At 38.2% G+C, this 576,716-nt stretch overlaps 1 protein-coding gene across 3 annotated transcripts; it reads left to right on the forward strand.

Moving 5' to 3' along the window:
• Positions 1-103,762: 103,762 nt before the first annotated feature.
• BRINP3 (BMP/retinoic acid inducible neural specific 3) lies at positions 103,763-347,285 on the forward strand. Of its 3 annotated transcripts, none has more exons than XM_049808658.1 (8): positions 103,763-104,286; positions 122,821-123,106; positions 239,377-239,567; positions 249,818-250,008; positions 271,263-271,368; positions 274,237-274,473; positions 306,426-306,648; positions 345,919-347,285. In XM_049808658.1, exons 2-8 carry the CDS (start codon positions 122,871-122,873, stop codon positions 347,033-347,035), a joined length of 2,301 nt encoding a protein of 766 aa, XP_049664615.1. In that variant the 5' UTR covers positions 103,763-104,286; positions 122,821-122,870; the 3' UTR covers positions 347,036-347,285. The 3 variants fall into 3 exon arrangements, with proteins under 3 accessions (XP_049664615.1, XP_049664617.1, XP_049664616.1); XM_049808660.1 differs by lacking the exon at positions 103,763-104,286 and adding an exon at positions 106,034-106,079; XM_049808659.1 differs by lacking the exon at positions 103,763-104,286 and adding an exon at positions 107,403-107,712.
• Positions 347,286-576,716: the final 229,431 nt, after the last annotated feature.

Below are 576,716 nucleotides of genomic sequence, written 5' to 3' on the forward strand. Positions count from 1 at the left end.
ATCTAAAATAGCCTACACAGTGCATTATCTGGAGAAGGAAAAAAAAAATTAATTGCACTAATTTTACTTGCAAGTACTGCTCCGAATGATTCTCTGTGCAATGCAGTCATGAAAACTGATATGAACTTCCTTTTTCGTATACACAAATTGCAAACACTGTAGGATCAATCAGTCGAAAATATCCAGCAAATAAGAAATAGAAATAAAAAAATTATCCATCATAACAATTGTTATGATGTCTTAACATCTTCTGAAATTGCCCCCCCCAAAAGGAAACAAAGTTGTCATAGTGTAAATAAAATGCCTCTTCAAACAATAACTGCATCAGTAACAAAAGCAGGTAAAACTCTCAAGTAGCCTGCGAACAGGCTATTGCAAATTCCTGCACCTGGGGAGGAATGACCTCATGCAACAGTACAGTCTAGGGGATGACTGCCTGGAAAGCAGATTTGCACCCCACCTGGGGGTAGACATGAGCCAGCAAAGTTCCCGTACAGCAAAGAAGACCAATAACATCCTGGGCTGCATTAGGCAGAGCGTTGTCAGCCAGTTGAGTGAACTGATCCTTTCCCTATTCAGTGCTGATGAGAACACATTATCTGGAGTGCTGTATCCAGGTCTGGGCTCCCCAGTGCAAGAGAGACATGGACATACTGGAGTGAATCCAGTGAAGGGCCCACAAAGACTATTAAGGAACTGGAGCACCTGTTGTATGAGGGAGGCTGGGAGGAGCCTGGAGAAGAGAAGGCTCAGGGTGAATCTTTTCCAGTGTATAAATACCTGATGTGAGAGAACAAAGATGATGAAGCCAGACTCCTGTCAATGTGGCCCAGTAGCAGGACAATGGGCACAAACTGAAAGATATGAAATCGCATCTGAACATAAGAAAACACTTCTTGTTTGGGGGGTTTGGGGGGGGGGGGTTGGAGTTGGTACTGTGAGGGTGAGTGAGTGTAGGACCAGGTTGCCCAGAAAGGTACTGGAGTCTCCATCCTTCGAGAGAGTCAAAACACAACTGGATGTGCTCCTGTGTAACCTGCTCTAGCTGGCCCTGCTTGAGCAGAGCATTGGACTAGAGAATCTCCAGAGGTCTCTTCCAACCTCAACTGTTCTGTGATTCAGTGATTCTGCTTTTCAGGAAGATAATAAAACTTTTCAGAATGTCTTTCAATTCTTTTTCGCAAACTGTATGAGGGCAAAAGATTTTATGTTTTAAAACATCTGTCTAATAGGGGAACATAACATTTTTCCATCACAAAACAGCATGAACTATTCTTCAGGACATGATGCAAACCTTCATTGTGGAAAGGCAAAAATAATGGTATATGTCAAACCAAAATGCCTATATTGCATACCAAAATGCTATACAGAGCAATTTGGACAGAATTAGAACTACTATGCTGTTTAACTCTGCTTGCAACTGTTTCATTTTTGCTGTATATGAACCTCTGGAAGACCAGCTGCTAACAGCCATATTCAGAAAAGGAAACTAGCTTGAAAAGCTTCAGTGATCTGTGAGAGTGAGTTTCAAACTGTGCATAGTCAAGTTCTGTGTTTGTGTTTTCAGTTTGAGTGGTGGGGTTTTGGTAGCAGGGGAGGGGCTGCAGGGGTGGCTCCTTCGAGAAGCTGCTCCAAGTTGGACCCGCTGCTGGCCAAGGCTGAGCCCATCAGTGACAGTGGTAGCGCCTCTGGGAGAACAGATTTAACAAGGGGAACCAACAGTGGGAGAGGGGATTGGAATGTGAGAGGAACTCCTCTGCAGATACTGAGGTCAGAAAGGAAGGAGGGGGAGGAGGGGCACTGGAGATGACAATGCCCATGCAGCCTGTGGTGAGACAGCAGGCTGTCCCCCTGCAGCCCATGGAGGTGAGCGGGGGAGCAGATGCCCACCTGCAGCCCCTGGAGAAGCCCACACTGGAGCAGGGGGATGCCCCCCAAGATGGCCGTGATGCCATGGGAAAGCCTGCGCTGGAGCAGTCTGTGCCTCAAGGACTGCAGCCTGTGGAAGGGACCCACACTGGAGAAGTTCATGAAGAACTGCAGCCCATGGGAAGGACTCACATTGGAGAAGTTCATGGAGAACTGTCTCCCATGTGAAGGACGCCATGGTGGAGCAGGGGAAGAGTGAGGAGTCTTCTCCCTGAGGAGGAAGAGCGGCAGAGACAAGGTGTGAGGAACCAACCCCAACCCCCATTCCCCATCCCCCTGTGCTGCTGGGGGGAGGAGTTAGAGAGAACCAGGAGTGGAGTTTAGCCAGGAAGGAGGGAGGGGTGGGGGGAAGGTGTACTTAGATTTAGGGTTTACTTCTCTTTATCCTTGTTCTGATTTGATCTGTAGTAAATTAAATTGATTTTGGTTTTTTCCCCAAGTTGAGTCTGTCTTTTGCCCATGACCATAACTGGTGAGTGATCTCTCCCTGTCCTTGTCTCGACCCATGAGCTTTTCTTTATATTTTCTCCTCCTCATCCCACCAGGGCTGGAGCAGGGAGGAGTGAGCGAGCTGCTTCGTGGTGCTTTGTTAGTGGCTGGGCTGAAACCACAACAGTTTGTTACATAATTTTCCATAAGTAGCAACTGAATCAATTATTTTCACTGGCAAGATACTATATTTATTGCTTTTTTTTTTAAACTGTGCCCTTCTAAAACCAGATAAATATTTCTAGTCATGCATTAGCATGAATGACAAAATTGCTGTTTCCAGGCTACAGCATCTTCTGTGTCCTTGTTTTTGTTAATTATAAAAGCAACTAAACAACATTAACTTGCACAAATGCACCACATGGAGAATTATCTCAGCCATTTGAAAATACAAGTTAATTAGTACTAATCTCTCTAACATTTGCCCTTCAAATACCTGTAGAGGAGTCTACATGACCTCTTGGCACTATGACCTTGCAAGAGACAAATACACAACACATATAGTCCCCTTTACAGCTGTAGTCTTTATGGCTGTAAGAAAAGAGAAGGATATTGGTGGAAAGAAGTATACAGTGTTTTGCTTGGAGGTTAGTGATGCAAAATCTAGATGAAAAGTAAGCAAATGAGTATGGATTAGCACTCTAAATAATTTTCAGAAGTAAGTAACAACAGTAAATAAAAAGGATAATGGTTGAATGAAATCATCAAAAGTCATATTTGACTGGGTGATCCACATAACAGGCAGATCAGGAGACTGATGATGTAAACCCAGTGTGGTCAAACAAATTTGGGGAAGATGTAAACACTCTACAGAAAGAGCTACCCGTAGACCTGACTGCTACAGCAAAGCATTGGAGCCTTGTCTTCACTGCACATAGCACAGAATAAGCAAAATGTTTCACCTACATTTGGACAGTAGTCAGTACAACCCTCCCGATCAGTGTCAAAACAGGTGTCCTTCTCCAGTTGTCTGTTGGGTTACCTGAGTGGGAGTATGTCTTCCCTGGTGTATCCATGGTGCGGGCTGTAAACAGTATATAATAGTAACTAGACAGGTGTGAGTCAGGTGTGTTTGTGCTGTGTTATTAGTTCTCATTGTTAACTATTTAGTACTATTTAGTATTATTGTGTCCTTAAATTTAGTCACTTTAATTTAAGTTTTAAATTTAAAATTTAATTTAAAATTTAAATTAGGCATAGACTCATCTATTTACCTGGTATAACCTCATTCACACTAATCAATCAGATGTCACAGCACACTGATGAAATCTGGTGTGTAATGTGTGGGCAGAAGGCATTAAAGGTTTTGCATGATTTCATCCTTGTATTCCAGACCCACAGTTGCACTGTGATAAACTGGCGGAAAGCAAAAGTAGCTGAGGCTGTCCCTGTGAAAACACAACATGGCCTTTAAGAAAATAGTGGAAAAGCTAATTAAACCACTTGATACAAGCAGCTTTATTTGCATTAGTTCTGGAGTGTGTGCTCAGAAAGACAGCTCTGAAAAGGAAGGTATTTTCCTTTCACTGTTTTCTTTTAATTTTATTTCAAAATAGGGTAAAGCAAAGAGAGAAAGTTAAAGATTTAAAGAGCTGAAGAAAAGATAATCTCCACTGTCATTCATAAATTAAGGGAAACTGGAAAATAATGAGGGCCCAGTTGTGCTCCTACTATTTGGGCTTTTCATTTGCTTTACCTTTACTTAAAATTGCAACCATCAATAAGGTTGATGACTGCTGTGGTGAACCCAGATCTATAGCTATCAAGGAGTTCTAGAATCATCTCATATATCTAGAAAATTTATAAATGGAGTCTGATTCACTGTGTTTCTTAGTTGTTCACACTCTGATATTAAGCAGTGCTTTAAACTTAACAAGCTACCATTGATTCTGTGAAAAAAAGTAAATATAGGCACTTCTTGTTAGTATACAGCACCCTAATTAGAGCTAAAGTTCATATACAATCTGATGTGTTCCTGGCATTAGACATCAATTTTTCCTAAAAGTTAATTCAAGGATTACCAACCTTTCCAGACTACACAGAAAGATAATAATTAAAGTGAGGTCCCCTTGCCCTGTCTATAGTCACATTAATCAGCAGCATGGCTGTGCTAGTGCAGGAGCTGTTGGATAATTCAAAATACATGGCTGGGGACTTCTTAGTCAATCAGCAAGGAATGTCCCAGATACCAGCCAGTAGTATAAATAGAGAGAAAATCCAGAAACAATTTTTTTTTTTTTTGTCCTTCAGCCATTCTCAAAGATCCTTTTCTTCTCTGTTTTACAAGACATGGTTTACTTTGTCAACAATATGAATATTTGTAAAATACACCTCATCACATAGGAAGACTAGACATTCATAATTGTTGAGACGTACAAATTAGTAATGAAACATGAATTTCTGATTCACAGTGAGTGTTTTCTTGCAAGCCAATTTCATATGTTTATTGCATGTAGGATTTTGCAAATATCTCACATTTTCAAATTTCAGAAACACTATGAAATCATGATTCATGCCACACCACATTGTTTCTAAGTAGCAGAAACTCCTCTAGAAAAGTCTTCCACATCAAGAACCAATTTTATTCTGAATCTTCTTTGAATTAGAATAGTAACCTGTAGTCCTAGTCCAGAAGTTCTACTTGCATAAATATTCAATACACTGAGAGGCAGCCATGGTCTATATAATTTTCAGCAAACATATATAGGTGAAAGGGTGTCTTTGACCAATAAAGTAGAAGCACAACAAGCAAGTTAGATTAATATTTACTTGCCTTGAAACCAGATATAAACACACAAACATATCATAGTGAGAGTATATAAATATTTTGTCACCTTGTAACTACTAGTTGAATATTCTTTTATAAGCATTTTGTAACACAGATTAGCATAAATATAGAAAGAACATATAATCTCTAAGGGGCAAACAGAAGCTAATGTTATAGTCACTCAAATGAGGTATGGAAAAAACGTGCAAGTGGCAAAATCTGCAAGATAAGAACAAGAGATGGCATACAAGCAGGCAAGATATCTGATGGAACTAGAATGGATGCTGCAGAATAAGCAAGAAAGATGCCTAACAAAACCAGAACAGTTTCTGATTCTCAAAATAGGAGAAATTATATTGGGACCAGACAAGATCACCTCTTTTCCTTTTAGAAGGTGGCTAAGCAGCATAAAATATCAGTGATGAGAAGGAAAGATGGGGAAGAAAGAAACTGCCAGCTTGGATTCTACCTCCCCTTTACCAAGACATCTCCAGCCTTATCACTTTGACCTTCATGATTAAGACCTTCGAGGACCATAGCAGTAAGCATTACAGCATCAGCTACCAGGTATTATATACTTAGAGGTAGTTTTGGATAAGCTTGATAACTCTTTGATGTGGTGATAATGATTAATAATGGGTAAGAACATTTTATGACATGTATACATAGTTAATATGGATTTACTAAACTGTTGGTTTGAAGCTGGAACTGGCCTGGGCTTTTAGTCTTTTAAACACTCCATCACTGCAATCTCTAATTCTCTGATACAAAAAAATCCAAACCCAAAACAAAACCAGAAAAAACCCCCACACATATTACACATGTATTTATGTATGTATATTCAGTTGGAACACAATATTGTGCAGAATATAGTATAATTTCCTGAAAATAAATAACATTTGGATAGAAGTGCATTTCCTATTTTCCTTGCAGCAGAAGACTAAGAGGAGAAGATGGAAAAGACATTAAAGGTAACTCTGAGGTCTTTTAAATGTAATGACATCATAAAATCATTCAACATCAGGGATTTTCACCACACTATTAATGACAGGGAAATCACCAGAATTAACATTGCCATGCTATTCTATACCTTATCAGTATCATACTTTCTCTGCATCAAGTAAGTAAATTTTTCTCTCTTATGATTAATAAATTCACCATATATTACATCAGTGTTCACAGAGCTTAATATGGGTTCCTTGACTGGTTACTAGTATAATTTTGGTAACTACATCAACAAAAGACTTTGGGAATATGTTCATAATTCAGTGTTCCTCAGCATATAAATTGTGAAATTGATCTGGCAGTTTCCCATTTTCCGCCTTATGACTGTCACATCCCAATTTCTCAGGATGATAACTCACGTTCGCCAATCCCAGGTCAGGGTTAAGGTGAAATGACACCAGGGATCCTTTAACACACAAAACTCCACTTCTATTTGCTCTCAACAAGAACTGGCATGAAACTACATCAGTAAACTATAAAACATGTGCTAACCATACGTCACCAAACATAAACTACAAGTCTTGCTTTTTTGGGGATAAGTTCAGGGAAGAAAGCAAGGAGAGCCCTCCCATTGAATCACGAGGTTCAGAGTGGACCCCCTTGCTTTCTAGACTCTTTCTCAGAGAGGACCCTAGGGGCAGCTGAATCCACTCCTAGTCCCAGACTTGGTCAACAGTTTTGTGTTTAAAGGGATGGGGTGTAGGGATTATAAAAAATAAATGAGAGAGAGACAGAGAGAGAGAAAAGGGAGATTTCACTGGTCCTGGGTCCACCATTGGTCCAGCCAGTCTAGAGGTCAGTTCCGGAGGGTGTGCACCTGTGGGGCTTCAGTTCGTGTCCTTTTATCATCTCCTCGCCCATCCTTCAGGTGGGCACTGGGAACTCATTAGGCTAGTTAGGTGGCATGCGCAGTTTGTGCTTCAAGAATCTTTGGGAAATGGGTCAGTGGGCTTGGGGTCATTTGGGGAGTAGCTTCTCCATCCCTGCAGGTAGGACCGTTCTTTGACCTCTGGCCATATATGGTGAGCTGTTCTGCTCAGCCTATCAGAACATGGAACAACGCACCCTCTGGCCCGCCCCCCATGTCCTGTTGCTAACTGAGTTTGGTTTGTTGGTAGGCAGGGTTCCTTGTTAAGCAGAGTGTGCCATTATGCAGAACTTGTCCCATGGCAATGGTTGAGATATTAACTCCTTCAGTCTCTGACAATGACTTAAGTATTCTTTGTGATACTAGTTTGTGTCATTAATCATATTTTGATAAGCACTTAAACTATACTTCAACTCTCAAGTGTTACGAGCAGAACAATTGAGCTGAAGAGTATGTATCACCATATGCTGTCACCTCAGTATGGTAAATGCCTAGTACAAATTCTCTAATAGTGCCTGATAAAAGACTCCTAAGTAATTTTTAAATAATAGCGGTTGCAAATGCCCTATTTAATTATAAAAATTTCTCATTTGTTTTTGTGCTGGTTTTGGCTGGGCTAGAGTTAATTTTCTTCATAGTAGCTAGTATGAGTCTATGTTTTGGATTTGTGCTGAAAATAGGGATAATGCCGAGATGTTTTTGTTACTGCTGAGCAGTGCTTACACAGAGCCAAGGCCTTTTCTGCTTCTCACCCCACCCCACCAGCAAGTAGGCTGGGGGTGCACAAGAAGTTGGAGGGGGACACAGCCACGACAGATCACCCCAACTGACCCAGGGGATATCCCAGACCATATGACATCATGCTCAGTATAAAAAGCTGAGGGACTAAGAAGGAAGGGGGCAACATTTGGAGTGATGGCATTTGTCTTCCCAAGTAACCGCTATGCGTGATGGAGCCCTGGTTTCCTGGAGATGGCTGAACACCTGCCTGCCGATGGGAAGTGCTGAATGAATTCCTTGTTTTGCTTTGCTTGTGTGCATGGCTTTTGCTTTACCTATTAAACTGTCTTTATCTCAGCCCATGAGTTTTCTCACTTTCATCCTCCTGATTCTCTCCCCCATCCCACTGTGAGGGAGGTGAGTGAGCAGCTGTGTGGTGCTTAGTTGCTGGCTGGGGTTAAACCACAACAGTTTTGGAGACCAAACTCTAATATGATTAAACATTTGTTAATATTGCAGAATAATCTCCCAAACTGTGAAAATGGAGACATCATGGTTGAAATAGCTCTATAAATTGGAAACAAAATCAGATTTGCTTCCATAGAAAAAAAGAATTTAATTTGTTCTGTTTCTTAAGACAAAATCTTTCTAAAATACCCTCAAAGAGCAAGTTGTTCAGATCCCAAACTTATTCAGCTATATATCTAGTGGAATTTTTGCATTTTTGGATACTTACTTATATGTGACAGTTTCAATGGGAATTTCATAGACACATTTAAGAGTCACACATGGTATAAAACTTTATTTTCTTTCTGATATCCAAACATTCACAAAAACCTTATCTATAAATACCATAGCTTTCACAATTTTAAAAGGAAAATTATCTGTCATAATTTTAAATTAAGCATATGATTACTAGGTAATTATATATAGCTACAACAGGATTCAAGACTAGTGTTTTGAGCTGTTCCATAGGCAGACATAAATGCTCCTTTCTTCTTGCTACAACTCCTGGGTACTGCACTTTTTTCTGTTCCACGTCTGCCTCCTGCCTCTTCCCCAGATATAGTTTCTATTTTATGCATCACCACAATTTTTAGAATTATAGTGCAGATTAATGTTAATATTTAATGTTTAACTTTATCTTTGTTTAATTTTTAAGGAAAAAATTATGTCTGGATAACTGGTGGGCATTCTCATCCTTATCCTTGTGTTGATAAAGAATCAACACAAAGCTTTTCAATGGACTCAGCTTTTTCATTTACCTGTGATATAGGCCATGCAGTGAGGCAAGTATCTTCTCCTGGTTTCTAAATACATAGTTATTGTTCACTAGCTTTTTCATTTTAACACATGGGTTTTGTTGTAACTCTTCCCCCAAGTCCCTCATCATAAAACAGCAGCTAAATCAGTCAGTCTTCTAATGCATTTTCACTGGGAACCATTTCTTTCCAACCAAAACTCTCCTGCAGCAGGAACACTATGGTATAGTTGCCATCACGGAAACATGGTGGGACGACTCACACAACTGGAGTGTTGCAATGAATGGCTATAAACCCTTCAGAAGGGATAGGCAAGGAAGGAGAGGCGGGGGGGTAGCCATATATGTCAGGGAGAGTTTTCATTGTTTAGAGCTTAATGATGGTGACAATAGGGTTGAGTGTTTATGGGTAAGAATCAGGGGGAAGGCCAACAAGGTAGATAGCATGGTGGGAGTCTGTTATGGACCACCCAACCAGGACGAAGAGGCAGACAAAATATTCTATAAGCAACTGGGAGAATTCTCGCAGACGGTAGCCCTTGTTCTCATGGGGGACTTCAACCTACCACACGTCTGCTGGAAATACAATACAGCAAAGAGGAAACAGTGTGCGGAAGATAACTTCGTGACACAGCTGATGAGTGAGCCAACGAGAGAAGGCATCCCGCTGGACCTCTTGTTTGTGAACAAAGAAGGACTTGTAGGTCATAAGATGGTTGGAGGCCATCTTGGACATACTGATCACGAAACAATAAGTTTTCTATTCTTGGAGAAGTAAGGAGGGGGGTCAGCAGAACTGCTGCCTTGGACTTCTGGAGGGCAGACTTTGGCCTATTTAGGGGCCTGGTTGACAAAGTTGCTTGGGAGGCAGTCCTGAAGGCCAAAGGAGTCCAGGAAGGCTGGACACTCTTCAAGAAGAAAATCTTAAAGGTGTAAGAGCAGGCTGTCCCCATGTGCAGAAAGATGAGCCGTTGGGGAAGAAGACTGGCCTGGCTGAAGAGAAAGCTTTGGTTGGAACTCAGGAAAAAAAAGGAGAGTTTATGACCTTTGGAAAAATAAGCAGGCACCTCAGGAGGACTACAGGGATGTCATGAGGTTATGCAGGAAGAAAATTAAAAGGGCGAAACCCCAGCTAGAAATTAATCTGTCTACTGCAATAAAAGACAATTTAAAAAGTTTCTATAAATACATTAGCAACAAAAGGAGGGCTAAGGAGAATCTCCATCCTTTATTGGATGTGGGGGGAAACATAGTGACAAAGGATGAGGAAAAGGCTGAGGTATTTAAAGTCTTCCTTACCTCAGTCTTTAATAGTAAGACCAACTGTTCTCAGGGTACCCAGCCCCCTGAGCTGGAAGACATGGACGGGGAGCAGAATGAAATCCCCATAATCCAAGTGGAAATGGTTAGCAACCTGCTACACTACTTAGACACACACAGGTCTATGGGGCCGGATGGGATCCACCCAAGGGTACTGAGGGAGATGGTGGAAGTGCTCACTAAGTCACTTTCAAGCATTTATCAGCAGTCCAGAATAACTGGGGAGGTCCAAGTTCACTGGAGGTTAGGAAAGGAGATGCCCATTTTCAAGAAGGGATGGAAGGGGGATCTGAGGATCTACAGGTCTGTCAGCCTGATGTTGCTGCCAGAGAAAGTTGCAGCAGATCACCCTGAGTGCCATCACATGGCTTGTACAGGACAACCAGGTGATCAGGCCCAGTCAGCATGAGTTTATGAAAGGCAGGTCCTGCCTAACTAACATGATCTCTTTCTATGACAAAATGACTCACTAAGTGGATGAGGGAAAGGCTGTGGATGTTGTTTTCCTGGACTTCAGTAAAGCCTTTGACACCATTTCACGCAGCATCCTCCTAGAGAAACTGGCTGCTCATGGCTTGGATGGGTGAGCTCTTCGCTGGGTAAAAAACTGGCTGGATGGCTGGGCCCAAAGAGTAGTGGTGAATGGAGTTAAATCCAGTTGGTAGCCAGCCACGAGTGGTGTTCCCCTGGGCTTGGTATTGGTGCAGTTCTGTTTAATATCTTTATCAGTGATCTGGATGAGGGGATTGAGTGCACCCTCAATAAGTTTGCAGACGACACCAAGATGGGCAGGAGTGTTGATCTGCTTGAGGGTAGGAAGGCTTTACAGACCAATCTGGACAGGCTGGATTGATGGATTGAGGACAATTGCGTAAGAATCAACAAGGCCAAGTGCCAGGTCCTGCACTCAGGTCACAATAACCCCGTGCAGCGCTACAGGCTTGGGGAAGAGTGGCTGGAAAGCTGCCCGGCAGAAAAAGACCTGAGGGTGTTGGTCAACAGCCAGCTGAATATGAGTGGCAGTGTGCACAGGTGGCCAAGAAGGCCAACAGCATCCTGGCTTGTATCAGACATAGTGTGGCCAGCAGGACTAGGGGAGTGATCGTCCCGTTGTACTCGGCACTGGTGAGATCACACCTCAAATACTGTGTTCAGTTTTGGGCCCCTCACTACAAGAAAGACATTGAGTTGCTGGAGCACGTCCAAGAAGAGCAATGAAGCTGGTGAAGGGTCTAGAGCACAAGTCTTATGAGGAGCAGCTGAGGGAACTGGGATTGTTTAGTCTGGAGAAAAGGAGGCTGAGGGTAGACCTTATCGCTCTCCACAACTACCTGAAAGGACGTTGTAGTGAGTTGGGGGTCGGTCGATCTCTTCTCCCAAGTAACAAGTGATAGGATGAGAGGAAACGTCCCCAAGTTGCAGCAGGGGAGATTTAGATTGGATATGAGGAAAAAATTATTCATGGAAAGGATTGGCAAGCATTGGAACAGGCTGCCCAGGGAAGTGGTTGAGTCACCATCCCTGGTGGTGACGTGTAGTTGTGGCACTTAGGGACATGGCTTAGTGGTGGACTTGGCAGTGCTAGGTTCATGGTTGGACTTGCTGATCTTAAAGGTCTTTTCCAACCTAAATGCTTCTATGATTTATACCAAAGCTTCATAATGTTAGCACTCTCGTCTTCTCATATCTGAGCACAATTTTTATTTAGCTTCTCCTGACTGTTGCAGAAGCTCCCTAGATGATCAAGCATTCACTCACCCTTTCTTGTGCCACAGTGATGAGATTATTTCATTACTGAAATAGATATAAATTACGTAGTCAGTATCATCCCAGAGTGAGCTCAAGAATTATATAATTGGACCATTCAAAAAATTGTTATGACAGCAAAATTATTTTTTATAGTATGCTTTAGGGTGGTTTCAAGGATTCCCAAGAAGGCGAACACACACACATATTGACTATAAGGGGAAAAAAGCAAGCATTTATTAACTACAGATATGCGTTATGCTAAGGGTATCTTGTAAAGCAAGTTAACATACCGACCCAAGGACTGTAAGGAAGATGGACCATCCGTACATTCTTGTGCTGTCTTGCACCGTGAGCTCAGTCCAGCAATCGGTAGGTGCCAGCTCTATGTGGTCATCCCCACAGTCAATGGTGGCCTCGCCATACACCAGCCTGTTGGTCTTTGGAAAAATCCGGTATTTATACATTTGCAGAGGAACGGGTTTCAGCACACGTGGCCAGTGGGTGCTAAAACACGCCTCAATTGTAACATAGGGAGCCTATGACACATGCGCTCGCTGGCCAGGTGTGCTGCACGAGCCATAGCCACCCTGTCTATTGGTTCATGGGCTTTGTACATGGGGCATATTGTCGTCATCCAGCGGTCATGCGCCCATCATGCTCACAGCTGTGCTGTGCAACAGCCTGCTCCAGTCCTCCCCCAGTATTGCTCATCTCTCTTATCTCTGTGGTCAGCATTCCAAGCAACAGGCAACAAACCATCCATTTTCTGTGCTGACTGCATTTTCCTTGGCTATCTACCTCTCCCCCAGTGTTCATCCATGGACCAAAATCCCATCTTTTAACCCATCCGTATACACAGTACAAGCACAGAAGGTTTCAGGAGAAGAGACAGGAGGCAAGAAAGGCTAAGGAAAGTCAATAATGAGTCTGTAGCACAAAGATGACATAAGGAGAGACTTGAGGATGAAGCAGAATTGGTCTTCCTCCCACTCTACCCTGTCTTCTCCTCTGTGCCTGTTATTCTCTTTACTTTGTAGCGTGCAAGACGTCCTACTTCTCATCTTCCATTTCCACAAGCTAGATATGATCTCAGAGCCACCATAGCAATTTCTACCACAAGTCCATATAACTGAGCTGCTAAGAGGAAAAAGAAGAAGCTGCAGCTGGAGAGGGCAGGAGGGTATTCTCCAAACCTGCTGCTTAAAGGGTTAATATCTGAAATAAGAGCTGTCTCCTGTGCATATCTCAGCCCTTCACTCAACAGCAAACCCATGAGCAGCAGGAGTAACCTTTTCAGGCTGGAACTTCTCAACCATCTCTGAGCTGCAGGGTATGGCTCCATGCTATGCTGCAGGTAGCTATGTGATAAATGTCTATCCGTAGGACTTACATGCAGTCTCCATACAGTGGAACATTTCTTAATGTTACACAAACAAATGTACAGCAAAATCTAGGTTTTGCTTTTGATGATGGAGCAATGCTTCCTCTGCATGGTTGTACCATGGAGCACAAAACCCTGAAATGTCTTGAGGAAAATTACAGCCCATGCACCTATTACACACTGACAGGAGATTTGGCTGGTTTTGCTTTGGGGAATGAAGAAGGCAGTGAGGCAGAGTCCTGAAAACTCAAATTATGGTCTGAGCTTCTGCCAACTACTAATAAAGGTCCAGGTAAAAATGACAAGAATGCAACTAAAATAATGTTGCTGCATTTTTACTCCTCCTTTACACACTGAGAAGAAAAAAGGTGTCTTTATAAATGTACCAGTCACTGGAAATCAGGACAAAGATTCCCCAAAATTGTGACATTGTCTTTAAAGTAATATAATTTCTTTTCAAGCTTCCAAGCCTTTTACAATTTATCAACATTTCTTTTCAACTAGGGGAGTGAGAAGTGTACTTTTTAAACAAAAAGCTGAGATTTTCAATTGTCACAGACTCTAGGATTCACAGATTTAAAATATCAGCTAACCTGCTGCATTTAAGAGCTTGTAGCAGTTTCTGTAGACATGCCATTAGCTGTGATGCTCAGTAATTTAGAGAATCATAGATTTCAGTCACATTTATTTTGAGAGTCCTACACCAATAACATAGTGCAGCAAAAATCTTTTGATTCTCTTTCAGAGTCTGTATTTGGCTTGTGTCCTTTCAGATGCTTGCAGCATCCCCAAGATGGCACTATGCCATAGAAATATTAAAAGAGAGGACACTGAAGTTAAGATTAAATTGTGGGAAATAAAACCAATTACAACATTTTGTAGTGTTGATAAAAATAGAATGAATGTGTATATTTAAACCAGGGCATACAATGCTAAAGCATTGCTAATATAATTTAATTAATGTAAAACATCAAAAGGTATTTTTATTTAGATTTTTTTTTCTGAATAGATGGTAGGAAGATTATTTTATTATCATGAATATTGAAACTATAGATCACTTTAATGAAGACCTCTGGCAGTGACACTCACATTTCTTTGGGTTATCATTGCAATAGACTGATCAATGTTAACTACTAATTTGGTAAAAAATATCTTTCTGGACAATTTTCTCCATGTTACATCATATATGTGCTTAGCTGGCCAATTTATTCAAAGTGGGTAAATTATCTCCTGAAGTTAGTTATGAATCATTTAAAACCTGATTGTGATCTGGATGAAGGCATTCTTTTTGTTAAAATTACTGCTACATGAGCTATGCCGCCAAAAAGGCATTTATAGGTTTTTGTGATCTATTTTGTTTTTGACTGGTCACAAAATGACATGCACATGGATTAAAATGTATCTTTCAAAATGGAAAAGTGATACATAAAGACTTTAACAAGTGTGACAAAATGATTAATGCCTGCCCAGAATTGTTTATTACAAGAATTACCGATGAAGCTTTAAGAATAGGAGATGCATTCACAAATGCAGATGAGCAGAGTAATGACAGCCGCCTTCTCCATGAAACAAAAGCAGAACAACATCACTCTGCTTATTCATTACAACCTAGTTCAATGAGCTACTTAAGCAAGCATGCAATTTCATTGCTTTCATTCACAGAAATACCTACCTGTTTAAAATAAGCTACTGGCAGGGAAAAAAATGTTTAAGTATTTCATTAAACTCTGTTTCTTAAACCTCAAGTGCTCTCCTTTGCCTAGAATCATTTAGAAGTTCCCAAGAAAACCATACATAATCAACATTCTTAGAATAAAATTAATTAATTTTAAAATAAATTTTAATTAAAATTAATTAATTAATCAATTTAATATTGAGCAGTTACCTGTAAAAACAGGAAACCAGATAAGATATTGTTTATATAAAAATGAGAACTTCAGTGAAATGGAAATGGCTCTCAAGATTTTTAGCTGGTAGGATCACAGCAGGAAGCCACAGCACACTGTGTGTTTTGCTGTGTCCTTCTCTTGCTGGCATGTCATGATGCCAAGTTGGTAATAGTATTGTGTGCTATCAGTGCTTAGTGCAAGATGGAAATAAAATCTTTCTGAGTCTTAACAAGAGTTATGAAGCCAGTGTCCTCAATGTAAAAACTACCCCTGCAATAAGATAAAATGCATCATTTTGCATGAGTTCAGGATATTCTTTAAGCCTGTAGCTACCATAAAAGTGAAGGAGCAGCAAGCTGACACAGTACTATTGACATAGTTTCTCCTCCTTCATGGATTTTACTTCAGGAGGACCTATGAGAAGTAGATAATTGTCCACTACAGACAATGACAAGACATCGCATGAAATCTGAATTATTCACTCAGTGAAAGGCTTTGTGATAAAAACAGACAAGGAGAAAAAAAGATCAGCATGTCACAGTAGACAGTTCAGTGGTAATATATGCTCCAGCAATTTGTCCCAAACACATTTTATCTGCTTAGTTGGAGAATGAAGGGAATAAAACTCTAAAATACTCAAATACAACAACATAGTCCCTCACTTCAAGTATTGGTGTTATTCTAGGTAAAACTGAAAGACAAGGAAAGTGTTTATGTGAATAGTGGTTTTAGTTCACAGGATTAGCTAAATTTCAGTTTGGTACTGACATTCACAGAATGAAGGAAAGGCAAAAGAAATTTTATAAACCAGTCTAGATCAAAACCAATATATATCTAGCCCAGGGCTGAGTAAGAAACCACAGTCTATGTGCCACAGAAAGCACAAGAGTGGGACTGAAGTATATTCTTTTTCTTACAAATACATGTATCAAACTTATGAATCTGAATTTTATCTTAATGTTGATTCCTCCTGAAAGAAAACAAAAATCTGATTATCCACTCAAATTTACACTGACTACAGAGTGTAAAATTTTACATTAAGCATGAAGCTTTGATCAACATTTTATTGTATACATTTGGTTCAAAAACCTGCAGAGGCAGTTTAAAGAACTTTTAGCAGCTTATTCTAGTTATGAAAGACAAACCATTCTTTTAGCAATGAAAGATGTTCAGTAGTTTTTCTTTTCTCGTACTATATCTGTGAATCATGAATCTGCCCATTGTTAGAACTGTAATAAATATTTTCAAATAGTCTAAAATTTTAGAACATTTCATTCTAGAATTGCTAAACTGGTAACAATTTATTTTTTTTTAATTATTACAGTACTTTAAATGGCTTCCCTACTAAAATCTGTGAGAAATAATTTACAAAAGCCCAGAACAGTGTATAGGTAATATGTTCTAAGTAATACAAAACCTGGAAATGTATTAGAAGACTAAAAATCCTTTTTTCTTCTCCTTGGAAAGTGATAATGTGCTATAGACTGTAACAGTAACAAAACTAAATGTTTTGAGCAACCTAATTCCTTAATTATTTTGACATCCACCACTTCCTTTATATTTTTTCTGTCATGACAATTAAATGGGATCAATAAATTAGTACTGTACCATGTTTTTTATATAGAGATAAGTTGAAACCAAATCCTAGCTAATATTCATTGTTAATAAGCACTTCCTCAACTTTCTGAAAAAAAAAAATAAATATAGAGAAACATTGAAGGGGTTTAGCGCATTTATTTTATTTGTGGAGGACTATTTGCATGAGAAAGGATTTTAGCATTTTTCTGACGTAGGTTCAATACCAAAAGCCATATTCCCCCTGAAGAGATCTTTACACAGTCACCATTTGTATGGATATCAACAGGCCTAATTGTGAGGCATAAAACCATATCAAACAGTCTTTTTCAGGAAACTGTCTACCTTGGACTAATTGAGAGACCTTTATATCCTAATGCATTTAACGTGAAGAAGAAGAATCCCAACAGCATTCTTTGAACTATTCAGTCACCTGAAGACCTGTGGTTCTATTATGAGGAATATCCTACAGCAACTAATTGTCTCACATAGTTTTCTTAAATCGTTCTTTAGATGTTTACATCCTGGCCGCTTATTTGTTTGGATATGCTGCTTCTACTTTGTTTCCCTTTGTATAAATAAATGAACAGGTAAAAAATTAAACTTCCAACTGAGAAATGTTTATTCCTTGCAGTTATCTATTAAAGCATCTCCTTTCAAAATATTTCTGTTGCTTCATTTTTATCTCTTGTACAGACAGCCAGTACAGTACACATACAAACATAAAAAATAAACTAACAAATAAAGCTAACCTTTCTAAGTTATTTAAGGCAGTAATGGGAGAACTGCAGAGATTGTTCTAATTAGCTCAATCCAGGCTAGAGTTAGAGTTCCCAATTTTCATTCCTAATGTAGACTTTAAAAAATCCCAGGCAGTCCCAGGTAAATCCATACTATTTTGAGGATAAGCATCCTTGAGAATACCAACTATATCGGTTCTGAAATTGCACTTGTCTTCTCTCAGGGCCTATGTTGGATTATTAGTTAAGGCATGGGCAAACTGTTGTTTAGTAAGAGCAAATTTCTGAGGTTACTATGTTTCATCTGCTCTGCATACACATTACTAGCATCCGCTGATGGTGGTAGAAATCTCAGCACTGACACATTATGCACAGATTGAAAGCTGTCTTTTTCCTTCCTTCTGCCAAAAAGTGCCATTTCCTAGAAGAATCAGAACACCAATTTCTGATCCCCCACCTTTGTCCAAAAGCGGGCAGACTCATCCATCCAGCTGTCACAAGCCTCCACAGATTTATTTCACAATCTCTTAACGCACATACCTTAGACAGGGCACATCACTGTGATCACCACTGAGATCTGCACAACCTTATCTCAGCTACCTTACCTATGGGCAGCTTAGCCTGCAAGACATCCACAACAGTCCAAGCCTTTTGGGAGACATACCATTTCTCTTTGACACACCCAGTCAGCTTTGACACAAGTCTTATTTAGTATTTATTTCCAGGTATGATACGATCAGGAAAGGTATTACTGACCACACTCCAGGGTCTCACTGATCACCTCATGTAATACATGTACATCACGGACAGCCTCAGCACACATAGGTTCTGCACGTTTCTGAGCTTTGACATCCACTTTCTGGAACAGGGAATGCTTCCTAAAAACCACAGAGATATCTGTCCTCACCACCACCACCTGTCTTTCTTTGACCATGACATCTGTAGCTTCATATACAAAAAGGCATGAGAAGACTGACCGGCTCCTCTTTGCCTGTGAATAGCAAACGTACCCCTGTGCAGGGCTGAGGCAGCTGGTGCGGAGTCAGTGGAAAGAACACAGCTGAATTGCCTTGGCTGGTGGCACACTCATCTGAGGCACAGTGACCATTACAGGTCTCTCAACAGACATGACTCCAGGAGGTCTCTGCACTCCCAACATACAGTCCTCATCAGGGCACAGTGGGTCCAGCTCATCCCTTACAAAAAACAAAAAAAAAAAAAAAAAAAAAAATTTTGCTTTCTTGCAGACTCTTTACTGTTTGCCTGCAATGGGGGTAGAGAGAAGGGATGGGAGGAAAAAAACTATTCCCTGGCTGCATTTTTTGCTCCACACCCATCATTGCCTCCCAAAAAAGGGTCATCTCAGGGAGGCCGCATCCTGATCAAGGTTGCCTTGCATAAGATCGCATAGCAGAAGCAACACATCCCTTTACAGCTTCCTGTAATATACATACTGTCCTCATGGTTTGCCTTATGATGCAGCCCTAGTTTCTCCAGGACTGTGAATTCACCAGCCACCCCAAGCAGAAGCTCTTACCGATACACTGTCATCATGTTTGCACACTCCAGAATTAGGCATCTATGTCCTCCTCTGCCTGTACCCTTCCCCATCCTCTGTAGATCCCCCTGCACCAATGATGGTCGCATCTTTCCCAACTGTGAGTTATAGAAAGGTATTCCTCTCACATATACTTGTGACTTATGGCTATGAGGCAACTGATGTGTGAAAGATAGATTTGCATCTCTTGCATGTCTTTTTTTTAAAAAAGGAAGACACAAATTCATAAATGATAATAATAATAAAAATCTCAGAAACCATTGACAGACACATAACCACTTAGTCCCACCCTACTGATTGATATATAAGTTATAGCAGGTTGAAATTCACCTTCTGTTTTGTGGAAAATCAGTATTTTTACATTTGTTTTGCTTCTGAACTAGCTTCTTTAATTTTATGAAGATGATGGTTAAAAGGATTTCATTTGAGAATGTAAAACTTCATTCAAAATATTATTTGTCATTTTAGTATTTTTCCATTATGGCATGACATGTCAGCAGTACCAGCACATGAACTGTTTGACACATTTTACCCATCAGTGTCAGAATTTCAAACCTATTCATTACAACCTACAATCTGCAAAGACACTTTGAAAAGAAAACAAATAAGGCTTTTAAATCAGGAGGGAGAATCTATTGACTTTACTGATATTGTAGAAGCTCTTTACAAATTAAATAAAAATAAAATATTTCAACTCCCATATTAGGACATATCAGGAGTTGCTCCACATAATGGTGTCACTAACATCATACAAAGTTCTTTAAACATGATAGCCTATAATGATTCTATAGAATGTAAAATGCTTCAAACTGGCATAAATTTTTTCAAGTATTTTCCCTTTTAGAATTCTGTGAAGGCGAGTCAATTTCAATAAAACCAGAAATAAACAGTTCAAGCTAAACCACCTTTTACGCAGTCAGAACCCCCCCCCCCCCCCTATTTTTATCAAGTTTTTTCCAAGTACTTACATCTATCTGTAGCTGAATGCTTTTCATTTCGTGAAAAACATGTAAAAAGTTTCTTTTAAAGATTTTTAAACCAATTAAATAATAAGGAAGAGATATGCCAACTCTGAATGGTTAATCAACTGTACAGCCAGCAAAGACATTTTCACTGGGGCTAGTATGTTCTTGTTCCACTTATCCATGAACAGATGAATCAATCAAATACTCCCCAGTAAACCTGGGACCAATGAGACAATTTTTACAACACTATCTTCAAAGTATTAAAGCTACTCAATTCTTCAATGTTTTAGACAGCATTGGCTAATATTAGTGCTTGGAGGAAAACTGTGGGGTTTTTTATAAATCAGACTACTGGAGGATCCTGCTGGAATAAAGATCTTTTCAAGGAGGACAGAGATTTGTTTAGAATTCCAGGTGAGCTGGCTGCTGAGAAGGAATGGGGAAAAGGAAATGACCAGGATTCCTTTCATGGTTATGACTTCTGATGGCTAAAATTTCAGGGATAAAACATAATATATTTGAGTGGAAGCTTCTTACATTGGAGAACAGACCAACTTTTGAAATTTCCAGGGTCTAAACAAATATAAAGGTCTGTCTTCAGAACCTCACTTTATACAAAAGATTTATGAAGTCATTATTATGACTATATCATTAGCTAATAAAAGACTGAATCTTTTTTTTCTTCTATGAACTCCTAATGGAAATAATGACTGCAACCTAAATATTTAAAAGTAGTCTATGATGCACCATGATCATCAGAATTTTGGGAAAAACTAATCAATAAGCACAAGAAATAAATATAGAAGAGCACTATTTATACTTTTACTTAAAATCAAACTCTCCATGGAAAATCTATGCTTTATGAAGAGATTTGAAAGGAGAAAGACTAGTATGCTATCAATGATTGTCTTTGGAATTGGAGAAATCATAGTAGAGGTCACAAATATTAGAAATAATACTTTAAAATCATCATGAATAATAATTCTTAGGAGAAAGGAGGTGCAGGTGGAGGAAGATGCACGTTATATGTTGCAAATGTTTAAAGAAAATGACAATGTAATGTAGAACATTAAAAAGATTTTGGAAGTGAATGGTTGAAGTAGTGTGAGAGACTGAATTGTTATCTTGAGCTGTTTGTCTCAAAGATTGTTAGGTGAGAGAGACTTCTCAAGCCATTCATCTCAAGAATTGTGGACTGCTTATCTCGAGCCCTTTGTCTCTGGGATGGCCTGTCTAAGCAGGACATTCCTCTGTTCATAAGGACAATTACTAGGCCACTGAGGCAATCAGGAGAGGAAACAGGCTGAAGCAGACAAGCATGTAAGAATGTGGAGGCTACCATTCTCACAGAAACTGTAGTCTTTGAGATAAGATTTGGTCACGCAAAGGTCTTGTGATAGATGAAACCTGCAGCATGTGAACAGTGCATGAACAATATATATGTGCATACCTCATCAAAATATGCCCTATAAAAAACACGTGGAGACAAGCCATGGTGTGCACCCACCACTGAAGAATTGAAGAGTAAGGACCAACGGGATGCCGCTGGATTCATGATGGTGACTATCCTTGCAATTCTATCCCAACTTCTTGCTTGATTTCTGCCTTTTCTTCCATTCTACCCTATCACTACTATTTTCTACTTTCGATAATAAAAACTCTTTTGGTACATGGCATTTGACCTCATTTGTGTATTAATCTCACTCTTGGGATCATATCGAAACCTTCCCCGACAATGGATTGGAACAGGTAGGCAAATGGCATGGCCTACAGCTCATATTCAGAGGTTATATTAAGAGTATTTTTTTTATAAAGGTGCAATTTTTCCTCTTAGAAGTACTAAAAATTTGTTCCTAGCTTTCCCCGTGACGTATTGCTGCATCTCTGTTTACATATAAATTCAAACACACAAATACCTTTCATATCCCATCCATGATCTAGCCTCACACTGGGGTAAGACCTGACCCCATTCAAAGTTTGGCATTTGATTAAAGATACCTGCATGCATGGATCAGTGGGAAGCTATGGTCAATATGGACACCCTCTGTGACGTGAACCATTAGGGAAACAGACCTGAATGACAGTGCACGACAGCCCAGAGAGTCAACCTCCCCTGTGATCCAGATCTAATGGTTAGAAATACTGAATAGTATTTGTTCCTTCTTCACAGCTCATACAGCATCAATTATAGGAAAAGACAAAGCTTCTATGGCCTCAAATGAAGTCAAATTTAGCCTTGAAAAAAAGACAGAAAAAATCCACATAATTTATATACAAAATTTGGTGATCAGTAGGCAAATTTTATAGTAGATTCTTGGAAATTAGTGTCCTGGTTTCAGCTGGGATAGAGTTAATTTTCTTCCTAGTAACTGGTACAGTTCTATGTTTTGGATTCACTATGAGAAGAATGTTGATAACACACTGATGTTTTCAGTGGTTGCTAAGTAGTGTTTAGACTAAAGCCAAGGATTTTTCAGCTTCTCATGCCAAGCCAGCAAGAAGGCTAGAGGGGCACAAGAAGTTGGGAGGGGACATAGCCAGGACAGATGATCCAACCTGGCCAACATCATGTCTTGTACATAAACTGGGGGGAGTGGTGCTGGGGGGAATCACTACTCGGGGACTAACTGGGTGTCAGTCGACAGGTGGTGAGTAATTGCATAGTGCATCACTTGTATATTCCAATCTTTTTATTATTATTATTGCCATTTTACTTTATTTACCCTTCTTTAGGGCCAAAAAGATGCCTAAAGAGCTGGAGCATCTCTCACACAAGGAAAGGCTAAAACATCTGGGACTGTTCAGCCTGGAGAAGAAAAAGCTCAGAAGAATATTATCTATATACATAAAAATGTGACGGCATTGTGTTGTGGTTTAACCCCAGCCAGCAACTAAGCACCACACAGCCGCTCACTCACTCCCCCGCCACCCAGTGGGATGGGGGAGAAAATTGGGAAAAGAAGTAAAACTCGTGGGTTGAGATAAGAACGGTTTAATAGAACAGAAAAGAAGAAACTAATAATGATAATGATAACACTAATAAAATGACAACAGTAGTAATAAAAGGATTGGAATGTACAAATGATGCACAGGGCAATTGCTCACCACCCGCCGACCGACACCCAGCTAGTCCCCGAGCGACGATTCCCCCCCACACTTCCCAGTTCCTATACTAGATGTGATGTCCCATGGTATGGAATGCCCCGTTGACCAGTTTGGGTCAGGTGCCCTGGCTCTGTCTTGTGCCAACTTCTTGTGTCCCTCCAGCTTTCTCACTGGCTGGGCATGAGAAGCTGAAAAATCCTCGACTATAGTCTAAACACTACTTAGCAACCACTGAAAACATCAGTGTTCTCAACATTCTTCACATACTGAACTCAAAACATAACACTGTACCAGCTGCTAGGAAGACAGTTAACTCTATACCAGCTGAAACCAGGACACATTGAAATCCATGAAATTCTGTCTGAACATAAATAAACACATTTTTACTGTAAAAGCAATCAAACACTGGTATAGGTTGCCTAGCAAGGTTGTAGAGTCTCCATTCTTGGAGATATTAGAAACCCAACTGGATGAAGCCCTGGACAACCAGCGCCAGCTGACTCTGCTTTAGCAGGTGCATTAGACTAGAGAATCTGCAGAGGTGCCTTCCAATGTCAGCAATTGTGTCACGTTCTCTTTCTGAACTACCATATTGATTGATAACAATGGCTTCACTTTATAACCTTACATGAATGAATGCAAATATGACTTCATTAATTTTCCTTAACCCTCAATAAGAATCAATTAAAAGTACATTAAAAAATGTTGATTTTTTTTTTTAGGAGAAAGTGAATTTTAAGTCCTGAGAAGTCTCTTTCTTTGTATCAGAACTGACAAAAACATTCACAAGTATTCCAGAAGAGATCTTATGCTTTGAAAAACATCTCAGCCTTGAGCTGTACAGACAATACTGACCAAATTTTCAACACAACATGATGCTAATCTCCGAACACTTTGGACTTTGCACAGCAACATGAGCTTTATTTTTATATTAGGGATGTGTCCAATAACCTAATAGGCTGCATGTGCAAGTCTAGTACTAATTATATATCAATAGAATTTGTCTTTAATGGTCAATACTGCACCGAACTGCTTTTGCTGATCTGTCAATATGTCTACAAGAACACTATATTTCCCCATAGCTCTGTGTGAAAAGTCAGCACCTTAGAGACTTACTGTGTCTTTCTCTTCCTTTCAATCTTCTGTCCCTCACATCTTCTGTGTGGTGGCCAGAGAAGTCTATAAAATAATAAATAATAAAACGGGTTTTTTTGTTAGGTATCTCATTAAAGACCAACACCATGACTGCACCGATGCTGTTGATGTGAGAACTGTCTGGAAAAACTGATTAGAACTATAAAAACAGACAGGCTGACAAGAAAAGACAGACAGAATTTGGAGAATAGCAACAAAAAACTGCAAAAATAGCTAACACCCTGTTATTAAAGGAAAAGAGCCTGCAAAAAAATAGGATGGAGATGAATTAACCCATTTCAGGAAGATGCAGTATTAAACAGGAAGACCTGTGTGGTGGTCAATCCTATGATCCACCCTTGGCAAAAGGACTGGATAACAATAGTTGGTGAAATAAGAGTGTGAGTGTCAACAGTGTTTGGATTAAAAATACAGAGATCTCTTGAGAAGGTGTTGCTCCAAAAATGATCACATTGAAGAGGAAGTGGAATTTATGTGACTGGGGGGGCAATTGGATCTTTCAGGTATAGAAAGGTATTGGGAACCCTGTAGGAGTTCATTAACATTTTTTAAGTGTTTAGAATTATTGTTTATCTGTTGTACTGCTTATAGTGATCAAGGTTGCATAGTTCCTAGTTGCTGGTTAATGGTATGTCATTACCAAATCAATAAAACACTTTAATCCTGATTTAGTGTAAACTACGTGAATTGAGCAGCTTTTCCCTGCAAGAATATGAAAGTCTTAATATTGACCAAAATTATTACATAGTTGGCATGAGAAATTATTTGTTGAGGCCATTCACTTGAAGAAGCATTTTTTGTTGGGGAGCAACTAACAGAAGACAAAGGATGAGGAGCTGCCAGTCCTGTATCATCACTGTCAGAGGTCTTGTAGCTCTGGGGCCTTTTCTGACTCAAGAGACAAAATACTATCAAGCCTCCTTGAGCAACCCCTGTGATGTCTCAAGCTGCAATCAATCCCTCATGCCTAGTCACATAGGAAAAAAGGGGAAACTACTTCTGTAAGGCTTACATACATAGGAAATTTTATTTAGTTTAATTATATATACTTTAAGAAAATTAGAAAATTAATATTGTTTACAAAATTTTCTTCTTCTTCAATACACCAGCTGTGCGTGCATGTCCACTTAGGTATGCTCAGCACTTAAGGTAAGGATATTACAAAGATAATTTTATGTTACTATCAACTCTTCTACAGCGGATACTGCTGTGAGACAAAGAGCAGGTAGATATTACTGTGTTTCATGCATCATGAACAAAATTACTCCCTTCCTTTGAACTGCAGAAGATTTTATCTGACATTAAGGCATCAAGTCTTGTGAAAATGAAGACACTCATTCTTGGAGAGGTGGACAGGAAGGAAGTGATAAACCACTTGTTAGAAAGAAAAGGTTCATTTTCAGGTTGCTTTTAGCACATCATGACATAGATTACCATACTTGTAAAGAAAGAGCACTCAATATACTGTCAACAGCTAGCAAGAGTTATTACTTTTTGGAGGTATTAATCAAACTTTAAATCAAGAATAGAAAATGGAAAATATGGTGGGTCCCTCACCTTTATGAACTGGTGCCTTATTCTGTACTGAAACCTGTACAAGAGTGGCACTGACAAAACCAATGTTAGTATCAAAAGAAAGGCACAGGGTGCTTCTTTACACTGTCACTTGGCACAGATTATTGTTATATTAGGTCTGCCAAAAATTGTTAAAATGTTTTTGGGAGATCTCAAATGAAAGTTCTACAAGGTAGAGGACAACATTAGTTTTTATTATCTAAAATATTTATAATTTCAGGATTTAAAATCTAGCAATTTAACATTGTGACAGGTCTCCAAGTTGTCCTGGGTTCAGCTGGGATAGAGTTAATTTTTACAGGAACCTGGGAGGTGGGGGCATAGCCGGGGCAGCTGACCTGGACTAGCCAAGGAGCTATTCCATACCATGGGACATCATGCTCAGTATATAAATGGGGAGCGGGCCGGGGGGTGGTCTCTGTTTTCGGTGGGGGAAGTGGCGGAGCGTCGGGTCCCGGGTGGTGAGCAGTTGCACTGTACATCACTCTTTTTGTATACTTTTTCATTAGTGCCGTTGTTGTTGTTGTAATCTCTTTGTGTTTGTCCCAGTAAACTGCCTTTATCTCAACCCTCGAGGTTCCAGTTTCTTTTCCTTTTCTCTCCTCCGTCTCCTCCCCATCCCACCGGAGGGGGGCGGAGGAGTGAGCGAGCGGCTGCGTCGTCCTTTGGTACCGGCCGGGCTGAAACCACGACACAAGTCAACAGGAGCTTTATGACAGGTTTGTCTAAACCTTGATCATAGACACACAGAACTGGGTGCTTTTCAGTCAAAATTGTTTATTAGAATATAATCTGGAATAATAGATTTTACATGAACTCATGATTTTTGCCACTGGGCAGTACAACAGAAAATATAAAAGATTTATGCGCTGCTCTGCAGCAGAGAGAATGCAAAGATGCAGTCAACTGTCAGTGAAGACTTAGGAAAAGCAACTTTCCCCTTGCCATTCCGGCTTGCAGTTTGAATTGCAGTTGAATTCTTGCCTACAGATTTAATTTCCACCACTCAGCAACCTTCTGAGTGTTAATGAATAATACCCATTCCTTGCTGGGCCTTGGGAACTCCTTCGCATTGCCCCTAAGGTCTGGATGGCACTTGATGGTAATTTTATACTCTTTGCTGCACCTTTTCATGCTCAGTTGCTCCTCCACCTGATCCAGTCATCCTACTTGACAGAACATAACATAAAACTAATAAAAAAACCCTAAATATACAGTCCGCCAAAATTAGCATGTTTGTTAGAGTTAAGCAAACAAGATTATGTAAATAATCCTGATTTGTTTCATACTGTCATTCCTTTCCACCTGCCCTTAACAAATACACAACTCTGGGGACAAAGACTGCAGGGAAACATCCATGGGCCAGAGGATCCCAGGCTAAAAGAAACATACTAGAGGTTCTTTCTTAAAGGTTTTTACAGCACAATGGAGATGTAGTTCCCTGAAGAAGAAGTTCCTTTCCCAGGCAGCTGGAAATCTTAATGTAAAGTAATCTGAAAGGTTAAGGATCAATTAGACCTGGGGGCAAACATTAACTGGAAGGTTTGAAGGGGATTGTTCTTTGGGGTTTTATTTTTTTGAGATGCTTCATCAAGCCAAAACATGAATGCACAACCTTCAGCTTTTAGATGAGTGAATTTACCCACTCAGTGTTTCTTAAAACATATATTTTTGTCCTTGGCGGGGGGGGGGGGGGGGGGGAGTCAAACAGTAGAAGCAGATTTCCAACACTCAGAAGAAAATTACATGTATTTAAAACATCTCCCTGGTGAGAAAGGTGATGAAAGTATATATTTTCCCTGCAAGACTTTAAGAAGGATGAAAATGTAAACACTTACAGTTAGTCAGAAGAGCCATGACTGGCAATGTTATAATTTGTATTTACTTTATGCATAAGAACTCAATTTCTGCATGAAAACTCCAGTGTGGTTTATACACAGCAACATCCCTTCATCTCTCGCCCTATATTTTTAATTTTTTTTTATCACAAAGGAAAAAATTTTGTCTCTTCAGTTTCCTAAAAAGGCCTTGCCATCTTGAAAGGGGCAAGAAGAACAGTCTAACATACCACACTGTGTGATCTCCATGCATTTCCTATGTTGGAAAAATCTCCCTCCTGGTCTTCTGGAAGAAGATCATGTCTCTGTTGTGCCAACCGCATGGGCAAAGATCCACTGAGCCCCAGCTTCCTAAAAAGTGTAGAACTACTGTATTTACTTTGAGAAGTTGTAGTCAATAAATGTTTCCTGGTAAGCGGGACAGGAGAAATCCTGATTTTAATAATGGTGAGAGATGTAACTGTTGAGGTCTCAGAGCATCATTAGATAATTCATAACTCCTTTTCCTAAAGCACTAACATGCTCTGCATTAGGTTTGTAATTTTCTTGCACCAGATTTCTTTTAAAATAGAATGTCTCTGCAACAGCTGCTTCCATAAAGGGTAGGATGGAGAAAATTACCACTTGTTGTAAACATTGACATAGGGAAGAGGAATTTGGAATTAGGTGTATATCAATCAGAAATGGTGTCGTGGTTTAAACCCAGCCAGCAACTAAGCACCACACAGCCGCTCACTCACTCACCCCCACCCAGTGGAATGGGGGAGACAATCGGGAAAAGAAGTAAAACTCATGGGTTGAGATAAGAACGGTTTAATAGAACAGAAAAGAAGAAACTAATAATGATAATGATAACACTAATAAAACGACAACAGTAGTAATAAAAGGATTGGAATGTACAAATGATGCGCAGGGCAATTGCTCACCACCTGCCGACCGACACCCAGCTAGTCCCCCAGTGGCGATTCCCTGCCCCCACTCCCCCCAGTTTATATACTAGATGTGATGTCCCATGATATGGAATACCTTGTTGGCCAGTTTGTGTCAGGTGCCCTGGCTATGTCCTGTGCCAACTTCTTGTGCCCCTCCAGCTTTCTCACTGGCTGGGCATGAAAAGCTGAAAAATCCTTGACTATAGTCTAAACACTATTTAGCAATAACTGAAAACATCAGTGTGTTATCAACATTCTTCGCATGTTGAACTCAAAACATAGCACTGTACCAGCTACTAGGAAGACAGTTAACTCTATCCCAGCTGAAACCAGGAGAAATGGAGATACCTCATTCCTTGTTTGTTGCATTTTTAGAAGATTAATTTAGGCTACACTAGAATTTTGAGATAATTTTGAGAAGAGAGAGACTCTGCCACCATTACTGAACAAGAAACTTATTCTGTAAAGATCAGACTACTTAGAATAAAAATACAGTATCAAATGCTGTATTGTACAGAAATACTGAGCTGGATTTATTAGAGCTATTTCAGGTAACAGAAGCAGCTTATGTGTTGAGCATGGAATTCACAAGACTAATATGCATATTCTTCTCCATGGGTCTGTTAAACTTCTATAAGCACTGGTTATGTATCAAAATAGAAAAAAAATAGCAAATTACTTCACACTGACATCCATGTTCTGAGATAATGCTTGCAAAACCCAGGGGGTAGACTGTAGTATGGATATGTCCTTATATGCATAAAGCATCTTAAATTCTTGGGAAGGTAGTTTTCCTCATTCAGAATCCTGCTGGTTAACTATTAAACCTTATTGACTTAACTCTGTATTTCATAAAGCATTTTCATAAAGACATAAAACATTTGAGATTATAAGATATTTGTTTCCCCATATTGCAGCATTTTTATCTGTGACAGAACTAACCGCCTATGAAAAAAAGTCTGTTGGGATAACCATAAAAGTCACAGGGTTAGGATGCTCATCTGTTATCGTACTGGAACTTATTGTAATGTGGTGAAGAATACAATTAATTCAGAAGCCTTTGACTGCTTTCTGTGCACTAAAGGCTTGAGTCTATTAAACCTACATAAGTATTGGTCATTTATTAAGAATGAATTTCATAATTGTACAAAGCCATTTTTTATATAAATAGCAGAAAGAACCAGACCAGATTAATGACTAAGGCATTGCCAGCCAAATTTCTTATTTAATTAAATCTTTGTCTTTTTCACTCTAAAAATGAGAAGAAAACTATCAGAAACTACTCAAAAGCTGGTTTAGTGTTGTGCAAAAATAGTTGGACTTTACTAATTTAAAACAATAAAAAAGTTTTTCTGCTTTATGTGTGAACTATTTTTGAAAGTAATTATCCTGTGCAATAGAATTTAAGACTCAAATTCCATCACAGAAAAAAACATCCATTTACTGATAAATAGAAGGCCTATACATTATTATAACATTACATTAAAATAAGTCATTCATTATTTTACATTTATTTGTTTAGGACCCACTCAGGCCAGGGTTTCAGTATTCCAGCAGCTATGCATAGACATCTGAAAATGCAACACTTCCCTAACAATTTTAGGATCTAAATACATGTAAAATTGTAGGGGTAGGATTATCCCCATTCTACAGATACCTATTGCACATGTATGGTCTCAAAGGAGATTTTTGACCCATTTAAATCTGTATCTGTCTCCCAGTCTGACACATTGATCAGAAGATTATCTGGGTATTAACTGCACACAGAATGACAAAGAACAAGTCCTGATTTTGGATGATAAATATTTCAGAGGAATCATCCCAGCATTAAGAGTGTCTCCTGGTTTCTTAACATTTTTCCCAGGTCAACACTGTGGAACTAAAGAATTTTAAAAAGGAAACAGAACCCTGAAAGTTTGCATTAAAGACAGCTGTTTCTTTTTGGGAGGAAACAAATCCTGTAGTTCCTTGCTCACCTTTAGTTAAGCTTTATATTTTTTGAAAGCGCTGAAGGCTCAATCTCCCTTCAATAGGGAAAAGTCTTTTTAGCAGGTCTGGAAAGCACTCCAGTATATCGTGCAGTCTAGACATTTCTCAAAAGAGTTCCAGGCAGATCGTCCCCGAGGTGTAGGCAGCTGTCCTGGACTGAACAATGCTCCATCTGCTACACCATGAGGCATAAGGGTGGACAAGAGAACAGCAAGAAATGACACCACCCTCAGCAACAGAGGGTTCTTCTTCAGTTCCTTTCACAGTGCACGGTCAAAATCCACCATGCTAAAACTTAAAATTCTTTTTTCCAATTCTTGTAATGAACCCCTGACACAGTCATGATGATCCCAGGCAATCCACCCCCACAAAGACAGGTAATAGGGAGTGTTATTCATTCTTTGAAGTTCAGCATACTTTGAGAAGGAAATTAAAGTGTCAATAAGATTTCCTAAATGGCAGGAACTCCTCTTCAGGACAGGTACAAAACCATTTCAAATGTAAGACAACTTCATAAGCACAGAACAGAAAGAGCAGTTATTTTCTCGCATTTAACCTGATTCCTTTGGGGTTTTGCCCTACTTCTGTTGTGGTTTAAGCCCAACCAGCAACAAAGCACCATGAGTCTACTCGCTTGCTCACTCCTCCCCCACCATGGCCCCAGTGGGATGGGGAGGAGAAAATAAAAAGGAATGCTTACGGATCGAGACAAGGACAGGGAGGGATCACTCACCACTTATGGTCACAGGCAAAGACAGGCTCAACTTGGGGAAAAAACAAAATCAATTTAATTTACTACAGATCAAATCAAAACAAGGATACTGAGAAGTAAAGCCAAACCTTAGAACACCTTCCCCCTATCCCTCCCTCCTTCCCATCTAAACTCCACTCCTGGTTCTCTCTACCTCCTCCCCATGGTGGCGCAGGAGGACGGAGAGTGGGGTTGGCGTCAGTTCCTCACACCTGGTCTCTGCCACTCCTTCCTCCTCAGGAGGAGGACTCCTCATTCTTCCCCTGCTCCACTGTGGTGTCCCTCCCATGGGCTGCAGTCCTTCACAAACTTCACTAGTGTGGGTGCTTTCCATGGGCTGCAGTCCTCCAGGCACAGACTGCTCCAGCACAGGCTTTCCCATGGCATCATGGCCATCTTGGGGGGCATCCCCCTGCTTCAGCATGGGCTTCTCCAGGGGCTGCAGGTGGGCATCTGCTCCCCTGCTTACCTCCATGGGCTGCAGGGGGACAGCCTGCTGTCTCACCACAGGCTGCATGGGCATCGTCATCTCCAGTGCCCCTCCTCCCCCTCCTTCTTCACTGACCTCAGTATCTGCAGAGGGGTTCCTCTCACATTCCAATCCCCTCTCCCAATGCAGGTTCTCCTTGTTAAATCTGTTCTCCCAGAGGTGCTACCACTGTCACTGATGGGGTCGGCCTAGGCCAGAGGCAGGTCCGACATGGAGCAGGGTAAGCTTCTAGCAGCTTCTCACAGAAGCCACCCCTGAAGACCTCTCCCACTACCAAAACACTGCCACACAAACCCAGAACAACTTCCCCCCCAAAAACAAAATCCTGCAAATATTCAGCTGGACTACAGAATTGCTTCATAAATGATAGCTTGGTTTTTGTCCAGGTGGATCAGTACAAGGATGGTTTTTTCAGTTCTAAGTGGAACATCACCCAAGGGGTGTCAACACATAATAGCTGAGGCATTTGAAGATGTGCTGGTTTTGGCTGGGCTAGAGTTCATTTTCTTCACAGTAGCTGGTATGGGGCTGTGTTTTGCATATGGGGATTCGTGCTGAAAACAGTGCTGATAACCCAGGGATATTTTTGTTATTTCTGAGCAGTGCTTACACAGAGCCAAGGCCTTTTCTGCTTCTCACCCTACCCCACCAGCAAGTAGGCTGGGGGTGCACAAGAAGTTGGAGGGGGACACAGCCACGACAGATCACCCCAACTGACCCAGGGGATATCCCAGACCATATGACATCATGCTCAGTATAAAAAGCTGAGGGACTAAGAAGGAAGGGGGCAACATTTGGAGTGATGGCATTTGTCTTCCCAAGTAACCGCTATGCGTGATGGAGCCCTGGTTTCCTGGAGATGGCTGAACACCTGCCTGCCGATGGGAAGTGCTGAATGAATTCCTTGTTTTGCTTTGCTTGTGTGCATGGCTTTTGCTTTACCTATTAAACTGTCTTTATCTCAGCCCATGAGTTTTCTCACTTTCACCCTCCTGATTCTCTCCCCCATCCCACTGTGAGGGAGGTGAGTGAGCAGCTGTGTGGTGCTTAGTTGCTGGCTGGGGTTAAACCACAACAGAAGAACATGTCAATCTCTTCCTGTTAAATCTCTCTCCTCAGCTACCTGTGAGGCTCATCACAACTTGCCTATGGACCTGTGAATACAGTTTGTTTCTCAGTAAGCCATAATACTGGAAGAGCTACAGCTTTAAAACAGCGTTTCAGTAAAATTAATCTAGCTGGCATGCATGACTTAACTCACATTATTACAGGATAAAATTCTCCTTTGTCTCAATGAACTACTCAGGTGACAGGTCTCACCTTTCTCAAGAGCAGACCCAGACTTTACAACCACTCTGAGACTTTCCCAGGTACAAGCTACCTCTATCTCCAATTATGACAATGCAACAGGGTCAGTGGAGCTGAACACTAAATGAATTCTCTTTTCAGAGACAGTACACAGTGAGCTGTTTAAAGTGATTAACAGACATTTTCTACAAACTGGATTATTTTTATTCTTTCACCTAAAAAGGTATGAGACAAGCTGAGGAAATGTACTGGGTGGAAATGAAAAGGTTTTTGTGTATTTCTCCTAAACATTTATCTTTCCTGACAAGGTTTTTTAAGCTGTTGTTAGCCTGGTGACCTCAGTCACTGGGTTGAGAGGGACAGCCTGCACTGTCGAATCATGTTCCTTGTCTCAATGTCAGTGGCACTCTTGACATCTCAGTCAACTACTCATCCTCTGCCTCTACTCACTGCCAAACTTAGACTAGTATCTTTAAGGCTCTCATGCCCTTCGATCATGAAATCCCAGATCTTTAGTTTGATTCATTATAAATGCTTCCAACTTACCAGGTCTCAAGCCAGAAACATTTGTAATGACCTTTTGGTATTCATTTCATCAGGGGATTTGTATCTCCCACCTGTATGTGCCTTATATCTCCTGTGATATAATTCTGGGCATTCTAATATATCATTCTGGTATATGAGGGAACATCATACAGGTAAACTGAGAGACATACTTAATTACACAAAACACTCAGAACTCCTCTGTTCCTAACAGCCGTACTTGATGTTGTGATTATCCTGTTTCATTGAGCTCCTCCACTTCTCTCACCCATTTTAAGAGAATCATACGATCACTGAGGTTGGAAGGGACCTCAGAAGGTCTCTAGTGCAGTTCAGACCAGATTGCTCAGGGCTTTCTCCAGTCAGGGCTTGAAAACCTCCGAGGATGGAGGCAGCACAGCCTCTCTGTGCAATCTGTTTCACTGTTTGCCTGTCCTATTTTCATGCACCATGCCTCTGAAAAAAACCAAAAGCTGCTATTTGCAGGATGCACAGAAATGGTAACAAACCAGCAGTGGAAGAATTTAAGGGCAAAAGTAACCACACAAAAAATCCCACATACTTATAAATGAAAATACACAGGGAAGCTGTTGAGGATGACGACAGATGAAAACAGTCTCCAATTCAATGTTTTCTTTTTCTGCCCTTCCCAAAGATGTACCTTTTTACAAAAGAATACATTCTGGGGGTGAATCAGCAGTCCCTATTTCCAAGTAGAATGAGAAGTTACAGGAAAAGGTCTGAGATGGGAGGGGGTCACAATGCAACAGATGGGAATTGCAATGTTCTGTAAAGAAACGTGCATGTCTGCATATCTACACATCCTCATCTTGTCTTTGCTCCTGAAATACGCTGTACATAACAACATATCACCCTCTGATTTATGTAAAGTCAAGGCAAGTCTTTTGTGGAACCCACCCCAACTATTTTAAAATATATTATCTGGCACTTTTCAAAAATTCTGTGGCCAGCACAACCTCTAAATACTGCCTCCCGTTATCTTCACTGTTTGCATTTTGCCTGTCATTACTCGTTTGTGCAGTATACTTTAAGAACAAGCATTGTTAATAGAGAGTAGATAAATGGTTTTAAAAAATTAATAAAGGCTGAATAAGCTTTCTATGCCTGTTTCTTCATCCATACATTGAATAATGAATCAGCAGCAATTCAACTTGTAGTTGTATGAATTTCACACAAGATGCAACAAAACATGCATGCTGTACTAGACATAATTATACAGCATCTCTGTGTTAGTGAAGTCTCTAGTGATATGCTACTGATATTTAATTAATTTAATTAATATTTCTATCCATTATAAGCTCCATGTATTACCAGTGTTTGACATAAACATTACAGTAGTTAGTGTCACAGATACAGAATCATTAGTGTAATAACATTTTTTATTATCAGTGAAATACTTTTAAAGAAAGAAGTTCATAACTAAATAATGAGTTAACGTCACCTGGTAATCAGTCTTAGAAGAATTTCAGTATTAATATATTTAGAAATTCTAAATATGTCTCCTTAATGCTTTAAAAGTACACAATCTTTAAGTTGTGTACTTTTGCATGGGAAAAAAATGAACTGGAAGGAACTTGAAAAGGAAGCTTGAAGCATCTTTGTATATATATGCATTTTAAATTTTTTATATATATATTAAATATAATACTGTAATATGATATATATATATATCAATCTGGTTCCTTTTGAGTGATAGACACTGTGCTTGCTTTAAGGTATTTTATATTTTCCTTGTTATTTTTATGAGTGATAGAAGTTGTTCCTGACAAGAATGATTTAACATTCAGAGATGGGTGAAACTCCATTTGAAATAGGGAAGTCACCCTCATCTCTGCTTTAGGTGTGTGGCAGAATTTTGGTAATATAAGCTCTCATCAGCAAAGCAGTACATGATTTATTGTATGTAGAATACAAGTAAGTACCACACTGTCTTCCAGGTTAGAACATAAAATGTATTAGCACAATAAGATTAATAGAGATGGCTTGGGTTTTGAAAACAAGGTATACAAGGAATAACTGCTTGCCGTAAATTTCACATTAACTATATATTTTCCTTTCTAATAAATATTTCTAGAAACTACCACAGTCTTGAAAAGTGCAAAACTGAGCCTAAAATGTGATTGAAAAACTGTTTTGATTTGTCTGCTAAGAATATCAATAGTTATGGTAAACCATTTCACACTTAGAAATACTGAGAAATATGACAGGCAGAGCTTGAACTACATGATCTGAAACAACATAATTAATTAATACCAATTGATGTATACCTTGTGCAGGGCAACTCTAAGCAATCTTGTTCCGTTGCATCCCTAATATTTTCAAAAGCAAAAAGATGTATAAATCTTCACAGAAAACATAAGGGGAAAAGTGTGTGTGTGTATTTTTATATACCAGACAAAACAACTTTGTTCATCACACAAAAATCTGTTTTCAAAAGAATATGGGTTTCCTTTCCCCAACTGAAAAGAAATCTTTGTTCAGGTTCACACTTCAAAGGCCACCTACATTCAGAACACATAAGCTGGTGCCTGGGTTCATACACTTTAGGGAAACTTAAAAAAAAAGACTGGAAAGATCTCCTGAACTATAACCTTCATGGTTTTGCACCTCTCTTTCTCTCCTTTTCTTTAGCAAATTCACTCTTGTGTCACACTCTCCTACTTTCTCATCTTTTGATTGAGAATTGTTAAGTCTTCTATGCACTGATACATTAATAGGACAAATGGGCTTGTGCTGAGCAGTTAAAAAAAAGCAGACTGAAGTTATCAAGGAGTTTCCTAACAGAGAGATTTTAACTGCAGAATCATTTCCCAAGGGAAGTACCAGAAGTCTGGTACTAAAGCTATTGGAAACTAGCCATAGCAAAGTCCTGGCACACATAATTTAAGAGAGACTCCTGCACTGGCTCCCAAGGGATCACTGGCTTTTATATTAAATAACTACACTCTGTAGATAGATAGGACACAATTTACTAGCATTAACTAAGGAAAATGGACTTCACTTTTGGATAGAGATGAGAATTCAACCCAAACTGTGGCATTGTGTTGAAAAGATGAAAAATTATATTAATGATTATAACAATGTCTCCTGACTTTTTGGAGCTTCAAAGTTAGCATTGCATTACAGTGAGCAAGATAGCTGACAGCTTTTCAGACTTTCTGCAAATTCTCTGTATACATTTTGTAGATATACATAAACAGTGTACTGTACACAGATATATGTCTTATATACACATATAAAACGTCAGTTTGCTATGCAGCTAGAATCTACTGAAGCTGATGGGGACTTGCTCTTATGGAATTCTACAGTCTGAAATAATCCTTTTAAACCTCTTTGTTGAGGCAAATTATTTGTAAAAATCTCTCAGGGTTGGTGCTTTTAGCTATACCATCTAATATATATAACTGTGATGTTTTGGCTTGTGCCAGCAGACAAAAAAGGATGAGCCCCTTCTATTCCATCTATTAAAAAACCAAAACCTCTGGCTGGCTAGAGTTCACACTAAAACTAGGAGGGAAAACTTGCTATGTCATTTTGATTTCTGCATTGTTAAGAAGTTATTAACCATTATCTCAGCTTTCTGTCTCTGAAAATGTGCAGTGGATTAATCTTGGAAATCCTTGTTTAAAATGTTCATTCAGATTTCTTTTAAGACAGGAAAGAAAAGAGGCAGAGGTCTAATTAATCCAAGTGACACCCAGCTAGTATTTGTGTTTTCACAAGTAGGTAACAATTTGCACCAAAATAAGAAGAGAAGAGAAAGAATATTTAATCCTAATGACATCCAGGGTGCAGCAATATTTTCCTGGATTGTGGTACCTAACAGAGATAGATAATGTTATTTTACCTTCTAATGAAAAACTGAAGAAAGATAAAAGGTAATTAGGAAAAAAAAAAATCTTTTCAGGAAATGATGAATTTAACTCTCTTTGTAACATAGATAATTCTCTTAGTAACTCCTTAAGAGGAATGATCATGTTTTCTGCTGCACTGACAATGAAAGGTAATCCTAGGAGATTATATTTTAGCCAATCATTAATCACACAGTTTAATATCTTAAAGTGTATGGTAAACACAGAAGATGAGCCAAACAACCCAAATCTGTCACTGCTTAGTTGTCTTGGAAAGCCAACGTGGTTTTTTTTTTTCCCAGGAGAGATTAATGGGGGTTTTTTTCAGATGTTTATTGTGAAGCCATGATATCTGAGATGAATAGCAAGCATACAATTTTAAGGGTATTTCAATAGATTTTCCCCCAATTCAATTGTGGTAAGCTGAATCCACATCAAATATGCTTTTACAAGACAAGCATAGCACATCATTGACAGATAAAAAGAAATGGTAAGATATATACACTTTTTGTTATAATTAGGGTCTACTTGGCCTATCCCAGTGGCACATTTATGTGTCAATAAGTGGATGAAGGTCCATAAAATGTCACAGCTACAGGAATGAATCTTAATAGAAAAAAATACAAAAAAAGGAGACAGACTGAATGAGACGAAATGAAAACGTGTGTTATATGTCTCAATGACTGTACTGAGATGAGTTGTGTTAAAATATAACAGGATGAAATAAGAAATTAATGGAATGATTTAATATATCTGATTGGAGGCCCAGCTGATACACAGGAAAAAACCCCATGTGTGCTACTGTACCGGTTATCTTAAGACCTGTGCAATTGAAGGGCTACAATCCTGCTGGGATCATGGAGATGTGGTGGGATGGCTCCCATGACCATAGTGTTGCAATGAAGGGATACAGGCTCTTTAGGAAGGACAGGATGGGAACAGGAGGAGGGGAGTTGCCCTTTATGTGAGAGAGCAGCTGGACCACGTTGGAGCTCTGCCTGGTGTTGGATGAGGATCCATCTGAGAGCTTATGGGCTAGGATTAAAGAGAGGACTGGTGAAGGGGACGGACATTATTGTGGATGTCTGCTATAGGCTGCCTGACCAGAAAACAAGTGGATGAGGCCCTGTACAGGCAGATAGGGACAGCCTCATGTTCGCAGGCCCTTGTCCTCATGGGGGACTTCAACTACCCTGATAACTGCAGGAGGGACAACACAGAAGGACATAAGCAATCCAGGAGGTTCCTGGAGTGTATCAAAGACAATTTCCTCATCCAAGTGATAAAGGAGACAATGAGAACACATTTTCTATGGGTCCTAATACTCCCCAATAATGAGGGCCTTGTTGGGGCTGTGAAGGTCAAGGCAACCTTGGCTGAAGTTCCCATGAGATGTCGAAGTTTGGGATCGTAAGGAAAGGGAGAAAGGTAAAAAGCAAGGTTACAACTCTGGACTTGAGGAGAGCAGACTTTAGCATCTTCAAAAATCTGCTTGGAAGAGTCCTGCGGGATAGGGTCCTGGAGGGAAGAGGGGCCCAATAAAGCTGGTTGATATTCAAGGATCACCTAGTTCAAGCTCCTGCAGCTGAAATGCAACAGCCAGGGGCCTTTCAAAACTTTTCATTAAGTGCATAAATATTGTTGTTGTTATATTTTTAAAGGGAAAAGTAGTTTAAAGATGTAAATTTTTGAGCTGTAGAGACATTCTCTGCAGCATAGAAAAGGTACATAAAGGTGAAGTATAAGCAAAACACAGAAATGGAGGAATACATCTTTGATGTCTTTAATGCTATCCTCCTCCAAATTGTTAATGATAGTCCAGTACTAGAAACAAAACAAAGTAGTAGAGAAATCTCAAGACATTAGATATGCAATGCAAACAGACTAGTTTGACCTTTTTTATAAATCACATAAGAAATAAGACACTAGGTGCCTAAATTAGCTACAGCTACTCAGAGCATTGGCTAATTCCAGTCAGCCATGGGCGAATTTTAATTTACAGCATATCTAAATATGACTGACAAATTCTTGGAAAGCTCTAATATTTCAATTACTCTTAAGTTTTCTTTTTGGAAAACCAAACTCTAAAGTTCATGCAGAAGGTGACAGCTTACAAAAATCCAAAGTTTAAAATTAAGCATTTTTTAATTGCTGGTTCTTCACAATTAGTTGATCTTTTTCAAGTTCTGTATAATTTATAATAACAGCAATCAGAAGCAGCTGAAATGCAGTTTTGTGATTAGGAAAACAATGATATATTGACAGTTCTGCACATTTACTTATGGCTTTGTTTGTAATAGTCAGACCCACCCCAAAAAAAATGTACCAAAATTAAATACTATTTTTTTCAAGAGAAAAAAATGGAATGAAGTATCACAGAGCAGGTAAATGTTAAAAATGGCAGCCTGTTTCCATTAAACTCTAAGTTTAAGCTTCCATTTGAAACAGAATATAGACATCATTTGAATTTTCCAAATGTAGAAAAAATATACCTCTTTTCCATTTGAGTAGGGATTTTTGGTAAAACACAAGTGAACACAATGAGAAATGGGTACTTGCTTTAGACACTTTTAGAAATGCTGTTGTCCACTTCTTTCACGATCTATGCAATCTTCCTTTTTTCTGAGTGCAGAACAAATAGAAACATTTCTGATTAAATCATTTATGTACAGAAAACAAAGGTTAAAATTAATAACAGATTTCTCTCTGAAACAGCAATGCTACCAAATTCTGCCAGAATTGGTTCAAACACAGCTGAAGTTCACAGCTAACTAGTGACCAGTATTATTTGATGAATACAGTTTATATAGGCTTTGATGCAGCAAGATGAGGCCAAGAAGCTTGATAACCTGTCAGTTCTGACCTCACCTAGAGCAAACAGTCCATACCCTGAGGTATGACATATGGTTCCACCTGAATCTCTACCGGTTTGGCTTGGGAATAGAAACCCCAAATCTCCATACTTTGTTGTGGTGTTGGGTGTAGTTCAACTCACATCACTGAATTACCCTCAGAATTAGTGTTCTCTTTTCCCTTCCTGTTGTTGCTATGTCAGGCTCCGGTTTAATTTTGGATAGCAGAAAGAAACAATCCAAGATCAACAGCAGACCCTAGATAAAGATGAGCAGGAGATCACTGAAAAATATGTGGGCATGACTATTACATAGAAACTCTTCATTTTTTAGTGCTTGGGTACTTTTCTAAAGAATTTCAGTGAGGACACGGAAGGCTGAACAGGCCTAGAAGTCCAACAGACCCATTATACACTAGAAGTAGACTCTCTGGCTTAAATTTGAGGTGCAGCGTCATGTGCTGCCAGGCTTACTTTGAGGATTCACTGAGTTGCCTCAGGGTCTTTTCTCCTTTTAAGAATATATAGAGAGAAGTTCTATAATCAGTTTCTGTTGCATTTGAACCACTTAATAGATGCACAGACTGTGCTGGCTCCAGATCTTATCATCAATTCCCCCTCTCCCCTAAAGTAAGGACAAGCACCTTATTTCAGCCTACATTAGTGACAATGCCATGGTCATTACTTGTCCCAGTTTGTCAGCAATCCAGATTCCCTTCTGACTTGCTACTCCTCCCATTTAGTTTTGGATGAGTTTCCTTCACTTTTTTAATTCATAATGAATTATGCTGACAGAAGTATATATATGTTAACAAAATAATGCATACGGGAATTAGAGGTAAGCCATATGCCAAATTCTGGCTATAATTCTTCAGTACTGCATACTAGATGATATTCAGTCTCTTCTCCAGCCATTTAAAATACTGTTTGAATTACTTTTGTTCACTGTTTTGGATACAGAAAAAAACATCTTAAATGGAAGGTGGAGAGAGAAAGAAATTAGAAATGTTTTATAAGTTTAAAAATGTACTATTCAGCTGCTAACACTTATTTCAATTGCAGTAGAAAAGAATTAATTTCTATTTTTGCTCTTGCAGGTGTATTTTCATGTGGTTATATACTGTGTTTTATAAGATGACATTCATTTAGGGAACACAGGACATGAAAGCTGGAGATGACTGTGCAATAAGGATTCTACAAGTCATAAAAAGACAAGATATACTAAAATCACAAATATGCGCTCTCTAGCAACAGTAGACAGATGCCAATGCTAAGCAGCACCTCCATATATTGACCTACAAAAAAAATATTTGGACCTTAGTTCTCTGTGGGAGCAAGCAACTGATAAATTCAGTCCATGGCAAGATGAAAATAAGCCATTTTTTCAATATACAACACTCATATCCCTTAAATTGGGCCCTTTTTTTTTTTTTTTTTTAGAAAGATCGGTTTTCTGCACAGTATTTAAAAAAATCATTAGAGTGCTAGTGCTAATACTCTAGCTCTGAGTCTTTTTATGATCACACTCCAAAAGAAAAAAACCTGTCAGAGAGAAGAGCTCAATAAAGGGAGGCAAGTGACATGCTAAAGGACTGTGGTTCTGTAGACATTCGTCTGATCACCCCGTGGGACTCGGCACAGGGTCCACCATACCCTGGGCCACCGAGCACTGACACCAATATGAGGATGCTGCAAATGGCGTTTATTCAACTGCGTCACGCCCTTATATACTGTCTGTCGGTCATCCCGCCTCCTTTAACCCTTCTCTTTCCGTACATCGCGAGATCTTCCGAGCGCCAATCCCTACAGGTTCAATTTTACTTGTTTCCAGCCACAAATACTTAAATTTAATACCTAATGGGTGAGTAAAGGGCCGATTCAGCTCTTGCACTGGTGGGAAGAGGACAGAATTAACAATAAGGGATAAGAACTCATTTGATCATTTATTCCCTTTTGCATGGATATATACATACAATTAGAGATTTTCCTTATTCACAATCAGGCAGCAATTCTTTGAATACTTTTAACATGAATATTTCTGTCCATAATCCTGAAACAGAGCACCAGATCAATGAAAAAAAGTCAAATATGGATCTAAACTTTCTATCTCAGGTATATTATTAGATTAACATGCTCATATTTTAAAATGTCCTTAAAAAAAACCTCAGGCTGATCTATGTAAAGTAATGCAATCCAAACACGTCTAAAAGACCTGACATATTGCACCACAGGTTGACATATTCTTATTAAAAACCAGCTACACTTTTCTCAAAGGAAAATTTATATTTGAAGCAATGGAATAAGGAGACATCATAAAGTTTTTAATAGAATTACTGGATGCCTTGTGATTTGGAGTTCTTTAAAGTTACAATGAATATGACATCTAAAAATAAATCAATATTCCAATCTTTTTGTCATTTTCCATAATCTTTAATATAGCCAACTGAAATCATAATTTATCTAAAAATTTAGAAGAGGAATAGATAATAAAATATATCTTCCAAGTGGATAAGGGTCTAAGCTATAAAACCAACATCTACATTGGGATATTCATGCAGCTGTTGAAACCTATGCTATTTTTTTTATTATTTCTGAAGTCAGAGTCAGCTACAAAAGCCCCATTACATAAACAATATAGGCATATCTAAGCTGACAAATACGAACAATCTTGTAACTTTAACTGGGCCACTGGTAAGCCGGCTGTTAAGCAACGATTAACTATATACTAGATCAATGTCTAACTTCAGTTTAAAAGCATAATCTCAAGTTTGGAAAACATTAGGTTCCATATTTTTGGTCTTGAGCCATTTCTTTTTTAGCAGAGTACAAAACTTGGTCCAACAACATCCAGTTCCCATTTTTAGTGGATTCCATCCAAAATACAACAATAAACAAAGGTTAAAAAATAGTTCAATAGTGCATGTCCATAATACAAATGATCACAAAATTGCCTCTGACGCCAATCTCATAATTAGCAGACACAGAGATCATCCTGAGCAAATTAATCTGATTTGCTTTACAATCTCACAATCCTTCTAGTTTAATCTTATTACAGGTTTTGGTTTTTTTCAATATTCATATCTATTACTTTATGATCATATGTTGCTAAGCTACATTTGGGGATTCGGTAAATTAATTCTGTTTAGAGAAAGATTAACATCTCTGCTGTAACTTATTAATATATTTTTTGGTATTGCATCAGTCTCATGATCACTGCACATCTTTGTCTCAGGACATTTTTCTCAAAGGAAATGATAGCAAAGATATTCAGCTGATAGTTACTATTCCTCTTCATCATTATATTGTGGAAATGATTTGTAGTGAAAACCGTTTCTTAACTGCAACTTAGGTAGAAAATGTAGACCTCTGTAGCACATCTGAGCATAAGAAAATGGGTAAATAATTTTAAAAGCATAAATATACTTAAGTACACCTCAGACTGAGGAAGTTCTGGCCTATATATTTCAAAGAATTCTTCATGAGCTAACAAGCTGGTGAAGTTTTCCAAAGTGCCTGAATTATTTGGATGTCTCATATAAAGGCTTTGGAAGTCATGATACCTTGTTATATGAAGGCACATAAATGAAGTAACAAGTACCTATGTTAGATGCTTGTTTCATTCTCATTTTACTTTTCCTTTCTTTAATTAATTAAACAGTGAAAGTTCATACGCTTCTACTCAGAGAGGACTATTTATTGACTGATTTGTCATTTGAGTTGTTAATCTACTTATCAATATTCCCTGCACAACAGATAAGTACTGTTTTTATTTATCTCTTCTCTCTCTTTCACTCAGTCCCTTTTTGTGTCAGCTTCAATAACCACCATAGTCTGGAAATAAAATAAAATTAAAGCTATATTCTTGGCCAATACTAAGTATGAAAACACAGCATGAAAACAAACTTGTCGAAGTTACTTTTCCTAACTCTGTTACCTCTCATTTGCAGTAAGAATTATAGAATCACGAAATAGTTTAGGTTGGAAGGGACCTTTATAGATCATCTAGTCCAAACTCCCTGCCCTGGGCATGGGCATCTTTCACTAGATCAGGTTGCTCAAAGCCCCATGTGGCTTGACCTTGAACACTTCCAGGGATGGGGCATCCACAATTTCTCTGGGCAACCTGTACCAGTGCCTCACCACTCCCACTGTAAAAAATGTCTTCTTTATATCCAACCTAAACCTACCATCTATCTGTTTAAAACCATTGTCCCTGGTCCTGTCACTACAGACCTTGGTAAGAAGTGTCTCTGCATCTTTCTTATAAAGCTTCTTCATATATTGAAAGGCCACAGTAAGGGCTCCCTAGAGCTTTCTGTTCTCCAGGCTGAACAACCCCAACTCTCTCAGTCTTTCTTCACAAGAGAGGTGTTCCAGCCCTTGGATCATTTTCATGGCCCTCCTCTGGACCTGCTCTAACAGATCCACATCTTTCTTGTACTTGGGACCCCAGACCTGGATGCGGTACTCCAGTTGGGGTCTCTCAAGAGTGGAGTAGAGGAGGACAATCACCTCCCTTAACCTGCTGGCCATGCTGCTTTTGATATGCCTGGGATATGATTGGCTTTCTGGGCTGTGAGCACACATTGCTGGCTCAGGTCCAGTTATTCATCCACCAGCATTCCCAAGTCCTTCTCCTTAAGGCAGTGGCTCAATTAATTCATTTACTAAACAACAAAATCAAAACAAAAATTGGAGTCTTTCATCATCAGATGATGTGTTTCCCACGTGTTGAAGTGTTGCAGAAGTTGGTAGAAGTTATTTCCTAGCAGGTTTATCAAGTTACTAAGTTAGTACAAAGCAACTGCAGTTACCTTTTCTTAGACTTTTGATATATCAGTGATATAGCCATTGATATTACGTTAATATCAAACTAGCCTGCCTCATACATCACTTGGACAAATCTACAGTCAGTCTGTACTTTAAGGATTAATGTTAGCTCTAACAAGAGACCAAATCAAACATGGACAGCTTCCAGGAAAGCTATTTCCTGTTTCCATATAGTGGACATTATTTACACCTTCAACGTGTTATACACAGTTAGAATAGTAGATCTGCTAATTCACAGAAAGAATAATGGGTACCAAGTAAGTAGGAATACTTACGGGTAAGTATTATATAAGCATTGCTTTTGCCTGGAACACCATGGTTACATATTAACAAACATGTTCCAATAAACTGAAAAATGTCTAGAGGATTAAATGCTAAATCTAGATAAAAAGCCAGATTTTCAGCCTGATTGAGTTCCCTTGTATTTTAATTGTATGCTATGTTCAAAGAATGGAGCAGTAGTAATAGTGGCATACTGTTGCCTTTCATTAACATCACATTTCAGTTGTAGGTATAACTGTTTCCTTCTTCCTCTTACCTAGTTTGCAACTTTGTTCATTCTTATCTTAGAAACACAAAATCATGGAATAGTTGAGGTTGGAAGGTACCTTTGGAGATTGTCCAGTTCAACCTCCTTGATTAAGCATGTTGCCCAGGGCTGTGGCCAGTCAGGTTTTGAACATCCCCAAAAGTTGCCTCTCTTGGCAACCTGTTCCAATATTTGACCACTTTAGCAGTAAAAAAAAAAAAAAAAAGTGTTTCCTTATGTTTAGGTGGAATTTCTTATATTTCAGTTTGTGGCCAATATGTATTTTAAGTATCTTATTATTGATTGACGTGTATTATTTGACGTAGAAGCTATCCTACGGAAAGTGGTTCCACAGGGAAAAATATCTTCCTAGGGCAGCAAGATGAAAACCAAGTGGTCTTTAACACCCATTAAATAAAATGGTGGAACTCTGTCATGTCCCACTGTGCTTTTTTTAAAGAAAGACACATGTGAAATATGTGAAAGCAAATGAAAGTAAATCTAAACTACAAAATGATAGGAATTGTTCTTTCCTCCCATGCTCCCACCTCCACCCCCCGACATGCTGAAAATAAGAAGAAAAAATATAAACACTGTAAGTGAGGTCCACCCATACTTCAGTACATGTTATTTCTAAATTTTCCTATTTCACTGTAACAGCAAGAGAAAAACATCCTACCGATGGTTGGTAAGGAACTTGTCTACAGAATTAAATTTCTTTTGCTTTTTTTTTTTTTTTTTTTTTTTGTTGGAACTGGAAAACAAATTAAGCTTTATATGATATATTGCTAATATAACTGAACTTTGTCCTGTCTTGGAGTTAAGACTGAAAAGTTTACAAAAGGCTATTTTAAACACATCTGTCTGCAGCTAACAAGGTGTAGGTTTTCCAGGGCAGTTTTCAGGCCAAGAAAATAAAAGTTCTCTGTTCGTGCTGATGAATTATTCTCCCCACCCTGTATTAAAGCAACATGTTTATGTACTCTTGGACAAAACAGAGGCACAATAATTCAGAAGCACATCAATGTTGTCTATAGAGGAGAGGTCCTCAAGTCCAGTGAATCAAGTGTTTCAGATGTTTTCTTGGTGACCCAGAAAGGGTGATAATGCCTTTGTCACGAGATAGAGTGTTCTTATCAGAGTACAGTTTTCTTCTATATAGTATTTACCTGCTATTTCAGAGAAAAATAATAACACAATGGAAGGAAATATCAAAACAGCTATCATTCATTACCTTTCCTAGTCCCCCTCTTCCCTTTTAATTCCTATCATATCTGCCGTATCTCAGAACATCATCAAAAATAAGTCTGAAAATTAAGTGTAATAAAGTTGATTTTCCAGAAAATAACACACAGTACATTCATTATATATGTTTTGTGACAGAAGAAGCTGTTATCATTTTTCATCCAAACATTTCTGACTGTTCTTGTTTAATTTTAACTTTAATTATCAGAGATCACATAATAACTTTTTTTGCAATTTAGTGTTACAATTCTTTCAAACAAAAGAAAGTCTACTTGCCAACCACTAAGGTGTGGGGGTTTTTTAACAGATTGGGGGTGGTGGAGACTTCTTTAAAACCAGAAAACATTGCACTTTATATAATTTTAAGGAAGAGTTACAAAGATAAATTGGCCATCACTAACCAAAGCATAGGTTCAATGCCAAACTGAGTAGTTCTACTTGTTCTTTAGTATCTGTCTGCTCTCTGCTTATTCTCCCCCTATTCTCTTTCTGCTCTTTGGGAATCCTCTTTACCAATAACATTCTCTGAAGTAGTCCTGTATATGCAAAAATGAGGAAGTATTGATATGAGTCCTTCTTATGTATACCCTTCCACTGAGATTTTACACAAGGAGCTGTGCATGAAACTGCTGGATGATGATCTCTAATTTCAGATTAAGTGACTGACTGCTGATGAGCCATAATAGTCTACTGTGCCATTATAGAAAAGCAGATGTAAGAAAGCACAAGATGTCCTTAGGACAAATTCAAAGTTGAAATAAGTAATGGTATGAATTGGTCTTCATTTGGAATGAAATAAAAAAAAAAAACAAAACAGCTCTGATCCAATTGTTTGAATGGCTTTACATTTTCAGTTTAGTTTCAAAAAAAGTAAATCATACTCAAGAGGACGGTAACTTACGTGTTTTGATGGCGAATCTCCACAATTGTTTGTTATTTATAATTTTCACAAGCAACAACTCTCTATAGATTTCAGGAGTTGCAATCAGCACACATAACCACAAAACCTATTACTAGCCATTAACTTCTACGGTAAAGATAACATACTTCTCCAGCACCTTTCCCATGTAAACTTCTGAAGAAAAATAAAATGCAACTGTGAAATAAACAGCAGATATTTGGAGCTAAAGCTATTTATTTCCACAGTTATCCACTACTGAAATGAATGATTCTTAAAAATTTGTGGCAATTATACTATGTTCCAAGGTGATTTCAGCAAAAGCACCTTGTGACTGGAGATGTGTTACAGGTAATATAAGCTGCCATTGTTGGTATAAATACGCCAAGCATATTTATACAGCACAATTCTAATTCAATAGAAAAACACAATTAAAAAAATCAAACTGTAAGTCTGATTTTATAGACCTTCAGAAAAACTGATATAACTAAACTTGGCTGAAAAAGAATCACATTAGAGGTGTAAGAAAAGGATCAGGGAGAGATCTCAAGAAACAACCATGCTAAATTCTTGTCCCAAAATAGGATTTGTGTATAAAATACAGTCAACAAATATTTGTCCCAATTTAATACTAAAAAAAAAAAAAGACAAAGATTCAAAATAAAAAATTGTTCAAGTAGTAAAAAGGCCTAATCAATAAAGATTGTCACCCTACTGTAGAATGTAATTTTTCATCTATTTAATAATTCAGTGCTATATTATAGAAAAAAACAAAGTAGAAAAAAAAATTGAAAGTGAGCATAATGACAAAAACACTAAAATATTAAAATTCCCCAAAGCTTTTTTTTTTTTTGAGCACTATCTTGTTAAAGGGTCAATAAAAGACCACTTCCAAAAATCTTGCAGAACCATTGACATAATTTCTTTAACTCATTAGGACTATTTAATTTAATTTTTTGAATCTAAAGCCATCAGCTTAGCTACACTTTAATAAAATGTCAGCACTGATACATGTGAATTATGAGGATGCAAAGTTAAAAACTGGAGTAGGCACTAGTTGCTGGTTTTATTATAAATCTATAAGCTACCTATGCTTTCTAAACTGTATCCTGTTTCATTCATCTAAAATGTTTAGCTGCAGAGATATCATGTCATTCATTTTATTTACAGTGTAATGAGACTGTCAAAGCACATTAAAAGTGGTTGCTCTCCAAATCTGAAACAGATATAAAGCTAAAGAAAAATAGTATAAACAATCTCCTTTGTGTGTTCCATCATCCATCTCTTACCAGAGCACTGAATTGACTCTTGTATCTTGATCTCACCCTATTGATTTAGATTACTATTAAAAAAGGTGAATCAGTTACTCATTTTCATTCTGCCTGCTAGGCTGGTGCTTCCTCGAATCTTATTTAAATACAAGCACTGACCTGCAGATTCATATACAATCAGTAGTTTTTATGAGCATGGATCTTCAATTATATGTAATTGTTAAACTGTAAACTGCTGTGGATGTTTGTTCATTCTTTCTTTTCTCCCTTTCTTCCTCCCTCCCTCCTTTTCTTCTTCTACCCCCCGCCCCTTCCTCCTGAAAGTCTCATTTTAATGAAATAAAAACCAGTTTTCAGCAAATAGCGATACTAGCAAACTGTATGTTCTATCAGGTATCTAGATTAGAAAGTGCATACAAATTACTAACTTCCAGGGAAAAGACAACTTTGTAAATTAGCATTACACATACAGTATTTCTAATCTCTTATGTTTGCCTGTCACAGAGTGGGCAGAAATATAAGATTATATCGTAGTAAATTTCCTTTCAATTAAGAGAAAGCGAAGCTCAAGTTTACCTATCATATTGAAAGTTAACATTTGGACCCTAAACAAAAAGTATGATAGAACGTCTTTTAGGCTTATATGTCATTATTCAATCAGCAGAAAGATACAGACTCACTATATTTGGAACTCAATTCTCCACTCATTTCACTCATCTGGAGTAACAGTTTCTTACACATCCCAATAAATCCCTGCCAGCTGTAGAGCAGCAAAGTATGCAAGAAGAAATCAAGATGTTCCAAACAAACAAATTGTGAAAGATCTAATTCCACATAACTTGCCTACAGCACAGGTTTGTTGCAACTGAATAAAACTGCAACTGGAGCCCGTCCTGGGCAAGCTGCTCTAAGTGGCCTCCTTAAGAAGAGGGGATGGACAACATGATCTGAAGAGGTCCCTTCCAAGCCCAGCCCTTCTGTGGTTCTGTGAAAGTATGTATATCCATACATCAGTTAGCAAAATAGACATAGAAGTTTTTTAAAAATTGATAAATCAGATAAATTTAAAACTTAAGGATTTTGCTAGATTGATGTTCATTAACAATACAGATTGCCAATGGTTGGTTCTTAATAATAATGCTTAGCACTACATACTTAAACAATTGGTGATAACGAGTCTGCTTCCTGCCTTGCTCTGCAAAAGCAAAAGGAATGATGTTACTGGCCTGCTCTGCATCCTTTGTTTTTATCTTGCAGATTTTGCTGCTTGCAGGTGATTTCCTGAACCCTATTTTTGCAATTGTATTCAAAGCCTTTGACCTCTTGCAGTTGCATATTATTTGTACAGTTATGGTTGGCTGTGTTACAAAATGTTTGATGATGATCATGTTGTTAGTAAAGTTACAATGTTAAAAAGTACTGTCACTCATTATACTGTTTTAGCATACTTTGCTTTGATTCTAAAGCAAGAAAACAGTAATCACATCTCATTTAGTCTGTTTCCACTTTATGGGTGCTATAGGCCTCTGCATTGGCTATAGGCTGGTAGTAAGAATTTTACATCTTCTAAAATTATATGCTAGAATATATTATTAACCTTTTCATAGTTGGATGCATGTCCTCTTCTAAGTGAGGAGCGTGCTGTCACTGAGTGAATATCATATTTATAGATCATCTATATCTGGGACTCGCACATAAAATTTGTGGGGACAGAAGCTAGGTAAAACTATAAGCCCCTTCCCCCCTCCCCGCGTAGAAAAATGGTTAGTTCCATGTGATTTGAGTAAATACCCTGTAAATCTTCAAGGATATATATGCAAACAATGATGGCCCAGACTCTGCTTCCATTAGTATTTGCAAAGGTGTATCATTAACTGTGTATTAAATGTGTTAAAATTTATAGCCTACAGTATTCAAGTACAAGTAGAAATCAATTATTGTTTCCTATTAAGGTAGGAGTTATGGACTATTAAGCAATGTCTCAAATGGACCAAGGTTATTACTGAAAAAATTAATGGAAAACATTCTAACTCAATATGCTCATGAGCTCACGTAGGAAAAGCCTTAATCATCAGTATTTCAAAATGATGTAGCATTACTAATCAATACAGAGGTAAGAATGACCACCAGATTATATCAGACCTCTGTGTAATGAAAACTAATGAAGTTTATGGAGAAGTGACACATGTTCACACACTTGGAGATAGGCTAAAATAAATGAATTTGCTTCACAATAATGTGTAATTAACTAGAAAATCCCAGACTACATAAGACTTTGATTGCACAGCTCAGCTGCTTCTATACAATGGATTTCATATAGGTCTCCAGTGCTCTCTAACAACTGATAGAGCTTTCAGAGAAATAGAAGAATTTAGGAATGAAGATGGTCAGTTAGAACATTTTCAAACCTCAAGACACTTCATATGAAAGCTAATTTAAATTAACTTTTCAATTAAGATTTTTAGACCTGGTAGTAAATGTATTGCTAAGATTCAAATATAATAAATATACTACACTTACTCTATCCACTAATTAGTAATTTTCTTAAAAATAAAATTAGGTTTGTTCATATAAATCTACCAATGCTGTGATTATTCTTTCAGTTTTAATCTGAATCACACGTAAGGCAATTGAAAATCTCCCAATGCCTTTGATGGAACAGGATCAGGGTCTTCTGTTTTTAAATTTAGTTTTGCCTGCGAAAGAATAATGATATCTACTAAGTGGTGCAAAATGAATAACTACTGCTCAATTTTAATATATAAAGCTTTTTTCCATGTAAAATATTGTATAATACAGCTCCATGTACATATAATTGCAGGGAGATAAGGAAAAGCTAAAATTTTCTTGCAAAATTATGAGTTAAACTGTGTTCCAAGACCTGTCTGTCCAAAATACATTACTAAAAGAATTGACTATACTGGCTCGTTAAACAGCCCTCTTACATGCTTTCCATCGATCAATGGGAGATGGAATTCAGAAAAACACATCACCTTTGAGTTCAAAAGGCAACAAAAAAGTCATGTTATTTTAGTGAGCAAATGAGAAAAAGAAATTAGAAAAAAGGAATGAAAGTTATTATAAGGATGGGATAGTCCTCTTTTATCCCATAAACTGCAATATTCTAGTACTAGCAAAAGGTAACCTTGGAAAGACTTGCCTTAAGTTATCTGAAAATTCTGTGAGTAGCTTGTTTTTATCCTAATGTTCACGTGTTTAATTTAGAGGAGGGACAAATGAGTATGCAGAAAGCCTATCCCCAACACCCTGTCAAAAAGCACAGGGTGGTTACATGGACTTTTGGTGCACTGACTGACTCTTTCAGGCTTCTCTTTCCAAGTTCTTCTATCCTAAGACACTGTAAAGGACTCTCAAGTTGCAGATGTGCACTACAAAGGCATTGTGAACTGACTTCTTCAATTTTGCCAGGTCTGTAGTATAATAATATTAGATACTCATATAATTGCATACTTATACAATTTTATAAGTACATAATTATAGTGTAATTGTCCACTTTTTTAAGAGTTCTCCTAGCTCAAGAGAAAAAGATAGGAAAGTACGTTTTTAGAACAGTTTAAAGAAATTGTTAACTCCTTCAAATCAAAGAAATGGTGCCTCACAGGAAACCTGTGGGATTTTTCAGACACACTCCAAATGCATACTTATATGGCACCTCTTCAACAACACTAGTCAAGTGCTTAAAAATTATTTTCCCCTTTTAAATGCAAAGATTATGAGAAGAGAGGAGAAGGAAACACATCCATAGTAATGTTTCATGGTGTGGAATAATTATAAGCACACTGGCTGTTTGTTCTACAGGGATGAAAAAGGTTCTGTCTCATAGGTTCAGCAAAAAAAGAAAGTTAAATTCACTTTGCAATGAAATAATTTTGAACAAAATAATTCAGTCAATCCCATTAAATATTGCAGGCAGAACTAGTCTTTACCTTATTCTCTTGAGGTCTCCATAGGCCTAACAGTTCAGTGCCAAATACACAGTGCCGCACAGCTTTCCTCCCTCACCAATTTCCACTTCTGAGAAAAGAAATGAGATCTCATGCAGATCTCTCTCTACCTGCTTTTGCACACTTATGAAGCTTCATCCTGCTAGCACTAATTACTCCTGTTTCTGGATTATGGAAGTCACTGATAGCTTTTATCACCAAGAACAAATAGCTCTGTTTATAACAAACTCAGAAAGGAATTTCCTTTCTTTAGAGCAAGGGAGCTATCCCTTTCCAAAAAGGTAAGGCTGATCAAATAAAATATTCAAAGAAAATGTGTATGAAAATCCCTTTACCTTTACTCTTTATTTTTTTACATGTTGCTAACTATCCTTATAATATACCATATACACAAACAAATAACAAGTCAAACTCCATGCAGAAATCTATGAAGGTAAATTGCAAACACTTGTTTCTGAAGCTTTTCATTTGGAAATACAAAATCTCAAGAAATTTTTGAAATTGTTGTGGAATCCCCATGTTTTGAGGTACTTATTATTCAACAGAACAAGGCCCTGAGCAACCTGAGCTAATGTAACAGTCACCCTTGTTTTGAACAGGGGATTGGACTAGTAGACCTTCTGAGATCCCTACCAGACTAAACTAATCTGTGATTTTATGATTCTGCATTTAAAGAGTGTAATTGGCCAAGATACAAATATCTTCAGAGTTTTCTTTTTCCTTAAATGTATGTTGAATTTACCAAAAGGATTTTGTGGCAGATGACAGCATCAGCTTATATAGTAATTCTTAGTTTGCTTGCTATAGTCCTTAAGGCATAGGGGAAGCTCTGCTGAGTTTTTGGTTTTCTGGAGGAGCGCATGTGTAGGAGAAATGTGATCCACCTCTGGCTGTGTCTGTTTAAAAGTCACATCACAAATGTGCACACACAGGAGGATGACTCCTGTCTTCTTTAGACAGCAGACTTAGAGAGTTCCTGAGTAAGACAAGGAAAGGAATAGCTGATTTATGACAGAAATTTAGCTGATCTAGGCACTTAAGGCAAATGCTTAAAGAAAAAAAAGTTAAAATTTCACTTGCTTTCTCTACCTTCCCACTGGCTTGATTTTTAATTTTATAAGGATAATATCTTGGTATTTGACCTTTTATTTTCATGCTAGAAAGTTACATTAAAGTGCCTTGCTCAGACAAAAGGAAAATAGTTAAATGTGCTAGGAAGGGAGTGAGTTTATAATTTCATACTGTATTTGGTCAAACTTCTTTGTGACTGGAGTGGAGTTTTCTAGTTCACTCAGGGTTTCATCTGTGTCAGTCACACAGAACTAGTGTGATTACATTTTCTTTGCAAAGGGAACTATTGTTATAGCACAAATGCTACATATTTTTACAGATTTTAGATATCCTGGGGGTCATCTTCCTGCACATCAAGAGCGGTTTTCAAACTTTGACACATGTACTTCAGAAATATGAAGTCACACTTACAGGTCTGTTTGGAGGTTTCCAGGGATGGAAGACAGGTTTCTGACAATATAAATATTTAACTGCAGGCATTTTGTGAACACCTGCACCTAAAACATAAAATATCTGGTATGATTAGCGTATCAGTGCATGATCTTGCAGTTGCTCTCCTGTTACTCAAAAATGCAACTAGGTGGATTCAAGTGGCAATCAGTTAAGTTTTATTGAGAGCAGCAATTGAAGCAGGGGGGTTAAATTTATCAAATACAGGGGAAACACCCGTTCACAAGCATACAGACACTCTCCTACATGTATACTGGTCCTGGGTACATGCCAAGCTGAGTCTCTTTTGAAAGAACCTAGGATCAAATACCACCAGCCCCAATCCATTTTATATCCAACATAGACCAGAACTTCATATGTTACAGAGGTGGCATAGTCCAGGGAAGTCATGCTAGTTTTTATCAGCTGAGTTTCTTAGTAGAAGTGCAAGATCTAAAGTGCAAGAATATTATTGTACATAAGGGGATAAAACAAAGATTACACAAAAAAGATAGAAATTGTATACCAATACAGAAGAAACAACACATGTCCTGTCCTCATTTAATTTTATTTAATCTCATATTAAGTAAATAATTCAATGTTGGATCAGATTTTAAGATTTCTCTACATAATACCTAAATATTACCTAAATATGCTGTTGTTGGTCCGGGCTGGAAATCAAGATAAGAATTCAAAATGGTGTTGATATGCAAAAACTATGGTCTTAAAAAACCCCAAATGAAATGCAGTTTAACAAGTGCGTATGCAAAACACTAGACTTACATGCAGACTATAACACAAATATGAAAAGGAGATGACTGAAAGGTCTGCAAAGGAGGATCTGAGGTTCAGATAGTCTTATAAACTTGCATAAATCAATAGTACATTTCTGCTGTAAACAGAAGAAAATGCGTAGTATATGCTAAGGAATATCACATATCAAATACATAAAACAATCCTTCCACACTATTCAGCCCCACTACACTAGGGATCTAGCATCTTCTCTGGGGCAAGCACTAAATTTCCAGAGCAATATAGCGTCAGTGAAGTCCAATCTGTCTTTAAGGCTGTCTAAGACTTTCACTGTCTGTCTTGAGAAGCTCTAAAGTAGTGTGCTCTGATCTTGATAACCTGCTTATTAGGTGCCATCAGCATCTGCCATCCATATATCTCATCCTTGCTATTTGTTCTAGTATTTTAATGTAACTAAATTCTCATTCAACCTGCATTCATACCAGTCTTAATATTCCTACTACAAATATCAGATGAGGAAAGCTGTGCAGACATATGTAGGATTGTTTTGTATCAGCTTCGTATCGATCTACCATACCAACAACAACTTGATTTATGGTGCAAAGACGCACATACAGGCAAGGAAGCATGAACAAATAAACATGGAACATGTAACTTTTCACAGTCTATTAAAAGACTGTGTTTACACAGATGAGTGAAGACTGTTGCATGCTCATCCTGCCTTAAGATTCCTATCATAAGACAGGAGGTTTCCAATCTTTAAGAGGGAATAATTCAAATTTCATTAGAAATATTCTACTACAGTGCTGAATATTTACCTTGATTTTACACTCCTGAGATGAATACCTGTATTGGGTTTGCATGGCAAAGCTTTGGTAGCAGGGGGGGTTACAGGGCTGGTTTCTGTGAGAATCTGCCAGAAGCTTCCCCCATGTCCAACAGAGCCAATGCCAGCCAGCTCCAAGATGGACCTGCTGCTGGCCAAGGCCGAGCCCATCAGTGATGGTGGTAGCACCTCTGGGATAATGTTTTTAGGAAGGGAAAAAAAGTTGCTGCAGAACAGAAACTGCAGCCAGATGAGGAGTGAGAACATGTAAGAGAAACAACCCTGCAAACACCAAGGTCAGTGGAGAAGGTGGGGAAGAAGATGCTCCAGGCACAGGAGCAGAGATTCCCCTGCAGCCTGTGGGGGAAGACCATGGTGAGGCAGGCTGTCCTCCTGCAGTCCACGGAGGTCCATGGTGGAGCAGATATCCACCTGCAGCCCATAGAGGACCCCACACCGGAGCAGGGGGATGCCCAAAGGAGGTTGTGACCCCATGGGAAGCCCATGCTGGAGCAGACTCCTGGCAGGTCCCATGGAGAGAGGAGCCCACAGTGGAGCAGGTTTGCTGGCAGGACTTGTGACCCTCATGGGGGACGCACACTGGAGCAGTCTGTGGCTGAAGGACTGCATGCCATGGAAAGGACCCACACTGGAGAAGTTTGTGAAGAAGTGCAGCCCATGGGAAGGACCCCACACTGGAGCATGGGAAGAATGAGTAGTCCTCCCCCTGAGGGGGAAGGAGCAGCAGAGACCAGGTGTGATGAACTGACCCCAACCCCCATTTCCCGTCTCCCTGCGCCACCGGGGGGTAGGTAGAGAAAACCAGGTGTGGAGCTGTGCCTGGGAAGAAGGGAGGGAAAGGTGGTTTAAAATTGGTTTTATTTCTCATTACCCTAGTCTGGTTTGGCAATAAATTAAGTTAACTTTCCCCAAGTCAAGTATGTTTTGCCTGCGATGGTAATTGGTTGAGTGTTCTCTCCCTGTCGCTATCTTGACCCACGAGCTTTTTGTTATATCTTCTCTCCCCTGTCTAGTTGAGGTGGGGGAGTGATAGAGCGGCTGCATGGTACTTAGTTGCTGGCTGGGGTTAAACCATGACAATACCTTTGCTGGGTTCTTGAAACAATCAGTAGAAGTCATAGATGGGAATGCAAAACACTGACTCCCTCTTATAAGAAAAAGGCAATGCTTCATTTTTTATGAGACATAAAATTGAAGATGATCTGATCTGAAATCATTTTGATTTGTGCCTGCTGAGGATCTTAATCATGATTCATAGAATAATTCGTTGGTTAAAAATGTGCAGATCTATCAATTCCTATATCCTGACTTACAGTCCAATTGTAAAAATATGGTTTCAATTCTTAGAGACATTATTCTCTAACCAATACAGCAATCTTACACTTTCTTCAGTGTAACTGAAAACTGAATCCATCCTGTTAACTCTTATATAAATGTTCATGTGGCATAAGACAGCTGGCACATATTGCCTTGAAACCGCCTCTGCATCAACAAAAGGTGTTCTCATTTATATGCTGCTTTTAGAAATTTCTAAAGTGGTTGCAAATACTTTTGGATGAAATTCACAATGCAATTCCAGATTTATTACTCTTGGTTCCAGCATAATTTAACTAATAGGAAGCTCCTTTTCCACTATATGCCAAAATGAAAAATAATTATAGAGTAAATATTAGATTACTACAAATACAAACAAAGACTTAAATGAAAATTATCCATGACTCTAAAATAAATTATCAGATGTAATTTTGTAACAAGTACACAGTACTGATATAATGTAACAGTGAAATGTGACAAATGGGGGGGAGGGGGCGGTCAGTGAACTGGGAAATATAGGAGATGTTCAGAATGTTTTCTCAGAATAAAATCTGGAGCTCAGATTTCTTGTTTTTAAGAACTGATTGGGAGAGGACATCCATCTGAGATATAATGTTCTTATTCTTTCATTTGAAAATGCATTTCACTAACTTTTGGAACTAATCAAAGACAAGGTCAAATTGCTTAAGTCACCCTATACAAAGCAGACAAACATAGATCACATGGGGAGAACTATGTCTAAGAAACTATGCACTCAGGTCCAGATGCAAGGATGCACATGCATATAGCTTTTCTAAGTTTTCAATTTCTGCTCAGTCTGTTTGAAGAGCATGAATCATAGAATCACAGAATCATAGAGTGGTTTGGGTTGGAAGGGACCTTAAAGATCATCTAGTTCCAACCCTCCTGCCCTGGGGAGGGGCACCTGCCACTAGAGCATGTTGCTCAAAGCCCCATCCAACCTGGCCTTGAACACTGCCAGGGATGGGGCATCCACAGCCTCTCTGGGCAACCTATTCCAGTGCCTCACCACCCTCATGGGGAAGAACATTTTCCTTACATCTAATCTTAATCTACCCTCTTTCAGTTTAAAGCCATGACCCCTTGTCCTATCACTACATGCCTCTGTAAAAAGTCCCTCTCTGGCTTTCCTGTAGGCCTCCTTTAGGTACTGGAAGGCTGCTATAAGGTATCCCTGGAGCCTTCCCTTCTCCAGGCTGAACAAGCCCAACTCTCTCAGGCTGTCTTCATAGGAGAGGTGGTCCAGCCTTCTGAGCATCTGCGTGGCCTTCCTCTGGACTCACTCCAATCCCTCCATGAACAAGTTGTTCTCTCATGTTTAAATTCAGATTCTAGATTTAGACTCAAGCCTTTTGGCATCTGGAATGAGGAAAAGTTTTGACTCAGGATACAGAGACTGTTGTTACTTGCATTGTCAGATTGTGGCACGTAATGGAATGCACATTTTACTTTTTACTAGAACCTATATATGTAAATTATAATCTGTGCAATTCGAAATTAGAAAAGTAAAGGTTATAAAAAAAGTCACTTCACTCTCACTAGTGCCAGATTACAGGAAGGCAAATGCTAAAGTAGCATGTAGTCACAGAACATTTAAAACAGACAACAGGAACTCCATTCGAAAAAGCTTCCCTGCAGCCAATATTAACATAAACTTCATGGTTGCGGGAAAAAAAAAAGATCCAATGTTACATGTTTTCATAAAATTATTCCAGCTCTCCAAGACATCCATCAGACTCAGTTGCCTTCTGCCTAGTCTTGCTTGGCTGTAAACTCATTTTCCACTATGGACCAAAGTGAAAAATATTATCCATTATCTTAAAGTAGTTGGTTAGAGATCTTAAAATAAAGAGTGATTTAACAGGCTAGATGTCCTTTGGATGGAGAACTCTCTCTCTCTCTCTCTCTCTCTCTGACCTCTGTTCCATTACAGAACTCAGCTGGAACATCCTGCGTCGTTCCACCTATTTCCCTCACAGAAACCTGTTGAATGTCCTTCATTAAACTTTCTACCCAGGCCAAATAGAACCAATGTGATACTCAGTGACTATTTACAACTATCAATTCAACTAAAAAGTCATGAAACAAAGTAAATCAAAGTAAAAAAAAAAAAAAAACAAAAAAACAAAAAACCAAAAAAAACCCAATGCTGAAGTAATTTAAGAAAGTAAATCTCATTTGAAAGGGAGTCTGTCTCTCACAATTCTAGTAGATTTTGATAAACAAACAACAAAAAGATTGCTTATTTGTGCAAAGTTCTTTTTCTTTTTATGCCTTAGCAAAACCATTTTTACTTCATATCCCTTCCATATTGTTGTTTCAGCTTCTCTGAAATGCAAAAAAAACCACATTAAACATGTTAAAACATAACTAAATTAGCAATTAATCTTTTCCTTATTCATTTGTACCCTCTTTAGTAGTTGACTCTATTTACAAGAATACAATATAGGCAAACTATAAAAAGGAAGTAATATTTTCATATTATACATGTTAACCCTAAAGTTAATACTTTCTTTGCCACCAGAAAGAGTTCGCATGCATCCATAGCTTATTGTTCTTTAAAATGAAGCAACTCGCACCACCAAAGTGCTTCTTCAGGCTGCCCTTATGGAAAGAATCAATCCTTGTGTCCCACATCAAAAACATATTGAATACCAAACAATTCTGAATGGAAGATGAACAAAGCAATCTGAAAATTCAAGGGCAAATTGTTATAACTAATAAATAATTGCTTTATCTATAATTATTCTTAATTGAGTTGTGTTGAAAGCCTACAATAAAGAGGCAGGACAGTATGCAAAAAAGCATTTTATTTTATGCTAAACCAAGAACAATCCAAAATATGTCTTTACATCTTTTCTATGGGGAAAAGTACATTTGCTCCTAAAAACTGTTTTCATTTTTTTTATTCTAGGATCAAAAGTTCTGATCTGTTTATGCCAAAGTCTGGAGGCCTAGCCAAAAGGCAATCAGGATCAAAGGCTGCCTCCCTGCAATATTTGAAAAAGAGAATGGCTAATCATTCATAAATGGAAAGCAGAGCATTCACAGCAGAGCTCTAGCTGCTAATGATGTATGGGTTTCACACTGGCAACTCCAAGAGACACTCTTGAAAAAAAAGCCCCTCTTAAGGTTTGTTCTAATATGTAGAGAAAAACAAAAAAAGATAAAACAATCACAAGTGTAAAAACACCACACAGGACTGGATTGTATATATTTGCCATTAGCCTAGATAAGAAATATTTTCTTAGGTGTGCATCGCACTATTGTATGTGATGGACTAAAGAGGAGGAATGAAGGAGAAGTGAAGAGAAAGTGTGACACATGGGCAAGAGCTAGAGTGGGAGAAAGAGACCAATATCATACATACAGGAAAAGAAAAACTGCCTACATCTTACTTGTGTCATGCAAGGATAGAAGATCTCTGCAAAATACCTTAGAGATAAGCATTTCTCCAGCCCAAGGCATTCCTCGTTTCTTCTGTCTTTTATTTCCTAGGATAGCACTATTTAAGACCCAACATAACTAAAAATATATTATTTACAGCATAAAAACTCTTGAAACTGGCTTTCATGGAGTTGATTAACTCCACTGAATTTTAAATTACCTTTAAAATTTCCTTCCTAATTTATCCCTTTCATCTTTGGATTCCCAGGTTGTAGAGAAACTCTGCATCTCTCAATGAGTCTGAATAAAAAAATTGTTAAAAAATATAAGATAAGACAAATTTTTTTTTTAGATACCTTTGGAATTTCATTTCACCTTAACTAGTGATGAAATTCTGTATATATATGTTCTTGTTCTGCAGGAAACAGATTTTTGGCAAAAAAAGCGCTGTGGTATGGCTCTAAGAAGGAAGGATTTCCATTTTATAATTTTTAATGGTTAAAACAGACTAAATCATTGAAATGGACACCTGCAGTTAAATATGAAATATTAATTCAACATAGTAATAAATAAAATAACATCATTCTCAGTGGCCCTAATTAGAAATAAAGCTCAACAATCTTCTAACACCACTTCTTATGTTTCACTAAAGTGATTCATTTGAAAAATGGTCTATTTTCATAGAAACAACTGAAGCAATTAACTGGTATCTACCCACTTCTGAAGCAAAAAGAAAGACATGCTCAACACAGAATATATAACCTCTTTCACTTATTAATTTTAAATTAACATAGAAGACACTTTTGCTCCCAGTAATCATAGAATTCATGGGAAAATAAGGAAACAAAAGGCAAATCTGCTGACTGCTTACCATGTTAAAGGGAGCTCAGCTTAATTTTGTGTCTTGTTAACTGTTCCCTTGATTCTGCAGGTAAATTACAGCAATCACCACTCTGTAGTAGTTCAGAGCAGGCAGACCTGCTCCCAGAAAAAGTACATCACCCTAGAGGGCTCCTTCTGAACAGCCCTAAAATGATTCTTCTTGTCTTTGAACCCATCCTCCTATGCTCCCTGTTCTGAAAAATGGGCTAAAGACAGTTGGCATTAAACTGTTAGTTCTGTTTTTAGACATCTACCCAAGACACTGAGGAGTTTTAAGTTAACATCTCCTTGTGTTGATCCAAGGACCCAAATTTTGGAAAACTAAATTAAGACTTTCTGCCAAGTTTTGGGGTTTTTTTTCCTTTTCATGCTTAAGCATCAAAGTCAAAGTAACAAAAGCACTATAGCAGATTGAGGCAAGAAGTAGTATGGCAACACAGAGCACAGTGGCCATTTTTATCAGCCAGATGCAAGTCTGTGTTTGCCATAAGATACTTAAATCTTTTAAGGCTTCTTATGTTGGTATTTACAGCAGATTATGTTCCGGGTGTCTTTCAGCAGAAAAAGTGCCCTGATGAATGTAGCTGCAGGGGGTTAATGGGTCAGGTGGAGGTTGCAATTTTGGTAGAGCAGTGCAGAACATTTTGTAGATTTGTCATACATTAGTGTCACTTGTCTTTCAAACATCTTTAAAATGCAAGTGCTAAAAGGTCCAATAGACAGTCCTTTGCACTGAAAACTGAGATGTGAATGATTATGAAACAAGTGGAGCTGCATCTAGGCAAGAGAAAGTCAGCTTACAAGATAAAAAAGTAGCAAATTATTTCGACAAAGTCAATATGAATTAAATAGCCTGGGGATTTAAGTTTAGCTGGTTTATTCTCCTCTAGATGAAGATATATAGAACAACATCCAGGGAACATCCATGCAGGCCATTGCTTATGCAGAAATCTCTGCAAGCTTCCAGAGGCAAAAGTATTTGGGGACACTGTAGTTTGTGTCTTCATACACATGATGATTCAGTAGACTCATCTGTTTCAGACAATTAAGTTATTCCTCTTTTTACTGACATACTTTCTCCTGTTCTGAACTGCAGGACCTGTTGTGCCCACAAGCTCAGTCACTCCTGTGAAGCAACCCAGCCACAGGCATGGAAGTATCTGACATCTGCGACAGGAATTGTATGACAAGAGCTAAGGAATTCATAAGTGTGTTAGGTGAAATTCAGGTTTGTGCCATAGTTACAATCATGGTGTAACAGGATATGAGGGTTGTGCCTGTGTCTACACCCAAGGCACTTAGTCATTAACTCCCTGGTTGGTTGAGGAACTCCCCATCAAGTGATCGAGGTTGAAGCTAGCTGTTTTGATGGTATGACACAACAGGACTGAATTTGCTGGTACAACAGTTTGAAGTAATAAAAACATTACAAGTTAAACACAGTTATTAAACAACTAAGTTGTATACATCCTAACAGAAAGAATGGGGTCGCTTCTGTCCTGTGGAAGAGTCCTGTCAATCTCACTTCCTGCACCCGGAGAAAGGAAAATGGCTTTTGAGCAGTGTTTCCTGAACAGCCCAAATCCTTCCCCTTTGTGCTATCACCCAGAAAGCCACTCAGATCTGCACCAAGCAGAGTGCAGGTGAGTGGTGGAGAATGGTTGCAAACAGTTGTTTCCACAAGGCAGGGGTGTCACAAAAGCTTTTGTAAAACACTTCATCCTGTCTGGCCTAAAAAGACAACACCTCTTCAGTCTGTCTCCAGATATTATTGCATCCCCCTGTTCACTTCTAGTGCCTTGAAGACTTTCTTTGCAACTAGAAATACCTCTTCTTTAAACAAAATGTGTATTTTTGCAATGTTTTTCTCCAACAGACAGTAGTTCAGTAGTAAATTCTGCAAACTAGTTTCAGGGAACTTGGGGATCTGCTTGTCATCACTGCTTCACACTGAAGAAATGAAATTGGAGACAGAAGTTATGGTCATATTATAAAAACAGAAGTGCCAAGAAATAAAGTAAATGATTCCTCACTGAGCTTTCCAGAATACTACCAAAATGTAATAGGTGCCCATGCCAGCCACATAAACATACATGATATGGAAGTTACAGAATGGCACAAGAAAAAACTTCTCTGCTTATGTAGTTCAACTCAAATCAGGATCAAAATTGTTTATTGATTTTTTTAACAACGTTTAATTAAATGGCAATCACAGAGCTGTACATTCAGGATCAGTATTAGGAATATGAAAAATAAATGACACTGCCAGACACTCATCAGCTGTTAATAAAATCCTACAAATTCCTAAAGACCTTTTTATAACTATTTCCAAAAATTCTAAGTATGCACAAGCACATAGAGTCATTCACATACTCACATGAATCCACTCCCCCTACTGTGTGTGCTACCAAAAAATATCCTCTTTCCTGGCACTGCAGGATCCCCTTCTTGCACACCCTCTGTGGGAGGTGGGGGTGCTTCAGCTTCATGTGTACCCCTGCCACTCCACTCACCCCACTGACCACATGCTGGGGACAAATACTACCAAGAGTCACAGCTGCACACCTAAGGTGGGTGCCTGTGTGCTTCCCCCATGTTATCAACCCAGAAGCCAGGTGCTTGTATCTCACAGTGTCTGATGGGGATGGTTGTTTGTGAGGCATAAACATAGTCCTGGAAGTGTTGCTGGAAGGGTGACTTCTGGTGGTGTCAAACCCAGGCTTACTGCTGTCTGTCACCCTCTTCTCAATCCTAGGTATCTCCCTGCCTCATATATTTTCCATCCTTAATTTTACGCCTTTTCAAGCTCACTCCTTCTTTCATCTAAAGTCTCTTAGTCATGCTCTGGATATTGCTTAATTTAGCTGATCATCATCTTAAGCAAACTTTGTTATTGTTAATTTGCTCTTGATCAGTGTTTGGGCAAGCATCCTCTCAGAGGAGAGAGTTTTGGGTATTCTGGTCACACACACTCTTGATACTCACATTCCTCCTGACTTATCCAGGTCATGTTATCAAGAAGAGGTGTACTGGGTTTCCGTGGCAAGGTTTTGGTGGTGGTGGATCTGCAGAGGTGGCTTCTGTGAGAAGATGCCAAAACCTTCCCCTGTGTTCAAAAGAGCCAGTTCCAGTCAGCTCCAAGGTGAACCCACCACTGAGCAAGACTGAGTGAAAGCTGTTGCTGGCCTGTGGTGGTGCATTCCCTCTCTGTCTCAGGAATTTCCATTAGGCCTTAGTATTTGTGTAATGAGTTGGGCAGTTAAACGTCCCTTGACTGTACCAGGAACTCTTGCATGGCTAAGGTGGGGAGCAGCACTGACTGTACCAAGGACTTCTGTCACCTAGCAGAGGCAGACATGTGGAACCAGGAACATTAGTCATGTCCTGACAGCCTGGAGCATCCCTTATCTGGTTTTTGTTGTTCTTTGACAGCCTTGGAGTCCTCCCTTATCTGAATCATAGTTCAAGTGAAAATTGTACCAGTGCTACTAGAATTCCAGTAATTTGCTGATGACTAAAGCCAATAATCTTGTGAACCTATAAATGGCAGTCCTAAGTGAGGCCCTTTGAGCTCTCCTGGACTGCAGCGGGCTGTGACCAGCATCTCCCTCTGAGTGGGATGCCTCTGTATCTTGGACTGATATCCTTCGCTCCTTGAGGCTCAACTTTTCACCCATTGAGAAAGATGCCAAGATATTTGATTTGAATATTTTCACTGCACTCAAGGGGAATTTTTAACAGGTATACCTGCTTTTTCTTTGCTTTTATATATATATCTTAGTATCTGTGTGCATGCCTGTGTGAATTAACCTGGGTATCCTATAGAAAGTATAGCATAAGTATCACCTTTTCTAAATCTTATGATTCACCTCAAACTGTGAATGAGCCTTAGACTGCTGTTTCATACATAATTCCTTTAGACATAAACCATTGATCAAGTCTGAGACTAGGAGTGGATCCAGCTGCACCTAAGGTCCAACAGGAGTTTAGAAAGCAAGGGGGTCTTCTCTGAACCTTGTGACTTGACAGGACGGTCTTCCCTACCTTTTTACGTCCCTGATTTCTGTGCAAATCATGAAAAGTTTTTTCCTTGTATGTTTCTCTCTTACACTTTTGCATCTTTGGTCTCTGTATAAATAATTCTAGTTTGATTCTAACTTGATTTCCTTTGAACGTTTCATCCATGTATTATGTAATTGAGTGAACCTTGCCATCAAACTTTGTGAAGTCATGCTTTTTTTTATAAATTCCTATTAAATCATTTTTGCTAATACCCTTGACAGTGATTCTTTAAGGGGTCCAAACCACTCATTTCAGGGCATGACACTCACCTTCCCTTGGAAGCCCCTTCACAGCTGCCCCATGGAGAGCAGTCCATGCTGGAGCAATTTGTCTGGCAGGACTTGTGACCCATGCTGGAGCAGTCCATTCCTGAAGAACTGCACCCTGTGGGAAGGACCCACGCTGGACGAGTTTGTGAAGAACTGCAGCCCGTGGAAAAGATCCTCTTCAAGAAGTTCATGGAAGACTGCCTCCCATGGGTGGGACCCCACATTGGAGCAGGGGAAGAGTGTGAGGAGGAAGGAGTGGCAGAAACAACATGTGATTAACTGACCGCAACCCCTGTTCCCCATTCTCCTGTGCTGCTCAGGGATAGGAGGTATAGAAATTAGGAGTGAAGCTGAGCTCAGGAAGAAGGGAAGGGTGGGGGAAACGTGGGTTTAGTTTTGTTGTTATTTCTCATTACCCTACTCCTTTGTTAACTGGTAATAAATTAATTTCCCCAAGCTGAGTCTGTTTTGCCTGTGATGGTAACTGGTGTCCTTATCTTTACCCATGAGACTTTCATCATATTTTCTCTTCCTTGTCCAGTTGAGAAGGAGGAATGATAAAGCAGCTTGGTGGACACCTGACATTGAGCCAAGGTCAACCCAACACAGGAGGCCATGCAGATTGCCCAAAAATAGAAGATGGAGAGACATATGGAAACAGTAGAGATTTTATTAATGACTTTTTCAACTTCATACAAATGGATAACAACATCGTTTCAAAATGTTATTCACCTGAATGAAGAGAGTTTGGAGTTCTTGCTCTGGCAGAGCTCCATCAACTTGACTTTACTCATGTCCCGGGTTCAGCTGGGATAGAGTTAATTTTTACAGGAACCTGGGAGGTGGGGGCATAGCCGGGGCAGCTGACCTGGACTAGCCAAGGAGCTATTCCATACCATGGGACATCATGCTCAGTATATAAATGGGGAGCGGGCCGGGGGGTGGTCTCTGTTTTCGGTGGGGGAAGTGGCGGAGCGTCGGGTCCCGGGTGGTGAGCAGTTGCACTGTGCATCACTCTTTTTGTATACTTTTTCATTAGTGCCGTTGTTGTTGTAATCTCTTTGTGTTTGTCCCAGTAAACTGCCTTTATCTCAACCCTCGAGGTTCCAGTTTCTTTTTTTTTTTTCTCTCCTCCGTCTCCTCCCCATCCCACCGGAGGGGGGCGGAGGAGTGAGCGAGTGGCTGCGTGGTCCTTTGGTACCGGCTGGGCTGAAACCACGACAACCCATGTGGTGCATCTTGTTAATTCTGACACCTTCTTACATCCTTAAAGTCAAATATGGTGTTCCAGGAGGCTTGCACAACAATGGTGTAATCTGGCATTATTTCTGCCTTCCATCATGATATGACTATAACGTATGCAACACAAAAAACATATTGGCACTTTTTCTTTCATCTGGCACACTGCCTTACAGATGTGGATTAATTTGTTGCCTTTTATGAGTTCTACTTTTCTTTCATGTCTCCCACATCAACACTGAATCTCTGAAGTTTTGAAATAATTCTTAGTTAGGTGTATTATCTTGACATTTTCAAAGTTCAATCTCACTGTGTTACTCTTTCTTGGCTGCCAATATTGCTGAGTCCCTTTGCATTTCTTTTCCTTGCCCTTAGTTTTGCTTTGCATGTGAGTGAGTGACCAAGGACCAGTGTTCACTTAATAGAGAAATGCAACAGTTAACAGGTACAGGTGGCATCTTCATCTTCACTGAGCTGAAAACTGCCCTCTCAAAGTCCTTTCTGAACTTAATCCTACCAGTAATACTGTTACATCCTAAAAACAGCTAACTCATTTGCACTAAATGTAGTCTTTTATCAACAAATTTGTTTTTTCTTATGGTATACAGTTGATATATATGAAGTTTTCATATGCTCAGCAAAACATATGTTCTGCTTTTGAGCTATAAAGTCAATTAATTTGCTAGAAAAATAACAAATTATTACAGGTAGACACTCTTATATGTATACTGAACCCTTAAAATCAATTCTATCTTCTGACTGAGGCTAAGTAAAATTGACATAAATTTTCACTGTTTATAGTACTGGAAAGCTTATTTTTCAGTAGGGAAATTTTCACTGAGGAAAAGGGAATACAACTATCGTACGTGAGTTCAGCCAACAATACTAAGTAGTCTGTCTTTGAAAATGAAAAGGCACCAGAAGAAAAGGAACTCACCTAACTGGGTTATTACTGCAGAGTATGTAGGCAAATATTTTATCTGCCAGTAAGGCTAGGATTTTGTGCCTGTGCTCTTAGAAGAGATTCCAGCAGGATCACAGATGAGATGGCAGCAGGTGGAGGAATTACCATGAATAAAACAGAACCAGCAGCAACAGAGAAGCTGAGCAGATGTGCTTAGGTACTTGATACTGTTATTCTTTCACTGCAAGATCAATTCTGTGAGTATCTCATTGAAATGATTTTAGCTGGCTGGCTGGATTTTCCCCTAGACTTGTCTGATAAGTGATTTTCCTTCCTAGAGATGTATTTTGAGTTTATCATTGTAAATTTAGGAAAATGGCTTAGTACAGGCTTAACAAAAATCAGTAACTGTTGCTCAAGAGAAAAAAAAAAAAAGTTATATTCCTCTTCCTTCGGACGTGCTGGAAGTACTGTAGTAGAATCTAATCTTTCCAAATTTGCTGTGTGTCTGTACAGTGCATTTTTCTTTTTTTCTTGTACTTACCATTCCCATGCCTTTGCCTTCACAGAAGACTACAAAGAACCTTTCTTGGGTTATTTCTGTTTGTCAGTTTCTCTCATATACTGCTATATAAAAATAACCTCTTTGAAGGATAGCCTGGTTGTGACATAGTAAGTCTTTCGATTTCTATTAATATGGACATTGTAAAACCTTTGTCAGCACATTGGATGCTAATAGAAGCAAAGAAGAATCTGCATGCGTGTGGCTAAATTCCTAACAAGGGCAAATCCAACCAGTGGACTGTGCTTAACTTTGGTATGAGCTGAAAAATGAGGTTTTTGTTTTGCTAGAAACACAGATGCTAGTGCTTCATCATGAGTCCCTTTTACCCAGGGGTGAGAGAGAGAGTGGGATTCTTGTAAGTAGCAGCAGATGGCACTTCTGACTATTTTAAAGCAGTCATATTAACAGATGCAATTGAGAAAAACTGTGTGGACTTCACTGTTTTTTTAGTGATGTATAATTTTGGAGAATTTTGTCAGCTGGTTTTGTCATACTGTGAGAAACAGTAATTACAATTGTTGGTTATTTCCAGCTATAAGGTGGTCCCTTTGCTCAATTCTGATACTATGAAAAGAGCTACAAAGGAAGGACAAGCAATTCTGGACTTCTTTAAGGAATTTCTTAAGATGCTGTGCTGTGTCAAGGAGACCAGAACAAGGCTCATAGATTCAAATTTCTTCTTTTGCTACTCTGCCTGACAGTCCAAATTTATCATCTCTTAAGGTTTTCACCAGTAAATATTATGTCAAAATGTATTACTCCAACGTCTCTTTCCATCTCAGGCTGAACTGTGACTACAAGTGTTTCAGAAAATGTCTTTTGTAGAGAGGAATCTAGGATGATGGTCCACAGTTCATGAAAATGTCAATGCAAAATAGTTCAAGGGTCTTAGCTGGGAAGAAGCCCATAAAAGGCTGAAAAAAAGAAAGTGTTAATGAAACATCATGAATATTGTCCCCTGGAAAAAAAAACAACAAAAAATCAAACACCAAAAAACAAACCAACCAGAATTCTAATTTTAGTTTAGATGAAGAATTTTCAATCCAAAATTCAGCTCACATTGTTATTATTTTTGTTGTTATTATTTTAGTCAGTCACCTGCAACGTACTTTGTCCAAGTACAAAGCTACACTGCCCTAAGTTTAGTCCAGGGAATGTGCTGAGGCTTTAAGACTTAGTTGTTCTTGCTTCCTGTCTTGTTTAATTAGGTGTGCAAAGAAGAACTGACAGCTTTTTTAATACATGACTAAGAGCATGCTCTTTTCTAGCTTACTCACTTGCACGGGATAGCAAATGCTGTGCCCCAGAAAGCACAGGTCAGATCATGTAACATATGTCTGCATATACTTGAGACAGGGAAAGCAACACAGATAGTGCTCTTAGGAATATAAGCAAGCATTTTATGTTCCATTAGTCTCCTTGATTTTATTTTCACTTTGTCCAAGAGAAACAGACTTTGATACTATACCTGTACTGACTTATAGCCCATTATACAGAGAAACCTGAGAAATAAATTTGCGGGCATTCACACATCCCTCAAACCACTCAGCTCTGAGATGCTTTACTCAGCATTATCTTCCCTGCAGAATCCATTAATTGACAAGTCTACTGAAGACAAAAGCACATGAGAAATTTAAGGTGCATAGTCTGAAAGTAAGAAGGAGAGTTGACTGTCTTTGATGTTGTAGTACAGGCACACAGACCTTCAAGCTGTATGCCAGGGCTCTGTGACATGGACTGCCCAGAAACAGTAGCACTACGCAACACAATAGATGCACACACCCTAGAGCTGGCAATTTGGAAGCCAAGAGTGCACATGAAGGACTATGTCATATTTTAACTCACTGTTAACCACCTCATCATTGAGCTGTGCCTGACATGCACACTTTTTCATCCTATTAAGTGAGGCAGATGATTTTATATTTTTTTTTAGCAGTAGTATAAAAAGTAGTAATATGTGTTTGTAGTAGCAGTGGTTACCTTAAGAATTCTAACTCTTCAGAAAAAGAAAATCAGGAAATTAATTGAGTGCCATAGAAGACTAAAGATTTTTAGTTTTAAGTGATCACATGAGAAAAGGTCTTTGCTCCACACGGAAATCTGAGACTCATATAAATATGAGAATTCATATAAACCCTCAGCAGAGAGGCTGAGAGAAACCAGAACCCAGTAGATAACCTCATAAAAGAAATAAAGAACCCAAGTAAAAGTTCTCACAAACAGAAAGAATAAAAGCTTTAAAGAGAAATTAAAAAACATAATATCTATTTCCTCACAGCCACTTTTATCTGTAACAGAAACAAACCAGAGCCCACATAATTTGGCAAAAACATTTCAATATTGACTACTTCCTTTTTTTTTTTTCATTCCTTCCATACCAATTCTAGACCAGAAAACTATGAAGCATCCTTATGACTCTCTTGTATTTGTTTATTAACATCAATAACTATTTAAATCTTCTCAAGGGAGTAAAAAAAAAAAAAAAGTATCTTGCTCCTTTCCAATATTTAAACAAAGCACAAAATTGGTACATCTGTCTTTTTAGATCCTTTTTTGGTCAAAGACAACTAAAGTTTAACAGTCTGCAGAGCAAATAGAAGATATTGGAACCTAGCCTTAAAGCTGGTATTTATTGCCAGCATTTCCAGGCCTGTCAGTGTATAAGGAGCTAAACGTGATTTGACATTGTTGCATTTTAATACAGTTCATGGTTAATTAGGTTACCAGTATCACTGACAAGGTTTTGCTTGGGGTTTTTTTGGTTGTTTGGTTTTTTTTTTTACTACAGTGTGTGTAAATTATCACCTTGAGTATCTGTGTTTTCAGAAAACTACCTCTTTTCCTTGCTATATGCAAGTGTATGGACATATCAGCACTTTTTTACCTAGACTGTAAATCGTTACAAAACAGGTATGTATTCTCAATACACGTGTGCAAGAAAACATTACTTTGCAGCTGTGGTACCACAGGCTCACTTAAGAATCCCAGAGTTTCCAGTAATTATTGCATTTGGTTTAGGACACTGGTCCACACAGAATTATGGGTAGAATGAAAATAAATGCTACTTTTCAAAATCTATTTCATCCTCTACTTCAGTACTCTGCCGTGTTCTGTTGCTCTACAAAAATTATGATATAATGATATATTTGAAAGAACAAAGAAAGCAGTAGCTGTATTTTTCTCCGGATGATACATGTACTATCTATCTGAAATACTGAGAGTAACTGAAAATTTAAAGATTTCTGAATTAAACCTAGATATTTCCTGGTCTTCTACAGCTGCTAGATTTTCCACTAAAATTTTAAGCTGTCTCATACAAATGTTTGTTGTGTGCTGTCTTTCTTCAGCTCAGAATATTGGTCTCCAGAGAGAAGAATCAATCCAGGAGGTGAAGTCTTACAGAACATTTTGCCTGACTAAACTACAGCATGTACATTCAGATCAACAGTCATGTTTTTCTTCCCTCGTAGCTTTGCTAAGACAGTAAATTTTGAAATACAACCGCAGTATTTTCTCATTTCTGAATCTACACATTTATTTTGCACTGCCTAAAAGCTGCATCCTGAAGAGACTGCACTGTCTTCAAATTTCATTGTGTAAGAATTTACATAGTGCAAGTATCTATTTTACCACAGTCCTCTTCCATGGAGAAATCCATCAGAAAAGAGAAGCTTCATATCAAAATAAGCTTACAAGTGTCTCAATATAAGGACAGCAAAAGGGCCAAAACACAAGTGATGTTTCCCATTTTCCAGTCACTGGGGACTTCAATGACTGCCATGACTTTTCAAATTTGATAGAGAGAGAGGCTTAGCAACTACATCTGCCAGTTCCCTCAGGACCCTGGGATACATCCTGATGGGTCCCATGGATGTGTGTATGTTCAGGTTCCTCCGATGGTCTCAAACCTGATCTTCTCCTATGATGTGAGGGACTTCATTCCCCCAGTCCCTGATTTGGGATTAAGGGACTTGAGAAGTATGAGAAGAGAGATTACCTTTGAAAACTGATGCAAAAGAGTTGTTGAGTACCTCAGCCTTCTCCATGTCAGTTCTCACTAGTCCTTCTGTCTTATTTATCAGAGGTGGTGAGGTAGGGGTAGATCTTTGTTAATCTTCCTTTTTTGCCCAATGTACCTGTAGAAGCCCTTTTTATTATTCTTCATATTCCTTGTCAAATTTAGCTCCAACTGTGCCTTAGCATTCCTGATCCCATCCCTAAACTCCCAGGCAGTATCCCTATATTCTTCCCAGGATGTATGTCCCTGCTTCCACTGCATATTAATTTCCTTCTTGTGTTTGAGTTTGACCAGGTGATCCTTACACAGCCATGCTGGTCTCCTGCCTTCTTTGCCCAGTTTCTTGCACATGGGAATCAAGAGATCTTGTGCTCTAAGAAAAATGTTTTAAATAGCTGTTAGCTCTTTCCTGCTTCTTTATCCCTGAGGAGAGCCTCCCAGGAGGATCCATCCACTAGTTCCTTAACTGAAAGTTCACTTGTCTAAGGTTTCAGGTCTTGACTATACATTTCTCCTGGCCTATATCCCTGAAGATCATGAATTCCAACAGGGCATGATCACTGCAGATCAGGCTACCACCAGTGTTGACCTCTCCAGTAAGTCCCTCTGTGCTGGTGAACAACAGGTCCTGTAAGACATCTCCTCTAGCTGGGTTTCGGATTCACCTGGATTAGGAAGTTATCCTCAATGAACTTCAAGGATCACTTAGACTGCTTGCAGCTTCCTGTGTCACTTTTCCAGCAGATGTCAGGGTGGCTGACATCCCCTGTCAGGATCAGGGCCTGCGAGTGTGATGCTTTCTGTAGTTGAAGTAAGAACGTTACATCAACAGGCTCCATTTGATCAGACGACCTGTACTAAGCATCAGCCATGAGGTTTCCTGTGTTGGCTTGTTCTCTAATTTTCACCCATAAGGTCTCAAGCTCTGCATTGCTGTTTTTCAAAGACAGCTCTGTGCAATCAATACATTTTTTTACATAGTGGGCAAGACACCCATTCCTTCCTTGCCTGTCCCTCCTGAACAGTTTATAGCCATTGATGGCAGGATTCCAGTCGTCTGATTCATCCCACCACGTTTCAGTGACAGCAATCAGATCATAGCTTTCCTGCTGCATGGTGGCTTCCAGCTCCTCCTGTTTGTTACCCAGAAGCAGTCCAGAGCTTTCTCTTGACAAAGCAGGTTGGACTAGGAGACCTTCCACCGCCCCTCAAACTTTTAGTAACAAGATGCAAATTGAATCTGTATATAACCAGAAGTAAATGCAGTTACTATCTGGAAAGTGACTCAAGACTATGTCCAACTAAAGGTTAAATCATATAACTTATCTGATTATGAATTTTGCTGTGTGCATGTTATTTGGCTTCCAGTATTGTCTCACATCTTCTGTGCACTGGAACTGAACTCTTGGATGTGAGCAGTTCCTCTTTAGCAGTTCCTCAGTGCCTTGTCAAGGTCAAGATTGTCAAAGAAGCCAAAATAACCATAATTTCTCAGTTGTCTTCTTTCCTCTTGCTGTCCAGATGCTTCATATTTCATACTCTAAGTATATAAGGATGGTATGAGAAACCTGCTTCCTCCATGGCAGTGTCTGGGAGGTTTATAGGGTCACAGAAGTTAATGCTACCCAAGATTAACAGGCATGATGTTTTGGGGTTTTTTATTGTTTAATACAAAGCAAATGGAAGTTGTTGAAAAGACTACCAATGATTTTTTGCCTTAAGAGCTGCTCCAGGCCCAGTAATGATCACACTTTCTGCATTTTGTTTATGTAATAAAGACAAGTGAGTTTTTCTCCCTCTAAAATAAAACTGTTGTATTTAGTTTGAGCTGAACAGTTGTAGAACTGTCTGAGTACCCATGAATGAATTTTAAAAAGGCATAGAAATAGATCTGTAGTTGCAACTGTATTTCTCTGCCATCCTTGCGGATAACAAAGTAGTAAAACCACTGTGTTATTATTGTCTACTACACAGCATTCTAATATTATATACTCTTTAGCACGTTTTGCTATTAGACTTATAAGTGCTTAAAAATGAGAAAAATACTTAAATATTGTCTGGTCATCTGAGAATATAATTGTCTGGTCATGGTCTCAAATTAATTTCTGTCATTGATGGGAGGATTGTGTTTCCATTTCTAGGTTTAAAAACATAGGTCCTACAAACCAGTAAAAGCAAAACCTTCTAGATAGTTTTCACAAAGCTTAGAGTTGTATACATTTTTCTTACTTCCTTTTTAATTGCAAACTGTGTTTTTCAACTAAGGAAGGTAAGCAAAACAAGACACAGAAATCAAAATCTTGAACTTGATATCCCCACAAGTCCTGCTCATAAGACATTAAAGCCTGTTACCACATTCAGTTGCAAGCTCAAACTTAAATTTTCTGAATAAAATTGTCACTTTATTGTTACTAACTTTCCACAGAAACATCACATTACAAAACACAGGAACACATAGCACCCTTTGGAAGTCAGGTTGCCTTACCTCAGCATTATCAGTACTGAAGAAAGTTAACCTTAGACATATTAAGCAAAATTCAGTCTCAAACTCTTGTGGTTTCACTGAAGTTACACCTGCAAGGAGTTAATAAAATTTACTTCTGAATCATCACTAAACCCTTCCTGAATTTTTTGTTCTTTAAAGAGCTGGTAAAGCTTTTTTTTTCCCCTCCCCATCCTCTCCCTCCCCCAGAAAGGTGCAAACCCATAATAAAATGATCCATTAATTTTGTATAGTAGGTTAATTGATGGGATACTAAGGGATCAAAGAAAACATTGGACATTTGTTCTTCTCTCCAACTTTTCTTATCCTCTATTTTTCATTACTTGAGAAATGAAATGCATAAAAATGGAACTACTTATTTAAAGCCAATCCTACAGAATGGCAGGAGATTCCCTTTTATTTCATTCGTAAAGTCATGCCCAAGACAAGGACAGGGAGTGCCATAACCCTTGAAATATATTGTTTAATTGGCCAACTACAGAAGCCCAAATTCTGCTATTGATTAAGACCAAGCACCAGCATTTGAATGACTCAGACTAACACACCTCATGTTTTACCCAAATGCAACTTTTGTCAGCTTAAAGAAGAAATGTTTTCTTCTTCCCCATTCCAGTTTTCCCACTGCGAAACTTTACATCTTGGTGGGATATGTTGCCAATGAAAGAAGCACTACTTTGTCTCCTAGTTCTGTGTATGTTGCAGTCATCAGGATGACAGAGGCAGGAGATGTTCACAGCAAGCATTTCTAGTAACAGCTTTTCCAAACCTCTGCAGCCTTCCAGTTCAACACACATAAGCTATAACCCTACTTCTGATTGCAGAGTGGGAGTACAGGTGATACCGTTAGTGGAAGACTTTCCCAGTAACAGCTGAACATTTATTTGGCAGTGGCCACTACAGTTTTGGCAGGAAACATTATTTGCTATTGATTTAGGTAGAAACATAATTTCATCTTTAAAGAGAAAATTTGTACGCATAGTCTAATAACTGAGGGTCCTAATTTTGACCAGTGAGTAGTACAAATCTTGAGACTTTAGTCTTTGTAGTCTGTCTCTCCCTAACTATGTTAGCATACATTAACATCTATTGATACATAAATAGATCTCACTTATTAAAAGACTGCTTTATGATCATATGGCATACATTCCATTTTTGTAACAGATGGTACTTCTTGTTACTGATGCTGATCACATTTGTTTTCTAGTAGAAAGTGTAATGCTTTTGACATCACAACAAATTTAATATGTGAAAATAAAATGAGTTCCTGTATTTTGCATAGGGATGTTAATGTTCCAGGAGACTTGGCTTTGTCTCACAAGGTACAACCTCAGATACACTTTTTTTACAGTTATGTTGCCCCAAATATTTAATCATGGCTTTCATCTTAAAATCTCATCTTTTCTTTCCCCCACAATGCCTTTGCAAAGGCAAGCTGTCAGAGATCATCAGAGATCATCACTTTGGGAGTTCCATCTTTTCTTTCTAATCTCACCCACACACACACCTTACATGACGTGTTTATTCTATAAATCTAACAAAAGATCAAGCTTTTTCCATTTACATGGGCAGTATTTCAAGTGGACCCAAGGCTTCCCACTGAATTAACCATAAAGCTGTCTTTTGTGGTCTATGCCTATATTTAGGTATTTCAAACTTACATACGAGAAAAAGGGATAAATCAGAACTTCACAAAAACCAGAACAATTTACATGCAAGATGGTAAGACAACTCCAGAGAGTATCAACTTACCTAGAGAAAGTTAAGACGGGTGACAGTACTCCCTGGTGCTAGGGATCAGCTGTTATAGTTTAAACATCTCCTAAATACTACTTCCTCTGCTGCTAAATGCAGGGTTGTGTTTTGTAGGGGCAGTTCTTCAAGGGGCAGTCTTACCCTGTGACTCAAGACAAGCTCTAGAATAGGCCCATCTGAACTTCATGAGGTTCAACAAGGCCAAGTGCAAGGTCCTGCACCCGGGTCAGGCTAACCCTCAGTATCAATACAAGCTGGAGGATGAATTGATTGAGAGGAGCCCTGCAGAGAAGGACTTGAGAGTACTGATGGATGAAAAACTGGACATGAGCCAGCAATGTGCACTCACAGCCCAGAAATCCAACCATATCCTGGGCTGCATCAAAAGAAGCATGGCCAGCAGGTCAAGGCAAATGATTCTGCCTCTCTACTCTGCTCTGGTGACACCCCACCTGCAGTACTGCATCCAGCTCTGGGGTCCTCAGTACAAGAAACACATGGACCTGTTGGAGCAGGTCCAGAGGAAGACCACAAAAATTTTCAGAAGGCTGGAACATCTCTCCTATGAGGAAAGGCTGAGAGAGTTTTTGTTGTTCAACCTGGAGAAGAGAAGCCTCCGGAGAGACCTTATTGTGGCCTTTCAATATTTAAAGGGGGTTTATGAGAAAGATGGGAACAGACTTTTTAGTAGGGCCTGTTCCAACAGGACAAGGCATAATGGCTTTAAACTAAAGGAGGGTAGATTCAGACTAGATATAAAGAAGAAATTTTTCACTATGAGGGTGGTAAAACACTGGAACAGGTTGCCCAGAGAGGTGGTAGATGCCCCATCCTTGGAAACATTCAAGGTCAGGCTGGACGGGGCTCTGAACAGTGTGGTCTAGTTGAAGATGTCCCTGCTCATTGCAGGGGGGTTGGACTAGATGACTTTTAAAGTTCCCTTCCAACCCAAACTATTCTACGAGTCAAAGCAGCAGTTGTTATGTAAAGAAAAGGGAAAATGCTGCCCTTCTGCTTCTCTCATCCTGTCCAGAACCCTCCCTACTATCTCTGCAAAATTTACCAACAGAGCTGCAAAGCACTTAGCCAGCTCTGCCCAGATAAACTCTGCCAGAGGAAAACAGCAATCTACCATGGCTTTTTCTCAAAGTGCTGTTTATTACTGAAAAGGGGAAGCTTTTATTCCATCCCTTTTCCTTAACCCCTGTTCCACTAGTTGCTGATCTTAGATTAGAAACTGTAAGACCTGAGAAGAAAACTAAGAAAGCACTCCATTTGGAAATTAATTCCTTTTAAAAGGGAGGGCAGATCTCTACCTGTTTCCCTCTCAAACTCTCTAATGGCTCTGAGCTCTCCTAAAAAAAGTGGATTTTTTTCATCAAGATAGTCTTGTTATGTGCAGCAGCAGCTAGAGAAAAGTAATCTTTATATAATTAAGATGCTTTGCTTTGGCACAATCTCTGTGCCATAAATCTTTGCATAGAGGTTCCAGGAGAAGTTTCCTCTTGTATGCCATCTTATAAACTTCAACTATTCTTCCCCCATCATCACTATACCCTTCACTAGGTTTTACTGCAAGGGTATGTTTTAAAACCGGTCCTAAAATTCCTGTTAGGGACAGGTTTTACTGTTGAACTGCAGACTATGTCACATGCATGCTCTGCATCACCAATGCTAAATTAAATTAATTCCAGAGAAAACTAATCACTTTTTGAACCTTGTAGCATGGATAGGTTATCTGCAAGAGAGGAAACTAAATGTGTTTACTTTCTTGAAGTTCTTTCATGGGCATGACCTGGCTATGATTAGTTAGCTAAGTACTCCTTTGAGTTGACACACAATCTTTTTTATTTTGCAGCATGCAACAGCTATTTGTGCATGTCCTAATTCTGCCCAAATTACTTCAGGTTACTAATCTCAACCTTCATTTAAACTGTTACATGTTTGGTTTTCAATTAGCTGTTATTGTATTTAAATGACTTCCACTGGCATCTGTCTTTCCCTTTTAGGGTATTTTAGATCCTAGATTTTTCTCCAAGGTCTCAGTTCCCTTTGTGCATACTGACAGTCTGGTTTCTCATTCCTTATGAAGCATTTCCTTTGTTTCCAGTGTTAGTCTAAGTACCTTCTGTTGCAGTTTTTTGACCTTTTCCAGCTTCGTGTAATCTTCATATAATATCCTAGAAAGAAAAGCTCAGAGTATTCCAAATGAGGCTTTGCTATTGCTTTATATGTGAGTATTTAAGTTCTGATTTATACATCTCACTTCTAGAGACATAATACATGCCAAGATATGCCAAGACTTTGTTTATCTTCTAGCTGCTACCAGACATTGTGCAGATGGCTAATGCATTATCCTTAATCACTCTCAGGTCTTGCTACTGCTCTGTTTTGTAGATGAGTATTCTTATTTGTGCTGTGAATCTGCATCATGTGGTTCTGGTCTCCATCTCAACTTTTCCTCACGCAAGGGGTAATCATATCCTATTGGATCAGACTGGAAGTTAGGACCATGGCATAGGGATGCTTTGCAGGATGTTTGCTTCCTTAGAACTGCAAGAAAAAATGGCAAATGCTGTTTCTGCATTTTATACTTTCTCCCCACCCCCCCACCCCCCAACACGCCCTTACCCCCTTTTTTTTTTTCTTTTTTTTTTTTTTCAGGGAAATACAATGAGTCACTCCAGCTGATGACTCAGAAATCAAGTGGCTAGAGATATGTGGGAATGTATTCTATATCCAGTAATATAGAATATATATTTTATAGCTAATAATGGGCCTTATTAGACCAAGTAGCACCAGAGGCCAGAAGTCCACAGTATATTTACAAGCCCAAAAACTAGTTGACAGGGTGTGCTGAATAAAGAAGCCCTGCTGGAGCGCTTGTGTTTGTGCCTAGTATAACATTGTGTCCTGTATGGTTTAATATTAAATTTCTATACACAGGAGCTATCACAACATTTTTTGTTCCCCTCCTCACAACATATTTTCTTACACAGAAGGATATAAACCACAGATTTAAATAATACACTGTACAAGCTGAACTTGAGCTCCATGAATACTGTGTTAAAGAGCCCCATGTGCAGCCCTGTAGCCACTGTGGCCATGACTGAATTGAGTGACTCTTCATTATTTGTGTGCTTAAAATAATTCCAAAATTCCAGTTCCCAAACTCATTTGCTTGTCGGTGTGGTTTCAGTCCCTCTGACTGAGGGGCTAGGCAGGAAGCAAGAGCAGCTCAATCACAAGACAGGAGAATAAGTGAATCTTCCTGTTTAAATTGTACCCTGCTAATTTGTACCTCCCTTTCTGAAGCACCAACATCACCAGAAGAAATCTTCATTTCCACTTGAGTTCAGAAGGAACAAACCAAACCATTTAGGAACAGCATGTGAATTGGTTGAGCTGTTAGGTCACAAAAAGTGTTCCGTTTGCAAAACATCCATTCAGAACCTTATTACTCCAAATGAGCTCCACCTGTACTCCATTACCACAGCTTGCTTGCTTCTCTCTCTCCGCTTTTCTCTCTCCGCTTTTCTGTCATAGAAAAACTTCACCTTATCTAGAAGCAAGTCTGTGAAACTGTAGGCAACAGTGCTGGATGGGCAAGTTTAAATTAAGGTTTATCTTGGTGGATGAAACATGTAATTGAGAATAAAAAAGGTGTATGCAAAATACTGCATCGTTCTAAGTAATGGGGACAGAGGCATGTTTGCTGTCTAAGTGTTTTCTGACCTTGTTCAGTTCTCAGGCTATAGAGACTTTTATAAGTGGAATGTATTATTCAAGTTTTTGCCAGGAAACAAAAATACTTTCTCTATTCTATTTCATGAGAAACTGATTCCTTTCCTCTGGTTCCTTAAATAAAGCAAAGGACAGCGAACAGGGACACTGAAGATAAAGACAGGAATCCCAAGGGGCAATTATGAGTCCTTCTTTGAACAAGTCATTGTTATCCTAGAAATTTTGAAATATAGAATGTTGATATTTTGAATTTCAACAAATAGTTAATTAATAAAAATTGTCAGTTTTCCTCTCATCCAAACACTTGTAGAGATGTTTGAGACATTGTTATGAGAGGCTGAAAGCATTTTCATTATGCCCTGTCCTCTAGTTCTGTGTTTTCCAACCAGCTTTTCTTCCAACTGGCCAGCCAAACCCAAAAGACTGTTTTAATGTACTACCTGGAGAATATTCTTGTCTTTCAACTTTTCACTTATTGCTTACCTCTAGGAATTTTGTCCTTTCACTAGGCCTTGACTATTGCAGTGTTTTAGTCCTACTCATTCATGCCTGTTTACAAATAGGTCATGCTATTTTCATGAAAACAAAGTCAGTCTTGACAGTTTCTAAGGGCTCAGAGCAGCACCTACACACTGCAAAACTTAAGTGTTGCTTCTTCTGGAGAGTTTTTCAATGCATTATCATGTTTTCTTCAAGATTTTCAAGAAATTCCTTGTGATGTTTTTGTGTTCCACTTAAACCATCGGAACCAATTTCAGTTTCACGTCACATGTCAAAGTCATTCATTGCCTTTGAACAATTATCCCATATAACTCTCCAAGCTATGTATGAAGCACTGTACCCTGAAAAAATTGAGATTTTCTGATTTTGTTCAGCACTTAGATGAAATCAAGGCCTCTTGGTGAGTAAAGGGAAAAGTAAATAGTTAACACACTAGTAATCTGGTCACACAGATTGCAAATGAGACCCATGTCTCCTCTACCTGATTAAGACTACAGGCTTAAATATAATTTCATATAGCCCTGATGACTATCCATCTACCAAGCTGTTAATTACTCTCTGATCATGAAGTCATACAAGGGCCCCCTCCAAGATCTTTCATTGTGCAAGTTTAGTCAGAACCAATACATTCCCACTGAGACATTTCAGTCTTGGAGAAAGAAATGTTTTACAGAAGGCAGCATCACCATACTGACAAAGGATTCCTATGCAGCTCAACTTGAATGTAATCACATCCGAAGGGATTGTGTAAGTGAGGGAAAGAGACTGCTCTCAGAAGATGTACAGGCATTGGCTAGTCAGTTTACTGATTACTTTTGGTTTTAGCAAAAATATTTTGTTTTCCATAAACCTGGAGTCATATCCAGTTTTAAGAATCTTTCAGTGGAGAAGAAATTAAATTTTTGTTCATCTAAATGGAGCTTTCCCTATAATTTACTAATAAGATTTTTACCGTAGTCTTTCTGAACCACGTATATTACATATGCAGAAATTCATTAAAACAGGTTAGCTTTAAACCTGCCAATGAATGCAAATTCTATCAAATGATATATGGTGGTTTATATATTTGGATTATTGCCAGCATCAAATGAAAAAATATTCTACTTCAAAGCAGAGGGGACCCATGGCATAGAATAACAGAAAAAGAGCCAAAGGGTTTATTAAATTTGACACTTAATCTTTCCATCAAGCTTATAAAAATGACTGTTCTGCAGTAATGGCCTACATCATTAAAGAAGCACTACTGAAAGATGTAGTGTTCTGAGCCACTGCTGTAAAAATACTGTTTTAATGTAAATGGTGAGAAGCTAGTTCTTATTTATCTTGCCATACAATCATGTAGTTATCATGGGCCATGCTAAAAAGCTGTTGCACTTAAGAACATGAAGCATTGTCATAAGTATGGGAAGATAGCTAAAAACATAATTAGAAGGTACTTCACCTAAAAGCAAGAGGCTAGTGCTGTGGCATTAAGCATTGTGTCACTGATTTAAAGCATTGTAAAAATAAAAGATACAACCTTCCAAAGTGCCAAGCTCATTAGCCTCATAACAGTGGCTCAATTGTTTAATGGCTATACAAAGTGCAAAACAAGAGTACCATGTACTCAACTCACCCACTCAAAGGTTCTAGAAATATGCTTAACATCAAGAAGACTCCATGGTTATGGACTCTCTCTGCAATAATGTAGTTGTGGAGAATAAAAGTGTAACATAGACCCTGTTACCCTTGAATCAAGATGTCTGTTGTCTCTTCTAACATGCTGTTATTCTTGCATGATGAGCCTAATTACAGCTGTTCCTGTTGCTTAGCTTGGTTGAATTACCTGACAGGAAAGGAAAAATGTACATTGGCTGGGCAGGGGTCTATACTCCTTTTCAAAGGCCTCAATTGGTCTAAGATTCCACCCCAAGAGCAGTCCTAGGAAGTATGTTTCCATCTTGGAGCTCAGACCGCTGGTGAAACTTTAACAATCAATATATTGTTGTATGCATAAAGAAAAACTGCCCAGATGACATGTAGTTCTGGTTTTAGTCACATTAATCTTTTAACTGCCTAATAGCCCAAATTTTCTTCTTGCTACAGAAAAACCTCATTAATAATGCAATGAGAATTATTATACAGAAAAAGATGTTCCTAGTACCTACTACTTTGCTTTAGCACTATGCCTAGCCTCCCAGTGTTCCTCTATAATCCCAAGGTTGACAGCTCTGGTCTTCCTCAAAGGTTTGGGAAGGGGAGGTTTACCACGAGTTATCACTCAGACATTTTCTGGGAAGATTATGGTGAAAGTTTTGCTCTCCTCAGTCTTGGGGTCTGCCTGAGGCATTTAGTAGTAATGGTCTTTTTTTTTACTAGTGATGGTAAAAATCATATCTATTAGGTTACAAACTGGTGAACAAGACTATCTAGTTTCAACTCATATAACACTTTTACAGAAAGCTGAGCTTTCGCCATACTGTTTAGCACACTGATCCTGAGCTAATCTAAATGTTTTAGTGAATTTGTATTGGTGTGTTTTTCAAGATTTTAATTTCAGTACCTCAGGTGGGCCAGATGCTTAGTTGGTTTAATCCCTGTATTTCTGTCAAAATCAATTAATCTGATATAATACCTCTGCAGGATTGTATCCACTACACTTTTATCAACCTATGATCAGGAAAAAAAACTCGACTATTTTTGCTGAGGGTGGAGATAAGGCATTCATTTCAAAGGCTTTCTATTTTTAACTGTGGCTTTATTATTTTCTTCTCTCTTCATGGCTGAATTTTATGAGCTACTGGATCTGCCAGCTGAAATGACAAATTTCTAACTCATTCTCTGTTAATTTCTTGAGATTGCTGAATGTATAAAATAATGCATGTAAGTACACAAACTACAGATTTAGTGAGTTTGATTGCTATGCTTTTCCCATTCTACTTTCTTTTTCTACCATTCCTGTAGCATATATGTCCTATATATTAAATTTTATACCCATTAACAATTATTGCATGATCTTAATGTTGACATCTAATAGAGAATCTCTTTACTTAGGTTCCTTACAAAACTCTTCATTTTAATTGACAATTTGCACTGTTTATCAGTTTACAAATAAATAGGATTTTAAAAATAAGTAAACAGCTGCTTTTTACGTGGAACTCTTGATAGCAGAGATAAGAGCAATAGGTGACCTTGTCCATTGTAATCAGTAAAAGCATCTTCCTGGTAGTAGCTGAAGTCTTTTTCTCCAGTAGAAGGTTCCAAAATAAACATGTGTTTCAGCCTTGATACCATGAAGAGGCCCCATTAGTTCTAAAGCAACTACCATGAAAGGAAAGTCAAGTAAATACATAGGTGTGTGACAAAGATGTAATTGTAGTGCCTGGAACAAAGAATTTGTCTATCTTATGTTTCTAATGCTTCCTTTCAGAAACTATAATATAAACAAAATTATTGCTTTCTTGTTCTGTTAATACAGATATTAACTTCTCTATACAGCTATATACAGGTTTACCTGGTTTAGAAAAGCAGCACAAATATTTCAGATCAGAAGGGAAATCTGAGTAGTTAACACTTTTGCTGGTGATGGAGACAAGACACCCATTGCAAAGAAATTATTATTGTTTGTGACGCTGTTACTCCTTTTCTTTTATAGTAAGTATTTCCTATACAGCTAGCTCCCCACAAGAAGCCTCAGTTTCTACTCTGCTGTTCCATTTCCCCCAAAGCAACTAATGTTAATGAACAACCTACTCATGGCAGAAATGTTTGGACAAGAAACATGGGAAAAGTTATCCTAAGCTTATTCAAGATGGGCAAATGGTTCTTATAGTGTAGCACAAGTAATGCTACAAGATTACTGGAGGGTATTATTTGTCAAGTTATACAAGAGAAGAAAAAATAATTGTCATGTTGAAATTGATCCAACCAAATAGTTTGAAAAATATATTTGTATTACAAAGAGCACTGTGGTTTTAACCTTGTTGAAGTTCAGTGTAATGTAATGTACAGGCTCCATTGTATGTTCTAAACTCTGGGCTATGAAACTGCATACAGCAAAACAAAAAGACGGAAGAAAATGGGGAACAGCATGCTTATATGCTTTTACTTAAGAATCAAATCCTTTCTGGATGGAGATGAGAAATGAAGTGGTTAAAACATTTCCATAACTTACAGAAAATATCTCTGTGATAGAAGATATTGGTGTTTGTTTTTTTTTTTTTTTTTAAAAAAAAGGCTTTGGAGAACATATTTATTTAAAAAATACAGAGAGTGAAATTAAAATTATGAGTGTCATGGTAACTTCTGTCATTTTGGTTTGTTGCTTGTTTTTTTTCCCAGAGTCCCAGTCTCTTGACTGTCAATGCTGCCTGCCTGCTGTTCACTGCCTGCTGTTCATTGCCTGCTGTCTTGCAGGGAGAATTCTTTTGCTAAATCCTATCAGAAGGAACCTGGATATAATTGACCCAGGTCTGAGCCAGGTGAGTGCAAACTGTACCAACTTGTTTCCCACAATCCAGGAAGCCACCACAAGCACTGTCACAATGATCGTGTTCATGTCTTTGTGCCATATTCCATTAGCTCAGACCCCTTCTGAGTGTCATGCTATTCAATGTTGTTCTCATGAACTGTGGCATTGGCCTCTTATATTATCAGGTACTCTGAACAGGGAAACCCTAAAATAATAGCACGTTATAACCAAAGCTGGGACTTCAAGGAAACTAGATAAAAGCTATGGACCATGCAGTCATGAGAGGTCAAATTTTTGGCAGTGCAAATGAGACACTTAGTGGATCCGCAAAGACAGGTAACAAGACACGCCATTAATCTCCAATCGTATCATGATCTGGAATATCATTGAAACAGAGATTCTAAAATACGAAAAGTTGTTCCAGAGCAGGATTGCCTTCTGGATTATGCTTGATCCAATCCAGTGCAAAAACCAACAAAAAGCACAGTAAAGAACAAAAATTATAACCACTTGATTCACAGGTTTTTCTCTCCAAAGATTTTCATGTATATTGCATATTTTATACACTCAGTATAACACTGGAAAGCACAAAGTAGGTGAACATGTAGGAACTCTTTCTGTGAATTGTAGTGTTCTCTCAAAGCATCAGATAGCTTCCAGCCATTAGATGCCCACCAGTATTACTAGACCTCTTAATGAAACAGGCCTAGTCTTAAGTTTCTTTGTAGAAACCAGCTCAGCACATCTCTGAACAGCCCCTATAAAGCCCCTAAAGGTATGCACCACTCCGTTACAATTTCTGCATGGTATACTGCTAGTGCTAAAGTAAATGCTCCACATAATCCAAAATCAGAAGTTGGGAAGACTGAATGCCAGCTGCTATAAAACACAGAAAGGTGCTAAGGACATTATGACTGACTGTGAAACAGCCAGAGGTAAATCAAGCACAGACAAGACTGACAGCAAACTCTGGGATTTGTCTGACAATATAGGATTCTTACATATACAGTGCATTGAGAAAACATTTTGTAAAGAATAATATACACATAAAGCTCTTCTGATGAACATGCATTATTATCCCTAGAGGGGAAAGAAAAACAGAAAGTAGAAGTGTAGAAAACAAAATATTTGGGAGAAAATAATAAAATAAATTTGTGGTTGGTTGGTGGCACTTATTTTATGACCTTGTCAGGGTTTCAAAGGTTAGGTTTCTCTGATCTGTCTGTGCTTACCGTGCCTCCCAGGACTGGAATTTCTGATGGTCAGGTGCTCTCAGTTCATACCATTGTTGTTGGCATCTGGATTCAATGAATAGGTGCCTAACTGCTTTTTATGCTCTAATTAAATAAAATAAGGGATTAGCATTTGAATTCAAAACAGGAGTGTGCTTTTAAAGTGAATCTGGACATCATCATCACTTACTGCACTTTGCACTTTTTCACTGTGGAGCATTCTTGGACCTCCCAAACTGGAATCCTTATTAATGAAATTAAACCAAGAGACTGATTGTAAGTGTCAGCAGACAGTCAGTCCACAGCTCTAACCTGTCTAAAGTAACCTTACCCCTCCTCCTGAAACACGAATGGTGAGGCTTTCAGGTCCTTAACACTTACTCTTTCGTTCTACAGATCCTCTCTGGTTGCTCTACAGCTTTTGGTAATACAGATATAAGACCTTCCAACCCTAAATGGAGCATTAGTTTGGGATTCAGATGTCTCCAAACCACAAGTCCAACAATGACTACTCATGGGATGTTGGAAGACAAGTTGTCTTTGCTGGCTACGATCTGTCAATCACCAGCATGATTTTGTTCTATATAACTGAAAGCAGTATGTGCTGCATCTCTAAGTCTTGAGCCTGCACTTGAAGCTCAGAAGTATTTGCCATTTTGTGGTTCTGTTCAGATCCAGATTGCCACAGAGAATTATGGCCCCAGCCCCTCAAATGGGAGCGAATTAGCACTGCTTGCCATTTTGTTGCTGAAAAACTCGGAATAAAGAACTTATCAACACCAATTTAGTGTAGATAAGCAGACACTTCTTTATTGACGGCCAGGTGCGCGGGTGAGTCCTCTCAAAAAAACCATGCACACCTGAACACCAAAATCATACACCTTATATTAAACTTATTCATTCATATTCATTTGGTTTCCAAGAAAGGTTATACATATCCATTAGATTTCTGGGAAGTTATTAGCATATGCAAATGTTCTTCTATGCAGGTGTGGTGAAGCCTCTGGTGGTCTTCAGTAGTCCTCTGGTAGTCTTCCGTAGTCTTCCTCACTTTGTCCGATAGTTGACCTCTCAGGTGATTCTGCGCAGTACGATTCTCAACGTCATTTACATAAAAATGCATACTATGTCTATTCTTAAATATAACCTTTCTAATGATTGGTCCTTCCGTCACACCATCTCATTAATATTCTTATGTTAAAACAATCATTGGTTAATCTCACTTATCTCTACTGATTGGAATCCTCGATAATTAGATCGAGGTGGGAAGGGTAAGGGGTTTCCAAGCAGCAAACTGGTGTCCATAACGGTTTCCTTAGTTTCTTAAAACAAAACACTACTGATCAACAAATCTTTGTCAAAGTTTCTGTGCTTAAATGATTTTAGACAATACTTGAATTCTTATGGTTACACATAATACATTTTGTAAAGTTCCTAAGTTCCTATGACTATATTTCAAATTTAACACTTCCATGGTTAAATGTGTAAAATGTAATAGATATGTATAGTTTTGTTAAAATATTTCTTATAATTCTACATTCCTATTAAAATTAAATATGATTAATTCTAACTAATAACAAATCAATAACAAATCAACAACAATTTGACAACCCTCATACTGAACCAAGCTTGTTCTCTTCTGAGTCTAAACACTGTGTCAAGATGGAGATCATCTGATCTTTCCCTTGGACCAACAGTTCCCAACCTAGAAATCATGCTTCTGAAAGTGTGACTGCAAATGGTGTTATGAGCTCCGCCACAGAGATAATTTGAGAACTGCTGTCTTAAATTATCATTCAATATCCTGTTTACATGAAATGTGAAAAATGTGAATTAATATAGGCACTATTAAGATGGTTTTAAACCCCTCAGAATCAGTCCCCTTACGGTAGAGGAAATTTGCTGAGGTCAAGGCATAGTTTTCCACTTTCTATTGCCATCGTACACCAAAGCAGACTGTCCACTGTATGGGTACAAAGCTCTGTATTTTTCCCCTCTCTTTTGAAATCTTTATTTGTTGGTAGTGTTTGCTTCTTTTTTAAACAGGGCATGGAAGTTATTCTCCAGGCTGAAACTAAAATAATCTTAACTACCACCTCCCCCAAGCCCCCAAACTACCCAAAGTGCTGTGATTCGCATACAAGGCGAAAATACTAGATTTTCATGTCATGTACTCTCTGGTGCAACTGCCTCTCCCAAAAGCAGACTGGAAAAGAAACTTGAGACTGCTTTGTATCTTCTTCAGTATACCATGCCGCAATACATTTGTACATTTTTTCTGTCTGCCCTCTGAGTATTTGGTCCTTTATCCTTATTGCAATTGCCTTGTTATTTCCTTGTAGTTTCACTGTACTTTGGCACTGGACAGAAATTATCTTGTAGTCTTATGCTGATCTTTCTTTCATAAGGATTTCAAATAGAGGCAAATTAACAAAGCTGATAAAGTCCTAGGGAAAATTCTATTGTGCCTGCTATAGTGAGAGCTGAAGAAGCTGGCATACAAAGAAGAGGACCTCTTCTCACTTGACTTTGTCTTTAGTTCATTGCCTACCTTGACAAATTATGGAAAGTGCCTGCCCATTTCCCCCCCCCCCCCCCCCCCCAATAATATCTTTAAAATAAACTAGAACAGGCTCTCTTTCATTTACATATAGATTTTGGCCATGGCTCAGGAAAGCACTCAGGCATATAGTTTGGATCCTTTTTTTTCAAGACAGCATGTAAGCACCTGAGCAAAGATAAACACACAGGTAAGTGTTATGAGAAGCATTAGGTAAACTCAAAATCTGAACTGAACAAAGGTCTCTCTCCACCTAGCTGTAAGTTCACCTGGAAAGTCAATTCCCCTTCTGTGTTCCTTTTCCCTCTTCTTTCAAAGAAAAGGCATAGACAAAGTTGCCTGACCGCAATACTGCTGGTGCCTCTGTGAAAATATAATTAAGAAAGTCCAAAAATTCTTGACAGGCAGAGGAGTGAGGGGAAAAAGTGAGAGACAGCCCTGCAGGCACCAAGGTCAGTGAAGAAGGAGGGGGAGGATGTGCTCCAGGAGCCAGAGCAGAGATTCCTCTGCAGCCTGTGGACAAGACCACAGTGGAGCAGGGGAAAAGTGTGAGGAGGAAATGTTGGCAGAGAGGAGCTGTTATGGACTGACCACAACCCCCATTGCCCATCCCCCTGTGCTGCTCAGGGGTGGGGAAGGAGGTAGAGGAGATGGGAATGAAGGAGTGAAGTTGAGTCTGGGGAAAAGCAGGGGGAGAAAGTGCTATTTTCATTTTCTGCCTTTGTTTCTGATTTATGAACCCTATTTTATCTCGCAATAAATTAAATTAATTTTCCCCAAGTCAAGTATGTTTGGCCATGACAGTAACTAGTAAGTGATCTCCCTGTCCTTATCTCAACCCACAAGCTTTTTCATCTTATGTTGTCTGCCTGCCCTGTTAAGGGGGAGAGTGAGAGAGTGGCTGGGTGGGCATCTCACAGCCAGCCAAGGTCAACCCACCACAAGTATAAATTACTTCTATCACAGGAGGTATACAGAGCACTTTCTGCACAGTTCATGTACAGTTTCTACCAGCTTCAACAGTTAAAAGTTAGATCATTGTGAATGTACTCATAAATCTTACCTTTGTGATGATACATTAACAAAAGAAGTTTTAAAGAAACTTTTCTCAAGCTACTTGGAGACTAAAGTTTAAATATTTGTGATTGTTTAGGAGAGGGAGAGCTTATATACTTACCTCCAGAAAAGGTTTTCTGTGACCAAAATAAGACTGTATTTAAGACTGGCCAGAGACATCAATCATTGTAGTGACCTGTTTTGGGAGAGGATTCTTTACGTAACACTGGAGAGTGTCCGATTAAGATGAGAATAACGTTGGTTGTAGAAATAGATTTTCATGAAGAAGCAAGTAGGATCATTCTGCATGTCCTTTAGCTAACTTGAACGAAAAATCCTATAGAAAACTTGTTAGGATAATGGGTTTAATTTTCCAGCATTGCAAGGCGCTGCAAGATGTTGCAGGTGATGATACAGTAATTACTGTGCAACAAGCACATTAAGAAACAGCATAACTTAAAATGACTTCATTGTTCCAATTGCTGATCTGAGAACAGAAAATACTCCCAGTACTATTATAAACAGCAGATACATTGGCAAACTTTGCAGAAGAATTCTTCTTTGCTGCCTGCCAACTTTACAGCCCTACAGGAAGAGAAATTGTTTAACTAAGCCACTGTAAAGTGCACCACAATTACCTGTGACAAGCATAAAATATTACTTTATTTATTAGGCACCTTTTGATGAACTGTTGCATATGGTACCTGACACGACCCAGACTGGACAGACCAGGGAGTCTGTGTTTAATTCGAAATTCCCTTGGGCTAAATTAGGGTGAAATGACACCAAACAATCAGTTAAAGATTTTATTTATGACAGAAGCAGACTGAACTGTGGAGGTGTGGTAGTAGGTGGCAGGGTTTTCTCACAACAGGAATTGGCGTAAGACTACTTCTGTAAACTGTGTAACCCAGGGTAACCATATACACCAATTCAGGGAATAAGAAGATCCCTCCTGTTGAGTCACGACGTTCAGAGCAGACCACCTTGCCTTCCAGACTCCTCCTCAGAGAAGGATCTAGGGGCGGCTGGATCCACTCTTAGTCACAGACTTGGCCAACGGTGTATATCTTGAAATGGATGAGGTGTAGGGATTGTGGAAAAGGAAAGAGAGAAAAAGACAAAGAGAGAAAGATTTTACCAGTCTTGGGTCCAGTGTTGGTTCAGTCAGCCAAGGGGTCCAGTCAGCTCAGGGGTCCAGTCCTGGTGGGCTTGTGCAACTGGGGCCTTAGTTTGCGTCCTTTTATCATCCTTGCCCCTCCTTTGGGTGGGCACCCGAACTCGTCAGGCTAATGAGCAGTTTGTGAGCCTTTGGGCTTGGGGGTCCTTTGTGGAGTAACTTCTTCCCGGCAGACAGGGCCATTGTTTGGTCTTTGTATTAGAACAGCTTATCAGAACAGGGAGCTGCGCACCTTCCAGCACGGCCTCCCCCTCCTGTTGCTGATGTCTGAGCTGATGGGCTTTTCACCTGGGTTCCTTGCTGTGCAGGGTTTGTCTTTGAGCAGAACTTGCCCCACCACAATGTTTGAGTCATTAACTCTTTCAGTCTCTTACAGTACCTTGCAGAATAAGATCATCTACATGTAAACATATAAGATGAATGAAATGTAGTGCTGAAAGAATGGGATGTTAAAAAAAAATATTTGAAAGACATTTGTCTTGCATTTCTATGGAAACTTTTAACATTTGAAAAAACCCCTTACATCTCGTGGCCATCAGTACATGTTGCTAAGTTCATTTCTTCACAGGCTTCTAAAAAAAAGGGGGGGGGCTTGTTATTATGAAAAGAATTTTGCATTTTGGAAGAACTGGAAGATTTGAGTCTATATATGTTTCTTTTAGTTTAATGGCATGTTTATATTATATGCAGTTAAAATGCAGTCCTTAAATATATTTACAATTGAAGCTGATTGTATGTTGTCAATGAAATGCCTGGTAAATTTTGTCAGAAATTGACCTATAGAAAGTAAAGATGAAGAAGAGCAAATTTTCTCAGATCTAGAGTAAAATTTTTAGTTAGCAGGCTTACTTCAGTTAGCTAGCAATCTGCAAGGCAGGGTACAGAGGATCTGATCCAGCAACAAGTGTCTCCCCCATGTGGTTCAGAAAAAGAAGTATTCAGTAACCCAAATATCCATTGACAACTGAAATGATCTAGTGTCTCATCTATTAGCTACTTTTGCCACAGAAATTGTTCTAATTAAAATCTTGTATGTTTTGGATTACTTCTAATTTGCAAGCAAATCAGGAACAATTTTACAATCTTATTTTGCTGACATTATGAAACACATGTATCTCCATACGAGCTTGGTTTTTCACATGTTTTAATAGTTATTTAAACACAAAACACATAAAATAATTTCCAAGTTATAAACAGTTGACCTTACAGGTATAATCGATCTCGATGTGATAGCATCCCACAGATTAGCAGCATCTCCTCTTCTTCTGCCATGCTGTCACGATAATACAAGGCAGTATTGGAGCCCTGCAGGGGCCATGTGCACAAACTTACAATAAGCCAGAATTCTTTAACCAGAAAAGTTCCAGCCTCACTAGGATCAAAGCATAGCAAGTAAGCATAAGAGGTAATAACAGACAATGTGGATGGAGGATTAAGGCAGTGATAAGATCCTTCAGTTGTGTGCCTAAGTGGCTGATGAAGCTGCAGTCTATCTACAACCAAAGCAAGCTGGATGCTGCACAATCACATCCACTTCACATGGCATATGGATGGGGTCCCATAGGTTTTTACTAACACATGGTAAAGCATTTTAGGTTCCCAAATAAATCTCCACCTGTATTACATAAGGCTTGAGTTTCACTAAAGATGTCAAATACCAATAAATATTATTATATACCTCCAGCAGGGATTCTACCTACCCCTTGCTGGGTTCACCGATTCCATACATACTTTACAGCAATATCACAGAGCAAAATGAGGCCATCAGAGCCTCCTTGTTTCTGTGAATATCTTATCTTTGTGTGTGTTCAGTGTCATGGTTTAACCCCAGCTGGCAACTAAGCACCATGCAGCTGATCACTCACTCCTCCCTGCACCCCAGTGGGATGGGGAGAAGAATCAAAAAAAATTAAAACTTGTGGGTTGAGATAAGAACAGTTTAATAATTGAAATAAATAAAATATAATAATAATAGTAATGGTAATTGTAATGAAAAGGGAGATAACAAAAAGAGAGAAATAAAATCCAAGGAAAAAACCTAAGTGATGCACAATGCAATTGCTTACCACATGCTGACGGATGCTCAGCCAGTCCCCAAGCAGCGACCAGCATCTCCCAGCCAACTCGCCCCAGTTATATGCTGACCATGACATCCTATGGTATAGAATATCCCTTTGGCTAGTTCAGGTCAGCTGTTCTGGCCATGCTCCCTCCCAGCTTCTTGTGCACCTCTTCGCTGGCAGAGCATGGGAAACTGAAAAAATCCTTGACTTGGGATAAGCACTGCTTAGCAACATCTAAAATGTTAGTGTGTTATCAACATTATTCTCACACTAAATCAAAAATACAGCATTGTACCAGCTACTAGGAAGAAAATTAACTTTGTCTCAGCAGAAACAAGGACAGTTCAGCCACAAGTAGAGTAGCAGCAAAAGTACAAACTGTGTTCAGTTCTCAAGGAAATAAGTGACCAAATGAAAGGACAAACAAAGCTCACCTACTGGAGAAACATGATGGTGATTGACAGCTACTTAGAGAATGAAACATTGCAGCAAAAGCCAGCTTACTAATATTAGTTCTATTTGTATGAGAATGTACTCCCACCTCAAGTTTTTGTTCTTATTTTCTGAGCTTTCCTACATTTCTTAGGATCATAGATAAGTATTTATTTAACAGAATCTGAGATCAGTGAAAAAGAAAAGTTGTACGGAGCTATAGTATTGGATGGACAAGACCATTCTCTGTTTCAAAAACCCCACAGCTGCTGTGGCAGAATGACTTCTTCATCTCCAAAAGCGTCCTTGGAGGCTGTGGTGGGTTAACTGACTGGGTAGGCAGCTAAGCCCCCACCCAGCCGTTTGTTTGTTCACTCGCTCACTCACTCACTCCCCCACAGCAGGATGGGGGAAGAGAATAGGAAGGGCAAAAGTGAGAAAAACTCATGGGTTGAGACAAAGTCAGTTTAATAAGTGTAAAAATGCCCCAAACCAACAAAACCTAAAACCCCAACTGATGTCAAGGCAATCACTCACCACCTCCTACCAGCAGACCGATGCCTAGCTAGTCTCTGAGCAATGGCTACTTTGGAAAAAACTCAGCCCCCAGTTTTATTGCAGAGAATGACATCGTATGGTATGGAATATCCCTTTGGTCAATTCAGGTCAGCTGGCCTAGGTGTGTCCCCTTGCAAACTCTTGCCTACCCCCAGCTTGCTGGCCTTTGGTGTGGGAGGGTGTGTGGAGAGACAGTCCTGATGCTGTGTGAGCACTGCTCAGCAACAGCTAAAACAACTGTTTTAGTCACAAATCTAAAACACAACACCATACAGGCTGCTGTTGTGAATGTTAATTCCGTCAGAGCCAGACACAATACAAAGGTATATAGAAAACTAAATATCCTTCAGCAACATGTTTGACTATTCTATAACAAACTAAACTACATACTGAGTCAGTATATTTTTCGAATCACAATATTTGGTGGTGAGGTCCTGTTTTTTTAGTGAGTAACTTATTTTGAAGGTGTGGTAGTAGAGCTTTTTTTGTTATATTTCACTGATTTTTTTTTCCTATTGTGAAAGGAAACTTCATGTTTGAGAATTCCTTTTATTATTGAGAGTAGTACAAGTTAAATATCCTTGTTGTTGCTTTCTCATTTTTTTATACATAGAAAATTGTTTTACTTATTCAGATATCAGAGATGTAAATGTTTTCTTCACGTACTTGTAACAGCATTTTATTTTTTGCTATTCTATGCAATTCTTTGCACTAGCAAGACAATAGTGCTGATACTGAATTTGAAAAAAAATAAGTCATGCCACAGTTATTTCTTAAGAGTAGACAATGACTGGAGCATTAACTGTAAGGTACAGTTGGAAGGTATAGGTTGGTTAACTCCATACCAACCATATTTGGATTAATACACACGTCAGCTTTTAGCTACAAAATTTATTCAGACTCTAACAGTGCTTAATTGTCTCAAAAAAGCAACTGCCAATTACTTTATGTACTGACAATGAATTGTCCAATAAATTCCAGTAGCTGGTTGAGAAGACCTTCTATTGTCTCTAGACAGTCCAAAGAGTGCTCAGTGAGAATATGTTACCTTAGGGTTGTTTTGTTGGTATGTTGTGAGGTATTTTTTTACCTAGCCACGTAAAGTGCACAGCTAATGGGAACATTGAAATTATCCTATGCTAATACATTTTGTCAGTGTTACTTTTCATGTCTTTATCTGAAAAAAACCCCAAGGAAATAGATGTCTGATCTCCTAATGTTCAAAATAGGAACACAACTTAAGTGTTCTGCTGTGTCAGTGTTTTCTGACAAAAAGTGAATATTACTTCTAAGGTTGAGCAAAATCAAGATGGCTAACTCCAAACTAGATGCACATGGGTTTTTTGAATCGGGTCCTAAGATTTTATTTACTTTCCCTCCAATGTCATTTAAAGAAATGCAACTGAAAATATGGCTTTCTGGTAAAGACATTTGCACCACCTTAAATGTATAAATTACTGCTGCCATGTGAGTCAGCAAAACATGTGCTAGAGAGTAATGAAAGATATATAGCCATCCTCATTTGCTGAAGTTCTTAAGCACATGCTTAAAACCAAGCAGATTCCAAAGTGCTTCACAAAATACATCTGGGCTTTGTGCTCCACTGCTTTGACAAATGGAGAAGGTAATCAAATAAATGATGTACGAGACATCTTTTTTACTGCCTCCTTTCTCTGTGACATAGAAAAGAAGCTGACATCTTCCTGGTATCAGTTTCCCACTAGTTGGGAAGAAGTAGAGACGTTACAAGCGTGATGGCTGCTGCTGACAAGAGCACATACCTGTTGTGAGTCATAATGACCCAACCCAAGCTCTTGCAAGGCAAGAACTGTAAAAAAAAAATAAAGAAAAAAAAAAAGGGCTTTCTACAAATATTACTTATTTTTAATATCACTGTGTTTGAGTTGGAAATTAGGTAAATGGAATTCATCCATCCAAATTCTTCATGCTTCTTCTATCTCATTATCTCCATAGCCCAGGCAAATAATAAATGCTTGTAATATTGCTGTATTTTAAGTGCATGCTAGACACTGGAAATGCATTGAACAGACTGTTCAAGAAACTGTATTGTTCTTGTTCATTGTCATTAGTGGCCCTTGTATTTTGATTCTTATGAGGTAATGACATATAATAACAAAGGTTATTTTCAAATCTTACTACAGATCTTTTGCTCAGCTCATTTCTATGGGAGATAACCACATCTATTGAGATAATGCACCAGATGTTATTCAGGGAATGACTATCAATTTGAACCAATATCTGTAAAATAATCTATTTTCCAAATGCAAATTGCTTTCTCTACATGTCCTTTTCTTCCCAGCATAACCACCCTGCAAAACTCTGCCTTTCTAGTAATTCCTTGACACTGCAAAGCGTCAACTGAGTGTTTCACTTGTACCTGTCTATTGTTCCCTTTTCGGTCCATGACAGATTTCTTTTATACATTCTGGCAAATATATATTTTACTGTTGCAAACATTCATAAAGGGAAAGTACATAGGTTCTAATCAGGACCTCTTATACGTTTAATACAGAACTGCTTTTGCTATAACTTATAGTAAGTCTGTCTTTTGAACCAGCCATCTGATATAACAGAACGTTATTTGACTCCATCACCCTTCCAAAAACTCATCTTGTCTGAAAGTGGGTGTTGCTCTTTACATGCACCACAGAAAATACATTGAGGAGTCTTCTATTCATTTCAACATCTTCTGTCCTGTATTGTTAATTCAAATGCATTTCAGATTCCAACCTAGACAGAGATTTTTTGTGTTAATACTTTGCCTAGTCTGGAAGGGACTCAATTCTGACCACACAGAGGTAACACAACACAAACAGCTAGATTTTATTTAAGTCTGTGCAAAAACACTAAAATCAGGTGGGGATAGAAGCTCGATAGAAGATGCATAGCTTCTGTATTTAAACACAAACACACTAAAAATATGCCTCCATTCCTTGACAAATCTGCTGAAGTGTTAGGCCAGTGCTTCTTGCACTGTGTGTAAAGTCAGTGCTTGTGGGATGGAGGCCTCCATTCCGTTTCCACCATATCAACTACTGGAAGTATATATTGCACTGCTTTCATAGGCCATTCCTTCTGGTACTGGACTACTACAGCCACTGAGAATAAATTTTCCCTGAGAAAACCAGGCATTTGATGCACAGGACTCTCCACCACAATGCGTCAACATGTTTTAAAATGGATCTCCTCCTTTACCTTTTTCTCTACAATTTTATCTTTTCATTTTCTTGAAAGTAGCGGAGTCTTTTGCGATTTTCTGAAGTCCAGCTAGCAAGAAAAAAGTTAATATCTGAATACATCAGAGGTTATTTTAAAAATGTCATTGCCTGCATGGCCATTGGTCATGGAAGCATGGCCAAAATATGCCTTAACTTAAAAAAAAAAAAAAAAAAGTAGTCAGTAACAGTATTGTAGCACGTTATTATTGTCCTTGTCCCATGGATTTGAAGACAATTACTTTATTTTCTCTTGCCCACTGCAGTTCTAATGTCAAGGTTGGGAGCACTCTAAAGAAGTCATCTGATTTTACCTATCAAGCTGTGTGATAGCAGTTATCATTTGCTTTATGTGCTAAGGAGAATTTACAATTATAAACAATGCCTACCACAATACAGACACTAAACCCCTCTGTTCATTCAAAAACATAGTTTCTGGTTCAGGCTGCTGTGTGTATTTGCAGTGCAAGGAGACAACCTTGTAGCACCCTACATAGCACAGATAATAGTAGCTGTGAAGATTGCACAGAATAGACTTAAATCTTCCAAGGAAAGGGGGCAGTAGATTGCCAACCCCTGGAGAAGTTCATGCCTCCGTATCTTAAGTGCTATTGTATCCCTTCTAGACATATGCGTCTAGCTGTATCTAGTGAGTTCGTGTGAGCTTACAGGTCTTGCAACGAATATCTTCTGAAAGCAGTAGAGAAATACCATCTCTTCAAAGAGGCTATCCTATCTCAGAAGACTGGTGTTTTAATGACAGCAAGAGCCTGAAAAAACCCACCCTTTAAGTTTGTCCTCTGATGCCAAGGATAGGGCAAGTGAGTATGCAATCATTGTTAATGCTGTATTTCTTTGATCTAATTTTTGGGGAGCAATGAAAGAAATTGTGCAGTACTAGTTCATTCCCTGTAAGTGAAATGTTGGGAAAACCTAAAAATAATCTCCTGCAAGAAAACAAAAAGTCAGTGGATATAATTTTATTCAAGTGAATCATATCTCCTTTAAAGAAAAAATGTATAGGTTGAAATATGTTGTTGTTGGACAACAAGCTGAACATGAGTCATCAGTGTGCCGCTGCAGCAACAAAGGCAAATTGGATGCTGGGCTGCACCTGCAGGGACTTACTAAAAGTGATAGAGATGTGATCATCCCATTCTACTAATTGCTTGTCATGCTGCACCTGGAGTACTGTGTCCAGTTCTGGTCCTCACAATTCAAGAAAGAAGCGGACAGACTGGAGAGGGTCCAAAGAAAGGCCACGAAGATGATCAAAGGGCTGGATACCCTGCCCTGTGAGGAAACACTGAAGGAGTTAGGTCTTTTCTTCCTGGAGAAGAGAAGGCTCTGGGGGATCTCATCATAGTGTCCTAGTACTTACAGGGTGGCTACAAAGAGTATGGAGGCACTCTCTTCACAAGGAACTACATGGAGAAGATAAGAGGCAAGAGGTACAAGTTGTATTGGGAGAAGTTTCATCTCAAAATAAGAAAGAATTTTTTTTTTTTGGTGGTAAGAACAATCATTCACTGGAACAACCTCCCCAGGGACGTGGTAGAGTCTCCGTCACTGGAGGTTTTCAAGGTATGATTGGACAGGGTGCTAGATAATCTCATCAATGCTCCCTTCCCCATGGAAGGTTGGACCAGATGATCTTTTGAGGTCCCTTCTAATCCGGGCTGTTCTGCGATTCCATGTTTCTCTGATATGTGTATAAAGCAAAATTTTAAATACAGAGTATTTGTTTCTGTAATGAGCAATACAGGAGTTGTTTAGATACACAGTTCAATTTATGGATGCAAACAGTAACTAGAAATGAAACCTAGGAATATGTGACATGTTGTTTTCAAAGCAAAATATGAACACTGGACATAGGCAATTAAGCATTCCCTATATTTTCTAGCTGAATATGCAAATTTGACATTCAAATCAGACTTCTAAAAAAAACTCACCCAAGCAAAAACACTAAGAACATAAGCAGTCCAAAGTTTAAGCCTTTTTGCTCTAACTTTAATTACTTCACCATAATTTCAGTTAAGGGCAAGGCACTTTAGTAGGTTATCATTTTGCTCCTCCCAACTGTTTCAAAAGTCAGTACAGTTTCCCCTGACAAAACATGTAGTGGATGGAATTTTTAGATGGAGAATTTACAGCAGAGTAGCATGCAGAGAATTCATTATAGCTAGGAGAAGGAAGGCACTTTAAGGAGGTGACGGTATTGTTTGCATAATAGGTTTGCCTGTTGCAAACTAAGGGTAACTGCTGAACTGGCATAATAAATTACATACATTTTTCAGTAGCTAAAGAGAAGCACCCAGCAGGTTCTGGAAGAAAGAGGGTCAAAAGGCTGATCATATGAAGTACAAAAAACCCCCAGTGTTATGGGATATGCTGTTAAAATGCGCATTTACCAACACAGATATACACTGCTATTTAACACAAATTTACAGGACAAAGGAATCTAATGACCTGTAATTCAGGGCCACAAAGCTTTTAGGATGGGAGGACTTGATATGCCTCTCCCCTCTCACATGATGCTGTGCAGTTCCTCAGTTAAGACCCAGTCCCAAGTTTGCATTTAGCATTTTCAGTGTGTGTAGTTTAAGTTCCTGCCCCATTCAAGTACAGTTTGTTCCATTGTTTGCAATTTCAGTATTCTGCCCTATGGTGAGATTTTGTAATATTATATTCTAAGGCCACAGATTATTAACACCACTGAACAAAAGGCATTGTAGTCCTCTACAACACTTCAACTCTTCTTCAGGACTATTTTAAGGGCTAAAATGGAACTGTGGTGGCAATTAGGTCTTGGAATTGACCATAGTGGAAGATCTGTTGTTACTCCAAGATAACTTTTTTTTCACCTTTAGTTATTGGACATACATACACCAGTGAATAATATCAGAACATGCTTATTAGATTTAAAGTGGGAAAGGGCCATAAGAGGTGATACTAGTTGAGGAAACCAAGTTATACTGCTCTCTAGATTAAAGAAGTTGGCAGAGAGGGAAAGGGAGCACAGTGAAATAAAGATCAGACTATGTCCACAGCACCTCTGGATGCTATGAAATGAAAACTGAACATAATTGCAAAGGGTCTGAGCCAAAGTCTAGTGAAGTCAATCTCTTTTATTGGGAGGGTAGGGTTGGTCAGACTCAAAATCTTGCTTTGGCTGATTTAAGCTACCTTTGGTGTGAAATGGCTGCAGAACAAGTTCAGCCTAGGACATCATTAGGGCTAGCAAGAAACCTAAAGAGAAGAGCAGAAAACCATTACCATATCAGCAAATCTCTTTTTATATATTCACACGCACATATATAAACATCCATTGGCTCTTGCTAGCATTCGCAGTAACAAACGGTTGCTATGAAGATATTGCTGCCCATGTACACCCTGGCCCTGTCGATCTATTCCATTCACACACTATGTCTCTTTGTCTTTTGTTTTCTCTGGGATTTTATCAGTTCTAGAAAATGGACAGTGCTCTTATTGAGTGTCTTGAATCCAAAAGTCTATTTGATAGTCATTGCAGGCTTGATGTGCAGCAGTCTTTGTTAAGAAACACAGTGATCTTTACATAAACAGGCTGACCTTTGTAACTGGCATTTTGTCAGGATGGGCTGAAGGTGGGAGGGGCAGAGAAGAGGGGGAGTGGAGCTTGTGCTACTTGTTGCTGTAAGAGAAATTGTATTCTGAGGCAAAGAGGCAAGATGGTATGCTTTTCGTTTTTATTACTGCATAATGAATCATACATATTTCTACATATTTAACAGATACCACACTTGAAATGGATGCTGCATTTTCTTTTTTACTAACCATAACATCCTTCCTTCACTCGTTTTCTTCCCTCCTCTCTAAAGAAAAAGACAATAAAAAACAAAACAGGCTAAATCATTGCTAAGATCAGATCAATACTTTAGTATAAAAATGATTAAACATGCTGACAGGAACAAACCAATGTGATGCCAGAGGAATCTCGGGTTTCTGCTGTTGCCGAACCTCTCACAACAGATTCTGGAAACATCAAGCTGCCAGACTGGCAAATGTACATGAATACTTCACGCTGGTGCTTAGAGAGATAACTGAGATAAGACAAAAGCCTTCTTGATCAAAAAGCTCAACAGAAATTATAGTCTCTTTTGAAAACCACATGTAGCACAATGGACAGGTGCTGGTGTAATACTGGTGGTCACTCCATATTGTACAGCATATACATCACATAGTCTATATGGTCACTGTGCTTATTGATCCTGGGAAGCATGGTGTGAACACAGCCAGGCTACCTCACTCGCATGCAGAGATGCCAAAGCTTCTCGGTGATCTGCAGGCTGTTCCCTGACACGGGCTGGCTTTCAGTTTACTAGGACCAAGCTCTTAGCCTAACTATACATAGGGAAATACGTTTTTAATAGCCATAAAGGCGCGTGTCTGCTTACAGCACATATGTAGGAGAGGGACCGGGGACGACACACCACCAAGCTCCATAAATGCTGGCATTGCCTCGCCCTCCCACACACACCCTGAAATTCAGCACACACTCTGGAGCCACTATGCGAGGAAAAGGGAGATTTTTCCACCGAGCCAGCTCGTGATTTCCATACCGAGAACCTAGAAGCGCCGGGGGGGGGGCGGTGAAGGGAGGATGCCCAGGGCAGGGAGGGGGGCACGGGTGATTAGCAGGAACATTTCCGCCCATCCCTCTCCCCCCACCCCGCAAATGTTTATCTCCGCGACGTCCCCCGCCCCTCGTCGCTCCGAGAAGCCCGTTCCCCACGTAAGGGCCCCCGCTGCCGCCTTTCCCTGGCGGGGACGGCGAGCGGGCCCCGGCCGGGACGGGGACGATGGGGCGGCCGCGGCCGGGCGCGCAGGCAGGCTCCGGCAGGGAGAGCCGGCTCCGAGGGGACCTGTATGCGCAAAAAAAAAATAATAAAAAAATAAAAATCTGAAACAAAGGCTGGGCCGAGGGTAGGGGGAGAGGCTGGGAGCAGGGGTCCTCTTACCCGGTCGATACCGCCGCTGTGGCTCGCTGGATTGCGGCTGGAGGAGGAGGAGAGGAGGAGGAGGAGGAGGAGGAGGAGGAGCGGGTGCCGCGCCACCCAGCAGGCCGCCCGCGGGCTGCCTCCCGCCGCACCGGCCCCCCCCGGCCCGTGCCGTGCCCGGCCCCGCGGGCTGCCCTCGGCCGTGCCGTTCCCCTCCCCCAGCCCCCCGGCGGCGTCGCTCTCCCCGGCGAAGCTGCGGAGCTGCCGCCGCCCGCCCCCTGCTCCGCGGTTCCCCGCGCCTGGCCGCGCAGGCGGCTTCCTCCCCCTCTCCCGCCCCCCTCCCGCCCCGAGAGAGGCCGCCCAAGTCCTGCAAACCCGGCCACGGGCGCGGGGCAGCCCCGCAGCCGGCCGGTGTCCCCTCCCCGGCGGGCGGGAGGAAAGCCCCTCTCGGCCCAGCTCGGGCCGCCTCGCCTGGCTACAGCCTCCCGCTGCTCGGCGCAGTCTGGTCTTTGCTCCACCTGGCCTGGCAAAGCCCCCCCCCCCCCGCCCGCTGGTGAGAGCCCGCAATTTGTTATTCTTTCCTTGAGGATCGCCACCAAAAAACCCTACCCCAACCCCAGCAAATCCTATCCCTCCCCGCAACTCCTGCTATTCGGATTTCCTTCCCTCTCTCCTCCCCCCCCCCCCCCCCCCTTGGGTCGTGAGCCTCTCTCTCCCCTACACACACACAGAGAGAGGCACGCACGGTGTGAATGGTTTGTTGTACTTGCTGCTGTGCCACACAGAACTGCTGATGGTTCCCAAAGTCCCACCGTGCAAAGCCCTCCTCTAGCTTGAAGCCGAAGATCATGGACTATATGCTTGGAGTCGGGATGCGTTTTGCTCACAGCCGCTTCGCTTCCTGCAATTTCACCCGGTGAGTAGGTTTTATTTCACGTTCAGATTGCTTGTTTTCAACAAAAAGGGCACTTTAAAAAAAAAAAAAAGGAGGGGGGAAAAAAAAAAAAAAAAGCCAGTTGCCTCGCCTTGCTTCTGAACCTTTCAGTAGCCTGGCTGGCTCCACTTTCCTAACTCGAAGAAATTACGAAGCACCAACCCTGCTCGCCCACATCCACGCCGTACGTTAGTCACTGCTCTCGGCACTAAGTTGCAGTCGGCACCGCAGCCTCACTCTCAGAGTCTTTACCATTCCGCGCTTATTCATCACGTTATTAATGTTTTCATCAGGCACTGTACCTGCTACATTCTCTAGTTTAACCCTTGCGGATGCAGCTGCTCGCACGGATGCTGGAAGGGCTCAGCATTTATCCCCGTGTAGGAGGACGGACAGAAATCGCGGGTGGCTGAGGGAGCCGGGAGCGTGTCTAAAGGAGTGTCTGAAGTCCGCGGGGGGAGAGAAGGTGGAAAAGTTCATTACTCTTTCCGATCCCCTGAAGAAGCTCGGATTGCACTGGGGGTGGGGAAGCGTTCTCCAGAAGGGATAGGAAAGGCTTTCCAGACCTAACGAAATCTGTCCTGTCGCTTGGGCTGGAAGGTGACAGCGCGCCGGGGGGCGCGGGGCGGGCGGGGGGCTGCGGCCGGCGCGGGGGGAGCAAGCAGCCTGCGGCTGCAGCCGGCTCCTGCCCTGCCGCTGCCTGCTCCGGCTGCATGCCCTTCCCGCATTCCTCAAGCCCGTCGCACCTCCCGGTTTTATTTATTCCCGTTTTCGGGAGTATCTGTATTTCTGCTGGCCTGAGGAGCGCAGGATAGGAGCGAGGCGTCGTCTTCACGAGACGTACGCTCACATAAATACCTACCTGCCGCGTTTTGAAGCGTAGAACGTCTTCTGAATCAAGTAGGGGCTTCTTTACTTTGAAAGAACAATAGAGAAGAGGGCCAAGGGAAATAAACACTTTGTTAAAAAAAGGACAAATGCCTTCAGAGTGCTATTTGTGGCTAATGCTTCCAGTATTTCTGTGTCTCTAATTAGCGGCAGAGATCCACCCACGTTCAATATAGCAGAAGGTAGGGAGGGAACATGTTACTTCTCACGGGGAGGTATTGCCTGGCCTCCATTTAACTCTGTCGTTCGGTGTGCAGGATGAGTGTGTGTATGTGTGTGTGTGTGCAGTCATGTCTCCAAAGCGGTACATGCAGAGATCACAAGGAAGGTGCTAAGGCTTGCGAGCAGGTAGAGATGCCAGTGAGAAATACAAGACATCTGAATTTATTGCCTGATGGGAAGCAGAGGACGGAAAAGATCAATGCCCCCTTCAATACCGTGCTCCCGAGAGTCCGCCCCCCCCCCCCCCCCCCCGCCTCCAAATTGCTGGCTGATGTCGGGAAAGGGGGAGTGAAAAAGCCCTTCAAGCGTGGGATCCAAAATTCATCCTTCCTCCAGCTCCTCTCTTCTCCCAGCAGCTCGAAACCCCCATGTCTACTTCTGCCCTTACACCTAAGCATCCTTCTCCCGAAGTCTCCCCTTCAGGAGGTTTTCCCATTCCCCTCATTGTCGACCTGCCTTGCCTGCCCCCGCTCGCCCCCTCGCCGCACACACCTCCTGCCCCGGGCCCCTTCGCACGGGACTGGGGTAATTAACCAAATACCAGCCATTTCTCCCGAATTACCCGCCTCTGACGCTGCTGCTGGGATACTCCCGCACCAGGTTGCTCAGGAAAGTTTCCGTGCAGTCATCCCCCCTTCCCTTCCTAGGTATAGAGGATTACGTAGGTAAGTGCTTTTCAAAAGCTCTACCTGATTTTTAATCTTTTTTTTTTCTTCTTTTTTTTTTTTTTTTTTTTTTTCCCCTAAACCTTGGGGAGAAAAGAACCCAGGAAGTCCTGAGGGATTAATTCGCTGTGGAAATAGCTCACCCGGTGAGCATCACCTCGCCGTGCTAGTTAAATGCTCTCGCTCAGCAAGAAGAGATTTATGTCCCCATCAGCAGAATATTTCCCGGGTTTGAAAGCACTCTGTATTCCCTCTGTGCCGGCGAGGGTGGGAGATGGTAGGACACAGGATGAGGGCAGTGGAGTTGTTTGGATCACAGTCACTGCCATGGATGGCAATAAAACGGTGCCCGGGCAGTAAAACTGAGACAGGTTGGACAGAGCGGCGTTTCTGTACTCAGCAGAAGGCAAGGGGGACACCCCACCCCCCCCCCCCCAACCCCTTTGCATACCAACATCAGATAAATCAATGCAATTCATGTAGGCTTAATGGGCGATTGCAACAATCAAGCGTGAGGTATGCTTAATAGAGAAGATTCCCATTAGCCTTGATGGTTCATTTCCAGCGCTCAGCACTCCCAGACCAGAGGATACCCTCCACTCACATTGCGCCGAATGACTCAGAAAAAAATAGGAATGCCAGGCAGGAGCCTGGCGGTTTTTTTGCTTTGCTTCGGTTGGTTCTTTCGCCCTTTGTCCAAAAGCCTGGTAGTGTGGAAATACCTCCCAAGCCCCGCGGCCCATTCCCGAGGGAATGGTCGCAAACAGCCGTCTTTCCTTCGGTGAGGCGTTCAGCCTCCCTGCGTGTCTGTGTCTGGCTTCACTGTCAAGGATTACCTCCGCCTTCTCTGTTCCCTTTGCCTCCCCTGGAGCTGTGTGGCTCTGGGACTCCCTTTTGGCCGGGAGTTAATTTCCTAATTTCAACCACTGGCAGCGGCAGGCGGACACCCAGGGAGGGGGCTCTGGCAGAGGGAACACCTTGAAAGCTGCCTGTCAGCGTCCAGGCCGCCTGCTCACTCGCCCGGACTTAGCCAGACACCCTTCCTTCGAGTTGTGCGTGTCCCCGGGGCGAGGTACCACGGCGAAGGAGGGGGGGGGGGGGGGGGCGCCGCGCCGCCGCCCGCAGCAGCAGCAGCAGGAACAGGAGGGGCTCCGGGCGGAGCGAGCTCCTGCACCCGGTCCCGGCCGCCGCCTGCCCGGACCCGCAGCTGCGGACCAGCCGCAGGAGGAGAGGGTAGGTCTCTGCTCCCCCCCCGCCCCCCGCTTCGGCCGCCTGCCACTTTGCAGGGGAAGGAGATAGGAAACCTCCGGGGGAGCGGGTGCGTGTTCCGCTCCAGCCCGGCAGCAGCCCGTCTGTGCGGGCTCGGCAAGGCTTCCCGCAGCCGGGAGGGAGAGGCTTGGCCGTAAAGAGTTAATCAGGGGTGGCAGGGTGCTCCAGGCATGAGTCCTGTGTGCGCCTCATAGATGCACTAGCCAATCCTAGGCGACAGAAGCATGAACTATATGTAGCATGGTGTGAAAAGCGAGGTAAGGAAAATAGGGTGTAAACTGTCACGGTGTATTGGAAGGCAGGAGACCTGCTTTTTGGGGCTACGATTTCTGTGCTACTTAGACACCATCATGCATTTAAAAAGGTAAGGGCTTTGTTGCCAGCGATCTCTATTGTGGTTCACTACGGAATTCAAGTGCATTTTCTGGGTACCTTTCATTAAGTCTTAAACTGTGTAGCGCAGAGAGTGGGAAGAAAGTGGAATATGGTATGATTTACTGCTTGGGAATTTTTTTGAAAGACTACATCAGTTTCAAGTTGTAATGATTTCTTTTAGAGATTAAGCAAGTGCATGCATGTGAAGTAAAGTAAATTCACGACTGGCAGAAAAATGTAAGGTACGCGATAAGTGAAGGATGTTCTATTGCAGCATCAAAATCAGTCATGGATCCATATCAAATGAAGGCTAATGGGAGATAGATGTTATTTTGAAAAAAATGTACAGAGTGATTCAGAGACACGTATCTAACAAGCAAGTCTGACAGAAGAAACAAAAAAAAATATTTCCTAGAAAAAGCCCACATCTAACTTTATTTAAATGTGGCATCGCAAAAGGATGCTACAAAAAGAAGTGAAATCAAAACCCTATGGAGTCTGTATTTTCAAAGATGAGTGACTTGACACATTAAGTATACAGAGATAAAGCTAGAGTGGCCCTACTTACATTTACAAGATATAAGAAATAACTTTTGAGGGAGCAATCCGTTTAGGTATCAGACTTTACAGACTGCTGTCAATGCTCAACTCCAACAGTACATGGAGTTACGCATTTTAAATAGGTGCTCTATCAGCTTTACCATAGGACCTAGCTTTGAGAATAGAAACATTTAACTTCCTCTCTGTATCTAAGTGTAGCAACAGAAGTGTAGTCTTAGATGCTGTTGCAGTGCTGTCTAATTGTCAGAGTTCCATAAAGAAACCTCCTACAAATTCTTGCCTTCAACCATTTTTCTTCTAAATCATGTACATAAGTTAAGCAGAGGAGAAAAAAAATAATCTGTTATATTTTCAGTAAGCTGATCCACCTCCAGTGAGAGCTAACCTCCCCAACAGACGCTGAGTTCACCAGAGTTGCTGTGTTTGGGGTGCTTGTTCACGAAATGCTGAAACACTGTGAGTGAAAATGTTAACTAGGAAACATGAAAACAAGCAGCTGAATGTTTTACAGATCTCGCTGCAGAAGGCAGCATTTGTACAACAAGCCAACAAAACAACTTGAAGATCTTCAAGTGATGTAACCACCCATCTCATCCTTTCCCATTTTTTCTACTACTGCCTGAATGCTATTGTGAAGAATTAATTCCAGGCATCTACTCATTGTTTACACCAATGTGTGTCTGGAAAGTTATTTTTTTAGTCACATAGATTGCAGTGACTTTTCACTTCTCTCAGTCCCCCGTAGAGACAATGATTTATGGGACTAAAATATTTTTAATTCAATTGGATTAATTTGAAATTGAGTATTCATATCTGACTATGATCAGTCTAAGAAATTTCTTGCTTGAGATGCAACACCTATTGAAAACAAAAGAAAGCTCTTTTTACCAGCAAGCTTGCTTCTTCAGGATTTTTTTTAAATCTAAATGGAAAATTGGAAGATCAATCAGTTTACCTATGTTTTTGCTTAGAAGAAAAAGGCAGTGGTGGGAAGTATTAGATGATAATTTCTGGAAACATAGTGTTTTCTAGATGTCATGTATGCCTAGTGCAGCCCTTTCTTATTCTTCCCAAAGCTTCATCTCTCCTCAAAATCAGAAGTAGGCATTGATTTTTTTTTTTTTCCTCTGCTGAAACACTAGTAATCTCATATGGGAGCAAAATCACCAGAAATAAATTTTGACAAATAGAGCCAAAATACTCTTTCAGAAAGGTTGTATTAGAGAAAACTGTCCTGTTAGACTGCTGCAGGTAGTAACTTACAGCTAGTCATTTTATGGGGAAGTTATCTTACTCTTCTTCTTGATCTCATCCTATACCCTCATAAGAGAGGGCATTTTTTAAAAATAAAATTGCAACCACATTCTCTTCGTAGCATTGTTTTCCTATTGTTCAATATGTCTGCTGTTCAGTGAGGGCCTGATCTTGCACAATTAAAGGAGATCAGAGCATAGCTATTAACTTCACTGAAAGCAAGATCAATTTCCAAGATAATAATTTTGAACCAAAATGAACTTCAGATTTAAAAAAAGAAAAGCGAACATCATGAAGTTACATGCTGCATACTGAGCAGTGTAAGACTTTGCATATCCTGAGTCAAATAGCATTAAAATACCCCCCCCGATCTTATGTTGTTTTAGGTTTCAGTACTCTATCATCATGGCTAGATCAACATTTTTCTATATGAAGTTGAGGAACATTAAGAGAGCTCCATTTTCTGAAGTGCCCCACTGAGCTGCAGGCATTTGGTACCTTGCAACTCGAAGTCATCATACTGCTGAAAGCTGTAATGTGAATAATTTGGTCTCCTAGCTCTGAAATTAATCATTTATATGTATCACAGTAAGTGTGCATACATAAACATAGTTTGTATATGCATACATAGATATAAATATGTATGATATACACTACACATATTCACCCATTCATTCCTCCACACACATGGTATGTATAATTACTCTTTTGCCCTGGCTCGTATCATGTGACCAATTATTTAGCACTGTCTTTTTCCCGTCTCCCATTGAAAGTCTCTACTTGCTCTATGTGCCACAAAATAACGCGCTGACAAGAGGAAAGAAGGACACTCTGCCATGGCAAAGCTTTTCATGTTTAACTAATGAGCCTCTCACAAAAGCCACAGATTTTGTTCCACCTTCAAAAGAAGATTGACCAGGCAATATATACTGTTAGCTAAATTAAGACTATTAAACTGTAGTGGTTTCTCTTATAATGAGGTGAGATCCTAAGGCTCGTCAGTCAGGTACCTTTACTGTAGCAGTCACATTAATGCTGATTAGAAAATTCTGCTAATTTGCAGTAACACCTTCACTGCCACATCTACCAGCACTTGATTAATGAGAAAAGTGGTTTCTAAGGTATTTATTGTACACTGCCAAGTAAAGGACTTAAATCTGGGGAATCGGAGCACTACTCTGTACCTTTAATCCCATATTATTCATGACTACTGAGAACTCTGCAGGGCTAATTTAGCTCTTTCAGTACTTATAAATCTATTAGAAATAACAAAAACACCTGGTTAACTGAACATGGATGACCACTTCGAAATCAGATGCGATTATTAAAATCCATTATAAATAAATTTCTTCTTAACCTTTTTCATTTTTCCTTTCTCTACTTGAAATCTCTATTTCTAAGGAGGCTTAACATCACTGGTGAAAAGTACCGCTGCCTGCTGAAAAATGATATTGTGGATTGAGGTGGCAGCCCAAGAGTATATTTTTAATTAGCTATTTTTCACCTAAAACATTATTGATCCCTATTCATTAGTGGTTTGGAGGACAGACAAAACAAATATTTATTACAACAAATTTTATCTTGAATAATTTTAATTGTTTGGTTTGTACTTAACGTGCAGCCCTAAAGGTTAGAATTACTGCATTTTGAACATGAAGTTTTGCATACATGTGGTTTATAGATATATGTGTACTTTAGCATCTTGACAGTGATCATATCAGCACTTGTATTTACTTACAGGGAAGATTTAAAAACAGTGCAAGCAGAATGTCAGCATTCAACCTTTCGTTCTTCCATCCTGAACTGCTGGCTGATCTACAGGGCAGAGCTGAAACCTACCTTTTCTCCTTGAGAATGTGTAGATGCACAGCCTTTCTTGGATTAATCACCTTATTCCTTAGTTTAGTACCAACATTTCTAATAAAGATGCTTGTTTATGTAAAGCAGCAATGTTTATGCAAGTGGAGACTCATCCTGCTGCCTGCCTCTGGAGACTATGAATTTATTTCACAGAGCCATTAGTCGCTGATGGCCATTAGTTGGTGATGTTCTCTTTTTTAATCACTGCTCCCGTGGGATATGAATCTGACTCATGGACTTAAAAAGTAAAAGCTTTAGTAACTTACTAAGTACCCTTTAAGCTATCTGTTAGCATAAGTTTATTAGATTGATTCACATTAGTTGAAGAGTTGGTAGTGGCTTTTTTTGAAAGGTACTCTTATTTATAAGACAGCTTAATTTCTTCACAGTGGTTTGTCTTGGCTAGGCAAAGTCTAGAACATTTTCTTTTTCTTAGTCTTTCTGGAGGAAGAAAGAAGAGGTATAATAAAACCTATGTTTGTTATACTTAGACTGCAGTGATCTGTAATCTTTAATAAACGGACTATGTGTCTCATTCTGCACTGAAAATATACTAGCTGAAAGTTTAAAGCTTTTCAGCATTAGTTTAGCACCTTTCTACTAAATCAGAATGTGGTTTTAGTCTATCACATAGCTAAATTAAAACAGTAGGGAGATTGTAATTTGTGATGAGACTTTAAAGCCCAGACTTTCTCTCCTTGTAGTTTGATGTTCACAAGAAAGTCATCTTTTAGCAGACAGATTTTTTCTCTCTAATTTTGTAATTTCTTCTAAACTTGTCAAAAATCAAGGCTTACAAGGAAGCTTAGGTGTTATATGAGATAGCAGGCTGCCCAGTATACATGACATAATTATTACTCGTACAATCAAGCTTTGTGTATTATCCATCCTGAGATGCAATTAGGTCCAGACTGACTTGCTGAAGCTTGAATCTCTGCTCAGTCAGCCATAAAGTCCTTACTCTCACTATAAAAAATTAATAGCTATAACATGAACATTTAAGAGGATCTGGCTACTGCCCATATACTAGCTATAGGCTTAGAATGTTGCAGCAAAGGGACTTATGAAAAGTCATGCAACAGTTCACAGTAGGATCAGATGAACAACCACGGTCTCTTGAATCCTCTATGAGTCCTGTCTAGGGAGCTTGCACAACAGGTAACAAGTTGTTTCTGACAGGAGGACAGCAGTGGTATAAGTTTATTTTTTTTCTGCTAGCAGAAGTAGGTTGAAGCTTAGAAAAGGAGTTTTAACCATCCATTTACACCAGCTGAAAGCTGGCTATACCATCTGTGAAATCAGCTGTAAAATATGCTATGAGCTCTGGAGTACTTTTGTCTGAAAGGCAAAATAGAAGAGCAAAACAAAAACATTACCATTCTATTAGATATCAATATTTAGAAATAAAATAAAATCATCCATTCTTACTGCAATGTATCTAGAAAAGTGCACTGAAAGAAAAATGTCATGCTGTTAGATCTTTATGGAGACTATTTCTAACTACTGGTCTAAACTGTAACCACTTATTTTCACATGGAAAATATAATCAAGAAGAGTGTAAATCCTTGATCAGATATCACTTAGCTAAAATTATAGGGCTATATCCCATGCCTGCGCTAGAGCTCCTAAACTGAGAAAATCATTCTTAGAAATAAAAAAACACCATTATTTTTGTGATAACATTTCAAAACATGAACAGGATCATGGATTAGGTTAGGTAATACCTGAGGGGCTGTAAGTACATTAAACTAGGCTGTAAACTGGATTTTGTAAATATGTCCCCATTACAGTCAATAGAGTTTGTTGCTTCTTTGGCCACCTTCTTAAGACCAGAGAACAGCTACACAACATGCTTTTTTCTTTTCATTATTGTACAAACAATATTAGCACTTCAACAGCTTCAAAGAAACTTCTATTTTTGTCTGGGACTGACAATTCCTTTCCTCTCCATCCTTTTCTGAATGTTTGTTGCAGAATCTCCAGAAACAGAAATTTTAAGTAGCAACAAAAATAGTCAGCCACTCTGTTAGTAGAATGAACATCTTCCTTTTTGTTTTATGACATTTTTGTCATTCAGTGATTTGAAAGTGCTTGATAGACATTAATTGTTCCAGCTTCACAATACCCTTATTTTCTGATCTTATGAACAGAATCTACAATTAAAGAAGGTTAAGGGGCTTGTCAATGGTTATACACTAAAATCAGAGTTATACTTCAAGGTAACTGCTCCAAGTACTCTCCTTCCTCTATAAACTGAATCTTCTTCGGCTCAACAATCTGTTGGTGAGCAAAGTTTCCTCCCACCCCATCTCATTTTAGCCTGATATGAGTCCTTCTGCATGAACGAATAATCAGTTATATTTGGATTGGTCCTCAGCCTGGAAAAACTAGAACTAAAGCCTTAGTGTATGACCTGTAAATAGCTGTTTCCTCCCATTCTAGATGGCAGCAACTGAAATAGCCCTGGGTTTTAAAACTAGTAGAAGGATGAAACTAAACAGGTTAGAGGTGTTTGTTACTCTGATGTGGTTTACTGGATATAGCTAACTTACATGTGTCATAGTATGCATGCTCTTTTCATAGCCAACTGATACTTAGCTGATAAATTGGGCCAGAAATTCTTTGGGGACTAACAGTTATGGTGGGAAAAGGAGATATACTACTAGAAATAGTACTTCATGACTTTCCAGTGATAGTTTAGTATTTCATTTTAGGGTATACTCTTTGCAAATCCTAAGGCCCTACTTAATTGCCATTAAAACACATCCAATAAGATTATCGCAGCAGAGAATATTGAACATTTTTAAGTTAAGCATTGAGTTTTAAAAAATTCCAGTAAGCTGGAATGCAAGCTTCTAAATATCTGTCTCCCATTAGGATTTTCTAGAAACTTGAATGCTCCAGTATGCAAAACTGTATGCCACAATGATACATGTCAGCTTGTGCCTGGGGAAATACTGGACCAGAAACTCTCCCTATGCTGTTTTTTTTCTTTTCCTGTAGCACAGAACCCAAACTTATTCAAAGAGAGCTTGTTCTGTTTCCATTCTAACTCTTTTCGTACCATCAGATGTTTTAGCTGAAAATTTTTGGACAATTTGGGACAATGCTTAGTGTAACTTGTGCGATGGAAGAGTGACTTAAGACTGAAATGTCACACGCAGTCTTACATGCAAAGATTTTTTGCACATGGGACAGTCCATGTGCACTTGTGGACTTGGAAAGATAACGATTTAATCCCCTATGAACTTTTATGATTGCTAAAGTACAGTGATCTAGCCTGGAGCAGGTTTAAAGCTCTCAAAGCAGCAGGTTTTTCTGTGGCTTCATGGCATCCTGGATGTCAGTCAACTGAAACCCAGGGCTCCGTCAGGGTCCTGCTTAGCCGTTCCAGAAATTAACTTCATTTTAGCTCCTTGTGTGACTGATGGATGTTATCTGCCAAGGACTCAGGTACTCGTCCCCATTTAAAGATGAGGAACTGAGACACCATGAAGGCTGAGTGGATTTCTCTCTCTCTCTCATGCACCTACATAATCCACATTTGGGGCATCTAGGTGCCTCATGTGTTTTCATAAACCATGCACTCTGCTTTTACACGTCAAGGAGCGTGGCTCCTCCTGGCTCATGAGCGCAGAAGCAGGGCTAAAGCAGCCAGTGGCTGCAGCCAAGCCTGGAGCTGAGCTGTGGCACGGTGACCTCCAGGCAAAGATGTGCGTGGCCAGGCCCAAGGTCCAGCCTGGGCGCTCATGTGCTGATGCGGGGGGCCGGGACAGTCATGCTAGCACCAGCCAGGCAGGGACTGAAGGTCCAGGAGCCCCCGGTCAGCCCTCAGGGGTAGGTGGAGGCCCCAGATGAGGCTGGTCAGGGCCATTGAGGCCTGTTTGTACACTCAGGGCCCTGACAGCTGATTTCTTCCCTTCAGGGTGTTGCAGGAACAGATTCACTCGCTAAGGCAGAAAGACTGAAATTGCAATTTGGGGACGCTGCCCTACGTCATCAGCTAAAACACATAAGGATCCGTTTGCACAGGAGGATGAACTTAGATTAACAGATTGAAAAAGCACCTGAGGGAATTTACACATCATGATCTGGGCAGCAAAGGAAAAAATTAGGTCTTTTACAAATATCAGGTATTAAAACAATTACCTTGGTACATGTGACAGCCGGTGTGTACTTCAAGGGCTAAGGAGACAGGCACTAGCTGTACTGGGATGCGATAGAGAGCACGTGGGTACATCCAGTTAAAGACACACAGGCGCTTGCAGGAGTGAAATTCTACAGGGACAAAGCAAACACCTAGGCATGTTTCGTGGGCAATAGCTGTAACCTGCGGCAATCAACTCTCACGTTCCAGACAAAACTGATGATGGCTGCAGAGGTTGGGCTGACATATGTTCTCTCTTTCTGTGGGTGCATTTTATTTTTGCTCCTCTTCTCTGAAGGCTGGGATGAGGAAAAAATAGCAGGATTGCTTTTGCAAAAAAAAATAAAAATAAAATCAGTCATCCTGTTAGTTCTCTGTTTCAGGTTTTGAGGACATAGTTACAGGAGTCTTGTCCTTGTCTCACATAGAGAAGAAAGCTGAAATCTGGCAGTGGATGAAGCTCTATTTTACCAAAGAAAAGGTGTTGCTTTAGGGTGTGCATAGTCAAAGCAGAGACCAGGACCTGATATGAGGACCCCACTTATTTTTAAGCCTGGAATGTAAAACTCACTTAAGGATGTTAGATGTAGAATTATTTTCTCCTTTCAGATTTGCCAACATATCTGCTTTTGAGTCTCTGCTGAGGACAGTTCCTAGGTCAGGACTTATTATAGCTCACAATGAATAACAGAGAACAAACTGATTCAACCCCCCTCATTGAAAATCATGTTGATAAATATATTTTGTCTGTCCAGATGCCTTCTACTTCTTCCATAATGGCACAAGCTGTACCCTGCAGCTCATGTGCATCAGACCTGGTGGCAGGAGAGCTCTCCATCCTTTAACTCCCCAACCCCCTACTCTGTTTCTTTTTTCTACCAGATGTATAAGTTGTCTTTCTTGTTACTGCACCAGCCTTCTGGTGGCTCTCAAAATGTGTGAAAGCTAACCACTGTCAAACAGCTGCCTAAGAGCACAGGACAGAATAGTCTACCTCAGTTCATGAGACCTTTTGCTGTCCTTCAGGAAGTTCAGCTTAGGAGAGTTTATTCTGTGGATTTGCGTATCTTCCTTTGAAGAACAGAATCCATGTGGCAGCTGAGAGCAGAGCAGAGCACAAGTGGGATACCACCCTCCTCTGTAGCCGATACTGATTGCAGCACTTTCTGCTCTTTTCTTACACAGCATGTCATCAGCTTCATGGCTATTTCATTTACACTGGACTGTGTGAGAATTTCAAGGACAGGTGCCTCCCCAGGTCTCATTCATTTAAAGTTGTTAACGTGCGAAAAATTTCTTTTTGAAAAAAAAATCACTGATTATAACACAGAATTCTTATGAGTAGGTCCTGTAGTGCTTTACAAAGGTGGACAACATGAGCATCACACTTCAGATGAGGAAATGACAGCAGAGAGACATAAAGTGACAAACCCGGGGTCTTGTAGCAGATAAGAGTAATCTTTGAGACTCAGACTATTGCTTTATTCTTTATGCAAAATTTCTTTCCATTTTTCAGTGTCAAAATACCTTTGAAAATAATGGTCCTGACTTATCTTGCCTTTTATGAGCTTCACTGCTTTCCTTTCAGCTGCAGTGAATAAAATGTTGCTTCTTGCCATTGATTCAAAGTTGAAGCCACTGGTACCATTCCTGAGAATTTTGTGCAATAGTTAGAAAAGAAAGAATTTACTTCCTTCTTGTTTTCCATGATGTGCAATCTGAAAGAAATATCAAGTGTACCCTGTTACACCTAATATTGTACTTCATCAAAAGTAGTAACTTTGAAATCCCTAAGGGGATGGAGTACCAACACCTCATAAATGATAAAGTTATAATCTTACTGAAATCTGCCTACCTACAAACAGCTTAGTTGTATTGTATCTGTTCTCAGATTTTTTCTTTGTTTGGTTGTTTTTAAAGGAATATATACTTATGTCATGGTTTACCCCCAGCCAGCAACTAAGCACCACGCAGCCACTCACTCACTCGCCCCCCATCCAGTGGGATGGGGGAGAAAATCGGGGAAAAAAGAAGTAAAACTCCTGGGTTGAGATAAGAACGGTTTAACAGAACAAGAAGAAACTAATAATGATAATAATAACACTAATAAAATGACAACAGTAGTAATAAAAGGATTGGAATGTACAAATGATGCGCAGGGCAATTGTTCACCACCCGCCGACTGACACCCAGCTAGTCCCCACCCCCACTTCCCAGTTCCTATACTAGATGTGACGTCCCATGGTATGGAATACACCATTGGCCAGTTTGGGTCAGGTGCCCTGGCTGTGTCCTGTGCCAACTTCTTGGGCATGAGAAGCTGGAAAATCCTTGACTATAGTCTAAACACTACTGAGCAACAACTGAAATCATCAGTGTTATCAACATTCTTCGCATACTGAACTCAAAGCATAGCACTGTACCAGCTACTAGGAAGACAGTTAACTCTATCCCAGCTGAAACCAGGACAACTTACTATTATTTTGATTAGTTCAAAGAAAACTAGACTTTGTGTTTTGCATAAAACCCCACCATCTTAGAGACATTAAGGTTTATAACTCATGTGGAGAGATCAACATAGTATTTCCTGATAAGTTACTTATTACTTTCCTTTGAAAGGACATATCTGAGAGTAATAATCTCAAATTTTTATTTCATCATTTATGTGAAGTTATAGCCAGGAGAATCCTACTTCAGCATAGAGGATTCTCAGCTTTCCATGGAGAGCTGGGCCATTTCAGCATTCTCATGGATTTCTAATAAGCATAAAAGCCAAAGGGCTTCAGAGAAATCCTGGTCTTCTGCATTTCTGTTGTCAGAAGGAGATCTCCGTGAGATGCAAAGAGAAAGAGGGAATGATGGAAACAAAGCTGTGCTTATTTCTGTGATGCTGACAGAGATTGCAAGGGCATTGTTTCAAGTGTAATAGGGGAGAGAGCATCTCAGACCAAGGCCACAGCACCTCCCAGGCTCACATAATAGAGATAATTATTGAAAAAAAACCCCACCAACCCTGATCTTACTAAAAATGTCTGTACATTTAGTGTACAGTTATTTTATTTTGATTCTTGAGAACTACAGGTGTAGTTGTGGCGAAAAACAGCTATGGGTGATGCCTAACATCAACTTTATTGACTCTTACAGAAAAAGTTACTCCACTAGTGAGCCAGTAACTATCTATTCCGTAGCTATATCTCTACTGTATATTAGCACATCTGTTTTATACATGACTCTCATCTCTTAGAAAAAAAAAAAGCTTTCATGCAGTGAGGTTACCACAGATTTATCTTTTTTTGTTTCCTTGAGAAAATTTTTTACTGTTTCTATTTTAGAAAGGATTTAAACTTACTGATTTGCTTTTTCTTGAACACTGCTGTCCACACATCTGGGCTGGTCCTATATTATTCTGTGTATCTTAGTATACACGATTTGTCAATTAATGTTCTATAAGCAAGAGAGCTTAACCCACAAATCAAACAGACACTTCAATTTGTACTATTTTAGGTACAGCAGCTTAGTGAGTTCATAAACTACCCACATGTAATTGTATATAATTTCTAATGTTAAAAAAACCAAACAAAGAACTGAAAAAAGGGAGACTGAGTTTGGTGGTTGTTGCCTTATAATAGGATGACAACAAAAAGTCTACAGACATCCTGTTCTTGTTCACAGCTGAAGCTTGATGAAATTTGTCCCAGTTGCCACAATGTTTGTTTTGCACTTGCTGGTACTATATTCTCAGATGATGTAAATGCATGGATTTTGCCAGTCTTCAGCACCCTCTACATGTTCATGAAAGCTAGGACTTAGCTACAGTATTTCCAGAAGATGCTGAGTCAGATTAATTCTTCATTAACTCCAGTGAGGAGACAATAGATTTCTAACAAAGAAGAATTTAGCCCATTATGCTTCATGAACTCACTGTAACCTCAGAACTTAGAAGAGGAAGGACTGAAAACTTATTAGGATTCGCAAGTGGTAGCTGGGTGAAACCCTGGGGACAACAGAAAGTAATTGTGCTGAGCATCTATACCTGATAATTGTCCTCTAAGCTAGCACTTCAGAGAGGCAGCATGTTGACATGACAGTTTTGTTTGAAGATGTCTTCTCTACAGAGTGTCTTCTCCACTTTAAAATCCACCAGCTCTGTTGCTTAACAGGTGTTCGTTTATTTTTCAGTTCTCACATCCCAACCTGAAATCAGCAGGTGCTCTACCACAAATTTAATTCAGATTGTTCGTCCCAGGAATTCTGTGATGGCTGTTGTAACTACAGCCTTTTTACGTTCCACTTGCCTATAACAGTCTTTGAAAAATGTTTTCAGAGTATTTACATTCATTAGAGAATCTGAACTTTTAAAATTTTGAGATATTTTTCACACTGTAACCTTAGGAAAATTCCTTGGGCTGAAATTTTCTAAATTATCTTTAATAGGAAATACACCTTCAAATCTCTAAGAGCTTAAGAAAAATCTTAGCCTTGGTCTTTTTTCACTTCAGCTCCTTGTTTATTAAATTGAGGCAAAAGTTTACTTCTTAAGGTTGTTATGAGAATTAGTGTTATGCAGACTGATTCTACAATGACTGGACTATACAGACAAGTGGATAAGTATCAGTGTGAAATACACACATTATTATACTCTCCCTAAAGACTGCCTGTATACTTATACTCTTTTGGAAAATACTTTAATATGTCTTTAAAACAAGGAGATTATTTTCTGTAACTACACAGGTTCTCTAAAAGTGTTTTGCTGGTGGTTAATTTATGACATGCCATGAGGTATAGCATTAAGGCAAGCATAGAGCAGGGCTCTTCACTATTCCTTTTCAAGTGCTCATTTGGTCTAGTTTTAGGAAGATGCTACAAATACAAGGTAAATAATTTTCCAATCCTAATATTATCATTTTGAATTCAAAAGGGACTCAATTAGTCATCATTACAGTTTAATGGCCTGAAACACTTTAGTGTTAATAAGTACCCGAAAAAGTAAACTCTTACCTCTTGTAATTTAAACCATTACATTCTTTTTTCAATAGAAAAGATAATTTAGGAAGAATAGAACCTTATGTCTTAGCTAGCAATTTTATAACAGCAGTAAGTATGAAAATTAAAATTCTCATTATGCTCTTTGTAGCTTCATGTAATGTTAAGAAATTACGCACAGGGTCTTCCTAGTCTATGAAAAGGATGACGGAGGGGAATGAGTATGCTGGGCAAAATATTTTTCCCTCATTGTGAAGAAGAAGAGAGGCAGAAGTACTTGTGGATTTTCACTCAGTTTTGATGCAAAAGCTGGTCTGGCCTGTCTGGAAGGGACTTACATGTTGTCTTCATTTACACTGAGCTAATTTTTTACAGGAAATGGCAACCAAATGATCATCATGGCTTTTATGGGCCAGGAGAGCAATCTATTGCTTTTCAGTTTTGCTTCAGATCTGTGCATGCTTTTTCATACGATGAGATGAAGGTTATGCAATAGTATAACCTAACATACATGAACTTCAACCTGTGAAAGAAAGCAACAATCTAGGGAGAAGATACTGAAACTTCATGTAGTATACACAGATCTGCAGGCTTTTTGCATGTAAGTGGTTGCTTGAGAGTATAAATAAAAGTTAGAGAACTTTTTGTTGTAGACTCCTGGAATCTTGTTTCAATAAGATTTATAAAAGTAATGCAATCTGTGTTTTATGATCATAAACTACTGTGTGGTTCTAACTGTTCATGGTTACAACTCAGTGCTTTGGCATATGCTCAGCATGAGATATATGAATAGGGTCTTTTTCTTCAGTGAGATTACTTACACATTTACTGTTTGTAGGATCAGGTCCAAATCATGTTACAAACAATTATATTTGTGCCTAAGAAGACAATAAACTTTGACTATTTCTCTGGTTGTATAGACAGTTTATTATATTCTCAGACTGTAAATTCCTGTTGGTTCATATGAACTTCTGTGCTCTTCTGGAGGCAGTTAACTTCCTGCAGCTGATAGGTTTATAATCTATACAAAAGACCTTTCAGACTATTAATGTGTCAAATATATGCACAGAGCATATGCATTCAGCTACACCATTTCCATTATAATGGATAGGTGGTACTGAGTGTGCAGTTGCAAAACTGTTCTATTGGAAGCGTCCTTCGTTTAGGGTGCACTTACCACCAAGTAAAAAAAAATCATAGCAAGGGGCATTGTAAAAATGTCATAATGAGTGCTGTTTTGAGTGAATGTGAATTACAAAATGTTTTTCCCTGTAAATTCATCAGCTAGAAAAATGAAAGCTCTCACATTAATATATTTTAATTAAATCTGTGCAGTTTTACCTTACACTGAAACTAGAACTGACTGTTTTTATATATTTAGGAATCTACATGACCTTTGTCGTCTCAGTATTTCTGAGAACTTCATGCTCTTGCATAAATGTTTTCACACAATCTGAGCAGGATATAGAATCATTATCCCATTTCACAGGTATGGGACTGAGGTATAGAGAGAAACTGTGGCTTGTCTTCACTGCGTTCCTACAAGAAGCTATGGTTAATACTCGTTTTTTGATTGCCCACACAAACAATCGTTTAGACTCCATTTAAATAGTGTTTCTGGGCTGATCCGTTGGGTTGGAGTGAACTGGACAGAAAGTCAAGTGCTGCTGTTAGGGATATTCAAAATTGCAGCGTCTGGAGCTTGAATAACTCATTGAACTCATCCCTGTGGGTAGCTCCAGTGCTATTGATCAATGCAGTCACTCTTTGTCCAGCTACGCTAGTTGAAACAGAATAACGGGAATCTGTTAGCTATGTTTGTAGTGAAGACAAGCCATTAAGTGACTTTTCCAAGCACATAAAAAAAGAAAGCAATCTGGGTCTTCGGAATCTCATCTGTTTTCTGTCCAATATCTGAAGTGCGACCTTATGCATAGACATTGCTGAATGATTTTCTACTGATGCTAACAGGCAATAATTTTTGTGTTGCATATTTTTCATTAATGACTAGCATTATTGGAAAAAAACCCAACAATTCCTCCCCTGACAATTTATGAAGGTTTCCCTTCAACAGTAAATATTATCACTGATGATGTTAATGAAGACATTAGTTTCACAGCATTTGAAGTACTGAAACACTCCACTGTTAACTAGCCTAGTGGGGTTTATGCTAATGTAAAATGTAATAAAGTAGAGGCGACTATCTCTTTAAGCTGAAAGAAAGGAAACTTGTTTCTACTTCCAAGGGATGCCTAGTGTGTGCTTATCTAATTGACTGTGTATTTTGTCTAGGTGTTGAGGGAAAGCTAAGAGAATGAAGGCTCTAAGTCCCCAGTGGAAGCATGATATGGCGATGCAGTGCTGGTGCTGAATTGTTCTCTCTGATGGCTCTATGGGAGTGGATAGCACTGAGTCTTCATTGCTGGGTTTTAGCAGTTGCTGCTGTTTCGGATCAGCATGCCACAAGCCCCTTCGACTGGCTCCTCTCTGATAAGGGACCCTTCCATCGCTCACAGGAATACACAGATTTTGTGGACAGAAGTCGACAGGGATTTAGCACCAGATACAAGATTTACAGGTATGAAGCAAAGGGAAAGCAATTACAGAGATATCATCCTTAGAAGTTGTAAATTATCAACAAGAGTTTCCTTAAGGGAAAGTTTCAGATGTGGGAACAAATCCATAGACAGAATATTCATTGCTGAAATATATGCAAGGCCATATATGCACTGTGTACTACGGAAATGCCTGCTTGTGTTATTTCTCTTTTGTTTAAAGAATTTTTGGTAATTGATTATGTTGCTTTGGGAAACGTTGTTTGCTACCTACCTCTACTCTGCCCTAGTGACATACTCAAAATTGTCCTAAGGTATTCAAACACCATCTTTGACTGCAGAGGGCAAACATGGAACACCTTTGATCATGCAGTAAGATCCAGTTCAATTGCTTTCAGTGTGGCTTATCAAGACATAAGCTGAGTCTTTAAGAATGAAATTGTGGCTCCACAGATACAGCCAGCAAAGCATGGACTTTATTGTACAAATCTGGGCATTTCAGAAGTGACTCAAAAGGTTTAATGTTAGTTCATACCAGTGTTTTGAGAAGCAGTTTTCTCATCCCTGAAGGATTGAGCATTAAGAGCCACTGTGAGTTTTAACAGAAGTTGCAAGTGTTTGGTCTATCATAAAACTCAGCATTAGGCTGGCCCAATTCAGACTGAGAAAAATAAAAACAGGCAAAGACTTCAGAAGTATAGGTCTGCTTGAGAGTTTTTGCCTTGCTGTAGAATTGCTTTCATGATACATTTGCAACTTGTCAGTTTCTATGCTTTTGAGACGGCACTGGTGAAGTAGTGAAGTATCTTCATCGTTTGCAAGAGGTATAACTCAGTAACATCAGTTTATCAAGGACATGGGAATGAAAAGGAGAGTTCAGTTTAATGGTAGTGACCTAATGGCGAATAGAAAGAATGGGAGAAATGAGGGAGCATGAGTGATTAAGGACTGAGAAAACAAATTTATAAGCAGAGAGACTTTTTCACTTCATAGTTTTATAGATCCCTCCTGGCAGCAAAGAGAAGGGGGGCAGGGCAGCAACACAGCACAGCTTTTTAACTTCCCTAATAACTCTCCCACCTATAAACACAGACCATCTTGGTGTGGAAAGACACGCGCTGATTTAATTGAAAACCATGAAACAGATTGTGCAAATTTCATACCTATTTTAAACTATTATTCCCTAGTGGTTTCCAGCTCTTTAGAAGAAGGTAAGAGTGATATATGCTTATATGTATATTATATTTACTCAATGTCCACTGGCCTGTGACAAAACTGCTGCCTGAGTCTGTAAAGATTTTATTTTTAAGGCACTTGCTTTATTTTCAAGGAACTTGCTTTATTTTCCTTTCCTAAATAAATGCAGTAGAGGGCACTCTGTTGCAGGTCAATTTTGCAGTGGGCTCCTTTGCCATATAGAGAGAAATTAAACACATTTTGAAAATAAAGCGTGATTTGGAAATATGCTTGATGAAGTGGCTTGTCTTAGCAGAACAGCATTGCCCAATATTTACGGCATTTTAAAAGCCAGCTGTCAGGACCAATAATGTAAAGCCAATAATGCAGAGACTGAGGCAGCATATTTTATTCCTATTATTCTGTATTAGTCAACACTGAACCAAAATTATCTTGCTAAAACCATGAAAGATGGAACTGTATTTCATTTCAGCTCTTTCAATCAGGTCTTTGAGAATTTTTCTCCTCTCAGCCATCATTACAGAAACATTGTTAAGTTTTATAGATCTGTAATCATATTGCTAGTATTTATTTGGGTTTGTGCATAGGTTTCAATTGACTTTAATTTACACAATGCCACAGAAAGTGTTTCTTGTGTTTATTTCTATCCTCTGCCTATTGCCTTCAAGAAATGAGCCAGGAAGTCAAAAGAGGCATAAGCTACCTGAATCAAAAGAAAAGTTGAATTTTTTTATTTAGTCCTCCAAATACAGACCTTACTGCAAAGTTTCAGTGTAAAATATGGTCTCATTAGCAAGTAGTGCAGAACATGGTGACCTTGTTACGAACCGCACACTGTAAATTTAATCCCTGTTGCTTTTCTACGAGCTTTCCCAGGCTAAAGGATCTGGAGTCTAATTGGTCTGTTCATTCCCTCACCTATCTTTTACCTAATGAAAATGATCCCTCAGGGATACAGTCCTGATTTGAATGGAGAGGTAAGGAAGGGGAAAACACAGGCCTGCATTGACTCAGCTGAATCATATTAACAAGAAAAAAACAAAGGTGCTGCTCTGAACAGTGTTAACAGGAGGGCTTCCTTTCTCTTTGGTCTTCACTTCAGCCATTAAAACCCATGCCTGCGACCTGACATTTTAAGGGTAAAGGGGAAGGAAAATCAACTCCATTTTAACATCCATACCAGCTCAAAATCCATGGGGCTGAAGAAGAGTGAAATTTATAGGGTGAGAGACTCCAGCAGATTGTGTGCCATTTTGAATCCTTTCTGGTAGGATGTTGGTGGCACAATTGGGTTGGACAGAAAATGACTGAAGGGTTGGGTTTTTTTTTTTCCCTTTTTTTAATGGCACAAATGTGGCAAGTACCTGCAGACTACCTAAAGGTGTGCCTCTCTTTGGGGAAGGAGCTGGCTCCAAAAGAACTGAGACTGGGACTGTGACAAGTAGCATCTCTCTTTTCATGTCTCCAGACCAATGGCATCCAAACCACACAGAGAAGATAACCCATTGTATCTCTCTGCCGAAACCTAACAAGTACTACTGCCCATGGGAACTATCTCAGGATGACCAATCTAACACTGGTGTTTATAATTAGCAGCAGTTAAAAGGTCTCAGTAAAAATAACTGAAAAACAACTGTGAGTTGCACATACTGCATGCAGTATTTTAAAATGTATTGGATGAGATTTCAGCAAGACACTGCTCTATGACTTTTGTTTTCCAACAATGGAACAATTATGAAGCAACTCGAATGATATTTTGATTCCCATTATTTTTTCCCCTCCTTTGGCAGTATCAGGAGAGGCAGTAATAATGTAAACGCCCCCCCCCCCCCAATTAAATTATTAACTTTCCTAATTTTTTTATTTCAAAATAACATTCCCTATTATAATCAAGATCATACTAAAAAGTAGGGAATACACGTTTTTCTGCTTTTGTTTAAATCAAGTAATGCATATTTCTGTAAATACCGAAGTGCCAGACATAAAAGCCTTTATCCTGCCCCATTGTTTGATGCTGAGTTGAATGGGATCAATGTCACGTACTGCAGGCCCATGAAAGACATAGAATGATAAAAATCAAGATAATAGGACAGAGGACTGGAAAACCACATATTGAAGAGAACTACAAAGAATATTAAGATGAAGATTACTTGAAAGCTGATGGAAACATTTTCATTATTTCTCAGCTATTGAGTAAAACAGTGTTGTGCTACTTGTTTTATTCCTGTTGTTTGCATGGCAGGAGACAGACTGATTTTAAAGTTTAGTTTCACCTGAACATATATGGCAATTTCTTTCCATACTGTCCAGTATCCTTATTTTTTTCAGTTCTTAAATTATGTAACCTGTTTGCATTTAAAATAGGTGGAGTCCAACTTTTAGACTAAAGCAAGAAAAATTTATCACTATATGGACTCTGCTAGCATTTCTATTTCCCCCCTAACTGTTTGTATGCCAATGAGGCAAAAAGCAACCACTTTGTATCCACACTCCCTGGTTACTATAAGCAAATGTTCATCTGACCATGAATCTGCTATAAATGGCAGAGATGAAGGCAAGGATTGGTACCAACGAGTACACTTATTAACTGAGTTCAATTTCTTATGAGAGTTTGTCATGGTTTAACCCCAGCCAGCAACTAAGCACCATGCAGCCGCTCACACACTTCCCTCCCACCCAGTGGGATGGGGGAGAGAATTAGGAAAAAATAAGTAAAACTCGTGGGTTGAGATAAGAACAGTTTAATAGAACAGAAAGGAAAAAAAATAGTAATGATAGTAATAACAATAATAAAATGACAATACTAGTAAAAGGATTGGAATATACAAAACCAGTGATGCACAATGCAATTGCTCACCACTTGCTTACTGATGCCCAGTCAGTTCCCGAGCAGCAATCTGCCCTGCCCCAGGCCACCACCACCCCCCCCCCCCCTACCCCCCCCCCCATTTATATACTGAGCATGACATCACATGGTCTGGAATATCCCTTTGGCCACTTTGGGTCAGCTGCCCTGGCTGTGTCCGCTCCCAACTCCAGCCTTCTTGCTGGCTGGGCATGAGAAGCTGAAAAGTCCTTGACTTAGTCTAAACACTACTTAGCAACAACTGAAAACATCAGTGTGTTATCAACATTCTTCTCATACTGAACCCAAAATATAACACTATACCAGCTACTAGAAAGAAAACTCTATCCCAGCCGAAACCAGGACAGAGGTCTTAACTTAAGCATAATATGTTTTTTAAAGATAAAATTTACACTTTGCCTTATCTCCCTATTTAGCCTTCAGAGCATAAAACAACCATGTGATAAAAACAACTCATGCATAAAATATGGAAGGTAGCAGTAGAAAAATCTGCTGTCACCCATATTTTAATTTATACATTAAAGATCAGTTATGTCCATGGGCAAACAAACTGATTCTGTAGTGTGCTTAGCTCCCCAAGGAGAGGAGCTTTCAACATTACAGGATAGAGCTGAAAGAGAGAAATATATGTGTAATAATGTTTTAATCAAGTATTGCAGAACATTAAATGCAACTGATGTTACCAATGTTGTTGTAAGTTGGGAATGGTGGGCTGGTTATGTTCATTATGTGATAGTGTGGTATTCCCTATAAAGGAAATATCCTCCTGCAGGAAATTAAATAATTGCCACAGCTATTGGTGGCATTCATTGCCACGGATCTATGAAGAGAAAAGCCAGGAAAGCACCTGGTTGACTGCTGAAAAACTCCAAGTTAGTGGGAATGCTGTGTCAATATTTTATGGAAGGTGGCTCCTGTAGTTAACATCAGTAAATATTTTGGCAAGGAAACCCGAGTTTATAATTTGTTATGTAATACACAATGGGAGTACTGTGCCTCTTATGTAAATCAGCTACCCAGACAAAGGAATTTAAATCCAAACAGAATGAGATGAGAGGTTACCAGCATGGAAAGAGTGATTGTGAAATCTTTCTTATGCAAAAAACCTACATTGTATCAGAAGAGGTAATTTCTACAGAGATAGGGAAGTATTCATACTATCAAATAAAGTCCTGAGGAAATATCCTCAGGGATACCGTGTAGTTTTGTTCAAGAAAAATGATTTAAAATCTGAAACAGATGTGAAAAATCAGGGGAAAGAAGAGCCTAGCTTCTTCTTTTAAGGCAGAAATGTTTGGGACTGTTAGGGGGAAAACAAAAGATAAAAAAAGAGACATAGCTGAAAGAGGATACAATTCCTGTCAATATACATATCATAAAGTGAGATAACTATTTAAACCAAAAGTCATCACTGTCATAAAACCAAATTGGTATAAACTGGCTATGAATAAATTTAGGGGGGCTATTTAAAAAAGGTTCTAATCATTAAAGTAAAATAATTCTGGGACATTAAGTTACAAAACCTTACCAATCCCATGAATAGGGGCAAAAGGTTATAAGATGTGGTGCTTATGACAGTGGACTAGGTTTTAGCACCTACTGAAATCCCTTTGAGGTAATTATCCCTAACAAGTGTAGAATACTAGTCTGCAAAAGGAAAAAAAACACCCAACTCCTAAAGAACTGAGTAGCTCTGTGCAGCGCTGTATACCCGTAGCTTAAGAAGTGTTCCTTTAGAGGTTGTTTTGAAAGGGATTGTAGTTGTTCATGAACAACTAAAAAAAAGTGTTAGAAAATAATGCTATCAAATTAAAGATTATTTTGTATTAAAACATATTGGGTTCCTCTCATATGTTCTGAATCCTCTAGTAACTGAACCTATAGGGTAAAGTGAGCAAGACTGAAGACTGTAGTAGAACACTCACTAACATGTTTTAACACTTGTGCGTGAGGTTAAGTACAGCCAACATAAAAGTTCATTGTGTTTTTTATTCCCTATCAACATATTTTAGCCCACAGTTATCACTAGACTTCTTGACACCTGTATACTCCTGACAGACAGTGTTGATAAAAAAAATAAGGGGTTCAGTTGTGGAGATACACATCAACATGCCCTGATTTGTAATTTTCACCCCAGTGTACATCAGGTATGACATTTCATTGTGCTCTTCCCAGGATTGCTTTGAAGTGATAATTTAGGAATTTTAAGGCAGGGAGAAGAACTAATAGAATGTCTTCAACAGTTTCTTCCAATACAAATGTTTAGTAAAATGGAGGGCTGAAAAGAGATGTCAGCCATCATAGCTTTCAAAAGTCTAAGGAAATGATGGTATGGTATTTCTTGGTGCTGTTATTTCCTATACACTTGATCACACTCTGGAAACCATCATCACTGACAATTTTTTGGAAGGCCCCCATTTGGTGCTGGAAGCATCAGGGCTGTTGTCTTTTGGAAATAAGACTGCTTCTTTGGAAACTAAGACAGGAGCTCATTTCTCAGATATGGACCTCAGTTTTCTTAACACAAAACATCACCTACAAAACCCCAGACAGGTGAGGAAGGTAGTGACAGGGGAGTGGAATAAGATATATCAAAGAAAGGAATGAGGCAAGTTAGTACTGTAGAAGCTGAGGAAAGAAATGGGCTGTAGTCAGCAAACTCTAACTAACTGCTGACAATGGTAGCTTTCAACAGGTAGCTTAGCAAACAGGTCAACCATTGCCTTCAACTGTTCAGAGCCTTTGTTTCCTTGAACGTTGAATTGCATGCACAGTGTCACTGCTGGGCAACTGAGAACTGGGATTATAAATGCACCAAAGAGCAAACAAGTTCATCTTCCACAATTGCCGTATCAGTAGGGAATAAATAGCAGGAACAGTTCTGTCTGCCTTTTCCAGAAATTCACTGTATCAGTAAATTGCTTCTGGCCTGCATTGTAACTGGTCAGCTTGCTTTAGGGAATTTTCCATTCAGCCTGGTGGATGAAAGGTACAGTAATCGGAGGGATCTTCTTTCTCAGAATGTTTACAAAAGGCTAGACTACTGAATGCACAAAGTCCTCTTTTAAAATCCAGTGGCACATAGGCTGTGAATGGAGAAGAGCAGCTCAAAGAGAGCTTCTGGGATTGTGAGTTGATAGGTTTCCACTGGAAAAATAATGTTTGTGGTCCAATACAGTGGCCTCATTATTACAGGCAGTATGGGTACACAGAACAAAAAGATGCTGATTTTGGTCCTGAGGAATCAAACAGCAACAGTTTCCTACAGTGGAAGAAGCGTTTAATTAAAAAAAAAAAGGAGGACATAGTTTTTTAAGAATGTCCGGATCTGAAAAATATCAATGAGTTTAATTTCTGGTTGTGATATACCTTAACAGCCTCTCTTAATCTAGTTAGCTGGGTGTAATAAAGACATGATGTAAGTTAAATAATGGGCTTTGGTGAAACTGCTTTCATAAGTACATACCTGAGCAAAATAAAAGCTTTAAATAACTGTATTTCCAGGTGTAGCAATACTTGAACAATGTTCTCCAAAATTATGTAATTTCCAGCCCTTTGTTTCAAATGTAAATCTCCTTTATAAGGAAACATTTTTGTTTTACCTTTAGAGCCTAAACATAATCAAGTAGTGATGCTTTACAATGAGAAATTCCTATTATCAGAATTATATTAGTTTCTTGTTCAATTTATCCAGGGAATTCTCTGGAAGGTACATGCATGTGAAAAGGTGGAAATAAAGGAACAGGTAATTTAAACTGAGCTGCTACATACACGTAACAGAAAACTTTAAAAAATGTTTTCAGATTAATTATAACCAGACCCTAGTTTAGTTTACCAATAATCTCAAGGGCTTGACAAGTACATAGAATGGATGTTCACAAAGGCAAAGTAGTCTTTCAGTCATGTTCCTATGGCTACCATGCATGGGCTACTGCCAATGGCACTGGGAGCCTACGGGGCCCCTCAGATGAATACTAGAGATACCAGAGGTGCAGGAGATGAGGAGTGGACACCTATTTAAGTTTGCCCCTATGGTCCCAGTTATTCAAGAGGTCTGCCCCAGGTCAGAATATCTCCACAGGCAATGATAAAAGATATGTCCAAGGGCAACGATAAAAGAGGCTGAGCTCTTGTGAATACTTGTGGCCCAGGAAGAAGGGCAGACAGACATGAGGGGCTCAGAGGTGGGCAGAAATGGCCAAAGAGAGTTAGGGAGTTTTGATTCCCAAAATGTCCTTCTCTTTCCAGCTCTGTTACAGATGTGAGGCAGCACAGCAGAGAAGTCATCTTCTCTAGGTAAAGGACTAGCACTTATCACTCGAGCACAGGAGAATCTGACACTGATCCACAGTATCAGCCCTCAGCCCACCTTTGAAGGTCTTAGGAACAGTGTGACCAGACCCTGATGAAACAGTATATTTTTAAGAAACACTGGCTTTCTACAGAATCTTGCAGAAATCTCAGTGAACAACAAGAAATTTATTAGTCAGCCTAATCCTACAGCATTCAAAAACCTCTAAGTTGTTTTGCCACTGACCAGGCTCAGACCTACCCCATATCCCCTCAGTCCATTTTGTTGGCTCAGTATTAAACTACTGTGTTTCAGAACAAGGGTATAGTTTTTCTCAGTGACATAAACAAGTGCTAGCACTGGGAAGGATACTAGGGAACAGTGCTGGCTAGGCCAGCAGGATTAGGAGTGTTCTCAGGAGTCAGTTTGACAAGAACACAAGTGTGTTTCAGCTTGGCAACAAAAGAGAATATTGATGCCAAGATTGCCCTCTATATTATTTTTTTTATAATACACTGCAGGAGTCTGTGTTTTGACAATGTCTCTTTGTATTTCTTCTTAGTTGTTTGGTGTATTTAATCAAAGATCCCAAGGAAACTCAAATGGCAAGGAGAAGAGTGAATCTTATTTTTTGTAAACATTACTATAATCTATTTCCAGAATATACCCAGTTTCAAAATCTAATATTTTAAGGATAATTATTAGATCAAACCTCCTACTGATATGTTTCCCTAGAACAAAAAATGTTTATTTAGAGAATATGGTGTGTCATCATTTCAGTTAGTAAGTTCATAAATCATTTAAGTTGCCCTAAAAAAATTAGGATAATGGAGGCTGTAACTTAATGGTTTCATGCAATCACTGAAGTAGTATAAAAGCTGTTTAATACTAATAATAGATTCATTCTTCAGTCAGCAGGATAGTCTGCCAGGGTCTTGGGCATGAAATCAGGTCACTTTCATTAATTCTTTGAAGATTTTTGGTTAGTTGGGTCTTTGTTCTTTCATTTGCCCTTTTCATTTTTGTTTAAATATCCCTGCTAGTACGAGCACTGATATTCAAGATGTAGAGGATTTCAAATGCTGATTACTTTCATAAAGGGGAAAAAGAATTACCGAGATTTCTTTCAGTTACTGAAAAAAAAAAAGTTTCTTTTTATTACTTGAATCAAGTTCCCTGTGCTTTCATTTTAACCCCTATATTGTTATTTTTCCTTATTGCTGCTAAGGTCAGTAGTCATCTCCAAGCAGAATGACTTTCAGGTTTTCCTTTTTGTCCATATGTTAAGTCTATATGGGTGGCATGTTATATCTTACATAGAGAAAAGAGCTGAATAGCACAGAAACCTTTTCTGTATTAAAAGACAGAATTGATTGGAATGTATGATTCTTTGTGTAGAAGGGTACTTGTGCCTTTTCCATACGGAAAAAGAACAACTGACACCAAATGTGTTCATTCAAGAATTTTTGTCATTTTCTTCTACTATCATTGACTTAAGGTCGTGGTCAATATCTCAAAATTAAAATCTTAGTTGTCTCTAGCTCTGATTGATTGATTCTACAGGTTTTATTAGTCATTATGCTGGTTGTGAATTTTTATTGTGTAGCTACAGATTCATTCCAACAGAGACCTTTGTGAAGAAAAGCAATACTTCAAATTAATGTCTTGTTGCTTGATTCTCCCTAGAATCCCAATATGATTGTTATGGATAATAGTGTTCTTAAGGTCATTAATGGCTCCATATCTCAATTCATCTTCTGATGCTCTCAATTTCTACTTTATTTATGCAGCTTGAGAAGAGAAGATATTTTTACTGACCAGACAATTTGATATAGAGAGCTCTGAAAACTGCACACACAAAGCCCACTAGCAATTTAGAAGTTGTGTATGTAGGTCTCACATGCACAAAAAAGATAGCATCTGGCTTTAAGTAATGAATGTTAATTTCTCACGGGAAGAACACAAATACAGGTTTTGACTTATATGAGTAACATAATTTAAAATTGAAAACGTAAGACATATTCTACCAAATATTCTGAAAGATCAGCAGAATCTGAGACCTGAGGAAATATTTATTCTGATTAATTCAGAATAAATATTTGTATTGTAACTAATTCTGAACTATATTCTTACAGTTCTTGAAATTTAACAAATAGGGATTTTTAACTTATACTCTGACTGCTAGTAGTAGAATTGGATGTTTTAGTAGGAACTCAAATACAATATCAGCTTTGCCTACTGATAAATATGCTCTATTAATAGAAATTAAATGGAGGCAACACACCTTTATCCAGCTACATCTAATTGTGTTTTATTTAAGCCACTTCTTTAACCATTTACATAAAATACTGGCTATAGGTTATAATAATAAAAAACAAATTCTAAACATTACACAGCATAACCTATCTGATAACCCACATTAACAAACAGAATAAATTCTTTTGTCTACATTTCACATATTTGACCATGCAAAATAAATTAAAAAATAATAATTTCAACTAAATAAAAAATGAAGGACCTGTAGTGAGGGGTCTCATTACAAAGAACTGTTCATTGCCATTTTTCTTTTAAAAAATATCTAATGATGCTTTTGGTAGCAAATGACAAGACTGAATAAATTAAAATAAGTGGAAAACATGCAGTCTGTTGTGCTTGTTTATGTACTGATTTCTAGAACTAAAATATTTGTGAATACTGTCAGGGTGAATTGGTGTGAATACAAATGCATGTGTGTTTATATACATTTATGTGTGTGTATATATACGTACACATGTTTATGTATGTGTGTGCATGTAAATGTATATATATGTATGTATATATACATACATCTAGATAGATAGATATGGCTCCGTGAAAATAGTTTATTATTTCACATTTTTGCAATGAGAAGAATATTGTTTATTAGAAAGGACTTATATCTTCTACAGAGCCTTTGACCAATATGTTAATGAAGTGGTCCCTTCCTGATGAATCAGAGGTCCAGAAATTCTCCATAACACTGTCAATGCCAAAAGATCTTTCCTCATTAGATCCCTGTATTAAAATGCCTCTGTCAGAAGCATTCTGTCAGATCTTGCTGCATTTTCCCATGCTTTTGATCAACTCTAGATTATGTCACTTACATTAAACTTCAGCTGTGACTACAATAAAAGACATCTGAGGATCTGTAACCAAAACAATTTAACATGAACCTTCTGTTTCATACAGGGGCTATTATGACTTCGCTCCAGTTTTTTTCTCTATCTTTCCATATGATTCTGGATATAATTAATGAAATTAGCCTTGACAGGATGTAGTTTTTCTATGTGTGTACAGAAAAAATATATATGCATGTATGCGGCTACAGAAGCTCTATATTTAATGAGAGGTTTTCGACAGATTCCTTGTGTGATAATGTCATGTGAAATCCCTATGCCATAGATTTTCCACCTGTACCTTCACTTTTGGATCCAATATGTGCTCATGCTTGGACAGTGAAGTCTCTGATAAGACCTGTCAATATATCTGTTTGAAAAATGTTACAAGTTGTGCATAACTCCTACATTTCATGGAATCTGAAAAAAGTTCGTGCTGAGTTCAGTGGCCGAGTTATGACTAAGAGCATGTGAGTACAACACAAAAATTGGATCCTGAATAGTTCTTTCATATGCCTCTTAAAGGCTCACTAGCCTCTGTTTCATTGCTAATTTCCTCAACGACTTCTTTCCCACTTAGACAGCTTTGTCTTTTCACCTTTTTTTTGGTGTCAGGGATTGAGTAGTATCTGAAAGATTTTTATCTGAGTTGCCTCTGAAATTTGCTTTTCCTTTTAGTAAAACTATTTTTTATATGGTTGACTTTGAAGGTCCATCTGTTTATTTAGAATTTTGCCTGAAGAAGTAATGGTTATGTCTATTTTTATTGCTGTCTCCTTGGCCTGGATGAGCACAAGTGTGTGCTTGTTTCCTGGTTCTGACATTGAAGTTCTGTGTGACTTGGGTATGCATACTCTTGGTACCAAAACCATCAAGGAGGATTACATAGCAGTACAATATATTAAATCCCCTGACACTCACCCTTTCTGTTATGACACACAAACCAAACAAACAAACAAAATAAACAAACAAAGAATTAAAAAAAAAAAAAATTAGTGTGATGGTTGTTTCCCACACAATGAGGTTGATAGAATATGAATAACTTAAAAAGGAATTTTGACCATAGTAACTCATTGGAATTCAAAGACAATTAACATTAACATTTAAACGGAAAAGATTTGTGAACTAGGACATTAAAATGAAACAAAAATAAGTGTACTTCTACTTTTAAAAAATGTCTCCATGTACTTATTCTATATTTATTGAGAGACAAAATTTTATATATAATAGTCACACTTATTTCACTCTGTTTATCTTCACAGTTAAAACATGAGAATTCCAAACCATGAGTGGGTTTGCAAGACTTTATATCATTATTGACAGCAATAAAACAGTCTTCATTTGTTATTTATGCTAATACAAAGTGAGAGCTGGCAAGTTTCTACACAACAAAAACTGAGGTCACATGACTCCAGTTTCTAATTCAGTTTGAATCTCTGGAAATTCCCATGTATGGTTGATATGCATGAGTCAATATTCATCTCTCCCTGAGAAGTACTGGTTCTGTCACAGTAACTGGAATAAAACAGTAGGAAAAGGTAAATTTTAGTTAAGTAAACTTGGTAGCTATCTCAGAATTTAGCCAGGGAACAGAACTTCTGAGGGAGAGAGTGGGGTGGAACGGAGAGACGTCCAGTTACATGTTATCAAATAGATTTGTGACTGATAGCTCTGTCTGAAGACAGTGTGTACCTCATATGAGGTGGTTTTATCCTCGTGAAATCTGCATTTCCAATCTGTAGTGAAAAAACCCTTGTGCTTTTCTTCTCAGTTTTGATGTGAGATCATCCTGAAATGTGCTAACGAAACAGTAATTTCAGAAGGTGCTAGTGTGGCAAGTAACATCCTTTAAAAGTCAGAAAACAAAGGAAAATGATGGTATGAATCCCAGGTGTGGAAAGGCCACTGGAGCGATTGCCTGCTAACACTATCTGCTGAGTGCAGGGCAAGAGGAAAGTAGCTTGAGCTTAATACCCACAGGGTAATTACAGGGAACCAGCTGTTCTTTGAGTACCATACCGAATACAGGTTGTTTTCCTACAGCTTTGTGTCTTCTCGTTGATGGCTGAGTCTGACTGGAGCTTATCTTGCAGTCAAGGCACTTATGAGGGTCACTCTTTTGCACTCACGTTCAGCTCTGTAGGGTCATTTTCAGGTACGCCTTTGTGATCACCTTATTTTGCCCATTATGACTCATGGTGATAAAATGTGAAAATAGTTTTAAAGTGATTTATGTTTTAACATGTCTAGGAATCCATGAAATTTGTTTGACGTTGGACAGTGAGTTCAAAAATTATTTGGAAGAGATATAGCCATATGTCTGTAACACCTGCCTACATCTACTACCACAACACAGTTGCACAGCCTCCAGTTTTTACGAAACCAGGCTAAATCAAATCTAGAATCAGCCTAAATGAGAAAGGTTGCATTCTTGACTGATAAGGGTCACTAATGCCACCAATTTGAAAATGCACCAGCTTACTGCAGTGAGATTTTGAGCTAGTAGGACAGGAGCTTAGGCCTCAACTGACACCTAGAAGGTGATGCAGGCTGGCTCTTCATGGCCAGATTTGTAACAGGAAACTCAGGACCATGTGCCATCTCCAGAGTCCCATTGTACACCCCGCTTTTGTGAAGGACACCTAGACAACTGAGGGCTGAGAACAGGAGGGCACATTGCAAAGTATATTTGCTCCACAGGTTGCATGTGGCCTTGTTTTGTAGTAGGGAAGGATTAACTCCATGGCAGGTGGTAAGTGTTTAGTTTTTCAGTGGCTGGGATATTTGCATTCCTGACAAGTTATGCCTGAACTTAATGTTTTAGTCTGAACTTAATTTTTTTTAAATACTAAGTTCTCAATTCCACTCCCCCCACCTCTGATACATTTGTTTCTAATTAGAGAAATGGAGCATGGATTTAAGCTTGCTCATCATTTTTGCTCTAGGGATTGTCTAATGACCTATGGTGCATGGAGATTTCTAACAGCACTGTAAACAGTTTATAGAAGTAGACCAAAAAGTATGCAGGGTATATAGATGACTGAGACAAAATAGCAAGAACAGCTTTATGTTTGTTAAAAGTTGGTTTTTTTTTTAATTTTGGGCATTGGATATTACATCCCAAATCCATACTGTATTTTACTATTTTCTCATGGAAGGATGTCGCTATTACACTCCATGTTGCTGCTGGGACATATTACATTCATTGAATTATTTGCTTTTACCAGATCAAAGCAACAAGGTGATTCTCCCCCTCTACTCTGCTCTCATGAGACCCCACCTGGAGTACTGAATCCAGCTCTGGAGTCCTCAGTACAGGAAAGACATGGACCTGTTAGAGCTGGTCCAGAGGAGGGCCATGAAAATCATCAGAGGGCTGGAACACCTCTCCTGTGGAGAAAGGCTGAGGGAGTTGGGGTTGTTCAGCCTGGAGAAGAGAAGGCTCCGGGGTGACCTTATTGTGGCATTTCAATACTTAAAGAGGGCTTATAAGACGGATGGTGAGAGACTTTTTACCAAGGCCTGTAGTGACAGGAGAAGGAGTAATGGTTTTAAAGTAAAAGAGGGTAGATTTATATTAGATATAAGTATGAATTCTTTTATGATGAGGGTGGTGAGGCACTGGAACAGGTTGCCCAGAGAAGGTGTGGAAGCATCCTCCCTGGAAGTGTTCAAGGCCAGGTTGGATGGGGCTTTGAGCAACCTGCTCTAGTGGAAGATGTTCCTTCCCGTGGCATGTGGGTTGGAACTAGATGATCTTTAAAGGACCCTTCCTACCCAAACCATTCCATGATTCTATGAATCTAAGAATGAATGCAAGAAGCTGTGTGGCTTTCACCAATCAGGCAATCAGACAGCATGAACAGTTTTTCTCTGCACTTTAACACTATTAATCAATATAGTTCTTGTCTGTTTATAATTTCATGAGATATGTCACTGAATGTCTTACCTGTTGGGTCTTAGCAAAATGTTCAGTGGAAGGTGGCTTACAGCATATAACTCAGAATCAAATACAGATGCTATTTTTTTCTGCTTCACTGAAAAAAACCTCAATAAATTATTCTCCTGCCACAAGGCAAGGTAATTCCTTTTAATCAATGCTGAAATGCAATAATGGAACAAAATGAAAGACTTCACATTACAGATGCCCTGGACAAAGACCCTCTAGTTATTTACCCTTTGGCTGTTACTAGTTCCTGAAAATCAGGGACCATACTATTTCTGTAACAACAACTTTATGCAAAAAAGACAGGCAGTTACCTGTAAATTAGTCTTCTGGGATAGTAAACTCACTATTTCAGATGAAGTAATCCATTTGTAGTTAAACCAAAGGGTCTGAACTGACTGACTACAGAAATTTCTGGGTTTAGACTAGCATGAAACGGGATGTTGATCTTCATTGTAACTAGTCAGGCACACACAGAGGAAAATATATAAAAGTATTAATGTGTCCACTGTGGACTTGATGCTGAAACTAATCCAGCAAAAGGATTAGGATTTTGGATTATTTAACTCCTTTCTGACATAAAGAAAGATGTTTTTATCACTAATAACAAATGGTGGAATTTGGAACAGTAGTATGGAGATTTAATTCTCATGCTGTGAAATGAAGAATGGTCATACTCGTCACAGGCAGAAGCAGAAGGTGGCTTTCACAACTAATGTGTTCAAGGATTACACATTTACTTTTTATGAGTACTTCACCTACTAATGAATGCAATACATAAATGTGATAGCTACCCCACTAGTTACTGAGCCGTCAATAATTTTCTGCCAAAATACTTTCTTAACAGCAAGCCGTTAAGGCCAATTAAATGAAAATTTCATGTTTTTAAGGGTTCTTTGAAAACTTAAATATAAACTTGAAAGCAAACAAGAATTTATTTCTATATCCAAAATATCAGAGACTGTCAAGAATTTGCTTCTCGCCCTTAACCACTATCCCAAATGCCTCCAACATCTGATTTTCTTAGATTTCTTTTTTTTTCCCTAGGAACGATTCTAAACACCAATAACTAAGAGTCCTAAGGCCACTCCTAAATTAAACCTGAATGTAGGGGAAAAAATTGCCCAATGCTTTTTAATTTTTGTTGCTGTTCTCTCCTGTTGTTCTAAGAACTATCCATTGTGCGCTGAAAACTGAAATACTCTGCTTAGAAAACTGAAACATTGAAAGGTGATTTGCATATCAGAGGGGAAGTTTAGTCCCAATTATATTGGTCCAAACATAGTGTGAAATGATAAGGATATAACATGGAGCAGGTACAAATGCTGCATAATGCCACACCCTTTAATACCTACCAATAAGCAGTTAAATTCTTCTGGATTGTTACATTTCTGTAAGGTCTTTCCAGGTTGTTTGAACACCTTTTTCATACCAAATAATATTCTAAACCACCAGTTTCACTGAAGTCAATAATATAATTAACTTTTTACTCAAAAGAAGTAAAACTTTGAGAATATATGTGAGTATGTGTGTGCAGATTTTGGAACCCATTTTGAGGCAGATGGGATGTTAGGCATACACTGTATTTCCTCTGAAGTAGTTTGTAGTAATTTCTGTTTTCAGCCATTTTTGTAATGCTGATAAGCTTAAATGAGCAATATCAGCAAAGAACACAACTGTCTGTTATAAACACCTCCTATTTCCCAGTCTTCTCTAATGTGCTTGTGTCATTTCTGCTGTGTAAATCTTGTCAAGTTGGTAGTATTTGTGAAAGGGTTAGCTTTATCCTGTATCTCTTCACTCTGTTGCCAGGGGTATTTAATTGTACAAGACAATTTTTTTTATTCATAATCTGGCAAAGCATAGAACAACACACTCATCCTTGCTATCTGGTAATACCCTGAAAAGCAAATGGAGTTCACCTTTACCATTTTACTGCAATGCTTGTTCCTACATATTTTTTTCCTTTCTTTTTTTTTTTTTTCCCAGAGCCATAGACATCCCATAGCTGCAGCACGCAATGGACTGCAGAAGTAGGTTCCCTCCACCTGCTATAATTGGCATTGGTTTTCTGTTTAAACATTCACAGTCTTGATGCCACGCTAACTATAGCTGCAACATTTTCAGTTGGTGAGGTGGCTTTTATTCATGCATTGGCTCATTGGGAAATGTGATTGAATATTGCACGATGGTAACCGTCCTGCTCTGGTTTTACTAAACTGGAAAAGTTAGCTAGACTTGTCAGATGTGTAGGAGATAAAATTGTAAGCATAAATTCTAATTTTCCAGTTATGTACTTAACTGATTTTGTAGGATGGATGCTACTCGAGTATGAAATATTCTTGTATCTTTCTCTTAAAGCATTCTACATGTTCATATTTTTTGCCCTGCTTTGGTTTCATGACAAAATACTAATAAAGGTAGGGGAACGAAGCTGACTGAGTTTCATATTAATCACTAATAAAAAGTGGCCCATGTAAATTCTTCTAAATACTAAGCTATCTTTTGCTGTCAATATAGACACAATTCACTGATCAGCAGCAATAAAGGCTCTTTAATTGCATACTTTTGTTACACATATTTCTAAGTAAGCATCTCCAAAGTATAAAAAGCATAATTAAAATCTATAATTCAACTATCTAGGTCTATTGATAGAAATAGAGCCACATTTTAAATGAGCTTTAACAGTTTAACAGCTCTGTGCTTCAAAGAAAAGTAGATTAATACAAATAGCCTGCAGGGAAAGATAAAGGTTCAGATCTCAGCAATCTGAAAAACTTTGCATTTCTATGGAATCCAATTTCAGGCTACACAAATAAAGTTAAGAGGCTGAGTAAACTTGCTGCATAGAATATTTTTTATCCTAACTATTGTTGCTCATTGAATTAAATTTGATCATTCTGCTGAAGTTCCAATTTTGCTTCATTCCTCATGATACAGCTATGTTCTGTCTTTGATGTTCTCTAAATATCATTGAAGCTAATGCCATATCAATTAAATATGCTGTTTAAGTACTATTTTTTTCTCACTAGTCAATTGTTGTTGAGATTTCTGTACAGCTTAGCATTACCATTCAGAACCAGATTCTCAAAAAAGCCTTGTATTTTCAAAAGACTTTAGTTCTTGGTATGACATTTGTTAATTTAGGTACCTAATAAGGGTAAGAGCTGTACTGAAGAAGATGGCTCACCAGTTTGCAAATTAATAACTAGGATGGTTCCACTGTCCTTAGTGGTCTAACACTTACAATAAATTTGTGTAAACAGTTGATGCGTTTAACAAGATTATGCCTAATAGTTTGGATTAGTAGGTTCAGATCCTGATTGCAAAAACTTTGGGGCAGAGAATGATAGAGGAACAAAATAAATGATGATGATGTGAGGCTACAAAAAGAAAAGAAAAATGTTCAGTCTGTCATGAGGAAACCTTGACGGTTTTGTGAGGTAGAGGAGTTTTATACATGGGTATGAATTACTTACAGAAGGTGACCTAGTAGTATGGATTTGAAGATCAGGGAGCACAAAAAGAGTTTGCAGAACAACAGCATTATACAATAATGAAATTAAGAGGTCTTCAAACAGAATTGGGGAAAAATTTACAGGTGACAGGCTCAGATGAGAAATCTGTCATTGAACTTAAAATTATTTTTACTGTATATTTTTGCATAATATGAAACGTGCATCATCATTTTATATAGTTTATGTCATCCTGCCTTCAGTAATTTTTGCCACCTGTTGTAGCATTGATTGACACGCAGCTAAACCAAAAAAAAATTTCTTTTAGAAATTTCTAACATGTTGCTTTCTGTGTTTCCTTAATCACCTTTTGTTATGGAATTAGGAGATAACATTTCCCTCCACCTTTCCTAGGCCTCTGAACCGTTGGTGTTGGCTTCTGACAATGGCACTGACAGTGACCTATTTGGTTTACTTGCAAAGAGGTGTCTTGACCTAATGTCAGATGTGGAAGAAAGTAGGAGAATTCCTATTCATTCTTGTTCCTAATGACACACCTCACATTTGAACAGCTAGAATTGTAAATTAATTGCTCTTGAAAGATGTGAACTCATAGTTTATGAGGGTCTACCTGAGTAATTAGGAAACAGTTTTTGATAACAGTTTTTTGATAACATAACAGGAGAAAACAAACAGTAGAAGCAGTATAGGCACTCACTGTAAAGTATCTATGCATGCTAGCTGATACCACTGCATTAGCCAAGAAAATGGTATGTGGCTATGTAGGTGTTATGTTCATTGCCTGTTTACTTTTCCCATTGGCCTTTTGTGAAGAAGTTAATCTATTGCAAATCCATGAGTGAGCAGGTCTTTGTCAGTAGAACATAGAGCAATCTGTTGAAAACTTTTCTCCAGGAAAAAGGAAAAATTACTGAATGCTTGTGAACAGTTATCTGCTTTGATTATTATGGTTTGCCCTTATTTTATTTAAAAAAACCCAAAACCAAACAACAAAGCACTTAACAAGCTATGTGATGGCATGTTTGGTTGCTTACTTTCTTATGGGGACTTATTTCTCCAATGTTCTGAACACGTCAGGAAATATTTCTGAGAAGAGAGAAACATTTTGGCTGAAATTTTACTGTTATCTACTTACCTTTAATTCCCTGTTCTATATATTAGGGCCCATGGTCTTGTAATGCACCCTGTATCAAGGTGATGGAGAGCATTCTCATTAACAGGAGCACAGAGGCAGGAGAAAGTCATGCACATCTTGCTCTGTTCTCTAGAAGAAATTGCCCCATGGGAAAGAGGGACTAAAAAAGTAAGAATAATGACAGATAAAAGACTGTAACAATTTTTTTCTTTATATGTTGGCGAATATGTGTTCAGTTGCGTATTGTTTAAGCTTTTAGTTTTCGGCAAATGGTGTCTAGAGCTATATTCAGCTGGGTTAGTAATACATTGGACTGTGGATGGTAATGTCTCTTTTCCCTGTAGCCTGATTGGAGGTCCCACAGTAAAAGTTCCCTATATGGTACATTTTTCTTCTGCTGAAACCACTGTTTGGGTGTAATAATTGTTGTTAAAAAGTAGGTCTCCATTCCTATGCTGAGTGAAAGTGAATTGGACTATTCCTTGTGTGGATACTCATTTGTAAATTAGATTAGAGCTGAATCCATAGCATAGCTAAATAACTGGATACATTAATGGTAAATTTGTGGATTGCCTGACACTGGAGCATAAGCAGATACAAGGAAACTTGTACTCCTCTGCACAAGATGTGTCTCATAAGTCCCATGTGGGTAATAAAAAAAAGTGCTCTACCAACCTGCTACGCCTCATTAACTGAGACAAATCAATGGAGAAGTGTTAGCTTGCAGGGAGTGAGTGACACTGACCCTGTGCTGTTTGTACACCCCAACCCGCTCTTACTCTTTTTTTCTCCACAAATGTAACAGCAGCGGACACCCTGAACTGGTGTAGGTCAGGAAAACAGCCCGTGACAAGAGATGGGTGGGTGCAGATAACCTCAGCCCTGGAGCAAGGCAGGAACCCAGGCACCAATAAAAGTCATAGTATGCAGCTTCATCTCTCAATCTTGAAACACCGAGCTTATATGCTTACCTGGATTTAGAGCAGAAATGCATGAGCCTGAATGAACAAGTCTGCTCATCAAATCTTAAAAGATTTATCTTGAGCTATTTTAAACTGAATTTTGCAGATCAGATCCTTTTGGGGAGAGCAGAACTGAGGCTTGCCTGACTTTTGCGAAAAAATTGTGAGGAAAAACAGTAGCTTTGTTGTTCAATTGGTGTGAGGTTGGTGCTGTGCTGGGTAGTAACCAGATCAAATAGAAGTGTTGGTCAGTTCAATCAAGCTTTAGAAGTTTAACTTTATTCTTTTCAAGATAGTGTTATTTCACTGTTCATTGACAGCCTTTCATGATTTTCCCTGTGAGAAGCATACTGACAGCTTCCCGATCAGAATATTTTACAACGTACTTGTTCTGAAATTTGTTTGCTGCTTTAGTTTGAGTGTATACATGTGTGTGTACATGCATAATGCAATTTTTCATCAATCTGCCTTTGTAGGATGCTTTATGTGGGCTTTGAGAACATCCTGCTTTCATATTAACTGTTACAGTGTCATTATGTAAATATAAAAAAGCCCAAGACTTCTCTGAAATTAGCTGAAATTCATGAACTACCCTTTGTAGTAAGCATGTATGCATACGTTCACATCACATATTTGTGTGTGCAGATGTGTATAAAGAGATGCAATTTTGCAGGATACTTTACATGAACTTAGACTAACAGCTTCATGCAATCATTATGGTAACATCAACAGCATTTTTAAATATAACCAGCAGAAAGGTGAGCTTACTTAGGGAAGTTATTGCTTTGGAAGTATTTCAGAAAACAGTGTTGATTCACATCTGTTTCATCTGTTTGTTTTAAAACAGACTTGTAGAAAGACAATACATGATGCCATATCAGTAGCGTAAGGCTGGAGTTCAGATGTCTCCCACGTCTAAAGAGTGAACTGTCAAACTGCAGATGTTCCCATGGTGGACTGTTCTCAATCTCTGAAGCTGTTTTGCAAGGCACAGGCAGTCATTAGCCAGACTTAAGGAACTCTTTATGTTAATTCATAAATACCCTCAGCTACCTTAAAGCATTTCCTCCAAAAACTGAAGACATCTACTCTGTGCCAATGTCACAGCTTTGTTGAACTGCTTTACGTACTGTCAGGACTGACATTTACTTTGGAAATGTGAAAAACATAATCATCTCCCTGACTGCCGTCTCTCCCTTTATGGAACAGACTCTAATGCTAGAAATGATCTAATTCAGAATGTCAAATATTCAATGCTGATAATTCCAACAGTTAAAGATCTTTCCCCCAGTGTCTTTCTGCCATTTAAAAGTAAAGTTATACTGACAAAATGCTGAAATAAGTGTATTAACATTTGTCTTTAGTTCATTAGGTTAATTTTAAAAAAGAAGCTGAGACTGATAATATGCCGGCAGAAATAGTTACAGAAAATCCCAAAGAAAGCAAGTTTATTAAAAATGTATTTCTGCCAAAATAGTCAAGATGATATATGCCAAACACTGCATTATGCAATGTTTTTAGTTCTACCTGAAAGGAAAGGGAATAGCCACTAGATAACCCCAAATTCAGAAGTGATACTGCTGTAAGCTGTTATCCTCCACAAAAGCCCTAGATACAAAGTCTTCTCTGTAACCAGCTGGATACAGCTTCCTAGATTTTTTATAAAACGTACTTGCACCTAACAGTTGAATTTAAATATAGTATCTCTGTTGCAGACTTGTGGGATAAGTGTCATTTCACTGTAACATTTAGCATATGGTACTTGGTGCTGGGAGAAAGAAAATTGAAGTTGAAGCCAAGTTGTCAGGAAGCTACTAGCATGTCTATAAGATAAACTGCAGAATTTCTTCAGTGCTTTGGGGCTCCTTTCTCACCTACTAGTATTCTGGTATTTATATCTATATTTGACAGTTTTGGAGCGGTCATAGGGTATCCTGGAGGGGAAAGAAAAAATTCTTCAAAAATTCTGGTGTGTTGGCATATGTAATTAAAAAGCTGTTGAGACTATTACTCCAATTAGTGAGCGTCTCTTTCAAACTGCAAACCTTGGATGAAAATAGAGTATGTCGAGCAGAGGGACCCCTTTGAGCATGGCTCATCGATTTGCTTGCCCATCTGGCCTTTCCCAGTCACATATGCTACAGATCTCACAAACCTCTCAGCAACAACGGGTGAAAGGCCAGGTTAGACCCTAGACAGCCTTTGGTTTTCCATCTATCTTCTCCGCTAGAACAATCTTTTTTTCTGTCTGCTTCTTATTACTTCAGTTTCCTTACAAAAACTGGCTTTTAGCAGAGAGAGCTAATCCAACAGCCTATTTCAGAATGGAAGCTGCCCTTTTAAGGACCTTGCCTGGCATTAATAAATCATTACATTACTCAACATCTGTTTTGCTGGGTGAAAAAACCCCACATTCAGATGCAGCCACTCACCTTCCTGTCATGCATGATAAAGTTCACTGAAAGCCTCTTGCGGCCTTCAACCTCCTTTGAGTGGGAAAAGTTGCACTGATAGATGAGATTTAAACATCTCCTACATCTCTTAGGCCTGCTTGGACAAACCATGCCACTTTATAACATCACAACTTGTCCTATCCAGAACTACGTAGGATTTACTTGTGGTTTTAATTTCAATATGTTTACATCTCCTGAAAGTTAGATTAGTGTTTGTAGAACATGTTAGATGAACAGTCTAGAAATGCTGGCTTTTGAAATTTTTTTGTATATTCTCAGAAACAGTTACAGCTCTGACAATGGCAATGCAATTTTGTGCTGGTCTCATGCCACATCAAAAAGCAGCAGTTCTGATTCAACAGTAACCACAAAGATGATACACTACAGTTTTTAAGCACTTTTATTAATGATCTAGATTGTGCAGCTAAATAACAGTTCAACATCTGAAACACAGAAGTTCAATATCATTTAATATTCACAAGATTTAATTTTGAAAACACTTAAAAATTATCTCAAAATTATTTTTGACGTTCGAATTTCATCTAAGCACCCATTTAAATCAGTGAGTTGTCAAGGACTAAATAATTCTGTATGACCTAAACATAAATCTCTCCTAAATATTTTTTCCATAGCTCTTCATGGTAATTTCTGGAATTATCTACTTCATTATAAAAGCATTTGAATATGTGAACTTAATATCATGTAATGACTTACAAAAGTGAACGGGTATATAAAAGATGTTTTGTGATTCTGTAGAGATTTAGGTTGTGGCAAGTAGTCACAATTCTGGTCAAAAAATAATTAAAATCCTAATTTCAGCTACCCTCCAGAGAGAACAATCACCCACCTGTTTGTTTTAGTTCAGATTTTCATTTTGTAAAACTCCTACAGTTTGATTTATTTAAGAATTAAAAAATCACACCAACCAAATAACCCCTTATATTAATATCTAGATAGAAAAGGAAAAAATAACATTCAAGCTCTTCCCTTTTCTTTTTAAAGTTCTATATCAATAAAATATGCAAGTGTTCTGAAGTCTTAAATATTGAAAGTTTCTTTCATTTTAAGAAAGCATTTTGCTATCAATTCATTGTAATGTTGAAATATTAACACTCTTTCTCTGACACTTATTGCACAAGTCAGTATTAGCACTACTCAGTGCTATAATCTTCCCCATTGTTACTGGGAATGAGGTAATTATGGTGATATTTGGGAAGAAAAAAAATGCAAATACTGTGAAAAAATGATGATTTTATGTAAGCTGCACACTCGTTTTTCCATTATTTCCTCATTATCAGTATGACATGTTGGAGTTAGTGTTTTCTGACTGCTTCTCATCTGAGTCTCTGATCAAGTCTTTCGTTTGAGACAGTCACTCATGCAAGCTCTCAGTTCTGGGAAAAGTGATAACTTTAATGCTGCTGAAAATCTCATTTTCACATTGGTATAGTTATGCCTAAATAAAGTAAATAAACCTTTGAATATATCCAGAATAGTGGTTTACCTGTGGGGCAACCTCATTGTTCTCTACAGCTTCCTGAGGAGGGGAAGTGGAGAGGGAGGTGCTGAGCTCTTCTTCCTGGGATCCAGGGACAGGATACATGGGAATGGTTCAAAGCTGCACCAGGGGAGGTTTAGACTGGACATGAGGAAACATTTCTTACCCAAGGGGGTGGTCAAACACTGGAACAGGCCTTTGCTAGAGAGATGGTCAATACCCCATGCCTATCAGTGTTTAAGAGGCATTTGAACAACGTCCTTAATACCATGGTTTAACTTTTGGTCAGCCCTGAAGTGGTCAGACAGTTGGACTAGATGATCGTTGTACGCCCCTTCTAACTGAACTAGTCTAGTCTGGTCTAGTCTACTCTACCTAAGTGGCTAGATAAAACTAGACTTCCCTTCTTTGTTCGTTCATTCATTTGTTCATTCCTTCCTTCCCTTCTCCCTTCCTCCCTTCCTCCCTCCCTTTAAATTTATATTTTAAATATTATTTTGGGGAAGTAGACTGTATTGCAATAAGAATTTTACCTGGCAAATTAAAGTAAGAATTGTATCCGGCAAATTATTTCATACACTAAAATGTGAAAAAATTCTGCAGTCCATATTTTTCATAATGAAAATCTGCATTTCAATTTCATTGTGTTGTCCCTATTTCAAAGTAGAATGTCCCAGCCCATGGCAGGGGGGTAGATTAGATGATCTTTAAAGATCCCTTTTCAACCCAAACCATTCTATGGTTCTATGATTCTACAATTCTAAAATAAGCTTTTTTCTTTCCTGTACAAAGATTACAAAAGGTTTATGTATTGCAGAACTATGTTGAGCTTTTTTGATTGAACCCCTGGTACCACTTTGCAAAATTGCTGTTTCGTCATGCCCTTCTCCTCTTATGTCCTCTTTCCCTCCCAGTCTGGTCAGAAGCAAAGAAAGAAGTTGGAGAGGTGGGGAGGGGGAAAAAAACCACGAAACAGTAATAGTTAAGTGTAGAACAAAGGTCTTTTGTCACATTATTTTTAAAAATAAAACAAATAAGAACCATTAAAAAAACCTGCAAATCCCACAAAACCTCCCAAACAAGCCCCTCCTCCCCCCCCCCCCCCAACCCAAAGAGACGAAGCACTATATGTATATTTAAAAACAAAGCAAAGTTCTTGCAGATTGCAAATAAAATCTTGCTTGGTTTTAGGGTTTTCTGTTTCTTCGAGAATTCAAAGTATAGAGGCCACCCGCTAAAATGGCCACAATAACAGATGAACATTTTATTGCAGCTGTTCTCTTTTCATCCATTTACCTTTCAATAAAGGTAATAAATAAAGTGACAATAATTAAAGCCACAAATTAACAATGTTTGTGCCTAGAAGTCACTATTTGGGAAATGATTCTTAACTACTGCCATTCCTTAAGGTCTCAGAAAGGTTTCTTCAACTTGGGTAAATAAAGTTGCCAAATGATTCTCCTTTTTTTGTGTGTGCATGTTCTTAGGGCAGCAGTCTTGCATGCACTACTGTTAAGTTATCCTGTGCAATAGCTGCTATAATATACATATTTACTATATTATAGCACTACATTTTAGATGTGTCTGCAGTCAAATGAATCTTAAGGAAACTGTGGCACTCCCTAAAATGAGATTCCATGCTATCACTTTGGCTAACACATGCAATCAAAGGCTTGGCAGAAACATACATATTTCTGATCAGTTTGTCTCCTGCTGAAACCCAAGCAGTATGCTGAACAACCTGGAAAAGGAATATATTAATCTGTGTGATAGGGAGGTCTGTGGGATTTTTTGCTCTTTGGAAGAAATCAAGCATGCAGAGATGTTGCAAAGGTTCCAAATTATGCCTAAGGAATACTTCTGGCCAGAACATCTTTGCTTATATTCCCATTGTTTAACAACGGGTGCAAAGTAGTACTTGTCTGCATGGCTTTCCTTATGGGATAACTACTGCTATTGAGAATGAAATATTTTGTGTTACTTTTCCATAACATGCTACTATGACTTCCATAATTTATTTGTCCTCAGTCCTTATGTCTATAGTATATCATATCATCATTCCAATGTTCCTAGCATCTCCATCCCTGGGGACTGAGGCCCCTACCTGCCAAGCTGACTTGCTACCTAGGGAGTTTTGCTGCTGGGTCTCAGATGTGGTTGTTGTAGAGAGACTGCTGAGGCTTGTCTGGCCTTCAGACAGTTGATGCTCATCCACATGGGCACCAGTGTTACTGACAGAGGAGACTTTTGGTGTATCAACAGCGACTGAAGGTTTCTGAGGGCTCAAGGGCATAGAGGATCAGATGGTGTTTTCCTCATTCCCCCAATGAAGGGGAAAAGCTGGGGAATGATTGCAGGATCCTGCACGTCAACACCTGTACTGACAACAGGGGTTTGTTGTTGACTATGGGACCTTCTTTGTGGATCAAGGAGTGCTAGAAAGAGATGGGATCCACCTGACAAAGTAGGATGAGAGCATCTTTTCCAACAGACTGAACAAAGTGTCGAGGAGTGCTTGAAGCTGTGAGCAACAAGGAAGGGATATAATGAACCAAAATCAAATGACGACATGCAGGACTGGGTTGGAGAAAGAAGAGTGCAATATGGTATGCACAAAAGCAAAGAAGCACTTGCCTCAAGGATGTGTACAAAAAATATGTGGCATGGCAAATGAATAAGATGAACTGGAGCTCAAAGAGCAGTCACAGAGCTACATCATTATTGGAATAATGGAGACAGGGTGGGACAGCTCATACAACTGCAGCGCTGTGATGGATAGATTCAAGATGTGGTGGGTTGCCCTTGACTAAGGACCAGATGCCCAGTCAGCAGTTCTCATACTCTCCCACTTCAACAGGACAGGGGGAGGAAATAGGATGAAAAGAGTCTGTAGCTGAAATAAAGACAGGGAGATCACTTACCAGTTACTGCCACAGGCAAAAGAGACTCAACTGGGGGGAAATTAATTTAATTTATTACCAATTAAAATAGACTTGGGTATGGAGAAACAAAAACTAAAAAATTGAAACAACACTTTTCCCCACACCCCTTCCTTCCCCTCCTTTTCCCAGGCTCATATTCAATCCTTCTTTCCCAACTTTTCTACCTCCTTCTGCCCAAGCAGTGCAGCGGTATGGGGAATGGGGGGTTATGGTCAGTCCAGAACAGCTCCTCTCTGCCACTCCTTCCTTCTCACATTTTTTCCCTTCTCCAGCATGGGCTCTTCATGGACCACAGCTTCCTTCAGAGTACATCCTGCTCCAACATGGGGTCCTCCAAAGCCTCCAGTGTGGATGTCTGCTCCACCATGGTCCTCCATGTGCTGCAGGGGAACAACCTGCATCACCATGGTCTTCACCTGTTCTGGCACCTGAAGCGTGGTCCTCCCTCTCCTTGTATGACCTTGGTGTTCACAGTCTTGTTTCTCCTTTTGTTTCCCTTATTCCTCCACCTGTCCAAACTTTTTTCCCTTTCTTACATGTATTCCTACCCACTGGTTGATGGGCTCAGGCTACTGGGAAGAAATTTAGAAACTTTGTTGAACATGCAGCAATTGTGTTAGGAAAACTAAAGCTCAACAGGGATTGAGACTTGCAAAGAACAAGGGCAACAGAAAGAACTCATACAGTTATGTAAGCAACAGAATGCTGAACAAGGAAAATTTGGGCCCATTGCTGAATGGAACAAGTGATTTAGAGACAAAGGCACAGTAAGGCAGAGATATCCAATGCTGTCTTTGCCTCTGTTCTTAGCAACAAGGTTTCCTTGTGCCCCTAAACTGAGTGAAGAGGTTCAAGGGGGAGAAGAGCTACCAGCAGAGAATGAGGCTTGAGTCAGAGATTCCATGGGACGCATGTAAGTCCATGGGACCTAACATGCATCCTTGGGTGCTGAGAGGGCTGGATGATGTCCCTGTAAGGCCCCTTTCTGCTGTCCTTGAAAAATCATGGAGATTAGGGAAGATCTATGATGACTGGAGAAGCAAATGTTGCACTCAGCTTCAAAAAAGGCCAAAAGAATGATCTGAGAAACTGATCAGCTTTGCTATGATCCATGGGAAAATCATGGAGTGAGACCTCTAAGAGCACATTTCTGGGGACATGAGAGCGAAGAAAGTGGCTGGGAACAGCATGGATTGACCAAGGATAAATCACGTCTGACCCACCTGATTACCTTGTAGGGAAGTGATTGGATTAGTGAATGAGGGGAGAGCATTGGATGTCATTTACCTCAGCTTGAGTAAGGCTTTTGTCATAGTCTCTCACAATATGCTTGAATACAACTTTTGATATTACAGTCTAGATGGGAGGACAAAGGGATAACAAACACAGATTGAATGATTGTCTCAGAATGTCATGATTAATGGGTCTTACTCTAGCTGAAGCCCATTAGCAGGCAGAATGTAACAGGGGTCTACCATGGGACCTGCCCTGTTTAACATTTTTATCAATGACATGGAGGATGAGAGCAAGCTCAGTCTTGTCAGATTGCAAATGACACCAGACTGGGAGGAAGTGGAACCATTTGACAGCTTGAAGGCAGGGCTGCCATCCAGAGGGTCCTGGAGAGGTTGGAGGAGCAGGTGCAGAGGAACCCAATGAAGTTCAACAGGAACAAATGCACAATAAGAGTGCAAGAGACAGTAGACATTAATTCAAATGAGTGGTGCAGTTTGGATGTAAGGAGAAAGTTTCTCCATAAGGACGGTTAAGAATTGAGGAGCTTACCCAGAGACATTGTGCAGTCTCTATCCTTGTCTGACTTCAAGGCTGACCCTGCTTTGAGCAGGAGGTTGGACTAGATACCTCCTGAGATCCCTTGCAGCCCTTGAGCCTATGATTCTATGAACCTTATAATGTTGGTGAGCTATAGAGAAAGTACTGACTACTATTAGAAGCATTCAAGGAATATTTTTTATGTCAAATGTTGGCTTTTCAGTAAGAAAGAAAGCAAAAACAACAAGAGGACAAAATGGTGCTTTGGGATGGCAATAGGTATGATGTCTTTTCCCTCCTTTTTCCTCTTTGGATCTAGATTGCTTGTCATCTGTGCCTCCCATAAAATGTTGCAGAGACATGTTTGATGGTTAGTTCAGTACAGTGCTATGACTGCAGCTGCATCATGGGAGAGGTAATGTATTCATCACAAGAGGAAATAGAGTATGAGGTGAGTAGATTGAATCCTTCTTGAAGTTCCATGATAGTGTTTTCAAGTGAGAGCATTTTAGGTTTTGACTGAACATGAAGGAAATTCTCCCCACCCTTGCCCCTCCCAAAACCCAGCAAACACCACTCCTCTGTTTTTGAAGACACAGCTTTTAATGAAAAAAGGAAAAATGAAATTCTGAGAAAGACACATACTCTGTCTATACTTCTAACTGATCAAAAGCATTTTCCAATTGAAAAGTATTTAAATGCAGAAAAAACATTGTCCAACTTCATTGTTGATTTCTTGCAGAGAAAGGATATTCTGTTGTGTTTTCCTTATGTATGGCTCAAATATATCTGCTTTATGAGGTGAAAAAAAATAGGCAGTGCTATGTGCATGTATATTGGGAGATTTAGCCCTGTGGGTTTAAAAGAGTGGAGTCTGGTCTTCCCTCATTAAGTTCTAGAAAAGTGCTGATTTATACATCTCATTAAGGGACTCAGAACTGTCCTCTACCTGAGAAAATATGAATGACTAATCTTATATGATTTTGTTTGAAATAGATTAAGAGTCTAGGGCTTAGGGTGCTTCTCGCAATTTAGAAAACTTATGCCCAAATCCCTTTTTCCTTATAGATTCACTGTGTGACCATGCAGAAATCCTTTAGTCTGCTTTTCCAACAGATAAAATCAATTTCCTGCCTCACAGGAGTCTTGTCAGAATGAATACATGTAAATGTGACCAGGTACTATGGCAAGGGTAGGGGACATGGAGATTAACTGAATACCACTTTTGCTGAATATGAACTTGCTTGACCTTTCCCATTTAGACCACAATGTGTCTTTCTAAGCTGAGCTCTCTAGGTATTAATATTTAATTGTAACCAAAAGAATTCTTCTTATTCTTCTTATTGTTAATTATCTGTATAATGGTAACATCTATAATATTTTCTCAAATATTGAGCATGTGATCACTAAGCTAACAAGGGCCATGCCTTCTTATTTGTTTATATAGGTATAAGGGGATTGTTTCCTGTGTGTGTTTGTGTATCTCCTCAGCTGATTCCTCTAGAAATGAGAATCACAGTAGCAGGCAGTAATAGTGATTACAAATTGAGTTTATGATTACCAAGTCTCACTTTTGTTAGCACAGAGGGAGGAATTTAACTTTTTCAATCATAACAACATGTTGCATGGTTTAGTTATTGGTATTACAGCACTGTTCTGATTTCTAGTGTACTGTAGATATGTTATAAAGTGTATTATAGGTTTGATTTCTACTTCAGGGTGCTGTTTGCTTTTTATAGAAGGAAAAACAAAGTGATAGATGAGTGATTTCAGGACAAATTTTCCAATCCTGTTACCCATGAAGAAGTAAGATCTGGCTTCCATGTGATGTCTTTGTGAAGGAGTGATGGTGAGATGTGAGCTGCAGATGACTTGCAGTTCAAACACAGCTCCACACAGATCCCTTCATAAATTTCTTGCAGCTGAAAATGATAAAGTCCAGGGTCACAAAGGAAATGTAAAGATCAGAAAAGTATGATTAGAGTTTTCCCTGGACTAACAGGGGGAAGAAGGAAGGTTTATCCCAGAAGTTGGAAGCTGAAAGGAACAAAGGATTACTGTGGATTATCCAACAAGCATTGGTTTCTAATGTAACCTGGTCACATAATATATTTAAGAATTTGTAGGCATTTATAGGACTTTGTCACTATCTTGCATAGCTCTTAGCACTGCAAGTAAGAATTAGATCCAGAGTTCTTAATTCATGATTGGATGTACTTCAGAGAGAGACTGCTGTTCAGTCACGGTTCCTGGGGTAATATCATTCACTTATACAGGAAGGAGGAACCGTTCTCTCTAAATGGACAAATTATGAGGCACAATTCACTGCCCTACACTGCAGTAGGTCAGATCAGATGAACTCAACAGTCTCTTCTGGCCTTAAAACACATGAATATATGAAATTCTGAAATAAGGATGCATCTTGTCCATAGCTCATCACCATTTCACTAGAAATGAGGCAACATTCCATACAATGAGATTATCTGCTGCACTTTCCGTATCTTTTCATACTGTACATAGCACTTACATTCCCTCCAGTATTTACACTGCATTCGTCACTAGAAGTACTTGAGCACCATATAGGGTTTATCTGATACTCAGTTTTTCCCTCTGAATCACTGGAGACAATATGAGACAACTGGGACCTGCCATCATGTATTTTTATTTTGATGTGTTAAAATATGGGAATCCACAAATATGTATAAAGCACATTAGCCAAGACAAATCTGAACAATTCACATCCAATGCTTTCACTGTGTTCACCTTTTGAATACCTCCTTGTTATATGCAGCCAAGGTGATGACAGCAGTAACAAAGCCATTCTAAGATTCAGATACCTTTCTTTGCAAACGCTGGAGTTTCAAGCTGCACTCTGTAGTGTGTTCAAAGGTCAAAAACTGTTCTTGTATATCACAGAAGAACAAGTGCAAAAGCATTATTGATTTCAGTCATTATTCACTGGACAGAGGTGCAACAGGCACAGCTTTGGGGTGTTACCAAAGTTTCTCTCATTGATTTACCTGGACAACAAGGATCAAGATTTTGCAGCACAGGAACTTAACAACTTTGGAGACAGGCAATGAAAGGAAAAAATCCTTTGTTTATCTGTTTCCTTGCATTTACAAGTATCAAATTACTTGCAATATAGATTTGAGAAAAGGTGTTGCTTTTCTGAAAACAAAGAGTGGCAAGCATGAAGAGTCACTATGCCTCTGACTTAGAATGTTCATGAGATGTAGGATAGTGAGGTAGTATCTTAGGAAAGTGGAAAGGACTGGCAAGTGAGTTTTCTAATTGCCATCATAATTTGACTATTTCTTCAGCAAACCTAGTAGATGTGCAGAAATGGAGCTGGGTAGGAAAATATTCTCCCATGTTAAAAATAGGTTTCAAATACTGGATTGAACAGTTTAAGTATAAAAAAGTGTTTGTGAACCAACAATCCAAACAGGAATTATTCAGTTCAGCTGAAGATCTTTATTACATTTTTTAAATGTTGAATTTTGACTTTTTCACCTCATTACTTGCTCCATTTTCCAGATGGGTTAGGAACATGCTGAGCAAGAGAGATCCTTGTGGGACACAATGACAATCTTCTCCCTTGTGCATCATTTTTTCCCCCTATTTCTGTTTCCTGTCTTTTAGCAAGTTATTAATCCACTAGAGTATCTTCTCTCTTGTCCCATTGCACCATGGCTTCTTTATGAGATTTTGGTTAGAAAACTTCTCTGGTGCCTTTGGAAAGCTGAATGCTCTAAGATTAAAGTGAAGCTGTTTTTGTTTGGATGAGGGAAAGAAACACTCTCCCTCTGGTAGTCCCCTCCGGAAGAGCTGTAATGGGATCACGCAGAGCTAGTGTCATTACTACCACAGAATCATCAAAGCTTGCCCATTTTTCTTTCCATACTGCAGTGGTACCCGGGGACAAATCCTGCCACAGGCATAGAAAATACTTGTGCCTCACCAGAGACATTCTACCTTGTATCCACATAATACTCCCTGCTGCTGTTGCTCAGACCCTGTTCCTATTTTCCAGTACCTTTCATCATGGCTCACATCTTAAGGAGAAATAAACCTTTATCAGCTGTACCAGCACAGTTCAAATTTCTGGGTTTAGATCCTGAACCAAACTGAGGAGTCAGTGCTAGGGAAACACGTGTCTTCACAACCCACTGTGATCACATCCTTCTCATGTAATTTGTAGCTGTATAAGATTTGTAAATGAAGAGTGAAAATTGAATTTCTGGTTTTACTCAGTAGGCAAGCCAGATTGCCTGTAGGCTTAGTAGCAGATATATAGTAAAACAGGTCTCAGTACCTTTCCAGTCTCATTTATGGTGCAGAGAAATCCACTTGACCCTTGCAATGCCACAAGACAACAGTGGTATCAACAGTGAATAGAGAAAGAAATTAAAAAAAACTTGCATAGAAGGTATATCTTTCTTCTCTAGGAAATTTCCTGCAAATAGTCTTGTATAATATGAAGAAACTACACTGAACAACTACAAGAAGGTATAGTTTAAAACACTAGTATGTTTTCACGTGCCCTTTGATTCTGGTTAAAAGCTAGTATATGGGATTTACACATTGTGAAAAAATGCCATTGTGACAGTTTATACAGACTGAATTATTCCCATATTCTATGCCATAGATTTTGAAATCCTCTTTTAAAAATGAGTTAACTAAACCTCAATTTTGGTGCCAAATTTATCTTTGGGAAATAATGTATTTTCTCCAAAGCAAAGCACTGGTTTGTGTTATTGAAATGTCAGTTGGTTACTATTTGCATGTTGTCATCAGTCATGTTATTCATACAGTACACAGTGATGTCACTGAATATAAACATATTCCATCTCCTGCATTTATGAATGAAAGCTGTAGTTTAGCACAAGCTGAGACCTCATGCCGTTTTCTGTCTGCAAGGGGATACTTGTAGCATCAAGTTAGCCACATGTGTAAGATTTCTTAGAGTCAGGAGACAAGACAAGGGAAATGTAAAGAAAACATGACCCACCAATTTCTTGAGAAGTTAATACTTCACCTGAAAAATAGCAGTGTTCCCCCAAAGTGAAGAATGTAATGTCTCCAACAGGGAGTGGCCTTGTGATATTCTCTATTTTCTCTGCTTGCCAAAACTGATGAAACCATTCTGTAATGTAATGTGTCTGCATAGCTCTGAGGCATAGAATCGAAGACAAAAATAAGGAGGAGGACAGGAACAGTACTGGCTGGTTTGCTGAACATGCAAAATGCTGCATGTACTTCCCATGGATGTAAAGGTGCAGCGCCATCAGTCAATCAGCCATTCTGCCCCTCTTGCTTCAGTGGGGATATGTTGGTAAATTCACTGGGCCACTCAACATGTTTATACTATAGAAGTATAAATATATACATTTATATATATATATAAAAGATATATATGTACAGTATTTCAACAAAACAAAGAAGGCAGGATATTTAACAAGTGCAAGTGGTAACATACAGCTAAATCTGTGGAATATGTTGTCACAGGATAGTAGAAGGAGAAATACTTTATCTAGATTGCAAAAAGGTGTGGATATTTCTATGAATAGCATTGACAGCTGTAGATTGTCTAACAAAATTGACAAGCCTGCTAGTGTTCAGATTTTGGTTTTTAAACTGGTAACCAACTGGGCAATGAAGAAATTTGCTTCTATGGTAAAGTAGTGCACAATTAAGGCTTATCGGTTGAGTGCTGAATGCCTTCAGCTTCCAGTGAAGCTGAATACCTCACAGGCTTGCATCCCCTGCCAGATGCTTTGTGGATGTTAATCCACCCATCTGTGAACCATCGCCTCTACCACAGCTGGAGGTGAGATACAGAAAACACTGGAACAATAGCCTGTTAAACCACGGTCATTTCCACGTATTTGCACTAAAATGTGTGGCAGGAGACAAAGAGGATACCAGGAGGAAAGTGTAAATAAAGTGGGAGGAGAATTATAAATTTATCACAGAGGCAGCCTCAAAATCATACGCAATTAAATCACGAGCCCATGTCTCTAGAGGAAACTTCTGGACAGGTATAGATATTTAAAGGATTTCTAACACCTGTAATTTCTTTCTTTCTTTTTTTTTTTTTTTTTTTGTCTTCTAATATTAATGTGATAAATTTAACGTCAATTTATTTATTTTATTTAGCTCATTTGGAACTTTTTGAAGTGACAGGCTCTACTTACAAAATCCCTGTATTTATTAAAAAAAAAATAAAAAATAGCTCAGGCACGCATGTAGACTTCCTCCTCTGGGTCCTGTTGCTGTGCTTCAGTGGCACTGATGAGAGAGGCACTTTGGGGGCCAAAAGACAAGAGTAAAAGGGAAGAGTATAAAGTCATCCTCAATTCAGAAAAGGCTTTCTGTCCTTGTAAGAATCCCAGCCAGAGGTAATTCAGGACTTTTATGGAAAAACTGGAATTGAAGAATCAGAACACATAAATGATTTTATTTCTTAGCCAACTAGTGTTGGTTTTAAAATTGCAGTCTATGCGAGATGAGGCTCACCTTACAGTTTTAGCTCTGCCAGAAAAAAAGCAAATAAAGTGACTGTCAGCCACCAATTTTCAGAATAATATTTCACAGATAAAATATTTTGATTTTGAATCATCACCAGTTGCCAACCTTTTAAGAGTATTGACTTTCATTCAGACTGCCTTATGACACAGCTGCAGGTATGTTAAAAGAGCCACTAGACCTTGGAAAAATTAATATATGAGTAAAGCATATGACTTCCACTGTTTGACTGGTCACTTTTTTATACTTTCTGTGGAAACCAGCTTTTAAATCTTTTTTCACATGACAATCTCTCCTTTCACCCTCTGTTTTCCTCTGATGCTTTAGAATTTGATATCTGTCCTCCTCTAGCCCAGTTTAATATTTTATTTGGGTGGTAAGAAGAAAATATACAGATTTTAAATGAGAAAAAAACTTGTTTAGAGTCCTTTGGTTTCCAAGCTGTGCTGCATAAAGCAATGAAGCTTACCGAAAATATAAAACACCATTTGCCTTGGACACCTCACCTCCATTTAAAGTAGTTTTGCACCTGGCAATGAGGTCATGATTAAAAGCATATTCAAACGGCTTTTACAGAGTACTGTCACAGCTCAGTAATAATTCTCAGTCAAGCAAAGAAATTCATATGATTTTTCCCTTTTTTTTTCAGTAGAAATTGAGAAATGGTGTAATAGGTTATGTTCTTTAATCTCTCTAAGACTTGCAGCTCATCACCGCCCTAAATAACTTAATTGTTTTCCCATTATTTTTCCATTCCATTTATTGCACCTTCTGAGAATTATGCAATAAACATGTCCCTCTAAGAGTTTGTTGAATGCTTATCAGATATCAAGTGAAGCTGCTGTACCCTTTCTCTCTGAGGGGTCTGATCCAGGCCTTTTGGAAGACAGTAGGAGGAAAACATACCTAGAAGTTTTATGGGTGGGACATGGTAGAGAAGGGTGAAAAGAGGCCCCTTAACACTCTGACAAGACACTCTGAGCATAGCCATAACTTAACAGTCTCATTCATCTGGTATACTTAAAAAGATTGTTGGACTAGAGAAGATCTCTCATCTTGCAGCACTGACCCCACAGTGTGAAAGGCAGAAAAGTGGTGTGTCACCTCATTGCACAAAAAAATGGTCTCATAAATGAAAACAAGCATCTCTGTCTTTTTGACAGGCTGGAGAACCTTTGGGTAATTATCAGTATCCTCCCATAAAAAATGGAAATAAATAAACTGATGAATGAGGACGTTTTCACTAGAGGGATTTGAAGAGGTTTTCTATTTCTTATCTTCGTATCAGATGATTCCTTTTCTTTACTCCATACATGCATACATAATTTTTTATCTGACCATCACATTTTCCTTTTTCTAGCTTCTGGTAAACATAATTGTGAACCTATAAAATCCTTCTCCCTTTATCTTTTATGGGGATGCAGTAGTAGTTTGCAGCAGCTTCACACATTTTCAAGTCAGTAAAAATGGCACTTACTCTAATGTAATAATCTTAGAAACTGCATTTATTTAAGCAGTTAATGACTCTTGCTACAGTAAGTTTTCATTAGCTTGTTTTTTATTTTCATTTTATTTTCAAGTCCCCTCTATTGTGCAAGGAATAATGAAGCTTGGTATCATGGCAGGAGTTTTTGCTTTACTTGCAAGCAAGCAGCAGTTCTCTGAATCTCCAATTCTTTGAATCTTCTGCACCATACTCTCTTTTCCATAATGCTGTGAATATCTCTGAGGTTAGCTAGGCACATGCAACATAAAGAACTCAGTGGGCTCACGTAAAGTCACTCACTTTGCAGTTCTCTGGGAGATAAAGAACATTCAAGAAATTTGCCCATTAAAGCATGCCCCTTCCCTTCATCCCAAAGTTATTACACTGCAAATAAAATTTGTTATTTTTTCTCTTTGTTACTCAAATTGCTTTAGCTGGAATGCTCACAGATTTCAAGTGTCTTATGCAAAGGCTGTTTTTGTGACCCTCCTTTTCAGTCTTCTTCTTACACTTGACAGTGGAAGGCTGTAAATCCGTCATATGCCAGTTAGCTATATCACCTTTGTTACAAACAATTTTAGATGACCTTAGTGCCATGGGTTTGAAGGCATGTTTATCACCAACAGGTAAAGCAACGAAATGAAATGCAACAACTTTATAGCTAGATAGCTGTATAACCACAATAACATCTTTTTTGTATGAGATGTCCAATTCAGCTGACTGTGACTCTTCTGCATCTAGGTCGCCCTCCCATTCCCTGGAAAAGTATTACAACCAGCATTTTTCTACATGAACTGCTCAAAAGTCTCAAAAATTATATAACGTCACTTTACACTTTCTAGGCAGGTATAGCTTTAGTTGCTGCTTCTCTCTATAAAACCTCATATACTTCAGGACATTCTGACAGTTCAAAGCAGGGCATTCTTCATTAAACATTCTTTGCTTTGGAAGTATCTTTCAAGCCACTTGGATTTTGTGTCTTTCAGTAACGTTTACACAGTTCTCTGTACATTTATGAGGCTAGAAAGGCTAGCTGAGGTAGACAGCAGAATATAAATATGTAACATTAGACTTTTAAAAACATTTCTCTAGTTTCCAGATGTAAAAGTAGGTTTTTGTTTATGAAATAGGTAATGAACAATGGACATAATGAGGAATCAAAGCCTGTTTTCTTTGCCAGGAACCATACAAATATATCTACTGTTGGAAAATATAATGTGAGATGCAGTGCAAGGTCTTGCTTTCAGTTTAAGCCATACTGTGTTTTCTTATTAAAACAAGGAGCAAGAAGTAGGTTGTGAATCAGAGACAGAGTGTTTCCTGAATTGACCTCACCTTTGGTGCCAGTAGTAGAACTGGGTCTTTATTAAACCACTGAGTGTCATGCCTCTTAACATGCCCAGCTGGGCCATGTCTTTTTAGGCACTTACGCTATTTACATCACAGTGGCAGGACATATGAAAAAATTCCTGGGGCCATGCAGCTGCCATTTCTTTTAAACTACTGCCACTCAAACACATTTAAGAAGTTAAACACAATGTGTTTTAATAACTTCCCTCTGTGTTCAGACCAAAGAATATAAGCAGACACATTGGACTCAAGTGCGAAAGGCCCCTGTGTACCTGCTGAGATGGAAGCATCTGAAATGGCAGAGACAAAGGAAGCATCTGACCACCTGGGCAAAAGGCCGTCACAGCTGCCACCCCTGGGAAGAGTGTACAGCCTGTACAGCCCGCTTCTTCCACATGCCAACAGGGAGGACCGGCTCCCTGAAAGGCAGAGGGAAGCGTTATTGTTTTCCCTGGTGAGAAAATGTAGTTCTCTAGTGGGCTAGATGCTCTGAAGAGAACTGGTACCTGAGACACCAGAAATTTGTAACAAAGCAGTACAATTCAGCACCTCACTCAATGCGGGCTGGTGAATAAAGTTATCCAATAAGCCAAATTACAGCAGCATATTTGATACAAATCAACAGCATTGAACTATCGCTCTAATAGTTTTGAACACTTCAGTTATTTCTTATTATAGATAGAAAAATTGTTTGTATAGTTGAAAAAAAATCCATCTATAGAAATAATCAGACATGACTGTGAGACATATGACCCATAATCTGTCTCAGTGTCTTGGCAAAAAGTCCCATAAGTGTTAAAGGAATGGGGCTGTGAGCCTCAAAGCCTGGATCACTTCCCATTCATGAAGTTTGTTTTCCCTTCAGCTTTAGATGGAGAAGCTATTCTTCAGTTCCTTTCCTGTGCCTGACTGTGTTGCCATGAACTGTTAAACACCTCTCATATTTCACATCAGCAGTAGTTCCACTGCAGTAGTAGATGAAGTGATTAATCTGTGGAGTCTTGTATATATGTTAAAGTTTGTCCAAGACTTAATGCTATTTTGAAGTTGAAAAGGCACTACATAAATGAAAATTGTTATTCCATATTAATCAAAGGCAAAATGTTTACTTACTTCAGTTGCTTTATTCTCAGTGGAGGTAGTTAAACCATGAAACCTTTTAACAGTGTCTTTTCTGACCATCCAAAATGGTGGCTGTGTCAAGGTGTTCTCTTTTTTCTTTTTGTTTCTTTTCTTCACATTTAAATGTACCATCCCATAATATGATCATCACTGGCTGTGTCATCAAATTATCTTGAGTCAAAACCAGGTAATCAGTAAAGGATGGTCGTGTGTCGTTCCCCCCCCCCCCCCCCCCGCCCCTTCCTTAGTAACTAAAATATCAGGAAAAAAAAAATATTGCTGCTTGTTTTAAAAAATAAAAATGAAAATAATTTTACTTTATAGTATAGATTAACTAAAATAGTAACACAGAAGAGGGTTATAAGCTTAAATTGTCCCTAGTACAGAAGGGGAAAAAGGAATGTCTTGATATTGCAAATTAACAAAGCAGAGAAAGATGTGGTTTTATTTTATTTTTTTTTTTTTTTTTAAGGCACTAGACTGGAGACATTTTCTTCTTTTCCTTTTCCTTATGTCAACACAGGAAGAAACAGAGTAATTTGGGTCTTATAGTATTTACAGTATATCTTGTAGTATGTATAGAATATCTCATTATTCAGGTTAAAGACGACTACAGAAAGCAAGAAATGAATGCATGGCAACCAGTGATCTACTCTGAAACATGAGCTGTATCAGTTCATATCAAATGAGCGTGACAGAAGATGGAGGACACGAGCTGTCTCTAACTTCATCATAGTATCTCAGCAGCAATCAAATGAGGCTAATGAGTCTCCTGTGGACCATCTCACACCCCATGCCAAGCCCACCTTAGAGATCAAAGCATTCATTAACAGCAAAGAATAAAACACTTTTTATTTTTATTATTCAAACATACATTATTCCATCAGAAGGGAGATCGTATTTATCAGTTAGCCAAGCTAATGAAGGAAAATTAGTCCCAGAGGAAGAACAGTGAAAGGGAAGGGAAATAGGTGAGTGCTCTGACTCTTGGTGCCGTGGTAAATGACATGCTGAGCTGTGAAAGTGAGACACTGGGCTCCACCCTGGCTGTGCCAAAAATGTTGATGAAGTATGTTGCTTAACCTGCTGAAAGAAATGTTTTCACCCTACCTTTCTGCTCTGCAGTTGCATTTCTGCTGCTTGCCCTGTATGATCTGGGCACTTCTGCAATGCCACAGTCAGCCTGACTAGGCAGGAAAAGACAAGGCACCCCTTGCTCCCTTTCTGGTAGCAACCCAAGCTTAACCAGCCCATGCCACTGCAACACCTCGCTCAGTCTTAGTGAAGATTTCTAGATGTTTCTGCAGTGAAAACAAATAAAATGTTTACATTTATCAAGTAGGAAAGAGTCTATGAATGTTTGGTCTGGCTTCCTGTGTAATACAATCATTTAGTAATTTCTGAACTGAGCCCTTAGCTACTTCAAATATTTTCAGTGATGTCACATGACAGCATATATTCAGCCAGCTGTGGGTACCAGTTTCAATGCCTGGGATAAGGGAATTCACAAGAATATTTTGGAGTATCTGGTTTTCAGTCAGCTACCTGAGGATATTCTCAGGAGTATTTTGTTCAATCCTACAGTATTTCAGATAACTTGGGATTTATCTTTAGGCAAATGGGTAACTTTGTCTTATTGGCTATACTTTGAAACAGTTGGTTATTTTTCCTTTTTCTAAAAGGAAATTCAATATGGCACTTCTGAAATTCTTTATTAGCACATTGTAAGTTGATGTCAAGAGAGCATTATTTTCAATACTTGTTAATATTGATAGGTTTGTTCCTCCTGGCGTCATCTTGCTATAACAACGACTACCAGCACAGTGCAACTATAGGAAGGAGAAACCTGCATTGTTTACTTGAAACAAAGCAACATTAAAAGGCTGAACTTACAAAAACTGTACAGGATTTTATTAAAATAAAGGACATTGTTGTGCATGTTTGTTCAATATATAGATTAATTCAATCTCATCAAAATAAGAGCTCTGTTGCTATGTCAAACTCATATATACCACAGACACATAATGATAAAAACTTTCCCCTGTTTGTTCAATTCAGAGAAAAATTAATTTCAGTGGTAAAGTATTAAACCTAATGTTATTGATGAACAGATATATTTTCCTTCCTGGTTTTGATTTAGAAACTGGTTTTGATTTAGATACATTAAAAAAAGTAGAAAACACATCTTTTTTCTTCTCTACAGTTCCAGTAAAATCACCATAAATTGTGTATGACATTGTATTCTGCTGTAGGACAAGCTATAGCTTGATTGCAGACAGCTCTTTATAAGAATGGAAATTTCTTTTTAGATAAAAGAAGGTTTAAGAAAAGGTATAATATATAGCTATAATATACTATACAAAATGTATTCCTGGTAATATAAAACAAAGAGTAGAAATTACTGAACAGTGGACAATAGGGATGTAAAATGCAAAACCTGCAAGGACTGTTTCACCTTTTTTCATTTAATTGCACTATATTTTTAATTTCTTCAACCTCTGTCAGACCTGGTTTAATCTCTCTGCCTATAGTAACTAATTGATGATATTATAGAACTAGAGTATTTAACAAAACCCCCCTTAGGTTTATTATTTAAAATGTGCTGATAAGAGAAAACCATTTGTTTTGTGATGATACAAATTCAAAGGCTTCTGGTTTTGGTGTTTATGGGTATGAAGATATTCTCACTTGGAAAGAGAACTAGTAGTTAGGAAAACAATGCAACAAAACCATTATCAGCTAAAGTCAATGTTATTGAAAATAATTCTATTTTAATTGTACTCTCCTTAATGAAGAAATTTTATTTTCAGAAAAGAAATTATGTTCTTTGAAGAATAATCTTTAATATCCAATATTGGTAATAGTGCAAAACTAGCTTTTGACATGTTGTGATAGTGTTTGGGGCTATATCTATGGACACAAATGTCTTGCCACAGTTTGTGTGACCTTAATAATAAACTCATGGAGCTCAAAGAAATTCTGAAATCATAGCAGATACCTTTCTATACACCAGGTAGTGTAGCCTTCATTTACACAAGATGAAAGATAACTCCTTGTTTTGGTACTGAAGGCCTTTAAAAATTAGCTGGATTGCACCTTTGAAAGTGAAGAGCCTGTGCTGGTATTTTTGGTCTAATTACAGTAACATATTTCTATTCATGGCAGTTAAGGTATAGCAGAATACAGTAAAAATGGAAATAGATTTGGAAATGTATTGGGGCTTCAAGAAGGAAAGGGCTGGAAGTGGTGACAGAGGAGGTCCTCTGGTCCCAGAAGTCTGAATCCTACTTTGTTAATAAATAGCTGAATCATGTTTTGTTTTCTGTGGTAGAAAGGCATAAAAAACACATGGTAGTTCTCTGTAACAGCAAACCTCTCCTGTCACGTGTTATTATGTAGTGTTTTAGTGCTATGCATTAAAAATATATTTGATGAACTCATTAGGACTGAATTTAACTTCTAGAACCTGTATTGTAGAGGCAGCTGAATGCCTCAATGTATAAGCATTTTGCTTAAGTGAATTATACAGGATTTTGCAGGAAATAGAATAAAGTCAGAAACACTTTCATCAGGAAAACCTTCAGTAACAAATATTCTCTTCTTCTGAAATATTAGGCTTTGGTTAGGGAGAACTAACTGATTAATTTCTAAGAGTTTTCTGTCCTTCTGCTTTTGGATTGCTGCCTGAACCCTCCAGCATGATAATCAGAGACCAGTGCTGGCACTGAGATTTCTTCCTGTGTAGCTCATGCCCACTGGTTCCATTTTTGTGCACTCAGGTGACGACACAAACTTTAGCAGGGTTCTCATTAATACAGAAGTCCTTCTTGAATGCATATTAAATTTTCCATGAGCCAAACATAGTACTTACCATCCCATCTAAATTGACAAGACTTTATTTCTATACCTTATGGTTGGACCTATTAAGCTCCAATGTTTCTTGATTAATATTTTTATACTTGGAAACAGAGGACTTCTTCATATAGTTCTCTGCTTTAATGGTTGATTACAAATTTGTTTGGTCTGCCTTTAGATTTCCAATGATATGTTAAACACATTTTGGATGTTTTATCGTGAAGACTAATTCTAAAGATATTTTTTTAAAAATATTTTTGAGATAGATTTCAATGTTTTCTTTTACCAGCGTCTACCATGTTTTATTTTTAAAGTCTGAAGTCCTTAAAGTTGTATTGGTGATTCTGCTCAAGAAAAATTAAAACTGGTGTCATTTCTAGAAACAATATTATTAAGTTTCCTACCTGCTTTTTTTTTTATTATTGGGAAACTTTTTGTATGTATGAATACTGTGTTTCATCCTACTGCACCTGTAAGTAGAATGACATTTGGTCTTTTCATAAAAGATGGCCAACACCAAGCTCTGCTTAATGGATCCTGATGATGACGATGAGTTTTTTTTTTTTTTTTTTTTTTTATCCCCCACCACCCCAGCCCCCCTCTTTGTGTTACACTTTTATAAAAGAAAAAGGTGAGCTGAACCCTTAAGGCTGAGGAAGAGGCTGAGGAAGAGGCTGAGGAAGAGACTGAGAAAGCTAGGGCAGAGTTGATTTCAGAGGGAGCAAAAGAGTTATAGTGGGAAACTAGAAGCATGAAGGAGACAGTCAGACTGTGGAGGTGAGGGAAATCCCTTGAAGGTCCTGGGAAATTTCTGGAGGGATAGGGCTCAGTGCTTCAATGTATACCTGTTGAATTGGTAAAGTTGAAGCCAGGAGCAGACAGGTAGAAAGCAATGCACAAATTCATTTTTAATTTTTATCTTATCTTTTCCAGTTGCTTTGAGTTTTGCATAATTTAAAAGTTGGAAGGGTTATTTTTTATTTATTCATTTCTTAAATCTTTATCTGGCTATTAGGAGCAGGATTTTTTGGTCTTTTGGGGTAGTTCATATGAAGGAGAGGTCAACGCACACCAACCTCAAAACTCTGTTAAGCTTAGGGTCTCATGACATTCAGCTAATGCCCACTCCTGAGGGCAGGCTTGCTTCTGAAGGCAGGTTTGGGCTCAAGCAACTGCTTAGACATTTGCTGAAAGATATCATTATGTTTCAGGATGAATTCAAACATTGCAGGGATTTTGTTTTGTTGGCAAGTGTAGCTCACATCTCTTTCTGAATTTGAACAATATCACAGTGTGTACTTACGTAGGCTGGACTGACATGATATTGTTAATATTAAAATAATAAGCAGTGCAAAGTCATCCTGTAGGAAATGCAATCAGAAGATAGATAAGCACAATTGAACTATTGCCAAGGTTTTAAAGTAGCACCCAATCTACTTGTGTCATAATGCAATAAAAAGGAGGATTTTTCAATGAGTTGACATTAGTCTCATGTTATTTAAATTCATTATCTTTTTCTGCATATAGTTCTCCTGGTCTCCAGACAACAAACTACTCTTTCACAGGAAGCATTGATGGCAGTGAGCTTTTATTTCAATATCTGGCCCTGTACTAGCTCCTTATCACTTTTAAGTTCATTTCTGTTTTGATAAATTAATAGACACTAGCCCCCCAGTAGCTAGTTTTCATCTCTTTGAGGGAGGTATTGCAGATAACTGCAGCTTAGAAGGCAGGTTCACGATGTCTCTCCCCTTTTCTGTGTCTGTAATTGCACAGTGGCACTTTCCAGTGCTTATCATGCAAAGTTTTAATTATTTCTAGCAATACAAGATCTGTGGACATTTATTGCTGTTAAATAATTTTTGGAGGACATTTCTATCCTTTTTCTTTCTTCCTGCATGAACTGTAAATATCCATAGCAGAATCAAAGCTTTCTAGATCCCTTGTTTCCCCTAAGAATTTATTTTTTTTTACAGCAGCTGGTCTGCTTTTACAGCATACTTTTCATTTTTATAACTTCAGCTCAAAGGTATCCAGTTTCACAAACACTTCCAAGGGTTTTGCTGACCACTTTTCATTGCAAATAGTTATTCTTTTTCATGGACTCATTTGGAAAGAATTTCTTACTTTCTATACATTTTTCACTGGATATATTTTAAATTGGTAAGATAATGTCTCTGGCTCTCCTTGGGAGCCAGATTTGATACTCTGAAACACAGTGAATAGGACCTTGCTTCAGGCATGGCCCACTGAATTCTTTCAATTCATCCTGTGACTGGAAATTGGTCTGGAAAAAATGCTTTTCTTCATAGCCTCACAATAATTCAGGAGGCTAAAGCAGATAAAACTGTTATCTCCATCCCTGATGCTTTTCACCACTCAGCTGGATAAAGCTCTGAGTACCCTGGTCTGACCTGAGAACTACCCCTCCTTTGGACAGGAATTTGGACTAGAGATGTCCTGAGGTCACTTCCAGCCTGTGTTTCTATGATCCTACTGACACAATCAGTATCTATTCATAAAAAAAAATGTTGTTTGTTTTTTTTTTAAATATGCTATCTTATCAGAAAAAAATGAAATCATAAATGCTTAGCAAGTTTAACACTTTATGTCAGTTTTCAGCAGTGAAGTCTGAATATTTTCACATTTATTTGCTATTACTCATTTTTTATATTTTTTGTAGGAATATATTTATTTTTTTCCAATTTTTGTAAACTGCACATCAGGGGCTTAATTTTTCTCATTCATGGATTATCCACAGCGCTAGTCACACCTGTATAGAAGGAGGGAAAGGGAAGACTCTTTGATTCACCTATTTGTAATGAATTTTGCATTAAGCTTTTGTGACAAATATGTTAGCAGGTGCATAGTTTGTTGCTGACCGCCCTTTAGGTCTTCATACTAAAAATTGTGCCCAAGTCTTGCAAAATCCTCCCATTGGAAAAAAATTATGACACAGATAAATGAAAACTGACTTGATTGCAAAAATAAAAAATTGATTGCAAATATCAACATAAAGGCAGCTTGCATTGTACTGAAGTTGTATTTGTTTAGAGGTTTTGTCATCAGAAGATGTCTTGAATTGTCCCAGCTTGTTGGACAGGGTAGTCTCTGAAGCTTGGGTAAGCCAGTCAGGATTTCTTCTTTCATAGCCTGTCCACTTAAAACTGATCATTTGGAGGTAGGATTCAGATTTAAAGTATAAAATAGCTTTTGCTTTACAAGATTCAGAAGTTTTGTACTGTGGTTATCAATTACTTTGGGGGGGGGGGGTCTTTTGCATTAATGGAATTGGTTTTTAAAATTTACTTCTTGTATTTTATACATAATATTTTGGACATACCCTTTTCCATCTGGGGTTCTGAGTAGTTTCTCAGGCTCTCTCGATTCCCATCTCATGAGTGGGTGTTAAGGGTTTGAGCACCTGGTAGCCATGTGGTCCCCTGCTGTTAGAATTGCTTTTGTATCCTTGTTTGAAATGTGTATCTTTCAGTATCATTAAGCATACATGCCATTTATTTGCATGAAATTTTAAAGAAATCTACCTTTTGAGAAACACATTCTCATCTCCATTTGCAACTGTGACACTGCTATTTCAGGATTTTCATCAGAAGAGAACGTATCTCTGGGAAAAATAGCTTTTTCTCAACTGTCTCTACCACCTTTGATGCTCAAAGCATGGCTAGTGTGTAATTTAGAGTCACAAAGTGAGTTCTACCAGATTATTATCTGCTTTCCAGCACCTAGTTCAGTTAGACTGCTTTGGTTTTGTGTTTGAACATGTCTGCGTTTCACAGCTGGAATATGCAGGAAAACTACAACTTATTTACACCTAACTAAAAAAAAGTGGAGCTTGGATTTAAGGTATGAAAGGCCTGAACTTGGGAAAAGTCACATATTGAGTTCCTCAGTTTGGGATGTGACACAAACAGAATTACACTTATGTTCTCAAGCTTCTTCTGTTTGCCTTTTGTTATGGAAGAAAGACTTGCACAGATAGACAAGCCTTACAATACCATCAAGCTTACATGGGAGAATATATATTGTGATTACATTTTCATAAGTAAGATAATATTTAAAACACTTATAGCTAAGTGCAATAGTATAAAAAGTACCAAAGATCACTTGCTGATGGCTGAACCTGCAACGATCATGTCCGAAATATCCTAAAAATCCACTATGGTCTAGACTGTAGTTATACACACTTAGAAGGTATCTTGCTGCTTCACTTCCAAAGGGACAAATACACCATCCAACACTTAGTTCAAAATCAGGCATCTAGAAAGAACTAGAAAGACTCCAGTCCTAAGTCATCTCTTACAATTGTTTAAAAACTCCTGTGCACAGTTTTAAAGTATTTCATTAAGATATTCATTCCAGTATACATTTCCCATTTGAATAGTTTCAGAGTTTATTAGTTACAACATTTTTATTTTTTAAACAAAATTAATAGATAAATTATTAAACAAAATATTTAAAGCCCTAATGGGATTAGGTAACCAATGTTATAATAATAAGCTTACAAAAAATCCAAAATATAATGCAATATATAACATAAGTTAAGCTATGTAATAGATTAAATAAAAGACAGTAGGAGACAAATGAAACACAGATAAATCCAAGACAATGGTGCAGCAGGGCCCGGATCACTGCCTTCAGTGTAGCTGTCTGAAGAAGTTCATGCCATCATAAAAGACCGAAAAATAGTCAGTCCACTTTTATAAAACAGCTGATGAAGCTGTTAGTGAGAAACTTTATTTTCCCTGTTTCCCACATGTCAAAGTAGAAACAATTCTATCAATTAATAGTCCTTTAGACTTGAGTCTCCATACAATTATTATTACTCTCTTTTTGCTTTTGATGATGAGCTGAGAAATCAGTCTTGTCTATCACCTGCTTTGGAGATGTTGGTCACAGAAGTAACTGTATGGTGTAAATATTCAAGTGTAGCTAAAGACGTGCCAGCTAGACTTGCAAGAACAACCTTTTCAAAACATGAAACACAACACTATGTGTAATATATGTAAATTGCTGCTAGACAGTAAAGCTGACTAGGTTTTCACATAACAAAAAGATGCCAAATAGAACTAATATGTTTAAGTCAATGGAAGCTGAAACAACAACCATTAGGAGACTGGGCTTGTAGTTTTTAGCTGATCTCTGCTTTTAATATGCTTCTAGCTATCATGACAGGTGCTTTAACCATCATCCCTCACTCTGATGCAGCAGGTAAATACTGTTTTATTACCTCTGAAATTAAAACAATTGTAACTTTGGATCCATATTATACCAAAGCAGCAAATTGCATATTCAGGATTTTTTTAATCTTCAATTTTATATACTTTCTCGTATCTGAGGATTTAGTATAATGAGTTTGAGAATCCATTATTATATACACAAAAAATTAGCCACAGGATAATGGATGGAAAGTGGTGAATTACCAGAACATAAATCTATAACATTCACTCATGGTTAGTAATAACAGAAGAATGGCAAGGCTGATTTATTACTTGCTAGTGTATCTATTCCTGCTCATGATTTTTTAAATTATAGTACATAGAAAAATTTAACTCAAGTTATTAAAATGAGAAAACTATTTTATGTTTTCTAGTCTGTAACTACAAAAGTTTTTCATTTTCTCATAAATTTAGGAGTAAGCGTAACATTCATCAAAGTGTAAAGAACAGTTAGACATATAGCTTATTTTAAATCTCATATTTCATCAACAGAAAGGATACTATGTGTCAGAGAGTGCAAGAAGTCTGAGCTTTAGAAAGTCTACCAGGGAAAGAAATAATCTTTCATAAATATCTGAAACCCTCATACAGACAAAACAGATTAAATCCATTTAGATGTTAAAATAATACATATAATATTAGTGTAATGGTTTTATTTCCTGTTTGAGCCATGCCTCTTTGGTACATTGGAGAAGTCTCCTTGTGATAAATTTCAGAACCTCTGTCTCATCTGTGCCCTAAACTCTCCCCAAAAAGCAAGAAAACCAGCACTGTTTACTGCTGGTCACAGTCCCGTATGTAACCATACCTGAGACGAAACAAGACACCAGAAAAAAAAAAAAAATCTTTTATTCTTATTTTCCTGCTGTTCACAGCTTTTTCTGGTTATGGAAACATACTGTTTGCTAGTGAGAAGCTAGAAACCAGTGATCTGCAGCATAGAAGAGCAAACATCATTAGAAAATTTATAAGACTTGGGATATTCTCTTCAGAGTGGTTACAAATTACTGGGGGACTGTTGCCTCTTTTCCTGGGTAGAGCTGGGTCCTCACTCACCCCTCTGTTACTGGCTTTCACAAGGTATATATAGAAGTGCAGTAGCTATGACATATATAGTACATTTCCAAATGGAAGTGGAAAAGCCACAGGATGAGGAGACATAGCTATCTGAAGTTGCCAGGTCTTACACTGATAACTGAATACGTGACCTGTGGTTATAGAGAAGACAGAACCATGCAGAGGCATGTCAAAATACCACAAGGCAATGATCAGAAGTTGCATCGACACCAATTTCATTTGGGCATAGAAGAAAAAAATCACAGTGAGAGTGGTTAAGCAACAGAATATTTTGTCCACAAAAATATGAATATCTGCCTTCTTGGGGATATTTGAAATTTGACTGAATAAAGTATTCAAAACTCAACTGAAAAAGTCGTGAGCAGCCTGAGCTAATGGTACCTGCTTTCAGTAGGGGGTTGGACTAAATGACCCCAGAGGTTCCTCTTGATCTAAATTACTCTGTGAGTCTATGAAATAATGCAGGCCCTTGAGACTCTTTCAAAAACACACATGTTATTATAAAGATTCTTTCTTTGATGCTCAAACATGATCCAGATATGGAGAAGGAAAGACACATGCAACAAAATATTTCTAAACCTACTACAATCAGTTTTCTATCAAAAAAGATTTTAGAAAGTAAAGGGTTTAGAAATAGGTTTCTCCTTCCTTAATGGGTTTTTATTCACTCACACTTTATTTTATTGATTTCTAGCCTTCCAGTAATTTGAATGATTTTTGCAATGGACCAATACGAAATCTCACTCCAAACAGCAATTTTATTTTACTCAGGGAAGAGAAATCTCATTGGCAGTTAAATCAGCTTTCAAAGTGTAAAGTAAAAGACAGGCCAGTTAAGGTTTATGCTCTCAGACGGTGCCCAGCTGTGATTTATTATCCAGAGTTAAACTTCAGCCCAGACTTAGGTAATATTTTGCCACTTCAAGAATTTTCTGCTTTACTTAGGTGTTGGAGCTTTTATTCTTACAGAGGGGATCTTTCTGCTGAGCCAAGGAGGTAAATCAGACTTTAAATTTAGAGCGTTCTCAGGGCTGCCTGTCCTCCTGAAAAGATTTATTAGCTTTTAGTACTTCCACATAGTTAGCCAAACTGCATTGGCAGAGTTACTTGAGGAAATGCAGCTCTGATGGACAGCCTACATAGAAGAAAAATAATGAAAAGTTTGATAAATCCAGGTAAGATAAGTGAGTTTAACAGATGAAGCAAGTTCCTAACAAGTGGTTAAAAGGGTCCATTAGCTCATACCTAAAGGAATGCACTTTAACAATTTGCTATATTTCCTGGAAATGAGTGTTCCCATGGTGTCTGTCCCTTTACAGCTATAGGAGATCAGGGTGGTTTCCTTAAAGATACGATTTTAGCATAGCAGAAGATGAGAATTTGAATCCAGCAGGTAATTTCCCTTGAATCAGTTTCTATGTTTTTTCTTATTATTTGCTGTTAAATGTTTCCTGTAGTTTAACCTTCTAAAAAGCCTTTTGTTCTACACAAAAAAATGCTGGTCATAAGGCTATTATGGCATCTTCTACATTCAAAGAAAAAATATTCTTTAGAGAAAGATAAGGAGAAATAGTTCATATAGGCAGGCAAGAAGAAAAAGGGAAAAAAATCATGTGGGTTGACAGCAGTAGAATAAATGCAGGAACAGGGAAAGCATCTGGATTGATGCATAGCATTTCTTACCTGATAAAGTCGAGGTTTTGACCAGAGTACAGAGGGCACAACTCTGAGAGCTGCATAAAAAATTCCCATATTTTGAGAAGGAACATTTACCCAGATACATAAGAATATGGATATTTATTTACTTATTTATGCATATTAAACTCTATATTTTAGTAATTACTGCAGTGTGCTAGTATGCGCAAAAGATAGATACTAAAGGCTGCCCATGCTTTTATGAAAACACCAGCATCTTCTGTAACAAACACACTTACATGAGAGCTGAGTATAAGCCTGTATTCAAGGCCATTCCAAAGGCTTTATAAGCATTTAAGGACACACTGAAGAGTTAACACCAGAGATGGAAATCTGTGGAACTTAAAGAGCATGCTGAGTACTGTGACCACCAGTAAGCAGTAAACAAGCGAAGATTGCTATGTTGCAAAGGATTCTTAAAATGCAAGTTCCAGTCAGATTATTAAAAAATCCTTTTCTGAACTAGACTCTTCAGCTGAGCTTGAACCTGACATTTCCTCAGTTTTTGGTTTTGTATTGTCTACATTGGATCATTGGACACGATCTTTTTTTTCATACATTATCAGTGTCCAGCAGTGAGAATAACAATCGCTTGCTCTAAAAAAAGTTCTTCTATAATGTGCCAGTCAGACATTTCTAAATTGTGAAATTTCTCATTTCTTAAGACAAAGCTTCTGCATCTTAGTGAGAAGCAAATTTTTTGTCCTGAAGCTAGACATTAATTATAAAACTGGACTCATATCCATGGTTTTGCAGCTGTGTTGCATTACTTGAGTCATATTTTTTTTCTGTTGTAGTTTTGCATGACATAGGTACCAGCATTTTTATCACTGTAGAACACAATACCCTCTCTGTACACACCCAATGCTTCCTACAGAAGAACACAGTCTGAGAGTGCTTAGTACCTGAATGGGTAACAGCAAAAAGGCACTTGGAAAAAGACACATTTATCACCCCTGTTTCTTAGATGGCTGCAATGAAGCACAGAGGTATTTATCAAAGGTCATATAAAAGCTCCCTGGGGGACTAAAACCCTGAACTCCCATAGGCCATGTGCTGAATTTAGTGCTTTACCAACACAATACCTTTTCCTCAATTCAATAAGGAAAATTATAACCTTTAAACCAGTGACACGAATATACGCTGGAAGGGAACCATATGAACATCTCTAAGCATGATGTATTTTTCTGTTAGAAATGGTGTGCTGTGGCTTGCGTGCCATCACTTATTTTAAATGTATTCATTTGAAGAGTATGTAAACAACCTATTTATATTTACAAAATGCTCTCAGTTTTGCAAGCCATAAAAGCAGTTTTATTTGAAGGACAGGTTTTCATCATTGCTTGCTAGCAGTAATTCTTACTTGAATATTTGGACACTCTTTTGTGTCATCAGATGTCTGGGGAAAATGGTTAATTTGGAGCAATAGGATAACAGCAAATGGATGTAAATTTGTATATGTAGAAATGCTGGCCAAGCTATAGCTTAGTAAGAATAGCTAAATAAAATTCAGATACTGCAAGTTGCTTGCAACTTGTTCACTCCCAACATGGAGATTAAGAAAATATTTCTTTGCCACAGTAAGAATTCAAAAAATCTGAGCTAAAAGAACAACAAAATTAGCAATCCAAGCCTTCAGGGAACTTACAGGACAGTGGCATGACTTCACACAAATCTGCAATTAACACGAAGGCAAAAGAGAGAAATCATTCTTTTGGTGTCATTTCTGTTTCATCAGATTTATCAGTTTCCAAGGGTAATGAGGGATAGACATGCTCTCCTGATATTCCTGATGGTACACCTGAAAAGGCAGGCAGAAAATGAGTCACAAAGCTTTGTCAGATAGCTGGAACTTAAACCATGAATCCACAAGGTCATATAATAATCTGGGAAAAATGTTTATAAACAACCCTTCAGGACACAACTTTAAAACAAAATCATTGATGCAACCGTATTTCCACAACACTAATGATACTCTCATCGACATGGAAGGGCTGTAATTTTCACAGAAAGTTTCCTAAAACAAATAAATATAATTATTTTCATTTCAGCAGCCCTTTTATTTTCATATTGGACAATAAAAAAAATTGCAAAATAAAACACTTTTAAAAAAGCCAGGGTTTGGTTTAGCTTTCTATTACAGATCATGATCAGGGACAAAGTCATTCAGGAGTAAATAATGAGCTTCCTGAGAGTATGACTTGGAAGTTACCTGTGCTATAGCATAAATATATATTTATCCAGTATAAATAAAGATTTTGGGGAATCTTTGGCAGCAGGCTGGCCAACTTGGTGAGGTGGGCTTTAAACTGAAGGGCTTGGGGGGAGGGGTCCAAAGTGGTAATGTCATGCCATTGCAACCAACTGAGGAATAAGCCAGGCCAACCAGAGCAGCAACAAATGTTCCTTAGCTGCCTCCCAAGGCGAGAACCAGAAGACCAACCACCTCGAGTGTATGTATACTAATGCATGTGGTCTGGGGAAAAAACAGGAGGAACTGGAGCTCCACGCCCAGTCAGAAAGTTATGTTATCATAGGAATAACTGAAACATGGGACAACTCGCATAACTTGAGGATTGTAATGGATGCCTATAGGCTGTTTCGTAAAGACAGACAGGGAAGAAGAGGAGGAGGAGTTGCGCTCTATGTTAAGGAGAATCTTGAATCTATAGAAGTCACCTACAGTGATTGTGGAAGCCCTATCGAATGCCTCTGGGTCAAGATCAGAGGGTCGTCTCCAAGGAGGATCTTACAGTAGGCATCTGCTACTGACCTCCAAACCAAGACAATAAGGCCAATGAAGCAATATTTGGGTCACTTAAGAAGCTTCAGGTCAAAAGAACCTGGTGCTTATGGGTGACTTCAACTACCCAGACATTTGTTGGAAGAACAATACAGCAGCTCACATGTCATCCATCAAGTTTCTGAAGTGTGTAGAGGATTGCTTCCTCATACAAATGTTAGGTGTGCCAACCAGGAATAAGAGACTGCTGGACTAGCTACTCACAAACCAAGAAAACCTGCTATGTGATATCTCGGTTAGTGATAGCCTTGGCTACAGTGACCACAATATGGTGGAGTCTGGGATCCTGCTAAGCATGCTGAAAGTTAGTATTAAGACAAAGTTTTTAGATTTTAGAAGAGCAAACTTCAGCTCGCTCAGAGCTCAGCTGGGATGGATTCCGTGGGAAGCTTCCATGGAGAATAAAGGAGCTAGCGAGTGCTAGGATTTTTTCAGGAACCCTCTCCTGGAAGGACAAAACCAGTTCATCCCCTTTAAAGGTAAAGGAGGTAGGTGGAGCAAGAGACCGCCTTGGCTTAACTATGAACTTCTGAGTCTGCTCAAAACCAAAAGAAAAGCATACCAGAGATGGAAAAGTAGATGAATACCCATTGAGAACTACAAGGGCATTGCCAGGGCATACAGAGACGCAGTTAGAAAAGCAAAAGCTCAGCTTGAATTGAAATTGGCCAAAGATGTCAAAAACTACAAGAAAGGGTTCTTCAAGTACATAAACAACAAGCAGAAACAGAAGGAAAATATTGACCTGCTGTTAAACAGGAGAGGTGAATTAGCCACCAACAATGCTTAAAAGACAGAGGTTCTCAACCCTTTCTTCACCTCTGTCTTTACCAGCACTGTTGGGCCCCAGGCCTTGGGAACAAAAATCCAGGTTGAGGCAAACACAGACCCACCATCAGTGAAGGAAGAGTTGGTATGTGAACTATTACAGGAGCTTGACCCCTACCGATCTATGGGCCCTGACAATATTCGCCCAAGGGTGTTAAGAGAGACGGCTGACGTCATTGTGAGGCCACTCTCCATAATCTTTGAGAAGTTGTGGAGACTGGGGGACATCCCAGAAGACTGGAAGAAGGTTAATGTCACCCCCATCTACAAGAAGGGCTTAAAGGAGGATGCAGGAAATTATAGGTCCACCAGTCTTTCTCCAGTCCCTGAGAAAGTTATGGAAGGAATCCTCCTGGGGACTATCACAAGTCAAATGAAGCACGTTATTGGGAAAAGCCAGCATGGATTCACCAAGGGCAAATCGTGCTTGACAAACCTGACCGCCTTCTACAACAAAGTAACCTGCTCGGTTGGTGTGGGGTGAGCAGTGGACGTTGTCTACCTGGATTTCTCCAAGGCTTTCAATGCAGTTTCCCACAGCCTCCTCCTAGAGAAACTGATGCGTTACGGTCTAGACAAGTGGTCTGTGTGGTGGGTGGGCAACTGGCTGACAGGCCGCACCCAGAGGGTGGTGGTAAATAGGTCCTTTTCAAACTGGCAACCTGTCACAAGTGGGGTCCCCCAGGGATCGATATTGGGCCCAACACTGTTTAAGATCTTCATAAGTGATCTGGATGATGGGATCAGGTGTACCCTGATGAAGTTTGCCGATGATACCAAATGGAGTGGGGAAGTGGACGCTTCAGAAGAGAGAGCCACCCTGCAGGAAGACCTGGATAGGCTGGAAGAGTGGGCTAACAAGAACCTTACGAAGTTCAACAAGGACGAATCTAAGGCCTTGCACCTGGGAAAGCATAATCCAGGAGTGCAGCACAGACTGGGATCTACCTGGCTGGGGAGCAGCTCTGTGGAAAGGGACCTGGGGGTCCTGGTGGACAAGCAGGTCAGTATGAGTGAACAGCTTGCTTGCTGCAGCAAAGAAAGCCAACAGGATGCTGGGTGGCATCACCAGCAGAGAAAAAGAAGTCATTATCTCACTCTCCTCAGCGCTTGTCAGGCCACACCTGGAATGCTGTGTTCAGTTTTGGTCCCTGCTATGCAAAAAAGATGTGGACAGGCTGGAGAGGGTCCAGAGAAAAGGCCACAAAGATGATCAAAGGACTGGGAAGCCTGCTATATGAGGAAAGGCTGAGAGAACTGGGTTTGTTCAGCCTTGAGAAAAGAAGGCTTAGGGGAGACCTTATCACCATGTTCCAGTATTTAAAGGCTGGCTACAAAGATGGAGACTCCTTTTTTACAAGAAATGACATGGAAAAAACAGGGCTAATGGGTGCAAGTTAATCCTGGGGAGATTCTGATTGGACACAAGAGGAAAATTTTTCACAATGAGAACAATTAGCCATTGGAATAATCTCCCCAGGAGAGTGGTGGTTTCCCCAACATTGGACACTTTTAAGATTCAGCTGGACAGGGTGCTGGGCCATCTTGTCCAGACCATGCTGTTGCCAAGAAAGGCTGGACCAGATGATCCTTGAGGTCCCTTCCAAGTGGTATTCTCTGATTCTGTGGTTCTGTGATTTAGATCCAAAATTCTAGATGGATTTTCTTGTGCTCACGTTTTATGATAAATCCTTACAAAATTATACACACACGTAATCATTTTTTTTCTGTGTACCATCCCAGAAATTCAAGTTACATTTTCTGTTTAGAGCTAGATTCTGATAGCCTAATTCATAACAAATAATTATATTTTTCATGGGTATCTCTCCCACCTACAAGTATCTATGGTATTTAAATCAAGACTCTACTGAGACACGTAGTATAGGTGTTACATATTTAAACAGTAGTGGAAAAAAGCACCAGGAAGTGTCTACCATCTTTCTACATGACAAGACAGAGTAAGCAGCAGAATCAGAATAACACCCAAATCCTCAACATAGAAGCCCTGATGCAAACAGTAAAGAAATCTCTACGGCTCCACATGTACATACTTGAAGGCAACAGAACAGAGAGAAAAACATTTCCCTTTGTATAAAACTATCCAAGAAAGCAGTATTACAGGTTTAGTGAAATTAAGACTATCCCCTACAGCTCTGAAATCTGCCCGCCTACTCCTTGCTCAAGCCTGTGTCCTGGGTTCAGCTGGGATAGAGTTAATTTTTACAGGAACCTGGGAGGTGGGGGCATAGCCGGGGCAGCTGACCTGGACTAGCCAAGGAGCTATTCCATACCATGGCACATCATGCTCAGTATATAAATGGGGAGCGGGCCGGGGGGTGGTCTCTGTTTTCGGTGGGGGAAGTGGCGGAGCGTCGGGTCCCGGGTGGTGAGCAGTTGCACTGTGCATCACTCTTTTTGCATACTTTTTCATTAGTGCCGCTGTTGTTGTTGTAATCTCTTTGTGTTTGTCCCAGTAAACTGCCTTTATCTCAACCCTCGAGGTTCCAGTTTCTTTTTCTTTTTTTTTTCTCTCCTCCGTCTCCTTCCCATCCCACCGGAGGGGGGGCGGAGGAGTGAGCGAGCGGCTGCGTCGTCCTTTGGTACCGGCCGGGCTGAAACCACGACAGTCCTTTTTGGCGCCCAGCGTGGGGAGAAGGGTTGAGATGACGACAGATCTGGCCAGAGCGTGTTGAAACAAATTTGCCAAACGCATTTCTTAGATAAATAGATGTTAGTCACAATGTTGTTTCATTTGTTTACATGGTGGCGTTTTGTAAGCTCTTATATGCTCTATGTATTGCCTGTAGTTGCGTATCTCATCTCTGGGAGAGTGATTGTGATAATCATTTTGCTGTACTGGGCAATGTCGACTTATGAAATGATTACATCACTGGTCATGAGGTTAAGCTGGTATCTGTATGAGGCAGTGATAACATTTCCATACTTTGGGCACCTTCTGTCGGATTTTATTGGTTATTACACCCAATCCATGGGGAAATTAGGGGAGGATACCTCCCCCCATCCGTTCACGTCCCTTTTCTCCTTCCGACTAATTACAACAGCTTTTGAGAATTTTGAATATCCTTGGGATGCGCAAACCAGTGTGCTGTTAGTGCTATGCCTCCTGAATATGTTTCAGGTCTTCTTTAGGGCTACAAAAAGGCTCTTTAAGAGTACCACTCAGAGATCTCCCCCAAACCTGGATACTCATGGGTGGCACGGCATGTGGGAGGATGTGGGCAGGTATCTAGAGAACTTCTCACCGCCAGTGACTTGGAAGTTCACTCCCGAACAACTACAGAACCCTCGTGAAGTGATAGAATATTTGAAAGAAAAATGCTGTGGCTATCCCAGAGACACACAACTCACTACATTGTGCTGGGCCCTGGCCAGTATCTACCAAACACTGCTTGATACTAGGCAGCACCCTCAGGGAGAAAAGATGGAAAACAGAACAACAGGCACCGTGGCTACCCCAACCCTGACAACAGACACCGTGGCTGCCCCCACCCCGACAACAAGCACCATGGCTGCCCCTACCCCGACAACAGGTACCGTGACTACCCCTACCCGGTGACAGACACTTCAGCTAAACCAGAGAACCAGCCTGTGCCAGTATCAGTCGCCCCTGTACAGAAAAAGAAACACACAAAGAAATCAGTTCGCTTAATGAGAGATGAAGATGAACCAGGGTCATCGCGAGAACAGGAGGAAGAGGCAGAACCTGAAATAATTACCCGATCTCTATCCTTGAGTGAGTTGCGTGACATGCGAAAAGATTTTAGCCGCCACCCAGGTGAGCACATTGTTACCTGGCTGCTCTGATGCTGGGATAGCGGGGCTAGTAGTGTGGAATTAGAGGGTAAGGAAGCCAAGCAGTTGGGATCTCTGTCTAGGGAAGGGGGCATCGACAAGGCGATTGGGAGACAAACACAAGTCCTCAGCCTCTGGAGGTGACTTCTGTTAGGTGTAAAGGAAAGATACCCCTTCAGGGATGAAGTTACATGTCACCAAGGCAAGTGGACCACCATGGAGAGAGGTATCCAGTACCTGAGAGAATTGGCCGTGCTGGAGGTGATTTATAATGATCCAGAAAATGCGCAGTTACCCACAGATCCAGATGAAGTCCAATGCACACAACCCATGTGGCGGAAGTTTCTACGAAGTGCACCACCAACCTATGCCAACTCATTGGCAGTAATGTCCTGGAGACAAGGCTATGGACAAACGGTGGATGAATTGGCTGTCCAACTCCGGCAATACGAAGGAAGTCTCTCTTCCTCCCTACAGGCCTGTGTCTCAGCTGTAGATGAGTTGTCCCGAGAGTTCCAGCAATTCAAAGTGGATCTGTCCTCCTCCTCACCTGTACAGGCCCGCATCGCAGTTATTGGGAGTAAGCGTTCCTCTGCCCGAGAGAGGAGAGAGAAAGTACACTCGACGGGCTAACCTGTGGTTTTACCTGCGTGACCATGGAGAGGACATGAGGAAGTGGGATGGAAAACCTACCTCAGTCTTGGATGCACGGGTACAGGAGTTGCGAGAAAAAGCAACCAGAAAAGAGAATTCTTCTTGGAAAACTGCTGCTCCAGTTTCCCGTGAGCAGTCCCTCAGATGCAGTAGATGGGCTGATCTCATTTCTGATCCCCTTGAAGGGACGTGCAGAAAGTGAGTAACGGATACTCTAACCAGGATTAGAGGGGCCCTGCCTCCAGCCAGGTGGAGGAGAGGGACAACCGAGTCTACTGGACAGTGTGGATTCGATGGCCTGGCACATCAGACCCACAGGAATATAAGGCTCTAGTGGACACTGGTGCACAATGCACCCTAATGCCATCAAGTTATAAAGGGGCAGAACCCATCTGTATCTCTTGTGTGACAGGGGGATCCCAAGAGCTAACTGTATTGGAAGCTGAAATGAGTCTAACCGGGAATGAGTGGCATAAACACCCCATTGCGACTGGCCCAGAGGCCCCATGCATCCTTGGTATAGATTATCTCAGGAGGGGGTATTTCAAGGACCCAAAAGGGTACCGTTGGGCCTTTGGTATAGCTGCATTGGAGATGAAGGAGATTGAACAGCTGTCTACCCTGCCGGGTCTCTCCCAAGACCCTTTGGTTGTGGGGTTGCTGAGGGTTGAAGAACAACAGGTGCCAATTGCTACCATGACAGTGCACCGGCGACAATATCGCACCAACCGAGACTCCCTGATCCCCATCCATAAGCTGATTTTCCAATTGGAGAGCCAAGGAGTGATCAGCAAGACTCACTCACCCTTTAATAGTCCCATATGGCCCGTGCAGAAATCTAATGGGGAATGGCGACTAACAATAGATTATCATGGGCTGAATGAAGTCACGCCACCACTGAGCGCTGCTGTGCCAGATATGTTAGAGCTTCAATATGAACTGGAATCAAAGGCAGCTAAGTGGTATGCCACAATTGACATTGCTAATGCATTTTTCTCCATTCCTTTGGCAGCGGAGTGCAGGCCTCAGTTTGCTTTCACTTGGAGGGGCGTCCAGTACACCTGGAATCGACTGCCCCAGGGGTGGAAACACAGCCCCACCATTTGTCATGGACTGATCCAGGCTGCACTAGAAAAAGGTGAAGCTCCAGAGCACCTGCAATATATTGATGACATCATCGTATGGGGCAACACGGCAGAAGAAGTTTTTGAGAAAAGGAAGAAAATAATCCAAATCCTTTTGAAGGCTGGTTTTGCCATAAAAGAAAGTAAGGTCAAGGGACCTGGGCAGGAGATCCAGTTCTTAGGAGTAAAATGGCAAGATGGGCGTCGTCAGATCCCTGTGGACGTCATCAACAAAATAGCAGCTATGTCCTCACCGACTAATAAAAAGGAAACACAGGCTTTCTTAGGTGTTGTGGGTTTTTGGAGAATGCATATTCCAAATTACAGTCAAATTGTAAGCCCTCTCTACCAAGTTATCAGGAGAAGAACGATTTTAAATGGGGGCCTGAGCAACGACAAGCCTTTGAACAGATTAAGCAGGAGATTGTTCACGCAGCAGCTCTTGGGCCAGTCTGGACAGGACAAGATATTAAAAATATGCTCTACACTGCAGCTGGGGAGAATGGCCCTACCTGGAGCCTTTGGCAGAAAGCACCTGGGGAGACCCGTGGCCGACCTCTGGAGTTTTTGAGTCGGGGATATCGAGGATCCGCTATACTCCAACTGAAAAAGAGATCTTGACAGCATATGAAGGAGTTCGAGCCGCCTCAGAAGTGGTTGGTACTGAGACACAGCTCTTCTTAGCACCCCGACTGCCAGTGCTGGGCTGGATGTTCAAAGGGAAAGTTTCCTCTACGCATCACGTGACTGACGCCATGTGGAGTAAGTGGATCGCACTGATCACACAGCGAGCTCGCGTAGGAAACCCCAGTCGCCCAGGAATGTTAGAAGTGATCACGGACTGGCCAGAAGGCAAAGATTTTGGAATGTCGCCAGAGAAAGAGGTGGCACGGGCCGAAGAAGCCCCGCTGTATAATAAACTGCCAGAAAATGAGAGGCAATATGCCCTGTTCACTGATGGGTCCTGTCGCATTGTGGGAAAACATCGAAGGTGGAAGGCTGCTGTATGGAGTCCTACACAACTAGTCGCAGAAACTGCTGAAGGAGAAGGTGAATTGAGTCAGTTTGCAGAGGTGAAAGCCATCCAGCTAGCGTTAGACATTGCTAAAGAGAAAAGTGGCCAGTGCTCTATCTCTATACTGACTCATGGATGGTGGCAAATGCCCTATGGGGGTGGCTACAGCAATGGAAGAAGGGCAATTGGCAGCGCAGAGGTAAACCCATCTGGGCTGCCGCACTGTGGCAAGTTATCATTGTTCGGATAGAGAAGCTAGTGGTAAAAGTACGTCACGTAGATGCTCATGTACCCAAGAGTCGAGCCACTGAAGAACATCAAAACAACCAGCAGGCGGATCAGGCCGCCAAGATTGAAGTGTCTCAGGTGAACCTGGACTGACAACGTAGAGGTGAGCTATTTATGGCTCAGTGGGCCCACGATACCTCAGGCCATCAGGGAAGAGATGCAACATATAGATGGGCTCGAAATCGAGGAGTGGACTTGACCATGGACACTATCGCACAGGTCATCCATGAATGTGAAACATGTGCTGCAATTAAGCAAGCCAAGAGGCAAAAACCCCTGTTGCATGGAGGGCGATGGCTGAAATAGAAACAGTGGGAGGCCTGGCAGATTGACTATATCACACTCCCACGAACACGCCAAGGCAAGTGCCATGTGCTTACAATGGTGGAAGCAACCACTGGATGGCTGGAAACATACCCTGTGTCCCATGCCACTGCCCAGAACACTATCCTGGGCCTTGAAGAGAAAATTTTATGGCAACACGGCACCCCAGAAAGAATCGAGTCAGACAACGGGACTCATTTCCGAAAGAACCTCGTAGACACCTGGGCCAAAGAACATGGCATTGAGTGGGTGTATCACATCCCTTATCACGCACCTTGTAGACACCTGGGCCAAAGAACATGGCATTGAGTGGGTGTATCACATCCCTTATCACGCACTGGCCTCCGGAAAAATTGAACGATACAATGGACTGCTGAAAACTACATTGAGAGCGATGGGGGGTGGAACTTTCAAGCATTGGGATACACATTTAACAAAAGCCACCTGGTTAGTTAATACTAGAGAATCCGCCAATCGGGCTGGCCCCGCCCAACCAAGAGTTCCACATACTGTAGAAGGAGATAAAGTCCCTGTAGTGCGCATGAGGAGTATGTTAGGAAAGACGGTCTGGGTTAGTCCTCCTTCAAGCAGAGGCAAACCCGTTCAAGGGGTTGTTTTTGCTCAAGGACCTGGGTACACCTGGTGGGTGATGCAGAAGGATGGGGAAGTTCGATGTGTACCTCAGGGAGATTTGATTTTGGGAGAGAATAGCCAGTGAATTGGGCTGTATGATATTTAACTGCTAAATAACCTGCTAATGCATGTCATTGTATCTATAGTGTCTATATGCCATATCAAGGGTATTATTGTGAGAATTATCCAAATGACTACAGGATGGACTTTCGAAACTGAGCCAAGTACAACAGCGATAGAACTTGAACTGACACCCAGCAATTTCCTCAAGATCAACATCTTCGACCTGCAGACCAAGGGCATGAGTTGCACCAAATGTACTAGCCACAAGTTCCAGAGGCAGCATACAACAACCCAACATCTCACACCATCTCTCTCTTATCCTGAAAAACTGTTACAACAGATAGAGCCCCAAAATCGATGGACACATTAGAGGGATAGCCCATAGGCTAAAGGAACACCGTGTGTGTGTGTGTGTGCGAGGTTGGGGGCTGGAGTCCATATGCTTATATATAAGACAAGGAAAGTTGTAGTGGTTGATTGGGAAAAAATGTAAGATCTGGGTATGATATAGATGGTATAGAATAAGGGGTGGATAATGTCCTGGGTTCAGCTGGGATAGAGTTAATTTTTACAGGAACCTGGGAGGTGGGGGCATAGCCGGGGCAGCTGACCTGGACTAGCCAAGGAGCTATTCCATACCATGTGCCATCATGCTCAGTATATAAATGGGGAGCGGGCCGAGGGGTGGTCTCTGTTTTCGGTGGGGGAAGTGGCGGAGCGTCGGGTCCTGGGTGGTGAGCAGTTGCACTGTACATCACTCTTTTTGTATACTTTTTCATTAGTGCCGTTGTTGTTGTTGTAATCTCTTTGTGTTTGTCCCAGTAAACTGCCTTTATCTCAACCCTCGAGGTTCCAGTTTCTTTTTCTTTTTTTTTTCTCTCCTCTGTCTCCTCCCCATCTGTATTGGTTTTGTTTGGCAAGGTTTTGGTAGCGGGGGGGGGTTACAGGGGTGGCTTCTGTAAGAAACTGCTGGAAGCTTCCCCTGTGTTCGAGAGAGAGCGAGCCCATATTAGCCGGCTGTGAGACGGACCCGCCGCCGGCCAAGGCCGAGCCAATCAGTGATAGTGGTAACGCCTCTGTGATAACATTTTTAAGAAGGAAAAAAAGTTGGGACGGGGAGAAACTGCCGCCGGAGTGAGGAGTGAGAACATGTAAGAGAAACAAGCCTGCGGACACCAAGGTCAGTGAAGAAGGAGGGGGAGGAGATGCTCCAGGCGCCGGAGCGAAGATTCCCCTGCAGCCCGTGGGGAAGACCCTGGTGAGGCAGGCTGTCCCCCTGCAGGCCAGGGAGGTCCACGGTGGAGCAGATATCCACCTGCAGCCCGTGGAGGACCCCACACCGGAGCAGGTGGGTTCCCGAAGGAGGCTGTGACCCCGTGGGAACCCCGCGCTGGAGCAGGCTCCTGGCAGGACCTGCGGATCTGTGGAGAGAGGAGCCCACGGAGCAGGTTTTCTGGCAGGACTTGTGACCCCATGGGGGACCCACGCTGGAGCAGTGTGCTCCTGAAGGACTGCACACCGTGGAATGGACCCATGCTGGAGCAGTTCGTGAAGAACTGCAGCCCGTGGGAATGGCCCCCGTTGGAGGAGTTCGTGGAGGACTGTCTCCCGTGGGTGGGACCCCACGCTGGAGCAGGGGAAGAGTGTGATCAGCCCTCGTCCTGAGGAGGTGAAGCGGCAGAAAATAACGTGTGATGACCATAAACCCCATCCCTGTCCCCCTGTGCCGCTGGGGGGGCTTGGTGGTGAAATCCGGGAGGGTAGTTGTGCCCGGGAAGAAGGGAGGGGTGGTGGGAAGGTGTTCTGAGATTTAATTTTACTTCTCATTACCTTGCTCTGGTTGATTTGTAATAAATTGAGTTAATTTTGCAAATTGAGTCTGTTTTGCCCGTGACGGTAATAGTGAATGATCTCTCCTGTCCTTATCTCGACCCGCGAGCCTTTTGTTATATTTTCTCTCCCCTATCCAGCTGAGGATGGGGGAGTGATAGAACGGCTTTGGTGGACACCTGGTGTTCAGCCAGGGTTAACCCATCACACCATCCCACCAGAGGGGGGCGGAGGAGTGAGCGAGCGGCTGCGTGGTCCTTTGTTACCAGCCGGGCTGAAACCACGACAGCCTGTCCTCTGTCTCTTGTGTAGGAGAATTGATACGAGTACACTGCGAGGAGGTACTGAAGTTCCTTGTAATCTGAAGTACAGCATGCTTTCTTATTTAAGAGGAAATATTATTACAAGAGTGTTGTGGGTTAACCCTGATAAGCAGCTGAGCCCCACCCAGCTGCTCATTTACTTCCCCCACAATTGGATTGGGGAGAGAATCAGAAGGGTAAAAGTGAGAAAACTCATGGGTTGAGATAGAGACAGTTGAATAGGTAAACAAAAGCTGTGCTTGCAAGCAAAGCAAAATAAGGAATTAATTCACTACTTCCCATCAACAGGCAGATGGTCAGCCATCTCCTGGAAAGCAAGGCTCCATCATATGTAATGGTTACTTGGGAAGACAAATGCCATAATTCTGAATGTCCCCCCCCTTCCTTCTTCTTCCCCACAGTTTTTATTGCTGAGCATGACATCATATGGTATGGAATAACCCTTTGGTCAGTTGGGGTTAGCTGTCCCAGCTGTGTCCCCTCCCAACATCTTGTGCACCCCCAGCCTCCTCTCTGGTGGGGTGGGATGAGAAGCAGAAAAGGCCTCATACCAGTTACTCTGAAGAAAATTAACTCTATTCCAGCCAAAACCTGTACAAAGGGACACATACATTTTACATTGGTGAAAGAGCTATGGAAGACTTGCCCCTTCTCTTTGAAATGCATCTTTCCCAGTTGGATGCTTTATGAAGATTATGTAATTCAGACTCAGGTTTGAAATATCTGTAGGAGCATCTGTTTCTGCAGTAAACATAGACATACATTGAGTGGGCTTATGATTGTATAAGACTTCAGCAGAAGTGAGGAAGGTCAATACATGTATTGCTGTGGGAAGACTATCCTGGTTGGGATTAAAAGAAAGCTGAAGTTATTGACAACATATAAAAAGTAATGAGGTTTTAGAATGGGCACCTCCATTTTTTTTTTTCCATGGGCAGGCTTACTAGAGTCTATATGGATTCCACACTTGCTCTAATTACATTCAGTTGGAATTATTTTCTCTGTGCGTATGATACATTTGCTTTAGGATACATTCCTCAGTATTTTAGGATTGACTTTTAAGAGCCCTGGCATCCTAGTAGACCATTGCCCTCTAACAGGGTTTAATTTAGCCTCTGATTATATGACTTTAGCTTACTGGGTCTTTGAGGCTGGCCAGCTGTAGTTAGGACATTACATTGCTTAAGCTAATGGACTCAACTGATGAAGTAATATTGTCAGTTTTGATTGTCAATGTCATTGTCTTGACTGGGAAGGAAAGAGTGCTGAAATACTCCACTGAAATATTTGGAGTCTGCTTAGTTCTCAGAAGTGATTCCCACTGAGGTATTTATAACCTGTTCGCAAATTTTACTTAGGGCAGGAAAGTAGCTGAGAGTAGCTCTTCAGTTGGAGGATGCTTGTAAATGGCGTCCTAGATAGGTTTGTTCCATTCTCCCACTTTGCTTTCTAGCCGGGCACCTGATTCCAGCAGAACTATGCTCCAATTTAAGACTGGGAGTGGTAACACTTGGTTATGTTCTACTTTTCAATGGCTTTTTTGGTACAAACAAATATATTCTGTTGCCTCAGGGACTAATGGATATTGCTGATATATCTGAAGCACCCAGTCCTGCTTTGGAAAATCATTGGCAATGAGTTCCTGATTAGCGACTGACCAAGCTGTAACTTAGGCAATGAACATTTTCTAGATAGAATTTGACATATCTTCAAAGCTGCTGAGGATGTCATAAGGTTGGGTACATCAGTATGTTGGGTACCATCAGCAGTTATATATTTTGTGCCAGATGGACCTTTCCAGATTGAAAAATGTCCAAATGATAATGAATTGGAGGCAGAAGATTTCATTAACTCCAAGAAGAAAAAAAAAATATAGCTGATGGGATGAACAAGGTTTATTTTTATGAAATAAATCTTTCTTTCCATCTTTGTTAGATAAAACTTGTCTGGAAGCTTGAGAAGCAGATTAAGTAAAAGCTAAAGGCTCTCCTCAGTTTTTGATTTTGCTTAATTATTGAATGCCTTTTTTTGTTGGCTTTGCAACTCTGTTCAGAAACAGTTATCTGCTGGCAATCCAGTAAAAACTTACACTGCTGCAGTCTCAGAACTCAATTATTGTAATGATTGTATGTGCGGTTATTGGTGAGGCTGGTCCACTGAGTTAGAGTTACTTTCAAAGACAACAATATGATTACATAGTTTTGCATTATTATAGTTAAATTCAGCCTTGTTCTTGTACTTCACACTTGGCACATATTCAGTTTAAAAAGCTATCTTTGATTGTAAGTACTATGGAATGTTTTGGCTAGACCCTTTTTGTGTCTCCACCTGATGTTCCTGTATCAACAGCTGAACATCCATGATATAAAGTCCATGCTTGGTGAACTCACTGTTTCAGAAATAGATGTCCCTTGAAATTGAAAAAATTACATCTTGCCATACTACTAAAGAATATCCAACATTATTTTTCCAACTTACCACCTCATTCATTTTAAAGTCTCTTTGGGTTTTTTTTTCTTATTACTTTACAATTTTGATGACTTTAGAAAGTGATATTTAACAAGTAGTTTTGTGTTTGTCTTTTGTTATTCAGCATCTCAAATACAATTACCCTATTAAGAGGGAGAAATATTAGTTCAGGTCTGTTTGTAGGTGTCACAATTTTCTATTACTATTCAGACTCTGAAGGTGAGACTTAAACAACAAATCCATTGGAAAAGAAAAAAAGATATCCTGTAAAAGCACCAGTGTTTTCAAGAGTAGCATATCTTTCTTCATTAAACCATGCCAAGTCTTAAGTATATTTCTGAGATTGCCACTTTCCATTCTGGTTCTAGTGTCACTGAATTAACCTTGTATACACAGTATGATCTCAAAATCAAACAGTTGTTAAGACCTTGACGGTAAAACTCTAAAGATGGCATATGTCTTCAGATAATTACTTGTCTGAATGAAGTTGTCTTCTTTTTTTTACTTCTAAAGAAAGGGAAAAGTACATTATAAAAATACCACACTTCAGTGTAGTTGGGAACACTATCATTGTTACATTGCAGAAACCAAGTGCTTGGCTGTCATGGAAAACAGGTTGTTCTTTCATTAGCAGAAGTGTCATGTTTAGGGCTGAGTTCATGTTCACTTCACTAATACTTTGAGTTAGCTTAACAGCCACTAGTCTTGTTTTTACATCTTTGCCTTGTGATGGAATATAAAAATGAAGAATTAGTCTCTGAGTTCTGTTTGTGCCTTCCATCACTCCCTCTGCAGTGACTAGCTACTACACCAACTGACTTAAGGAATGACTATCTAAATCTCTTAATAATTTAAAACTAAATGTTCTATTTATGATAGAAATTAAAAATGCACCCATTACTGCAGTACCTGTTTAATGCAGTCATCCTCATATCACTTTGGCAAATAGGGTACTATCAGGAAGGCCTTATAAAGGGATAGGCAATGGTTGACTGGCAGTACTATACTTGATATAAATGAAACGATTTATTGCTAAAATTATCTAAAAAACAAAAAGAAAAAGAGAAAAGAACTCCATCTCATGGGGCAACGTAAGGAATATAGAGGGCTTAGTTCTCAAAACTTTTTGAGGAGACACAGATCAGTCACTTCTGGGCGTTTTTATTTCTATTTGAAGTTTGGGTCACCAGGAACTCTTTGCCAGAACTGACAACTTTGGACTTACATCGTTTTGATTTCTATCACTTTTTCATTCCTATTTCCCTTCCACCCTATAATAGGAACTTCGATGTGAATTGTCATGGGGGAATTTAGCATGGGGTAACCACAAGAATAGAACCTCATCACTCAGTGTCACAAAATCTAAAATTTATCTACTTAGCAGGATTGGAGTAGCATATGAATAGTGATTTCTGCTCTCAGATTTCTATCCTTGGACACTCACACATTTCACACTCATGCCTGCGAAGGCCGTAGATCCTCCAGTCCAGTTCAAATGGTCGCCTTGGACCCAAGTGGACAGGACACTCGCTCCCACCACTTGACTTGCCTGATTCCCAGCGGGTGGTATGGCCCCCATCTGTAGCGGTGCCACCTTGGGCTTTGACTTCAACACAGTGTTGGATGTTCCTGTACAGAGCTCTCCACCTCTCTTTGTTGCTTTCTAAATTAGATTGTCAGCATAAGCCACCAATGGACTTGCTAATTACATAGTCCTGGAACAATTTCTTAATTTTCCTCCTTATCTCAAAGCCAGATAGTGACCTGTCACATTAAAATACAAAGGTTTTGTGCAGAAAGAAAAAAGCCTGCATCAACAAATTCAGAAGGATATAGGGTAACATTAACTAAGCTTTGTTAAATGGAAGCATTCTTTATAGCACTTACCATGTATTCTGCCATCATAGTATGCTGTAAACACAGAAGTTGCTGCCTGTGACGGTGTAATTTTTCAGGAACATGGCATAAGCTATTAATCTTGTGCTACTAATGCGATTAATGATATTAATCTTAATGTCTTGTGCAATAATGTAGTATCACGATGCACATGCTTATGAAATCAAGAGGTTATTTCACTATACAATTACGTGTACCAGTATGTGAAACTTTAGCATTGTGTTAGTATTTAGGAGCCCTAACTAGCAGGTGATACTGCTGATATGCCTCTCTGAGATCAGTCCATACTGGTTTAGCAGCTCATTGATAGTACTTCCATCCTTTACTCCCTCATGGATTTTTATTTCTTAGACAGAGGTAACAGATTACATGATTTAATCTGTTAGTACATTTTCTAGTGTCGCCTGTGTTTGTAATGACATGAACAGCACCTTGAAGTTTGTGTACCATTTGTTCTTCCTGAATACAGGCATCGTGTTTTGTGTGTCATGAATCTAATTTCAAAGCCATGCCCTGAAAAATGTCTGCAGTTGCCCAAAACGGTGGCTAACTTTTTCGTGAGATTATATAGCTCAAGACTGAAATAATAATTGTCTGGGAAAGAGAAAATGAGCAAATTCTAAGTATTTTTCATCTTGGCATTTCCAGCTAAATGTGATTGCCATTTTGGGTCACTAAATACAGAAAACTGGGCTGAATGAATATTCTAAAGCTGTATTATGAGTCTGTTTCAAATAGAGGTCTATACATTATCATTCACTTACTCAGAGGAGAGGGAAAACAGGAGACGAACTTGGGCAGGAGAGACAAGATTCATGGCAGGAACCATGTGTATGGAAGGCTGTACACAGGCAAATAATTTTAAAAATCTGCCATTTCTTTTAATGTTTGCTTCATAGCTTTTTCTGAAACATCACAGATTTTGAAAGCTGATGCACAGCCAGTGAAATAAAGAAAAAATTATGTAATACATCTGCATAAATTGTCAGCTAAAAAAAATTTCTGCCTAAATAAAAAGGGGACATACAATTAATGACTTAAGTACCATCATTCACAGAACACATATTCAAGAGTACTGAAGGCACAAGTTTAGAATGAGTTCTCTTTAAAAAGGCATTTCAATGCACAAGTTTGCTGTTCATGCTACACTATGATTGAATATTAGCAGCATAGAGTTAGAAGACTATCAAAAGGTCTCAGAAGCGCTATCATGTCTCCTGGTGAATATATGTCTCAATTTTGGACCTTTTTCAAACAAATCACAATATTGACTGCTATGGCTAAGGCAAATGTTTGTAAAACTTTGAATCAGAAAGGAAGGATTATGGGTTTTCATCCCCTGTGATATACACAGGGGATGACACATACAGCAATAACAACCTTTTTTTTCCCCTGCATTTTGTCATTCTTGAATTCCTACAGCAGGTCATCAGCATTCGTCGTATCTTTTCTTGACCTGGGCACTTCCATTCCAGTATTTGGTCAGTCTCCAAAAGCACACAACTCACCTCTTGAAGCTGAAGGTTACTTTTGTAAAAAAATCAATTTATATTGAGATCTTGTGTCCATGGTAAAGGCTGATCACAAGAAAAGGAAGAATCCAATTTTAATACTCAAGTTGGCTGAAGTATGATCCTCATTCCTGAGAAATTATATCATTGAGTATTGCCTTGCAGTCCAAAGAAAGACCTATAACACTGTAATAGGGAAAGGTCTGTACTCACCTTTGTGCATACTGTAGTAATATGGCATGATAGCCCAAGCTGCAGCTGATCCTGAGGTGTGGGTTTGGAGCAGCATTAGACCACAGTATCTTCTGTAGTTCCTTTTTCAATAGCCCTAGTCCCAGGGGCTGCAATCAACCAAGGGGCTACAAGCAGCGGCTTCTTGCCAGGTTATGCTGTTTAAGAAACACTTTTTGCAGCTGACTTTCTTCTGCTTCCAGCTGAAATGGTGTAAGGGAATTGAAACAGAAAGTGAAAGAAGCCAATCCCAAATATTCTGCTTTATTGTAATATTATGGTTCATTGAAAGAGACAAAAAACTTCAGTTTAGTCTAATCGTCCCTACCATGCATTTCTGTCAACACCCCTCCCCCCCAAGGTCCCAAATATTTTTTCATTATTTACAAGTGTGATGGAATGCACGTTGTAATTATCAATTTAGTTGCTACTGAGTTGATCTGATTGAGTTGAAAAGCTGTTTTCACTTACACAGGCAGGAGCAGAACTAGCCTGTAATGTTTATAGAACAATCTGGTATATAGAAATGTTACCACTGTAAACATTTTGCCACAAGAAATACACAAATCAAAACTGTGGGCTTCTGAAAGATAACAAAGGCTCTTAACTGTTTCAAGGTAGTTGCTGCAAATCTGTGTGGTCACTTTTTGATACAAGACTAAAAACTACATTGAAATGAGATATGATAATGAAGCATTAGTTTCTTAGAACCAAAACCGAAAAGCGTATTTTTACTGTTGCTATAAAATATTTCTTCTCTCTTGCACAATGCAGCATTACTGAGTATGCACTTTCAAAATTTGAATGAGATGAATGCAGACTGAGCTGATGCTTTTGAGAGGATAAAAGTGTTTCAGCCCATTTAAAGTTAGTAAGGGTGTGTGTATATGAGTGCAGAGATACAAATCTGTAGTTTAGGATACAAACAGAAAATGTTTCTCTAAAGAAAGAATTTAAGTTTAAAGACTTGTCCAGCTGGCTTAACCAAGAACAGCTTTCTTTACCTCATCCCTGTACCATGTTTTATTCAAGTCACACTTACACAGAACTTCCACAGTATTCCCTTATTGTCTGAGATAGTTTACTTTCAGCTTAATCTTGAATAACTGGCCAGAGCTGGTTTTGTTCATCTGTGAAACAGAAAGTATTACATCAGTTCTAAAAGTGTTTATGGAATGCAATGTTTATGAGAATGTTAGTACTTTAATTTTAAGCTACTGAGGCAACCCACATGAGCTTTTGAGGTTTTTTGATAAGGTAAGTTCTGCTTACTTTCTAGAAAATTCTCAGATGCATACAAATAAGGAAGGGTTAAACTATACTGTAGAGTATATAAGTTGTCACTATTTTATAGTGAAGGGGAAATTCAAATTGTACTGCTCAGCAGTGGTAATTTGTGACAGAAGAATGATCTGGCAGGGAGGGCAAGAAGGCCCAACTGCAGAAGGGGTTAAACTGGCTGGAAGCAGGAATGCCAGAGACAGGAGGACTCCCTGCAAGGGACTGAAATTTCCCTTGGTGATGAGATAAGGAACAGACACAGCATTGTCTTGTAGCCATTCTGCTATGGGAGTGCTCCGGGCCACCTTTGGGCAGCAGAGCTGGGCTGGGGGATGGCCCAAGGCCGGGCTGAGGTGTCCCATGGCATGGTTCATGGGATGGGTGCTGGTGCCAGTGTATACAAGGGACCGGCTAGTGACCTGTCTTTGCAGACTCCTTGTAGAACTGCTTATGGCAATAGGACTCTGCCCAATTTGTTGCTCATAAATTTTTTTATATATATATATATATATATATGTGTGTATTTAAGCACAAACAAGTGTTTAATTTACTGCAAGGGGCACTATGAAAATTGCCCAACAACAGTCATGTTAATTGAATGTAATAACAGATGAGTGGAATGGCAGATTTTTATGATGTCAAATTTCTGCTATAGATTTTGTCTTTTTTTGCCTCTACTAGTCTTGTTCATTTATACTTCCACACCTACCTTCCTCACTGCCTACATCTAAGCTTAGTTTATTTCTCAGTACAAAAATTTGCTACCTCTACTTCTACTGACCTTCCTTCTAATTTTCATTTGCTTTGGGTCTTATCAGCAGAGCCTTCATCTCCAGTGACTCTTTATAGATTGTGACTTTCTTTGGACTTTGCTTTTGCCCTTGTTTCTAATAACAGAAGATTTAGGGTTATATTCATGAAAATGTTCCTGGGGGTGTGGGGCAGAAGCTCATGATGTTTCTCATCTTCATTAGGCAGAGAAACTGGAATCCCATTTTTTTAAGACACAGACATATATGTTTGATACAGTTCTCTGTAATCCTTGTTTGAAAAAAGGAAAATGAGTCCTCATTGATTTTGAAGAGTTATATCTAAACTGAAATTCAAAAGGAAGAAAAGACTTTCTGCAAGTGAAGCTAGAGTCTCATATTTAAAACAACTTTCAGTTATGAAATTTTAATTAAATGCTCACATATTAAAAAAAAAAAAAAAGCACCTTATTTCTTTCCCCATAACTTTAGAGTTCTGAACAAGATATTTCATTGCAAAAGTGTGGGAACAAGATTATTCATAAGCTATATTTCTTTGGACATGTTTAAATGGTCTTCAGTTTTAATATATATAATTCCACTTTAGTACTCTATGTGAAATCATTTCCAGGAATGCAAATACGTGTGCATTCAAGCAAGCCATATGTGACGCTAACGCAGCATATTAGGAACAAGCATTTCCCCAAGATCCCTTTTCAGAAAAGCAGATTTTCTTACAAACATTGTCCTGTCTCAAGGGCAGTAGAAGATGACAGCTTGGAAGTAAAATCAGAATCTTACAATAGCTGAATGGGTTTTGAGTAATAGAGTGTTTGTTCTGCTGAATTAGACATGCAAAATAAACGCCAGATAAGAGAACTTAAGAGCTATAGTAGTTTGCCATTGAGGGCTGATTATTGTTGTATCCTATGGGAAGCTGTTGAATGGAGGGTACAAGAGATTGAGACATAACCCTGCAGTCAGGTTTCCAATTAATCCAAGTTTGTCTTGGAGCTAATTGTGTTCTCTATACTATACTTGTGGATTAAAAGATGGGTTTAGTTCTGTTTTCACAGAACATTTAGCAGGCTGAAGTCTTGTCCTACAAGTGAAGTTTGCAGACATTGTTCTAATAATGGCACTACAGAATTTAGTAGTGCTATGCTAACAGCAAACCTTGATCCATACATAAGTAAGGGATCTGAAGCCTTACCTTCATCTGTATCCATTCTCTGTACTTTGGGGAAAATAACGTTTGCAAGGAGAGAACCCAACTTTACTCCTCAGTCACTCTAGAGCTTTCTTTTGATGGTTCAAGAAAAAAGCCCTTTGCTTCTGTACACTTACGTGCAAATCTCAGCCACAATTTGGCCTTTCTTATTATCAGAAAGGGGATTTTTAATGGTTGATTTTCCTCTAAATCCAGGCGTTTTCCACTGAGTTCATCCCTACAGCTAAATTCTATAAGATACTGTGCAAAGGAAATGTCCTCAGCAACCATCCCAAATGGTTTATAATATGTTTGAATCCAACATGTACTTCATTCACATTATGCCTTATGCTTTGATGCAGATTTGTCTAACCAGAGTGTGTGCAAGCAAATTCACACACACACACACATTATAATAAGGCTTCTTACCCCTCCAGGAGCTTTGAAAAGATGTAGGCTACTTATCCCATTTTTATTCATTGATCCATCCATCCTTGAAGCAAAAGACATGTTATATTTCATAGCTTCAGCCACAAGGACCTCCAGCCTCACTGAGGAATTTTCTGAACCACTGACTCTAATTTCCATATTCTGGGGAGAACAGTAGAATGCATTAGATTAATATCTGAACTTAGTAAAGCATTTGATATCATAGCTCACAAGAATTATTAATGAAAATAAGCTATCTTATCTTGGCTATGACCCTTTGGAGGAATTTGTACTTAAAAATGCTTAAATGTAAATGTCTATGAGGATGTAGTTGATCTAGAGACCAATCATGTCAACCCTAGACTGCCGAATGAAAATAAATTGATGTCAGTTATCTAGTCCCTTATCCTACTCAAGGGATGAAGCATATAAGTTTAGAGTCAGTACAGTGTTTGAAAAGTGCTTTGCTGTAAGTGACTAGGATATTTTGGCTGACATCCTGGGTTTTAATAGTTACACTTTTAGGCTTACCTGCACTTAAATACAGGCTTGCTTATTTTCCCTAGGAGGCCTCTGGGTGCATTTCATCAGCTAAAAGAATATTTTATAAACCATTAACAATACTCTGTGAAAAATTGGCAACACTCACTCAATGCCAGAATACAATTAAAACTGCCATGGTGCCACTAGTGAAAAACAAATGTCACCCACACCTTGTTATAAGACTTTGTTCCTTCATTATCATTTCAGAGAAAGAAAGAGCAGCAGGTACCATAGTGATGGGCATCGATGAAGTGCTTAGGTGAAATACAAATGCTATGGAACTGTAAAAGGGAGGAGAAGATTTGTTATAAACAGTTCTGGGAAAGAAGCTTCTGTCATCTCCCGAGTTGATATGGAAGAGTGGGAGGTCATTTGATTCAGGAAAGTCATCTGGAAATATTGTTGTATGTCACACAGTAAAAGCAGTCTTGGAGGATGCCTGGCTGCTGATGTGCTGTGGTATTTGGGTTATGACAGTAAACCAGTAACACTTTCAGAATCAGTCACCCACTAATCAAGGGAATTGTTGCAAACCAAGAAATCATATCAGAAATTAGATAGTCCATTTTTGCCACTAGGGCAGAAAGAAACAAGAATAAACTAAGATACTAGGTTTGTTCCAACTCTCAGGTAAAAAGGTCAAATCGTGACCATTCAGGATTGTTGCATTTACTTAATTTATATCTAGTTGCTTGCTTTTAATTTACATGCAGCCATAAAGATGAACAGAAAGGCATTCATACCCATTAGTTTGACAATATTCAGGAGTTTCTAATTTCCAAGAATCTCCTATTCCCAAAATCCCCTATAGCACACCTAATGCTAACTTAAGCTGGGGAATTCTGAACTTGGAGCTTCTTAAAAAGAAGGCTGAGCATGAATTTGCCTTTTCTTGGGGCAAGCAAGTTTGACACTTTCTAGCCTCTGTATATGTTTTAGTAGTTGAGATATAAATTTTGTGCAGCTTATGCCTTGAAAATGATAGGAGCTATCAATTTAATGAGATGTTCAATTTGCTGTAGCTAAAGTACTTTGCTCCTTTTTTTGTGTATGTGTGCCATGATCAATTATAGCATCAGGGTCACTAAACTATATCTTTATCCTTTAATTACATGTCCACATATGTGATTGACTAAAAAATTGATAATTTTGACCTCATAGAAAACAAATAGCTTAAAAAAATGATACAAAACAGGTTTTCTGTTAGTTGCTTTATTTCCCCTGCAGCAAAACTATATGCAACCCTGACAGAGAAGATACAAGGTTAATGGAGATGCTGACATTTAATGCTAGTAGTAAACATTTCAGCATATGGAAAGCTAATTATTTACAGCTTAAGCAGTGAGAAATTGTGAAGCTTGTCTTTAGACCTTGTGGCTTCTTGGATGGTATTTGTATAGGTGATGTATACAGAAGGCGATTTCTTTACTGCTATATTCTCCTTACTGTATTCTCTGTAGACATTGTGCTGAACTTTCTGAAGGCTAATATCTCACAGAACACAATAAAAAGTGGTTATTTAGAAACACTTCCACAGCTATAATGTTGGGGTTTTTTTTTACCCTTTCTAATGCACCTTTTTAATAACTTTCACCTGAAAATACTGCCCGTATTTCCTAAGAGTTCCTCATGTTTACTGAGTCACCTGTAGTTATTGTCCTTTTTACAAACCTGCCCACAAAACCAGCTTGTAAAGTAATAAATAAAAGGTTATTATTTCAACTAGCAATTCATGGGAACAGAGCAGTCCCTTGCATTTACCAAAAGGAGTGACATAGTATAATGCAAGCTTCTTATTCTTTTAAAGAGTAAGTCTTTTTAGAACCTTCTATAGTATTTTTCTGTCAATGGCATATGCTGTAATAATATTTTACAAGGCCTGCTGTGTTATGTCATGTCACAATTAGGAAATCACACTATAATTAAGTAATACATTCTTTATAAAATTTGAATTTAAATAACTTTTTATATACCACAAATCAATTATTATTAGAGATTATTATTTATTATTATTACCTGTTATTATTAATTATTTTAATCCATAATGTCATGGTAAGCACCAAAGATGAGTAAACAATGAATTAGAAAATTAAATGTGTTAGGTATTTTCTTAGAAATTATGAGAAACTTATCAGAGATTTCTGATGTTAAAATTTTGTTTTCCTTATTGCTAGAACTAAAGGAAGAATGGAAACTCCCACTGTGCTTCCACCTCCCAGGCCTATGTAACTGAGATCATTAATTAGAAAAAAATATATCATGTCCTTCTTGTACCTCTTTGACTTGACTTTGAGAGCCTTTTTCATTTGCCACTGCAGCTGGGAGAATACAAATCTACATGAATTTTTGCAATGCAGTGAGTGCTGGAAAGAAAAAAAAAAGTGGTTTGAAAATAAAATGTTAAGTCAAAGATGAAAAAAACCCACTTGTCCTATCTTAAAAACTTTTAATTGTAGATTTTGGTAGGAGAAACATTGCTTGTCATGTTAGTGCAGCACCCTTGCTTTGAAGTTGAGCTTTCTCCACTGATTGAAATCGCCAACAATCAGAATTTTGTGAGCTTAGCTTTTTTTTTTTTTTTTTTTTTTTTTTTTTTTTTGCTTTTTTATTCCCTCCACCTCTATAGCAGTCAGTACAAGGAAAAGGACACAAAGGATAAATGACAACAGAAAGTGCCAATAAAAAAGTTGGGTGAGCGAAGCAAGGATGTTGTGTGGTTACAATGTCTGAGAACTAGGCAACTCAATAAAGGTCACTGAACTACAGGGCAAGAAAACATGAATTAGGGGCACTAAAAACTGTTCTAGATAAGAAAGGGGTGTATAAAAAAGCAGGAAGGATTTGGAAAGACAGGAAATTGGTGGTGCTCTTAAAGACTCAATGTTAAACTCTCACTGTAAAATTTTGGGGGGGTTTGTGCAGCTTCCAGCTGCCCACCCAGCCACTCTCACACCACCCCTTCTCAACAGGACAGGGGGTGAGAACAGAATGAAATGATGAAAAAGCTTGTGGGTTGAGATAAAGACAGGGAGACCACTTACCAACTGCCATCACAGGCAAAATAGGGAAAATTAATTTAATTCATTGACAATTAAAATAGAGTAGTAAAGTGAAAAGCAAATATAAACCCTCTGAAACAGGTGTCTGAGAATATTTTATTGTTTTGTTCAAAAACTTGTAATTCATCTTTGTGTCTGGTCTGTTCCATTGCCTTTTTTTCTCTTCCCTCTCACTGTCAGACACCTCCCCCCCCCGCAAAAAAAAACAACCAACAAACAATCCTTTTCCTTCCAGCCTTCAAAAATTCTTGAGCTGACAACAGTACAGGGATACATCTGACCTTTCCCTTTGGGGAAGCAGGAATGGGACACAACACATATCATTCTTCAACTTCAGGCAAGACAAATCTGGAAGTCTAGAAAAAAGCTGTACTGCCCTTGGTAGCTGTACTTGGATTCAGTCTTGGCTTCCCAACAGTAGATGCCCCAAGTAACCAACTCCAGCCTTGAGTTAGCATTTTGGATGCACAAGACAGACAATTTAGATGAGGAGATAATATAGGCATGACTGAGGCTTGAGCTCACGTAAAACTGTTGTGAACAAATTTTGGTCCAGGTGCCTGGCTTGGTCATAATCTTGTACCTTGCAATAGGTTCTCCTAGTCCTCAGAGAGTTATGTGGTTCTTCTTCCTATTTATTTGTAATGTGGAGTTATAAATTTCTGATCTTATTTCTTGCTTGTAGGATAAATTTTCTTCCTGTGCATTTTATTCATGAAGGCTCCCATTTGATCCTGCTGTAAGATTCTCTCCTTCTTTTCATATACTCAAAAATTGTAGCTAAAGCAATTTCCATAGGTGTGCAATTATGCAGCTGCTTAATGCTCCTGTCTGTCTTGTGTTTATTCTCCTTCCTAGTGTAATCTCTGTGACAGGAGTTATACTGGAGTCTTTTAAATCATCAGTCTTAATGCAAACCACAAAGTCTTCTTCTGTTTTGAAACCTTCAGCCACAGTTCACACTATCTATAGTCTGAGCTACATGCAAAGTGTGCCTTCCCACAGCTGTGTACAATTCTGTCTTCTCTTTGGGCTAATTGGTGGTTACTGTGTCTGTAGCTATATATCTGATGGAAAACAACCATGTTTCGTGCTGCATTTTGGGTATCCATGTGACCATAGCATTTTCAACTGTCACCTAAAAAACCCACCAAATTGAAAAAATTATTTGCACTGCCTTTGAGGTATGCCATATGTATCCCTGGAAAGTCATCTTAAAATGCACCCAGTATGACCTACAGATTGCTTTTACTTTTCTTGCTGTCATGGACACTTCATTCTGCCATCCTCCATTCAGTTGGCTGAAAAAGTGGAAATATGCTTTCAGATCAATAAAGATGCAGTATCACACTCCACCCCCTTCCTCCTCCCCTTGTTTTTTTCCTTTTGAGAAGACGCTGATGTCTGATCTGTCAAGGTCACACACTAGAAAGTACGTAGTGCAGGTGCTGGAAATTGTCTAGCAGTCTGGAAACATTTATTTGTATCACAAACAAATTGTTCATTCAGTCCTCAGACTGTTTAGATCTCTGGTTCCTGACATTTTCAAATGACAGTAGTAAAAATGAACGTAGTAAGTGAAGTGGAGTTGAGGCTGCTGTTTTATGTACTGCTTGAACAAAGAAGCTAATGAATCCCTTTTCTACAGTACGAGGTTACGAAGTAAAGCACAGAAAAGGCTCAGAGGGATGGAAAAACACTGAATAACATAAAAGTTATAAATCAGTTCCTGAAATACGATTGGTTTTAAGTGTTTTAGGAAGAGGTCCTATCTTCTGAGCTAAATTTGATAGTACAGTACAATTCCTCCAATGTTAAGAGCAGGCTGAGGCACATCCAAAAGGGACAAGATATTTTAAAGGACACAAATAAAAGCCAGAAGTTGAGGTGGACTGGTTTCAACTCTGCTGCAGAAAATCTGAAAGAAAACCTTTGACAAAAATCCATGTCTACTCCACCATAAGAAGTACTAGACTTCCAACAGGAAAAAAACAAACAAACAAACAAAAAAAAACCCAAAACCACAAACCCCCAAAACAGTCTTAAGAATTAAAAATTACTTGGATGAGAAAAGGAAGAAAAGATCATGGGAGAAAAATTCTTCATGAGATGTAATACTGATTTTTTTCAAAAAAATCTTACATTATAAAAGATACCTGTCACAAATCCAGCTTTACCCCATGTAACCAATCCTATGGGCTTCAGGGCAACGCCTGTGCATCAGTGGCATAGATACCTGTTGCAAAGAAAAAGTGTTTTCATGAGATTTAAATCAAATCAGAATTGAAACAGTTTATTGATGCTAAACAATTAACTGTCAGGATACATTCAGGACCAACATTGGTAATACAACAGATAAACCACAGTGCTAGACACCTACAAGCAGTAAATATACATCTTTAATTTCCAGCTATACTTCTGCGACTGATCCCAGGAGCTCTACTCCAACACAAACACAAATATGCCCCTGTCGCCCAAGGTCCCCGGGGGTCACAGCCACACACCCAGGTAGTATCCCTGGGTGCTGTCCTGTAGTGTCACCCCACAAGCTGGGTGCTGGCTGAGAGCCAGCTGTGGTGGTGGTTATGATGCTGGTGGGGCAACATCTGGTTACTACTTACCTTGACTGACAGCTGTCTTCCTCTTGAAGACAGTTTTGGGGCAAACATTCTCTCAGATAGTTCATTTACACATATATTTCTCTGTCTGTTTTGTCTGGAGTAGTTTTATCTTCTCCCTGGGAATGGGAAAGTTCATGCCAGTGGACAGACAGGAAGAAGAAAGAGAGCAGAATGTGAAATAGTGTACATGGAAAAGAATGACTGCTTGGGAAGAAAGTGCAGCCAAAGTAATAAATAGTAACATTGCTATTGCTGGATCTGGAGAATAAGAATAAACCCATGCAATCAAAAAATATAATCAAGAGAGCAAACAAGAAAACAGAGGTATCTTAGCAGATTATCCTTAATTTTTATATAAAATGAAAGTAATCTTATAAGAGAAAATATCTAAAACTTTGGGGAAAATTGAGCAAATGAGGGGGGAAACCCTGTGTGATTATATGTATGAAGGATCAGCCAAATAACATTATTTAAATCACCATTTAATACCAGATCTAATCAAGTGTGTGTGGGGGGGTTGTTTCTCATAAAAAGCAATGTTAAAATAATTCATTTGTAGCAAAATTTGGTATTGTTGCTACAGTAAACACAGATTAATCAAAGCTTACATAACCTGTTCTCTATACTTATAGAAGAAAAAAAATGCCCCTACTATTCAAACTGCAAAAAAAGTTCAAAATAAAAAAGCTCTTTCTATCTGTTTCTGTTTGATGCTTGCTTTTAATCTCCCTAGGGTTTTTTCAGTTTGTAAAACCTGTAGCACCTTTCACACAGGTGATTGAGTAATTATTTGTAGAACTAAGCTCCTATGAAGCTTGTAAAAGGATTGAATAATAATTATTTATGCACCTAAGGAAACAGAGAATTAATCAGAGAAAAATTGACCTTATATACAATCTGCTCAGGTTATAAAGGGTTTTCAGTGTTTTATTTTAAAAAGCAGTGAGACCTTAAATTATGGTCTTTTCTAAATATGATAAAATGCATGTCTTAAGTTTAGTTTCTTTATGGAAAATCACTAGAAAAATATCAGAAGGTACTGTTTTCCTAACATTGTTATTAACATTATAAATGATGCAAGTGGTTTCTTAAGGAAAATTTTGAAACTTTTTCAATGAAATCTCAGCCTATTGAAATTCTGTAGGAATTCTGGGTAGCCAAAACCGGTGGGCTTCAGGATGTAGGGGAGGTCCCCTTCCTCCTTGGTTGCCCGTCTGCTGGCTGAGCACCTCTTCAAGGGGTGCAGATGCACTTGCAGAGGATGGACACAGCCGGTCACGCAGACCCCTGGAGCCCACACAGGCCCCTTTTTTAGCCCCTTCCCACCAGGTCCCCATGTTGGTTATTCCCCTAACTAATGTAATCTCTCCTTCTCTGCCCTGGGCTCCTCCTAAACAAATGACTTGCCCCTAGTTCCTTTCCCCCCGTAGAAGTTATTTTTTTCTATATCAGTACATGAATCTGGTATTTTTGATAGCATTTCCTAGGCAATCTTGGTGTTACAGGTACAGTTCCCTAGGTGCTGCTTGCCGTTCGGACTGTCTCCTCAAAAAGTCCCCAATGCTCTCCTCTAAATATTTAGAAAATGTGACTTTCTCTCACATAAACCCCATTAAACCCATGTAAACTCTGGCCATTCCTAGCAGCACTATCTGTAACTTCTGTCCTCTTCTCACTGCATTATTTGTTACATCCAGCAATTTCTCATGTCATGCTTGGTAGTTTCCCAAGGTCTGTTCTCTTACCCAAATCTCAGGTCAGGGTTTAGTCACCTACCTGCATACCTTAACACTACATGACTAATTCTCTAGACTCTTTGAATATCTCAAGTTAAAAGACCCATAAAACTAGAAGAAAAATGGAGAATTAAAAAAAAAATATTAATTTTTAATATCTTTTTTCCTTTTTTGCATACTGCTACACTTATCAGAAAATATTTTTATAAGTCTAATTTTATTTTCATCTTTGTTATAGTATGTTTAAATCTTCCTGACTGCACACACCTGAAACTTTAACGCCACTTTTTACCTATTAGCACAAAGACATTATGAGTGATTTTACAGGAAGAATATACTGAAAGCAAAGGATGGTTTTTCATTCAGACTAAATGTAAATCTTTGTTCTGTTAAAAAATGTTTCCAAAGTCTCTCTGCTTTTACATTTGTCATGTTTTTTCTGTAATCCAGTGCTAAATTAGCTCTTCATAGCTCTGACTGTGCATGACAACCCACGCGATTCACTTCCCATCACCCCATGCACAGCCTTGCATGATACCAAACTTCACTAGAGACTGGTATGTCAGAAGGCTGACAAAAATGTGTCTCTGAAGGATATAAACAAAAAGTTACTGTCTTTTGTTTAAGAAAAATTCATGAAGCCAGTAAAATATCAATCATATTATATCTAATTTCCACCAGTAGCCATACACAATAAATATATGACAAATTGATTTAAAACTAGAAATAAACCAGCCCTTCACTTGTCCTATATATCCTGATTTACATGACAATAATACTGAAGCACATTATTAGACCATGCAGCTAAATGTGATATCCCAGTGATTCTACAAAACCCACGTACTTCGATAACAGCAGGAAAAGCTGGATACACTGGCTTCCCAAACCTTGCTCTGTCATATTAATGCTGAAGAGTTAATGACCTCAAAATGCCCAAACAACTGATCAAAAAGACTCAAATGTACAATTAGTAACCTCACAGAAACTGTACAATCAACAGTTTGAAAACCAGAAATTTAACCTTCAGGGTCAGCCAGAAAGGCAAAGGCTTTGAGCTTCTTGACATTGAATTCCCACAGGAGGTTTTACAATGAGATGGAGCTTATAACCAGTAACTTCGCAAATGCCTAGTACCATCATATGTGAACATCAGAAATATTCAACTACCACAGCAGCTTTTGCCTTGAATTTTGCCCAACAAGCTAATGAAACTGGAATACTCGTCTCCTGGCAGCCTGTTTCCTTAGGCTATCAGATCAACAAGCATGAACTCTAGAGTAACTGAACTGACAAGACTTTAGATTTGGCTGAAGAATTAAAGCAATGCTGATTACCTTGTGGAGTTCTGTACCTTGATGCAAATATAGTAAGCCAAGTCTCATAAAGGCTGGCTTTGGCAATATTTCAACAAGTAAAAGGTGTCGAACTTGAGGCCATATAAAAGAGGTTCAGACCTTTGAAAAATTCCAAACGTGAGCTCTGCTCAGGTGCCTGGCTGTAAACTGAGAAAAAATGAACCACCAAATCCTTAACCTGAGGAACATGTACTTAATGCATGAAAGCTGCCCAGATGGTTACCATCTTCCTACCTGTGCTTTGTCCAATTTGTATCTTTGTATACAGCTTTGACAGCTATTAAATTCTCTTAGTTTTAACACTGGTTTTTCAATGCATTTAATTTTCATACTAAGAGACCCAAATTGCTGATGTGGGATGGAATCCACAGCTCACTGAACTCAGCAGAAAAAAAATCGCAGCCTGACTATACATTGGAACAAGTAATTAGTGTCTGAAACTATCCTATAACTGACATCATACTCTTTAATAAATGTACTATAGTGCTGAAAGGAAAGACATGCATAGAACTGCATTGCCACATGCATGATTTTTCTCCATTTATTGTCTTGGCTTACTGTGACTAAACATCATTGAATGTGAGGTGGAAGGTATTCTGCTAGGACAGCCTGGTTCAGTCAGTTCATCATACCATGCAGTTTGACGTCAAGACACTGTGTAAATAAACACCTTTGTAAGTGGAGGACAACCACATTTCTAGTCTTTTAGTACTCCAGAGCCTCAGCTGATATATAGTCAGGCAGCACTTTGGCTTACTCAATGTGGAGTAATTCATGCTGTGTATCTATACTGCTTCTTGTAACCAGGACAGTTTTTTTTTTAAAAGGTGCCCACTACTGCAAAATCTTTGTTTTCACAGACCCAAGAGCTCGTAAAGGCTGCTAACAGTCATTTACAGCATTTTCTGCATTAATATGTTGAAATCTATTAAAGTATTCTATTGTTAATGCTTGTGTACAGCATTTGCTTGTTCAAAGTATTTCCACATCATGTTGCAGGCAAACAGACAAAGCTCCCACACTTTCTTGGCCAACTGGCGTAAATCAGTTCTCCAAGTCACTGGATGAGGTGGAACTTGGAGGAATCTGGATATCTCAGGCTAGGCCAGGCTTGTTTTAATTTTCTGTCTAAAATCCATTTCAGTCAAAAGCCCTGCTGACAATAGCATCATTATTCATGCTGGGAAGAGTCATTCTATGTTGATAAAATTTGATTTCTTTGTCACAGTCTTTCAGACTGTATCCCTACAATGCATTGCAATTTTGCACCAAAAAAAAAAAAAAAAAAAAAAAAAAAAAAAAAAAAAGAGTGATTTAATCCACTGTGCTTATTGCAATTACAAATAGTGTTCACAAAACTGAACAGAATTCATAATTGGGCAGACACATTCTCTAAAGTGTCACACTGTCATTCAGCCACAGCACAGCTGGGAAAAAGAGTGCTGAAGAAGCTAAGCAAGATAACTGATTTGGGTGATTACAATGAAAATGGTTTATTATTGCCACACAGCAGAAATTACCCACTTCCTCCCCCTTGGTTTTTGCTGTGAAATCATACCACTTTCAAGTTGAGACACTCTGTAAGGAAATACTCTCCCTGCGTGCCCTCTGCAGCATGAAAGTCTAAAAAAGGCAGCAAAGCCTGTGCCAAAGCTTAAAGGAATAGAGATGGAAGACTGATGGATTTGGGCCTTTGACTAAATCTTGTAGATGTTTATGACCATTCCCGGAGTATTAATCTCATTAGTGTAACTAAATGTTTTGGAAGATCATTTCCCAATCATTGATGCCTTTGCTTGTTATTTTTACACATGCACTTGGACCATTCTCCTTTCCTTCAAGGAAATCAGAATCAAAATATGCTTGGAAGTAAAAAGTGGGCACTCATTTTGATTTCTCTTACCTAGTTGGTGCTTAGGACAGCACAGTGGGACTAAACAGGCTCTACTGATGTATCACCCAGCGAATGGACCTTACCACTTGGTAAGGCTGGCTGAGGTTACAAGAAGGTCATGCCATAGTCTTCAGAGTGCTGTGGGATGAGTTACCTTGTAAAGTAACTCTACTTTTGGTGAACTTTTCGCTTCTTCAGTCCTTGAAACAGTAAGCAAGGGCCGTGAGGAAATGCATATAACATCTGAGAAGTACCAATTATATTCTGCTTTCTAGAGCAAGTCATTGAAACACCGTGAAAATTAGTATGCAACATTCAGAAGATTTTGAAAAGGAAAGTATCTGTTTAGTTATTAATTAATATAACTATTCTAGGAAAGTATTTACCTCTATATCAGTGAGTATTTTTATTTAAGAAGATTATTTCTGTTTCTCCCATAACCTTATCTGGAAGTACAAACTGCCAACACAGAAAAGGGAAAGACCAATTAGATGGGGAAGAATATGCATTGCAGTCCAAGCACTGAATTCCTGTCATCGTTTAGTCTTCATTAATGCATCCTCCCTTCTTAGTTTGCATCCTCTCCCTTCTCCCTCCCACCAGTTCAGAGTTTAAGCTTTGTCAGAGAAGCAGAAGCTATTTAAGCTCTGACTGATCAACAACAAACATAAAAATAGATCACAACCTAGAACATCTCTGAAACATACATTTCACATAATAACAATAATCATACTAAAAATACTGATTTTAAGAATCATATAAGATATCTCAAAGCTTTCTGTTTCTCTGGAGAGTTACAGAGACTCCAATTCTTATTCCAAACATTTCAAAATTTTTAAGGACTCTGAAAGTAGACATTCTTCTGTAAAAATAAAAACTTCTGTGGAAATTACTCTGGGATGATCTTTTTCCTTTCTTATAGCTATGCAATTGTTATGGCTGAACATAACGTGTGCCTACATATGCACACACATGCATCTAAGTTACAGATGCTCCCAAGCCCAGCAGACGGTAACCTACACTGCACTACTGACACAGCCCAGGGAGGCAGAATGTCATGCTTAAGTAAATAGTAGTCACATTTTACCATTCACCCACCCTTTGTCAGATATAGCATAGGTATTTAAGCACTGAAAAAAAAAAAGAAAAGCTAAAAGCAACTGTTACAGCCCTTTTTATGTTTTCGCATCACTAGTTTATCTTCCCTGTCATTCATTATAGGTAGATCAGCAACTGGTCTAGCTTACATTATCTCTTTTTTGAATTAAGTGATTATAGGATCAGTCAGGGAAAGAGGTGTCTTGCTACCCAGCTGGATGATTTGAACATTTTAAATATGGGTGGCACCTTTAAGATGGGGATAGTGCTTCTCAAGTCCTTTGTAAACTGCTTTGAGATGAACTGACAGGGATGAGTCATGAGGTAGATACACTTCAGAGTCAGATACACTTCAGAGTCAGATACACTTCATCTCTGAAACTAATTTCTTTAACGTGTTGGTTTGAAGAGTTTTATTACTTTGAGTATTTTTAAACTAACAGCAGATCTTGTTAGAATTACTATTGAATTTTATGAGGTTAGAAGCCACCTCCTATCTCTCAAGGATACACATAGGATTGGGATCTGATGGATTTGACTGTCTATTTTGATCAGGGTTTCCACTGTGAAGCCATGCTACTTATGTTCAATGTCATGAAAACACCAGTCCGGCTTTTCCCCAGCAGACTTTGTGGAAACCTTACAGTTAAAAGCCAAATAACCCCACAACAGCTCTCTAAACATGCAGTGCATATTTGTGTTCTCTAATGTTGGAACACATTTTACATATATTCTGTTTTCATTTTTAGCTGTTGAATGAGCATTAGCAACGGTGGAATTATTACATGCTCTTCCCAGATGTGGTGCTTTTAAGAAGAAGGGAAGAAAGGAGAAGGAGAGAAATACTGATTTTCAGAACACGTTATCTAGTTGACTTTGTCTTCCAAGAATATATGTGAATATATCTAACATGCCAAGAATATGTGTGTATACACATACATGTGTATACACCAGCTGTGAAAGTCAAATTAAAGTCTATTGATATTAACACTTTTACTATCTTAATTTTTATGAATTAAAAGAATAGACTAAGTCCTAGCTAGGAGGGCATTAGAAACAGGTACAGGAGACCTGGGTCAATTTCTGTGTCTGCCAATTGTCTCCTGCATAACCTTGGTCACTTTGCTTATTTGTATCTCCTGTTTTATAAAGGCAATCCTTCCTTGAAATATGGTTTGGTCTACTCCTGAAAAGCATGAGATATTGCTGTTATAAATATTAAATTGATTCACCAATTTAAAAAACACACATTGAGGATGTGAGAGGAAGGTCAGCATTGAAACTCTCAGTTATGCTGAAAAATAGTATGGTTGTCTAATTTAATACTCACTGATTTTCTAAGTAACCGAACTTGGAAACACACTTCCTGGTATCCAGTATAACATTTCCAAAAAACATAAGCTAAAACCATCAGCATCTCATTACTGCAAAAGGAGAGTGTCACAATTATAAGAAGAACAAAATTTGTATGAAAGAATATATCCCACCTGAATATCTTGAGTTTTTCAGTTCTTACTTACTTTTCTGGTTATTAAAGTCTGCATAATTTCAACAGCACTAGGTTTTCTGCTGCACTATATCAGCAATTCCATTGGAAACATTTTAATGGGAATACTGTTCATCTGCAAAAAGTGCTTTCTAAGCAGAAAACTGGAACATCCAGGATCAAATTCAAGCACACCAACAGTTAAAATAGTATTAGTCAGTTTAAAATAGTCACTTGCCTCTTTCTGAAAACACAGACATAAAAAATTTCAGTTTAATTTTTGAAGATTTTTTAAGTCTTGGCTGCAAATCCAAATGATCCATAAATGACTTTTTAGACAAATATCTGCTGCCAGGGGAAAGGAGGGGCCTGGGGAAAAGATCTATTAGGCCTGTTCAATGTTGTTAACACAAATCAGGAAATAAGTGACAGTCTGAAAAAGCAGGATACCATGGGGGGGTGGGGAAATCTACTAAAAAGAATGAATATAATTGGTTCTGATCCTAAGGTGCCACTGGGAATTTCCAAATGGGACCCAGGGGATGTATGAAAAGTGATCATCAAAGGAAGTGCACATAGAACTTTTACAAATTATATAAGGTCTGATAAGGCAATTATCTGGCAAAAATACCATCCTTAAATCCAAAGCAATCTAAAAAAGGCAGTAGTAGGAAGCATTGGCAGTGTATTTTGGCCCATGTCCATCCAATCCTGAGCAGGATGGGAGGAGGAGAGGGGGCCTAGCTCTGATTCTGGCATACAGGATTGTCATAGGCATTGCAGCTTAATTCATTGCACTGTCATCTAGCGATTTCCAGAGCTGCAACTGCCCTAGGAAGAGTGAATATTACAGTTTAACATGATGGGTTTAACTCTAAACTTTCACAGATTTGAATGTTGGAGATGTCATGACGGTATGGAAGACCAAAGGAATTTAAAGCTGAGGCAGCATCTTCAGCTGCACCTTGTTGTCATTATATTTGTGTGATGCTGACCTGTGTGGGCTCCATCTCTGATCATGAAGCCAAGAATTACCTCGTGCACAGAATGTAAATGCTTCAGATCACATCACAGTTTGTTTCTCAACACAAGCTTGTTCATACATTAGTTACAACACTTCCAAAATATTTTTTCCCCTAGCTACAGCCGTAAGAGCACAGTCACCCAAAGAACAACTGCTATGATTGCAACTTTAGTGGTTTCTTCAACATGAACTTTTCTCTAAAATGTACCGCTAAGCATCTTTCCTGTGATTTGTAGCAGCTGTTGTGTCACCATGCCAACTGATTGGTAAAACGAGGGAAGGGCACACTCAAAGTCATTTCTGCGCTGTGCAATATCTTATGAAGAAAAGCTAGTGATTATAATAAGAAAAGTAATTCCTCACCATGAAAGCTGACTGAGAGCAAATGGAGAAAAGTAAGATTTTCAGCTAAAGAAAACCTGAGTAATATTATCGCCCTATATGAAAAAGGTTGAATTGCTTTGGAGATGAGACCTTCCTCCTGTCTCCTGAGAGCAGCTCCTGGAAAGGACTGAGAATTGACTATTCTGAGTACTCTTTGTGTCCGTGCTTGTGTGGTGATAAAAGGTGTGAGGATTTAAAGTGAATTTCCTTGCTTGATAAATCCAAGACTTTTATCTGAGGAGAACATTTTATTTTGTCAGAGGTGTGTGTGTAATTGTCTCAATGAAGATGGCAAGTGAGGACTGAAGAAATAACACGCAAGTCCTAATGGCGAGAGAGAGCAAGAATCTCTTCAGTGCCTTCATCAAGGTACAAATATTTCAGAAATGCAATAATTAAAAGAGAAGTTCTTTGCCAAACTAGAACTATGGTGACAAGATACACAAAGAGAGCAAAACAAACCCGGGAGAGGACAAGCTAACATTGAAGCAATGACACAGTTGCTGCATATGCAGCCATCTCAGCACATTCTCAGTTGTGCATCCGTTGTTATCCCAGACAATACATTTAAGTATTTGCTGCAATGCTATTTAGCAGATGATAATGAAATAGCAGGAAAATATACATGAAAGAAGATGGAAATATCTTGCACCTCCTCGCAGGGAAGCTATCAAGCATAGAAACAGGGAAATGATAAACAGAGCAGTTGGAGGAAAGCGATTGCTATTAGCTACTTCTCCACTGAAAATTGGGCACTGGGGAAAAAAGAAGTTCCACTGAAGTGTAACAGAGGGTAATATTTGCTTCCATGTGCAACTGTGCACTCAGGGAATGCAGAGGAGTGAACTGCAAGAGGCACTAGTTTTAGAAATTAATCTGCAATCGCTTTCTAATGCAGAGGAAAATATTATAAATAGAAAATAGTGATGAAGGTAAAGGACGATGCCCGTCTCTTTTTAGCTTCAAACCACCCTAGTTATGTGTATGTTTTGCTGCTTCACTCTTCTCTGTAGTCTCTGTGCTGAGTCTGAAATATTGCGTTAATTTAAAATGTTTTTTTTATGGACAGATTTACTGACATACCACATCTTATTTACAGTCCTGACCTGGGTATCACTTCAGCATCAGCATTTAGATTACAGTGTAATCTCCTATGATACATGTAGTGTATGGTTTGAATTTCTAACTTAATGTATAGACATGAAGGTAATTGGTCATATCAGATTGTAATACCTGTTGAAAGAATTGCCTTCACAAGTGGATTTTTACTATATTAAGCTCATCCTGAATTTTATATTAACTTTCTAAGTTGAATTTACAGAATAATAAAGTAGATGTATGCACAGAACATGCAGGTAATATAAATGTAGTATGAGGTCAACACAATTGAGTGGACTTCACTATTGCCTAGATGTTACATCAACTTTGCAATTTAAGTCTAATGTATATAGCTGTGACTAATGCATTTAGTCAGTCTATAGTGTAATGACAATTTGAAGGGTTTTCTTCTTCCCCTTTTTAATGTCAAAATAATACCAGTAGCATTTTGTTCATTTACATCAAGCTTTGAACTGCCTCTCCTTTACTGTTGAGAAGTTGTTGGACAACTTTAACTCAGAAATTACAACTCAACAACTTTGTAAGTCCTTGCCTCTAAGCAAAACTGTTGTGAATGCTCTGTGTTGGAGTATATAAAAATTCATTGTTCCACACAAAATGAAATTAGGCAAATACTACACATTCTTGCTTTTCCTTGCCAGCAGGCTTGCTCATTGTCAGGGAGCTTCCAGAGGACATTCTGACAAGACTCTTCTCACTTTTATCTACTAATGATACTGCTTAAGAAGAGGTGTGAGTAGTATTGAGAAATACTTGTAACAAACCACAGTTCAGATTGCAATGGAGAAACATACAGATTAACTGACAATGACCTTTCTGAGTCAGCATACCTGCACTTTGAACTTCAAGCATTTTTAGTTCTGCCTTTTTGCCTTTGATTCTGACCTAGTATAGCTGGAAATAAATACAGATCTGTAAATTAAAAACCATGATCACTGTACTTCAAATGTATTTTTCATCTTGCTTGCTAGAGTCCTTAAAAAACACATTGTACACTAATAATCAGTGGGCAATATTAACAGTAACATCTCCTCAGATTAATGTAGGATATGGACACCTTCATTGGGCAATGTATTTTATTTAACATCAGCAAATCTTTTTTTTTTTTTTATTTTTTGAGACATTTTCCTACCATTCACATATATTGTAGATGCATACTGTATCATCACATGATAGTGGCACAGTACTTTTACTTATGTTTACTTATATTTTACTTTTACTTATTAGTCTATTAATAGAAGACTGCATGAATTTTAGTTGCAACTTGCTGTGGCATGCAATTTATATAACAAACATTGTTGATAATGTAGCTCAGAGTACTGGGACACTACTAAAATATAAATACCAAAGAAGAATTAATCATATCTGACACCTTCAAGGCTGATATATTCAGAGGGGAATTAAAAGGTTATTAGTTATTCTGTTAAAGTCATCTGAGATTATGATTGATAAAGTTAAAATTGAATATTTCTATTCTGAAAATTGATTAACAAACGGATATACTTTTTTCATCACAGAAAATCAAACTGTTGGCTAAAATTGAATTTTTTATAAACTTTGGATAAAAAAGATCTTCTCCTATAATACCCTTTAACTGGAAAAAATTGAGTCACATCTGTAATGAATGGGGTACAACTTTGGCTGTTGCCCAGTTCTCCATAAATTCACATAGATCAACACGGATAGATAAGTGAGCCAAAGCCAATAAAGATAATTTTAGTTGGCTGAAATCAACACCATCTGGATTTCTGGCCTTGGTAACTTTATATTGATCCAATTCTTTTAGAACAATTTGATACTAAATACGTAAGCTAGTTTTTCAGATTCATAATTTGTGATGGGATGGCCTGTTGAGATATTGTCTCCTTTGAGTGTTTCAGATGCTGTAACTTTCTTTTTGTGATTGGAGTGAATAATCCTGGTTTTGTGTGTATACCAGGTAAACATTAGTATCCATTTCTTTCCAAAATTACAGAAAAGAAACATTTCAGTTTAAGTTGTTCTCTCCCCAAAGCCACAGAAACAATTTGAAACAGACAGATCAGCATGTTCTCATGTGATTCAGTTCAGCTATACATCTGCTTGCTTATCTGTTATTTTAATCCAATCAAAGATTCATGTAGCGATCACAGTTAACTGGCACTCTGGGTACGGTGTCAAGTAGATACAACGAATTATCCCCGGTACAAAATACAAGGAAAATATTCTCACTACGTTAAAATATTGAATAAACTATGAAAAATAATCTGCTAATGGACATGCTGTGAACCAAAAGAATTCAAATTGATCAGACATTGATTGTGAATAATTTACTCAAATACAAGTTTAAATCAGTTTTAAGACCAGAAGAATAGGAATACCATTTAAAAATCTTTGTGGCTTGTGGATTTATTTTCTGACTGTCTCTTCATTTACCTCAGTGGGCTTTGTATTGAGCTCTCATAGAGCAGACTTGTAGTAGATATCATTAAACTTAGGGTTCATTTTACCATTTGCTTCTATAATTTTAGGACTTGATATGAAAAATAATTTGCATCTACTAACTTCTTTCCTCTGTTAAGATCTGTAAATAAAGTAAATCAGTTGCTGTAACCTCATGGGATTGCCAGCTTTTCTGATAGATTTTGGGTTCAAATTTACTTATACAGACAGTAGGATTATCCACAGAATTCACTAATGTCGTTATTTGTGCTTAATGTAGGTATTTTAGTGTATGATTAGTGTACATCTCCTACATATCCTATACAAAACCTAAATATAGATACACACTTATTTATACCTACTGCAAATTAATAAATGGGCACTTTTATAGATTCACTTTTCTTTAGGGAGTGATGTCTATTCCGTACCAGAACATTGCAGTTGCTGACATTTCATCAATGTTGGATAACTTTGCCTTTGCATATCACTATGTAGTGTCACAACCACATGTTAACAGTATCAGAGGGTCTTGAATCCTAAGGCCCAAAATAATCTTGCAGAATATCAGTGTCCTGACGATTATTTATTACACACTGGATAAGCCCAGAAAGTTGTCTGTTTTTGATGTTAGTATAAACACCAACTTCAGTCTAATTATTGAGGACACCTCCCAGTGCTAGACCTCCAGTGGCTCATGGAAAATTTGCATACTTACAGCAGGTGCAGAACAAATGTTATTCACTTTTCATTCCCTAGCCATTTCTGAACTGTTTCACACTAATCTTTATTTACTTCATTAGTTGACGCCAGGTGCCCACCAAAGCCATTCTATCACTCCCCCTCCTCCGCTGGACAGAGGAGAGAAAAATATAACAAAAAGCTTGTGGGTCAAGATAAGGACAGGAGAGATCACTCACCAATTACCATCATGGGCAAAACAGACTCAGCTTGGGGAAAATTATCTCAATTTATTACAAATCAACCAGAGTAGGGTAATGAGAAATAAAAACAAATCTCAGAACACCTTCCCTCCACCCTTCCCTTCTTCCTGGGCACAACTTCACTCCCAGATTCTCTAACAACCCCCCCCCAGTGGCACAGGGGGACAGGGATGGGGTTTATGGTCAGTTCATCACATGTTATTTTCTGCCGCTTCATCGTCCTCAGGGGGAGGACTCATCACACTCTTCCCCTGCTCCAGCATGGGGTCCCTCCCATGGGAGACAGTCCTCCATGAACTTCTCCAACGTGGGTCCTTCCCATGGGCTGCAGTTCTTCACAAACTGCTCCAGCATGGGTCCTTTCCACGGTGTACAGTCCTTCAGGAGCACACTGACCCAGTGTGGGTCCCCCACGGGGTCACAAGTCCTGCCAGAAAACCTGCTCCAGGGTGGGCTCCTCTCTCCACAGGTCCACAGGTCCTGCCAGAAGCCTGCTCCAGCGTGGGGTTCCCACGGGGTCGCAGCCTCCTTCGTGCACCCACCTGCTCCAGCGTGGGGTCCTCTCTCCCTGGGCTGCAGGTGGATATCTGCTCCACCGTGGACCTCCCTGGACTGCAGGGGGACAGCCTGCCTCACCAGGGTCTTCCCCACGGGCTGCAGGGGAATCTCTGCTCTGGCGCCTGGAGCACCTCCTCCCCCTCCTTCTTCACTGACCTGGGGGTCTGCAGGGTTGTTTCCCCTACATGTTCTCACTCGTCTCTCAGGCTGCCGTTTCCATCTGTCCCAACTTTTTTCCGTCTTAAAAATGTTCTCCCAGAGGCGTTACCACTATCACTGATTGGCTCAGCTTTGGCCAGTGGTGGGTCCGTCTCAGAGGTGGCTGGTATGGGCTCGCTCTCTCTCGAACACAGGGGAAGCTTCCAGCAGCTTCTTACAGAAGCCACCCCTGTAACCTCCCCCCCCGACCCCGCTACCAAAACCTTGCCACACAAAGCCAAATGTTTGTGCTTTCCAAACTTGTATTTAGAAGATTACTGGTTTATTTGAGTTATTGAAGGTACTTTAATGGCTCATCCTTGTAAAGATGTCTCAGGGAGAACTTAGATATTCAAATGTCTAGGTATAGATAAAAAAGAAGATGAGCATTTTTTATTTTTTTTATACCTTTTTTTGGTCATCTTTAATCAATTAAATCAAAGGCTAGATGGGAGATGGAAAGGAGAAAGAGAATTACAGACACTTAGCATATTTACATCTTACTGAAGCAGATGCTGAATTTAGAAGGCCAGATTCTAACTTAAATTAGAATTATTCTATCTTTAAATTCAGTCATTAAATTTATCTTCTTTCAAACTAGCAAAGTTATTCTAGAATTTTGCAAAATCCACTGTTTCCATCTTTTATTTTTGTATTTTTGGCACATTTTAAATGCTTAGGATTTCCAGAGGGAGTTATTTCCATAGAATGTCTCTATTCTTTGATTTATCTTGATTAAGGTAAGATATGGGCAAATTACCCCCCATCAAGTAAAAGTTTGTTGTTTTATGATCTTTCGTACAGCTCTGCAGAGCGTTTCTAGTTTTTACCATTAGTTGTGTTTGTATGTGTTATATAGAAAGAAAAGCTAAAGTTATCACAGAAGCCCAGAAAATATCCAACAATTTTTTTGTATTACCTTGTCAATAACTTATCACAGAAGTGTTCCGTATTTGGGTACGAGTGGCACAAAGTGCCAAGCAGTGATGTTTGCTTTGACATGCATTGAGGTAAAGACCTGCTGCAGTAAAGGGTAGGTAGAAACCAAAAGGGTTTCAGTAGGCAAAGGGTTATACTACTGTCTCCTTATTTTGTCTGTCTTGCATTGTCTGTTTGAAGGATTCATTATTGTTCAGGACGATTTAGCTATGACATTTATAGCTGCAGTTTAAAATGATGGTGTATGCGATTGTAAAAATATAACAAAATCAAGCAAGCCCTCTAATCTCAATTCTGATGCTGTGAATAATATACCTTTGCTGCTGTCAGCAATTTGACTGGCAGCTTGATGCAAAGATGTTAACACCAACTGATCCATCCACCCATACTCATTTTCACCTTCCCAATAATGTTCAAGGCATATAAAAGTGATATAACCTATTTGCCTCTGAAATTAAATATACTTGAATCTTGTAAATTTTGACTATTGGCACATTTTTGAATAGTTATAAATATATGACTCAGATCATCCTATGATGCCACAGTTATTACCTTGTTAGAAAAAATTAAGCTAGCAGGTCTATATTCCTGCCTCATTATCTGACTGAGTGCAGCTCATAGGTCTGTGTACATCTGAACACAAATGCGCATGATTGCAACTTGAGCATCTCAAGGAGAACAAGCAAGCGATGGCTGTTAGGGACAGCAATGATTGCCCAGACCTAAGGAAGCTCCACTGCCACATAGAAGCGCAACGAGGCCCCTTAAAAATACAAGGGCAAATGCAGAACCTTCCTACTAACTATTCTACAAAGTTCAGAGAGTATCCTCATCCTCATGTAAAATGATTTTTTGTAGAAAGAATATGATGTTGGAAGAAACATTTAAAATCCCTTCCTAAGCATCCTTTTTTTTTTTCCTTCACCCTGTATGTCATTCCCCTCACCCCAAAACACATGGTGATTTAAAACCAGCCCTTCCCCAAGCATAACCACCTTTAAGTCCCATGGCAAAATTCCTAATTCTTCCCACCTGGTTCCAGCCACGCTTCCCTCAACAGATTAGCTCTACATGCAGCTGTGGTTGCCTTCTGATCAGGGCAAAAGTATTAGCTCTATTCGTGCTGGTCCCTAGACAGAGGCTTTGGGTCACTCTGTACTTTGTCATCCCCATAATGTGAAAGTGCATTTTGCAGCATAATTGGGGTCAAGGGGATGGAATTTCTACCTGTGCACTATTTGCCAAGCTAATAAAGCATGACCATGACTGGCTGAAAAAAGAAGAAAAATACTGGCGATCTCAAGTTTGCCTTCAAGGTAGTGAGATGTAAAATCTTACTATCTTGAATTCTAGAGAACAAAGAGAGGAAAAAAAAAGTGGGTGAATAGGTTCCTCTGCAAATATTCCTAGTTATCATTTACTAGGTTATGTTCTTCCTGAGCAACTTCTTAAAAAATTCTACTCTTCTCGTATTGAAGAAAGGCATTAATTATATTCCCAGTGTAGACATTTCTGATTACAGTGGTACACAATTGCACTTTGAATATTTTACAAATAGAACTATTATGACTTCCATGTGTAAGGAATAAATGTCTCAATACCTATAATTTTCCAGATGGGAAAACTGAGGCTCAAAGAGGTTTTTCTCTATGTTTAAAGAAGTGCAATTTGCAATGGCTATATGACTGAGTTAAAACAGTTTTTGTTCTTAAAGTCCCTAAAGCCCCTTCCCAAACATCATAAGGTCATGTACATACTGATTAGTCACATATTTTATATCCCAGAATACTTGCTAGAAAAATGAAAATATTTATTCTGCTACTGCGTAAAGGTACAAGGATATGAAAAAACCTATGAAGAGTATGCTTAGTCACCCATGAAAATGAGGTAAGAGCTCTTACAGATCTGGTTTTCAATGCCCCGTCTTGTACACTGTACAAAACCATTTGCATCCCAGCTGTTGGCTGAACAAATACAGTAGAAAAATATTTGATAAAAAAATCTTAAGATTATTTAAGATAACTAGAATCTTAAAATAGCACTTCAGTTACATTTTCTCAAGATATTGTCATAAAAGATCTAAAGCAGGATGTTCCTGTAAATTTTAGCACATCTACCATGTTTTCCCATTTCATCCTCTACAGCTAGCTTGTAAGCTTTGTAAATGTTTAATGAAAGATCAATCCACTCTGTTTCCAGTGTGACAGCAATCCCATCAGGGGATCACAATTACCACAGCCAACTTGCACAGTCTAAAACTGCTGTGCTAGTGATAGTGGAGCAGTGGAAGGACTGTACCCTTCACATGGGTTTTGCTGCTGCTTATCCATGCTCTCTCTTTTGTTCTCCCCTGGCAGCACATTTCATTTATGTCAATGTCTCAACTGGAAGAGCTATTTGTCACCCTATCTCCAGCTGTCAGGGTAGCTATCATCTCTGAGTTACAGGTGCATTTGAATCACTAACTGTGGGACTGAAAGGGCAGGATATCACTACAATTGTAGTATATTAAAGACCCACAGCTGTTCTGCAGAAAGTCTGGAAATACGGTTTCCTAATAAATAATTCTCCTCCAGTTTGAAAGAGACATCTTTCTTTCTGTTCCCCTTCCCACTGAGGACATCAGCTTCTAAAGAATCACCTGTTCTCAGAGCATTCACCTGAAATAATCCTTATGGGTTTTTATAGTAATTTAACTTTTTGTAGGGCTTTTTATGACTTGTATAATCACTATTAGTTGTCAAGACAGCACTGCAGTTTGTAGCAGAGATGTAAACAAAACTAGTACTGTACATGGTCATGCTTCAAGCAGTTACTGAAAGATGTACTGGAAGAATGCAACAGCATAACCCAAGTAAGAGCCAAAGGAGAAAAACAATTCATGCAAATTGAATTTTCTGTTGTGAGGTTTCCCTCAAATCACACAGGAGTAACTGATTATTTTGTAAGGGCAAGGCTATATGTGAAGGACAACATGTATACCTGCTGTCATAGGACCAACTTTTCCACTTTCTGTGACTTTGAAGACAAAACAATTTCATGTTTTCAGAGATGAGCGGCAATTTTTCTTTCTGACTATTGCTATTTGTGGAAATATACTTTTTTTTTTTCCTCTCCTCTTCCTGGGTTTAAGATGAAATGATAACTTAGTTATCTAGAAGTAGACTTAAAATCTTAATAATAAAAAAAAATTATACATAGATATCTGTTTTTTCTTATTTTTAACCCCATGAGGATAAAAATTACATTATATTACTTTTAATTACACAACTTCTATCTCTGAGTCAAAATGTATCAGGTTTGGAAAAACATTATTCTCAAAAAATGTTAGTTGAATAAAAAATATTTTTAATATCACTGAAACAAACTATTTTATCTACAAATAGTAAATCTAATGAAATACTGAAACAGCTAGTAGATACTGCATATTTGACATTTTCAGTGAAAACAACCTTCTTGACTGGACTACAGCTCCACTCTGGCATTCCAGAATAGTGGTCCCTGCATACTACAATATCCATTACATGATCAATCCTTTATGAAATATAACAATTATAACTAGAACTTTAAATTTTCTTTTATTAAATATTCTCATATGAATTTGTATCAAATCCTTACCCTGCATAAAATATAATTAAACCCAATTCTTTTGCTGACAGTTCCTTATTTTCCTTCAGTGATAATGTTTCTACACTCTTTTCAGGAGCTATTGTGTAGGGATAGCAAAGTAACTGTTACTATTATTAATTTGTGTGCTGGGAATCGCCGACAGATCCCCTATACCAGAGTATGTACAGACACAGAAGGTGCCCACAAAATGCTTGCAATGCTGGCAAATGTTTGCAATCTAAGTAGGAAATAAGAGATAATAGATGGCTGTCAGCAGAATGGGAATACAGCAAGTTGTATGACAGCATTAGGCAGCATGATAGTTTTACTCAGATTTACAGTGCTGGATTTGCAGAAATGTAGGGCTGAGGCAGGACTCTTGTTCAGCCTTCTTTGCCCCAAATAAAGCTTGTTTTCCCCAGCAGAGCAATTGTTCACCTCCTGTTTCTGAATAACATTTCATATTGGCAGCCTGTTGTCATGTCCTCCAGAAGCTTGTATTCTCTTGAAAAAACAATGTCCAACCTTTCCTAATAAGGAATTTCTTTTTTTTTTTTTTTTTTTTTTTTTAATCTCCTTGTTATTTTCAAAAGGATTTAAACAGATTTTTTTTTTTTTTTTTAATCTTTCTTCGGGAGCACTGTTCTCATTGAGGTCTTAGCAGAACTCTGGAAAGAGACATAGCTATTTTGTTGTCATACATAAAATATTCTTGTTTTATGTAAAAATTTGCCATATTTGCAGTGAAATTCCAAGCAGATTTAGGTGTTGGATTTTTTTAATCTATTCTCTTTTACCATATTTCTATTTGCTTAATTATTTATTTTATATGTGTTTTCTCTTTCTTTAAGCATAGTAGCTTGCTTTTTATCACATTCCATCTTTTTGATTGTCAACCATTTCTCTGGTTTCTATAAATCTTCAAAAACACTTGCCATAGCCCTCAGCTTAATATCATCTGCATATTTTATGAATATACTTTCTATCATCCTACTCAATAATAAAAAATTTTTAAAAGACCAGGTTCAGGATAATTTCTGTAGGATCCCACATATAAAAACCTTCTAAATTGATAACGTACTACTAACAACATACCCTTTGAAAGGGATCTAGGTCCTACTCCTACATTCAAGACAAACGACTGTAATCAATCTTCCTGTAGAAAGATATACAAAAACTTCATAATTTATTGGGGCTGTAGATGGATACTAATAGATCAAACTGCAGCATAAAAGACTCCTAGCTGATGCATAGCACATAGTTTTTGCACTTCATGATGATTACTGGGGCTACAGAGTTTCCGTGGCAAACGAGAAGATTGTTGAAACCTGCAGTTAGGTCTTAAATTATTCTATGCAAAAATCTTTTCTCTTTATTTCTGTTATAAAAGTGCCATTTATATATACAGAATACTACAAAAATTCCACTATAGAACTAAAATTTGTGTTTCCTAAGTTTTATGATATATATTTTTCTCACAGAAGCCAAACTATACTAAACTATTAACCAAAGAGAGAACAAACAGATTAAAAATTACTATGTATGTAAGAAGTGTTTGATTTATAACCACTTTAAGTATTTGTACCTTTAATACTTTTAATTGGTTCAGTAAATTAACTTTAGTATGGCAAGAATGTAAAGATGTGGAGGATATTTTTTTCCTCTAACTACCTTCAATAATTGTGTTAATTTTCGCATGATACAGCAATACTGCATAGGAACAACACTTACAAAAAACCCCCAAGCATTTCATTAATAAAAAAGGGGGGGAGGGGCTTAGATTGCTGCAATTCTTTTTATTTCTGTTTCAAGGAAAAATCAGAGAGGAAATGAAATCACCTGCTGTCCCGATTAGCATTTAAATAGTCTCAGTTTGGCAGTGAATTTTGTGATCTTATTTAGGTTAAAGTGGTGAAGAAAGTGATTGTTTCTATCTGTGCAGCTGCCGCTGGGTTAAGTTTCTCCTGAAAGGATGTAAGGATTCATGACTATGTCAGAGTTGTTGGATACAAGAATGCTTCCTCATTCTTCATATCAAGGGCTTTTTTTTTTTTTTGTCTCATCCACATTTGGACCCAGTTATCCATGCATTCTCTCTGTGCCTTAATTTCCTTGGAAAAAAAGAAAGACCTATGAATGGAGCCTGGAATTCTCACCAGATTTATGTCAGTGTGTACTTCCCTGCAACTCAGTCATAGCAAAGGAGATGATGTGCCAGTGAGGAGCCTTCATGAAGACAAGATTGTCTCCAAAGAGGCAACAGTATACAGGCTCCACGTAACACACTTCTAACTCCCCAAAGTATATCTGAGGAAACCTAGTGTTCTTGTGGAAGCTATGCATTTCTTTTTGAAACCTGCTTTTCTGCTTTCTCTGCCTTAGTTTCAGTGGGGTGAAGCCACTTTTGCTAAAGACCACTCCTGGATGTGGATGTCTGTAACCCCTGCAGGAGGAAAAGAGTTATTCACCACTCTATGGTGACCCTGTAGTAAAGGAAATTAAATCTCAGCCACAAAGAACTGTCAAGTTTAAGTTGAGCAAAAAGCAGGAGAAATCAAGAAGATAATTTTATTTTATCTGTCTAAGCTTTTGTTTTAATCTCATGACACAGTGCTTGAACTCTTGCCAGAAAATCGAAGAAACATCTACCTCTATCTCTTCCTACCTGGTAGAGAACTAACTGACTTGTAGGGGAGATAGGGAGGTTGTGTTTTTGTAGCTTTGTTTGTGTGTGAACAACTTCTCACAAGAAAAGTAAGACAAGGAGTCTCATGGAAGGAGATTTCTGTTTCTGTGCTGTTCAGCTATTTATGCATTTTCTACTCCTAATTTATCATCATCTTTTGACAGTCTTTATTCCGGTCCCTGGTTCAAGGGTGAAGCAAATTGTTCCACACATATGGTTCAGTAACTCGCTCTGACCTCATCCAAGACGCATCAAGAATCACTACTGTCTGCCCCACAGTACGTCTAACTCAGAGAAGACGAACGCATCTACAGATGTTGGTGGCTGTGTGAGTTTCATGCTAAAGCAGCAATATGTGTTACAGAACAGTCTTATACCAAGGCAACTCAATGCACAAGCAACATAAAAGTAGCATTAATCTTGGTGACAGAAGATTTTTCAACCATCCTTTTTTTCCACTGCTTACATTTTCTGAAACGAGGAGAGCAAACGCTGGTATTACCTGTTTGCTGCATTGTTTTCAGTGAGAGTATTTATGAATATGCTGATTAGCTTCCTCCTGCAATATGTTTGTGAGATATATACATTTATCCTTGGAACTGGGGCTGGAATCCCCTTCACACTGGCCATTAGGCAGCCATCAGATAACAAAAATGCTTTGTTACCACATTGAACTCTTCTCAGGCTGGCAATCTGGAGGGGCAAGATTTTGTAACTTACCACAGGCCCCTACTCGAACAGATTTGTAGTAATGCACTGCCGTTGTTCGTAGCTGCAATATAATTATTTCATTTATCCTTACACATTTATCCTCTAACATATTCTTATTACACATAAAATACTGGGCAATATCTAACATGTGATCTCGATTTATGAGAAACAGCACACACTGGAGGTGCACCAGTATTTTTTCATGGCAGCATTGCAAAGCTGGCATGTTCTACAATAGGATGCAAATCATTCTGGCGAAGACAGTAATAGCTAAGATTAAGTTTACTGTGGCCAAAACAGAATCCCCAGTAATTGCCCAGCATTGCTCCTTACACAAAGAAGTTGGATGAAAATACCATCACGTCTGCTGGGCATATGGATTGGAAAACCAGTTAATCTTGCTTCTATTTCTAGACCTGTACAGCCATGTTGCATTCTGTTTCTTCCTAAGCAACATTTCTAGGGAAGTACTGTAATGTTCATTTAGGTCCTCATTATCTTAAGCTTGGTGCAGAATAGCAGCCAGAATGGGGTCCTAAACACGGTTGCTGTACTGTGGCTAATAATTTGAAATGACTGGCTAATCAACCTCAAATTGAAACATACCTAGAAGATAATAATCTTTTTGCTAATTTTAATTCAGTAGTTACACCTCTTCTTGCAACTGGCCTGGAGAGCTTACACTGCTTCCCAAACATGTTAAAACTCCTGTTTCATGAATAAAATGGAATAAAAGAGAAAGAAAATCTTCGGACCTTGGCAAGCTAACCAAACATGAACCACCAGTACAGCTGCACTCACATGGCTTTTCACTCACACTAACAGCCACCATTTCTGATGATGATGATGTTACCTCAAGCACAGTGATGAATACACATACCAGTGATACAGAACAGGCATTTGCTCAACCATGTTAGTATAAAGACAGAGTAACTCTGAGCACAGCTAAATGTTTGTGATGATATGCCATGTATCGCTTCTCTTTGTTGTTTGTAAAATACGTCCCTCTTCTGCAATTCTTGTTCCAGCCTCTGTTAGGTGCATAAAGTCTTGCTCCTTCTCAATCTGTGTTGGTATTCATGGTATTATAAATAAATTTTGTGTTGTATATGATAATTATATGACATTATAAATAATATTTTATCTCCCACTGGTGCTTATATCCCACTTGAAGTTTTTCCACAATCACTTTTAGTTTTTTCTCTCAGACCTATTCTACAAAGGTGTTGTGAGGGATAATGAAATGGATGCAGATGCACAGATATTTTATAATAATGCATCCTTAATACATGCATTTTACAATAGTAAAATTCAAATCAGAGCTTCGTTCTATCTGAAGCTTCTTAAAACCCCTCATATTTGGACTCTGTAGAGGGATTAAGTATCTTATTCAGCATTTTTTAATGCAGTCTGAGCTTCAGAATAGATCTAGATGCATACAAAGTCTCCAATTTATGTGTTATATGGTGTATTACAAGCAGACCTACCCAGTTTTATACAAGTCCTAGAGTCCTGAAAGTTTTGTTTCTAAGTTTGTTTCCCCACCTGGCATAATCTCTACATCCATGTTACTCAAAAAGGACTGAAAGTAAACTGAAATGTTACAGATATATAGGCTTTATTCTTTCAGAGAATATATAAGGCTTAACTGTTTCTGTTGCAGAAATTAGTAACTCAACTCCCATTCAACACTTTTATTTAGTTAAGAGCATTAGAAAGCTCTGTGTTTGTAATCTGGAACTATATTGACAAGTTTATTGCCCTGATTCTCTGTTCAGCTCACTGCTGTAATTCCACTGGTTCTTTAGAGATATTTGCAATCTACACCACTGGAAAAAAGAATAACACCAGGACCATTTTTAATAAACCAAAACTCCAAATTTATTTTGGAATTAATTCAAATAGTTGTCCTAAAACAGAAGCATCCTTTGTTGTGGTAGAAAATAAAATGGAAACATTTTTATATGTTGAATAAGAATACCTGGCTTTATTTTTTGTGGAAGTAGAGATCTGAGCATTTCCTGCTACCAGTGAAACAACATTTAGATAGGAGGATAACATTTAGATGCAAAGAAGATCAGCAGCACATTCCCCCAAGAGCTAAGTAATAAACAAACAAATAACACACCGAAGTATTTTCAGAAAATATTTTGGTTTACATTCTAATGTTTACAACAATTTGAATTGCTACGAGCAGCAATAGTGTAGTTGTTATATTTCACAATATCAAAAGAGTGTTTAGGCATATGTCTGTGAGATTTACACTCATGTAAATCCAGTCTCATCCCAGAGTGTTGGTAGAAACAACTGCCTTTATAAATTCAAGTGCAGGTTAAGTATCTGTCATCTCTCAGTGCTGTAAATAGTACTTCTGGCATGCACTCTGCAAGAGTGGCGTAGAAGTAAATAGGAGACAAAAGTCTTGTGTTTGGAAGGATAAACTTATAAATTGTATAGAAAATGAGCCAAATAATCTACACTATAGAAGATTGTTTAAATTTATATGACGTTCTTACTGGAAAAAGAACAATTCTAGACATTATGTATAGCTTTGTAGATATGGCTGTGGATCAGTATTTGTTTGAGAATTTATTTGAGAATATATATTTTGTCTGATGCCAAATCATTTAAGCTACCTTTTCCTAGTTCCGGGCAGGCAGGAATAACATCAGCCTTTGGTTTGAGTAGACAGGAATTTGGTGTCTCCAAGGCACCAAGCCTAAGCTAATACTGAGCATCAGTAACATCCCAGAAACAAACAAACAAACAAACAAACAAACAAACAGCTTTCAAAGGGTTTAAGAGCTCACATTCCCTGCCACACTGTCCAGATCATAAAGCTTTTTGGTCTGCTCCAAAGTATGGACAGAAGGAGGTCATGCCTGCTCACATTGCAATATACCCTTAGCCTTACTGTGCATCAGTTTTCCAAATGAGAAATAGGGTGAATAAGAAATACTACTTTTAAATTTCAAATTATTTATCACAGTTTGGTTTTGTCTGTGTGCATTCTTTATTGCCCAGTGGTTCTGAAACAGAAATTATAAAAATAATAATAAAAGATGTTTCAAAGACTTTGAGACTATGAACTGTAGCACATAGTGATGAAGAATTTTAGCAGTTTGTGTTTCCCCTGTGATTCATCTGGGACTATCCATCAACACTGAATCAATGAATCCTGTATTATGATTTATTTTCTCCAACAGATCTTTATGCTGATTCAGTCCTCACAAATGGTATTTTTGTGTGTTGATTCATGCACTAAAACACTTTCACAGATTCAACTTATCAACCTTATCTCTACAAGAGATCTGGTTCCATTCTTTTTATTTTAGTCAGGACAAGAAGAGAAGGAAGAATAATCCAATTTTCTTGTTGATTTTGAAGCAGTGACAGGTACAGTCCAATCCATCAAGCCCCTCCTCAGTGAGAGCTCCAGAGACTTCTAAGTTTCATTTCATTTCATGTACAATCAACTACAGGAACAAGACCATAATAGCTATTGGCTCTTAAGGTTAGTCAAAAAGATTGTAAATATACTGTGCTGCTTCTCTTTCTCATAACTCTTTTCCTTATTGTATCAAAAAACTCTTCTCCAAGGCAGACTTCTCCATTTTAAAGGTTAACTACTGTTTTAGCTATAGGTAAGATACCTGCTTCTCCAAAAGTGTTCTGGGAAACAGAACAACGGTAATCAGTACATTGTGAAAAACACAGGAAACAGTTTTTATACCACATTTACAAAATTGCAATCCAGATCTTTTTATCACGTTGAATTTTAAGACAACATCAGCTTTCATAATGGTTGAAAATAAATTGAAAGAAATGTAAGAATCTTCAAGTCAGGAATTTTTTGGATTTCATTAGTATTCTGCAAGTCTAAGCAAATGCACCATTTTATAAAACCTGTTGCTAGATAGTAAATTATTCCTATGGTGTCCTGGGTTCAGCTGGGATAGAGTTAATTTTTACAGGAACCTGGGAGGTGGGGGCATAGCCGGGGCAGCTGACCTGGACTAGCCAAGGAGCTATTCCATACCATGTGCCATCATGCCCAGTATATAAATGGGGAGCGGGCCGGGGGGTGGTCTCTGTTTTCGGTGGGGGAAGTGGCGGAGCGTCGGGTCCCGGGTGGTGAGCAGTTGCACTGTGCATCACTCTTTTTGCATACTTTTTCAGTAGTACCGTCGTTGTTGTTGTAATTTCTTTGTGTTTGTCCCAGTAAACTGCCTTTATCTCAACCCTCGAGGTTCCAGTTGGGTTTTTTTCTTTCTTTTCTCTCCTCCGTCTCCTCCCCATCCCACCGGAGGGGGGCGGAGGAGTGAGCGAGCGGCTGCGTGGTCCTTTGGTACCGGCTGGGCTGAAACCACGACATAAGGGCAGATGTGAACTGGAAAAAAAATGATGTTTTGAGCTTGTCAAGACTGTAGAAGGGCTGGATTAGCCTGAGCAATGTGGGTGCAAGGTGTTAGAAACTCTCTTGGTACTGTCAAGGGGAGAATGAATAGTCTTATCCCTCTAGGGCACGTGACAAACCATGAAATCAGTACTTCTTGCAGGGAAGAATAAATATATAAACCAGTGATAATGAATAGTGTCCTGGGCTTTTTATAATTAACTGTATGGACAACTACTTGTGACTCCAAAAATGCCACTGTCTTAGCAGAATGTGAATCCTTACCATTATTGTCATTAACACAGGAAAGAACACCTACTGTCCAGAGCATATCTAAATAATGAAACCCCCGAAATATAAAAAAGCTGCAAAATATATGTTCTGCTTACTCAGACTGTAAGAAACACCTCCTAAGTACCCCAGTTGTTCTTCATTTCCGATGTAGTAGAGGCAAGGGTAGGTTTTACTAGGAATTCTCCCTTTCCTCTCTGCTCTGTGACTAATTATTATCATATGTAGGGCTAATGAATTTGCTTGTCTTAAAAGCCTGCACAAACTGGTGCAATTTTACAAGCTAATTCACCAGGTCCTCACTATTAGACAGATAGTTCATACAAACATGTTTCAGTTCAGAAGTGTTTGTACTCTGCCTGTTCTTGCTGGTTATCTTTTGTGTAATTTGCAACATATTCCTAGTAAGTGCATTTCTTCATGCTATAAATATATACTGTTTGGGTGATTGAGCTTCTTCTGAGGCAGAAGGTAAACAAGATTAAGTCACAAAGAGCTGTTAGTTTTGTTCAAATAACTTTGCATCAATATAGGTATAGCTAAATATGTGAACAGTGAGACTCTGAATGAAGGTTCACAAGAGTGTTTGGAAGTGTATCACAAACTGTAGGTAAAAGACAAACACAAAGCCCCAGGACAAGATACAGAAATAATTCCCTCTCAGTTTTCATTAGAGGAGAAATTTTTTTCGTATATATATTATAGACACTAAATGTCTATCAGACATGGACAAAAGGAAAGCCACCTTCTTGTGTAGCAAACCCTTTAATGTTCATGGCAGGTGAGATGCTTCACATCACTTATGTCACAGTATCTGGGAAGATAATCTTACTATGAATAGTCATAAAAAAGAAATACATCTGAGTACATTCTAGGTATATAATGTATATACTTTTTATTAAAATTTGTTCATAGATTTCTACAGATTTCGTATGCATAATGCAAGAAGATAGTGAAGCTGATACTAATGAATTCTAGTTCTGGAAGTGGAATTTCGAGTGCTAGGAAACTGATAAGATGGAAAAGGCATAGAAAAGTAAAAATATTCCTAGTATGTTTCACAGGAATAGTTTTTAAGTTAAAAGAAATCCTAAAGATAGTGCTTATTCATTATAAGGTGAAAAACAGTATAAATGTAACAATATTATGGAAAATACTTATGTGTTCAGCAAACATTTCCATTTTGACTTTGGGAAAATGCCAGACAATTATAAGGATATGGTTTATGAAGAAATACTTTCCATTTTAGCAATGGGAAATATGTTTACAAGAAGCTTATTATATCTTGATTTTTTTTTCTCTTTAATCACCATGTCTGGATAATTAACAATTTTAAAAGACATAGATAATATGTATTCTATATTATCAGGCCCTTCTTCTTCTTCCTGTCAAGGGAAACTTTTATGTTTACTTTGCCCCTATTGCAGTGTTTGACCCTATTACCGTGTTTCTGTACAAAGGTAGATATTTTCAGAAGGCTGCTCAGTCAAGATATAACTGATTCCCTTCTTCTTCACCTTGAATACTAAAAATCGACCGTAACAAACATTTAGTAAAGGTTGTGGCAGATTCTCTATCGCTTAGCTGATTTTAATAAACATTGAAATTTTTATGATCTGTGCTGGTAAGGAGAATTTTTTCACCTGACAATCTGTGAATAACACAGCTTTGCTTATTATTACCTGATTCTGGTTTTGTCCACATCTGGGTGAATCTTCTCTTTAAAAGCCAATTTTTTCATTTTTTTCTGCTAACAAATATTTTCCATAGTTATGTGTTACTGTTGTAGAACTGCCAGTAGTTAGCCACAAGGTAATGGGATATTTCTGCTATAGGATCCTCTTTTAAAAAAATCTGTAGGAACGTGGTGTAGTTCGGGCCAAGTGGTGTATGTATGATCCACTCTAAGCCTGTCTCTTATAGAGGAATTAACCTATGTACAATTTCCCCCAACAGCTATAGCTATACATAAGCTTTTACATTGAATGAACAGAGGATATGTGGTTGATAGTGTTATGACCCTATCTGAGCCAGGCAGTTGAGCTTGTCTTTGGTTTATGTCTGTGCAGCTGGCAGCCTACATAAGCCTAGTCACAGATCAGTGCATGATGCAAACCATGAGCATTATAACGTTTTGTTGACCTTTTTCTTCTGAAGTTTAATATGGTAGTAGTTTCTTTTTATACCATCTTGGCCTTATTCAAGCTATGGCCTCAGGCATTAAGAAATCTTCAGTCTTATAAAGAAGGTAGGCAGAGAAAAACACCATATATTGTCCCACTGAGCTGTTCTGCCAACAGATTACCTTGCAGCTGCATGGGAAATACTGGCTTCAGAATCCGACTGTCATTCCAGGCCATTTGAAACAGTCACCTTCTCACCATCCAAGAATGGAGCCATCTCATTTAGAAGATGTTAAGAGAAAGGAACACAGAAGAACATTTTAGTATTAAAAATGATGTGAAGTTTGTTTTCCAAGAGTGCTTTCCCAGCTATGGCACAAAACTATGTGCTAACTTTTATGGTTACCGGTACTAGTATTTTATAAAACACATAAGTTACTTACAATAAGGTTTAACATTGCTAATTTTGCCTGGGGTCAGTTTTGTTTATGGCTGACCTTAGGAGAGACTGTTGTGGTTAAGAAGAATCCATCAGACTCACTGTAAATTTCTTTGTAGGCTGTGACCTAATCTGCAATAGCGGAGGCTATATTCCCATTTTAAATCTTCTACACACTACAATTTTAGAGTACAATGGCTTTTTTTTTATTTCCTCCAGCTAGATATTTTATAGAAAGCTTTCCCTGTATTTCCTTATATCATATGATTTAAAATGTATTGAAATTAATGCAGCGGTAGAAGAAAATGTATAATTTATATACACATTTGAAAAAAGCACTATGGCTTGAAATTCAAGACATTGACAGCCCTTGTTGGCCTCCTGCCCTAGAATTACTTTCAGATCCACTTGCAATTTAAGCTTTCAAGACGAAAACACCTCCACAACTTGTACAATACTCTGCTAAGGGGTGTTTCCTGTCAGAACATTATTCTTAGGTTAAACATCACTCTGAATGTCACAGCATAGTAACACAAATAAGAAATAGTAGGAAATAATAAAAGAAACAGTGTTGAAATAAAAACTATATTTTAAATTTTGCTTGTTTTCACCCCACACTGGCTTCCTGATTGATCATTGTTCAACCTAACTTTCTCTAAGTAGAACAAATGGCAGGAGACCCCATTCAGCAGACAGAGGCTGTGGCATGCATGCAGTACAGCTGGTCAGAATTGCCACTACTGGGCTTCAGGGCTCTTGTTGTATGTATTAGCCAACCATCCAGGAAACAGAGTTTTGGTAGAACATACAAATCCATGGTTCTGATATATAGGAAGATGGAGAGAATGCTGCCCATGGCCTCTGGCACTACTTATGATTACACGGTTCCATTATAGACTTTATCCCAGGAGCCAGACTGACTTATTTCATCTCTCTTGTGCAAGCCCAGGAACTCAAAGCCATCATCCTTCTCAACAACAGGCTTTGCCCTGAGCATTAAAGAACTCTATCCAATGGTTAACATATTGTTCGGGCTGGAAGTAGATGGGCAGCACAGGGAGTACCACCTGCTATTAAATCTTACCTTCTTGATATCGCCATGACAGCTGCTATTCTTGGCTCTTACACAGTAGAAGAAAAGGAAAAGGAGGAAAGAGTAAGCTTCTAATACCTCTAGTGTTTGTATTCAGTGCATAGTTGTTTTCTTGACCAGCAGCCAGCACTGATGCTATGCTGTTCTGTGGGAGGTGTTCTTCTGATTAATGGTACTCCAGTGACTTTGAAAGGCAGTATTTCCTCTACTAAGAAGAAGATCATTAACTCTGTCAGGCCTGCTAGTCTGATTTTGGCAGTGGACAGGAACATGATTTCCAAAGGAGAATAATGCACATTTGGTACAAAAATTGTTTGAGGGCTGGAGAGCTTTTATTAGAGAGAATGACTGCAAGACAAACAGGTAAATAAAGGCTGAGCTTTACTGTGTGATAAGAGAGGGGAGAAGGAAATAGGAGAGAATATAGTGCTGCTTGCAAGGTGAAATCAAGAGAAGAAAGGGACCTTATATGTATAGATATATAAATATACATATTTATATAAGCCATATATAAGGAAGATAAGGATATGATTTTACTTACAGTGATATTTCTGAAAAACTAAATTCACTCTAATTTTAGGATAGCAGTTACTAGTGACTCTCATGAACCCAGAAAGCGTTTGTGCAAGCCTCCTTGCTCAACATGTTAGAAATAATGTAGCGTGAACCCTCCACCCTGAACTCCAGCTCAGGTTTCCCTGCTGCTACACTTTGCTCTCATAAACCCAGTTACTTCTGAAGTCTGAAATCTTTCCTCAGCTTTCCTGTTGGAGAAGCTGCTAGTCACTTCTTCCTTGTCCACATCTAGGTATCACTGCTCCTGCAGCCAGGCAGCTCACTTTTAGTGTCCCATGTCCCTCCTTTATCTTCAGAGATGAAGCTTCCTCTTGCCTCTCCCAGAGGGATTAGGTCTTCATCTCTCCATATTCCAAAACACTTCATTTAAGAAAGACTCCAGGAAAATATGAAAGCTGGTTTGTAAGTTCTCTAAAAGTTTCAACTCAGTCTGTGGCAGAATTATAAAACTGTCATCTTTTTAAAAAAAATCCAGCTTCCATATTCTACTCCCTCAGTTTCCTCAGCAGTGAATTTCAAAGGATGATTACTTGCTGCATTAATAATTGTTTCCATTTATATGCTCTGAATCATAAAAGAATGCCAAAACTTTTATAATAGTTTTAGCCTACTTCCTCTCTCTGAAATAGCGTAAGATAAAGCAAAACAATCTTTCCATACCAGAAACTGTGGAAGGAACTCAAGTTTGCTTAAGTAAGCCAAAAAATTTCTCCTAGTGCTAGAATAACTTAGTCCCTGGATTCAGTAAATAAAGGACTTGCAGTAGAACAGGAGGACCTCAACTTGGAAATACTTCTGAATTTGGTATGGATGAGGCCATCATTTCTAGTTTTACTCTTCCAAGAAATCATTTGCCACTTTTGGAGAAGAGCTGTAAGATGTATCATCTAAAACCACAATTCATAAAGAAACACAAAAGAAGGCAATCAACTTAGCCCAAGGTTAAGAGGTGATTCAGACAAAAGCTGTAATTAGTTACACATAATGTACCTAATACTGAGAAAAACTTTTAATCTGCTTGACATGTATTAAAAGCTCCAAAAATTAGAAACTGAAATTGGCAATGTTCAAAGTGAAAAAAAAAATTATGCACTCTCTGTAGTTAAATACTACAACAGCTTGTTGAGAAATTCTGAGAAATCTTCAGCATCAGCTTTTAAGTCAGGATGAGATGTTTTTCTGGGAGATGGTTTCTTCTTCAGTCACAAACTTGCTGACATAGACAGCAAGAGCCATTTGGTGATGTTCCTTTGACTGCATTAAAAAGCGAGGAGGTGAGGGGATTATGGTGGTCTTCTCTGTCCTTAAAAACTTTGAGAATGAAAATCATATGAAGGGTAACAGCAAACTAACTGTTCTAAGAATTGCAATTTTTCAGTTATTCTTGTGTTTGAACCTCAGCTTTGATACAGACAATTAGTCAGATAGCAAGTTTAGAAGAAAAGGTTTCAAGGTATAAAATGAATGGTTTACATTACAGAGCTTGTATTCTTTTCTTGCTGTCAAAGCAATTCTGTCTTGATGGTCTGTTCAGGAACTACAACTGACCTATATTCTCTGATGTATTCAAATGAAAAACCCCACTCAAACACTCCCAGAAAGCACAGAATTTAAATAAAAACCTGTTTTTCTTATTCCTTTTTTGTTTCAGTTGAAAAGTACATTTACAGTGCAGGTTAATTCACTGGTTTTAGTGCCTGCATTAATGTGGTCAATATGCCCAATTAATCTTTTTTTTATTATTTTAGAGACAAAAAAATGTTTGTGTGTAATTTTTCTCATTTCTTTCTACTAATATGCAGTAGTTCCATAAAAGCTGAAAAAAAGAGATTATTAGCTTTATAGCTTCTTAAAAGGAAAGTAAATTTGTGAGAGAAAACTTTAAAACCTGACAACTAAGTTGAAAAAACCCCACACCTATCAAATAGAGATTTCCAAATACTAATTTAGGCACACTGGTGATGGGCAGAGTCTTTAAGAAACTGTGGGTTCTGTTTAGTCTTATGCTCTTGACTGGTAAATTGCATTAAATTTCAGGTAAGTTACATAAAGCTCTTTCTACTATAATTCTTCCAATTTGTTTTTGATAAAAAATGGCATCTGCAAGAATGTGTCTGAGAGGAAAGGCAGCTCATAGGAGCTGCAGCCAATTGTCACCTATTATCTGTGTAAATTTAAGCGAGACTGGGGATAAGACAGTTTATATCTGCAGGAGAAACAGAAGGATGCTGGAAAGTAGAAGGGCTATACAAGGATGTATTTATCTAGGTTCTACTAATAGTTGTGGACTTAAAAGTACTAAAATATATTAGTGTTGATTATGCATTACATAGCTTATCCTAGTCATTCAGCCACGGGCAACTGCTTTGTTTCAGATATTCCTCCAATGTTATTTGCTGGCTGCATCCTTGATTTTTGCCTTCTGTGTTAATTTTGTAAATGAATGTTGTACTATATTTAGCTGGGACCTTCAGCAGGATCTTTCAAGCTTTCTAATCTTTTTGCTTTTCTACAATCTTATCTAAGGGAAATCTTAATTGACATAGCTATATGAATGACTCAGCAAAGTGGTAGCTAAACCACAGTCCACAGGTTGCCTTGGACTTAATTCTCACAGTACTGAGTCTGTAACCAAACCAGCTATTGAAGTACCTTGCAAAAGCAAAGTTACTGCAAATGCTGTGTATCTGGGCTAGATTTTGAGGACAATGAGTCCTTCCACTAATAACTGTATCTGGTATCTTAATTGGTAAGTAAATGAATAAAAGATGTGTTTATTGCTGTGAAATTGACTTGTTTGTTTTCCCTGCTATCATTGATTTATTTTGGAGAGGGGAAGGGTACAAGCCTTTGAATTCATTTATCTCTCTCCTACAATTGAAAAGTCACCTGTTTTTAGGAATTGGTCTTACTGTCTGCATATTTCTTCAAAGTGGAGGCCAAAAGTACAGAAAATTGGAAATACCATAGTAAGGTCAAATGTGGTACGATAGTCTTTCTCTAAATCGTTCAAATTAGGCAGCTATGTACCTAAGTGACTTATCACCAAAAAGCAAAGAACATGGCCTGTTTCTTGAAATATTTTTAAAATTTGCCTTGCGCTAATGAAAACACTTGTTGCATTTGGTCCAAATGTGGGGAAATTATTAATTTAGTTTCAGTTTCTAGCCCATCTGGTTGTTCTAGGGCTGTATTCACATCAGAGAGTAAACATATCAACAGGAACAGCAGCATCCTAAGTGGCTTGCTTTTTTTTTTTTTTTTTTTTTTTTTTTCCAAACAATGATTTTGTTATGGAATACATCCTCCACTTCTAATAAATAACACTCGTTGCTTGTCCTATGCCTATAACACATGACAGAGTATCACTGTTAAGGCCTGTTGTAATACCTAGGTAGTCGCCCCCAGCTAGTCAACAGAGCAGAGTAGTTTGCAAATGAAGAACATTTGTCTGAATGACATATTTCTCAATGAGTATTGCTTTGTTTTGCAGGGAGTTTGGCCGCTGGAAAGTAAACAATCTTGCTGTTGAAAGAAGAAATTTCCTTGGCTCCCCATTGCCACTTGCCCCTGAATTCTTCCGTAACATAAGGCTACTCGGACGCCGCCCGACACTTCAACAGATCACAGAAAACCTTATCAAGAAATATGGGACACATTTCCTACTGTCAGCTACCTTGGGAGGTAGGGCTATCGCTTAGAAATATTGTGCATGAGTTCGGTGTGACTGAACTAAAAGTGTTGGTCACAACTGATTTCTCTGTAAAACTGTGGTGCTCATTCTTCTCAGAGCAGCTGGGCTGAGCAACCCTCCCTGGGCTGGACTTTAAAGCATGGCAACAGGTTTTGTCTACAAGCCTCGTGGCCCCTTCTGCTGATGTTAGTCTTTGCTTTATTGATGCTGTGTAAATAATTTTAAGGACAAAAAAGATAAGAAATCGTGTTGCTAAAATTGAGGTACGTTACCTGAGTTCCAGGTGTGCATGCTTCTGGTCTTTTAGGAATGTTTCTCTGCACTAAGAGGTCATAAAGGCGAGTGACATTTTTTCTGTAAGAGGCCCTTATAACAGTTTACATAATAACAGATTACACAACTATCTGGGTCCATTACAGTACTGCAGAGGTGAAGCAAGAAAACCAGTAACAATTATTTCCAACAAATATTTTCAGCTAGGAGACTTTTAAACTACCTTGGCTGCTAAGAAGTCCCTATATTGTCACTCTACCCTTTTTAGAACTAGTCTCCACTTAACCACTGGGACTAAATTTTCAAAATGGGATGATGAGGCTTTGCCATGTGATTCTTATTAACTTAATGGAATCTGCATCTCTAAATCCCCACAGACTAATTTGGAAAGGGTAGCCTGATGTATAATTGGGATCCAGTCACCAAATGGATTGAAGAAATCCAGTGAAGAGGCCTAAAGTTCAAGAGAAAGCATAAATTGTTCCGAATGAAAGATAATTAGTACCTGTGATTACCCATCTAGGCATTACAAAATGAACTGACATTTTAGAAATGCAGTTTTATCCCTTGGTGGGTGATTATATTAAAGATAATTCTGGTGATTGAGTATCCTTCCAGCAGGACAGTCTTGTCAAAATCCTTTATTCACCTGAGGAATGGTTCTCTTTAATACATTTCATAACTGAATTCTAACCATATATTAAGGAAATGACAGCCTTCCTATTCTCTTTTGGCTGATATCTGAGATCTATAACAACTGAAATGGCTCAGAGTAGCTCCCTTTTGGAAAAGACTGTTCTAGAAACAAGGTGAATTTCTGTCTTGCTGTAGTTATTTAAAATAATAAAGAACTAATTCTTATTATTATTTTGGGAACTAGTGCTTCTACAGCAAATACATTACCATTAGAAATTTAAGAACAAATTACATGTGTTGACCAGCAATTGGGAATAATTGGAATTACTTTTAATTACTCAGTATATTTCTTCCATGCAAAAAGTACACTTTTTATAAATGACCATATATTTTCTTGTGTACAGCACATAGCGCATCTGAACACAAAAACTAACTGCAGAAGATAAAGAAAATGTTTCTTAAAATATAAAGCAAAATAATTAAAGATTTGGCTGCAGCATGTATCCTAATGCAAGGATTATCCAATGGTAAATTTTTTTTTAGTATTATTATTATCTATTTGCTATTTATGAACTAACATAAATTTCAGTACTGACAGCCTTATAATGAAATTTATTTTCAACCTGAAATTGGACCTAATATCTTGGTGTCCTGATCCAACATTGGGGAAGGTTTCGATATGATCCCAAGAGTGAGATTAAGACACAAATGACATCAAATGCTGTGTACCCAAAAGAGGTTTTATTATCAAAAGTATCAAAAGTAGAAAATAGTAGGGATAGGATAGAATGGAAGAAAAGGCAGAAATCAAGCAAGCAGTTGGGATAGAGTTGCAAGGATAGTCACCACCATGGATCCAGCGGCATCCCGCTGGTCCTCAGTCTTCAATGCTTCAGTGGTGGGTGCACAGCATGGCTTTTCTCCACGTGTTTTTTATAGGGCATAGTTTGATGATGCATGCACATACATACTGTTCATGCACTGTTCACATGCTGCAGGTTTCGTCTATCACATGACCTTCGACCTTCCTGTGATCAACACCAGAAACCAGTATCTTATCTTGAAGACTACAGTTTCCATGAGAATGGTAGCCTCCACATTGTTGCACGCTTGTTGGCTTCAGCCCATTTCCTCTCGGGGAAAACAGTCTAACACAAGAATAGCTGCTCTTTAAAAGTCCAAAGCGCCAGTATCACACTGATCACAAAAGAGCTACAGACTTGACACCTTTTAGGAAGTATGGCCCCAAGTAAACACTAAAACTTAAGGTAGTTCCTTTGAAGACATTTGAAAATTGTAGCTTGAACATTCAATATGCTCCCTGATAACTCAAGATTTGCTTCAGAGAAAGTGGGGTGGGTACCCTTTTCTCATCCCTTTTCAGACCACCTCACGAAGGCCCTAAAATGCAGTTTCCATATGCTTGCAAAAATTTTCCACTCATAGGGAGACAGTGTTGACCTCTAGACTCTATCAATGCTTAATGAAGTCAAAGAAGGTTTTTGTATTGACTTTGATGGGGTTTGATTTAGATCCCTAGCCTCAGTTTTTAGGCATGATTTCAGGCACACCTGCTACCTTCCGTTTTCATTGGATGGGTACTGAATACTTTACAAAATTGGTTCAATTAAAATAATTACAGGGAATTAGTAATTTCTAAGAATGCTTTCATGAGGTAGCTAATAACCCTATACTTTCCTGTATGTGTTAGTTCTCATTTTTGGGCTAGTTTGAGCAGGGATTCCCAGAGATGCTTGTCCACACTTTATTAACATGTAATTAGATCTTTTTCTTTCGATAATGTATTAGTACTTTCCCCTTCATTACAAGTTGCTTTATTCTGAAAGCTTTGTCACTTATGTAGCTCCTTAAAAGCAGAAGACCAAAAAGAGTGTGCATAGTACTTTAATGAATCCCCAGTCACCTGTAATCACAAGCATGAAGGAAAGCTTGGCAAATGAACAATCTTGTGGTAAGATTTGTGTGCCTCTGTGACTATTTGGCTTTAATGATTATCCCTTTTTGACCATAAAGGAAACTCTTGCACATGGTTGTTTGTGACATGTTCCCAAGTCTTTATTCACAAACACAGAAATATACTCCTCAAGGGCATTCTGAAACGAGAACTTTGGGGAGATCTATTTTTCTTGCTGCCGCAAGATAATGTGGAAAATGACATTTCTCACTGCTTCTTTTTCTTATGGAAATTTTATCTTCTTATGATGTAAGCCAAATGTCCATAAGGAACAGCTTCAAGCTGCACGGTAGAAAGACCCTATGTAATCTATTCGGCACTGGGTTCACAGGCAAGATCACATGCCTGTGCACAGGAGTAACTTCTGCTTCTGTACTGACTATCTACAGTGTTAAATCTGCAGGAAAAGGAGAGCTGTGGCTGCTCATTTTTGTTAAATTTTGTGCACAAATGGGAATGATGTGTTGGGCTGGGCCATCACTAGGAGGCCCACACATCACTTTCCTCCACTCCTCTAGGACAACACATACCTTGTTTGCATTAGCAAAATTGCAAATTTACACAGCCCAGACAATACTGACCAGAACAGCTGTAAAGGAAAGGGAAGACAGGACTCATACAAGGGAACTCCATCCTTGAAGGTGAGAGAAGGCTGTATTGAACAAGTCCCTGATCATCTCATTTAATTAGACTTGCTTTGAGCAGGGAATTGGACTGGATGACTGCCAGTGATCCCTTCTAGCCTAAATTATTTTCTGACTCTATGAAATGTATTTCTAAATTCTTTATCAGCTTTCAACCAGCAGTTCCAAAAAGCAATGATTCTCCTTTGAATGAGAGACAACACACAGTATTACTTTTTCTCTTTTTGTTCTACATTTATAGTTTTCTCTTTTGCTTGCATACAGCATGATGCAATGAAGGTCCAGCTTGCTCAATAATATACAAGAGCATTAGCTGCTGTACACCTTAATGGTTTACAAAAAATAGCGTGCAGCAGTGATCTTCAGAACTGGAAGTTATTGTAAAGCTGAGGGCACCAATATGGAATAAGCGTAGGAAGACAAAAATATCAGTGGATCCCACTTTAAAGGCATTCACTTTAATGCTGTTCCTACATATAGATGTAAAGGCTACTCAGCAGACCAATAGACTTGGTGATGAGGAAATTACAGATAACTAACATACTACAGTGAAATGATAGGCCCTTGTTTCAGGCATTTGGGTGATGTGAGCCTGATTTGGGTCCTTTGCAAGATTAGGATAGTGAACTTTGCAAATGAGTCCTCCTTGCACCTGGAAACATGTTAACTGTTATGAACAAACAAATTTACAGCAGGTTGCCAAGGCTTCTTATGAAACTAGAACCTTTTTAGGCAACTGGCTAAATGGTAATCTTAAATGTTTGAGATGATCGATTTATTTTTGCTGTTATTGTCAGTCATAATTGCTCAAAGTGTTCATTACCAGACCATCAATACATTCACCTCTCTGGGTCAAGAAATATCCCTTGATAATGTTGCCGGTTTTGAGAATGAAAAGAAAAAAAGGTAGATTTGTCTTTACAACAGACAATCTTAATGGGCATCGGCAGATCAGCTTAATCCCAACCTTTTGTCATTCTCCTCTCCACTGATTACAGTTCTGCAAGTGAGTTTGATAGTTATACGTTTACTATTCTATGCACTGAATAAAGAGGGTCAGGTTTTCTGCTCCTGATGAAAATTCCTCTTAAGCGGTATATTACTCTCTGTACAGAGATCGGAGAAATTGTCAAATGGTGTAAAACAGTGAATCAATGAATTTTGAAGGATTTATGATCACTTACACTAACTGCTGATATGACCTTTGTTTTCTATAGACTTCTTTCAAGGTAAGATACAAAATATTGGCAAATAAGAGAGGGAGAGTCTGGTCTCAGATGACTGATGTGAGAAAAAAACTTCATAATTTAGCATCAGACTTGCAACTTCCCCCCCGTCCCTGCCCCAGGTAGGTAAATTTTCCAGCATTTAAGATTTTGGATGCTAAGGGGAAGAAAAAAACACAAGAATTTATTCTCTTTCTATTCTCTCCCTGTCTACTCAATGAAGAAAAATTTTAAAACCTAAACCAGATGGTATGTATGGAATTAATGTGCACTGTTATTCACTTGAACCACAGAAATGATATCACATCTGGCCTGGCATTAATTTATATACTTTTTGAACCTGTGCACTTCCATCAGCATCTGCTTAAGTTTGGGAAAATGACCTGATAAAACCCTAATGGTACATTCTGTGATCCATACATGAATAGATTTTCCACTAGCGCTAAGTTATTTTTTATCACAAAGGCATAATAATTTTATTTTTTTTTTACTTTTCACTATAATGCTTTACAACTATTGTAGCTGAGTTATTCTATTTAATCAGAAACTTTTGAGGAGTTCATAGGCCAAAGCACTTTACACCTTTGTAATATACATATATGTGTATGAAGACAGAGCTCTAAGTAGGTAACCGTAGATGATGTTCAGATATATCTGCCTTTGAGTGTTATCCTTTTCTTACTGTTTCCTCACTTACTGACATGAAGTGATGGAAACTGCTTGAATCACTGTTTTTTCCTGCCTGCTACCCAGTTGACAGATGAAAATATGAAATATCAAGGCATATGATCCTCTCATCATTACAAAGATGTAGGTACAGGAAAACAATCTCAATAATTGAGGCAGAAAATAGCACTAAGTATTTCAATCATATGAATATGTATTATTATGTATAACAAAATATATTTACTCTTTCAATAGATGGCTATATTTAGTTACAGTTGTTACAACATTATTCCAATTCTACCATGTCAATGATGGTGATTTGCATTTTTTATTTAAATAATTCCTGAAGATATTCTTAAGAGGCACACAAAATTAATATCTAATTTATGAATTCCATTTATAAAGTGTTATTTAGGACTCTTAAACCTAAGTAGCCATGGATGTGTTATGTGTCTAGGTAAATTTCTATATACCTATTTTATTTCATGCATTATTTTTGAAAAATAGCATGTAGAATATTTTTCTCAACTGAGGAGTTAGTTTAACTTATAAATACAAATCATGGAAAACATGTTAATATAAAACTAGAAAGAATTAAATTTATAGGCCAAGTTATAAGCTTGCAAATTCCAGGGCTCACGGGGACATTAGTATGTATTGTGCCAAGGTCAGTGTCTAGTGTGAGTCAGTCTCCTGCTCCCCCAGTGAATATCTGTCAGTGACAGCAGCTACATGGTGATAAAACATCAGCGTAGTGACTGCTAATTTCTTGAACCAATCATTGGATTACGTGGCGTTGTTTTGTGAGCATGACCAAATGTTTTTATGCTATTTCTTTTAAACCTGAGAAAGTGAAGTTAACTGACTCATTAATTCTGTGAAGTGGAGAGAATACTGCTTTCAGAGCTTGTGGAAAGCACAGCTGTGCGGATCTGATGCTGAATAATCATGTTTTCTTAGTATTCACTGTCATTAATCCTTTTCAGTTCTTAAAATTCATAACCTTGAATAGTCTTCTAAATCACACTTGGTTTTTAGCTAATGCTTGGATGTCGTCTTAGCTTATTTCATGGTGGCAGACTGTAACCAGTAAAAACCAAGATTCATCCATGTTTCAAATGTGACAGAAGAATCTCTTTTGGCATGGGTTTTCTCTAAATTAACTTAAAACTCAAATTGTCTTCCATAAATTAAATACGAGTTCGTGAGGTTACTTTACTTTACAAACCCCCGAGTTCTGGGTGTGAAAGGGAGCCCTGTTACAATTCTGCAGTGACATGGATGCCTGAGTATCAACGTATGGGGGAGTTCTGGTTTTTAATCCACTTTTCCTAGCAAGTGCTAAATCAGCTCTGACAGATGGAAAGCTTTCAGAATCTGTAAGATATCTTTTGAACAGCAAACATTTTTGAAATGTATCTGATTGCACCTGGTATTAGCATAATGCCTGAGAATACCAGTGATGAACCAGGACCCACATGTTTGAGATGCCATACAAACACAATGCAGAGATTTTTGAGCAGAAAGAGCTTCCTTTATGTTTACACTGAAGACTGCACCACTACAGTTGTGTGCCTTTGCTCAACCTTGGGACATGTAATCTGACGTGGTCTACGTCAAGGTAAACATTCAAAATCATTTCAACCCAGTTACAGAGCATGAAAAACAAAATGTATCTGTCAGGGAGCAGGGATGGAGACTGCAGGGCTGGGGATGCTAGGGGATTCTACCTGCCAAAACACACCCACCAGCAACTGCCATGGCAAGTATGGGATCAAGCAGAACTAAGATAGTAGGATGATGTGGTAACTGTGACGGGGTTCAAAGGTTATTTTCCTGACATTTTCTAATCAAAACAAAACAACACAACACACAACACTGTCCTTTTTCAAGTTAGTTTTTTAAATGGGAGTTTTTTTGCAGTTCTGCTCTCGACCCCCCTGGAGAACAAATAGTTTTGGTGGGCAAAAAATAAACTAACTCTGTTTTAATAATAAAACTTACCTGAATTCTGTTGAAATAAAAACAGCCCTACCATCTCTACTAATAATTAATACAGATGAATCAAAAGATTTTACACCAGAGCAAGATGGGCTGACATACTGGCTAATGAAACACAAAGAACCTAAAAAACCCTTTTTTCTCTGCTTTCCAGAGATTTTCTACAACTTTAAGCACTTGGGTTTTTTTACCTTGCAATTCATTATATTTGCAGTGGAAAGCTGATCAAGCTTGCAAAAGTCACTTTAATCTAAATACACTACATAAGACCTCTGCAAGAGGGGAAAAACTGGAGAGAAATCTCCTAGTGAAATTTTGCACCTTATTTGCGCAGCCTGAACTGGTCACTGATACAGTATTTACCCTTGTGAGTTCTGATTTTGCCTGCTCTGATACAACTGTGTCTTTATAGCTCCACAAACAGCTGCACAAAGCCCATGGCCCTTGGCTCAAATCCCAGCCCAGTCCATTGCTTTTCATTTCAGAAACATCTTTCATACTGGCTAGAGTCACAAGGCTGGTTTTGAAAAGGCAGGTTTTATTGCATAGGTATAGATGAACGCCAACAATGCTGGAACGTAGACCAGGTTTTGATGTCAAATGTCTCTCAAAGTACAAGTCATTAGACTTTGCTGTGCTTTTCCAGTTCTCTACTCACAGCAGTTGGCATGGATGCAGCACAGTGTGAATAATGGCCCACCTGGCCACAGGACCAGCACCACCTTGCGCCGGTGTAGCATAGCAAAATGCGGTGCACAAGTCTGCACTAATGCAACGTGCTTGCGCCTGCCCTGCCAAGCAACCCTAGTCTGCTTTGCAGGAGGTTTTGGCAGTAGTGAAATGAAATGTGAATCTGTGTCTAGTTATTACAGCAGAAAGATTAGGTAATTGAAAGGGGAAATCTTGTTATGGAGGCTGCTTTAATTCCTCGTTCTTTGGAGTTCAGGCAATTAATCCCTGCTTTGATGACTGTATGCACAAAACACAATGACCCATTACAAAACTGTAGAAGGAGAAGTATAAATATAGTGGTGAAAACTGAGGTCGGCTCCAGCTGGAATGGCCAGCTGTCCTGGGCAGCAGCTGTCCCTTCCAGGGCAAAATGAACATACTGGACAAGCCTGGCAGGTCTAATTAGATACGAGGCTCCTGGATAATGGCAGTTTTGCCTATGTAAGTTTTAAAGGGCCTGACAGTCCTCTGAACTTGTGAGAGATTGGAAAACACTGTAAGGTACATTGGTTAACATGAACACACTCCTCTTTTTCCAAACACAAATGAATTCTGCAAGCTGAGGTAGCTGTGTGTCAAATTTGTCAATGGATGTGGTCTCCTGCATGGAGGTATGCATTCTTCATTTAGCATTGCTCACCACCAAGATTATCTCCCTTTAAAGATGATGTCATGTTTTCATCCTACATATTATCCCTCTACAGCTATTACTTCTTGGCACATAAACCCATCCAAAGCTGGCATCCCATTCTCTGAACGGGCAAAATGCCACTGTAGCAGATGGGTGAGCAATGAAACTAGCACGAGTGGCAAGTCAGACCCTATCAGGGTAGCTTCCTTTCCAGGAACAGGAAAATGGCATTCAGTGGAGTTGTTCAGCACCTGAAATACAGGTATAATGATATTATTCATTGATTCTTGAGACTAATGTTAAAGAATGAAAGTTACCAAACACATGGTCAGAAAGTGAGAAAAGTGTTTTTGTAGTTACTTTGGACATAAGTTGCACAGAAGAGAACACTGATTCAATAAATTACTTTTCTAATTCATTTTCTGAAGTAAAGAGTTTTGCCTAAACACATTACTAAATGAATGAATTCTTGCTTAGCCTGAAATGCAGGAAAAAATATCCATGAAATAAACAACAACCATGGAAAATTCCTTACAAATGTAACAGTATCAGTAGGTCTGATCTAGAATGGTTCTTAAGAACTTACTTAGTTAAATAAGTGAGATTTTGCTTTGGTTTTGTTTTCAATAATGCTACAAGAATTAAAATTGCTAAATTCAATAGTATTTCTCCGTGTCTCTAAAGAGAAAGGAAGTGAGACATTCACAAAGTAAGATGCTGGAGTTTCTCTTTGCTTTCAGAAAAACACCTCTGATTTGGTAGTTAGGAATGTGTTATTTTTGTTTCCCCTTTTTTCAATAAGCTGATTAACATTCTTGTTATATATTTTTTTACTTCTCAGTTATATAAATTTTAAGATAACTATTATACCAGGTTTCAGGCATGTTAGCATTACTGAATTGATTAGAAAGCACAGGATTGCTTATAATAAAATTGCTTGTAACAAGGTATCTTTCTTCTAAAATCATGAGATAAGTGTTTTAAAAGAAAGAAAGAAAGAAACAAACAAACAAAAAAAGAAAAGTCTCCAGTATTACGCTGGTTTCATTTTCTTCTATGCTAACACTAAATACTAAAAAATGAAGGTATTAAGCAACCTTGGAAATAAACACATTTTATGCGTTATTTAAACTGATTGTGTATAGAATATATTGTTGGTAAATAGGAATTAGTATAGCAGACTTACCCGCAGTGTCATCGCATTTTAGGCATAAATATGTCCTATTGTACAGCTGTTATTCATATGAGGCACCAAAAAAAAAAAAGAATAAATACTTAGAATGGTATCTGTTGTCCATGTGCTTAGGCACTGAAGTATCTGCACCTGCCACCAGGGAGGGATATCTAAACATTACACAACAGCTAGGGAAAACTTCAGCTCACCACCTTTTCTGGCAAAATGAGACTCGCAGAAGACGTCACTGATGAATGCTGTGGTTTCTGTTTCTCTGCTCAGGAGAGGAGTCACTCACAATTTTTGTGGACAAACGGAAGCTGAGCAAGAGGTCAGAAAGAAGTGATCCCAGCACGAACAGCTCTGCAGTGACTCTGGAGACCCTGCACCAGCTCGCAGCCTCCTACTTCATTGACAGGGACAGCACACTGCGCAGACTCCACCACATCCAGATTGCCTCCACTGCCATAAAGGTAGGGGAATTCCTCCAGGACCAACCTGCAGATGTCTTTCCAGTTCCACTGGCTGCTTCTCAGGAGAAACGTGTTTTGATTAGTAAAAAAAGATTTGTTAACAAAACAATAGTTTTTGTTCTAAACTTTTTTACCTGAATCAAAGCATTTAACTGATCATGAAGGTTCTAGTTTAGAAGAGGGTCTAACACACTAAAGATATTACTTTTGATGAGTGATACATAATTTGAATGATACAGATGGCCCTTATAGAAGCGTTTGGTCATTGAGACAATCTCCTTCACATGTGTACTCAGAAACTGTGTTCATAGACAGACTTATATTTGTGTATGGGCACATACAGTTCCCACATACTTCTTTTCTTCTTTCTTTTCCTTCTTTTTTTTTTTTTTTTTTTCAGACATAGTTATTGTATTCCTGTGACTGAAACTTTTTTTTTTTACTGATCTTTGAAACAATTTAGAGCTCTTGGTTCTGCACTTTTGTGAAGGCACATCTTATTTTCTGTTAGGGATGTCTTTTAGTACAGTTTGTCAGTCAAAGCATCCTGCCTACTGACTGCTGTAGGTCACTCATAGCACTGGAGCATGCTTGGCTAAGATCAGTGCCCCAGCAGGTATTGTGTAAAACAGCAACTCTTCTTTTGAGCAGCTCTTTAGGCTAATGTTGCTTGTTTGAAATAAACTCTCTCAGTCCAGCATTGAATAGCAAATAAAACTTTAATTTGCAGTTGAATATGCATTAATTATGAAGCTTTTAATATAAGATGTGATTTAGAATCCATTCCGCTTGTCGGATCTTTTCACTGGTAACTAAGGTCTTCATTAAAGACCATCTGAAGCCAACTGCAGTTTCCAACTACCTTAGCTGTTATTGAAGTAAATATAAATTTACATCCTTGGGAGTGACATGGCCTTTACAGTGAGAAGGATACAACTGGAATTTGTGGCTCAGCAGCACCTGTTCAGTTTGGCTACTGGTATATGGAGGATATTCCTCCTGTCCCATCCATCGTGAGCTGGCGGCATGGCAGCTAACCTGAGCTCAGAGCTGGTCATCTGCAGGTGCAGGATGGTGTTCAGCTGTTCAGACAGCACAGCTGAAAATACAGCAGAACAAACACGAAGTCCAATCTCATCTGAGGGCTGCCCATCGGATCACACAGTCTTGTTGCAGACCATCATACTACCCATCCCTCTGATCTGACTTAATCTTCATAATCTCATTGTTTATCATGCAGATGTAGAGCAACCTTTAAAACCGGGCTCCTTCCATCAAACCACATGCAAAACTTTCCTTCTATGTTCAGATAATTTATAGCTGAAACCAGTGGTAACTAAAGTGATAGAACATAGAAATGTAGAGACAAAACAGTGTCTGAAAGAGATTTCTCCTTTCTATTCACTGAAATTTTTTTAAAAGCAAATTTGTGTCCTAATGCAAAATTCAACCCTGCTTCCTGACAACTTATGTAATGAACCTTCTGCATGTCCAAAGTTTTTTACAAACACTACAAAATGACTAAGTTTTCTCTTCCCCCGCCTCTGAGACGGATACAAGTGCAAGCTATAGTCCATAAGCAAATCTGCTTCAGTTAATTGACTTCAGGAATCTCTAGAAAATGGTTCTCACATCAAATACCACACTGCTGATACATGAAACCCTCGCTTTTTAGCTTGCTTTCATTGAGAGACCGGGAGAATTTGCATTACAAATTTCTATTGTCAGAACACTTAACCAAACAAAAAACCTGTTTCTGCTGAAAACTAGGAACACAAAAGCAGCCAGGGAAGGCATTTGTTTTGTTTTGTTCTCTCCCCGCACAGATTTTTGAAACACTGCTGGTTTTGAATTGGAAAACCATCAAATAAAGTTCTAGATCCGTGGTGTAAATCGCGTATTTAGAGATTATTTCTTAAAACATATATTGACTTCTGAGTTAGACCACAGGCTTTCTGTAGAGCTGCAGAGCCAGCTGTGTTCTGCTGTTCTGTGTTCCAGCAGAACAGCTTGAGGGCTCATTCGGGAGAGTTGATGCCCTGGGGGACTTGAGGACCAGGGTGGCCATCAGCCAGCTCTGGGCCTTCCCCTCCTGGGCTGCTCCAGGGAGGAGAGAGAACCCTGTGCTTTTTACACCATAAACTACCGGGCAGCTTTGAAGTCACAGCACCTTCTGTGTCTGGCTTGCTCACCACAGCTCTGGTCAAAGCTTTCTGCTGCACAAGAGATAGAACTGGGGATTTGCAAAGGGAGTCCAAGAAAAGCTCTCTTAGCTTACCATAACTCCCGTCTGACCAGCATCAAAGAAATCCAATATAAAGGTATTGGAACAGGTTTAGAAATCCCTGAAATTCTGAATTTATATTAGACCATTTCCAAGCGATACACAACCATTTTTTGATTTCTGACTAGTTAACAACAATAAAAAAATCATGTTCAGACTCTATTTAGTATTTGATACTATCAGTTTTGATTCATTTTGGATGGCTTTTAAATATGCAGTATACTAGACTCTACCATACTAGCAGAGTTGTTTATATTTTAGGAAGAGAGAACTAAGACTATTAATAAGATCCGATATAACTCATTGTCGTGGTTTTAGCTCAGCCGGTACCAAAGGACCACGCAGCCACTCGCTCACTCCTCCCGCCCCCCTCCGGTGGGATGGGGAGGAGAAGCAGAAAGGAGAAAAGAAAAAAAAAAAAACGGCACCTCGGGGGTTGAGATAAGGACAATTTACTGGGACAACACAAAAAGAGAAGTTACAACAACGGTAGTAATAAAAGAATATACAAAACGAGTGATGCACAGTGCAAGTGCTCACCACCCGGAACCCGACGCTCCGCCACTTCCCCCACCGAAAGTCAAGAAAGCTCCCCCCAGCCCGCTCCCCATTTATATACTGAGCATGATGTCCCATGGTATGGAATAGCTCCTCGGCTAGTTCAGGTCAGCTGCCCCGGCTGTGCCCCCTCCCAGGTTCCTGTGAAAATTAACTCTATCCCAGCTGAACCCAGGACACTCATACTCTTACTGGGAAGAATTTAACTGTCCTTTTGGTAATGTGTATCTGAATAAAACAAAAAAATATACTATTCAGAACAGACAAGACTTAAAACACAAATCAAAAGACATGGTATTTGCGGTTAAATCAGAACACTTAAGTGCGCAAATGATCTCTGCCACTAACGTGTTCCTGGAGTTTGGGACTTCAAAATGAACAGGAGTCATTTGATAATATCTGCTTGTTGGCTTGTTTGTTTTTCACATTTCCTGTGACTATGGGTAATCTGAAATTACAGCAGTAGTTAGAAACAATTTTGCACAACTGTTTACACAACCATGTATTTGCTGTTTGTAGTGTTCTGAGATTGCTATCTTGATGGCTGTGACACCCCTAAAAGTGTTATTTGAAAAGAGATTAAAAATACACTTACTTTACTTCAAAAACATAAAAAAGCCAGAGAAAGCCAACATTTTTCTTTCCTTTTTTTCCCCTCCAAAATTGGTATAACCTCCCTTTTCAGATTAGACTAGGTCACTCCTCACACCTCTTTTTTTTCTATGTCTAAGCAAGAAATTCATGTTTTGTCTCAAAAAGCAAAAGGGTAATATTTATAAACACCATGATCTGTCTCCTAAACAAGTTACTATATTAATTCTGTGCCTTTTCTTGTGATTGGGCATTGTAAGTTGGTAATGCATTAATAAGATTTAATGATCATTTAGCAGAGCTATAGTTGTGCTCATTGGATAGCAATGAGAAACTTGCCCATTAAAAAACTGGGGCTGTGTCTAGGTCTGGCCGTTCAGTTCCTAATGTTTCCAGCTTCTCCATCTAGTGCTTCCCTAATAGGTTAAGGTCTAAGGTCTTTACAGATGGGACATGGAGAGGGATCCATTAAGTCTCTTGAGTTACAGAGCCAAATCAACAGTAGATCAAATATTAGGTGAGAATGATCAAGCTTAATTAATCTTCGGGGGGGGGGGGGGGGAGAATCATCAGAATAATTATCCATTTTTCCAAATTCTAATAATTTCTCTTTGGAAAGCAACACATAACGAAACAGTTTTCTCCCTTATGTAATTAAAACAATTAATACTTGAGCAATTCTTATATTCTTCATTCAGATTCACTGAGATATGTGATAGCTGAATTTTTTTCTTACAGGTCTTGATACGTTATTTTGTGGGACTGATGCAGGAAGATAATATTTTGATAAGTTTTATAATTAAGCTTTTCTATCAAAAAATGTTATGTCACAGAGAAAGGAGAGCGTTAAGAAGGGGGACCTGAGAACTAACTTTGAAGTCTTCATGTTTAATTTTTATTTATCTAGTGAAAACCAATACCATTCAGAGCAAAATCTGTTAGTGTGCAGAATGAGGAAAGGAGTGGGAGAGATGTATTTGATGAATCAGGTTTGTTAATCAAATTTGTTTGTAATCAAGTTTGTTAGTTATGACATAATTATCCTGAAAAATAACATGAGTACAACTGAGGCTTCACATTAATCGCATAGACAATACATTGTTTATTTCACACTAAAAAAGGTAAATTCACCACATTACAACATTTTCCAACTGGAAATCAAATGTCCGTGGGAGCTACCTGGAGCCTCTATCAATATTTAACTTATTTAAAAGTCTCTGATACATACATTCTTTCAATATTATTTTAATGCATGCATTTTAGTGTAAGTGGTTAGGCTCATATGCTAAATCAACAGTTTGCAGCCTCAAGGGTCTCATTGGAAACTCACCAAGTGCCTGAGGGCTGCATCTAATTTGCATATACATTTACATGAATGTACATCCTGTTGTGTTTGAAATATTACAGATCCAACATTACTTCCTTTGCATGCTCATTTTAGAAGCTTTTTCCTATGAAAATTTCTCTTCAGATGCACTGAAGGCTGTTAGCTCTCCCTATTAACAACCCTATTATGATGACAGGGTGTGCTCTCCTCTTGTTTAATAAAATCCTGTACAGTCATGGAAGCAGAATACAAATAAATTCAGCAAATGTTTTTCTTTCCCTGTGTGGTATCTTTAATGAGCAATATTCTCAGCTCTTCCAACTTGGTGTTGTTCTTGCTTCTGTACAGTCATGTTAATTTGCACGTATTGAAGATCTAACCATAGCTGCAAGTCCAGGGGACGGTGAAATGACCTGAGACCTAGAACTAGGCAATGGCCCTAATCCGTATGACTGACCTCTTTCCTTTGCTGATTGATGGATGGTGTGAACAAGACACGAAGCTCACGAGTTACTGTTACATCTGCTGTGATTCTGGCAATGTGTCCTGTCATTGCCCACTGGCAGAATGACCTTGGTGTACTACCCTGAGATCATGCATCCATACTCCTAACAACTGATTAGTACACTTTTTCAATGGGGGGTAGATGGGCGAGGGCTGTGCATAGTATGCCTAGATTTCATTTTTCCTGAGTCTTACGCAGTTGGGAGACAGCAATGTACTCCTGCCCAAATGACCCCGATTCCTGTTCACTAGAAGCTGTAATTCCACTACTGTCACTAATGAACGTCTGCACTAAGTCCAAACAATTGTGCAGAACACCTAAGAAACACATCAGTTGCATGGTAAACTAAATATTATTGAATACTCTCACTGCATTCTGCAAAAGGATAAACACAGTTATTTTAGGCAAATAAAACATTGCCAGTTAATAAAGTGAGGCTGTTATAGTAACTGTTGTTTGGAGGATATCTTCTTCCATTGCAAAATACTTTTTCTTTCAAGGGAGTTGGGGCAGGTGAATAGAGTGTAGGTGTTATCTTAGGGTCCAAACAACTGTGGGACAACCACAGTGCAACAGAAGAGCAGATGCATAAACTGGATTTTCCACCAGCTATTTACAGCCAGATTACAGCCCATTTATTCCATCTGAGTGAGAAAGAATAAACATCCTTGAGAATGTGCCCTCTAATTTCAATTAAATTTTATTGTGCAATTTGCTTTTTTCTACCCCAAACCCATTTTTTTGCTATGAGAGATTTAAGCACTTTTGTTGTCTCTGAAAACTTTAGATTACAAATAGTTTATAAGAACAGGGCTCTATTGTGATGGTAACCATATCTGATTATCTATAATTAACCCATGAATGACTCATGGTGGGCTGTTAGAGAAGAAATTTAAGTGTAATGAAATTAGTTTTTCACTCAAAACTCGACTGAAATACAGGCCTTTCTTTTTTGTTTCTTTGTTTTGTCTGAAAAAGCTTTCTTGCTTTATTTTTTCTTTCATACCTCATACTTGAATGTGTTTTTCTGTGGATTGAAGTAATTGCTGCAATCAAAAGTAGAAACGCTGAAATACTATAAAGCCTTGCGCTTTTGTCAGATTTCTGGCAAATTCTAAATGTAGATAGTTTTCACAGTTTTGTAAAAAAAAGCCAAGTTTTTAAAGATTTTGAAATCCAGATCTTGAACCCTTCTTGCCCTCACTTTGCCCATGCAGATTGTGGACAGGATTTAAGACTGTACTTGAGAAACCTTGTAAATGACCAAAACTTGGGAAGCTCAAAAAATTGTGCCTAGCAAGAGCCTTAAGTTGTAAAATCACAGTTAGAAACATTGGGTCCCAAAGATCTGTAATATCAGGTATTTTTTGACTCCACTGAAGAAATTAAACAGTAAATGTAAGTTTAATTAAACAAATCTTGGGAACTAAAAGCCAGAGATGATTGTCCCTTTTCAAAAATTTGTGGCTTCCCCATTGTGTAGGTATGGTGACATGACTCTAAGCATGTCAAGGAGAAGCCACAGTACAGATTTTCAAGGACTAGTATTGTTAAGGTCCATTATGAAATTTTAAGTTCTCCATTACCTTGGGAGATCAGACTGCCTTCATACAAGACCAAAGCTTGAAATTTTTCAAAGGCGGAGATAAAAATTAAGATTTTCAGGAAATACATAGAAATTGGGCTCCCAAATCCTTGTCTTGATATGGTAAACTCCCATGATGTTTTTGTAAGAGTTGAATGCTTTTGCAGGTTACTTTGAATCAGCTCGCTATTTATATGGCTAGGTATGGATTTTTAAATTTAAATTTGGGTCATTATCTAATCTTACCAGAGAAAGTGGGACCTGTAGTTAGGCATCTAGCTTCCATTACATTTTGGGCATCACTTGGCTCCTAAGGGTCTTTAAGTAATCTGAATTTAATTGTTGATTTGTATAGGCAAGTTTAGACAACCGGGATCAAAATACTGACATTCTGGTCTTTGAGCCTGGCTAAACCATGCCACAAAGCACGTCACAGAGGCCGTGTGCTAGTACATGGTGCTAACACCAGTAAAACAGGAAACACAGGACATGACCTGAAAGCTGTATCACAATGGTGTGCCTGGACCAATACACTGTGTTTCTCAACAGGGTTTCTTTGCTCAGGAGCTGCCCTGGACTTCCACAGCTATATACCTTCTTTTTCTGAAGCTAGACCAATTTTAGGTAGCTAAGGTGTCTCTGTACCATGTTCTACTGCACAGCACAGGAATTGTGTTTGAAATACATGAGGTTTTATACATTTATGTCTGGGAGCTCTTGGAGATCTTTCGATTAAATTCACCATAGGTGTAACGAAATCTTGTGACTGCTATTTGTGGACTATTAACTAATTCTAAGAATAAACCGAGTGTAAGATCGGGGATTTATTTCCACGTCTTATTCAAGAATTTAAAGCAATGATGTTAAAAACAACATTAATTCATTTGGACCGTCAAGTTTTAATTAAATTGACACTCCAGGGCTGCTTTCTCTAAAAGGTAATGTAGAGGTCAGCTTTTCAGCTGGTGTAAACCAGCAAAATTCCTTTGAGAATCTGGCCCTCACTATTTCAGAGAGTGAGAGAAAAGGGGGGAAAAACGGACTAGCAAGTTAATGCAAGAAGATGTTTTACTAAACACTCTCAGAATGCATACTCAGCAACATAATTGACACGATACATCACAGCAGCTGCAGCATGACACTCGTAAAAGGATGTGTTCTAGCAGCCTCTAATACAAACTACACTGTCTCATTATATTTTCAGCAATGTGCATAGAGGAGTAATGAGTGCAAGAAGTTATAACATCACCAGCTAGTTGGTAACACAGCATGAAATTCTTTCAAAGCAACAGCATAGCACATAATAGAGATGCTAGGATTTGCATTTTGGAAAGACTTTAGATAATTATTCTTCACTTAAAAAACAACCAAAACCACAACACAAAACAACAACAAAAAAGGATAGACCATACAACATGATAGACCATAACAAATCGAAGGACTTTGTTATATCAGTTATGTAGTTTAGTCAAGAGAGACGGGTAAAAAAAAATAAAGAATGCCAAAGCCTAAGCAGGTTATAAATATACATATGTAAACAAGAGACCTTAACAACACTCACACAACACTTGCCATCACAGTTGTCAAAACCCTATAAACAATTCATAATACAGTTCCTTAAATTTTTTATATTTTTTTCCCCTTAAAAAGTGAAATTAAAGAAAATAAATCCAGAAAACAGAGAAGGGTTTTAATATTGAGAGATCCACAGTGAACATATTGAACAATGCAGTTAGAGCAGACCATTCCAGCGCCAAGTTAGAAGCACTCAGATTTGTATGTTTTTTAATTTGTTCTTTATTCTGGCTGTGCAGTGGTTTGTGTATGGGTTGAGAAATTTCAGCACTCTCCATGTCCTTCAATCTCTAATTGACAGCTACTGCCTGTCAGCAGGTCAGAAAATGTCAGGCAAGGACTGTAAAATTCACAGAATATTTCCCTACCTCTGAACCCTAAGAAATACGAGATAGCATGTGTCAACAACATGTGTGAGCACAAAGGTCAGCTTAGGAAGAATATCTCAGGGTAATAGAGACTCAGAGTCAGAAGAAATAAGCTTGGAGAATAATAAAAGGCTGTTGAAACGTTTCAGTGTTTATATTATTTTTCCTATAGTATTTATGCCTATTATACATTTTCACATGTTTTGCTGATATAGATTATAATTCCAAATGCAATCATCCTCTTCAATGTATTCATTTAATGGTAAAAAAACATCCCTGAGAATATCCTTCATCTGAGAATCCTTTATAAGTAACTGATTCTGGGAGTTACATCATTGCTGTCTTCTGCAGTTCACAGTTATTTCTACCTGTAGGGCTTCACACAGTACTTCAGCAGGATTTACATTTCTGACAGCAAAACAATAGTGTAATCTCTAACAAGATAATGCTTATAATGCCTATATATGTTGTGGCAGAAGCTGGGTTTAAGAAAGGTTTCATTATTCATCCAGGGGACTTTCTGTAGTATTGAGTGATTACTATAGTGTTTTCACATCTTTAATGTCTGAAAGGTTGGTAGTTTCATCACTGCTCTACAGAATTCATTGATGAATCATGTGTGCCAAATGAAAAGTGTTTCTAGTTTTGCATGGTGAGATTCTGACTTTATACAATGAGTAAACTCCACTGAAGTCAAAGAGGTTTCTTTGCATGCATATTGAAATCATCGAGATCAGAGTTTTCTCCATTCAACTTCAACCATCATCTTCCTAATTTATAAAAATATTATTCATTATCTCTCTCTAGATTACCCAAATTAACCCTCTCATTCCCAGAGGATAGTTAATGCATTTCATGGTTTGGGGGTCTTCCTTCTCTTCCTTTGATTTTTGTTAAAATATAAAAAATGAAAAAAAAAAAAAAATAAAATCACTATAATGTCACAGTTATGCTAGTTCCAACATTTATAATAAATCTACTAACTAGAGGATATTGCTATACAGTCTTCTACCTTGTACGTAGATTTATAAAGAAATATAATTTCATCTTCTCCAGGAGTACCTAGAGCCTTGAAAATGAAAAACCATTCCATGTTTTTCCTTCAAGTTTTCATGAAATCCCTAATGTGTAAAATTAAGTGATGATAACATGTTGCAGATAATAGAGAAAATTTGAAGAGGACCATTACAATATTTTTTCTGTCATATTTTAGTCTATTTAAGTAGACTTTATTCTTACTTCAGTCCTCTGTTTGAAATATGACATTCACAACAATACTGAGTCCTGCATATCATTGTAAGAATTAAATACCCTATGTTCCTTCAAGCATAGCAATTTATATAATTGGTTAAAGTATAACGATAAAATGTGTGGGTCTGCTTTTCATTTTTTTTAGGATATGCAAGAGGACTGAAGCATTATGATTTTAATCTATGTTTGAAAATTTTCATTTGGTCACAAAGACCAAAATATTAAAAATAATCCTTTAAAAAGAAGTTGCTATATTGCACAAACAGAAGGGTAAACTATCATGCTGTTTTTTCTTGAGGTAAAAGACAAAGGTATTTCAACTGTTAAACTCCACAGCATCAGGAGATTACAATGCTAAAAAGACAATAAGGAAAGTGGCTTAAGATAACTGAATCGAGTTTATCAACAACTTTGGTGTTGATTTACACTGGACAGGATCTGTCCTTCCTGGATGAAAATATAGAAAGCTGGCAAGTCTATAGTGTATGACATAAAGAGTTATATATTAGTACCACAGTATAATAGCTTAGAAAGAATTGTGCGCTACATACAAGCTAAACGTTCTAATAAGTAAAAAGGTATGAAAAAATTGTACAGTGACACAGATGAATTTAATCCAGACATTTACATGTGTAAAACCTGTAATTCAAAAAGCAACTCGTGTCAAAGGGTTTTTCACCTACCATATCATGAAAGGAACTGCATACTTAGATATCTCTGGAATTTTTCTAACATACATGGTAGCCTACATGGAAACAAATCAAACTCTGCAGGTAGTAGAGTTCCTTTCAATTCTGAGCAGAACAAAGTCCTTCCATGGGACTCCACAGTACTGATAATAAGCGCTACTCTCTTTTCATTTGTTTCCTCCCTTCTCTTCTGAACCTCCCTCTTTCCCTAGATTCTCATGCTCATAGGAACTCTAGCTCTCTCTTTTTCTATTTTGTGGTTGAAGAAATGTACTTGCCTTTATGATACATCATTCTTTACCCTAGGTGTTGTCTCATCTATGTCAGGTCCAGAAAGAAATGAATAAAAGAAGCCCTTGGACAAGATTCTATATTCTAAACATTTTTCGCAAAAATTATATCAATGTAAGATCCATAGTAGAACACATTAATGAATGGCTTAATGAACAGAACTTGATATTTGATAGGTCTTTCTATTCCCACAAATCAGGATGATTTGAACGATTTTTCAGCTAGGCACAGCAGTCTGTCTGGGTAACGTTGTCCCTGGAGCCTAATTCTAAAAGCAGTCCTCTGTCCATTAAAAATTGCCTTTTTGTTTAGTTCATGAAATAAGAATGTTGAGAATCACAAAGTTATTAGCCAAAACTTTCCAAAGAGTAGTCAGTTTGTTCATTCATGAGTCTTTATAGATGGTAAGTGAGTTAAGGTTTAACAGCAGAGTTTGATGAAACTTGCTCAATGCCATGTGCCAGAGGTATTTTCACCTATCAAAAACAAGCCCCATGGAGCAAATCCACAATGTTCCACTAAATACAGTATTGATTTACACTGGGGAGGATCTGGTTTTTCTTGATGAAAATACAGGACCCTGGTATGTCTATAGGAATTTTCCAACCAGCTGTAATCCCTACCTCTCAAGATGGCTTTTTTGTTTGAATTCTTTGTGTTTCGATTTTGTAATGGTCTTTATTACTGTAATTTTACAGAAATACTTGAGTATCATTTGATATTTTTGCAGTTATGAGTATTTTGATTATTTAATCAAACTCAGCAAACTTATGAATCCATTTTTACTTCTGTTCTTCTGAGTAAAACATTGAACTCTGATTTGAAGTTTCCACCTCTGATGTAATGCACAATTTTGGGTAGAGAGATACTCTCTCTTTTCTTCCCTATCACTTTTTGTGTGTTCATTAAAACTTTAAGGGACATAATGAAAATATAGTTTGGTACCTACACCTTCCCAGTTCTCATTCACTGAAGGCAGTTTCTACATTAAAAGTTTCTATATTTAAGGGTGGGTATAACCAAAACCATCTCAGTCCTTATGCTGCAGGCTTCTCCACTTGACTTGTGCATATTTGTCAGGACTTAGGTGTAAAAGAAATGATCTTTTTTACTATGCATTTTGACAGACCAAATCTGAAAGATTGTATACAGAAAACAGCTACCAACTCTCATTTCCAATGAATTTTGACTGAACTGAGAAACCTGGATTCAGTCCTCCTTTCTGATCTATAGCAGACAAGCAATAGAATTATCTAGAATATAATTGGTCTCAGAGGGAATAAAAAAGGAATTTATTCTATTTTGGTAAAAGTATTAGGAGTTTATGGCTTATTTTAACCAAACATTTTTCTTTCATGTGGTTCTTTACTTGAAAATTTGTTTCTTTCCCCATGCCTTGCCTTTCCTCATAATTTTTCTTTTTTTCTAGAATATCATTATCACAATGGCAAGTTTTCTGTAACAATTGTTACCTGAAAAGTAATTTTTATTTATATACATATAATTGATTATTAATATAATTGTTTGGTTCATAGCATAGAGTTCTAGGTAGAACTATGGGAATATTTGTATCTTAATCAAGTATTCCCTCAGGTTTGGTGTATTTACCCTCACCTCAGGGGTGCAGCAAGTTGACCTAACATAGAAAGCTAATATCCCAAATAAACTGCTTCCTTTCCCAGTCATTCTTACCTCATGCTTCCTCAACTAATTCTGTCTGAAACCAGCCTGTAAACGGTGATGGTTCTACATTCCAGACTAGCAGTTGGATTAGAATTAGGGAGACTTGGGAGCCTTTTTTTTGCTACAAGTAATTTCCATATGAAGATTAAGCATGGTAAGTGAGGACCATTTTTATTATTTTCTGACCACTGGGCTTTAAACTGTTGCAGACAAGCCCTGAAATGTTTCCTTAACTTTCAGCACTACAGTGAATTCAGTAGTCTGGATGATAGTGAGCTAAAATATTACTAAGGTTTCCTACATCTTGTGAGAATCTCCCAAGTCAAGTCCTCAGAACTGCTTGGATGATATAAAAGCTGTGGCTCATTTATCAAAGTAAGCACCCAGCACTGCTGAGTCTTGCAGTGAGTTCCTGAGTGCTTACATTAGCTTTGATTCTGAGCATTGCTCCTTTAACTCACTTAAATGATTTAGAAAACATCAGCAAATGTGTATGTTTCAGAACACATTCAACACTAAGCCTCTTGTGCTTTACTATTGTTAACTAATTTGGTATTTGTCCTTGACTGGAGTTTCAAGTGCAATTGCAGATAAATACTTGATGATGTTTTTTCCTATCAGATAATATTTAACAAGCAACATAGTTATTTACTTCAAAAGGTAAGTGCCAGAGATTTGATTTCTGAATCCTAAGTCTGTTATAATTTATACAGTGAACAAGTTTGCCAATCCTATTGGCCTACTTTGAGTAAGAATCATATAATCTATAGCCATGCACTATGCATGATGTACATATTTACTGCAGCAATATTTGGAATCAGATTCCAGTCTCAGGTGTTCTTTCCATCTCTTTTCATAAGTTTGTGGGATTTAAAGGCTAAGATTTGCTTTCACCACAGATTAAACTACACAATAGTAATGGAACAGTATAATCGAAGTTACATATACCTAAACTAGTCATCTAACACTGAGGGAGCGTCCATATGAAATGAAGTTTAGAGCTTCAGTATAAAGTTGGTTTTATTTTCTAAACAAATTTAGCCAAGTGTTTCCCTTTAGTTTGAACATCTGATAGGGATCTAATGATTAAATTATAGAACAATCGTAATTAACTCTGCAGGTAGTCCTTCAAATACACAGAAAAACATGTAAAAACCGGTAGCATAAAAACAAGACTTTTGCAAAACTATAAATTGAGAGTTGGCCGTACCAATGAGACAGAAAGGGCAAATATGTTACAATCCTTTACCAGTGGGAATAAATGGATGGGAAGTAATGAGAATACAACCTAAAAAAAAATCCCTAAAACCATATGTGTGACCCAGGCAGAGAGCAAGCCAGCAGACATGCACATTATGGACAGTAATCTGATTCCTTTTGAAAGGTTAGAATGACAACTCCATAAGGGGTATTTTGACTGGAGTATGGTAAAATAAAGTGGAGATGCAAAATGTCCCACTGCAGATGCCACAGTAAGTGAGGTGCAGGGTGTTAGGAACTGTAGCGCTATGGACAGCAAAAATAAATCAGGAGTTTACATGCACTCCAGGGAAGGAAATATGAGATCTGGAAATAGCTGAAATTAGTAAATTCTTAAGGTTTTACCAAAAAGAATATTGCAACTAAGTTTTAGAATTGCACAGAAATATATAATCATAGGTAGGGTCTCCATGGAAAATCTAGTTTTTAATTAACCTGCCCTTACCACTTAGATTTTTGAGCTTAAAGACTTTAAATCCTTTCTATATTATTTTTAGGTCCTAATGTTAGCCTTTAACACTTATTTGTTCGTTAGCACAAGTTATTCTTATTTTTTCTATTAAAATATAGTATATATATAATTTTTAAAACTAACCACATTAAAGGTAAAATGTTTCCAAATTATCCAAAGATATTTTTTATATTCACTTAGACTTTCTTTTCCCTGTCACTTCACAACGAAAAAGAACATATTAACTTTTTATTCTGATTCAGGAAGGACTATATTTTTTTATTCATACTTTCCCAACCTAAGAAAATAATTTTCCATTCAACTGCAGTATTATTATGACTAATAATATCTGTGTCTTAGAAATAGCCAAATCATGCTGTCTTCTTGAAACTAATGGGGACATAGTGAAAAATCCCAGTAGCCTCAGCATTGCATATTGGAACTAAGCCATGAAGATATAAATCGTATTCCTAATACTCTTGGGAAGTCCTTGCATGGGATTTTACAGTGGGGCTAAATGTAGGTAGGTCGTCTCCCTTTACAGTATGCACTCCAAGATTTCTTAGGAGCTTTTTATCCTTTATATGTAATGGAGTTATGTTTGGAAAAGGGTAGAGGGTTAGGAATTGGCCTTTACTCAGTAGGCTTCTTTGCTTTTGCTTTCTGCAGTTACTTTGAGATTTTTATGAACATGAAATATTATTTTAATTTGTATCGGTGCTGTCTTCTTTGTTTCTAATTCTATCTTTTAAACAAAATATATAGATTTCATTTATTGTTTGTTGCTCAATTGTCTCTTTAGGCAATAAAAGTTGTGAAAGTATAATATTAGTATTCATTTAAGTAAGACGTGGGCAAACAGAAGTATCTAAATGAAAACTGAAACAAAATACTCAGCTTTTACTATGTTTTTGCTAAGTCTATTACTTCTCCATAAGAGAACTTCACTCTCATCTATCCTTCAAGATTAATTAAAAGAGATGAGATAACTTGTTCTTTCTGAGAGAATGCCTGTCCTTATTCTCTGCATGAGGCTGATGCACCCTTGATTTCTGAAAAAACAGGAAATAAAGGCTCTGGTGCCACTGCCCTGTTTCCAACAGCTTCACTTCCTGCAAACTTCCCTGTTGCTTTACATAAGGATGCATGGGAACATGGCATCTGACATGCACTGCATTTAAAAATGTCCTTGAAAAGGGAAAATTATGGCTCCAATGCTAGAACTGTCAATGCTGCCAGTGATTTCAGCTGGGGTAAATCCTCACTTTCAATTTCCATAGCCTCAGGAGTGTTATACAGACTGCAGAGTCAGCGTTACAGAACAGCATAAGGACTAATAATTTTCTGCTCCCTACTTGACCCCTATCTCAAGTAGTTTTAGAAGTTAGTTCAACTTATATATGTTTCCTGCTAGTTCAGAGCTGGGGCAATCCTGACAGTCTTGGTTTCTTGTCTAATTTTCCTGTGGCACAACATAGATTCAAAGACTTGTTTCAATGTTCTTGTGGATTCTTCTGGAATTCACAGATAATAAATTGCTCTCTGAGATAATGGGGAATAGACTTGAACAGACAGGTGATTGCTCCCTACCAGATGAACATAAACAGCCTTAAAAAATCATAGTATTTTTAATGAATGTAACAACAGAGCAGAATTCAAATAGTGTGAGTTATTTTCCAATTCCTAGAATATTCTGATTTCTGAGGTATTTAATGCTTTATGTGGGGATAAGACATTTCAATTTCATTGTTGTTGCAATGTAGTAGTCTAGTTCACAGAAAATACCTGAGAGTGTAGAAACAAAAGAGAGGGAATGGAGGGATTACACTGATCTTTTGGGAAGCTTTATTGCTGCATTCAGTGAAATTGAAAGTCATCTCCTTGCCCAAAACCTTGAAAGAAGTCATTATTCCACTTCTAGTGAAGTTAATGGAGAAGTTGCAATTTATTTCATTTGCATAAAGATCAAGTTTACTACTCCTGTTCCACCTTAAAACAAAATATGATACAAAATATGATGGGAGCAATTCCAGGTCTCCTAGGTTAGTGGGCTCTTCAAATTAAAAAGGCATTCCTATGCTATCAATACTGCTGCTAAAAAATGTGTTGAAAATGTTCCATGCCAATAAGGTATTGTTTTAGAATGCTGGCAATTAAAACAAAATATTGAAAATATTAATCCAACCCCTGACACTGTGGGTGCTGTTGGTTTGTCTGTACCTCCTTCAGAAATGTTCATCTACCTGGCAGCATGATAAGTGTCAGTGCCTGGAACATTCAGAAGATTCGATTTATTTTAATTATACACTAATTACTGGGAGTCTTTTAATATGCTCAATGACACAAGTAGGGCAGCAGAGCAACAACTATTGTGTGGAAAAGAAAGGTGCTTTTGTGAAAAACTGTGGAGCCAGAGGGGGTTGGGGGGTGGAGAAAATTGGCAGGAGATCTACTTCTAAATAGAAAGTACATTTAGTACCTATTCATGATCAACTTTCGTTTAGGTGAAATGAGCACTGATTGCAGAATGTGCAGGGATGACAATGTGTGGGAACATGGGCTGGAAGACAAGTCCTGAAGATGAGGTTGATGGCAGAGTCATCCAGGAGAATCCTAAAGACTTCAGGCTTCTCCCCTCTCCATACTTTTTCCCTTTCTTTTGTGTGCACCAATCCTTCAGAAGAGACCTTCTTCCATGAGTAGTCATGTATATATGATGAGTTTGCTCTAAATCTTCATTTTAATGTTTAAAATATTAAAGAGGTTTATACGAATATGAATGCAGCTGCCTATTTTGAAGTAACTAGCATTGTCTCATTCTCCTTTGTGTTGGCTTAGTTATCTTCCTTAGAAGTCAAATACATTTTTAAAGAGTCTTGCTGAAGAGGATAGTCCTTTATGCAAGACAACACACCATGTCTGCATGGGCATGTAGTTAGGAATATTAGCTATGTGCATTTAAAAGGACACACCAGGAACAAAATCTCTGCAGAAATACATTTCCCTTTTATTAGGAAAGCCTTCTATAGGCTTAATTATCATGGACAAAAAAAGCACACTGTTTCTCAGGGATATACTACCCACTGATATCACAAGAATTCAGCCCTGCTTAAGTGCTAGGAGGTATGTTCTCAGTGCACTTATAATCAGGTCGTTATCACCATGGTTATGAGATTTAACTGACTGAAAACTGTAGGCATTTGTCTCATTAATGCCAAATGTTATAGTTTATTTCTGGGAACTGAAAACCCTGCTGCCCAGGGAAACCTGTTCCATGATAATCTTTGAAAACAAGGCACTTGAGAATAGCCTGCCTGGTTCATGTCAGATGGTTTCACACATATTTTGTTACTGGTTCTTAGGGGGTTTTGGTTATTAAATAAATTTGTTCTGTGGTATTTTGCTTTGTGAGTTAACATTCTTTATGGACTGCAGGTCTAGCTCTTACAAAACAAGCATGTGGTTATGATGCTCTTTGCTCATATGCAATCACTTCTGGACTTTGCTAGCATCTTAGCATACTCTGCATTTACCTTTTACCTTTCCCTCTCCTCTTTTGGGTTTATCTTTTATTGTACACTTTCAGATGAAACACTTTTCAGCTGTGATCTTGGAACTGAATATAGTCACACTTCTATGATTGGAAGATAATTAAAGAAATGCCATTGCATTTCCAATTTTGTTTCCATTGTTCCTGAAACAAAAATGTAAAATCATCGGTGATTTCAATAACACCTTGATTAAACCAGAATCAATACTTTTGGACGTTTTTTTTTTTTCCTGTCTGTAGTCTGCTTTATCAAAATGAGTTATCCCAAAATGAAATCCTTGCATTTGATCAGAAAATTTGAGGCTTTCATTTTTTCTGCTGATTTATGAACTTTGTTGAGTAGGATTTGTAAAACATAAAAAAGCATATGTAACTGCATAACTTTGACCTCTGACTAGAAGTGTCATCCATAGAATGTTGGAGTTTGGATGCTTTTGATCTGCTTTAGTCTTTTTTTGTTGTATATTGGGCCTATACAACTATATGTTGTCTTGCAATGTATTTTCTATGCAGAAACTAAGAGTACCAGAACAAAGGAGTTGACAGAGGAAGGCAAGGGTACTTGGAAAAGTAAAAGAATGAATAATACAAATATATAGATTTGAGTGAAAACATAATGTTTGGAAAAGGTTCTTATTTATTGCTGTATTTATGGAGCGTTATTTATTATTGCTATTATTAGGAAAATATTTTATTACTTACATTTCACAATCATGAATGTCTGTAAATCACCTCAAAATCTAACTACGCTCAGGTTTTTTTATATGTAGTTTTCTTTTGAATTAGTGGATTTATATAATCAGTCTCTAAAAGGCAAAAAAGCCATTTAATGATGATTTTCCCTGTTCTGCCTCTTCACACACCTAAATACAGCAAGTGCTATCACTTCCATAATCAAAACAGTGGCAGTCTCTACCTATGTCTTGCATAATCCAAATAAAGAATGAAGGCGCATGAGCAGAAAGGGACACAGTAATTACAAAGCTACTTACTACCCTTTCTTATTTTGTGACGTCAGGAGGTATAAGAATAATAAGAATGGATAGGAATTGCAAAATTGGCTTTATAGTTTGTACGTTTCATATAACTTTATGAAGCTGCATTGCCTTATAGACAAATGGTTGAAAAGAATAATAATAATATACAGAACAAAACAACACTAAAATAAATGGATCTTTAAATAAAGAATTGCATAGGTAAATGCTGAACATAATCTTTCAGAACTAGGATAAAACTCACAACATTCACCTCTTAATATCTTCTGGCTATCTATCTTGCTTAATGTAGGTGACTTATTGTATAAACAGATTAGGATTCTGTAACCGGGCTGGGGGTACTACACAAAAATGAGATTTTAGAATGGAATTTTAGACCACTTGTTGGGAGAGAGAGGGGACTGAAGGATCATGGGTATATCAAAATTGTCATTCCAGCCATGTCCAAGCCAAATCTGATGCCCATGCAAGAGTCTTTGTGCTGATTCAGGATGATTAAGCAAAAAACACTGTAAATCTGGCCCTGGCATAAGTATTAAGGACTGCCAAATATGTGCAGAGAGGAGACATCCTGAATCTATCTCATTTCCTTGCACAGCTGGCACTCTGCTAACAGGTTTGGCTGAAGCCAGTTCTGTGTGTCCTCTCCATGGGCTGCTGGCACTGCAAAGGTTCTCCTTCTCTACTCTCTGGAACATTAGATCAAAGCAACAGAAAAGCGCCAAGAGCTTGGAATAGCCTATGAATTTGTATTTACTTTGCAAAAGTGCAAGAGATCTTGGAAAATGTGAAACCTCTGGTTTCAAGAACAGCATGATCCAGCTGCAGCCACCCACACGTGCTGGTGGTAGCACAGACTGTAAGAGAGCCAGGCAAGCCTAAGCAACATGAATATTCATGGATTATTTTAGTAAACCTTCATATTCTTTTCAAAACAGATTGTTAAAATAGAAAGCTTCCTTCTGTTCATAAAAATTAATATTAGTTGTCTGCATGACAGACTGCTGCTCGGTGGAGGTGAGTATTTTGGAAATGAGCTCCTTGGCCCTAGAATTTAGGCTTATTCTGCAGGTGATCCAGAGCTTAATACCATACCTGAAGTAACAGAAAATAGAAGTGGTTGTATTCAAAACTAAGGCAGATTACCAAATAAGGGTAAACCTGGCCACAATCTCTGAGATGGTAAAAGGAAGAGAGCTAAGAAATTCCAGGATAGTGGCTGGGAGCAGTTTGGGAGGGAGAATGTTAGAGGAATTGGTTGTACTTTGGCAGTAGTAGACTGGGATGATATCCCACGGCTAGCATTTTCTGCTATGGCTCTGCTTGTACTACCTTTAGTCCACTTTTGTTTTCTTCTTTCTGCCTGGTCTTGGTATAAAGGAGGAGGAACTACAAAACCATGAATTTTCTACAGCACCCAATCCAGTTTAAAAAATGTGAGATCATGGCCTCTAGGCATCACAGCATCGCTTCAAAAGCTGCAGTGCTTCACTGCTGAGACACTACATTAGACCCTTTTTTTTCCACTTAGGATAGCATTTAAAAAAGAAATTAGCCTTTATAATTATTTTGTTGACATCTAAGAATTATCTATAGTGTTCCATGAAGCATTTAAATAACTTTTTTTTAAAAAATGTATTTACTCATTTAAATAACTGCTCATTGCCAAGCATAATCCTCAACTGTTAAGCCAGAGCTCTACTTGTGGTGATTCGGTTTTGATAAATTTAGCTGTATTTTGATTCTGTGGTCATAGATTCGATGATTACAATAGGCAGGATGTCTAGGGTTTGAGTTCTAAACTTATCTTAGGCCTTTCCCTGGTGAAAAGTATCCCACCCTACTACCATTATAAATACAGCTCATAAAACGTGTTTACTTTTGAATCCTGCTGTGCTACACAGCAAAAGTCAAAGTTTTTCCCATGATTTCAACAAGGAGTTGTCATGTGCACAAGTTTCATCAGTGAAAATCACAGTCCTCATTTCTATGAACCATGTTTGTTTATCAAACTCATTCTAATTCCCATAGCTATGAAGAAATAAATCATCTTAGCTGGTGAGCTAAAGTATGTATAAGGATTCTCTGCAACAGAAATAGCACTCCCTGAAGTTTGTGGTACTGGTAAAACATTCGCAGTCCTACTTTTCATAATTAAATTGAGCTATTTCATTTTAAGCCTGAAATATACCGCTAGCTGAATAAAAGGGAAACTTTATGAAACAAGCTTCTGAACTTCTCAGCCTGTTCTGAATAATACAGCAAACGCTTTTCCATTCCCTTACCATCAGGTAACAGAAACACGGACCGGTCCTCTTGGCTGCAGTAACTATGACAACCTAGATTCTGTCAGCTCTGTTCTGGTTCAGAGTCCTGAAAATAAGATTCAGTTGCAAGGTATGTAGGTGCAATTTCATTAATTTGTTTTGGAACAGGATGACATTTATCACACTATTTGTTTTTCTTTCTTCCGCCTCATAAAAGGTCATTTTCCTAATTTTTTTTGTGTGTGCAATAAGTGCATTCTAGACAAAGTGAAGGAAATGTCAGTAACTCATGTTGCCTTTGAAATTGAAACAATTTCTGTACACATCAGAAAATAATTTGAATAACGCTGTTAACATTTTACAGCCCTATTTAGCAACCACTTGCACACCTCTTAAACAGCCTGAACTCACATAGATTCCACCAAGCAGGGAGTGACATTTAGTGTGCTCAGCCTGCTTTGCACATGCTGAGTAGTAGCTTATACCTCATGTAGTTGTCCCACTGAAATGAATGGAGTCACTGGAAGAGCAGGATACAGATTTTCAAAGACTCTAAATAACGAAGAGTCCAAAGGCTTTTCTTGGGGCTTCTAAGAAAACATGGAAGGTTAGTCATCTCACTCACTAGAAAAATAATAGTAATTATATATTAAAACAAAAAGAAAAAAAAAGAAAGAAAAAAAAAGAGAACGAGAAGAAGGAAAAGGAGAAGGAGAAGGAAAAGGAAAAGGAAAAGGAAAAGGAAGAAAAGAGGAAACATTTCTAATTCATCTTTTGTTAGTTCCAGTAGATGCATTTCCCAACCTGCATATCAGGTACATAAACACTTTTGAAAAGTCATCCTCTAGGGTATTAGGCCATTAATAATTGCTTTTTTCAGTTACACAAATGTAGCATGAACAACTTATTATTATTACTATGAAAACAGGCTAAATTCTCTTTAATTATGTACTTGTGTTTACCTTTGTGTATATACAATGAGACAAGTATACAGTTCTTAATTTGCAGTTACAGGTAGCTATACAATTATTTCCAGTTTTAAAAATTTTCCTTATTGGTTCATAAATCAGTTGGACATATAGTATGAAGTTGTTGCTGACTGTTAAGAGTGGCTGTCAGAGAAAAATTATCTTCTGTTTAAAAAATCCATGGTTTTTTCCCATCCCTTTCTCTCTCCCCAGAATATGTTAAAAGCCATAAAATCACACAGTGATTTCAGAGACAGTATACATTTTTTAAAAAAGAACTTGTCATTTCCATTGGGATGCAATGAAATATGTCCAGAAATAATTTGTGATTTTTAATGGTCTCCAGTATATGCATGATGTTTGTCAGTTAAAATTTGGAAAATAATCTTTGCATCCCTCAGACAGTGGTTTGACGCATGCCATTGGATTGTCATTATGAGAAATATATTATCAGACCTGCGTAGACTATTTCATACTTATCATGGAAGAATTGAACAAGACTTAAGTTTGCTTATCTGCCTTTCTTTTCCTTTCACAATTTCAAAGCTTTTCACAAGTATACACGTACAGTGAAAAGTTTATGCAGATAACAACAGTTTTACAAATTTTGACATGAGGTAGAAGAAAATACAGACAGACCTGGTTTTAGCAATTTTGATATGACTTTTGACTTGGAAGAGTTATGAAATTACTATTACAGCTATCACTTTTATGTACTTAAAAATAAGGGATAAACCTCTACGAAATTGTCCAAGTGCCTATGTAGAAGAAACCTACATCACAACCAACCAGTCCATGTGCTGAGAAATTACTTGGCCCACAAATAAGCTCCACTAGTTTGAGAGAGATTATTTTTGCCACAGAAAATAACAAAAAATAATAAATAAAAATGTATAGTGTACCTTTGAGTGGCTTTTTGATTGGTTGATTACTATTGCAGCTAGAGTGACTGATAGGTAGGTAGTTAAAATGCTTCTATATAGAATACTCATTCCTATCATTGGGATCATGTAAGCAATGGTTAAAATTTTCAGATGACTAAGTCTAAATTTCTGGTCACAAACAATCTTCATTTTTGATTCACCTGCTCTGTGGTTCTGATACACCAATATGACATGCTTTTGCAAGGCCTCTGCATGTCATGGAGGGCTAAATTGTGAAGACACTTTGCAAAGGGGTTTGTGACATAGCAGGAATTTTTTGAAACACCATGGGAGATAGACTGTCCACCCTTCCTCCGTGTTAAACCTTTAGTAGATTTAGGAATAAATTTTCTTTCTCAAGTTTTTATAGCCCTACCCATCACATCAATTGACTGTCCATTAGCATTTAAATACCAAAGTTACAAGAAATGAACTATCAGCCAAATTTCAATTTTTTCTAGAATTTCCTCCAACCCAATTTTTCCCATTCTTCTTAGTTTGTCTCTACAGAATCATGAAGACATAACTAGAGTTATTTAGACAAGCTATATCTTGTGTCAAAGGAACATGGAAAATAAGTCCAATACAGAATGGAAATGTTTACCTTTACACCTCTTTTTCTGATTACACTGTCTCTTTACTCTGTCTTTCAGGGCTGCTTTCCCTTCATCAGCACTCTCAAAATTTGCATTAGCTGCTAATACCAAGATTATAATTCAGCTGCATGCTTCCCTACTGCAACGCTCTTACTGCTGAGGCTGTTCATTCAGCAATTATTTACAAGAAGAAGTTGATGTAATTCTTTCTTTCTGTTTTTGACAATCCCCTAGAAAGAAATGACACCAGTGAATGCTCTGAGGAACACAGGTTACTAGTTAGTAGAATGGGTGTTCCATACTGAGAGGCAAATGTGAGGAATATATCTGAAATTAATTCTTAAGGAAGGAAATATATGACAGTGCAGATGCTAGACAGATGTGTAAATTGTCCTTAAAAAGCCATATAGTTTCCTTTTTCATAATCTGTTTGTTTGTTTCATAGGTTGGGGAAGCTGCTTGGCTTGAGCATTCCTTTTCATTTAATAACATAATACTCTGTTGCCTTCAGGTCTTCAGGTCATCCTGCCTGAGTATCTGCAAGAACATTTTGTTCAGGCAGCTCTGAGCTATATTGCCTGCAATTCAGAGGGTGAGTTCATCTGCAAGGACAATGACTGCTGGTGTCAGTGTGGTCCCAAATTCCCAGAGTGCAACTGTCCCTACATGGACATTCAAGCCATGGAAGAAAATCTGCTCCGCATAAGTGAGACTTGGAATGCATACAACAGTGAATTTGAAGAATCTGGTGAGATGTTTTATACAATTTTTGTCTGTTTGGCTGTATCTCACAAAAAACATTTATACAACAGACTCCATCTGAAGTCTCCAGAATGGTTCTTACATCTAAAGCTAAATCTACTTAAATACATCCTGGACCTTAGTCTTAATAATTATAACTTTCTGATAGGAAGTGTTGTCCTTACCTCGTGACAATCAGCAGTCTGTGTAATTACATTAGGATTTAGGCAGCTATGTTTGAGTATTCATCTGCTATACATTTTGGAGTCCAGGGCTGTGAAGACTTGGTCCCTATTGGAGCAAGAAGTGTACTGGAGGAGGCAGAAAGAACAAATGAAGAACAAAGTCATGTTATACACTTTATATGGGTATTCTGCATTTTTGTTCTGTAATGCAGCTGAAACAGCTGCTTCATTTCACATCCATTTTTCAGTGTTCGATCAAAGTTTCTTCTGTACTTCCCCTTTATCCTGTCGCTCCAGTGATACCATGAAGCTCACATGGAAAGCTGTCGTGGTTTAACCCCAGCCAGCAACTAAGCACCATGCAGCCACTCACTCACTCCCCCCCATCCACTGGAATGGGGGAGAAAATCAGGAAAAAAAAAAAGTAAAACTCCTGGGTTGAGATAAGAATGGTTTAATAGAACAGAAAAGAAGAAACTAATAATGATAATGATAACACTAATAAAATGACAACAGTAGTAATAAAAGGATTGGAATGTACAAATGATGCGCAGGGCAATTGCTCACCACCCACTGACTGACACCCAGCTAGTCCCTCAAGTGGTGATTCCCTGCCCCCACTCCCCAGTTCCTATACTGGATGTGACGTCCCAGGGTATGGAATACACCGTTGGCCAGTTTGGGTCAGGTGCCCTGGCTGTGTCCTGTGCCAACTTCTTGTGCCCCTCCAGCTTTCTCGCTGGCTGGGCATGAAAAGCTGAAAAATCCTTGACTATAGTCTAAACACTACTGAGCAACAACTGAAAACATCAGTGTTATCAACATTCTTCACATACTGAACTCAAAACATAACACTGTACCAGCTACTAGGAAGACAGTTAACTCTATCCCAGCTGAAACCAGGACAAAAGCATAGCTGGCTCTTGATTTACCAAGCAGTTATTAGTTCATTCCATCGTAGTTGGCAACTTGCTGCTTCGTATGATTTCTGTTTAAACTGAACCTATCCATGTTGTCTCTGCAACACATTTGTGCCACATTAGTTTTCTTTAAAGCATCAATGTTTGTTTCATACATCATTTCACCTGTCCTGATCATCAGAACTTCCAGTCTCATAGAGACTGGGAACCACAGGTAAATCAGCTTCTGAACAACTGTTTTTACAGCTCGCTCACTCAGTGATATCAGTAACAGCTTTCTAGCCAGATGGTGGGAAAAGTAAGGAGAACTCAGCAGACCTGGGAAAAAACACTGAGGGAAAAGAAGAAATGAGGGAGATGAGGGAGATAAAGAAGAAGGAGGAAAAAAAAAAAGAAAAAATCACAGTTTTTAATGAGTTGTGTTGGAGAAAGAGAATGAATCAGTAGAAGAGAGAGGGAAGAAGACTATTCAGTGGTCAGAGGAAGAGTGTGGAAGAGAAGAAATATCAGTACAATACTTAACTGTGAACAGCACATTGTATACATTCTTGTTTTATATTTGTTTTATTGTTAAAGACTGATTTCTCAGTTTAAAGTTAAGAATTTCTAAAGACCCTATATCAGTTAAAATTTCAGTTATAACTTTTAGTGAGACCCAATGCCTAAATCTGAGTCTGCTTGGAAGATCTCAAGCCCTTTTCCCAGCCTTGGTCTCACTCTTAGCATGAGGACTTACAATATTTCTCCTTGGAGAATCACAGATTTCTCTGATTATAAAAGTATGAAATTATGTTATGTTTTTGTGCACATAAAAATACATTTTCCCAATGACTATTTTGACACCTTTAAGCATTTATGGAGTCGTGCTATCATTTACCTTTGCAAACTAGGACAAGTGTATTGACTCTACAGAAGGGCACAGTTTTGTTTACTATATTTTGTCCTATTTCAATGGGATGTGATACTGTTCAGTGCCTGAAGAATGTCATTTGATGGCACCTACTTAACAGCAATTTTAGTTAAGCTGAAAGAGCACATATCTCTGAATCTATGGAGGATTCTTATAGCAAGCTGTGTAGGGGCATAAAATTAGTTATGAGTTTGAATAGTTGTCAGCTACACGTATAGTCCTATGTTCAGGACTGAGACATGAATATCAGGGGAAAAATGGGTATGAATTAAATTCTGTGCTTTTAAAAAAAGGTTATTGAGCTATGCTGTGAGAATCACAAAAATGGCAACTTCACATACCTTGTCAGTTAGGCAATGGCTAGTAGGTGTGGTTACTAAAAAGTGTGAAATGTAGATTATTAACATCATTAAGACATATGCCACACCCATTCTTTAGCCCTTGAATTATTTAAATAATTTTTAATCTAATAAATATGCATTGCATGACTTCCATATCTCATAGGTAGCTAAGAAAATCTCTGCTTTTAATTTAAAAACTGTTTTGCATAAAGATGTTCATGGAAAGATGAGATAAGTAATCTTGTATGTGTATGGGTGTGGTGGGTTGACCCTGGTTGGATGCCAGGTGCCCACCAAAGCCGCTCTAACACTCCCCCTCCTCAGCTGGACAGGGGGGAGAAAATATAACAAAAGGCTCGTGGGTCAAGATAAGGACAGTTTAATAAAGTGAAAGCAAAGGTCACGCACGAAAGCAAAGAAAACCAAATGATGTTATTCTCTACTTCCCATCAGCAGGCGATGTCTGGCCACTTCCCGGGAAGCAGGGCTTCAGTACACGTAGTGGTTGCTCCAGAAGACAAAAATGCCCCCCTTCCGTCTCCCTTCACTTAGCTTTTATATCTGAGCTGACGTCATATGGTATGGAATATCTGTTTGGTTAGTTGAGGTCAGCTGTCCTGGTTATGTCCCCTCCCAAGATCTTGCCCTGCCCCAGCCTGCCATTGAGGGGGGCCAAAAATTTTGGAGAGACAGCCTTGATGCTGTGCCAGCACTGCTCAGCAGTAGCCAAAACACTGGTGTGTTAACAACACCTTTCTAGCTACTGATGCAGAGCACAACGCTATGAGGGCTGCTACGGGGAGAATTAACTCTCTCTCAGCCAGACCCAATACAATCTCCACCCCTTATTCCATACCATTTGTGTCATGCTCAGGTCCCACATAATTTAATATACATATCTTCTAACCATGCCATTGTATTTAGTTCTCATTACTGAAATACCTTCTTACCAACAGTTACAACTGAAACTACATACTTAAACCACTTTTATACCCAACATACAGATTTATACATTCTTATAAATTACTATCCCCTGTCCTTTAACAGATAGATATTCCATGGGCTTCTTCCACTCCTCCAGATATTCACACACAGGTTATGACTTGGGCCCCATCTGTCAAGATGAGTGGTCAGGACAGGAGAAGCAGTACATTCAATTGTTGGGCACCAACACTGGCTTGGTTTGGGTCACCGATGCACTTGTCTGGTTCCTTGCGAAGTTTACTCCTCTGCAGTTCAGGTCATTCTTGCTACAGTACTTCCTACAACATACAACTCACATCACAGTTTATTTTTCCCCCAAGCTTAAATGTCCTTGAGGCACACACTGGGTCTCCCCATCCTTCTGCATTACCCACCAAGTACACCCAGGTCCTTGAGCAAAGACAATCCCACGAATCGGTTTGCCTTTTCCCATGGGAGGTGCAATCCACACTGCCTTCCCCAGCCACTTCCCCATGTGCACTACGGGGACCTTATCTCCTCCCACAGTATGTAGGGGTTTTGTTTGGGCAGGACCAGGACAGTTAGCAGATCCTGTGGTGCTAAATAGCCAAGTGGCTTCTGCTAAATTTGTATCCCAATGCTTCCCATGCCCCTTTGCCTAGTGCTCTCAACATAGTCTTTAACAGTCCATTATATCTCTAATTCTTCCAGATGCTTGTGGGTGATAGGGTATGTGGTACACCCACTCAATGCCGTGTTTCTTTGCCCAGGAGCTTATGAGGTTATTTCGGAAATGAGTCCCATTGTCTGATTCAATTCTTTCTGGGGTACCGTGTCACTATAAAACTTGCTTTTTGACGCCTAAAATGGCGTTTTGGGCAGTGGCATTGTTTACAGGATATGTTTCTAGCCAACCAGCAGTTGCTTCCACCACGGTGAGTATGTAGTGCTTGCCTTGGCGTGTTCATGGCAGTGGTCCAATGTAGTCAATTTTCCAGGCCTCACCATAATGAAAACCCAGCCATCACCCTCTGTTCCAGGGAGACTTTACTCTGGTGGCTCTCTTGATTGCAGCACATGTTTCACATTCATGAGTGACCTGTGTGATGGCCTCTATGGTCAGGTGCACCCCTTGATCACGAGCCCATCTATATGTTACATCTCTCCCTAGATGTCATGATGTTTCATGGCCCCATTGAGCTACAAATAGCTCACCCTTATGCTCCCAGTTCAGGTCTACCTGAGCTACTTCTATTTTAGCAGCCTTGTCTACTTGTTCATTATTTCGATGTTCTTCAGTGGCACAGCTTTTGGGCATGTGAGCATCTACGTGATGTACCTTTAGAGTCATGTGTTCTACACTGGCAGCAATATCCTGCCACAATGCAGCTGCCCAGATGGGTTTACCCCTGCATTGCCAATTGGTCTTCTTCCACTGCTGTACCCACCCCCATAAGGCATTAACCACCATCCAGGAGTTGGTATAGAGGTAGAGTACCATCCACTTTTCTCATTCAGCAATATCTAGGGCTAGTTGTATGGCTTTCACTTCTGCAAGCTGACTCGACTCACCTTCTCTTTCAGTGGCCTCAACGACTTGTCGTGTGGGACTCCACACAGCAGCTTTCCACTTCCAATAGTTCCCTATCACATGACAGGATCCATCAGTAAACAAAGCATAATGCCTTTCATCTTCTGATAACTCATTATATGGTGGTGCCTCTTGGGCACAAGCCACCTCCTCAGGCATTGCTCCAAAATCTCTGCCTTTTGGCCAGTCCGTGATCTCTTCCAGAATTCCCAGGTGGTTGGATTTCCCCAGTCGAGCTCGTTGTGTGATCAATGCTATGCACTTACTCCATGTAGCCCTGGTTGCATGATGTGTAGAGGGGATGTTTCCTTTGAACATCCAGTGTAGCATGGGCAGTCATGGTGCCAAGAGGAGATATGCTTCTGTACCAACAACTTCTGAAGTGCTTTGAACCCCCTCATATACTGCTAGTATCTCTTTTTCAGTCGGGGTGTAGTGGTCTTCTGATACTTGGTACCCCTGGCTCCAAAACCCTAATGGTCGACCTCAGGTTTCTCCCGGTGTTTTCTGCCAGAGGCTTCAGGTGAGACCATGCTCCCCAGCTGCAGTGTAGAGTACATTTTGTACATCTGGTCCTGTCTGGACAGGCCCAAGAACCACTGCACAAGTTATTTCCTGTCCGATATGCTCAAAGGCTTGTTGTTGTTCAGGGCCCCATTCAAAATAGTTCTTTTTCCACGTTACTCGATAGAGAGGGCTCACAAGCTGACTATAACCTGGAATATGCATTCTCCAGAACCCCACAAGGCCTAGGAAAGCTTGTGTTTCTTTCTTGTTAGCTGGTGGAGACATAGTTGCTATCTTGTTAACCACATCCATAGGGACATGACGGCGTCCATCCTGCCATTTTATTCCCAAGAACTGAATCTCCTGTGCAGGTCCCTTGACCTTACTTTTCTTTATGGCGAAACCAGCTTTCAGAAGAATCTGAATTATTCTTTTTCCCTTCTTAAACACTTCTGCCTTGTTGCCCTACACGATGATGTCATGTATGTATTGTAAATGTTCAGGGGCATCACCTTGTTCCAGTGCCGTTTGGATTAATCCGTGACGAATGGTAGGGCTGTGCTTCCACCCCTGGGGCAGCCAATTCCAGTTGTATTGGACACCTCTCCACGTGAAAGCAAACTGTGGCCTGCACTCTGCTGCCAAAGTAATGGAGAAAAATGCATTGGCAATATCGATTGTAGCATACCACGTGGCTGCCTTTGATGCCAGTTCATATTGGAGCTCTAACATGTCTGGTACAGCAGCACTCAGTGGTGGCGTCACTTCGTTCAGGCCGCGATAATCTACTGTTAACCTCCACTCTCCATCAGACTTTTGCACTGGCCATATAGGACTATTAAAAGGTGAATGAGTCTTGCTGATGACTCCTTGGCTCTCTAGGTGATGAATCAGCTCATGGATGGGAGCCAGGGAGTCTTGGTTTGTGCGATATTGCCGCCGGTACACCGTCCTGGTAGTGATTGGCACCTGCTGTTCTTCAACTTGCAGCAATCCCACAGTAAAGGGATCTTCCGAGAGGCCAGGCAGGGTAGATAGCTGTTTGATCTTCTCTGCATTTACAGTGGCTACACCAAAAGCCCATTGGTACGCCTTTGGGTCCTTGAAGTACCCTCTCTTGAGGTAGTCTATGCCAAGGATACAAGGGGCCTCTGGGCCAGTCACAATGGGGTGCTTTTCCCACTTGTCCCCTGTCAAGCTCACTTCAGCCTCCAATAGAGTCAATTCTTGGCATCCCCCTGTCACTCCAAAGATCCAGATGGGTTCTGTGCCCCTGTACCCTGATGGCACCAGCATACACTGTGCACCAGTGTCTACCAAAGCCTTATACTTCTGTGGGTCTGATGTGCCAGGCCATCAAATCCACACAGTCCAGTATATCCGATCATCCCTTTCCTTCTCCTGGCCAAAGGCAGGGACCCTCTATTGCTGTTCCTCATCAGAGTATTCACTGTCTGACCGTTGCGGTGCCAAACCAGAAGTCCTCTCACCAGAATCAAGGGAGGTTGTTTCAGTTCTTCTATGCCTGGAGGATCTCTGATTGCTTTCAATTGCTGATTGCGTTGCCTCTACAGCAACGACGCTGACAACCTTCTTCTTGGGTGACCCCTTCTTAACAGTTGTCTTCCCTCTCGGTTCACGTACGTGGGCTTCCAGCTTAAAGGTGAGTTCACCATATCGTCCCCTTGGTCACGCAGGAAGAACCAGTATACCACGTGGCATACACCTTGGGCTCCCTTTCCCTCTGACCAGGGCAGGAGGGGACTGATTTCTTGGAGCGTCCCTCACAGCCAAGGCACTGTCCTGTAGGGATGAGGAGACACAGAGATTTTCCTCAAAGTTTTGGAGCCAAGACAACACTTTCTCCACAGCTGGTGTTTCCATATCTGGGCAATACATTGCTGCCAAGCTGTTAGAATATGACACTGGGGCACCTTGAATCACCTTTCTCCACATGGCCCATGTGCACAGGACATCCTCTGGATCTTTGGAGACCTCCTCATCATCTAGATCAGTGTAAATGACTTCCACCACTGCTAACTCTCTCAAGTACTGGATGCCTTCATCTGCAGTAGTCCACTTTCCTGAGAAGATCTTCCTTGAATGGATATCTTGCCCTCACACTTGAGAGGAGGCGGCTCCAGAGACTGCAAATTGTTGCCTGTTTTCTAATTCCCCTTTCAATTCCCCGGTTTCTAGAGAGGGATCCCAGCTGTTGGGCTTCCTTGCCTTCCAGTTGCTGACTGTCAGCCTCATTATCTCAGCATCAGAGCAGCCAGGCAGCAATCCGCTCACCTGGCTGGTGGCTGTAATCTTTCCGCAAGTCCCGAAGTTCTGAGGACGTAGGACCGTGTAGTTTCCACTTCCTGTTTAAGTTCCCTCACTCATTCCTGCAATTTCTTTGTTGAAGGACCAGCTTCTAGATTAAACCTTTCTTCTTCTTCTTCTTCCCTCACTAATCGATGGTATGGACCCGTTGATCTCCTTGTCCACTGTTTCTTTTTCACTAATGGGGCAATTACTGTAGTTGTTGTTGTTGTTTGGGTCTCTATCTCAAGCATGGTGTCCTCAGATGTAGTCTGGGTCACTGCCTCAACCGTGGTCCCCTGTTGAACTATGGTTTGGTAGGCATAGGCCAGCCCCAGTTCAGTGTGAGAAGCTGCTGGTCTTCATTGGGATAGGCAAGGCACCATTCTATCAGGTGGCACATCAGTTTGCCAGGGTTGCTTGCCTGTTCAGGTGTAAAGTCCCAGATTATGGGAGGTGATAACTGTCCTAGGAATCTGCCCAAATCCTTCCATATACCCTGCCACCCAGGGACCAGTCGCTTGAGTGCACATTTCAGTATTGCCTCACCCGAAACTTGTCTTCTTTTATACCAGGACGAGACCAGATTCCACAATACCCATAATATACCACCAGTATTAATTATTAGTATTGAACAGCTCACATAAGGGTGAACAAGGACCTCGGGAGCCTGCATAATAAAACCATTCACATCAATGCCCGGTAGGGAGAGGGAGATGTGTCCCCTCATCTCCTCCACAAGATAGCTCCCACAACACAGCAAAGCCGTCAGTGCCAGGGCAAAGCACACAGCCATTATTTGCATTACCACATTCCCAAACTCAGCAAGATGGAGATAAGCAAGCAGCCAACAAGCTCTGTGACCTGCACAGGAGCCTGCCATTTAGTAACTAGCTATGGCACACTTAATGCAAAACTGCCGTTGTTGTGCCCCATGTTGGGCGCCAAAAAAGGACTGTGGTGGGTTGACCCTGGTTGGATGCCAGGTGCCCACCAAAGCCGCTCTATCACTCCCCCTCCTCAGCTGGACAGGGGGGAGAAAATATAACAAAAGGCTCGTGGGTCAAGATAAGGACAGTTTAATAAAATGATAGCAAAAGTCGCGCACGAAAGCAAAGAAAACCAAATGATATTATTCTCTACTTCCCATCAGCAGGCGATGTCTAGCCTCTTCTTGGGAAGCAGGGCTTCAGTACACATAGTGGTCGCTTCAGAAGACAAAAATGCCCCCCTTCCGTCTCCCTTCACTTAGCTTTTATATCTGAGCTGACATCATATGGTATGGAATATCTGTTTGGTTAGTTTAGGTCAGCTGTCCTGGTTATGTCCCCTCCCAAGATCTTGCCCTGCCCCAGGCTGCCATTGAGGGGGGCCAAAAATGTTGGAGAGACAGCCTTGATGCTGTGCCAGCACTGCTCAGCAGTAGCCAAAACACTGGTGTGTTAACAACACCTTTCTAGCTACTGATGCAGAGCACAACGCTATGAGGTCTGCTATGGGGAGAATTAACTCCATCTCAGCCAGACCCAATACAATCGGTCTGTACTTTGTTGAAAAAATTCAGCATGTGAACTTTTGATAGATAGCTTAGTCATTGCCCATTCAGCCTCCCTATATAAATCATATATTACCAACTGAACAAGTCTTCCAGTAGTTTGTAAGCATTTCTAGCTAGCCACAGTGATTACTGAGACATGTTCTGAAAAATTTAGAGCTTGTGCAACATTTAAACTATGAAAAACACTATTAATAAATATCAGCATGATCTGATTTATGTCAATCACTTGTTCTGAGAACAAAAGTGTCCCTTATTAAATAAAACTAATGTTTTAAATAGATATTTTATAACCATGATGTAGGATATATATCCTTCAGTCTTTGTCTAAATCAGTGGAAGTCAGCTTTGGAGATAAGATTATGTTGTTTTTTTCTAATAAATTTATAATAAAAATAAATTATCCAGAAAAGAGTAGGGTGAAAGAAGGCCAGATTATTTAGGAATTAAGAGTCTGAGTAGACAAGGGACAGGATAATCAAGAGCACTAACTACTGGCCCATATAGTCTACTACTAACTGCAGAGGAATGAATGAATGAATTCCATTCTCTGACATTATGAAGTCCAGATTCAAGTAAAGTTAAATACAAGTGTATAAATTTTCTAACTTTTCTGCCTTCCAAACCCTTCCTTACCTTACATATAACAAAACAGTCCTCTGAATCCAGAAACAAATTTTTCCCCTAATACAGACCTGTAAAAGTTACTGGGTTCATTTGAGGTTATGCACATTATCTGTGGACAGAATTTAGCCTAAAGAGGCAGAAATAAATATTCTGTTTAAGATGGTTTATTTACTGTCAGTGTTATCTCTCCTTCTGTCTGTTCAAGATAACACAACTGAGGAATAGATTTTTGGAAAGAAAAAAATGGCATGTCTTCAGTGCCTAAACCCCATTTGAAATCAATGAGTAGCTAAATTTAGTTTGTCTCTTTGAAACTCTCCATCTGAATTTCCAGAAATAAAGAAAAGAAAAAAAAAAAAGCAACAAGACTGTTTTCTCTACAGCCTACTCCTCTCTTCCAAATTAGGATGTTTACATTATTGTTTTAACTTTTAAATTATGAGATGCAAAAGAAAAATGTGTATGACCACTCTATGCATGCATGTCCAACTGCAGTGAGTAATCATGTTAGATGAATGTAATGTTGGGTGAAATGACAGCATGCACCACATCAGGAACATCATGATGTTCAACAAGGAAAAGTCCAAAGTCCTGCACCTGGGGAGTACTGCACCAGGCACCAGGACATGCTGGGGGCCACTCAGCTGGAAAGCAGCTTGGCAGAAAAGACCTTGGGGGTCCTGGTGGCCTCGAGGTTGACCATGAGTCAGCAATGCGCCCTTGCAGTAAAGAAGGCTGATGGTATCCTCGGCTGCATTAGAAGGAGTGTTGCCAGCAGGTTGAGTGAGAGGATCCGTCCTCTCTCCTCAGCTCTGGTGAGGCCACACATGGAGTACTATGTCCAGGTTTTGGCTCCTCAGTACAACAGAGACATGGACATATTGGACAAAGTCCTCAAAGATGATGAAGCGTCTGGAGCATCTCTCTTATGAGGAAAGGCTGAGAGAGCTGGGACTGTTCAGCCTGGAGAAGAGAAGGCTCAGGGGGATCTTATCACTGTAGATAAATACCTGAAGGGAGGGTCCAAATGAAAAGAGCCATGCTCTTTCCAGTGGTGGCCAGTGACAGGACCAGAGGCAGGGAGCACAGACTGAAACAGGAGGTTCCCTCTGAACATCAGGAAACACTTTTTCACTGTGAGGGTGACTGAGCACTGACACAGGTTGCCCAGAGATGTTGTGGAGTGTTTGTCCTTGGAGATTTTCAAAGGCCATGGTCCTGGGCAATGAGGTCTAGGTGGCCCTGCTTGAGCAGGAGTTTGGAGCAGAGGTTCTTTCCCACCTCAACCATTCTGTGATCAAAGAATTTTAATTGTGTTACTCTATGATCAAAGAATTTTCCTGGTTTTCACATAGAAGGACTCTGGTCTGCAATTTGGATTTGCTGGTAGTGACATTTCTTTTTTGAGCAACAACAATTATTATAGGTTAGATAACCAAACATACTCCAGTTCAGAATGTGTCATTCATTGCTACGTGCAGATTTCATTTCATGCAGGCTCTTCTGGCACCTTTTAACTACTCAAATCTCATTTTGGAGGACATGGAACCATATGTTATTTATCTCTCAGTAAATTTGGCTGCCTTTTTCATCTCTCTAGCTGCCCTCCAGCAATACATACTCGATCACAATTAGCTCAATGAGCTTCATATAACCTCTTAATATCAGGGTATGTACTATGTTCTCAAAAGAAATTACAAGAGCTACTTTAAACTGTTTACTCTGAACCATCTGCTTATTCTTTATCATATCTTGTGGCCTCCAGGCTCAGCTACTACCCTTGCAAATGAGCAGCTGTTTCCTTATCAAAAATCCTTACTAAAGCTGTTCAACCTTTATTAACAAATTTCATTAATTTCTTGAGGCTTTTGGCTGAATTAATGTGTAAGCAAAGTTGTCTCTGAGAACATCATTCCAAGAAGCTGTGTTCTTATCATCTAACACGTGGCCTAAAAATATCTTCTCTAATGGAATCAAGCAGTGTTTCATTTACCCTTTCTTAATGTGCATGAAAGTAGCCTTTCACAGGAATTTGTAGCCTAAAAGGACAACTAGATAATCTAGTTGACCGACTGTTATCACAAGCCACTAAGTTTCACTGAGATTCCAAAATATGAAGTCCACCTCTGTTAGATTAAAGCACTGCAATCTTCACTAGTATGCCTGTAGCACACCCCACCTTATTAATGTGTTGTTCTTTTAATATTGCCAATTTTCCTGTATCCCTAATACTAGGAGCATGTACTTGTCCAGCTCCTCCTCCTACCTCATCCTCTCAGTAAACTTTATCTTTCCAATTCAGGAAAAAGCTTTGACCTAAGCACTCTAGTGCTGATTATTTTCACACAGTAAAGAGCATGAAAAGATTCCTTGAAAAATTCTCAAATTTTTGAAGTATGTAGGACTTCCACGGCTTATGGTTACAGCAGTGTTGAAGATGGTCTTAGTGAATATGTTGTCTTGTTACACATCACTGATTTTGGAAGTTTTTGGGACTCTTTTGGCAAGACAATGTACAAAGAAGAAAATTCTAACATGCAACTCTGTCAATGACAGACTGGCAATTTAGCATTTTGCAGAGATTATGACCCACTGCTCTAAAACACTTGAAAGGCATGAAGACCCATAAAAGCATCCACAGGCTCTGGTTTCTGACAGCAAGGATAAGAATGTGATCATGCATTGCCTGTACCATAATCCTGGTGTGGTTGGCTGCCGAGTGCCTTTGGAAATCTGGCCACTTCATTTAAACAATTTAAATGACAGCAATTTTCTTTTACGGTGGTCTGCTCAGTGATTTCTAAAAGAAATTCATAGCAGTCCATGTTGCAAATTAATTTCATTTTTCTAAATTAAAAAGGCTATTAAAATAAATAAGGACAGGTATGATAGGGTTGCTCAAACACTAGAAGATGGCAAAAGTGCATTTCAATAATTTCTTTTTTTATCGCTAGCATTTATGAGTCCTCCTGGAAACATGCAAGTAAAATCTTCCATTCAAGCATTTATTTTCACATAGCTCACATGCAATGGCAGCTTGCTGCCTTGTCTTTGCATACTTCCCAAGTGCTGAGCAGTTGATTATTTTTTTTTTTCTTCCTTGAAGGCAACAAAATCTCTTTTGGAATATTTCCTTGAAAGTCATGGGATGAGGAGATGTGCAACAAATACTATGAGGTATATTCTCAAAGTAGCTTTGAAACTGAAAACTTATTCTTTCAAACATTAATTTAAATACAAAATATTATGGAAGGAAATGGCACATCTACAACAAACTGGACAGAAATTTTACAGTCACAGTTGGGCTTAAAGGTGATTCAGTGAAGTGCTGAAATATGTGCTTATTTTAATCATTTGTAGTCCATTAACTTCATAGATTTGACTTGTGTGATTAACTGTTCAGCATCAGCTTAAATAGATGAGAGCCAGAGCCATCTAGGACCTTGAAGAACTTGGCCCACTGAACACAAAAACTGTTTATGCTACCAGACATGTTGGCTTCACAGACATAATTAAACATCAGAAATCATCCTGTAAATATTTTGAAATGTATCCTTTTACAGCTTTAAAAGACAAACTTCTCAAAATGTGGAGTTTGATTTTTTCAATCACTTTGGTATCTATCTGCTTTATAGACATATTTTCAAAAGGTAAATTTCAGTATCACAGAAAGTGCAAGTGGTATAAGTACAGCCAAAGTAAATTGATATTAACTTTAACATTAATATTTGCTGAAACTATTTTTCATTGTGCATCCAGCCTCCCTCATTGCTTTGATTGCAAAGTACTAGCTGAAGTGAATTGCTGTTGCAAGCTATTTCGTCTTAAATGCCTGGATACACTGGATTTGGACTTAATATCTAATGCATTTCATAATTCCTAATAACTCCAGGATGTCTTGCTATTGAACATTGGTTACCCTTTACATGTACTGACTTAAAATCATCTGAAAAAATCCACAGTTTTGAAAGGTTCACCTAAAAATTAGATCCAAATCCTTAGTTAATGTATAGCACTACATAGAAAGTTGCCAAAGTTTTCTTGTTTGCATCAGCATAGATCGCTTTTGAGACTTTAGAGTCCTGCTTCCTCAGTTCAATTATATTTTTCAATTTCTATATAATGATTGAATTAATGATGTTCCCAAAATCCCTTGTATAAAAGAATTGGATTTAAAGTGTTGAAGAAAGCAGGTTCTAATAGAGAACATGATAAGCTTATTACTGAATTATATATCAGTAATACTGAAGATGAGGAAGTTCAGGGATCCCATTCTTTTTGGAAGGGGTAGCATTTGCATCTTATATAATTACTTTTATGTAAAATCTACGGAAAGTAACAGGAGAGATCATCTTCACCATTCCATAATCTTCAGTGAGATTTAGAGAATTATCCACTTACTAATGTCATGAATTTATATCTCCACCTTCAAAAGTGCAAAATATTGAAAACCACCATATATTTTGATGATACAATTTCAGAACTGTCTCCTTTCTCCTTAAGTTCATATTTTCCCATATGAAATATGAGCATACTGTAAAATGTCAACTTTGAAACAAGAAAGGGTCTTTCCACTAAGCACATCTACTTCCCAGATCTGCAAATCTGTTTTATTAAAACCAAGCACAACAGAAGCCCAAAGCTGGTCTTGGAAAAAGTGAAGAATTAGCGTTCTCTCACTCTTGAATTTTGAGACCTTAATCAGTTGAAACTTATATGCAAACTTGGCCAATATTTTTACTATTTAATACTACTGAAAGACAGAATATGTTTCAATTCACACTTTGCATTTTGGGATTGGTGGTGGTCTTGCTGTATAGCCATCTGAGTCATCTGAGTCACGACTTCTGGAAAGATTGACTAACCATTTGTGGTCATGCCACATGTCTTTATAAAATAGCACTGTGTGCTGACTCAGGCTGTAAAACTATTCTACTGTTTCTTGTGAAGGATGAAAATCCCTACTCTCACAGTGAAGGTGGTTTTCAATACCCAGGCTGCAGACTGTGGTAAAATACAGTAAAATCAAGACTGGAAATTATAGTTGACACTGACATGGAAGTGCAGATGCTCAGGGTAGAATTCTTTACACCCTCTGTGTTGTGGTTTAACCCCAGCCAGCAACTAAGCACCATGCAGCCACTCACTCACTCCCCCCCATCCACTGGAATGGGGAAGAAAATCAGGAAAAAAAAAAGTAAAACTCCTGGGTTGAGATAAGAATGGTTTAATAGAACAGAAAAGAAGAAACTAATAATGATAATGATAACACTAATAAAATGACAACAGTAGTAATAAAAGGATTGGAATGTACAAATGATGCGCAGGGCAATTGCTCACCACCCACTGACTGACACCCAGCTAGTCCCTCAAGTGGTGATTCCCTGCCCCCACTCCCCAGTTCCTATACTGGATGTGACGTCCCAGGGTATGGAATACACCATTGGCCAGTTTGGGTCAGGTGCCCTGGCTGTGTCCTGTGCCAACTTCTTGTGCCCCTCCAGCTTTCTCGCTGGCTGGGCATGAAAAGCTGAAAAATCCTTGACTATAGTCTAAACACTACTGAGCAACAACTGAAAACATCAGTGTGTTATCAACATTCTTCACATACTGAACTCAAAACATAGCACTGTACCAGCTACTAGGAAGACAGTTAACTCTATCCCAGCTGAAACCAGGACACACTGCTAGCCTTCTAAATTTGCTGCAGATGGGCAGCACTGCCTTTATGATTATTGAGGCTGTAAAGAAGCTGTAAAGGAGGAATTCTAAGATTGTTCCAAAGTCAGAGACTGGGTATGACAGTCACACAGTCAGTCAATACAGACATGCATAAAGGTGATCATATTTGATCTCAAAATCTACATAAATCCCTTAGTATTTCTCAGGAAAGAGAATTTTACAGTCATTATTCTTGCATGTAGAGACTCTTAGATGCTGAACACATAGTAATACATCTGTTGAGTTTTTTTATTTCAGTCAGTTTGAGTAACAATTAAAAAATAGCAAATGTAGCCAGAGTAATCAGAATTATTTAATTTGCTAAAAAAAAAAAAAATCTCATGCTTAAATAAAGCAGACACAAATCCAGTCAATTAAACAAAATGTAAAGTTAAATCTTTAACTCAGATTTAAATAGATGAAAGTTAAAATTAAAGAAAAAAATTAAATCATGTATATAAATTTAAATAGGTTGTTCAGTGTTGAAGACAGAAATCTTAGACACCTGGTTGACAGAATGCATTATAATGAGAGCCAGTGAGAAATCCAAATCTTCAAGATCAAATGTGAATCACAGCATAAAGACACAGGAAACCTGGGGGAAAGAATTTTGCATCATCAGATAAGTACTAGCTTTTTCATCATTTCATACACTGTTGTCAGCTGAAGTTCTGGAATCATCTTAATTATGAATTATATTAATATCCCAGCAGTACATTAAGGAAGGCAACCAGTGTCCCTCATGTGGTTCATTCTTTCTCCTCCTCTCCATCAGAGAAGCCTTTTAAAATATTGCTGTGATTAAAGCGTGTAAGGTTCTTTCTGATCGATGACTCCAGCAATACTACGGTAAGTCTGCTTTTAGTCTGTGACGTTTAACCTTAACAGTCCTTCTATTTAGTCAGAAAAATCTAATATAACTTTGTTTGCCATCCCAATAAGTCACAGATTTTTGTTATTCCTCTGGTGTGAATTCTTTCTAAAAACTGCTTTAGCAAAAGTGGGCACCATGGGATTCCTTTTTATTGCCTCTCACTATCTTCAAATCAAAGTCACCTAAGCTGACAAGTAAAAAGGTAATTTTTCCCAGCTGCCAACCCTGCAGATTGACTACATTGTGTAGACATCAACCCAGGTTCTAGCCTTCTCCCTTACCATTACCAGCAGTAATGATGACCCTAAGATCTAAACAATGCCTTCAATAACTCTTGTGGAAACTACAGTGATGTTGTTTTAAAAATTTTCAGACTGCCTTTTAATCACTGGGTATAAATTATCTTGGTGTTTGTAGGGTTCCCTATGATCCTCTAGCGCAGGAGAAAAGGAAAAAGGAAAAAGAGAAACTGGATTTGAAGATAGACATTTTAAAACATAGCTAATGTACTTCATGTCTCATTTACACCTGTTTCAAATTACTAAAAGTGAGTAAAAGGGCAGAAGGTAACCAGGTTTAATTTGGAAATGTCAGTTTAAACATAGATGTTGCTATAGGTGCACTCTGATCAGAAGAAACTTTCTGCAATTATAAAGGAAGAAAAGTGCCCAGACTGACTTTCACAGTCTATGTTGAGATTCCAAGTCTTAAATAATGTTGCAGGATGGCTAGGTTTGATTTGGCATCACAGCTAGACTGTAAATTTAGAGTCCCACACTGTCATTTGCAGTGAAGACAGTTTCCACTAGAAGTTGTCTCTTACCACAATCCAGTGACATATTACTGCTTTTCCAGTTACTGTGGAACTGTAACTGTGTTTTCAATTCCAATGCATGTAGCATAAGCTTAAAAATTAAATTTGGAACTAAAACTGAATACTGGAGGATTTCTTCAATTTAGAAAATCAACAAATTTAACCTTGTTCTCTAATAAGCTTTGTTTTCATTGATTCAGAAGGAGGAGAGAACATACCCATCAAAGGGCCCTTGCAGGCTCATGGTACACACAAGGCGTGATTGCACAGGTCATTCAGGTAGCACAGTGTGTCTCTCTGTTGACCAGAATAGACCGATTGCGATGCAAAGTGGGTCTCATTTGAAATCTTAATTGAAAGACTCCTTGTGAAAACTCTGAGCAGACTCACCGGCAGTTGAAGGTGCTTTTTAATCACTGAGAATAAAGACTTCAATCAATATGGTTCAAACTATTTGCCCCTGAGCAGTAGAGCGGTGGTGTTCTTTAAAACAGTGCTTACAGCTTCAGGCTCAAGGCCAAGAAAACTTAGCCCCCTGAGTTCTTAATATAATTATTGTTTTCTCTGTTATCTTGCAAGGGTCTTAATTTGCCTCCCAGTAATTAACTCCCCTATGTGGTTGTCAGGAAGTTTAATCAATAGCATGAACAGATACACCAAGCTGTCATTCCTTCTGTGACCAATACTCCCCTCCCCACCTCTCCCACCCCTGTGGAGGTGTCACTGTTTTAATAAAACGAACAGGTGGGATGTGCATAATTTCTTCAGAGTCAGTGTCTAAATTGTTCATCTCCTACTTCACAAATTAAGGTACAGCCAATCAGGTCCTGTCAATATAATTGCCCCTGTTCCAAAACTAAAAGCATTTAGACTCCTGCTAAAGCAGCACCTGGCAAATCAACTTATTAAAGTTTTACATGGCATTACGTTCTCAGACACTTTAAACATTGTGATGACATTGTAATAAGAGGAGGAGCAGAAGGCTTGATCGAATATAATTCTACTTATGTCCACCATGTACAGGACATAATGTAATTGCCTTCAAAGCTAGTGACAAAAAACCTCATTCTTGGTGGAATTCCAATCTGCCTCGGCAGCTTTGGACTTTCTTTATTAAGAGGGATGTCACTCTGTGGCCTCTCTTCTTCTAAGGCAGTGTTGTCTATTCTGATTCATAGCTTCTTAAATCTTCCCTTGTAACAGCTTAACACTGGTTATTTACTTCAATGTGTTTTCCAAGAACACTCTTCAGTCTCTCTCATTCTCTTTCCTGAACTATCCTTCTAGGATACATTACATGTTTGTTTACCTTACCCAGTTCTCAAACTGCAGGAGTTACCAGCATGACCAAGAACAAGTAAGGTAACTTTTGGGGTGACAAAAGATATGTCTAAATCTATGCATAAGAATTATCTCTTATGCATTACGTGCATTTATACTGCTGTAGAAGGATAATGATAGATAGCACTACATGGAAATTAGAATATCCGTGCTGCAGGGATACTTATAAACCATGTTGAAATGGTCAAAATGTTTACAAAAAATCCAAAATAACCCATAGAAAAAATTTTGAGAATTTTTTCTTGAAAGCTTACAATGAATTCCAAGGGACATCCATTTGAAGGGTAGTGATACGAACATTTTTAATGGAATGAACCAAAATCATACCCGAAAGAAAAACTGACACAATGAAGGGAACGTCCTTCAAATGTTGGGGTTTACAGAGACAGCTGTTGGAGTCTGGCTTTTTGGTTTTTGAAAAGTGAACTTGCTGTCAAGGTCATATTTCAATTGAGAATAAGAAACAAGTCACTTCTTGATTATAAGAAATGTGAGTCCCTTCAGCTCACAGCAGAGTCTAGGGAAGGTTATTATTTCCTGCCTAGTAAAACTTCAGAATTAATCCATGATTTGCACAATGATATTCTATCTTTACTACCAGTTTTGACAATACAATTTTTTCCTCTTTATCTGGGCACCAAGACAGTCCTAAGGCTTGTGAGGGGAGGATATCTGGTTTCCTGTTCCTATAACAGGTTGATATTACTTGCATTAACTCTCTCCCTTTCTCTAATATATATATATATATATAAAAAACTTACATATATATACATGCCTAAATATATAAACATATGTAACATATATGTAAAATCAGTTATATTGTAACATTTGCACAAGGTTCCTCAGAAACTATATATTAATGAATGATCAGAGGATCTCTGTTCCTCACCAATTCCATCTTCACCTGTGCTGATACTTTGTAGGGTTTAGGGTTCTTCCATGCGGGGTCTGGACGATAGAACACCAATATGATGATTAAAGTCGCCAGTTTATTGAGCCTAGCTGATCGTTCTTATACAATTCTCTAAGTTGCTTAGAAGCTTTGATTGGCTGCTGCATGCAAGCATTCGTTGTCCACATGCACAAACATAAAATGCGATTGGTTATATCGATACTGTCCACATGTATAAACATAAGATACAGTTAGTTATACTCACTCTGTACACGTGCATAAACACAGGACATAATTGGCTATATTAACTACAGCATGTGAAACTTGTCAGTCCAATTGGCCAAGATAAGCCCCTATTGACGTTGTTTGTGCCAAGTTGTGGAATGCGCACCTGTGTTTTTCTAATTGGGATCTTTCTTTTTCTATCTTCTTGTTTATTCTGTTCAAGGCCTTCTAAAGGCGTCTGGAGTGCTCTTGTGACCATGAGATACTTTCAGGCCCAGTAACTAGGTTCCATATAATTGACCCTACAATACTTAGCCCTGTTCTTTCCTCCTTGCAAAGCCCAGGGTTTAGAGGAGCTATCCCTGCAGCATTCCTCACTTCAAAAAAAAAAGCCAACAGAAAAAAACCCACAAACCTAGCCCACTGCAAGAATCATAAAAATTTGCTTCCCCTGAGGCTTACAAAGCAGCTAGATTTTACCAGTTCAAATAGCCTGTCCATTATTGTGTGTTGAGCCTCTCTCCTCCTTCATATGCAGTCCATATCTTCCAGAGCACATACATTACATTCCTTCTCTTTGTCCCTCAGAAAGTTTAAAGGATAGCTCATTTGCTTTGCAGAAGCAAATGTTTTAATTATAGGGAGAGCTGAATGATTTAGGCTAGATGGGGGGCAGGGTGGGGAGGGGGGGAAAGGGAAGGAAAATTCAGCTTTACTATCTTTTCTGTGAAGAAATAAGGTTGTCTCAAGCTGCTGTCTTATGCTTTCCTGAATTGGATTATTTTCAAACATATATTTCTTGGAACACAGCTGCTACTTCTTTGACAAATTAAGTAATGCATCATGAACAACTAAAATTCATTGCAACATAAAAACAAATATATGTTCATTTTAGTACTTTGTTTTCTCCAGGCTTTTGAATCATGGTGGGATATTTTAAAACACATATATCTTTTATAAATCTCTTTAATAATATCTATACAATATTGAGGCAGCACTTTATTGAACAGCGACCATATCCAACCATTTGAAATGTAGGTCCTATTGCTTTTTATTCTCTCAGACTACTAGCTTTGTGGTTTGAGATTTCAATTTACAGCTGACACTGGTATTTGACTTGCTGTCATATTTATTGCCCTGATTACAGTTGAAAGCATTGTTATGGGAAAGGAATGATAATACCATGGTCACATTGTTAGAGTAGAATTTTTTTCACATACAGTACAGTTATGTAAAAAGTGTGATAAACTGTTGGGGATTATGAGATCTTTCCTACCAGAACTCTTGCTCCTCACACTAATTGCAGCTAGCACAGAGGACTCCAGGAGGATGCAGTGGACTGGAGCCATAAACAAATTTATTACTAATATTTGTAATACAATTAAATTTGAGGTCTATTGTGCCAACTGCCCTATAAAGATATAATAAGAGACAGGCTCTTCTCTTGAAGAAGAGAAGAACTTGCAGTCTGAACAGAAGAGACAGTTGAAGAGTAGCAGAGATAAAGATTTATGTACAGAATGTTACAAAATGAGGTAGCTGTTTTGAAAAAAAAAGGAATAATCTTTCAATAATTGCAAAATTATGCTTTTTTTGACAGAATACAGTAAAGCACTTTGACCTTCATTTTGAAATGTTTATTCATTTTGTCATTTCTTACTTTATAGCTTGTATGCTGTAATATGTAATTAAAAGTTGACATAAAAATGTAAAATTTCTGTTCTGTCAAGGTGAAGTATTTTGATTGATTCAAAGCAAAGTAAAACAAGAAAACCTTGCAATGTTCCTTTTAGAGGATTTCAGAGAAATTAGAAGCATCTGGAGAATTTTAGAGAATTTAAAAAGATTTAGGTTGCATTCTAATTTTGGAATGCTAAAAATCCTTTCACAAAATGGATTTTCTATGCTCTGCACAGTTCTACTTAGGAGCCTTCTTTGTTGTGAAATGAATAGCTTTAGCAGCTTTCCTTAGCTTCTGTGTGAAATTAATTGGTAGTCTTCTTTCCAGCTTCTAACCTATAACAAACTTCCCCCCCCCCCCCCCTCCAGTATTTATATTAAATAGTAGGCTTATTTATATCATCAGCAGATAAGGTCAGCACTGAAATGGGCACAGAGTTAAGCAAATTGGCAGGGCAGGGTTGGATGACTTGCTTTGCTGCTGTATATCATCTTTTATGTAGGTAAATAGATTGCTGGAGTTACTAGAGATATTTCCTTAGTGTTTTCAATGGAAGGTTTTGGTGTGAATTTTTCTTGTTGGCTCTGACTGTTGCTCATTTTCCTTATGCAGTACTATCTGTTTATTTTGGCTTGCTGTAGAATGAATTGTGCCAAAGGAAGGCTAGAGTTATATTAAAACCAGGTGTAGACAAATGATTAGCATTGAAAAAATAACAAACCACACCCCAACTGAACTAAAACTGCAGCTGAAATTTCTCATTTAAGGTAGGTTTTCAAGTTCCTTAAGTAGTTTTCCCTCTGACAGGCAGGAATCTGGAAAGGCATTATTACAGTCACCTGCCTTTGGAACATCATCTCATGAATCACTCCTCAGAGAGGGAATAGTATTCCCTCTGCAAAGCACTGGGGAAGATGAAAAGAAGAAATAGGATCTTTACAGGAACCTTGCAAAGCCAAGCACCCGAACCCTCAGCTGTGCATTATGGGCAGCCAGAGTCCATACTCCATCAAGTGGCAAATGCAGACTGTCAAGATGGGGGAAGAGGAAGCTTGTGACTTCTGGCACCAGGAAGGATGGCTTCTTTTCCACCTGTAGATTTGTGACTGCAGAATAGGTTCAGTGTCCTGGGGAGCCATCAGAGCTGGTCAAGCATGACCCACATGCAGGCACTAAAAAGCAGTGGGTAACAGCATTTGAAGATCTGCTAATCTGACCTGCTCTCTGGGGATGTTTTCTGGGGACTTTGATCTGGGAAATTGAGGAGAGGCTGATGAGGCTCATTTGGCTCATCATAGACTATTATCCCTTGCTGCTCATCCGTGTGAGCACCAACAATACTGCCAGAGGAGGGCTGGAGTGTATCAGAAGTGACTACATGGCTCAGGCCCATTTGGTGTCTTCTTGGTCCTCCTAAGTAAAGGGAAAATCTTTCCTAGGAATACATAGTGCAGGGTGACAGTAACAAGAGTAATGCTAAAACAGGGCAAACAGAAATCCACCTCGAGTATACCTACTCAAATGCATTCAACCTGCGAAATGAGTAGAATGAACCAGAACTCTGCATGAGGTCGCAGAGGTACAACACTGTTAGGATAGCAGAGGCTGGGTGGGACAGCTTGCCTGACGGTGGTACTGTGAAATGTGGATACAAATTCATCAGGAAAGACAGGCAGGGATGATGAGGAGGGTAGCTGCCTTCTATGTTAAGGAGTAGGTCGGATGTATGGAGGTCTCCTGTGGGATGGACAACAGGAATGAGAGTTTGTGAGTCAGAGTCTGAGGACAGGCCAACGAGGGTGACACTGCGGTGGAAGTGTGTTAATGACCATCCAGTCAACATGAGGAATTGGATGTAGCCTTCCTGAAGCAACTCAAGGATATGTCTGGATCACAGATCCTGCTTCTTGTAGGGAATTTTAATCTTCCTGACATTCACTGAAAAGCCAACACTGAGGAACATAAGTAGTCAAGGAGGTTTTCAGAGGGTGTCTGGAATAACATCTTGATACAGATACTGGATGGATGAACAGGAGTGACACAGAGCTGGACTGGATATTCCCTAACAAAGAAGTGGTGTTTGGGGATGGGATAATCAATGGCAACCTTGGCTGTAGAGGACATGAAATAGTGGTGTTCAGAATCTGGAATGGAGTGGGTAAAGAGAGCAGCAGAATGTAGACCTGAGCTTCACAAAAGCAGTCTTCGCCTAATTCTGGGAATTGGTAGGTGGTATTCCCTCTGAGGCAGCTCTGAAGACAAAGGAGGTCTGTAAAGCTGGTCAGGTTTTAAGGACAGCATCCTGAAGCATAAGCACTGTCCATCCTGACACTCAGAAAGATATATAGATATACTGGGGAACCAGCTTTGCTAAACAGGGAAATCATGACAGAATTCCAGAGCAAAAAGGCTGCATACAGGAGGTGCAAACAGGGACAGGCTACCAAGGAAAAATTCAGAAACATTGCCCAGATATTTAAAGATGGTGATAGAAAAACCTAGAAACAATGCTTGCAAGGAATGCCAAGAGCAACAAGAAAAGAATCATAGAATCATAGAATCATTTAGGTTGGAAAAGACCTTCAAGACATTGAGTCCAGCCATCATCCATGCCCACTAAACCATGTTCTGGAGTACCTCGTCTATGCGCTTTTTGAATACCTCCAGGAATGGTGACTCAACCACTTTCCTGGGCAGCCTATTCCAATGTCTGACAACCCTCTCAGTAAAGAAATTTTTCTTAATATCCAACTTAAATCTCCCTTGCTGCAACCTGAGGCCATTTCCTCTCGTCCTATCACCAGCCACCTGGCAGAAGAGGCCAGCACCCACCTCACTACAACCTCCTTTCAGGTAGCTGTAGAGAGCGATAAGGTCTCCCCTCAGCCTCCTCTTCTCCAGGCTAAACATCTGCAGTTCCCTCAGCTGCTCCTCATAAGACTTGTGCTCCAGGCCCCTCACCAACTTGGTTGCCCTTCTCTGGACACTGTCCAGCACCTCAACGTCTTTCTTGTAGTGAGGGGCCCAAAACTGAACACATTACTCGAGGTGCGGCCTCACCAGTGCTGAGAACAGGGGAACAACCATCTCCCTGCTCCTGCTGGCCACACTGTTTCTGATGCAGGTCAGGATGCTGTTGGCCTTCTTGGCCACCTGGGCACACTGCTGGCTCATATTCAGCTGGCTGTCAACCAGCACCCCCAGGTCTTTCTCTGCCGGGCAGCTTTCCAGGCACTCTTCCCCCAGCCTGTAGCGCTGCATGAGGTTGCTGTGACCAAAGTGCAGGACCTGGCACTTGGCCTTGTTGAATCTTACACAATTGGCTTTGGCCCATCGATCCAGCCTGTCCAGATGCCTCTGTAGAGCCTTCCTACCCTCAAGCAGATCGACCCTGCCTCCCAACTTGGTGTCATCTGCAAACTTGCTGAGGGTGCACTCAATCCCCTCATCCAACTCACTGATAAATTTATTAAACAGAACGGGGCCCAACACCAAGCCCTGGTGAACACCACTTGTGACCTGCTGCCAGGTGGATTTCACCCCATTCACCACAACCCTCTGGGCTCATCCTTTGAAAAAAATGCTTCAGTAGTTGCCTTAGTGGAAAAAGATCAAACAAGGAAATGTGGACCTGCTGCTGAATAGGTTGAGTGATTTAGTGATTTATTTGTTTCAGCATAAACAGATAAGGCAGAGGTACTCAATGCCTTCTTTGCCCTCAGTCTTCACCAGCAAATATCCCAGGTCTTTGAGCTTAGTAAGGGGATTGGGGAGAGAGAAGCTACCAGCAGTGAGTAATGGTGGAATCAAGGGTTATTTGAGAGAACTTGACCCATGATAGTCCATGGGAATCAACAGAGTGTATCTGTGGGTTTTGAGAGAGCTGGGTGATATCCCTGTAAGACCTCTCTCTGTTAGTTTTGAAGGATCATGGAGACTGGGGAAGATCCCTGATGATTGGAGAAAGGCAAATAGTATGCCAGTCATCAAAAAAGTCTGAAAGGATGAGCTAGGGAACTACTGATTGATCAGCTTCACTTTGGTCCCTGGGAAAATCATGGACTGGGTCCTCTTGAACCACATTTCTGGAGATGTACTGGGTTTATGTGGCAAGGTTTTGGTAGTGATTGGGCTGCAGGGGTGGCCTGTTTTGAGAAGACACCAGGCACTGCCCCTGTGTCGGACAGAGCCAGCGCCAGCCGACTCCAAAGCAGACCAACTGCTACCCAAAGCTGAGCCTATCAGTGGTGCTGGTTGTGCCTCTGTGATACATAGTTAAGAAAGGATAAAAAACACTGCACAGCAGCTGTGAGAAAGGAGGGAGAAAATGTGAGACAAGCAGCCCTGCAGATACCAAGGCTGGTGAAGAAGAGGCAGGAGGAGGTGCTCTAGGCGCCGGAGCGGAGATTCCCCTGCAGCCTGTGCAGAAGACCGCGGTGAAGCAGGCTGTGTCCCTGCAGCCCATGGAGGACAACAGTGGACCAGATATCCACACTACAGCCCATGGAGGACCCCACTCCACAGCAGGTGGAGATGCACTGAAGGAAGCTGCAGCCCATGGAGAGGAGTCCATGCAGGAGCAGGTTTTCTGGCAGGACCCGTGGCCTGTGGGGGACCCATGCTGGAGCAGTTCATGAAGGACTGTATCCTGTGGGAGGGACCCCATGCTGGAGTAGAGAAACAGCATGAAGAGGAAGGACTGGCAGAGATGAAGTCTTATGAACTAACTGCAATCCCAATTCTCCATCCCCCTGCACTTTTCGTGGGGTAGAGAATGTAGAAGAGTTGGGAATGTAAGCAGTGAAGTTGAGACTTTTTTCTGTGAGTGCAGCTGAGTCTTAGCTACCCAGAGAGGTTATGCTGTCTCCATTCACAGCAGTTTCCAAGACCTGACTGGACGAAAACCCGAGTAACCTGTTCTGATGTCAGAGATGACCTGCTTGGAGTAAGAGGTTGGACTAGAGACCCCAAGGTCACATCAAGCCTGAATTAACATCTGATCCTATCATTATAGTTTAAGAAGGGAGACAGTTTCCCAAAGTAGCAGTGGTCTCTAAAGAGTAGTGGTCATTTGCAAGTAACTCTCATTATGAGAATGAGAAAAGATGAAATGCAATGTAGAACGTGAATTCACTTCAGGTAATTTTGAAATTTTATAAAACTCTCTCATGTGGACTAGCATGTCAAACTACATAATTTTTTGTTCAGACGTATAGTATGATACCCTTACTTGTTAAACACTAGTAGATTTTTGTCAATTTGCTTTAAGCCCACTGTAACATTTTGTTAGAGCCAAAACAGAACAGTTTTTACATGAGGTATTATACACTTCTAGGCTGTGATGGCAGAATTTTAATACCTTTAGAGCAAGTTGAGAAGCTTGATAGAAAAAGAGGACATATGTACAAATGACAGATGCACGGATTTTACAGACAATGCTGAAGCGTCACAAATGCTGTCAATCAAACAAATGAACATACACCATTTTATTCACTACAAAGTTTGTCAAAGATTTTTTATTGTTATTCTTAGATAAATAAGGGAGAAAAATGTTTAATTAAAGCATAATTTAGAGAAATGACAAAACAGCCCATTTCAATTGCTATCTAATGGTAGATTTTGACATGATAATATGATGTAAAAAGGGGTTTTTCTCTACAGACGTACTTTTACTGAGCTTCATTAAATGGAAAAACTGCTACAGTCCAAATTCTTATTCATTTTATAAAATACATTGAATATATGTAATAAGCCTATTGTCATTAGTATGTTTCAGTCAATAAAGGATTCTTAAACTGGCCAGGCAAAGTACTTTTTCCGTTATTGTCCAACTGCTTTTGCTCAGAAAATATCTGAGCTTTTTCCATATCTGAATATTGGTAAAAAAAAATAAAATTAAGTTTTTGTTAGACTATGTAATCCACAGTTAGACAGGTTTATATATTTACTGAAACATTATGTTGTAATTTCCAATACTAAAGGTTTTGATGCCATAAGATTATATTATTTCATTTCAGGTAAAAGGGCTCATCAGAATATGACATTAAATTAAATGACAGAATTAACTTGGTGGAATGTCAGCTCCCCAGAAACAGTTATTTCTAGAGACTGAGAGAAGATGGCTGAAATTTCTTTTAGTTTGCTTTGTTATGAAACAACTTCTTTCTTAACATGTCACCAAATGCAGGTTATTTTCAAACTGTGTTTTGCTTTACATTTTCCTAAGCTGCACATAGTTGTCCCCTCACTTAATTTCTTCATGTGTACACATATGCTGTCATTCATTTCATCCATAATACAAAGCCAACAGGGAAAAAAAGAAGAAAAAAAAAAAAAAGAACTATGTGGTTTTGGGTTTTTTCTTTATTAGAAATCCATGTCAAATTTGAATTTTCCTATTTACCAGGGGCCTCAGGAATTTTGATCTTCCATAAAGTACATTCCTGAGACCTCCCTAGACACAAGCTGTGGCTTAAAGGAGCTGTTGTTTTATCCTCCTGCTCATGTTATCCTGACTGCAGAAGCTGAGATTGTTCTCTGCCTTTACACAAAATGTGTCTTGGGTTGTGAGGAGGAAATCTCTCTGATTCTAACACCCATAGACTGAAAATTATCTCTGTTACATTGATCAGGGAAACTGTGGCTATATAATTTAAAAGAAAATTTTAGTAATGACAGTTTGAAAGCTCAGTCATGGACTTGGTCTGTTTAATCTAAAGAAAATAGGAGAAGAAAATACAGTGATGTGTTAATATGGCATGTTAATATTGCCAGCATTACATTGCACAGTCAGATGTTAGCCTGTGGTACCATTATTAACATGGTGTTCTGAATTCCCAAGCTGGTATAAATCTATTGACTTGCAAGATGCTTCCAAAGATCCTCCAAAAGGGATCTTAGGAAACAAGCTAACACAAGACATTTTGATAGCCTGGAAAAGTTCCAAAAAGCACTCAGCCTCAGCTGAAATGAAAACAAAGTGTGCCGTGGTCTTATAGGTGTGATAGACTTGTACAGATCTTGTAATTCAAAATATCAGGGATATGCAAAACATTAGTAGCAGAGCAATCAGGGGTCCTGTTCTCTTCCAACACAGAGCAGGCAACTTTCTTCCCTGTAGCAGATCATTGTCAATTCCTTTGATGAGGCTTACTGCCTTTTTCTCCTCTCTGCTAGCTCTGTATGCAGAATGTTAATCATTGTATTCAGCATTGAGCCCTGCTCTGATACTGAATAACACTGAGAATCCAAGTAACCAGCTATGTAGCTCTAGATATTTCTTACAGACTAAATATGTCTGATATTCATCTGATTTCAGCAATAATATTTGTTCCCATTGTGATATTTTTCATTTATTCTTTGCCACTGAATTATGGTATGCCATTTCAATCTCTAGACACCCTTAATACAAGGAAGATTTACCTTGCAGAAAGGGGGAAGTGAAAAAGAGACATGATCAGCCATAAAATGAAAGTTAAATAAACTTGTTTGATCAACCATTGCATATAATGTTTTACATTTTACCTCATTATTTGCAATTAGTTAAGAATATGAAAAATGGTATTGCATGTGCTACCCACGTGAAAATAAATGAGGAAGTGCTGAGGTCATATCACATGTAGTTATCAAGTATCATGTTTTAAAAGCATCAATTCTATGGCCCCCAGCATGGTAATACTGGCTGTTAATCCTCAGGAATGGCTGGTACAATGTGTTGATTAGAGTGTAATAGTTTAATCATCTCTCAGTGTTAGGAGTTCATGTTGTAGTTTCACAGATCATGAAATGTGTCTGTTTAAGATATGAGCACATTATCTTTTCTTCTCTTTTTTTTGCAGAAGGCACTATGTAACCATGCTTATTTTATCTCTGTCTCTCTTTTACCTGCATTATGGTGCTCATTAGCAGGATCATACAGGGCACAGGGGCAGTCAAAGATTATGTTTATTACAGGGAGAAAAAAAAGCATTTTATTATTGGAAATGCTTTTGCATTGCAAGTTAAGGAGTGTAAACCATTCCTATCACTTCTAAACACTGTACCCAATCAGTTGTTAGCTGTAGAGCTTATTGCCATTGTGCAAAGGACAGCAAATTGACAATGTTTCTTAAATAAGTTATTACAGCAATATGAAAACTGAAAAGGCATCTTCTGAGTATATTCTCTCTTTAAGGTTTTGTGTTTATTTTTAGATTCATGAAACTGAGTTTAAGTAGATATATCAGTGTCTCAGAAGAACAGAAGGGAAATGAGAAGTTAGTGATTAAAACAGGTAGTCAGGAATGTGGCTTTTGGGTCTGATCCTCCCTAGGTGTATTAGTACACTCCCCTGAAGTCAGTAGAGCTTGGCCGATTTATACAAACTGCAGATCTGCACTTTGCCAAAGGACATACTTTGTAACAGTTCAGCGAACCTTATTTCCTTTTTTTTTTTTTTTTTTTTTTTTTTTTTACTAACAGTTAGTTAGGTTTGAAAATGCACACTTTAGGCTTGGAAGGCTTTACTAAGCCAATGGGACTGTGCCTCCATTAGATAAGCCAGACATAACCCTCTCTCACAGCATCTGTGCAAGCCTTGAAGGGAAGTGAGGACTGGGAAGTGTAGTGTGAGGAGACAAAGGCATAATTGTCACTTGGCAAGGGGAAAACAGGGAACTTGTTTTTGCAATACTACACTAAGACTCACAGAGATGCTTACCTGGTAATGTAGAATTTATTAAATACTCCTATTAATTCCAATTATTAAGCTACAAACCCAGGAAAAGATAATCTTTTTGGACAGAGGATAAGAACCAACTTCTTAGACAAAATTAGATACTTGATAAAATACTTGATAAAATAAACAGTTCCTTTCCTTTCCTTGATTTGTAGCCAGGGACAGCAGAGGGGCAGCGGTGCTGTCTTTAAGGGGAGAATAATGGACAACTAATACCCAAAGAAGGCGGTATGAGGAGAAAAAGAATAATAACACGTTGCTAAGGACCTCCCAGATGAATTATTAAAACCACTTTATTAAATATAAAATCATCGTCTTTGCCCCTTGCCTTTCATTTTTTACCTTCCAGAAGACCTTTCAATGCCTTTTGTCTTCTGATGATTCTTCATCCATCATAGAAAATACTATGCCAAAATAGGACTGTTCTATTTCATCATGGCAACGTGTCTCACAGGATGTGGATGAGGGTCGCTCCAGCTCAACTAGAAAAGACCTTTCTTCTCCACCCATAAAAAAGAAAATATTTTTTCCTTCTTTATGTAAAAATGTTGTTAAAAAAGCTAAACTAAATCTAAAGCTAAAACCAACAGACTTGGAAACAATGATGGTAATGGAGTATTTTTTCATGTGAGCAGACATTTTCCCCAATCAACCCTCTCCCATGAGCAACCTAAAATTATAGCAATGTTAAATATTATGATTAACTCCAGTTTTAAGAGGCAGGCTACTTCAGTCAGTTGGATCATTGCATTCACAAAGTCTGCTGAAGTGTAGACTACCCAAAAGGAGCATCTGACAGGGTGAAAGCTAAACCATGGGATAAGTGACTTCACTGCAGGAAAAAGCTGAAAGAAAAAATTGATTGTGAAGGGTGGTAGGATAGCAGCAGGCAGGAAGGCAGACAGGAAAATTACTGATATATGGAAACAAGAAAAAAAAAAAAAGGATAAACGTGCAGTCAAGTGTGCTTCTCATTTTTTCCCCAGTAATTAAGGCCCTTTTAAATAGAAGTTTATTTAGGTTCAAAACTTATAAACCAACTTGTAAATTATCCTACTTATGCAAATAGATTCACTGATTAATAAAATTCTGTTAATAGGATTCAGTCTGCATATGTTATGTGGACTGAGCTACCATAACAATTCACAAAGCATAGGATGTTCACAATAACAGTGATCCTGTGATTTAATAACTCCTTTTTTACCTCATTAGAGATGGGGACATGAGTCAAAAAGAAGTTATGGGGGACATTTTTGAAGTGTCAAAGTACCATAAAATGCTTTGAAAGGCTGTATTTCAATTCTGAATACTTTTGAAAGTCTGATCCTTAATGGCTTGTCTCCAGTGAAATAACATGTCTAAAAGAGAGGTGGCCTGTAAAATCACATTTACTTGCATTTCCTAAGAACTGGAATATACTGCTTTTAAGATAGTTTGCTATCTTCACCAAATGAGTCAATATACATTGATCTTTAAATATATCTTTGCCTTCAGGTCCTAGATATGAAAGTAAGAAACTCTGATTCTTATTTAATCTTCATACTATCCATGTTGAGAGATAATGAGAGTGCTTGTATTTGTTTCAACATAAATTTAAAAGTTATATGAATATTGACTTTTGCTGGTTTTATTCCAATATTACCACTAAAAATGAAGTTACCTTTCTACTTTGAAAGAGTTAAAATGTTCAATTTTAGAATTGCAAAAGTTCAAATTTAAAAATATTAGTTCATGAAAAAACAAATTGGAAGTTAATTTTTGCTGCAACAATACCATAACTACATAATTAAAAACTTTTTTTTTTCAGATGAATTCAAATTATTTATGAAAAGGCTGCCCATGAATTATTTCCTGAACACATCTACTGTAATGCATTTGTGGACAATGGATTCTAATTTTCAACGTCGCTATGAGCAACTAGAAAACAGCATGAAGCAACTCTTCCTCAAGGCACAGAAAACTGTTCACAAGCTCTTTGGTCTTAGTAAGAGATGCCATAAACAGCCACTCATCCGCATGCCAAGGCAGAGGTAAGAAAGCCTACAAAAACCTGAGAAACTGTAACTGCTGTCTTGACACTAAAATCTCCTTAAGGACATAGAAGTGGGAATGTGAGTAACATACGGTACATGCACAATATACAGACCTAATATTTGTAGGAGTTGAACAATCCCAGCTTTCAATATTGCTCTATTCATGTTTTCCTAAATACAATGGGAAAGGTCAAAATAAAACCTGGTTTGTATATGACTGTGCAACTTAAATATAACATGAGCATACAGATTAATCCCATTTGGTCTGCCTCTGTTTTACAGAACCATATTTAGTGGAACTTGGCCAAGTGTAAAAGTGCCAAATAATTGTATACTGAATACTGAATACCTATTCTGAAGCAAGTACAGCTATTTTAAGAACTTTCCAGGTCATTATACAGTATATACCACATACTATTGATTTCTTGTCTCATTTGTCAGATATGAATTAGAATTGAAAGGATGCCTAAGGAAAGGAAATAGGAGTGGTTTAGTCCTTCCTAGAAACAGAGAGATCCTGAAAGCTAGCTAGTCAAATCTATATTAACATAAAGTGGTTATAGTTGATTGCTGGTTGAAAATTGCTTTATTGAAATTAGTGGAATGACACTAGAGTAAATCTGAAATGAATGAGCTTTTAAGTATGTTATTCTTCCGAGCGCAAGCATTGTGGGCCTGGTCCAGTGACTCCTGCATTTAGCATGTATCTCCGTCAATTTTAAGGAAATCTAGTTTAGGTTCAGTGTTTCAGAACAGCCAAGGGTACTTTACTGTCCCCTGCTTTCAGCTCTCCTATTGCAAGCTAAGGATCCATCAATTTTACTTTTCCTTTTAGTGGCACTTGGCTAACCCTTCCCCTTTTTCTTTCAGAAGGAGACAACTGTTATGGCTCTCATGCTCCCCTTTTTCTACATATTGTGCTTTTCTTTGTGATCTGTTAGTTGAAAGAAAAAATGTATTTTTCACTTGTGGGGTCATTTCATAATTAGGAAACAATCCACTAAGGAAGGTTATATAGTGACTCCAGTGCTTCAACATCATCTCCTGTGTTTCTTGGGAATGACCTGAATGAGCATTCTGCCAAAGAGATGATTCAACATGAAAGATGTCAGCAGGACCTCAGAGCTTTTTAAAATACAAGGAACAAAATCCAACCTCACTTTCTTTTTTTTCCATACCAAAATTTAAAATAATCAGGTCTTGCAAAGTAACCACTATAGGGTTTTGGTTGCCATTGGCAAATGGCAATGATACAGTACAGATGAACTGAGATATCAAAAGCAAAGAGCAATTGAAACAATTGATCAAAACACACCTTTCTTGTTATATGAAGGATTTTTTTTTTTCAAATGCAAAACTTGTGAGTTCGTGGTTTATCAGTTAATAAAAAGATGTGGCGCTATGCAAAAAAAAGATGTGGACAGGCTGGAAAGGGTCCAGAGAAGGGCCACAAAGATGATCAAAGGACTGGGAAGCCTGCCATATGAGGAAACGCTGAGAGAACTGGGTTTGTTCAGCCTTGAGTAAAGAAGGCTTAGGGGAGACCTTACCACCATGTTCCAGTATTTAAAGGCTGGCTACGAACCAGACGGAAACTCCCTTTTTACAAGAAGTCACATGGAAAAGTTGAGGGGTAATGGGTACAGGTTACTCCTGGGGAGATTCCAATTAGACACAAGAGGAAAATTTTTCACAATGAGAACAACTAGCCGTTGGAAGAATCTCCCTGGGGGTGTGGTGGATTCCCCAATGCTCGACTCTTTTAAGATTCAGCTGGACAGGGTGCTGGACCATCTTCTCCAGACTGTGCTTTTGCCAAGAAAGGTTGGACCAGATGATCCTTGAGGTCCCTTCCAACCTGGTATTCTATGATAATACATTTTACTAGCAATGAGTTTGCCTGTTTTACAGGGAGTTGTAATAAACTTTCCTAACAGTTTGATTTTGCAATGCATGTCTAACTTAGGAATATCATAACTTAGTTTTAAGATAATTATGTCCCATTTTAGCGACTACCCTAACATTTTTTCCAGTCAGTACAGACTGAGATTGGACATATGATGACATAATGATGACCAATAGATGGCTCAAAGATCAGTGCTAAAGGCAGGTTTGGAATACTTAGCTAGTGGGATGCATTTGCTAAAAGAGAGCATTTTCAAAGGCTGGATTCCATCTGACTACCTGGGAAAATTGCCTTCTGACATCAAGGCTTTTATGGCTGATAAGAAGAGCTTTAAACTGAGAAGTGAGGGGGAAAGGTCAAAAGAAACTGCTTTAATTTTGAAACCTGGTTAAAAAAACCCTGATAGACCAAGATACTGAAATGGATAAAGGAATATCAGCGGTGAAAAGATGGATAGTGAGGTGAAAGAAAACACAGCTATTGATTGAATAGTATTCAGGTACTTCTCATGGTGAAAGTCTCCCTAATCCAAAAAAGGTAGTGGATTTTTCAATACAGAACTACTAACAGGTAAGCATGCAAATGAATAGCAGATAATGCAATGGAGAATGAATACCTGGGTAATGCAATGGAGAAACATGAATTATTGCTCAGCCTGTACAAACAGACATTTCAGCAGGAAATGAGTGGAATAACCCCCAAACCAAGTACTAAAATTTCTTGTGTTTAAGGGAAGCAAAAATCACAGCTTCGTGTTCCAGTGATATTCTAGGCTTCAAAGAAATGAGAAGGGGGAATTGGAACAAAATGCATTCCTTCCTAAAGGCTTTCCAAACAACTCCTTCAGATTACTGTTTGGGCTCTGCTATTGATGGTTAAGGGTGAATTTTATTATAGAAGGAAAAATGAGACAGATTTAATGGAGATATAAATACTATTTAAATTGTACTTCACGCGCACTTGTCTTTTCAGATACAAAATAAAGAGCCAATGCTTCAGTTTTTAATAAAGGTCATGATGCTGGCAGTGAGTAAAAACAAAGTAACTGTGCTAGTATTTAATTTTACACTGTATTTCACAAGTCAACATAAGATATATACAAAGGATTTTTAAAGGAATATCTCAGAAGTGAGAGCTGGTTTTCTCTTTCATGAAGCTGGGAGTTATGTCCTAAAAGTTTAATATAATTCATGAAACTTTCTATGAGACTGAGTTTTATAGGAATTTATAGAAATTTTATAGGAATAAATTGCCATATACATGTTTATATCTGGCATGTAGTCTGCCAGAAATCATTCCGTCACACTTGAAGGAGCTCTTACATACAGTCAAGGTTATAATTAATTACTGAAAATACCTGTCTCTTTTCTCAGGCCTCAAAATTTTGTTACTGAACATGAAACAAATTGTTGCTTGATTGTTTTTAAATGGGATTCAATTAATCAGTTAGATCAAGTTGCTTGCAACTTTTTCCATATTTCCTGAAGAACCAAGCCACTTAATAATCATAAAACTAAATTACATTTATATTTTAATTTTCTAATCCTTGAACAAAAATACCTTTGAATCCTCTCCTAACATCATTGTTCATAGTAGAAAAGAGTCAATCAACTGCAAGTTTAAGAAACTACATTCCTGTGTCTCCTTTTCAAACACAGTTTATATTCTTCAGCTAGAATAATGTACAAATAGTTTTCTTTCAGTCTGCACTAGCGATCGGAACAATGTCTTTTTTGCTGCAGCACTTTTGTATACGCTGGGGATGGGAACAGGATTGCTATTCTTATTTTATTCTGTTCATTGCAAATCTTTTCAAGTTCCAGATGTTCTTCCCAGATTTTAAGCTTTCTTTCATTAACATGAAGCAGACCATTGTTCCTTTTCCTGAAAGTCAAATCATGCCAAGATACATCAAAAGTCCATAGATTTCCATTATAAACCATTATGGTACTGCTGAGTTTAACTTTTAAAATTCACCTGAATTAATCAATACAGTTTCTGTAATCAGTGAAGTATTTACTTGTCTGAGTTCAAAGAAAAATACCAACTGAAAATTCAAAACCAACGGGAGCACAGAAATTACTATGTAAATAATGTGTTCCCATGTTATATAGAGGGATGGAATGATAAAACATTAAATTTCAAGAGATAAAGAGAAAAACAAGATTAAAAAAAATTCACTCTGAAAAAGAAACTTGACGTTCTGTGGAGTAATGCTACCAGGTGAGCTACTGCCTCTATGCATTTGAGGCTCTGCTCCTTCAGAAGGCTCAAGTGATTATTACTAATACGTTTTCATTGCATTGACACATTAGCCTTAAAAACTTGCAGTATCATATGCTCATTCATTGTGTTTGCTTGGCCAGAGTCTACTACATGCAGCAATTGTTATTCCACTAGATGGCCAGCTCTTGCTGCAGTTTTTATACAGGAAAGTTGCTGAAACACCGCTAGTGGCACAATACATTTTGCTTTGCAGGAATCTGTAGGTGTTGTAAAATGTATATAGAAGAGGTTTTGAAACAGTGTTAGAAGCACAACACATTTTGCTTTGTAGGAATCAAGATGACGTGCAAACTCACATGTGTGCCTAAGCTCATCATGTATATTTCTGTATTAGGACCATCAGGTGCAAGGAACAATTGTTAATCTTCAGAAGCAGTTTGCATATGGCATCTGTGGTCTAGTACATCTACTCTGAGAAAAGGACTGATGTAGTCATTAAGTTAGTCCAAACTCTCTATTCCAGCAGCATCTTTCTCAGATGAGGTGGGAAAGTAATGCCCTATTACAGGCAGCAAAGGTCAGGCTACCTCATAGCTTAGGCTAAGCACTGAGACTCATACCTGCACTGAAAGATGAGATCTGTGCATGCATAATCTCATGTTAACGTCACCTTTGGACTGAATCTTCTCATTTTGCAAAGACAAAATAAGTGGAGGGAATAAAGAAGTATCAATTATACTCAATAGGGATGTCCATATAGGACACTGTAGCTCACATATGCAATGGGAAGAGGTAAAGCAGTGAGCAAAGTTGTGGTTATACAATTGTCACTGTGTTATGGGGAGGGAAAGTTGGTTTTGTCTCTGTTTTGGTTAACATATCGGTAAGATTTCTTTTCAAACATGATGACTATATGCTGAGAAGCTGAAAATCACAGGAACAGAAGACCTGATCCTACCCATGAATTGCTGTCAGTGAAACACCTGAACCAGAGCTGAGGGTAAGCAGGCACTTACATCCACCCAAATCATGGAACAAAAATGACAAAACTGGAATATCTATGCTTAAGAGCATAAAAGAAATATAAACTGTGTTGGTGGAGGAGAATGTTCACATCTTCACTTTCCCAACTATTTTTTCAATAAGAATGGCAATGATTTCCTGTGATTGGATTTAATATTCAAACACTACTGAAAGACATTGAAGACAAGGAAAAACTTCCATTTCTTCTTTCAGAAGTACCAGTTCAGCACTTGATTTCATTCTTTTCTGTGTCATTCAAATTGGTTCCTTGGCTAATGTTACCCATTTGAGTGAATGCACTCAGTATAGTAGATTGCTATATATACAAACCTTATTTGTATGCAGTTTAAATCACTTCATAATGAAAAAGCATTGCTTAAGTCCAAATTTAACCAGAAGAATTTGTGATTTAATAAAGACATAAACAAAAGTATTAAAAGGAGAAACATAATGTAAATACAACAATAAGCCAGTGGAAAAAATTACATCTTCCTTGGCATAATAACAAAATGGAAATCTGCTGCAGCAAACTGCAACTGAAGATTATGAGCAACTCAAGTAAATAAGACTTTTAATTTTAAAAGACCAAGGTACAACATTTGCACACAAAAGCATTTAATCTTAAATAAAATGTCAGTGTTTGAATTTTTCAAAAGACTGGATGCTTAATATTACCATATAATTTACAGTGAAGATGTTGGTTATACCAAAAGTCTAGCCAGTATTTTAAAGGATCTTATTCTGGTAATGCTAGCTGAAGGCAAATACCGACAAAACTATGTAATAAATTTTAAAAAATACTTTAATTATCATATAAAAATCCTTGTTTCTGAAAGGAAATCCATTCTCAGCAACCTTATGTTTGAAACATGTCCTTATCTTCATAAAGGATTTTTTTTTAAGAAACATACTCTGAAGCTAATGTAGATTTAGAAGGAGTTCATCACCAGGGGCAGTGAATGGCTGCATCAAACAGAACAGTTGCAGAGAGAATTCTGGCTTTCAAACCCAGAATTTATTCTGAAATTTCCCAGAGAATGCACCACAGGCAGCTATAAAAGGAGGAATAGCCATGAATTTGCATTTTTTTATTATTTTCCTCTTCCTTTTGAATTTCACAGACCAAAAAATTCACATGCCCTCGGAGCACCACGGGGCCTGAATACTGTAAAAACACTTCAGAGAAGGGACTTGTATCTTAGCCTTCTCTTCAGTCCATATGCAGAAAAAAGATTTAAGATATCTGACTCTTTTATAGTATTTGTAAACACAGTTCATCAGAATACTGAGGCCTTGAAACCTGTTTTCTTCAGAATGCTTCAGAACGAAATATAGACAAAAAAAGATAGTGTAGATTAATCCCATGCCCTCAGGATGTTACATGGGATTAGTTCCTTATGTCCCAAAGTTGGTAATCAGCTACTTTAGATTGCTTTGCTATAAGTTTAATTGATTCATGGGCACAAAATTACTAAGGAATAAAATCTTCCACCAAGGAAGCCACAAAGTTCAATACATGGAAGCTCACAGTACGTCACACAGTTTTTTCTTTTCGAAGCACATTTGTGGCATTGGATATAAGGGAGAAAATCTAATTATACATCACTTAGCAGACTGCTAGAATGAAGGCGAACAGTGAGTCTAGATGAAAATTTTCTTACAGAAAGACAGGGTAAGGCAGCAAAAGCTCAGTTGACTGGACTGGGTCTAATGTATATGATGCTTCTGAACAAGAGGTGCTAAACAAGCAATATTCTATCTGGTTTTAGAACATCTTCTTCTTTTAATAGAGTACAATGTGTCATAGAGATATTTCTAAACAAAAATCATTCCAAGAAAGAACAAAGAAAAATGTACTTAGATTGTACATAATTTTGTATTATTAAAAATACCAGATTTTTTTTAAATCTGCTTCAATTAAAATATTGCATGTGGGAGTTAAAAATGGATTTGCAAGTTTCATTGTAAAGGAACACCTCTCCAGTGGAAATTTTGATTTGATCTAACACACCAGGTGCACAAGTGAAAGTTGCATGCCACTGAAAAGGAAGGTGATAAGATGAAAGTGTGTGAGATAAAATGAAGGTCAGTTTGGCAGTGGTTGCTTTACTAAACTGAATAATAAGTCTGTATCTTTTCTCAAAGGAAATAAAATGATCCACTCCGAGGTGATACCTTTAATTGGATTGGGGATTAGAGTTATTTAAAACTAACGTGACAGACATAAAATATGATATACAGGACTGCAAATAATAGGTCTGATAACAATGACAAGCTAAGATAAACTCTTGTGTATATGTGTGTTTTCACACATATTTTAATAGCTGTCTATACATGGGGCAGACTGCTCTTAGTATCTGTCCTTGTAATATGTTTTCTTCAAGGAGATTTGTTTTTCTAATGTTCCAGCACTTTATTACATGCTCATAGAGGCTGTTCTTGATCACATGCTGCACATGAAAATTCTTCCAGCCTCCCCACAACTCCACTTTTGATTTTTTTGATGAATAGCAACATTAGAATGAAGTAATTTAACCATATCATAAAGTGCTGTGCAACTAGTAGACAGGTTATATTAATGTCACAGAGCAGGAGTATGCCTGCTTCCATGCTCTGGAAATACCATACGTGCAATATGTAGAATGAAGTCACGTCTCTCATGCCAATGTTTTGTCTTTTTAAATTATGGACTACTTACCAGTGCAACTGTACCCTGATAGTAGTGCTTTAGCAATTATATTTTACATGTTGTCACATGATACAAAATGTTAAAAAAAGAAAATTATCTTAGCAGAAATCATCTCACATGAAAGGAGTTGTTAGACCAATATAGTATGATATGATAACAATATTAATTTAATATTGTAGGATTTTGTATTACACCTTGTTCTGAGACTTGTAATACTAAAATATGATTGCTGAATCACTAACCACTATTACAGTACTGCTGCACTGGCAAACAGTTTATACTTTAAAAGGACAAAACTTTGGCATGAGAAATGTGACTTCATTCCATGTACTGCCCATCTATTATATAATACTGCTGAATATTGAGACAATACCTTAGAGGAAACAGTATTTAGAAATGCAACAGCAGAAGATGACTGAAGTAAATAATTTCACTCAAGAAGAATGACTACTTTAGTGTCAATCTCATTCTTGTGGGCTCTCTTCTAAGACTAACGGGGTGATATGAATGGAAATCCCATATTTCTTTGGAAAACCAATTTCCTCTGTGCAGTCCAGTTCTGAGAAGGGAAAGTTGGGCTCAATTTCCCATTCTCTCTCATCAAACAGTATGTAGGGTATCCATTTTTTTCAGATCTGCTAACACTCATTGCCTCTGTCCCTTCCACCTACCAAAAATCCCTTGTTGTTACCAACACAAATGCCCAAACTTCCTTTTTTTTCCCCAGGCAAATTTTGTAATGTAATTGGTGCTATCCATACTGGAGCCTGAAAATTTGAAGACAATAAAACCCAGTAGCTTAAAATGGCATTTTATTTTACAGAAATGTGGTATTAAAAAAAAAAAAAAAAAGTGCAGATTAAGAAAAAGCTGCTGCAGAATTTTGGCTGTAAAGATACAGTATTCAGCACATGTAATCCCCAGTGTAGATCTACAATACTGAGGGGCTCGCTTTTGGCCTTTTGATTTTTACTGTGACCAAACTGCTGTAAAGGACCTTCCCTCAGGCCAAATTTAAAGATATCTTAATCACCTATCCACATGAATCACTTGTAGAAACAACATCAGAGCCAACACTGTGGTGACTCACAAGGCTTGCAAGCCTACACTTTAAAATAATTACTTGACATGTAGATAGATCCTGGCACACATTTCTGGGCTTGGCAGCTTCTGTTTGCTCCTACCCTGATGACCATCTGTCTTTGTAGTCAAGACATGTGACATAATGGCTACAATCCTCTCTAGGTAGCACCCCCTGCCTTAAAGCATCATGATAATGTACACTGCAAATGCAACTGGAGGTCAGGCAAGGACACTGATGTGAGATATTGGATCTTGGAACACCTTGGGCTTCTGGCTATTCCCAAGTCCAGAAAGTTGCAGCATCTTCTAGATTTCACCTGTATAATAAAAGCATATTTGAACATTGATTTATCTGATCCAGAAGAGTATAAAACGTACCATAAGGGCACATCTTTTATCATCTATAAGTTACTAAGTAAGACAGGAGAAAAATAAGAAAGAATGATCTTTGATAGTCAGTCTCCAGCATCAGGCTTCCTCTGTGGAGTCACCAAAGTCCCTCTGTCTGCGCCCACCATAGTACAACAGGGCCGACAATAGGCTGACAATATCACACCCCCCTTGCTCTCTTTTATCTATTGTGTTTCTTTAGAGTGATACACAGACAGTCCCTCGCTATGTGTTTTTACAGCATGTCAGAGTAGGGCCCCAGTCTCAGCTCAGGCTGGGATGAATTGCTGTAACATAAATGCTTTTCTGGTCTGTGCTATTGAGAATAAAAATATGTCTCCTCTGTGGGAAGGTGGCATTAATGCAAAGCATAAGAAAGCTTTGATATGAGTGCAGAATAAAAGATTGGACTTGAGGGCGGTCGGGGGATATTGCCATGCATATCCATATTTCAGGCAAAACCTTTCATCGTTCTGATGCCTCACTTTGACAAAGAGGTCTCTTCTTGTCAGGTTATGTCTGTCAGCACTCTGAAAACAAGATTTCAGGCTTGGAATCAGAAGAACTTCTTAATTAAACAAGTCAAAGAACCATGAGATATGGATTGACACAGAAATGAACACATACAAGCAAGTGTCTTAAATTTCTCACCTGTGTTAAGTCATATGCAATTTACTCTGTTAGCTCACTCAGAAGGCAAGATACTAATTCTCCAAGGGGACATGAAATGCCAGACATTAACCTTCAGGCCTGTGCCTCAGGTCATCTTAGCTAAAGACATATGATAGCTTTGTCTTTAGAGAATTTTGAAGATTGGATAGTTTCAGTCCTGCAGATGGTGGGTTTTCAAGCTTTTGATTTTTAAAAATGCTTTGAAAAGTACTGTAAGCCTGCATCTGAATTGTTTGCATTGTCTCATATGTACTCTTCTGTTCCTTTCAAAAAAAACCAAATAAACAAAAAATCCTTTGCTTCCAGAATGCACCACTCCCATTATGTCTTAAGTGTTTCCAAATGACATAGTTCTGGAAACAATTTTCCTATCTGGCCAATACATACAGGTAGGATCATGAAAAGCCTTACTCAAAGTTTGATATGGCTGTTTCATACTATGTGGTTCTTCCATTTGCAACACAAAGAAAGAAATATCTAATATAGCTTCCAGGTCATTCATAGTTAGTCATTCTTTTGTATTTACAGTCTATTATGTCTTTTATAGACCAAAAATACATTTTTTTTGTGTAATAGGTTCTCTATTTTCTTACATGCTTTTGATAAGAGCGAAATAAATGAATAGAAAGAATAAGGTGCATATTGAAGTGTAAAGGGTAGGAAGACATTTCTGAACTTGAACTGCTAGATAAGAATTCAGTTTGTGCATAGTTGCTATGCATACTGTCAAGGGTAGAGTAGTTTATGGACAGAAACAGTAGGAAAAAAATTATACATAAAGGTAGTTAATTTTTGGAAACATAAAAAAAAACCTCTGAAAAATTAAAAATTTCAAATTATGAATTCAATACTGGTATCTTATGCATTTAGCTATATAGAGATTGGTAAAAACAATGTACAGTTCATTTACCCCAAAGAATACCAAGTAGCAAACTCAACAGCTCTACTGACAGCAATGGTATGACATTAGCCAGAAACTGTCTTTGCCCCCTCCCCTTGTCTTTCTCCCTTCTTGCCTTCCTCAGTTTCTGAATGAGTTTAGCACTCCAGAGAGGTGCCAGGCAGACAGCTCAGGAGCATCTAGCCCTCTGATGTGCTCCCAGAGAGACAGGATTGGTAGCAGGCCCAGGCTTGCACTGTCTTGCCAACATGTCTCAATTTTCACTGGGAGGGATCATAGCTGGAGGGTGTGAGAGAAAGTCCATGATAAATAATAAACTCCGTAGCGTTGTATTCCTTGGCTTCTCAGCTGAGAGCATCGGCAAGGGCGTCAGTTGTGGTGGTGATGTGTGCTGTGTGGACAGATGTCACCCAGGGAAAAGCTTTATTGTTGAGGTATTCACCTCATATTTTGTGTTGTCAGAACATTTACATTCCTGACAGATTTCTTATAAACTTAATGTAGCTCAAGGGCTGTACTCAGAGACTCCAGCTAACACAAACTAACTCCAGAGTTTTCAGCTCAGTTTGTCTGGTATGTGGCAATATCTAGTGAGGTAGAACCTTGTTTCTGATATGTCTATATACAATTTGGATATTTTTTGTATCTCAAAAGATATTCCAAGTATTTAATAAGCAGCAGATTATCGTCTCTTACTCTGGTTAATATTAGAGTTAGAAAAATTTCAAGAGTGGGTTCTGCTATCCTTATTCAGGCTGACCAAGTTGCTTGTACCTGGAATAGGATTATTTGCTTTCAGACTACTTACCAAACAGGAGAGTAGAAAATACAAGAGTGGCAGAAGTTGCCCACTAGATATTTTAATTTTCAATGCAATCATTTACTGCCGTGATGTTTATAGTCTGTGAAGAATTCATTATCTTATTGATGTGTAAACTTAGTTCATGTTTTGTATGGTTCTGGAGAGAAAAAGAAAATATAATTCTGTATTATTGAGACTTTCTGTAAGATGTTATTGTACAAAAGGCATAGACCTACATTTGTGCAATTTTTTCCCAGATATTTCCAGATATTTATATTCTTTTGGAAAAGTGCCATAAACATACCACAGGGAATGAATACAAAGCATGGTGTTATCAGTAACATTCTTTAAAAAAATCAATTTTAAAGTCTTTTTTTTTTTAGGCAGGAAACAGAAAAGCTTCAGGCTGAGAGAATGCAAATGAAGTTTTATTTCATCTACAAGTGAAGGAGATCAGGGCCTTAAAGCAACATCTGAAATGAAAACAAGATTGCCTTTCTATCAAGTTTCCTTCCTCCACATTCACAGTTTGTCCAGTATTTTGGTCTTAAACAGTTATCTCCGTATCTTCTGACTGCATAACCACCAATGACAAAGAGAAAGTCAAATGTCTAAGACATCTGTGTCCTATAGCTTCAACCCACACCTCACTGAAGGAAATGACAGGAAGGGGTTTTTTGCACAAGAAGGTGTTAGAATTCCTAAAAAGGAAATAAAAGAGATCACATCCTGGGATCCCACGTGATCTATCCAATGTGATTGGAGGGCAAGTGCTGATTCAGAACATATAATCTGTTTACCCATCTAGTGCATACTTTTTGGAACTCTAAGGCATATTAAAGAGATACAATCAGTAGTATATTTTAAAATTGATGACCACAGATCACTTAAAAAAATCCCTGAAGTAGCAGATGATACAACACAGCTGCAGAAGGCATTAATTCCAATTAATTTGTCAGGAAATTATCCCAGTCATAGTATTATCGGTTTTCTAGAAATCCATATATGGAACCACAGATGATAAGTACAAAATAAAGGACTTATGTATTGCAAGGAGCTGAAGTAATAAAATTTGTTGGCACCCCAGACAGAAGGTGACACTTGCTAATTTTCTAGCATAGTTTTATTTTATTATCTTTAATGACTGACTTCTCTTAGTTGTCAAGATATTAAAGATGACCCATACCAAACTGAACTAAAACCTTCACTGAATTCCAGCCAGAATCACCTTTTCTTTGCTTACTTTTCAATAATAAATGAATATGTTTGTTCAAAACTCAAGAAATTATAAAAAGAAATGCAATCTCTACAGAGTCAAGCTTTCTTCCCCATTGTGAAGCTGCTGTCATATATACCACAACATTTATTTTTTCCGGTTTTTAGTGAAAAAAAAAAAAAAAGAAAAAAAAAATTCCTTTGATCGTCTGGCTTTTTGGTCATTCAGATTCTTACATAAATATTTCCTGTTCTACCCATATGAGGAATGACTTCAATATGCATTCAGACCTCTCCTCATTAGATACATGTGCAGCAAATGTCAGGATTTGTGGCATCAATTAAAATTGATGTATAATCTTTGTATTAAAAAAGAAATTTTGATAGAAATTAACTTTTCAAAATGCATACCCTTCTAAAAAACAGCAATTAGTTATCTCTTTCAACATTGCTTAGACTGTGTTAATTATATTTCCTAAGACTCTCCTTCCTTATTTTAAACAGTTATACTTCCAATAGAATCTGAAATCAGGATCATTATCTTGAACTTTTATTAGGTTTTATTTTTCTTTTAATCTTGCAAATTTAAGAAACTTCTGGTTGATAGTTAAGAAGAAATCCTAAAAAATTCTTTAATTGACCTTAGAAGAACCCAAAGGCATCATGCCCTTGAAATTGTACATATATTATTCTACATATTTTTGGACAAAGTTGCCTTAATTTTGGAAAAAAATGGGAACAATAACTGATGATTTTTTTAATGTAAATTGAAAGCTTACCATCTGTGTAGACTGCTTCATCAGTGTATTATCTGCAGAAAGCACTACTGGTTTAGATAATTCCTGGAGTGATGGCTAAGATACAGTATAAATATAAATGAGATAGTTGGCAAATATGTCCAAGATGTGAGCAAGGTACTGTGAAATGGATAGCTAAGCTGCCGAATGTGTTGTCCCTAATGATTCTCTACAAAACTTCAGTTAAATAAGCTCTGAGTAGAGACCAATGTAGCAAATCCCAAGACAGCATGCAGACTTTCTGTTTCATCAATTTAGCGCTCAATACATTGCAAAACACTTGAGTAGCATTTTCTGTCTTGCTGAGTCCAGTCCACAGTTTAATGAATCTTGCCACTGATATAAGGTTGTACAACATTAAGTGATTTTTTATTTCTTCTGCTGACCATCTGCTGCATATGTAGACTGCTTATCTATGTATATCCACATTTGGTTATACTGTCAACTGCGTTGGAGAGGAAACATTTTACTTGTGGATTAAGAGATGAGCAAAAGTTCATAAAAGCCAGAATCCTTAGCTTTGAATGACAGAAGTAGAGAAACAGGTTTCCATCCATGAATATTTAAAAGGAAGTCTATACAGAATATCTCCATCTGTGCTTCTAAGTGTTGCTGCAACTTGGGGTTGGAATAACTTCAAAGATAAAAATAGACCCTCTGTCTATGAAAGGCAAAATTTCTCTGTACTGAATAGAGATTAGTGTCCTGACACAGAGGAGTGAAGCTTTATAAAGAAGTTTTCTACAGGAGGCACCTGTGAATCTTGGCAAATAATGATTCCAGAGTCTGTTTCTTCTTTTTGCTGAATAGCAGACAGTCATCTGGTTATAGAGCTCTATAGACAAATTCAGATGAATGGTGCCATGCAGTTGTGAAATCGATGACATTGCAAGTCTCACAGTCTATGTGATCATACATCTCAACCAAACTTGCAAATATATTTTACAAAAAACCTCTTTAATCTAGTTCATCTTTGAAGTTTTCAAGAGCACTCACTGTATCCTTTCCACCCCTTGTGTGAACGTGATAGTGAAACTGAACCAATGTTCTGTGTGTGTGAAATTCACATAATTTTTATGTAATTACTAGTTTAAATGTCTAGCCTTGATAGTAAATATAAATAGAAATACCTTGCAATATTTGCAGATTATAATCCCTAACCATTGATATAAAATATACAACTCTGTACACACAAAATCATATTCACAAATTTACAGAAATTTAATTAATAAAATTAAGGAGAACACTTGCAGAACTCTCTCTTCAACAAAACTGTACAACTTTCCTTCAAAATTGTCAGGTAGAAATTTCTTGTGCACACAAGTTAAAATGCACAATACTTTGCCTCTTAAAAATAAATAAATAATGGCTTCTTAAATCCACCCCCAGGAATTTTATAAAACTGTCCTGACTTGTGAGTTCTGCTTTTGCACTCTGAGAAGCTTTGTTTTAGGAGGGTGCATCACAGATTAATCCCTCTGAGTCACAGCACTTTCCATGCTTTGGAAGAAAAAGATCTATTTCACAACATTTCCTTGGTTCTGATCTCAGCTATTGCCTTGATGATTAAGTAGAAAACTGGAGTTTACAAGTATCAGATCAAAACTAGCAACTAGTTACAGTAGTTTCCTCTCTTCCTAACCTTATTACATATTCCTTTTTAGATCTGAACTCAGCTGCCTGATCACAATTCAAATCCAACATCACATCAATGCTATCAGCTACAGGAAAGAAGTGAGCAGTTAAGAGTATTTACTTGTTTGCACTCTTATGCTTGAAAGCTCCCCCAGACCTTAATAAGATTTCCATTTCTTTATTGGCAACATCAATCTAGCATGGATTCATTCTTTTGAACCCCATATAATCAATTCCCCTCTCCGTGCAATGATGTAGTTTAACTACTTACTGTTATTTTTGCCCAGTATCCACATGGAAAAATACAGATGCTAAATCAGTTCAGATAATCTGTAAAGAAACAGAATCTATTATTATTATTATTATTATTTTAATGTAGTTAACACCTTATATTCAGGTATGGAAGCTGGGACACTTCTGAGGTTTCATTTGCTTGCCTAGATTTCTAGGCAGTTCTGCATCTGTTCTCGACATCAGAAGGTGCTGAATTAACATTTCCACTGGAGGAAAGGAAAAGATCGAGTGCTTAATTTCTTGAGAAGATAGCTTTTAAAATGCAGTTAAGGTGTGCAACTGCCAGTATTAAGGCACCTGAATGGCAGTAACACTTTGCATACTTTTAAGCTGTAAAGTAAAACTGAGTATGATTAATGGGATGGCTTTACACATAACAGCACAGCTGGGGATTATGTTATTTTATATTCATCTTCCAAACTCCCATAAAAGTTGATTATTGTAGCATAGCACTTCTGAATACTTACATGATGATTGGAGTCTTAACAGCTCCCATGTTCTTACAAAAGGAAATATACTGCCTAGAAACTCAGTCTTCCTCTGTGGAATTCACCCTTCAAGGAGGATGAGGAATATAAAACACTGGAATGCTGTTTAGGGGACACTGGGGTCATTATACAAATATTGGAAGGGATGTAAATATTTGGTTGAGCATGGGATTACATGAGCAGAGTATTTGCTTAACTTCTGTGGTACAGGGGGACTGAGGAGAGGTTAAGGGCATGCCTGGGGCTGGGGCAGCTTGCAGCTTGGCACTGGTGCTCTTGAGTACCAGCATCATAGTTGTTACTGTACTTCACGGTGAAGGGATTAGCCACAAAGCCATGACTATAGTGTGAGGAAAGTGCCTATGTACTTTTAAGGATCAAGCACATATTCCTTCAGTGTCATGTCTGATCCTGAGGAGATGCCCCAGAATGTCTGTGGCACTGGTAGCAGCTTCCATGGTGGGATCTGTACACAAGCACCTGAATAACCTGAACAGCAGTAGAGAGGGTGATAGAGTATTAACAACTGAATAAAAAGGGTATTTGACTTGCAGTTTTTATTGCTCACTAATTACAAGACAAAAATTTGTAACCATCTAAATTCTGCTGAAACTCAGCTGGAATTAGAATTGCTGCTATGTGTCATGTGAAATCTCACTCACGGAGGAAGTTCATTTAATGGGCTGCTGGCATCAGCTGGAAGATACCCACTGATCTCACAGTGTAAGAATAAGAGATCTCCTCTATAATGACTATCCAAATTAAGATACTTTTTATAAGAAATGAAGTTTTCCTTGATTAATAGTCTTTTTTCCCAAGGTTTTATTTACGGCCAGTTGAATCACAAGAAGAGAAATTTCTTGCTGAGGGTCTTTCACATTTTGTTTTTTTTTTTCTTATTTGTAAGACAATATAAGTTTCCCATTAATGAAATAGTAACACTTTAATTTCATTCATTTTAACTGTATCCATAGCAAAAAGGATTCAGTTTGATTTCTGCAGCAGCAATTGCATCAATCTACAGAACAACTTGCTCTCAGTCTGGCAGGTATCAAACAGATAGAGGTACAAAGAAAATTAACAATAAAGAAATGAACATTTTCTGAAGTTCCTTTACACAAGTAAAATTTCCTGAGTAGGATTTGAGGTTTGTTTTTTTTGTTTTTTTTTTTTTTGTTTGTTTGTTTTTTCCTTTGTAATAGAAGAATAATACTAATTAAATCCACATTTCTGAACTCTATGTTCCTCAGTATGTATGTTAAGTACCAAACAAGCTACCAACATGGGCTCAGATACTACATTCCTGTAATAATTTTTAATTTGTCATGGACACATTAAGCTTTCAGTGAATGAATAAGAGAAAATGTTGAATGTATTTTAAACCTCACAATTTTCTATAGAAAATTAACTTTATTCAGATGCTTACTTGTAAGAATATGGTATTGTATATCTTTGTGAGGCAACGACTGTGTACTTTAAAGGTAAACACTGAAGTCTGTTAGTATTTTCGATTTATTACTGTAGTGTCGCTTTTGTGTTCCTCAAATTCTTACAAGGATAGATCCTGCTAGGAGAAACTTAAGTTTAATAAGAAATACTTTAGCAGTTCAGAAGGAATTGAATAATAAAATGTGACATATTGCTTTACCTGACAACAAGTAGGAATAATGCAAATATACTAACCTTAGCAAAACCATCTTCATGATTATGTAAACACATATGAAGAAATTGTGTTCTAGGCTTAAAAAAATACTTTTGTTCTTTATGCTTTAAAAAACACGTCTAAATAATAGTTTCCACTCCAGTTGCTCAAACCCTTACACACTGCTTTAGAGAACCGTCTTTGACTGTGAAAACAAGGATATCCTTAAAGAGTATCACCCCTTGAAATGGTTTAGCTTTGCATATTGACTGTGGTTGTGAGTTTGACTCTAACTCTTCTTTGGCACCCTGTGATAAAGAAATGTGCACAGCACTGGTGGGTTTCTGAATACACCAAATGTTGGTTACACTATATTGAAGAACAAGTAAGCTATTCACATGAGCAATGAGTAGTGTTCTCCTGTGGTCATTTTTCATTTGCCAGAAACACATTAACCTGGGAGAAAGGTGGTATATCTTAATAACTTCAGAGAGACTGATTTTGGCTTTTGACTAACTTCAGTGTTCATAGATCTGTTAAAGATGTGACTTTTATGAAAACAAAATTTAAAATACTGATATATTTTAAACAGTCTGGCTTCTACCACACTGTTTCCTTTTTTTTTTTCTTTTTTTTTTTTTTTTTTTTTTAGGAATCTTTGTGCAGTTGTTGCCTAAAAAAAAGAAAAAAAAAGAAGATTCAAAAAGAAAATAGTTCTTTAAGTGCTGAAACTAGTAACTCCTGTTTCCCTATAAATTAGCTTCTCATTGTTGAATTCCCATGTGAATTTATGGAATATTTGGGCTCACACTGCAACTTAATAGGAACTCTCCATCCTATGAACTATATTCTTGTTTTCATAAAACATGAAGGAACTCAATGTTTTTGATATTTCTGACCTTTTGCTGAATTTTGTAGATATTAGCTGAACACTTCCAAAACTTGTTGGCAGAAATAATGAAGGAATGGTAGACAGGACAGATAGACAATTCTGCTAAATAAGCTTTGTTTTCTTCAGAATTCAAGTGGCAAAACATGCAACATGAAAACAAAACAAACAAGAGTGGTTCCTTTAGAGTCCCAAATGAGAAAACTTAAATGGCAATGAGGTTATCAGAAGTCCCAGCACCAGAAACAAAATTATGAGGAATTATCCTTAATGAGTTTGTCATTTCCTAATTAGATTTGTGCATACATATTTGAGAACTTCTTTATGTTCATATATTATCATGAATTTTTCCTAAACCTCCCTCAATTTTAAAGTATCTATAAAGCAGAACATCTACTCACTGCTTTTTCCTTTTCCTCTGAGATCCCTGTCAATTATCAGTACTATCCTCATGGATGGATTTTCATATGATCTTTTTCAGCATCCAAAAAGCATCAAGGAGGTTTAAGTTTGACCAGCATTTATGTGAAGATTTAGGAATAAATGAAAACAGAAACAGCAAATGTACCTCCATATGGATACATAATAAATATAACAATGCTGCAGCAAAATTACTTCTGTCTCTACAGATTCTTGGGTATTTAAAGGAATAATCCATCAAAAACCAGACACATAAGCAGTTAATAGGGAATGCAATAGACCACTTTTAAGTTGAATTAAAAAGAAAAGCTTTAGAAATGATAACATCTCAAAAGAAATAGAGTTTAAGTTTGAAGAGACAGATGAAATTGGGAAACCAATAATGTAGGAGCAGAATCTTAGTCTTTTTTTTTTTTTTTTTTTTTTTTTTTTTTTTTAATCAAACCATCAGGGTAGGGTTTGCTAAGTAAAAAATGGAACAAACATTTTGCCTATTTGTAGTAAGTTCTCTAATGTAACAAACAGAAAAAAAACCCCAAACGATATATACATAGTGATCTTGTGGAAAATTGCAAATTTAGCAACAGATGGCAGGAAATGGAATTTGCTGTCTTATCAGGACAATAAAGCAGAAAACAGTTGGGGTAAACTTGTTACAAAGGAAAAAAAACTTGCAAAAGAAAAATAGAACAGATACTCTAGTTCACATTTATAGATTCTATTAAGGACAATCTGTTTTTAATTGGAGAGGGCTTCCTGAGCCTGTAAATGTAGTATGTGTGCTCATCTAAAAAAGTATTTGCAAGTTATTGTCATGCTGAACACAACAGTGCCTCTCGTGCACTAAATTAGATTCACTGCTCAGAGCCTACACGACTCTAGTAGCAAAAGAGGAAAATCATGAGTAGAGTCTGAAACAACATCTTCACAAATCACTTACATTGTAGTGGATGCTGAGTAGAGAAGCTGCATATTTCTACAGCTGAGCTCAATCACTGTTGTATCAAAGGTTCTGAAAACTTACTATACAGATGACTAATATATTCAACATGGCTCAACACAGACCAGAATGGTCTGAAATTCTCACTAAAGCAGAGTGAGACATGGAAATTCATGAGCCATTTTCTGTGCAAATGAATGAAAAACTGGTTGCAAGAAAAGACAAATAAATAAAATGTGACTTCCAGTGGATGCATACAATACTCAGAAATCCTAGAGGCCTTAGAGGCCACCCCAAATGTTTGCATTTCTAAACTTCGGATTATTTATATTCTTGTTTGTTTTTGTTGTTGTTGTTGCTGTTTTGTTTTAAGGTAGGTATTTGATGAGGAAAAGAAAGGGGATGAAGGATGTAATGCAGTGATAGTTCTGAGTTCACTGTGATGTGACCTCATATGACCCTTAGAAGTAGCTTTGTCCTTGGTAGAGTACACTTTGAGGGCAGAAAGTCTTATCCATCAATCATTTCTGAGAAAGATCTCTGCTCAAGGAGAAAAAGAATTGCAGCTATGTCCAATGTCTGAACTAGTCATGGGCAAAAGAAGGAAAAAATCATCTTTTATTCACCCACTTCTATGTGATGTGAGGATAACATGCTGCTTCCACCCTCCCCCCACATAAGAAATTCCGTAATTTCTCTGGGTCTAGAACTAGAATAAGGTATTACTCAGCACAATGTAAGTGATATATTTTCCTCAATATTTGCCAAATTTCCCTAGAAAAAGTTTTTAGACCATCTTTTGTTTATTAGTGGTAAATGTCCCAGTGATATTTAGAGGAAAACCTGGTCAATGTTATGTGTAAGGTGTTCATAATTAGCACTGTGTTTATATAAGATATTGTAACTCTGTACTCCAAAGGAATCATACATAAATGAAAAACAAAGAGCAATTAAAAAGTAGTCAAGAGGAAAATAAAAAAAATGCTTTCTAACGTTACAAAAATGGTAATTTTCTGCAGAGCAGTATGAGAGTTGAGAAAAGATTTTTTTTTCTTTGATGCAACACTGCTAAAGCTAGGCTTCTGCAGAGGGCTTTTACTTTTTTTGTTCATCTGTTCTTCACCTTGATTCCATTTTGTCTGAAGTCCAGTGGCTCTGTTCTTAAACTGAAGTTCCCTGACTCTAAGTCGCGATTCGTGCTTTAGCAAAAGGCATGGGGATTATCTACCCGAGGCATCCTGTCAGAATTCAGTCAGTCTTACTGCTTTCTGCCTTCTGTTCATGTACTTGAGAACTATACTTGACTTTAGGATTACCTGAAGGATAAGTACCTTGATTTTGTGGTCACAGATTATGTCTTGGCATTACAGATGTTGCTTTTAAACTCATTCTAATGGGTTCACATTTTACACGCTTAACAGCATTAGCTGAATACAAGTTGGCTAAAAAGCAGTAACTTTTTCATGGTGTACACTGTAAGAGACCAAAATATAAACTATGTTAAACAGTTCAGACTTTGAAAGGTCTATAAAACAATCTCCTTGACAATCGTGTTCAACTTCAGCAGGAAATTTTAAGAAATGTCAGTAGAAAGAATCAATCAAATTGCAGATCAGTATGTACCAAAAACAATAAACCCCCTGGCAAGCAAACATGGCTTTCTCCTCCAGCAACCTTTTCCTCCTCTCTTTATAATGGTTAGTTTTGCCCTGTTATCTTCTTCATATAGAAGTTGGGAAATTATTGCAATCCTTAACCTGCAGGATATAGTAGGATGCATTATAAATTATGCCATGGCACTTCAAGTTTTCTCACCCATCACAATTATTTCATTCTGGGAAATTAAATTGTCTTAGAGTACCCAACAAATCCTTTATTTCTGGAGCTAAGGGTATAGACATTTCATTCAAGAGTTCAAGTATCCATATGTGGACAGGTAGTCTATGCAGCAATTCAGTCCTATATGAAAAATAATAATTGAAATGGTTTCCATAGAAACTAAAAACAGCCAGTGGAAATTGCTAGATGGTATTAAAAGAATTCAGTCAAGTTATATTTGAGTAAATAAAGATCATTTGCAACATACTACTGTTTCCAAGGACAGGTGGTATTTTAAAATATTTTTAAAATTACATCTTTAAGCTGCCGCTTCTAGTTGGGCATGTGCTTTCTCACAGGGCTATAGGTTGGTATTGAAAATATTAGGACTATGTACATCGTTGATCATGAGTGCTCTGAAGTTAAAGAGGTCCTTTTTACCAATGCCATGATTTTTTTGGAGCAAGTCCATAATGAGGTAAATTAAATAGATTAAGAGAGTAATAAGTATTCAGATAATAGTAATGTTTGACAGAACTGTATTGCAATAAGCAGTAATGATTGTAAAACTCCTGCCAGATATAAAGCTAACATTAATTTGCACTCCTTATATCACATAAAGTTTGGCTTTCTGTGAGCAAATGTTTGGCTGTTAAGAGTTAACTCAAAATCAAAGAAACAAGCAACATTTGAGCAGGGTCAATTTTTCTTTAACTTTCTGGTAATGTCAATTCTAGCTGTAAGCAGCCTTGTGAAAAACACTGGATTATGTCTGGATTTGGGCTTCTCAGTCCATTTGCCAGCAGAGACTGATTGTGTTGCAGAGGCAATGTAATTACTCATCAAGGTGAGAGTGTTTGTGTTGGAGCCCTGCTTACTTTCCCAATGACAAGCCCGCTTACCTTTTCTGTCAATCAAAAGCACCACAAAACGGTAGGAGCTAGAGACGAGGGAAAAGGCATTACTGCATTGAATGAAAGTGCCATAGTAAGCAGGCTGAAAAAGATCCCACTAAAATCTCTCTGCCCCTGTAAATGCTCCTTTAATATAAGCGCTAAGTCACCTTATCCACCAAAATCCATGTAAAAGATACCTCCAAACCCCATGTAGATGGATTGTGTATTGGATAAGCAGGAGAAATAACAGATGATATGTTTGCCAGAGGACATTAGGGCTATCTTTGTGGTTATTCCTTGTTATTCAGTGGTATTCACTGTGCACAGTAGGAAATCCTCTGCAGGACAGAGGGAATATTAAAGATCCAGACTTGTACTTTAGCTAGTGGCTCTGCAGTTACCCACCTCCAGTCCTTATCATCTCCTCACTACATCTCTAAAACCTTTGTGAGCACATCCTACATGCTATTTCTATTCCTTTTGTCTGTTCTGCACTTAAATTGGAAACTCTTCAAGGTAAAGACTCTTGAGGCAGATTGGCATATTCCATATGGACAATGTCTTCAGGCTTTTTCTGTTGTCACTTTTATTATAAATACAATAGAATGTACAATAGTATTCATAGAGTGTTGAGAAGAATAGATGGAATCCTTTTTGGGACATCTTGGTAGTGCTGTTACCCTAATAATTAACTATTTAAAAACTATCACTATGAAGTTCTTCATGTTTCGTGACCTGACTCATAACCTTAAAATTTAACCATCCTTTCCGAGTTTAACTAGTTAAAAGTGTAAAGATATTGAACTACAGGAGTTGTACAATTTTGTATGAGGTAAAAAAATGAGCTATTTAGTCTGTATATTGGTTCCAAGATGAATACATATGACTTCCAAATACATCAAGAAAAAGACAGCAAGTTGCTGCACATGGCATTTCATTCTGTAATAACTGGGGTCAGCATTGCACATTTCTGCAGCTTGTGCATCAATCTCCCTTCAGGTAACGCTCCAGAAATAACCTGCTTGCATTTCAATACAAATTTCATATCAGAAACCTCATTTAAGAGAAGTACATTTTAACAACTTGACATAAGCACACAGTACACATGGTTTTTCCAAAGTTTTGGGTTGTGACCAGCAAGTTACCCTACAATGATTCAGCATAGCTCTTTTTTTTTTTTTTTTAAAGTCAGTCTTGCGCTGCTTCTTGTATGTGGGAAACCTATTATCGTTTCTCTGTCTCCAGCAAAAAACTTCAAATTTATCTCACTTTACCATTCATTTCCATTAATCAGAATCATCATCATTCCTGTAATGCCATCATGACCCTTGTTCTCTTGGTTCAGTTGCAGCCCCTGAGACTGGGTTTGGGAGGACTTTTTTCAGGGGATTGTTGTAGCTGCTTTTTTTTTTTTCCTCTTTTTTTTTTCAGGTAAGAACATCTGGCCTTTCTGGAAGGGACAGATAAATCTTTCAGAGGGTACCTAGGGTATTAAGGAGGAGTGTGTACTTATATGTATACACACAGATGTATATAGAAAGCATACTAGAGACCTTGTTAATGATAGAGCTCCTCCAGAGTCTTTAGTATCCCACAGTGCTTATAATCAAAGATATTTAAAATATCTCTGTTAAGAATGCTAAATATGTCTTAAAACATATGTTGTTGTAGGCTTTGAAATGTTATATCTCACTTGTGAGAAGAATATACTCTTTTAAAGTAAAATCTACAGATTTTTTTATTTTTTTTTTCTACAAGGAAATTTTGTCTGCTCCAATCCACTTTTGGTTATTAATGCTAACTTGCAGAACTTCTCTGTGAAAGGCAAGCTCCTTAAATTAATTCATTCCAGTACCAGCATGTTAGTTTCACTAAGGAGGAAATCAAAAGGAACTAAAATGTTTGTCAGTTTGGTTTTTGGTTTTTGTTTTGGTTTTTTGGTTGGTTTTTTGTTTGTTTGGTTGGTTGGGTTTTTGTTTTGCTTTGTTTTGTTTTGTTTGTTTGTTTGTTTTTTAAATCTATACTCCCTTAAATAATAATTGCAAGGTATTAAGGAAGCTGTTCTGCATAGGGAGATTTTCTTTCTACCCTTTACTATTATGGTATATAAACCCCATAACAATGGTAATAATGAGGAGGGTATGAATTCAACAGAGTGAAATTGAATATCTAGATAAATAGTGTGTCAGAAGCAATATGTTTTTTTCTTTGCAACAAGAGTTGTCATTTCTTCAGGATATGATTTATTGTTGATTACCCTTCATACACTCTTCTCAGGGGGAGGGGATTTACACACAGTCCCACTGCTACAATCCAGCATTCGTGATTTACTTTAATAGCTAACATGCTGATGCAGAAAATAAAACTATGGACAAAACAGATTGCCTCAACTATGTTTTCTAAAGTAAATAAAATGTCCAGGGGAAAAAAAAAAAGGCAAAATTCACTTATATAACTGCGAGATAGCCTAACAACTTTGAGGTTTTGACAGTTAAGATACTGTACAGGAGTTAATGAACTCCAGAACAACTTCAGTGGTGGTACATATCAAAATTACATATTTTCACGTGGTTCTGCCAGAAGAAATTCAGAGGGGTTACCAAGAGGTGTTACATATCATGGCTTCTGCCACTGACATCACAATCGCTTGTGGCTCCTGTAGATTATTCTAACCAGAGTGAGCTAGTTATGTTGATGAGTGGAAAGTACAAAGGTTTCAGCAATCTACAAGAAGGATTATTATTCTGAATTGCATACATAGATCTTTTTTCTCAGCAATCATTCAACAGTTGGTGGGGGAGTGAAAATAGTTCTATAAGGTATATCACTTTATCGTTGTATAATTTTATTATATATTCCAAAAGAAATTTGCACAACCTCCTCAGGTGGGACTTTGGTTCCTCGCTCTCCATAATCTATAATAATTTCCCTATTTTGCAGATCAACATGTAGAAAATTGTTCTTTTGTTGACAAAATATCAGCCTTTCTATCAACTTAGATGTTGCATTTCAGGCTGTAGGTTGTTTGCTTGTTTAAGTAAAACAAAAATGTCAGAAAAGATGCAATTACTTGATATTTGGTTATAAGCATTGTTACTATACTGTCTTCTAATTATTATATAATTATAATAATAATTATATACATGCAACTTCTGGTTATTTATACTAATATGTTCCCTATTTATGACCATTACACAAGTTACATCTTATTACAAGAATTATACATTATTAAATGAAATACATACTGTTTTTAAAAACAGCATGATAAAACTTTTCTAGACAGCCTTTAATTTTCCTTCAGAAATTTAAGGCTGTCTTTACAATTTATTCAAACATATCATGGCAGAAAAACAAACCTCTCTTCTGTAATGTATTTTGTGCCTATATTAAAACTTTAAGGGTTTGCTCAAAGTTATTTTCAGTTATAAGAGAAAAAAAGCACACTGATCTCAGAATCTTATTTTATTTTATTTTGTTTAATATCATGATAAGTGAGGTACAAATACAGAACTGAGCTTTGTATTCTTTAATTAAAACCATTATTCTTTACTCGGAGATTCTTGCTTTGGTGTACTACTTCCGATTCTGCACAATGGAAGAAAATGACATCTTGTTGCTGTTTATATTAAGGTAGCATCTAGAGGCACCTAAATTTATAATCTAAATAGGCAAACAGTGGGAAAAAAATTGAGGTCATTATCAAAGGAAAAGAGCTTGTCCATAGTCATCATACAGAAAGATTATGAAGGAGCCAGGAATAAAATCCAGGTTTTCTCTACCTCCACAACTATAGCTGTAACAAATTTTGCAGGAACAGAAACAGATTTCTTTTTTCTTTTTTTTTTTTTTTCCCCCAGTTATTTGTATCTGGGAATAAGGATGTCTAAAACATGAACAGAGGTCCGGTCTGAAAACCTGTAGGAAAATAGGAAACTATAATGGTCTTTTACCAGTTTCACAGATGTAATCATGAACTTGCCTTTCTGCCACTGGCTGTTAATGAGGCTATGATTTTACCTGTAGTAACGAGGTTTAATTCCAGAAAATCGTACATTTGATAGCTGATTTTTCTGGCACTGTCTCTTTTCATATCCAAATTTACCCCTCACCCTGATTAAAACTTTGGATGCTTCTGTCAGCATAAGTTTTTTGCATTTTTAGTATGGTTTAGAGCCACCCTACCAATAACATTTTCATATGATTTTTAATTATCCTACTATTAATTATCCTACTTAATTATCCTCCTATTTGAAAGCTTCCAGCTCAGAAATTATCTCCAGTCTCTGAACTTCCTATTTTATCTTGTTTTGAATAAAATACTCCAAGAACACGGATGCTGCTTCCTCCTAAGTACAACATTAAAACATACAGTATTCTGTATGCATTTTTCAATATTTTTTGTGGTCTGCTGCATTACATAGGAAGACTTGTCAGTCAAGGCTATTTTTTATATTAATTCTAGAATTCCCCTGCAAACTAGAGCTGCTGGTACATTTTATTATTGCAAATGCAGTTCATAGCTACGTCTTAGACTATCTTTGAACTTGTGCATTTGGCCTCAGGTTGTATGTCAACAAGGGAATCCAGTTGGGCTTAGTAGCCCCTACTGGCTCCCTTCCTCCTACAGATTAAATATTCAAAGTAGGTTTATGCCAGTTTATACAAGTAATCTGATGAAGATCAGTCCTCATCATTATACTACAACTGCTTCATAGCTATATGTATTTTAAGATGCAGAGACACCTCTAAATTAGCTACCTTTACACTTTCATCTTACATTATTCAGTGGAAGATATTTTCATTTCAAAATCCCATTTAATTTTTCTCCTTTTTCTAAGCCAGAGTGTTTCTTCTCTTCAGTTCATTCATTATTACATCTACCTTATGGGCAGTTGAACACAGAGCAAAGAGCTTCAAGTGGCCATTGCTTAAGCTGTTATTAATGTGAACGTCTTTCAAAGCTAATAAATCCAGCTGGAAGAGAAAGGCTAGCAATAGTGCAGGTAAACAATCTGGGCAATACCCAATATCAATACTAACTGGGAGATGAACTGATTGAGAGCAGCCCTGCAGAGAAGGACTTGGGGATACTGGTGGATGAAAAACTGGCCATGAGCCGGCAGCGTGCACTTGCAGCCCTGAAAGCCAACCTCATCCTGGGCTGCATGAAAAGAAGTGTGGCCAGCAGCTTAAGGGACTTGATTCTCCCCCTCTGCTCTGGTGAGACCCCACCTGCAGTACTGTGTCCAGCTCTGGGGTCCCCAACATAAGAAGGACATGGACCTGCTGGAGAGAGTCCAGAGGAAGGCCACGAAGATGCTTAGAGGGCTGGAGCACCTCTCCTATGAAGACAGCCTGAGAGAGTTGGGGTTCAGCCTGGAGAAGAGAAGGCTCTGGGGAGATCTTATAGGGTCCTTTCAATACTTAAAGGGGGCTTATAAGAAAGATGGAATGAGATTTTTTACCAAGGCCTGCAGTTACAGAACGAAGGACAATGGTTTTAAACTGAAAGAGGGTTGATTTAGACTGGACATAAGGAAGAATTTTTTTTTAGGATGAGAGCAGTGAGACACTGGAACAGGTCACCCAGAGAAGTTATGGATGCCCCATCACTGGAAGTGTTCAAGCTCTGGTTGGAGAGGACTTCAAGCAACCTCATCTAGTGGAAAATGTCCCTGTCCATGGTGGAGGGTTAGAGAGGATGATTTTTAAATTTCCCTTCCAACCAAAACCATTCTATGATTCTGTGATTGTGATTCTGTGTATGTGGCATTATTATGCTCTTATTTTAACTATCTCTGTAAAAGTAGAGGGATGTCTACTTTCAGTTGGTCCAATTTTATGACACTTCCTTGGTTTTCCTTCACACAAAGAAAGCTGACTATGTTACAGTAAACTTGGGTGTTACTTTTCTAGTGCCTTAAGGGGGCATATTAATCTGTCACTGAAACATCTCAATAAGCTTTTTATAACTTTTTTTAAAATAATTACACTTTAATATACATCTGGAAAAGTTCACCTAAAATTCCACTGAATTAACGGATAATCTCTGGCCCAAGATAAGTTTTGCACTCACCTTATACTACAAACAAAAGTACACACATACATAGATACATAACAGATTAGTGGCTTCAAGAAGTATGCATGGGTTGGTTGGTTGGTTTGGGTTTTTTTGGTGTGGTTTTTTTGTTTGTTTGTTTGTTTCATTGTGTTTTGTTGGGGGGGTTGTTGTTGTTTGATTCGGGGGGAGGGGTGGTGGTGTGTGTAGCGTCTTTCTACCTCCTGTACATGAAAACTCTAATTCTTCCTAACACCTCTGATTGCATTCATTGTGCTCTTGACACCATGAATTAAATTGACTGGTATTTCCTTTGTCCCTGCTGCACTATGGGTTATTATTTAGTAAAACCTCTCAAAGCTTGTTTCTGATTTGAACCTCTTTAAATAAATAGCTGGTACTACAAAGCAGTTTGATTCCTATTTCAATATCACACAATGGTCATTAGGATTATAGCTGTGTCAAAAAGTTATGGGTATGCTATCTTAAAATGGTTTTCCTATAACCCTTCTTTGGTGTGCGTGTGGTAGAAATGTTTCATACTAGAAAAACTTTGATATGAGAATTCAAAGGGTGCAACATTAGCATAGTTAAAACTACAAATCTTTGTAAATAAATTCATAACAGGCTAACTAGAAACATCCCACAAAATATTAAATATTTTAATGTTAAAATATTGTTTAGGCTGCAACATCATGTAACTCATGGCAGTTTTGTTCTACGAGGTGCAACAGGTTTATGTTATTTAATTCAGGGTCTTAATTCCTCTACTTCTCATAATACAAAGACTATCTGGAATTTAAGAGTGACATGCATTATTATTTTTAAAATATAGGGTATCAGCCTCAAGAAGGGAGGGCAACAGCTGCAGAATTGTGGCACAAGGGCTAGAGGATCTGCAAAGATTCTCCTTAAATGTGATTAACAGGGGACAGCAAAGAACTTTACTTCCTTAAATTAACATAGATTCAGTTTAGCTTGTTATTAATCCCAGAATCAACCTCCTGGTTGATCCAGTCCCTTTCCTGTAGTATAGCTGCCATAAAGGAGTCTTACACCAAGCTAGATTTCTTTAGTTACCCCATCCATTTCTACACTGGAAACAATTTTAGTGTGTGGAAACAACATTTCCGTAAAAATTTCGTAGCTAAATAATATCCTTTCTGTGTATGCTAATGGGATTTTTAGCAAAGGAATCTCTCTAGGCAGAGGCTTTTCATTCCTTTATATACATTTAGAAAAGTATCATAGCCCTTCTCAACTTCACAGTATGCCTACCTTGTTCTCACCATGGTCCACACAGCTAGCTCAGACCTTTACATCAGCTTTAAAGTACCTGGCTCAGGTGGAACCAGCTGTGAAATTGTAAGATGTGAACTCAGAACAGCTGCACTGCTCCTGTTTATTATCCTTTTGAGTAGGATTTGCAGCTGTCATCGAGAGTCTCACTGACATACCTGTATCATGAGTCACAGTAAAATAATTTCAGGCATGTTTATTTGAGTGGTAGTTATAGTACTGCTTTAATTTTGTGAGGCTGAATAAACTAAAAACAGTCATTCTTCTAATAACTCAGTGGCCTTCTGGTGACTGTACAGTCGGTAGCTGTACACTGATTCCCAGAAGAAAAATGCAGTCTCATAAAGACCATTGTCAAATTTAGTAGCAATTACTGTTCTTGTAATGAATCACAGCAAAGACACAAAGTACTTGGAGTCTTATTTGTCCTTCCCAAGAAATGATCCCACAAGATCAACAGTAGGACATTTTAGAGGAGCCTGTAAGTCCATTTGGTGTTGATGTTGCTGCCTTACAGATTTATACTGGACTCAGCCTCCAAAGAAGAGAAAAATAGGTAATGGGTATTTTACTACCTATACACTTCTTGTTAAATTGTCTTCATTTTTTCACTTAGCATCTGCCTCACTGAGTACTCATCATCTGCTACTGAGCCATCTGATGTACAACAGATGTTAAGCACTTAGTGAGGCAGAGAAGGAGGTAAAAGTGTCATATCATGATTAAATACTTGCTACAGCTATTATATAGGGTGACCATACTGCTTTGTTCTTATGTTTAATGTTACAGTGTACTGAACAAGAGTAAGCACATGTTTTGGATTAAACTTGCAACTGCTATTGTTCAAATAAATTAATTTCTTTTTTAAAGAAAAGTTATTCCATAGAAAAAAGAATTGCAAAATATTTTAAATACACTTTAGAATTAAGAATTGGAAAGCATTTTATAAAGAGGTAATGCAGTGCAACTTCACGTAGAATTATTTCACCTACCAAAACACTAAGATTTTTATTTCTTGTTACGACAACTCTCATCAGAAATTTGGCTGATGTTAACAGATACATTAACTTCCATAGGCTTATCCTATTTCTAATCATACTTGTGTAAATGTGAGATTATATGGCAAGCTTTCTTTACCCTGTAAGTGTTCTAGCTCAAAGCATGGTAGCCAACTGCTTAGTGCATTATATCCAACAGAAGGTTCACCCAGAGAAAAGCCTTGTCATCCAGCAAGAGCAGCCTGATCTTCTTGTAGTATAGTAGGAAAAGGATTGAATGTAAGAAGGTAGAGCTGGCGCTGTTATTAAACTATAATTAGTTAACAATCTGTTTCCCAGTAAATTTTAAGAATTGAGAAAATTTGTGGAATGTTGTCACACACAACTAAGTATATTCATATTGATGTATATGATCAAACAAATTAAATAGGGATGGAGGGACATGTTCATCCACACAAGAGATGTGGTTCATGTGTCTAGAATCTCTTTGTAATCAAAGGTGAGATTGAAACCTCAGAATAGTGGAGCGCCAGTTTAGGGGTTTAACTAAAGGATAGGATTTTGTTATTTGTATGGGTTATCTGGCTCAGTGTTCTACTCTGCATAAGTCAGAGCAGAGGCTTGGTGGTCTATTCCCTACAAAGACAACAGGTATTCAACTAACAAGATAATCAATAGAATTTATGTTTTCATAGAAATTCTGTCCTGGACTTCGCACTTCTTTTGTAACTTTGTGCTGCTTTTGAAAGGTTGATTTCAATGACTCAATAAAAAAAGGAAGTTTAAAAAAAAATCTAAAGAATTTCCAGGGAGATGTAATTAATTATATAATTTGATAACAAGTATCCTATACTTATCAAGTATTTTATTTCATTAAATTAAATATTACTTTATTTCTAAAGTAAAGTTGTGATTTCAAGTGTATGATTGACCAAAAATAGCTTTTGACTATAGCTTATCACATAATTTTACATGATGGTGAAGGCACAGATATTTCAGGCATCCCATTTTGATTTGAAGCTCACTGAAGTAACTAAGAAGTTTCTTGCTGGTTTCACTAGGTTTCGAAGTCAGAAGTTCTGTATCTCAATGTTTGGAAAACTAACACATCAGGCCAGTAAATATAATTTTCCAGATCAAATAATAATGTTTGTAGTGTCATTAAAAGAATAATTGGAGAGCTCTTTCAACCCTTCCTCAGAAGCTAATTGTCTTTATTAACTTCTATAAAGAAGAAGTAACTGCTCAAGATAAGCAGCCTTTGTCACTAGTCCCCCATTAACACAAGGAGAATATAAATGATTAAATAAAACTGATGAAAGGTAAAAGAACACTGGGAATGTGTACAGAACAATGTGATGGGGAATGAAGTACCAAGAATTTATTATACCTGAAGAGAAGAATAAAAGTATACTAAATATTGAGCAAAACCTCTTATTAAGTCAGAGATTCAGATTCTGCCCCTTTCAAAGTAAAGTTTTTCTTAATGACTTCTGTAAACCTTACATATCAACCCCACTTTGCAAAAAAATGAAATAGTGAGAAAATGCAATGAAGTCTTATGACAGAGTTACTAAGCTTTTTTTTTTCTGGCATCAGACTATGAAGCGGATCTTGTTTGACGTCTTATGTCAAATTGTGAATAATGAAAGAAAGGAATTAGGAGTGGTGTACTCAAGTTTGCATGGAGTACTTAGACAACCAAGCACTAGTTCAGCCAAATAACTTAGAACTTGGTCTTCTTTGCCACAAGACAATAGTCCTAGCTCATGTTCTGCTGTTCAGCTTCACATCTGCTAGGATCTCAGGTGCTTTCCCATAAATCTATTTTCTAGGGGGTATACCCAGCCTGAACTGTTGCAAAGAGTTTTTCTGGTTCCAGGTGCAAGACTTCACATTTCTCTGCCTTATGACAGATCTTGTTAGATAAGAGCACAGCAAAGAAGTCACTGAATACATTAATCATTTCTGCTGCCAGGCCTTCTTTCTCCTTCAGTATCAGGCCTGTATTTTCCTCAGTCTGACTCTTGCTGAAAACATACATGTAGAAGTCCTTATTTACTTATATTGCTCACTCATTTCAAAACAGGCTGAGTTTTGAAATGTCATGTCATTTAATCACTGTATGTCTAGGCCACGTTTCTGTAGTCCTCCCAACTAGCCTATCCCAACTTTCAACTTTGGTAGACTTCTTGGTATTTGAACTCAGACAGGAATTCTCTGTGCATCCCAGTTAGCCTCCTGCTGTGTCTGCTCAACTTCCTGCACATACAAATGGACTACTGTGTGGTAAGGACATCATTCTTGAGGACAAACCACATTACCTGGGCTGTTTTATCTTTAAGACAGCCACCTTAGTACCTAATTACCTGAACTAATTCCCAGACAAAGGCTGTTCTCCTGAAGACCAAGATAACTACTCTATTACTTGCCTCCCACACTTCCTTCAGGATTTTTGACTTGACCATCCTGCAATCAGTACAGCCAAGGCTGCCATCAGCTTTCACATCCTCAAACAGTTCTTCCCTATTTATAAGTAGCAGTTCTAACAGAGCATCTCCCCTATTCAGTTCCTTCAACACCTGCATAAAAAATTTATTCTCAATGCATTCCATTACTCTTCTAGATTGTTGGTGTCCTGTCATGTTACCCAACCACTAACATCGCTGCTGGAATGGTTGAAATCCTCCATGAAGGTCAGGATCTCTTGTCATGTTGCTTCCTCTAGTTGGTTAAGGAAGGCTTCATCCACTTCCTTTTATTGATCTTCTGGTTTGTAGCAGATTCTGGCCACAGTCTCCCTGTTGCTAGCCTCTCCTCTGATTCCAGCCCTTATGATCCTGACCAGTTCGTTGCTCATTCAATAGCAAAGTTTTAGTTCAAAGTACTCCTTTGTGTGGAGTGCAGCTATCCCCCCTGCTCACCTGTTCTCAGTAAAGAGTCTATTCATCTATCACATGCACCCAAGGCTAATCCCACCACATCTCTGTGATCTCAATGAAGTCATAGCATTGCAACTGCGTCCACATCCTTTGTCCGTTTCCCACACTGTTTCCATCTGTGTCTAGTCACTTGAGATGGGTCCCTAGCTGTACCACTTTCTGGTGGGAGTATTTTTCCCTAGATGATTTTTTCCCTAGTCGCCATTTTGACTCCAGCCTCAAGCTAACATTGCTTGAAGCCCTTGTCACAGAGTCAGCAAGGCTGTTGCCTAAGATGTCACCTGTTATTTTGTCTTAAAACCCATCTCTCCCCAGCTGCCATCCATCCTCAAAGAGGATCCAGTGGCTGTAAAAGCCTAAGCCCTGCCTATCTGACTGCACCAGCTGTTCAGCCAGGTGTTGACCTGCAGGAGGCATCTGCTCTAACCAACCCTTTCCCCTTGACTGCAGGGTCCAGAATTTTAAATGATCTTTTATTTCTAGGAGAAAAGAAAGCTTTCAGAATGACATTCCACTGTGACTTTATGTAATTAATGATGAGCGGCTTAAATAAAGTAGGTATTGCTGACATTTTATGTACTTTCACTTAATTTACTTAGTTTTCTTGAGTAAAAGCAATAAATTAACAAACAGTAACAGTATTCCTTAATGACAACTTTAAAAAAAAAAACCAGTCAAGTAAGGCAGTTGATTTTATAGTTTAAAAAAGAATTTATGTTTGTAAACTATCAAAGATAAACAAGTATAAGTAGAACTTCTTGAAACCTCCCTGGTTAAAATAAGGTTAAAAAAATATATCAAAATAAGGTAAAAAATATTAGAGGGTTATTGTTTTCAACTTTATTTGGAATAAGGAGAAAACCTCCTTCCCTCTAAATTTCTTGGTCTCCTTGCAACCACTATGAACAATATACTTGTTTTAATAAGCTAAATACTAAGTTATAAACTGATAACTAAATTTTAGAAAGGAAACTTAATTTTGCAGATATGTAATTTCATGGAGAATTTTAGACTGCTTCTTCTATCCCTTAACAAAATAAGAAGGAATGTAGGCTCATTAAAAATAAAAAGAACAAAAAAGTGACATTAAAGATTTTGCTTCTCATAAATATGGAAACAGTTGATTAAATCATTAAGGGGGTGTGTGTGTGTGTGTGTTTAAAGACCATGTGGCTGGAGAAGTGAGTAACCCAAACGAAATCAACCCTTGCCAGTAAATTAGTTTTGCTGGTTTAAGTAGGCTTATTCCAACAATAGAAAATTCTCCTCTTCTAACAGTGCTTTCTTTCTCATCATGTCTCCCTCTTTACATCACCTCTGTGGACTGAGAGAATTCCTTCCCCACTTTCCCAGCTCCCTTCATCAGTCTGCAGTAATGCCAAAGTTTCCTTTTCTTTCTTTGCGTGGTGCACCCTGCATTCCAGATGCTTGTCCCATCTACCATACACCTGTGGATCAGGTGTATCCACAGGAGTAGTAATCCCCCTTTCCCAAAAGCTCTTCTATATGAAAAAACTAACATGCAGAACATTCCTTGACTTATTTCAATGCCAAATAACAAGCAGAATAATAACTAGTAATATCATATATTAAAAAAAATCTGTAATCCTAGCCACTAGATCTAAGAGGAAGAAAGGGCAGATGAAACATAACAGGGATCAACTTAAAGCTGCAAATTATCTTCCTCACCTTATGTGGTGGGTTAACCTAGACTAGCTGCCAGATGCCCACTCACCCAGACGCTCTCTCACTCACCGTCTTCAGTTGGAGGAGAGGAGGAAATAAGATAAAAAAGCTTGTGGGTCAAGGTAAGAACAGTTGACTGGAACCAGTTGAAACTATCTGGAATGAGCAGCGTTGGGTATGGGGCAGCACCTCGCCTCTCTCACAGAGGCTGTTCCTGTGCCTGTCCCCCACTGTCAAAACCTTTCCAGTGTCACCCAATACATCTCCATAAAGCAGTATTCAAAAATTAACTCATTAAAATCTATCAGAAAGTATCTAAAATACGGCTCCAAAAATTCCTAGCTGGTATGTAGTTTAAAACTAACTGTGCCTGAGCTCCAAATCAGGATAAATGCTTAACCTCCAAGCCATACAGAAATTTCTTGCCTATGCTAGCACAATGCCAAATCCAGGCTACTGATCTCTGCTGAAAAACTAACGCAGTCTTGTTGTTCTGGCATTGGAGCTCAGGCACCATTAGCTTTCTTCTGACTAGAATATATCATGCAACATGTCGTGGTTTAACCCCAGCCAGCAGCTAAGCACCATGCAGCTGCTCACTCATTCCCCCACCACCCAGTGGGATGGGGGAGAAAATCAGGAAAAAGAAGCAAAACTTGTGGATTGAGGTAAGAAGGGTTTAATAGAACACAAAAGAAGAAACTACTAATGATAATGATAACACTAATAAAATGTCAACAGTAGTAATAAAAGGATTGGAATGTACAAATGATGCGCAGGACAATTGCTCACCGCCCGCCGATTGACACCCAGCTAGTCCCCCAGCGGCGATTCCCCACCCCCACTTCCCAGTTCCTATACTAGGTGGGACATCCCATGGTATGGAATGCCCCATTGACCAGTTTGGGTCAGGTGCCCTGGGTCTGTCCTGTGCCAACTTCTCGTGCCCCTCCAGCCTTCTCGCTGGCTGGGCATGAGAAGCTGAAAAATCCTTGACTTTAGACCAAACACTACTGAGCAACAACTGAAAACATCAGTGTTATCAACATTCTTCACATACTGAACTCAAAACATAGCACTGTACCAGCTACTAGGAAGACAGTTAACTCTATCCCAGCTGAAACCAGGACACACTGCTATCCTTAGATGCTACAAACTATGTAGCATGGTTGATGCTTTGTGTGAGTGAGCCAAGCAGATTTAGTCTCTATGGGTGACACTTTGTGATATACAAAAAATTATTACAGTACATCTTCTCTCTACTGAGATGAATTCAAAACCACAGCTGTAAGCTCAGAGTTGGTCTATGCAAAAAAAGTTTTCTGCAAATGTACTTCTAATATATAACAAAACTTTTCAAAGGCATAGACTTCTGTTCACAAGAGAAGTGGAGGAGAATGCTAAAATTCACATTTACAAACATGATCAATATCAGCTGTTGAATGTGCTTAACCTTGATACACTAGTCATGTGGTACGAACTGGTACAGTTCAGTAACAGTACAAGCAGAAAACTTGGAGATTAAAAAGCAAATGACATATTCTTGAAATCTGCCCAGTTTTCCATCCAAGGTAACAAATCAAAATAAGGTAACAACTCTATGAAGGATATTGTGAAGCAAATGGCATAACCCAAAGATATAAAGGAAAGTAAACCCCCAGACTTTTAAATCTTATATCCAGCAGTTTTTGGAACTCAGTATCAGTTCTTAAATAAGCACAGAGAGCCATAAAGAGTGAGGAAAAAGCTGTAATGAGAGAGCTTTGAAAGGTTAGTTTCACTCCTTTGGACAAGGATTCTCTCTGTTTTGGTTCCTGTGATGCATCATAGGGCTAATAGCAATAAGATAGACCATGTGAGATGTAGCCTGGCTGCAAAGTTCATCCCATAATGGGAAACAGGGTCATACACACCTGAACTTCAGTTCCTGTGAGCTGCCAGGGCAAGCTCAGTAGGTACGGATTACTGTCAAAACAATCCAGACAAAGTACACAGGAGCTTCTCAGTCCACCTGGGAGAGCAATAACATTAACGTTCTACTCTGTTTTGGAGTAACTTTTCTATTGTGACATTGGCCTTGCTTGCAGAATGGACATTATGATTTTTAATCAGGAAATGAAAGAATAAACTTGCCAAATAAATTTTGCTTAATGCTGACTTTCAAATAAGCACAAAGAAGAATGGTGTTAAGGCATTCATATCATGGATGTTATTATATTTACTTACACCTCTAGAAAATACTAATAGACCATATGCATATAAAAAACCCAACCCAAAACAACCAAGATTCCCACACCCAACCGAAAAAAGAGAAAGGAAAAAAGAAAGATTAAACAAAGTCACCAGAGTATACAATGGTGTAATTTTACTGGTCTTTATTTTCATGTTTCTAAAGAATCAGACTTTGAGATGCCATACGTTTCCAGTTTTAGCATTTATTTTATAGTCAGAAAAAAAAAAATCCTTAGCAAAAAAAATTAAGATTTCTGAACTATTCAATGCTTGAGACAAATTCAGATGTGACTAAAAAAGTAATTCAGCAGCAAATGAGGCTCATGCATTTTCTCTTTGAAACAATGCAATGAAAAGGGAAGAAACCATACAACCATCATCATTCATGTGGCAACAATAGATCTGCCTCTGCAGTAGCCAAAACAAGTTCTTTAAACTGTGCATTGCTGGGATTAATAAAAACTGAAAAATGCAGACCAAGAAAGAAGATAATTTTTCTCTTGACTATTTCCATGTAACTCTGTTCCCATTGTGTTTCTTCTAGTGACTGTGCCTCATCAGCCTAAACTGTTGGTTTCACTATCTGTTTTCCCAGCATGATGTAGGACATTAACTATTGCTTCTAGTGAAGCCAAAATGAGATGACAAGAAGAACATTAAAGTGATCTTTTAATTTCATCTCCAAAGATGAAAAGTAAATACAGCATGCTTATGCATGGCTTCCTGTAGGGCTATAGTTTTGCTGGAAGTCATCTGAAGAATTAAGACTGAATCTATTCTAGTGGAGTGCAGGGTCCTATTTGCTATTCCAGGAAAAGATTTTGGCTCACTGTCTATAAATAAAAACAGCTCCAGCCAGTAACAAGAAAGCTTGCAATCTTACAAAACTCGTCATAATGAAATAGAGAGATGGTACAGAGTTATACACACTTAGATACATACAAAACACCTCCCTGATCAAATAGTATGAGGAAAAATAATCTCAACTGCATAGGATTTCAAGATGTTAATCTGAAGACAATTACAGAAAAATGGCTCTTTGTCAGGCTGCCTTGACAAGAGATACAGAGAGAGCAAACACATGAACCAAATGTTCCTGTTGTGCCTGTGAGTTTATAAGGAAACTTTTCTTTGGTGACTTTGCATTGTTAAAGGCCAACTTGTACATATATTTATCTGACAGCAGATGCTGTCATCTGACTTTAGTGCCTTAATCTGCTACTAAAAACAGCTTTATTTTTCTCTTTCTGATAAAAAAATAACAAGGTTGTATATATCGTATGCAGATCTCTCTTTGTGTTAAAATAAGTTATTTTAACATTGCAGATCTTCCAACTATTGGCTCAACCGCATCCAGTCCTTTCTCTATTGCAATGAAAATGGTCTCCTGGGAAGCTTTTCTGAAGAGACTCACACATGCACCTGCCCTAATGACCAGGTTGCCTGCCATGGGTTCCTTCCCTGCACAGTTGGAGATGGCTCTGCGTGCTTGAGCTGTGCTCCTGACAATCGCACCCGCTGTGGGAGCTGCAATGCCGGCTACATGCTAAGCCAAGGGCTTTGCAAGCCTGAGGTGGCAGAATCGACAGAGCACTACATTGGGTTCGAGACCGACCTTCAGGATCTGGAAATGAAGTATTTACTGCAGAAGACAGACCGGAGAATTGAGGTCCATGCTATTTTCATCAGCAATGACATGCGCCTCAACAGCTGGTTTGATCCTTCTTGGCGCAAGCGGATGCTACTTACTCTTAAGAGTAACAAGTACAAGTCTAGCCTGGTCCATATGATACTGGGCCTCTCTCTTCAAATTTGCCTAACTAAAAACAGCACCTTAGAGCCTGTTCTTGCTGTTTACGTCAACCCTTTTGGGGGCAGCCACTCTGAGAGCTGGTTTATGCCTGTGAATGAAAATAATTTCCCAGACTGGGAGCGGACTAAACTGGACTTACCCCTTCAGTGTTATAACTGGACGCTGACTCTGGGCAACAAGTGGAAGACATTTTTTGAAACTGTACACATCTATTTGAGGAGTCGAATAAAGTCAAATGGTCCAAATGGCAATGAGAGCATCTACTATGAACCCCTGGAATTTATTGATCCCTCAAGAAATCTGGGCTACATGAAAATCAATAACATCCAAGTGTTTGGCTACAGCATGCACTTCGACCCAGAAGCAATTCGAGACTTGATTTTGCAGCTGGACTACCCCTATACTCAGGGATCACAGGACTCAGCACTTTTGCAGTTGTTAGAGATACGGGATCGTGTAAATAAACTCTCTCCACCTGGTCAACGTCGTCTAGACCTCTTCTCTTGCTTGCTCCGTCATAGACTTAAACTGTCTACCAGTGAAGTGGTGAGGATTCAATCTGCTTTGCAGGCCTTTAATGCCAAATTGCCAAACACAGTGGATTATGACACAACCAAATTATGTAGTTAACCATAAATGTGAAGCACAACACAAAACCTTGAAGTTTTTACAGTGCTTTTGTGGAACAGTTTATGTTTGGAAGAGTAAATTTAAATTGTCTTTTCAATATCTGTCTTATATCAGTCAATACTGTTGGATGGCAATTTACACACATGAACTTGCTGACAATGAATATATTATAACTGCAGTTTTGGTTTATGAATGAAATAAATACTGACACCAGTCTAGAAGACATTCTACTTTTTACAATAAATTTCATTTGTAATTTTATATGTTCCGTGGCAATGCTTTTGTGCATTACATCCTCTAGAGGGAACATAGAAGGATACCAATAAAATTTTGTAGCTGAACAGTTATTAAAAAGAAATGCTGTGGAATTCTTCTTTCTTACACAAAAGTAGTAACCTTCATATACTTTTGTGTGTGTTGAACACAGGAGGCATAGCTAAAGAGAAGATAGTGACTCAAGATTTTAGCAGAAGCTGTAGAAAAGTCAAAGCCATAGAATATTTTATTCTTAGGATGTGGATCTAAATGTTCATGCTGAGCTGAAATAACAACTGTAGTGATGCTTTACTAGCTACACCTGAGACTTTGTTAACGCATGCCCTTTTCAAGGTGCTTAACATGACCTACAGACTCCCAGAGTGGTAATACTGAGTGTTTTAGGATAGACAGGAGGTTAGTATTGAGACATGCACAGTAATGAAAGGTTGCACTAGCTCAATAGGAGACAGGTGGGAGGCTGTCTTTGCAACTAATATTACATTACAAAAGAAACAATCTTTTCCAGCCAAAGTACTTTTTGAAAATCTCCCTAATCCTTTGCTTTGCATATTTATAGAAAGAATTAAGCACATGTATACATTACTTCCTCCTAAATACAAACACTATCATATTTATCCAGAATAACCTGTTTTGAACTATTGAAATCTAGTTTATAAAGCTGAAAGTGCAAATAAATGTCATTATCAATTAATGAAATTAATTAAATGCACATGACTGTGGATCAGAATTAGGTTCTTTGGTATTTTACACATTCCAGCAGAAAAAAATACATCTGAGATGGCAGAACCTGGGACTCTGAAGAAGGTTTTGCTACACCTTGCAAGAGAATAGAACAAATGGCTGGGCTGTTAGAAGTCCTTATTAGTAAACACAGGGTAAAGTGAAGAAAATAATTGATACAAAGTATTTTAGTCTGAATCTGTGTCATTCATGTAAAAGCCAACTTGTTTTTTAATACGGGAAAGTATTACATAAAAAACTACCATTTTATGGGCAAGCACAGAAAGAAAAAATACCCAATATTTATTTAAATTACAATTTTAATTCAACTAGACTTCAATTAATTTCAATTTAGTTATATTACAATTTAATTCTGAATTGTAGCCTAACCTGAATTTAAGATACACTCCTCACTTCATTTCTAGCTAGACTACAGCAGCACAAGAAATGCAATGTTTCATAAATATACATAAGCAAAATAAAATGCAAGGCCAGAAACCCTTTAGAAAGCCTACTGCCAAGGAAAATCTTTTCTGTAGTGATTCCTGTCTCTCCTGATTCCACCAAATTTTATAAGGATTACTATTCCACCACCACACATTCAGATAATTCCTCAGACCTTCTATACTAGGAAGTCCCCCCCCCCAGCTAAAATTAGCATCTTTTTCTTGTAATCAACTTCTAGATGAATTCCTGTTTGTTTTCTACTCACAGCTTTCTTTTGCCCATAAATAATGTATCATGGCCCCTTTTCTATGTGTCAAAATTTTGGCTTGCTCTTGCACTGGTAAGACCTCAGTTAAGATTCTTACTATTCCTGTTTTAATCTCCAAGTCTTTCCTTTGGTATATCTCTGGCAACTATAATAGATAGTTTGATTTTACTACTCAGTACCTTGTGTAGTCTTTTTAAATAGAAAAAAGACTATGATCTTATAAAAATGAACAAAAAGCAAAAAAGTCCTCTTGGGTTCATAGAAAGTAAAAGTTACAATAGAATTGTGGGGCAATGATAAAGCATTTGCTTATGTTATCCCTTCACTAGGGAAAAATACTAATATGTCACTGTAAATGATCTGAGGTTGTTCCCCTCTCATTCATGCTCCTTCCTAAAATAGTTCCTCAATGACTATTTTTTTATTTCTCAATTGTTGGGGTTTTTTTAAATATCTTTCTCTGCCAAGATGGAAAATTCCTCACTATGCCCAAATATGGACACAATAGAATGTACAAATAAGAAGGAGCCAAAAGAGGTTTCAGTGAGACACCGTTTAATTATTATCAACAAATTAAGTGTATTTGGCTAGACTAGTGGAAAACCCTGTCATTACTGTATCTTCGTGCCAAATTAAAAGTATGATACAACTTTCTTAGCCTACTAGTCATGGACTAGTTTCAGATTTTGGAACCTGTGGGATCTTGGAACAGTGAGCGTTTCTGTTTTACCAAAACTGGATTCCATAAAGACAAATATAAAAGAAAAAAAGAACAAAAAAAGTGTATAGTGAAAAGAAAATCACAGGATTTATCTGGTTCTCAAGTTACAAACAGAAGCCAACAATATTTCCCTTTTGATACTTTTCCAACTGAAATCTTTCTATGTTCTCAAAAAAATTTTAGGGTGTGCAAAAAAAAAAAAAGACATCTAGATAAGTCAAAACAGTCAGGGACTTAATCTGTAAGAAAATTTTGTAATAAGATATGAACACAATTGTGGGGAAGAAAGAACAGTGCCTACTTCTATGTACACTCATTTCCATCTGGACATTGCAGATAATATTTAGTGTATGCTGTACATCAGATCCTGACTCTAGTTATTTTGCTGTCCATTTCCCTTTGCATTCACCAATGCTGTCATTACCTGCCATTATAAACTGAAAAAAACCCAAGGAAATTATAGTAATATATGGAACTGTACCGTGACAACCTAAAGCAGTATCCAGAACAAACTTTAGTGACCATAGTTACAATAACCAGGTAGATATTAATTATAACATAGTAAGCTTCCTGCCTAAGTGAAGGCAGGTGTTATCTGATACAAAACTCTTATAACACTATTTTCCAAGTAAATACAATTTAGATCATGTCTGAAGGCTGGGACCCAAACTGATGTCTAGAAGTTCTATTTCAGGAATAAATTGTAATAAGGATGGGCTACCTTACTGCCTAGAAACCAGAATTAGGTTTGCCAGAATGATCTAAATCTCTCAGTGACACAATTCAGAATACAGAGGCTGAATTGAATCATACTAAAAATATCATGAAGATGAATAAACTTTCATTTCTCCCATTTCTTACTGAAAAGAGAGAGACAGAAAGAAAATGTGTTCAAATTCCAATGGCTGAGAGTGAGGAGATGTGTAGTTGTATTTCAGGGTGTTTCCTCCTTTGCCACAGTACTGTTATACCTGTACAAATATTTGGAGGAAGAGCCTTTGTTTCCAAAACTATGCATATGCTGACTGTATTTATTGTGAAAGTGCTTATTCAGCAGATACTTCAAGTCAGTAAAGAAGTAAAAGCCAAGAGAAATCAGTTTTTCCCAGGCTGAGTAGCCAGTCAGGCAGCTTAAGCAGGAGAGAGGACAGAGACATGAAGGAGGGTACTACAATTGTCAAAAGGTCATTTGATTGAAAACACAGCACGTATTCCAGATACAAAGCAAAACATAGGAGTGCACCAGGGAAGAAAAGTGATCAACACCCACATCACTGCTGAGCTACATCTAAACTTTGAGTCCTGCATGGCAATAGAGCTGTGACAGCAAATAGGTAAAAGTGATATTGTGAAGGATCAGACTTTTACAATCCAGCAGGTATTGTTTCTTTGACAGGTAGGTGACAGAATCTGAACCATACTCGTGCTAGCACAGTCCCCCTTATGAACGGGAGCATGCTCTAGATGGTGCAACAGGGGCTCCTGCCAAGATAGCTAGAGTGCAAGTGGGAAGCCAGGAAAAAGTGGAGAGAGGGAAGGAACCAGGATATCCTTTTACTAGGCTTATATGCAAGTGGAAGAGAGCCCCTATGTTCCATTGTAGTTAAAAGAAGATACCTTGTGTGTGGTAGGAGTTCAGTAACAAGAAATGTCATGGATCCTTTTTCACGCAAATCAGTGACATGAGAGACGTTGACACCACAGCTAGTATGGTGTAATTACTGCCATACACAGTTGATTGAGACTTACAGCACAGGCAGTTTGTAGGGCTGCATGACTGATTTGGGGTCTATTCACTCAGCCTCATATTCTAAGCAAGAAAACTATTCTAGATGTAGCATAGTAATCTAATGTTCTTCTGCATACAGATATCACTTATGAAGCAACCTGTAACCTTGGGGCACAGTGTGTATAACGTTAATTTATCCATATGACAGAGGAGTGTATGGCTTTGAGACATTCTAGGTTGACAAATTTGGCAGAGTGGCCACACCACAGATTACACCACTTTGGGAGCAAGTACATGTGGAGGAGCAGAAGTCACAATTTCTTCCTCTCCTCACCAAAACAACAACATTAAAGTGTGAATTATGATTAAGGAAAACAGTTTTACCTCCCTGAAATGGTGCAAATTTTTCCTTCCCTACAGATTATTTCTTGGATGGTAACATGCATCTACAACTATCAGTGTCTCTTGTCAACACACTTATATATTCCTCTTTATTTTATGGCACATTTTAGTCCAACATACACATATATGAAAGAGAAATACAGCTAAATGACGATGCTAGTAACAATAGCGGATGCAGGGTTGTCTGCTCGCTAGGCACAGCCGCACTAATTACTGTATATCTGCCTATGATCTCCTCTTCAACATACGGCAAACAGAAAGGAGGGTACCTGGGAGGCAGAGATGGCTTTGCTCTGAAAAAAATACTCCCCTGAGAGGGCCTAATCCAGAGCATGACCGTCTTTCGAACACATTACAAGAGCTTTCTCTTTTTGAAAAAAGACTTTTTGTCTTTTGTCAGCAGACATGAAAGGGGAAAGAGAAGAGGAGGATTTAAACAAAGCTAGGTGTGTGCATATCAAACTATGATTCTTCTGTGGGGAAGGGGGAAAAACAAAGAAGCTTTGAAGTCCCTTTGGGATCTCATCACAGGTGCGTACATTTATTTTCATGTATTATTTCTCAGCTTTAACAGTTTAAGAGAGCAAAATGAACAAATGTGACTGACTTAGATTGAAAATATCGGTGTTATTTCTAATAAGTTTTAGGTTACCGGAATATATTGATGACAAATTTTTTTCCTTCATCAGAAAAAGCAATGTAATCCCTGCCATATTCTCTTATTAGAATAAATTGGAGTAGTTCTATCACTTCAGTTCATCCCAGACATATTTGAGATTTTTTATTAAAGTAGCTGGATTATACACACTCATACTTACTCATTGAACTTGCCTAGTTACTTTTTTCTTTAGGAGGCAACTTTTAAAGTCTTTGATAAAGTTAAGAAAGGTATTATATAAAGGGCTCAGACAGACTGAGCAGTAATCCCCCTGCAAGTCCAGATATTTGACTTTAAGGTTAATAAATGTCACTTACACCTAAGCACTCTAGGAACAAGCAGCTCAAGAGAAACTGAGGTTGCTTTGTAAGCAAGTTCTTCGCCACACTGATATAAGGTAACATGTTTCAGATTGCTGAAGCCATCCATACCTACATGGAGGCATTCATCTGGTAAAACTTAAGCGATCTAAAATTAGGGTTTTAAAATAGAAGCATAGGCTTCTATTTGGAATAAAACTCTGAAGGGAAATTCAGAGATCTCAATAGCCTACATCTGTCCGTCAGCTATCCAAAGATCCCAGGCTCCTAACCTAGATTAGATGTATAATGTTGGACAGTGTGAATAATCAAGCCGTGCACAAAAATGGGCAGAAGTCCTAAGGCTGTTATTGCCAACTCTGTTGAGACTAGGGCCATTCCCTAGGAAAATCTACAATATAAGTAAGACACTAGAGAGAAAGAAAAAAAAAAAAAAAAAGCAGTCATCAATACAAAAAAAAGTTATTAAAAAAAGCAGTAAGAAGTCATTAAGGGTCACATTTAGCCACTGCATATTCATGCAGGAAGCTGCCTTAGTAATGCACTGAAACTCAGCAAGGTGTGATGTAGCTTAATGTGAAGACTACTGCAGAATCAGGCCTTAAGGAAATATTTTTAAAACATTAGGAGAAAATGTAAAATCTTCTTATGAAATATGATGTTTGGATTTATAACTGAGTTTCCCCTGGTAAGTTCTGGGAAATTTTCCCTAAATCAAATTAAACTCAGGGAGCTCAGCTTGCCTCATAAATCACTAGTCTGAACTAGGCATGCTTCAAGTGATGCACGTCCAAGTCAGGAAGCATGAGGATAAATTTAATGACATGAAATGAGCCTGTTAGACCTGGATAAAACTGTGAATAGGCACTTTTTATACCTTCCCTAGACAACTGCAAATAAGGCTTGTTTTTGTAAAATACAGGATGAAGTGTCCATGTCTGCAAACTATATTGCTACAGCCCCACTTGATCTTATTCAAGAGCTTATTGCACAGTCACAGTAATGAAAAACTTTTCTGCTCAAACAATTTTGGAGGTCATTCCAAAATTTGAACCTGAAAATGCTCACATAAGTATCAGGTCTTGGATATCTGTTTCTGCAATGTCTATGCTAGCAGGCAGGAGGCAAATAGAGAACAGGCAAAACGTTGTAAATGAAGCCCCTTCAGCTTAAGAAGTTTATCACTTGGGTAGGAATGAGATCTTTGTTCTGCTTGAAGAATTATCACTAATTCACAATGCAAAGCTACAATATATGACTGTAATAGACTTCATATACAATCAGTTAGATATAGTGGAAGGCACCTGTGAGCAGCTTCCACTTGCTAGGAAAGCAGCAATGCACTTGCCACGTAACTGAACTTCACTTGGAAGGTGTTTGGGGAGTTCATAGTCTTGTAAGAAAGGACCTACTGGTGGGTGAAAGCACTTGTGCCTGGCTCCTAATTAGTATTTAACTGGCACTTAAGGAGCACAGTGACCTGCAGTGCTGGAAATAGGGGCTGCCAATAGAGATGTAGCAGTTTGCATGCCAGTTTGGGGGGGAGGGGTGCAGGGGGCCAGGATGATGCTTGAGCTGCTTTGAGATAGTGAGATCTGTGCTGGTGTTCTGGCATGAGACAACTGGTGATCATTTCAGACTGTGGTGACACAACACAGGATGCTGCTCTTGTAGCAACACCCCTGGCCTGTTAGTATATCAGTGACATCAACTCAGACAGAGCTGCTGAGGGGAGATGTGGTTAGTCATTTAAGTGATGGGCTGCAGCAAGTGGCTGGTGTTCCTCCAGGAGCTGAGATGGGGGTGGACCTTGTCTGTGGGAGGTGTGCCTTCAGTCACTGAGCTCTCAGATGAAGGGATGCAGAAAGAGGTCAGTGGAGTATGCTCCATATGGGAAGTTGAGCAGGAAGTTGATGATAGGATGTTAGCAGTGATGCTGAAAGGACAAGAGCTGAGGCCTCAGGGTGCAGAATAGGATGGCCAAAAGCAAGGCTCAGGCAGGGGCAGGGAAGTGATTCTTAGGACAAGACATCTTCAAAGCTTGGAGTCCATGGCACCAAGATAACTGCTTTACCTTCTTATGGAAAAAAAAAAGATGAAGAGACATGACATCCTAGCAATGGAAGGTGAAGAGAAATTAATTAGTTCCTTTTCTGCTGGAAGAGACAATTGGGCCAACAGCTCCTGCTCAAGAGGTCAAAGCCACAGGAAGAAGGAGCAAGGACTACTAATATGTTAGGTCTGAAATACTGGGTCCAATTCTTCCCAGATCAGAGACATAGTGTAACTGAAGATGGTCCAGTGGAGGGCCACCAAGATGATTATAGAGTCGGAAAACTTGGCAAGGTTGAAAGAATTGGAGTTCAGCCTAGAGAGGAGAAGGATTGAGAGGGAGATCTAATCCCAGTCTTTCTATAGACTACTGCATAAGAGAAGATGAAGAAACTCTGTCTACCAGGATGCAGGATGAAAGGGACAGAGGTGATGGGCACAATTTGCTTCAGGAGAAAAACCATATGGATGTAATGAAAAAAATCTTGATTGTGACAACAACAAACATTGCAATGAATTGCACAGAGAAGTGATGGAATCAAGCCTTGCCTTGGCACGGTCCTGGATAAGCTGGCCTTCGTCTTAAATGAAGTTGATACCAGATGATTTCCAGACATCCCTGCCAGAGATCCCAACCTGGGATTTTCTGTGTTTCTATAAGGCTAAAGGAGCTAAATCTTACGGCCTCAGTCATACATGCCGCTTCTGTTATGGCTTTTCTGACCACAATACAGGATGAATTAGTCCAATATTAGAAATGCTCAAAAATATTTTTAAAATTAATTTTAAACTGGAAATAGAGTTTATGAATTTATCTGGCTTGTACTGTCAGTATTGGATTTTCCTGTGAAATATCATTATGAATTATCACTGTTGTGCATTCATATTGTGAACACAAGAAACCCAGAACAGTATCTTCTAATTCAAATTCTATGATTCATTTGCTTCAGTTACAAGATACGGTTCACATGGAATAATCAATTGTAAAACATAGTGAAACATTGCCGAAGTTCTGTAGAGAAAAATCTGGGAGGTTTTGTAGGAAGAAGTGTCAAAAAAGTCCTATTGTGTGTAAAGTACTGCCAACATGAAGAATACATGCGAAGAAAAAAGATAGGTCAGTGATACATTTTTCCTGGTGTACAGGCATGTTTTCCTGGGAAATCACAAAATTCTACAGAAGAAATTCTCGTCTTCTTCCCCTGCATGAGCAGGACCAGCTGCTCAAATCAGGACTTGGTCTTTGCTGTAGGTGGGCATCTTCCCCTGGACTGCAGTTTCAGTAGGGCCATGTGTAAAGACTTTTCTGCTTCTGGACAAGAAGGAAGAGCAAGTGTGTGAACATTGTGGAAATACTCATATTCCAAGAAAATTTCAGAACTGAGGGAAAGAGTACAGTGGTCTGTCATCTGAGAAAAAAATTGAAAAATTGCCAAATCATTACTGCACACATGACAAGCAACACACGAGTCCTCAGATAATGCCTTTGCTCTCTATTTAACAGACAGTTTTCCTTAAATCTTTGTCAAAGTATGCTGGCTGAACAGAATGAATTGAAAGCTTAAGTGTGAACAGTCGAAGACTGATACACTCAAAATCTTAACATAAGAACACAAAGACAAAGCTGAATCCTACTTGAAGTAGCCACTTAGTGTGCAAACCTTCTTCAACAATCCTGAATACCAGAAACCCCCAAAACCAAACAAAAATAAAAATGCACGTATCCCAATGAAATCCATAACTTTTTTTTGATTAAAAAAAAAAAAATAAATCAGATGGCTTTCTCAAACAATATCATTCTGTTCTGCCTATCTGTTTACTAAACAATCAATCTGCAGTCCAGAAGCTATATGTATTACTTTATCAAGGATTTAGGGCCCAGTAGAAAGAGTATGATCCATGATTTGTGAATATAAAGTATTGGTTTCAATCCTGGACTGCAGAAAAGTCAACAGAAGTGTGTGCAACAGTGGATCAAAAAAGATACAAATTCATTCGACAGTATCTGATATTTTAAGATCTACAGCTTGGATGAGGATATGGAGCTAAAATCTCTTTATGATACTGATGGGTGATCTCCCTCCCACTTATTCCTAGAAAGAGGGCAGACATTAAGCTTCATAATCAGAAGGAACTTTTGAACTCTTTGTGCTTTTACAGACACCCTGTTGCACTGACCTTCAAAATCTTATGATACAAAGCCTGTAACTCCATAAAAACTGTTCCTTTGGCCCAGTGAAGTATATTAGAGAACTTTTATATAGACTCATCTGGGTCAGTGAAGCCTACCCAAGGAATCCAAAATGGTAGAAAATCTTACTATTTTATGCTCTAAACCACAACAATTTGAATCTGTCTTCTCAAGAATCAGCACTCCGTCTTTATGCATATTTCTAGAAGGCCTTGACATTAAAAAGACACACACACAAACGCATACACAAAGACAGAAATTTATCTTCTTCCTTCTCCCACCAGAAAAAAATCTTCCTAAAAAATAGAACTCTCCAGACAAAGAAGTACTTCATTGCTCAGACATCTCCACAGGAAAAGGTAAGGAAAAACAGACTATAACAATTATTAGTTGCTTCTGTTAACATTCAAAATCTTGTTGCAGACAACAATAAAACACACTTTATATGTAAAGCCAAGAATTTTTTGTTACTTAATACCTTAACAGAATAATCAGAGAGTTAATATTAGTTCAGATCAAATTATCAGAATAAAAACAAAGAGTAGAATACTACTACACAGAAAATAATAATAATAACAACAATAATTATAGTTAAACTTATTATTTGACTTCAGGCAAATGTATTTGGAGGGAGGTACAGCAAGTTCTCAGCATCCCAGTCCCTTTGCTACGAGGAATGGGATGTGATCTTCCACCCCCACCATCCCCCAGGGTCATGCTTAGTATTTTCACGTTTTCTAACAAGCTTGTACATCTTGCTCTTCCTTCACTGGTGTGAAAGTTCATACTATATGTGAATTCACTGCATGTGGTGCATTTTGCATAGGTTAGATATCTGGGTTTTGTTCTCTTTGTTACTTCTAAACTAATTTTGTCCAACTCTGGGTCTTGGGTTTTTTAATTGACTATAGGTGAACTGTCCAGTGCCCAGCCTGTGCCCCATCTCTTATTATCCTGTGCTGGCCTCCTCTACACTGCAGCCTGTGTCCCCATGTCTTAAGGCTTCTGCTATCAGACTGAGCCTGTAGTCCTCCACACTACATCATTATGTTCAAGTCATGTTCTGCTACACAAAACAACTACTTAATACTAATATAAAAACTCTGGTTGTACTATAGAAAGATAAACAAAAGAAAAACAAATTAGCCATAGCCACCTAGTTGCTAGGAAAAAGAATAATTGTTACAGCTAGACTGAGTAAAATCAAAGCTACTGCCAGCAAGTCAAGAAAAGTTCAGACAGTGAAAGCCTGGTAGGGTGCAGTGCTAAGGCTTTGCAAATTCAATACAAAGTTTGTGACCCATTACTACCATTGGCAACACCTTATTGCAGAGTTACACTTCCTACTTGTCTAGAAAAACACTAAGAATACACAGTGCAACATAAATACCTATATCTGACTGGAGCTTTCAGAGATGCTAATAAAAAAAAAAGAATATTTACTGTAACAAGATTTTCAATGGTACTCTGGTCTACCCTATTAACCCCAAAGGACACATTGAAAGCTTAGCACAATTTCGGATATTCCAGTGGTACTAGTATGATGGCCTAGTTTCCATTTAGAAGGACATTGGCTTGCCTTTGTTTTCATTTCCAGAGTGCTTCATTAAGTTTACAAATGTTTCATTAAGTTTTATTAAAAGCATTAAGCTGAGAGTAAGGAGCTGCTCTTTGCACACTGGGTGAAATGGACTCCATGGAAAAAGCCTACTACCAAGAGTGATCAAGAGTGATCTATGAATGCTTTAGCTAATTTGTGGTTTGAGGGAGGGTGATTTTTACTTGCTGTTTATTTAAGGGAATGAATTAACATTTTGCCAAATATATCATATAAATAAATCACCATTTTTATAAGCTTTTTTTTTTTTTTTCCTTTTTAAATTTCCCCGTAGCAAATGTATATTCATCCTGTTAGCAGGCAGGCTGAACTGACTCATTTAGGAAGTACTGATGTTTTGCCAACTCAAGGACTTTACTGTAAGTCTGATGATACCTCATTTATCTTTTAAACTCCAGGTCTTGGAAAGCTGTTATTAAGTGAGTCTTCACTATGCACACACAAAATTTTCTAGTCCTCAAGCTAGGCTAGAAATAATTGATAATATAATGGGAATATAGTGGGGAATAGCCTTCCAGATGGAATGCTCCATACCAGGCTCAAGCTAAAAGAAAAATCTGAAGTTTTCCAAGATGCCAAAGCCATCAAAGTTTCTGATATATAATGTCTCCCATTTCTGTGGCAGATAAAAATCTCACTGTCTTTGCTCTGAGTACAACCGGTATCTGTGGCTGAAACTCCCTGGCGTGAAAAATCAAACCTAATACACTAAACAAGTCCAAGTCCTCAACTTTACAATGAAGTCTCATGGTTTTTTAAGTCTGATTCTGAGGTTCAAATACTTGTTGTTTTTTTTATCATGCTAAGTATATGTAATTTATGCTAATATAACTCTCTGATTACTGGTGTGTGTGTGTTTGGTTTTTAATTGGAAACTCACAACTAATCAAAAAACTATTTCTATCCTTGGCTGAACTTTAATTTTTATATTCAAAATTTTTTACATGCTACAATGTTCTTGGCTCCTTGAGAAGAAGGTACTGTTTTCAGAGTAAACTCTTCATTCAACATATCCAACATTTTTGTCTTAGTTCTTATATACTTTGTGCTATTTAGGACAGAACCTTAAATATAATTAATTATTCTATCAATGGAGCATCTAATCTGCACCATAGAGAACAACTATTTCATTTGTTAATGAAACCCTACCAAATTACTAATTTGAAAATAAACTGAGAGTGAGGAAGAAAGTGTGAGAAACAGCCCTATGACACCCAGGTGAGAGGGGAAGGAGGGGGAGGTGGTTCTCCAGGCACTGGAGCAGAGGTTCCCCTGCAGCCCATGGAAAGACCACAGCAGGGCAGATATCCACCTTGCAGCCTGCACAGAGGACTCCACACCAGAACAGGTTTTGCCTGAAGGACTGCAGCCTGTGGAGAGGACTCATGCTGAAGCTGGGGAAAAGTGGGAAGAGGAAAGAGCTACAGAGAGGAACTATTATGGACTGACTGCAACCCCCCCATTCCCCCATCACCTCTCTGGTAGGAAGGAGGTATAGCAGCTGGCAGTAGAGGAGTGAATTTGAACCTGGGAAGAAGGGAGGAGCGGAGGGGGGTGGAAGCTGTTGGTTTAATTTGTCTTTGTTTTGTACTATCCAACTCTGGTTTTAATTAGCAACAAATAATTAATACTTTATTATTTTAATAATAAATATTAAGCTGTTGCAGTGAGCAGGGAACAGCCTGGGCACAGACCGCTCTCAGCATGTAGGGAGATCTGGATCCCTGTAAACATATGATATATGAAATCTTTGGTGGTAGTAGTTTAGCCATAATTAACTTCTTGTTGAAAGGGGGTGGGGGAGGAGAGAAATACTGAGTTTATATATCTGTGTGGCTGCAGCCCACTCATTTAAATAACTTAAGTGATACTTATATCAATGTTAATGTATAGCACAAACTCAATGACTGTATAAGCACAACCATTTCAGCTGAGATCTTTCACAGCAGCAATGAGTATGGTACTAAACAAACTGTATCATCCCTGTGTATGATACATTCATCCTTACTTTATTCTACACAAAAATAAAGTACTATTTATCTATAGAATGACTAAAAGGTTATTATATCAAATATAATTATGTAATAGCTTTTAATTTATGCAAAGAATCTTAACTCATAATTGTAAGATTTTTTTTTCCTCAAGTTTTCTCAACTATGTTTTGTACTTAGAACATTTATTTCTATTTTTCACTTTTTTTTTTTTTTTGTTCCCTAGAAGGTACAAGACAGGTTTATTGTTCTGTCTTCTGTTTTGTTTGAGTTGGTACTATTGTCTTGAGACACTGCTTTACTAAAGAACGTGTGATGAAATACCTGAGATAGAACAGTAAACTTGCTGTATTTTAGGATATCTTGGGAGATTGTTGCTGTAAATATACCGTTGTTACTCAAATCACTTGAAGTGTAATAAGGCTTTATTTTAATCCTTTTTAGAAATTTCCATTTTTCCATGTGGATTTCTTGCACCAAGGGAGAAAGAACTTTAAATATTTAACATTTGCAACATTTGATAGAAAATTATTGATGTTGTTGGCTGTAAGTATCTCTTCTCATGAGGAGACCACAAATCCTATCCTTAAGTTACTTTTTGATCTGGATTTTGTGGGGAAAATTATAAAATTAGCTGCTTTCAGAAATGAATAATCATGAATTTTTGGGTTTTCTACCTACCTGAAGTGGATCTCTAAATTAGATGGGTCACAGGAAAGAAAGCATTTCTACACAGAACTACAGCAATTAAGTGGACTCTGTAAAAATCATAATCTTGAAAGTTAAAGAGAATGCTGCAAAAAGCAGAAGCTTGAAAAACTGTGGGTTGTTTGGTTTTTTGGTGGTGTGGTTTTGTTTTCTTTTTTTTTCTGTCTATGATTTCAGGGAGTTATAGCAAATAATTTGACACATTCTTCTATGTTCAAGTTTCCTCACTGTTTGCATCAAAGTTTCTACACTTACTTCATATTTTCAGTCACTCAGAACTCTATCCTTTGTCTTTGTCCGAAGAAAAATTTCAGTTAGCAGTATGAGCAGGAAAAAACCCAACATCTTGTCATTCCTTGGCAGTGAAAAAAAAAAAAAAATAAAAAGAGAAAACACTCAGGAGGAATAATGCACCAAGCAGCATGAGACAGCCTTATCCTGCAGTACTTTAGTTTTAATGTGTTTTTGCAAAGAGAACTGAGAATTTAATTTGGGCTTTACTACAATGCTGCATCATTAACTTCCAAACACCTCTGGAGCTTTTCCATTTCCCTGGCTTCATTGTTAAATCTTGAATTAGACTGCATTAGCCTTTAGTTCAGGTGCAGTATCTACCTCAGTCTTATGCAGCTGTTCTCTTCCTTTAGATAAATGTCCTATTTCTCCTCCTCTCTTCTTTCTGACACTTTTTTCCTTTCTTGAATGTTTGAGATGATAAAATCATTTGTACTAATATTTACTTTCACATCTAAAAACTAACAGTTAACAAAGGACTGCAGGAAGATCCTATTCAACAGCTATGTGAATAACAGGGATGGTTAAGTGTCATGGTTTAACCCCAGCCAGCAACTAAGCACCACGCAGCCACTCACTCACTCACCCCCACCTAGTGGGATGGGGAAGAAAATCAGGAAAAGAAGTAAAACTCATGGGTTGAGATAAGAACGGTTTAATAGAACAGAAAAGAAGGAACTAATAATGATAATGACACTAATAAAATGACAACAGCAATAATAAAAGGATTGGAATGTACAAATGATATGCAGGGCAATTGCTCACCACCCGCCGACCGACACCCAGCTAGTCCCTGAGCGGCGATTCCCACCCCCACTTCCCAGTTCCTAGACTAGATGGGACATCCCATGGTATGGAATACACCGTTGGCCAGTTTGGGTCAGGTGCCCTGGCTGTGTCCTGTGCCAACTTCTTGTGCCCCTCCAGCTTTCTCACTGGCTGGGCATGAGAAGCTGAAAAATCCTTGACTATAGTCTAAACACTACTGAGCAACAACTGAAAACATCAGCGTTATCAACATTCTTCGCATACTGAACTCAAAACGCAGCACTGTACCAGCTACTAGGAAGACAGTTAACTCTATCCCAGCTGAAACCAGGACATTAAGAGAGACCATAAATGCAATTTTGTGGTGTTTTAAATCCTTCTTTCATTCTACTTCAGTGAAAACGTTAAACCTTAAAAGGCTTTAAAAAAAACATAATGTTGCAAATATCTATTTTTTTTCTCAGAGAAGTATGGTTTTCATTTCATCTTCTCAACTAGTGGATTTACCAGGATGTCATAAAACTTTCAGGGAGAAAGGCTGTCAAAATACACACAACTCCATGAGATATTTAGCTTTCAATTAAATGGAATTTTCTACTAAAAAACTTTCTGACCAACCTTGGTGAATGATAACAACTCTGACAGATCTCTCTTACGTGGGAAGATTTAAGAGACAGTATGTGTTATATGTACATTCACCTCAGTAACTCCTTGTTCTTGTAGTAACAAGATTTTTCCGATTCTCTCACCAGGCTCTACATCATCACCTGCAAGGAAAGTTAGGTGTCAATGCCAAACTCAAATCAATAAATAGCTGAAGTACCTGTAATGGTGCCAGAGGTAATGTTTCAATTAATCTTTCTGAATTAGTGTCTTCTTCATTTCCAGGAAGTCCAGGGGGATATGTAATGGACCACATTTGCACTATTAAAATACTATGAGGAAAAAGTTGGTTCTTTAACTTGGATTACAGACCTGCAGGAGAAATTAGGTAGGGGGAACACCATGATGAACCAGTTTGATTCTGGTAAAGAGCAGAGAAACATGCAGTCCCTTTTTATTCTTTTCTGCAACCAGGTAGACAAGCAAAGAGGAATATTGTGCCTGCATTGTACTACCACCAGAGGCACACAAATTTGCTGCCAATTCAGCCTAAAATTAATCACTGGCCCTGGTGACTGGTGGATTTGTGATATTGCAGAGACACCTCTCCAACTGAGCTCCTCTTGAGGTCTGGAATATTTGGAGTGGTCATCTAGCATAAAAATCAATTGGAGAGAGTAAATATTGCTCAAACTGCCGGACCCATCCAAGTTAATGACGGTGACTGCAAGACCCTGGTCCCCATGAGCTCTATAATTGCCTCAAGGAGAATGAGCGACTTGTGCTCTCCTCTCCAAACACAGGGTACAGTCACCTGCTGCCTTTCTCTCCTACGGTCTCTTTTATAATAGTCAAGCTATTATAATCTGGCTGTACATAATGGTGATGAAACTTTCTAACAGTACTGCTGATAATGCTGTTATTACTTGGTAATTTCTTCCATTGTGAACACAGGAATGCAATGACTGTTTGCCTGATGCTTGATTGCGATTTTGTTAATATGGAGCTTTCACTTGCCAAAAACCAAGAAAGTATCTGATTAACTCTTTTTTTTGTGTACTGTTAAAGATACTCGAGTCTCTGCTCTCCTGCTAGGCCGAATAGCAGGAGGGCTCCTCATTACTTCATTCACTGTTTAGTAACAAAACAGCTGTAGGAGTTCAAATGAATGGCTGCATGGCAGAAAAACTGCCATGTTGCTCCAGCACAGCATCTTTTGCACCTTGTCATAGCTAAGTATACAGAGATGCTGCCTGTAAACAGCATACTAAGATTACCACTGTGTAATTTAGTTCTGTTGGCTGTCGGAGTTTAGTAATTCTATACAACTCATTGTAAAGTTGCCACAAAGGAGAAGCAAACGGATCTGAAATGTAAGAACTTCTCTGCAATTTCTTATTGATTCATAATGAAAACTGTCCCTTAATATTAGAAAAATGCATATTTCTTAAAATATTTAGAGCTTCATTCTCTGATGTCCTGTGTACTTCTGGAGAAGTCACAAAGAATTTAAGTGATACAGGCATCCCTGAGAGTCTCTCAGCATGTCATTACTTGGGGCCTAAAACCAGTACAAACAGTGCAAAATTATTCCCTTCTCAACTATTTATATTTTTAAAAAAGAAAAAATGCAGGGAAATTATTTGATATAATATGAAAAACACGTTCAGAAAGTACCAGAATCCTACCATTCAAAGCTGTAAGAACACTTACATTGGCAGAATATTCTTACTTAAAATTAGTTTCTCTCCTAAAGCTGTATTGAAAAGATGCCAAAGTTCGGCATGCTAATGACTGATGGGGGGAGCTTGCAGAATACACACAGACATTTGTTAAGAGGATTATTTTGCATGAAGCATTTACCGGGGACACTGAGACCTTTATTAAGGACCATAACTATACCAAGGTTTCCTTTCAAGATCATGTACTTCTAGAGGAATAACTCTAGGCCATCATATTTTCTGTCTGACAATCTCAGGGCCTCTGTCAGAACAAAGTAGCTGTATTTTAAGTGGTGACATGCTTGTAGAAATAACAGTTCATGAAAGTTGAGTGGTTTTTTTGGGGGGGTGGGGACGGTGTTTAAAGATCTGTGGAACTTTAGTGGATGTTTTTCTAAGGCTCTGTGCAATTACTAGTAACTTCCGTTCAAGGCATTGACATTTATGAAAACTCTAAATTAAGTGCTCTAGCTCAGACTCAGTCTAATGAATCTGAGCAGGGTTAAGAATAGGCTCAGATATTTGCTTATTGATAAAGAATAATATTTAAAATACTGAAAAAACAAGTCATTACTTAAGGCCCAGCTTGAGCATTATGTGTAATTCTAAGATTGCCTTATACATTTTTCTTAATTTATCTTAACAAAATTTGGCAAGTTATTTATAAATAAGAAAAACAATTTTGGGAGTGGCAACATTACGACATCTAGAAGATAGTTTCCTATTGCTAGTCCCATTAATCAGGGTGGGATGCAATCCTAAGCCTACAAATGATCAGTAGAGAAAAAAAATACAATGGAAGGAAGATAACAGCTTTATTACAGTGTGCTCAAAAATATATTTAGAACTTATCAGTATGTCAAATAGTCACTCAGCAGCTACCTCTCTGTGTCTTCACAGGACACAGATTTTCTATCTTTTTTTGCATATACAACTGATAAAATTATCTAATGAATAATTAATTGAAAGCATCTGCAGCACATGGAAGACTTGGAAATGAAATCAATCAATTGGCATCTGAAATTCGTATTATTAAGTTTCAACATCTGATGATGAGGGAGAAAAAGGTCTGTGTTCCTCACTCAATGACAACTGTATCTATAACCTAGGTTGGAATTCAGCTCAGTCCTAAAACAGCTTCACACTCAGAATTAGCATAAGGCCAGTAGCATTTCTTCACATTTATGATGGTGTCATTAATACCAGAATCTGGCCATAAGCATTCATAGAAAACTCAGATATGATATAGCTCCACTGTATTTTGCAGCCTATAAGGCAATAAATGTCTCCTCCAGAACAGCTTATAAATTCTAACTCTCACAAATAACAACATTATCACCATCCAATGAGGGAAGGCTAATAAATTTTAACAATAACCAAAGCAAAAATAATGCCCTAAAACCCAAGTGAATGAACTGTTCCAACAGAGCTGGATGAAAACCAAGAAACATTAAGAAGCATAAATACAGTACAGTGCACTACTTAAAAATTTGGGTTATTTCAACCCTACAAGAACCAATTACGTTCCAAGTTGTCTCCCCTTTATGGGAACAGAAACTCTCATCAGATCTCATCATATACATGCAAATGCATGATAGAACAAAAATATTGACAGTTAAGTACCAAGGATACAAACTTATATTGTCAGAAAGAAAATTTGGTGGTTGAAAGCTTTAAATACAATTTGGTAATTCAAAAGTTCTAAATATACACAGTTCCTCATACTACATTAAACCAAAACCCGTGTTATGTGCCTCCTCCCCCTGCCGCCCTGAAAAAATTTTGAGACTTATCTCTGATGAGGGGTAAGGCTTATCCAAAATCAGCACGAGAATGTGCATCAACTCTTTCATTGAGTCTGCCATTGCAAACAGCTCATATCGCTACTGTAATGAAATGCATCAAGGGATAAACAATTATTTTTTGTCTCCTTGTGTCTTGTCTATGAAAATTTATTTCCTTGCTTGTACTTTTTTGTGCATTGTACAATATCATAATGACTAGCACATTGTTATGGGTTTGTGTGGCACGGTTTGCAGGCTTTTCTGGTAGTGGGGGAGGCGCCACAGGGGAGTCTCCTGTGAGAAGCTGCTGGAAGCTTCCCCAGCTCCAAGCCGGACCCACCTCTGGCCCAAGCCGAGGCCATCAGCGATGGTGGTAGTGCCTCTGAGAGAACAGATTTGAGAAGGGGAACGTGCAGTCAGTAGGGGGACTGGAATGTGAGAGGAACCCCTCTGCAGATACCGAGGGCAGTGAGGAAGGAGGGGCGCCTGAGGAGGTGGATGCCCCCACAGCCCGTGGAGAGACGGCAGGCTGTCCCCCCCCGGCCCATGGAGGGGAGCAGGGGAGCGGAGGCCCCCCAAGATGGCCATGACTCCATGGGGAAGCCCGCGCTGGAGCAGCGTGTCACTGAAGAGCGGCCCGCAGAAAGGACCCACGCCAGGGAAGTTCGTGAGGAACTGTGGCCCGTGGAAAGGACCCACGCCAGGGAAGTTCGTGAGGAACTGCGGCCCAGGAAAAGGACTCATGTGGGAGAAGTTTGTGGAGGACTGTCTCCCGTGGGAGGGACCCCATGGTGGAGCAGGGGCCGAGTGAGGAGTCCTCCTCCCCCTGAGGAGGAAGGAGCGGCAGAGACCAGGTGTGGGGAGCTGACCCCAACCCCCATCCCCTGTTCCCCTGCGCCGCCGGGGGGAGGAGGGAGAGAGAACCGGGAGTGGGGTTGAGGCGGGAAGGAGGGAGGGGTGGGGGGAAGGTGTTCTCAGGTTTGGGTTTGCTTCCTAATACCCTTGGTTTGTTTTGACTTGTACTAAATTAAATTGATTTTGTTTCTTCCCCAAGTTGCGCCTGTCTTTTGCCCGTGACTATAAGTGGTGGGTGATCTCTCCCAGTCCTTATCTTGACCCACGAGCCCGCCTTTGTATTTTCTCCTCATCCCACCGTGGCCGGGGGGAGGGTAGTGAATGAGCCGCTGCGTGGTGCTTTGTTACTGGCTGGGCTGAAAATACTACACATATACAGAGTCACAGAAAATGGGACTGGCTAGAACACCATTTAGTCCATTTTCTTACAGCAAGACAGCACAAACCAAATGCGGTTGCTGGCAGATGGTGGTCTACTTTGTTCTCATAGAACTTCAGTAACTGAACTTCCACAACCCTCCCATATAATTTATTCCAGCAGTTCACAATTCTTACATTAGCTAACAGAATATGTTTTTAATATCAAATCATAGCAAGAAAAGATTATGGTTTAAGCCATATGTTTTCACTTTCTTCACAATGGACAGGGAAAGTGGATGAATTCCTTTCCCTTTGAAGTTTGTTATAGACCATTGTTTTCTTTCCACAGTAAATATGCAGAAGAAAGTTACAGAGAATTAATGATCTCATAGTCCCTCTAAGGACTTTGAAATAACCTAGGTAGCTCTCACTAAATTTATTATTGAACTTTCTCTTATTAAAAATTTTTCATAAGAAATGCTTCCTAACAACACAAGGGAAGTTTGACATGCCTGGCAAAAAACTATGCTTGCACCTTCAGTGTTTGATTACCAAAGTAAAGTTAGATGAACATTTAAAAGGCCTCACAAAAGCCAAAAGAATGTTTCTCTGCAGATACAATACAGTGCTTTCTTGTGTTTATTGATCTCAGTGATTCCAAGACAGATTTCCTTACCTAGTGATTAAAAAGTTGCTCTTTTCCCCCACTGCTAGTCCTGTAAATGATTTGCACCTACTGTAGGCTAACATCCCTGCTTTCTGCCAGCCCCATTTCCTATTTCACTGTTCCTAGCACAGTTTCTATAGGAATTCTTGATTTTGCCTGTGGTCAGCATCAGCTGTGTCCCTTAGCAGGGAAGGGTGGGGGGCAGAGTGGGAAAGGGGAAGCTAAATCTTTTCTTTAGCTCAAGTTGCAGAAGAGGTGGTGTGGCACAACTGCCTGGATTTGTAACTACTGCAAATACTGCTGAATTCTCCAAATTATGGGCAGCATGAAGGCTCAGCTCCCACCAAAAATAGGAATATACTCTCAAAAGTATTGTTCAACCTTAAACAAGGCTAGAGTATTATGGCACTGGAAATGGAACCAACACTTTCCTTAGGCACTACCATGGTGCAAGCAGTAAAATTTTATTTTTTGTCATTACTGGTACAAGTATAGTCAGAGCCATACTGGTTGCACAGATTTGGAGAAATAAGAAATTTTGGAGTTGTAGTTTTTTGAGAACTGATTTTACCATTAAGCAACATAGAGAATAACATAATATAGAGTTCCTATCCTCAGCAATAAAGGAATTCATAGAGAAGACTGAGATTTAGACACTTTTTTTTTTTTTTTTTTTTTTTTTTTACTAGACTAATGCTATAGTACATTGACACCCTGGGAAATCAAGAGAACAAGGCTCCAGCTGAAAGGCTGTGATTGGGTATAAATAGTAAGTCAGTGCTTAGAAATGCTGCAAAGAATGCCACTACCTGTATATTTAAGGAGTAGAAAGGTGGTTGACAATTCTTATTTAGGGACGACTGATGTGTACATTTGACTCTTCTAATTTATACTTATTGGAGAAAAGAGTAAAAATACAGATAAAGATTAAACTGAATAGAGGCTGATAGGTTTCCTTGTAGTAGCCAAAATAGACACATTTATTCAGGTTGAAATGACACAGTCTTTTTAAGAAGATGTCCATATCCCTAACATGTAAAAAAATTTATTTAGGAACAATTTACATGAAGAACACTTTTAGTTATCCTGTGTTCACAGTCAGTTTGGCTACCTGGTTCATAAGTGCTATATAACTGACAACTAATTGACAGAAGCTCATTTTGTTGCTTTAGCTATGCAATTATTCCTCTAACCCACTACAAAAGATGATGAATAGGAGAGCAAAAAAGCTATCAGGTTAAAGAATTGCATTTCTTCTTCAATTTCAGGAGGGATTACAAATTTTCTGGATGTCTAAGACTGACATCTTTTAGGCTAATACGAGTGAGGAGTCTATACCATTGGACATAAGAAGGCAGTAAAGTAGCCAAAACTGAATGCAAAAACCCCCTAGTTAAGCACCAGAATATTCATGTCTACTTTCTAAGTTGAATTTATCTGATACTACCTCAAAATGTAATTTCTCCTGAAGGAGGGCTTTAAAAGTCTGCAGTGATTTTATTCCTGAGCCACATAGCTAGCACTGTCTCAGCAGCAATCCTTTCATAGTGGTACTCTAGTCTTTCTCTATATACGATGAATGGAAACCTCAGGCAGCAATGGATTCAATGTATTGTATAAATAATTTTTTTGGTTTATTATCCGTATCTTCAAGAGAAAAAGATTGAAACTATTCACATCAGAAATCCCATCTTTTATATTATAAACTCTCTAGTCTCCCTTGGGAAGAAGCTGTAGCTTGTGAACCTGTTTGCCAAGTCTTCTAAAGACATGACGTCCAGTTAAATTCAGATACTCGTGAGCATTGTCCTGACTGAATAAATCACAATTTAGGCTTATTACCCATATCAGCTAGAGAAAACCTTTGTGAATCAACATGTGTTTGCAAGAACATTATCAGCACAAAGGTAAGCCCTTCTTGCTATCCCAATTAGCTGATCTCCCCCTCCACAAAGAAAATGTTTATTTCTTTCATACAAATTATTTGATCCAACTGTATCATTAGCATTTAACAAAATAGCGTCAGTAATCATTTTTTTTCTGCAAATTCTCTATATAAATATGCACATTAAATGTGTTTATTAACTGTTCAGATGAAAAAATAAGAGTACAAGTGCTCAGTCTCCAATATTACACTACTAAAACCAATTCAGCTATTGGAGTAGGGTTAGTAATAGAACTACGAGTATGTAAACCTCTGTTTGATGGTTCAAATTCTTCCTGAATTATTTCCATCTCAAACACATTGTCAGATTTGGTCAAACTAAATGTCAAATTAAAATAGGTTGTGAATTCCCTAAAAGTCACTGTTTACCAGTTCTATTCAGGAGCTTCCCTGGTTACTAGTGAACAGAAATTCCCTGTTTACTACAGAAATCAGAAATTCATATTAAAAACCCCATATCCTTGAAACAGAATGTGTATTTTCTAAAACTCTGTCTCCTCTTCTAAGAAGAATATGATGAAAATATACTTCAGAGCTATTAAAGATTATTCCACAGAACTGAAATTAAGATGTAGGTTTTTGTGTGGCATTGAATTTCCCAAAGTTTTCATTGCAGGAAAATATTGTTTTAACCACTGATATTTCATTTTCTACTGGTTTAAGCAATGGGTTTAGAAAAATTTTAGAAAAATATTGTGAACTCGCATATACATTTTATATTCTTTCATGATTGTTCAGCAAGTAACAAGATACTACAAATGACATTATCAGAATAATATACCAGTGTTGGAATGAAGGAGTTAGACTTTGATATGTTGAATATATTATGTATTTTAGATAAACTTTGATACAAAAAAAGACATTGTTGTCAGTGCAGCAGAAGATTTTGCTATTTAAAAAAATACATATTTTGACTCATCATATCATATTATGCCATTAAGTCATAGTATGTACCATTACTATTTTATCACATAATGTAAAATACCCTGTTAAATTACAGAATACTAAAAAAATACCCTATTTTAAACCACAGCTTACTCATAGCTACCTAACTGTGGTAGTTTCATTTTGCAAAAAGCTATTTTATCAAGATCTTTCATCCAATCCGAAACAATTTAGTTTCCAGCAAGAATTTGAGGGAAATGCCATTCTGAAAAGTGTCTGTCATTCCTATGCACAAGGGATCTACAGTAGCTGGTGAGTTTTGTATGGTAGCTTTCAATATACCTCAGGGTATTGCCTTGCAGAGCTGCCTCTATATGTTTTGGTTTAGACATATCCCAAAGTAAATAAAAAAAGCATTCATAATTTTTAGGTTTCTTGATAAAGAGAGAACCTTTCAACTTTATTAAATCATGCATTTCTATATTAACAAGACTTACAGGCATTATGCTTTAGGCCTGATTGAAAATCCTTCGAAATCAATAGAAGTCATTTCATTGACTTTAATTGGGATTAGATCACACACTGGGCAGAATCAATGGACCTTGAATTCAATATGGTCATTTTTTTTAAGATTTTCTTTCTTTTAGGTCTTTAGATAATTTTCACTTACTATATTTCATGTTATATGTGCTGAAAAGACAAAGTCACAGTATTTTTTTATTTATTTCCCTGTGTTCCATGATTGCATCCTAACTCTTCTGTTTGGCTTCCATTCTTCAGGGTTTCATTGGGATTTGTACTGATGCATGACTGGCATGTTTTTGTGGGTTTTTAATTTTTTTTTTCTGCTTTGGTTTTTTTTTTTTCAGTCATAGGATTTTATGATGAAGTGTTGTGAAAAAATTTCAAAAAGTTTTATTTCCCTTAATAATTAATGTCCTATGATTTATGAGTAACTCAAGGGAAAGTATATAAATAAAGAAGACAGCATTTTATGGAAACTTCACACTCTGGCTTTCCTGTTTTAGAAGGCTGATAAGGGTACAGAAAGAATGATGGATGCTGCATAATAAGTAAAGGAAGCTTGTTGTGAATTGGAAAACATGCACACATTTACACAATTAATATCACTAAGTCAGACTATAAATTGTATAGTTATTTATTAACTGACTCAATGTAAAGTTACTTTATTGAGAAAGGAAACAAATGAAATAATGTTTAATTGCAGAAGAAAATGTTGAGTTACATTAGTAAGAGTTATGAGGGATTTTTACTTTTTATTCTTTCTACTTTTCTTTGGACCTTTATGTTGAAAAGGACATTCAAATTGTACTGTTCAGCAGTGGTAATTTGTGACAGAGGAATGATCTGGCTCAGAGGGCAAGAAGGCCCAACTGCAGAAGGGGTTAATCTGGCTGGAAGCAGGAATGCCAGAGACAGAAGGACTCCCTGCAAGGGACTGAAATTTCTCTTGTTGATGAGATAAGGAACAGATACAGCATTGTCTTGTAGCCATCCTGGACTATATGGGGGCCACCTTTGGGCAGCAGAGCTGGGCTGGGGAATGGCCCAAGGCCCAGCTGAGATGCCCCATATTCACACTATTGGTGCTGGTGCAAGTGTGTATAAACTGTTGGCTCATGATGGATCTTTGCAGTCTCCTTGAACTACTTATGGCAGTAGTAATCTGTTCAATGCATTGTTCTTTTTTGTTTGTTTTTTGTTTGTTTGTTTGTTCGGTTGGTTGGTTGGTTGGTTTTTGTTTTGTTTTGTTTTCTGGTTTTTGAGTTTTTTTAAATTTGAACACAAATGTGTGTCTAATTTTCCTCAAGGGGTACAATAAAAATTCCCCAGTTTATGCAGAGATTCTCACTTCTTTTAGAAATGATGAAATTAACAGTAAAGAAAAGAAGATGGAATGTTTTCTCCTGCTTGTAGTTTAAAAATCTCTCCTCAGAAACAAGTAAAAATAATTCAAAATACTCTGCTTTAGCCTGAGACAGTCTCCTGTCTCCCAGTTAACTTTTCTGCCTCAGTTAATTAATGCTTTAAGTATTTTGTCTCATTCTTCTCTTTCTAAAGAAACCAAAGTAGTCTCTTCAGAAAAACAAAGAAATTAGAATTCCATTCACTGGTATAAGTGGCTCACTTGTGGTAGTGATTTTTCAAAGTAATATGACATGTACATGTAATAAATACAGCTCACTGTAAAGGCTCATGATTTAAAGATGCAAATTATCAGATACAAACCATATACTTGGGTTTTTCCTTGAGTATCAGATTTGCAGGATGAAATACACTTAATGTGAATGCAGGTTAAGTTCATGAATACTTCAGTGTTTTTTCAAAATATATCAAATCGATTTAACGATACTTTAGTATGGTATATAGATTCCTATAAAACCAGAGAAATGAGAACAAAGCAACATGAGTAAACAGTGAAAAACATTTTTTTCTGGAGTTTAATGTGTGTATAGGATTTCAGGAGCACAACTCAGGATCAAAGCAAAGTTGTTGTTACTGAGATGTTTATTTAGTATTAATTTCAACCAGTGTGGAAACCTCTATGAAAGAGTTCTAGTCTCTATTCTTAGGATCACTCACACTAATCTTTGTGGTGGTATTTTTTAGTAATTTTATTTTGACTATGTGTATTCCTTAGCACATGATTTCTTTAAGCAATCTATCCAGATAGTACAGAACATAGGTTATTAAAAATAAATAAATTCAAACTAAACAAAGAAAATAGGCTGGAAAAGTAAAATTAAGAGAAGTGTGTAATTTGGTTAGGTTCTTATTAATTTATAATGGTAAGGTTCTAACTTTAGCATGTATTTGTTTAGCAGGATTTCTTTTTGACACATTTAAAAAGTATTTTTTATTTCAGATTTTTTACTAAAAAGAATGGTTTTTTTTAAAGTAAAACAAATATTCTCATTTCAGCTATAAGACAAGTTGTTCTTTCATTATCACAATACACAAAGTTATATTTTCCTCTGGCTTTGTGTTTTATGATTAGATTTCTCAGTATCCACAGTAGGTGTAACCTCTGAGTGAAACTTATTCATTAGGATGAAAATTCCTGATATAATTCTTTTATATGGATCCTTTTGTGTCTAATAGAGTGGCCTTCTTCAATAATGCAGTACTTCATTTTCTGTCTTCTGTCTTGCCATCTATTTTAGCAAGAATTTAATACTGTACTCCTGCCAAAAACTGCTTAAGGTTAGCCAACAGATTAGAATATTTTATGGACAAGGGAAGTCATAAACACCTACATGCAAAGGGACAGCATAGTGAAAAGGGTAAATTTCCTGAGAGAAGAAACAACAACACTAATTTTAAGATTTGAAAATGTTTCTCCATCTTCACCTTTTGATCCCTACTGGAAAGCATTATGAGGATAAAAATGAGTAAAGAAAAAAATAAAGTTTTCTTTTAACTGCCTCTCATTTAAAAAAAAAACCCAAAACACAACCTATCATTTTTGCCTCTAATAAGTAGAAGCAGGGTTTTTTAAATTTTGTTTTGTTTTCTCCAGCTTTATTTGACAGAATCACTATTAATGTATTTAAATAAAATTCTAAATGAAAAAGCAAAACCCCAAATTCCTACACTAAAGCTTATACCATAGCATTACAGTGACATCTAGGAATCTACAAGTTTTTGCAAAAATATGTATGAACACACAGGCTATTTAGCACTCAGAGGTTAAAGGTATAATGCATATATGTATTGCCTTTTAATTTCATATATTCATCAGCTGATCTTAGGTAATGACAAGAACAATAGATGTAGTAGTTAATACATTATAACTGTGCAAATTCTTATGTTTTTCTCATTCAGCTATGCCTCCTGGGAAAGGTTTGTGCTATAGGAGCATAGAACCACCATGACACTCATTAGGATTGATTGCCTTGTGGACTGAGTAGGTGCCCTATCATTTTAACTTGAGTCACTGTGCAGCCAGATTACAGCAAGGAAAGCGGGAAGACCTACAGACCAAACTTTCCTGCTTGCTGGAAGGAGGAAACAGTTGATGTTAAGACAAACTAGAATCCAGAAATTAGCCATTCCTATGCTCAAGGCTACCACTTGAGTCTCGTTGGGTACGTTAACAATTAGTGGACATCACTTGTCTTAACACTGTCCAAATACTAGAAAAGTTATAAGATGTTCTAGATTCTCCTTGAGGGTCCAGACACTTATGGTTTGGCATAGTGCTCTATTTCTGTTAGGGAGCTAAGCTTTTTGCTTGACTTAGACTCTCCTGTTTATTTTCCATTTTACACAGAGCTTCTATCTAATCCCTTTTCAGCTGAGTAATGATTATTTTTTATAGGAATAACACTTTTGGTTCCTGTTACAATATTTAATATTAATATAAAAAGATAATACAGACTTTATGTAAAATGGTCCACAAAGAAAGATGTTTAAAATGCCAGAAAGATTTTGAAGTTAAGTATTTGAGTTCCATTCCTGATTTCATACTTCTTGTGCAAAAGAGTAACTTGAAGTTACCTTGCTTTATATATAGTACTTTAATGTCTGTTTTTCAGTTTCTCTCATTGAAAAAAAAGCAGACTGGTACTACAAAAACTTTACCAAATCCATACGGAACAAACTCTAAATCAATTTTTTCTTACAGGCAAAAAAATGTAGACTATTTGCTTTCCTGGAGCACTGTTCAACAGTGATAGCACTTTACTTAATATGTATGTACAACTGCATTTTCTAATGCAGTACCAGGCAAATATTGATCTCTCACCGTAAACAAAATTCAATGAAATTTTCATTGAATAGAACACATATAAAGTAAGATATTAGCATTGTAGAAAGTCTCTGACTTTATTAGACTCCTTTTAAGAAAAAAGAGATCCAATAATCCATGATGGCCACAGTAGAAGCCATTTCCAGGTTTCATCAGTTGACAACTTTTCTCCTTTTGGATGCTGCATATAATCACTAGTATCAACATCGCTGATGCCTCAGTCTGCTGCCTTAATTTATTCTCTTCTCCATTCAGGACTTTGAAAATATGTGTGGACTCTACCACAATATCTCAACGTCTTACCACATCTCAACCACATCTCAACACCAACACATCTGTACTTTGGCTTCATATCACTTCTGTGAAGGAACTTTTTTTTCCAATTCAGGTATCTCAGTCCCTGAGTCAGAAAGTCATCCTGGTCTCATGGAGTGTGCACACACTTCCCATTAGCTCCAGTGCTTGTATTTGAACTTGAATATAGCCTCCCAAATCATACTGCTTACTTTCATCTGAGTATCGTCTGCATCATAACTGATTTGACAGGTGTTTGGCAAGGTGCTTCAGGCCCAGGAGAGACTGCCGGAAATCCATACCTCATTTTTTCAGGCAGCCAGAGTGTAACAAACCAAATCTACAACTAATACCAGAAAAGGTATAGGGAACTCACCAGGAAATCCAAGAGCATCCTTCACAAATACCTACTTTCTCTTATAAACAAAATCCTTTTGCTTCCCATTGAAATGAAAAACAAATACCAAGTTGAATTTATTACAACAAACAAAGCCAAAAACCCCCAAAATAACATGCAAGGAACTGGTTAGAAGATGTAAGAAGTATAGAAAAAAATCTTACTTTTATTAGACAGTGATTGTTACTGCCATGCCAACAAACCTGATCATCAGAGATGTATTTGTTAGCATAGCTCATACAAGTTCCCTGCATAAAATTGGTTAACTAATAAAAATTCATTCATTTTTGGTCACATTCTTTATTCACACTGCTATTTTCTAGCAAAGATGCACTTGACAAGGAAAAGATTTTTTCACTCTTGTTTGACATACTTATGCTGGCAAAACCTTCAAGCATGGCTCAAGCCAGAAAAGCACTGGAGAATACTCCCTGAGCAAAGCATAACTGAAAAGAAAATTAATAACCCTTCTTTAGGGTTATGCAACAGAGGACAAGAATTAAATATTTTTTCAGTGGAACATCTAAAGGAGTGATTCAATGTTTTTATAGTATTCAAGGACTTTTTAAATAGCCAATTTATTTATTATTTAGTAAAAGCCAATGTAAGTAGCTCACTGCCTTTAAAGAAAATCTTCACATGCACTGACACAAACTGAAATTCCCTCACAGCCTAAGCCTATGGTTCCAGTTCAAAGTGCCAATTGACTTAAAAGGCAAATAAGAAATACTCTCACCCCTATGTTCAGTATAAGAAGGAGCAATATTTTACAAGGTCTGTTAAAGCAGCTCCTAGTTCTTCATGCAATATTTCTGACATATGTTGTTTCAATGTGATGTTTCCATTGGCACTCTAACACTTCAGCCAGCCATGAAAAACTGAAAAATGACTTTGTGCAATTGAAATGACACATACAGATTTGCAGGATCAGCCTTCAGCAAGAGTCAATGATCATAAATTCCATGTTTCCATTGTCTTCTTGAAAAATTTATGATGTAGTTTGGCTTACTTTTTAAATTAATGCTGAACACACATTGTCAGCAGAAGGATTCCACAACTCTGTAAGCAATAACACTTTTTTTTTAGATCCTGAAGATTTGTCTCAGTGGGAAGGTTTGCAGCTTTACAGAAGCTGGTTGGACAGCAATTTATTACTTTATTTAGGCTTTCTATTGTATTTTTATTGTGTTTTACTTATTTATGATTTATTCTATACCATCTAGAAATGTGCTTCTAGAAGATGCTGCTAGACCAGAGCCATGTTGTGCAAAGCAACGTGGAAGTTTTAAATCCCCCATATCCTAAGATCTTTACACTGTAAAGATAAAATAAGCAGGAAGAGAATACATATGAAAATAGGATAGGATCTTCCTTTGACAGGAAAAGGAAAAAAAGCCCCAAACAAAACCAGGAATACTCCTAGATTTTCCTACACTTCCCATGTCTTCCATAATCATATTCATAATCTATCTGAATCAAATCACTTAGCCCCTTTATGCTTCAGTTCTCTATGTATGAAACAGGAATAATGGATTTACCTCTGTTCCAACTGCATATTTACTGTAGGCAGGGAGGATTTTGGTCATCTTTACTAATCTTCCCCTTCTCTTCCTTTGCAGTGACACAGGGAACTCACTCATTCCCTCTACCTCCTCTAATATCACACATGAGACAAGGGGAAGCTGGAAAGAATTTTCAAGACCCTCAACAGCAGGTCTGCAATATTCAGGCATATTGCCATCACCATAATCAAGTGTAAGATAAGGCTCTGCCTCTCACCAGTTGTGGGCTGGCTGCAGGCCTTGGTCTTTTCTGATCTCACCAATTAACTCCTAATCTGCCTCATAGGTTTTGCCCTATAACTACTATCTTGACTGAGCCTATTAGGGACTGCAAGTATAAAAGTATACAGTTCTTTATATCTTCATCTTCACATATTCTTTTTCTTCATCATCACACCCATTATCTGATTTCTTCCCTAGTTACTCATTTTCACCTCTCCTTGTAATCCAGGGGGGCACCAATTTGTTTTGTTCTGCAGTCTGCTAAAGTGGGGGATCACGACCCAGACTTTTACTTTTGTTTAATTACTTTCTGTTCACATTTACATTATTCCATTAGCTCGTATTAAAGAATGTTTTATTCACTTTATACCTATGCTCTTATGGTTACATATATTTCATTTCTATAGCTCTCTCTATATAAATATACACACAGAAGTATTTACATATTTTTATAAGGTAGTGTTTCTACATATAAATAAATAGTGTATACTATATATGTAATATCTATATTTAGTATTTAATATTAAAATTTAAATATTACATATTTATACATATTGGTACACTCCTTTATATATATATATTTCTATATATACACATATTGTATATAAATAGAAGTGGGCAGACAATCACAGGGCTGCCTGAGAACATGTGTGTATGACAATGTCAAGAAATGGCCATCAGCCAATCAGAGAGCACTCTAATGTTCATCAAGTTGGCAGCTCCCTGCCATAAAACGGTGGACAAACCAAAATGACATCCCCTACATTTGTAGGAGAAGGGTGTGATGTACTTCTGGGTAAAGTGGTAGGGGTGGTGTATCCTGCCAGCCAATCACAACTGACCACATGACTGGAAGAGAGGAGTGACTTCTGGGGTAATTGGCCCCTGAGGCTGCAGGAAGGTGGGGTGGGGTTTCTGCTGGAAGCTGGGGATGGGGGATGTTACACTTCATGTCTTGTAGATCAGTGGTAAATAACTACTTATGGTCTTAGAATATTTTCCAAATTTGCAAAGATGCTCAAACCAGTTCTTTCTGTATTTCAGTACTCCAGTTCATGCTTCTAATTTGTTCTTGATTGTCTTTAGAAGGGCTTCTTATGTGATGATCTTCTTTGATTTAAAACAAAGCTGGTCATGACCTTCTCTTTATGTGTGTGTGTTTTTAGATTAAAAGCAACAGTTCGCTGAATAGTAATTTTAACAGATCGACAAAACACATTTAAAATACTCATTTCATGTAGCTGTTTTCTGTGACAGTTACTCATATAGAGTCCGTTATCTGGGATGGAACTAATGAGATAAAGAAAAAATTTCAGGGCCATATTAAAAAAGGTACAGCAATCTTGACCATTTAAGATTAGTACTTTTTTTTTTAATGTTATCGGTGCCAGTTCTTTGCTGTGAAAGGCATCTCTAACTGCTTCTGAGGGTTAAGACCTGTCACTGAGGTGCACTGAAAAGCAGGGAAAAAAATCGGTTAAAAGGGCGAGGGGGAGACAATAGGTTCACTGAGAAAAAAAATAACTATACTGTAAGCAAGGGACAGGAATAAACTGGAAAAGCAAGGAGTCAGTCAACTGACAAGCGATACAGAAATAGAGCTAGTTAGCTGCTAGCTCAGAAATGATGATTCAGGACTCAAAGCATTTTGTGGAATGGATAGATATTTACTGTAACTGTTATTAGTTGTATTGCTTATTTATGGGTTTGATTAGTTGGGAAGGGTGCAAGTATTTGATCTCTACTGTTTGCTAACAACATAGTGCTTAACTTGACATCTTATACTGTCTCATTTCTCATGAACCACTCTCTCTTCCATGGCTTCTAGGTGAGATTGGAAAATGCATAGGAAAATAATTTTGGTTTCTTAATGGGGAAGTTAGTACTGTATGTCCTAGTTTCAGCTGGGATAGAGTTAACTGTCTTCCTAGTAGCTGGTACAGTGCTATGTTTTGAGTTCAGTATGTGAAGAATGTTGATAACACACTGATGTTTTCAGTTGTTGCTCAGTAGTGTTTAGACTAAAGTCAAGGATTTTTCAGCTTCTCATGCCCAGCCAGCGAGAAAGCTGGAGGGGCACAAGAAGTTGGCACAGGACACAGCCAGGGCACCTGACCCAAAGTGGCCAACAGGGTATTCCATACTAAGTGACGCCACATCTAATATATAAAGTGGGGGGAGTGGGGGCAGGGAATCGCCGCTCGGGGACTGGCAGGGTGTCGGTCGGCGGGTGGTGAGCAATTACACTGCACGTAATTTGTACATTCCAATACTTTTATTATTGCTGTTGTCATTTTATTAGTGTTATCATTATTAGTTTCTTCTTTTCTGTTCTATTAAACCGTTCTTATCTCAACCCGCAGGTTTTGCTTCTTTTCCCAATTTTCTCCCCCAATCCCACTGGGTGAGTGAGCAGCTGCATGGCGCTTAGTTGCTGGCTGGGGTTAAACCATGACACTGTATGTAAAACTGACCAGCTTATAATGAAATTATGAAATAAAAACCATCCATTTTTCCTAGTGGGTTAGAAAAGAACTAATTCTAGTTTTTCCATATATTCAAATATTGGAATTTTTAAAGTTGTTACACTCTACTAAGAATAGACATCCACGTGGATGGTGGTTTTTCTTCTACCCATGAAAAAAAACAGAATTATAAGGCCAAAAATACTTCACAAATGTTAACAATAGTACAACAAGCTATCTCCCACTGTGAACTGGTAGGGCCCTTTATAAAGATTTTAAAAAAACCAACAAAACTGTTTTAAAGCTTGGACAGATTCAATTGGATCCCTCTCTCAAAAGCAATGAAAAAATAAAATACATTCCTTAAGCCTTACTAGTGATTTGTATGAGCCAGGAAAATGCAGAAATATTGTTGTTCAGAAATGGGTAGGCAGAAAAGTCATCATCCTGGTAGCTGGTGAGTGTTGGTTTTGCTGAGGACTCTAAAATCTTGTTAAGCTTATCTCTGCTGAAGAAAGAATATTTAAAAGAAAAGAAGGATCAGTACCTATGCAGGAGAAAAGAATGGTCCTCGACAGCAGCAATAAAGCAAACATCACACCAATGAAGTACTGAAAAAAATTTACAAGTAGGAAAAAGACATATCAAAGAGAGTCACTGCAAATAAAAATTTAACAAGAGACTGCAGTAACTAGAAAATATTTTCAACCATGCTTGCTCTGAAAATATATTTTGTCAAGATATGTCCTTGAAATGAGTTGTCTGATCAAGGCTAGAAATCAGAAATTACTAGGATTGGCACACTGGTGCTTATTTTACTTCAGGAACTAGTACCAGAGATATTTATTGTTTCATAAGTACATTACTTTAAGATCTGGCCTAAATGCTGTTATAAATGTTTTGGTTGGCAGGCAGCTAGTTGGTAAACAGCCAGCTGAATATGAGCCAGCAGTGTGCCCAGGTGGCCAAGAAGGCCAACGGCATCCTGGCCTGTATCGAAACAGTGTGGCCAGCAGGACTAGGGGAGTGATTGTCCCCCGTACTTCGCACTGGTGAGGCTGCACCTTGAATACTGTGTTCAGTTTTGGGCACCTCACTACAGGAAAGACATTGAGGTGCTGGAGTGTGTCCAGAGAAGGGCAATGAAGCTGGTGAAGGGTCTAGAGCACAAGTCTTATGAGGATTGGCTGAGGGAACTGGGGTTGTTTAGTCTGGAGAAGAGGAGGCTGAGGGGAGACCTTATCGCTCTCAACAACTACCTGAAAGGAGGTTGTAATGAGATGGGTGTCAGTCTTTTCTCCCAAGTAACAAGTGATAGGATGAGAGGAAATGGCCTCAAGTTGCACCAGGGGAGGTTTAGATTGGATATTAGGAAAAATTTCTTCCTTCCCTGAAAGCGTTGTCAAGCAGTGTCACCACCCCTGGAGGTATTTAAAAGACATGTAGATGTGGGACTTAGGGACATGTTTTAGTGGTGGACTTGGCAGTGTTAGGTTTATGGTTGGCCTCGATGATCTTAAAGGTCCTTTCCAACCTAAACTATTCTACGATTCTGTGATACTATCTTCGTAGATGCTTTCAAGAACATTGACATTCTGCTTTAGTTCTTAAGATAGCACAGCCACATGTAAACACATTGCTCACTTTTTACATAGGGACGTTCTAATCATATAGAGACATATAAGCTGTGTTTATACCCAAAATAGTAACAGTTCCAGAAGACTTTTCTAGGCATAAGAACTCAATCCTTGATGTTGTTACCCTGGTAGAACTCCTTGTTACCAATGTGGTATGGGCCTCATGTCAGTAGCCCAAAGGAAGTCCTGACCACTGACTGTGAGTTATCATAGAAAAAGGATCATTACTCAGGACAAATTCAACTTATTTTACAGCATAAAGTTTTACTACCAAGCATGCAAACAAAGCCATAAAATTGCCCTGAAAGTGTCTAATCTACTAGTGTAGATGATTTTTCAAATATTTACTCATATAGCCAAACAGTTCCAGATATTTTAAATATGCATATCCTATATGAAAAATCCGATTAAATCAATTAAATTAATTTTGTTCTATTTCTTCCTTCATTAGAGCTCAAGCTGCCCTTGAGGTTGTATGTGACATCTCATTTGACTATCTGTTGGAAAATGGCTAGTAAATTCAGTTTCTCATCTGCACGTGCCTGCTGAATTTAAATATAAGGAAACACAAACTCACTACAGTAACACTTGCAAGAGCCCTTACTATACTGCAAATGAGGATGCTTGGAAGTGTTGGTTGTGATATTGTTTCTAAGGTTTTAACTTTTATCTCTCTAGTTTATATCATGGGGTGTTTCAATGAACTGAGGATTTCTTTTTGGAAAAGTGTGAGTGAATCCAGTTATACAGATGGTCATGATCTTTAGTAGAAAGGACTTATTTAATTTAAATGAAGCTTATATATATGGTTTTTTATATAGATATAGATTACTCAAAAAAATCCACTGATGAAGTTATTTCTCTGAACTAGAGTAATTCCACAAAATTGATTTGAAGAGGATGTTTTGAGATGTGATGTTCATAGAAGGATCCTAGGAGTTGTTTCTGTTAGACCCCTGACTAGAATTTCTTTTCTTAAGACAACATCTTTGGGCTCAACTCAGGAAGAAAATCAAACTTGCCTAACTTTAAGCATTACTGCTAGCACCACTGATGGCAGTGTCTGTTTTTAGAGCTTGCTAAATCAGGTATTCTGGGCAAAAGAATGGAACTGTCTATTGGTTTTAGTCATATAAGCACTTAAGGGTGACCCAAAACTTAGTTATGCTGACCAAAGAAACTGCAAATAAATGATAAATTCTGTGTCAAGGGAACTGTATCATGTCAGTTCATCAAGCCCATAGAGAAGTTGAGGAATCCTGCAAAGTCATCACCCATGAAAAAAAGTAGAAAAGGGTAACAGGAACTTAGGCATTTGCTTCTTTGCTGCTGCCTTTCTGCCCGTCATCAATACAGTTCCTTTCCTCATGAAGTGTTGGTCTCATGAACTATGCAAAAGACTACAAATATTGGAATAGCTGAGCAGGTTTGGTCATTTTATCCTCTCATTTTCACAGTACACTTGTGTACAGCAGCAGTTGAAAAACTGTAGACTGATGATGATTTTGGGGAGTGGGAGGATAGCAATATGTTGCTGTGATATAACTGAGAAAAACTGGTTACCTCATTCTCTTGTTTTAAATACAAAAGGAGGCAAAGAAAAACTGGTATATGGCACATACTGCCCCTGCCATATGTTCACTTCTCACATGAGCACTGCCATTATCAGTGTCTTTGCTCCTGCACTTGCTTCTGTGATAACAATATAGACAGAACGAGGAGGTGCCAGTATTGCTGTAGCAATCATTCTCTTGCTCTTTTTAGTTTATGAAGGAAAAGTGAAGGATTGGGAGCTTTTGATATTCTAATTCTTCCCTGGCTTGTAAATTCAGAGGGGCTTGTTTTGTTTTGGGTTTTTTTCTCCTTACAGATTAAAAGTTTTTAGCACTATTCTGATATTTTTCATGTTTTTCTTATCTCTGAAGTAATAGTTCGTAAGGATAATAAATTATACTATTTTACCATGTTGTCTCCTGTGTCTAAGGAAGTTCATTATGTACTCATCAGAGCAGTCAGTGAAGGATATCATAAAGAAGCAGGGCAAGTGTCTTTAAAAAAAATCCTTTGATATTTCTTGAAATGATGCTGTATTTTAAAATAGAAGATTAAGCAGAAAGCACAGACCTCATAAAAACAAGAATTATTTTTTGTGTGACTTGGCACTACTTGTAAGCATATTATAGATCAAAACCACTTAAGTCTATCTAACTCACTTGTTTTAATGGGCTGCTAATGACTATCACTTCTGAATGTGATGCATAATAGGACATTTGTTTTTGCTGTTACATGTTTTAAATAAAAAAGCAAACACACTACATTTGAAAAAGCAAGTAACATACTAAATTTGGAAGGGATGAGTTCCCTTCTAGAGAAAGGAATCATGTGATGCTTATGCATTGATGGACCAGTAAACTAGGAACCTGGAATGTAAAAAATAACACATTAAGATTACTGAAACTATCACACTCCCATGTCTTTCTTTGACTGTGAATTCTAATACTAGGACACAAAGTTTCCAGCTGATTATCTCTTTAGGCTCTTAAAATGAAGTTTGATCGTTTTTACTCCATTTTGCCTTGCATCAGTTTCATGGGAATGTATGGAAGAATGAAACCTAGAGGAATTTTTCTACAGGGACCCCTTCAGTAGTTTTCTCTGGATGATTAAATATATTTTTTTTCTCTTAATTTTTGTCCTTTTATAATATTTAATAATATATAATATGTTGTGGACACATATTTAGCTAACGGTTGCAAGAGCATTCCAGATGCCTTTAGAAGGCCTTGAACAGAATAAACAAGAAGACAAAAAAAGAAAGATACCAATTAGAAGAACACAGGTACGCATTCCATGATAAAGGGAACTTGGCACAAAGAACCTCAATTCGGCAGTTTATCTTGACCAATTAGACTGAGACAAGTTTTGCATGTTTTAGTTAGTATAACCAATTACGTCTTATGTTTATGTGCGTGTACAGTGTTGATATAACCAATCATTAAGTGTAACTAGGCGCGTGGACAGCGCGTGAATAATGTGTGTAACCAATAGTAAAATAGCTAAACGCATGTACGGATGTAACCAATGTATAAAAATTATGTGTGATGCTCTAGTAAAGGGTCTTCAACTATGATCATATTGATCTGTCATTGAGTCCATTATTATGCTCCTGCAATTGGTGCCCAAACAGGGACCCCCAAATTCTGCCCTACGTTTGGAGAACGAATGGCAGGATAAGAGGAAGACAGGAGGATCCCGACCAAAACACCGGCTGCCCCAGCTGGTGTGCCCATAGAGGCAGGTAAGACAGCACTGTTGTTTTTTCGCCCGTCGAGCTGAGGACTCACCCGCAAAGGAGGTGAGCGGTCGGGGGAGGAGATGGGGCCTATGCTTTCCAAAGAAGAAGAAGTGGTAGTTAAGCTCCTCCAACATATATACTCTCAAAGAGAGGCATAAAATATGATGAAGCTTGTTTAAAGCGGCTTTTACAATGGAGCAAGGACAGAAACCTTTTCATTAGTGTGGGTGCAGCTTTTGAGCTTAGTACCTGGGAAGCTCTTGGAACTTCCCTATGGATTGAAATTAGTGACGGGTCTAAAGAAGCTAAAGGTCTTGCAACTTTATGGAAATTAATTCAGACAACTCTGCAAGAAATGAAAGCAGATCGTAAAGCGGCTATGTCCGCTTTTGCTGCTCTCTCTCCAACTGCAAGCGAAGGGGAAACGCGGGGAGAAAAACATAATGCAGCGAGAGAGACTTTTGGCTTCCCTGGAGCTTGTCCGCCTGCTCCTGTGCCCTTAACTTCTGCTCCACTCCCTGGGACTGCCAATATTAATCAGCCATCTGACAGTTCCCAAGCCTTCCTAACCATACGCTCAAAGGAAACCCTACAGAATCAGGAAGTGAGGAAAAATCCGCCTAGGTAAAAACAGCCCCCAGATGCCGCCGCTCAACATGAACAAATTATACTAAGCATATACCCTCCGTTGCCTTCGTCTACGCCCGGGTCACCTCAAGAGCATGAAGAGGGGCCGGAGCTCACTTGGCAGCAGTTGCAGTCAGTAATAGAAAAGCCGGCACAGTTGGAGGCTGCTGCGAAGCAAGAAAAACCACCAGCCATATACTTTGATGCACCCCATCCTCCTCTTCCCCCCACCCCTGCCCTCTTCCTCCTCCTCCTCCTTCAAACCCTTTTTTAACTCTGCCCCCTCCTTGTCCTGCACCTATACCTCTGCCTTCTCCACCTCCCAGGGAACTGATCCCTACCTTTCCAGAAACAGTGGCCCCTGACCCTTGAAAAGCTGCAAAATTTACAATCATTGGTGGATGGACAGTTAAAGGCAAAGCATATTGTACCTATGACTAGTCCTTGGAATTTGCCTGTGTTTGTGATAGAGAAAAAGAGTGGAAAGTGGAGATTGTTACATGATTTGAGATTTATTAATGCAGTATTAGAAGACATGGGTCCTTCACAACCAGGACACCCGTCTCCCACTATGATTCCAAAAGATTGCTATTAACAGTAATTGATTTGAAGGATTTTATTTTTTTTTACGATTCCTCTAGATCCATGTGATGCCCCCAAATCTGCTTTTTCTATTCCTTCTGTTAATGCTTCTGAACTGAATAAACGGTATCACTGGACAGTGTTGCTACAGGGTATAAAAAACAGCCCTGCCATTTGCCAATGGTTTGTAGCAAGGGCTCTTTCTTCTGCTGGAGAGAAATTGCCTAATGATCTCATTTATCATTAGATGGATGATATTCTTGTAGCAACATGGACGGAATCAGAGATGCAAATTGCAATGTCTGTCGTGTTAGACAATATTAAACTTCATCTTTTGGAGGTAGCTCCAGAGAAGGCTCAAAAAACACCACCTTGGAATTATTTAGGGTGGCTAATAGCTAATCAACACATAATACCTACTGACTCTGCTTATGTTACAGGAGTTGTGAGCCATCTTGAAGCCTCTTATTTGAAAGAAATAGATCATAAACTGTTATTTGTGTTATTTCAAACTCTTTTGGCCTCATTAAATCATAGAAAAAACCAATATTTTATTATGCATGTGTAATCACACACTTCACTGCCTGGACCATTAACAGAAGGTAATAGTATGGCAGATTGGTTAGTTGGACTCACCGTCCTTCCTAATGCATTTGAGCAAGCATGGATTTCACATGCCTTTTTTCACCAAAATGCAAAGGCATTGCAAAAAACATTTCAACTCACTTTGAATCAAGCCTGTCAAATTGTGACAGCTTGTCTGGATTGCCAACAGACGACTCCGTCTTTATCATATGGACTCAATCTGAGAGGCTTGCAAGCTTTAGAGATTTGGCAAACTGATGTTACTCACATTACAGAATTTGGTAGATTAAAATATGTACATGTATCTATTGATGCATTTTCATGAGCACTTGTGGCCACCGCCCACACAGGTGAAAAATCCCATGATGTGTGTAAGCATCTCTTACTCGCTTTTGCAACCTTGGGTGTTCCAAAGCAACTAAAACCGGACAATGGTCCAGCTTACATATCACAAAAAACACAAGAATTTTTGCAACTATGGGGTATTCGGCATAGCACTGGTATCCCTTATTCTCCCACTGGTCAGCAATTGTGGAACGCACTCATCATTCGCTAAAAGCAATGTTATTAAAACAAAAAGGGGGAGTAGGGAATCTCTCTCCACAAGACAAGTTAGCTAAAGCCACATATGTTTTAAATTTTCTAAATCGTTGGTGTGATGCAGGTGGTCCACTGATATTTAGACACTTTTTATCCACGTATCAGGACCAGCCAGAATTTAGGGGTAAGGCCATGGTTTTAGTTAAGAATCTAGAAACAGAACAATGGAAAGGTCCATTTCCATTAATAACCTGGGGGCAAGGTTATGCTTGTGTTTCCACAGATACAGGCCCATGATGGACTCCCGCTCAATTTGTACGACCATCGTCATCTGGAACATCCTAGACGGTGTGGCAATATGAATACCACCTCAGCCAAAAACTAAAGTGTAGGTCACCTTGGCCAACATAACAGGTCAAGATTCTCTGTGCATTGCAACCGCATCACAAAGCCCATGAACTAATAGACAGGATGGCTATGACTTGAGCAGCGTGCCTGGCCAGCGAGTGCATGTGTCATAGGCTCCCCATGTTGCAACTGAGGCGGATTTTGGCACCCGCTGGCCACGTGTGCTGGAATCCGTTCCTCTGCAAATGTATAAATACTGGGATTTTCTGAAGAGCATCGGGCTGGTGTACGGCAAGGACATTATTGCCTCCGCGGGGACGTCCACGTAAAGCTGGCACCTACTGATTGCTGGGCTGAGTTCGCGGAGCAAGACGGCACAAGAATGTACGGATGGTCTATCTTCCTCACAGCCCTCAGATGGACGTAGTCATGGATACTGCTGCAAGCCAAAGAAAACATCTGGATGACCCTAGCTGATGTGACCGGACAAGATTGCTTATGCCTCCGTACAGCAACACCAAGCAATCCATTTTTCACAGGTTTAATAGGGGGTTCCACTGGCATCAACGAAGTTTAAGAACTTATTGATGGAGACCCCTGTGCAACAGGTCATGGACTCAATGGATGGGAATGCCTGGTTTCCACGCATCGGGCATTCACTCTCATTGCCACCCCAGGAATCACAAATTCTGGGGTCCCTGAATACAGATTGGTGTAGTATTATCTGATTTACTGTTAGATGTACATAGTATTAGACATACAAGCTTACAAAATAGACCTGCTCTTAATCATTAGTTAAGATAGTTTTGATTTATCTTGTAGTGGGTTTTTTGTATTTTAATTTGTGTGCCTTGTATGTTACAATGTGCTTAAAAATTAATTGATAGATCAAGTAAGGCTGTGTTAATTGATGGAAAACAAAAAAGGGGGAATTGTGGACACATATTTAGCTAACGGTTGCAAGAGCATTCCAGATGCCTTTAGGAGTCCTTGAACAGAATAAACAAGACAAAAAAAGATGTAACCAATGTATAAAAATTATGTGTGATGTTCTAGTAAAGGGTCTTCAACTATGATCATATTGATCTGTCACTGAGTCCATTATTATGGTCCCACAATATGTAATAAGTTTATAATACAATACATTCTATTATATAGTAATACTTATTTTTGACATGTCTATTCTTGCAAATGTAATTTAGAAATACCTACTGAAGTTTTTCTTATTTAGTTCAATGTAAATTAGAAATGCAAACTACTATGCTAATCTAGGTTTACAGTAAATATAAATACTTAATGGAATTCTTCATCAAAACCTTTTTCTTAACTAGCTGATACATACTGCTGATAGCATTTTACATAACAGTTTATGTGACCTTTTATTCCCCCACCATTTCTGTAAACACATATCTAAAAGAATCTATTTTCCTATCTTGAACAGATGTTCCCTGCGTATATGTGTGCAAACCAATTGTCCCAGTGAACAATTAGAGGTGTACACATTTTAATGGCATTCACTGACACATAGCAGTAGATTTGGTGAGATATTTCTGAGTTAAATACCACTGAGCCGCATATTGCAATTAGTGTGCAATAACCAAAGAAAGTGTATTATTGTCATGTCATTAGTGAGAGAATTCATGTAAGTACTTGCAAGGTCATAACTATCTAAAAATATATATAACAAACAACTAAGACATTTGGAAAGAGAGTGAACAGAGCAACACAGAGGAAAAGCTGGCTACATAAAATAGTGATGGCCTTTGATATCAAACCCACTGAACATACTTTAATTAGGTGCTGAGACTAAAATCTGTAACCTTCGCAGGATTTGTGAATTTCATGCTCACAGCTGCTCGGAGGAGTGCACAGATGGACATACAGACTGTTGTCCAGCTAGGCCCTGGGAATAGCTGCAAATTAAGCATTTGGTTACCCTTTCCAAATATGGAGTATGTCTGTCAACTTTCAGAATAAATGGGTCTTTATGTCCAGATCCCATCAGTGCTTATGAGTGGGGACCAGCTGAGGGCAGGCTTGGATGTCTGCCTGTGGGTGGGGGCCAGGATCTGGCCCAGTGAGGAGCACCAGGGTCAGACGCAGCCCTGGGACAGCTGGCCAGGGCCAGGGCAGGACATCAGCCTGTGGCGGGGACCTGGCTCGGCAGGGCCCATGGCCAGGCAGGACAGGGCAGTGGCAGGGCTGGAGACCAATGACATTGCTGGATGGCCCAGAGGGGTTGACTTGGGGTCTTGGTCCCAGGGGTGGGTTTGGAGGGTCACATTTGGGGCTGATCAGGGCTGTTGAGGCCTATTAGTGCTTTCGGGTCCCTGAAAGTGGCCTTTCAATGCAACAGTCTATTTCTTCCATTAGTTGGAGGAAAGGGAAAAAAACCCTTCTGAACAGGGCAGCCATCAGAACAAAACATCCCTCCCTGGCAGGATTGCCCTTCATTCTCAGCCTAATGTCTTTTTTCATCTTCAAGGTCTTTGTCATTCTCAAACACTTACAAGTAAGATGGAAATTTCAGTTTATTTCTGCTAATTGCACTACATCTCAGTAGTTTATGAAATTATCTTTTTCTTTTTCATTATAATACTAATCAGAATACTGTTTTCCTATTTGATGTTTCCTATTGATCTAGCAATATATTGCCTACATCAATTGCTACAAGCCTTATTACTGATATTGTTACCGTTAAATATTTCAACTATAGTGAAGTCCACAGGCCTCATACTAGGGCAAGAATCATTTGTAGGGAATGTTGCGAAAATATAGAAGAGGATTTCTGGAGTTGCCTTTTCATTATCTAGACCCTTTATCCAGTCAAAAAGTACTAATTTTGTTTGAAAGTGAAAGTAGTTTTGATGGCAAGAATGTCCCACCTGAAAAACCTTAGAAGGGATTCTCTAATAATTAGTGTGTTTCCTTGTAACTGATCACATGCATAGTTTTCATATACTCTACTGTAATAAACACAACTCTTAAAAACTCTTTAACAGCATGACATTTCCCTTAGGATGATAATACAACTGAAGAAGAGAAAATTTGTCTTGCATAGACAATAGCTTATATGGTCTTCCTAGAAGATATTTGAAACATTTTTTTGCTTCTTCATCTTACTATCTCAAAATTGGGTTAGTCTTAACACTCAGTATTTTTTAAACAATACTGAGTGTTAAGACTAACTTACACTTGGAGACGAGTTCTGCAGTCTGGCATAGGGACTACACAGTGCTCTGTGCAGCAGACAGCTGTCCTGCAGATGTCTTGAGTGATCCCTGGAAGATTCATAGAAGAGAGCTTCCTTTGAAGGTTAAGATTTGGGAGAAGGCACTGTGGGAGGTACCTTTAAAATATCACTAGTTCTTACCTACTGGCACAGTCCACAAAAGCTCTTGACAGTTACTGTGGATTAAAATAATCAGTTTTCCTTCACCAGTGCTGTGGAATGGGGCAGTTCCTGAACACATGCTGTACTGGAATGAACTTAAAACAGCCATTATAGTCTTCTTCTCAAGGTATGCAGAAGTTCCCATTTAAATACACAGCAAACCAAAAGTTGAAGAAGTCTAAAGTTCTGCAGATTTAAAATAGAGAAGAAAATTATTTCCAATTTTAAATATTCAGGAACTCAGTGTTCTTCGTGTAGTAACAGGAGAAAGACAGACTTCCCCATAGTGTAAACTAACATGTATTTTAACATACTAGCTTCTTAACTGAGATATCTATGCTAGAAGTCTAAAACTTGGCGATATGAATGTGTACACCATATTGTCTTGCTATAGACCATTAAATAAATGGTTAAAAAAGTACATTAAAAATCTTCCTTTGACTGAGGATATGTATCCATACTTTTCAGCTTTAGTGTACTATTCTCAAGTCAATGGTAGCATTATAGAATTAAAAATATTGTAGTATTGCAAACAGCAGTCCCAGAACAATGTATCATTTTTATTCGCATTTCTTGCAGCCTTCTGGCATCTTATTTTTCTGAAAATACCAGAAGATACATTTTATATACATATCTAGCACTTCTAGTTTAAGAAAAAAAATGCTGTAAACTTCTTACTGCAGACCAGATTATTGGCTGTTTGTAAAGACTCCAGTTGGGAGAGCAGCTGGTGCATCAGTGAACCCACTGCCCTTGACTTTAGGTATAACCTATTATTTTGGGATGCTGTTCTAAGATACAGATAAAGAAGAGACACTTTTTGGAATTACTACCAGCATTAATAATCGCTCTCAACAGTTATCCAAATATTTCACATGTATTTTTCAAAATATTTCCCCCACCTACTGTAAATAGACACATGAAAACACAAATAATCATATTTGCTAGGTCAATACCAGCTTTGGGTATGTGCAGCTTGACTGGGGGAGCAGACCCTGTTCCAGATACTCTGCCTGTGCTTCTGAAAAGTCACCATGAGTAGCATGGGATATGGGGTGAAAGTAGCTGCTGCAGGAAGAAGCTGGGGAGAACAGCTTCAGGTGCAGTAATCCTGGCTCCCTCAGTCTCCCACCAGGTCTCCAATGCAGCTCTGGTCTCTTCCCCTGTTCTTTGATGTGCTATGCCCAGTGCTTGTTCCTCACATTTTCAAAGTGTTCAGAATTAATTAGATTTAATTACAGCAGTGACTACTAACTGACCAAGACCAGGTGTGGGAATAGTAAAAAGTTCAGGCCCTGAATAAGTTGAAAGCTAACAGAGAAATGACAAGGGAAAATATGAGAACATGAAAATATTTCACTATTAGTCATGCCACAGTCCACTGGAGCTACTGTCTGTAGCGTTCGCTATATATCAAGGTGCCGCGATTAGTTCACTGGTCGGCCCGGACCAGGGGAAGAGACAGATAACACACACAGTGTGAGCGCCAACTTCCACCTTTTATTGCGCAGTTGATTCCTTTTATATTAACAAGGGTAGGCGGGATTACAGATGCATCATAGGGCTGTGACTAATCCTCCCTCTTTCCGTAATATCGCGAGATCTTCCAGGCGCCGAACCCTACATCTCCCCCTCCCTATGACCAACTAGTTTCCACTGTCATGAACAGCTTCACCCAAAGAACCAAGTGTGTCAAATACCATAAACACAAGCACATTTCCATGTCTAAACCAAAACACTACATCTCAAACACATGCAAACGTAATCCACACAGGTGGTAAATGGAAAGCCAAGGCTTATTGTCTGGGGCATCCAGATTCCCAGCTGTGAGCAACTCTGCAACTCCGTCCCTGACAGCTGGATCCCACAAAGGCACGCATTGATGGACTCTGAGAGGGATGTCATCCGGACATGCATTGGGCTCCCCAACTGGCCCTGCATCCACTGCCAGAAATTTGTAGCGGATGCCCAAGGCGTCACAAGCCAGGATAGGATGACAGTGATCTGTAAAGAAAAAGACTCAAACACTACGAGGTTAGGGCAGGACGAACCATACGACCATGGACCCATTTCAGTAGCCCTTCAGGCACCTGTACACAGGCATACCCTCGCCCGAGACAACGCAGCTCAAATGGCCCTTCCTATTGGCGTGTCTGAAAGTCATGCACGAGGACCAATGGGTAGAGACCTTTCTCTTCCATGCTCGTAAAATGTCGCTGTGCCATCGTCTGCTCCAGGTCCCCTCGAACTGTCTGATTTAATGAAGTTAATGCAGTTAACAGAAGACGCTGTATACGGAGAACAAGTGCGTTATCCTGTAACCAGGAGGGTTCCTCCTGCTCCCCCTCCCTAAGCCGATCGAGCAAGGTCTTTAAGGTTCAATGTGCTCGTTCTACAATGGCCTGGCCGGTGCTATTATAAGGGATGCCATGTATAAGGTTAATACCCCAGGTTGCACAAAAACGTTTCACCTTTTCCCCAGTATAAACTGCACCATTGCCTGTCTTAATCTGTTGTGGAATACCTAGTTGAGCTATGCAAACACGCCAGTTTTGTATAACTGCCAAACTATTCCGTTTAGTGTGCGGTGTAGCAAGAATATATCTACTATAAATGTCTACTGTAACATGTAAATCCTGCTGTGGCTTAAAAGGAGCATATTCTGTAATATCTGTTTGCCAGATCTGATTCAGACGCAAACCACGAGGGTTGACCCCAGCTTCCCAAAGGGGTCCTTGGGCACAATGAGGGCAAGCCGTGACAATTTCTTTGGCTTCAGCACAAGAAATACCCATTAGTGTCACCAAGCCTCGTGGACCGCAATGCAAAAGGCGTTGTAACATTATCGCACGTGCCCTTGCTGGCGTAATGTTATCATCACCAACAACAGCCGACAATGCTTGTGCTGCCTGGTCAGCGTGGCTGTTCCCTTCAGCTAATGGTCCAGGGAGACCAGAGTGACTGGTAACATGAATAGGGAAAACGGGTGCACTACGTAACTCTAAGGCGTTCAGCAGCATACCAGCTATCTCTGTAGAAGAAGCTAGTGCCCATTCCCCTGCAACCAAAAGCTTATATACATACAGTGAATCCATGACCACATTTAAGGGCTCTGTCAGCCAATGTAACAATGCCATGGTCACTGCCGTGGCCTCCAAAAACTGTACTGAGCGACTTGGTTCAATATAGACTAGCTGGTGACATGCCCCATCTTCTTTCCAAACACAAACGGCTTTGCTGGTCCTGGAGGATGCGTCAGTAAAAATTGTGCACTCGTTATTAGGGTGTTTCACCACCTGCTGTGCTGGAAGAATGGGTAAGGCATGCAAGATCTCCCCACAAGGATGGACCTCATGTCCCGCTCTTGTCCCCGTAAACTCTGCTAATGCACACTGTAAAGCAGACACCACGGTCTGACAGAGAGTTGGCGAATTTTTTATGCCTTGGGGGAGCATTTTGCACTGAGACCATTGCATGGGCGCTTGATGGTTCCTTTCCAGGATAGAGAAGGCAAACCACTCACGATCTCCCATGGTCAATGCTATTTGGGCAACAGGAGGAACTGCTGGAACTGTTGTTACATTGCCCTGATCCTGTCCCTCCTTCTCGGCGGTCAGTTCCACGGAAGCACCGTTTGATCCTGAGTTGTTGTCGCTGGGTCCTGTACAGAATTTAAAGGGGAGGGCCCGGACCCCATCCCTCCCCCCATCCCGTTTCCCGACATCGGTTCTCATTGTTTTGCATACCACGGAGCCCCCCGCTGGGCCCCAGGTACACGGCAGTCTCGAGCTCTGTGTCCGGGCTTACCACATCTCCAACAATGGAGGTTGCCCGCCCCCACCTCCTGAGCCGACCCTCCAGGTCTGGTTGCGCAATTCCTCGCTATATGGCCCCTACCCCCACATCGGTGACAAGTGCCTGTACCCCCTTGCAAAACTTGTTCCAAAGGCGCCGCCATCAGACGCGATTCTTGTTGTTGCTCCCTTTCCAGTACGTGACGTATCATTTCGCCTAGCGATGAGCCCGCTGGCAAATGAGAGAGAAGCGCTGCGGTCCGCGGGTTGGCTTGAGCCTTAGCACACTCAACCACAAACATTTCCTTGGCCGTCTCTGGAAGGTTTTCAGCGTGTACAGCAAGCTGAAGCGATCTAAAAAGGCAGTAAACCTCTCGGCAATCCCCTGGCGGATCTTTACCCAAGGGGGATCTGCTCTGTCCATAGCTGCGACACGTTTAAATGCGGCCAAGGCGGTAGTCGCGACTGCTGCAAAGTCACGTCCGTGCATGGCCTGTGCCTATGCCTGAGGTGACGCAAACTGCCCCTCCCCCATGAGTTGTTCTATGGTCACTCCCGCTGGGTGGTGACCAGGATCCTGAGCATCAGTCACGACCTTAAGGCACTGAGCTCGCCATTCCTCCTTAAACAACAGCAGCAATGATGGGGGCAGTACCCCTCTCATCAGCTGCATCACATCAAAGGGCGCAACAGGCGTTGAAAGCAGACATTCAAACAAAGTGAGCACCTGCGCGGAATTCACTCCATGCGCCTGCACAGTACTCGCCGAGTTCCTGAATGGTCTTTACATCAAAAGGTGTCCACTCATACCGTCCCTGCGCCGCCGCCTGAATAGGGAGAACAACCAGCTGAAACTGCACCCCTGAAAGGCAACATTCTTTGGCCACCAGTGGCCAGTCTGTGCCCTTTTGGGTGCCCCCTTCCTGGCCATCCCCGGCCCCCTGTGTGGGGGGCATTAGCGGCACCATACGCTCTGCATTCTCTATGACCCCCTCAAGCCTCCGCAACAAACCCTGTACTCTCTGCAAAATGTTCGGTCCCTCCTCTGTCTGCATCTGTGGTGCAGGTTTTGATGGCCTCCGTATTGCACTATCCCCCTTCTCCTCATCAGAACTATCAGAATTGCCCTGCACTGGCACCTCACACCACTTCCGGAAGGACCCAGACGAGGGTTCAACCCGTTCCGGCAAAGGCGCAGTAGACTTAGGCTCAGCAGGCACAGGAGGCTCAATCCCAGGAGGCTCAGTCCACTCTCCCAGCAAGGGCGCTTGATTTCCCTCACAGGGGGGTGTTTCCTCCTCTGCCACCGTCTCCAACCCCCGCAGCCTCCTAATTGTTCTCTCCGCGGGTGGCTGTTCCTCCCACTCTCTCAACTTATGGTATAAATGTCCCTTAACATCCCTGCCTGGAACCCAGTCCAAGAGGCATTCCTCTAAGCCCTTCCAAACCACCCGCTGTAATTCTTCCCAAGGAAACTTCCGAGGGGGGGGCATATCTGGCCCCGCTGATGCCATTTCAATAGGAAAAACCTCCATCTCCGCCGTACCTTCCGCATCCCCGGCCTTAATCAGAGACAGATCGGTCTGTGAGCCCCGCTCCACGGCCGCCCACTCCGTCTGAGTCTGACTTACTATCCCTGGGGGCACTGTCTCCCATTGCTCCTGAGGTGGTGCCTCATCCGCAAACAAAGCAGCTCGCACCGCCAAGCAGCACGCCCCAGGTTTCTGTCCTTCCGTAACCACCCTCTCCACTTTTCCCCAAGTTCGTAATCGTTCTGCAGCTCCGCGCTCGCTCCCGAGCGCAGATTGGACCAAAGACTCCCGAATCTCTCCTCATTTTGGGGGGTTTAAAACTTCTCTAGGAGAACCAATGCCTCCCCGGCGCAACATCCATTGGATGCATTCGCCTGTGGGGCCCTTCCTAATCGTTCCACAGGCACCCACCTCATTAGCTAACACCTTCAATACCTTAATCACCTGCGCAAGTTCCATCGTCGCCTGTGCGACCGATCGCATCAGGGTCACCACTATGTAGCGTTCGCTACATATCAAGGTGCCGCGATTAGATCACTGGTTGGCCCGGACCAGGGGAAGAGACAGATAACACTCACAGTGTGAGCGCCAACTTCCACCTTTTATTGTGCAGTTGATTCCTTTTATATTAACAAGGGTAGGCGGAGTTACGGATGCATCATAGGGCTGCGACTAACCCTCCCTCTTTCCGTAACATCGCGAGATCCTCCGGGCGCTGAACCCTACAACTGTGCATATTGCACAGAGAGATCTGATTGATGCTGTTCTTCATTTCTTTGTTTAGCAGTTTGTCTTGGTGGCTGTAATCAAGAGCAGCATCCCAATGACTTATGCAAACATATCATAAAATGTAAACTCCTACCCTTAAAGTGTCTGATGTAGTAGACGTACTTCCATTGAGCTGCTTGTGGGATAAACATTTCAAATAAGTGTTTCTTTAACTTCATGGAAGAAAGATCTCAGATTTCTCAAATGAACTCTTCATTCATTATGAATGATTTACCAAGCTCTGTTCCAGATTACCAGTGCCCTGTAAGTCACAGCAAGCAAACCAGTGACACAGCTTCATTCTTTTGATGAAGTCTTTCAGTAATTACCTTTGCCACTAGATCCACCCCCACCCCGATACTCCATTCTTTCATTATTTTCTGGATTAGGACCAGATTTTTTGGCAGCCAGTGTTTTCCAGGTTTTCTTCTATAATACTCTGAATTGGCAGATGACTTTGATACCAAATGAGGTCTTTGATACTATTACTCTACTCAGAACCTTGCCATACCCTTCTATAACAAATTTCAATAGGCATTTTATGATACACTGTCTTTTAGCTTGTGGCACGATGAAGTGAAACCCCACAGATTTTAACCCATATAGAGAAATTTTAATTACATTTTCCATTTTATAACCTTTTGCATGAGTTGGGTTTTGTTTTTTTTTTTAAGGGAAATGCACATCTGAGGTTCTTGGCACTCTATTAAATAGATAGGTCCTGAATTTTGAAAGGCCCTGGAGAAGAAAAGTGTCCTTTTATAAAACTTGCAATCACCTTTTGGAAAATGAAAATCAACAATGGATTTTTTGAATAATAAATTATTTCTGGGAAAGGCTAAGGAGCTGATTTGTTATTCAGAATGACTGACCTGCTGCACTTATTCAAATGAGCATGGAAAAAAATATAATTGGGCTTCCTAACAATGGTATTTAGCATCAATAGACAGTTAGAGTCTTCATTACTTAAGCTATGGATAGAAGTGACATTGTAGCACTCTATTACCATACTACAGTTCTGCAGAACATTTTGAAGTTTAACTGCAAAATAACAAAACAATTCAGTGTGTACAAAATCCATTAAGTCTGTACAATACTTGAATGAAGATGTGTTTACAAAGGCACTATTCAGAACATGGAAACACTTTCCTTTATTCACAATTCAGAACCTAGAGTCAGTGCATTTCTGCACTGTCTCTTAGCCCCTAACCTTACAAACATCAAAAGAGATTTTTCTCTTACGTCCTTGACTCTGCAGTCTTCTTATAACTGTGCCTTCAAAGTGCACCAGTGAATTTCACTGTTTAAAAGAATATGTAACTGCTGGTTTTACCATTTAGCCTTGTTCATAAAATACAGTCTATAACCTATCCTGCAATTTAAATGCAAATAATATTTAAACAAGGCTAATCTGGAGGGCTTTTATGTATAGAATGATATATGGGAAGGAGCTGTTTAAGGTGCAATAGTTTACCACTATGATTTCCTTTTCACATCAATCATCTCTCCACATGGTTCAACAATTAAAATGGTTCATGGCTGCAGGGACTATGACAAGTAACTTCATCATTTAAATGCCCATGATAGCACCTTTGAGCATAAGAAGCTGATAGAAAATGATAAAATGTTAATTATGAGTTGTAAGCTGAATAAAATACCTCTATTTATCAGTGACCTGCTGATTATAAATAGAGCTTGCTTATACACCCAACATACATACAGCAAAACATTGTTGTGGTGGAGGATGTTCTTATTTAATGCTTTTCTGTATAAATCAGACATGGCCAGATCTGCTTGTTGCTGGGGGAAATGCATTTTTACTTTCCTTTCTCATCTTAGTACAAGGATATAGTAGAGTAGCTGTCCCTCCACCCAGAGAAGATAACTAAAAGTTAATCATGAAAGTGGGATTTTTCATCCTTTCATAAAACAGTATTACAGTGGATATGTCATGATCAGCCATTTCTCTGAAACGCACTTCATGCTTTTGTCCAGTTCAAAAGGGACTGCTGACACTTATTTTTCCATCTTCCCAGATGACTTCTTAGCTTTGCAGTGTCAATTTAAATTGATGCTGACACAACCCAAAGAGGGTATATTTTCCCTGTCCTGCAATCAGGATAGTGATTCTGAATTGTGTTTAAAATGATTCTCCACTTTCCTTTTCCTTGGCTGTAAACCAATTCTCATTATTTTACAGTACACTGTGACCGTGTTCTAAAAAATATCATGCGTCACTTGGATGGTCTTTTTTATCTGAACTGTAGAAATGTGCTGTAGTATTATAGCAGGGATTAGAGATCTACAAAAATATTTTTGTTGGAGAGTAGACTTAGAATTGTAATAATTTATTTTTAAGTAAAAAAGTAGACCTTATTGTAAACACATTTATACCTGTTTTCTATAAATATAACCTCATTTGCTACAGGAATGTTTGTAGACATTCGTCTGATTACCCCGTGGGACTCGGCACAGGGTTCATCATACCCTGGGCCACCGAGCACTGACACCAATATGAGGATGCTGCAAATGGCGTTTATTCAACTGCGTCAAGCCCTTATATACTGTCTGTCGGTCATCCCGCCTCCTTTAACCCTTCTCTTTCCGTACATCGCGAGATCTTCCGAGCGCCAATCCCTACAAATGTTTTTCTGGTGCATATTTCCATGTGCAGTTACATAAATTGATATTTAATCTATATAATAAGGTGACCTTTTTTTTTCTTCAAAGCAACACCTGTGAACTAATACTCTATAATTTTGCCTTATTATTTTCTCTACTCTTTTTAACTTTTTTCTCTACTCTTTACTTTTTAATGAAACTTTCCCTTGCCTCACCATACTTCTTTGCTAACAAAGGTGCCTTTCTGCCTATGATCACTTTCATTTTCCAATTTTTCCTTTTTCTTTCTATAACTGCTTTTCCACAAGCTAATCAATACCTGGAATATAAGCATTAACACTTCCATGCTGCCAAATCCAAGAGCTGTGAGCTACCTGTGAAACTTAGTTTCCTACAAGCAAAATGATAAACTAATATACAGCAGTAGGAGTTTTCGGGCATATACCCTTACACTGAAACCAATACAATAGCAGTGGGCGTTTGGAGGAGAACAGTACCATGGATAAGCAAGAAAAGACAGTCTACAACAAAACACTATTTCAGGACAGTATAAAAATGAAATGAGAGCTCAGAACAAAATGTAGAGCAAGCATTTCCTTGCTTTATTCTCAAAACCTTTTTTGTTCAAATGAATTTAAAAAGTCAGAAAACATAGAAAATCTGGAAATGAAATGTGGTCTATTGATTATAGAGATTTTTTTTTAAATCATCAATCCTTTTTGAAGTTCATTACTTTTATTGGGGAGTACATTTCATATTAAGGCTACCTTTTTAGTGCTACAAATGTTTTCACCTTAAGTGTTTTGAGATGACTGTCACAAGGCCTCTAAGTTGTGGATTCTTTGGGGAGGAAGCCAAATTGATATGTTAGGTTCTTGTTCCTTCATTACTGCCTTTTACATGTTGGCCCGATACTTTTATAAACCTGGTAACAACTTGTTCAAAATATCTGTGAAATCCATTGACATCTCAGCTAATCAACAAACCTATTGTCCTAAAAAAACAGAGGGAGAAGTAACTTCCACACATCATCATTCCTACATTTAGCAGCAACTAAGAAAACAAGTGAGTTTACCGATGTGAACTCAAATGTTGGAATGTGCATAAAAATGCCAAGTTTTGCAAACAGGAGAAATTTGATCACAGAAAGATGTTAGAATACATCCAGTATCACGTAAATTGTTCAATGTCCAGCTAATGCAGCTAGGTAGTGAGGCATTTCTTTAACACATGGAATTTGTTGTTGTTTAGGCCATTAAGACAAATGTATCCTTGGACGAAGACTACTCACAAAATGTCCATAGCACTAACTTACTGGTCTTCCTGAAGTAGAAAGGAAAAGCAGAAAAGGCAAGAGAATCTGGCTCTCTCTGGAGGTTAATACTAACCTACTTATGAACTAGCAACACTACTAAGATTTTGAGAACTGGATTGGTCTGGACATGTGCAGAGAAGTTAGGATCTTCTCTGCTACACAAAACAAATACTGTCTGCAAAACATGTGCTCTGTGGGCAAAGATTACTGTTGCTTTAGACATGGAATCATTAATCTGACCCTGTGTCATTAGTCATTATTCTTGGAACATTTAGTTTGGGGAAGACTATTTTGAGTACATTAGGTGAACCACATTTTCTTGTATTGATACAGAATTAGATCTGTTGTTACAGATAAGTTGAAAATGAAGAAATGGATAACTTAAAACACATTTTAATTAAAGCATGGCAGGCTTTTTTTTTTTTTTTTTTTTTTTAAGCAGCTCTGAAATCCAAGAGGAACATGCGGATCCTGTTAGGATTATTTCCTTGCAGAGCAGCAGCTTTTTCTTCCTTTGTTTTTTTTGATAGTCAGACAATAAAAGATGTACTTATGTTCCCATCTAATTCTGAACTTCTGCAACAGAGGATTGATAATTATGCCATTTAGCAGTGGATGTCCCTACCAGTAAAATAATTAAAGGAAATTACTTATCTGTGAGTGTTATTGTATCAGGCACAACAAAGACAGACTAACCTTAAGTATTGTATCATTGGAACAGGCACTTCAGACTGTATCCTTAGAAAGAAAGTGTTTATTACCTTCACAGTTGTTATATCAATGAAACCAAGTTAATTGTAGATATGCTTTAAGAACTACCTTCTGGAATACTAATTTTTAATTGAGTAACTTTGCTGGTGTTATCTAAATAGTCATAGAATAGAATCATAGAATCAATTAGGTTGGAAAGACCCTTAAGATAATTGAGTCCAACCATTAACCTAACATGACTAAACCATATCCCTAAGCACCACTGTCTACAGATCTTTTAAATACCTCCAGGGGTGGTGAATCAACCACTTCCCTAGACAGCCTGTTCCAACACTTGATAACCCTTTCTGCCTTCTAATCCAGGCAGCTGTAACATCTTGGACATCAAGCAAAGGTATAACAAGCCTCCTGTAATCTACAATGTTAGTTTCTGAAAAGATTGTAAAATCTACTTTTCAAACAGCAAGACAGAAAAATCCAGGTAATTATTTTCTGCAAGTTTTATCTTTCCAGTTTCATCTTCCAGTTTTAGTCTGTTACATGAAACACATTTTTGGTCTTCTTCTGCTGGTATCTGCTATATTCAGAATCTGAAAATAGGTACTTCACAAATATTCATTCCCTTTTGTTCTTGACAATCTGAGCATAAGTGTCTAAACATGCTCTGAATCTTGCTTAGACGGAACAATGAAATCTAGTGTCTCAAGTTTTCCAGTGAGGCCACCTTGATAGTGAAAGGAAGAGAAGAATTAGGGAAAAGTAGTTCAGAAATGATGCACATTTCTGGTCTTAGAATGATAACAAATCAGCCTGCTAAATAACCAAGAACTCCATTACATATAGAGTATGTGTCAAAAGCAAGTGAGTAGCCAAAGGATAGCTCTCATCTGTCCTGAGCTTGCTTATGTTAGCAATGTTTCAGGATGCTTTGAATGAATACAGTCTTCAGGTGTATACAGTTACATCTCGAAACAATGTTTAAATACAATATTTAATACATTTTCTCTACTTCACAGAATCACACAGAACCACCTAACGGTTGAGGTTGGAAGTGAGCTCTGGAGGTCCTCTGGTTCAACCCTCTCCCCATCCATCCCCACTCCTGCCCCATGCTCAAGCAGGGCCACCTAGAGCCAGTTGCCCAAGACTGTGTCCAGACAGCTGTTGAATACCTCCGAAGACAGAGACTCCACAACCTCCTTGAGCAACCCATGTGTCCTCGTTTCAGCTGGGACAGAGTTAATTGTCTTCCTAATAGCTGGTATGGTGCTATGTTTTGAGTTCAGTATGCGAAGAATGTTGATAATGCTGATGTTTTCAGTTGTTGGTAAGTAGTGTTTAGACTAAAGTCAAGGATTTTTCAGCTTCTCATGCCCAGCCAGCGAGAAAGCTGGAGGGGCACAAGAAGTTGGCACAGGACACAGCCAGGGCACCTGACCCAACAAGGTCAACTGGCCAACAAGGTATTCCATACTAAGTGATGCCACATCTAATATATAAACTGGGGGGAGTGGGGGTGGGGGGATCGCTGCTCAGAGACTAGCTGGGTGCCAATCGGTGGGTGGTGAGCAATTGCCCTGCGCATCATTCGTACATTCCAATCCTTTTATTACTACTGATGTCATTTTATTAGTGTTATCGTTATCATTATTAGTTTCTTCTTTTCTGTTCTATTAAACCGTTCTTATCTCAACCCATGAGTTTTACTTCTTTTCCCAATTTTCTCCCCATCCCACTGGGTGGGGGTGAGTGAGTGAGCAGCTGCGTGGTGCTTAGTTGCTGGCTGGCATTAAACGACAACACCATGATAGTGTTCAGTCAGTCACCATCACAGTAAAAAAATGTTTCTTGATGTTCAGATGAAGCCTCCTGTGTTTCAGTTTGTGCACACTGCCTCTGGTCCTGCCACTGGGCACCACTGAAAAGAGCCTGGCTCCTTTGTCTTTGTACCTTCCCTTCAGGAATTTACATACATTGATGAGAGCCCCCTGAACCTTCTCTTCTCCAGGCTGAACAATCCCAGCTCTCTCAGGCTTTCCTCCTAGGAGCCATAGTCCAAACCCTTCACCATCTTTGTGGCCTTCCATTGGATTCTCTCCACTATGTCCATGTCTCTCTTGTACTGGGGAGCCCTGATCTGGGCGCTATACCCCAGGTGTGGCCTCACCAGTGCTGAATAAAGGGGAAAGATCCCCTCCCTCAGCCTGCTAGCAACGCTCCTCCTAAAGCAGCCCAGGATACCACCAGCTGCCTTTGTTGCAAGGGCACATTGCTGGCTCATGGTCAACCTGGTGTCTACCAGGCCCCCCAGATCTTTTTCTGCCAAGCTGCTTTTCAGCTGGGTGGCCCCAGGATATATTAGTAACTGGTTTTGTTCCTCCCCAGGTGCAGGACTTGGCATTTCTTCTTGTTGAACTTTATGAAGTACCTGTTAGCCCATTTCTCCAGCCTGTCGAGGTCCCTCTGGATAGCAGCACGACCCTCTGTTGCATGAGCCAGTCCTTCCAGTTTTGTGTCACCTGCAATCTTGCTGAGGGTACAGCATCTGCTCCATCAGCCAGATCTTTAATGAAGATGTTAAACAGGACTGCAGCCAGTGTTGACCCCTGGAGTACAGCACCAGTTACTGTCTTTCAACTGCATTTCATGCCACTGATCACCACAAAAGTTGGTTGGCTTTCAGTGCAAATTTCTTCATCCGCACCAGCTTTGTTGGAGGGCAGGGAAGAGATCTAAGCAACAAAGATGAATGACAAAAAAAGGAACAGTACTTGCCTATGTAAGCATACATGTCATGAGACATCTGAAACATCTTGGGAGAAGAGTATTTTCCCTTCAATAGCCTTTTATGATAGTCACAACATGTTATTCCCACAGTTACATTAAGTTAATGATAAAGTATACAAATTCAGAAAAACTTCTAAAACATTAAAAAAAATCAATAGGCATATCAATTATTTACAGTCTAATGATGAAAAATCCTCTTTAAGCTGAGAAGGATCTATGGCATAAATATAAAAATCAATATGCTGTAGTCATATGGGAGAGTCACTCTTTGCAGTATGCTGAATATTTATGAGCTCTCCAGAATGAGTGAATTCTACAAACAGTGAATGAATTCTACACACAGTGGCTGCGATCCATGAGTGATCCTGTGATTTGTTCTTGTAATCAGCAATGTTTGAACATGAAAGGATGTGGCTGTTGTAATTCAATACTCATCAAATTTGACAAAAAGCAGTAACAGAGGAAAATTTTTTTCTCCAGAATGCTTTCTTCTTAAACTACCCTTTTCCAAATGGCTTTGTGCCCCACTATTACTCGTAAGCCAACTTGATGCTTTCTTCAAAATTAACATGTTTTTGTATGACCAAGGTTTTTTCACTTGGGACAACCGCCTTTTGATCTAGAGCGCCTGCAGATACAGTTATTCCATAGTTTCATGTTCCTTCAAAACTGACAAAAGAACTTGGGATTTTGCCACTACTGGCTTTCTCCACCATTTTGCTTCCCAAGCCAATGATGTCCTAAGAACCTCTGCTTTGGCATACTTCAACTAGCTGGAGATGTATAGGAATTGAGAATGAGAGATATCTCCTTAACATTAATACAGCAAGCAATAGATGCCAAACTGTAGAAAGGGCCTTTGGGTTAGCAGAATATCAGAGAGATGGAATTGCTGAAACATAAAATTGCACTCCACTGTTACAAGTCGTGACCTGGTAGTAACTGGTCAGAAAGACCTAGCCTCACTTCACTCCCAGAATGCCATAGTTATGTTTTTGATCTAATGGAAGCTTCTGCCATGACATCAGGTCACCAGAATGAATGAGAGATGCACAGAAACTTTAAATAAGCCTAATGTGACATTATGGTTTTAAAAGCCTAATATGACAATAGACCATCACAAAATGGTGATTCATAAACCCAGTTTTCCAGCACTAGGGAAATAACAATATGCCTGTATAAAATACCACCCCCAGCCATATAATTTCCATCAACCCTCCCCAGCCCCCAAACACATGCAAAATGGGAGATTAGATGTTTTTAAGAACAGCATTATCTCTCTTTATTTCTTTTTTTTTCTTTTTTTTTTTTTTTTTTTTCCCAAATTTCGTCCACACCATCTCCCATCTGTGGTTGGGAGAGCTGAACACTGAGGACTTACCAACAATTTACTGAGCAGTGAACAGAGTAAATGTTTTTCACATTCATCTACATTTTAGGTGTGTTAGAGATTCAAAAGAAAACCGAGAAAGACAAATCAGCAATTTCATTTTTAATTCTCTAATTTTTGAAAAATAAGCTTTAAAATGGCAGAGTTCAAATGAAAAACAGTTGACTAGCTCTAATCCTGTTGCTTTCTTTGTCTTCTACTGTCCCTACATTTTCCCCCTGTTTATTTTAAACTACACAATGCTCCATTAGTAAAATATCACAAGACTTTTAATGAAAGACCGAGTATAAAAATGGGAAGTATGCATGTTTTGGAAATTAAATGTAATTGTTAGATTGTGTGATTGAGGGTTAATTACCATAAACATAAATCACAGCAAGGATCAGAGGAACAATGACAGGCAGGGGAACCCTAGGAACTTAATCAGTGCAAATGGATCACTGCCTTTCTCCGCTTCTCTGGGGCTACCTGGGGAGAAGGACTGGCCCTTCATCACTGCTGGAAAACACACCAACATGAGCCAAGCATAGGAACTCCCAGAACGTGTTGCAGACACAAAGGGGTTATTATTTCCAACAGGGTTCAATATGGGATGCAGGTGAAGGACACTTGGGGATTGTACAAAATTTACTATGGGATACACTATGAGTTTTGTGGGAATGTAGAATACATTGTGGGATATCTAGAAGGACAGAATGCAAGGACATGGAAAAATCAAGATGTACAGGAGGATGGGTGGGTGGGAGACAACAAGCATGGGAAGATAGCTGAGACATTTCTGTTCCTACCTTCTGTGTGGGTGCTCTCTATTCCGAATGGGTATGGGTGAGTGCTAGTTAACATCAAGCTGGAACACCCAGAGTAGGACGGGAGGTCTGAGTACAACCACGGTGTGGCAACAAACACTGGAAGCTCATGTGTTTACATACTAGGAACTGGGGAGTTTACAGGGTCAGCTGAGTGTCTGAAGCCAGCTACTGGAACAATACAAGCTGTGTACACATACACATATATCCCACAAGTGGACTTCAGTGCTGATCAGTTTGAGGGGAGGAACGTGATCAGACCATCCATGCTGTTTGTGAGTGGGGTGGGTGTTTACATCAGTGCCAATAAAAGCATAGTTTTCTGTTGGTGTTGGCCAGTGTGGTGGGCTGTTCATGCATGTGTGTATGCACCAGTGAGGAACCTGCTCAGCCTTGCTACAGGGTCTAGCTGGAGGCGCTGAGGCACTGCAGCCTCACATCTATCATGCTACTAGATTGAGCAACCCCTAACAATAATCACTATAGCCTTATCTAAAGCTTGCTCTTGTCAGCACTAGCCAGTAGACATGGTAAAATAGGTTACCTAACCCCAAGGTAACTGCAACAGGGCACACTATTAGAAAGCGTATGCAACAACCCATTCATCACACATGGAACACACTACAATTATTCATTTGTTGTATCTCTGCTTAGAAGTTGAGTGGCAGTAGTTCAGCATATAGCAGTGATCTGCTGGTGCCTGATTCAACATCAAACTGTCTCACTGGCACTCAGAAGTATCCTTTTAGCAGCTGTAAACCCCTTTTTTGGCTTAACTTAATGGACACAAATAGCAGCGTGAGGAAGCCTCAGAAAGCTTCTTTTGTTCTTCTAGCCATCTGCCCACTCTTGAAAGCAGTCTCTTCAAATCCCTACAATTATTGCCTTTTGTTACTATCATGGATTGTCAGAGGTCCTAGAGTCTACTATGGAAATTCTTCTATGGGCTATATTAAATCAGTTTCTGTTTTTGTACACCTGCTGGGTGTCCTCCCCTGTCACAGAAGAGCTGAAAATTAAATAGGTAGTCAAGTGTCTTTAAGACATATGTACCAGACTAGTTTACAACTTCTATTGCACTCACTTCTTTTTATGAAGCAAGTCTCTCAGCTACTTTTTAACAGTAACGACAAACTATTACATGATTAACGCAATCATTTAGCTAGAACGTCAAAGTTTACCAGGTAAGGGGACATAGAATATTGTGTTGTAAGAGACATTTCAAGTTTACAAAGGTGAATGTTTCTATGCTGTCACTGTTTAGAAACATGCAGCTTTAAATTTAGACAAAAAGAAGGTAAAAATGGTAGAATGGTAAAGGTAGAATGGTTAATCCCAGCCTGGATGAATAAAGAATTTTCATTTGATAGATGTGAAGAGAATCTTATATAGTGCCATGATTCCTTCCTGAAAAGATTAGAACTATTTTACAAATTACTTTATTTGCTAGTAGATAAGAAAGCAATTTTTTTTTTAACTTTCAGATAGAAGCACTTTTCCACCCAGTTCTTAGTAATATGATTTTCTCAGATTAGGACATCCTTTGTAGGTTAGACTTTACCAAGGAAGAAAAAAATAAGCAGTAATCATGCTACATAAAGTCCGACAATTTTGTAGAACTGGGTATTTTTTTCAGTCATCTATAGCAATCCCTAAATATGGCAGTTCAGTGCAGTTTAAAGATCATGTTTCTATTAGAGAAATACTATTATAAATGATCAGAGACAAAAAACAGCTTTGAGAGAGATGCTTCAGAAGGCCATCTCCTTGCATCCCAGACAGACTTCTGACATACAGCCTTCAAAAGTAGCTGCATTAGAAATTGATGTGTTCCTAAACAAGGATCTCTGGTTGTTTATTCACACCTCATAAACCCAGAGGCATATTATTACATTTCCTATTAAACCATCCAGATCCTGGTCTGGCAAAAACATAGGCTTTGAGTTGCAATGCCAGGGAATAAAGGCAAAGTCTCTTCTCAAATGGTTTTAGGTGTGAAATCTCTGATCACTGATGTTTTGACTTGAGGGTTCTAAAATCACATCACTCAAGATTCCTTCTATAAAATGTCTTCAAACTTTTTAGTGTAAAACAGATGATTTCAAACAACCCTGAAGAAGGTACAGACAGTTCGCTTCTCGTGTATATTTGATAGGTACTTTCAAAAACTAAATTAACCTTCTGTCACTCTTGAAGAGGACAGTTTTCATTTGTTTAAAAAAGTTATCTTTGGTAGTAAGCATAAAACTGTCCTTTTATAATTAAATTTATTTGCTATTAAATACAAAGAGAGAGAAAAACACATTACCCATTTGGCAGACAGTTTATAAACATGTAGACTGGTAGAGAACTGCACAGTGCTAGAATAAGATTACTAGTAGAACCAACTATTTTGACCCTAGGCTCCTTTTGTTCTGTATACTCGGAAAACATTGTAACCAGAAAGCCAAGCTTTAATTGTTTTCTTCAGAATTTTTGTTTTTTCCTCCACCCATTGAAATTCCACAGATAGTTTTTTAAACTTTCTCAGTCAAATATTTTGCTGAGCTCTTTTTCCTGTGTATTTATCAAACAATGCTTAAAGCTGAGCTGTACACCTCTACTTCTTAGGAAGGAGATCTATTAGCAAATGAAATTTACTCTAATATGATATAACATGTTACATCAGACACATATTCCAAATATCAATTTGCAGCAACTTCCAACTATAGCTGAGAGGGGCTGGGGTTTGTTGGAAGTTTTTTGTTTGTTTGGGTTTTTGTTTTTGTATTGTTTTGGTCTTTTTCTTAAAAAAAAACCCAAACAACTAGTGTTCTTTTGAATGTTTTCTACAGCTTCTGCAATAACTTAAATTCTCAGTAAACCTTCTAAACTTCAGATATGCACAATTCTCATTAGATTATTCATATGAATTATCATGTTACTTAAAAATATGAACAGAAAAAAAAGGCTGGACTTTGTCTAACAGAGAAAGTGAATTTTTAATAAATCTATTAGTTTATTCCTTTTTCTTCTTTAGTTCATTTCTGCCCTCTTTCTCTTCTGCTAAAGGTCTGCTCCAAAACCTGTTCCAGTGAATAATAGTCTTTCCACTGATTTTAGTAGACAATGCTTCAGCAGTTAAGAGTGTTGCTAATGCATTTACATTTTCTGATCTAAATTAGTTGCTTACAGCTAATTTATTGCAGTCATGAAAAACCAATCACTTTCCAATTCTTGGCTTTTATAGACCAGCTAGTATTTTGGATTAAGAAGATAAAAGCTGCTAAAGAATCAATTGGCTGAACAAGTAGAAAGAATGGAAAAAACATTAGAAAAGCCCAATGATCTACTACATTAACATTAAACATCAATAAGAACAGAGAAGCAAAGTACATGCAGGTTTCTTTTATATGTAAGGAAGAGGATAGATAGAACCCAGAAGTATGAGATCTGATTTAAGCCCCTTAACTCTGAAAACAAATAAGTAAGGAATCTTTTACACACTTTGACTAACCTCCCCCCACTGATATGAGAAAAAAATTATAAATTAAAAACCTTCAGAGTTCCTTTAAAATACTGTTTCTAAATATTATTACTACATTTATGATTCTTCCTAACCTTACAACTAACTATACATGCACATTCATACTCACTACTTTCCATTTGGGGTAAGACAAGCTTTTATACATTCCTTAATTAGCTTAATGAGCTAATGGCAATAGCCATCTGCTCTGATTAAGTGAATCAGTTACAAAAGCTGCTTGTACTCACCTCTTGCTTGCATAGTGATCTTAGTTGAGCCCTTCTCAGAGATCTATTTCTATTTCTCCTGGTTGAAAACACCTAGTACAACAGTTTTCTTATGTGAAGTTATATGCTCTTGTACTTCCGGGTTGGGATTAAGATTAGAGGAACAGGGGAGCTCCTCAGCATCAAAACCATACCTATGAAAAGGTAAGCTAAAGCAGCTATTTAAGAGCCAAAACTCCTAGTAGTCTTAAAAAAAATCTTTGAAAAGCCTTACTTAAATCAGTTCTGTAAATAGACTTCAGAGTCTAAGAAAGCTTTTTTTCTATGCCAGTGAGAAAAGATAGGACAATGGAGTTTCAAAAGTCTTTTTCAGAATTTTAACATGTCTTTTTTCATTGTAGGTAGGTAATAATAGAATAAATCTGTTAATCTTTTCTTAATTCACTTTGAGTGGTCAAATTTACACTTTGATTAATTCCTTTTCAGTTATTTCTATATATGGTATGCTTGATTTCATTGTATACAAATCATATGTAATTGTGCAAGTTTTAGTCTTAGCAGGAAAGAGATACCTGCTAGGTACAATTACGTAGGGAATGGAGGTAGAGTCCAAAAGGCTTCATTTTATTCCTGTCTCTGGTAGTGGCCTACAAAATGTTGCATGAGTTGCTTTCTGTGCCTTAGTTTTCATTCTCTGGTAAACCGGGATAACATTTAATTCCTCTATAAAGCACTTTGCTATTTATAGAAGCTAATACTGCTTGTCAGGAAACTATGAGGAAAATAGCTTAGTTGCATTTCTTCTCTGTGCATGTCTGGCATTTCTTTTGTATCCAGAATGCTGGAGAAACTGAAAGATGACTAGATCCCTGGAAAATCAAGGCAATATGTAAGTTAGTCTTGGATGTGCTTATTTTGTAAGAAAGCTGGAAAATAACCTTAATCATTTCCCCCCAAATCATGATTTCATGGTAATTCTTGATTCTTATTGCACCAAGATTAGGATAACTACCAATTAATACATCACCAGTGACAGTTTGGAGCTTTCTGGTATGCTGTAATGATTTACAGACTGGCAGATATTAAGACTCTAGAACTATATTTCTACAAAAAAAAATATTTCATTACAAAATCTATAATGAGTACAGAGGGGAATGCAATTTTTTATGTTTTTTATTTTGACAAAGCATGTTGAACAGGAAAAATAAGGTGATGCTAACAACTGGTTCGCTTTATATTTTTCAAAATGTATTTCTCTGGCCATTAGCTTCTGTAGTTTGGGTTGCTGTTACTGCATATAAATTATTAATTCATCTTTATTGAACATGACCATTTAAGACTCTAAATTACACATGTATAATACATATGCAATCATACTCAAATGGCAGATTTATTGTGTGCACTACATAAGAGAAATAAGGTTCATGGACTGTGTGCACAGAAATTGTAACAAGCAATATTCTGCTTCATGGCAGTTAATATAAAGTCAAATCTCAATAGGGATAAAATTCTTGATTGTCTCAGTTCATCACCTGTAAAATATGAAATTATAAATCTTCCTTTTTAATATATTTTTTTCATATTTGATTAGTTTACAAATAATTTGGGACACCCTTTATCTGTAAAGTTCACAGTACAACTCATTTCAGGTGGAATCAGTGGTTGCTACCATGGAAAACATAATTCATAGAATGGTTTGGCTTGGAAGGCACCTTTAAAGATCATCTAGTCCAACCCCTCTGCCATGGGCTGGGTCATCTTCCACTAGATCATGTTGCTCAAAACCCCATCCAACCTGGCCTTGAACACTTCCAATGTTGGGACATCCACAACTTCCCCTGGAAACCTGTCCAGTTGTCTCACCACCCTCATCATAAAAAATTTCTTCCTTACATCCAAGCTAAATCTACCTTCTTTTGGTTTAAAACTGTTGCCCCTTGTCCTGTCACTACAGGCCATGGTAAAAAAATCTTTCTCCATCTTTCTTAAAGCCCCCTTTAGAAATTGAAAGGCTGCAATAAGGTCTCCCTGGAACCTTCTCTTCTCTAAGCTAAGGCACCTCAACTCTCTCAGCCTTTCTGCATAGGAAAGGTGCTCTTGCCCTCTGATTATTTTTGTAGCTCTCCTTTGAACCCACTCTAACAGGTCTATGTCTTCCTTTAATTAGCATGCATAATACAAGTTTTGTTTACAGATTTGAAGGTAGAACATGCACAAATGAATTTCATAACAGTATATTTCCTTCCTTAATCATAGACAACCTAAAATGAAAACAGGATGCTTCCCACTTCCAGCTTCAAAACCACTGGAAATTTGGAGAAGCCAGTTAAAGGAAAAAAAAGAAGTATCTATCCTTGCTCTAAGAACATGTAAAACTGTAGTAAACTGTTCATTGTTGGTTCTACTGTTTTGAAATTACTTTCAAAAGAATATTATTCATGTAATTTTGTAGAATCAACCACTGAAATAGAATTAAATCTATAATGTGGCAATCTATACAATTAATGTTATTAGCAAACCAGTGGAAGCTGATAGACTTATTACCGGCTTCTTGTCAGAGGAATATTTGTTATTGAAAAACTTCCAAAGCAAATCACTGTAACACTAGGTAAAGCAGATGCCTGGCTGAGCTTTTAACAGACTATATAAAAATCTTGATATATGGCTAGCTGTATAATGAAGCAAACATTAGATGTTAATTCAGGTCACGAATAAAAGCTACTTGATAAAATTTAATGCCAAAGTTGAATTTTAAGGTGCTCTTGGGATGATTAATACCTGGAAGAATGTATGAGACTATTCAGTGTCTTAGATGACCCTTAAAAATAACATCAGTATATGGAAGCTAATTAAATTTCTGTATCTCCTCCTCCTTGTCTAAAACAAACCAGCCAGTTCATCTTTCTAGTTCTAACATGATGCTTTTTGTCAGCTGAGGTCTTGAAAATGTTCATTGCTGAAGAGTTTGCATTTGTCATAGATGAGATAGACATTTTTCTATAGGAAGGCAGCTATAAAAAGCAGGGTCATATGTTATAAATAACTCGGAACAGAAGGGTACAATAAAAACTTTTATGTGTTCTTAAGTATACTAGCTGGCTTCTCTCCTATTGCTCTAAAAAAAAAAAAAGTGTACAAGAACAGAGAGTTATCCATTTACCTTATCAAAAGGGTTGTGTTTTGGACAGAATTCATAGTTAGGAATCCATCTGGAAAAAATCCTTCATTCACATTATTAGAAATGGACATTAAACCACTGACACATTGTCGTGTTGATGTTTACTATTTTAAAAATAAGTATTTATTGATCCTATTAAATGTACCAGGAGACAAGGATTGAATTATATTTCCTTGACAGCAATTAAGCTGGTGACAACTGATTTTTGTAGCCCTATAGAACATTAAGACAGTGGATACATTTGTGAGCAAGATTTGTGTAGGTGGGGTCAGGATTTGACCCTGGAACATTCACTGTACTAAGACAAGAGGGAATTTGTTTTATCACATGATATTTCATTAGACCTGGCAGCAACTCTGTCTCTACAGAACACTTACATTGCAAAGGATCATCTATTTTGGAGGTTATACATTTCAAACAACAAACCAGTTAATTTGAGTGTGACATAAAAGCTTCAGCTAGTTTCACAATTACAGAATCTTTGAGAGGACATAATAATTAGAAATACTAAATAGAAAAATTTCTTAAGGAAAATGCTTGTAGAAATGGGTCAGTATACCAAGGTGGTCTTCATTTAAGGAAGCAGCAGTTCTCCAGGATGATGTCAAGAATCCAAATCTTCAACTCATTGCAGAAAGTAGCAAAGCAAAAGAGACATAACAGATTTTTTCCCCAAATATTATGTCTTCAAAAGAGAAAGAGTTCCCTAATGGTTTATCATTAAGAACATGCCAATTGCTAAATAATTCTTATCTTAATACACTCTCTGAAATTCAGGCAGAAACAACACTCCCTTGTGGAAATGGAGGAAGCAAATCTGAAATCAAATAAACTCCAGTGACTAAGTAATTTAATAGAAATAAGTTTCTGATTCCAGATGGCTACAAGGCAAATGATAACCTCAGAAAAAGTTTGGATAAATTAATTAAAATAAATATCTTTAATATCCATTGAATAGTATTCTGCTGACTTTGCTCTAGTATTCTCTTGGCAAACAACTTGAGTAATTAAGACTAAAGCCAAATATCACTTCCTCCTTTATTTGACATATCATTTTGGGAACTATGTGTACTGGATGTTCAATATGAAGTAGAAGCAGAAATAAGGTCATAGGGTGGAATTACTGCAGGTTTAAGATGAGCTTAGACAGAATGTTAGCACTTGCCTTTAAAACTGACATCCAGAATCTTCCGCCTCCAAAGGCAACAAAATCTACCACATACTTGAATAAATTTGGCACCTACGTTTTGTATCACAGAGTTCTCCATGTACTTATATTCAGGTTTCTATGCGTGTTGGCCCTGATCTAAATTCCTTTGCAAATTGGGCACCAGGAAGAGTTGTGTCCATCGTCTATTTGTATCCCTAAGAGCAATGTTCAAGCCATGTCCAACACAAAGTCAGCATCCCTTTCATTGAAAACACAGCCTGTGATGGTTTACACTTTTCTGAAAAATCTTCTGTCTGGAAGCCCTCAATAGCTGGATCCTTTGAAACCCATGTACACCTTACCCTTCAGAAAAATAATGTGATCAGCAAACTATCAAGTGGTCTGTGTAGGGAGAAAACCAGACCACTGTGCCACCAAGAGTGTGAGAAGGACAGGAAGGATAAGGGAGTCGGACTATGGTTTAGTGATTACTGCAGTTAAGACAAGGCACTCTTGGCTTCTGGGTCTAGCTCCCTAAGTTTACTTTTTAATCTGACTGCTTACCATTCAGAAGTCTGGAAAGCAATGGAAGGCTTCAAATACATGCAGAAGAGGACTATTAGAGGGCTACACAAATTGTAAGTGTGATTCATGTTTTATGAGAGTTTAAATTTCCCAAGCATTCATGAGAAAAGTGATGTGTTGATGTGACAATATTCTTGTCTGCAGTATGGTATCCCACAGTAGGAATAATACTTTTGAGAAGCTGTAAGCCCTTGAAACAAATATCTTGAATCTTTGGAACAAAACGTAAGTTTAAGCGGTGGATGATGCTTTTTTTCAAAGAGTTCGACATAAATTATTTTACTGTGCATACATGAGATTTATTTAAATTGGTAAGAAAAGGATTTCATAAAAACATACAAACTGAGTTTTTTCCTTTTTAATTTTTTTTATAGAAGAATATTTATTGTTCTACAGTATTCTTCAATTGGCTACAACATTAAAACACAGTAATCAACTGAAGTAAGATGCTATCGGGATACTAAAAACAACAAGTGAAATTAAGCAGCTGCTATAATGATCAACTGGATTTACATTTTTGTCCCAAAACAAATCACAAATAAGATAAACTTAGAGAAATGAAGAGAAACTGATAAAGCTAAACCAGTTTTGCTTGACTTTAATACAAAACTTTTAAAAAAGGATCACACTGGCATGATTAAGTATGTGAAATTTAGAGTAGAAAATTAGCATCTTTGTGATGCTAACTAACAAGAAGTTGAAAATATTGCATAAATGGATTGCCAATATATAACTTCGTCAGTGGTCTGGTAGTGTAGCGCTCCTGATGTTTTAGACATGAGGTGTTCTCTGTGATTTCTTTATACCACAATCACATATTTGGGTCCAATTAGTATATCTGATAACTGGCATCTTTTAAATTCTGTAAATGCTACAGGCTGCAGAAATATGTACTTGTTTGTTTTCATGACAAAAAACAGTCACGATTTTATTCACAGAGACAATCAATATTCAAGATAGTCTCATGTGACTTTTCTAATACTAACAACGAACTTCAAAAAGTTGAGGATCCAAGATTAAAGTATTATTTGGAGTTCAGGAGAACACAGCTATACAGGAGATGATTCACTTACAGTTTTCAGAGACTTTTGATTTGTACTGCAAGAATCCTCATTAGGAGGTTAGGCAGTATGTCTTACCTCTATGATACACACAGTGCCATAGAATCACGGAATATTCAGAGTATTGTGCCAGAGTCATAAATTTATAAATACCTTTATGGATTTGCTGGTTAAAATCAAGAATACATCCTGCAGAAACTAAAGATACAGAATGTTATTAATTTAAGTATACTGAAAGGTGAACATGGTACCAAGTCTTCTGCAACTTCACTTACATGCCAGGAAAGATTTGCTTTTGCAGACTAGGTATTTAAACTGTGTAAAATTGAAATCTCGATTTAGGGAAGGGCAGCCATCATCATTAAATGTATGTAGTCAGAAGTGCTTGCAAGGATCTGCACAGTTGCATAGTCCGCACTACTTGGGTAGATATTGACACACTAAGAATTATTTCCTTTAATTATTTAGCTTTCATAGGACTGAGCACTGTTTGCTCAAAATTGAAATATTTCAAATTGAAGTTTTACCTAAACTCTGTTCTCATGTCTGGATGAGCATCCTGGCTTTCACAAAAAATCCCATACAATCCAAACCATATCTGCACATTTCTTCTGGGACTTTAATCTGAACAGTTAAGGGATTAGGACCAGAACACATGCTGTGTCTCACATTTTTGATGTTGTATGCATGACCCTGTTGTTATGTCTAGATAAGCTAACTATCTGGTGCTCGTTTCAGATTTTCTGGTGTTACTGTTTTGAGTTGAGAATTCAGCATCAGTGAAATGGACTAGTTCAGAGGTAAAGGACTGTGAGTCCCTAACAGAGCTTTGAGCCATTCCCACATGTCCTGTCACTAGATACTAGGGAGAAGAGATCAGCACCTCCCTCTCCAATTCCACATTTGTTGTTAAATTTTATGCCATTGATAATTGCCCAATGCTCCAATCTATGTAGAGCCTTCTGTAAGGCCATGTTACCCATTAAAATGTTACCTATGAAAAATTTCTAATCTGTCCTTGGAGTTTCCAAGCACTGCAACAGCTATTGGCATACAGAAATATGCTTCTTCCCTTTGTGATCTTTAACATCTAAATGACATGGAAAAGCTAGATAACAAGTAAGAAACATTACACTAGAAAAAATGGTTTAACCTTTGACTTCCTAAGAGGTATGTGTTTTGCATCTGTTAGTTGAGAAAATAAATAAAGAAATAATGTACAGCTAATTGAATACACTGTTTTGTTACAGACAAAACCTTACTTGTAAACAAACACCTGTTCCTATACATTGAAGGTAGTCAGACATGAGAATAGCCTTTTGTTGAGAAAAGTTAAGTGGGCTTCAATGATCTGTTAACTACTCGTAGGTACATAAAATATCAGTGTTTTCTGATATTTATTTGAATACTTTCAAAACGTAGTTTGAAAATCCCAATAAATCAAGCATTTAATGTGCTTCCCAGGTACATGACTATCAGCTTTCATGGCAGGTTCAAAGAACACTGAAAGCATCAAAAAGACATATTTTCCCTAAATAAGATTTTTCATAAATTTTGTAGGTATTATCTTGTTAGAATATATTTTACCTCATTTACCAAAAAAAAAATATACTGTTTGGAACACATTTTTTAAAAAAAATCAAGTTCAGTAGAGTGTCTTTTTGAGGTCTTTTGAAAATCTTAACCTTTTTATTTTTCAAAAGCATTTGAAGTATCTCATTAGCTAGCAAGCTTAAAACCCCAACATTCTCAGTCAGTTATTTTTACTCATTTTGCCCAATGCTCATTATAAAAGCATGGAAAACGTAAGATATTTCTCACCTATACATCTCTCTGAGTTCTTCTTTGTCTTTTCTCTAGCTCGAGCCATCAAATATTTTATTTGATTTTGTATGATGGCTTTACTGTCCTTAAAACAAACAAACAAAAGCTTTAAATATTCAGTGTGCCATTTGTCAAAGAAAAAGTGAGTTGGTCTTTGCAGGCCCATTTGTGGGAAATGTTTTTGCTCTCTGCATGTTGGTGATTTCTCTCATTAAAGTAAACGCTTATATTCTACCACTTTGAAAACACAAGGCAAAAAATGGCTTACACTGCAAGAGTTTGGAAAATAATGAATCTGCTTGTGAAATGCAATGTAAGTATAGCAAGAAACCTAGAGATTACTTGAATAAACTTGACTGGAAGAAAAATTACAATGATATAATTAGGCAGATTGTTGAAGTCCTTAAAAAGAACAGACTTTATAAGCTTTGCAGGAGATTTTACTTGAAACTAAAGAATTTGATTACTGATAAATACAAATTTGAAAAAAACCTAGAAAAGCCAAAAAAGTGGCTGCTATAGAAAGTGCCTAAATAAACATTATAAAAACTTTTGTAAGAATACCCAGTAGCTAGGAGAATTTGGCTTTATTAAGAATTCACCAGAAGTCTGAGCATTTAAAATAGTTTTATTATTAGGTGTGACTCAGCCTTCTGAAACCTTGAATACTGCAGATATTTATGTACATAATGATGTAGTAGGTGGACAGTGGAAAATTTCAAAAACAAACCAAAAAATCTACAAAAAAAAATTAAGCACCTGAAGAGAGTTTTGAGCTGAATAGAAGCCCCTAAATCCAAAACGTATATTTCACATGTATATATACCTGTGAAATAAACCTGAGCTCCTCCAAGGACACAAAGGTCCAAATCTTCAAAATCTTAATCGTACATGCTGGCTAGAACTGGTAGAGATATAGAGATACAGAGCTAGAATTGTCTATACAAGTGTGTTTGCTGTGGCTTAGACACATGCTAATATTGAACTAGATCATAACTATTATCTCATATGCAAAGCACTTAAAGCAAAAACTAAATCTCAGGGCTTCATCTTCCAAAACAAAGCTTATTCTCACTCACTCACTCATCCCCACTTCTTTTGTTGGTGGGGTTTTTTTGTTTGTTTTTTTTTTTGTTGGGGTTTTTTTTCCCCCATTTGTATTTTTGCACCTGTGAATCTATTTTTGGGGTAAAATACAATCACCTCCTCAGAACAGGAGGAGCTAACTGTACTTCTCATACACAATGAAATCAGCTGCAGTGTAATGGCTGGTGAATCCTGTGGCAGCCACATGCTTAAAACCCCTCAGGCAGTGAAAAATTTACCCCAGCTCCACCAGCTCCGGAGTAAGAAGTCCAAGCGCTCACTTACAATACAATGGTATAGTAAGTGGACCCCCTCTGACAGTGTTACTCAAACAAGAGTAGTCTCCAGCGTATTTCAGTGTATTTTGGGTTAAATATTTTGGGGGGGGAGGGAGATTTAGGATGAGAAGGTGCCTTTTTATTGTGCTCAGGTACCAGTGATGGGACATGTCAGCAAGCAGGGATAGCACATTTGAGGGACTTAGCTTATTTTGTCCACAGTGATTTAGAAATGTTTAAGGGACAAAGATAACTGCACAAGAAGGTGATCTTGATTTAGTGGAAATAGATGTGCAGTTGGAACGCCACTCAGATAAGCTGCATATATATGGTTTTTACCCTTATCTCCATATTGTCCTGTGCTGGGGACTGGATGAAATTTAAAGAGTTTTTCTTTGGAGAGAAGAAGAAAAAAAAAAAAAAAAGGAAAAATATTGAAGGGGGAGGGCCTAATTTCTTTGTCCTGTTTTGATGCTCTGGTAGTTCTCTCATTATTATAACCACCTGATAACTGAAGTGATAATTTGATAAGATATGTGATGTGAAATGGTAATTTTTATGACTCATAGCTTTTCTAAGAACATAGTTCTGCTGTGCAGTAGTGATACAGTTAAAGCAATTCACAGCATAAAAAAGCTATCAGTTTTCCTCGGATGTCTTAAGGTCCACTTGATACTTAGTTACACCAGAAAGCAGATTATCAATTATATTGATATATCTGTCAACTTGATACAATGCTAAGATAGCTTAGAACCAAACATGGATTGTTATCTTATCTTAAAAGTGTTATAAAATTGATGAAACATTGGCAGTAATGCAATCATAAATACCAAGGTGACTATCGCTTTCTCTCTTTACTATATAAATATTAATGAGTTAATTGTCATTTTGAGCTATTCCTAGGAGTATTGTACAATCATGTACTTAAAAGCAAAGTATCAAGGCTTGTATGAGTACTATTGCACAGTAAAAGTAACTCTCAATTTAGTAAGAAATTTCCATAACTCATCTCATTTTTACCCCAAGCCGAAATAACAATAAATATATTAAAACCACATGAGAATAATGTTTTCATCTCAAACTATGACAAAATTGTAAATATTCCTTGGCAAAGTCATAAAGGAATGAAGTAATTTATATAGGTAGTTCAGAACAAAGTGCATCTTATAAGAACTGCATGAAAGAGGCTGTTTTGTAAATTTTTTTTGTTCTGAAAAAAGAACTTACCATAGCATCTATAGTGTTATTCTCCTGGGACTTTAATATGGTAACCATGGTCATAGCTGAAACATGGAAGCAGCTTAATTCTATAGTTATACCTGAGAAATACCTTGCACTTTTGTGAGGTCAATATAATTAATGAGTGGTATCAGCAATAATGGGAATTTTTTGATACATGAGTATTGAATGATCCATGAGCCTTGGAGTTCAGTTTCTCAGCTGGGACATCAACAACATTTATGGTACAGTTTCTGGTTAAAACTTATTTCATACAATCTGTAAGGTGTTTATAACCAATATTAGGCATTTTTTTCACAGAATTAGAGAACCATAATTCTGATTCTTATAATCCTTTCTCTAAAAAAACCCAAGAACTAGACTAGTTTTCATATAAAAATTGTACTATCTTCTGCCAATGTTCAAGGCTGAGAAAACATATTTCTTGCTGTTTGCTAGAAATTAATCTTTACAGAATGTTCATAATCTTGTATGTATTTATATAAATATTTATTGAATCGGGCTCATTCAAACTATTTCCTTATGTACTTCTGTTCATAAATCCTCATAAATCCTTGCCCTTGCGAATTGTAGGAGAATAAAGATGAAGTAAAAATGTATTTGTCCTTTGTCCTTTGAGTCTTAAGACAGCTTTCTGTAAGGTTTATGAATAATTCTCGTATATGCACATAATAATAAATTTAACTAAATGTATTTTATGTATGTATCTTTTATGTTGACATTTCTCAAGCTTACATGAAAATATTTAACGATTATTAGAAATTTGTTGACAATTTAACAACAATATACTTATTTTATTGGATGTAGGAACATGGTATTTCTCTAAACAGAGACACTGTTCCATTCTAAAGTAAGTATTTAAGTAAAAACTCTTGTCAAAACTCCACTTTCTTTAGTTATCTCTACTGTTGACATACTAACTTTAATTGCCCTGTATAAAGGAGACCTAAACTCCATTCTCAATCTGCCTTGGCCTACTTGCATTTTTAACAGTTGAGAAATGCATTACTTAAATAGACTAAGATTAGTAAATTCAGTTAAAATCTCTTAGAAAAAAAAAAATATCCCAAATTCTCACCAGAATTACATCTTGCGACATCAGAAGAAAAAGAATTTGCAAAAGCTTTCACAATTCTGTTAATGTACTTTTTCTACTACATCAGAAAACCATAGTAACAAACAGACTTCCTTCCTGTGTCATATCAAACACTTTGAATTTGTCTAGTTTTCATACTAAGATCTGGCAAGGCAATAACTCTGGCTGATATTTTGAATTGCAGTAGGCTTAGGGGGAAAAAAAATCTCCAAACAAAACAAATGAAAAAAAAAAATAAAATTAATAAAAAGGAAAAAATTATCTTGAGTATTCTCTGGGGAAACAAAAAAAAAAAGGCTTTAGAGTATTAGCTAATAATTTGCCTGTGAAGTTAGGACAGTTAAAGGTGCCATCCTGCTTTCATCTCAGTTCTTTTAATTTTGACCTAAGAGCATTTACATTCTCTCTTTTGTCCATCTGTGGGTTCCGTCCCCGTCCCCCCCCCCCCTTTTTTTTTCTTTTTGGTATATGTAACATAATTTTTAAAAAAGTCATGTTTCTGATAAAAAGTCATGTTCTGATAAAACAGCCACAGCAAAAGCCAGAAATAATGAAAACAACCTGTGAGAAATCTGACTAATTTTGTATGCTGTGCAAAACAAGCTAAAATTTTATACTGTTTTTCTATATAGACACCACTAAGAAGGAAAGAGCACTCAAGAAGAACATTTCTGCTCATCTGCAATGAAAGCTTGAATATATTTTTTTATAAAACTAAAAAAGCTGTCAGAATAAATCAATTTTTATTCATGTGAGCATATAAAGGTTAGACTGATGAATGTATTAAATACACAGTTATATTTCTTAAAGATAAGAAAACAGAACTCAGAAGTTTAATACTATGTTTCAAGTTGAGTCTTTTGCTTTACTTGCTTGTTTATGAGCTTTTTCCCAAATCCCCTCTCCTCTGCACACAGCTCCCAGTGCAATTAATTAAAAGAATGCAAATTCAAGCAAACAAAAAAAACCCGCCTTGTAACCTAAAAAGGGACTAGAATAAATTAGTCTATTCCTCTGAACTGCCTTTTAGGGTTTTTTTTCTCCTTCTAATTTTAGAGGTTAGGGATACATGAAGAAGTGAAATAATCAACAATAGCGTGTAGAAAAGTCTACAAACAAATTTCAACAGGTCAATGAAAGATAAATTTAAAGTTATAGACAGAATATTTTTTTTCTTGAAAGGAGAGAGCTATCTGCTTAATCTCCTCTTTCATAGGTGGATAATTAATTAGATGGTAATAACTAAGCAGAGCTGCAAAACAAGCAGTTTATAAATCCTAAGACTGCATACTCCTTTTCTAAAGCTTCCCTCTCTCCATGCCATCATTAGGAATTTTGACTAATTCAACATGAATAGGGAGTAGGATTTCAATATTTCTTGCCCACACAACTACCGCATTTTGGCAGATAGTAAACTAAATAATAAAAAAAAAAAAAAACCAAAACCAAACAAAATCAAAACTCTGACATAACACACCACAGGTTTTCTTAAAGACACAATAAGATTGAATAGTAATAGTCTTTTCTACTTTACTTATTTTGATAGGATGCAACAAAATGAAATTATGGTTATTTTTTTTCACTTATTTTTCTTTATTTCTTAAAATTCTGGTTTAGAAGTGTTGAGGTGCTTTAGTGATAAAGTCTAGAAATCTCACTATAGACTTTATAAAGCATGATTATCCTATTTAACATGCACAGTATGTGTTCCTGATAGGGTCATTTATTCTATAAGCAGGATCTTAATTACTATCTTTATGCTGATGACATCCAAATATAATAGGTATATCAAACAGTTCATGATGACTTAGATAAATCTGTCTCTAGTCTGGAAGGATGTTTATTAGACATTAAGTGTTGAGTGTCTGCTAACATTTGGTGCTTAAAACAGAATTTATTTTATTTGGCCCATTGCCTGCTAAATAGCAGTTCCTCATTCATGGTACCATTTGTTGGGAATATAAAATTGCTTCCTCACTGAATAATTTTGGTGTTATATTTGACCCTGAAACTTGTTCCGAGGGCCACATTGTTAAGTCTTCATATTTACATGTCAGGAATTTAGCAAGGTTAAGGACATTGCTGTTTCAGCAGGATCTACAGCTCTTGTTTTATGTTGTACAACATCGAGGTTGGAATATTATAATTCATTGTTTACAGACTTTTCCTAGCTGTTTGTTGTACATACCTCAGCTGTATAGAATTCAACACCTACAGCATTTACTAAAAATCAGCTACAAGAGAATATCTGAGGAGTATGTTGGCTATCTGTCAAAATGATTCCGAAATATTTGTCCATGTTTAGAAATGATGCTGCTTAGAAATTAGCTTGTTTAGAAAGTAGAGGTAGTTGATGCCATCTAAATACCTAAAGCAGACTCTTTAAAGAAACCTGGATAATTTTTTAATGAGTGAATTTGTGTGAATTTTGAATGTTTCTCCTTATGAATTCTCCAGAATTCCCTATTCTTTTCTAGAATATGATTTTAGTTGTTTTGAGGAGCTGCTTATTTAATAGTTTAATTCCTTCAGAAATCTTTCACTTGTGCTGATAGGAATTGCTAAGCCACTTGAACTATTACTTGGAAAAGCATTTATTTAATCTGACTTAGATCTAAGTATTTGATCTGAATTTCCTTTAGTTTTTGTGAACCCCCCTGGCTTTAGAAAATGAGCAATGGAGTTGAATGATCAGCTGATATTCAGCCTTGAAAGTCAGGAGAGATAGTGGTCCTCAGTGTCATTATTGATCTCATAAGGACAATGGTGTTAAATTATACAATGTTATACTTACCAACAGGCAAACTTTATTGCTCAGAATGTTTTTCAGGTTTCTATTTATTTTCTAATAAACCAAATCAATAGATTTGTCATTATTCCCATTGGACCTATTTACATTAAATTTTTCTAAAAATCATGTCCTACTGTCAGAACTGATCACTGTTGGGTATGTGATAGCAAGTAACTTTGCAGTATTTTGATGAAGTGTGGGGAGGGTGTTTCTGATGCTGCGTGAATCAGGCCACTACCACTTCTCCCCTACAGTCTCTGCAGAATCACTGTGCCCACCAAATTATAGGTATGTGCCCAAATGTTTCTGCCTTTGCTAATCAAGCTGCATGTTGTCACAATCCCGTCATGGGCAAAAGGGAACTTACAATAGGAGCTAAGAAATTAGTGTTTTAACAGTCTAATGAAATACAAATATTGTTTGTCCAGTATAATACTAAAAATACCTTTAGCCCAACTCAATACAGAAAAACCTCATTAGTTATACAGTTTTAATTGTTACACATGAAAATCAGCCAACATCTACACCTTTATTCTGATGTTATACTAGTCCCTCCAGTGTCCTTCTGGGTCCTGAGGCTGAAACTTCAGGCATCCTCCAGAAGAAGAGAGGAGCAGGGAAGCACAACAAGTTGTCAGCATCCTGATATCTTTGCCAAGAGGAATGTCATGTTCATGGTGGTGGGAGTGCCGTCTTCCTCAGTTCTGGGTCCACTTGGGTTACTCTGATACATTCTTAACTAGGTCTCCTTCTGTCATATTAATGCCAAGTTGAAATTTGAGAGCTGTACACTAGCTTCCCTCAGCTTTAGCTGACATCAAGGGTTGATGTTCATTAAGAGTCACTCCTTGTGTTTGTCAGACCATTTCCCTAGATGACATTCACAATGCTTATGCTTAGAGAGTTATAAAGTCATAGTCAATCAATCCCTAGACAATTGTTGCAATAAACAAAATCAATTAAGTTCAAGGCAAGCCCAGAAAATCTTGAGATCCTGCATAATCAGGTCAACACAGCCTTCTACTAAATAAAACAGAGATCATATTTACAGGACTACAACAGACAAGAAAGGAGAATATGGCTGCAGCCTTCTTTCTGAATAATCTTGGCCAGAAAACTGATTGCATAATAAGGGAGATTCATTCTTTTAGGTAGGTCAAAACTCTCAAAAGCAAGACTGCAGAAACAAAGCATTACAGCAAAGTTGGACTTCTTTCTTGGTATTCCTTTTGGGATGTGGTATACAACCGCAAGCAAGGCAGCATAAACTTCACGTAAACTAATCAATATATAAGGACCCTAGGTTGTCCTCATGTAACACAATTAATTTAATGAGTGAGGCTTAGTTTTTCTGAAGTTGATTTTGCTTGGTTAACTTATTTGAGAAATAAATGATTTCTGGAACTAATTGAACATGGAAATTCATCATGGAAATACAAGGGAACCTTGAATTTTATTTATTGTCATTTTGTTTTAATTTTTCTTAATTAGCTATAGCAATGTCATTACCAGTGTGAGAAAGGGACACCAAAGACCAGAACACTATGTTGTTACATATTGACCCAAAATAAAAATTTGATATTGCCTTAATTAATCTAGACATCCACCAGGAGAAAAAATAAGTGTCCTCTAAACTAAGCTTTGGAATGATTTGGAATGATTGGAATTATTCTTTTCTCCATCTACTGTAAACTCTATGGGAGTCCAACAGGTGTGACATTCAGGCAGGAAATAGCAGCACTCATCAGGCTTTATCAAATCATAATTTGGTTGTTGTATAGGAAAACTGAGATGGAAATATATTCAGTCTGTATGGTTAAGAAGAGATGAAACTCATTCAATATGCATACTGTTGTGTATCTCCATTATTCTAGTACAAGAGGATCAGAATATTATTGGAGGAAGAATCATCTTGGAACATAACTTCAATTTAACTATTAAAAAGACTTAAATTTGTATGTCACTTTTGGAAAAAGCACATCTTGTAGACACAAAGATGCTATTGAAAATTTACACCTGAATTAATTTCCTCCTTGATATCTTTCATGCATCACCATACTTTTTTAGCGTTAATGAGTAAGATCAGCAGAATACAAAGACATGTTGAGCAGGTTTTTCTCATAAGATTTTTGTCACCTGTTATTCATCCTTAAGTACCATAACTATCCTAATTTTCTTGGATTTCTTCAAAATTTAATCTTAAAAACATTACTTCTTAATTCAACATCATATATTAGGTTCAGAAAAGTGATATCTGTTTATTACTATTTTTAAGACACATCAGAGATGACCCTGGAAAAATACATTATGCTTCATACAGATTTGGTGAAAAATGTGAGACTGACATATTCAGGGCTATGGCAGAAAGTGCTCAAGTGCATAAAAAAAAGACACTTTCTAAAAGTAATTAAAAATTCCTGTTAGACTCTTCAGATTTACTGATCCCCAGCCCTCCTGCTTTGTGCTGACACCTTTTCTGATGAGTGCTATCCACCAGAAGGCCATGTCACAGGTAGATCCTGTGTCACTGTCAGGGAGTGGGGCCTTTCCAAGTCATTCTTGTACAGACCTGATCCAAGGTTACACAGCTGAGCATAAGCACAGACAGCTCTATGTCCAGGAAGGTAGAGAAGAGCTGCAAAGCCTTTTGGTGCATAGTGTCCTCACTCTAACAAATCTAAAACAGTCTGTGCAGGTAATGGAGGGGTTATCTTGCTCTCCTTTAAATATGTCAATTAAAAAAGAGAACTTTGAGATCTTGTGCTTGGAAACCGAATAATCCTTAATGCAATGTACATGCTAGGCAAGAAGAAATCTTTGCTGAGGTTTTCAGAAATTCTTTTCAGCTGTTGACTCCTCCAGTGTACAGTTATGTGTCAGCTTGTATAGAACTCCGTAATAGTTACCTACTGCAGATATCTGCCTTTGGTAACAACTTTGCCAGCAGTGTTCCTTGAGAATCTTCAGGAACAATTTCCCTGTACATCATCTGTCCAAAAAACTTGCTCTAGCATTCAAGCTGGTCTAAACCAAACAAACAAACTGTCATGGTTTAACCCCAGCCAGCAACTAAGCACTACACAGCCACTTACTCACTTCCCCCCCACCCAGTGGGATGGGGGAGAGAATTGGAAGCAAAAAAGCTAAATCTCGTGGGTTGAGATAAGAAAAGTTTAATAGAACAGAAAGAAACAAACTAATAATGATAATAACAATAATAAAATGACAATAATAATAATAAAAGGACTGGCATATACAAAACATGATGCACAATGCAATTGCTCACCACTCGCTAACTGATGTCCAGTTAGTTCCTGAGCAGCGATCTACCCCCCTCCCTTGGCCAACTCCCCCACTTTATATACTGGGCATGACGTCACATGGTATGGAATACCTTGTTGGCCATTTTGGGTCAGCTGTCCTGGCTGTGTCCCCTCCCAACTTCTTGTGCCCCTCCAGCCTTCTTGCTGTCTGGGCATGATAAGCTGAAAAATCCTTGGCTTAGTATAAACACTACTTAGCAACAACTGAGAACATCAGTGTGTTATCAACATTATTGTCATACTGAACTCAAAACATAGAACTATACCAGCTACTAGAAAGAAAATTAACTCTATCCCAGCTGAAACCAGGTCACCTACTTAGCCCAACATTTTTTATTTAACATCCTATTGACATATAGAACAAAATCATCAACTTCATATAGGAAATACTGAAAATTATATACTCAATATTGCATCTTGTCTGCAGTTCTCATTCTCTTATCTCAAAAAAGATTCAATAAAACTGAGAAAAATTAAGATGACAGGTGTGGGATGACCTCCCTAAGAAGAACCACTGAGTAGATCAGGACTCTTCAGCAAGGCAAAAAGGTTACTGAAGACATACTGAAGCTGTCACAGAAAGAATAAACAGAAAGCAATTCTTCACTGTCTCTGCTAAAACAAAAATTGAGGAGCAGGAAATGGTGCTAGAAGAGATATATATGTACAAAAAGAGAAGGTTCTTTAGTTCAACACTATGATTAAGCTGCATAATCCCCTGTCCTAGGATTTTAAATATGCTAAGACTTTACATAGGGAAGTCTAAAGAAGTAAATGAAAAATTAACCTTTTGAAGAGAATTGAAAGACAACTCTTCCAACTGTTTATGAAATCACTGCAGGGCACTGTAGGATAGGAGAGTACTTGACAAAGTTTCACTATATGCTTTCCATAGGCTTATGCAGTTTCTGAAGCTTTTAGGTTTTGGCCACTGTTTAGAAACTTTCATCAGTTTTTATGGCTGTCCTTATGTTCTTACTGAGATTTCCATCTTGTCTTTTTCCTGCTCCTGTGTACGGAGCTGTAAATATATCATGGTTTCTATCTGTAAATCCATCTCAGCAGCTACTTCCCTGAGGCTTTTGAGAACTTTACTACAAACAACCTCTTCTATTACCTTCTCACAAACGTTTTGGAATTGTACAGTATTATCAAATGAACAATTGTGTCTTCTTTTATTGCCCCTGTCTTTTTTTCCATATACTAGCATAGTTAGGAGGGTTAGGCAGAGGCTTTCATCAGAGTCCTGCATTATTCATGGGCTAATTTTTGCAGTGGAACTTCTGCCTCTTCATTTCTGGAGTGAGTCAAAACTTTCTAAGGAAAGCCTCTCTTAAGTACTCCACTCCCTCCCTAAGCTGAAAACTGGCAGGACTTCACTGTCCAGCTTGAGGCGTAAAGAGAAATCTTGAAGCCCACTGCAGCTCTGTGGGTGCTCAGATACTGTATGACTGCTGAAGGGGGGAAGGTGCCAAATTCAGAGCCTGTCCCAATGAGACAGTCCTAAAATGTTAGTCAAGGTCACTTTGAGTTCACTCATCAGTTCGTTGCGACTCCCATTTCTAATAGTGCCTTGTAATTTCAGTGCATCTTTTTGTTTTTCCTCATCTGCTGTGGCTTTATTTTATTTTTTTATTTTATTTTATTTTTTAATCAAACTGGAATTCTTCTGATAGACTAGCTGCATTTAGCGGGGCTGTATCTAAGGACCAAAACTATTCTAAATGATTGTTCCAAAAGGCAAATGGACTGCTGGTTGGAGGAAATTAACTACCCAATAATCTTTTTATAGTAATGCTGTTTTAGCAGTGCTTTGAATTCGGCTGCCTTTCCCAGTGTCATATGCCTCTCTCAAAGCAAAGCTTTTTACACTCAGGTCTGTCAAACTCAGTGTTTGCTCCAGACTGGCTCATCAATGCTTTCTTTAGCTCTTTCCACAAGCATTCAGTTGCTTTTTTTTTTTTTTTTTAATCCTGTAGTGTCCCAGATTGCCTCTAACAGTTTCCCATAGGAAAAAAAGAATGCTTTAATGAGGACAGTCCTTTCTATTCTGTAGACATTTTGCTCCCGAGAGGAGTGTTTCTGGTATATATGTATATATGTGTATGTGTATGTATATATAAAAATTTCTTGTTCTGAATTTCTGTAGCCAAATTAATTCAAATAATCAACCCTATTGACCTACAGATTTGATTGCTGTTTGGAGTAATTTATGGACTGGTAACCTGCTACAACCTCTGACTCAGTTGTGCCTCTCTAAATTCTTTAAGCATGTTGTCTCCTGTTACATGTTGGTGCTAGGCATGTGGAAAGGCCTCCAACAGATTCCTGAATTACTGGTTTGCAAACTGGGCCATGCGGTCAGTTGGAAGAACATAGTCTTTGGATACTCTGGAGACTTTGTATTTGGATACTGATTACTCTGAAAGTGCCTCGAACTTTAAAGATTGCTACCCCCAAAGGAAAAGATGACTTTGATGTTAGTGAGTTATCTCAAAACAGTTGGAGATACTAGGTAGGATAATAGCCTATCGGAAAACAGCATCAGCGCATGACAACCTACACATCATCAGGTCTCAAGACAACATTTAGCCAAGATAAGCCCAAGGCTTCTTTTTCCTTAATTAAACCTAATTAGATTGTCTTTCTGAAGTTTCTTCACAAAGCAATGATTGGAGACATTGGAATAGTGGGTAGAATTTTCACCGAGTTGTTTTCAGAAGGAGAACTGCACTTAAAGCAGGTGGGCAAAACTGTTTCCAGATTCATTCATTCCCACAGAGACTGTACTTACTCAGATGTAGGGTGGTTTTGGGATGTCTTGTACTTGCACATATCTTTGTGAACATACACAAAAGCAAAACATATTGTTTCACTTAAACTCTCATAGAATTTCTTACTATCTCAACATCTCTGTGGCTGAGAGAACTACTATTCTGGTGATTAATCCTTTACTATTCAAGTGTTAACTTCTGATACTTGTGCCATATTCAGATGACTTTCATGCATATTCAAAAAAGGAGTTTATTTTTGCACACTTCCTGATTGCTGTCTCTCAATAAACATTGTAATGTTTCCATTATTGGGCCATGATACCTTTCCATGAAGGTAAAAGTCTTCTATTTGCTTAAATGAAAATGAGAATGCAATTATGTATATTTGTAACTATCCTTAATACAAATCTAACACAGATAATCTTGGAAATATAATGATGAATTTTGTTTTCTGGCAATCCATATTTATAGCTTGCTAAAATTACTAGTATTCTACACATGTACATTTATATAGTAATATGATAATTCAGTCATTGAGCATTTTAAGGAACAACTGCTGCTATTATCAGATGATAAATGATTAACACAATAGAAAGTAGTACTGATTGAATAGCATTAATCTGATAAAATCATTTTTTAAATAACTTATTTATGGTTTTTCTTTTTATGATTTTACTTATCTAAAATAAAGCCAACACTAGGAAACTACTTTCTGTAGGTTTTTTCTGAGTATATGAATAATTCCAAATTGTTATATAGTAAATGTGAATGACATATTTGGTTGCTTAAAACTTTTAGTACAGCAATTCTAAAGGCCAAGAAACCAAATAATACACACAGTGGAAATCAGAAAATTTTATACATTTGAAAAAATGCTTTTCTCAGTGTTTCACAAATAACTTCAGGATTATTAACGATAAAACCTTTATGTTCAAATGATAAACTGCATGATTTAATGATAAATAATTTGTATTGCCATTTTTTGTAATATGATTAAGAAAAGAAATAGGTTAAAAAAAATAGAATTTGCTGTTTGAAGTCCAGCATAAATTTACAGTTGTATTTTCTATTCTGCAAAAAAATGGAGAACAAATCCATTTTGAATGCTTCTCATTTTTTTTCCCCAGAATTTTTTGGAACAGATCGGCACTGAATAAAGAAGAATGAAAGAAAAGGAGTTGATCACAGATAACCTCTAGGATTTTGTTGTTAATTTTTCCTTTTTAGTCAATAAAATCTTCCTGCCAGTTTTTTTCCTTGTACTTTAATTCTGAAAGAGCCTTTGACAACTAAACCCTTTAATGACTACGTACAAACTCTATGCAGTTAGCTATCTACTATTATATAGAAGAATTCTTTGCCCTTTTTTTGTGTGTTTGAGCATCACACTTTTTCAGAAGTACAACTAAAATTATGTATATGTTGAAGAAAGGTTGATATGGAAAATTATCTTGGCAATTAATAGCATCAGTGTAACTCTGAGCGGCGATTCCCAGCCCCCACTCCCCAGTTCCTATAATGGATGTGACGTCCCATGGTATGGAACACACCGTTGACCAGTTTGGGTCAGGTGCCCCGGCTGTGTCCTGTGACAACTTCTTGTGCCCCTCCAGCTTTCTCGCTGGCTGGGCATGAGAAGCTGAAAAATCCTTGACTATAGTCTAAACACTACTGAGCAACAACTGAAAACATCAGTGTGTTATCAACATTCTTCGCATACTGAACTCAAAACATAGCACTGTACCAGCTACTAGGAAGACAGTTAACTCTATCCCAGCTGAAACCAGGACAGTAGTGTTTAGACTATAGTCAAGGATTTTTCAGCTTCTCATGCCCAGCCAGCGAGAAAGCTGGAGGGGTACAAGAAGTTGGCACAGGACACAGCCAAGGCAGCTGACCCAAACTGGCCAACAAGGTATCCCATACCATGGGACGTCACATCTAGTATATAAACTGGGGCGAGTGGGGGCGGGGAATCGCTGCTCGGGGACTAGCTGGGTGTTGGTCGGCAGGTGGTGAGCAATTGCCCTGCGCATCATTTGTAAATTCCAATCCTTTTATTACTACTGTTGTCATTTTATTAGTGTTATCATTATCTTTATTAGTTTTTTCTTTTCTGTTCTATTAAACTGTTCTTATCTGAACCCACGGGTTTTACTTCTTTTCCCAATTTTCTCCCCCATCCCACTGGGTGGGGGTGAGTGAGTGAGCGGCTGCGTGGTGCTTAGTTGCTGGCTGGGGTTAAAGCACGACGCTATGTTGTTTCACACTATGACATTACTCTGTAGTCAAACTGAGTATTTGGACTTTATCTTACACTACAAATGAGTTATTATTCTGACCATAGGAAAAGAAAATGACTTTGCCTTCTCATTTCCTTCAGTGGGAGTTTCTCATTGTCAGCACATTTGAAAGTAAAGTCAGAACCTTACTGAATTTGACTAGATAGCACATCATAATCTTCAGCTTCAAGCTTTAAGATTCAGATTTCCTCTATTTTCAGGGGGAATCCTGGAGTCACAGCTTATCCAAATTCAAACATTTTTTCCCTACTCTTAAGACAGTTGTCTGTATCCACAGCTACCATCTATGCCCACGTTCAGATTAACATCTTGCATGAAACTGTAATACATGGGCTCTTCAGCAGGGTAAGTCTAATTGCAGCTTCAATACTAAAAAAATATATATATCTATAACTTTATCTATTACTTATTCACACAACTCTTCTCTCCTCCCCTGCCTCCTTTAGCATGCAACTCTTCCTTCTGTTTGGAGCTTCATCATTTCTAATATATATTTGAATGATGAAATACCAGAAGCGATTTCACACACTGTTTCATTGCATTTGTTTTTATTATTGTTTTTACTAGCAATAGTCATGTATTTTCCAATTAGAGTTCTTCTTTCAGAAATTTACTGGGTCTGTAACTGCTGCTAAAATAACAGATAAGGCTATTTGATTTATGAGTTATTCCTAGCTCTTACTGCTGGGGTCTATTATACTTCAGCTTATTTTTTTTAAAAGTTAAATATTGTATTGATGGGTGAAGACTGCAATGTAACTATGATGCCCTTTGAAAATCAGGGAATGGTTGGATGGGACGTGATCCACCTTACTAAGTGGAGCAAAATTATCCTTGCCAACAGATATTCCAAGCTCAGTAGAGCTTTGAAGTAGGAACAACGGGGGAGAGAGACAATAAACAACTAACAAGGGAGGAAGTGGTGGACCATGTAGGCAAGCAGAGTGGGGTGATGTGAACATGAAGGACCTAGTAATCAGCAAACTGGACTGAAGTGGCGTTACCCCAAGAGTATGCATGTAATTAAGGAAGTGCCTGTCAGACAGCATTATGGGGAAGCTCTCATACTCTTCCTGAGGCCTTCTTTAGATAACTGGAAGAAGCCTCATGTTTGCAGGCTCTGGTCCTCTTGGGGGACTCAGCTTGTGCTGAGGTACCACCCTAATGTCTGCTGGAGGGACAGCAGAGCACCAGCCATCCAGGAAATTACTGGAGTACATTGATGATAATTTCATAACACAGGTGATTGAGAGGCCAATGAGGTAAGTTTTTCTGCTGGACCTCACAAATTTGAATAAGGAAGGAGTAGTTGGATGTGATGGTCAGGGGCAGCCTTATCTGCAGTCATCATGTGACAGTGAAGTTCAGGATCCTGAGAGGACAGAAGAAGGCAAAAAGCAGAATCACAACCCTGGGCTTCAGAAAAGCAGACTTAGGCCTGTTTAGGGATCTAGTTGGAAGAATCCCATGGGAGATAGTCCTGGAGAGAAGGGGGGGACTAGGAGATGTGGTTGGTTTTCGAGGATCTCCTCCTCCAAGCTAAGGAATGGCCCATGTTGACAATCAGGAAATCGAGCAAAGATGGCAGGAGGCCTGCATGGATGAAAAGAAGCTCCTGATAAAACTCAAATGTGAAAAGGAAGCATATAAGAGGTGGAAGCAGAGTCAGGTGACATGGAAGGAATGTGGAGACACTGTCCAAATCAGGAATGGGGTTAGGAAAACCAAAACCTACCCAGACTTGAATATGGTGAGGGACATGAAAGACAACAAGGAAGGCTTATACAGGTACATCAGCAACAACAAAAAAACTAGGGAAGATGTTTCACTCCTGAATGGGTCTAGGGACCTGGTGATAAAGGATATCAAAAAAGCAGAGGTACTCAATGGCTTCTTCACTTTTGTCTTTTCTGGTATAGCCTGCCTTCAGGAATCCCAGACCCCTGAGACAAGAGGAAATGTCTGGATTAAGGAAGACTTACCCTTGGTGAAGAAAAATCAGCTTAGGGAATATTTTAAACAAACTGGACGTCCACAAGTCCATGAGCTCTGATGTGATATACCCAGGAGTGATGAGGGAGCTGGTTGATGTCATTGCAAGGCCACTCCTAGTTATCTTTGAAAATCCATGGTGTTCAGAGGAGGTTTCTAAGGGCTGGAAGAAGCCTGCTACAATGAGATGACTTTCTTGGTGGATGAGGGCAGAAGAGCAGACGCTGCTTATCTCAACTTCAGTAAGGCTTTGTAAGTTCTATGTCTCTCATAACACCCTCATTGACAAATTGATGAAGTACAGGCTAGGTAACTGGATATAAACTGCCTAAATTGCCAGTCTCAAAGGGTTCTGATCAGTGACACAAAGTGTAATTGGAGGCCAGTCACTATTGGAGTAGTCCAGGGATCAGTTCTTTTCAACGTCTTCATTTATGACCTAGATGATGGAAAAGTTCACAGCAAATTCAGAGATGATACAAAACTGGAACAAGTGGCGGACATACCAGATGGGTGGGCTGCCATTCTGAGGGATCACATCAGGCTAGAGAAATGGGCCAATAACAATCTTATACAGTAACAATCTTATACAGTTAAAAAGAGAGAAATGCAAAATCCTCCACCTGGGGAGGAATAACCCCAGGTACCAGTACAGGCTGGAGGGTGACAGCTGGAAGTCAGCTTGGCAGAAAAAGAGCAAGGGGTTCTCATTGACATCAAGCTGACTGTGAGCTGGCAATGTGTCCTCACAGCAAAGGAGGCCGACAGCCTCTGGGGCTGCATTAGGCAAAGCTTTTCCAGCAGGTTGAGGGAGGTGATCCTTCCTCTGCTCAGCACTGGTGAAGTCACATCTGGAATAGTGTCCAGATCTAGGCTCCTGAGGCATAGACATACTGGAGAGTCTGGCAAAGGTCCACAAAGATGTTTAAGGATTTGAAGCATCTGTCATACAAGGAAAGGCTGGGAAAGGGGGACTGTTCAGCCTGGAGAAGAGAACACTCAGGGGGAATTTATCTACGTGTGTAAATACCTGATGGGAGGTTGGCAGTACAAAGTAGCTGAACTCTTCTCAGTGGTTCCCAGTGTCAAGACAAGAGCCAATCTGTACAAGCTGAAAAACAGGAAATTCCATTTAAACATAAGAAAAAGTTTTGGTTTGTTTTTTTTTTTTTTTTAATCTGTGAGGGTGTTTTAACATGGAAACAGGTTGTCCAGAGAGGTTATGGAGTCCATTCAGTGAGAGTGTTGGTCTACATGGTATCCAGAGGTGCCATTCAAGCTCAGCTCTTCTAGTATTCTGACATAGATGATACTTTTCAGTATTAAGTAAACTCACCATTTAAAAGACTTCATATGTCTATGAAATTAAACATCACATCAAAAGTATGATAAGATATTAAAAAAAAAAACAACCAAACTTTCTGAGATTCTTTTAACTTTCAATTGGATTAACACCTAATTTGCTAGGAGGTCCCTTCCAATATAAGGCTAATCTAATTACTGCAACTCACCACCACAACATACACCCCTAAAAATTACTTTTGTAGTTAGTGTTCCAATTTGGCAGCTATCAAATGTCATGTTTTTTCATTTAAATATAGGGAATCATAAGGACTGCACCAAGCTCTAGGTGAATGTAATTTTCCATAGCTACATGGCCTTTCATAGAGTTAAGCTAATAAGTACTTTCAGAAAGCCTGTCTTTTTTTCTTTTTCAGAACCAGTGTTTTTATTCCTTTCAAGGTCTCTGAATGAACTAATTCAGTTGAAGTTCAAATCATCTGATTGTCCTTTGTTGCTGTTTTCAATTGATTTTCATTAGCTGTTGTTTACAAGCACCATAACATCACCTGAAGTTCTCACTATAACAAAAGACTTATTAAAATTAAGTGTTACTCAGTGACACATGAGGAACTTTAATTTCTGAAATATATATGTTAACATTATTTATTCAAAATGGATACACTTTTGGCTCAAGCCTTGAATTTCAATTTCATATAGATTTTGGCAGAATACCAAAGTTATTTGAATTGAACAGAAGATTTACATTGACTATGACGGATAATGATTTAAAATGCAAAATATTCCTAAATTCATGCCACTTAGCACAGAGTGCCCATAATCCTTAGTACTTTAATGACATTTAACAATTTTATATATTTTATTTTTTTTTATTTTGTCTTCCAGAATGCAAGAGTTCTTTATCAACCCAATGATTTAGTGCAAATTTTCTGCAAGTCCACAGGTGGACAACATAAGAACTGGTTCAAAGCTTTAACTATCACTAGAAGTAAGATCAGGTTCTCTTCTGTAAATCTGATTTGTAAATTGAAATAAATTTCCAACATATCTAGGAAAGAGTTCTTCAAAATGACACAAACACACAGACTGGTTCCCTTAATGATCAGTGTAATATAAAAGGGCATGACAGATACTTATCTGTTTGAGTTCCAAGCTTCAAAATATTTGAGTTAGATTGAACTTGATTTTTTTTTTTTCCTTTTTTTGCTTGAACTGGTATTTTTTTCCTCTTTCTACTTGATTTCTGTATATATTTTGGTTCACAGTGGGGCTAGCCCAAGAATATTCATTGTATATCTCAGAAGACACAGAACTGAGTTTTCTGTACATTTTACTTTAATCTTATTTCTCAGACCAGACCTTATCAGTGCACTTAATGCATCTGTTCAGTTGTAGAGAAATAGGGGATAAGGAAAGGTGAAATTGAAGCTGGAATGGACACCTGGACACAATTTGTCTTGCAACCAGGGGAATGAAAAGTGGGTTTGCCTCCTAACGAGAACTACTTATCGCACTGAATATTGCTCTGTACTTCGCTTGCAACAGCATCTGCAGATTTGCCTTTCTGGATTCAGACATAGACAAACTAGACTGAAAATAAATAGGAACCAAAATGGGATATATGGAAATATACTGATAGACAGCTGTTGTGTTGTTTTTTTCTGTTGGTTTTTTTTTTTTTTTTCCTTTTCTTTTAAAATCAGCTTGCACTTAGATTTAATAAACAGCATATGCTTGTTGATACAACAGTAGAAGTAGTCCAGATTTCTATCTGGCATCATTATTGATTTACTTCCAGAAAGTTAAAGGCTGTTCAGCTCTAAAGATTTGATTCAACCCCACTTGTAGATATGTATAATAAGAAAGATGGAAGAAAATAGAATTGTACCTTATGTTATGGAGGCGCGCACAATCAAATCCAACAGGTGTTAAAGCTCAGATTTATTCTTCAGTAAAAAGTTAGTTAGAACTCCTGTAATGTTTGTAAACCACAGGCTCAACGATGAAAAGGGAATTAGTACCACACAGCCGACTTAAGAATTCTTAAGGTTTAGAAATGATGACTCAAACTGCGCATATCACTCACCTAAAAGATGAGGGCTCTCAATTTCGAGGAGTTACTTCAGGTGGTGCTCCAACCCAAGGGGAGAGTCCTCAACTGCCAACCCACTGCTCCGAGGAGGACTGATTCCAATATGTCCTCCAGTGGGACCCCATTTATACCCTTGTCGAATATGATCTGTGGTCATTTTAATCCCTATTGGCCAAAAGGTCAACACTTCCATGTACCCGACCCATCTTGATTGGTCAGTTCAATTTTCAACCTGCGGCCTCTAGGGTTTGGGGTTTTTTCCTCTCCTCTCTGCCCAGAGAAGTTTTGTTTCCTGTTGGGGGGAGGTGGGGGGGGGAGGGGGGTGTACTGCCACACAATCCACCCCGTGACCACAGTCATGATTTGACTGTTTTCCTTGAAGTGGTAGTACAGTCACCTCTTGACTCCAAAGGTAAAAGGGAGTGCAGTCTGATGAATTTGATGCTCATTGTGGGTCATCATTCCCTTCTGGTCTAGAATTAAAGTGAAATATCAAACACAAGAATATCCAGTGTATGGACAGGTTTTAAGGGAGTATACTTAACTGTTAGTACAGGCTTCACTAACAAGTGTTTGATAGAACTTATTGCAATATAGATAACAATAATCATAACTACAAGCATTATTAAAGATTGGAGAAGGCTGGTCATCCACCCCATCAAAGAAAATCCGAACATATCAAAACCTTTCCCAGCCAATGAGTCCCTGGTGCAGAAGGAATTGCCTCTGAGTCTCTTGCCACTTTCTTTTGAGCTACATTGACATATTTGGAGTGAACACAGCAGTCGTCCATCAACAGGTTCAAAAGTCCACATATACCCTTCTCTTTCAGTAGCATCAAATCCAATATGGCTCAATTTTGGATAGTCATTTTACTGGTATGTTGTAACTGATTGTCAAGAGTCCCAAACTGTCAGATGTAGCATTGGCTAAAGTTGATAGTTGTAAACTCAGTTGTAGAGTGCTCTATTGGTGCTCCCGTGGGTACCATATGCAGTCGCCATGGAATTTCAGGGCATGGTGTAGTACCATTCCAACTCCACCCTGTGATCTCATGGATTAGTTGGAGGATATAGTCACATCTTGTGTTCCATACTGAACTAGCATTTATCGCACATGGTGACCAACTATAAGCAACATGAGTATAACCTCCTCCCCCATCCAATCTGTACCTCCAACTATAATTGTTACATTGCTCCCATGTGAGCTCAATGGCTCATGATATATTGATGTCCATCATTTTTGCCATGACATTGTCATCCAGATCTTCACCATCCACGCCTGCCACCAGTAGAAGGACGGGTATGGCTCATTTCTTCATTGTCCTGTAAGAAAGCACAAACTAGGCCTCAGTCTTAAAACCAGGTCACAGGGTTAGAAGTCCGGGATTATCCACCAGGCACTGATGCGGTCAGTCTTTCCGCACCCATCTAAGACTTCCCAGGCATACAAGCCTCTGGGTTTTGCTAAGGTCATAGGAACAATACCAATGGAGGGCAGTTTCACCATGACAGGTTGGCCCACATATGTCCCCAGTGGGAACTGGCGTCTCTGATCGTCTGGTATAGAGTCATTGCCCCTTAATGGTCCCGTAAGACAAAATGCTCAAGTTTTTTGGACTTCCATAATTTCCCCATCAGTTATTAACAGTGAAAACGGCCTGTGGTAATTGTGTGTCCCAGTTATGGTGTGAGACATCAGCATGTTTTTTGATCAAGCCATTGGTTCGCTCAACTATACCATTAGCTTGGGGGTAATATGGTGTGTGAAACACCCATTTGATGCCTTCTACTCGCGCCCAGTCTTGTACTACTGTGGCTGTGAAATGCAACCCATTATCACTTTGAATACATTCAGGAATAGGTAGAATACCAAATCATTCTTGCAAAACCAGGACTGTCTGGTCCAGTAGCTGTGCCAACGGCCATAGCCATAGACAATCCTGATACTACTTCCACTGCTACCAAAATATATTTCCTCCCATAGGATGGTTTCAGAAGACCAATGTAATCAACCTGCCATGTGCTCCAAAGAGCCTTGCCTTATCTGATATGCTGAGCCAGAGCTTGGTTTGGGTGATTAGCCTTAAGCCTTATTCGGCATTGTGGGCAAGCTGTAAGAATTGCTTCACAGGTTTTCATAGACACTGGCCAACCCCAAGATCTGCATTCTTAATAGAGATCTGCTTTCCCTGAGTGTCCTTGCTTGATATGCAACCATTCAGCTAGTCTCTTCCAATCTTCCTTCTCACTGGTGACCATCCTGATTTGGGCCAGGTGGTCCATCTGTTGATTCCATTTAGCAGCTGGGGTTCCATCCCAAGCATGTCCCTTCACCCATCCCACCTTTAAAGGTCGGGATCTCCCTATTGCTAGGAGACATTGCCAGTCCTCTCTCCTCCACACTTTCGCATGACCTACTTCCCACTTACTAGATTCCTACTGACATATCCACTCTGTAGCACCCTTAAAGGTTGCGTAAGAGTCAGTATAGATGATGGTAGCACCATTCTCTGTGGCCAGTAATAAAGCCCGTAGTTCTCCTACTTGTGCACTACCTTCACCCTCTTCCTCGACTGTCTTCCCAGTACCAATTTCCAATACCACTACTTTATATTGCCATTTTGATCCCACTCGATGGGCAGATGCATCCGTGAACACTCCCTGCATATCTGAGCCTGCTACAAATTCAGGTGCCTCCTCAATTGGAGAAGGTTTATAAGGTCAACCCAATAAGGTTGGATCGGGGTTCACAGGATGCTGTAGTTTAAACACCTTAGCCAGACCCTCCTTTAGTGGGAGCAATTGGCTTATCCCTTCTAGGTATGCATACCATTTCCTAACTGCGGCCTTTTGGGGTACTCCCTCTGGATGAGGTGACCCATTGAGGATTGAATTTAAGAGAGGGAAAGGACCCTGTACTATAACATCCTGTGAGGTACACAGCTTTTCAGCCTCTTTAACCGTTCTAGTGAGGGAAAGTACCCTTTTTTCCCAATCTGAATATCATTGCTCAGTCTCCTTAAATGAAGTGGAAGAGAATAATAATGACCTAGCTGGTTCCTGTGGCCCCTTTTGAAACATGCTACAGTACGAGGCATGTGCAGCAAATCCCCATTCCACCCTTAATGGATCTCGTGGGTGCAATGGGCCTAGTCTCTGATAAGCCTTAAGCTCATCTTTCAGAGTGTTAAGGGCTTCTGTACGTTACAAAGGCCAACCCCATTTCCTATTCTTTTGGAGCAAGTCAAAGAGAGGGTGGGCAATCACTGAAAACCCTAGTATGTGTTTTCTCCAGTAGCCCAAAGTACCTAACAGCTGTTGTTATTCCATTTTATTACTTGAGCCTGTCCCTTTTCAATAGCTGATAGAGTGTCATCAGGCACTGCAACTGCTTCAGCTATCCACCATGCCCCCAGGAATTTAATTTCTTGTCCAGGATCTTGACATTTAAAAGATGGGATGTCTAGCCCATTCTTAACAGATTCCAGATGACCTCAGCCACTTGCCCTACCTGTTCATTGTTATCCCCACTGACTAGGATATCATCTCTATATTGATATATGTGAACGCCTGATGGTACTTCCACAGCATCAAGGGGCTTGGCTAAAGCATTGTGAGCAACTTGGGTGGGGGGGGTGGGGGGGTGGGGGGAATGCCTATATCCCTGGGGAAGTTGATTAAAAATGTATTGTGTCCCCTCCCAAGTGAAGGTGAACTGGGGTTTGTCCTCTTCCCTTAGGGAACCATAAAAAACATATCCTTGGCATCTAAATCAGCCATCCATGGGTGGGCTGCAGCCTGTATTGCTGTTACTACTGAGGTTATACTTGGAACAGCAGAAGTTAATGGTGGGGTATTACTGTTCAATCTCCTACAATCAATTTTTAGTCGCCACTTCCCATCTGGTTTATAGACTGGCCAAACAGGAGAATTATAAGGGGAATGCTTGCGACTTACAATCTCTCTGTTCTCGATCATTAATTACTTCCGAAATGCCCCATTTGGCAGCAGCTGGTGGCAGGTATTGAAAGACATGGGTTACTTTAGATTGCAGTAGTGCAGGAGCAACCTGCAAGGTTCTCACATGGGTGGCCTGTGTCTCTCTGCCCCTAAAGCTCCACACCCTGCCATTGGGTAGGTACCATTGTTTGCCCTCCAGCATATCAAATCCCAATATATTTCCCTCATAGAGGCTCAGAGCCACTCCAACAGCTGTCATTCTCTTTTCCCCAGGTAGCCGGAGTTGGTTTGAGCTATGGGACATTTCTCTGTTGCCCCTGTCACTCCTGTACTGTTTATAGCCTTTCTTGATGGTTTAATTCCCAGCTCGCTAGCTTGCCGTTTGTTTAAAAAACTAATTTGCGCTCCTATATCAATTAAGAATTCTAAACTTATCTGTCTTGCACCCACAGGAATCTGTATATAAGGCTCTTTATCAGCAGACCATTGGCAGCTATTCACCATGTGGACTGGGCGGCCTGAACCCCAAACTGCAGCTCCTAGTTTTTAGCCCTTCCAGTTCCTCTTGCAGTGCCAGGAAAGGGTCCCGTTTCCCTTCCCGAGGGGACAGGCTTGCTGGTGCTTCCCTTTGTTCTCTAGCTTTCCCCTCCAGCAATTCCACCAACTTCTGGATGTCGTCAGTGGACTGCCCGTGCAGCACGGCTCGGGGTGCACCCAGTACCAGTGCCTTCCACCAGAGAGTGTTCCTTCCGGGATCGTAGTTCCCACCCACCTGCCCGCGAGTTCGAGACCACTTGAGGTGGGGTTTACAACTGGCTGGCCGGACCTTCCTGCTGCTGTAGGGATTGGCGCTCGGAAGATCTCGCGATGTACGGAAAGAGAAGGGTTAAGGGAGGCGGGATGACCGACAGACAGTATATAAGGGCGTGACGCAGTTGAATAAACGCCATTTGCAGCATCCTCATATTGGTGTCAGTGCTCTGTGGCCCAGGGTATGGTGGACCCTGTGCCGAGTCCCACGGGGTGATCAGACGAATGTCTACAAGTGGTGACCCTGACGTGATTGGACATCGGCGGATTACGCGGGGCGTAATCGAAGGCCTGGCCAGGCATGGAAGGAGTCCTGAAGGTGTTGGACTCGTGCTCTAGAGAGGTAAAAATCCCTATGGGACAAAAAGAAGCGAAAGCTTGCCTAGAGCGGCTCCTGAAAGAGGAAGCGATAGAGCGCCCGGGGGACATATTGTCTCCTGAGTGCTGGCCGAAATGCACCGCGGCTTTAGCGGAACGGGCTATGGCGACGCAGCATGGTCCGGAGTTAAAGACGTGGGGGCGGATTAGGGCGATTTTCAGGAAAGTGCGGGAGGAGGGCTTAACATGGAAGGAAGCAAAGAGATTGATGCACGCGCAGGCGGAGCGGGGCGTGCAGGCGGATGGGGGGGCGCGGACAGAAGGGCTGACGGAGGTAGCGGAGCAGACGCCTCTGGTGCTCCCAGTGCAGCCGTCGGCACCGGCCGAACCACCGGGATACCCTTGGGAGGAGTTTGAACGGGAGCGTGAACGGGCGAGAGAGGGGGAGCGGGAGAAAGAGCGACAGTTAATTCAGGAGGCAGAGGAACCCGTGGCTGAGCAAAGGAGACGGGAGAAGGAGAGGCAGAGACTAGAGGAGGCGGAGAGGGCGGTGATGAAGGGATCGGAAAAGGAGCAGGCAGAGGAGGGAGCGGTTCCCCTGTATGATCCGGAGGATTGGGTGCCGGGACGTGTTTTGCGAACCGCGCCACAAGCTCACCCTAAGATGGCGCCGACATCCGCCTTCTCCCCGGATGTCTCTCCGGAGGTCGGGAGAGGCGGAGCACGGCCAAAGGAAGGAGGAAGGAAAGTCAGGACACCCCCTCTTACGCGCGTAGCGGAAGAGGAAGAGAGTGGGCCGGACTCAATCGAGGGGTCGGCTCAACGGTTAGAGGAGGCGTGGCAACTGGTGGGCGGACACCGCTGTTGTCTGCCGCACGCAGCGGTAAAACAAAAGGCTATCTCCGACTGTAAGGCGCAGTCGGCAGCAGCCAGTGAAACAGCAACGCCTATGCCTTTAATACCTGCGCCCGACCCAGCTACAGATCCGCTGCAGATGTTGCAGCGAGTAGTAGAGGAGATACAGGAGCAGGTGAAGCAACAGCGGGAGCTGCTACAAGCAGCTGGGGAACAGAAAGGAGTTCCCGATTCACCAAAGATCACGTTGCCAGACTGGAAAATTGTAGCAAAGGAATGTGTTATGGACGGCATACGTTTTGAAGGACCCCCTTTAGTTTGCCCAGTCCGAGCTGGTCCAGGTGGTGTGGGGGTGGAGTGGTCTCCGTTAGATAGCAAGCTTTTGCAACAAGTGAAGAAGACCGTGGATGATTACGGCTTAGGACATCCCATGACAGGCTCTCTGTTAGACGTGGTTTTTTTTTTCAGGTTCACTGACTCCCTGGGATTCGCGACAGTTTTGCAGTATGATTTTGACTCCCATTTTTTTTTGATTTAGAAGGAAGCTTGGACAAACAGATTACAAGCAGCACTAGTTGAGACCCAACAGGAAAGTGGGAAGGAGGGTGGCGCTTGGTGACACAGGGAAGAGGGTATGCTGCAGTACAATCATCAGAGCACCCAGACTCACGTGTGCGCTGGGTGCCGTCACGTTGGTTGAAACCAGACCTCAGTCAATAACGATTTGTTGTGAGTTATTTTGCAGGATGCCGTTCAGAAGATCATCTGAGTACCTGCACTGTGGTCATTGTGACCCTTGGGTGCTTGTCAAGTATGACCGCTGTGGACAACAACTCTGGAGACGCACCAGCCGAACATCAAAATGGTGTGACCGATGTTTTGAACACCGCAGATCCACTTTACAGCAACCGCTGTGTGTACCCCATAAGCAGGGGACTATGATATGCTTTTAGACAAAGCCAATCAATTACAGGAGGCAGGTGACAGTGGCTTGACAATCTCCTCTCGTCGACCTGGCAATGGCTCCTGTCTTTGATTGACTGAAAAACGTTGACCCTATTTGGAATCCTTTTGGTGGTGGTTATTATGGTTTGTTGTGGGATACCAGCACTGACTGTTTGCGTGCGGAAACTCTTTATACAGAGTGCGGGTACCCACCAGTACACGAATTACCATGAGGTGGTGGGATCGATTATAACTGTAACGCCAGTTTGTACCGTCGGTCATCCGCCATAGTGAGGGGGGACTTGTAGGGATTGGCGCTCGGAAGATCTCGCGATGTACGGAAAGAGAAGGGTTAAGGGAGGCGGGATGACCGACAGACAGTATATAAGGGCGTGACGCAGTTGAATAAACGCCATTTGCAGCATCCTCATATTGGTGTCAGTGCTCTGTGGCCCAGGGTATGGTGGACCCTGTGCCGAGTCCCACGGGGTGATCAGACGAATGTCTACATGCTGCCCTCCATGCCACCACTCGGCTCCGGCCATCCCATCTCGCACCCGTGAGCTACTGTGCTATGCAGTACTTCCTCCCAAGTCATCACATGCGCGGCCAGACCCTGGGAGTTATGTCGGTTACGATCAATAGCCGCCGGTGCAGTCATCGGTAACCCTTGCTGCCCTCTATCATACGTAGCCTGAACACAGGTAGCTTTTTGCACTCCCTCCGTTAACTCTGACAGTCCCTTTACCTGGATAGTAACAGATTCTCCTCTCTCCTTGGGGTCCACACCCCCAGCCCAGTAGACTACTTGGGATGTTATCAACTGATGACCCGCCAGTCCAGCACTCAGAAACACTCCCGGACTCCAGTAACCTCTCGCTTCATCATCACTCAACAGTATCCGATCCCCCCCCATTAGAGAAACTCTCCACAAATACTGTTTCGGTTTCACCCAGCTTGCATGAAAACTTAGCTTGTAACTCGCTGAGTTCGTGTCCTGACCAAGGGGTTGTGTGAATAGTGTTTTGGGGGCTCCCACCATGCGGACCCATGTGCCTTTCTGTTTTAATAAGGGGTCACACATCCCTTTCTTCCAAATCCTCTGCCTCCTCAGAGCTGTTTTCATCAGTCTCCCCAGATGTCCCCATCCCAATCCTCAGGGTCCGTACCCATGATTAACTTTTGGATTTGGGTAATACTGGGGGCGCTTTTTTGCTTGTGCCAGCATAATTTCAATCTTTTGTTCCAACAAACATGTCCGCTCCTTTCCTCATCTCAATTCCACCTTCAGACAATCTATTTCCCCTTGCTTTTTAGAATTATCCTTTGCGAACCTGTCTATTTCCCCTTGCTGTTGAGAATGATCCTTTGTCAGTCTGTCTATTTCCCCTTGCTTTTGAGCAGAATCACTCTTTTGGTTTTGTGCTTGAATCAAGCAGGTGTCTAGGAGGGTACACATAATACCTTTGCCTTTGCTGTTTCAACTACTTCTGTGGCATTGTTCTATTCTCTCCATGACTGCTGCTGGGTCAAACCACTTCTCCTTTTCCCACTCTATCTCGGGGGTGGTGGTGGTGATGGGCTACAGCCATGCTTCGGTAATAATTTCTCTATTAACACCATCCTGCCGACTATGCCAATTTAAAATGTTACGCACAATCAAATCCAACAGGTGTTAAAGTTCACATTTATTCTTCAGTAAAAAGTTAGTTAGAACTCCTGTAACATTTGTAAACCACCGGCTCAATGTTGTAAGGGGAATTAGTACTACACAGCCGACTTAAGAATTCTTAAGGTTTAAAAATGATATGCGCATATCATTCACCTAAAAGATGAGGGCTTTCAACCTCGAGGAGTTACCTAGGGTGGCGTCCTGACCCAAGGGGAGAGTTCCCGACTGCAGACCCAGTGCTTCAAGGAGGACTGGCTAAAAACGTCCTCCAGCGGGGCCCTGTTTATACCCTTGTTGAATCCGATCTGTGGTAATTTTAATACCTATTGGCCAAAAGGTCCACACTTCTGTGTACCTGATGTGTGTTGGATTGGTCAGTTTGGCTTTCAACCTGCAGCCTCTAGGGTTTGTTTTTTTTCCTCTCCTCCCTGCCCAGAGAAGTTTCGTTTCCTGTCGGGGGGGTGGGGGGGTTGTACTGCCACACCTTACCAAAAAAAAAAGAAAGTGAATGCTGGTCCTTAGTATTGTGAATATGTCAAGACCCTGCTTTCCAGGATGAGGTTGAAGTGCAGCGCTCAAGACCGAGACAGGAGATAGGTGTATGTTTCAAAATCTTTGGTTATTAAAAGCTCGGCCAAGGAGAATTTTCTATCATTCATGTATATTTCTATGAAGTCTTAGAAAACTGAGGAAACTGAAGGGGTAGGAAGCTAATGACACACAGTATTTCAAAAGTGTGGGAGAGAAATTAAGTCCGTTACTAATCAGAGGAGAAAATTTCAAATAATATGGAATGCACTGTACAAAAAATTAATGATTAGTTTCATCATGAATGTCAGTCACATGGTTTAGTATAACAGCTCTTAGTATGCATAATCATACTTAAGGTGTGTTAGTGCATGTATACATAAGCATTTTGCTTTAGATTATAAGTTGGTTTGTTTAATTTGTTTAAATATCAAAATTGGTTTGATGCCTACAGAAAAGTGTAAAAGGAAGTTAAGAGGTACAGCTCAGAAACTAGTTGAAGACAGTGAAACATCATCTGGGAATTACTAGTGCCAGGAGTAGTTCTTATGGTGGAGACAGTGGGATCCATTCCCACTAGCGTTTCATCAAGGGTCACTTCGGTTGAGTCCTTCTATCTTCTCTTTTGCTAAGCAGAAACTGCAAGTGGATGGACAAGTAGGGGAAATAAATAAGGGAATGCCAATGCCAAGCTCAATGCCATAGCATGCATAAGAAGTCCACTTTGTACTAAGTGCTACATCAGGTTAAAAAATTAGAGCTCTTCTCTGAGCAGTGGGATCACATATGGGTCTGAGTTGTGCCAAAGATATTCAGTACATTTTTAGTGGCCAAGGTAAAATCTTATAATAATTCAGCTTGGAGACAATTTCTCAAGGCTGGTTTGTCCAATCACAGAAGAAAAAAAAAAGCTAATGCAAATATTGATTACTATGAGTACAAATGGTATTGAGTAGCAACAGGGAAGTGGTTTTCCCTTGATAAACCAGTCAGATTGTTACTGGAGTAATAGCTCTAATTTAGATTCCCACCCTTCAGAAATTATGTTGAAAAAGTGGCTCACATGAGTGATTCCAAGGCCTGGAGAACCAGATAGGTAAAATTCCTGAAGATCATGCCATAAGTTTTAAGAAACCAAAGCTATGTCATTTAGTTTACAGATGGTTATAAAGTAACTATTTTATGTTCCATAAATATGAACCATAAAATATGAGTGTACAACCCATTTCTGAAAACAAGATTATTTGAAATTTAGAAGAAGAATATACAAAAATTCAATGGGTAGATATTGAAACAAGGTCTATCAAGTCTCTTTGTAAAAGATTAACTACTGGAAAAAAATAAACAAAGAACTCATTCATGGAACTGAAAGTTTTCCTTTTCTCCAGAGTAACAGAACACTTTTCTTAATAAATTATGCTATTCCTCACTATGCATTGTTTACTTAGTGTCACTCTTACGCGAGTGTCACAAATGACATTAAATTTGATGACTGTAATGTTAAAAGCTCAACAAAATCTGAAATACAAGTTCCATGGGAAATGTCAGGTACAGATGTGAATCTAATCCAGCATCAGAAAAAACCTTCAAAATAAGAACTCTGAGGCTTTTATTTTATGGGGCAATCAAAATGCTACCTTTAGTTACATGTAATGAAAAAGCAACAATTAAAAGAAATCCTGTCAGTTTCAAGAAACAATTTTTTTTTTAATTGCTGAAACTCTTGACTACATTTTCTCTTTTATAAAACTGAACTGTCAAAATAGCTATTTTTTCAAGATGTATGTGATGTTTTACTCTGTGGCATTTTCAGCTATTGTTTAGCCTTTTCTGGAAATCAGTAATAACATTTTGTGTTTAGGTTTGACTATGGGTTTAAATATTATTTAATTATTATTAAAGTAAAATATTTTTAAATATTAAATATACTGAGTATGATCAGGATTTTTAGACTGAAATTCTTTGTATATAAAATTCTGTTTTTCCATTTAAAGCTGAAAACATGTATGCAGAAATTAAGGTACAGTCACTGTAGGTAAATGCAATACTATCCTCACAGAATTCAGATATCCATTTGCCTATCTATATACTTAATTAGCTTTGATCTTGTTTATTTGGATTTTTTAGAAAATAACTTTGAATTTGCCTATGTTATTGCCAATGTTCTGTCCATTGTATCTTGGGATCAGTTTGGGAAAGATTTATTATTTCCCATGTTATTGTTCTTAACAAAAATAGGATTTATAATATTATTTTCTCATGACCAGAAAGTCTTATGTGTCACAGTAAACATACTATAATAAAAACATATTTTTTCTTGTCTGTGTGCCATTTTTACTTTAATGAGTCAAGATGTGATATGACAGAAGATTCAAGCTTCAACTTTATCACTGTTAGACTTGTTTTTTGCAACAAGTTGGGTTTTGCTATAAAATTTTCCCCAAATGCATTTGCTATTCCTGTAGAAAACTCAGCATTTAAAGGCTAAAACAAACTAGTCCCAGATTGGTTTACACAACTCCAATGCAGGTTTTGGTGGTGTATTTTATATATATACCAACTGAGGATTGCAATAGTTTAGTCCTAAGAAGTAAAGCTAGAACTTAAAGACAGAAGCATTTGAGTCTTCTGGCACATTTTATTTCAAAGAAAATCTTAATTTTGTAATTATACATGAAATTGAGAGGAAAAGAAAGTGAAAGCATTACAAAACCACAAAAACCTCTCTGCTTTAATATAATTTCAAAATAAATTAATAAATTCATCAGGCTTCCAGTTAAACAATGTAATGACCTATCAGGTCAAAACCTGATAACAAATTATCTTGAACTTCCCTGCTAAACTTACCACTTTCCTGTGAAATGGCTTGCTGCTTCCAAAACATTCTCCCTATTTACAGACATGATATGCTATTAGTATCATCTAAGTATTAATTATATATCCATTAAATCTGACAGAATTCATTATTATCAAATGGCATATCATTATGATGGTTCAAAAATGCTATCAAAGTTACAATTTCACACTTGGAGTCTAATGCACAACATTAAAGAAAAAAAACCCCAAACACTTGTTTTTATACAAAACCCACACTGGATCTGTATTAAAATACCCTATGTATATACTGTGAAAATAAACCACCTGTATTTTGTTCTATTTTTAAAACACAGGCTGGTGGATGGAATTCTTCTCAGGAAAAAAAAAAAAATATGCAAATATGCTGAGGGAGAACAACACAAAAAAGAAGAACTATACAAGATTATAATTTACCTTTACGAAACAGAGATTAATAAATAATTAAGGAAGGTTTATTTGTAGATTAATTAAAGAATTATTATTTGGCTAGTATCTTCAGGTATGCAAATTATTTGTAGATAAACTACATATTAAAAAGACAAACCTCACCTTTTGAAAATACGTATCAGCCAAAACATTCTCATGATTCACTGATGCACTGTCAAAAACTGGATATCACAATATCGTGATATATTTGGTTACAATATCTCTATTAAGGCCAACATTTCATATAACGATAACATTATTTGAAACACAATTTTATACAACTCAGAGTTCACTAGACTGTAGAATGGTCATCAGACAGGTGTGCATCTTTTATTATTTTTTTTATTTTTATAATGATTTATCATTTTACAGTTATTTAAAATGAATTATTAGCAAAATCATGTATAGACCTGATTCAGTAGATATAATAATTGTGTGTTGAATCATGTCTGAATAAATATTACAAAAGCAAAGGTGCCACAGAGGGGATGATGTGGCTTAAGGAAATGTAATGCTTGGAATAATATGTGAGAAGGAATAAAACCAGCTTGGCTTTGGGAACACAGAATCAATTTGAAATAAATGCATATATATTGTTATTTGTAAATTGACCACATTCTGTATTGTATCACTGTAAAAAATAGAAGCATGGAATACTATAAGACCATCTTTAAATCCAGCCTTTAGAGTAAAACTGCATTAAAAATATATTCAATTTCAGTGATGAGTGGGTTATCAAACATACTATGGCAGGTTATACCAGCCTCTGAGACAGACTATATATTATGTAACCTGTGGTCACCTATTCAATGAAAGGGAAAGGGCACATTGAAGAAAGAAAGAAAGAAACAAATAAAGTCAAAGGATTTTTAAAAGGACAAAGCCAAATAATAATAAAAAAGATTGACACTAGACACGGAAAGAAGAGGGCAAAGGGTTTGCAAAGCCAGCATGTCTATACATGCTAAGATGACTTTCAGTCTTCTCAGTCTGGTACACTTAATTCATTTTCTATTTGTTATTCTATTGGCAACCAAGCTCCTAGACCATGCATTTGTCAGCATTGAATTGCATTTGCTTCATGTCAGAAAACCATATATAAAGGCCTTCTGCTATTTTTTTGTTGTCATTGCTTGCCACAGCTCTGGAGTATTGAGTGTTCAGGGAATGTGGGAACAAGTATGGGTATATTTTAAAGCTTCATCTAAGTGAGGAATGTTGCCTTTGAACTTATTAAGGAGTGATTTATAGGGGGGATTTCTGGGAAGTTGGTTTGCTGGATCTTTTTTCTTTCCTGTAAAACTTCGCCCTTTCCAATATTTCTGCAAAAAATGAAGGAATGCCTATAAAGTGAGTATCCTTACCTTTGTAAAAGGTCCTTGTGCCTCAGAGGATTCTATCTATACAGAGTATCAGTTTCTAATATTACCATGTTATTTTAGTTCTGGATTTGAAAAACAGCAGGGATTTATATGGTTCTTAAGACTGTCAGGTCACCAGACATTTTCTTCTGTGAATGTGTTCGGTAACATGTCTAATAATGACCTAGTCCATTATAAAGAAGAATCAAAGGACGGTGAGTAAAATCCTGCCTTCACTGCTGTCAGGAAGAATTTGGTTAATGTCTTTGGCAGACTTAAATTTTTCACCCAATTACATTTTTCATAGGAAAAGAGACTGCATTTTTTTAATACTGAATACAAGAGGTTTGTTTATAGTGTGTAGAGCTAGCCTTGTGTTTCAGCCCATGCTTCAGAATGATCAAAACTGCCAGAGAAAAGAAAATAATAATAAAAGGCTATACCCTCAGCCCCTAAATCTACCCAATATTCAGGAACCAAGGTATATTAACTTACATGAAGTTACTACCATTAGACTATTGCCTATAGTGGAGCTAACTCAAGTATCTCCATGCGCCACTGCAGACTCAGAGTAGAGATGATGTCAAAGATCTTGACATAGCATTTGATACCAAGTAGCTTGATCCTGGATATGCTGCAATACCCTCTATCTTCAGATGAAACTTGATGTACAGAAACTGCAAAGAATCAAGTAAATGCCTGTTTTGTCTTTGGTTGTAAGAAATATGTCAGTGGCTGTCATATACAGCATCCACTGCAAATTCCAGATTCCAATTTAGCAAGCTTATAGTGATTAGCTCAGAAGTTGATTCTTCTTGTATAAAATAGGTAAGATCAACCAATGATGTAATTGGGATGCTTGAGTAGATGCAGCCAACAAACAGAAATACCACACTCCTCAAAGGATTATATTACAATAGAGGAAAAAACTGTTTTAAAATTAAACTGACTCCTTTAATCTTCACTAAACAGCCCCAGTATTTCACGTGCTCTGAGAACATCTAAGCAAACAATTTAATAAATTAGATCTAACAGATCTTTTTATGATAATGATTTGGATCCATTCTATCAGAAGATTTCCAGATAGCTTTTTTTCTCTGTAGTTCCTAAACTTTGGTGTTTTCTTTAAGAATGAGGGGTTCATTTGCTACCTGAATGTATGGAAGAATAGAAATATTGATTTTAATAACAATAAGATTTGAAAGTATGCCCACATTCAATTTACTAAACTCAGATTTCCTAGCAACTCTGAGCAGACAGTAAAAATGTGATTCTGTTTTTAGGAGTGATAGCAATACTTAATGAAAACCAGATTTAGTTTTTTGTTGAAATTATTGCAATTATTTATTGCAAATATTGGGTAACTTATTCAGTAGGTGAATTTATGTAAGTATATACATACATTGAATGTACATATAAATCATAGAATCAAAGAGTGGTTTGAGTTTGAAGGGACATTTAAAGATCATCTAGTTCCAACCATAGGAACTGCCCATAGGCAGGGACATCTTCCACTATATCAGGTTGCTCAAAGCCCCATCCAACTTGGCCTTGAACACTTCCAATGATGGGGCATCCACAACTTATCTGGGTGACCTGGTTTAGTGCCTCACCACCCTCATCATAAAAAATGTCTTCCCTACATCCAACCTAAATCTATCTTTTGGTTTAAATATGTTGCCCCTTGGCCTGTCACTACATGCCTTGGTAAAGTCTCCCTGTCTTTCTTATAAGCCTCCTTTGTATAATGAAAGCCCACAATAAGGTCTCCCTGGAGTCTTCTCTTCTCCAGACTGAACAACCCCAACTCTCTCAGCCTTTGTCCATAGCAGAGGTGTTCCAGCCCTCTGACCATTTCCATGGCCTCCTCTGGAGCCGCTCTAACAGGTCCATGTCTTTCTTGTACTGGGGACCCCAGAGCCGGATACAGATAAGCACAATATATAAAAAAACATGGAAACAAACACACACCAGAGAAAGAATTTGTAGTACATATCTATGTCTATATATATTATATGTAATAAAAATAAACATAGTATGTTTTCTTTGTGATTATGACATTTGAAGAAAACCTGTGTTTGCTTCTGGGACTAAATATGGTAAGTAAAATGTTAAGTTAAACAGGCATACAACTAAAATGTAAGAAATAAACACCTCTCTCCCCTTACATTTAGTACAAAAAGTAAAACCAGTAATAGCATTTTTAATGTTCATTGGGTTGGAAAAGGTTTTAAAGATATTGCTAAGTTATTAATTCATGGGATATCACTATTTCTCAGGCTGCCTGAGTAGTATTTTCTTCATTCCTCCACATCACATCATAGAAAATATATGCAATACTTTTATAAGAAATATTTGCATTCATAAGGATGTTTATACAGCATGGGGTCCTGAAGCCCACATCCTCAAAGATGATTATGTACCTAACTTCCACAAAAGCACATAATCCCGGCTGAAATCAGTCATGGTGTCTCACAGTAGATACTATAAATGTATGGAATTGTAAAGAACTAAGGGATCCATCTATTTCTCTCATAAATTAACCTCCACATAACAATTATTTAGACTTAAACTCCTATATGAAATGTAAGATTTCTTTATTTTCCCCTAAAATAAGTTAATATATGTAAGAGCTGCAAGTGGCATTTTCTAGAAGCTCCTATCATTAGTACTAAAAATGCTTTACCATCTGTCTCCTCTCTTCACTGATTCGTTTTGCTGTCTGGAGTCATGCTATTTGCTTATTGAAGAAAGAGAGAAAGTAAGCATAAGGAATGCAGATATCCTCATTTCAGCAAACTCTCTCCACCTGCTGCCTCCTGTCCCCTGAGTAAGCTTCTTTTGTATGAAATCACATGCTTTGATGATGTATACCATCAGTAATGACACAGACTAAATATAACTCAAACACCAGATTGCATCTCCTGTCAAATAGTTTACTAACTAGTAAGTGAAAAGTCTTAATTTTCCTTTTGTCCAATTCCAGTTTACTATGGGGGGAGAAAAAAAAAGAGAGAAAAATCCAAACAAACCGCTAAAACAAAACCACAAAACCACAAAACAAAAATCAGCAACAAAAAAACACCCATGGTTTTATGCTTTTTCCAGTTGTTTGTTTTTCCTGTTGTCATAGACACATCTCTTCACAACTGTCTTGTGCTTCTTCCTTTTCTTAGGTCCTTTAATGAGATCCATGTGAAAAGTAATGTGGGGAAAAAAAAACGTTGCAAGCACATAAAAACAATACATAGCTACAGCAGACATTAAGCTATGTAAGTAAGAATTAGTTGAACAATGTAGAAGATATGCCATGTTTGCATAAGCAGCTTAAGAAATTAAGTGAATCAAATAAGAATGTCTAGATTTGTAGGTTAACCAAAAAAAAAAAAAAAAAAAAAAAAAAAGCATTCCACTGTCTGGTATGATCTCTTGCATTACATGAATATTAAAAATGTTTTTAGTGCACTCTAAACCATCAAGCCTGTATTGTCTGGCTAAATTAGAATAGATAATTTCAGAAAGTCATACTAATTCAAGCATTCAAAGTGACTAAGAATACACTTTACATCTTGGTTAAGATTAATCGTATTGTTAAAAAAACCGAACCCTGTATTTTTCTTCTAGTGTTGATTTTTTTCCTAGGTAAAAATACCCTGCTCATGAAGAGTTCAACAGAAAAATATGATGGATATATTAAGCTTGTTGTTATATATGGTTTATCAGTACATTCTTTTTGCTAGTGGTGAAAGGAAGGTAGTACAAACCTGTAAGAGTCCTTCCTTTGGCTTCATTGGGATTTGTAAGCTCAAGTATGCACAGCAACAAAAACACTCATAGTTTAAGATGTGAAATTACCCCTTACTTATTGTCTTCTTACATGGCAATGCAAAAGATCCATTATGGATGCTAAAATACGTAAAAATAGAAATGTATGCATGTATACACATGTGAATGAAATGTATACACAAAATAGAGAAACACGCACATACATATATATGAGTTGTAAATTGTCAGGAAATAGGCTTATTTTTTGCAGCACAACATAGATTACTTCTGAGACATATTTGTAGAACTTGCCAGTCCTTAACTAGAATATTCACAAATGTCTTTAATGTTTAGTATCTTACTAAAATTGTAGTCCATCCACTTCAAACTGCACTTCAGCATTCCTGACTCATCTGCCTGCAACATAACAAGGTTAGCTATCACTGAATATCAGACACTTACCCACCTCCAGTCTTTAGTTACTTCATCTGTCTGCAATGAGTCAACAATGAACTTGGTATTTTAAAAACAGTTGCATCCATGTGATGGTAAAGTTCAGCAGCTATCTGGTCCTGGATAATGAAGCACTGGGTACAGGCAGATGCTACCACTGCAGAAATAAATGAAGAAGAAATATAAATAAATCTTATAAACAAATTATTTAAATTAGATGGTTTGTTTTGGTTTGTGGGTGTTTTTTTTTTTAATTTCTATTTTAAAAAGCTTGATTAGAATGCTTAGTTTTATAAGAAACTGTTGGAAACGAATAGCAATTTGTATTAGTAGTCACCTTAGAAGACTTTATCAAGATGATGTCACAATTTGATATCAATTTCACACCTGCAAGCAATTTGCCAGAAACAGAAGTAAAACAAACAACCCCCCCCCCCAAAAAAAAAAAAACAAAACAAAACAAAAGAAAAACTGGTCTGGCAGGAAACCACCTGATAAGCCTTTAAACACAGGAACACAACCATTGTGTAAGTATGATGTTTTGCTCTGATAAAGCAAAAGGTTTGAGAATCAGCAGAGCACTTGCAAAAGTGATGAATATGCAGTGATTGATGAGGATGTGTGCTTAGAGTGTGCTAATGAACAGCAATCCATTAGTGTAAACATATAATTTCTCAGTCATTACCTGTACATTAACATTTGATTTCATATCTTGTCAACATCAAGTGGAAACTAACACATAGCTGAAGAAAATTTCATTTGGATGACTTCTCAGTAGAAAAAAATAGCCTAAGTCTTAAAAGACCATAAAAGGACACATTAATTTTCACCCTCCCAAGAGCTGTTCTTCTGAAGGCTATGGTAGTGGACTGGTTTATTGGCAGGACAGCTTGAACTGTGTCTGCTTTCTGCACGATCGCTGAACCTTATTTTCTGTTGCTGAGCCTCTTTTAACCTCTGCAAATGCCAATTCCTTTACAGTATCTGTAAAGTAAAAGTGACAGAAGTAAAAAAATTCTGTCTAAAGCCAGTAGATATTGAAAATGTGAAGATAGATATTTACTCTAAAACACTTTATTCCTGTGAAATAATCCTAGCAGTGATGAAAGTGAGTAACAGATGGGTTTACGAATACTGAAGTTCAGCTACTGACAATAGATGTTCATAATAAATACGGTAAAGACGATACGAACAATAAAACATGGGGCTAGATCTTACAGTTCATTTCACAGGATAAAAAGAGCATTAATATCCCCAAGTCTCCAGATTTCTTTCTTGCTGATGCCAACATGTAGTAAAGCAGAATGGTTTTTAATAAACATTTACTCATCACTGTTCATATCCTCTGTTTCATGGGTGGCAGGGTCATGGTCTTTACTAACTTTACATACAAGTGATTTTTCTTGCAAGTAACTATTACAGATTTGAACAAGGTTAGATATCTTGGGAATGAATGACTGACTGAAACACTTAATGACTCCAAATCATGACATTTTAGTTGTCAAAACACAAATTTTGAGATGCTGAATATATAAGAAAATCAGCAATAGTATTATATATACCACAACCAAAAGAACTTTAAAAGGGAATACTAAATTATGTTGTAAAGAGTCCTGTAGAGGACTGCATTTGCCTGGTTTTAAACTTTCAAGCTCCCAGAATATTAACAATGATCCAAGAAATGCCAAAATTTGCAAAGTTATGTAATGATTGGTAGACTGCAGAATAATTTCTTCATAAAATACAACTATGTGAACAATACCATTACAAAGATATTTTAATTTTCAGAGAAGTTTGCTGGTTTGGGCTTTTGCTTTATTTAATTTTTGATGCTAACCTGGGTTCTCAGTGAATGCTTTTCAAAATCAACCCTCTTTTTCTGGCCTCTGTCAGTAATGATTAGATCCCTAGAGACGTGATCTCTAGAATTATTTATATTCCCCCAAAAAATCAAGGAATAAACCAGCCTTTGTCTGATTTCTTTTATAATTCTTTTTTATACTATTTCACTTTTTAGTCTAATTTCTTTGTGTTGCAAAACCTGCCTTTTAGGCTGGAACTTTCATTATTAGTGAATGTCTGTAGTCTTCTGTATTTACAACCCCAGAATGCAAATTTAAAGACCATAATTAAGCATATTCTTTCCAAATTCACCATCATTAATTGCTGAACAGAGGTTTTACAAATGTAATTAAATGCACTATTTACGTGTCTATATTTGTAGAATGCCATGAAAAAAATTTGTCATGTTTGATTTATTTTTTGGACAATTATTAAATACATTACTGCAACAATATCAGATGAAGAATCAGTAATAAAGAGTTAAAATTAAAGTTATTGTTGCTCTGTGAAAAGAGGTTTCTAAGTAGGTCACGGCCTCCATAGAATTAAGTCACCTTTTTTAAGCAAAAGGCTTTTTTGGGGAAAAAAGAAGGGGAAAAAACCCAAAACATCCAATCTGACTAAAACACAATTTGGGAGGCATTGGGATGCCTTTGCAAATAATACTACATTTCATAGAATCACGTGGCTATGATTTGGAATCAAATATTCTTAATTTGTCATAGATGGTTTCTTGAGCAAGGAACTTCAGTCACAATTTGGATCATGGTTGAGTTATACTTTTGTAAAGGTTTTATAAACTATTTGGATTAAAGATCCTTTATAACTAGAAGGAAGGGATTCCAAATAAATATGGATAACAATGAGATGTATGGTGTATCAGTTTGTTAATTTTTTCTTCTGTGGGACATTTCCCCACATCTACAAAACACCTAGCTTGTTTGAAGCCGGGGGCGGGGGGGGGGCGGGAAGTGATAGGAAAGGGAAAGAAAAGACTTGAAAAGGCAACTGGAAGTGTTTTCTTACGTGAAGTACTAAGAACAGAAAGTCCCTGAATTGCTAGAGTAGCTAGAGGGATACCTAAATATGAATAAAACCAACCTGTATTTTAAGGCTTTATGTATTGTATTTTTAACTTTTTTAAAGCTTTTTCTAAAGGAAAACTTTTTTACCACAAAAGTTAGATTATCATTTACAAATGATAATACCAAAATGTTACTAAAAATTCAAAATAATTTCACTTAGCTATACTGTAAATTGAATCAAGAAAATAGCTTATGAACCCTGAGCAAATAGCAATAGGACTACACACATGGAACTATTCTAGAGCAGGTAACATTTGTACCAAAAAAACCATGTTACATAATGACTTTTTAACATCTCTGTTGGCAATACTATGAGAAGAAGGAAAAACCCTACTCATTAAATAGGCAGTGTTGACTACAATATAAAGTCATGAAGCCATAGATGAACTTAAAAAGTTACAGAAATGGTCAGCAAAAGTAGATATGTGAAAAAACATTTAACAATGCAGTATGTGGAAGAAGGTAATACAAACTGATAATAAATAATTGCTGTCAAGACTTTCAAAACAATAACTATAGCAAAACATGGATTTTAAGTGCAACTAATTGGTATACAAGGTGCTTAGGAGAAAAGAAAAAAAAAGCTGTCTCAAACTGTAATGCATAGAAATACAAACACTCTCAAAAGATAATGACCATTTCGAAGACATTTTTTGGATTATGTTAAAATGTCATTTTAATGTTCTGCTTCAAAAGAGAGATTATGAAATTAGAAGGAAGAAGAGAAGACAATTAAATATCACTTAGGGCTCAAACAGAAATACCCATGTCGAAAAATTGATACAGCAAGCCTTCTTTCCAACACACTTTGTTCCCACCCCACAACCTGATAACAAAGTGAAATACTTCAAGACTGACAAAAACATAATGCGAAGTGGAGATCTGGAAGTTAAAGAACACTATGCAAAGAAAGAAAAAAAAGTATCCTACACATGGGAGGAAGAAGAGTAGATGAAGTGAAAAAGGAAAACTGAAATCAGAAATCAAAATTACCATGAAATATTGACAACAAAGGAAAAAAATAAATTGCATGTTCTGGTTACAAAGAGAAAGCTGGCAATTCCACCTGCATACAGTTCCATATCCAGACTCAAAATCCAGTTAAAGTTTCCTGCAAGTTTTCAGTGACACTGTGTCACAAAGAGTAGCAGCAGTGTAAGATTCCTAATGTCTGTCTCAACCAAAACAGAAAACATCCCAAATAAAGCAGGCAGAAATTATGCTGAATTAAATGCTATTATTTATAGTACTTGGATGGTCAAAAAAAGAACTACTGACAAATTTTGGTAAATTCCAGCAATGGCTTGACCTTAAAAACCTGAGAAACTTTTCTTTTTATAGATTAGCTATTTTTCTATCTTCATTCAAAAGCAATTTTAATTATTTTAAAAATTTAAATTAAAGATTAAATAACTCCTGGAATTAGTACTTAGGAATTAACAGTTTGAGTTGGCCAATATAGTTTACTTAATATATTTCAGTTCTCAGAATAATTCTGTTTTGGTTTGAAGAAAATCAATCTTTTTCTGATGAGAACTCTGAATAAAAAAATCTATCAGATCTTCTTACATCTCAGAGTTGAGGGATTTTTACTCATTAGAAGGTAGGATTTTTCAGGAACAATTTCCTAATGGTCCTTCTTTTAAAGAAGGTGTTTTTCCATCATGAGAAATGATGCAGGACACAGCAAGCATGAAATACTTTCTCTGTAACAAATTTCATTCTATTTCAGGACTAAGAGAGTGGCACTTAACATAAATAATAGTTCAAATATTAATTGTTTTAATCTATGTTTTGGAAATAAATGAAGATCTTGTGTGAGTTTTAATATTATTTTAACATATATTTGTAGGGAGACATTAGAAAGAGCTAAGCTGGATGTCCACAAGGGAATAATTGATTTGGTTTATAAAGTTTAATGAATGATTGATGCTCTTTTTAACAAGATACATAGAAGGAAAATGATACTTTCATTTTTAAATGCATGATTTATATAAACCATTTCTTTTCTTAACTTCTTTTCAGTACTACCAACAGATATTTATTGTATTTATAGTAGTCATTTTTTCAAGCACCTATGTACATGCTGTGGCAAATTGCACAAGCTATATATCTAGATCTTGTACCTAGCAAACAAACCGAAGGACTTTCTTGTTAAAGAAGAAAGATTAGCGCAAACTCACTTTTTTTAGATTTATGGTGGTATTTTTGGATGTGATAAGAATTCACAATAACAGCATAGCAGGTGAAGTCTTAAAATGTTAATGTTAACACAAATGTTTCCAGTAACATGTTAAATGTTAATACAGAAGAGTTGGTCATAGGAAGCATTGGAAAAAAAGCAGTGTAAGTTAACCACATTGTGAAAAATAAGAGGAAGCCTGTGAATTTATATAGCCCGGGGAAGTTTTACTGACTGGAAAAGGGAAACATCCCATTTTTACAAAGGGAAAAAAGGGAAACCTGGAGAACTATAGGCCAGTCAGTCTCACCTCTGTGCCCAGCAAGACCATGGAGCAGATCCTGTTGGAAACTATGCTAGGACACATGGAAAATAAGGATGTGATTGGTGACAGCCAACATGGCTTCACTAAAGGCAAATTGTGCCTGACAGTTTTGGTGGCCTTCTACTACAGGGTTACAGCGTTGGTGGATAAGGGAAGAGCAATGGATGTCATTGACCTGGACTTGTGCAAAGTGTTTGACACTGTCCTGCACGACATCCTTGTCTCTAAATTGGAGAGACATGGATTTGATGGGTGGACCACTGGGTGGATAAGAAATTGGCTGAATGGTTGCACTCAAAGAGTTGCAGTCAGTGGCTTGATGTCCAAGTGGAGACTGGTGATGTGTGGCATTCCTCAGGGGTCAGTATGGGCACCAGCACTGTTTAACAACTTTGTCAGTGACATGGACAGTGGGATTGAGTGCATCCTCAGCAAATTTCCCAATGATGACACCAAGCTCTGTGGTGCAGTTGACATGCTGGAAGGAAGGGATGTCATCCAGAGGGACCCTGACAGGCTTGAGAAGTGGGTGCATGCGAACTTCATGAAGTTCAACAAAGCGAAGTGCAAGGTCCTGCACATGGGTGGGGGCAATCCCAAGCACAAATACAGGCTGGGTGATGAGTGGATTGAGAGCAGCCCTGAGGAAAAGGACTTGGGCGTATTAGGGGATGAAATACTGAATATGAGCCAGCAGTGTGTGCTTCCAACCCAGAAAGCCAATAGCATCCTGGCTACATCAGAAGACGTGTGGTCAGCAGGTTGAGGGAGGTGACTGTCCCCCTCTACTCCACTCTTGTGAGACCCCACCTGGAGTACTGTGTTCAGCTCTGGGGCCCCCAGTATACGGCAGACATGGACCTGTTGCAGCGAGTCCAGAGCAGGGCCACAAAGATGCTCAGAGGGCTGGAGCACCTCTCCTATGAAGACAGGCTGAGAGAGTTGGGGTTGTTCAGCCTGGAGAAGAGAAGGCTCCAGGGACATCTTATAGCAGCCTTCCAGTACCTAAAGGGGCCTACAGGAAAGCCAGAGAGGGACTTTTAACAGAGGCATGTAGTGATAGGACAAGGGGTCATGGCTTTAAACTGAAAGAGGGTAGATTTAGATTAGATGTAAGGAAAAAATTCTTTACTGTGAGGGTGGTGAGGCACTGGAACAGGTTGCCCAGAGAAGTTGTGGATGCCCCATCCCTGGAAGTGTTCAAGGTCAAGTTGGATGGGGGTTTGAGCAACCTGGTCTAGTGGAAGGTGTCTCTACTCATTGGGGGTGGGGGGGTGGGGGGGTGTGTGTGGAACAAGATGATCTCTAAGGTTCCTTCCAACTCAAATCATTCTATGATTCTATGATATACTATACACCAAAATATTATTGTAAGTAGGCATCCCAGAAATTGACTCTAAAAAAATAAAGAAGCAATAGCATAGAACATCAGTGCAATAGCTGAATAGAATAGAATAGTTCAATTGGAAGGGGCCTACAAATATCATCTAGTCCACCTGCAACTGCAGCAATCTGTAGAAGTATTTTCTATGCCTTATGTATTACAGAAGACACAAGTTAAACTGTACACAGTTAGAAAGCCACTACAGTCTGTGAAGACACCACACGGGAGTAGGTTTATCCAGTAGAACTGTAGCAAATGGAAAGGACCCACACCTGAGCAAGGGAAAAGCATGAGGAGGAAGGAGCAGCAGAGAGGAGCTATTATAGACTGATTGCAAGCCCCTATTCCCCATCACCCCTGCATCCCTCAGTGGGAAGGAGGTAGAAGAGCTAGGAGTGAAGGAGTGAAGTTGAGCCTGGGAAAGAGGGTGTGGGAGGCAGGTGATTTAGTTTTTGTCTGTTTCTCACCATCCAACTCTATTTTTAATTGGCAATAAAGTAGATTAATTTTCCCCAGGTCATGTTGTTTTGCCCACGATGCTAATTGGTAAGTGATCTCCACGTCTTTAGCTTGACTCATGAGCTTTTTCATCTTATTTTCTCCCCCTGTCCTGTTGAGGGGAGAGTAAGAGTGGCTGGGTGGGTGTCTGGCAGCTAGCTAAGATCAACTCACCACAACTGCACAAAAATTCTTATGAACATCATGTGTTAATTCCTTAAATACATACAATACGTATCCTTTACTAATTACATGTGAACCAATAGGGCTGAGTGACATAGGAATAAACATAACCTGAGAAAACATTTGTAACATAGACAAAGCAAAATGGCACTCAAGAACTCAAACACGCATGAGTCCATAACATAAAGAGGACAAAACATGAGATTGTAGAAAGAGCTGTATATTTTATTTCTCATTTGAATAAGGATACCAATGTGGAAAGATCATAAATTAATAACATAATTTAGGTTGATAGTATATCAGAGAAGTTAACTGTCTCTGCTTCTGAAGTTTCTGTTTTGCACAATAACCTGCAGTGAAATTACTTCACATATAAAAAGCTTATTCACTTCAGTAAATGTCATGTTCTTGATACAGTCATTCTCCAAATTCTATTATATCATAAAATGTTACAGAAAATAATAAGGATGTTTTATAATTAGAACTATGCAGGATCACAATCTGAGATTACTCATTTGCTTGAACATTCCTGTACCACCGTCTGTATGACATTTGAATGTCACAAAGCTTCATTTATTAATATTTGCACAGTAGTATGGAATACTTGGATAAGAGTTTGTACATTTGCAATGAGTTCTTATTAGATGCCATGTAAGCCATAGATATACTCAGTTTCCTGCAGAGTTTCAGAGGCAATATTGATAGAACTGTATAAACAGTTAAGGTTCACCAATGAGTAGGTTAAGGTTTTTAAGAAGAATTAAGAAAACAAAGAATAAAACAGCTTAAACATTAGTCCAAATACAAAAAAAAAGTCCCAAAACTATAGTGGTTATGACATTAAAAGACAAATTCTCAGATGTCACAAGGTAGTACTCCCCTATTAATATGCTGCAGGCCAACAAAGTGAAGAGACCAGGTTTAAAATAGGAAAGAAGAATGCCAACTTGCTAGTCATCATTCTTTGACATTATAGTTTGACGTTCTCAGGCCTCAAATAGCTGTGTTTTAAAAAAAGTGACTGTGAAAGTGATACTAAATAGAATCATAGAATGGTTTGGGTTTGAAGGGACATTAAAGGTCATCTAGTTCAAAGCCCCCTGCCTTGGTCAGGGACACCTTCCACCAGACCAGGTTACTCAAACCCCCATCCAACCTGGCCTTGAACACTGCCAGGGATGGGGCATCCACAACTTCTCTGGGCAACCTGTTCCAGTGCCTCACCACCCTCACAGTAAAGAATTTTTTCCTTACATCTAATCTAAATCTACCCTCTTTCAGTTTAAAGCCATGACCCCTTGTCCTATCACTACATGCCTCTGTTAAAAGTCCCTCTCTGGCTTTCCTGTAGGCCCCTTTAGGTACTGGAAGGCTGCTATAAGATGTCCCTGGAGCCTTCTCTTCTCCAGGCTGAACAACCCCAACTCTCTCAGCCTGTCTTCATAGGAGAGGTGCTCCAGCCCTCTGAACATCTTTGTGGCCCTGCTCTGGACTTGCTGCAACAGGTCCATGTCCTTTGAAGAAACTAAACAGAGTTGCATGAAACTGTACAGAAACCAAGAGCATACTAGTCTCCTTTGAAAAACACGGCCAGCTCTCCTAAGTTGCTTCTAATGGTTTCAATAGAGTTTAGTTTTATTCAGATTCTTTTTCCATTTTGATAATTTTCATTTCTAATTTCCCATGAAAGTGGGATTCTAACCTATCTGAAGGACTAATATTGATATGTAATATTACAAGTACAGACTGCCTTTTCTGTGTTGATTACAAGTATAATCAGGTCATAATCATTGATTCTTGCTTAGCCTCCTACTCTAACAACCCTCCCTCATTGGTAGCTTTTTCTGGTTTTGTTAATAAATCATTGATATTCTTATATTTGCAGTTGGCATGCAGAATATTGCAAATAGTCCTAGCTACATATTTGAGAGTTTATTTCTAAGTCGCTCATCAAAGAGATATAAAAAGTTAAGCCTAGTAAATATGTATATACATATATTATTTTTATTAAACATCTCACAACTATCTGAATATCAAAACAAAATTAAAATAAAAAAATCAGAAGATTACTGTTGCTTTATGCATATTCATGGAAAATGTTCTTATTCCAAAATCATATTGAAATCAGTGGTATTCTCATTTCTCTCAGTGCAAGTTGGACAGCAAATCTTTCTACCACACTATACTCATTATAAGCAATAATCCTGTAAGTTCAGTACCTAAAAACCTCACAATCATAAATATATTTATTTTATTTTGTATTATTTATTTTGAGAAAAAATATGTATTGCTACCTTCCCTTTATAGAATGAAACAGACAGATTAAAACACAGGAAACCATTGATCATGTCAAAGACTGAAGCCAGGATTTCTGTGTTCTGGGAAAAGCACCCTAACTACTTGACATTCCTTCATTCAGCAGTTAGTACTTGGAGCAGTTAGGCAAATTCATTTTGTATAAGTGTTTTTAAGTAAAATTATTATCTAAACCTTTTTTAATTATTTGAAAAGTTTACCTCTGTAGAGACTCCCTTTTCCTAACTTCATATTTTAGTCTCTTAACCCAATTGTCTTTTTTCCATTTTCTTGGTCCTTTCTATGTGACATTTTATTCTTGGCTCCAACTGCTGGTAGCTGCTAGATATCTTATCCATCTTGGCTTATTTGTGCCATGGAAATATTCTCCCCATACTCTTCCACTTTAAAAAAAAAACCAACAAAAAACTACCAAAAATCAAAACCAACAAACAAAAAACACATTAAAAAAAAAAATCCTGTTAGAAAATTAGAGTTCTAACAAAACATTCATAACAGTTACTAGATTTCTACTACTGGGTTAATTAAATCATAACAAGAGGGAAAATATCACTGGCCTGTTTGGTCAAGCAATATTAATGGCAGAAGACACTGAAAGAATAAACAGGAAAAGTAACTGAACTACTGTAAGAAAAATAAAAATCCATGCTAGTCCTGTTATGTTCTCACAGAGTGATTCAATCAAGACTTGGCTCACATCAGACAAATTCAATTAATGAAATTTAACCACTAATAAATCTGACAGAATTATACAACATGTTTCATTTGAATCAGTTGATCAGGAAATAACAAATTATCACAACTAGAATATTTGTACTTTCAAATTACATCAAATCAATCATTCTTCATACAATTCTAGCAGATTTTGCAAAGCATAGGTACACTTGAAATGCGGAAGATCATTGTTGGTCTGTATGTTAGAACAGTTTTAAGGGGAACTGATTTCTCATTCCTCATCTGTATGTCAAATATACTTTTTTTTTTTTCTTTTTTTATCCCCCCCCCCCACCTCCCCCCCCCCCCCCCCCCCCAAGTTCCAGGTCTGTTCAGAATTTCTAAACACATATTTTGTTAGAGTTTGTGGACTTTGAAGTTATATTTGCTAGGTACCTTCTATGGAGCTCTTAAAAGACCAGTTATCAGATGGACTATTTAGTCACTGTTGCCTAGGCTCATTTTAAATTGGAGTTCAAGAAGGAAAAGATCAATGAGTCATGCAGTAAACTGCACTGCAAATTGATTATTGAATTGCTGCACAAAATTATGATCTCGGTTTTTCACACGGAACTGTATAGAAAAATGGATTGGATTGTGTTCATTGGAGATACGATTGGCTTTTAGATGCACTATATACACTGTAATGTTCTTAGCTCTATAGAATACTTGCAAACTGCATCATAATTGAAACTATATATTTTAAAATGTTACTAATGGAGTATATTGTGGATATACTGAAAAAGTTTTAACTATTTCATATCTAAGAAGTTGTAGAAAATATTGTAGAAAATTATATGTGAGAAGTGGCAATGGTTGGAGTGAGAACATTCTGGAATAGTGAAAGGAGGAAGTAGTCAATTTTCCTGTCAAACAATGATTAACCAATTTACTGGAATCATTAAAATTGATCCAAGATTTAGGCTTGCATAAAGATGAGTTTAGATGTCAGCAAAAATCAGTGTTACTTCCACTACTTGAAAGATAGCATAGATTCTCAGCACTGCCACCATGGTAGCACCACAGGAGCACTGATCCAGCCAAAACTGGCAATCAGAAGTTGTTTTTGCAAGAGGAGATATCCCAAGATGAGTACCTATTCCCATTACATACCTTAGAGCAATTTCTTCAGATATGGAGCATGTGTTTTATTCCCAGGTTAACAAACGCTCTGAGGCATGGAAAACTGCCTGAGGTTGCAGGATATTAAAAATTACAATTATTTCTAACACTAACACGAATATTTAAATACTGATGCAAATTTTCCACTAGTATTACTCAGCAATATGTATTATGGCTGAAAACTGAAAACAGTGTCAAAAAGCTTTCTTTTCAGTTCAATTCAGTCTGTTTTGGTGGTGGCTTATCACAAAGCCTCTAAACGTAGTTGTCTCAGAAATGCTGAGATAAAGGCTGCTGGCTATAACACAAATTTCCTGCCACAAAGGAATGACTAGCGGTCAGACTGGGGGTCATTCCCAGCAGTGACCCCTAGTTAACCTGAATGCAGATATTAGTGCTAGGCAATCAAATGCTAATGTCAAATTGGAGAGAAGTAAGGATTGAATACAAAGAAACTTTTCCATGTCCACCAGGGTAACCTGCTTATCCCAAGGCATAATGCATTTTATGTTGTGTCTATTTCTTCTGTGAAAAACATAATGTAAGAGGAAAAGGGTTACCAATGGTATTGCTTAATGCAGAGGCACTGCGACTGCAGGGTTGCCCAGCAACAGTAAGAAGCACAATTTAGAGTGAAGGAGGTCTGGCTAAATGAAAAGATGAGTCAGAGGCATATTGAAATGAGCAAGAGAAGGCTACATTCTCAGTGAACTTTGATTAAAAACAAAGCAGAGGAGCCCAAAACAACTGCCTCTAGCCCTTAACTCATAAGACATAATCAGATATGTGCTTCTCACGTGGAGATCGAGTGAAGGGCAACTACACAGTAGCTTCAAGTTACACCATCAGGTTGGAGCTCATGTTCACATGCAATCAATCTTCAGGAAAATGTTAGTGCTCAGAGATACATCTCAATTATGACAACGCATCTCCTAATAGCAAATGCAGCACAAGCAACATTTTCATACGGTTTCAACAATTTGTTTCAAATTTGTCCTCTTGGGAAAACAGAAAAGAAGAATGAACCGTTCATTTTCCACATCCATTAGATCTATCATGCAATGGCCAAGTAGCTGCCAGTTATGACTACAGCTCTATAAAATGGAAACATATCATTCAGACACTGAACTGCAATTTTCTTTTCCTGACCCTTCATTTTGTCATGGACGAAAATTCATCTGAATGTAGCAAAGTGAATGTAGCTCCCAATAAAGGGAAGTCATTGAGTTTCCGTAGAAAATTACCACTGAGTACAGCGTCACTAATGAATACAAAACAGGAAATCCTTCCACTCAGAACTTCTACTAAAAGCCTATGTGTTAAACACAAGATTAATGGAATAGAAAAGAGCAAATAGACACAAGGCAGTGAGACTAAGTACAGAAATTATGTTTTCTCTTGTATGAACTGAAATTTAGTAGAGATATTGAGAAGGAATGCCTGATGCAAAATAAAGTGAAAAAAGATAGTAAGGAATGGACAGGTTAAGGAACAGGACCCACTGCCAGTAAAACATTTTCATCTTATATGTCTAGAAAAAAACATCTATTTTGAAGTGTCAGGAAACAACATTTTAGAGCAGCAAGCAAATAATGCAAGGTAGGAAAAAGAGCAGATACTCCAGTAGTAGCTGCAAGCAAAGCAGAGTTTGAATCAACTTGTGAAATGGAACAATTAATAAGGAAAAAACACTAGTGGTGGTTATTGCAGAGCTGTTATTACAACTGATTACTGTGTCCTTATCTCCTTCCCAAGTGATCTTTCTATCCAGTAAAGATTCTGTCTATGTATGATTACAAACCTTTAATAAAGACATGTTTTCCTGTTATATTCATGCAAGTGCTACTGAAATGATCCTTCAAGGACATTTATGAATTTCATCTGAAAAAGAATTTAAATTGGGTTTTGGCAATCTGAGTTAGTCTCCTGGCAATGCATATGGTGTAATTTATGATGGGAAATTGCTATTTTGGAGGTGACAAAACTGGTCAATCCAGAGCTAGACACTATGAATCTGGCAGGCCAGAACAAAGCCTCAAGACCTTATTATAGTTTAAGCAATTGAAATTATTTATGGGTTCCTGTAAGTGTAAACTAAGCACTTGCTTAGTTTATCTTAGAAGCAGCAAGTTGAGTAGTACTACTCCTGTACTTATATATTTTGCTAGATAGGGGGTATTATGATAAATTCACCTAAGCCTGAATGGCCTATGGACAAAATAATAACATTTCTTTCCAGCTACACAATGTGTCAGATTTCAGAATGTAGTAAGATATTCTCAGAAATTAAGTCTTAGGTCACTACTCAGGTAGAAGATGCTTTTATTACAAATTTTCTTTAATATAGAAAGTGTGGGTTTGAGTCTGTGTGTCTATGTGTCTGTGTGTGTATATAGAGCTGTCTGTGTTTGTACGTATTTATAAACATACATACGCAAATACTGTACAAGCACATGGAATGTATAAAAAAATTACCTCATTTTATTTTTTCCTTATTTCTGCTTCAGCTACTTCAAGCTGGTAAGGGCAAGGAATGTGGGCCAATGCTTTTATGGAGGAGGTAATTGCAAGCAGCATCATTTGACATTGCACCTTCACTGTACCCATATTGCGTTAAACTTTTGTATAATGATTTTCCTTCTACAACAATGGCAACATGGAGAACTATTTCTCCAGTCATAAACAGCCTTATGAGAGGAAAAATAAGGTATTTGCTTGTGTTTGATATCCTGTTATCCTCTTGAGCTCATTAAAGGCACTTGCTGACAATTCAGCTTCCAGCCACTTGGTCAATATAAAAACATTTTCCCTTTCCATCATTTAAAAATGTTTTCCAGTGTTAAACAGAGGAAGAAATTTCCAGAGACATATCTGAAATTCCCGAAATTGATATTTCTTTTGCTCCATACCTCTATTTCTTTTATTATTAGTAGTATGTAGTATGTAGTATTAGTATTATGCAGAAGCAAATTATCAACCATTGCTATAGTGGAGCATACCCCAGTATGAAAAATTTTCATCCAGATCCCAAGGGGTCTTTTTACTGAGGTTAGACTGTAGTCTGGCATATGGTCACTTCTCCTGCTACCAAATATTCCATCCTTTTTCAGCAAGGTAATATTGGAGTGCAAGTGGACTACAGAAATTCCATTTATTGAGATAGGTTTTGTTCCTTTAAAAGCACCTAATGTGATCATGGTTGTGTTGAGTTTTATTGTCTGTATAAAACTTGCCAAAACCTACAGATAAAATGCACAAAATATAATAAACTTGCTTCAATGTTCCAACTTGTTCTAGTGTTCAGTGTGTTCTTTTTTAATCTTTGTTAGAGATATGAGAAAAGAAAATAACAAAATCTGTATGCTAGGCACAGCTGTCAGTTCCCTTCAAATATATTAAACTCTTTGAATAAAGACTAACAAAGACAGCAGAAATTGTTAATGAACAAATGTCTTTTTTATATATTATTATTTAGATATACAAGGAATCCAGGGAACTTAATAAGATAGTGAGAAACTATGAGAAACTGAGATGAACTGGTCCAAATGCTTGTAAATAATTAACCAGAGTTGTGCTTTCCATTTAATGAGCACTTCAAAAGGATGAAGAAAACCTGGCCATAGAAGTTCTGGGCTTGGTTAAGAAATGCCAACAGAAAATAACATTTTAAAATACACCTTTGCATGTTTCCCATTCTATAACCTCTTTGCCGGAGAGTTTTGGCTGAATAAAGGGACATAGCTAATAGATAAAATGTAAAAATAACAAAGTTCGACATTTTAAAGAGGCAAAGCCCACTTGTTCAAGTTACAGCAACCAAGGAAGAAATTTAAAATAATTTGGGGAAGTCTTTTCTATTTTTGAGGTACAGTCATCGATATTAAATATGCTCTGTTTAGTAGATCTCAGAAATCTTGAAGGCAGAAAGCTCCCCCAGTCTTCATGTCACTTAAATGCTATGCATTCAAGAGATCCCACACAGTGGCTCTCAGTAGACCAAAATTACTTAAGTTGGAGAAAAGATGTTAATGGGTGTGAGTGAGACCAATAGTTTCTTAGCAATTTTATGACACAATAAAAATTGATCATAGTGTTACTAGTTGTATTAGTCACAATTTGGGCTCCCTGTACATGAGGAGATATTCATATTGCTGATGGCTATAGAGATTCATAGAGATATAAATTATTTCAACATTATAAGACTAGGAAAAAAATTATCTAATATTTCCAATAATAAATACATACATTCTCATAAAAAAAGGAATCATCTTAAATGTTCTGCATTACTGGTTTCAGAGTATGACATTTCAAAAGGTTGACAAGGCAGGTGTGTTCAAAAAGGTAGAGAATATAATTGTAAGTGTGATCACACCTTTTAACAGAGACATTTAAAGATAAAATGCAGAGTGCAAGTTCTGTACAGTGCAGTCATTTTACAGATACCCTGACAAGTGCAAAATCTTTCCAAAAAGATAAAAAGTCTCTAGTTGGCTTCAGGCAGTTGCCTGTTTATGGAGTGTTATGGGTTTGTGGGGTGCAGGGTTTCAGGGTTTTTTTTGGTAGTGGGGGGAGGGGCCGCACAGGTGGCTCCTGTGAGAAGCTGCTGGAAGCTTCCCCAGCTCCAGGCTGGACTCACCTCTGGCCAAGACCAAGCCCATCAGTGACAGTTGTAGTGCCTCTGGGAGAACAGATTTTAGACGGGAAACCTGCAGTGAGTAGGGGGACTGGAATGTGAGAAAAACCCCTGTGCAGATACCGAGGTCAGTGAGGAAGGATGGGGAGGAGGTGGATGCCCCCACAGCCCGTGGGGAGACGGCAGGCTGTCCCCCCCCAGCCCATGGAGGGGAGCGGGGGAGCGGAGGCCCCCCAAGATGGCCGTGACTCCATGGGGAAGCCCGCGCTGGAGCAGCGTGTGACTGAAGAGCGGCCCGCGGAAAGGACCCACGCCAGGGAAGTTCGTGAGGAACTGCAGCCCACGGGAAGGACTCACACTGGAGAAGTTCATGGAGGACTGTCTCCTGTGGGAGAGACCCCACGGCGGAGCAGGGGCCGAGTGAGGAGTCCTCCTCCCCCTGAGGAGGAAGGAGCGGCAGAGACCAGGTGTGGGGAGCTGACCCCAACCCCCATCTCCTGTTCTCCTGCGCCGCCGGGGGGGGGGGAGGGGAGGAGGGAGAGAGACCGGGAGTGGGGTTGAGGCGGGAAGGAGGGAGGGGTGGGGGGAAGGTGTTCTCAGGTTTGGGTTTGCTTCCTAATACCCTTGGTTTGTTTTGACTTGTACTAAATCAATTTGGTTTTGTTTCTTCCCCAAGTTGCGCCTGTCTTTTTTGTGCGACCGTAAGAGGTGAGTGATCCCTCCCAGTCCTTATCTTGACCCATGAGCCTTCCTTTATATTTTCTCCGCATCCCGCTGTGGTGTTCCCTGCTAATAACACACCATGTATACTCAGTAAAATTCTGAAACTTTATTAGAGAAATACCAAATAAAAAGACAATACAACAAAGAGTTGGGAAAAGAGGAAAATCTTTGGATTATTATTGCAAAAATTTGAGAAAGACATGCACATTGAAGAAAGCAGGTTTATTCCCAGAGAGGGATTGACTATACTAGCTCAGAATGTTTTGCTTTTCCTGTGAAGCTCAATAACGCAGAGAATGATATTCTTTATAAATCAGAAAATGTGGGAATCTAAAGTCACTTTATTCTCTATGTAATATAATTTCTAAATATGAAATTCTCCTTTTCTTTTTCCTACCCAATAAAAACTCCAGGTAAAGGTTTTGCCTCAATTAGAGAAAGATTTAGGAGTCTGAATTGGCAGAGGGATAAAGAAGATGACTACCCTAGGGAGGATATTAATTTTGGTTTCATTAATTTTACCCCAAAGAGTCAAATTTAATTTGTTCCTGTGTTCTTCATCACTTCTTATTGAAGCTACAATGAAGGGTCAAGATTAAATTTCATCAGATCTTCACGTTTATTAGAATAGTTATCCCAGATATTGGACTATATTTACCAGCCATTGGAAATTCTACTCTGAAATGTTTAATGTTGGAAGCTAAAACTACAGCCATATAATTAAGCTTGTATAACCCATGTCCGTGTACAGGCAGACTTGTTTTCTATAGCCCATTTGTTGAGTTCTGCATCTTGGTCTGCTTGTAAACATGTTGAATGATGGGGCTTCCTCTTTCCTGAGAGTCTCTATAGCACAAGTGACATTGTTTGGAGACTGTCAAAGCTTCTGATTTGTTCTAATTTATTTTGGCTTTAATTCAATAACATACCAAAGAGACAGGCTTAACTTAATGCACTGTTTAACATAACTTTACATTGTGTTTCATTCAACTATCTTCAGCAAGATTTAAGCAGATACTAAGTACTTTTTTGTATTGAGAAAGAAATTTCATATACATTTAAATGTTTTGTTAAAATGGAAACTCTGTTTTTAGTCTGATCAATTAAATTAATAAGGTCCATTTGTTATCAGAATATGCTGGCAGTATTATGAAAAGAAGGATGTTATAAAAAATACCAATATCTACCAGGCAACTATATATGATGTCATATTATTTGTAATATTTCATATAATTAGGGTATAAAGAGAATTATAAACTGTTATTAAAATATTTCATATTGTAATTAATGTCTTTCTAGTAGTTCTCATCTTACTATGTTGAGCATGGCTAGGTTCTTTTCTTATTTATGCTACTATAAAACTCAGAAAATCTTTAGCTATGGTTCTTTTAACACTGGAGATACTAAAATCCAAGTCAGACTTAAAGTGCATTATCACTTTGCCAGTGGTAGCAATTTATTGTAAGTTTTGAAGGTATTTGTTGATTCTTTTAGGTCTTAAATGTGATCTTCCACTAAAAATGCAAAGTAAGTTTCTAGCCCTTATTGTAAATGGAAATGAAAAATTTGTTTTCTATTTCTGTCATAAGCCAAGACAAAACAAACAGGACAAGACATAATGAGATAGAAGAAAAGTAGGAAAAAGTTCAAACTGCTGGGTTAGTGAGGCATTGCAATAGGCTGCATGGGAAAATTATGGGGCTCTGCAGTGATGTTAGTATGACCAGGAATGAAGACCTGCTGTTTCCTAAAGGATGCCAAGACTGCCTTACATGCACAAGGCTTTATTAGCATTGTCCATAGATGATGACATACCTCAGAGCTGATAGTGAAATTTTCTTATTTGTGAGAGGGAAAAAAAGGACTTTGTTACAAGCTAATGGATAAGGACAGGAAGAGAAAATAAGTGGTAATTCTCAGGCAATTGCTTCTTTTCATGGAAACACACTATAACAAGTGTCAGGATTTGCAGATGCTGGGTCATGAGAACAACAGCACAAAAACAACAGCATGAGAACAAAAAGGGAAAAATATTTCCACAGAGACTTTGAAATAACACTGCCAAAAAAAACATAGGCAAAGGTTACCAGAGCTGTAAGCCAAAGGCAGAATACAGAACAGCAAATGGCAGGCCCTCAGCATTAGAAAGGCTAATGCACCTTGTAGCCTTGTGATGGATCAGATGAAGTCACAGGGTCTTTTCTAGATTTATGTTCCAGGATAGAAAAACTCATGTGGTTTAAATTTTCTGTTAAAATACAGTTGTGAGTTTTAAAGGGCATTTAATGTTTAACAAATTAAATTCAAATAAATTTAAAGAACTTTTACAATCCAGTCTGGGCTCAGTATTTCTCAGGACGATGACATTTTTAGCAGCTCAATTGTCTCCAATGGGGATGGAAAAATCAGACACCAGAGAAAGAAATACAAGACATCCAGAGTATGACTTTTGATTTGGCTGTCACCTGCTTAAACAGTATAAGTCATTTGCAGCTTGGGAAGCCAGTCACCTGCCAGTGGGATTGGGTGTCTTGTTCCCCTGGGTCCATGGTGTTGGTCTCAACTGGACCACAGGGGCATGGCCTTGATCAATGAGACTGTGTGTCATAGAACAGAGATCAATCACCACCCATCCTGCTTAGCAATCAAATGTTTGGTTATATGTCACTGACTAGTGTGGTTCTGTTCCTGCATCCAACCCACCTGTAATTCCATGGTAACACCTGTATTTCAAAATTGTAAGAGAAATTTTTTGCTGATGTGGTAAGTTAGCCTTGGCTAAGAGCCAAGTTACCACTTAGCTGCTCATTAATTCTCCCCTCTCAGTGGGACAAAGGGAGAAAAATAAGAAGAGGCATGTGAAAGCTTGTGGGTTGAGATCAAGACAGGAAGATCACTTATCAAGTACCATCACAGGCTAAACAGACTCAACTGGGGGAAATCAACTTATCATCAATTAAAATAGATTTGGGTAGTAATGAAGACAAAATTAAAACAACACCTTCTCCGCTCCCCTTTACCCAGGCTCAGCTTCACTCCTGACATTTCCCCACCCCAAGCAGTGCAGGGGGAATGGTGGGTTATGGTCAGGCCACAACAGCTCCTCTTTGCCCTTCCTTCCTCCTCACACTTTCCCCTTTGTTTCAGTTCGGTTCCTTCCCATGGGCTGCAGCTCTTCAGGACGAGCCTGCTCCTATGTGGTCTCTCCCAGAGGCTGCAGGGGAATCCTTGCTCTGGCACACCTGCAGTACCTCCTGCCTTCCTTCTTCTGTCATGTTGGTGCTTGCAGAGCTGTTTCTCATACTTCCCCGTCCTTCTCCTCTGCCTGGATGGTATTTTTTGCCACACAGGCAAACATGTCTCTTATAGAGATGCCTTGATTGGGCAATGATACAAGAAGTATACCTGTTAGCCAAAGAATAAGAAACAGAGTAGGTGTAGGTTGACAGGGAGAAAGTGTAAGAGCAGGTTGTGAGAATATGTCCCATTTTCTGTTTAGCTTTTAAATATTCAGGTCAGATACATAGCTAATTTATAGGTGATAGCTGTATACAACTGATATATACAAGATGATATATGCAATTGCCCATTTATTACTAAGAACCTTTTGTAGAAGAATTAATGAATATATTAAACACAAGCTTTGCTGATTATATCATTTGAATTTCCTCCTCACCCATGCACTGTGTTTGTGAAAAATGAGCAGATACAATGGTGACCTTCAAAATGATGTATTAATGTTTTGTTTGATTTGCCATCTTTCATTACATGGTGGTAAAATGTGTCCAGTGCCAGCTTGTCATTTTTTCTTATTAATTTGAGCATCCACAGACTGAAGTGGCATTCTTCACCTAAATCACTACATTTAGTAAACAGAAAGGTTGGGATTAAAGAGAGATATGGGGTTTCTGGAATAGCATTATTCTCATTGGAATGTGGGTGGTTACATCTCCAAGAATTCTTTCAAAAAACTAAGGAAGTGTTTTGAAGGTATGTGTGAATTGCATATTCTCCTGGATTAGATTTTACCTTTTGTTTACTAAAGATGTAAATGTTGACTGCTAAGTCTTCATGTGAGGAGAATCAGCAGAAGTGTTGTAAATATGGCAGCAAACATTTTAAAAGAGTTTTAGTGAAGATGGAAGATTATAATGGCAATCTGTCCAATTTCCAAAATACTACATTTCACAAAGACAGAATTCTGCTATCAGATAAAGAAACAATTAATGTACACATTCTGTTTCAGGTACTGAGCTTGAATTTTAATTATTTCAGAAAATCTCTACAGAGATAAGGAAGAGTCATTCATCCATGGAGGTAGCATAAGGAACAAAGAGAGGACTAAATCTCTACCATTGAGACTTCTGCCTTCCATTGGTTTTAAACTGAAAGAGGGTGGATTTAAAATTGACAGAAGGAAGAAACTGATGAGTGTGTGAGATACTAGAACAGGTTTCCAAGGGAAATTGTGGATGTCCCATCATTGGAAGTGTTCAGGCTCAGGCTGGATGCGGCTTTGAGCAACCTGATCTAGTGGAAGATGTCCCTGCCCATGGTAGGGCAGTTGGACTTGATATCTTTGAAGGTCCCTTCCAACCCAAACCATTCTACGATTCTATGAAAATATCTATGCCAAGAAATACAGTTAACCAGGAAGTTGGACTAGATGACCTAATGAGGTCCCTTTCAACCTGAATTTTCGTCTTATGCCTATGAAATGAAGAACATTGTCATATAGTATTACAACAAAATGAAAAAAAACACAAACCCCACCCCCAAAACCCAACCGCAAACCAAAAACAAAGAAACAAACCCAATGCTCTTTATCTAGCATCTAACTAAGATAGTGTATGTTCAAGACATGGGCAATAATTTTTGGACAATATAGAGGGGAAAATCACTGAACATTTAATTCTACTTTCATAGTAGTTTCTACTCACAGTAAAAGACATGCCAGCTTCAACAAATTCTAACGTCACTTTTCAGTGGGCAAAAATGACTTTTCAGTGATTCAAAGTTTTTTCAAGTTTCTCCACAGAGATCCAAGCGCACAGTCCCAAAAGGGGCTGGTCACTTTCCCTTACCACTGTTCACATTTAGAACACTAACTTTTAAAAGGTGACCATCTGGGATATTCAGCTGATGTGTTTGGTTTGGTTTCTGTCAAAACTGCATGCCTAGGTAAGTCTACACATCTATATAGGCCTTTCATCTTACAGTCTGATCCTCAGCTGCTGTACATTGGCATAGCTCAAACAAAACAGCTACCCTGATAGGCAAGAGCTGAACTTCTAACCCACAGCCTATATTCTACAATATGTTGGGATGAGGAATCAGATATAGACTAAACAAGTGGTGAAGAAAATTTCACAGTATTACTAGTAGGAAAACAAGCAATTAATGTTTTTAAATAAGTTGTTCCATTAAACTATATCTCTAATGAGTTTGTTTCTAGTGATTTTACTTCAAGATCATTGATTAAGGATGTTGTCATTGCCAGCATGAATCCTTTGAAACAGAGGATGATTGTGCTGTAGGAGTGTGGGTGAATCAAACTCTAGATTAAACTAATATTTGAAACTGTCAACAAGCAGCTGGAGCAGCTTTTCTGCAAGGGAAGGAGAGCCACCATTGATTCTTATATGAAGGCTATCAGGGCAGTACACCCTGGACCAGGGTACAGTACCACCAAGCCCAAGTGAGCAGAGCAGGTCCAGTGAAAATGAACAGTCACCCAAGAGACCAGAACAGCAGACAAGTCTGTAGTGATAGTGCATGCCTAGGACTAGGCTATCAAGTCAAAGTAAGCAAGTGAATCTTGTCCTACAGAGTAGCTCAGGCAAGGACCAAGGTCAATGATCTGAGTTTGAACGTGGCTCCTGTGTCAAGGGCAGAAGCCTGAGATGAGGCTCCTCCCAGCAAATTCCCAGGCATCTATTCTCACTGAAGCGTGTTGCAAGGTTATTTAGCCAAAGCAGACACCTGAGACACCTACAAATTTATAAATTAGAAATTAGTTAGGGTATAATTAATATTAATTTCTCTTAAGCCCTAATATGTGTACTAAAATAGTGTACCTAGCAACAGTGCAACAGTGTTCAGTTTACCATTTGATAACACTGTGATGGCATAGTCATTTGCAATGTCTAAGAAATTTACATAAGTATGTGAGCAATGTGATGACCAAAGGGTCAAACAGAGATGCACATAGTTGCACATAGAAGGCATCCCAGTGACAGGAGAATGAACAGTAACATAAGCACAATACTCTAAATGGGCAGGACATTCTGCCAAATACACGAGACAATTGACTGATGAAACCAAAACCAAAATAACCCCTATCAGCAGATGGGATTCCCTTTTTCTTTTTTTTTTTTTTGGGGGGGGGGGGCAGGATGGGGATGAGAGGTTTAAAACACTAAGGATGACTGAGGAACGATGTATGAGAAAGATCAGCTTACATCATCTCCAACCTGTCTCATCAGAAGCTCACAATCCTGATCATCCTGACCTCAATGACTAAGAGCATCAAACCAGTTTGCCACCAGTGCAAACTATATGACAGCATCTCTGCAGTATTGTATAGTCACTGTAACAGTTTCTTATATATAGTGATAAGGTGTAAGAACAAATTAATAACATAAAGTGTGTGGTTAATGAATTAGTTTAGTAAAGTTTAATTCTACAGTTTAAACTGGCTTAATATATATGACTCTCCTAAATGCTCCCATGAAAGCAATCTATGTGCACGCGTTCAGTTGCAACAGTTACACAGCTGCACCATATCAGAGCTGACCTTGAACACTACAGTGAAGCCGTTAGGAGAGAGTGAGGGGAAGATGTTGCAGAACTTGGTGCACTCACAGCCCTGACATGAAGGACTGCAAAGGATCATGTTCAGTAAGTATTTTTTCCTACTCAGTTCTTACAGCCTCCATTTCTTTTTGGCACCTCTTTTGTCATTTCCATCTTATCACTGTCTACCAGGATACTGAGGTTATTTCGTGTTAAAAAGGCTGTTTCTGGATTTCTGGCTAAGACCTTCCAAAAATCTGGCAGGCAAATTACAATCAGGAATCTCATTTTAGTCACCATGCTTCCTTTTTTGTTACTCTGATTCATTCTGCTTAGTCAATTCAAATGTCATCCAGCTGAACAATATGTTTGGTGTATCAACTGAGTCTTTGTTATTAGTGCTGTAATGGAAATTGCCTGAATTCTGCAAGCACAGCTTTTGAGTATAATGTGTTTATTATGGGAAAAAAATGGTATTTGCAGCATAATTGGGATGGTGGTAACACATTAAAGTCCACTTTGAACCTGAAATTATCTCTGTGTGTCATTTCAAAGATATCACATAAAATCATATGAAGTCTTAAGGAAAATCTGGACATTATTATCACAAGTGCTCTTTTTGGAATAGTCTAGAGACATGATATTAATATAAGAAAACTCATACTGACTTTTAGAAGCAGGTAGCGTTGTGAGTTTGTTTTGTGTTGGTTTTTTTTTAATACATGAATCTGTGATTTTAAAGATGTAATAATTAAATTACTATGAATATGTGTCTTTGGGTGGTAATAGTTACCTGAAGAAAACATGCCATGACATTTATTTTTGTTCAGTACAGTCTGTGAAGATGGCAATTCATACAGGCATGAGGAAGGGGGAGACTAGCTATTTAAAGGTGGTGCAAGTAACTTCAGAACACTAAAAATAAACATTAGCTGTTAATTAAATTCAGTGACTCTGTGTCTCTTGGAGAAAGATATATGTTTAAACTAACCCTACTTGTTCCTCTTTCTGCCGTATTATCATGTGCTGTAAAAGACAGTGGAACTGAATAAAAATTATAAAGTAATGCTATCTAGAGATAATGCTATATAGATCACAGCTTTGATACCACTTTACATTAATGAGAGATGCATTCAGAAGGAGAAAGATCATGTTTATAAGTAGCTAGACTTCACAGTAGTCACTGACCCCAGAAATTATGCCCAAACATTTTTTAGTCCTGAAACCACTAATGAAGCACATGTTGACAATATGGGTATTTAGAGTGACCACTTCTCAAAACCCCTTCAAATACAGAATTTCTATAAGCTGTAAAATGTCTATGAGGACAGGTGAGCAGTGGCACAGGCTGCCCAGGTTGATGAAAAAATGACTGGTAGATGATGGAAGAGCAGTGGATATTGTCTGCCTAGAGTTCAGTAAGTCTTTTGATGCTCTCTCCCATTAAGATCCTTATAGAGAAGCTGATGAACATGGTGAGATAAGCAGACATTGAGGTGGACTGAGAACAGCTAAATGGCTGAGCTCAGAGAATGAAATCAGTGGCACAAAGTCTAGTTGGAGGCCCGTCATTATTGGTGTACCCCAGGGGCCAACACTGGCTGCAGTCCTGTTTAACATCTTCATTAATGATCTGGCTGATGGAGCAGATGCTGTACCCTCAGCAAGTTTGCAGGTGACACAAAACTGGAAGGACTGGCTGCCATGGCAGAAAGTCATGCGGCCATCCAGAGGGACCTCAATAGGCTAGAGAAATGGGCTGACAGGAACCTCATGAAGTTCAACAAAGAGAAGTGCCAAGTCTTGCACCTGGGAAGGAACAACCACAGGCACTAATATATGCTGGGGGCCACCCAGCTGGAAAGCAGCTTGGCAGAAAAGGATCTGGGGGGCCTGGTGGACACCAGGTTGACCATGAGCCAGCAATGTGCCCTTGCAACAAAGGCAGCTGGTGGTATCCTGGGCTGCTTTAGGAGGAGCGTTGCCAGCAGGCTGAGGGAGGGGTTCCTTCTCCTTTATTCAGCACTGGTGAGGCCACACCTGAAGGACTCTGTCCAGTTCTGGGCTTCTCAGTACAAGAGAGACACGGACATATTGGAGAGAGTCCAACAAATGGCCACAAAGATGGTGAAGGGTTTGGAGCATCTGTACTATGAGGAAAGGCTGAGAGAGCTGGGACTGTTCATCATGGAGAAGAGAAGGCTCACAGGGGGATCTTATCAATGTACAGAGATTCCTGAAAGGAGGGTGCAAAGAGAACGGAGCCAGGCTCTTTTCAATGGTGCCCAGTTGCAGGACCAGAGACAGTGGGCACAATCTGAAACACAGGAGGTTCCCTCTGAACAACAGGAAACTCTTTTTTACTGTGATGATGACTGTGCACTGGCACAGGTTGCCCAGAGAGGTAGTGGAGTCTCTATCCTTGGGGATATTCAAAAGATTCTGCACATTGTCCTGGACAACTGGATCTAGGTGGCCCTGCTTGAGCTGGAAGGTTAGATCAGATGACCTCCAGCGGTCCCTTCCAACCTCAACATTCTGTGATTCTGCTGCACCCTTTCCACCCTTGCAGGTCTTTGAGGTCTGACTGGATCAAGCTCTGATCAGCATTGTCTGGTCTCAGAGCTTCCCCTGCTTTGAGCAAGAGATTGGACTAGATACCTTCTGAGGTTCCTTTTCTAATTCATGAAGAAATTAAAAAAATCTTTGATTTTAATTTTTAAAAAAATAAATATATATATATATGCTAATTTGTCAAAATATGTCTGATGATAAGACCCATCTACGCTAGGGTGCATACTTCTTTCTTCATTTTACAAATAATCAGTCAACACTGAATAACTCCTCTGCTCTTTGTTTCCCTTTAACTGTTTTCAAATCCTCAATGTAATTCCAGCATTGCCCAAGACTTTAAATATATTAAAAAAAAATTATGTTGCTCAAAGTTCAAAACATCACTTTCTTTCTTCTCAAATGCTAATAAGTATTTTGGCATGCACAAAACAGTATTCCATTTCTGACTGAATTACAGTGTGAAATTTAATTTCTCCTGCTAATTTACAGCTCAAGTAATTCACTCATTACTTCCTTTTTTTTTTAATATTGAAGCTATCTCTTTGTAACAAGGTCTTAAAGGAATAATTAATGCAGACAAATCTATTTAAAAAAAGAGAAAAGAAGAAATTAAATCACAGAAAGTAAAAGATTTTTAAAGTTGTTCAGGGACTTCTGGACATCAGAAAAGCTGAAATGGACAGATGTGACATAGGAAAGGAAGAAAGATTGCCAAAAGATATTTGAAACTCTCAAGTGTTGCTCAGGTAACTGTATATCACTTGACAAACACTTTCATGCTCATGGTAGTGCATAAGCTAGCACATTCTCATACATTAATGAATATGAAGATGTACAGTGCTAATTTTGGAACTAGGTGAATGAACGGAGCAGTAAAAGATTATAACATTACAGAAACAGGACATTTTCCATGTGTACTCAGATCACAGGTCCACACCTCTAATTATGTGGAGACACTCACCTGAAACTCATCTTGCTGTTGATATGGTTGGAGAAGTAAACTTACATGGCAGTTTCATACCAATTTTTATTTTGCTTGATTTTACCAAATAATGCCTTTTACAAGACTCATTGTTCAAATAGTATAGTAAAAGCCCCAAATCAACAAAACTACTTTTTCTTTTGTTAAAACTTTTGGGGTTTTTAAACATTACACAGTGATGGGCCAGGGTCTGTGAAAACACTAACTTTTTGATAATCAATGATATATCAAAGATGATCCAGTGAAGTCAATATGAAGTAAGATACAATTCAGAGTGATGAGAGTATTATAACCTGATATTAAAGCACAGACTTATCTGCAAATAGCATATTGCAAATAGAATTGCCTAAAAATAAATTATCTATTAAAAAAATAATGAATACTGTTATTTAATTATGAACATCACAATAAAGAATAACTATGAAAAACAGAATTCTGGGAGAAGCTATATGATATTATTCCAACTCTTTAATCTGTTTCGAGGAACAGCACTTGTTTTCTTAAAACTATACACTGATAAGGGAAAATAATAACTTAGGCCAAAAAGTTCATAAGAATCTTGAAACAATTGTAGATTTTTTGCTCTAGTGTGGTATCAATTGCTACTATTTTTGAAGCTAGAAAACAGTCAGCTAGATTAGGTAGTTTAATAATAAATCTTATATTTCAACATAAAAGTTAAATCCGTGCTTCAAATTCTGGAACATACACACATGTACATTGTGGCCTCACATATGCTCTCTGTGGTCTCATTCATCTTTAATCTGGCCAAGTCTTCTGAAATCAGTATCAATCTTTTATTATAAGAAACTCATAGGATTTGGCTATGTGGTAACACTTATGCAGTTCCCATTTTTTACTGTTTTGTGAAATGGCTCCATTTCAGCTGATGTTTAGACCAAAGAGGCAAGCATGATTAAAGTTTCAAAGAGCCTTGCCTGTGACAAGTGAAAAAGCTTCTTATACTAGCCCAATGTCTGAAATCATGAAGGTGAGGATTGTTTTAAAAAAAAGCCTTCAAAACTTATCCTAATCCATATTAAATATGAGTTTATGTGCCTCCTTGTATTATAGCACATTATCAGAATGGAAAAACTGTTTGAGAAGAAACAGGGGAAAAAAACCACCCCAATATATTTGTCCTAACAGCTGTAGAATTATCCACCTGATCTGTGGGCACGTGCAAAGATTGACACAGACACAAGAGAAAGGACAGGATTTGGGAATCGATTGCTCTGAGAACTGTGCTTTTCCTCTTCTATAACCTCCTACTATCTGACTATAGTTGACATTTACCACTGGGAAGCAATTAGCAGCCCTCTGGTATTAGAAATATTTCCATGCTAATTATTTTCATAGGAGAAATGTCAAGATTTCTGCAATACTCAACACATTGCTTTTTTGCACTGAATCACATCTAACAGTTTGTTTAAATGGCACTTCAGGGTTTTGGGGACAGGTTTTCAAAGGCACAAATAAGAGAGGGCTATTACTCTAAATGTCTTTTTTTTTTTTTTTTTTCCTTTTTTAAATGCTTTTGAAAAATACATTGTTTCTGCATTGAACCACTTAGATTTCATTCTGCTATGAGGTCTGTTAAATTCATCTGAACATCCAGGTAAGCATTACTGGACATGTTGCTCAAAATAATTTTTTATTAAGCAAGTAATATAATTATGAATGATAACAAAAATTGAGATGCTTTCCATTATAAGAAAATTCATTCTTCATTAAGGTTCTACTGATTTTTAATTTCTAATGAATAGCAATTTTATGCTTCGTCAAGGCAAGGTAAGCTGACCTTAATACTTGTGTAACTGCAATATCTTAAAGACATCACTATTTCATTTCTCTCTCTTCTCAGCCTCAGATATTAGAAGATCAGGTAGGTGATCTTTAAAATTAAGAGCAACCCTTAGGGAATGAAGCAATCTAACCAGCTTAGTATGGTTCCAAAAGAAACATGTGCTGGTTGTTCAGGACAATGACCTGACCTTCACAAGCAGGATCTTGAAAGTCATCATAAGGGAATAGATTAATAATGGTGTAATAACACAGCAATAAGAAAATAAATAGACTGAGCTTACGTTCAAAACCCATACATTTTCCTGAAGTAGCTAGTCACTAGTTGCATGCAAGAAGTAAAACTGTGCTTACTTTTTTTTAAGTTGCGTTTTATCTTCTGTGTTTTCCTTCAGTCCAGTGTTAATGGGTTGGTGCCTTGCTTTTTGTCCTGTTAGGGCTTTTCTTTGTTCCAGGTAAAAAAGCCATAGTAAAGTAAAATGAACTTGAGCAAACAATCCTCAAAGGCTTGGGAAGACTGCAGAGGCTTCACTGTAAATTTGGGATTTTTGTCGTGACATGACTTAAAAGTCACAGTAATTTATTGTTCCCTTTTGGACCCAGAAGCCTTTCCTCAGGCCATAGACATCCTGACTTCTTCTGTCCAGGTAGAAAACCTAGGGATGTGTCTACTATTAAACCACAGCCAGTACTCTGCCTGATCTCTCATGTCTGTGTTAGTTCACAGTGTGTGAGATACCTTGTTTTCCTTCAGGATTCAGTGGGAATCCTTGAGCAGGGACAGAAGTTAGCATATGACTTCATTGGAAAAAGTTTTATATATATAGCAAGCAGGGTACAGAATACAGGCATACCAACTATACTTCATTGGAAAACCTGATATATGAACTTGAAGGAGCCTCCATTTGTGTGGCTTTTTCCTCTTTCTCTTGGTATCTTAGAGTAAATGTGAGGTAATTCAGTCCTTACTGATAGTGAACCTGAAACAGCTATTTAAAAAAAAGGTGTAACCATGTCTCTTAAGCTACTGGTACAGCAGCGTATCAGATTACCATCTTATAGCTGACCTAGATCTCTTGAGAAGCTGAGACTTTTTTGTAGTATTGGTAATGTGATTTGAAAGTGCTATTTACTTATTTACAACCTGTTCATCAAACTCTTTATGTTTAGATTAGTTAAAAATCTTTGAATTGGCCACAAGAAGGTGGCATTTCTGACCCAGTACAGCTCAAATATTTCTGAGGTGTACTCTGGGAGAATGGGCTGGAATCACCTGAGATTTTAAGAGTACTAAAGCTTAGGCTAATAGAAATCTTCACACCCCTAACCCCACAATCCAGACAGACATAAAACAGTATAAATAATTGCTAATATTTGCTTGAAAATCCTGTGGAACTGCAGTTTGCCAGCCTTCAGCATTTTCATCTTCTAGCTCATATACAGAAACAGTTTCTAGAAGATGGGAAAGTAAAGCATTGGGTTGGGGAAGGTGCAACATGATACATTAGTTCAAAATAGCTCAGTCTGTGTACTTGGAAAGGATCCAGAATTGTTTGATTTAACTGTAACGTAATACTAAAAAAAGTACTTTGAAAAGTATACTCTAAGTCTAATGATACTGGTATGATGAATGTACTCTCAGTACATTTCTGTGGAGAAAGAATAATCCTCTGTCGTACTGATAGAACTACCATATTTTACTCTAATTGAGTAAGACAGTCCCATGAGCTATGATGTCAATGAGCCTCTCTGTAATATAAAAATTTTCAGAGTACTTAGAATCAAAAAAAGTAGGACACTTAATTTAATTGCGAAGAGGTAAGTTTGATCAAAGCTGAAGAATGTGAACTGCATCCTCAAATATAAGAAGATTCATTTAGAAAATGGACTTCATAAGAAGCACATTTATTCATTGTTGGAGACTTGTGATTATTAATATTAGATCTAAAGAATGCCTTATATTTAAGACTCTTCCATTATTTACATTTATTATCCAGTTTTCTCCTGCCATTTCTTTCTGGATTCACTATTGCTAAGAAATATGTAACCAAGATAGGCATATTATCTTCCATCAGTGCTGCAATCTGCTTAACTGAAAAAGCCATACACAATATTGCAGTGCTTCTACTGACAGAGGATTTAACTAGAACTGATTCTTGTCAGAGCAACTCTTTTGACTTCCAGAGAAAGTGCTAAATACTGTGAAGTTACTTCCATTCCAGAGCGCTGAAACTTAACTTCTACTCAAAGCCCCAAAGAGCCAAATGGTCAAGGTAGCACAAGGGAACTAAAGTCCATTTTTGCTTGATACAAGAATGCATTGCTTGTGGTGATACAGCCAGCTAACAGGTCATATACAGGTGATGCCCACTGAAGATGAATATCCATTTTACTCTGCATCTTATTCAGCTCATGGTTTATGATGTTTTGTTGGTTTTTTAAAATTATTTTTATTGTGCAGAGAAGCATCACAATTTAATGACCACCATCCTGCACATTTCAGCATTTTTAAAGCAGTAAATATAATTTAAAATGTGTGATATTCTGCTAAGATGTTTTGGACTCATTCAAAACATAACAAACATAGTTGGAGAAAAAATTAAGACTTATATGAGGGAGGCCTTTCACAGAAACTTAATTGCCTCATGACTGTTGACTGAAAGGGATTTATTTTTCTTTCTTTTTTAAAGGTACTCCTTTGTGTTTTGGATACAATTGCCCAGAATAACCTGATACTACAGACAGATAAATTCAGTCTAATATCATACAAGTCTTCTTTCCCTTAACATTTGCACGCTGTGGAGGATGCTATAGTTAGGGGTGAACAAATTTCCTGACCTTAAAGAGAAGACTGCCTGTGCCTGAGGGCAGCCATAGCAACAAGAGGTCATATTTGATTTGATGGGCTCCAGCAATTCCTCTGTTGATTCCTGCTGCTCTGTAGTTTTAACCATGTGCTCACAGGAGCTGTAGAGCCCTTGAGCCATTGCTTTCTTAGGCCCTGCAATGCTTTATCCTAGTTACAGGTTCCAAAGCAGACCAAGTTTGGAAGATGGGTTCAGAAGAAGTTTGGCAAAGACAAGTCCATGGGTAGTTGATGTTCTAAGGTCGATTGTGGATTTTGGAACTTTCTTGGCTTTTGCAATAGTAACCTATTTAAAGTGTTATGCAGGAGGAAGGAGTCCAAAAAAGCTCTGTCATCTCATGAGAGGACAAAATAATCCATTACAACTTCAAAAAACATTTTTTAACTGAGAAAGGTTAGTTATATAGTTCATATTCATTCAACTAATTCCATCTCCAGCATCTTTTATTAGTATTAATAATTTTTAATAATTGTAGATAAACAAGCAGCTATAAGTTTGGTTTTAGCCTACAACTAAAAATTTCAGTCAGTTTCATGCTCTGAAGATGGTTCACTTGTGTCTCTATTCATGGTTACTGGGGAAATGAATTTCGCAAGGCAGAGAAAGAAACAGCATCTTCTGAGAAGCAAGTATGTCTCCAGGATGGATGAGAACTGGAATTATCAGTAATCGCCTTTCAGCCTCAGGCTGTATCAGACAGGTAGTGGTATAAAGATGATACAGGGTAAACCTTATTTTCCAAGTCATATTGTGCTGTTTATACTCGGAAAAAAAAATTGTCATTAACTATCCATTTGATCAAATAGAATTGGGAAAGTGACTTCTTAAATCTCACTGCCTCCATGCTTCTGATTGAATGAAAACAGGAATGAAACAACCTAATGTTCTCAGAGTGCTAACAGAGTTATATGTGGCACTATCCAATAACAACAATATAGATAGAAAGAAGTAGTTGCAGAGAAGTGATACAGGGTTTGGATATGCTGGAATCACTGAAAAAAAAATGGAAGAGAGAAGGTTGCAAGAAGTAGGTATGGAACATGGTTTTTGATCAGGGGGTTAAGCTTAGCAGCCTTTACAGTAGCTAATATTACATTGTGGGGAGGTAGGTTTTTCTGAGATAAGTTCTTAAACCAAGCAGTGAACCTTCTTTGTTAATTTTGGAAATTGCCTATTTATTTTTTAAAAAATAAAGTATGGTCTTTTGAATATACTCCAAATAAGCAATAAATTCATTTTTACCAACCAAGAAAAAGAAAAGGATCCATGTTGTTCACAGCATGTGTATGTGGAATAGTCGAGCCTGAATCATTTTATAGCTTCTGTGAATTATTCACTTTCTAAAAACTGTGGTTACCATAGCTAAGATTCCCAAAATAAAGTATTTTTAAATTTAGTACTCATGGGGTAAAGTGTGGCGTATCAGATAAAACTGTCAGGTACATTGAGTTATAAAACATGTTGAGATGGGAGATGACAACTTGATGCAGGCTGACTTTTTTGGAAACTGTTTTAAGGAATACATGTTTATTATAAATGTTAAGGAATGATCTGGGGCTAGGTACAAGAATTAAGAACTGTAAGCTATGTTGAACACTCACTTCAGAAATTAAAGTCCTGGTTAAATGCACTCTTCCCTGAGAGCTCTGTCTCATGTACTGCTTATTTCAATACCTGACTTCCATTAAATTAGAGTTTTCTTGGCTGGAATTTGTCATCATTAATGTTTTTACACAGAATTTTTATAATATACATAATAATTTTACTGCAATAGTGTATTTCTTTTGTTTTGTATTGCATTTAAATACAAACTAGAAGAATTTCCACCTAGTCTGAACTAATTTCCTCAAAAAAACAAAGAGAGTCTTACATACTGATGCATGATAGGGGAAATCAAATGTGTTGGACTTCAGGACTCAGAGGATTCCTCCTCTTTATTTGCTGCTGTTCCCATTTCTAGGTCAAGCCAAGAGCAAGGCTGAGCATGTAGTCCCACTACTCCCAAATAAACAGCCTGCACTTAAGAGCTTTTCTTCCCTTGACCCCATATATGGGGTGTATTTAGCAACTAATTATATTTTGGTAGTGGGGGCCACTAGGAGGGATCTCTGTGCGGAGAGGCCAGGGGCTGTCCTGAGCTGGACAGAGCCACTTCCAGCTGCTCTGCAAAGGTCCCACCACAGCCACAGCTGAACCCATTGGTGTCACTGGTGGCGCCTCCAGGAAAAGATATTTTAGAAAGGTCAAAAATGCTGGACAGGCAGAGGACTGAGGAAAAAATGTGTGAGAAACAACCCTGCAATACCTAGATGAAAGAAGAAAGAAGGAGGGAGGTGCTGCAGGTACCCGAGCAGAGATTCCCCTGCAGCCCATGGAGGACACCACGTGGGAACAGGTGGATATTTCCTGCAGGAACTGTGGCTGTGGATGACTCATGCTGGAGCAGGTTTATCCTGAAGGACTACAGCACATGAAGAGCCCACACTTAGAGCAGGGGAAAAGTGGGAGGAAGAAGGCTGCTTATTTAGCCACTTACTGTGGCTAAATTGTGGCTACTCAATTCAGTATGCTCTTTAGTTTTAGAAAACATTTTAAGAACCTTTGTCATTCTGTCCTGAGGGCACTCGCAGCCACACCTGCCCCACTTCATGAGCCCAGAATCCCACGTCATCCCTCCTGGGACCTCAGACTCATCCCAGTGACACCGTAGGATGTTCACCTCTAGCCCCATCACTGCTGTGCACTACTGGGCCCTGCTGAGCCAGGCCCAACCCATGGGCCAATAACCCATCCCATCTGTGGCCCCATGGCGATGCCCAACACCTCGGGCTAGGGCTGGCCCACCCCCCTTCTCCCCAGCTGCCCTGTTCCCTGACTGGGGTGGTGGGATCAGCCTTGGCCAGATGGCCCCATGGGATTCTCCTTACTGCCAGGCCTGAGGGTCTGCTAGCCCCAGCTGTGCCCTAGCACACAACTAACCTCAATGTAGTTTACCTTCTTTTCCAGAGTGAACATGTGATGTCCCACATCACTTTTTAAGACACTAAACCACTTAAGTATAAAAACCCCCACCAATAATATCCTCATATTGTCTCAAACCTGTATGTGATATGATAATTATTTTTAACTTGGGAAGCAACTGTCGGTTAAGCTCATAACGATTTAAATGGCAAGATGTTGAAGACCAGATTTTCAGTATTCAATAGTTCTTAAGCTAAAGAAATACCAAATATTTCCAGATCTCCAAATGAAAAGCAGAAAACCTTGCTGTTTCTTACTCATGGGATTGAGAGATTATTTTTATATTGTCATAGATTAATGAGCAATAAGTTTAATCATTATTGTTAACCTACCCTAGATCAATGCTGCAAGTTGCATTCAAGGAACTCACAGCTTTGTGAGAAATGAAAAATATTTTGTGTGTAGAAGACAAAATAAGGAATTTTCCTTTTTTTTTTTTTTACCTGAAAAGATAGAATGATTACAAAAAAAAGCTTCATGACCTGCAAAATTAAAAAAAATAAAGTTTTTCTGTAATTGTGTTTATTCTCTGAATTAGCAAGTTCTGAAGACATTCTGAAGCTTATTCTGTTGTTGGAATGCTTATGGAGAGCGCACCCAGGATTCCATCCTCTAATAACCATCCCTTTTTCACTCACCATTTGGTGAGCTGTAAAAGCTCTATCACTATGAAACACCTAGTTGAAACTACTTGAAAGATTTTCTGGGTGAGATGCAGAGTCACATACACAATATGATGATATTCATTTTGGTTTCTTCAGATGTTCAGGGGGAAAAACCAAAGAAAACTGGCTTCAAACTCTTATTTACCTGCAACTGTCCTGGTCATATTTTATCTCCCACATAGTACTATTACTTAATGGCCATAAGACCAATCAGAAGTGCACATAAAAAGTTTGTCTCTACTGTTGTCAGAAAGTGATCACACTGTGATAGTAAAATCTTATACTAAAACCAGTTTAATATCTTGTGAAAATCCTAGGTGTAAGGATTGTGACTTGTTTCTGAGTCACGGAACCATTTCCTCTTACAGGAAATTATTGTCGTGCAAGAATCACACATTATTTTTCTGTTGTACAGTTACAGTTCTTGTATCACCTTAGGCTTCTTAAAATACGTTCTTCTCCATTTCCTTGTCTACCCATAATGTGTCCTCTAATCCTGACATTAGTTTCATTGACAGTTTTGAAGAAATAATTTGATTGTCTTTACTAAAACTGCAAAAGATAAGAATGAGACATGTGGAAATGTAGGGGGGGGGGAAAGCCCCAAAACCTTTTCCATGATCACCAGTTTAAGTTCATGTATTGGGTTTATGTGGCAAGGTTTTGGTAGCAGGCATGGCTTCTGTGAGAAGAGACCAGTTCCAGCCATCTCCATCAGACCTACCACTGGCCAGCTGAGCTGGTGGTGCCTCTGTGATAATAACCCTTCAAGAAAGGGTAAAAAATACTGAGTAGCAGCTGTGAGAAAGAAGTGAGAAAATGTGGGAGAAACAGTCCTGCAGCCACCAAGAAGGAGAGGGAGGAGGTGCTCCAGGCAGTGGAGCAGAGATTCCCCTGCAGCCTGTGATGAAGACCATGGTGAGGCATGTTGCCCCTCTACAGCCTATGGAGGTCCACGGTGGAGCAGATATCTGCACTGCAGCTCGTGGAGGACCCCACTCCAGAGCAGGTGGAGGTGCACTGAAGGAAGCTGCAGCCCATGGAGAGGAGTCCATGCAGGAGCAGGTTTTCTGGCAGGGCCTGTGGCCCATGGGGGACCCATGTTGGAGCATTCCATTCCTGAAGGACTGTACCCTGTGGAGGGGATCCACACTGAAGCAGTTCTTGAAGAACTTTGGCCCATGGGAAGGACATGAATGACTGTATCCCATGGGAGGGGCCCCATGCTGGAGCAGGAGAACAGTATGAGGAGGAAAGAGTGGCAGAGAAGGAATTATTATACTGACCACAACCCCCATTCCTCAACCCTATGCTGCTTGGGGACTGGAGGGCAGGAGGTGGAAGACCCAGGAGTGAAGTTAAGCCTGGGAAGAAGGAGGGAGTAAGGGAGAATGTGTGGTTTAAGCTGGTTTTTGTTTTGTTTTGTTGTTTGTTTTTTTTTTATTTCTGGCTATCCTGCTCCGTTATTAATTGGCAGTAAATTAAATTAATCTTCCTCAATTTGAACCTGGTTTGCCCATGACGGTAACTGGTGAGTGATCTCCCTGTCCTTATCTAGACCCACAAGGTTTTTATCATATTTTCTGCCCCTGTCTTGCTGAGGAGGGGGAGTGGCTTGGTGGGCACCTGGCAGACAGCCAAGGTTAACCCACCTCAGGTTATATTAACAAGTCAGTTTTTATTGCTTTAAAAAAAAAAAAACAACAAAAAACAGGACAAACCCAAAACCCCAACAACCTTCAGGCAGCTGAAATAAGAGGCCATCTATTTGAAAAAGTACATAGATATTTGCGTTTAGTATCCCATCATGTGGAATATAACTTCTAAGTTCCAAAATCAAAACAATGACATATTTAAAAAAACATTTTTTGGCAGTCTGAGATTTGAAGCAAACATTTCATCTGTGAAATTGTGTTACTCAGACAATAACAGTCAACAGTCTTTAATGATTCATAAGCTCTGTTCCTTTATGGCAATTGGAAGTATCTTAAATTATGTGAAGTTATTTTAATGTGAAAAGTAATAGAGACTACTAAACCTGAGCAAATAAACAAATTAAAATACTTAAATTATAGTATCTGTAAGCACCTGATATCTCCAGCAACAAAGGTAGCACAAGCTTTATACACCTATCACTTCAATTATTGATGAAATAATTTCTGGTAGTAAATAAAAATTATAATCCATTTCTAAACAATATATTTGTTCCTAAAAACTTTGTAAAATGCTAGGTTTTTAATGTGAAGAGAAGGATTAACTGCAAGAGAAAATGTCCAGTGGAAATTGAGTCTTTTTTTTTGGTGCAAAATAATTCCCTTAGATTGGTGGTTGCAAATTTAGTAAGATGTTGTGAGTGATATGACTAAAAATGAAAATTATTAGGGTTGTGTAATTCTGTGTAATTCTTCTGTGTAAGTCTTTGCAACAGCTTTCTCCTCATCCTCTGGTAAATCTGAATTACAAGTCTGAGGCAATGCAGACAATCTCAAGTGGCGCTATCTAGGAGTCACTCAATGTCTCACAACATACACAGCTTTGCTTTGCTACTTGGAACAGGTTCCCAGGCTGAATTCTTTCGGTTTTTTGTGGTTGGGTTTTTTTTTATAAATAGACATGCCCCATTGGCTTTATTGCCTGCCCATCGTCTCAGAGGATCTGTGAAACAGTCAGCTTTTCAAAGCAATGAAAGTTTTATTTGCCAGAAGGAGCACAACATTTGAAAAGATTTGTGAAAATACCCCCACATTTCTCAGTCAGCCAATCTTTTCAAGCAGGTCCAACTTATTTCCAAGATAGAAGTACTAATTTTCTGGCATTTCTGTATGCTGTCTTTGCCCTGCCAGTGTCCTCTCTGTTTTGCTTCTGGCAAATATTCACATCTGGCTGTGCTCACACTGAGTGCGGAGCACTGGGGCACACCGCAACCTTTCTCACCTGTCAAACACTCTGCTTGGGATCTTCCTGGAGAGTATCATGTGATTTAGATGTGCAGGCCAGAAAGGGCTGTGGTAACAAGTGAGAGATCTGGATAGTGATGCAGGTGGGATGCACACTCAGATCTGGGAAAGGGGAATCACCTTCAGGCCATACATAAGCTTCATTCTTCTCTCCTGGTCAGAAACTACGGATGGGAAACCCTCTTTGATCTTTGGTTGGGATTCCTCTTTGAAGAACGGGATTACAGCAAGCCAGACATGAAAGAGCCTACCTGAGATTTTGCCTCTTAATGTCATCTTTTACTTTGTTTCTTTAAGGTATCTTACCTTTGTCCTTCTTGTTTGCTATCCTCTTAACAGTCTTCTTAGGTCTAATTTCTCATTAGCATGCAGGTCAATTTTGTTTAAAAAGTCTGAAGGGCATGAGAGTCACATTTATACCTCTGATCAGTCTGGTCCTAGCACAACTATTTCCTGTCCCATTTGACCTGGACTGGAAGGGGTCAGGTCAGCACTTTATTTTCTGGTGGGACCCAGTAACATCATTTATTGAGAATATCCTGGGACATCCTGAAGATCAATATTGCTCCCAAACCCCATTAATTCTAGCTGATATCCAACAACCTGTCAAAGATAACCTGCTACTTCCTGAACTAGATAGTTAGTTTATTGGCACTTGAATTATTTTTTCCCTAAGGCCTCTAGCTTCATTGAACGCTTCTAGATGTCAATAAATACATCAATAATAATTCATAACAGAAACTCTTTTCACACATAGTTCTGCCATCTTGTCAAACCCTGATTGCTGCTGTGTAAATTTCATGAAAATAGAGTCTGGTGCCTACTTTTAGTAGTTCTAATACAGATTCATATATATACACACACACACACACGCACACATTTTAAAGAAAACCAATATCTTGACATTATCCTTATAACCTTACTTATTCAATGCCTCACCATGTCTTGGTGTCTTGGAAAAAGATGTTATCTCGTTTGACTACAATATATTATTTATAATTTATTTATTTATTATGATTATTTATTTTATAAAAAAATAATCCTACTCATATGGAATTTCTTACAGACATTTCTTTTCTCTCTCTTTTTTTTTTTTTTTTTAATTTGTTTTTCTATAGAAACCATAGACCTTAAAAAGCAAAAAAAAACCCTAACACTGTAGGGACATTCTCTGACAGGAAGTAAAATAACGTCAGTGAAAATGGAGTTCCTTAAGTTTCAATCTAATAAGTATAACAGTATGATACATAAGAAGACTAAAATAGATAAACATAAATTCTAAAGCTGGTTGCACCAGCCTTGAAAATCTGTAATTAAGGTAAAGAAAGTCCAGGGAATGATCTCTAAGGAAATAAAAATAATGAATGAAAGAAGAAATATTTCTCTGCAGTACATTGTTCCACAATAATTAACATATTTTATCTCTGCATATATTACTCCAATTAGCTACCTGAAAACTGGGGTCTAAGTTAATTGATTCTGTTATACTTGTGTAAATCTCAGCTAATTCCATGTGCTTCAGAAAACCTGCTCTGATATAGCTGATAGCAGGATCTGGTCATCTATATGGACTGCTTTGATCATTCTAAGCTGCTCATTCATAAATGTACAGTAACTAATACAAAGTAATACAAGCATTTCTCTGCAAAACAGGGAAAATCAAACATTTCCTATCTTACTGTGTGTAAAAATATCATCTAAGCATTATAATATATTTAGGTACATATAATAAAGTGGAAGAATAAATTTTATTTTGGAAGTTTGTCCTTAAGCCAGCTCACGTTATCAGAACTGACTTTTTGTTAAACATACATAACATAAGAACATACATAAGCAATTGCAGCAGCCTGCCACCTAACTTAATAGCAGGTGATTGAAAATGTTAAAAGTACTACAGTAAAGCACATGTCAATAGTTCAAAGGACTGATAAGGTTTTGCTATTCCAGTGTTTCTTTTGTATAGCAGACCGAGACAAATATAGAAGATGGCATAACATAAGAACAATGTATGACTGACAATGATATTAATAGAACTTACCAGAGAATATTATTGAAAAGGATATGTTTTCTTAACCTCCATCAACATAATAAAATTGAACTTGTCTTCAGCTGATACAAATAATTGATTTAATTTCTTGAAATTCAGTAATATGATCTATCTCTACTGAGAATGTATCTTTTTTCTGTTTTGGATAGAAGTGCCACTTTGATGTGATATTTCTGATCTTTCAGAATCTTTAGAGATATTTTGTATAAAGCATACAATTGTAAATTGGAAAAATCTGCTGGTATTTGTGTTTTTCTTCTCCATCTATGGACTACTTTAAGAGAGCTCAACAACATGCAGTTTTGAAAACAGCTAAGCTATGTTATTCTGTGATAAAATACCTTTGGAAGAATATGTTGAAGGGTTTTGCCTTTCAAGTATTCCTCTTATATAATTAGCTCGAAAAAGAAAACAAACATGAAAACATAAAAAATCCATAAAACCTGAGTTCAGTGCGTACTGCCTTTCTTTTTGACAGAAATATATCTCGGATTTCTACAATGAAGGTTAGTGCTTAAAGCTATTGGACTCAATGGGGATTAAACCTGTCTCTAACAGTTCTAGAGACAGCTTAAGGGTTTTTAGCAGTGGAGATAAAATTAAATGTTACAGTGGCAATGGCAACCAAGTGGGTTGAAAGCATGATGGTGAAATATTCAGCTTCCAGTTAGTATGGATTTGGAAGGCAATGTGACAAGTGGAACTGAGATGGATGGTAAGAAACAGTAAAGGAGGAGGCACTGGGGCTTTATGGAATAGAAACTGGGGTCTTGTTTTCTTTCGCACTCCTCTTTGTTGCAGTACTATTCTTGTCCAGAGCTTACCTGTAAAGATGCCTACTTTTTGGACACCCTAACCAGCAGCAGAATTAATTTTGAACACTGGGGTTTACCATAGATGTGATTTTGGGGCCAGATTTAGTAATAATCACGTATAATTTTAAAGCTTTTCTTTAACATCTTGTTATACAGATGCCTTTTGATGACATACGTTCTTGCTATGTAAGACTGAACCAGTTACACAAACCCCCTTTTTAAATTAGTATTATTTCCATTTTAAATGGAAAAGCATAGTTGCTAGTGTTTATTTCAGACAAATATATTATAGACATCAAAAAATGAAGAGCTGTCAAACTAAAAATCTGAATGAGAATTTTCTTTTAAATGATAGCTTGCATATTATATTAAAACAGACAAAAAAATTTCCTGAAGATTGTTTAGAAAATAAACAGAACAAAAACTAAACACAATGTTTCCTTCATAAAAATATGTCAGGTTACAAAATATTACAGGTGGCAGGAAGCCATACATTTATGGACTGTTGATGTAATTTAGTTCTGACCATAAATAACAGGGGTTGGTTTGTTACTTTGAAACTGCTAAAGCAACAGAAAGCTTCAAAATTCAGAAATATCTTCAACTGCATTCCTGACATTCTTACTGAAGTAAGCATTATAGGCCATTTTATGATCTTACTTTACTGAAGCCAATATCTGCCTTATATATTGATTTTGTTAAGGAGCTGTGGCGTTTCAGAAGGTACATTGTATGGAACGCTTAAACATGGAGACACACAAAATTAGGACCAATTAATTTGCTTGTTCTGTGGGAAGCTTAAGCTTATCATTGACAAAATGTATGTTTGCTGCTGCATTTTTTTAACTTTTTTTTTTATTATTTTAATGGAAGACAGCCTCAAGAAAAAAATGGTTCCTTTATCTGAGATTAGTTCTAGTAAGGCCTATAAAAATCTCTTAAAAACACAGATTAAATTCTCAGAGCTCACTAGTGTCAGTGAACACTTACCTATGGTTAGGGTGGGCTCATGAGAGACAACTTTTCCACTACTACTTGCAGCTGGAAGTGGTTGGTCTGTTAAAAAGCATGAAGATCACTTCTCATAAAGGTCAAAGGAGAGGTCCAGCTATAAGGAAGGAGTTCAACATGTTTTTTTCTCCTATATTTTACCAGTTCAGAAACAGTTCTATTTAACAGTTTTAACTTTGTGACATACAAATCTTTCAAACTTCTAAAACTCAGGCATCTAGACTGCAAGCTCAGGTATGCAGCATGCCAGGCAGATCTCTTGGAACAAGACTCTCACATGGCTAATATACAATGCCTAATATGTTCATGTAACAGCATAATGTAATATTTTTCCTTTCTGTATAGGAAGAAGGAAAAAAAAAATGTTATCTGCCTTCCCAAGGCACACTTTGAAGAAGCTTAGCAGATTTTTGCTGTTCTCAATGAGGAAATGGTCCTTTGACACAGTGCATTAAAAATTAACAGTCCTGTTAATTTGAGACCTGGTGCTTAAGATAAAACTGGGATTCAAAACATGGCCTCAGAACATGTTTGCTGAATACCATGCTGACATCTGTTCCTTTTGTCAAAGTCTGTTATACTTGGTCTTTCAATGTGAAAACTTCATGAATTATCTATACTTTTGAGTTTACCCTGCAGAAAAAAAAGAACCACACACACAAAAAAAACCACCCAAAACACACCTCTCTTCATTCCACAGAAATTCAAATATTGATCTGTCAAAGGACAGAATTTATTTGCTGAATGTTAAATACATTCACAAAATGCATATATGCACATTTTCTAGGCCAAATGCTGTATTTTTAATTCCTTTTTTTTTTTTACATGTACTAAATTAGGGTTTTCCAGCAACAATCAAAACTGAACTGAGCAGCCTACCTAAGCCAGATGATGTCCGTGATGTTTGGGGAGGCTTATATCATCCCTTGGGAAGAAGAAATGTTTTGTGGATACAAGATCTTTCCTAATCCAAGCTGACATGTGGGATCTCAGTCCTTGGAGGTCTTCATGGGTCTAGAAGATGAGGCCCTGAGTGACCTGTGCTAGCTCTGGAGCTGACTTTGTTTGGAACAGGAGGTTGGAGTAGAGAGATCCTCCTGAGGTCTCTGCCAACCTCATTTATTTTAGAATTCTGTAATTATTTTTTAGTAGTTTTAGAAATTAGGACAGTATTCCTGCCCACCACTTGTGAGGATTCTTAGGGTTTTTTCCAATTCCTCTTTTTACAAGTCTGCAGGCATTAACGGTCTGAATATTCATTTGATAAAAGTCAGTCAACTTTATTGATGCTGGTGATAGAAAGCATAAGCTGATTTCCGCCAGCTGATGATTTGACCTTTGTTTTTTGATACAAAGGTCTCCTTTCACATTTGGGACATGATCATTGAGTTAAAGAGTGGGCTGTTTTTATACACTCTAAGTGACAGTACAGTCACTATGTCAGTCAGATGGATTGCATGCAACCTCTCTATATAGGTTAAATGCAAAATAAATGCATACAAATCCATTCCCTATTGTTATTTTCCAATGCATAAAGAATGCCCCATTTTTTTACAAAGTTCTTAGGAATTTGCTGCTTATGGTAGAAATATCAGGTCATCATTATTCACTTCTGTCATTTGGATTTTCACCGAGGTAGCTGTGTTATATCATGTTCAGCTCTAAACCCTAAAGGTACCTTTCTTCCTCCAGCTTCCACTGTCTCCATGTATTTAACTGGGGCACAGTACTCCTGCTGTAAAAGCAAAAACAAGAGGTAATTTCACCCCAGCTTACTTCTTTATTTTTTTTTTATTCTCTTCATTGAATTATGTGAAAGGAAGAACACACTGGAAGTGTGAACTGTATAGAAACAATTATGCTTAACCCACCTGGCTGAAATAACAACTTGATCTTTGTAATAATTATACTTTTTATATTTGTTAGAAACCAATATGTAAGGAATAGGTGCTGTAAAACATTCCAGAGCTAACCAGAATTGTAGGTATGAATAAGCTTATTTTACGTTTATTTTGCACTTCACCAAACTTTGGATGAAACAGGTTTCTATCAGGTTATATATGTGTACAAAGATCTTCCCTGGAAAGCTTCTTTTAGCCCCTCTCAAAGTCTGATTCATTTTTTCCATGCTGTATTTATTTATCTCATTGTTTTTCTTGGTGAACACCCAACCTCATGTTCACCTGCAGCTGTGTCCTCAGTTCCACATCCCCCAAACCCTATATCTCTACTCAATGGTAATGCAGCACTGTATTTCAACTGCAGAAGGCCATTAATACAGGAGTTATTTGTCAATGCTTGCAGAAATGATATGGCAACATGACCACCTAAACACAGACCTTGCTAAAATCATGCTCATGAATTGAACATCAAGATGACTTTTTCTCTTGTGGTTTTCAAAGACATTGTTTGTTACTTAAAGCATCCATGGCCATTCTAAAATGAATACCTGAAACTATTCCCAGCCATCTGTAATAGCAGTTCATGAACCTAGAAAACATCAGAAAGGCTTCAATTTTATTTAATTATTTTTTCCCATAACTCTTTTCCCACATTACATAGTTTGAGGCAAGGAAATTAAAATGATATAAAGGAGGAAAACTAGACATCCTTTTTTATCTTTATTTTTCTGGTTTGATGGAGGAGAATTTATGAGATAGTGAAAATGGAAAGTGTCAGGAAGCATTTTTCACCTTCCATTACTTAAAGTGTTTTATTTTTATTTTTTTTCCTAATATGAGAGGTGAAGAGGGGAAGCAGCCAAAATTGACCTAGGAATCAAAAATAAATTTCCTACTGCTCTGTGAAAGGTAGTTATAAAAAAAACAGCATGCAATTTGGTTAATGACAGCCCACCCTAAAAGGTGACATTTCCTTCTGCAATAATCAATTGTTAGAAACACATAATTTATTTAAACTTGTGTGTCAAAAGATTTCAACTACCTCACCCTCTGTTCAATCCAGAAAGATATAATTTTACAGATGGAATTATTTAGTGGTCTGAGGAAGCTTAAAGGAAAAATTTAACTCCAAACTAGAACACTTCATGCTCGCCTCATTTAATGCATCAGTGTAGAATCATACAGTTTTCTAACAGACATTTTATTTCCATTTCATTGCTCATGCAATGGTTTCTTAAAATGGCTTCTTGCAGGAGCTGATGTCACTATCTTCCTGTGTATGAAGTGTTGTGCTGAGTGAGATTGTTAGACACAGAGGTAGGAAAGCAAATAATAAGCAAGTTGAATATTCTTCAGGAGAAAGTGATAAAAACACAGTCTTACATGACATGCAAATTCATACGGGTCTATCACAGGAGTTGTCTGTATATATACAAAAAAAAAAAGAGTGAATAGGAGGTAATATGTCTTTTATCGTATACAGGAACCATTGACTTTGTTTCCTATTCTTTCTTATGGAAGAGAAAACCTTTTGGTTTGCATTTAATGGTTATGTTTCTGAGAATAGCCCCTATCTGTGTGAGTTTCCAATGTAAAAGGGAGCATTCAATAGTCTGAAGCAATTTTTAAGGAAGTACACAACTGACTGATATTAATCTTAACTTCACTGAATTTACCATTTCACTCAAGCTTCTGTAGTATCTACGGAAAATTAAATCAGATTGAAATATGAAGCACAGGCATTAATATTGAGGAAACGTCTGTATTTCTTTTATTCTCTAATACAACCTTTCTGCTAAAACTAGGTTTATGTGATCATAACCTTTCTATTACATCTCACACAAAATAAGAAAAAAGCTTGAAAGCAAACTGGGAATTTTTACTGTTCTTAAAACTGGGTTCCATTTTAAGCCTATATTCTTTTTAAAATTGATGGCACAATATACTTTCATCTTCAACCATCCTTAATTATAATCAGAAGAAATGGAGATTGAATGTATTCTGCATAAACAAGGCAAATAGAGGACAAATTTGGGAGGATATTAATACTACAATTAAATTTACAGTATTATAAATAAATCATGCCAATTTATCTTTAATTGCTTTGAAGTGAAATATGAGAGTATGTAGAAGTTTTATGCTCACAGTTTAGATGGTTTACCTTTTACCATATCAGCTATTAATTTATGTTGAAGCTGCTGAGTGGCATCAGGTGGTATGTCAAAATCAAAATACAAAATTTAATTTACACAATACTTCACCACAAAAAAAAAAAAAAAAAAAAAAAAAAAAAAAAAAAAGATGAGAAAGAATGAAGAATGTACAGTAACTTCTAGACTGTGGCTTGAGTTAACTTTCTTGACATGGTTTTGAAAAGCAAATCAAATCTATAGGCTATTGTAATTGCAGTAATCTCTGAAAATAATGGAATTCTGGAAGAAAAAAGGACTCTGGGTAAACCCATATATGCTGTGGCAGTGGCCTTGCTACTGCCCACTGACCTTAACTAGGATGACATGGCACTGAACAGAGGTTCAATCAGTCTTCCATGTCCTGAATATGTAATGGTAGTGGAATCTGGTTCTCCATTTGATGCAGTTTTGTAAGGCAAAACTAAAAAGAATCTAGTTATAGTTGAACATATTTAGAGCTAAGAAACTGTTTCTCTCCCTCCAGAGAAATTAATACTATTACTAAAACCAAGGTAACATTCAAAGGCAATCTAAAAAACACAATGACTTTCTGAGTGTGAGGGGGTTTTGTCATAGTGGCACAACATGAAGATTTGATCAGATCTTTTTTGGAGAGTTGCATTATTAAGTTTTTGGATCATCTTTAGTTATGCCAAGTAAATTCATAAACCATAACTAGACATTAGGCTATCTGCATATGTTACATATACTGTAGCACGACTAGTTAGGCAATGGTTTAGTCATGAGAATGTCTGAAGATCAAACTTACAAATGAAGAGCTCTCATAGCTCACTATTTGCTGGGATAAAAGGTGAAAATTTTGTAACTCACTGATAAGTTAACCGTTTACCATTTGGGGGGTCTAAGGCTCCATATGGTCTTACAGATTACTTGCAAAAACACCATATCTTAATCTTGTTATCATGACAAAACTGAATATTCTCTGTCCTGTACCTCAGACCAGTATCACATATGGACTGGTTCAGAGGGGAAACAATGAATTATTTATCTGGCATATTTTTTGAACTGCCATGTGTGTTTGAAGCTGTTGGAAAGTCTGAAGTGGCATAAGTAGCTCTGCAGGAGATGGATTGGTAGGCAGAATGTAAGCGAAGCTGCCCAAATTACATCATGAATTTAATTTATTGCTAGGTATTGATTTATTGCATGATTTTCACCAGAACTGGCAGAAAATCAGGAGGGAAACTGATTAGCATGAATCATTATCTAGTGAAGAAAAGACAAATTCAAAGCCTCTCTTTCAATCCTGGTCTCTTGATCAAAGTGTGGAGTACAGAATAACTGAAATTCTACTTGAGTATCTGGGTCTCCTTCCTATTAAAAACCAAACAAATAAACAAACAAACAAACAAAAACCAACTAAGAAATGGAGGAATGGATTTAGCAAAAAATTGTATCTTGTCCTCAAGAGGAGTAACACAGTAAGGAGTAGCATAATTAAGACTCACACCTGAATCCTGAACTTCATGAAGTGTTCACTAGCTCCCAGTTTAGATAGAGGCTAAGGAAATCTTGCAGGGCCAGATTTTAGTAGCTCCAGCTAATGAGGTAATAAGCCATCAAGGCTAGAAATTAATACTTCAGTCTTGATAAAGACAATAAAGGACATTGTGATACAACACCTTCAGGACAAGGGATTCATTAACTAGTATGTGTTTTTAATTTTATTTTTCTTTGAATGACATCTTGTTAAGATAGTTGAAATAGTGCATGTAAAATACCACTTGTTCTTCCAGTTTTAGCTTCTGAGGAAGAACAGGTCATATTAATATCAGCTGCATTTTATTACTTTAAAAAAAAAATGCCATGGAAATTAATTGAGTATTAATATTCTGGGAAAATTCTTTCACAGCTATGTTACATTTTAAGAAAAAAATACTGCAGTAGTCCATCACTGAGGAAACAGATGTCATAAAAGCTATGAGCAGAGCAAATCAAATGTGTGAAATATTGTATGCAAGTGTATGTGTTGGCATTTTGTGGACTGCAGATGGAAATTTTTATCAGATTTGTCCAATGTGTTTAAACAATGTAGTAGGTTGTTATGACACTTGGTGAACCAAAAGGGTACTTACATAAAGTCTAATTACAAAGGCTAAAAACCCCCTGCATTATAAATTCAACTTTCACATGAAAAGACAAGACATTTTCACACGTAGAAAGGCAAGAGAAAGTTTCTCTGTAGATTATCAGTGAAGACTGTACTTAGTATTCTCTTTTTTTTCTTGAAAATGTGCTAAGTTTACTGCAGGAAATTTTTTGTTTCACCCAGTTAGGGGAATGTCAATAGTCACCTTCCAACACTTTTTACTGGAAACACTACATGAACTTCATTAATTTTACAAATTAGGAAAGCAAATTAGTTTAATCTATTTGCAAGACACTCAAAGCCTTTTCCACCCACTCTTGAAGGGGCCATTTACCCTGTAGGGTTCTAGCTTTCATATGACCTTTCCTTGAACATGAACAGCTCCTGCTCTTTCTGACTTACTAAACTTGCAAAATAGGACATATACTGATAAAGTTCCACGAACAGAAAATGCCAATTTGGGTCTGAGACCTGAAATTAAAAAAAAAAAAAAAAAAAAAAAGAGTCTGCTTTTGGTGAGTAGGTAGAGTTTAGAACTTGGAAAACCAATTTTCATTATTTTTGGTATTTATTACTGCTGGCAGATGCTTCCAGACCCCTCAGAACCAACCCACGCATTCTCTTTACCATAGTGTTGCTAATACAGTGAATGCATTAAGAGTGATTTAAAATTCATTAGCAAATATGTTAACTTTCTATTTTAATTTTATTCAGTTGTTCCAAAAGATTTCAAGGAAACATGGTTGTGGATAGATGATTACAACCAATGACAATACGTAACTATGCAAAATTATTTCTTTAGAAATAACCACAGCATATATATGTTTACTCCTAGTGCATCCATATCAAGAGCGTATATATATATATAAAAGATATTTGATTTTATGCTCAGACCAATGATTAGACCTATTGGTTTTTTCCCAAAGTTTCTCAACTGCATAAAGTAATAAAAAGAAATTACAATAAAAGGTTGTGCCCTAGACTCCCTGATCAAACCATGGTGTGGTGTAAACTTATGATCTAAGGAACTAGCCTAGGAAATATACCTTAAAGTAGAAAGGGTATTACCTACAAGTAAATTATGCTACTTTGATGAAAAGGAGTTGTGATTTCTTTATGAATCTTTTGTCTATACCTGGGAAAATAGAGTCTTCATCATAAGAGATTCGGACTTTTTGCCCTGGACTCCAATTTTTTTCTGATATGTGAGATAAGAAGATACAGAAATTAATTAGGCCTAAGGAGTTGAACACTTTGGGTGATTTTATGATATAATATTAGGCTGGATCTATAGAGAATTAAAAAGTTGAGGCTTCCCACCTAAAAACATATCTGTCTTTCTTTTACCTCTTTACTGCCATAAAAGAGAAGAATACTGCAAATTTCACACTATAGTGGGCAATGTATTTTAAAATACTGCAGCATCTATACAAAGAGAAAGCAACAATTGAAAATTTTCTTGAAAGTCTGTAATGTCATGGGGCTCTTTTCTCATAGATTATAAACACTTCACAAATATTATAGAGCTAATTTAATTAAAGTAGGTGACTAAGGTCTTCTAAAGAAAATAAGCCAGATAGGGTGATGATTTGTAATCTGTATTGCTCCAAAGTGCCTAAGAGTCTAAGTTTCCTATAATTGGCTTCACTTTTATACAAGGAGCCATATCCAAGAACAGCTACTTGAATATAGTATTAAGAATAAGAAGGAAAGGGAATGAATGACACTTCTGTTTGAAAAAACAGCTATAGTTCACTGCTTTTCTGCTGATATATAATTATTTTCTACTGATGAAGCAGGAGCAGATCAAGTCTCATCTTATTTGTGAACTGAAAATACAGTGAACTTTCTAACAAGCTCTGAAAAATTAATTTTCTGATTTTATATAAAAGGTCAAAGTTCTTTTAACTACTTGTAGTACTGTAACATGTCTGTAAACAATCTTTTCACAAGTATATAAAAATGAGGATTCCCATGTACTGTTGAATTAGTAGACAGAAATGTTTTCCTACAAGTTTTAAGAAATTGTCTGGAGAATTAATTAGACAGCAAAAAAAAAGCTTCTAACTTTGACAGTAAAGGTCTGAACTAAAATATAACGTCTCCTCAGCAAGACACCAGGGCCTAGAATGAGGTGGCTTGAGCTCCACGGTAGCAGGTCCTTTACTAAAATCTTCCACTTTCACAAAAATTATTGCAGATTATTATTTCTGCTCTGAAATGCCTAGCAGGCCTTATCTAGCATACTAGAATTGTAAAATAAATGGGGTTGGTTCATGGTGAAAATCCTCCTCCTCCTTGCTGCAGCTGGTTGCCCTTTTGCTGGGCACCTCTCAGAAGAGTCTGGCTCCATCTCCTCTCTAACATCTGTCAGGGGGTTAAAGACAGCATGTTTTGCCCCACGTCTTACCCCATAGCTTTCTCCCTTTCAGTGAGTTTGTTCATAAACTCAGGTCTGTTAGATTCTCCTTATACTTAGCATGTTCCAACCATGGTGCATTTTCTTGATCCTCTGCTGGGCTCTCTCCAGTTTGTTTGTCATTATCCGTCATGTAAAACAGGTCATACAGTGCCAGGTGCAGCCCCACAAGTGCCAAACATAGGGACACAGAGCTCTGCTTTGTGAATCCTAGGCATTTCTGATAAATTTCATTGAGACAGTATGCTTATCATTCTTAGCAATATCCCTGATTCATTTCTTTTTGTAGGCTGGAAAAGATTGTAAGCTAATAACAATTCTGCTAACATATTATTTGCTAACAATTATCTGGGTTTATTAATAGAAAGGCATTATCCTCCAAGGTTTTCTCATGAACTAAATCAATCATTTAAATTTTGTTTTCTACCTACCTGATTCTATTGACCTTATTATTATAGAACCCAGGTGCCTCAACTTTTGAGAGACATTGACAAAGAATATAAACTGCATAATTTCAGGGTCTGTTTACAAATAAACACAACAGACTAAAAGTCTAGGAAAAAATGGCTGACTCTGGTAATGATAAAGATAAGCAACAGAAGGAGCAGAGAAAAAAAAAATAGGTATAATGATCAAGACTAAGGAAGCAAGTCTTCTTTTTCAAAGTTATTTTTACCACCTTGACTTTTTGACCTTTAAGCTATACATAATTAAGAGTAGAGGCATTTTTACCACTTCTGTGGAGAAAAAGGGGTATGGTAGATTACTAGAAGACAAAAATAACAGAGAAGAGATATTGAGGAAGAAAATAGGACTCCTAATATTGAGGACAGAGAACTTCTGATTTTGCTAGCAAGAACATAAATTTAAGACTTTGATCTACTCTGTATAAAGCGCAGTGACACAGCAAACATAAACTGATGCAACTCTTCAGGCTTCATAGTTTCTATGCTACTTTCATGGGCTAAAATTCATTGGCTAACAACCAAACTCTTTAAATAAACTAATAAATAAAATATATTGTAAAAATAGAAATAATTTAATATAAAAGGGAAGAAGACTTATGCTGGGTGTAAGAAAAAAAAAGCATTTTCGAGATGATTCAGGTTCCCCTGAATGAGAGATGAACAGACATAAAAAAGAAATAAGCAGTAGGCAACAGCAAATGTGTTCTATGAAATGCTATCATGAAACCCATGACTGTAGCAGCCACATATTGTGGGAGGCTGGGAAATTGTATTTGCAATTCTAAATGAACAAAATGCATATGAAGCAATATACAAGCCTCTTCTTTCCATCATGTTAGGAACTATGAAATGAAATGAGGGCAAAATAACCATAATTTTAAAAAGATTGAAATAAAATAAAAACGGAAGAAATAGGAGAAAAAAAGAGTGCTAGAGGAAGACAGTTGACAGTCAATCATAAAAAGCATTTAACAGTAACAAAGAAAGCTAAAATGATCATGAAATGCACAGAGAGAAGAAAAAAAGGAAAAAAATAATCTAAAAGTACGTTTGTTATTTGAAGACTAAAATATCCACTTCTGCAAATATTAAGAAGTTTCCTGCCATAGATTACTAGGTGGAAGGAAATAAAATCTTTTACTGATATTTCAAAGTGTGGGAAAGGTACCTCATTCACTTAAAGACTGTGGACACGTTATCTTTTACATATATTAGCAACATCTGGAAAACTTTGTGAGAAGGGACCACAGGTCTGTAATGCTAGTAGATTTTGGCTAATTGTTCCTGTAAAATATTGCAAACATCTTCTGCTACTTGGTTTTTCTCTGTGAGTGTCAACAAGTTTATCAGAAATCAAAGGAACCCTCCTGTGGGACCTTCAGAAGATCACTCGTAATTACCTGAGATATTCCTTATACTACAAAGCCCTATTAGAAGCATTATACGCATATTTGACCATGGTAAAAAAAAAAGAAAGGGTGGTGTATGTGCGCACATGTCTGCAAGTTATATTTTTTATATATGTATAAAATTTAAGTATGTTATATACATAATGTATATATCTCACCAGATCAATTAGATTGAAAGGGACCTCTGGAGATCATCTAGTCCAGCCCCCCACCAGCTCAGGCAGGGCCAGCTAGAGCAGGCTGGCCAGGACCATGTCCTGTCACATTTTGAATATCTCCATAGACGGAGTCTCCACAACCTATCTGTGCAACCTGTTCCAGTGTTTGACTACCCTCACAGTAAAAAAAAGCATTTTCTTTTGTTCAGAATTAATTTCGTGCATTTACTTTGTGCCCATTCCTTCTTGTCCTGTCAGTGGGAACTGCTGAGAAGAGACTGGATCAATTTTCTTCATTACCTCCCCATCAGCTTTTTATGAACTTGGATAAGATCCCCCTGAGCCTTTTCTTCTCCAGACTTAACAGTGCCAGCTCTCTCAGCCTTTCCATGTATGGAGGATGCTTCCATTCCTTAAGCATCTTTATGATCTTACGCTTGACTCATTCCATAAGTCCATATTCATCTTGTACTGGGGAGCCCAGAACTGAACACAGAATTCCAGATGCAGCCTCACCAGTGCTGAGAAGAGGGGAAGGATCACGTCCCTTAACCTGCTGGCAGCATTCTACCTCATGTTTCCCGGGATACTGTTGGTCTTTTTTGCTGTGAGGGTGCATTGCCGGTCAGCTTGTTGCCCACCAAGACCCCGAGGTCCATTTTGGCAAACCTGCTTTCCAGCTGGTCAGCCACCATGTTGTGCTGGTGCCTGTGGTTATTTGTCCCCAGGTGTAGAACTTTGCATTGTCCTTTGTTGAACTTCATGAGGTTCCTCTCTGTACAGTTCTCTAGCCTGTCAAGGTCCATCTGAATGGCAGCACAATGATCTGGTATATCAGTCCCTCATCCCCACCTTGTATACTCTGTGAATTTGCTGCAGGTGCACTCTAATCCAGTGACCAGATCATTAATGAAGATGTTGAACAGTACTGGCCCCAGTAATTGACCCCTGGGGTACCCCACTAGTGTCTTGCCTCCAACTTGGCTTTGTGCTACTCATTACAGCCCTAGGGACCTGGTCGTTTAGGCACTTTTAAATCCACCTAACTTTCCTCTTATCTAATAGTTCTTTATCATCTTGTCTATGATGATGTCATAGGGGACAGTGTCAAAGGCTTTACTAAAGTTGAGGTGAACATCATCCACCACTCTCCCCTCATCCACCAACCTAGTCACCTCATTGTAGAAGCAGTGAGTCTGGTCAAGCATGATTTCCCCTTTGTAAATCCATGCTGACTACTCCCCATCACCTTTTTGTCCTTCATGTGTTTGGAAATAATTTCTGGGAGGATTTTCTCCACCCCTTTCCCAGGGACTGAGGTAAGGCTGGCTGGCCTGTAGTTCCCCAGGTCTTCCTTCTTGACATTCTTGAAGATAGGAGTGATATTTGCTGTCTTCCAGTCTTCAGGAACATGTGCCAGTCACCAAGACCTTTCAAAGGTAACTTAAGACTGGTCTCACAATGACAGCCAGCTCCCGCAGAACTTGTAGGTGCAACCTCTCAGGCCCCCACTTAGGCATGTTTAGTTTCTTAAAGTGCTCCTTAACCTAGTCCACCTCCACCATGGATATGTCTTCCTTGCTCTAAACTTTGTGTCTTGTCTCAGGAGCCTGGGATATACAGAAATATATTTTCAAATATATGTATTAAAGAAGTAACTGCTCTGGAACAGTTACAGCCATGTAAACTGACTCATTTCATCATAGTTGTATAGGATGTCAATCAGTAATAAAAAATTTGAACAGCTCCAGGGATCTGCTTTTGCTTAGCCTGAAGGATAGGAAGCTTATAATTCTCGGTCATTCTCAGACTTTCAGAGATCCATTAGATTGCACCAAGTTTGTATATTTTGCCATTTTTCACTAGCATTTTAATGGAAACATTCACAAATCTAAAATAGCCCACATGTATTGAAAGTTATATGAGCAATGAAAACTCAGAAGACATATTTTCTAAAATAAATCAAGGTAAAAAAAAATGGTATAAAATATCTTTGATTCATACAAAACAGAACATACTTAAAGCAAAGTTGTGCTTCAACAGCTGATCACTTGAACTTCAAAATTTTGGAATTCATATTCTTATTTCATAGACTCTAAGGTGAGTCCTGCCCGTATTCATGTAAGTGAAGGAAAATGAAGGCTAATAGCAGTCTTGTAAAAATAACTGATTTCAAACCATTGAAGAGATTTTTTGCTATGAATTTTTATTATAAAGATTTAAATTTTTCTCTTTTCTTTTTCTATTAATGCAAGCCAACACTAAAATATTATTTTGTCTGGGTTTGACACAGTGTTGTAGAACAAAGGAGCACAGAGAATTTGCCAGGCACCAATTGAATTTACAGGTTAGAGCTGAGATAAGACTGTCTACTCAAAATGAAATGTACAGATTACATTTCGATGCTTCACTGCATCTGTAGATAAGATACTTCATTTAGCTTTTTCCTATCCCATGCTAATGTTCATTTTTCAGTTTCACTAAAGGCCAGTCCAGCCATAATGTAACATTTTTGAAACAGACTGGCTGGATTATTTTGAGTTACTACTATCCAAAGTGGTGTAAATCCAGAGACCTGAAGTATTAATGTCCATGCTTGAAGAAAGTCTTCTACAGCTTCTGGAAAAAACTGTAAGTTGTTTAAATAACTCAGGGTTCAGCATTTCTTCCATTCAATTCTGATTTTCTTTCATTTATTTTCCATTTTCCTTCCTTTTAATTTTCATTCAATGTCTTACCTTCCATGTGTATTAAAACACAACTTCATCTCTTAACACAATAATAGCTTGGAAATAACTATATATAGTTTGCTTTATATCTTTTTCAGGGAAAAAGAAAAAGAAATGGGACAGAACTCATGATGTCATATTGTTTATTTTCAAAGCCTTGCAGACAAACTTTATATTGTGAAACATAATGAAAAATTCTGAGAACAGTTCACATATTTATTGTTCAGTGAATATACATTCTTTAACTTAGATGATTCTTATCAATCTGTTTAGAAATTGAAGTATCTGAGGACTAAAATTGACTGAGGTGCACACAATAATAAAATTAGTACTTCATAAAATTTCAGTCCTAACATCAGAATAGCTATACAAAACACTTTCAGATAAGTTAACCATCAAGATTGAAACATCACATCTCCATATAGCAAGTTTTAATTCAAAATTAATTTTATATTGAAAAAAATCTACCAAAGACCTACATATCTCAAAATATAGAATTAGAAAGTAGAAATCTCAAAAAAAAAAAAAAAAAAAAAAAAAAAAAAAAGGAAGAAAATAAACTAGCAACAGCAACTAAGAGACAGACAAGACATAAAAATAACTAAACAACAATAGGCAACATTTCTGTAACACAAGAAATCCAGCTAGGTTTATGTCAAGCTTAGTGATATTTCTAGTAAAACACAAAATATGTTTCCTATAAGTATTAAAACAAGCAATCTGATCAAAGGCTTTTTTATAAAGTGTTTTTAAGTTGAGACATGTCCTTGAATTCTAGACTTCATGTGAAAACAGGTTCCTTAAATAGCTACTTTTGGACTCACAGTGTTTTCTGGATAGAGTGACTCACCATACTTCTTACTTAATTCCAAAAAGATGCCAAAACCTCTCTGAACTACAATAGAAAAGTAATGATTGAGTCTTACTGAAGAAGATCTTTATGGAAAAGAGATCTTTATGGAAAGATAAACAGGGGCCACAAGGCAATTAGGAAGAGCTTGTTTCTTTTCCTTAGTTTCACAGCCCAGCTAGGAAAGCAATCAGCTAAGAAAAGACCAGCATAATATCATATGCTGTTGAAATTAATAACTGAAATATCTGTACCTTTAATCAGTTAATAGGACTCATTCCTAAAATTTTTTATCTGATTAAATTGTTTTGACAGTCATTGCTATATTAGGTCCACGGATATAATACCTGTTCCTGAACTGTTCTCTTGTTCTCTTGACCTTTTCAAATATGGAACATTTTGGATATGCTTTCGTTTATAGTTGTGGCTACACCACAATGTGATATTTCAATTTAATATGACAGTTTTACTATGTCTCCTTCTGTCTAGGAGTAGAGTTTATGGACACAGTACAATAACTAATAAAAACTGTATAATAAACCAAAACCAAAACTGGGCAACTTTGTCATTGAGATATACTAAATTGCTTAATACAGATACTTTAAAAGACAGAACAGACCACATTAAGAAATTCTGTATTTTATATTCCTAGTGCCATTATATTAATTTTTTTTTTATCATGCCATACATATTCATAGCTAGGGTATCTTCAAGCACTTGCTGTTGCCAGAAGTTGCAGGCTATTATAGACATAATATAGAATTCAACAAAAGTCGTAACTACTGATTTCAGTGGCCCTGAGGCAAAGGACACATCTCTTAAATGGAGCATTCTTAGATTCCCTTTTCTTGTCTGTTATTCTAACCATCTCAAATGCATGTTACACGTAGCATCTATGTAGGTGTCGCAGGTGAAAAAAGATCATTCTTTACTAGTAGGCCAGAGCCAAGGATTGACATGGCTCAAGTACTCCTACATTGAGTTTATAGTCTGTATGACAGCATGTATTCATGAGGTAGCATGATGGTAATCAGAGAATTGAAATATCTTGGTTCACTGACTCTTCATAGCTCTCTCAAATCTGCTAAAGAGGAAGGCTATCTGAATGAAAAGAGTTTGTTGTAGCAAACATGGATTCCCAGAGTTTTATAATGAACCATTCTTATATTCCAGGCACGTTGTTTTCTTGAAAGGCTCCCTAATTCTGAACTTATTTACATAGACAGACGGTGTTTTCTCAACCTTCACAGGCACCAAGTAAATACCTTCAAATTTTTGAATCATTGCTAGAAGGTTCCCCTCTGTTACAGGAACAAATACAGAAAATTTATCAGTTGTCTATGTAGATTGAAATCCAGATGACATTTACAAAAAAGAAAATTTAGGTCTCAGAAAAGTTAATAACTCTGATGTATACTCCTAAGACACTTATGCAATTTTTCAAAATTAATCTCTCTGAATGAAAGCAAAACATGTATTTAAAAATTTATAATACAAATTTTAAAAATAAGTAAAAGTGGTGAAAACCACATAAGATGCTATAGTTCTCTATATTTATTAATAGAGAACAAGAAATATTTTTATATTAATTTTAACATATATTACAATTTCCTGTAAAAATATTTCAGAATTAAATAGCAATAACCTGTAGCTGTCAGTTGTTAGTGAATGCCTTTTTATTAGAGAATGAGAGATACTTTCTTAAATAATGGATAAGAATAGAAAACAAAAGTTCTTTAGACTTTTCTAAATAGCTAGTTAGGCATTTCTATTATATGTTTTATATATTTCTCTACAAACAGCTAAATAGTAACTGCCCAGTACAAGATTAAATAGAATTTCTAGGTGAGACACACTTGATGAGAGATTCATAAAATTGGAAATGGAAACTGTTGAGATCAGCCATTGCTACATCAAATCCATAATTACACATTATGGTAAACATTTAGTGTTTCCCCCAGTCTAAACATATTTCCTTATCTGATGACATTTCGATTTTTCCTTTAAATCAATTTATATTTATTATTTGGACTGCACATTATCTTTCACCAAATATAAGAAACAGAAGTAAATTATTTGAACAAACCAGATTGTCACTGATTTTCAATTAAATCAAGAATAGCCAAGTCATTTTAGTTCTTGTTGCTAAAGAGACTCTCAATTATTTGTTGATAGCAGATTATTAGGCCAATCTTCTCATATTGTTATTACTCTACGATACCACATTTTTTGGCAGATAAACAGCCAAATTCTTCAGCATAAGTACACTTTTAAGATGGAGTGAGGAAATTAGGGAATGCCTGATGGCTGTGCAACAACGGTGTGCTCATGGGGATCTCAGGGTCTGTCCTGTGCCTAAGTCATTTTCATTGGCAGGAAAAGGAATGTCAATGAATAAAATGTAGATGCAGAAAGAATAGAATTAAAAATATATATTTTCTTATAGAATTCTTTCCCTGAGCAGTACTTTTTACCTTTTAACAATAACTATCTCCAAAAACTAACATAAGACACACAAGGAAAGGTTAAAAGCAGCAAGATAAGGTTCTGTGACGGGAATCAGGCACTGGACTAAACTAAAACCTAAAAATTGAAATGGCCATACATTTGACAGAAGTATGAGATGACATGTAAATTGAGCAAGGCCTGAATGTCATGAAAAAACCAAGATGAGTAGAAATTAGCATAATAACATTTTTTTAATGTCCAGAACAAAACTTATTGTAATTACTGTGTTTAAATTTCAGGTGCATTTCTTCAGAATAAAAGCTTATTTCTGCATCAGAATTGTTTGGCTCTAGTTGTAGCAAACTGGAGAAATTTGTGGGTTTGTATTCAGAAAAACACCTTGCTTCTTTGACAAACATATGCTGTGTCCTGGGAAAGGCACATTGAAATTTCACCATCGAGAAAAAGGTCTTGAAAATGTTACTTCTCCCTAAGAAATTTTTGGGAAGTGAAACACGGTCATGTTTGCAAAGCCTGAGTGACAAATCCTAGCTATTGGCTATATGTATACTACATTATTCATTTCCACCCTATAGCAACAGATACAGGTTGTCATTAGTCAGATCTCTTGCCTTCAGGGCTTATGTTAAAATTGTTTATGGCAAGAAATTTCCGTTACATGAATGGAAAACAAGTAATTGGAATAAATCTCTCCCTGAACAATGGATCTTGCATAGCATAATGATGTGTCACAACTTCACTTTTAACCTGGAGAGTCTTTTCTATGCAATTTAGGTTGGAATCTAAACTGAGTATCTGTTGACATCAACAGGCTTTATCTAAGCATTCATAAGTAAACCAGAATTACATATATGACAGAATAATCCATAAATTTTGGTCCTTTTTAATGTAGTACAAAACTGCAGTGTTGTTTAAACTTTAAACCAGAAGCTCAGCTTTATTAAAAGTTAAACAAAAGAAACTGTGTAAGACAATATCAGGAAAATACTATTCATATTACTAATAATAAAACTGCTAAAAGTTTAGGAAGATGGGAGGAAAATGAAAGAAATGTAATATCAGGGAAGTAGCAGGGGAAACCAGAGGACGTATGGGATTTGTCATTATCCCTACGAGAGTAACTGTGACAAGATTTTCAGGAGTTTTGTCTTATTGCCAGAGCTTCTAATTTTTTCATCCATACAGAGCATTTCCTTCATATTTACATTTACATCATATGCATAACTTATTACATCTCAGTTATGAAGTTTTTGTATTGCTATCTGGTTATGCCTCTGAAAACAACTGGAGGTTGATTTTATCTATGCATCTCACCCTGACTTCACATCTTGTGATAACATGATAGCCACCAAACTGGGGTCTGGTTCATGTTCTGTCAAATACAGTGAAAGAACCTATTTTAACAGGGACACACCCAGATCTGTTCTTAGTTCAGACCTCATCACTACTGTAAATCATTTAAAATCACCTTAACAAAATCCCTTTTCTTCTTACCTTTCAAGTAATGTGCTATAAAAGGCAAGAAAATACAGTGAAATGTGCTGAGACACTCACTGAAGTAATGAGTACTTTATGCACTGAAGAGACAGTACTCTGTGATGATGATGTCATTTCATTCCCTGCTAGATAGCTGGAGATCAGCTAACCCTGTATCAAAGTTGTGAATTTGATCAGCACTATATCACTGTGGAAACCTTAGAGAAACAACAGATTTCTGTCATCTACATTTGTATCAAATGAGTATAGAATGTTTAAATGGATGCCAATAGATACTGGAGGAAATTAACAGTTGTGTGGCCATTACTTGAAAACATGACTTCATAATTCAACTATGTTTTGAGAGAGAGAGAGAGAGAGAGAGAGATTTCAGTTTCAAAGTGGGCAAAACCCACAGAGCTATTAGAAGTGCAGCTTATAAAAAAAAAAATGTTTGACAGTTCAAACTGTTTATTTAATTTGCAGCAGGGAATGTTAATATGTTGCACAGAGGAGAGAATGAAATGAGAACACAATTGCAATTCTGAAGGCAAAAAGAGATAAGGATTTCATACAAGATACAATATCAGTGGCAGAGATGGGAATAGCCTTACTGTCTTACTCCAGCTCCATTGTTTTGTTTGTTGAACTCCCGTAGAAGCATTCTCTTTACATGGCATAAAGATGGAGTAGTATCCCTTTCCCATGAGAGAGGGATTTTGATTGCCAACCGTTGGCAGCCAAGACATAATTTAAAAGCTTTAACAACAACAGCACAGAACTCAGCATCTTCTGTATTGATAGGTTTTTATACTTATTAGGAAGATGAAAGAAACTAACCTTTTTTAGCCATTTTTTATTTTAGTTACACAAACAAAAATGAATAATGTTACTCATGAATTCAGCAAAGTAACTCCAGATTTAATGCACAATTAGAAAGATCACAGCTTTATTCAGATGCTCACATATTCATTAAGGTCTATGTTTCTGCTTATTTATAGAAATTAATATAGAACAACTGCACAGCACAATTTCTATTTCTTTCAAACTTCTGTGCACCAGCAGGTCAGCAGCATTGTCTTCTCTATAGGATTCTAATTCTTCTACACTCTCAAGAGTTGAATCAAAACCTGGAGCCAAGCAAAGAACCAAATAAGGAATATCACCACATCAGATCCTTAGATCCCTGTTCTGGAATCCCTGAGATCCCGGAGCATCCTTGAAACGCCTCTTTCCCAGTGAAGAAAGCTAGTTCTTGCTACAGGGAAAGAACATGTCAAGAAGGGAGTCTTCTGCAGTTACAGTCAGCGAAGGTGTTTCTTGCACACTCAGGCTTTACAGCCAAAAGTACTTTCCTAAACTCTTATTTTCTTTCCTCCTTTTCAACAAGCAAAGGAGGAGGAATTTCCAGTGTTCCTTAAAAGGCCTAAAGAACTGTTGGTCAAACACAGAGATGAGCATGACTCTACCCCAATAAACTATTTCTTAGCTAACTTAGTTCAACCCTACAAAACAGCACTTCTTGAAGCAACTATACATTTCTGTAGATACCCCAATGGCAGGTTTTTCCTAAAAATATCAGACACAAATCCTGGACTGATAGTGATGAATTCACAAATTATTATTTTACAGAAATTTCATCACAACCTTTCATCTGTTACCTCTGAAATTTTTCACCTACATATCTATCAACTTGATCAAAATCACATGCTGCAACTCTGACAGTCATTCATACTAACAGGTCAATTGTTTTAGGTCACACCAGTCAAAAAACTAAGACTAAATGTTATACATCTGTTTTCATAGTTTGCATGCAGTTTGCCTAGTTTGCAAAAGAGTGCAATTGTTCTGTGAAAGTTTTATGGAATAAAAAATTACACATACATGCATACATAAATCCTTGTGAAAATTAAATTTAAGTACCTTAAACTTCAGACTGAAAATCACTGTTCTGTGAACAATGAAAATGTCAACAGTAACTGTAATCTGAAAACCAGTTATGCTAATCCTGTTAAAGACATTTTCACCTCTCTAGTCCTAGTCTTTCCAAGTTATTTCCCAGGTTAATGTCTAGAATGTGTATTTGTGTTGTTCACTACATTCAAATATACAATCATAATTCCTAACCAAAGGCAAAACAGAATCCATTTTTTCTAAAACAATTAATATTTTAGCAACTATATTAAGAAAAGGAGTAAGTTATTTACATAAGTATTAACAAAAAGTAGCTGAAAGGCCCAGATCGGTGCAAATAATTTAATCTGAGAAATAATTTATTACTTGAGGGGACAAGTGTAAATGCAACATGCTCTAAAATGCTCACACTTGTATGACTGCCATGTTAATCAAATGTTCTGGTTTTGCAGCCCTATCAGTGAATAATCAGGACTAATGATTTTACCCAAGTCTAAAATACTTTACCTTGCAGGCTGCAAGCTGCCAAGATGGAGGCTGCTCTTCATAGTGGAAGTTCATGACCTTGCAAGAATGAGATTTTTCATTACACTTATTGAAGTGTAATGCCATTAAAACAAATTTAATACATTCACTTCAATTACATGGTACTTTTATGCAAGATACAGTATAGTTACATTGTGGAAGGGCTGGTGTTTTTTTTTTTTGTAAGTAGCTCAAATTCACAGAATTGGAATGATATTTATATGACAGATGCCTTTTTTATTTTCCATTTGATATTTTAATTTTTAAAATAACTATTAGAATCCACAGTACATTACTAAGATTGTAATTAAACTTTATTTATTCCCAGTAATATAATTGCTTTCTGGTTAAAAAGTGTAATTGCAGTGGATCTACTCTGAAATTTCTGCTTGCACATTACAGAGCTGGAGGGAATGTTTTCACTGCTTACAGAATTTTGTATGGTGACAATAAGAGGCAAAAGAAGGGCAATTTAAAACTTATTAAATATAAGAGATTATCTCCACCTCCCTATGCTTTACTTATTCTCAAGTAATGGGAAGAGCAAGAATGAATGCAGTTTGATCAGAGGTGTAAATGGGCTATCGGAATTAATGTGATATAAGAGGGGGAAGATTTAAAAGGCAAAAGAGAAGAGAAACAATGCAGCAAACAGCAGTGCCTATCTTGGAACTGAATTGAAAAGTGTTTACCAGAACAATTAAATTGTTGTGCATCCATTAACTCTGTTTCTTGACACACACACACACACAAAATAGATTGACGGTAAAGATATACTGAATTAAGAAACTATCAACTTGCTGTGGCTTCCTTTGATATTAGAAAAGGTCATCTGACCTAGGTTGACAATTGGGCAAAAAGTTTTATCAGAAGTGGCACATGAAAGAATTATGTCACCAAAACTGCAGCTGGTCTTTTTTTGATAAAAAGCCCAAAATTATCTCTGGTCGCTGTTTATAACTGGGCCAAACAAAAGTAGCTGAAGTGCAAATCTGGAGTAAAGTTTAATCTGCTTTGTCTGGATCCGTACCAAGATGTTCCTGGGACTGCAGAGTGTTTTGTTCTTAAAGAAATAGTATTCTGTGGCTTATCCAAAAGGCATCAAGATTTGGTGTTTTGCACTTTGCAATGAGCATAGAAAAGATATAATTTCATTTTTCTATTAAAAAAACTCAGAAAATAAAAGCACCTTATCTGTTGCAAAATGCCTCTTTTTGTTGTACAAATACCATCAAACACAGTGGAAGCGATCACTGGAACCTACATCACTCTTTGCTCCTTGCACCACGGTCAGTGATACAACATTTATTAGGGATGTTATTAGGAAGTCTTCCTCAAAATGTGTCATATCTGCTCAGCTGTCTGTCTAGTCTTCACTGGTTAGTTGGCTGTCATCTGCTCTTTTAAGTATCAGCTCATGAGCCAGCTGTTTTCACAGGCTAATTTTCACAGTGAAATGAACAATGCATATCTTGAAAATTTTTTTTCAGTAAAGTAAACTTTAATTATTTTTTCCTTCTCACATTTGTTTAAATAGTATATCAGGTCATCACAGGTTTTCTGAAAACCAGGATCAACTATATATATATGTATAGAAACTTAACACATAAACAGACACCATTTTGAAATGTGTAATGGGACATAAATTGGAAGATAAGAATATGTTTCAGAATTTAGTGGGAGAAGAAAAACTGTAGTAGGAAGTGGGGGGAGGAACAAACAGCATATTAAAGGTTGTCTGAAGTGATTTTTACATTATTTTCTAGTACGTTTTCCTGCCATGTAATATAATAAGGTATTTAAACAATATTGTTATCTTTCTTAAGACCCCCCCTTGATTTTAGTTATTCATTATTACTACTATCTTTTCCTGACATATCAGAAATCATGTTTTCTGCCTACTAGTAGACCAAACTATATAGAGCTGTCTGAGAGCTAGTGTAAGCTAAGTGGACACTTTTCAATTGTATTTAACTGCTTACCATCTTTGTGGAAATGATGCTACCAACATTCATTTCACCAGAAAACAAAAGCTTTTGAATTCCGTGCTGTTTCTATACTGCATCACTTTTGAGTTTTTTTATATTCATAGATACTTGATGCTTACTAAAAAAAAGCAGTACAAAGTTGCCTACAGTCTTTTAAAATTACAGCAGACATATGTTTGTACCTGTAGGTACCTAAATATCTTTGAAAAGATCTCATCTAGAAAACCTAATGATAATATTTCCCTTTAAAAGTTTAGTGGAAAATGTTTCCTCTTAACAATGTGTGCAATATTGCTTGTCCTGTTGGTGCTCTATTGTTAGTTGCAGATCATAAATCATTGCAAAATTACTGACAGGTTGTATCACTAACATGCTGTACCTTATTCTGGGACTTAATTATATCAACATCCAATGGCACCACCATCAAAAGGCATTTGTCAGCATTTTCAGTACACAGCCAATTTTTTCCAAGGTGGATGAAAACTTAATATGTCAGTAATTTCAAAATTGTATCTGCTTGAACAGACACAAAAGTTGTCAGTCAGGATTTGATTTTACTTGTCCAGAATGTTTTAGTTTTACTTGTTTAATTTTTCCAATAGGGATTAAGAATAATACATCAGCTTGTTTGTATTTTCAAAAGCTCCTATTAAAAAACTGTCCAGTATTTTTCATTTATTTAACTACTAATTATAGGTAAGATAAATGGCTGTTGATAACTAAGTGTTAAATATATTCAGTGTATAAACAAAAGTGCTCTAGGGTGGGAAAGAAAAAGTTATCAAAAATAATTACCTGCTAGCTATGCCTCCTGGGATCATAGTAAGTGAAATGACATTGTGCTTTTTTAGAGAAATTTTAGAAAGTTGTGAAAAATTCAGGAGTCTTTACAGCAGCATGCATTAATACAGACCATATTTCTTCCATGTTTGCACATCAAACTTTTATTAATTTCGTTTTTTTCTGTCATACTGAGGAATTTATATTAATATAATATGCACTGTAGGTGGTTCTAGTTCTAGAAATTAGTATTTTAATTTTAACTGTGATTAAAAACTTTAGCTATTTCTATGCTGGTTCTATTTTTCTGAATAAGGCAGTAGCTACAGAAAAAAGGATGGATTAAATCAGGTAGCAGAGATTACTTTATTGCTAAAATACCAAATTAATCAATGAAACTCACAATTTGACAGGTGGAAACAGTACTGATGGCGATGAATACTAATTACTAGGTGTTGATAGTCCAGGGAAAGCATCACTTATGGCATCAGTAGTAATAAAAGGAATCATATGTTGGACATTTTGTTGCCATTTCATTTTGTGGCACCAAAGTCAATGGCAAGCATTGATATAGTTAGCTGTTGGCTCAGGATAATATCCATCTGGAGCACTCTGGCTAACACTGTCTTGTACCTGGGATATACTCCAAATTCAATTTAACAAGAAAGACTTCTCAGCACATTTGGTAGAACCGCCTCTTCCACCTTCCTTGATCAATTTGCCTTGTGTGCAGCTCTGCACTGTTTTTCTTTCTGTATATTTTGGACTGTTAATACATGTTCTTTCCTCAAAATTGTCACACTATACTAATGAAAATATTTCTGGTGTTTTTTCTATATTGTATCTATTTATGTGAGAGCTCTGCCACTGATACTTTATGTCTCAGTGAAGTCTTCCCAAGCTTTAATGCTGTAGTCACCATTCTTCTTCTCACCATCTATTTAGTATAAATTGGCAACAATTAAAGGCTTAAGTGCCCAGTATTGTGAGAACAGGCATTGTAGCACCTCAGTGCCTGTCCCCCAATATGCAATGTAATGTGCAGGATGCCAGAGTTTCCCAAATTACCTCCAAATGATGTCTAAGGCAGCCTCCATGATGAACAGTGGATCTGTCCAGAGCCAGGCAATAAAAAACACCATGTGTTGGTGGAAAGTGTCAGATTTCTCCTTTCCTGACACCTTTTTCTTTTGATATGCCCTGTTGAGGGGGCTGGAGGAAGACTTTTCAGAGTCACTTCAGGTGAACAAGAGGCATAAGTGCCATAATAACTGGACATTATGGAGAGACGCAGAAAAAGCCGGGGTTCCCTGTGGATGCTGTGTGTAATACCTACCCTGATCCAGGGCTTAGATATCCCCCTTCACTCCACAGTCCATCCTGAAGAGAAAGCAGAGGTGCAGTTGATTGTAAACTCATGTAAACAGAATTTATCACTTCTAAACTGTAAACTGGTATTAACCTCTATCTCATATTCACAAAGGACAGAGTTTAACGACACGTTTTTACTTATTTCTTGCACCACTGACATGTTACTTCTGGGACCGGTGCTCAGTGTCTTTATAAAATGTAGTTACGTCTTTTTATTTATTACATTCATGGTGAGACTTCTAAACCAGGCAAAGGGATACCCCAGTTCAATTTCCCAGTTCAATTTTGCTCCAAAGGTAATAAAATCCAGCCACAACACCTGTAGGTACCACCTTTCACATCTCTCCAGTAGACAGCCTATCTGCTTTTATAGCAGAGGTGATCTTCATCCATCCTACTGAGTTTGTCAAGGACGAAAAATAAACCCAAACCCCACAACTTTGAAGATTAATTTTATGAAAAAGAACACATGACTTGCCTGCACAGTTTTGTGAATACCTCTTGGTCCTTGCTGGTGAGTATGGGACCACTTCCTTCCCTGAACACTAATTACATTAGTGTAAACTATCAAGAGTCTTTGGAACAGCAACTATGAGTCAGGATCTCCCTTGCCTCCCCTTTGTACTCAGAAGAATTCCTATAGTTCTCTTCCCGTTTTTTTGTTGGCCCAGCTTTCTCTTGGGGTTGTTTGGTAGGCAAAAAGAAAGATTATTTTTCTCTATGTAACACATTTTTTCTGTGAAGATGTGGCCTCAAAAACCAGAATTCTGCTCCAAGTCATACTATTGTAAATTGGCAGCACTCTGGTTAAACAACATGTTTATTCTGACTTTATGCTGCAGCTTTCAAAAGCAGAATTCAGAAAAAGTATTAACTTTTAAAAATTATAAATATTTACTTAAATATTTCATTTTAACCTATATTGGTTTTACAAGTGTTATTTTTCTTTTCTTTTGCACTTCTATTCACGTGAGGCAAAGTATTAATTGGCAATGCTACTGTATTAGAGAGACTTATATTTGAAAGACCTAACCCATTCAGTTAGAGTGTTTCATATACTAATATAAGGAAAGGTAAAACAGCTTTTCAAAAAGAATGAGACCTTGACAAAGATTTCAACTACACATATCTAGCCAGGCTTCCTACAGTTTTCTTCTACGGTAGTAATTAGCCTCATAAGAAGGTCTCTAAAACTTTGGCAACACAATGAGAGCACAGCTGAATCCAAACCATGATAAATCACTAGGGATCTCATTGCAATGCTTATTACAGCTGTACCAAACGTGTTTGAGCAACTGAAAAATCAAATCAAGTTCTTGTGCATCTCGGGGAAAAAAGCATCTGATGAAGCCCATAAAGGGTAACTACACAGAGCAGCCTCATATTCTGCTGTCAGAACACCTTTTTGGCTTCATAAAAAAACTTCTTTTTTTTTTTTTCTTTTTTTTTTTTTTTTTTTTTGTGTCTGGGAAAATTGTCATCTCACAAAAGGGTCATGTTATATGAAATAAAAAACAGTTAATGACTGGACTTTGTGTTACAGAAATCAGGTATGGGAAGCAAAGAAGAGTCTTCCTAACATGAGTCTGCCATGATCATAGGAGGAAACATGCTCACAGACATGGTTCCAAATCCTGGTGTTCTGTTTCAGGCAAAGTTCTGTTTCAGTTTAATCAGCTTACTAAAGTAAGGAGCAAAGACCTGAGCTCTTATTTTGCTCAGAATGAGAGCACTGTGTGAAGAGAAACAAAAAGTGAAATCAAGTTATATACTCTACACTTCTTTCTATTTCCTACATGTCTCAATAAGCACTAACTTCAGTGGTTCTTTGTTGTTAATAACAGCCAAAGATTTTCCATGTGGTATTTATACAAAATCATTATTTCAGACGAGCCTAGATTTTCAGGTGATAAACACTCCCTATGGGACTCCAGGTTTTCAAAAGAAATCAGGTTCTCATTTAGGCACCTAGGTAGGGACGAGTCTTCTAAAAGTGCTCAGGTCTCAGCAGCAACTACTGCAATTCCATTAAACAAATTTTCAAAGAGCTCTGTAACCTAAACATGAACTCATCTGAACATGCAGGATGAGACCACATCCCCCTTGAAATCAGTGGGGATTTTGGCACTTACTACAAATGAATCAATCCCACAAAGGGATTACATCCGTTTAACTGATTGTGGATGCTGAGCTTTTTGAATAATTCTGGCTTTGGTGCTTTTATCTGAAGGTCTCCCAAAAGTTTGATGAACGATTTTCATTATGATTCTCCATACTATGAAAAGAAAAAAAAAGAAAAAAAATCTGTAATATTCCTGAAGTATTTGACCTATGAAATCAACACAATTCTATAGAACTGTAATGCAGCTTTTTAATGGTTTAAGAACCCGTCCTATTGTGAGTAAGATACTTTTCCTTTCGTTTAGTAAATATTTGGATAAAGCTCTATAGAAACATGGCAGTATGTTAAATTACAAGTTATATTAGAAAGTCAGCGTCATCCATAAGAATTAAGAGGTTAGCAGTGCCATCATAGTGATGGTGGTCAGAAAAGCATGTTTTCTCAGAACAAAAAGGCATATCAACATTTCAGATTCACAAATGAAATCTCAACAGAGATTAGATGCAGAGTGTGGTTTCCTGGCAGTATGCAAGCACCAGTAGCTATGGAGGCACACACTGGAATTAAGCATGTTTCCTGCCACTAGAATCAAAGACTACTCAATCTATTTCCTTTAGGACTTAATTGTAAGGGACCAGAATCTAGAATAAGCTATTCCAAATAATAATGACCTCTTGTTTATATATATTGGGAAGTTGCCATGCATATGGCTGATTGTCTTTTCTTGAAATAAGCCTTAAAGGAGCTCCACTGAGCCCTAAACCTAATTAACAAGCCTCCCCCCCACCACCCCTGCCCCCCCCCCCCGCCAAAATATATTCAGTGAAGCAATAATCCTTTATTGTGCTAGACAACTGAACTGCTTATGTAAAGCTGTTCTGTGGGCATGTAGCAGGAATGGATCTGAGCCAGAACCCATGGCTCCATTATAATTGATACTTATTTTAACCGCTCCTAGTACATGCTACTTCAGTCGGGTTTCTAGAACTCTATTTTAAATCTTCCACTTGGGTATTTTAAATATGGACTAAACTTCAAGCAAATGGCAGTCCTGATGCCCAACTGCAAAAGAAATCAATCACATGTCATAACTGGAAAGGCACATGAAACAAGTACAGCATATACCACAGCACACTGAATTGCTTACAGCAGGACACAGCTTCAGTTTCATTAGTAAATCACTGGGGATTTTCCTCTTTCTACTAAACCTAATTTGTGAATGAAAAACATACCTACAGTTATTTAAGTGTACCAGAACTTTATGGCTTGAGTTTCATTATTTTATTAAACAGCATGTCATTAATTACCACTGGCATGTTTCTCCCGTATACAGTATCTGGAGCTGTGTTTCACAGATGGAAGGCAGTAAATTCTGAATCTAATATTAAAGAATAAAAATGATAGCTTGTGTTACAGTTTTTCAGGGTGTTACAATGTACACAAGACCGTTACGCTGCCTGATGTTGTGTAGCATAATGTCAACAATTTACATTCATTTGCATTTCAGTACAAACCTTCTGTTAAAAAGGAAGGTCAACAGAATTCCCTAGGGAATAAGTCCAGGACAAGAATGTTTCTTCCTAAGTTTATGGCAAATCACAGATGCCTCACACTACATAACCACTCAATATAAAGTGAGTTTAAAACACATACAGTATAGTTAAGGCACTGTTTTCAAGCTCTGTAAACTACCAATATTTTGTAGCACAGTGAAATCAGTATTTACATTTAAAATTTCTACAAATATGTAAGGAAAACGTGACAGGAAATACTCAGCATTAAGAAATTACTTTCAGCTGGCAGAAACCTTATCAGATGTGTCTGAAAACCTTGTCAGATGGAAATCATTGTTCAAATACATATGTACAACTTTAGATAGACCTCGTGATTATTGTCTCTATTTTAGGCCCAGTCTATCAGAATTTGCTGAGTGCAGCTGTGAGAGCGCTTTTATGTTTCCTTAATCCTATTTTTTAGTTTAAACAGTGGCACAAACTACAGGATTATTTTGCAGTTAGTGTGTTCCACTCTGGTCTTAGATTTTCCACAAAGCCTTTCAATTTATTCCTAGGACCAGAAAACAACAAGATTGAGGAACTCAGGGTCTTCCTAGCAATTCTAGGACATGTAGTTATTGAAAAGTATTGAGGTTGCTACCATAAACTATATAGCAAAAGGCAGAGCAAGGTCTTCCAATTTATCTTGCAGCAGAAACATTTTGAGGCAAAAGATTTTTATTGGTTTTTTTCTGGACGGCTATTTCAAAGTTCCTGAAGCTCATAATTTTTAAGGAGCTGGGCAAGTTCTGTGCATCACTTACTTGACCAGTGCAATAGTAAGCTGAAGGAAAAGTAGATGATAATGCATGTTACACATCCTTTGAAGTAACTGACTTTATATGTCACTACATCAACATATTAATGTAATTTTCAATCGTGTTTTTACCTTGATTTTAGAGAAGGAAAATAGGAAGCAAGGATAGCTGAAAGCAGATAGTACTGATATACCTTATGTTATGTAGAGAGATAAAGCAGTGAAAAATTTTGTGAAGTTCTCTAAACAATTTTTGTATTTTATAGAACAAGTGAATTGTCTCTTTGATATGATGAAATATGATGCTACATTATTCCCCTAATGAATGGAATAATTTCAGATCTGAGCAACAGAACTAGAAGTTAGCATTTTGTAGCAACTAGCTATAAATTGACTTTTAAGCTCCTTTGAACTTGGTGAAAACAGTTGCAATGACTTAAGGAGTGTGTTAAGTTTGTTATGCCTTTTCCTACTTAGGAAGTGTGTCTGTGCCTGGCTCTAAAACAGGAGGAGAGAGATCTTCTCTGAGCGAGAAGTACATGATCTGAGAACGGCCAGCAATCTTCTGTTTCTAAGCTCCCTCCAGACTGGTAAGTAATAGATTGCTTTACTATATCATTTCTTATTAATATAATTTATTAATCTAGTAGTTCAGTTCAAGTTGGCACTGTATGTTGCCTAAAGGAATAAAATAAAAAGAGCATTGTGATAAAATAGTATCATTTCACCATCACTGCAAATCTGAATGACAGCAGAAGTGAAATCCACACTGATGAACCGTTATGTATCTCACAGTGACATGGTTACTGTATCTTTAGGCCAAAAGACACACTGCACTGTAAAGGAAAGAGTACTCCCACAGTTTTAGAAATATTAAACTATGCTGCATGACTGGACTGCCTTGACAGCACAGCTTGCCTACCTGTAATAAATATGCAGCAGTTGTGAAATCACCAGGTTGTTGAATCAGTCATGGACATACACAGAAATTTCTGAATTTCTTCCTTTCTCCTCAGCCAGATGGTCCTTTTTGAAAATAGGAAAAAAAACTTGGAGCCATATGTACTATCATGTTTCTCTCTTGATTTTTTGTATGGACCAGAGTATCAAAGATGTACCCTTTTTCTTTTACACAAAAAGCAGAGGCTTCAGTCTCCAAATCTGGGAACCTCAAAGACCTGCAGAAATATAGCACAATTTTCCAGAAAAGCAGAAGAGTCTGCATACAGCGCTAAACATCATCCAGGTTCAGCTGAATGGGGCCTGAGATCACTCAGATTTTTTGCCGTTGAATTGGAACTGATAATGTGGAACAAAAACAAAGTCCATGTACCACAAGGCAACCACAGCCTTCAGATGGCTGATGATTTTTGACTCCAGGAAGGGCAGACCCCAAAACTTTGGAGCTGCCTAATACTGAAGCATCCCAGAAACATGATTATGGTACTAATGGTAGACTTTATTGTGGATACTTCTAGTCACTGCTGCAGAGGCTGAAGCATCCACAGAACTAACATGAACTCCAGTTTCCCATTTATTTAGACCCAGGGATCACATTTTATTTCTTTGATGGTAGAAAAATCCACTGAAAAACCATCTTCCAGCATTTTCTGCAGTTAGTCCTCTTTAGAACTTTTGAGGTGTGAGGGGATTTTATATTTTTTAGATTTTTTTTTTATGTAAACCAAAATGATATTAAAAAAATGAGATTACTTCCAAAATATGATTCAAGTTATGCAATTGTCTATTATACTTCAGTAATTTCCATGTAAACAAAATGAGATTGTGCAGCACTGCACCAACATTCATAAAGGTTTACCAGAATTTGTTGTTACTAATGAGATAGAATTGCTACATACCATGGCTTTTTTTTTTTTTTCTTTTTTCTATTAAACGTTCACTTAACACTCTATATGCCTAAATGTGACCACCACTTTTTTCCACAGGTTGCAAAGGGATTTATGTCCACTTACTTGATGACACTGTAGTCTACAGTGACACATAGCTAAGAGGAATTGGGCTTATTGTAAAATTACTTTGTTGGGGGACTGGAAGTAGTCCATGATAACCCAGATCCCTTACAAGTTAATTTACTATGCTTACCTTCATGAAGCTACATTGGATCAACAGTATATGACTGGTTCATATTAGTTTACTATCTATATGATTATATGGTAGACTTAAAAGAAGAAAAATATGGATTTAAATTTTTTAAAGGAAAAACTATATTTCTTTCCTCTACCATAACAAAATTCTACTTATTAATTAATGGGATCTTTAACAGTGATATAGAGAGTTATGACATTTTGATCTGGCTATTGCAGGGATAAATATGGTAATGCGGTTATAAGTAGTTACCATGTCCTATTACAAAAAGTTCTACTGCCCTTAAAAAAAAAGAAAGAAAGGGAAAAAGAAGTTGTTTAGGTTTTTTTTTCTGTAGATGAACAAATTAACCCAGAGAAAAGTATCCAGTTGTTACTGGCATTTTGTTATGAGTCAATGACAAGTACGAATAGTGTAGTGTCTCTTAAAAGTTGTGCAATAATGCTTTATGATGAAAAATATTATTACTTTTCGTTTCATGTAATGAAAGACATTTTGTTTTCTATACTTGCATTTTTCTGTGATGAATTTGGTTTTTTCCTTACATATAGCAATGTTGTTTCTTAGTTCATTTATAATGCTCTTTCTCTCTAAAATTGAGTATATTTTAAAAACTCTTTTAATATTCTACAGCAGGAATATGAAAGACAGAATTAAAAACTGTTACCCTGACCAATGCCAGTAAAACATCCATGCATTTGTGGAGCTCCTCTGCCAAGGACTGAGACAGAGTTAGTTAGTGCCAAGGGAGATATAGTTAATTGCCTGATCAGATTTTAGGTTAATTTCTACTATAATGTATGCACTAAAACCAATTTATATACCTGTATTTAACTCATTAAAAATAAAATTATTAGTTTTAACAGGAACTCTAATAGTAAAACTAGTGGGCTCCTAATAATGATGAAATGAAAAATGAAAAAAAAAAAAAAGAAGTAATTTTATTAAGATTAGAAAGCAATGTTGCAAAATACATTTCAACATTTCTGTGAAGACTGTGGACTTTGCTTCGTGACATGACTTCTGTCTGGAAATTCTTCACAGCAAAAATATAATGACATGAATCAATAAACTAATTTCATAGGAAACATTCACGGCTCTGCTCTTCTTCAAGCTGCCCAACATTCCTTAGTTAGCCTTCTACTCTGCTAACAAATAGGCAGCAGTATTTTTCCTCATATAGATCTGAGAAATAATTCTGTTACAGCTGCTTCTCTTGCTAACTAATTAAGTCTATTAACAAAGTAAAAGGTTTGTATAATTGCAATTAAATGTGTGAATAAAGCTGAGACCACATATTGGGTCAATGAAACACACCTCCTTAGGAGTCAAAGTCTAAAAGATGGGATGATTTTTTTGCTGTAGCTGAGTCAGAGACAGTCATAAGACATTCATACCCAGAAGCCACAAAAAAATGTCACAATGGACAGAGATCAAGGGGCTTTTATCTAAAAACCACCAGAGGGAAATCACTGCCTTACATATTCTTTGAATATATTGATGTTAATCGTTTGTATTGTGCTGGATGCAAAAAATGAGAGATTAATTAGTATAAACAAGGGTAGGATATGTCAATGGTTAAGAAGTCTACATGGAAGTGGGATCGTGCTCTGTTTCTATAATATTTGACCAGGTAACTGCTTCACAGATAAGTCTGATTTCCTCCTCAAATTTCTTTTACCACTACACTTTCTCCAGAAGTTATGTATAAAGAATGGAGTGCAAGTAAGAGTGCTGGCTGCACAAGTCCTATTCAGCACGTCAGAGAATTTTTGAAGTCTCACGAGGTGACTGTGGTGGGCATGAGAGTTAATTTAGGCAGCTCAACATAGCAAATGAAGCAAACTGAAATTCCTCTGCAAATTAAGTTCTTCAAGTTAGGAATGATAAGAGTTAGATTATCAATTTATTCCTTACACTGCTATGTCACTCTTGGTGATAACTCAATGGACTAGAAAGATGAAAAGGACTTTGTGCTAAATGTTTTTCACACTGCTGGTTTCTTCTCTCTTCTGGATCAGACTTTCACTGTCAATGTAGAGCAACTCTTGTGTGTTTCACTTAGCAAATTCATATCTCTCTATTTTAGTTAGGATTTTAAAATAAATAAACAAATAAATAAATGAACTGTGTTGATAGCTCTTTTGACCAATAGTATTGACAATCTTTCTCTTCTAAAATACATTTTTCTACCATGAAAACAATTCATCTAAGAAAATAACACCATTCATTTCAGTAGAAATGCAAGTCTGTAACTGTATAAGTGACATATCTCAAGACTGCTGCTTGCCTCTGAAAATAGATCTGCAATAAAGCACATCTAATCCTTGAGATTTTATTTGTAGAAAATACATCAGGTGTAATACTGAAAGCCCACTATCAAAATCAAACATAAAGCAAGGCCTGTCTAAAGCATATGTAGTCAAAGTCAAGTCTCTTTTTAATAAAAATTACTTCTTTCTGAGAAGCCAGAAGTCAAAGCCTCCAGAAGATTTCTACTTCTGGTGGGTGTAAAAAACATTTCTGTTTAATTGAAACAGATGAAGATTTTTCTTGAGCTTTTACATTCTTCAAAAAGCCTCATGGCTGTGATCAATGTTATCTTTTGATCTAGGCCTTTGCAGTCAACAAGTGCAAGATTTTTTTTCAAGCAACATACTTCTTAAATATATGTGAATTTCTTTGATATTGAAAATACACACTTTCACATGAAAAGCAAGAAACAATGCTTGTCTTTTACTTCTATCTTCTTCATTTACCACATATGTTACTCCATGACTGGTTCTGAACTAACTAAAAAAGTTTTGTGGAGGGAAATGGTATCTTCCGTTATTTGCATGTAACTTTTTCTCCAGAATTAGTCCAAATGATGTAATTGGGAAACAACAGATGGCTTTCAGATGCAGGAGATTTTTAGTCCAGAAATGGAAGAATTTCTTTTTTCCATAGTCTGTTTCCATTTATGGGATGTTTGTAAGTCGAAAAGGTTTCTGTTAATATTTATGGAGATAAGTATTACATGATATTTCACTAATTCAATTAAGCAATTAAGCACACAAGAGAAAGAAGTTTTTATTAAAGTAATTAGTACTTTCAAGCAGTTTTAGTTCCTGAGTTAGAAGGTTGGGGGATGCATTTGTAAACTATATTGTTGTGATAAATTCACAGTAGGTGGATTGTGTTATCAAATCAGCTATTTTCTTTATCTTACAAAAGAAGGCCTACCAATGGGTAAAGTACAGACAACAGCAACTTGTAACATACTAAATTTGTAGAAAAAAAATTTGTGCAACTATAAATACATTATTTAATGGAGCAAGTTTAACTCCTTTTGCTAAAAATTTATTTATGTGCATTACAGCTAACTAAGAGTATAGGTTAACTGTCCAAAAGCAGTTATGATTTAAATTTCAGAAATGGCTCCTTTTGTAGTGGCTTTGTTATGTGTTTTCTACCTGTGATGTATTTTATTAACAGAATGTCCATTTCAGCCAGAAAAACTCAGAATGGTTTGAACCGCAGATCTGGTATAAAAACAGTGTCATGAGGCGGTCAATCACACTTTCAAAGGAATGCAAGATGGCACATATATATATATATATACATACATACATATATATATATAAAAACCCCATTATGTTACATTATAAAGAAAAAGTAAGTATTTTTCACCTCAGTGTTCCCAGCAATAAGTTGGGATTTTTTTTGTTATCTTTTGTTTTGCTGAGCTTTTTAGTCTTTCAGCGATGTTAAACCACCTATATTTATATTCAGCTACCAGCACCAAAACATTTGAAAGACAGTCTTGTGTTTTGCCAGCAAGTATTTTATTCGGTAGCAGAGTGGAGTTTGCTTTAGCTTGGCTGTTCATAACCTAAAATGATTTATCTGGCCCTTGGAGTGCTCTAAGAGCAGTGTATTTGATTAAATCCGCCAACAACAGTTAATTGTTTCTAATATACTAGAATGCCTAGGATACCAGAATAAAGGAAGTTCTTGTGGTCAGGTCTTGTTCTTTTACTCCAAAAGGACCTTTTTTTTTTTTTTTTTTTTTTTTTTGTATGTGTCATTATGAATTTCATTAAAAGAAATCTATTGAATATCAGAAAAATTAAGAAAGACATTGTTCAGAATAATAGGCTTGGATTGTCTGTAACAAATGATTAATCACTTTATCTTCATATTTTTCAGGAAAAAAGTATCCCTCTTGCTCATGCATTTCAGTAAGGGACTAAATATAAGGAACAAACGTGCACTAAGAAAGCATACAGCCACTATAAAATTTAAAAATATTTTACTACAAAGGACCATTTTAATTTGCTTGGTTTTTCAATAATTTTTAGGAACATATATGTTAGTTTTTTTCAATATGTTATAAGGACACATGAACAAGAGAGAGCTGGAGAAAATTTTAGAAAGTCAAATGAAAAAGGAAAGGGTATTGAGTAGGAGGAAATCTTTCTCTGTTAGATTACAGTGACATTTGGGAGTTCCCTGTTCATAGCTGCAGTGGCAGAGGCATGCTATCAGAATAACAGAACTGTATAAGAGCATAGATTTAGAATCTGCATGTAATTTTTGAGGAGATAAGTTTCTCTAGATCTGCACGTTTGGTGAAACATATGTTTGCATTAATTTATTTGAAGGATTGGGGCTTAGTATACTGTAATAGTGATGGATTGTTTTAATTTAAGACAACTATCAACCATTTTAAAAGGTCCCAGTCAATTTACGTGGAAAAAATCCCTACTGTGAGTAAAGCACATACAATAATAAATATGTTTACTGTTGCTTTTACAATATGCTATAGAAAAATACAATTAAAATAATTGTACTATATAATACAAATACCTGAGATTCTAGGGAATAGAATTATCTTGCTCATCATCTGTGTTTTAAAACTGTCTGACACTACCAAACCATGAAGAATTCAAATACTTAACTCATCTTCATATACCCATATGCTTATCATTCTTTTTTTGATCCTTTCCCTATTTAAATAACCCATTAAATTTTCTAATGGCTTCAGTATAGCTATTAATAAATAGATAAATCTACCCACTGAACAGTGAGTTTTTACCAAGATGTTTTATGTACTATATCTTAAAAAACATAGCAATTTTATGTCCTTAATTCCTGGTCAAAAGAATACATATTCATACTTTCACTTGTACACATCAGTGTATGTGTACATTTGTGTATTGTGGGGGTGGGGATGGGAGAAGACATGATCTGCTATGGAAGTTCATTACTATGAACCTGGGATTTCATTTGTATTAGATTATTCAAGTAATTTAAAATTAGTGTCAGCTAGAAACCTACTAAAATGACTGTGAAAATGAACACACACCATGCTACTTAGATTTCTCCTGAGGAATATGTTTGTAATGAAATGTCTAATTCACCTTAGATTTCTTTCAATAAAGCTAAACTGTGCAGTCTTGGGGAGGTGAGCCTTCTTGTTAAATTTATAGAGGGCTTAGCAAAGGGGACTATCTTTGTCTTCATTGAATCACAGAATGTTGAAGTTGGTGGAGACCTCTGGAGGTCATCTGGTCTAACCTCCTGCTCAAGAGGGGTCACCCAGATCCATTTGTCTGGGATCGTGTCCAGATGGCTTTTGAATATCTCCAAGGATAGAGACTCCACTACCTCTCTGGGCAACCTGTGCCAGTGCACAGTCACCCTCACAGTAAAAAAAGAGTTTCCTGATGTTCAGAGGGAACCTCTTGTGTTTCTGTTCCCGTCCATTGCCTCTGGTTCTGTCACTGGACACCACTGAAAAGAGCCTGGCTCTGTCCTCTTTAGAGCCTTCCTTCAGGTATTTATATACAGTGATAAGATCCCCCTGAGCCTTCTCTTCTCCATGCTGAATAGTCCCAGCTCTCTCAGCCTTTCCTCATAGGAGAGGTGCTCCAGACCCTTCATCATATTAGTGACCATTCTCCAGGTCTCTCTCTAGTATGTCCATGTCTGTCTTGTGCTGAAGAGCCCAGGACTGGGCTCAGTACTCCAGGTGTGGCATCACCAGTGCTGAGAAGAGGGGAAGGATCCCCTCCCTCAGTCTGCTGGCAATACTCCTCTTAAAGCAGCCCAGGATACCATCAGCCTTCTTTGCCACAAGCACACATACAAGTCTTGTATTTTTAAAAATCTCTGAATCCATGACTTCCAGATTATGTCATAACAAAGTCATTACTGGAAGGGTTTATGATAACCACTCAGAACGTTGATTTGAGAGTACACCTAGCTTGGGTTGTAGGTTTTGGGGTACACATGAACCCAAATAGCTGAGAAAAAGGCAAAAAAAGAACAAATACGTCACATTTCTTGTTATGTTTTGACTTCACCATTCTGGAAAGAGTAACTCTGCCTTCAGGGTAGTTTCCTAGGGGGTGTTTTTCAGGATTGCATTACTTCATTATCAACTTAAGGAACATGAAATTGAAAGAGTTTGCAAACGTATCACACTGCCTCAAAAAGTAAGTCAGAGATTGTCTCACTTTCATTTTTTATTATTGATTTGAATATGTGAAAGCATTTCTCTGGTTTGCTATTTGGGGGAGTGGCACTTGATCTCATCTGTCTTTCACGGAAACGAAAGACTAAGCAAACCCCTGCAAAATCTTGTTTCCCCATGTTCTTGAAAATTCCAGTACTTACATGCTAAATAAAATACCGTATTTTAAATCTAAAAGAAAAAAAAGTTTTAAACTTGAGTTTGCATTTGAAGTTGCAAAGTAGTGATAATCTGCAAGCATGATGACCAATAAAAGAACTTCATGTTATTTGCAGAAACTTGAGCATGGGAGTTCTTATCTCTGCTAAACAGGGCTCTGCAGTACTTCTTATTTCCTACTGTCAAATTCGAATTATGTAAAGCTGTTTTCACTAAAGGCTGTTCACTTCAAGAGGTGTCAAAAGATGCTAGAAAGTATAAGTTACATGAGGTTCTATTGATGCATGCTGTAGCTCCAAAGGATGAGCAAAAATCCTAAATGGAAAACTACACTAATATTTTACAAATCTAGTCTTATCCCAAGAGCACAATATCAGCAGAAGCTCAAGTATGTTTACTAATTAACAGGGGAATCAAAGAATGCTTTGAAAATGACCACTGACTTCAAATATTTTCTGAACTTCAGCTGAGATGAAAGTTGGAAGCAAATCCTCATTGCCAGCACGACATGGAAATATTCTTCCAGATTTCTTGACAGGTCAGTAACATTCCATACGAAATGCTAGAAACACATATTAATGAATACATGGGTTTTTTTCCCTGCACCGCTATCTAAGTTTTGTTTCATGCTGGAGGCCTTATACTCATGTTGTTTCCATAACAACATGAAATAAAGCACAACTGAAGCTGTTTGTGTAAGGGTATGTGGAAGGAGAGTGCCTTCTCCTTTAAGGGTATCTGGTCAAGGGCCTTCTTCAAAGGGCCTGCAAAAAAAGGGAAATAAGAAAAGGAGGAAGCCACAAACAATAACATACAAGGACACAAACCTGACCGACAAATTGTAGGGAAGGTGGTGATGAGAACCAGACCTGGTCAGTCACACTAATTGATGAGGTCGTGCGAGAGTGTTTATTCCAGCAAAGTTATCTGGTCGGGGAGCTCATAAATTGAGAAAGTAAGGGAAAAAGGTAGAAACCAGAAACAACATATACAGAGACACAGGCCTGACAAAACAAGCATGCAGGGCAATGTCTAGAAACAAAGCTTGCCACTCAAACTAATTGCTGGGCTATAGAGAAACTACAGGCACCTGGACTTTGTCACTGATGAGACTGTGAATGAGGGGGACACAGTCATGGGCTGGGAGGGGTGTGGGAATGGAGAGACCCATACAAACCCATGGGGGCTGTGCAGGGGAAGGGCAGCCAGGAGGAACAAGGCGGGTAGGCAGGAGGGGGTGTAACAGGGGCTGGTTGGGTGTGAAATGGGGCTGGTCAGCCTGCTTGTCTGGCTGAGCCCTGCGCCTGGTCACCACAGTCTGTCCTGTCATCTTACATCTTCTTATTAAATCCTTTCCTAACTATCTCTCTGTGCATCTCCTGGTTTACCCAGTGTGTGTGTGTGTGTGCTGCAGGGCCCAAGTGCCAGCTACTGGGAGGACCAGCAGGAGTGGACTGGGTGCCAGCTGCTGGAGTCAGACCAGGGGCTGCAGGCCCCCCTGGCCTCTGCTGTCAGCCATGTGAGCCAGTGGGGTCTTTAACCTTAAGACACAGGAGGGAGAACAGTGTGTGACCCCAAACCCAGCTGCTGGGGGGACCAGTGTGAGTGAGGGGAGTGAAGGGCTCAGCGCCCATGACTGGAGCAGGGCCATGGGTCACAGCTTGTGTAGCTGGTGCCAGCTGCTGGGGGACGAGTGACTATATGTCCACCAAATTGGGTATGCGTGGGGTGTATATGTGTATTCACCAGAAAATTTCAAGCTCAGCCAGCCAGCAAGCAGGGGACCCTTGGGTCCGAGCAGAGTTATCAGTTGGGTGGGGGGTCTGTGCTGGTATCCAGGGGGATTTGTAAATAAGGAGTGCATAAGGGGCGAGTTCCTGTTTTGCTAGCAAGCATCAAGCTGGTGTAGCCAGCTTGGAGTAGGGGACCCACGAAGCAGGTAAGGGGGCCTGGGATCTGGGCAGGGGTGCCAGAAGGACAGAAGGGCCATGCCAGTGCTCGAGGGGTCTGTGTGTCTGTGTGTCTCTAGAACACATGCTCCACTTCATTACTGGTTGAATCTGCAGATGGGCAGGCAGCAGATACACCCCTCAGCCTGGGCAGAGATCACAGGTCCACGGTCACCGGGCTGAGGGAGGTGGCTGTGCACTCCTTACATCACTTAACGGTTTGCAGCATTGCTGAGGTATCTGTAAGAGCAAGAAGAACTCACTCTGAATGTTAAGGAAAACTTTAATGTAGAGTTAGGGCCCATGTCCCATTACATTTAATACTGGATCATATATCAATTCCACAGAAATTCCTCACACCTTAGTCTTGGTTATATACTGACCAAAAATTTGATTCATCAGTTCATTTCCACAGTATGTATTTAAAGCTTCATATATATCTATAGGTGTGAAGAAAAAAAACCCCACCCAAACTGTCCCTTAATTTTAAATCAGTATTAACATCTGTGGTAGTGCAGTTAAGCATATAACATGGATCCTTTTTTTTTTGTTTTTGGTTCTGAACACTGAAGACATGCAGAGGAAAGGCCAGGAGAAAAATAAATGCACTTATTCTACTTTTATCAAGCCTACACTTTGATTAGCTATGACGTCATGAAATGTTTTCTATTTAAAGTATTCAAAAGGTATGAGATGTGGGGGAAAGTATACAAAAGAAACAGGAATATTATTCCTGTTAACAGGACATTAATCACTCCATGTGTTGAGAAAACACAATGACTAGATTACAATAGAAATAATTACTATAGGTACCAACATAAAATAAAATTTTTATTTTTTTTTTTCTGAAAAAGAGCTAGAAGGTCCTGGTTGAATCCCAAGTGTTATCCTTCTTAAGGAAAGTATTCTAAGAACATTACATGTAGGTACCTACTGAAGCAATGAAATTTTGAAATGTCCTTCAGATATCTGTAATGGGAAAAGTTGATTCCTCTATGAGACTGTTAAATCTCAGAACATTCAGTTCAGCACTTAAAGAATGGGAAGACATAATTACTCACTACCTCCAAAACAGCTAAGTGAGTTTCTTAGCATCTTATATAATCTTATAGCACAGTCACAGACAGAATCCAATTCTCTGGGCATTCGCTGCTTTATTTGAAAGTCTCATTTCTCTTCTTTCATTTCCCTGATCATTTATTTAGTTTTTCAATAATATGAAAGGTATATTCAATAGACAATAGTGTTCCCTAGAACTTAACAATCATCCCACAAACCTACCCTATGTGCACTGGAAAAGTAGAACTTTGATATAAAAATCTCATTCTAAAAGCAGAACAAGCTGTTTTCTCCTTCTTCAGTCACGTTTTCTTCTCCAGTGTGCAACTGGTTGTGCAAGGAATTGATAATACTGAAATGACAAGAGTTGTGCACTAAGTTCAGATATCAGACCCTGCATCCTGAACAGCTTAATGTGAGCAATTCTGTCTTAGACTCAGATAAAAGCCTGTTCAGAGGAAAGAATTTCTGATATCTAAAGTCCTCTATTCCTTATTTCTCAGAGGGCCAATATTTGGATAACTTCATATTGATCTCCTTGGTGGAAACAAAAGGATATGGTTTACACAAAGAATGCATGTCACCCTCAATTTATAATCAAAGTATATTAAGTCTAGAAAAGGTCTTGGAATTATTTCATTGTGGAGAAAATATCCTGTTTATTGATCATAACCTATTTCATTCAGGACTACTTGCTTTTGGATGTTTGGGTCAGAGGTTTGGAATAGTGGTTCCATCTTGATCCATTATTTCTAATCATCATTGCACCACAGTAGCTCACAAAACTGGACAGCTTACAGTAATGTCTTCCATACAATAGTTGTACAATTATATTAAATTACGTCATTGGACTGTTTAATAAACAGGCACTTTTTCTGGTCAAATTATGAGAAAAAACTATTATCTTTCCTTTCAATGAAAATCAAACCAAAGTAAAGGTCTCAACCAGGATACGATTTCTCCCCTCTAGACACATCAGCAGAGTAAACACTAAAGAAAAGTAAGATTGACACAACAAGAAATGGACAAGAGAATGTGGCACGAGAATGAATTTCAGATAGAAATTAGGGGCAGGACAGCAGCCATAGATAAAGAATATGTTAAGGGTCTGGACTTTAAAGTCTATATATGTCTTCATGTATTAATTGATTTAATAGCACCACTAACATTAAATCTTATTATGTCTTCCCAAGGAAAGTAGCAGCTAATACTGTTTTATATTTTGTTGGGTATTTAAGAAACAGAAACAACTAGGAGGATTTGAGGCTAGTAAGTGGTATACTTCTAAGTAGTTTATGTTGGCTATTAATCCACCTGACTCTGTTGAACATCATAAATCTAGGTCTTTTTTTGCCAGAGATAAAGTGGTTCTCTCTCTTCTGCCAGCGGATGCCCATTCTGTAAATTCACAAATGAACACTGAAGAGCTGCAAATTGTTATTCCCTATCTAAAATGAAGCCAATTTCACCCCCTGTTACTTCCCTAGTGCTGCAGCAGCAGAGGAAATTATGACTGCTGAATATACTGTTCATGTCTAGAGCTTGATACTAGAAGCTAATGCATAACTTGTTTGTCTTTCCTCTCCTGTAACTGGTAATTAAACAATATAGTTGCCATAGTTTGCTTAAAGATACTTTGTTTCTTTGGGAGATCAGTCTTAAGAGGTTTTACCTGTAATTTTACTTAGTATGCTAATATTTTCCATATGTATATTTTTGATAGCTATATCAGAAATTGTCTAGCTTTGTACCACTGATTTTTCTTCCTGTGAGTTATGTTTACTGTACTCATCACAATAATGTCTTTGAAACAATTATCTTTAAAGTTCAGAACTACAAGAAAAATAAATGAACTTAGAGTGACAATCCAACTGGGTCAACACCACAAAATATAGTCAGGAACATTTATTTGAAGAAAAGTAATTTCAATAATAGTATATTTGTCACTCTTCCATGAGTTTTTAAAAACATTTGAGAATGTAAATGTTTGCTTGTAAGACTGTTTATGGAAAATGGTTGAAATATCGAAAAGCTAATATTTATAAGAGGAATACCCAGATAGCTCAGGCCGCTAATTTAAAAGCATTTTTGTAGTGTCATCCATCAGCAAGTCTAAGTATCAGGAGCAGAAATCAGTTAAGAACAGAGAAAATCCATGATGAAAAATTTGCTATAACTGAAATGATCAGTTAAAAAACCTGATTTAAAAATCTCTACTTATAAACCAGAGGAAGTAGTTCTGGAGCAGAGTCTGTGAACTGAAAATTGCTCATCAGGTTTGGTGAATACTCTAACCATGTTGTCATATGGTCTACCTGTTGCAGGGGAAAGCAATACTTTTTGCTGGTGAATTGAACTCTTACCTCCGGAAGCATGGCTTCAAAAGGATTGCAGATGAGAAACAGTGCAACCCAGAACGGCCTATAGAGTTTTTCTCCTTCCCTGTGCGAGTACATGAACAGACACCACTAGCAACTCTGTTTTCTCTTCTTTTTCTGGATAGCTATTTAAAGCTTAAAATGCCTTAAAAGGCATTTCTATTAAATCAACAGAATTAATATTTAAGATTAAATTTCTTCTCTTACAGCAGACAGCTAAAGCTAGTTAAGTTGCCCTTCCAGTAACATTTCATCATCAGCTGGAAAAAGCAAGAACATAACCATTGAATAGCTGAAAGATCTTTTCCACACAACAAATACTCTGTAAGAAAATGAACAGCTCTAATTCTTGTAAAATGAATGAAGGATTTTGAGGCCATTGGGATTTATACAGCCTACAGTTTGTGCCAACTAAACAAAGCCTATGAAAATTCAGCTATGTGCCACTTACAAATGGCTGAGCAGAGTTCTTCTTTAATGATGAAAAGCCTTCAGTGCCTTGCCTTTTTGGCTTTGGTCAGTTAAACAGATGATAAAGGGAGATACAGCCACAACTTTATGATTGTGAATATATTGTTATGGCAACTGTTAAGACAGAACTAAGATCCTCTTCCTCGGCATAGGTCCTACTCACTGAGCTATGGAAAATCTCTTATATTTTATGTCAGTACAGGACCTCTGACACTAAGCTTAGCCATTCCTATCCCTCTCAGCTGTGCCAGGTAAGTACACAGCCATTTCATTGGAATACATTCCCTATACTGCTTATCACTGACTTGTAATAGTAGGTTTTAATCAGCCTAGACACTGCAGTTCACAGCTTTTTACTAAGGTAACATTTTCTGTGATAGTTTCATAAAGTATATAAAAACTGGTGTGCCCAAATGCCTGAAAGACTTTTATAAATAATATATATTTGAAAAAATGGCACTTCTTTTGTGTTTTTTAATGAACCACAAGCATCTGAATTGAGTGATAAAAGTATTACGGAATTAGAATTACAAGATTTTCACTCATTTACATCTGTATTGTTTTCAGCTGCATGTTTGCAAGTCACATTTAGGGAATGTTGCCAATACTGCAATAGCCTGAGGAACATTTTGGCTCAAACTCAGTGTGTAAAAATCCATGGAGCATTTTTGTATACTAATTTGTCTCTTACAAAATCCAGTAATACAGCAACAGAAGAAATGAAGAAATGTGTGCCTTGAATACCCATCAACAAGTCTTCTTACCTGGGTGTTTTATGGTACATATTTCATACCATAAACCTGTGTATTGAAAATAGAATATTCAAATATAAAAGCAGAAGTGTTTGATGCTCATTGATCACTGCTAATTTTTGTAATGTATCACAAATACGTAAACACCTGTGCTAGATAACTTTGTGCTGATAATGGCTGAGAGCATGTACAGTGTTCAGTACCACTTAAAACATCTAATTCCCCACTATTCCAAATCCTCTCAGGGTTTTTTTTTCCCTCTGTTCTCTTCAAGACTGCTAAAATTTCTCTATGCCTATATGCTAGGGGAAACATACAGATTTTTTTTTAAAAGTTACATGTATCAGACATTTGAACAGTTCGGTTGGCACACTCAGTTGCTAAACAAGCTGAAGGGAAAAAAAATCTTGATTATCTCACTCCCTTTCTATTTTTCACTTATGTTTCAAGAATTATACTACTATTACTCTCACGAACAGGTTTATTGGCTGCAACTGCTTGAATTCTAAGATAATTTCAGTAGAGCTGGATGATGTTCTCAAATGCTGTCACATCAGCAAAACCTGGCCAGCTTGCTGGGAGGTACCCCACAGTACAACCAGGCAGCCTGTGGTTATGCTTGGGCTATTCAGTGCTCCATTTACAACGCACAGCTGCTAGTCAACCCTGTAGGGTAAAATCCATGCTGCATATTTTCAAGGTAGAAGTATTAAACCTTGGTGTACTCCACTCAATCTATCCATAGTATTTTGCTTCCTTATGTCTTCTACAGGCAAACCCCATCACAGCACCTGCTTTTGACTGCTTTTGATTTTGAGATATCTTTGTACTCCTAACCTCTGTCAGTCAAAAAGGTAATATGATCCTGCAGAGCAAAAAGACACTATGCTAAGACTCACCAGTACACAGCCATCTTATTATCTGCTGTAGCAGACAGCTCAGATCAGTAGTTCACATAGATGATAGTCAATGGCTTTATGACAGCCACCCCCTTCCTCATTCCTTTTATCAGTGATACCATAATACAAGTCGTGGTGTTTCAAACACTTGATTCGATCTTAAATAGTTTAGAAAGGTTATCAGATGTATGGAGTATTGTCACAACCCAGACTGGACAGACCAGGGAGTTGTGTTTAATCAGAAATTCTCTTGGGGTAGATTAAGGTGAAATGACACCAAACAATCAGTTAATGATTTTATTCATGACAGAAGCAAACTGAACTGGGCAGGTGTGATGGTAGGTGGTGGGGTTTCTCACAACAGGAATTGGCATAAGACTGCTTCTGTAAACCTTGTAACCCAGGGTAACCATATACATCAATTCAGGGAATAAGGAGATCCCTCCCGTCAAGTCATGGGGTTCAGAGCAGACCCCCTTGCTTTCTAGACTCCTCCTCAGAGGAGGGCCCAGGGGTGGCTGGATCCACTCTTAGTGCCAGACTTAGTCAATGGTTTTACGTCTTAAAGGGACGAGGTGTAGGGACTGTGGAAAAGGAAAAGGAAAGAGACAAGAAGACAGAGAGAAAAAAAGGAAGAGAGAAAGATTTCACCAGTCCTGGGTCCAGCGTTGGTTCAGTCAGCCGAGGGCTCCAGTCCTGGTGGGCTTGCGCAGCCGGGGCTTCAGTTTGTGTCCTTTTATCATCCTTTGCCCCTCCTTCGGACGGGCACACGAACTCGTCAGGTTAATGAACAGTTTGTGAGCCTTTGGGTTTGGGGGTTGTTTGTGGAGTAACTTCTCCTTCCCTGCAGAAATGGCCATTGTTTGATCTTTGTATCAGAACACCTTACCAGAAGAGGGAGCTGCGCACCCTCCAGCACGGCCTCCCCCTCCTGTTGCTGATGTCTGAGCTGATGGGCTTTTCACCTGGGTTTCTTGCTGTGCAGGGTTTGTCTTTGAGCAGAACTTGCCCCACCACAATGTTTGAGATGTTAACTCTTTCAGTCTCTCTCAAGTCTGTATTCTGAATAAATTTTGTGGCCATTACGGCAATTCATAGATAAAGCAACAACCTTTCCATCTTTAGCAATTACTATTATGAATATTTTATTTGAAATGGCTTAGGGCATTTGTCACAGTTCAGTTCTCTGTTGTGCAGAAGGTAACACGCTTACTCTAGAAGTATTCAGTGGTAATTTAGACAGATTACAGGGGTACAAATCAGTTGTCTTTCAAGATTTTTATTACTTCTTGGTAGATGTACTTGACCTTTCTCACTCAGTTATAAACCCCACCAAGTTAAGGTGGGGTTTAGATTATCTCTAGATAATCTTTATCATCTGTAACCTTGACTTTGTCAATCATGTCAAATTCAGAAAAATGATACTAAATAATTAATAACTGGATGTTTCCTATGACTTCTACATGATTTAGTTTATACATGATTTAGTTTATAAACCACAAATGATTATTTTCAAAGTCTTTTCAAAATTCAGACAAGAAAGTAGTGCTGTCAACCCTTGTCTTCATTTTATCCTTAGAAGAGGGTTTAATAACTATACCTGTTTTGAATTAGTCTTAGAATCTTTAGGATCTGCCTGAAATCCTGAAACAAGTGTTTCCTGCGTAACATCACATTGATTATAGGGGATTAAGCACTGAAAAACACAGTAGTTAAGAGAAGTAATTCATATCACAGTGAGAAGTGTTAGCTGAAAGTGGGCCTGGTAGGCATGTATAGTAAGAAAGCCACTAGTTGGGGCTTCATTTATATTTATGTGGTATGAACATTTATTGCAGAATTTCTGTAAATGTCTTTCAGCAAACGGGACCTGAAAAGGATAGAGTTTACATGCTGTTTACAGTGTAAATGATGTCACTGGATGAAAAGTATCTTTTGTTTTCTATTATTTCCCTTGTAGGTCTCCCTTCACTTGAGCAAGTACTTTTGGGAAGATTTTCAGAAGACCTAGATGACCAAAAACAAGTTATATTGGCTGATTACTGAAATCTTTATGCTTCTGAATATCTTACTTTTCTTCATTCTAGTTTCTACTTTATACAAGAAATTATAAATATAACTATATTTAATCTTACCCTCAATCCCAGAGAAAATAGTTAGGTAGTATTAAAAGATTTAATCATGAAGCATTTGATACTGTTACCATGAGCAGCCGCACTACAGGGAAATCAGCAAAAATAACTTCTAGAACTGATGTAAAAAATAAAATAGAAAAGTATGTTTGCTAATGAGATGAATGAATTAATTCAAAGCATATAATCAATGAGGTGACACTTGCCTCACTCCTCTCTCTTTCTCTTGCCATTATATAATATCGTAAACTCAGCACTTGGGGGAATTTGGACTGAAATGCATGAGAAAAATAGATTAATTGAGTAAGAAGACAAGTGCACTCATGCCACATCCAACACAGACCAGGGTAGTAAAACTTTGAGGTGAGTGAGTGTATTTGCTAATTACTTCTGCTTCTCAATGCATGTCTGTACTTAATATGTTATTTGTAAAACAGTATCGCTCTATCCAGCATACAGAAACAGGCAACACAATTCACACTGAGTGTTATATGAATTGTAGTGTGATCAAAGTGTTCTGTGGGTACAGCAAATGTAAAACTTCTTTTTTCTATCTACCTTTAAGTTCTAAGAAAAAATCATGAAGATAAAATGATATGGAGAATTTAATCATATTTGGCCCACATAACATCTAAAATAAAATAAAGAAAAAATGCAATTGGGTGTCATAGAAGTATGATTCCATTATGAAAACATTTTCAAAATTATGAAAAATAATCTTTTTTTTTGTTTCCAATATCTTGCTTACTCTTTTAACCACAGCAGTTCTAATATATAGAAAATAAAGTCACAGATCAACAAGTGAAGTTTTGGCAGGATCTTAACTCTAAAGGTCTATCTGACAGAGACTTTCTCCACCTTCCTGAGTAGACTGGAATTTCATGCAAAGGAATAAGGCTGCAAAACAGAGCTTGTTAAAAAACAGATAAGCTAAAGTTTTTACCTCCTTTTGTTTTCTAATTGTAAAATAAATTTAGTTAATTTCATGTCACTCTTTGGATTTAATGGCCTGATTCTTATTGTAACCTGGATACAATTTATGTTAAATTTATAGTCTTTTGTTTCTGTCAAAAAGGTGTAGTGTTATATTATTGTAGACACACATTTTTTATAATACTTGAATATCTCTACCCAAAACAGATGAAAGGTGCAAAAAGGAAACAGATTGGCAGGTGATAACTGTGAAAAATATTGGCTTTCCTAGCAGGGAAATCAAAGCTAAATGTAATCAAGACAGTAGAGCCATGCTTTTTTTTTTTCCTAGAGGTCCTTCACAATAGTGGGGACTTAGTATGAAGCTATGAGCCACAAATATAAAATACAATAGTCTTAGGTGAAACAATCCAACCAATTCTCACAAAAAGAGAACTGGAGTTTGAAAAAAGAAGACAGAAAGCTATTTAGTCTCTTCAGGCTGATATGGCTGCAGGTTTTCCTCATGTTTTACCAGGTTTTTCACTGTTTGTGTATTAACTACTATGGTTATGATGTCCCCAAATATATGATTGAAAAATGCCAAGTTGCATTTGAATTCATCTCTTGACTTCAACTATCAATGTATCTGGCAAACACAACTTATTTTAAGAATATGCACAACCACGTAGACACAAATATATATAGGTTTTTGTTTCATGTTCACTGTAATTTTCTGGAGAAGAAAAACAAATTGTAGCACTAAATCAAATTATATCCTCATAGACCTTATCCTTTGTGTAGCCACGCAGAGACTTCTGACACCTATAAATTGAAATTGCACCAGTCAGGATATAATTACTCTTAGCTTGTCCTGAACTCAAAGATGACAATAATGAAAGAGTGTATTGAACAACAGTATAGAAGCGTTTTGCATCATGGCAATTGCACAGCCAGACACTACGCATAGACTTTCCATGTAAATATATGACACAAGGTGACTACATCACCGCTTTTACTTTCAGAGAGGTTGTAGGTCTCTTCCACATCAGGACAGATTAAAAGGAAAGTGATTGTGATAAGAAGCAGGTACTACAGTATATTATTTTTTCACTCCAAATAAGCATTTTTTTTTCAATAGTAATATGTTTCCACCCTATGAATATCAGTCATCTTTTTTAGGCTTTAGGTAGTAAGATATTCTGGAAATCCTTAACATTGCATGAATAAACTCCTAAAATATTTCTTAACACAGAATATGCTCCACAACACCTTAAACACAGTATTCCACCTATGATGTAGAAAATAGACTGAGCAAGAAAGAAACAATCACAGTACATGCAACCTCTACCACCTTCATTTAGCCGTCCAATACTTGGCTTTCCTTGGCAAAGTGTTCTGACTAGAGAGGTAAAAGCAGGCTTTTATAAATTTCTATTTACTGATTAAAGAAAACAGATGAAAAGGTATAGTAAAAGCAAATACTAAATGCCTGTTGCAAATTACTGATTTCAGTTGCTTTGTGTAAGCCTTCTGATAAAGTCTCGTGCATTGGCATCAAGAGTCCCTGCTAAGGTTTGTCTCAGAAACTGTACGCGAAACCTGCTGATAAGAAATGATTTAACACTGGAACTGTAATAGAGACTTAGTAAGAACTATAAAAATGCTTTGTTTTTTACATGTGACTACCTACATGACAGAAACTTCTTTTTAATATGCCCAGTGAAAAAGTTAAAAATCTGGAATTAAATTCACAAAAGTTACTTCAAAGTGGATTTTTTTTTTATTCTCTTCCCCCTCAGAAATATAAGTCTCTATTGATCTTCAATAACCTGTTGCCTCTTACACTAAGGTTTCAGCTAATTGGCAACATTAGTTAAAAATAAATATCTTTCCAGAAGATGAATGTATGTTTTATTTCAGCATATTTTGAAAATCTAGGGTTCTGTGAGGAAAAAAAAAGTCTCAAAAATATATTCCTTTGAGACCTGTGCTGGCTTATTCATCAAGGAGATGGAAAGGCAATAAAATATCATGCAAGAGTGAAGATTGGGTTTTGGCACTTAGATTTATTGTTACAGAAACAGTATTGTGGGGTTTTTTTCTGATCTGTACCCAGCATAGCAACTGTCACTAGACAAGTAAGGAAGAGCCAGTTCAGAAGCTGGATGAACAGTAAACAAAGATGCCTTTGTTTTTGGTACAGTACAATGGAAACAAAATTTGTGATATTTGTAGATCAGGAAAAAAATGTGTGACCCCCATCTTGCCAGGACCCTAGGCATGCCAGAGTGCCCTCTGAGTGTCCACCCCTGTCCTTATGACCAGGAAACACCACCACATATACTCAAAAATATATATGTATGTATATATAAGGGTGTACAAATAGGCTTTGGATAATAAAGAACAAATTGATTGTTTGGCTATGATTTTATATGAGATGTGAAAGGCCTATATGGAAAAGCATCACAATTTTAAAGTCTGGAAGTACTGACTGTGCTATGAGCAGATTTATAACATAAACCAGTAACAGTGTTTGTAGCAAAAATCAAACAGCAGAGCAGGTTTATATTTTCTATGATATAGAGTGTTTTCAGGAAACTGGAACACATCTGAAGTCTACTTCTGCCTTGTACTTAGCATTGGAAGCACCATGGGCTGAGAAGAAGCAGTAGAAAAGAAAGCTGAAGGAGAATGATTTTTTTAAAGGTACCTACTTCCTAAACTTTGATTGTTTATGAACACAGTTTTGGGGCTACAGATTTGTTGTCCATAATACCAAAGGATATCCTGGTAGCACCTTGTCAGACAGCTTCTGAAATAAAAAATGGACAAGCAGTTAATCCTTCATGGTGTTAAACTCCTGGGTATACACATCCCCAGCATGAGTATACATTTCATAGACTCTACATTTTTTAACAATTAAACTCATTAAGCTCAACAGCCCTCCCCAGATTTTGGAATTAAAGGGCTGTAAAGGTTACTTCACCCATTTTTTCAACACTGCTGAAAATCAAATTCATGCGTAGGCCCTCTTCCATTACCAGAGTATTAAAGGGGTGGACAGCATGGTGCTTGAGTCAAAAGAACAATTCTTGTCATGGCACACAGCTAATCAGGAGAAGTTTCTTTCTTTGCAGAAAGAAACATGTGACTATTGCCAATGAGATTATAGTGATGACCCATCACATAGTGTATAAGTGTGATGGATGCACTCAACCCCCACTTAACCAAACCAGCAGCAGTTTGGTACAGGCTCCAAAGAAGGTAAAGGCCTGAGCTGTAGCCGGGCCAAGAACACTTCTAGGAAACCCACAAAGAAGCAGAGCACAGTGAGCACGGATGCATATGATCTTGAAACACTAATCATGCAATTAACACATGAATAATGGGTGTTTTTTTCAAGACTCATTTATCGATGAACAAAACAAGCTGTGGGTACAAGGAGTCTCATGCATACCTCTCCCATTGTATGCAATTTGACTACAAGCCAACCACTGTATCCCATAAATATGACAGCCTAAGTGAGCCTTCTTTGAGCTCTCCCTGGCGATGATCTCCCCTTGAGCTGGAACACCTCTCAAGGTTGCTTCTCGAAGCAACAAGATCTTTTACCACTGACAGATCATTGGATGAGCCCAATTTGAGATGTCCCTGGATGAGAACTGGATGGCACACCAGGCAACTCTCCCCTTGAGCAGGGATGCCTCTTAATGTTAAGAGATATTAGTTGTTTAGCTTAAATAATTCATTTTTAAATAGAATGAATAACTTCAGAGTTATAATTTTGTGTGATTTAGTATGCTGTTTGCTTAGCTTTACTTACTTCACATGAGCAGCTAGATTTGCTGAAGTCTTAGGCTGCAAGCTGTAAACTTTCACCTAGATTTGCTGAACTTGCACTGAACTTGTACTTACTCAAGCAAAACAAGGCCTGCAGAGCCAGCACAAACCAACAGATAGGAGGCTACAACCATCAACAGCAGCTGCAACTAGACAAGATAATGGTCTGTCCAGAGACAGTGAAGGAATCCAATAAGGGGTCAGAAAGTCTCAGACCAGAATCACTATTGGAGCGTGAAGAATGCATGAGGGCTCGATGAATAGTCTATAAGGGTATAATTGCCCAAGGATTTCTTTGCTTGGGTCCCTCCTTAGAGGCACACTGCTCAAGCTGATCCTGCTGCTGTATCAGTCTATTAAATTATTTGTTTTTATAAGATTTGATGCCTGATTCTCTTCTTAGGGAAACCTAGGGTTTGAAATACGGAACGAATTAACACCTGATGCCTGGATGGAAGGTGCTTCTTTATCATCAAGGTTTGAGATTCCTTGCCTGAAACTGAGACCCCTTATTTGTGACAGATCCTCAGTAAGTGGCTGATAGCATGATGAATGAATGTCTAATGAAGTCCGTGCAGCTAATTCCATTAGCCATAAACTGTTGACCAAGTCTGGGACTAAGTCTGGATCCAGCCACACATAAACTCCTCTCTGAGAAGGACTTTAGAAAGCAAGGGGGTCCATTCTGAACCTCATGACTCAACAGGAGGCTTTTCTTACCCTTTGTATCTCTTCCATTGGACATAAGTCATTGCCCAAGTCTGACACTAGGATTAGATCTAGCCGCCTCTAAGCTCCATCAGGAGTTTAGAAAGCAAGGGGGTCCACTCAGAACCTCTTGACTCAATGGGAGGGTCTCCCTTACCTTTTTGCATCTCCGATCTCTGTGTAAATCATTCCAAATCGATTCTAACTCAATTTTCCTTTCTATGTTTCTTCCATGTGGTAAATGATAGAGTGAACCATGTCCTGATCCAATGTCGGGGAAGGTTTCAATATGATCCCAAGAGTGAGATTAAGACACAAACGAGGTCAAATGCCATATACACAAAAGAGCTTTTATTATCAAAAGTATCAAAAGTAGAAAATAGTAGCGATAGGATAGAATGGAAGAAAAGGCAGAAATCAAGCAAGCAGTTGGGATAGAGTTGCAAGGATAGTCACCACCATGGATCCAGCGGTGTCCCCTTGGTCCTCAGTCTTCAATTCTTCAGTGGTGGATGCACACCATGGCTTGTCTCCATAGTTTTTTATAGAGCATGGTTTGATGGTGCATGCACATTCGTATTGTTCATGTACTTTTCACACGCTGCAGGTTTCATCTATCACATGACCTTTGCGTGATCAACACCAGAAACCAGTATCTTATCCCAAAGACTACAGTTTCCATGAGAATGGTAGTCTCCACATTCTTGCATGCTTGTCGGCTCCAGCCCGTTTCCTCTCCTGGATGCCTCAGTGGCCTGGTAATCGTCCTTATGGATGGAGGAATGTCCTGCTTAGACAGGCCATCCCAGAGACCAAGGGCTTAAGATAAGCAGTCCACAATTCTTGAGAGGACTGGTTTGAGAAGTCTCTCACACCTAACAATCTTTGAGACAAACAGCTCAAGGTAACAATTCAGTCTCTCACAAACCATGCCATCGAACTCTGTTAAGTCGCGCTTTTGTAAATTAATGTTAAAATCACTTTCACTAATACCTTTGATGGTGATTCTTTAGGTGATCTAAAACACTCCTGTGTGACAATAAGAAAGATGAAAAAGTGAAGACAGATTTCTCTGTGGATCCCTTCCTGAATACTACATTGTTCTCTACACAGGTGGCCACATGCAGGTTTATGTACCTCAAACCTAACACTTCTCCCATCTGTGGCTGTCACCAGAAGAAGAAGAGACATTTGATCCACTCTACTCAGTGGTTTACACATGTGACCAAAAAAGGAAAATATTCAAAGTTTTCATGCATTATATGGCAGTTGGTGCCTACTCCTTGGATGGCTGTGTGGTTATTGATAGAGCACTGGCATCTTCTGAATGCAATGGGTGCATTTTCTCTGGCTGTATGAAATACTACCATGAAAATCAATCTTCTGTCAGGGGCCACCTTTGCATATTTATGTTACACAACACAACAAAATATGGGCCACCTGAAGAGACTGGTCTTTAATTTCCAGTCTGTATGGGAACATGAATGGGCCTTCATGGCAAGAGCTATTATGCCAAGGTGCCCACACTGCTCATTCCCAGAGATGCTTTTTTTGGTGACAGAAAAATGCCATCTGTTTGTCTTACAAAGCAACCCCTGATGAAAAGTTCCATTACTGTGATATTACATGTTTTGCCCCAGAAAAAAATACCTCTTTGGGCACATAAAAATAATTTTGGAGAATTTCAGCACTCTACTAGCATATTTCAGGAAGATCAAAAAACAAATATACCCACCTCGAGGGCTCTTTTTTCCCAATATCTGGACAGGCTAACATTAAACTATTGTTTTCCTTGTGCCACTCTTCTCTTGAAACCTTCCAGGCCATCTGCACCCTCAGGGATGAACAAAGAGCCCTTGTGGGCACCTGGTGTATCCTGGGTCTGAACTGGTCTTTGAGGGTGATATACTTGTGATATTCTGCCATCTGGCATTTTGAACAGGGGGGTTAACAACCTTTACTGAGATTACATAAACCTCCTTCAAAAGCAAGAAGTTTCAGACTATCCAGTCTTGTGCATAAATGCTGACAGATATCTAAATATGTTAATTATTATGGGCAGAAGAAGACACTGCTTTATGGCCTGAGCGCATAATGAACAGGCACACACCCACCACCCCCCACCACCCCCCCAATGCCAAACAGTTTTTACACTCTCTGTGGGTAAATATGGAAACATAAATTCAATCTTCCCAACACCACCACTGTAAGAGAACCAGGCGAGTTGTAGCTTCCTCTTTTCTCTGGCTCATGACATGTTAAGGATGCTGCCACTGCCTCATGGAAGCATGTCAAAGGATGTCTAACCCTGGAACACAGCACTAACATGTTTTTAGCCTGCTGCACCACAGCGTATGTGTGCCTAGAGCTTTACGATCTCTTTGGATGCAAGACCATTTCCTTTATCACAACACAGACTTTCATATTTATGAGTTGCCTGGGTGGCAGCATGGTACTCCACTTCTTTTGAGGTGAATGATACCAGATGAGCAAATTGCTGAGTTCATGTCAAGTCCCAAATCCTACTGCTACCTGCAATCTAGGGAAAAGTCTTGTCTAGAAGCTAAAGACCACTTTTAATGCAATCAACAGAGAAAAGATCAATTTTGTGCCATTGTCGGAACTTTTGTTGGACTATGACATAAATCCAGAGCAGTGGTGCCTCTAAAATGATCTTCGTAGGTCAGTGTCCCATCAGTAGGAACCAGAAGGCGTGGGTGCAAGAATCCAGCCCTCCCCACCCCCCCCACCAGACACAAAAGGTGGTCTATGGCAAATGGGTATTGTGTAAAAATTTCTGCAGATTTTGGACATGGACAGGAAGCACCATTTTCCACCTTTCTGGTAGGGCTTAACAAATGCAGAAAATGTTAATTTTGAAAAAAAATTTTTGGAGAACACCAAAGACTTGCTCTCTATTATGCCTTGGAATATGGTGTGATGTTAGAGTAGTCAGCAACTGCTGTATCAGGGGCTGCTCTGTAAATATCCTTTTATCAAATTTGTGGAGGACTTGCTAAAAAGTCTTAGCAATAACCCCTTATTTCCACCTCTGTGATGGGTTGACCCTGGCTGGACGCCAGGTGCCCACCAAAGCCGTTCTATCACTCCCCCTCCTCAGCTGGACAGGGGAGAGAAAAAATATAACAAAGAGGTTGTGGGTCAAGATAAGGACAGGAGAGATCACTCACCAATTACTGTCACAGGCAAAACAGACTCAGTTTGGGGAAAATTAACTCAATTTATTACAACTCAACCAGAGTAGGGTAATGAGAAATAAAACCAAATCTCAGAACACCTTCCCTCCACCCCTCCCTTCTTCCTGGGCACAACTTCACTCCCGGATTCTCTACCAAGCCCCCCCGCCACTGGCACAGGGGGACAGGGATGGGGTTTACTGTCAGTTCATGACACATTATTTTCTGCTGCTTCATCCTCCTCAGGGGATGGATTCATCATACTCTTCCCCTGCTCCAGCGTGGGGTCCCACCCACGCCAGACAGTCCTCCATGAATTTCTCCAAAGTGGGTCCTTCCCGTGGGCTGTAGTTCTTCACAAACTGCTCCAGCATGGGTCCTTTCCACGGTGTGCAGTCCTTCAGGAGCACACTGCTCCAGTGTGGGTCCCCCATGGGGTCACAAGTCCTGCCAGAAAACCTGCCCCAGGGTGGGCTCCTCTCTCCACAGATCCGCAGGTCCTGCCAGGAGCCTGCTCCAGCGCGGGGTTCCCACGGGGTCACAGCCTCCTTTGGGAACCCACCTGCTCTGGTGTGGGGTCCTCCCTGGGCTGCAGGTGGAGATCTGCTCCACTGTGGACCTCCCTGGACTGCAGGGGGACAGCCTGCCTCACCAGGGTCTTCCCCACAGGCTGCAGGGGAATCTCTGCTCCGGCGCCTGGAGCATCTCCTGCCCCTCCTTCTTCACTGACCTTGGTGTCCGCAGGCTTGTTTCTCTTACATGTTCTCACTCCTCTCTTTGGCTGCCATTTTCCGTCTGTCTCAACTTTTTTTTTTTCCCTTCTTAAAAATGTTATCACAGAGGCACTATCACTGATTGGCTCAGCCTTGGCCGGCAGCGGGTCCATCTTAGAGCCAGCTGGTATAGGCTCTCTCTTGAACACAGGGGAAGCTTCCAGCAGCTTCTTACAGAAGCCACCCCTATAACGCGCCCCCCCCCCCCAAAAAAAAACCTTGCCACACAAAGCCAATACAACCTCGTAAAATGTACAGGGTTGTGATCAATGATTTGATGAATTCCGCTGGTGAGAGAAACTGAGAAAACCCAACTTTTACTGAGTGTATCACAGGTATCTCAACATCCTCTACATTGTACAGAATACAGTTTGTTTGTTTTGCTTGCTTGTTTGTTGTTTCTTTGTTTCCCAGGGCAAGAAGACCCATACCATCACTCAGCATAAAATACATGGTATTAAGAAGCCCCAGGAAAAGCTCTAGGCTGTATCCTGTGTCCCTAGTGATACAGATGTATCCTGGCAATATGGACATTTTCCTCTACTTACTAGCCATGGGCTACACAAGAAACTTGGAAAGAAAGTGATTTTTTTCCAGGGGCAAGACATATTTTTTTTTATTTATTTTTTTGAGAGAGAGCTAGAGTGTCCAGTGAGAGTGAGCAGCAAGGTGGAATAGGCTGTATTTCAGAGGGTCAAGGCTTATATTTCACAAAGACTAAATTTTATGTATGTTATGTCTCTGTAATTCTATCAAATAATATAAATGAAATAGGAATGAGAATAATAAAATTTGAATATGACTAAACTCAGTGCTCTCCTGACACTCTTCTTTGAGGGTGTCATGGTTTAACCCCAGGCAGCAACTAAGCACCACGCAGCTGCTCACTCACTTCCCACCCCACCCAGTGGGATGGGGGAGGGAATTAAAAAAAAAAAAAAGTAAAACTTGTGGGTTGAGATAAGAACAGTTCAATAGAACAGAAAAGAAGAAACTAATAATGATAATGGTAACACTAATAAAATGACAACAGTGATAATAAAAGGATTGGAATACACAAGTGATGCACAAGGCAATTGCTCACCACCCACCGACACCCAGCAAGTCCCCTAGCGGCGATCCCTCACCCCCACTCCCCCCCAGTTTATATACTAGGCATGATGTCTCTATGTTCAAATGGGATATAGAAACATTATTCCATGTGAGCATAGATATATATCTGAAGAGAAGTGCTGGAAAGACTCATATCTAAATGCCACCAGTCTTTGGAGATATGGATCCTGGCTGAATCTCTCATTTCATTATTAGCCTATGCATTGTTTATTTAGCTAAAGTGAGGTTCTACCATGTTCTTCTTTCTTCCATTAGACTTTTTGTGTCTTCCTCTAGCTATTGTAGAATTTCACAGGAGATAATTCATTGCAATATTCTTTTTCCACTGTGACAAATAAATTAAGTAGACACCACTGAATATATTTTCTCTTTCCCTAATTTTGCAAATCAGTGGAACATTTATAAAGCTTTAATTTTCCAGAATATAGTTTTTGTCATATTGTCAATATATGGCAACAGAAAAAATAGTTGATGTTCACATAAGTGTTTACAGTATACCTAGTCTGCCAAGGTTTGAATACAGTGTGATATCTTCAGAGCATATATTCAAAGCATACTGTACAGTGACTGAAATAGTTGGTTTGGCTTTCCACGCTGATTCATAGCAAGCATCTCTAAATTCTTCATTTTTTTCTTGAATCACCATTTTTCTTAGCAATGATATCCACAGTTTATTGTCCCTGTCAATTTTGAGTTTGCATATGACCACAATGGCCATTTTTGACAAGGAATGTTTTTTCACACTTCTGTCAAACTCAAGAATGAGGGATTTGGGTGGGAGGACATCTTGCTCTACATCTCTTTTGAGCATTTGCCCTATATCTCCTTTGAGAATTCTTTTCTTCAACCAAATAGTAAAAATAATTTCAAAAATTATTAGGTTATCATAAATCAACCTCCTTTGTGGTGGTTTTGGTGTGTTCCTTTTTTTTCTTACCCACAGGTATCATGATCCTATGTATCCACAGATTTTACCAAATCCTTTATATTAGAATTGCAGCAATATCTGTACTTCATAAGCAGGTCACTCAACTTCCAAAAATAAGAAACTTCTATGAAGATTAAAATGGTTCAGAACATTAATGTAATCATATAAAAATTGACAATTTTCTTCGTAAACCACTCAGCAGAAGCTGAATCTCACTAAATTCTGTCCTCATTGTAGTTCCTTTTTCATTTACTTCAATATGAAGTGTTGTACATATATGGCACTTTCTTCCAAATAGTTTGACTGTAGTCAATAATGCCACTTATGGAAGCTGAAGCAAATAAAGTTAGATATGAGTGAAACTAGGCCTGAACAAAGATGAGTTTCTAGGATGTGATTATGTCCTCCTGGTCCATATGTAGATGTTTTCACCAAAGGAAGATGCTTTCCTTCAGTGCCTTGTCAAAAGGCACATACTCTTCTCATATTAGGGAGTGTCAGTCCTGGGAGATATCCCTGGAAATGGATATATGCATATGTCATCTGCAGGGAAGCCAGGTGGAATTAATGCTGTCTGAGCTTACATAACAATTTCTGTAACACATGAAGACCATATTGTAATACCTCCATTCTATTAAAAGGCTATGGGATATGCTTCTGCACAGGTTATTGTGTAGTATGAATTTTGACATTTCTGCAAGATTACTGAAGAAAAGAGGATTAGGAAGCTTTGGATTTGTAGCTATACTGTGTGCTGGAAAGGTGATGTAAGGGGACATGTCCAGTACTGAACACTAAATGATTCCTCATCACCCTGTAATGCACACATTACTTTCTCATAAAAGTGGTATAGATAACGATGTGATCTTTTATGTTGCTGTAATCAAAGTAGAATTTACAATATTCTTCATAACCTGTGATAACTGCATCACATGTGTGAAGAGCCAATCACAGGTACCTTTTTCTGTTTTATGCATATTTTAAAAACATAATTATTAATAAAATATACTCAGCAGTTTTATACCTCTATTACTTCCTACTAAAAATAACAGGCTGCAACAGTATAAAAGGTGACCTATTCCCTGTGACAGCCAGACCCAATGGCACCATCGACTAGAACCATCTGGAAATGCTCTGCCAAAGCAAATACCAGGTTTTTAAAGTCTATGCTACCAATTTGATGCATGGCTTCCCAATGAGAGTAAAAACTGGCAGCTAAGCCTAGGCTTCTACACTCCACAGATGTGAGGAATCCCTAATTATGTGTCAGTCCAGTGTCAGCCCTCAGGTTTCAGTAGCTTCACCTCAATGGAGGGAACCCAGCTGTCACAGTTTTTATATGATTATGAATTTGCAATACTGCTGTTACTATGAGACCCACCACAGAGCAAAATCTATGGAATTCAATACCATTATATAATAAGATTTGTACATCTTACATATAAGATAGATGAATATACACGAGAGGAATATAGACAAAGAGCAAAGGGAAATCCTGAGAAAGTAATAGGTCATCATTACTCATACTTCAGTGACCATATCAGCTTTGTGTATACCCACACTTCAGTTTATACTATCTAGTACCACTGGGCCTCATTATGAACTATTCCAGGAAACTAATATAAAATTTTAAAAAAGAACTGATTTCCAGCAGTTTTGTGTTTTTTACATCCAGAAAAGCTTTCTTGATCCTGTTCAAGCATAGCTCAACAAAGAAGCGTGTTGGCATGCTGTAGTGCAGAGTCTGGTACATCTTGCAGAATATTGCTGCCAAACTGGGTGTGTTGTGAAATCAGGGATTTAATTTGATGGATAGGATGCAGTCTGAACATGTAACAGCTTAACTGCTATTTAGTTTTACCAACGTTGTGCCAAAAGATTTTTTTCTTTTTTGTAGAGGGATTAGAAGAAGAAATATGAGGCTGCTTTGGATGTATTTATTCTTAACTCCTCTCCAGTATGAGGGACAACTGAAGAAATGTGATTTGTGATCTAAAATTGATACAACAGAAGGAATGACAGAATCACAGAATCATGGAATTGTTGAGATTGGAAGAGACTTACAAAGTTCATCTGGTCCAACCTCCCTGCTCAAGCAGGGTCATTTAGAGACAGTTGCTCAGGAAATTGTTATGAATAAATAAAAATTAAAAAAAAAAAAAAAAAGTGAGAAAATTATTTTCTATCTATTACCTTTTAAGTTCTTTTTGGCAAATTACTTAAAAGTTTGTTTAAATTTGCAATGATAATATGAAAAAATGGATTAACTCATTAAGGTGAGGTATACTTTCATGCTTGACTTCTCAACCATCCCTGTGATCTCAGGGTACATGTTAAGCTTTTGTGATTTTTGCAATGCACTTTAATCTGCAAAATCTAAAGCGGAGACCAGACCTGAATACCTATATTTTCTTAAATTAAATCCTGAAGAAAAATATGAAATGAGATCTTTGATATTACTGCTACCAGCATCCCTTTTCCTCTGTTCCCTTTCTTTTTCTTTGTTTAAAAATATACCACCTAACAACTGAAAAATATACCAAAAACCTAAGCAAGTTAGATAAAGTGAGCAAGGCCTTTCTTTTTGCAATATTGCTCATGTACCTAACAACAGAAATGCAATTATAATTGATGTCTTGCCAAGTAGGTGATAAAGCACTTGGACAAATGTGTCCTTCTCCAGAGGCAAGTAACAAGAATGCCAGAAAAAGGAGCTGCATGTTCTGTCTTCACTTCCATTTTCTCTATGTCAATTTTGCTTTTTCTTCAAAATATTAGGATCTGACTTGAATTTCTGAGGCCCACAGAAAAATCTCAGGTTAATTTCTGTTCTTTAAAGGGACAGTATTTACCATGTTTACAATCTTAGTAAAGACCTCCAGGCTTTATACGAAAACTTTTAATCTAAAAATAAGAAAATAAGTATATTACTTGAAAGCTTCAATATCTTGCAACTCAAATACCTCAACTTCCCTGTCTCTCCCCCCAAATATTTTTAGTTAGAAATTGTTTTCATTATTTTGTTATGACACAAAATATACCATAATCTCTTCCTGTGTTATTGATTATGGCAGATTTCAATACTAACAAAATAAACACTGATAATAATAACAAACAAACAAACATAGAAGAAAAAAAAACAAAAAACAAACAAACAAAAAAAAAAAAAAACAAAAAAAGAAAACCAAAACAAACAGATAGTGACAATTAAGGATCTTTACAGAGATGCTCCACAGCATCAGAGAAGTAGGAGGAAACCTGATAAGGACAGAGCCATGGAAGCCCAGAAAAGAAAAAAATATCAATAAAAGAAAATCAGCTGCATGAAAGCCAGACAGCAGGGCGAGGGGGAAGAAAGGACACTACTTTTGAGATAAGCTAGGAAGAGGTATACATGTTTAAGTGATTTCAATTCTGTTATTGGATAGGAGAGGATTTAAGAGAATATTCTAGAAGAGGAACTCAGGGCCCTTGTCATAAAGGATTGCCTTAAAATCAGGCAGAGCAGACTTTAGGGCTAACTTATGGTTTGCTTTGCACATCTGTAGTTCTCTGAACCTCTGGGATACAATTTTCATGGCTTCTAGATTCTTTTTTCACAAGCTGGAAGAGTGGAAATCTTGGACCCATGGCACCCAGATTCAGAAGAGGAAACTAAAAAGACCCAAGTGTCCTTTTCAGCTTTGTGGTTCATTCTTGTCAGCAGGAAGCCTGGAGACTTGAGCTTTTTTCAAGTTTTATTTTATCAAAATTCTTTTTTTATTGAATATATTTTACTTATGTATATAATGAATAAATCTTCTGTATTAAAACTACAGAGAACCTCCTTTTCCCACTATTTTAGACATGACGGATAAGATTTAGTAACCACTGTCTAGATCTACAGTAGCAAGTAATTTACTACAAGTGGAGGAGACCTGCAGAGTAATGGAAAGGGCCCTATGTCCAACAGCATACACTCTTCAGGAGATTTTATTTCAGACATCTAGTCTGTATGCACTCACTGGTGGTTGGATCACACTGAGTGCAGTACTGGACTTTGTGCTGGAAAGAGTGCAGTACTTCTCTGTTTAGCTCCATCTGAATGAATCCAACTCTAAGACTGCTCTGCAACATGACAGTGAGCAATGCTGATCAGTAGATTTGTATTAAAAGTATATTCCTTTACCCAAAGTAAAGTAGTAACGTAGATACACCTATTGCCAAATTACCTGACTACCAGAATGATTTTAAGATACTTGAAACTTCTATCCATTGCTACGTAGTACACCATTAAGCTTCCTTTTATGCAGGTGATCAAAACAGCACGTAACACACAGATTTTTTTGATGGATGACAAACTTTCCGAAGCTGATGTAGAAACATTTAAATGTCACTAAGATATATTTTGTAGAACAAAGGCATTTATAACAAACTGAACTATGCTCCAGTAAAATGAAATGGGTTTTTAAAATAATTTCACTGTTAACATGTAATTATCCTTAAAAGTTTAATAGTTTAAAATAATGGTGTGACACTGCCTAAGAGACGAGATGACCATTCAACAGATGTAAATTGGCCCTGTTAAAGGGGTTGGCTGGCTCTTACAAATTGACTAAGGATTTTCCTTATTAAGATGTTATGTTTTCCCCAACAGTAAAGTTAAAATCTACAAAGGATCAGAAACTGACCTTTGTTTCTTACTGATGCTTTGTTCTATGCTTCCTTAGTCTTGTGAAACACGCAACTCTACAGATCCTTTCTCAGACATGATAATTCTCTCCTAAATATCTTGCATTTGCTCAATGCCCTAAACCTTCTGAAGGGAAGGCACAGATCACAGACATCATGCTAAAGGCCTAGACCTCAATTTCATTTTCAAGGCTCTTCACAAGGATCTGTTCTTATTTCAAAGTCCATACTTTTGAAATGTTTAAGCACATACTTAAGCACACAAAAGATGTTTATAGCTTTCAAAGAATTTAAAAATATGGTTAAACATGAAAATAATTGCTGTCTTAAGAAAACACCAATTGGACTTTGCTTGGGATAAATACATTTTTCCAGTTTGTCATTTTTAAGAAAAATGATAGATTGGTGTCCTTAAAGAATAGTTTTCTTGAGAATAAAGTAGAGTTTTCTTGATTCTGTCTGAGCTATTTATGATGTGTTATCTCATTGAGAAGATTGTATTCATCATTATTAACTTTTATTTTGATAAGCATAAAGTAGTTGTTAATCCCTACCTATATCCTTACCATTTTCTCACTTTTGCCAGTACAGTTTTTGTGGAACTATGCTTTGAATTGACTTGGTGAACTTTTTCAGATCATTAATAATTCATCAAAAAGCAGTTATAAATTATTGTCACTATGAATTTCATTCTCTCATGGTAAATGTTAAATTTTCTTTGAAGAGAAGCAGAATTCGTGATGAAAGGACTAAAATCTTGGTCATCGAAACTCCTATTGTTTTCATCTACTTCATTTATTATTCAAATTGTTTAACCTTAAATAAAGTACTGAGAATGCATTAGGTTTATCTTACTATTCATAAGATTTCAGAAATATAATAGCATATAGCTCTTTCTGTGAAGTAAGAAATGAACAAAGTAAATATTTGATAGTAGAGACTGGAATAGTGATTTCAGCTGAGAGTCAGCTGTGAATAACTAATCCTAGGATCAATCCAGAAGTAAAGATGGGGATGTTCAGCAGAGTGAGAGTAGACAAATTAGTGACCGGAGTAATGATTCAGCTGCTACACACTTTCATTGTAATCAGGGATTCTTGCATGGTTGAAAAAATAGCAATCTAGAGAGCAGCACAGGAAATTCAAAATTAATTGAAGATGGGTCAGAAATAGGTGCAAAAACTCAAACTACTGAGGGCAGAAAATACAAATAGCATGAATGGAAATAGCATAATAGGAAAAATGAGCTCAAAAGGGAAAATTCAGTATGTGAAGAGATTATAATGAAAAGAATGAAATGCACTGAGAAATATAAAAGAACATTGGAATTTACACTGTTGCTGATTTGCTGGTTCCGTGGTACAATTAAATGCTTTTTCTGATGAAATCAATAATTTAATACAGGCAACAACTGACAAGACAGGAAAAAAAAAAAAATAAAAGGAAAAATAGGGCACAGCAATGGGAGTTCATATCCCAAGAGTCCTTCTGTAAGTAGCTGGAATAAGCTTCTTCATTTACAGGTGAGGAGTTCAATGAAGTCCTTCCAGCTAAAAACATCTAACAAGACTTTTTACTTTATTGATTCTCCAGCTGAGCGGCCTAAAAAATGTAAGGCATTGCTTAACAGAAAAAAAACCTTCTTTTTTTTCAAAAAGGAAAATGAAGAAATAAAGTCAATAGATGAATTCTTAGCAGTCCAATTTCACTGGGCTTACTTGCTTACTTAGAGACGATCTTACGGAAATTCATGAGGTTAATTCTATGAATAATACAATATGTTGTTACCACTCAGTGGTTTGTTTCTATTTATATGTATGTGTGTGTATATATATGTGCAATCAGCTTCAATAATTATGAACAAGAACTTGCAAGGTGGTGTTTTGAAGAGATATTGGATTTAGCATTTCAGACAGTTTCTGAAATATGTTCACTTCTATCTACTGCTGCCAGCCATTCATTTTTGCCCTGTACTGCAGTTACTTCCCTCATTATAAGTCATTAGTTAAATATGAAAAGAAGGAAAAAAATCAAACCAAACAACAAACACAAAACAAACCACACAGAAAAGAAGCAATCCAGATTAAAAATAACATTTTGGATAAACAGTTATTTTTAACATTAATCAGTTTGGTAATCTGGTATAGTGTGGGTTCTCAAAATTGCAATAACACATTGAGGCAGCAAGCAGTGATATGAGAAAGAGATCAGACTTAAGTTTGCTTTACTGCTAGAGACTGGATTTCATCAAAATGCTTTTTCAGAATAAAGCCTTCAAAACAGCTGTCATATTGGTGAGAGTAAATATTTTTTCTATAAATCAGCTGACTGTACTGTCTGACAAAATAGAAAAATAATTTGATCCTCTCAAGTAATGATAATTTTTTTGTTAAAAGGTAGGGAAAAAATCACTCAAAGATACACATAAAGAAGGTATCAATTTTAAATCACTAAAAAGTAACCAGCCTTCAAACTGGCAATCTGTTTCCTGAATCTAAGAAGGTTCTAAGACTTGGAAGGCTCTAAATCACAGAAGCCGGTACTTTTCTAAAAAATATTTTAAAGGACACTTAATGTAACTTTTGTGAACATGTCACTGTAACAATGTCACCTCTCAAGTTCTACTCCATGAGTCCACATCCGGTATTTCTTGTCTCTACTAAACCATGTTAACTCTCTTTCCAAGTTTTATAGCTTGTAGTGATCTGAAAATTCTTTATTCTCCTCTGAATCATTAATCTGTGTCTTGCTTTCTAAGGATACAGCAGAACACATTTTATAGCCATAATATGTAACATGCCAGGATTATTTTACCTATTCCAAAATGAAGGAGAGTAAATGCTATATCACTACATTTATCGGCAAGTCTTTTTCTTTGTTTTATGTGTTACCATCTTTATATGTGTACCTTATCAATAAATAAGATTTAATTCCAAATGTGAATTTAATCCCAGAGAATGAGAAATAGAATTTGTGGTCAGGAGACATTTGTTTGTGAGTTACTTAATGCAAATGTTCACTAGATACAGAAATATATGTGAGGATAAGTTACTTATACTTAGATGATTAGTTTTTTTTTGGAAAATTTGGCTGCTTTTATTTCAACTTCAATATTTCTTCAAAATTTTTATAGTTGAGAAAATATCAAGCATTTTTCCAGATGGATTTCAGTGACAAGTGATGTCCCTTGGGGTCCATATTGGGACCAGTACTGTTTAATATCTTCATCAATGATAAAGACAGTGGGATCAAGTGCACCCTCAGCAAGTTTGTAGATGACACCAAGCTGAGTGGTGCAGTTGACATGCCTAAGGGATGGGATACCATCTAGAGGGACTTGGACAAGCTTGAGAAGGGGGCCTGTGTGAACCTCGTGAGGTTCAACAATGTCAAGTGCAAAGTCCTGCACCTGGGTCGGGGCAACCCCCAGTATCACTACAGGCCTGGGGATGAAGGGACTGAGAGCAGCCCTGTGGAGAAGGACTTGGGGGTACAGGTGCATGAAAAGCTGGACATGAGCCGGCAAGGTGCGCTTGTAGCCCAGAAAGCCAACTATGTGCTGGGCTGCATCAAAAGAAGTGTGGCCAGCAGGTCAAGGGAAGTGATCCTGACCCTCTACTCCACTCTGGTGAGATCCCACCTGCAGTACTGCATCCAGCTCTGGGGTCCTCAGTACAAGAAAGACATAGACCTGTGGGAGCAGGTCCAGAGGAGGGACGCAAAAATGATCAGAGGGATGGAACACCTCTCCTATTAAGAAAGGCTGAGAGAGTTCGGGTTGTTCAGCCTGGAAAAGAGAAGGATCCAGGGAGACCTTATTGTGGCCTTTCAATACTTAAAGGGGGCTTATAGAAAGATGGGGACAGACTTTTTAATAGGTCCTGTTCCAACAGGACAAGGGGTAATGGTTTTAAACTAAAGGAGGGTAGATTCAGACTAGATATAAGAAATTTTTTATGATGAGGATGGTGAAACACTGAAACAGGTTGCCCAGAATGGTGGTAGATGCTCCATCCCTGGAAACATTCAAGGACAGGTTGGATGGGGCTCTGAGCAACCTGATCTAGTTGAAGATGTCCCTGCTCATTGCAGGGGGGTTAAACTAGATGACATTTAAAGGTCCCTTCCAACCCAAACTATTCTATGATTCTATGATTTCTATTCTCTATCAGGTAATGTAACACGAAATGACAGTCCATTTACCTTTAATTAACAAATTATTTCCTTCATCTTTGAAGTCTATAACATACAGATTAAAAGATCAAATCTTATTATTTTTAGATTCTATATTATATACAATGGCATATTACATGGTAGCTGTCATATTCTCAGGTATTTTTTAAAATTCATTAATATAATATTATTGATGTCTCCCGGAGACAGTGGGTTTCACAGATTAATTACACACTATAAAAAATTACCCTTTCTAAAACTATTGTTAATTAATATTGTTATGTTTAAATTTCTTATCACATTTCTTAGAATGGAAAAAAAGGTGATGACATTCTTGGTAGACATGGCATGATTCTGAACACAAATGAGGATAAGTAATTTTGTCCTTCCTAATTTTTCATCTTACACTGTTGTCATCTTACACTAATTGTAAATGATGTTTTCTTTTTGTTTGTTTGTTTTAAATCTATTTATACTTCCCAGTCAGTTTAATTCCTCACTTCCTTTTTCTCTTATTGTTGTTACACATTGCCATGGAATCCCCCCAATCTTAATATCCATTTTTTTATATGTGCTCATGAAGACTGAAACCTTTCTTATAATGAATTATTACAGCGAATTTATACAAAGAAAGGATACCACACAGACTGGTAATAGTTAATAGGATAGAACACAATCAGACTGGCATGCAGCTGCTTATACTAGTACAGCTTATGTCCCCACTGGAGAAAGGATGAGCTAAAACCTTTGTGAGGCTGTTACACGGTTATGTCTCTGAGCATGGCAAGAGTTATACTCGAAGGTCTACTGCAATAAACACCTGCCCCTCAAAACAAATGGAATCATACTGGAATAAATATTTTCCCATAGCCAGTCCAAACTGTCTTGGCAGTGCAAAATTCATTCCTGACAAAAGAAGGGAAGTAATAAAAAGACTTTAAATTGTCAGTGTGGCTTAAGGTAAATAACAGAGTTGGAGTGCTACAAAATATAATGGGGGATATCCCTTTTCCATTATTTCATCCTTTTCTCTATCTCCTCTTAAGCATTCAGCACAGAAGAAACCAACCAAGGAACCCTCCTTTCTTTAGTCCCTATACACAGTCACTCATCATTCCCCATGGAAATATTTAAGAAGTATTTCATGTAAACCAGCTCTTTGTACTGCTGGCACCTTCTGCCTCTGCACCCAACACCTCCTGTGGAGCTGAATCAGTCAAGAAATAGAGGTGGATTACACTTACTAGAGGACCCTCAGAAGGAAAAGAGAGGCTTCAAGGACTGGAGGTTGTGTAGGATGGAAGCAGGAGAGGGGAAGGGTAACTTCATCCTATCAAGGAACAGCAGCTGCTGTCCCCAGATTTTGTTATCCCTTCCATGACAGCAGACAAATGTGTGCTAGAAGAGTTCATCCTCATCTTCCTTCATGGGATGCACAACAGATATGTTGCTGAATTCACTTTTGCTTACTACCTTGAGATAGTTCTGTAACTGCAGTATGGAGGCAATACCCAAAGAAATCAGTTCTGAATTTCCACTGCACTGAAAGTTGCACAGATGCTTGTATCAGTGCTAAGCAAATCTGAAAATGTTGTAAATCAGAACAGTATTAATACATGGAATTGACAGTAAGCATACCTATTCCTATAGCCCAGGTGCAAACATTAAACAAAAAAACATCATGCCCCTGAAAATGACAAATTCCTGACAACAGAGAAATGAAAAAAACATCCGTGAGATGAGCTAACCCCCCTCCTGCGCACTCCCACAATTTTTTATAAATTTGAAATGGATTATAACTGGACAAGGTATCCTAATTAAGAAAACGGATGAATATTTATTATATATAGAACTGGTTCCATGTTAAGTTTTGCTAGCAATTGCTGTCACCGTCCTCAAAATCTATTAATGACATCAGTACCATGTACAACTATCCCTCTCATTTCAGCAGCAAAATATGTTTGCAGAACTTTATTTCACATTTTTTCAATTCTATACAATATAGTTTCATACTTCTTTCATTCACTGTGCTATATGAGATGTTACACTATGATGAGTAAACCTTGCTACAGTTTTCAAGAAACCGTCCTGAGCTGTGAAATCTTAATCTGGTTTTGACAGTAACTTCAAGGAGTTTGTGGCATCCAATCATCCATAATCGCCATGTCACAAATCACACATCATATAGAACAAATAATAATCATATCTAGATACTTTTAAATCAACCAGGTCTAAAAAAAAAAAATAAAAATAAAAAAACTATTATTCTATCATAATTTAAAAGAAAAGAAGTTCTTTTATTTATAAGAAAACTTATTAGAATTAATGATTTGAAAATTCTGACCTTTGAAAAATAGCATGATTGGTTTTTTAACCTGCTAAACTGAGAAATGTCCCAGAAAAGGCTCCTCCATTACACTTTGTACCTATTTCTCTTGTGAGTTGGAAACAGACAGGGTAGCAATGGGGGAAACTTAGATTCACAGTTTGGATTTGAAAGACAAGTAGTTACATTAAAATATTTTTCCCTTATATTAGGCCAGATCTTACAACAATTAACATCATAGGAAAAACTCCTAGTAACATTCTGCTTAAAAGGATTTTTTAAAAGCTGGAATTTTGTAAATCAATGGGCATCTTTGATTTATTTTAAAGAAAAAACATGGTATTTATGTTTTAATCTTTAGCCTCATTGTAAATAACCTGTACTTGAAAGAACACACAGATCCCAAAAGTATAAATATGACATCTATTTTACTATTCATTCAGCAACATCTGAATTTTAGTGGCCATGCCAATGAAGCATCGTTATGAAAACCAGGTAAAAACCCAAACATCGACTCCCTGACAAAACCTGTCTCTCCCTCCCTCCCTCTCTTCCTATCTTCCTCTTTCCCTCTCCCTTCGTCCCTCTCTCCCCCTCCCCCCGCCCAACAAGTCTTACTATTTGTAACACAAGTGCATCACTCACCGTATGTCAACCCCATGAACTAATCAATTTGGGGATGTTAGTAAAGAGTGATTCAGAGCTTCTGGGAAGGAAGCAATTGGCCTTGGCCAGGTGCTTAGCTAGTTCAGCTAAGCCCAGTTAAGTTAGAGGTTATCACTCCACAGGGAATAACGAGTGATTATAAACTTCCAGATGTTGGAGGCTGCTGAATCCAGTAGCCCAACAGATGTGGGGCTACTGTCCCCAGGTCCTGCCGGCAGCGAGGCTGAGCATACACTTCTAACAGGCACGCACATACACACACAGACCCAGACAGATACAACCTTTCCTTTACCGTTACAGCACAAAGGGAAAATGTTGGCCTGAGGAATCCTCTGTGAATGGAGGAAACTGGCTCTGAGGGAAATCTGAGGTTATTCAGTAATACATTTGAGGTGAGGAGGGGGAATAAGAAACACATCACTTCAGTGCCTTCTGGCCCAACAGACGAAGTATGCTGAGAAGCACTTCCAAGCAGCTTGCAGATGAGGATGCAGGAGCTACACTCCACTATGTTTACTTCATGATTGATCATCACAAAATATGCACCTTATAAACTTTGAGACAGAATTTATGAACAATAAGGTTTTTCACCTCCTTGATTGATTGAATCATCTGTAGACCACCAACGGAAACAAGGGATTTTAATGAATCACAGAGAAAAATATGTTTTCACTGCCCTAGTATAATAAACCAGACGTAACTCTGTATTTGCAATGTACCCATTAGGTTATATGAGAATGTATCCTCCTCGCATTACACAAAGTTGATAGAACAGACTTTTCTTTTTATTGGTAAGGCTGGTAAGATAAAAAGAAAGCACAGTCTTTTATGCCATAAAGACTTACTTCCTGTGAATATTTCTCAAACAGTTCATTACTGTTTATGATAGTGCAATTTGCATAAAACACTGAACGTACACACATGTAAGACAACCCAAATAATTCCTGTCCCAGAGGAACTGGGATCCAGCTGATAATACAAATGAAAGTAACTGAAACAAATGTGGAAATTAATTGTAAAATTGAAATACATTAAAATACAACAATATCTACATAATACACGGAGCTGATTTTTTAAATGTATTTATTTTAGAAATTACCAAAGTGTCAAACAAGTTGAAGTGTCTTATTTCAATGGATCTTTCACTGCCAGCTCTGGATGGCATTTCTGATAAGAAGGCTTTTCAGTGGAAACCTGCTAGGAATATGGAGCATTTATGCGGGATATGGAGGATCTGAATGGAGGTGTTTGCTCCAAAGCAAACATGTCAGACACCTGAATCCAGGTTGCAGATGCATGCTCTAATTATTAGACTATTGGCTGTTCTGAGAGCTTGTGTAAGGTTTAGGATATTTATTTTTTTCCTTCGTGAAAAGGCCGAAGACCTGATTTAATGCAGATTGAAGTTGTTTTCAAAGATCACTTTGCTTCTGCTTCTCTGTTCTTTTCCAGCCAGCTCAACTAATAACTTCTAAAATTATAGCAAATCCTCTTGTAGTTCAGCCAAATTAATGTTTATTCACCAGAGAGAAGAACATTCTGCAGAGACAAGAACAGTAAACATACAGCTTCTTCCCTGTCTTTATCAGAGAAGCTGCAGAGTTTCTTTCACTAACCCGTCCTAAAGGTCTGCATATTTTTAAAATTTTTTTACAGATATACACATTTACATAGATAGCCTTCCATATTTATAGCTGAATTCTTGGGGGAGAATAGAAAAAAAGTAAAAATTGATACTATTAGCACCTAAAGCTTGAAATTGAATGTTTTCTCTCTTAACTCTCCTGAATAGTTGAATTGCTTTTGTATTCTAATGAATTAGAAAGAATCCCCAAACTCTCTGTCACTTAGATCATTTACCTAAAACATTATCTGTCAGACTCTGACATGTCTTAGGATTTTTATATTCCTTTTCATGGGGCTATAAGGATCAAAATGAAGATCATAGAAACATAAGCTAGATAGCTTATGTATGGATGAGGCATGGGAAGAGTAAGGCAGTCTCTTAGAGGAAACAGGATGCACTCAAGTTGAAAGTAAAAATAACATCCCCACATGCTCTGTCAACACCTTATCATACTCATTAGTCCTGCTTTTATCACCACTGATCTAGCACAAATGAAACAAGAATTATGAAGACCTCAAATACCATGCAGCATCCAGGTATTCAGATGAAAACAGAAAAAAAAGAGATCTCAACATTCAGCTCACCTTTAAAATAACATATTTTATCATCCTTTCATTAGAAATAGATTTACCTTTTTTTATTTCTGTTTCCCAAATACAATCTTGAGGAAAGGAATACAAACTTTGTGATTTAATATCTTTACTACTTTGTTTCTATGTATTTCTTGTAAGATTACAAGTTGCATGTTTTCTATGTCTTCTTTGAGCCACATTTAAGCAGTCTCTGTAATAAATCTTTTCATCTCCATCTTCATAGAAATGGAAGAATTTAACTGCACAACTGCCACAATAAAAAGTGTGTGACTAAATTTCCAGGCAGTTTTCAAAGACTCAGCATTCATCCATTTATTCCTTTCAATCTTCTGAACAGTATAGCCCAACAAGGAAGCAGTTTAATTCCCTTCCCTAAAACACTTGGCTTTGGACTTAAGTGAACATCAAGAATGAATCAACTTAATGATTACAAGAATTTAAAACTAAAATGTTTGAAGTTCTTGTAATGATTTTTACTATAGAAAGATAATACTTCAAGTTTTTTTCCATAAATAGTTTTAAAGAATAAGAAAGGTAAGATTTTTCCATATTTTAGCAACCAGCAATGAAGTTATTTATTCCAGAAGGATACTATTTATTTTTTATAATTCTGACTGAAGTTTAACCTCCTATTATCTAAAAGACAAATTTAGCTTATTAAGATGATTTCAAAGAATTAGGCCTAAATTATATGTGATCTCACTTATCACTGTTTTCTACTTTTCCCATTACCTTACTACTGTCACAGTAAAAGTACTGTTTTAACACAACCTTACAGTATCTGGTAATTGTTAGCTCTTTAACAATAGTCTGCATTGTTTGTGTAATTATAAAATGAGCATTTTTATTTTGTTAAGTTGAAAGAAAACCAGTTTCATTCCTACTGTTTGAATATGCAGTAGGATTTTTATCTTTTGCACAAATTTTTATTCTATTATTTTTAAATAAAAATTCTATTTATACATTATTTTATGTAATATACCAGTGGGGAAGAAATACAGCTTTAAACTTATGTTCTGAAACTTCCAAAATACTGATTTTCTATAATGTTAAAAAGACTGTGAAATGTCATTCACTTTGTTTTGTGACAGCTATCTAGAAGGATGTTTTATACTTTTTGATTTGTGATTCTTGAAATTCACTCAAAAGCCACAAATTGTTGTAAACTAAGCTATAAACTAACTCATAGTACATGCCTTCTAGTCTTAAGTCATGATTTCATTAACCGGTTACAAACTACTCTTTGCATTTCCTCTCCAGCGTACTTGTCTGCAAATGCATTGTGACAGACATAATTGTACCCCAAACCGATCTGTCATCTTCATTATTAAAAAAATCAAACATGTATGAGGGAAGGTAAAAGAAACTGAGATACAGTAAAACAATTCAGGGAAAAGAAAAATAGGTTTTTGCTCTCTAACTATTAGCATTTTAGGGCTTGAACCAAAGATCATGAAAAAAATGTGCCTAAATTGAGTTCAGTAGTGTTTGGGTGAGGTCTCTACAGGAACATTAATATACATTAAAAAAACCCCACAAAACAAACAAGAAAAAATATATATAAAAGGAATCTTCTAAAAATGTTCATAGTCATTCAGCCTTTTTGTTTGATAATATAATCAAAAATAAGGTCCAAATAACCATATTAAATTATTGTACCTTTACACTTCTGAGACGCATGTTATTCTCATTGTCACTGTAGTTTGTTGTGATAGACACTAGAGAGCACGTAGGTTATTCCAGCAAAAGGATTTGAGTTTTGCCACTGGCAATTTCAGTTCTGCTCTTGGTGAACATGCACATGAACAGAAAGCCATTAATAATTTCAGTTATTGCATTCCTGCCAAGAAATAAATGTAAAGATTCAACCCCATCCTTCAGAAATAGCCTGTACCGAATTCCCAACAAGTTTGGGTAATGAAGCTTGAATACAGTTGTTTACTCATTTGGTGGCTACTTACTTCACTCTACACTGCAGACCTTTAAAGTCTAATATTTGTTTGAATAATAAATGGATTAAAAGTGTTGTTTCAAACCATTTTTTTTCCTGTGCTCTAGCTGCTTCTTATACACAGATAAGTTATTTTCTAATCATGCTTTTTATATATTAGTATAGATATATATATTGTATATATCAGTACATAGGTTTTGTCTTGAAGTTCAGACGAATATCCTAGACAGAACTCATAAACTCAATATGTTGTGTTGGGTTGGGTTCCCCCCCCCACACACACTTTTTTTTAATATAGTCTACTACTGCATTTAGAAAGCCAGCAAGGTAATAAATATATACAGAAAAGAATAAAAAAGACCAAATCAAGTGCTGTGAGAAGAACCTCCAGCTGGGCTATGAATTTCATTTACCCTGTTCTCTAACCAACCACTGCAAGAGAACTGAAATGTAATCAGAAAATAGTGGTAGCAGGTAGGAATCCAATACAGTCTTGTGGGATCTTTGAAGTCAAAAGTATTCATGAGCAGTCTATAGCTGAATAGCTCATATTTAAAAAAAACTTTTTCTCATGTTTTTTATAATGTTACAAGAAAAAAAAGGGAAAATCCTTCTCAGTTTTAGCATGGGGAAAAGGACTGGTAATTCCTCTACATGGACAACTGCAATGAGGTAAAGCACTAACAGTGGTTTCTAGATTGTCATTTCGATTAATGTTTTCAAATATTCCTGGTTGATAATTTCTTTTCTTTTTTCTTCCTAAGTAAGATATGTACCTAAATTTCCCTAACTGCTTCACTTTTCACAACAGTCGTTTGACTAACATGGCAGAAAACCTTTTAAGATTTTCATAAGAAATGAGAAATATTTTTTTCCAAAAATTTACATTCAAATACAGACACAAACTAATATAACGTGGACATTAACTGTCTTTATATGATTCTTCCTGACTCTTTTTTTTTCTGTTACTGTTGTTCTGATATTGATTTTTCTTTATACCATATGGACATTATAATAAAAGATGAACCAATAAAATTTGTTTATTGTATATAGCTGAAAGGAAATGAGAGCTCCTGACTATAGCTTACAAAGGGGATGGGAGGATATTAAATTCTATAGAAAGTTGTAGTTGCTCTCCCACTATTGTTAAATGTGTTGCTAATTATCATGGGATATTAAATCTTGGTGTCTATCAGCTTTTCACATGAATCCTCCCCATTTTTAAATAGCTTTGAGATTCAGCACAACAATTTAATGAAATACCGTACCATAGCTTTTTGTTAGAATTCACCAGTAACTTTGCTCTCAAATGGGATTTAAAGTATACCAGCACGATTCTTTACTCTACCCTGAATGGAAGACACTGGTTACAGATTTTCTTTCCTTGGTTTCACATTCGCCTAAGAAAGAAGAGAAAACAAATTCTTGCAGTGAACTACACTTGATGCATAATTAACAAAATAAGACCCTCCATGGCAGTTAGAATGAACAAAATGATGAATGTACCAGAAAGCAAATATTTGGAACTATTTACATAGTCTTGAAAAACATAATGATCGCCATCATCTTTCTTGACTGTTGCAGCATATGTTATAGGATGCAAATCCATTTACAATAAGGACGACGCTATTCTCAGAGGGATAATGAAGATGGAAGAAATGGAGCTTATGATGACTTGTGAGTCTATGGGAGGGTTTACAGGAGCCTCGCTGTAACTGCGAGGCCACAGCCAGGGCTGACCCTTTCCTGCGAGGTCTGCTTTCAGATGAGCCTCTAGTGTCTGGTCCAGCTGAGGTACAGTCATGCTGTGTCATGCTGTGCCTATGGTCTTTCCATGACACATATATTGCT

The sequence above is a fragment of the Accipiter gentilis genome, chromosome 8 (assembly GCF_929443795.1).
Source record: "Accipiter gentilis chromosome 8, bAccGen1.1, whole genome shotgun sequence".
NCBI classification, from domain to species: Eukaryota; Metazoa; Chordata; class Aves; order Accipitriformes; family Accipitridae; genus Astur; species Astur gentilis.

Coding starts and splice junctions, on each gene's coding strand:
- BRINP3 (XM_049808658.1), top strand. CDS start 122,871: ATGATATGGCGATGCAGTGCTGGTGCTGAATTGTTCTCTCTGATGGCT. Junction 123,107..239,376: donor ACCAGATACAAGATTTACAG/GTATGAAGCAAA, acceptor TTTGTTTTGCAG/GGAGTTTGGCCGCTGGAAAG. Junction 306,649..345,918: donor ATCCGCATGCCAAGGCAGAG/GTAAGAAAGCCT, acceptor TTAACATTGCAG/ATCTTCCAACTATTGGCTCA.